We start from the raw sequence: 576,716 nt of genomic DNA, 5'->3' as shown, positions 1-576,716 counted from the left end.
TGTTCTGCAGGGTTTATGAGGGGGTGTATGTACAAGGAAAAGACGCAGTGATAGTTTTCCAAGTGCTATTCTTAGTGCAATTAGCGAACTTTAATGTGTTTTGAGATTTTAATTTTGCAGTGGATTAGACATTTGTTGATAAGAGGATGAAAAAGAGTCTGTTGACCCTTCACTGCTAGCTTTCCCTTGGTGCTACTTGGATACAGCTGTGAACAGATGCAATAATTTCAGGCCTGTCTGACAGGTATACATATTTTTTAAAAATTTAGACAGATTTGGACAAAACTTCTCTGCAACTTAATGCAAAACAAAGAGTACTAGGTCACTGGCTGTGTGGTGTGGCTCAGCCAGTTTGTTTTATTTTAGTGTCTGATCCGTAGAGTTGTCTGTAGGCATCTAGCTTTAAGGAGAGTTGCGCTACATTCATTACACGTGCATTCATCCAGGCAAGGAGTACCCGAAATACATGTTTCCCATCTTGCCTTTTCTAGACTGTTTTTGAGAACTTGTGCTTCTGAAAGCTCTAGTGAATTTAGAGTCCTAGTGAAATGTGAGTACTTCTGCTCTTCAGTCAGTAAGGGGCAATATTTCAATCCCTGCAAAATAATTTTATTAGAGGCATTTCTGAAATGTACCTGTCAGATCCAAGCCACTATTATGGCATTTTTTTTCTCTGTTATACAACTATTTCAATGTTGTAGCACTGATTTCTGGTTTTCCTCCTATTTTTTTACCTTACATTTTTAGAAAACAGCCAGTTCATTATGGTGGAGGCTGGATTACAGAAAAACAGCGGCAGGTTAAAACAGTACATAAAAGGTGGTAATATGAAAGTTGAAAGAGGCAAAAACTTTTGGGAGCCTGCATCTGGAAGAGAGGTACAATTGATTGAATTCTAAGTACAGAACTCATTAAGCATTTGAGGTTGAAGTATTAGAATTTCTTATTAGTGATTTCTATTCTGTTATCTCCCATTAATGTTGTCTAGCGTATCCCATTGGTAAGAAGACTGCTCAGTTCTGGCAACCAGTAATGTGGCTTCTGTGGAATTCATTACCTTTCAGCTAAATAACAAGATTGCATTAATAATACCTGGGCAAGTCAGACATAAGCCCTTAAGAAAATTTGCTTTAAAGCATTTTAATAATGCAGTGAAGGCTGCGAGTCATTCTTTTCTGTCTATTCTCTATATAAGTCTCCAAATAAAAAATCAGATTCAAGGTCTTAACAGCTTGAAAGTGCTAGATGGAGTGAGCTCAGCATACCTAGCTTGTCACCTGAAGTTTAAGGATGATGTATGTGGTCAATAACTGATCCTTGACACAGCGGAGTGTCTAGATCAAGGATAAAATCTATTTGTGCACAGAGACTTTTCTCTGGTGCTTGTCCAAGATTGTGAAGCAGAATCTCCAATGAGAAAGCAACAAAGACGAACATCTCCATTCTCTGTTTCAACTGGAAGTTTTTTTTCTTTTGTTTGCAGTGAGGGGTACAAGGAGCATGGCAGTCTTAAAAAATAGTTAAAAGCACACGTCTGAGGAGAAAAAAGGAAATGTGGCTTAGAAGTGGACAAATCTAAAGCATGACACTTCATTGACTTTTGGAAAGTGACTACATGTTACAGTAATTGAGATGTTATACAAAGAGGATTTTTTTCCAGTTTGGAATTTGTACTCACTCATCTTTTCTCCTTCTGTCTAAATGAGTGTTTTAATGATTTCAGGCTTCCCAGGGTGTCTGGCTTCACAGCATGCTGCAATCACCTTGCCTTTGGCCCTGAAGGCTGAAGAGCCCTCCAAAAATAAATGGGAAAAGCCAGAAGCTGTCTCTTCAGCTTAGCATTTTCTTTCAGCTCTGCTTAACAGCAGAATTCTGTTGTGTTTGGTCTCAGAATGGTGTGTCTCCAGTGAGACCTTCCTCTGGCAGCCACTGTCTGCTGCCTTCTGCTCAGGGGCATCAGCTGGGACACTGAGCACTGCCTTCTCCCACAGAACTGCCTGCCCATACCCATTATAAGAGCTTTTTAATTACTTGTCCTGTATAGTATTGGCTTTTCAGCTAACCACAGCATCAAAAAGTGTTGAGAGCATGGTAATTCTGATAACTATTCTGAAGAAGTAAATATTTTTTTTTTTTTTTTTTTTTTTTTATTACAGCTCTGTACTTATAAAAAGGAAACAGGTTGGGAAACCCATGAAACTCTGTAAATGCATAGGTGGATAATAAGTAGAGGTGTTTTTCATTCTTTCCAAGTATGGATGTGCCACTGAGCTCACAAGGTTGAGATAGATATATTATTTGTTTCTACAAGGCAAAGAGAAACACTTTGTTACATAAGAAAATTGCTGAATGGGAAATACAGCACTTTGTTATTTTAGGACCATGAACAGGTATCCGATTAGTGTCAGTAATTCTGCATATTCGTACTGGATATAGTTAAGTTTTTATTTGTAGACACACCTGAGTTGTTTTACCCATACTTCAGTCGAGGTACCTGCTGTCAGTGTTGTGGTAGCTCAGTTCTAGAGGTGACCTTGGCAGAGCTGTCAGCTCGGCTCAGTTGTAGCATCACTTCAGCGGATCTGGCTAGCTTTTGGAGGAGGTCCTGTTTATGTGTGGCCAGTTCAAAGCATGAGTAAAGTGTGTTTGTATAGATGGTCATATTCATTCATTAATCTTTTCTATTTGATTTTCAAATTATAAACAGGGATCTAGTTTAATCCTTTATGCACTGATTTAGAACTGCAGAGTATATCAGTGCAAAAATGTAATCTTTTAGTTTATTTAATATGTCATTACTTGATCATTTTTTAAATAATAAAACTTCATCAGAATCATAAGGGAAAACCATCCTCTGTGGAGTATGTAATACACTGTAGATTGTCAGTGGTTTCAGAAGACATTTTTCGTAAAGTAGGCTTCATAACCTCCTTCTACCTCACACAGAGTTTTGTTAGTTTTATTATTTACAGATCATTAATCATAGATAAGGATTAGTGATTTTGGAGCTGAGTGCCAGAAGCAATTTTCCGTTTAGTCACCTAAAAACATTTATTTGAATAAATTTCTTATATTTCTTCTATTCTGTACTGAAGTTACAGTGAGATTATGACAACAGCCATTTTCTCTTGTTTCTGTTCTTTTAAAAAAAGAAAGAAAATAAATAAGACCTTTTAGAGGACATATGAAGATTTATATTACCTCTCCTCTCCCAAATTTAAAATGGAAACACAGAAGGTAATGTCCTTAATATATGGAAATTTCTGGCTGAATGGCTGGGGCAGGGGGTTGGTGATTGGTGGCATGAAATCTAGTTGGAGCCGAGTGACTGGCAGTGTACCCCAGGGCTCAGAGCTGGATCCAGCCCTGTTTAACATCTTCATTAATGATCTGGATAATGGCAGTAGCTTTGCAGATGACACAAAGCTGGGACAAGTGGCTGTTATGTTAGAGGGTTGTGCTGCCATCCAGAAGGACTTTGACAGGCTGAAGAAAGAAGCCAGCCGACTTGTTTCTGAAGCCAAGACCTACTGGGTTTGGATAAGAACTTTATTCATCCTAATACAACTCTTAAAATGCTTCTTGTTTCCATTTTACAGGTATGAACACAGAAATTATTGTTAAGGTTTCAGTAATAACCAACACAAAACAACAAAGATTGTTACCTTTCCCAGGGAAAAGTAAATCTGAATTAATGGAACTTTAAATTAAATCCATTGAGATATCCTGTACTCTACAGCTGTCATGGCTATGTCTCGTATTTGGGAAGAAAGGGAAGTGCTGGCTTTTTTTCTTGGAAATGTGAGATGAGATTATTGAGATAAGTTCTCTGAATATTTAATCGATTTTCCTAGCTTTTGCAAATTTTAAAGGGCTATAATTACAGATGTGACAGTGGGCCAAAAATTTGGTACTCTTTAAAAAGTTTGTGGGTACTGTTTTGGCTTTAGCTAATTCTTTAAAAGTTTGTAATACAAATATTTTTATAGTAATGTTTTAAATAAAATAAGCTACACTTTGGACCCTCATTTTTAGTTTCCCTGTTATTTGTGGAGTCAGAGAAAAAGTTTTGCAAAGTAGTGAGATTTTCTAAATGGTTGTATGTACAGAGATGGGGAAATAAATAGCCAAAACTGCTCTGCAAGTCACTAGCTTAACTGGAAATGTAATTCATATATTTTCCATTGTAGACTTGTAGTATCTTGAGCTTGTCAGAAAGTACAGTAAAATAAGAAAAGTGAGTTCTCCACTTACACCGCATCCCAGTCCCGCTTCTTTGACTCCCTATATTGTTCTTGGTTTCTGGGTCTGCTCTTCTGTAGCCATCTGTTCACTTCCCAGAATAGCACTGCTTGTCTCTCAGTGTAGAACTTTCCTCATTATCTATAATACATTTTAACTTCCCTTTGAATACTACTAATTTTAATACTGATTTTTTTTTTAATACGTTACTGAATCTTCCTGCATTAAATCGTTTAACACCAACATTGATGTACATAATTATGCCAACATGTTTTGGGATATTGAACATTAGAAATAATTCTTGGTTTTCAGTGTTTTCTGTTTTTTTCTGTTTGTGTTATTGTTTTGCATTGCTCTAAGTATTACTTCATTTGGAACTAGTCAAATACTAAATTACAAATACGCTAGCAAGCGGAAAGGCGGTACCACACAGTCACACAGCAGGTAATTCCAGATTCATCCCATGTTCACAGTGATTCAAGGCTCTGTGCGTGTTGCTTGACTGACTGACTGCTGACAGACTAGAATCAATAAGAGCCTTATCTTCGTGAGGGCACTAATTTGCCTCTCCTGTCTCCAACCATTGATTTTCCCATACATTCTATCTTACTATCTTTGATGTCTCTAATTTTCTGTAATAACTTACAACTTTTGACATCTCTAATTTTGTAAAATTCACTTGAAGTTGGTCATCGTATTAAAAATTAGAATTTGGAAGGAAACCTGAGGGAAGGGGAAAAGGTAGATAAGCACAGAAAGATGAATAGACAGCATTTAAATAATTTCTGTAGGCAAAAGCAGGCATCTTTACCGAAGAATTTAAAAACAGTTATGTTTAGTATGTGTGTCTGGCAGTCAGAGTTCTTCTGTCACAGCAATGCTGAAAGCTTTATGCACTTTTAAAATTCATAAATGTGGATGTTTTAAAAAATTTAATTGCTTCCTGCTCCATACTCATGGAACAATTCTTTGGAGGAGCAAAATGGCCTTTCTCAATGAACTGGTGAAGTTGCAAATACGGGCTTTAGTTGTTTAATAGTGATTATGTTGATAGTTTTAACTAAGGCATTAAGATTTTTCTTAATGTTACTTAGGAACGTTTTCTGTCTAAGTTTAAAGCCTCTATGAAGTGTCTAGGTGTATTAAAGGATTAGGTTTCTTTGCAAACATTTTCATAGTTTAGGTTTTTTTTTTTTTTTTAAATTACTTTTATCTTTGTTTTCCTCAAACCTATATTCCTCCAGACTAGAGGAGAAAGCCCAAATTTAGCCCAGAATTTAACGAAAATACAAAAAGCAGTATTCTGCACCACTGTCATTTAAACTTTGTGATTTTTTTTCTTTCATTTCCACCCTCCTCTCTGTTGTAATGTCGGTTTATTGGGTTAGATGTGATTTCACAGACCTTCTGTGTCAGAATAGGTAGGAACTAATTTGGGGAAGCAATATGAATTTGTTCAGATTTCAAACCTTTCGAGACAAAATGAGAAAGGAGGAAAAATTTTGTTTCTTATAATTATAAATGAATTACAGATATTCTGCAGAGCAGCATGGCTCCCATGAATCCATTCAAAATGTTGATATTGAGAACTAATGAGCAGCGTCTTGTATACAAGCACATGTCCTAAAAACTGTGTCAGCCAGAAGAACTGGCAGCAGCTGATGCTGTTCAGAGTCTCAGAAAGGCCAAGGTTGGAAGGCATTTCTGGAGGTCATGTCGTCCAGCTCCTCTGTCCCCTGACCCGTTTCCCGCAGATGCCAGGACTACCTTGTTCTGTGCTAATCCATCCTTGCTGAGTGGCACCATGTGTGAGGTGGCCTGTAGAGAAATGAGGCAGTTCTGCAGACATATATATTCTGGAATCTAGCAAAATTTGAAAAGAGCTTTGGTATTTGCATGCAGCTTTGAAATCTTAAAATCTTGTAGATGAATCTAAGAAATATCAGAAGACTTTAAAATGCTTCAGTTAGGATAATATTTAACTGGTAGAAACTGAGATGCAGCTTTCACATGGGGCAGATTATTTTAAAGCCTCATCCTCCACCTGTTTCTCTGTTGTCCTGCACAGTCTACTGCTGGTTACAGGGTATTGCCTAGATATGTCACCAGTGTGAGCCACCATGGTAACATTTCTATGAATCTACAGACTTAGAATTGATATAGTTTTCTATGTGCCCTTGCATGGTTAAAGCAAACAAAGGTTTTACTGGTGAGGGAGGAGGGGCAGCTCAACTGGGATGGTTGTAGCCCATCACCCTCACAATCTCCAGTATCTTCCATCATCCTTTTTGACTATAGACACTCGTGTACCCTCAGTGCAGTGCTGTCTTCTCCTAGGTGCTTCATCACATGCGCTACATGTGTCAGCCAGCTGTGGCTTACCGACTTCCAGAGCAGGGAAGCCCTAACCCCCTCATGGCTTAGGGTGTTGCAAGTAGACTTCAACAGAAAACACAAACCACATCAAAATACAGGCAATAAAGCAATACAGTGCACATCTTTGTTGTTGACATCATTGTTTTTGTAGTGAAAAAGCCCTCATCCTGGCATGGTTAGCAGCTGACTCTGATGTGTTAGTGCATTTAAAACTGTTCTGTACTGTGAAGAGCAGAAATGTTATCTTTCTGCTTGGTGAAACGTTGGCCAATTAAACAGCAATGCCACGAAGTGCCATTTCTTCACAACAAAAATAATTTCAAATATTTCAACATCTTTGCAAGCCAAGGAATAGCAAAAGAGTGTATGCCTTGCTGTGCAGAAATAGTTTAGATACTCCTTTAAAACATTTCCCAGCCTGACTCTGCCTTTTCAGAGGAGAGTATTTTATAGCTGAGCCCCTGCCATGCCCTTCTGAGCAGTGGCCTTGCCCTGCCTATGCTGATGTTGATTTGCTTTTCTTGCCAGAAAGGCAGGACACAAAACTGAATGGGTAGGGGCTAAAGACAAGACCTCCAAGTCACCAGTGATGGGAAATGAGAAGCCTCAAATTAGATTCTTATATACCAGTTTAATTCCTCTCCATAGATGTCTTTGAAATGCTTAAAATATGAGGGAGAAAATGAAGTAGAGGATACAAAGTGTGGGGGGGAAAGCCTTGCATAATAAACAAGGAGTGTTCAAGTGCTTTTATTACCAAGATCCTCTATTGCTTTTTCAGTAGAAAATTCTGAAAAATTAAAATATTTTGGTGTTTGAAAGTTTTTCCAGTGGTGGGCAATCCAGTCACTAGAGAATTCTCAACAATGCTGAATTTGCTGTCACTCTACACAAGAGGTTTTGATCAGTAATAATTTTAAATAGATTTACTGACTAAGATGCTTCAGAAAATAATGTTACAGCATCCCATTTGTGGCAAAGTACGCTAAGGATGTTTCCTTATGTATTCTGATGAGAGCACTGCTATTTATAGAATCTTAATTTATGTGGCAGTTTACCATTCACCTGCTTTTAACATCTGGCAATATTTCCATATTTTCATTCTGTAGGCCTTACTGCTTTAGTTTGTGAAACTACAGCACTATGAAATATGATGGTTGCCTAAAAACAGCAGCCCTGAAAGGCCAGCAGTGCTTCTGCTGGCAGTTCTAAATGCAAGCAGATCTTACAGATTATTTTAATGGGACATTCATATGAGTTTTCAGCTTACTGCTTCTCTTCCAAAATGTAACTAGAGGCTACTGATGTTAATGGCATCTAATGTTAATGGTCTTTTTTTCTCTATTTTTGATGCCAAGTTTTTTACACTGAAACCACAGTAAGTAAAATTTTAAAATATGAAACAGAAGCCTTTTTATAGAATCACAGAATAATTTAGGTTGGAAGTTGTGAAGATCAGCTAGGCCACTGCACAAAGCAAGTCTAATAAGATCAACTTGTTCAGGGAGGCCTCCAGGGTCTTAAACACCAGCAAAGATGGGGAGTCCACAGCCTTGCTGGGTATCCTTTTCTACTATTCAACCAAAACATTTTTTTTTTTTAAATATATATATACACACACCCATATATACACACATACATAAAATATTTATGGATATGTAAAATTACAATATATATTTACACATATAAAATTTATACACATAAAATTTATAGCTGTAATTAATATATAATATACATTAAATAAAAATGATAGAATATAAAAGACTTTCTTTGGAAAGTCAGTATTTTGTGGGAAAAAAAAATTAAGATTTACAAATAAATGTGAAGTGTAATCACTATTTTAGGACTTCTGCAGTCAAGAGTACCAAAAAATAGTATTTTTCCCTCAGTGATGAGAAGTATTAATTTCACTTGATGAACGAGAGGAGAATGAGAATAATTTGCAAAATTCAGCACAGGTGATTCACAATAGAAGTCAGTAGTGGAATTCAGGAAAACTGCATACCAAACATGCATACTATGTATACCTATAAATTTAAGACTTTATTTTTGCTGTTGTCTTAAAATAAGTACTCACTTCAAGGAGAGGAATTCCAGAATGGACTAGTAAAATGTGTGATGCATTCAGTTTCCCATCCACTCAACAGCCCATTTAAAAGGGAATTTATTAATATCGCAGATCTTAGAATATACTGTAAAAAAGAAAAGGAAAAAAGTTTGGCAAAGAAGTGTTTCCTTCTTTCCCAGTTAAAATAACATTGATATCTATTCCCATTTTTATTGTCTTCAAATGAGTGATTTAAAACATCACAGCTCAAAGGCTTCAAGTAAGAGCAAGTCATTATGTAATGACAGAAAAGACACCAAACTTTTCAGTGGCATATATGGTTTGTATCTATTCTTGTTGGCCATTTGTGAACAGTGAGGATTACTAAGGGTGCAGTAAGTAATAATAATAATTATAATAATCATCATCCTCCTGTCATTCTCCTCCTCCTCTTCCTCCTCATTGTTGATCAGGCAGGGAGGACTCGGAGCAAATAAGGAAAACCAGTATAGAAAGGTATATGACTTGCAGTTTCAGGAGGGCCACAAGAACATGTTATTCTTGATAGGGCTATAAGAGTGGCAAGAAATGAGCCCATGCTATTTAGATCATAACCTATTTAGCCTTCCTGACTGAGGCAGTCACACACATACGCAGCCCGAGACTGTAATGCCAAGTGCAGTAGCATGCCAGTGGGCAGAGACCGCAAACCCCCTGAGTCAGGCAGGAGGGGTCTGCGATTGCCAGGGAACAGTGTCTCTGTGGGCTCCCACAGTGGGAACCTCTCAGTATTCTGCTGCTGCTCTGTTTGTCTCATTTCCAGGACCGTTGCCTTGGCTGGGTGTGTAGGGCAGAAGCTGGTGAGGGGGAACCCTTGGCACCATGCTCCACGTTGCCATGTTACAAATGTGGCAACTGCTGGGTTTCTTCTGAGCAGCAAGAAATGTAAATCGAGAGGAGCAAGTGTTCATGTGGGGTGTCATTCTCCTACAGATGCCAGAATATCTTGGTATGGTCCTGACAGCTGATTGATTGATTGGATTCATTGCCTGTATAAGCAAACATATGAGAGATGACAGGCTGTATAGGTTTTAAAGACTTAGCCTCTTTTGTTGCTTGCTGCAGGCTTAGAGTTAAAATCTGTTAAAGATTTGGAATCAGCCAAGAGAGGGAACTAATAGTTAAGAGTAAACAGCCAAATATCATCGTGCCAAGATTATCTCCAGAGGATATAATTTTTTCTGTTTCGGGGAAAAAAAAAAAGATATATTCATTCACATTACACAAACAGGGAGGGCAGTAAGATGACATTTGTAGATTGCAAAGGTGTTTAGGAATAGAAATGACTGTGAGTCCCTGACAGACAAAGTTACATAAATGAGCAACATGATTATGACAAAAATCATGATTAGGTAGCTAAAACAAATGGGAGAAATAATTTAGGCTACTTACTGCATCAGTAATTCTAATTTCATTGTAACTAAGAAGGAATACAATTTTGAGCATGGCTAAAATACATTAGATCAGAAAGAATGCAGTACAGATAGAAAGTTAGGAGTGAATATGCTTAAGTGTATGGAGGAACAGTCAGAGGAGGAAACATTGGAGTAGAGCTCTCTGGGCTCCTGTCAGATGAGGGTTATAGAGAGCTAGAAAGCATTCCCACTTACTGTCTCACAGATTGGGCTGAAGGCCTACAATTAAAGTAAGCAAATTTTAAACTAATAAAATATTTTTAGTGCAATTCATGATTTGTCAGTTAAAATTGTTTTAAAATATCTGATTGGAAGAGATAGCAAGGTTTCAGAAAGGGAACAGATGGTAAACTGAAATAACCCTTGTATTTTCACCTTGTAATCAGGACCTGAAATCAAGGACTGGCATTCAAGACTCCATAAGGGTCTTGAATGTTGTAACTTGGTAAGTAAACATAAACAAAGGTAGACAATTGTAAATCTTAGTTCTCTTATAATTTTTAGCATATTTTTAGTCTCTGTATTTTTATTTTATGTGTCAAGTTTGGTGGAGCATGTTTCAAGGAGTATATGAAGCATGACTTCTAGTACTCTGAAATAATTTGCGATTGTAATTTTAATTAGTTGAATGAATGGGTGATGGGTGTCAAAGCTATAAACACTTAGCTTTTAAACTGATTTTCATGTTTCTCACAGCTCCCTGAGATAATTGGCTCAGTTTTAACTATTTAAAGCTTTTTCAGGATCCTCCCAATTGGAAGAATTTACAAGAGACATTGGTTCATGTTTCCAAAGTTTATTCATAACCCTTAGGAACAGACACAGGGGAAACAAATGAATAATGGGATGAAGGAGTCAATCTCTGTTCTAGGAACAGTTAACTGAAAAATGGTCAGCTCCAGAGCTGTGTAGAGTAGGCACAGTTTATACATGTAATGTTAGAATAAACAAAGCATTGGGAAAACGTTAAAAGCCTTTAATTCTCTTTGAGTTAGAGATCAGGGGTAAGGAATTAATCTATTTTTCTTTAGGAGTTCTCTGTTTCATAAAATATAGGCTTTCTGGTGAGGTACCCTCTCCTCCCATGGCACCTGAGTGGAACTTGCCCCACCGTGATCTTCACTGCTGCCACCAGTAGAGACAGAAGTGACCTAAGTGTAGACAATATTGAAAATTGCATTTTTTAATAACGTGTACTTTCCTCTGTAGGTTTTGATATCAGCAGTTGTTCAGTCTCTTACCTGTTCTGGAAAGACCTGTGGTACATTTCCAGATCATCGTGAAGAAACACAGCTTCCCACCAGCTGTGATAATTGCAGAGCCCTGGGAAGCCCGCAAAAGCCTGGAACAGCGTGACTAGGTCAACTTTGTGTGAATGTGACTATATTTCTTCCAAGAGCTTGAGGGTACTTCAGATGCCTTTATGCTGTTGCAAATCTGAGCTAATAAACCCTGCCATGGCTGAGTTGGCACCATGTAAAGTTAGCTTAGGTGTATCCGTCTTGCTGTTTCCTGACCTAAGCTTGTATAGTGGCATTAGAGTGTATAAAGTCCGTGAGTGTTGATCAGGATTTAATATATGTGCCTCAGTGCTAGTCCTGCTGTATCCAAGCTGGCACTGCTTGTGCTAACATAGTGGCCTTGTGGTCTAGATTTAGCAGTGTTCATCAGCTCAAACTGAGCTCTTGCCAATTAAATAAATCCACGTGCAGTGCTGCATCTGGGCCAGTAAGACCTACCAGAACTAGGGTGCGATACTGTGGGTTGAACCCAGTGAACCCAAATGGACCGTGCCATTAGGTGTGTTGCCCTGCATGCTCAATAATAACTGTCTGTGGAGGTTTTTTCCTCCCTTCTCTGAGATATTCTTTTACTTTTGATGATGGAAAGTTGTTTGTAAAAAGAAAACTCTATGATGGTGGTTGCTTTTTAAACAAGCTGTAGGATTTATCTTAATGTACTTTGTTTATCTTGACCACTTACTGGTTGTTTGTTTGTTTTTTTCTCTAGTTAGAGTTGAAAATTTCTCCTTAAAGTGTTTCTATTTTGAAACAATGCATTTCGTAACTGCCACTTGTTTTAAGGAGACTTAAGATTACTAGTACAAAAAAGATATCTAAAGAAAATGTGTTTTGGACAAAGAAGAATTGTCCTATTTTTAAGTTTCATTGCAGGCACTTTTGATAATACTGTTTTTCCCACTTCTATAAATAATTTTACCATAAACTATCAAGAATTCACATTCAGTGAATTGAAATTTGTAAACTTACACTTTGTAAAAACTAGATTTGGGAAAAAGTAGTTAATGTAAAATAGTTAAATACTGTTAGATGGTAATGTATTTATACTAAATATGAGTATTTTTATTATGTTTTACTTTTAACTCATATCCTCATTTTACATTATTAAATTATATTGATTTGGTCTTCTAATAGTAAAAGAGAATCGTTTAAAGATTCCTTTGCATGAATGGACATGCTTATACCCAATAAAGTAGGTAGCTACAGCTGAATTTTAATCTCAAGGTCTTTACATAATCTCTGCTATCAAAAGAATACCTTTTATAGGTCAGTATGGTCCTTGCAGGGCCACAGTTCAGATCTTTGAATATAGAGCTGTGCTAAATAGTTCATTATTGTGTAATTGCTTACAGGAGACTCTTCTGTCCCAGGTGATTCATTAGGCAAGCAAACAAAAGGGGCAGGTACACCAAACTGGGCCCATGTACTAATTTGCCAACAAAATAAAGGAAGGAATGTCTTTTTAATCAAGTCCTTGCCTATAACAGAATTGCTTGTCCGCAGTATGTGTCTGTGTCTTGTTTATGTGCTAACTGGCACTGTTTTGCTATGATTACACCTTCAGGCTTTGAAATCTAACAGCTGCATATGATTTAACACTCTTCATTCAGGCTGGAGTTGTGTGTGGTTGTCACTGGGATTTTGGCAGTGTTGTTAGCTCATTAACGCATTTAGCATTGTCAGCTCCACTTCCTCCTCATTTCTGTTAATCTCAGTTTGTGTCAATCCCCTGGTCCAGTATTGCAGATGATCTTTATTTGCTTTCACTTAAACTCTGAAGATGAGCCTGGAACACATAGTAAGACTGCTTTGTGGCCTGATCCTGGATCTCCTCCAGCCCTATGCCTTGTCTTTGTGTTTCCCTCTGCCCTTCCTGTAATCTAAAATTCATGCTGTCCGTCCTTGTAAATCCTGTAGTGCATGGTTGTAGGTCTGGATTCGGGGAAGGCGTCTTATCAAACCAGAGATACAATGACTAGGGGAAACCTTAAGTTTGGAGTTGCTGCCTTCTGCTGTGATAGAGTTTTGGCTACTTCAGGTGCTGGACAATGACCTGAATAACAGCGAACAAAGTAGGTTTTTTTCCCCCTCTCCTTTTTTACTATGTGTTTTTAAGGTGGTTTGTTTTAACAGTGTTTGGCAGTCTACGTTGACCTGTGCAGAAAATATCTCAGGTTCCTTGAGGATGACAGGTTACCTGATGTCTGATGTCTAGGGCTGTATGAGACATGAGCAGAGGCAAGACAGGACACTGAGGCCCTGGGGCCTGTGGGTTGGTCCTGGAGGATTGTCCAAGTATCAGCAGGTCTGTATGAGTTTAGCTGGGCAGCAATGCAAAGAGGGGTGTTTGCTGCATGCCATAATGTGAAGTACGGTTTCTTAAATCCTGTCATTAATTGATCATCGAAACCTGAGCTCACAAGTCTGTAATAAAATATTTGTGTTTTGGGGACAGAGGAAATGGAGAAGTCACTGGAGTGGTTCACATAAGAAATGCAGTGTTTATAGACAGAATGTGTCATTAGGAAGATGGAGTACAGTTTTTCTTGTGGTGCGTGTGTTTCTTGATCAAGCTGGCTGATAGGGTGTGAAATGTCTTAGCATTTAGCATAGGCGTACTTAGTTGTGTTTAAAAGTGCATCTAGATGAGATTGTAGATTTGATTAGTGTACATTGCAACCAAGAATCCATGTACGCTGTTAAACTGGGCCTGTATAAGATGCTGTGAATTGTTTCAGACATTAGCTAAGAAACTAAACACGTTCATTTCCTGAACTAAATAAAATACAAGAAAACTAAGATTAAGGAAAAGATTTTTTTTAATTTTTTTTTTTTTTGAGTAATGGAAAAAAGCCTAAGACATCCTATAAAGAAATAAGTAAAGCTGAAAATCGAGACCTCCTTGTAAAGACTGCCCTTTAAAGGAATGGTTCTTGGTATCTGCTGTAAGTACAGCTGGTCTCACCTGTGAGAGAACTAATAATTTCAGAGAAGTCTAAAAGGAAGTATTACTCTTCAAAAGTACTTAGCTTTTTTGTTGTTGCTGGTTTAACTCTTCCCCTCTCAGATGTGCTTACCTTCTATCCTTTTCCTTCCCATCCTAGAATTTTTTACAGTTTTTCAGTGGAAGGGGGTGCAACAAAAACTTATTATTGGAAATACATGTTGGGAAAAAAACCCCAAAATACAAAGTTTATTTATTTCCAATGAAAAGTAACAAGAGTCCAAAGGAAACATTCCATCAAGCATTTAGTATTCATAGCTTCAAGGAATTTATTTTTTTTTCGGATACAAACAATTAGAAGTATTGATAAAGCTACATCTCCAAAGATTTGAATGTCTTTAATGGCTTGATGTTTTTTTTCTGAAGTTCACCTGATCACTGTAGGGATCACGCTGATAGTGTGACTGGGTTGAAACTCAAGCTTGTTAGAATATTGGGTTAAAACCCAGGACAGAATTCGTTGACCAAGGCCATACAAATATAGTAAAATTTAATTGATAAGTCATTTGAAAGAGGTGTAAACCACTAGACTAATGGATATACAGAAAAAATGGCTCATTTAATTGCTGTTAGAAAATGTGAAAAATCTTTGGGAGGTTTAGAAGTTCATAGCCTTCAGAGATGCTCTAACATAAATTTTACATCATTATCAACTGCAGCACAGAAGGCCTCCTGTGTTCAAGAATAATTCCTATGTCATTTAATCTGTTCTTAAGTCTTTTGAGAACCAGCCTGTGCACTTTACTTGCCCTCACTCTTCTTACAGAAGGATTATTTGTGAGGTTTCACCCTTCTAGCTCTTGTAAGATTTGCTCTCTATTTTTTATGATTTTCTCACAGTTATTTTTCTTGTGCAACACTATACTTCATCTCTTCTCACTCTGATGTTTGTTTTACTGCTGTATTTATATAAACACACCTTTTTGCTAAGCTAATCAAGAAAGCTCTTTTCACCTCCTCTAAGATGTCTTGTTTTTCTTTATCATTGCAATAGCCTGCCTTAGCTTACAGGTGGCATTACTGCTTCCCTGTGATTTCTGCAAGAAGTCATAGATTAACACATCTAACTTGTATTTCTGGTTTACGATCACCCTGTTTTTCACTAGGTCACCTGAACCTGTCTCTTCTCCTGTTTTTTGAGTAGTTTAGCTCATTTTTTTATAGTAGTACTTCTTTGTCAGTCTTTGAGGATACCATTCTGGCACTTTGTAGCACTTCATCGAAGGGAAAGAGAGGGAAGACTTGCTCTGCTCTGAGATCCAGTAAAGCATAGTTTGAAGAGCTTGCTATGGGACGTTCATAAAGGTGGATATTAAATTTCGTTGTCTTGAAAAAATATACTTAGAATTTCCCTATATTTTAGTATATGACAAAAACTCTGTGAAAAACAAATGATGACAGAAACATTCATTAGATGTGAGAGGCAGATGTATACAGGGAGTCAAACTAATCACTGCAGCCTTGTCTTTAAAATCTATTAAGTTGCAGCTGATGGGTTGTCTGCTGTGTCGACCTTTACCTGATCAGAGAAAATCGGGACAAATACATTGTACTGGTGCTTACTGATGTGGCAGAGAAAGCACAGGAACTCTCTTGCTGGGTGGGTGAGAAAGAGGCTACTTATGGGACTTTGCTGAATTGAAATAACCAGGATAAAATAAATGTCTTCTTGCTTTTGACTGCTGATAACTTGTATTTGGAAATGAATTATAATACAGGAATTGAAGCTACAACTAGTCTTGATACTATGGCTGTCTGTGAATGCCCAATGAAAATAAATTTTAGTAAATAAGTTGAAGTTACTGGTTTGCTCTTTTATTTCAAACAGGTCAATCTCAACAGTGCGATTTCTTTGATCTGCATGCTTCATCTGACAGTTTGCAGAAGCAGCCTTTTTCTTCCTTTATTTTCCTATCAGATTTTCACATTATGTAGTACAATAAAAATTCCCACTAGTGCATACATTTTGTAACTTGTTCCAAACTGTTGTGTCTCAGCCTTTGTATTTCTGATGACAAAGTTTTCAAAGATAAAAGGAAAACGGAACTCAAATAGTGATATGATCAGACCTTCTCAGCTAGTTTAACTTTTCTGAAACTGTTGCTGTTTATGATAGTTCTTTGGCAATAAAAATTAAGTGGTTATGTAAATAGGAAGGTTACAACACTGATTTAAAAAGGTCCTGCTTATTTTTGGAATGCAATTCTTTGTTCTCATGGGGGAAAAAAATCATTTGCATCTGGACTGATATCAGAAGCGTTAACCATCTCTAATATGCATATCTTGTAGATCTTAATATCACCAGCACAATGTTTTGAACTTGGAAGTCTTATTTTTCAGTAATTTAATGAGTTTTATACTTAAAAAAAAAAAAATACAGTCCATATAGAAGAGAGGCTCCTTTCCTAATGAGGTTATTTTAGCTCTTTTAATACTCCATTTAAATAAAATGTTTTGTTACCTTTTTTTTGCATAGCAGTTGGGTCAGAATATGTGAACCTATGGAGGGTGTGGTATGTTTTCTGTTGCCTGACCCAGATCACCTCTCAGCAAATCTTTGAATGCTGTTTATTTGTGTGCTTTAAGTACCACCATGCCTTAACTCAATTTTTAAAATAATTTCCACGGTGACATGTTTGCCTAGATACTGCACAACCTATTGGTAATGATGTTAAGGTGTTGCAACTACTTTTATTGTTAAATAGTTGTGGTTTAAAACTGAAAGTGTTGACATTTTATGATTTCATTATCTTGCATCTATTTTTAGCAGAATTAAGTTTAAAGTGGAAATGAAAAGGGAAGGAAACTTGAAATTTGGTGTGCATAGATGCCTTGCAATTTTGAAAATGGTTTTTAGATTATCTGCTATGGGTAAATAAGGTTTACAAGATCAAAAGATGGACAATGTCATCATTCAGTCTTTCCATTGCTCTTTGAGGTCCCCCCTTTTAAACCTGTTTAACGCACATATGAAAAAAGTGGTAACAGGATAATAGAAAAGTAACTGGAACGGAACAAAAAGAGAATTTTTAAGGATACAGTTATCTATAAATGAAATGAAAATTAGCAGACAGGCAAAGGGGAGACTTGGATTGTTACCCCCACTGAGGAGAAGGCAGATTGGTGTTGACTGGTGCTTTCACATGCATGGCTTTGTATTAGTTTTAGTTCTCTTCCTTGTGTGGGTATCATAGGGAATCTGGATGTATTATGGTGATAGTGGCATTTAGGTCACAAGTTCATAGGAGACCAGCCTGTATTATTTCTGCTACTCACAGAAAACAGATTTTCTTAGCAGTTATAAGCTTTCACAATTTGCATGCAGATTAGTAGTTCTTTTTATTCTGTAAATACCTTGGAGAGATTTGTGTGCAGATATGCAAATAGTATAAGTGCTCTTCTTATAATTAATTTGCTGCCTTCTGTAATAAATCTGGTAAAGGTGCTGCAAAATTTTTGTAATATGCCATCTGTTTTATGTATGTTTGCTGGTTGATATGCAGTCACTTGAAAAATATGACAGTAGCAGAGAAAAGAGGCAGGATATTTATCTCTGATGTTAGTGTTCATGGGACCTGCAATATACCTTCAAACCATTTTAATAGTAAGAGAATAAATCTTTACATTCCGGTAGTATCCCATTCCTTTGCCTTCTTTAAAGTATGCCTATGACAGGAATTCTTTGTCTGCAGAATAGGCTTTTAAAGAGAGGTGGTTTGAGGCCTGAGAAAAAATTCTGTTACCTTCTTATATCCTAAAACCTAAGCTTCCTTAGCAGTGTTTGTTATGTCCTGAAGTGAACAATATGTACAATTGCAGAAGGTAAAGGTGGGTGCTTGCTGCAATGTGTATAATGTTGGGCCTATAAAAACAAAATACTTGAATCCTGCTATATTTGCATGCAGTGCATGGAACAGAACCACCTGAATCTGAAATATGAGACTTCTGAATAATGCTTTACTGCAAGCAAAACCAGACTCGAATATGATGCTGTGTCAGACAAGACTTTCCAGAACATCCCCAAATGTATTAAATACTTTTTGTATTTATCAGCTGCTGAATGAATCTGGTATAAAAACCTAAGCATATAAGTGATCCTATAAAAAAGGGGGTAAGGAAGAGAGATCTGCTATGGAAAGTCTTCCAAAAATACTACAGACAGATGAAGAAGTCTTAAGAAACAGTAAAAAATTTAGGAGATGTTATCATTAAAAGACAAAAATATAAGAAATTAATCTCTTATACATCAGTGCATACTGTTCAATGTTGTAGTAGTCCATGTACTGTTGAACTAAAAGTGCATCACAGTTATCAATGACTGTTTTCCTGAGTGTAGCATTTTTGTTGTCAAGATAGTTTTTTTATCAACAGGTAACTGCAACTAATCTAAAAGCAGTTCTGAATTCTGAGAACCAAGAGGAAAATCTGGCAGGTAATAGTAGTTTTCAGTTTTCTGTAACTGCAAATTTTGATATTGGAAAGGTAAACATTTATATTCTTTACCAAACCATAGATAGCCCTTCATTTTTTGAGGGTAATGATTGCATTTTTTCTAAAGCATATGATATGAAAATGACCATTAACAGCTGTAGAATTGCAAGTACTTTGATCTAAAGAGGCCTTTTGTTTACTGGGAATACACTGTGTGGGATAAGAGATTAAGTGACAGTTTTAAAGGGCTATATTTCAAATTGTAGGACATTTAAAAAAGTTGTAAATTGATGATATCCTGCCTCTACTTGAAGAAAACATTAATTTACCTTCAGAATTGAAGAACTTCTACTTCTAATTTTGGAAATCAACAGACTAATAATCCCTTTTCCTTCAATATGGTCTCATTTAAAACTCTGTTAAAGCAAAGGAAAAAAAAAAAATCATATGACATCCCTCCAGAGTCCCATCTCTCAATCACCGTCATGGACAGATTTAGAAGTTCACAAATGCCAAGTGGGAAGGCTTCACAGCTGTTGTAAACTGAATGTTTGCACATTAGAGCGTGAATGCTGATTTTAACCTTTTCATACGGAATTTTGTATGCTCTGTAATTGACAGGTGAGGACTATATTCCCTTACTGGCTTCCCATCTATGTTACTTCTCAGGCAGAAGACTAATCACGGGTCAGAAACAGAACATCAGTAATAGAAACCAGGACCTGAAAGTAGGATGAATGTTGGGAGAATTGGAGCTATTGCTATAAACTTCTCCATTTTTGATACATGTAACAGCTCATTTGGAAGTCAAACTGTATAATGGATGTTTAGGGATTTCTCCTTAGTATGATGTTTTCCAGACTGTGCGTTTCTGTTGTAGGAGTGGGCTCAGTCTATGCCCGTGATAGTTGTGCCAATATTTTGTATAAAACATTTCTAGTACCCTATAGACTGACATTTCATGTTCAATACTCAATGGAGCAAATACCTTTTAGGAAACTTACTGTTGTAATTCTCCTTGTCGATAAGGAAGTGTACGCTAGGGGTGTAATACAGATCAGAGGCTCAGCCACTTGATGTATACATAGAGGGGAGTAGCTAACAATTCTTTATCTCTCCAGTAACCACGCACTCAGCACTGCTTAAAATACTAACTTCTATAAACTTTGAGGGATTAAAAATATAAAAATGAAATTTCAAAACAAGACAATAAAATCTTGCACAGGGATTGTGTTCATATAGATGTCCTATGCAAAAGTCTCCCTTGGCTGTGCTTTAAAGACAAGAAGTTAGGCATGGCCTTTGTGTATGTAGTACCATTTGTGGCTCTGACACAGTTTTCTGCCTTTTCCTCCCTCAAACCTTAAAGCACCATTGATCATCCCAATCTTTCTCTCATACCATCAAACACAGATTCACCCTATGTCCTTCTTAAAATTAATAACTTGCACTTCAATCAGAGCATACAATTTTTTAAAATACATGCAGTGTTGATTTATGGTTTTCTAAGTCATGAGAAATGTAGTACCTACTCTGCTTGGCTGCTTTCACCTTGTGTTTATTGCTGAACATTTGTTTTCTTTCCTGGACTAGAGTTTGCAAGGACATGAGGGAGCATGGCTGTGCTTGTATACAGGTCAGTAAAGTACAGTAAAGTCTTCCTGTAAGAGGTCTTATTCCAACCCATTCCACTGAATTATTTCCTCTCACTGGAAGCTCTCCTGTTGCTATCAATGCTAGTAATTTAATTGGCAATTATAGTCAAATGTTAGTTTTCAGAAATTTTATTTTGCTGAATATTAACTAAACTGTTGGAATTCTTGGTTGTTAAATATGAATTATTTCAAACCCAGTCTTATCTGAGGCATCTGTGTTTTCTGAATCTGGTTAGAACAGTACCCTATGAAGAGGCTTACTTGCAAATTTACAGCTTCCCAGTGTTCTGACTGTCCTACAATCAAAAAAAAAAAAAACCACCCAACTGGGGAGATGAAGTTGATACCTTTTTCAAAGTTTGTAGGTATTTAATGTTGAGTTAGTCTTTTTATCAGAAACTTGTATTGCCCAGCTCTGCTAACTAGAGGGATGCTTTGCAGTTTTCAACTTCATTCATAAAAAGGGTATTGTAATACTAGAGTTATGCTGAGACAAGTAAGACAGAGACAGTTTCTGGCAACTCTAGGCTTTCATTTAGTTTCAACATGCTTTATAAACTTCATGAGTTATATACAAATAATGGCTAGTTTTACTGATAATTTTATGTTGTTGCTTTTTATTTTCCCTTTAAAATGTTTTAGAATAGTCATAATAGTTTCCTCAATTATAACTGTAATTACTTTCGATGAGGAGATTGGAGAAGACAGTAGAAGAAATACAGCAAGTTCAGACTGAATATTTAATGCTTAAGAAATGTTTGATTTTGATAGTGAAAAAGTAATATTGACCATCATTTTTATTCATGATGTATAATGTTGGCATATGAGATACGTTGATACATCAGTAGTGTAGGTGTATGACAAGACAGTAGGTAAAATATTCTGTTTACTGTTTTGTTGCCAGACTCGACAAGAGACAAATATAAACTATCAAGTATCAATTTAGTTGGGTTTTTTATCTCCCATAAAATCTAGAGCGTAGTTTTTTTGTGAGTCTGCTGATCTTGGAATTAGTCCTTTACCTCAGGAGTTAGAGACTGTAAATTCAAGGGTCAGTGCAATAGATGGGCATGGAAATTAAAAATTTCTGAAGGCTCAAGGTGAGATTCCCTGGCAAGATAGGTAGCACTTGTGAACTCAGTACAGGTGGCTTTCATTTTAGTATAGAGACAGTGATTAAATTGTAATGGCAGCAACAGGCCAGGAGTTCTGGACTTTGGTAGCACAAGTAGCTGCTGTTTAAACTGAAGATCTGTGGCAATTACCTCAAAGCCAAGAGCCTCCATGTGATATGCTGCCTGGCTTTCAGGGATCGTGCGCAATGAGCAGCTGTTAGGTGGTGTTTTCGGAGTTGGCAGCGAAGAGAAGCTTAGGATGTACCAACTGGCTATTACAGTGTTGAGGTGCAAAGCAGGTAAACTTTGTTATGTTGTCAGCACTTGACAAATGCTGCTGTTATTGTCATATACCGTTAGCTGTCAGGCTTTGTGTGAGAGCTGGGGCCAGTACCTGTTCCATCAGCTACCCCAGCCGCTACTTCTGGGACCCTTTCTTCCAGTGCCGTCATCCCCAGGAGGCTAACAGGCTTTGCACTCGTGAGATGCGTTGGCAACAAGAGGTACTAGTAGAAACATTTTTGAGTTTTGTAGCGTATTAGGTAGGCCTGTCACAATATGTGTCGTAATCTGTGAAAATAACATATTTTGGGAATGATTTGCATTTTTTTGATGCCGGTGATGCACATGAATAGATACAGATGTAAATGAAAAAGGGTATCTTGCATTTAGAGAGAAAGAAGTAGGAATACTTGCTTTTGTAGATGATTTTAAATGCATTCCCTTTCTCCAAATGTGAAATTGTGTTATGTGTTGGAAGATGAACAACAACGCATTTCTTCATAAGCTTTCTTCTGTCTGGCAGATTACCTTGCTAGTCATGGCAAATTGATCTTTGCACTCATGTTGCCATATCGTAACCTCTGTGTCCTTCAGAAAGTTTGCTGTAGTCAGAAATAACTGTAATTTCTTTGAACTGATGCTGAATTTTCAAAAAGCGTTTGTGCCACTATTTTTTTTTCCCCACCTCTCAGATTGACTGTGGTTGTGTTTGAGAAATGAGCCTGCTTGTGGGAATGGAGTATATGTGCTGAGAGAATTAGCCAAGAGAACAGATTTGGAGTTTCATGTTTAAATCACATAATCTTTTTTTTTTTTTTTTTTTTTTTTTTTATGTAGTGAAGAAAAGGAAAGCACACTAATACTCTTTTAAACTTCTGTGAAATTTACTGTGTTGTAATTTCAATTGTTACAGTAACTAGCTGCTTTACATGCACTTTATAAGTTAATTATAAGCTGTTTGAATAAATTTTTGCTCTTAATTGCATGTTTTGGATATTGCTCATATTAAACATCTTTGCTAACCCATGAACAACTGCAAACTTAAATACCTAGCAACTCTCACTGTTTCTCATTAGGCAGAGCATACTGACCGGTGCATGACTAAAGACTCTACTGTTAAGTGTATGGATAGCTGTGTATATCTGTGCATCCAGTGTTTGTGTTTGAGACTTCTTGTAGCCACAGTTGGAGAAGTAGTAAGAATGTCAGCCAAAACAGATTGTTTCTGTGTAATCTGTGATACAATGTTTATCACTCTCCGTTGAGTTGATTTATCTTTAAATTGAGTGAAACCTCACTGAAAATGAGACTTTATTTATGAACGTTCAAATTATACCCAACTCCAAGAAGTGTTTCTAGTTAATCAAAAGAACTGTGTTCTGTTCTTAAATTTCCACTTTTTTTTTTCCTCTGTTTTTGTTTTGTTTTGTTTTAATTTTATTTCTATTTTTTTTAGTGAGTGACAGTTGCTTCAGGAACCTTGCCGAGGATCGTAGTGGGATAAACCTTAAAGATCTGGTCCAAGACCCTTCTTTGTGAGTATCTGGTTCTTATTGCTAAGCAAAGAAAAGCTTCTTCATTATATCCTTGTGAGTAGTTTTGTAATTATATAAAGAAGTAGTATGATGAAGTACAGTTGGTGCTTTAGTGGCAATACAGTTGCAAAGTTATTAGTCTTTAATACAGATGAATATTATTAAAACCACATTGTTTTTTACACGCTTCTTTTTGTGAGCTAACATCCAGTGAGCACGTATGATAAAGGGTACAAGAGTCATGAGGGATAACAGATTGTGCATGCTGGTATTTCTGTGACAGAGTTGTATGCACATTATTGCCCTTCTTTGTTTAAGGAGGAACTACATACAAATTAGGAGATTTCTGGATAATTATATTATCATCAGTTAGCTTAACACGTAGCATCTTTTTTTTTTTTTTATCTGGTTTCATACAGCTGATATTTACTTCTTCCCCTAGTACTTATTTTAATTCAAGTATATGAGCAGATGATCTAATTCTGACTTCATAGCAGGACTAATGGTCTTCATCTCAGTATTGTATCTTCCTCTAAAATAAAATTCAACCACATGAGCTCTGAGGCAGACTTGAAACTGAATCAAACCTTTTTGTGTTTTGTTTTTGTTTTGGTTTGTTTTTTTTCGGTTAACTTTAGTACTAGCTGAAAATGTTATTGCTAGCATGCACAAGTGTACCACAAGTTATGAGGGAAGGGAAAGAGGGGAAAAATTCACATCTCTTTAACAGAAATTATAGTGCATTCCACAATGGGTCCTGACATGATGGGCCTTTACACTGGCAGACCACGTTTTTCAGTATTTGTTGAGAGGTAGTGGAAAATAACTTATATTTGACATCTTATTTCCATTATGGGAGATTTTTAGTAATGAAGTAGATGCAGAATTCATTTTGTCATGCTGCTACGGGTAAATGACATATGCATATATACATGCATTCTTGGGAAATTCTGACATAATGTATGTAATATTTGATAATTTATACTTCTGAAATGATAGAGGTACAGGGAACAAGCATAATTGTTGCTTGAGATTCACGGAATGAATGCAATAGGTAAATTTTTACTAATTACTATGTAAGTGTTGTAGTCAAGTTTCAAAGGTCTTAATTTTCAACTAAAATTTGCCTTTTGAGTGTTTGTTTTTTTTCTTTTTGAGAACTGTATGTGGGTTTTTTGGGCCGCAGGTATACGTGCTACACATAGTTTTGGTTTTATACCTCTGAAGTTTACTTTCAGAAAGGATGAATTGCCTTTGTTGTAGGATGATCATTTTCCTTACTGTTTACCAAAAGTAATGATATCTTCTAGTTTCCTTCCCTGACTATAATTTACATGAGGAAGATTGTAATAAATTATTGTAATCTGCAAAATGAATGAAATGGATTTCTGTTGCTTATAGCGTAAGCAGCATACATGACTGCCATGAAGCCATTTTTATCACTTTGAAAGATTGAATAAAGTCTCAAAACATCTGTTAGGTCTCAAGGACTGTTTATGACACTTCTATTGTATGACAGATTATAGTGCAAGAAAAGTCTGCTTCTTCCTGCCTACTGATAGGAATGTACATTGTTTTGTCTTCCCAAGTTGATAATCTTGCAGGTTTGTGACTGACTACCTATTAAGAATTCTTGCAAAATTTGTAATGGTGTGAGTGAATCTCCAAAATGAAGAAATGATCTAGGGCTATGTTGTTTAGCCCAGCCTTTTTTAGGTCACTAAGGTCCCATGATGTTGGAATTCTTTATTATGGAAAGAAATGCAAAGGACAGCATGGTACCAAAGCATGAGAATGCCAGCCAAAGAGATAATTTATTGTTTTTTGAAATATTAAAAGCTTTAAAGTATTTGGCCAAGATTTTCACCTATAATGATACCTGAAATAGCAAAATAACCAGTTTCATATTTACAGTTTAGGATTTTTTTGGTGCTCATTCGCTCTGACTGTAGACGAACTGCCTCTTTTCCATGTAATCTAATATCAGATACCAACATCAGATTTACATAAATTCTGATGCTTTCTCTGCTAATGGCTCTGTCACTCTAAAGGTTTGCAGTGCATTTGTAAGATATGACACTAATAAAACAGTTTAACAAAGAGAGTGCAAGAGATTTTAGGTTCATTAGCATATAAATAGATAATCAGTGTGTACTTCTAACAGAAGTTCATATTACTAGCAGATGATGGGTTAGCAACAGAGGTAGAAATACAGTATAATACACCAAGAGGGTAGTATAAAAAAAAAAAGTTTAAGTGGTTTTAGATTAGGATGGTTTGATATACCATGTAAAATGTATTTTGAATGGTGTCCATTTCTTGTGAGGCTTAGCTGCATACAGTTCTCTAAGCTACGTTGGCATCTCACTTGTTTGCCACTCTTAGCTCCATCACAACTTATCTTTCACTATTGCAGTAAGCTTTTTCTGGAGAGCTGAAAGTGTGTCTTTACAAGTAAGTGAAACTCTGTAAGGACACCATTGTAGGGGGTTTTTATTAGTGTCTGATTTATATCAAATGTGCCTAATTGCCAGGGTAGTCTTTTTTTTTTTTTTTTTTTTTCCAACTGATTTCCCAGCTAGAGCAGTCCTAATTCTAAATTTGATCTGCTTTCAGTTCTCTTATCATTAGTAATAAAAGCTCTGCTGCTCATATCAGGAGTTTGATCATCTCTTTCTATTTGTATATTTTACTCTGTCAATGAAAATAGAAATGTTGTTTGAGGAAAAAAAGTATATCAAATAAACAGAAAGTGAGGATTTACTGACTGACTATGGAAGAAGGAAGCATTCAACAACTTTACAATTAAATATCATTTTGTAGTTTATTACAGAAAAGTTGCATTGAACAAAAAATTGATTAGAGGCTCAACTGAAAAGGTGGCTTGAGAGTTAACTGCTATTCTTTATTCATTGCAGCTGATCATAGAATTGCTTGGGTTGGAAGGGACCTTTAAAGGTCATCTAGTCCAATCCTCCTGCAGTGAACAGGGACATCTTCAACTAGATCAGGTTGCTCAGAGCCCCGTGATGTCTCTGTTGTATACAGTGTTCAGTTTTGGACACAAAACTTAAAGATACAGAGGTGTGTAGGAGAACAACAAGAGGAGAAGGCGGTTAGAAAGTGCAGTGCATGGCAGGTGTTACTTAATTTAGAAAACAGCAGTGGTAGAGAGGAAGTATGAGTCGCCTACAGTATATAAAATTATTAAAGGGATTGTTATTTTTGGCTAATGAGAAAGAATTAGTTCAGTTTATAGCAGATTAGATTGTTTGGATAGTTGGAAAAAATTCTGAATGTCAGCATGAGAAAGCAACAGGAGTCTGTTTCTAAGATTGTCAGGGAGGGCTCTGCAGATTACAGTACATGTATATTTAATCCTGTGTAAGTGTAGAGAGCTGGAAAGGCAAACTTTTTTTTTTTTTCTATGAGAAAGGTATGCAGTTTGGCATCAGTGTAGTTAATATGACCAAAACCTTGATGGAACTTAATGTGGCTATTAATATTCAGAGTTTATGATTTCATTTAGACGATGCACCCACTCCAGCCCTGCCTGTCATTCCAGTAACACATAAAAGATATTTAAAATTTTGCATTCTATAGAATTTATCTATGTGAGAAGACTATAGGTGTCTTTCCAGGAATGGTCCTAAACAGCAGAGCTGCAGACAGTGGGTTTAAGCAGAGGAACTAGGCTGGTGGTTCTTGGGTGGTGGTGAAGATGTTCTTTAGACTATGTTCAGCTGAGGTAAAATGCAATGAAACAGCTCAGGATGCCAGCAAAGTCCTGCTTTTGTGGGGAAATCTTTGAGGCTCTGTAGCAAGGCAAAGTTACTTAATCTGGTGCTCATGGAAAGACAGAAGATTGATTGGTTCATTTGACTCCTCTCTTGGGAGCAGACTGAATGTCACCCTCTTTCTTTCCTTCCTTCTCCACCCTCGGTACCCAATCTGTGCTCAGGAGAGAAATGGGTTAGATAGAATTCAATATGGCTATCACCTGAAACAACTCCTAGGTTCTTTACTACTGATTTTTTTCTAACTGTAAATTATTAAAATATACCTCTGAGGTGTGATCCATCAGATTGTTAGAGGGTTAGGTATACCTCCGCTTCAAGCAGAAGTTCTACACATAGGCATTCCCAAGTTTTAGCTCTTAGTTGACACTTCAGAAGATATTTCAGATCTAGCCTGTATATAGACATAAAGTTTATAAAATACTTGTCTAGACAGAAAGGAGGATGCTTTTAATCTTTCTGTGCGATTCACTAGCTGCAGCTGCACATAATCACTGATACACATTTGTTTTGGAAACATCTACAGGGTTTCTTTGAGATTAACAAGATCCAAGAGATTCTGAATAACTTCTTTCTAGGCAAAATCACATCCCATCTAAACTGTGTTTCATATCTCCATATTAGCTGACATCAGTTAAGGAAGAGTAGATAAATCTAAAAGGTAAGAACAGATAACTTTTGACAGGCGATCAGAAGTTTTTTTAATACCTACGTACTATAGACATGGGTTTTTTTGTAAAAGTTGTGAGAAGAAAATGTGACAACCAAAATCTTAATAATCCATAAGTTTATCTGGTTTGTGTTAAACACTCCTGGATGAACTTTGAATTCCATTTGTCCATGGCAGGACATAGAACTCTGACAGAAGTCATCTTTGTCACTGCCTTGTTATATTTTACAACCTAGGAAGGAGGAGTTAGGTACTTTTTTGGGGAAGTAGTGAGAGCTTTAGACTGAAGATGCTGAAGGAATTATTGAGGAACTCTGATTTTTATTATTATTTTTTTTAATCTTACTGAGGATGCAAGATATGCAATAGTATTGAAGACCTGATAAATACAATATTAAATCTGTGGATGTAAAATTTCACAGTGTCTGTCTTCATTTGAAGGAACCTCTCTAGCAGTTGTTGAGGATAACTGCAAGTATTGTAGTTCATTCTTTCTGGATTTTGATCATCATTTGAAATTCAGTAGCATATTCTGTCTTGCTGAAGGTTACAAATGCCTTCTTACGATGATACCAGTTCCTTCCACCTCCCCTTTGTGCAGCCTTTCTAGTTTTTCAGTGCTAGTTACAATATATGAATGTCATGCCTGTTTCTTTTATTTAACTGCTGGTCTTAGTAATGCAGCATAGAGAGGAAACATTTCTTCTGTAACTCTATCTGCTGTTATCTTGTTTTGAAACAGCATTGTAGTGGGAGTTCATGCTCATTTGTTTGTCCATTATTTGTCTGTATCAGCCCATGTTCTTCTTAATAGGCCTGGATTACAAAAATACTTCTCTTGCCTCTCTTGTCTCCTGTTAATGAGCTCATCTGTAAGCATCAAGTGATTTCATCAGGTGATCTTCCTCAGAATAACTGGAGGACTCGCTATGGTAGCCCAGAGTACTCTGTTATGCAGAAGATCAATACTGAGGTGTAACAGAAGTGCGGCCTATTTTAAGTATGGCATCTAATGAAAAAGTTGTACCTGGAAAACTTCCAAAGATCTGACCTGTATCTAAAGTAATTGATGATGATGAGTTTAATCTAATAATCACTTCTTAAAGTTGTTATAAATAGAATTGGCCTCATGCTATCCTGACTGTTTCCGATTAGGCTGGGGGTGATGAGTGAGACAAGCCTTTATCTGCTTCAACTGCAAGCAGAGTTTACAATGTGCCTGAAAAAATTGTATTTATCCCCTTCTTTGATAATTAAACCATGCTTACCTTAAGTGGCCAAGGTTTCTTCTCAAGACAGTTTGCCTGCTTGGCTTCTTAATAGTCCATCTAGACTCCATCAAATATATCACAGAGATTGTTCTGTTGTTCACGTGCCAAATAATTTTTACATCCAGGCATATGAACAAGTCCCCAAATGTTTTCTACAGACATTGTGTAAGGGGCTCTCTGTTTAGGCATACTGATGATCTGAGGGAAATCTACTTTTCAGCTTTATTGAAGACCTTCTCCATTACTCGTGCTTCAAGAGAAGAATTTTCTCAACATACGCGATTCCTTGGCAGTTTGTAGCAAAACCTGCTAATATTGCATGTGTTTTTCTTTGGCCATTTAGGCTTGATGACTCATAAACCTGTAGGAACAGCTTCATCTGTCTGAAGCAAAACCTTAGCAGCAGAAGGTGGGAAAGCAGAACGTAAGAAACTGTCTTCCTTAGGCACGTAGTAACTTTCAACTCTAATATTTTTTTACCTCTTGGATGAAATCAGTCTTCTGTAACATCTTTAAAACTCCATTTCAGCTTTATCCACAAGTAGTTGTTACATTCAGAACAAGCTTGTCTTCTCTCATCATATGGTTTACAAATTCTTAGAATATTTTTTTTTTCCTTTTGCTCTTGTAATGCCCTGTAGTAGCCTGCAATTAAGAAATTTATGAGCTACTCACACAACGGAAAAAGTTTGTCTGGAACTAGAGACTGTGCAGTCCCAGTGTTGTGTCTGGGCTGATAAGTGTTGCTGGGGGGCAAGGGTTGTTTGCTTGCATGGCAGCTGCAGCTTGGGTTCTCCATCTGGTCTTTTTGTTCTAGTACTAATTTCAGAATTGGTTCTAGCTCTTCTCAGTGGTACAGGGATGTGCTGCTTGAAGCTTGTTGGCCAGGAACCTCTACTTAAACGTCTTCAGGGAAATTCTATGTTTATGGGATCTGTAACCGGGGATCCTCCTTGTTATTAGGAAGTTGTAAATTTAATGCATTTGAAATGCACTCTTTTATGGAGCTGTCTGAAGAAAAGTTTGTTTTCTCTGACTTGTTCTGGCACTAACAGTTCTAAATGGATATATGGTGATTGTTGGAATAAGAAGCATCATTGGTTATGAAGATGTATGAGATCCTTCATTGTCAGGGTTAAAGTTGGTTATTTTTACTAGATGTATTTAAATTTTGTAAATGAAATTTTATATATATATAAATGAAAATATTTTTTAAGAGATTCTAAAGAAAATCTGTGTCCTTTTTGCTCTGTTTTGCTATGTTTACTATCTAGTATCTGAAAAGAAATACTTAGGACACAGGTTGGGAAATGTTGATCAGGTTTCAATCTAGACAGTTTCACAAAACTGATTAAAAGTTGTCTCTATGTATGTTTTAAACCTTGATTTTAAAAACATCCACTCTGCTTGTGACAGAAGAAGTAGGAAAATTGAGTATGTACAGAGTCTCAGAGTTAAGTATCAGAAGACTTTTTTCTGTAATCATTTGCACTAATAATTGAGAAGAATAGAATAAAGTGTTTGTTTGGTTGAATATAATTTTACAGCCCATCATTTGCTTTTTAATTTAATGGCAGAGCAGTCCACCTTCCTGGTCAGTATTCCATTTTTTTTAAACCACAGTCCAAGATCTTTTTAAAAGCTTCATGTATAATGCTGAAGAGGGAGATCTTGACTTCAGTGCTATTTTTTTGAGGGATTATGCTGTACATGTCTCTGGCTTTGCTTTTTGTCTTCTCATCCAGCCCAAATCCACCACAGCTTCTAGTTGTTCTCTCTAGTCTTACCTTAGTGACCTTATCTTGAATTTCTTGATCTTCTCATTTCAAGCTTCTCTTGGAGGGATCTTTTTCTGTTGCATTTGCCATTTTCATCAGCGTTATACTCTCTGAGGATCTGTGACTCTCAGAACTCAGTCAGCCTCTTCTAAGACCATTTTGCCACCTCCAGTCTTCATCTGAACCTCAGCTATCCTGACTCTTTGTTTGACCTCATTCTTCCTGACTCTAGTCTTTGTTTCTGTTTATATCCAGATCTTTTCTGAGTGTTTAAAGAGGCTATCTTCTCATAGCGTCTAGATACTGGAAAGAAAAATAGTGTGTATCTACAGGAGAAAGATGGTCCAGTGCTGACCTTAGGTTAACCTGTATCTGTGGATGACTCTCTGAGAAGATCCTCTTAATACTACTCAGCAGTGCATTAAGTGTGTTTCTGTATTCCCAGACAAGAAAATAAGATATGAGGACTTACTAAAAACAAGAACAAAACAGAAGGCCTGTTTACGTGACTCTCTAAACCTGGGATGTGCTTGCATCTTGACTACTACATTAACTTCTAAAAGGGTATGGTGTGGATCATGAGATTAAGCAGAGATTTAAAACAGCTTCCACACAGAGAAATTAAATAGACTAGAACTTTTCACTTTAACCAAGAAACAATGTATGGTGGAGGTACACAGAATGAATAGCATTTAAAAAAAAGTCAGAGGCAATTGTTCACTGTTTTTCATGGATCAGAATTTGACAGGAGGAAATTCAGACAGCAGGTTTAAAATGAATAAAAGTGCATACTTATTCAAGTGTAGCAGAACTGAATATTTAATAATTGATGTAACGTCATGTGGAAACCTGAACTATAATGGTAGATACAGAAAAGAGAATTAGACTGGTGGACCTACTGTGTCTGTTAAAGCTGATGATCTGCATGCAGCATCTAGGTTAGCAGAGCTCCTGAACTGAAGACGGCAAGAGGCAGTAATTCTGTACCAGGGGACAAATCATGCTCTATGTAACATGTTTATTCTCTAAGCATTTGTTTCTCAACACCAGAAAGAACATACTGAGTTGTGTAGACCTTTAGACTGAGCCGGCATGGCAATTTTTATATACTTCTTTCAGGAATAGTAATTTGATAGAAACAATGGAGCACATACAAACTTGAAGCATTTTTCCATGGGATCAGCAAACACTTGTCCTTCAAAGCAGAGTGGGCTTCCGTGACATGGCTGAATTTAAATTTGGAACTCCCAGTAGTGGAAGAAAGCAAGACTCTCAACACAGGTGTTGTAAGAATTAATTACATAGAGGAAAAATTTCTCTGCTCTAATCTCACTATTAAAAATGACTAAATGCTCTTGTGAAGTGCTCTTTCTTCTGAAAATCAGTTGTGAGCTGACCGCTGGACATGAGTCGTCTTGTATGAGAGCATACATTTTGTCAAACCTATAAATATTTGAAAAAGTGCCTTATTTAGAGAACATTTCTATGAAATTTCTGTACTTATTTGTAGTATAGTTTAAGTTAGCAGGGGAAATGGACAAACTGCTAGTGAAAGATTGTAATAGAACACCTGGATTCAGATGTAAAGGAAGCCTTTGCCACACATTTTAAGAATGTTTCTGACATTGAGATGTAGAAAATTGCTACCCAGGTATGTTTTAATGTTTTTATACAGTACTACTCACTGCATTTAAATTCTAGGTTGTTTTCTTAATTAGAAAGAATTGTCCTGCAATCACTTGTTCTGGAGGACTCTTTAAAATCACCTTCTTTTTAGCACTGTGTGGCAGAAATCTATACAGATGGTGGCTTAAGAGGGAAGAAGTATAGTTATCTCACAGTAATTTTTGTGTTGTTTTCATGTACACTTTTCTCACCTCTTTTGCTATAACTTGCATTTTATCATGGATTCTTCACTTATGCTTTTCCCCTTAATCCATGCTAATGTATAAACATCACAAGAGCATAACCATGACATAAAAGTATATTTTCTATGGATGATGACAGTCTCAAGGTCCAAAACTGACATATCATGGATTCAGAAGTTACCTCAAGTGATTTTCCACAGAGAGTTATTTCAGAGAAACACAGTTATACTACAACAGTAAACACTTCCCTTTACACCCTTACTAATTCTATTTTAAGGTTTTTGCTTTTTCTTTAGCTACAGCATCTCTCTTCTTACCTCCAATTTAAGCTATTCTAATAGAAATTTTTATTCTAATAAAATTCAGTTTTCTGTTGGCTATTTGGTTTTGGATATGAGAATATATCTTGTCTATTAAGTAATATTTTTGGTTGGAAATACAGTTTCTGTGAAATTTTTTATTGGTGTCATTTTCAGATAGGTGACTGTTTTAGAAAATACAGGATACTCTGGAGTGTTGTTTGACTGACATGGTTGAAACACCTATTTAAAAAATACACATTAAGAGATCTTTTTGTCCCTCAACCACCCTTCATTCAGTATGTTTTTCTCATTATCACAAGCCTTTTGCACAATTAATGTGCTCTATAGCTCACTATGTGGAAATGTTCAATACCAAGTGTTCAACTACAGAGTAGATGATGAAGGCTATTAAATGTGGGAATGCAAAATTGGAATGTTGACTCTTCTCCATTTTACCAAAGCATATTTCATTTATTCCTGTGATTTTATTATTTTTTTAAAATGAATTAGTACTTATTAGATGGTGGTTTTTAATCGTCTATGTTCCATTTTTCCAAAAGGTGCATTAAAAGATACAAATGTTCTTCTAAAGTAAAGATACTTTTAGTGGATCCTTTCCTTTTTCCTGCTAACACAAAAAACTAGTTTTCTAACAGAGCCTGGAAAGCCATTCACTATACAGATTGCTAATAATCAAGGAAGTACATTAATATGTAGTTTTGGGTTTGTTTTCATATACAGATAAAGAGAATACAGGGCAATGTTATGAGAGATTTTTACAACTAGTTTTGGGATGGCTGCATGATTCAGGACTGAGAAGCAGCGTGTGGTACCATGAGCAGCTGCTGTGTCGGTTTTGTGCCTGGAGCCCTAGCTGTACCCATATTGTCTGCATTTCCTTCAGGAAACTGTGTATTGTGCCTACTCAACTGCATTTGCAATGCTCTGAAAATTAGAGAACAAGATGTGAATAAATTTTAATTCAATTTAGCATAACAGTTTCATGCAGATTAGAACCTCATTTTCATCTAAACCTGCATGAATTTCAGGGGAAAATTAGAGGCTTCAGGAGTGTCATCCTATCATGTTTCAGGTTTCTGTTACAGAGTACAAACCATTAAGAAAAAATCAAGAATGTATTTGAGTTTTCAACAATTTTAATTCTAGGATCATAGAATGGTTTGTGTTGGAAAGGACCTTAAGATCATCTATTTCCAATACCCCTGACATGGGCAGGGACACCTTCCACCAGACCAGGTTGCTCCAATCCCCGTCCAACCTGGACTTGAACCCTTCCAGGGGGAGGGTCAGCCACAGCTGCTCTGGGCAATCTGTTCCAGCATCTCACCACCCTCACAGTAAAGAATTCCTTATATATATATTGTAAATCTATCCTCTTTCAGTTTAAAACTGTTGCGCCTTGTTCTATCCCTGCCCAGCTTTCTTGTAGCCCCCTTTAAGTACTGGCAGGCCAATCTAAGGTCTCACCAGAGCCTTCTCTTCTTCAGGCTGAGCAACCCCAACTCTCTCAGCCTGTCCTCATAAGGGAGGTGCTCCAGCCCCCTGCTCATCTTCGTGGCCTCCTCTGGACCTGCTTGAGTAGGTCCATGCCCTTCTTATGTTGGGGGCTCCATGTGGGATCTCACAAAAGTGGAGGGAGAGAATCCCCTCCCTTGACCTGCTGGTCACATTTCTCTTGATGCAACCCAGGACACGGTTGGCTTTCTGGGCTGTGAGCGCACATTGCTAGCAGTCAGTTTTCCATCCTCTGATACCCCCAAGACCCCCTTCTCCACAGGGCTGCCTACTCTTTGCCCAGCCTGTATTTGTGCCTGGGATTGCCTCGATCCACATGCAGGACCTTGCCCTTGGCCTGCATGGGCCCACCTCTCCAGCCTGTCAAGGTCCCTCTGAAAGGCATCCCTTCCCTCCAATGTGTCACTGCACCACACAGCTTGGTGTCATCAGCAAACTTGCTGAGGGTGTACTTGATCCCACTGTCCATGTCACCAACAAAGATGTTAAACAGCACTGATCTCAGTGATGATGCCAGCACTGATCCCTGAGGAACGGCAGTCATCACTGCTCTCAACTTGGACATCAAGCCATTCACTTCAACTCTGAGTGTGACCATCCGGCCAATTCCTTATCCACAGAGTGATCCGTCTGTCAAATCCATGTCTCTCCAGTTCAGAGACAAGGATATCATGAGGGACAGTGCCAAAATCTTTGCACAAGTCCAGATAGATGACATCAGTTGCTCTTCCCTTATCCACCAGCTCTGTAATCCTGTTACAAAAGCCCACCAAATTCATCAGACATCATTTGACCTCAGTAAAGTCATGTTGACTGCCACTCATCACCTTCTTATTTTCCATGTGCCCTAGCATATTTTCCAGGAGGATCTGCTCCATGATCTTACCAGCCACAGAGATGAGACTGACTGGCCTATAGTTCCCTGGATCTTCTTTATTTCCCTTTTAAAAATGGGGGTTGTATTTCCCCTTTTCCAGTCAGCAGGATCTTTGCTGGATTGCCATGACTTCTCAGATATGATGGATTAGGCACTTCATCTTCCAGTTATCTCATGACCTGCAGGTGCATTTCATCAGGTCTGTGGACTTGTCCACCTACAGGTTCCTTAGATGTTCTCAAACCTGATCTTCTCCTACAGTGGGTGGTTCTTCATTCTCCCAGTCCTGACTTTTACCTTTTGCATCTTGGGCATTGTGGCTGGAACCCTTGCCAGTAAAGGCTGAGGCAAAAAAGTCATTAAGTACCTCAGCCTTCTGCATATCCAGGGTAACCAGGTTTCCCGTATTGTTCTGGAGAGGCCCCACATTCTCTCTAGTCTTCCTTTTATCAGCAACGTACTTGTAAAAGCTTTTCTTGTTGCCCTTAACATCCTTGGACAGATTTAATTCTATCATGGCTTTGGCTTTCCTAACCTGAATCCTAGCTACCTGGACAGTTTCTCTGTAATCCTCTCAGGGTCTGTCCTTCCACCCTCTGTAGACTTCCTTTTTGTGTTTTGAGTTTGTCAAGGAGCAACTTGTTCATCCATGCAGGCCTCCTGGTGTTCTTACCTGACTTCCTCTTTGTTGGGATGCATTGCTCCTGAGCTTAGAGGAGGTGATCCTTGAATACCAACCAGCTTTCTTGGGCCCCTCTTCCCTCCAGGGCTGAATTCTGTGCTGGCCTCTTCAGTGATCTGCTTGGCAGACTAAATTCTGCTCTCCTGAAGTCCAAGGTAGTGAGCTTGCTGCATGCCCTCCTTGCTGCCCTAGGGATCTTGTAAGTTTATAAGAAAGTTAATTGTACTATATTCAAATAGTATTCTTTGGGTACAATTGGCTTTAAAATGCATTATTGCAGGATCTTTCATCATTGAATCCCTTCTAAAAACAGGAATTGCCAGAAAAATGCAAAGAAATACAGTTAATACTTTTTTTAATACCTGTTCTTGGCTTAAGAACTGATGCTGCCTGCCACGAGCCTTAGGCAGATAGCTTTCCAAGGGTATTCTGTATGTGTGGGGATGAAACAACACATCTGACAGACTGATTCATATTTTTAACTATGTGCTCTGTGTTGTTCTTTCAAATCTAGAAACTTTAAAAATACATCCTCAGGGAATTGATTTGTGACCAAAAGCTGAGTAAGAATTAAAAGTTATGTTTGTGTTCAGATAGATCTATGCTTCATTATTTGTTACTGCTTATATAGGCATTAGTAGTAGATAAACTAGCAAAGATTTGGACATTTCAGAACAATTTTATATTTTAAATTCTGGTATTTTGAATTTATACAGATAATTCAGTTTTCTATTGTGAATTTTGTGAAGTATGTTTTTAAGAAATCAAAGCTGAGAAAACTTCTCCCCTTTTTACTAGTGTCTCAGACACAGTGAGAAGTGTGCCTGCTTCTGCCTGCAATGGTTGAGCAGAACATTTTGAAGGTACTTACGTGAAACAAAATTGCCCACAAGTTTTTATAAACCTAGTAGAAAAAGGCATTATCAGCTGAAGGTTTTTCTCAGAAATCCCAGTAATAGCAATGAATTCTATGTTGAGGAGTGATTTTTTTTTTCTGTGTCTTCCTTCATGAGTTCCTCTTGTCCTGCCTTTTCCTGCACATATTTCAGACTCCAGCTAGCACTGCAGCCCTTGCACTCTCAAGCCTTTTAATCTCTTTAGCCAATTTATTGTTAGTGCTAAACAAAATGGTTTGATTAGTTTTTGTTTTTTTGGTTTGTTTTTTTTTTTTTTTTTTGTTTTTTTTTTTTTTTTGTGGAGCTTGTGAATGCTTACCAAGCTCAAGAGCTCTAATATAAGATAAAATTGTCTTTGGATCAAAATCCTTTTTTACAGTCACTAGTTTTCATTATGTCTGATTTGGTACTATTATTTTCGTTGTGGAAATGAGGGAACAAACATTATGTGAACAGTGCAGTGACTGCAACATGTATAGATATACACAGGCTACTTTAAAATACTGATAGTAGTCATGTGGTTACGGCAGCCCAAAGCTTATTGTAGATTGAATGAATATCCATTTCTCAGGAAGGTTTTGTCATAGCTTTTGATGTCAGTCTCACTATGGCTGCACTGTTACCAGTATCCAGGCTTTTCATTAGTTCACCAGCTTGGATATTCCTGCATAGCTTAATACACTGACATATTGTTATGGGATAGAAGTAATCTGTGGCAAACCTAGCAAGCTAGTGGTACTTAAAAATGCTTTTTTTCTTTTTATTTCTCTAATGCAGCAATGACTTCTCCTAAAATTATATTCCAGTGGCATCTTAGCTGAAGATGGCAATCACTTTCGTTTCCCAACGAAGAACCAGTTTGTGCTTCCATTTTTAACAAGGTCTTAATACTCTTTAATTTCAGATGAATTAGAACTCTTTCTGTCCAAAACTTAATTTTCTCTGGAAAGACAGGCTAATGAGAGCTTCCCACCCTTATTAGTAATGAGTTCCTTAATTTATCAGAGGGATCTTTATTCTTCACATCTTATCTTTTCTGTCTGTCTCTACCTCGGTGTTCCTTTTCATTTGAGGTAGTGGTGTGTACATACACAGCTTTCTCAAGACCATGAATTTTTGGTACTCCTTTGGCATACAAAGTGATGGTTTCTTTGTACTATTGTTCTGCACAAGACAGAACATTAGCTGAATATTTTTAACAGAGCTTAGTTTCCCAGATTATTAGTTACCTTAATAGCAAGCTTTTGTTTCACCCTGTCCTCTGTAATGCTCTTAATCCAGTTTACAGAAGCCCTATGTTGGAATCATCATTGGAGAAGTAAGAAGAGATCACTAAAACATTGGTAATCCATAATCAAAAATTATTCAGGCACTTACTAAGGGCAAGTTTTGAAAGTTAATGTATTTGGACAAGAACTGTGACTGTAAGTGTATCCAGAAAGAAGTAGGCATCCATAGTTTCTACAATTACAGTGTCACAACGCAGTATGTGTTTCTTGAGACACAGGGATATTGAGTAATGGGAAAGATCAGACCACTGACAGCTTTATGACAAGGAGGTTTGTGTAGATTTGACTGCTTCCAGAAGTGATGTCCCTTCGTTCAGTAAAGTGTGACTCCATGCTTGTCCACATCCTTTCTGTCTTGGCAAAAGCTGCTCTTGAGGAAAGACTTTATCAGAGAATCTTTTGACGTTCTGTTATTCTGGAACAGGAGTGAATGATCAAATAAAACATTCATATACATCTGCACTAGTCAGATTTTACATCTGCTTCGGTTGCTGCTTCATGCTAAAACACATGGAAGAAAATAGTAGCTGAAATTATGGATCATCACCCTGGTGATGTTACTGTGTTGAGCTCAGCAGTAGATCTGCCTCTTGCCCTTCTTTTGAGGGTGCTCTGGCAATCTAATAGGAGAAAATAAGCCACCTCCTTCAGTAGGAAGCTACAGGAGGAAAATCTCAGAATCAGTGGAGGAACAGATTGTATTGCATGTTCCTCAGCCTTGAGGAAAGGAAGATGAAGGTTGAAGGGTTTTGTGCTGGGCGGGGGGAGAGACTGGTCCTGGGAGATTGCTAAAAGTCACACTGACCAGAATGTAATAATCAAGGGCGTGTGTGTGTGTGTGATTAAGGGAGAAATACTGAATGGATAACTTCAGTATTAGATTTAATACATCAGTGTGATCAAGTGGGGCTAAAATTACTGAGCAAACACAAGCAAGCCCTAAATCCATGCAGAAGAGTAAAAGCGGATGAACTAAGCAATAAATATTTTATACTTGGCCAGTAAAAATGAGTGAAATGTTGAACCTGCAGTTAAACTGACAAACCAAAAAACATAGTATTTGATTTCATGTCAAAGTGTTCATAAAACCTTTCACTGAGGAATTTTGATAAAATTTTATGATGCTCATCTATTTTCATTTTAATTGAATTACATGTTTTGGTGAAAAAGCTTCACTGAAAAATTATCAAGTAGCTCTTAACCAAGTTTTATATGAAAGATCTCAAACTGGTATGAATGAGTCATATTTGCCACTACTAACAACTATTCATTTAAATCATTCTCATGGAACAGTTAGCACACTGTTTCTAATTACACTGTTATAACATGCAGCATATTTTATACATTTTATATTTAAATTATACAGTTCATACAAATTACATATTGCCTTGTTAATAGCTTTTTAACAAATGGGGACAAGCAGCTCTAATGTACTCTGAGCTGGCTGGTTGTAACATAGATGTCTGTAGCACAGTGCTGGGTACAAGCCAACATGCTTTCCCTCTCAGCATGCTTTATTAGGAGTGGCTCAGTGCCACTCTAACTGTGGTATGGAGTTGGCTGTGACCTAATGTGGGATGCTGGTGTAGCTTCCCTGAAAAAAACAAATAGGTGGACCCAAGGTTTTTCTTTTTCTTCATATCCTACATATAATAGTTCAGTTATTAATAAAAAGCTCTGAGACTTTTAACAGAAGAGGTAATAAATGTATTAAAAAACAAGTAGCAAGCTTCCATTACAATGCATCATTGAAGTATCTGTCACTACCAATTGTTCAGAATTAGGATTATTATTTTAATGAGAAGACTGCTAGTGCTTTATACTTGCTTTAAAGTAATGTAGTGCAAAACTGTGTCATATGCTGAATGGCTCTAAAAACAGAACTCTCCAATAATATGCAAGCTCCCTGAAGTATTATAGCTACTTACTCAGCTAGTTTTAGAGGGGGGAAAGATTATGGAAAAAAAAATTGAGTGGGCTGGAAAACCTTTATTCTGCGTTTGTGCTCATGTATGTATCAGTGCAGGTCTGAGGGTGAAATTCAGCCGGGGCAGAAGGGCCACTAAAGCTACAATACTGTTTGAAGTAGCCAGCTGAAGGTGGCAAGTTGCAGATAATTTTTTCTGGGATGGAAATTTTGAAGATACTTCCTGACTGCAGTAAGTATTAGGGGGAGAATCTCAGAGTTCACAGTTGGAAATTATTTTGGAGCAGGGTAATTGCAGGCACAGAGGTGGGAAATACCTGATACTTTGTATTTCTCCATCTCTTTTCTCCAGCAAAGAATGCCTCTCGGTTGCATGATGTTTGCCTGTTAATGGACCCCTTGACAGTTCCCTGTGGGCCAAGTACGGGCCATGAATAACTGAAGAGCCTGTCTCTGTGCTTCAGCGTTGATGTGTACAGTATCTTTGGCCTACTTTGGTTTTTGTGACCTATTCAATCTTTGGCCATACTGTTAAGTTAGTCAGCAAAAATCACCAGTTAGTCCTTAACTTATGAGTGTGCATGTGTGGGCAAAAGTTTTAAAACCTAAATTCAGGTACTACTGAAACTCATTTCAGTACAGATTTGGACTATTTCTGGGCTTTTGTAACTAGCTTTTTGTAGTTATTACTGTTAATCTGTAAAGGGTAAGGGTGTTTAGTGCTAGTTCTGGAAGGAAAAGGCAGGTTACGTAATAGCAATTGCTTTTTTGTAGTAAAATCGTAAATCATGATTTGGCAAGAAAATGGCAGTTTCTTACAGTGGTTTATTCATAAAGCCCAGGTATCTCTGTACAGAAACCTCATATATTTTTTTTACTAACAACATCTGTGAGGGTCGTGTATATGCTGTACTAATACCTCTTTGCAGGTGAAGTTGCCCTAACCATCTTTGAATTCCTTTCCGCATCATGGCTCAGGAAGTACTGTGTGAAGTATTGGCAATGTTAGTGTCGGTCCTGTTAGTCATTTGTCTATTGGAAATCAGGTATTTAGCCTTATAATTAATAAAAGGTGATTCTAGGAGTACCACGTAAACAAAATCTGTGGTGGTTAATCTTTTCCGATGTGGATCTATGATTGCAGTTAACAAACGTATTGTCTATTTCAGATGCCTAGAAATACATCTAAGCTATCTGAGGTATTTGCCAGTAGAATTGCAGATTAAGCATTTTACAAGACTATTCTTCAGATATATGAAATTGATTTTTAGCGAGAAACGTGAGACCAACATGAACATGCTAGAAAACTGGAGGTGTCTACTGCTTTTAACATTTTTTTAAAAACTTTGTGGAGTTATCATTTCTGAATACACTGTTATGCGGCAGAGACTTCCAGACTAAATGTGTGCTTTGGAAGAAATACCTCCTTTCGCTTTTGCTATTTTTACCTAGGCAAACTGACCAGGGCACTGTAACACTGAATATACAGGACAGCAGTTAAGGAAGTTACTTATTTTACGGAAGTATAAACTCCAGAACTCACCTGATCTGTTTTCATTTCCTCTGTGTTCTTCAGCTTGGGGATGGCTGGAGACATGTTGAGGTTATCAGGGATATTATGGTCACTGTCACCCAAAGAAATATGATAGTAAGTACTGTGTGTATGTGCTCGGTAACCTTCTGCAGTCATATCTTTAAAAAAAAATAAAAATCTTCAGTTGCTGTGAGGTGGGTTACTCTTCTTTCTAAATATCATACTTGTAGGGGGAGCAGTAATAAAGAAGAAAAGGGCTTTGGCAAAATGGAACCAGAGGGGATTGTTCTATCTATTATTTTTTCTTTTAAGAGAATATCATACAAATTAGATGGCAGGAGAACATAGCTGATGACTTACAAGGTGACTTAAAGCTGTAAGGAGAAGCTAATAGATTTTGCCAGTTGATTGAATTTGTTCAAGCTATTTAGAAATTAAAAGTAGTATTTTTTTTTTTTAGAACCTGAATGAAACAAAATGCACAAAACCATGTTTAATCAAAAATTTCTTAAGTTGTCTTAAGAGCCACATGTCCCCTACCTACCATGTCTCTGGATATTGAAAAAGTCATGTCATAATGAGTTGTGACATGAATAGCAGAGATAATACACCAGTAGTTTTTAAACTCATCTAGAAACATTTTGTTGACATTTAAATGATCAGATGCAAACTAAAAAGGGAATGACTGCTACAGAAGACAAAAATAAGAATGCTTAAAAATTCTTACAGCAAATAATATACAAAAAATAAAGAAATGTTTTTCAGGAACTTGAGTTTGAACCTTACAGAAGTATTTTAGAAGCAGCTGTAAAATATGGATGATGGCTTAAAAAATAACTGTAAATTATCTGGAATGGAGATAACTATGTGAGACATAGAATAAAATCTCACTTTCAACATTGTCAGGAATGCTATTTGTCTACAGATAGTTACTCCAAGGTATGAAGAGGGATGGATCAAATGCAGAGTTGTTTTATTCACATGACTCCATTCTGTGGCTGAACAGATTTATTTTTATTTTTTGTTTGTTTCATTTCACATTTCCCAACACATAACATACACTAAAACCCCCATTTGAGTCAGGTCACTATTTTAAATGCAATTTAATTCTCCCATTTAGGCCACACATGTATATATATATATATATATGCAAGCAAACGAATGTATTAAGGAAAAAGAAAAAAACCAGCAAATTCTGCCTCTGAATTTTAACTGTTTGGACAAATTCAAACTGTCATTAACTGTATACTGGATTGTATTCATATTTGTATCTCTCTGGAATGTGGTGGAGAGAAATGAGACATTAGAGCTTTGGGAAGGTGAAGTATTGTGTGAACTAGTGTGGTAGCCCTTCTGGATGCTGCTTGTCTCAAGACTCCTCTATCATTCTTGTAATTTCAGAACTGTAGGATTCTTTTAAAAAAACCCAAGTTATTTAAAAGTTTTGACAGTCTTCCACAAACCCTGTGATTTAAATTGAAAAGAACTAATTTGATCTAAAATCTGGAGTGATCAGACCATTTCCACATACTCTCCACAATTTATTCTTCCAGAGTTTGAGTCATCCTACTCTCACCTTTAGTCCTTATTGATATTTTCCAGAATGATGAGATTTTCTGGATGCCTTTTTGCCTGATCATAGAAACTACTCTGCTCTTTTCAACCTGTAGTCTGCAATTCATTCCAGCTTATTCTCCAACATCAGAGATCCCTGTGTTTCCATTATTCCATTTTCTGGTTTTACATATCTCAGCCAAACTTTCTCTATTTTTAAAATAAACATTTATTAGCCTTGTCATAAGCATGTACATGGACTTCACAAGCACGTGTCAAGCATGTGCACATGCCTGAGCATCTAAGAAACTGAAGGGAAAATATACATTGAAGTTATTGGGAAGAAAATGATGATATTTTAGTAGGGTGTGAGAGGCATATACATGGTAAAAGACTGAAGGGCTCATGGTAGAGTGTCATATTTTTTAAATCCATGTTTTGTTGAGTACTAAAAGTCTGTGGGACAGATGGCCAGTGTTAATTTATAAGAAAATTACTGGTTTTACTAGTTATGGGTCAACTTATTCTCCTAGGAGGAATCTTCTTTTTCTTAACACTTAATTCAGACAGTCTCTCTTTTACATTTGGGTAGAAGCAGAGCTCAACTGAAATGATAAGAGTGTCAGGAAAATTAGTTTTATCCGCCTGTATACGTTTCTACAAGCTCTTATGGTAATTTACCAGTGGAGTCTTTCATTTCCATGCAGATCATTGCAGTCCTTATCATATTGCTTAAATCCTTTAATTTGCAGTGCCTTCCAAGATAGGCAAAAGATCACTCACAGGCACCCAGAAATTTTGCTTTCAGTTGAGGTAGGTGAGGAATTTGTGACAGACAATTGATAGCATTATATATACAAATGCTCTGTATCTCTCCTAGGTGTGTACTTGCTAAAAAAATGCAAATACATACTTTGCCCTACCACAATTTTTCACATAGGACAATGTAAGATCAATAAATATTGTCTTGGCCCTTCCTATAAATAATTCTCTTCATACAGTGTTTTAAAGTACTCAGTCCACCAGCTAAATCCTAACATGGATATTAAATATATATTTATTTGTCTAAATGGTAAGAATTTTACTATTTTCATGATAATTATTTTTGTCTGCTTCTGTATAGTTTTTCCTCTCAGGAAATTTCAGATCTTGCTCATGTTGTTTAATGAGCTGGCTGGTCAGGCATCTGATGCCCCAGTGGGAACTTTCAAAGTCACTGAACACATTTTTACTTAAATCTAGCTGACATTTCTGTCTGTTTGATTTAACGTATGATTTCCATAGTTAGATTACCAATCAGATGGAACATAGTGCAATCATTCCTCTATGCTATAAACATGCATGCATCCCGCACAGAAGAGGGCTTTTTGCTGTTGGTCCACATGGCAATACTGTTTTCGGATTGTGCTGGCATTTGGGAAGACTTTAGAAGTCAGTTTTAATTAGAAATAAAATTTTGAGTCCATAATGAAAATTCTGAGTGCAGAATTAGTCTTTGGTATTTTATTCTCATCCCATTTCAGATGCAGCGCCTCTCTCTTTTGTTATAGTCTGGTAGAACTAGGCTGTTACAAACCATGAAATATTTGATGTAGTGTTCTGCATGCTTCATTGTCTAACACAGTTAAATGCTGAAGTCCCAAATAAAATTTTGAAGTTCTAAGTATCTATATTGTTCATATTTCATTTCATTCTATTTTAAGATTTTTAAATGTTTGCTGTCTGCATGCTTCATACCCTTGCTATGAAGCATACAAGTATTCATGATAGGACTTTTAAACAATTATTAATGAATTCATTCAGTGAAAAGCAAAACTTAAATAGTTTTTGCTTCTCATGGAAGTTCAGCATTCCTCCTGCTTCTGCCCAGAAGGCACTTCTCTTTATGCTGAGAGTAAAAAATAGTAAAATTGCCCCACTGAAAAATCCATGTATTTCAAGTGTCTTCTTCATCCATTTTGTTTCTTTTGGGGGCCAGTGCCTGCAAGCCCAAAATTTCTTGGAGACGTTGCTTTCCCTTCTCCCCTTCCGTGTCTTTATTATGTGGTAAGTAAACTGATAAGCATTTTCAAGAGAAGGAAGTCTATAGATATGTCTTTTGGCTGTCAGCAGTAACTCCCCAAACTGTCACATAGGTGTGCTTATAGGTCATATATAGCTGTGCATTGAGTTAAACCAGAGATACCCACTAGAAAACTACACTAAGCCCTGAATTGATGTGGGGTTTGATGACTATATAGAGGTGTCTTTTAAATTCATATACTTTATGTCATAATAATTCCAATTCCTGCCCTCTCCCCCCACCAACCAAAAGAAAAAAAAGTTCTGCTAAAAGGGGAGAGTGGCTCCTGGTCATGTGATGGCCAAATGGTGTACATACGACCTCATCCCTGGTTTCTGACATCTGTTGAGGACAAAGATCCTTGTTGCCCTCTCTCCCAATAACAGATTGTTGAGGTGACAGTATTTTCCTACTGAAGGTGCCTGAAAAATTAACCTCTTCTAATTTATTCTTGCTTGTTCTAGAGTAAAGTTAAAAAAAAAAAAAAATTTGAAGGGTGAAAAAGAGAAATAACATTTTTTTCCTCCGTAAAATAATGGTTTTATGTAGTTTGGTTTTTCTGTTTAGAAAAAAAAAAAAAGCCAGAAAGCAGTGAAAAATGTGTTCTTATACTTTTGTTACTCTTAAAACAGTAGTAAGGTAGGGAATAAAAATTTTAAAACATTGGGTTAATTTTACTCCCTCCTTCCCGCCCCCTACATTTTTTGTGTGTGCAATAAATCTTAGGGACATGGTGAGGCAGAGAGAGAATCCTGTAATTTTGACATCTTCATCCCAGAGCTGTTGTTCGTGAGAGACATGAACTGACAGAGGGCATGTCTGCAACCATTTTATTTCTGTGGGGTTTTAGAGTACAACATGTTGAAGTTAGCCTAAGATTAGGGGTGGGGGAGTAGGTTTTTAAGGATCTAATTATTGAATCCATTAAAAACCAAAAAGAAGCAAAACAGAAAACATGGGCTGGATCTTCATCATATAACTCTACACCTTAGAGTAAGTAAAACTGTCCTCACGAAGCACTTTGCAAGCTGTTTTGCACAATTCATCGCTGGCGTGTAGCCAGCGATACGAGCTGCAGCCCAGCTTGCTCAGGCTGCCAGTGTGCTGTTGTGTAGGAAGTGAGCCCAAAATAGCATGCCTTCTTACTACCTCCCTTCAGGGTGCTTTAACGATTTCTCAAAGGTCATTAGAACCTAGTATCAATTAAAGTAGCTTTGTGTCTGCTTTTAATGTAAACTCCTACAGGTAGTAGAGAACAAAGTTACTTTGAAATGCAGTTCTGCTACCTCTTTCCCTGGAATACTCTGTGAAGTTTGGGCTGTATGTGAGGATCCAAGGCAAGATGATTTGCTGATGTCTCATGGGTCAACATTAAGCTAGCTCAGTTGAGCAGGCTGAAAATGCTGTCTTGGTCAGATGGCTCTGGCAGGAGTAATATCATAACATGTATTCATGCAATAAAATGACCATGTCCTTAGAATTAGAAATAGCCAGTCTGACTCCCAGTCCTTTGATCTGCTCACAAGCACAGTCCTTCTTGAATATTCTGCTTGGTTTATAAATCAGTCAAAAGGTAGGATATCCTTATGGTGTATAACAAATATATTTATAAGATGGATCTGGGAAAAAAAAAAAAAAAGTTGAGCAGAGGATGCTGAGTTTTGCTTTCTTTTAAAGATGAAGCAGAGTTTCACTGGGAGGTTTAGTGACAACTTGATATCATTTAGACAGTGATCTATCTGAAGAAAGATTAATGTTAATTAAAGTGGCATTGGAGAACTTCGGCAGATGACAGCAGCCAAGCTGGCTACAAGCTATTTTTAGAAAATTGACTTCATTGCATTCAATATGACTCATTTATTAAGTTAACGGGTGAATCAATAGCTCAGCTTCTTATGGCAGTCACTGAATGTGGAACTGTATATAAGACTGTTCATATCTTTGGTCAGAACTCAAATTATAAAAGCCGACCAGCACTGATTCCATCCAAGTGCACAAGTGTCTTACACATGATGTAGATATGCAGTAATAATCCAGTGAGTCCATCACCACATACATATATACAGGGGCAGAGGGGAATACCAGTCATAAGTCCAACTTGCAATTATATGGAAAATAACACTGTGATAGTTTTAACCTTATATCCAGAATAAATGTTTTAAAAATGAGAAATTCAGTTTCTTTTTTAGATGGAGTATTGAAACATGCAGCAAACGAGTCATAAAAGGATAGCTCATTAAAATAATGGCTGGTTTATTGTTATAATAGAATTATAATTTATTTCCCTTAAGTTTTGTCTTTTAAAGTTCTCTTCCCATTTGGGCTGTGGCTCATTGTTTCTTGCCTCCATTTGATCACAGTTCTTCATGGTTTTTAACTTTCCTTAACTTGGATGAAGTTCAAGTTTTCCCTCTTCAATGATATTCTGCTTTAATTTGTGAAATAGTAAAGCTTCCATCTGTTCCAATACAACTATATTGGCCGTACTTCAGTTTATTTCCTGTATTTGCCTAATTTTTTAGGTTGCTATAGAAACCTTGCTTTCCACATTCTCCTGAATCCTTTTTGTGAACTTCCAGCAAACCCAGTGTATACCTTTATATGTCAACCTGAGGTGCACTTTTTTCCTAAAATAGTTTCCCTAAAAAAAGTCTCAAAGTTTCTATTCTTTCACAAACTGCTGTGCAGATAGTCATATGAGATTTATTATTTCCTAATTATTTTTATGGCATTTCTATCCTGTCTTCTCCAATTCTCTCCTCAAAGATAAGGTGTGGTTCTTCGTTTTTATTATATCAGTTCTAATTTCTTTGGCTAGGAATAATTTCACTTTTCTTCTGTAAAGGGATTAGAGAACGGGGGTGTCTGTATTACATGTAGGGTATGATATAGACCTGATGAGACTGATGTCTATTGAAGTTTGAATATAAATTATGGGGGGACCTTTCAGAGATCATCTGTTATATATACACATGTGACAAATTAAAGCTAACGTATTTAAAATAATTTCACTATTAAATAATGTGACTTGCTATAGTGGGAAAATACTGCTGTTTGAGAGAGAAGGATTGCCCATTAGGTCTCTATAGATGAAGTCTGTGGCTGTATTTCAGCTTACTGGAAGTAGCTGGCTGTATATTTAGCTTTGGTCTTGGTTGCATATTTGTTCTGAGAGAAAATGCCATTTATATTGGAGGATGCTGGACGTTGTGTTGTTCAACTGGAGAAAACTATAATGAAATCGATAATGAACTTAAAATGTATGAAAGATGAAGAGTGAATCTGCACAAAAATCAGGTCCCTGGTGAACTGACTTCTGGCCCTTCAAACATGTTCTTTGCTGCATTATATTCTAGTGTACAAAGCCCACAGTAGTTAATGTGTACTCATGCTAGCTGGTCCTTTGCTTTTCTGATCACAGTGTAATTGCTTCTTGAAGCACTGTGATCAAAAAAACTAGTATAAAATGTTCTAACAAAACCAACCTGCAGAGAGAGGTTGCTCCCAAGAAAATGCAAAACTGTATGCCATGTGCAAGTCCTCTGTCACAGACTCTGTATCATCCTGTAGCTGAAATCTCCTGTGTGTAATCATCTGGTCTCTGTTTTTTCAGGTGTCAGTGACAAAATCAAGGATATGCATAATAACAAGCAATCTTCCAGACAGGTCACAACTGATAGTGACACTTAAATGTAATTCATAGAAATACTCGAAAAATAAAGTTTTCTTTAAGTTGGTCATACCAGTTAATGCACTGATTTTCAGTTTGCCTTGATTTTGCTGTTCTTTCTCATCATTTATCACAATGTTTTTATTTTTCCTAGTAACTTTTGTGGGTATATGCAAGTATGCGTATGACCGTGTAGTTCCTTACACTGGTGACTTATCTGACTGTGGGAGATTTGTAATAGTGATTTGATAACACCAAACTAAGTGCTTTCAAATTTCTTATCAGACTATTTACCATGAAATTCGAATGAAGTGGGGTTTATAATTTTTGAGTGAAGAGTATGTAGCATGTTTCACAACTGGTTCTGCCTCTTTAAGTTCATTTGGCAAGTGAATTGTATGACATAATATTTTGTGTCTGATGTTGAAGCTGATCAATACATTTTGCCAGAAGGAAATAGGCAGCTTAAATCCTTTTTTCTCATAGATACATTATTATATAGTAAAAACAAAAATTCTGTTCCTCTCATATATCATACTTACGAGCAGTAGAAGAGTTCAGGCTGTGTTAACTGGATCCTCTCAATGTGTGTGATGCCTTTAAACTTCCGTGAAACTCACAACCAAACTTTATACAAAAAGTCAAATGTCTTTATTATGTCCTCTATAGTACCTGATTTAACTGGCAATCTGCTGTGGTGGATCTCTCTTCCAGGAATTATAATATGGAGTAAAATCTAATCTTCTGAAATGAAGGTAGTATAGACTTCCTTGAAAACTTCATTTCAGCTCTGAGGCATTTATAGAATTGTATATTTATGTGTCTCTGGTTCTCTTTCCATTTAAAATTTGTTATTATTTATGTATGTAGTCTAGATTTTCAAGCTAAAGATGTCAGTGTAGGATTGAAAATGTATTAAGATAGATATGGTGAGCTGGAGCTATAGATGAGAGACTGTTTATTTAAACAGTAACATAACTTTTAATATATCTTTCAAAAATGTGGAATTGTGGTAACTGACATTTTACTTAAAAATGTGGTACCATTTGGACTGCAACTTGGCAGATTCGGAATACATTAAAATCTTGACACAAAACTTTGCAGAAGTATTTGCAGAAAATTACGCTAATTAATGATTTAAGCAAGCCAGATTAGTTTACTGAGGTTTTTTTTTTTTTTTTTTTCTGATGTATTCCAATAAAGTACTTAGTAGTTGTGCCAAGAGTGGCCAATAAAGAAATCTGCCAGGTGGACTTCCCTGCTGGTGGAGTGCTGGTGGCAGGGGCTCAGTTCTCCACTTCTGCTAGAGGATAGAAAGTTATTTTTTGGGTACTGCAGAATGTGGACAGGAATGTATCTGAAAGAATTTAATAAAAAATGTTTTCTTACAAAGCTAATTCCTGTAGCAATAGTCATGTGCAATGATAACATGCACTGGTCTGAGCCATTCCTTGTCACGGTATGAGGAATCAATCTTTCATCATGTTAAAGCCAGTGTCTTGTAGCTATCCCTGGAAACACTGTTTGAACAAAGGTCAGGTATAGTAAAGAATGGTAAATGGTATGGAATAAGGGGTGGAGAATGTGCTCGTTTTGTCTGGGATAGAGTTAATCCTTCCAGTACTTAAAGGGGGCTACAGGATGGGAGGGCCTCTTTATCAGGAGATGTAGGGACAGGACAAGGGGTAATGGTTTTAAACTGAAAGAAGGTAGATTTACATTAGATATAAGGAAGAAATTCTTTACAGTGAGAGTGGTGAGGCACTGGCCCAGGGTGCCCAGAGCAGCTGTGGCTGCCCCCTCCCTGGCAGGGTTCAAGGCCAGGTTGGACGGGGCTTGGAGCAACCTGGGCTGGGGGAAGGTGTCCCTGCCTGTGGCAGGGGGTTGGAACTAGGTGACCTTTAAGGTCACTTCCAACCCAAACCTTTCTATGATTCTAAGAATAAAGCTCATGTTTGTAGTTGCACTGGCAAAAAAAGTTTCAGTTCTCTCCTACTTTCAACTCCAGTGATGATTAGTAGCAATGGAAGTTGCAGAGAAAGTAGGAGAGAGCAACTGCTACACTGTAATGTCTGGACCCTGTCTCTACCTCAGAAATCATAGTTGATATTACTTGGAGCAGTGGTGGACTTCAGACTTGACTGTTCCTGTGCAGACTTCATCTTCTGTCTAAAGCCTTCAAACCTTTCATTTCTGAGAGTGACTTACTTGTAGAGATATAGAAAGGCAGAACTTATGGGGAAAATCTTAATGTATTTTCTATGTTAATGTCCTGGGTTGAGTGAGTGGTGGGGATTTTTTGGTGGCAGGGGAGGGGGCTATCGGGGCGGCCCCCTGTGAGAAGCTTCTCGAAGCTCCCCCAGCTCCACGTCAGCTCCACCTCTGTTTGGAAACTGAGCCAATCAGCTGCGCCTCTGTGATAACGTATTTAAGAAGGGACGTGGTGACGGGCAGTGGGACTTGTGAGGGGGAGTTGCTGCAGCTGCATGAACACCAAGGTCAGTGGAGGAATGGAGGAAGAAAGGAGGGGGGAGGTGTGCCAGAGCAGAGACCCCCCTGTATCCTGTGGTGAGACGGCAGGGCGGCCCCCCCTGCCACCCATGGAGATCTACGGTGGAGCAGACATTGATTCATGGCCTGTGGTGTCTGCCTGCTCGGATGATCAAGGTGCTGTGCCTGAAGAAGGCCAGGGTCTTGTGGGAAAAGGTAGCCCTGCTGCTGTAATTCAGCGCTGGGAGGATTGCAGCATGCGGGGGAGTCCCACGCTGGAGCAGCTCGGGAAGGGCTGCAGCCGTGGGAGGGAATCCAGTCGGAGAAAGTTAGTGACCCCTGACGGAGCAGTGTGGGGAACGTTGCAGCCTGTAGGAGGAACTCATGTTGGAGAAAGTTTGTGGAGGACTGTCTCCTGTGAGAGGGGGACCATGATGGAGCAGGGGGAACAAGTTCCAGAAGCTTCCCCCACCGATGATAGAAGAAGCAGCAGCACTGACTGCACCCCCCATTCCCTGCCTCGGCGCCGCTGGGGGAGGAGGTAGAGATATCGGGAGCAGAGCTGAGCCCAGGAAGAAGGAAGGGGTGGGGGGAAGGTGTTCTCAAGATGTGGCAATGCTTCTCACTGTCTTACTCTGTTGAGTGTTGTTAGTGTCTGTAATACATGTATGTTCTTTTTTTCTTCCCCTAACGAGTCTGCCTTTTGCTCGTGCCCATAAAGGGGGATTTTTTCCCCATCCCAGTCCTATCTCAAACCCCAAGCCTGGCTCTCTGTCCCTTCTTATTGCCGGAAGAGAAGGGAGAGAGAGTGGCTGCTTGATGCTTGGCTGCCGACCAGGCTCAAACCACGACAGTTACTCTCTTCTCCCTTTTCTAGGTTGAGTAAACAATATGTGTAATAATTTCAGGATTGAATATAAGGAAATACATCTGTGTAGAAATGCTGACAATTGGATGGAAAAATTCTAATAATAGGGAGATAATACAAATATACATTTGATAGCTATCTACTGCTTTACAATAAATAGTTTCTTACACGATTTCCATTTCTGTAGGACCCAGAAAATGACTAGTGTTGCTGTGCAGAGCCAGCAGGGAGGTCATTAGTGCAGTTACATTTTTAGATCTGAATTGTCACTATTGGTGATACTGCTTCATGAAATAAAAGAAGCCAAATCTGCTTGTCTCTGGGGAGAATGTAATATTTACCACCATTTATAGTACATGCTATTCATGCATCTTCAGTATGTAAACTATTCTTTACTATAAATTTTGCAGGATGTAGACAAGTTCACTAAGTTCAGTGTGGAACAAAACACCCTATTTTTCTACATCTGTATCAACATATCACTCACTTTTTACTACCAATCATGAATTCCAGAGACTTTTCAAACTTGTAAGCCATAGATTCTGTGTGGTTTGAGGTCTGTGCATGCACATCTAATTAAAAAATTTATATTTCTAGAATTGCATTAGGATGCATTTAAGACTATATAGCATCTTAGTGAAATACTGAGAACAAAGAACATCAGGCTTCAGATATTTAAATTCATACATAAGACACAGACAAGAAACAAGAAATCATAGAGTATGATGACTGATGGCTGTTAATATAAAGAATAAGATCCTGGTGGTGGTAATTCTCCTTGGTTGACCTAATTCTTTCGGGCTAGTGACCTTGTTTCTAATGTTTATGTTAATCACATGAAGATTTTTCTTTGGATAAAGAAAGTAAAGGGGAATTTTTTCCTGTTATTTTGGGGATGGGTGGGTTTTATGTCTAAATTAGTATGAGTTTGTAACAAGTCATGACACTATTAACATGCTGTACTTTGTGTTACTGAATTTGAGAACATTTTTCTTCTGATTTCAGAGACTATTTTTCTTCTCCTGATTTCAGGTTGGGTGGGACTATATCTGCATATAAGATAGTGCCAGACGAAATAGAAGAAATCAAGGTACAGTATTACTGCCTTTCAACACTGAATTTCTTTGCTTGGAGAATTACAGTAATGTTACATTAAAAAGCTGTATTATTTCTTGCTTTGAAGTGTATCATGGGGGAAAAAGTGTCTAAAGTAAAATTATTAGATCCATATTTAGGCATCTAAAATAGAATTTTTGTTATTTTTACAAGTACAGTTTACCTTCAGCTTAAGTTGACTTCAGTAGGGTTTGTTTGATGCCAAAAACTTGTGTAATTCAATGTATTTCTGTTTTGTCACCTGAAGACAGATGCAGGACTATTGTGAACACTAAGTTATATTTTCATAACAAAAAATAAATGTAAATGTAGTGACCTTTTGCTTTTGAGATCAAAACCACATCCATTTTTTCAGTATTATCTGTCTTAAGGGGATAGTATGAAGTCATTGGTACTCAAAATCACTAAACACTCTTTGATTTTGGGGAGTGTCAACAATAAATACTGAAGTTCACTGCCAATGCCATGTGCATTATAACAAAACTCGCTTTAGCTGAGTTCACTCATGGAAGGTACTTCAGCAATTTCTGTTAATTTTGTTCTTCAGTAAAGAGGGGTACTGTGTGTGAATTTGGCCTAGATCTGGTAGCGTGGTCTGTGTAGATGGTTCTTTATTTGATTGGTAGTCGCTCAGTCTGACATATTGCTTGCTCACTGTGTTTACTTAAGCCACTGGACTGTTTTGTATACTCACTTTCAGCAATGCAAAGGGAGTCAAGAGTAGTTTAAAATCTAGTAAAGGGAAGTGGTTGTGTAATTGTCTGATCTAGACATGACTTCACAGTGTGTAAAGCTGTGAGGATTTATTCCTCCTCAATTAACATCAAACTCACTGTAAGCAAATACAGTAACTGACTGCATCAGTCAAAGTTATCACTGCATCATGATCAAAATGTATTTCTCTCCTCTCAGATTGATGGACTCCTCCTGAATTATCAAGAGGAGCATGATTTATTAGGGTAGATACAATGTTTAGACTTTAGTATTAGAAAGAAGGTTTTCAAAACTTAGTGTTAGGTAGTATTTTCATGATGTTCAGAGAACTGCACCAAAACTATAAAAACAAAAATGACAAAAAACCTAAACCATAATCTTTCACTTTTAATATAAGAAATCCAAACCCACTGACATTTTGCTTAATGTTGAAGATGGAGAAAAGGAAGCTGATATTTCTAGCTTCATTGTGCAAACTGAGTTCAGTGAACAAAGAAAAATGGAATGCTGGGAAATAAGAAACAATTTTATTTTTAGGAACTTACTGTATTAGACAAGATCGATAATCACAGGAATGTGTTTTTTCCCCCACCTGATAAGGATGCCTGTTCTGATTTTTCAGCTCTTTCTTACTGGGCTGGTGTTTAAATGCTTGAGATCCTAGGAAACAGCAAAAGATGGTTTATTCATGTCAGTCTGGAGAGACGATTGTGTTCTAAATCAGAGCTATTCAATGTGTTTGGAAGAAATCACCTCCTTTACTTGTTTCTGGTAGCTGTCTTGTCTTGTTCAGGTAATGGATTTTTCAGATTGTGACTGAAGTCAGCCCACCTCTTACACCTTAAATGACTGAACTTCTCAAACTATAATACAATAGGTGTTGTTCATATGAAATAAGGCAATACTGGAAGTTGCTAAGACATACTGGCAGTGAGTATAATGGACGAATCAGTATCGAATATAGAAAAGTGTTATTTTGTATATTTTTTTCTTTAATAGCAACTGGTAAACAGGGAGATTGAGAATCCTTGCAGTAAGTATAGGAGGAATCTTATCTTCTGAAAGGTTTTTCAAGCAGATTTGAGTAGAAAAAGAAGAGAGGAGGAAGTAAGAGAGAAAGCAAATGAGATTATTGGAATGTTACTTTTAGAGAGGACAGAATCTTCTTCCATGTACCATAGTTCAGAGTTATTTTGCCTAGCAAGTATCCCTCCCCTATTTAAACATGAAATATTAAGGAGTTTAATTTGATGAAATATTCAAGAAGAATAGCTCTGTTTTTAGTACATTATTTAACTTGGCGGTTTGCTGAATGGTATTCACAGGAGTTGGAATATTCATGTTTTCTGATAGTCCTTAGAAAGTAAACCACTTGCTTAAACGACAAAGGAGGGTACTTTATCAGGCAGAGAACAGTAATTACTATGACAAATAAGAAGTCTCCTTGACAGCGTTTCCATATATTCTAGAAAAGGTGGTAGATTAACCTCTTTTACAGCTCAAAATAATTTATGAGGAAAACAGATGTATTGATTTTGTTAATTCACATAATTACATCTTAGGTCGAACACCATTGTAAGCAGAGACTGTATCTCTGAGTTTATGGAAGAGGAAAAACTCTGTAAACCTTAATATACCTGCTGGTTGAAAAGTATCTTTAGAAGATTATTGAAGTGCATGTTTCTAAATGTACTAGTAATTTAAAAAATAACACGTATTTTTTTTCAGTATATATATATATGCATGAGAATTTATTTGTCCATATTGCAATATTCAGGAAATTTTAACGTGTTTATAATGTTTTCATTCTGGAGTGTTTAGAATATATTTATCCTTTCATGTGAGTGTGATTTTACTATGTGTATATATATGCTGTGAGATCGTATGTGGCTTAAGTATCTAGAATATTGCCTGTATGTATGCATGCCTGTTTCTTTGAATGAGTGTATATGGTCAGTGTTGGGTATAATTGAAACAGTGCATCCTGCTTACCAGAATTAATGTCATAGTGTTTGGCATGCTTATAGCCATATGAATTAGAAGTATTTATGGCAGAAGTGATAGCAGGTACCCTAAATACCCTTACCAAGGTCAGGAAGAATTGTGTGGAACCACTCACCATGACAGTTCCTCAGCGTTTGTATCAGCCTGAAATGGAGTGAGATATGATTTATCTTCCCTAGATTTTTGTCATAGGTGCTTAGGTTCCCAAAGTGAGAGTGCTCAACAGATAACCATATGAAGATACCATCACAGGTTTTCCCCCTGAAAACTTTTCTAGAAGGTGGAAGCATCTTCTATCACAGGATCTTCAGGACCAGTGCTTCACTAAGAGAAGCTTTCAGAGAAGGAAAACCTGAGCAAATGCCTGAATGGATGTACTGCCATCTGCATTCCTGTCATTCCTCTACATGGGTTAAAGCCATGGAACTTCATTTTCAGTACCTGATGGTTTTAAAATACTGCATGAACTGATGAAGACAGTAAATATAGGAATTACAACATATTTCTGAGAAAATGTCACTGTTTTGACTTTCTCTAGACTTGTATTTTCATCAGAATTATTCACCTTGTAAGCAAGGAACTTTTCAGACTTTCAAAAATGTATTGGCAGGTTTCAGCCTTGCTCCTTGTCCACTGTAGTAGTATGTTGTGCCTAAAGGATAGGTCTTCCAAACCAAATAATTTCATGTACATAGGGACTGCTGAGCATATCAGGCAACAGTGGTTTTGAATAACATCTTCTGGTTGGAAATCAAAGCAATTGCATTTGAGAGGAAAAGAATAGTAGCAAACTCAACATTTCTTTATTTCTATTTAATGACATTCAGGAGAATATACAATTTCATTTACAATGTGGAGTTTGCCTCAAGAACAGAGAGCAATTTATGTCTATTACCGATGGGGGAAAGTCTGTGTGATGTGCCTTTTTATATGCCAACAGTAGCATTTTATTGTTTATAATACCATGAGAGATGCTTTTTTTGATTGCAGCATTCTGTCATTACAAAGGAAATACATGATGTTGTGAAGGATTGTTATTCTAGAGGAAGACTGGTGAATGAGAAGACCACTCATTAACAGATTTATAAAAAACTACTTGGTTTGCTAGGATTTGCAAGTCAGGAGCAGAAGATAATATAATTGGTTTTGGAGGGGTGCTTCTTTAAGTACTTCCCTATATGCTTTTCATGTAGGCATCTCATCATCTCAAGACCAAAAATTATTTTGGCAGCAAGTGTTCAATTCATAAAAGTAATAGGCACAAGAAAGACATTGACATTGTATTTCATACTTGTGGTATGAGACAGATGTTACAGTGTAGAGAGCTAGGTTAAATGGCTAACTCCTTTGGTAGTTAATTTGAAGAAATCTTGTTAGAAATTTTTCTTAGTACTGGTGGTAAAAATTTATAAATTTAGATGTAAAACAGTTCTGAACAAAAATGGGAATTTTTTTAGTTCCATTATCCACCTTTTCATACAGAGACGTATCTTCTGCTCCTCAACAACCATAATTCTTCTATAGTTGCTCTTTAAATGAAAGCACATATGCATAAACTATTAAAGGCTACATTTAAGACTACAGACCTTTTCCCCTGGATAGGATAGGATAGCTCTCTTCATTTCTTTAGAAATACGTTTGCTTAATAATATATATATGTAATAGTAATACACAAAAACTCTTTTCATGAATAGCTGAAACACATTCCTCTCAAATTGTCTTTGGTCTGTGAGGCAACAGACTCCAGTGATAAAGGTCCAAGAGTAGAAAATTTAAAAAAAAAAAAAGTTAGAAAGGAGGAAGTAGCCAGAAGGAAAATGGGGAACACTATGTCTTCTGAGAGGTCAGTTGTTATAGATGATTTCGGAATTAATGAGATTTTAACTTTTCTGCACAATCATATTTAGGAACATCTTATGAACAAATTATTTCAGTACTAGTGAGTTTCATTTCAGAACAAATCTGGATCTGCCATCAAAGATACGCGTCTTTAAAATGGTTACAAATAAAATGAGGCTGTTCAGAGACTTTCTCGGAGATGAGATAATCTGGTTTGTAGACCTTGTGGTGTCATATACCTACATAATACTGTGTGCCAGAATCTCTTCTTTATGCTGGTAGGAATAGCTGATGAAACTCATGCAACCCCTGTGTGCAGCCAAGAGACACTGGCCTTCATCCTTCAAAGCATTTTCATGTTTATCAATGTGTGGAAAAAATAAGCAGCAATTTGTCAACAAGTGTCAGTTTCTAGTCTTGTATCAAAAAACCACAAATGCAAGAAAAGTAGTCATTAGTACTATGGTAGATAGTTCATAAGAACACAATTGTGGTTCAAAATATTCAGACTTCAAAAAAATGGCTTTGTATCTCGATAGTGGGTGGTAGGGCATTTAAATATTTCTTGCATCTTCTGCAGAAGTAACAATGCAATACATAAACAAGGAGATATGCTGTCATCCCAGATTTGCATAGGAGTTTAAGTCTTGAATGTGGTTTATTTCATCATTGTATTGATGTTCATCTGCTAAATTGCTGAGGGTCTTCACAAAAAGTTTCACCAAGGTTTATGATGGGAGGCATCACAATTTGGTGATAATGCTGAGATTATCACTTTGTATATCTGAAGCCAGCACAAAGAAAAAATAGATTTCCCTGCAGTGACCTTTCAGAATAAGAGTTTTTTGAAGAGGTTCAAGCTGTTTAAGGTATGCACTCCCACCAGTCCCATTACTGAGAAACATAAAGCACCCAGAAGCTTTACCATTTACCTTGCAGGAAGGATAATTCTGGTTCTTAGTTTTTCTGCCAATGTTTTCCTTTTTCTGACTCTCAGATTACAATTACTAACTCATAACACAAAAGCTCTTACTGAGTAGCATGACATAAAAGGATATTATCAATTGAAAGTCCAGTAAGTGTTAGCAAGTAGTATCTCTGCAGACTCCAAAGCTTACAGATAGAAAGCTGAAAAAGATTTAAAGGCAACGTGCGATGGTCATGTGTTCTTCCATGATTAGGTTAGTAGTCAGGCTGGACTGTGTGTTGGCTAAAACTGAGTGTTTGTCTTTTAACTCTCTTAACATGCACTCAGAGTCTGACCCTCCAGCAGGCAGTTTCATTGTACTCATGCAGCCAAGAAAGGAAGGTTTCTAAAAGGATTTGCTAATGTCCCAACCCATATATATATATATAAAAAAAAAAAAAAAAAAAAAAAAGCACCATTCTGAGATCTCAATTTAGTGTATGAAATCCTGATAAACTTCCAGATTTGTATCTCCTACTTGGTTCTCAGGTTTCCATAAAGGAGGCTTTCACATGACCATGTATTTAGCTAGGACAATTGAGATGTGGGACGTGTTACACTAGAACAACTTTTAATCTCATGATATTTCCCTGTAATGAGTTTACGTAATGTACACACGGATTTCTTCCCAAATTCATTTCTCGATCCCGTGTTAGCAGAGTCAATCACTGATTAGTATTCTTTTTCAAGCTACATATGACTCACAAAAAAATGTAAATTAAATTGTTCAGATGACAGAAAGAACTTTGAGGTTTTTCTTGCTGTATTAATCCTTAAATGATCTTAAAGACATTTGTTGTTTCCATGCTGGAGAGAATGAAAAGGTTTGTGTGTGAGATGATGTGACAAAATAGTGAAAAACACTATATGTAACAAAAAATTACTTTCCTTTACTTGTTTGTCCATGTGTATGCATTCATGCTGTAAGCACATATAGAGTCACTTAGGCTAGAGATTTACACCCCTTGCAGTGCTGATAATGTGCTCTTAGATCTTTCTCCCTCATGCCATGCATTTGGGCTCCGTTCTTTTAGATCTTGTCAACAGCTGATTATTTGTATTCTGTTGCATCATATTATATTGGTTCTAGTTGAGTGTGATTTCATACCCTGTTTTGTTAGGTCAGTTTTTCTTCTCATTAGTCCTTTGTTGTTTTAAGTTAGTTTTGTTTCTTCTCAAAGTTCTTTTTTCCCCTTTTTCTGGAAAGTGCAGTCTGTATTTACACTGGGTTCTCACTTAGAATCTAGGTTTTTGGTGCCAAACCTGGCTGTGCAAGTCTGAACCACTGCCCAGGCACGCTCTCACACCAGTGAAATAAGAGTGTTTCATAAGAATGCCTTTTCTATTGTGGGATTTTTTTTTCTCACCTATGAAGCCAGTAGTTGTGGAGATTGGATTTGACTCTTGGATTGTTTGTTTCTGCTCTGATAGGTTTGAGATTCTTTTTACTTGAAGGACATGACTGTTCTCCACGCTATAGCTATTGCTGTCTCAAGTTTTTGTATAGAAACTCCTCAGGGAGTACTCACTGAAGGGGCTTTTCATCTGTTTCTCTTATCTTCTGTGGATGATGGATACTCACTGCAATCACAGCCCTCTCAACCAAAAAAACATCTGTACAAAAAGAATGAAAAATGAAAGATGGCTGAAGTGTCTGTACCACTGTTCTCTGACAACGAGATTCAGCCCTGACCTTGTGGATGTTCCCTGGCATTTGATGGGATTTCTTTTAGGCCACAGCAGTTGCTGTCATTACCAGTATTACGGACGTACTCCATTTTTCCTCTCTGCCTTGCTGCTTCTGTACTGTTTGGGAGGTGTGCATGATGTAAACCAAGCAACTGGGGTGGGGGAAGCTGAGCATCTGCTCTTTTTGGCATCTGGCACTGAAGAGACTGACTGACTTTTTTTGATTTGAAAGAGGCACTAGCAAATATCTGGGGGTGGCTCAAATTTCTTTATATCTCTTAGTAATCAAACTCTGATCACTATTAGGACTGCTGAGTGTGTTGCAAGAACTCCTCTACTTTCCTGGCAAGGATATCAAATGCCTAGATGCTCTGGATGAAAAAGTATACTCACTAACTTTCCACGTGAAAATAGGAATTATCACTTCTTGTTTTCCTGCTGTCTTCCGTCTTATATTTCATAGGCTCTGTGGCCTTGAAGACTGCATAGCTCCAGAAATGACAGAGGAGACCACCAAGCTACAGCTCTTACAAGCTGTCTTGAATATAGAAGATGCTGAAGCATTGTTATTAATTCCTGTTCTAATGTGAGAAGGATTTACACTAATGCATTCTATATTTTATTGTGAAATTTGGTCTTATGAACATCCAAAAGAAGTTTAGCCTGTGTTTTGCAGATCAGAGAATATTGCAGCATGTGGAAGGGAATTGCAGGAAGATAGTGCATCCGTTGAAGTTGAGATGCCGTGCCAATGGCACAAAATAATTTTAATAATATTTTTCTTTACAAAGCAAACAAAAATAGTTCTCTAGTTCTGCAGAGAGACGAGTGTCTGTAGGATGAAAAAATAAAAATAGCCGAAAGTTAATTTACAAGAGAAACCAGTATATTGTTGATCTTTCAAACTTTTCTGGTTACACAGTGTTTGAGCATTCTCGGTGCTGTTGTCGTTTAGAGGGGAGATTAATCTTTATCAGTTTTTTCATTGCCACAGTCCTGTTTGTTTATTAAATCTTTACTAAGTACAGTAGAAACAGCATAAAAAAATCTCTGCTTCTCTCTGTGACCATAGTAACCAATTTTCTCTGACTCACTCCTGGCTTTCTTTCATTCTCAATTTTTGCTAAATGCATATCTCTGTACCAGTCATCACCTGAAACCTAGTTAAGTTTTGGGGCATTGTCTTACTTTCTCTAACACAGTTCTTGTGCTTTTCATCTGACCCAGTATACTGGGCAGTGTTTTCAGTGGCTTCTATTCTCACTGGAAAATTCAGTTCTTAAATGGGATCTCACTTAGCCTGGATGAGAGGAGAAAACATAGCTCAGCTTCATTAAGCAGCAAAGAGCTTTTGTGAAGTATATATCAAGTTTATATAAAGAAGCCCTAATCATTTTCCATGTGATGTGTGACGTAAAGTTTTGTTTGGTTATATTTACCCTTAAAGAATGTATTCTGGTGACTTGTTTTGGAGATCTATGAAGGAAATTAAACATTGTCCTGTCATAACTGATACTGTCATAATTGGTTAGGGGCTTGATTGAGTTTGAGGGAGGTCTACAATATGATCTTGTGGTAAATAGATTTCTGAAAGTTCTGGTACTGTATATATGGAGAAAAGGCAATCAGTTGTTTTTTCTAAAAAAAACCCTTCAGGTTCTACAGCTATTTGGAGGTAGTGTCAGTGAATTATGAAAATCATTATTTGTAGAGAAATGAAGTATAGCTGCAAACAAGGACACTGAAATATTGAGTGACTGGATAAGAAACCATCTGACAAAATTCAATGGAGGTAGATACTAAGTGATCTGTATGGGAGGTGTGAAAAAGTCCTAAATTTGCGTATAAAATATGAATATCTCATTTGACTATTGTGATCCAAGAATGAGGTCTGAGAAGTGTGCTAAGGTGGTTGCTATTAGCTCAGTATTCAGGAGCAACTGAAGGGGATATTTTTAAAAAACAAAAGAAAAAACAAAACAAACAAACAAACAAAAAAAAAACAACAACAAAAAACCCCAACTGTGAGGAATTATTAGGAAAGGAACCAAGACCAAAACACAAAACATTTGCTGTTACGTCTAAACCTCTGGTGCGCTACCATATACAGTGGTGTGTGAAGGGCTGACCCCCTAATTACAAAAATGACACAGTAGGGGTGAAAAAGATTTAGAATCAGATTATAAAAATTATCTAATTTATAGAAGCACTTCCATATGATGAAGAAATAAAGAGACTGAGACAGAAACATCCACAAGTGACACATTTAGTTGCATTTCAGCACCATTCTCCCTTATTTCTACTGCACTTTTAAAATTAACTCTCATGCTTAATTTATGCAGATTGTAAGACTGCCTGAAAATAGTCACTGAAGCTTTGACTATATGTCTTCTGTTGGTTGATAAACTACTGATCGTAAGGAGAAAAAAAAAAAAAAAAAGAGATAAAGGAAGGAGTTCCTAATAACAGAAAGCATTCACATAAAGCTGCTGATGCTGAAACCTTATCTGGTTATAACACAGCCGTCATCTCTCCATCAGAATCTGGTTCAATAGATTGTATTTTTCCGAACAAGATTTGTAACTGGTAGACTGCAGATAATTGTTCTAAAATAGTGCAGTTTATTTTACTTTCATAGTTTTCTATCTAGATGCTTTTTTATGTTGTGTTTTAGTGGCTTGATTGGAAAAACACAGTAGTAAAACACCAAAGACTACACACACACCCCTGTGATATGCAAGCTTGTGAACTGTATTGAGTGATGCTCAGTACTCCCATGTGTGATTACACCTAATTAAATTTCTCTGATAAGTAAAATTTTTTGTGACACCCTAATCCTATTAGTTAATTTTTATATGCAAGGCCCACTGTCTGAAACAGAATAGGAAATGTGAAATATTTTTAGCAGAATACCAACCACAAACTTCCTTCAAGGAAACATCGTAAGGGAATGGTATAAAATAGTATGTACAGACATGTTGAACCATGTGGCCAGAGGCATTTTGTTTGCTCAGATGCTTTGTTTTTATCAGATGCACAAGATTCATCTAGATGAGATTTCATGCTGATGAACTGTATCTGACCACAGATGTAAAATTGAAAGTTTTAAGTGGATTGTATGTTTTATTGAGTATGATGGGTAAGTGGCGCCATCTCATCTGTGACAGTGCACAGAGCTGGAATGTTGGCTTAACTGATATCCTAAAGGCTTCTAGCTAAACAAAATCAGAGCACAGTGTGTGGAGACCAAGTTAAAAATACCTTCCTTAGCCCTAACCACTTCATCCCTAGTGCCAAGAACAGAACATTTATCTCAAGCCATGTCTTACCAAGTCATGCAAACCAATAAAATGCATCTATCTATAAAGGAAAGCATTTGGTGCTGAGGATGCAGCATCTACTTCACATGTTCTTTGATATATTTTATTTCAAACTACTTCTGTTACGATTCTGTAAACTGTGTACCTGTTAACAGCTGGAGTGGATTACATGTGCTGCTGAAGTCCATCTTTCAAGTAAGTTTTATCTGAAAGAATTCCATTTCATATGCTTAAAGACTACTTTACAATATGAACCAAAGTCTGATAAGCAGAAAAGTTGTCAAAAGTGCACTGCTGTTTTGAACTAACAGGCTATGGTACACATGTCCCCACGCTGTAGCACTTATTATTCTCGTACCACAATATATCAAGGTTACAAATAATGTGAAATTCATAATATAGTATCATCATTACCAATGAAACATTGTTGTCTCAGCTAAGTACTTACAGAGTGCCCACCCATGCTGGCAGACTATTTAACAAAAAAAAAAAAAAAAAAAAAAAGATCTAGACCAGTGGTCTCTAGACTTTTTGATTGTGTACCCCATCAGTAAAAAATGTTAGAGCACACACCCCCCAATATATGTATATCCTAATATTTAATATTTTCTCCCTGCACCCCATAGGATCATTTCAGTTGGAAAAGACCCTTAAGAATATTGTGTCCAACCATAAACTTAACAGTGCCAAGTCCCCCACTAAGCCATGTCCCTAAGCACCACATTTAGACACCTCTCAAATACCTCCAGAGATGGTGACTCAGCCACTTCCCTGGGCAGCCTGTTCCAGTGCTTGACAACCCTTTTGGTGAAGAATTTTTTCCTAATATCCAGTCTAAACCTCTCCTGGTGCAACTTGAGGCCATTTTCTTTTATCCTATTGCTTGTAACTTGTGAGGAGACCCACAGCCCCTTTACTACAACCTCTTTCAAGTACTTGCAGAGAACGATAAGGTCTCCCCTCAGCCTCCTTTTCTCCAGGCTAAACAGCCCCAGTTCCCTCAGCCTCTCCTCATAATACTTGTGCTCTAGACACTCCACCAGCCTTCGTTGCCCATATCTGGACACATCATCAACAGGCACAACCTAATTCTTCAAAATTAATGAATCGGGCACAAGTTTTTCTCTGACTGCACACTTCATATATTTCAGTTGAGTCACTTCAACGTATAGGTTTCAAAATCAAGCATAAGATGTAATGCATCAAGCTCACTGACAATTAGTATCCATATAATAAGTTTATTTTACACATAGAGTGGATAATAGCTTACTAATGCCAAAAAAAAATAACAAATTGAATTTAAAACTGAAACTACAGTATAAACAATCTTTCTGCCGTCCCTTCTAGGAAATGTTAATTTAAAATAGTTCTCGAGATCATTGCTGTTTCTCTTATACAAAACTCTCCATGAAATTTACCTGATTTACCTCTCTTCTCCATCTTAGTTTATTTGCAGGGAACTGAAGGTAACATCCAAAGTACAGAGTTTGCAAAAGAATTAAACATTTTCCTATCAGACCTCAGTCAGACACTGATATCTATCCAAAGAACAAAGATTACTGATGCAAATTTTTCTACATGTAGGTCAGTGAGAAATTTAATATCTCCCTACAAAAATGTCATTATAATAAAAGGTGCCTAAAGGGGTGTAGTCTGTTTATTCTGTTAGCCTGCAATTATGTCCTGAGCAAAATACTATTCTTTTGTCAGTATTGTAAAAGAGGTTGTCCAGATCTTAACTTGCTGGTTATGACCTTCAACTGAGTATACTGAAATGAAGAGGTAGTCTGCTCTTCTCTGCCTCAGTTTTATTGTGATTATTATTGCGGTTTTTTATTAAAGGTTCAAAATACGTGAAACTCAAATTTTTAAAAATCCAAAGAATGGGATAGAAAATGAGCTGTATGACAAAAAATGGTTTTGTCTGTACAGTTGTTTTTTTTGTGTAGAGAGCTGTATACTGCTCATTTCAATGAAATATATTTGCTGTAGCCAGTGGTCTTATGATGTTTTCTTGGAGATATTTTGAAATTTGGGTGAGAGACAAAAAATACTTAGAGTTTCTGACTAAAAGTCTCTCTCCTTTCGGAGTTAGACAGAATTGAAAGCCAAAACAGCAGCTAGAGACTTAATGGACTACTACATTTATTAGAGTTGATTGGTATGGATGGTTACAGCTCCAAACCCAAAAGTTCTGAGTGGACAAAGTGTCAAATACTGTGCTTAGATTCATGAATACAAATGTTAAAGCTCTTGGAATATTGCTGCTATAGAATTGTTGGATTCCTGGTAGACCTGATCTTTCACCACAAATTTATAACTTTTAGCAGAAGAAAAAAAAACTTTGATCTCTTTTTAGAGTCTTCAAGTATCACAGATATTACCAGGCCTGGAGAGAGAACTCTCACAGGACAGAAAAGGCTTGCTTAATAACTGCAAGAAAAAAGCAAAGGCTTCTCCTTCCATAGAGTCAGAAGTGATGAGTGTTGAGATAAAGATGGAATCCTGGTTGGGTCTTTGGTCTGCACTGAGGTGAGGAGGGCAGGGAGAGAGAGGGACAGTGCCAGGTTCTTTATGAATCTCCGTAAGAAAGGCCTGACAACAAATGGATTAATAAAATACCTGCTTTAGTAAGTCAGAATAAGAGGAAGAATATAGATAGCAAATAAATCTTACTCCGTTCAGACACTAGGAACTGTGTGTTTGTGCAGCATTGGATCAATCCCTGGTGGGTTTCTCCACTCATGAGAAATTCTTGCTACACTTTTAGATAAAGCAAAAGCCACGCTGGTGGTACTGGGTGGGAGCTGCCTACAGGCTCCTCCATTACAATGGGGTGGCTGAGTCTGTCCTTTGGCCGAGGGGTTTGTGCAGCACGGCACAGGCCCGACGGCCACGCTGGACATGGAGCACAGCACAGCCTCCTGGGGGAACTGCGGGGGAATGGTTATGTGGATCACTGACTCTTCGGTGTACAAGGGTCTCCTGGTCAGGATCACTACAATATTAGAAACATTATAAATAGAACATTGTGTGGTCTTTAATTTCCAGAGGGCATTGCCCAGTTCTTGCTCACAGATAAAGCTTATTGCATACTCTCCTTCATCCCCTAATTCCACCTATTGTCTCTTAGTGAAAATACTGTCTGAATGACTCTGCTGCCTGTGGAGGCTCTTTATCACTCTCTAGCACTAAAGTGGCAATTGTCTCTACAAGGGAAAGCAATAGTCCAGAGATAACGTATACTGCATGTTTCATAATCCTCAAAGTAAAATGTGTGGGAGATGATATAACTCTTTGAAAGGGGGAATATGGTATTTTTATTATTGAGATGGTGTCTTTATTCTAAATTTCATTGAGCTGACTGTAATGTAATCTCAACATGTCCAGAAAGGTAAGTTCTGCAATTAAAAAACCAAAAATTACTTAAATAAACATTTTCATATAACAGACCATATGTTAGAATAATAGTATATAAAGCAGGTAATACACAGTCAAAAAGACTTGTTATTTCTTATTCAACTTTTTTTGAAGCATATAAATAACTCAGGATTCTTATAAAGGTTACCATTTATGTCTTCTTACATCTTTAAAATAATGAACAAGTACTGCCTAGTCCAGAGGGCTTTGCATGGTTTCACAACTCTAGAAATGACCCATGTTTTAGCAAGGAGTGTTCTGTTTCTGTGAAGCAGCAGACATTTCTTATGCATAACCTCCACTATCTGTCCAATTCAGGCACATCGGTAACAATGAGGATACACTCTTCACCAAAAACCTGATGTACCTACAACTGTACTCCTTAAAGATTTCCAGAATTACTGAGTTTTCCTGCTTATTCTTTTATAAAGCTACTCAAAAGAAGAGTGTGTATATATTCTCTCTCCATTCTTTTTCAAGGGAAACAGGAGAAGAGGCATGAAATAGACATTTGTAAAAGTATAATGAATAATTGCTATATCTGTATGTTAGTTGTGACATTTAAAATAATGTCATGTTCTAGAGAGTTATGGAGGTTTACTATAAACTACAGATAAAGTAAGTGAAAGCAATTTCAAAATAAATTTTAAAAGTAGTTTCTGAAATACTTATCTCAAAAGGATTACTTGTGGTGAGAATTGTCTGCTAAGATTAGCACAATAGAAATCATTTGAGGTTTAGAACTTAAATGGTAAGAAAGCCTTATAGTAAAAAGGACACTAAGATTTGATTTGTCTTGTGCTACGTAGTCAGAGTTTATAAATCATTAATTCCTGTTTAAGCAGACACTGTAAGGGCTTCACTCATGGACAACTATTCCCTCAGTGCTGCAGCTTTTGGTTCTGGCACAGATCTGTATTTTGCAACTGAAGCATATGGTACAAATATATTCACTGCCAGAACACTTAATTAAACAAGCCATCATTCATTCAAGATTAAGTGTTAAGAATACCTATGCAGATGATGTGCTTAGTGCAAATGTTTCTTACTCTGGAATAAGTAATGTTTGTTTGAAAACTGTCACAGAACCAATAGTTGCAAATAGAACCAGCATGTTGGAAATCCTGGGACTGGAAGGCATTTCTGAATACACCAGGACTTTCTCTGCAGCAGTCAGGAAGCTCAGTATGATTCACTGCAAGCATTTGTAACGGTTGCTCTTCCTTTAGCAGAAAGCCTTCTATACTTCTGTCATTCTGATAGTATTGATTATATTTCTTTTATGATTCTTAAATTGTAACAAGTGAAGTTTGGCATATGTCTTTACAAAAACAAAGAGATAAGTGATTCTACTTAGAATCATCCTTTCCAGCTCTTTTCATGTACTGCTTTGAACTGTTCATGTCCTAGTTAGCCTCTGTGGCTTTGTTAACATTTTGAGACGCGACTGAGCCACATCACTTCTATGAAGCAGTTGATTTATTAAGCTTCCATCTTCTCCATTTGCAGCAACTTCCTAGTAGGCAGACTTCTTACAAAATTGTCTCCATCTCAGTCAGTTCAGAAGGATATACATTTTTTATTTTATATATGTACTCCTTGTCATATAACAAAGTGTTAGCATATTTTTCTGTATAACACAAAATAATTTCCAAGAATTTAGGACCTTAGAAACAACAGGTTACAATACAAAGAATTCTGCAAAAATGCTGTAGGTTGTTTGACGTTCTGCATATTATTTTGCCTGAGAGATTTCCAATACCCATAAAAGCATGTTTGAACAACCTTAGTATCCTGGCAGATTTTAGCGTCATTTATACCAGCTGCAGAAACAGTTCGAAGGTGATTTTGAAATCTCTTTAGGATTTTGAATGCTTTTATTACCACCTGACTCCAAGTAATTTTGCTGTTAGTATGTATCAAGAAAAAATTAACATCTTTTAAAAATGTTCCAAAAGAGAAATGACCAGAAAGTTTCAGCTCTTAGGGAAAGAAGTCTTCCTAATGTGAGTTGTTCTGCATCCGTTCTCTCCCAAGTACAATAATCAGTTGAAATCTTTGATTGCAGCGGGATCAGCTAATGCTAAGACACCTCTGCAAGCTGCAATGGAAGCAGAAGATAGCTCATCAAATTCTATGGTAACAGCTTTCACCAAGTATTGTGTAATAGCTATAGTCCTTTGGGCCTATAAGAGAGATTCTGCATAGACTGAACCCTAAAAAGGTTTCCCCTTTGAAGAGAATGGCCTTTTTAGTTCAGTAATGGATTGTCTTATGAGTGCCAAGAGGTTTTTTCACTACATTTTAGTCTTTGGATGCTTATACTCCAGAGTTCAGGAATAAACAATAACCTAATCAGCAAGGCAGCCTATTACTAGTTCATTCTATTATTCTTCTATTGTGCTCTGTCTGTATAAGAAAAAAGCAAGAACTCATAGGGAACAGACTTTTTTTCTGTAATGATCACAGTTACTTATTTTTCATTGCCTTCAATAGCTGTCAATGTGTTGTTTGCATTAAGAACTGTCAATGAATCTCAGTTGATTTTTATCCTTTCCTTGGCCCTTTTGAAAATCATTTGCAGGGTCTCCAAGATTACTCCTACTCAACAGATAATGGAGAAGTACAGACAATCTGATCAATTCAAGAATACTTAAATCTTCTTTCCTTTCTTGCATATACTTTTCTCTTCATTGTTTGTGTATCCCTATGACAAGAATATATTAGAGCAGGATGTCCATACCTTCCTTATAATTGGAGAAATAAGGGACGCTGCTTAGTTTTGGATGAAGGGGCTTTTTTCCTGATGGTTTATTGTCTTCTGGAGGCTAAATCTGGTATTATTAGACCTGGAAGGTCATTTATCATCTAAAAATGGTAGTCAGTAATTTGTTCCTTATTTGTCTGTGGTAGTAATTTTTCCTGAGGAAAAATAAATATCTTTGCATACTCACAGGTAGTGACCTGGTTTGTACAAGAATCCTTTCTCCATCAGCTCATACATAATATTTAGGGTTCTCTACAAGTACTTCTTTATTTTACACTATGGTAGAAGGATGAACACAGATAATTCCCATCTAATTTATATTCAGGAAAGAGAATTTATTGTTGACTTGGTAGGCTTCACCAGGGCAAAAGAAGACTTATCTGAGACAATCTGAACAATGACATGACAGTCGTAGATCACAGTAAGATTGTGCCTTTATTTGTTAGGCCACGTGGCCTGTATATGCACTGGTTGACTGGAAACATCTTACATTTATGCATTATAATTAGATGTTACAGAATGCATACAGCTGATAGTAATCTTGAAATCTGTCAGCTGATAGGGGGATCACTACAAATATGTAGGGATGTCAGTAAGGATGGCTTCTCCATTGCAAAAGGTGGGCATCTTCTAGTAAACATTGCTAGGCAAAATTGGAGTGCTGTTCTGTATCCATACACTGATGATCAGAAAAATGATTTTGAGGTGATTAGCGCCGTCATAGTGCACTGCATGAACAAACAAGTAGGTGTTAGATCCACCCATTATGTAATGACTTCATCTATGGAATTGTTGTGCTTGCCATAAAATAAGTGTTACAATTCATTATCTTCAGGTTCTTCAAAATATGCTGCCACATTTTCTTAACAGATACTTCTCTGAATATCTAAATAGGCAATTGTATTGACAGTGTTATTCACCAAAGATTAATCTGTGGTTGATAATATCAAGGAATGCAAAGATTTCTTCTCTAGAGGGGAAGAGCATCTGAGGTGGTAGGGAGATGCCTGTTTAATTCCATGCATTTCAGATCTATACTTACCTACCAATACCCTTATTCTGTTGTGAGTAAGAAAAAGTAGTGACTGAGTCACCACAGTCACTCCATTCTGACTTGAACAGTATCGGTACCTGGAATTCAGGACCTTGCAGGCATCTATTCTAGTCATTCTGCCTTTTCCCCACATTGATCATTCAGACTAATAGACACATGGCATCATTCAGGCCTCAGTTTGCCTGTGGTGAAGTATAATAAGATATTTGACTACTTAAACATACAGAACATTTTGGTTTAGGGTAGAAAACGGTCCATAACCTTTAGAAGTACTACAAAATGATTTCACTTCAGAAGAAATCCATCTTCTGTTAACACTTTCTTTCTCAGTACTCTAGGATGTTACTTACTGGAAACTCATGGGCCTAGTATATATCCAGCAGCTATTTCAGCACTTCATCCACCAGTTTGTTAGCATGTAAATTCCCTTAATCCTACATTACGAGACTTCCATTTTAAATAGAAGAGTTAACCCAAATTTGGAATTTTAATGTGATTCTTCAGTCTTACTTGTTTGACATAACAGTGTTCTTTGTTGCATACAGAAGATGGTGAGCCCTGATAGAAAAGGCTTTGACTCTATTTACAGTCCTTTGTAAGACAGAAGTGACACTTTAGACCAAATCTCTACATTTCTTCCAAAAGTTCAGATTTTCATTTAAACCAGTTTATTCACCTGCTCTTGCAGTGTTCATTTGTCCAAAAGTAAAACATTTCCTGATCCTTGAGAGTATGTTTTGAAGACAGGTGTCTGTCAGGAGTGACAAAATAATCCTGAACTGGACAGAGAGAGAAAATAACTAAGATTCCATCCAGGCCCGTTTTAGTATATTCTTTAGAATTCGATGAACCAGACTTCCCCAAGGAAATTTCTGTGAGGATACAAGTGACTTTTGCTGTTTCCTTTAGCGGTATTGTTTAGAGGACCTAAGTAAGTTTGGTCTTTGCAATACAGCATGTACTTTTGCTAAAATATACTCATTGTTTTGGTATTTTATTCAGCTGCCTGTCTTAATAAAGCCATACAGCAATTTTACTTGGACTAGGCTTGCAAAATGCTTCTTCTCCTTTTATGGTATTTTGATTGTAAGTTGCCAGAATTCGCACACATATAGAGAAATATTTAGTAAAGACAAACTTGTTACTTTTTGAGTAACTTCACCTTGTTCTGAAATTGCGTGTATTCATACGCTGCTGTGTGAGATTTCTTTTGTAGTATCCATAGTCACTGTATTTTAGCTCTTCCCTGGCTCTTCTTCAGTCTGCGGCAATCTCGAGACCCTGCATGTCAAAACATTAATCGATACCTAGGGTAGTCAGTTCTTGCTACTCTCCAGAGTAATGATAGCCAGTACCGTGAAAGTGTCATCTAGACATGCATACTCTATGAAAAGCCAGTATTTTCTGTACGATGTGTTTGTGGCTGCTTTGATCTCAGCTCTTTTAGGTCATTTATTATATACAGTTCCTTTGATTCTTTTCTGTACTTTGGTGAGGGTACCAGGTTGTGCTCTCTGGTTGAGACGCATGTTCTCACACCTCACAACTCATAGCTTCCTAACAGCTGATCAGGACACATTGAACTGAATAGTCTTGGAAAAACACTGCATTATAGTAGTTCCTTCTCTCCTTTTGAACTCCTAAATTCTTACTCCTTCGGCTTGCGTCTATGAAAGTGACACATCTGGTGAATGTTTACTCAGCCAACTGTTGAAGTATAGGGGTCCTTACAGGTGCTATTTTACATGGTACCTTTATAAGGGCAGAGTATCTTGTTTACAGTCATCCAAAATTCCTTCTTGAAGTGGTGCCAGAGTTCCAGAGTAGCTAGACAATTAGTCCTCCAGTACTTATTTCTAGGTTTTATGCTTCTTTGATTGAATTTTATACTTCATATTCTTGGTTTCATAAGGACTGTACAATATCTCTTCACAGGTCCAAGTCTTTTAGTTTGTTTCTTTGCTTGTTGCACTGTGGGAATATCCAGAAGTTCAGCTGACTTCACATGATTGTTCAGATGGCTTTCTCGCTCTGTGTGGACTCGAGGAACTTCCCCTCCATGGCCAAAGCAAATTCTATTAGATTTCTGGTCAAGCTTAGTATCTGTGTTGTATGGTATTTGGACATTTGCTGTAAGGCCACATGGAATTTTGCTTTCACCCGGCATTATGTCAGTCCAATAGTATCCAGGGCTGTTTCAGCCTTACAGTGGCGTGATGCTGCGGTTGTTTGTGGGAGTCCTCAGGCCTTCTCCTGGGTGGTAAAAGGCAAAGGTAACTGTTCAGAGTGAGTCGCTGCGGGAATGTACATGCAGACTCAAAGAAGAAAGGTTACTGGTCAGTAACTGGTGTTCTTTGAGAGGTATAGTCTGCATGTACATTAGTCTCCTACCTGCCTTTCCCCTCTTTCTGAATCTCTTTCAGGTTTGATTGTGCATTTAAGAGGAGCTGAAGTGGTGGCGGATGCACTCTGCCCTCTGTGTCATGCCTCAAGCAGGAAGCGGGGAGGAGCCAGAGCGGCCCTCCCGGGACACTGCAGGGCAGGCCGCGGGCCCTCCCTCTTAGAGTGTGTGTATGGACTAGATATCTCAGAGTACAGCAGCTGTTCGTTGGTAGGTAAATTTTCTTTACTGTATTTTCACAGGTAAAGCAGTAGATTTTATCATTAGAACAGTTTCATTCAATGACTCTGGATGATATGCATGAACAATACAGACGTGGGGGAATTTATACCACAAACCGCATGACACTGAGTAGTTCCCTGTCTAATGGTTTCATCTCTTGTCTTTTTTTGCCCCCCTCCTAACCTGTTTTAGACACTTGAATATTTTCACTCTTTTCAATTTGTCATTTCAATTGAGAACCACACCAAAAATTGAAATTACTTACTTTTAAAATAATATTACAACTTAAAAGAAAACAGTGTCTTACACAATTGTAGCTGTGTGAAGCAACATGTAAGATTGTATTTACTATTAGAAAATTAAGCTAGAAACAGAACTGGTTTCTGTGAGAATCAATTATATTTTTAGAATTATATTGTTTTCTAGAACTTCATAGCTACATAAAAGTACACATTTGAGTTTGAACATTTTTTCCACAACTGGATTCCTCATGTGTTTTTTTAATCACAGAAGCCTTGTAGTCATTTTTTAATCTGCTGCACTTCCTGCCCATTAAACAGAACAAGTAGGTGCAGGGTATAACCTGGCTTAAGCTGGAGATGTAGTTGTCTCTTCATGCAAATACATATATGCAGATTCTGCAAGTGGTTGTTTGTGAGTGTAGTTTCTAAGAAGTGCAGGTTATGTGAGTTGAAGACTACTACAGAAATAGTCATGTTTGTACTTGGAGTTCTCTAAGATGTATCACCTTTGCTTATATAACAGATACTCTTTTACCAGTTTCTTAGAGTTGAAGCAGTTAGCATTGTCTTGTCAGCTCAAAGAAATTTAGAGTTGGTTTTCTCTGGCTCTGCCATTTCTGTGTTTTCTGTAAGACTAAGATACACTTTATCTGGGTGTAGTTACAGCCAGCAAAGTTTGGTGAAACTTCTGATCTGTGGTGCATAAAATACATGTGCTGTATATGTGGATACACATAGATAAAATATTGTAAAGAACTTTAGGTGTAGAAAGTTACTGACTTGTGTGTAATATCAATCTGCCTTTTCACATTCTGAGAAAAAAACCCAAAGTAAACAGTCTTTCAAACAACTGTAGATGAACATTAATGTATGCAAAGGGGAAGAAAATGTGGAAAAAGCCATCTTGTTCCACACAATTAATTTGAAGTTTATGGCTCCAAAACCAAGCATTTATGTCATGTGATAAGAGGTCTTTGAAATGCTGCTTTAATTAAAAAAAAAAAAAAAAAAGAGAGAGAGAGAAAATTTCTGTTTATTATTAGTGAGCAGTATTGGATTAATTTACTTGGGTTTATACCTTTTTTTCCTTCTCTTTTCATTCCAATTGCTATTTTAGCTTGTTTTGTAGGAACAATCGGAAGAATACATTAGATATCAAGATTCTCACTAGGAAAAGTAATACTGGCAAGGAGGCACTGTATTTTTTTTTTTTTAATTTTTAATTGGTTTCAAATAAATTCATAAAAACATTGAGTTTTTATAACTACTGTAATATTTATTTTAGTAACTAAACATTATAGCAAGAGGTCTTGCATGCATGACAAAAATGAGACACACTGAACTTTAGTGCTTTTGCTAGAACATTTTTATTACATAAAGATGAGCATGTGTTGCATGTATGCCCACACACATGTATATACCTGCCAAATTCAGAGGGGATGGGAGAGTTGTTTCAAGAAACAGACATGTTTGGAAAACATCTAATTCTGACTCTTCTGACTGCTCTAAGTTCCATCCCTTCCTCCAGGCATCTGAGGAGAACTGTTATGCTGGAGTGGCCTATCCTTTCCAGTGAGTATCTGTGATTGCAAGACCTTAGCATGCACTCTAGGAGGATACCAGTAGTACCAACAGTAGATGGGAACAGATTTTTCATACAGAAGGAAACACATCCTGTGCCTTGCTGCACATATAGACTCATGATTTGCATCTGATCTAAACCTCTTTGTAGATTTCAGTTCGATTTGTTAAGTTATACACTAAAATCACAATTTTTCTGGTTCATACTAAGACTAATATGCCAAGGTAGTTAGCTTGAATTGAGAATCCCTCCTTTGTCTTTCTGAGAGGAAATCAGCACAAGACGTTTAAAACTGCACTTCTGTTTTCTGGAGTCAATCTTGTATGTAGTCTGTACTGTCTTTACCTTTCTTTCTCAAGTGTAATAGTTAGAAATTTTTCTGCCAGTCTTAGCCCTGAAAAAAGCAGACTACTTCAGTGTTGGTACTCCCAGTCCTCATGGGTTGACTGGCAAACACTTTGGTGTTTGCACATCTCTCTGCTTGACTTTCCCTACTTATTTGCATAGATGAACTCTGTTGAGCATTGCACTTTAGTGCCTACTTTTTTTTCTCCTGTTTCAGGGATAATTATCATGAATAGTAGCTTTTAGAAGATGTGAAGTACTTTTTTAAAAAAGGTTACATTACACATTGCATAGGTATGTTGAACCTTGAAATACTGGATAGCTGCAATTTATTTCAAATGGAAAATGCCTATAATTAAATTTCCATTTAAAAAGTAAGCCATTTATAGAGTACATTTTTGTTACTTTCTTCCTTTAGTTTTGCATTTCAGTAAAATAGTTGCATTTTTATGGCTTCTTTTAATACATTGGATTAATATTTAGAAAAACAACAATGCAAAATGACTGTGATGCTGAAAACTGCAAATATATCTGTAGAATCTTCAAAAGACTACTATGTTTGGTAAAATCTCAAAAGGTGAAAAGGTCTATTTAGGCACAGTGCGATACGTACTTGTGTTTCATCCAAACCTCTTGATTACAGTGATTACACTCTGAACATAATCCTAACATTTGTCTTACTTTCTGGTGTTTGTTTGTGGGGGAAGGAAAAAAGGGGTGGAGGTAATAGAAAATGTTGACTGTATTTTGATGGTGTTTTAGTATTTAATTTTATGAGATTCTTAAACATTTTGAGACTGATTACTTGCAAAGTTGTGGCTCCACATATAACAATATCTTCATGCCTCTACATTTAGTCAAAGCTTTTAAGCAATAAGAAAGACTGTGAACATAAGAAATAAAACTTTCACAACAAATGGAGCAAAAAATATTAAATTAATTCCAAAAACATATTAACATTTCTACAGCCTCCCCTCTCTTTCAAACTGAATGTTGAACTCAGCGCTTTATCTTGCTTTTAGTGCCTTTGCTTTATGGGTATTCATGTTCTTGTATGGTCCTCAGTACTTGATTTTCCCTTTTAAATTAATAGATAAGACATGGTCAGCTAAATAGAAGATATTCAAACTCCTAAATAATACAGTCGTGAGGAACAATTAGGTTACTTTTACTTTTTCTTTTTCTTTCTTCCTGATTTGTATTTGTGTGCTGTGACATCAATTTCTGATGCATGCAGTTATGCATGCTCTCTCATGCCATAGGATCAGGGTTAATCTGTAGTGAGCTGGGGTCTGGAGTAGTTCAAGCCCCATGACTTGAGATCTTAATGTGCCAATTCCTGGATTCCTGAAACTAAGTGGTCAGAATTACATCCAGTTTTCTTAGCAAATCTGCAGTTATCCAGACTTTCTCTCCTTTGATATGTTTTTCCATATTGTCATTCACTATAATTTCTTCATTATGGTGATGTTAGATTATCATAAATGAAAATTATCTCAGACACCCTTTTAGCTCTTTTAGCATGAGACTGCAAGGTGTGAAAGAAAATTAGATTGATATTTAACATGGCTTTTTATACACCAGTTCTTCTTATTTGACTTGGATTGCAAAGGAAAGTTAACATTATAGCTTTAAGATGATGTTGTTATATGTTTTTTCCTTGAATTTTGTAACATTCTGTGCTAGAGTAAACAAGATTTATTTGCAAATATAGTTACATAATTTTACAAGCTTGTAGTTTGGAGAAGATCTTGCTGAAGAACACAGACTATTGCATTTCTAAGCACTATCAGTGATTTTTCCCAGAAGCCACAATGATCTTTTCAGTCATGTAAAGTTGTTTTGAGAACTTCTGGATAGTATGCATGTCTGTAAAACAGCTTATACTAACTTCTGTTTCAAAGGCCAATGTAAATCAATATATATTGTTTCATAAGTAAATTTCATATTTAACACTGGTATTTGTTCAGCAATTTCAATTAAATTTTAACATAGTTTAAATGGTCCTTCATATGTGATTAGCAGTGCATATAAAGTGAAATAGCTTCAGGTTTGCACTCTGCTAAAAAAAATTAGCATGTGCCAATAGACCAGGCATCTTTCTAACTATAGAATTACTTAACCTGTTTCAATACTGAATATAGAATGGAAGAACTCTGTATGGATTCTTTATGAAAACCTGCCTGTTCATATTAGTTTTAGCATTTCCCTATTCTTTCCTAGTGAATGTTTTAAATGGTAACAGTGTACATGGCAAATTCCAATGGTTAAGGTGTATGAAAAGTATGTATATGTATTGAGAATTATTTTTACAATCCTATATTACGAAGTAATTTATGTATTGATAAGAAAAAAGGGTACATGTTAATCCCAGGAATAAGCACCATAATATTGATTTGAAGGAACATATTCTAATAATATCAGAAGCATAAACATGTGGGACTGTTAACACACTCTCGTAGCAAAGCGATGGCAAAAATAGGACAAAAAGAAAACCAAAAAATACCATAGGGCTGTAGCATCATAGGAAAGGAACAATCCTCAAGACCTCAGCTCTTCTGTGTAGGCATTTAGTCTGATCTACAGTGACCATTTTTGAGTGCTGTGTAGTACTTCTTCTCCAGTTAAGGGTATTACTCATAGTCTCAAAATCTATGTGGAGGAGCAGCGTACGGTAGCAGCAAGAGGGCTGGAGGAGTCTTGCAACCATTCTCAAGTTTAAATTCCTGGAGAACAGCATGCTTTATAATACTGTGTCAATGAATGGATGCTTCTGTCACTCTGAAAACTAAATAATTAATTACACATGTAGAACTGCTCTACTCCATTATTTAAGTGAAGCAGCCATCAAGGACAGAAATGCAGAGTGCCCATAATTGTAATAAGGCTTTATTGCAAGAAACCACAAAAAAATTTACTAAGTAACCCACAACCCTCGGTTATGTCCAAAGATCAGGGAACTGTTCCTTTCATTCCAGAAAGGAATCCCTATTTGTTTCTCCTCTTCACTTGCAGAGATTAGAGGATGGTATATTAATGGAGTTACAAAATACCCCACTTTGCCATTTGCCAACCATTACCATTGTGCATTCTGCGAGCAGGTTTCTTGTGTATCATGGAGGTGCGGGGCAGGGGGTATCCCACAGAAATTATTAGTAAGAAACAGTTACTAGAAGCATAACAGATACTTGATAAACAGGAATAGCTGGTGGAAAACCCTACCAAACGAAATTCTGATGTATTTTCTCTCTCTTGAATTCTTCAGATCAAGGCTGGGTGGTTTAGTGAAGACATGCTTAAGTCCTAGAATTTGTTTTAAATACAGGAGGAACTGACCAAAATTCTGTGACTTGCTCATTGCAAGCAACTTAGCCTAAGGGCAGTTTTTGCATTTTGGACATTGAGATGCTTAAGTTACCTCCACAGAAGGAAATATGTCTATAAGTGTTATAGCCATTCACTGACTGAAATGTCAGGTACCACTACCTTAGGTGTGGTGCCACAAGAATACATCTGTACAGCTTTTGGACTTAGTGTGTCTTGATGTGACAGTGGCTGTATGAACTTGCAAGCATGTATCTGTGGTAAACATAGGGCCTCTGCACTGTGCCACACACTGTAGGCATTCTTTCTGTGAGTTAATGATCTTTATTGACCTTAAAATAAATGAATTTACATGTGAAAGACTAAGAACTCAGAGAAAGAATGACAAGATTTTTCTGCATGGTGAAATCAACAGTGGTCATGAGGAAACTTGAACAGATCATAAGCAAGGTTTTAGAACTGAAATAATTTCAAGATTGGGTAGTGCATAGGAAGTCCAACAGGTAGTTCCAAGCTGGGAGGGAGAAGGGGCTGACTGAAACAAGAGCTCTTTGGAGCAAGAAATGGAAAGAAATTGTATGTTAGACATAAGAATTTCTTACTTATTTAAATGTATTTAAAAGAGAAAATACAAAGAAATAGGTAGAGAGGAGAGGGCACTAGATCTAATCCAAAGCTCAAAGAGATATAATACCTGATAAAGCCTATTTTAGGATATTAATTGTTAAAAATATTATGCTATTTGTTGTTTGGTTGGGGTTTTTTTTGTGGAGAGCTGTAATTTTGTTCTGGCTTTTTAAAATTTGGTAGTAATTTTACAGTAGTTTTCAGAGTTGGATACTGTTCTTTGTATTACATAACCTGTTGACCTAGTCTCATTTTATCTTGAAAGCTTATCATCAGTGAAACAATAGAAGAGGAGAAAGATGCACAAAAACTATTCGATGAAATTTTCTCTGGTTGAAATGTTACCTAATAATTTTGCTTGTATAACATTGGTAAAGCTAAGTATCAGGTCCCTGGCCTAGAGGAGTTCTCATTTGGAGGCACAGCAAATTCAGTTCCATGCAAAGTCAGTAGAGAATCCAGCTGGACTGCTGGCAGCAGCAAGCGAATATGAGTAGCCTTTTGTCCTCAGTTGATGAGGATGGTGATTGATCAGGGTGGTGATTCTGTTTTTAGATACTTAAAATGTCACAGAGAGAGTTTTGTGGGGTAGAGAGAAAGTAAATAATCTGAATATCAGTCTCAGATATTTTTCTGTGGTTTTAAAAGATCTAAGTGGTATGATTTACACTTGTAAAATACAATGAAACCCAAACTTCCTGCTATATAGTCAGAGGTTTTCTTACTGAAAGCTTATGTTTCTTAACTATAACTAGAACTTGATAGAGAATTACATGTCTGCCTAAGTATACTGATGGAATAGCAGTAATAAGCATTTCATTATTCCTCAGTTTATTTGAAGAGTTAGGGTGTATACTGATTTCTTTAACTTTTTGTAGGCTATCACTTGACTTTTTATTCACTGTTAACTGGAGTATTATTGACCTGTAGCAAAATGACATCAAAGGAAGAATTTATTTTCTCTGTAAAACCAGTTGGAGTTTGTCAGGTTTTATTTCATCTAAAGATAAATGCTTAATTAAAAAACAAAACAAAACCCAACCCAACCCAAGCAAGCAAGCAAGCAAGCAACCAACCAAAAACACATGCACAAAAAAAAACAAACCACAAAATCTCTGCCTCCAGTTTTTTACTGAGAAATGTTTATTGATGATAATAATTTAAAAAATATACACAATATTAAGCTCTACCTTTGCCAAACACCATTTTTACACTGAACTTCTCTCAAGTATTCTCTGAAATTTGTAACTGTTCAAAATCAAGACAAATATGTTTCTAGATGATAAAATAGAGCCACCTCTTTAAAATAATTTTTCTGATGCATATCTATGTTATTAAAGCAAACAATTTTAAGACTTAAAAGGCTTTTTACTATTGTAATTCACATTTTTTCAAAACGTAAGTCAAAAGTCAAACTTAATAGTTAATTTATGTATGGGTCTGAGACAATTAAGTGTGTTCTTTTCTCAAGCTTATTTGAAATGTTCATATAATCAGAAACTTCTGGTAATTTACAGCCCACCTAGGTAGACTGCTGTCCTCCAAGGGGGTAAAGTGAAAAGATGATTGTGATTTTAAGAAAATCAAGAGATAACAGAAAAGGGGAGGTGAAAGGAATGAGTTAAGAAAGAGAAATAAAGACAGAACCTTTGTCTTTGCCACTTCTTCAAGTAATCCTTGGGTGTGTTTGCATGATGGGGCATTAAGGCAGACACAAGTTTATTGTACCCGCAATTTGAAAGAGTCTGTATACGAGCTGACTCTTAATTGGAAGTTACACAGCAGTGCTAAGCCTGCAGAACATACACCTGAGGCTTAATGTAAATCAGGAGCACTTTTTGAAATGTTCTGGAAAGTTTTATGATCATCAACAATATTTTAAGCTTTTTTAATCTGTATATTGCTGAGATCTAATTTTGTGATCTACCCAACAGTCACCAAAAAAGTTCATTCCTCCCCAATATAATTCTCCAGAAACATAAATGTACCCTAAACTTTTCCGAAGAATGAGGTTTCTTTGCTTAATCTGACTGATTGCTGCAGATGGATACTTTACTGTGTAATACATGAGTGTACTTCATGTAACACAGCTGATTTTGAGCTCCAAGCAGACATTCTACTGCTGTGTTAGTCCATAGTAGAGCATGAAGGGTGATGTAGTCATATTGAGACAAAATAAATTTTCTGCTTATGTCTAATTTTTATCAGAGTTTGAAAAGTAGTTTAAAATGTCATTCAAAAAAATAATGCAAACCAAATTAAACACTTCTCTAATATTGTGAGTTCTCCAGTTTTGTAAGTCATTGAATTTTCATGACATATTTATTAAGCTTTCTTAGTCCAGCCTTGGAACTGGTATACACAGTCCTATTGAGATATTGTAGGAAATCTAGAAAATATGACTATGGAAAATCTTTTGTGTTGCTGTGTCAGGTGTGTTATTGCATCTTTTAGTGGATAAGCTTACAAATACGTAGTTTTGCTTTTTTTCAGGCTATTAAAAAGTAGAGCACAGAAACCAAAGTTACTGTAGTAAGAATCAACCATGTAATCTGATTTAAATGCACATACTCTATCAACATGTGTCAAAGAATTATATTTATATCTCAACATCAAAATAAGCAGTGGTATAAATGAATAACTGTCAATTCCTGTTTTCCATTTCAGGTCAAGAGATAGAAAACAGAATTTCAGTTTCCATTTCCAAAAATATTGTGATGGATAGTTGAATTATCCAGTCATATGTTGGTTATAAATAGTGGTTTAAAATCTTTGTATTAAAAGCCATGAGTGATTTTACAATTCCATGTATTTATTGTCTGTGTCTCTGTTTTTAAGACATTTGAAGTCTTCAGGTGTTTTCTGAGATAACTGTATCCCCACGTATTACTTACTAGATCTGACAGGATTCATGTTCTCTTTCAGGAGACGCTGATAGATTGGTGTGATGAAAAGGAACTTAATTTGATTTTAACAACTGGAGGAACAGGGTTTGCACCACGAGACGTCACTCCAGAGGTGAGATAGTCATGGAATAAGAAAAATCTGCCCTTTGGGGGAGGGGGGTGATACTTTCTTAAAATGTCATTTGTAACTTTACTTTGCAGTATGTCTGGACAGGTCATGTGATACACAGCTTGGGAGCAGAAAAAGCAATAGGGAGTATATCACAAGACAATTACTCTAACATTGAGTTCTGACCCAAAACAATTTTCAAACTAAAATGTGGCATAGTATAATGGATTTCCAGTCCCCTCACAATACAAAATTCTAACCTCTTTTTTACCTAATTTTCCTTAGCACTGCATTTCAACACTGCTAAGCAAAACCTTGTGTGGCTTTTGTTGTGTCCCACACAAGGAAAAGTGGGATAAGAGGGATCCTTTAATTCTCCCTTGCGGTCTACTGCATTGACAACTACTGCATTATGGCTTAGAGTGTGAGAGGCAGATAGTAGGGGGGAAAAATTCTGTTGAAAATCTGCTATTGCTTTGCTTGTGACACCACATTGTCAAAAAAAGCTAAACAGACAGAGAGATGGAGGTAAGATGCTCCAGTAAATGTTGCACAGAAAATCATCTTACATTCCATTTATAAGGAGCTAAGGTAAGGAAAAAACAAAAACAACAAAAACAAAACTTAACCTAATAACTTCATGGCCATGACTTGTCATATGAAATGACTGTGTGATTGCTGTTGGAGTATTTTGGTATTTAGTGTTCCAAATTAGATTAATATGAACTTTTAAAATCACATACATTTTTTTGCTTTGCTTATGTTCACTGAAGGGCAGAATTAAGATTGAGTGCCTGAAGTGTTTATGTCCATAATTTAACATATTTAGATTTCTCTTAAGTGCTCGTATAAGCTTTCAATCGCTTAGACTTTCAACTTAGAGTTGGTTTGAGTTCATTATAAGATGCCTACAATGCTTTTTACTTACAAGCGTGTTGTCAGTCATTACTGCATTTTAACTTTTTTCCAATAAGAATCTCAAAATATTTTTTAATTTATTGTATAACATTTGTGTAACTAAACAAACATGTAAAGAAAATGTTCCTGTACGTTACTTCTGATGTTTTTAGGTTATATACTAGAAACCTTGAGTAACTAAAACCTAAGGGTCTGTGTATCAGAAAAAGGGAACAGTATAAAAATGACCACAATGTGCTAGCTAGTGAAACTGAATTTGCAGATGATACATGGTGCTAAAGCAACACAAAAGTGAAAAGTGTGTTGGTTGAATTGGTCTCTTACTTGCAAACTAACTTAATGAGTTTGAAGGTTGTATTCCCAGCGCTATGTAAAATGAGGGCTGATTTTCTGCTTCAGTTTTCCTGATTTATTTACCTTTATGCAGGGTTGAGCCTAGGCAGTAGTGCCTGAGGAGGTGTTGTAGCCAGTGCCAGAAATTAGCCACAGATCCTCAAGCAGCATTTGGGACAAGAAATAAACAAATGAGAACTCTGCACATACATACCTAGTGTATTCCTTACATTGCTTCATTGCTGTTACTCAAACTAATTAAGGCAGGTGGTAATGATTTGTTTAATTAGTTTTGATGTTAGTGATCCAGTTTAAAAATTACCTGAATTGTTGAAGTGTCTTTAGACTATATAATAAAAACAAAATTATGTAAAAATAATTAATAATTTGTACTGCAGAAAAATTGCATTTTTTAAAACATAATAGCAATGCTAGACTTCGGTTGGTGATAACAGAATTAAGTGTTCTGACTGTCGAATTATTCCTATACTTAAAAGGAATCTATATAGGACAGTATCCAGTCACTCCTCACTCATTTAAGTTGGATCAATTTGCAAGACTAAATTTAAATTGCAGTTGAGAGATTGAATCCCAGTTTTTATTACAAAGTAGCAATGATAAAGTTTGTTCTTATGATAGGGTTTATTAGATTGTTCATTCAAACAAATGTTTTTAATGGAAGAAAGTTAGTTTACCAGTATGTGTCATAATAAAATCAAATGAAGAAGCATAAGCTTTGACCCCATATTTTATGTCTTTTGGGTCAGTGAGAGAGCCAATTCAGAATGGAAAATTCATTATGTCTACATGAAATGTGCAATAACAAGCCTTCAGGAAAACCTGCATTGATGTAGGAAGTGGTTTTGATCTCTTTCATGTATGGTGTTCATCCAGCATGCTCTCCTCCCATTACTGAACTGATAATGAAATGATATGATCATGACACTGTGCTGTTGAGATGTCATCTTTAAGACATGATTTTAAAACTGGTAATAATTGAATCTGATACTGGAAGACATTCTAGCATTTTTTCTGAGAGTAGGGAGAGTAGTCCCTTGGGTCATATTTCAGCTGGAATGATTCAGTTCTGCTTCTCCTTAATCCTTCTGTATTTTCAGTTAGAACACACATTTTCCTGTTTTCTTTTCTGAGCATAGATACATAATTGCTATTGTACTGTACAAAATAAAGTTAGTTCCTAAGAATATTTACAGCCCAAAGAAGTAGTGTTAATTGAATTTTGTAATCATTGATCAAATTGAAATTGTCTAGCATAATGAGTCTATTAAAAATAACTTCTTGAAACTTCAGAAATTTATCATTAAGTTTAAAAAAAAATAAAATCACTTTCCCCATTCACTTTTCTCTTTGAACACTATATCAGTATCATACCAGGTTATTGCAGTTGTTTTAAATTGTAATAACGTCTTTCTAATGATGGAATAGATTCTTTTAGACATATTCACAATATCTGATTTTCCTTACCTATCTCTGGTCCCTAAATTTATAGCCTCGGTCTAGTCAGTGGGTGGGGTGAAGCTTTTGTAATAGTTACTTGAAGTATGCTCTGTGAATATCCTTCACTTTCTTGCCTGTGTGACTATAAGTGATGAAATGTATGTGGATATTTAAAAAACAAAATTCACCCAATGGATGGCTGAATTTGAAGGAAACTGTTCTAGAGTTATTAGTGAATGCTGTAATTCTTCATCTGTTATGGCAGTTGGTGGTAGTTTGCATTTAGACTAAAGCCAAAGTGTAGGCTTAATTTTGTAGATATAACCACATTTTTTTTACAACCTTATTTTGGCTGTAGTTTATAGAGGTAGTCTTTAAATCCGTACTGAAAATGCTCATATGATTGGCTTGTTGATTTAAGAAGTGTTGCTGGACAGAGATCAGGGCTTTACATAATGGCCCAAGTTCAGTTATTTAGGGAACTTTTGTTTTATATTTCCAGGTGCAAACATTTTTTCCTTGGAACTACAATACTTCAGTGATAGATAGTTACAGTTCTTACAGAATGTTAATTACATTAATTTTTGTGAAAAAATTTAAATAATGTGGCAGCATTTTTATCAATCACTAGCTATCCTTCTGAGATAGAAATGAATTTTCTCTATTACTGTTAGTCAATACAAAAGAGAAGGGGAAAATCTCATGTATACAGGTGCTCTGCACAGTTTCCTATCTTCTGTCTTCTCTACTTTTACATTTATTCTTTTGCAAAATTGTACATCAGAAAAAATCACTTCTCTGCCCCCTATCAGAGTCTTCTAGTTGTTCTCGTATCCTTCATCTCAAGTGTGCCTCGCAAGTCTTGTTTGCCCTGCTACAGGACTAACTTTTGTCCTCCCTAGTTCAAATACTGCCTTTCCAGAGCATCAATATTTCTAATATTGTTCGTTTTGGATACGGGAGCACTACTGTTCTTCAGCAGTATTCAGCTATTCTTAGTGCCATACCAAAAACATCATAGTGTCACTGGGCCAAAAGAAACTTATTTTCTTTTTATAAGCTGTCACTTCAGGATGGTTCCATACTGAGGAGGAATGCAGTCTTCATCTCACATGGGACATTAGTCATTTTGTGGTAGGAATGCTATGGAATCATACAACCTCTAATTACCCAGGTTGTTGTTTCAGTTTTTCACCCTTCAATTTCCAAGGTACCCTCCAGTTTAATAACCTTTTTCAGCATTTATTTTTGTAGTCTATTTTAAGACTGTAGTTTTCCATTTCTCTTAATGGAGGTCTCGCTCCCTGTTAAGTTTGATTTGTGTAGAGCTATTGTATAATGAAGTGTGCTGTGTATGTATGATGTCTGATCCTGTAACTTGCCATCAGTCCTTTTGAGAAATATTGTTCTCCATATTTCTTAGAAAATTATGTTTCCAACCCAGCATGCTCCTAAAGGATCTGAATTATGAAACCTTGCCAGATGCATCTTAGGCAACAAATATGCTTAAATGGAATAGACTGCTCTGTGACAGACTGCTTCCAAATTCTGTCCCATTCTGTTAGAAGGTTATCAGCAACTCTGTAAGGTAGCATTTTCTATTTCTTAGTCCTCCAGACAGTTCCTAGCTTATATGATTAGGTCTTTATCCAGTCTCCTTTAATTTTTCAGTAGAATTTATTATTTGCAATGCTGTATTTGGCATTATAAAAATCCAAATATATTTATGTGCCTTATTGATTTCATTAAATTTTAAATCTCATATTTGGAAGGCATGATATTATAGCAGAATTTATATATTTAGTTGCAGAACACTTTTCACTTAACAACTGTTACCAGTTTATTTGAGAAGCAGCAGTATACAGATTATTTGCACTACACAGTACACCATCAGGTTACAGAAGTACTTGTATCTTGGGAAATTCCAAACTGATTTAACTGAATTATGAAGTGCTAAAAAGTACAGTTTCTCTTCTCTTGTTTGAGTTTCTCAGGAAACCTTGGTAGCATACCAGGATCACTGAAGAGCTTGGTTATGCTATCATCAGCTGCAGTCACTGCATGGAAACACCTGCAAGCTGCCAGGACAGCTATAGTGAGAAATGTGAGAGGGAAGGTAGCCAGATCCCATTTCAGCTCCATTTACTCAAATATCAGAGGTTACAAAAAAAAAAATAAAAGAAGCCCCTCACCCCACCCCAAACTGCCAACAAAAAAAAAAAAAACAAAAAACAAAAAACAAACAAACAAACCACCGAAAAAACCCACCAAAAACAAATAAGGGAGAAAATATTTGCAGAGAGAGCATTCTTGAAGAATGCTAATTTTGATAAATAAAGAGGGCTTGATAAATTCTTGATATTCTGCTACATAAACAGCAGTTTTGAATGTGTTTCCTTGTCTGTGTATCCAGCTGAGATACTGGATTGAAAGAATGTCTCACAACTTGTTTCTGTTTAGATTTCCTGACGTAGACAAGTATGAAGATGGTGGGAATAAAAAGAGTAGGAATACAGAGGATACTTTGGTCTCTGTATGTTGAACTGATGTGTCTAAAATGGGAAGCTGCATATTTTTTGACGTTCCCTTTTTAAAAAGTTTCAAATGTCACAGTGGATATCGAAAAAGGTCAAGAAAAGATATGATGGCTATGAGAGATGCTTTCTGGGAGAGTTACACAACTCAGTCTGTTTAGTTTATCATAAAGAATACTGTGAAATAACTTTTTTTTTCCCTGTACTTTCTTTGGGAAATAATAAGGTAAGGTATATACTGTAATACTGTTACTATAATACTGTATTTTATTTGGGAAATAATAATACAAGATATCAACAGCTTTCTTAGTCTACTAAAGAGAATTGTAACAAAAGCTAGTAATATGGAGCTCGAGCCAGGAAAGTAATAAGAAAATCATCATAATGGAAGGTTTTTATGTCTTTGGGTTGGTTTATTTGTTTAACAATGAGAGATTGATCACACAAATTTCCTAAAGAAGAGCTGTGTTCTCTGTTTTAATCCTGTCAAATCAAAAGCCACTGATTGTGGGAGAGATGTCTAACAAAACTCAAGTTATCTTACTCCTCACAGAAGTCATGGATGATGTTTAATGAGTTATCTTGTGCAGAAGGCCGAACTAGATTGCAGCCTTACATTCAGTATATGTTAAATGGGAAGCTAGTTTGAATCAAATGGATCCTGAAATTAATAAATAAACAATTTTGTATCTTGCATCCAAAAGGATTACATGAATTGCTTCTCTGTTTCTTTTTTGAAAATGCAAAACTCTGATAATATTGGCTGAGGATGTTGGGGCAAATATCTTTTAAATTATTTAACTAATGTATTAACCTTCTGTGTAAAGTCATCTGACCATCATATTGTACAGATAATACTAATAGAATTCCTGTTAAGCTGTTGGGTATTTTTGCCCATTTGAGGATGAACTTTAATTGCTTTATTTTAGCTTTCCTTACTACTCTCAAGTAGCAAATAGAAGTTCTGTTTTCTGTCTTTCAAACGTTTGAAATATTTACAAGGTCTGTTGAAAAGAAGAAAACTGGTAAAACAGCAATAAGGGATTTGAATGTTTCATAGAATGAGAAGCAAAGCCACAGTAACGAGCCAGGAAATCTCACTCTTTTTATCTTAAGTTTTACAATTAAATTTTTTATTCTGAGGTAATTTCAGAATGGAAGTTGGAAGAAGAGTCAGCATATCCTGTGGGTGGATAAATGGTTCATATCCCAGTGATCCCAAATACTTTCAAAGATATACCCAGAAGAACAGTATGATCATAATTTATTTTTTATCAGGGTAAAGGGAAGGGTTTTCCTCTTGGCATTACTGATGCCTTTTAGCTGTGTCTTCACTGTAGGAACCACAGCTCATATGGACGTCTCTGCTAGTTTAAATTAACTGGCTTGGCTCCTATTAGCAGTGTGGCTGCAACAGTGGGTAGATCTTGCAGTCCTTTCTGTAACTGAGGGAGAAAAATATGCCTGCCATAGGACTTCTGCATAACAAAATTTTCAATTTGAAACTTTTGGAATTTTTTTCCTCTTAGGCATTTCTAAAAATAGTTTCCATTAAAACACCTCTTTACAGCAGATAATAGGGAGCTGAACAGAATTAAACATTGGGTTAAGGCAAAATAATCTTGAAAACATTGTCAAGCCTGTAATTATGCAATTCTTGCCCTTAATGTGTCATTTTTTTCCGGTCATGGTCTATTACAAAGAGTTTAATAAAAGCTTAATACAGAGAAAATTAACCCAAAAATGTATAGACCTGTTAGGAAGACTTCTCTGTGAAGGCAGCTTAAAGAAATGATAACTAGAGGGCAAACACTGGTTTGGATTTTAGATGTATCAAAAATTGAGTGAGTTAGTCCTTTTGGATAAGCACACCAGAATAGCAAAATGACTTACTATTAAAATAGTTGATCATTAAAACTAATACTTATTAAAGAGTAGAGAATTTCTCATTTACTCCTTGCATGCTGTGTAGGGGCTTTTCCAGCCACTAAGTGGAAAGAAACTAGAAGAGTCTCGGAAAGCAGCTGGCTTCAGCAGTTATTCTTAGGATTATAACTAGTCCTTTGCCTGCTTCTGCTAATTGCTACCACATGGAGCAGTGAAGCTTTAGCAAAATGTTGACTCAGTAGAAGTACCAGAATAGAAAACCAGAATGACTATTGTCACACTCAGGCATGAAAGTCTTATCAATAATGGAGAAGAAAATAATTACTTTTTAACCTTAATTTATACAATATTTTAGCTTCCTGGCACTTCATACATACATTCTTTTACCCAATTATTTTGTCATGAGAATACCCAAATTAATAGTGAGATGCATAATCTATTGTCAATTATTTATTATTGACATTTAAACTTTCACTAGATTTAAAAAGTCCATCTTTTCCTCCACAAATAAACATTTTCTTCTGGGTCGCTGAGATCAGTTTGTCATAGTTCATTTTCATTGAGCCTTGAAAGATCCCCCTTTGGAGAAAAGGAGCTAGCAATTTTCTTCTTGATGTGGTGCAGCTAAATGTAGTTGCTGCTGGCCACAAAATCACAGGATTATATAAAACTGCCAGTGCATGCTCTAAGTTTCTCATACTCTATAGTATTAATATCTATTCTGGTTCAGCCACTGTATGCTATTCCTGGCTGGTTTATGCCATTACTGCTCATATGATGGAAATCTCTTGATCTCCTTTGCCAGAATTTCCTGTCATTTTGTTCTAAGCCCAAAGAGTAGTTTTTGATACAGGAAAGTTTGGATATGGAAGAAATTCCTGTTCTATGGCCCCGATTTCTAGATTTGAAATTATATTAACCTCTATTATTCCTGTGCCTTGCTCAGCTAGAAGGGAAATGAGTGACTGATACCCAGAGGGTCAGTATAAATAATGTTCTGTCACCTTAGCCTATTACTACTTAAAAGGTTTGTTGCGTATGAGTACGTCAAGTTCATGTGGATTCTGTCTTTGTGACCTTTCCAAATCCTAATTCAGCAGTGCACAGTAGAGCTAATGATTCATTTGTTGTGTCTAAGGTTCTCTGCAGTTTGAAGGAGAAGGAAGAGTTGGCTTCTTGTTGCATATTGTTGCCTTATCAAAGTGAGATGTAGGTTTTCAGTGTTACCAATAAGTTAATGTGCAAGCAGATAAGTATGCATACAATGTAGACTTCTAAGAGGACAGAAATAGTGAAGTTTGATTCTTGGTTGGTTGACTTTTAATTATTAGGAAGATACTTACTGAATAAAACCACTCATGACTGAAATGACAGATGAGTTAGATTACTGAATTTTATTACTGCTGGGATTTTCTCAGTTCTTACGTTCCAGAGTTCATTACATGTTTCTGAAATAGAGCAGCAGCTAAGATTTCTGAAACATGGTTTAATTTGTTTTAAAAAACAACCATGTTAAATAATATAGTGCTTAAGTTAAAGAGGAGATTCAAAGTAAAAAAAGTTGGTAAGTTTCACGCTTTTGCAACTCTTGCCATAGAAGAGGGTTACCCCACAAGACTCATAAGACTAATTCTTTTCATTAGAGTGTGGGTGTATCTAAGCCAAATTCAAACACCAACCTACACTGGTGATGAGTAACAGTTAATGACTTCTTCAGTTGATCTCACAAATAGCCAGCAGTGGCTAATGGGTACTTCTGTTCATCCTCACAAATTATTTTGCAGTGGATATGGGAATGAGCTCACAAGACCATCCCCTTTCCCCTCTTACACACATTGTGCTAGAGGTAAGTGTGGTTCTGGGGAATAAGGGTGGGATGTCATGAGATTAAAGTGATATGGGCTTCTTGATTTTTTCACAAACCTCAATAAAGGCATGTATCTGGGGATGGGCAAAGATTCAGCTGAATTCTTATTTTTTGCCCAAAGAGATTACCCAGTCCTAAATTGACATGCTTTCCTTGAACTGGGAGTCAGAAATCCCTTTTCTCTTCTGTTTTTCTGCTGCAGAAATTCCCAACATTCCCATTATGTGGGCTCCAGAGAGGGGTAAGCAACATCTTCAATCCCACCAAATCATTTCCAAACTAATTCTTTGCTAGTATTTTTTTGCTTTTTTAATCATCATCAGAAGCAGTTTTTAGACACATTTTTCCCATTTGTTTGATTTTCTTGTGGATTCTCATATTTTTGTTTTATAGGAAGGTCCCATGGCCTCCCCAAGTGATAGGGTCAGATTCATCTGCTGTTTCCATTTGTGTGCTATTCTCCTGTGGATTTTCATGGTTCACTCTGATCTAATGATATTACCAGAGGGTGAGCATCTAGATTCTTGGGATTGTTTCACTCATGGTATCCTAAGTTATTGAAAAAGCACTGCTACCCTGATGCCCTGTCGATCGTTTGGCAGGTTTATGTTTTGTCGTTGCTGACAGGCGCATCTGATTATTCGTGGGCTTTGGTCTTTTGCTGCCTTGCCTGTCTTGGGACTGCTTGGCATTCACTACTCTCTTTTATTCTCTCTACCTGCTGGCTGTGTGGCATTGTTCTCCTGAAATCTTGGCCCTTTGCCTGACTGTCTGGCATTACCTCTTGACCGGCTAATTGCTTGACACTGACTACCTACTGCCCTGTCCGTCTGTTGAACGGCATGTGTCGCCTCCTTACCGTCCTTGCAATCTGACCGCACCTGGGCATTGGCCTTCTGCTGCCTTGTCCCCTGCTCCGAGTGCCTGGCATCACCTTCCTGCTGAGTGCATCTGCTGACTTTGCGGAATGGCTCTTCTCCTGCTTGGCACACCTGCTGTTCGGGTACTGCTTTATCGACTTGCTGAATGTCTGGCATTTTCCTCCTGCCTTTTCACCTGGTCCTTGAATATACTGTCCCCTTGCTGCTCTTTGAGTCTGCTTACTCACTGATACTTGCTCTTTTGCTGTCCTGTCCACTTGCTTTTATGCCTGGCATTTCCACCATATTGTCCTGCCCACCTGCCTAGATTTTATTTCTAAATATGCACCAGTCTGAAAAACTTAAGACAAATTGTAAGGAATGGGGAAAAAATATTGTCTGGCTCCTTCATGATCTGATTCAGTTCAACATACCAAGCAAAAACTGATCTCAGTACCAGCATCCAGCTTTTTCATAGAACTGCTCAAACCCCTTCCCTCCTTACAAAAAAAAAAAAAAAAAAAGTTGAACTGAATGTAGTCTTTGCTTCTATCACTTCATTTGATAGGTGTATTACTGTTCAGTAATACTGTATGCATTATTAAATTCAGTAGTAATTAAGTACTAAAACACATCACTAATATTACCTGTGGTAACTGTCTATGGAAGGTAGGTAATAACAGGGGAAAACAACCATCTTTTGCTGAGGTTCAGAAAGATTAAGGTTTGAATGTAGAGCTATGTTCAGTAAACACAGTGGATCAAAGGAGCTAAGTAAGAAGTTTTACAGATCTCTTAATTTAAGACACAATGTTGCAGCTAATCTAAAGAAGCTGTTGGATCAGTACAGTATTACCAAACCACAGTGTGTCCTAGTTGCTGCTTCCTACTCTTTCTGTGCTGGGAGAATGGTCAATTGCCAGTTTACAGAAACCTTTTGTCACTCTCTCACAGATTAAAAACGAGGACTTGACTACATCTGTAAGGTCCATAGTAAGGAAATAAATCAGTCACAGCTCAGAGTAAGAAGCGGGATTTCCTGCCTCTTCAACTCACTTGACCTCTCTTTTCCTAGCTCTGCCACAGTTTCTAGCTTATTATGCGTGTTTGTGGTTTTAATTACCGTTTTGAATCCAGTACCATCTAGGAACCGGAGAGAATATTCAGTCATAATGAACCCTGTCATAATTTCATAACAAATTCTTCCTACACTTAAAATAATTGTATGTAATATTCTTTTAACTTCAGTTTTTAATCTCTCCAGGTATATTAGTACTTTTGCTATCTTCAGAGATACCCTAAATATGTGAAATTATGACTAACCATACAAGCAGGGCAGCGTCCTTTGGGTCAGTAAACTCTTTCACCTGTGCGAGACCAGCTGTGGAATCAGAGGGAGACTCTGTGGGAAAGCACCTTGCTCCCATGCTCCTGACACCAGCTTGCCCTTGTGGATGATGGCTCCCGTACAGCAGGCAGTGTTCCGAGGGAGAGCCAGAAGGAACCTTCTCCCTGTTTTCAAATTAACCTTTAGAAATCTGGTAAACTTGTATTCTGCTCTGAGGAACCGGAGGACATGAACATCTGCCTTCACTCCCTTACGGTCTCCTAGGCTCTCCCGTCTTCTTTCTTCCCAGCCTTTCCAACACTCCCTTGCTTCTCCAAGCATATTTTTTTCACAACTTCAGGAACTCTAAAGACAGTAGGCTGGCAGTCTCTCACTTCCCACCAGCTTCATGCTGTTGAGGGGTCTGGTGAAAAGAACAGATCTCAGTGGCAATTCTCTTTCTCCAAGCCTTAACTCCCAGCATTACTTTGCTGCTTCCCTAGACTGTTGTTCAAGAAGTGGCATCAGATGCTGGAAGGGAGAAAGAATATTCACTCTAGCACTGTGGGGCTGCAGGAAGCTGCTAGAACTCACTTCTCATCCCAAGAACCATAAGTCATTTTTCCATGTATCATTATAGTTATTTTTAATATATTTTTTTAACTTATATTACCTTCAAAAAGTGGCTAATTTTCAAATAATATTCAGGTTATATAAACTTCAAATTCAGAAAACATCAGAAGCTGGAGGAAAAGCAATTCAATGCTTTCTCTTAAATGTATGAAATTGTCTTGGTTGAAAATTATACCTACCGGAAAATTGATGCAGTGCTGTCTGAGGCAGCTTCTCTGTCAAATATCCAGGTAAATCAGTTTTCCGTCTGCAGTGATCAAGTTATGGTACAAATATTTTAATCCGTTTTAAAAAAAAAAAAATATTAAGTTGAAAGAATACACTGTAGTTTGTAGTTTTACTCTCATAACTGAGTCAAAATTTGGTTAAAGAAACAATGAAAAAATTGCACACAAAGCATAATATCTGTGAAATCTGTGAAACAATGAAGTACAACGTTATTTTGTCCTTTCTTTAATAGGTGGGTTTTTTGGTTGGTTGGGTTTTTTTGTTTTTGCTAAGGTATTCTTTAGTCTATCCTGTGCAGTTTTCAACAAAAAATTAGCATCTGGAACAGTCATGAAGAGTTACAAGTCTTTCCAGCTTATAGAGTTTCCCTTTTCGTGATAACTAAATTTCCTGTTATCAGCCTAATTGTATCTCAGTTTTATTTCCTCTTGTTAGATTATTTTCCTTCCTTATTATCTCTAATAAAAAAATCTGTTACATTTCTCATAGTAATTTCCTGAACTATTATGTCTAAATCCTACAAATTATTTGTCAGGAGAGTGTTTTTCAAGTATCCTATTCTCACTTCAGTGCAGTATTTAAATTCCATTAACATTTTTACAGTTTATTTTCTTATTCTTCTCTGTTTTCTAAAGGTATACTTTCTGATGATAATCAGCACTGTAGCATTTAAGCAGCTAATTTCTTCAGTTGTTTCTGAGAAGAAAACAAATTCCTAACACAGGTCTTTTACCCTCAAAAAGAAAGACAGGTATATAATTATTTTGCTACCCTTGGGATTTCCATAAGGTGTTCCACTGCCCTGATCCACTTAATCACTGCTTTCAGTTTCAGTTGAAGTTTTCCAGTCTTTTAAGAATAACGTGTCTGACAGTGACTCATATCAACTAGGAATTCAGATTTTCTTATGTCTGTATGTTGCTTCTGAATCCAATTTGAAAAAATTATTTGGTTAATTTTAGACAAGAATGCCTCCGATGATACATGTTGTGCTAAAGAACTTACATGCCTCTTGGTCTGTGCATTGCCATCAGTAATGAAGGCTTTTGCTGTCACAACTCATGTAATGTTTTGTTGAAGGTATACTGATACCAAGTAAGTTTTGGTGTCTCTCTTCTGTTATCTCTTAGTGGGTAAACAGCTTTTGCTGGAAAAATGAGGAGAGAGATACACAAAGCAGATGTAAGAAGCAAGATGATACTGGTTTTACATTGATTACTTCTGAACATCACAATTTGTAACCCATGATTTCTTTTCTTTTATTCTGATGAATATATTGAGGAAGATTTAGACACTCCATCCTCTGCGTTCTCTTTTCTTAAGATGTCCTTTAGAAACAGGCTAGAAAAAGGTGTTTACGTGGTTATAATGCAGATTTAACTGATTCCTTGTTAAGCTAATACCTATAGCTTAAAGTTAGTGAATTTCATTAGTAAATTAAACTGATATATTCACTAAGTTTATACATGCAAGAAGACCCAGTCATCCATCCTTCAAAGACTGTTGCAGAGTTGTTCCCCCCAGTATGTTCTTCTGTTGTTCTGCCCAGCCAGGTTTTAGATTATGAATTTGCTGGCATTTCTTTCACTTTATGTGGGAGTTTGATGAAGTCAAAGAGATGTCATAGTTCAGAAATTTTATCTGAGACTGTGCCTAAACTTTTGTTTGATTAGTCCTTCACTGCTCTCATAGAACCTCACAGCAACACTAAATAATCTTTTACACCATTGCTTTCAGAAAATATTTCTACACCTTAAGTAGGCTTTTTCTTTTAATCCTTTTGCAGATAGACTGTAGTAATTATGAAATAAGCTTTATTTTGTGTTGTGTTGCAGTTGTGTACATCACTTAAGTGATGGATTTTGCAGACTTCAAAGCTGAATGAAACCTACACATTGCACCATTTTTTTGTCTGAGTTTCTGTGCTACAGCTCCCATTTCAAGACTGCTTTCTATGAGATGACCAGCTCTTCCTTTTAAACCAAATAGTGCTTACGTATCCAGTGGTATACAGAATAAATCCATGAACAGCAAGGCCTAAAACTATGGTCTCTCTCAAACTCTTCTGCAATTCATGCAAGTTTTGCTGATTTCTGCTGTTCAGCATTGATGGTTCCTGGAATGAGAAGAACAGAGAAGGGCACAAAGTTATTTTCGATGTCTTTGTCTCCTAGGGATTTTGTTTCCTGCAGCATCTTGATGAGAAGCTGCTATTAATTCATCATCACTCTTTGCAGGCAAGAGGGAGTCTGTAGCAGAAGAGTTTTCTTTTGACTTTTTTAAGCATAGCAAAAATGGATTTAGTAACCTAGCTGGAAGTTGTAGGTTTTTCTCAATTAATAGCTTCTCAGATTGTTAAAACAGCTTAATATTTCCCCCAAAAGTATTTTGTGTCTTTGTTTCTTTTCTTTGTTAGCTTTTTTAAAATGATGATTTAAAAATTTTATTTATTTAATCAGACACATAGTATTGGGCAGCTTAACCTTAGGTGCATGTGATTTCTACTTTATTTTGAATTACTGTCTTCTATCGTCCATATAGATTATATGGAAGTACTGCTGTCTGATTTTTTACTTAAGTTAATCCTTAGAGCTATGATGTTTGTAGTTGCTGTTCTCTTGAGTGTGAACAGATTCATGTGGTAGAGAGCTGCCTAGCATTTACTGCAAGAGTCCATTCCTGTGTACATTTTAAATACACAGAGAAAGAACTAATTTGTTCCCTGTGCCCATCTAAGAATCTCTTCTGCCTTACCAGTTGCTAAAAGCTACAACTTTTCTCAGTGATCCACTTACACACTGCTAGTATAAAAATCAATCTGCAGAAGATTGGACACAGGGTGAATTTTATTAAAAAGTAAAAAAATTTTTCTGTACAGCATAATCTGCTGCTTCAAGCACAGCAGAAGTGTATGTGAGGGGAGGTGCTTATGTACCAGTGTTGCTATAGCTATATTAATGAAAAGGTATCTACATTATAAGAACTTCAGGGTTTCTAAGTTAAGAGTTGGACATTATACCTCCCCTGTGAGGACAGGCTGAGAGAGTTGGGGGTGTTCAGCCTGGAGAAGAGAAGTCTCTGGGGAGACCTTATAGTGGCCTGCCAGTACTCAAAAGGGGCTACAGGAAAGATGGGGAGGGACTTTTTGCAAGGGCATGTAGTGTAGGATGAGGGGTAATGGCTTTAAACTAAAACTGTGTAGATTTAGATTAGATATCAGGAAGAAATACTTCCCTGTGCGGGTGGTGAGGCGCTGGCCCAGGGTGCCCAGAGGAGCTGTGGCTGCCCCCTCCCTGGCAGGGTTCAAGGCCAGGTTGGACGGGGCTGGGAGCACCCTGGGCTGGGGGAAGGGGGCCCTGCCTGTGGCAGGGGGGTTGGAACTAGATGGTCTTTAAGGTCCCTTCCAACCCAAACCAGTCTATGATTCTATTATTATTATTATTATTAAGTACAGTAAACCATTAATTAAATAGTAAAATCAAATTCCAGAGGAAAAGGTAAACGATATATTTAATATTCCTCATTTGGTGTAGATTAGGCATTCTGCTGTCTTCCATTTCAGTGCTCTGTGCTGCAGCAGTCTCAGCAAAGCACTTTCCATCTTCTCTTTGAGAAAAATCTTCATGCAGTTGTTTCCATGAGAATATTGGAGGATAAAAATGTGATTTGTGCTAGGAGTTAAATAATCATGTATAGGAAATTGTTTGACAGAATGCACAGTAGATCACTTTGGCTTTCCAAATATGTTCAGTTGTTCTGTTTCAATGAACTCATCATTTGTGTGTGCCTAAATCAACAACTATTCATACTCTGAACACATGAATTGCATCACTGGATCTCACAAAATAATCTTTTTATTAGTTTTTAGGTTATGACAGAAGTAATTTAAAGGTGTTGTTATTAGAGATGCTTTGTCATTTACCTGGGGTGTAAAGACACTGAGTAAGGGAATCTTAAGAGAGGATACAGTACTTTTTGTGATTCTTATATTGCTGTGGTATAGTCTTGAAAAATGATCACTCACTGGTCCATCCTTTGTAGTGTAGAAGGTATATTTTAGGAAGGATTTTTTTTAGTCTTCAACATTGATGATTTGAGATCTGAAATTGTTTGGAGGAGCTACTTTACTTGTGGCAGAAAGTGACTGGAGTTGCAGAAGTACAAATATTTGATATGCAATATTTGTTCTTGGCAGAATGTAGCAAATGATAGGAAACAACAGACAACATTCTCAAAAGAGTTCCACATCTCAATCTCAGTAGCAAATACACTGGAACTAAAGAATTACAAAATTATTTATTTAGAGAAGTGAAACTGCAAGTAAAATCTCTTGGTTCTTTCACTGTCCAAGAGACTGGGCAAGTTCTGAAGAGAAAGCAGCGTATGTTTCTACCTGATAGCCTCATTCTTTGTGTGTAGTGATGAGGATCTGCAAGGAATAGTGTCTTTTCCCATGATACTAATATCACAACTAAGCAAAAGTGACAGGTTTGTTTCTCTTATGTAGTTCTACAATTCATTGCTTAATATACTTCCCCCCCCCCCCATCCTCCCATATATATAAAGAATCCAAGTTTGGCACTAATTTTGTATGAGATGAAGCTAACCGTACCCTGATTCCCCTTTGGTATAGGTACTTTGTCTAGAAGATAGTACACATAACCAGAAGCACGGTACAGGGCATTTTTTTAATGAGACAGTGCTCCCTAGTTATTATATCGTTAGTTAAAGCTCATTACATTCTCAGTTGCATTAATTGTAGAATTCTTATTGATATTCTTATTGAGATATTGTAGATATTTTTAGTGATACTCATTTCTCTCTTTTCTTCTGTATGATTCTCTGATCTGCAGAGAACAAAATTTTTCACCTCTCAGGTTTTGTTCCACTTCAATTTTTAAATAATTTTGTAAAAGTTATGCTGGAGTGGATAGATTTTTACATTTTATATTAAATACAAAGCAGTTTGAAGTAACTAAGGGAAAACTTAAAAGAATAGTAATGATTAATAGATAAAATTTTAACAGTGTTTTTGTAATAGCGTAATGGTGTCACTACCTTCACTAGCAAGTCTTCAGCTCTTCTAGTTTTATTGAACAGCAAGGGATTAATTCCTATATGAAATGGAGTTGAAGTGGGAAGCACAGCACATGAAAAAGAGGGCTGAAAAAGAAAGTAGGCACGTGGCCCTTCTTTATAAGCAAGTGCAGTGTCTTGTTTCCAGCTGTTGTTTCAACAAGCTAATCTTCCTAACCTTTCCACCTTTGCAAATACTCTGCCTTCTGACACTGGCTTAACACACACTGTTATACAGCTGTAACATACTGCATCTGGTGGGCTGTATACATCATAGAGCCTAAATGCATTCGTCATAGTTCAGAAAAGCATTTAGTAAGCCTTTTCTCTCTTTGGTTAACTGTTTCTGAAACTGTTCTATCGCTTTTATGACAATATATGGGGGTGGGCAGTATTGTAAAATTAAGATCAGTTTGTATGGCATAAATGTTTTATATACATTTACTACCTTAAAACTTTGTTTAGCAATCAGGATTTTAAAAATTGTTATTTTTATTAACAATTAATATGTATTAGAAGTGATATTTAGAAGATGCACTTGGTTTGGTTGCCCCAGTGAGCCAGATCCAGAAACATTCATTAACATTTCTGTTACAGAAATGGGGCAGGCAAGTCACTAATCTATGAAGATTATATAAATCAAATGCAACCAGTTTTAGCTCAAAACTTAGATACAAACATACTGAGGTGCAGGAACAAGTTACAAAATCCACAGTGTTGCTTTCTCTAGTATATTCATTTAAATTCTCAGCTTCTTTATTGTTTATAAAAATGTGAAACATCTTCCCCAAAATGTTTTACAAACTGTAAGTAAAAATGAAAGTGTTATGAAGTAAATCTTTCAATTACTTTGATTTCAGTTGAAGAAAACAAGGTCTTTTAAGGGAAGTTACAATAAATATTAGAATTTTTCTTAAATAATACACATTTAGGTAATTCTTTGGTTACAAAAATAACTGTAATTGTAGTCCAACTATTAAAAGCTAAATATATTCATGGCTTGGTCATGCAGAAGTCATTGTGTACTGTCAGAGGTACCTCTACCAAGATAGTTGCTTTTTATGGTCATATACACAGTGGACTTGTACTGATAGAATTGTTTGCTAATATCAGTTTATAAACAAGAAGGACGTTGAGTTAGCTCCTGGCCTCTGAATCTCATGCCATAGCCGTTAGATGATAATAAATGGTACAATGGATCCTAGTGAAGAGGGTGAGGGAATTTGGAGGGGGCAATTTGTAGGCAAAGGAGATCATGGATATGGGGAGAAACAAGAGAAAACAAAGCCTGTATTTAATCTAATGTAACAACAGGTATTGCTGTGACACTTCCGTTCCTCACCCAGATAAACTCTGTATGGTCATTCTGTGGTGTTTGGGATCTTCGTGGCAGCAGTCACTGCAAACATGCTGAGTGCTGCAGAATTATTGTCAGTGGAAGTGTGTTACTGGTGCATGCAGATACACCAGATTGTAGAGTTTATTATTAGTTGGCTAGATTAATCAGGGTTTCATCCATCTTGCGCTGTTTGTAGATTTGAGTTGGGGGAAGAAGAGGAAAAAGAACTTGTAATCAGGTCAGTTATTGGAGGGATATGTACCAAGCTCACCATTGATAAGAGGGAAAGGCAATAGAATAAGCCACCCTAATGTGTTTAGACATGTTTTGTTTTATTTTATGTAAAATAAGTCAATAAAAGCCTACAGGAGCTCTCAGTATGTGTCCATGTATGTCTGACACATATAGCCGTATTTAACATCAAAAAGACCCAATGGGAACATCAGAATGGAGACTCACCAGAGTCAGGCTAAGTTTCTTACTGTACAGTAAAATTGACAGAAGCCTGGACGGTCACTTCGTAAGAAGGAACAAACACGCACATCAGGAGCAGCACTGGCCTGATGTCTACCTAGCCACGACCAATCCATCCTGTGAGCCCAAACATAGTGATTGGTGCTTACTTTAGCCTTATGTCAGTTATTCTCCACTACTCTGAGGCTATAAAGCAGTTGATGGGTTTTTACAGACCCGTATCATTTGCACTCATGGATAACTTATTGATGAGGAAATGATGACTGTCAAGCTATTACGTTTAAGATGCATGTGGCCAGGTTCATTGGTGTGAGTGTGAATCTGTCCAAAGTTCTAGAATGACAGCAAACACCTACTTCCAGGATCCACCCTGTCCAGAAGCAGATACTGATTTCTCTCTGGATGCAGGCCATTCTTGACCTACACGGATCCGTGACAACTAATCAGGAAGTCAATGATAATTGTAATTGCATATGTGTGAAAGGACAGCCACTGCATGGTGTATCTCTGGCTGCAGCACCCCAATGATGTGTTAGGGCCACTGTATTGTTCGAAAGTGCTTAACTGTGATGACAAGCTGAGAGACTTTTACAAACCTGCTTCACTTTGGTTGCTTTGCAGCAATATCACATGTGATCAGTTTTATCCATTTGTCAAATTAACCAAGAATTAGCCAAAGAAATTTGATTTTGGAGAACATCAGAGAGCACAGTTCCTGTCAAGCCTTCCATCCACAAAAAAAGACACAGAATATTGTCACACAGGTTATTGGGGTCAGGGAATAAGAAAAAATCAAGGAAAGACAGCATGATGGTGAGAATGAGTGACTCAAAACTGATCTTTATCAAAAAACGTTTCAGTGTATTGAAAGAAACCAACTGCTGCAACCTGAATTTCTTATTGTACTAAGAGAAGAAATAGATAAGTGATTTTTAGTCGAGAAACTCTAATCGGTCTAGCTCCCTGTAAGCTCTATTTTCTCCCCTGCAAAATAAAAGTAGGGAAGTAGACAATAAGCTGAAATAGCTGACGTGAATAAAAATTACAGGCACACGTGTTACCTCCATCAGAGGTATACTAAATAACCTTGAAGAAACTATCTCACCTCCAAGCTGAGAGATGCAATTTTTGTTCCTAAATTATACATGTCTTGCACAACTGGTTGACAGACGTGACTGACATTTTTGTTGCATATTTGACTGATCTGTCTCTGTAGTTCTTTGTCCAGTCTTCTCAGGTTTGACTGTGGTCTGTGAGCTCTGTTGCAGAGGACATATAGGCATTTCTTTGGTTAGGCCCTTCCAAGACTTCTGCTTTCAATTGAAAGCTCAAATGGGTAATAAAATGTTATCTATGTTAATTGTATAGGCTGTTAAATATAAATTATCTGCAAATTTGTTCATTAATTTTCATACATTGCTTTATGATATACTGTTCAGAGTCATAGATTTTAACTTTTTCAACAGAAATAATATTTTCAACAGAGGCAGCCTCAGTCATCTTAATTTAATTGAATTTATTATGACTTCTTAGTCTCATATTTGCATTTTAGTTGAAGAGATAAAACTATATTACTATCCCAAAGCTGCTGAAGAGTATATGAAATGTCTCAGATTATTACTTACTCTTAAGGACAAACTTTGCTATGCCTAATACCTGAAAGACAAAGATAAGGAGTTTCTGAACATTTCAAGAAGAGTAGTCCTAGGTCTCTTAATTAAATCATTCTGCAGCAGAGATATCCTCCAGAAGCTGCCTGGAAGGGCTTCCACAGGTTAAGAACTGAACTAACTTCATTTATATGGAGGCAAAGAAAGGCCGTGAAGCATCAGAGAATTCTGTGAAACCAACTGGCAGCAAGCCATCTGTTAAGCAACCACAACTGCGTCAAAGATACCTAAAAATATATCAGTTGATTTGGGAACATAATGCCCTAACTCCAATAAAAAGGCACTTTGAAAACAATCAAAAATGTGTTTTAAAATAAGTGCAATTATTCATATAGCAATGGAATATAAGAACTGCTCTCATAGACATTGTTAGTAAGCCATAAATAGTTCGCGAAATAATTATTTGTTAGTCTCTACTTCTCTCTGGAATAGAAACTAGTGTTTTATTTCAGTCCCATTGTCTCTCACCCTAGTTTCCCTGTAGCCTGACACTTCTATCATGTCCTGTCTTCCTTTTTGCTTCTCCTGAGTTTTTCCTCATATATTGTCTGTCCGAGCCACTTTGTGCAGTCTTATTTCCATCCCACTCCATTCACACGCCTTCTCCCTACTCTCATTCCTGCCCTTCACACAGTCCTGCAGCTGGACCACCTCTCTGCAACTCTTCCTCTCCACTTAGGCTTTCTTCTTCCCACATTCCCTTCTCCCATCCAAACTACAAACCTCACCTTTCTTTGCAACCTCCAAACTAGCCTTTCTGCATTTCTGTCTCTTTCCTCAACTCTCGCTTTTACCTTCATATGCTTCCACTTCTGTGGAACCCCTGTCTTCCACCTCCATCTTGTATGCATCTGTCTTCTTTGCACTACTGCCTAATGCGGGAGAAACTGGGGACACTTCTTTGCTGTTATTTTAGTATTTTACGCAAATTTACCTCAGCATTTTCCACCTACTTTTTATATAGTCATCAGCCTCAGGTTTGAGAAATCAGTGTATAACTTCGGTCCTGATGAAGGCATCGGTGTGACAGCTCTGAATGAAATCTCCTCATCATATTTTCCTGCTTCTGCCCACATAGTAGTGTCATCATCCCTGCTGTAAAGCGAACCAGGGGCAAACAGCCTTGATTTGTGATTCATTTTGTGCCAACACCATGGCCCCTGCAGCTGGCTGACAGTGAGACTACCAAGAAAAAATTGCCCATGAAACAACGTTTTACAATCTTGATTCAGCCTTGTGTCGTGGTTTAACCCAGCAGGCAGCTAAACACCACACAGCCACTTGCTCACTCCCTGCCCTGCAGTGGGATAGGGACGAGAATCGGGGGAGAGGGGGGAATAAAATTAATGAGCTGAGATAAAGACAGTTTAATTAGGACAGAAGAAGAAGGGATAATAATAATTATTTTATTATTATGATAAAAGAATTGGAATATACAAAACAAGTAATGCACATTGCAGTTGCTCACCACCCACCAGTTGATGCCCAGCTGGTTCCCAAGCAGTGCCCCCCAGACAACTTCATTAGGTGAAACAAAGAGCTGTTACAGATAGACCCAAAGTATCTCCAAATCACTGCAGCACTGCTAATTTCATTCATATATGTATATCTAATTAAGAGTGTGCTTCTCAGTGTGATGATGATATCGGTTTCTGTACACTGCATATTTTAGGTTGTTTTATGTGAGGACATCCCACCAGTGGACCTTCCAGTGGCTGATTTCAAGAGCAGATGTCACTGTAAAAGTTGTTTACTCAGCAGCAGCCTTTTCTGGTTACATCCATCTAGGCAGTCTGCGAATATGAAAACAGGAAGCATTCCTGTTTGTAGAAGTCTGCCTGCAGTAATAAATATAAGCATATATCTTTTGAAACAAGTATTTTTAGAAACTTCTATTGAGGGCTGTACTGCTGTTTGGACTTTCTGCCCTTTCAGATTTTGTTGCTTAGTCTATACATTTTTAATAATCACATTGCCTGCCAGCAGTGACATTTTGCGAAGGTCATTTTTCTTGTGAAGTTGGAGAATGGACTTGAATTTCATTGAAGGACTCCCTGAGCTGCAGGATTGTTGTTTATGGAACTCTCTTGCATCTGGTACTACCTTTGAAGCCTCTTTAGAATTTTAACTAATGATATCTTCAAAGTGTCACTCTGCTCAAGGGCAAAAAAGAAATCTCAAAATGCACTTTATATTTAAAACCAGTTTTGAATAGCTTTGAAGCATGGAATTAGCTGAAAATAAAAGGCATAGATATAGAATTGCTATGTATACACACACAGAGAATTCCATGTTTCACCAACTTTTTCATTGTCAGCAGTGCCCCTTCACCATTGCAATGCCTTTTTCTTGTATACTATAAAAATCATCAAGTCTATGGATAGTCTTAAGAATTTTTAATGTGATTGATAATTTAATACATCAGCAGGTATCTATAGGCAATCTTCTGCAGTGGAGAGGTTTTAGTTTTGTCTACATCATTCTTAGCCTGCTTCTTCTCATTTCCCCTGTGTAGAAATACAGACAGCAGGTTGTATTTATGTGCTTTTTCTGCTTCTGAGGGTGGCAGATACTAAAACCAACATGCTATGCTTGAAATAAAAGAGACTGTGATGTCAGCTACTGAATTATAGTTACTTGGTTTTGTGTAAACCAAAGTTCCTTCTTCCCACAACTGAGCACATGCCAAGTTTGCTTATTCATAAAAGATCTGAAGGTTTACCTGGTATCTGTGTCTGATGTCTTCTGATACTGACATATTCCTTTAAATCATGTTAAATGTTAGTGGCAATGTTTGAGAAAATGGCTACTTGAATATCTGTACTATCCAGCAATATTTTTTTTCTGTTTTATTTATTACTTCCTGTAACTGTTTTAGCTGTATAGCTAGTATAGGACTCCTGGATCATTCTCACAGGGATGCTATTGGGTTAATTCTGTCATTTTCCTTCTCTATGACTTTGTTCTTCTGTTTGTAAACTAGGAACTTATAAAAGTACAAGAATGTAATTTATAATTTAATCTATCCCACAAAATAATTTGTCTGGTTTTCTTCCATTTTATTCTTTTGCTATATCAAACTGCCAAGAAAATTTAGCTTATTCAGAGTGCTCTTATATTTAAGATGTGCTTTTCTATTTCTATTTTGATAGCTGTACCATCAAAGTGTTGTAGTTTAGCTGGAAGTTTTACAATGGATTTCACAGTTTTATGAGCATTGCTAACATTTTAGTTGTGCCAAATAACTTAGAATCTTGTTTCAGAACGTGAAATAAGATGATCCACTGAACAGCAACTACTGTGAGGGAAAGGAAGAGAGGGGTAGGACTATAACTTGTCATTGAGGTGTTAAGTCCTAACTAAGGTTAGAGATTGGGAGGCTGGATGGATTGTGTGCCTGAGAAAATTTGTGTCAGGAAGTAAGGACAGAAGGTTGTGCACGTTCCAGAAAAATAATTTTCCATCTGATTCCCTATGTGCAAAAAAGGACTAAAAAGACAAGAATTTTCAGACTCTGCTTCCAGGCTTTTCGATGCCCACTGCATATGGACTGCTTGTGAATAAAAGCCACCAGCCTGTTTGGAACTGCTCTTTTGCTGATATGATCAAAAGGGGAGGCCTCAGCCTCTGGCCATTATCATTACCATTTTACTATTTTCCTGCCTGCCTGCTACATAGGCTTCCCTTTGCAAATTTTTTTTTTTCTGTCTTCTGCGCAGACTGATTCACCCTTCTCATGTCTGGGAAAATCTCAACAGGAAAATGCACATGAGATTGATGAGGAAGAGAAGGCAGTTACATTTGATCTTTTCTTTGCTTATTCCCAAACATTCTTTCCTTTCTGTTAGAGGGAGTTGTTATTTATGTGGTGTTGGTTAACATTTTCTATATATATATAGGGTCCTGACTTTTAACATTTTCTATATGAGTCTTTACAGTACAGCTAACAGTGCTTCTTCCCACCCTTTCCCTATTTTACACAACCAAGAGAAAATTCTTTAACATATTTCAGTGTTGAGAATCTAGCAATGACGTCGCTTGGCAGAAACAAAAAAAGACATTATTCTTACCCAAATTTTAGCTGGTTTTATGTTTTTCTTGTCCTTGTACTTCTTCACTCACTTTGTTACTTAATCTTTGATTGCAGGCCACTAAAGAAGTAATAGAGCGAGAAGCCCCAGGGATGGCCCTGGCAATGCTGATGGGATCACTTAATGTTACTCCTCTGGGCATGCTCTCTAGGTAAGACTATTTCCTTCAAAATATGAGGTGAACTATTTCCTTAGAAATGCACATTGTCATGAAATGATTATACACAAATAACTGAAGATTGGCACTGTTATCAAGACTAGAAGTCTTAACTTCAGAGAAATGGCCAATTTTCAAGAATGGTAATTGCATTCTCTCATTTAACTCCCTTTGTTGTCACTATTAGACACTGTATTCTCGTGTATTTTCTGTGCCAGGTTATTTGTAATATTGATGCATGCTGTTATACAGCTGTCTTTTCATCCTAGAGGTGTGACATTTCGGTGGTGAGTGAAGAATTCTTCTATATGTTGTTCATCAAGTACTAAAATGCTTTGTTTAGCAAAAAAACCCCTTTGATAAATAAAAATGTATTGTTTTGATATTGGTTTTATTCCAGTATCAATAAAAGTTCTCTGAATAAGTTAAATGGTATTTTATCCCATGCCTTCAGATATAGTACTTAACTCCTAGAGTTTGGTATTTCCTACCAAATAAGTAGTAGCTGTTTCTCAGCCTGTTGTTTCTTTTTTATCAGTGACATCACTTATCCTGTGTTTTTTTCTGGAGTTGATTTTTATTTTATTCTTTCAATGTACCTCATTTTACCCATGATAGACTTAGTAATATCAACACATTTCATAAGTTAGTTTGTGCTTGCACATTATTTCAAAGTAACTAAGAAACAACGGCCATTGCAGGTTAATTTCTTATTGTATAATGAGGGTATAAGAAGTTAATAATTATATAAGAAATGAAGGAACTTTAAAATCTGTAACTTTGTGTTCAGATACTTACATTTCTAAAGGACATTTAGATGAGAGATTTGGTGATTCGACAAGGTATTTTAAAACTTGTCATATCATGTGTCACATATCTGAAAGGTCAATGTTACCAAGTTAACACCTTCAGATTCTGTCCAAATTAGCAAGTATTTTCATTTTTTTTATCTGATATAATTTTTTATATCGTAGTTTGTGTTTATCTGAAGGGAAAAAATAACGTAATGCTACCACAAGGACAGGAAAGGTTAATTGAGATGTTCTGTTTCTGATCAAGAAAAAGATAGCCATTTAGATGACACTACTAAGTTTGATTTAGGATATGGCGTGATCAGGATGGCCTGAAAGGATGTTGTAAGGGTAGTGGAACCAAAATGCTAGATAGCAACCTGACTCCTCTGTACATATAGCAAGAAAACATCTCTTAAACTACAGCCACTTTCAGTAGTAATTGATGACAATGATGGGACATAACATTACAAAGGTACTGCATGCAATCATATTAGGCCTTAAAAAATTTACCAGTGAAAACCTTTATTTCAGTCCTAAAAGCAATCAGTACGCAAAAGGCCATTCTTTTTATACAGATGATAAAGTTAATTACACAAAAATTACAACATTATGGTTTCTTGTGCAATCTCAGTTCTTCATTAATACACGTGTGTGTTATGATTACATTTTTTTGTAGAATTCCTTTGCAGATGCTTAAGATGGAGGAAGGAAATTTACTTGCCTTTGTTTTGGTTGTCCTATGTGTAATATTGGTTTTGGTGCTCTTTAAGCAAAATCTTCTCTGAATGCAAGCTCACCTTCTCTGGGATTTTTCTTACAACATGTGTAATTCTAAGACACAAATTGTTAATAAGTTTTCATAGAAAATTCTGCAAATTGATTTTTGTAATCCCCTCTTACAATGAGAACTAAGGCACACATTAAGAGAAGTCAGACATACACTAATTTTAGGTACACAGTTGGAGAAATGTAGACCCTAATTTTTCAGAGTATGTAACACTAAATGCCACTTGTCATAAGCTTACCTCTCGTTGACTTAATTTTGAAATGAAGTTCTGATGGATAATTTTGCATGTAATTTCTCTGACTTTTCAAAAAAACAAAAGCAGAAGTTCCATTATGCAACATTAAGATGACACTTCTATAAATCACCTGCAGGTTTGGAAATGTTAGGTCAGTCATGTTGAATTTTATCACATGAGCTTTTTAAAATGGTTATAAGTTATAGGCTGTCTTCCTGACTATGGGCCAACAGTAGAAAGTGGTGAGTTATCTTGTAGACTGGATTCACAGATACTTATGCCAAATGAAGGGCACTGATACTCTCATAGTTCGGATTCAGTCCCAAGGTCCAGCAGGGAGTATCTTAGAACATCATAGATCTTTTCATGTGTTTCCTGTAAGTATCTCCTTTTCTTCTCTGTGACCTTCCAAAACTGTCCTTGTCCCAGAATTATCTCTTCCCATCATCCAATTCCTTACCTGTTAACTACCCATGCCATGCCAGACTTTATTGAGGCTTTTTGAAGGACTCTCTATCTCCTTGCCCATCTATACTGCTTTTACCAGCATAATTTCTTCCCATGGAGATCATGTTCTCCATTCCTACTTCTGCATCAGATCTGCTTTCTTTCCTCCTACATCTGTTTTTTTTTATTTCTCCCACATCCTGTTTTTCTTCTAGTCCCTTGCTTCTATTTGTACTCTTCTTTCTCAGACTTCTTTGTTTTTTCTTAAAATTTCTGTCCACTGCATCACAAGGCTGAGGATAACATGAGATCCATAGTATTTCCCTCAACTGTTATACTTTTGGAGGAATATCATTAATTTATCTGTCAAATTACCCAGAATGCATGCACATTTTGTGTGCTTTTATGTTACAAGCACACACAATATCTTTTTTCAAGCCATGCAGTTCTTAGGTACTTTAATTACTTCTGCATGCTCTCTTGGCATCTCCATTTCTGTCTTGAGCCACTAGATGTGATTACTGACAGCTGAAACTTGTAGCTCTTAGGATAATGGTTGCAGGTTTAGTTGTTTTTTATTAGTAGTTGGTTGTACTGGTCATTTAGCTTATAATGTTCAAAATTACTTAAAGTGGAATACAAGAGTCAAGAAAAAAATTATTAAAGGAGCTATCTGCCAAACACATTTCCACCTCATTTTAGTTCCTCTGTGGATAATTCCTATTTCCTTTATTTTGAATCTGTCATAAACTGTATCCCACATACGGGATTTGCTGGATTGAGTTTGTACACTGTAAATTTGAGTACTGTAACTAAAGTAAATGAGCACATTTCTTTAACTCAGGCTCTTCATCTTTGTATTACAGTAGATCATTCCTCAACTACCTTGAATTCCTTCTTAACTGAGGGTATATAGTGTGCAAGAAGTGAATATGAGAAAACAGAGTCTGGGAGTCAGGCAATATTCAAGCTGCCAGCTGAAAATAAAATTCCTCTTCAGGCTAGCTTGACTGTGATATCAAAAGTTCATTTTGTGGCACAAAAATGGTCTCTGTGCTATTTAATTGTGAATATTATGACAGTTGTCACTAGAATACTTGCTACCCTGCTAGAAAATGCCATGCTACCAATAAATGACATTAATCACTGAGAAGTATTTATATAAGAAGAAATCCAGGGAAGTTGGCTACCCCATAAACCATGTCCTTTGACTCAAATTTTTTGGTAAAGTCCTAGCAAGAAATTATTTTCTTTTCTATTCTGTCTTCACTTATGGCTCATGGGTTTTTTTGATAAAGAGATTGTTACACAGTTTATCTCAACTATAGCCTCTGTATCTTTGTGATTTGGTTTCATCCTTTTACCTTTTTCTTATCCTTATATCCCAGCCCTGGGTTTTTCACCACTGATCTTGTAAACAGTGGAGAAAAGCAGGAAGCACTCTTACAACCTCAAGACAAAATTCAGTAATTTTATTTTTTTTCTTTAAAAATATTTAGCTGAAAGAAGGAAGAGGGAAACTAAACAACAGAAAGCATTCAGCACTTAAGTGTTTAAGTTCAGCCCTGCATCAGCACCAAAGGAATTCCCTAAAGACAAAAATTAAAATAAAATATTCCATCTTTGATAGTTCCTTTCATCTTCTTTTGAGAGGGAAGGAAAGATTGTTAGGAAGAATTACATAGGAATTGCATAAGTGCAGTTTTCACTTGAGAATTACTTGCCTCTCTGCTTTTCTCATGTTACATGTTTTCAGAAAAAGAAGACATACTTGAATGGATGCAACCAGCGTGACTTAGTATTTTCACCTGGCAAGGGAAGCAGTGTTTGACACCATCAGTTACGTTACAAAGGAACCATGTGTATGAACAAATAGTCACTATATCAAAGAATACATTGGATGCAAGTAAACGATAGAATTAAGGGAGCTACACAGATCACAGATCTAAAAAAGGTGGAAAGCTAGCCAGTGTTTATACTATCAATTAAATGTTAGACTCTGTCAGCCTTGTTTGATGCTTTTTCAGCTCAGCTTCTCCTGAGCTGTTTTATGAGAACATGATCGGCAAATATTTTTAGATGTTGGAAACTGAGTTTACAGATTCTGATAAGAGAATTTATCTTAAGTGTTCTCTTCTTGTTTCTACAGTGGAAAAAGTCCCATGCAAGAATTTCACCCTGGGTTTCTTTCTTTTCAGGCCTGTGTGTGGAATCAGAGGGAAAACTCTCATAATTAATCTGCCAGGTAGCAAGAAAGGGTCACAGGTAAGAAGTGTTCTTACTGATCTGCTACCGAGGACCCATGATGAGTACCTCCCATTGTTCTGAATGGTAGAAAGTAGCCGCTACACCAGATTGTACAAAACTGAGTTGAAATGTATATCCATATAACCGAATGCACCATCGCTCTCAGTCAGGGACAATACAATTCCGATTTGATTGAGGTGACCAGGGCAGCACTACATGTAGTGCAAGAGAGCGCTCTCTGTAGCAGGCAGTGCTAATGAAGAGTCTAATGGTCTCTTACACTTCCTCCTTCTCTAGTCAGACTGTACCTGATCCCTGTGCTGTCTACAGCTTCCAAGAAAGCATTCTTTTTCACACAGAAGTAAGAGGAAGACCTGGTGTAGAATAGAGCTTGATGGAGTATGAAGATTATTCCCAATTTTGGTCAGCAAGAGGGAGAAAATAGGAACATAATTTCTGAGAGTTTGAGGATTTTTTAAATCTTCTGTATATGAATATCAGACTTTACACCCTTTATAGTTTGTTTTCTTCCTGCATTTTGCTCAGTTTGGACAGAGAAGTTGGGCTTTGTATTTTTATTCATGCTTACTTTCTGACTGTGAGAAACACAATTAAACATCAGAGTGATTTTTTTTTTTTTTTTTTTTTTTTTTTTGGTGTTAGCAAGGCTAGATCTTTCCAGTGCTTGCTCTTTCTGTGTAATTGGCTGATAGATCTGGAAAAACAGCCTTCTTCACACAAAGCTGAATAGTGGGCTGTACAACCTGATACAAAGCTGCTAAGGTAGATCCCCCATCCATCACAAGAATACGTTTCTCCAGGCCTCAGAATATATCAGTGGCTTTGTTAAAAAATGTCTTTACCTCTGGCCTCTAACAAATGCATACCTGGTAGTTCATCAGAATCTTCTGAACCAGTAGTACCCAATCACAGAGGAGACACTACCAATGTGTTTGTCAGCACAGCCCTGCAGTCACCGTTGCTTGAAAGACTTATGTCTGAAGATAAATAAAGAATGTTTTTATATGCTGTCACCTGGAAGCTGAAAAGGAAATGTTTTGAATACTGTTATCTTAAGAAGCCATCAGAGGTTTTCTTATACACTGTCTGTGTGTTTCAGTTTAAGAAGTCAGTAAGCCCTTTCTGTGGTGCTACCATTCCTTAGAGCCTTTTTAGGAAACCTAATGGACTCTGTAAGTGAAAAGAAATTGAAAAGCTTTGTGACAAGCATTGAAGGATGGTGAGGCAGAAGTATACCTACTTGAAGTCTTCCAGTTATGAGTGGGAAGTCATATGTATGTACATGTATTTAACATATCAATGGGCGCCACATTAGTTCTTAGAGAACTGGGGCACCAGTAAGAAAATTTTTTCACAAGTCTATACTTCTTCTGTTGAATTATGAAAGAGATGAAATAGCCTACAATCTCTAATGGTTTTTGTTGTGTTCAGTAGCATGCTAGGTGTAGAAAAAATAGTCATTTTCCACCCTGAGGCACTCAGACTATGAAGATAGGTAAATAGTAGAAAGAGATTGTGAAAATAAATTTTAAAATGTTAATAAGTATTTTAACAATAGTTTGATATAAAGTAAGTAATAAAAAAGGTAATTCTGCTAGAAAAGAAAAAATGTCTTATGATTTCATTATACAAGCAAGCTTTTTATAAACTCATGATTTATTTGTTCCTGTCATGACAATACTCTGTTCCGCTACAATTTAATCTGAAACATCTTTAAAATATCAGATTTCAGCAAAGATTTTTAAGATGAATAGTAGAAAAAATTGTTACATAACAGTCTGCATCTCAAGAACCAAATAGGATGGGTTGTTACTAGGAATTTCTCTCATTGCTCTCTTTTATGACTTGCTAATTTTCTTTCCATCATATTAATACAATCATATAAGAAGCTTATATAAAGCTATGAAATTGCAGCAGTATTATAATTGCAGCAGTATCATTAATAAATTATTAAAATATTAATAGAAAATGGCAGCAGTGTAAATGTTTCATCAAACGGACGCAATGCATGCCAAATGTGTTTTGTCCAGAGAATGTTAGTGTGGCAGGTACCACTAAATCAAGTTCTATAGAATACTTCGATTTTTGTGTTGTTCTGGTCTGTTTTATTTTCTTCTATCCTTGCAAAAGGTATTTAATGTTATGAAAGAGGGCAAAGTGTGAAATTACCAGATGGTCATTGAAATAATTTGTTCTATGGCAGTTTTCATTGTGCTAACAGTTATCTAAAACAATGAGTTTTACAAATAACGTGAGCTTTTAGAGTACTTACTGGGAACTTATTCATCAACATTCAAGCCAACAAGGCTTTACTTCAGTGGTAGGAGTGGAGAACATGCTTCTCTAATGAGGTAATCATTAATGTACTTTTTCATGATTATTGGTCAGTTCCCAGACTGTTGTGCTTACTTGAGGTCTGCTTTTTTACTGAAGTAATGATGGTTGTATGCTTCAGTATGTTAAATCATTTTTAAAATAATACTGTGGAGGCACAATAACTCTGAGGTTTGCAGTTACATTAGAAGTTATAATTCTTTATTATGTTTACAAATATATTTTAATATATATTCATTATATACAGCATCTTATGCTCATCCAGTTTACTCCAGTTCTTCAGAGTGCCAAACTGAATGTTTAAAGAATTTATAAATCTATGAAGTAGTCTGACTTTTCTTTACTCTTAAAGGAGCGACTGAAAGGTGGGTTCTTACTTAGAAGTTCTGAGGAAATACAATATTCATAAGTCGTGTTTTTGATTTACAAAGTGGCTTATATAAACTCTAGTAATTTCTAATGGATGGTTTGCTCTTTATTTTGTTTACGTAGTCATTTTTATTTATTGAAAGTATTTGTTACAGTATCTATTTACAAAATGTTTATCATTATTTTCTGGATATTATAAAATGTTGAAATACATTTCTAAAAAATCTTCCTTATACTTGAAACAAAACTGAAAATGAAATGCCACAGAAGTAGTAATGTCAGCTTCCTCTGTCAACTTGTATGTTCCCTAACTGCACTGCCATGCCAATTCATTCTTGTGACCCTGCCATAATTTTCCAATAATTTAGTGTTTATATGCAGTCTGCTCAAATGACATGAAGAAAACTCCTTACTGAAGTGCCTGGGAGGAGGATGAGAGTCAGTAGTCATAAATTGAAGAAGGTAGCTTCCAGATGGTTAAAAATAAAAGGAAGAAGAAAAAAATCACTTTGAGGGTAATTAAGCATTAGAACAGGTTGTCAAGAAAGGTTGTGGAGTCTCTGTTCTTGGATTTTTTTCAAGAGTTTGCTGAACAAAGCCCTAAGCAAACTGTCTCAATTTCATATTGACCCTGATCTGAGCAGGAGGCTGCAGTGCATGACGTCCTGAGGTTCCTCTTTGATTTGATTAAATACTAGTGTATTTTAGCAGCAGAGGTATGCCCATTATGGAACAAGAACAGTTACACAGCATATGCATTTTTGCTTTCTCCAGCCATATAAAATAAACTTTCTAATTGTTTTTAAGATAATAGAGGAAGGAGAGAGTTGAAAAATAGATTATTTATGAACAATTCAATTTCTTCTGAGTTACATAAAATTATAATGACATCAGTGTAGTTTGTCATTCTTCCAGTATATAGGATAAGTCCATGCATAAAAAAGGATATAATTATATAAAAGTATAATTATGGAAGCCCTTATGAATTGTTCCCTAATTGTGAAGGAACATAATAAGAATGATTTGAAGCGAATATCCCTGCAGGGATAGAGTTAATGTTTTTATTCTGCATTTTTGTAGCATTCTGCCAACTGCTGCAAACTGATTTCTGTATTGTATATTCATGAAAATTTAACTCTTGTTTTCTGAAGTTTTAATCCAATATTAGCTCAATTACAGTAGCCCTATTGTACAATGCACTGTACTTGCATGGAAAAAGGCAAAAATATATAGTATAGTTCCCAGTTCTGGTTCTGAGTTTGTTTTTTTACCCACTAAGAGCCAATGCATGGGGCAGTCAAGGTTTTATTTATGGTCAGGTGAAAAGATACATCTAAATCCTGGATATATTTTAAGAATAAATCTGAAAAATTCCTGTTCACTTCCGCAGGTAACTTTTCATAGTCATTTCTCTTCTTGTTGTGCATAGGAATGCTTTCAGTTTATACTGCCAGCCCTACCTCACGCCATTGATCTTTTGCGGGATGCCATTGTAAAAGTAAAGGAGGTTCACGATGAGCTTGAAGATCTACCTTCACCACCACCTCCTCTTTCTCCTCCTCCAACCACCAGCCCTCACAAGCAGACAGAAGACAAAGGAGTGCAGTGTGAGGAAGAGGAGGAAGAGAAGAAGGATAGTGGAGTTGCCTCAACAGAGGACAGCTCTTCTTCACATATAACAGCAGCAGCCATTGCAGCTAAGGTAAGTCTGGCTTGTTTCTCTAAGAGACCCTTTAGTTTCTATCTCACATACTTTGCACCAATATTCATTTGCATGTTAAGACTATCCACTGATGTCTCTGTGGTCGAACAGATATATTTTAGATACGTTTTGTAGAAATATAGCTTTGTAAAAATAGATGAATCCTGTTTTGGTAATGTTTTCAAATTTCAGTGGGAGATATATTGTCTATTTTCTTGACAATAACATGCATTTTTATGATACCAGTCTGATGTGACAGGCTGGTTTTGATTTTTTTTTTTAATTAAAAGTACTCGCATGCCTGAACGTGCAAAGTCCGGTAGGTGGCATATTAAGGAATGGCAACAAAATTTTCTAAGCCGTGATACTTATTTTGAAATTAAAATGTTGGTTTCTAAAAACATTGATAAAAAGTATGACAGATAGGTAGCAGGTTAAGTAATAAGCTATCTGGACTACTGTATTCCAGTGTGCGTGTCCACATAAAAGATTTGGAATTCTGCCGCAGAAATAATACCATCACATTGTCTTTATAGCCTTGCTTTAATCAGTAATCATAGATCAACATTACTCAAACCAAAGTAATAAATTTGAGACTACAAAAGGAAAATATTAGATAACACTTGCAAATTATTTCTGTTCAAATTTTAAATGTTTTCCAAATAAATATATTATTTTAAGCAATATATAAATATTTACCCCAGTTTTATGTCTTCAGTTTTCAAATGGAAAGACAGTGTATTCCTATGTGTTTGGAAAGGTTTTTTCTATATTTGCTCTGCAAATTGTGCTTTTAATTCCTATCTTGAGAATTGGAAGTCTAAGTAACTCAAAGTTATATTAAACAATTTCTAAACTAAAACAGCAACATTCTAACTCTGGAAATGTGGATTCAGGTCTGAGACATCTTGACATTTCTAAGACAACTGCAGCTGGAAATCATCTCCTCATGTACAGAAAATCTTGATTACCTATCCTTTTACAGGGATGGATTAAGATAATTATCACTTGCAAGTTTTATTGATGCAAATTCTAAATTTATCGATTTCTTTAGATATAGGCAGAGATAATAATATGTGCAGATTTTAAAGGCAGAAAATACCTGACATCTAAACTGGCTGTGTTCATATGAGCTTGGCATTTCAGTGTCACACTTTGTTTTCACCTCATTCCCTTTCGGTCATTTGCTTGTATAGTTTCATGTTTTCCTTTCACTGTATTCATGGCTGTTATGTGTTGTGCATTAGAAGCATCCATCCTACACCAGTTCAGCTGTTATCATGGCAAAAGGTGAACAGCCCATCCCTGGTCTCATCAGTTATTGCCATCACGCAGCAGGCAGTGCAGAAGAACCGGTAAGAGACACTTCCAAGAGGCTTTTGCACTAACAGTAGCTAAAAATACGCTGCCTGCCTCTTAGTCTACTCTGTGAACAGACAGTGCTATTTATTTTCTTCTAACAAAGACACATCAGTGCTATATTTTAGAGAACACTCTACAGAAAATACTCTGTTAAAGATACAGGGCTAAACAAGGTAAAGTTCATGTGCGTTGTCAGTTTGAATCATTTGGCTGCTGAGATAATCATATAAAGCCTGTGTTTCTGATTAGTCATCGGATTTATCATCTAATATACTCAATAATTGAATATAATTAAAATAATCTCCTAAAATTACTGCTTTAGAGGTATGAAATTTTTGTAACTTTTTCCTCTTTGTTTGCCTTGCTTTGCTTTTTTCTCTCAATAGTTTGTCAGCATAATACAGCATTTGCACTGGGTGTTCATAGTTTGCTCTCACCACTTGCAATTTCTCCCTTAATTTTGTATTCTGTTTAGAAGTAGAATTTCTCAAAAGCAGAAGAAAAGACTTGAGGAGTCGGGATACAGTGGACTTTTTATAAATTACTTAGTGAATAGTAGGTGGCTATTTCAATGAATGGTAGAAAGGACTTCATTTATTATAACTCAGAGGTTATAACTCAGGCTCTAACAAAATGCTATACTTTATATTCCATCTCCCAAAGGTTTAGTCTAGGTTTTAATCAAGATAGAATAATGGCTACATTATCATTAGCAATGAAATGTAATTCACTGTATTCCTAAGTGCAGATTAGAGAAACCTAAGGAGGGCAGTTGGCCTAGAGAGACTTATGTGGTCTGATCTGTTCATTCCATGTCAGCCAGCAAATGGAGTGCAAGTTGTTGGGAAAATGTCACTAGATTTGATGACCAGAGGCTGCACTTTTTTGTTCCCTTGGGCAAATAGTAATTTAAGCTATCAATCAAATAGCATAACACCTCTGTATTTAAAACATGATGACCATGTCACTTGAAAAGTCAGGTAAGAAATGTGAAGGCTTTAAAGTTCACACACCTGATGATAAATCTATGTATGTGTACATATATACATACACACACATTTATTCCAATAGTTTCATTTTTTTGAGCTGAGGTTACTAAACTACAATTTGCACTGTATTCTTTAGTATCAGTAAAAGAGTGAATTCAGCCTCTCTGAAGCACACTGTTAAACTGTCATCCCGGCTTCTGTGCCCTTTTGCAAATTACTCTTCAGATGTTGTTTTGTGCATTCTATGATCCAAATTAGATCTTCAAACACAGAGCAGGAAGTGGCTAGTTTTTCAGAAGGTTGTTTTGTTTAAGCTGTCCTTTCTCTGTGTTTTTAAGACAATTTTGCTCTTGTATAACAATCCTCGTAATTACCATCTACAGCTTGTTTTCTTACTACCTCACCAGCACTTTCATTGGTTGTTCCAGTCCTGGGTAAAAGAGAATAAAGAGCTCATATCTTTTCCTTTTCCCTCTTCTTGACAACATTTAGTTCTCTAATACAAAAACACAAATATTTAAACCCATATAGAAATACTTCCGGAAAAGGTCATACCAGATAAAAATTGTAGAAGCAATGACTGATCGATGTGGTAGATATCTTTCTCTGTCACTTCATTAATTTATTTCTCTGTCAGTAGGTTACAACGGGTTTTCCACTCCAGCAAGTGCAAACAGAAAGTATTTTCACTGAACTTAAGAGTTTTATTGTACCCTATTTAGAGTTTTGAGACCTCTAACCTCTATTAAATTTGTTTGAAACTGGAAAACGAGTTGAAAAATTTTAATGGGAGACATCATAAATACTCAGAGTGTGACTTTGCAGAAGTGTAAAAAAAAATAAATCTATCCAAAACACATTAATATTCCTGCTCTTCTTTATTGCAGATTTCCAGGCTCCAGGAAACACAGACATTTCTCATGGGTTTATCAACCTCTTTAACAGGGTTAAAAAGAAGTTAGATCTGTTAGATTTAGAGTGCGTACATTTAATTTTAAAAGGAAAAAAAATTATTAAGTGTAGGTGAGAAAAATGAGATACTCCTCGTATCACATAACATATATGCATAGAAATACCAATCATATTCTATTGTCTCTTTCACTTAATTGTTTATATCTATTATATGGGTTTTTTAATTTATGTTTATGCAGTATACATCTTAGTACCTTCCCTGAAATCATCAGGTTGTAGTGGTTTAAAGAGAGTATTAATGCTGCTTTTAGCAATATAACATGTTCCACTGTCATATTAGAGAAATAAACCTCTTGAGAGCAAAATTTGTGACTGTGAACTAACTTAATTCTCTGAGTGAGATTTTGTGTCTGTGAAAGATAGCAAGCTGAAACTTAGACTTGTAGATAGGTTTATACATGGATTGTTTTATGGAAATTGTATTTTCTGTAAAGGTAGTGATTAGGGAATAATTCTCATTGAAATGAAATGCCTGTAATCATCTTTTCTCTTTATCTTCAGCTTCATTTTCTGATTAATGTCCTGGCTGAAATTTTACTTAAATTTTAGTTTTCTCACAGGCAAAAGTTAGTACTTCACATGCTGTTCAATGGAGACTGGAATTGTCTCAGTTACTGCGTTGCAGAGATAGCTTTTTTTGATCTGAAAAAGGTGAAAGTGATACCAGATAAAATTTTAGAAACAATGATTGATGGATATGGTGGATAGAAAAAAAAAAAAAAACACACACACACCAAAAAAAAAAAAAAATCACAAACAAAAAAAAAACCCAAAACAAACAAACAAACAAAAACCCAAAACAGTTACTTAGCTGAAGGTGATGAGACTATATGTAATATCTGCTTACTCTAGAGTAACCAGAGTAAACCAGGGAGAACTGGATCATGGTATCATTTGCAAAAGCAGTATTTTATTTGTACTGTGGGATCTTGGAGTATATATAAAAGAGGTAATGGACCCATACACAGTCATATCAAGATTTGTGCAGCTGTTTATCAGAGGAGAGTAAGGAAAAGTTGTCGTAATTGAAGAATTAAAACTATTATTTCTTTTATTGTGTCTTTATTTTATACTTTTATCAAAATGTAATTTTTTGCTGTATTGGCCTTTGTCATGGAGATTAAAAGGAAACATTAAAAGTTGTAGCTAGTACTGGAACTATGCCAATATAAAACTTAGGGATGTCAGCCTATTTGTGTTTAAAATATTTAAGATGGGATTTCAGAAGAAAAAAGAGAACAGAATGGAAATGCTGCTTTTGACTACAAACTGTTTGCATGATCAAAATATCATTGTCCCTGTTTACCTCTATTTATAGTACATCTCTAAGATGCTATTTTCAAATCAAAATACTCCAAATGGAGGCCAGTTAGGCACTGTTTCTGGAGAGGAAGATATCCCCAGCATAGTTATCCATAGTGAAGAGAAAGTACTGACTTCATAATTTATAGTGGGGATTGCAGCACAAGTTAGCCTTGAAAAATCCTCTGAGGAAAGTTGGGGTTTTTTAAGTGCTGACAGAAACTGAGTGACAAAAAATATGGTCAAACTAGAAACACAACAGTAGAACAGAAAGCAGGCAGTTGGTAGCACGCCTGAGAACAAGTTCTGTTTCCACACAACTTATAAACAAGTTATGAATATGAGAAACCCTTAACATGTGGAGGAGGGCTTATGGTGAAATAAGATCCCATAGTTATGACCCAGTATCTCTAAGTCAAGATTGCTAATTTAGACATAGTAATTATTTATAGAAGGAAACCAAGGAAGTTGAGGGGGATAAAAAGACTTTAAAAAGCAGTATTAATTTACTTGAGTCTTAAGATTGGTCATTTTAACTGCACAGGGACAAGCAACAAAGCTGTCTTAATATCCTAACCCTGGTCCTAAGGATGCAACAGATTTTAAAAGCTAGGATTCAAGCTTGCTCCTGAAAGGAGGTATTTTCCAGTGGCTTCTATTTGCCCTAAAGCCTTAGTAGGCAAGAATGCTCAAAATGCCTAGATGCAGACTGGGTATAGCATCTCCATTTAAAAAACATCATGGTTGGAAATGTACAATGTTAGTGGTTTGGCTGGTCACCGGATCTTCATTTCTTGCTTCCTTTTACTGTTTGCTGCTGACATCTCTCCTGAGCATGAGGTTCTTTTGGTGATGCTCTTGGAACTTCAACATCAGGCTGAGCTAAGAAATTCTTAATGAGGAGAAAGATCTTAAAATATGCATATATATATTCCTTCAAAGATCTGAATTTCTACATTTTCTGGTCTGTTGTGATAGAAAAGTGAATTGCAGGAAGTAAGAGCAATCTGATCTGATAGAAGTGCTGCCTCTGACAAAGGAAGAGGTTCAAATAATGAAAACAAGAATAAGCTTTTGTAGAGGTTGTGTTATAGCGGATTATCTGCTGCATTTTGTGTTGTAGAACTATTAGAGATCAGTTCTTCTATTTATCATGTGTATGTCATGCCATTTTACACAAAAAAAATAAAAAATTAATCATGTTAAACTAGCAATCTAGTCAATTACAAAGCTGGCATAACTGCTGGCCCAAGTACTGCAGTAATAAGAAGCAATAGACTTTCTAAGATGCAGTATATTAAAGCTAAGAAAAGCTTTGTTCTTAAATGCATTCTTCTACCTCTTTTGTTTGAAACTGGTGATAAAACTGAACAGAAGAGTCAGAAGATAAAAAAAATATTATAGATTCACTTTTATAACTGAAAATAAGACCACTTCCTCACTGTTGTAAGTTTGTGTAATTCCATTTAAGTGGCTTAATAGTACCTGCTAAAGGATCTGTCCCTAAAATTCCAGCGTAGAAATAGAATCATAAAATAGAATCATAGAATGGTTTGTGTTGGAAGGAACCTTTAAAGATCATCTAATACAACCTTGCCTGCAATGAGCTGGGACATCTTCAACTAGATCAGGTTGCTCAGAGCCCCATCCAACCTGACCTTGAGTGTTTTGAGGGACGGGGCATTTACCACCTCTCTGCACAACCTGTTCCAGTGTGTCACCACCCTCATCGTAAAAAATTTCTTCCTTATATCTAGTCTAAATCTACTCTTTATTAGTTTAAAACCATTACCCCTTGTCCTGTCGCAACAGGTCCTGCTAAAAGTCTGTCCCCATCTTTCTTATAAGCCCTCTTTAAGTACTGAAAGGCCACAGTAAGGACTCCCTGGACCCTTCTGTTCTCCAGGCTGAACAACCCAAACTCTCAGCCTTTCTTTGTAGGAGATGTGTTCCATCCCTCTGATCATTTTTGTGGCTTCCTCTGGACCCACTCCAACAGGTCCATACGTTCCTTGTGCTGAGGGCTCCAGAGCTGGATGCAGTACTCCAGGTGGGTTCTCATCAGAATGGAGTTCAGGGGCAGAACCATCTCCCTCAACCTGCTGACCACACTTCTTTTGATGTAGCCCAGGATGCAGTTGGCTTTCTGGGTTGCAAGTGCACATCACTGTCTCATGTCCAGCTTTTCACCTACCACTACCCCCAAGTCCTTCTCCTCAGGGCTGCTCTCAATCCCTTCATTCCCCAGCCTGTATTGATACTGGGGGTTGCCCTGACCCAGGTGCAGGACATTGCACTTGGCCTTTTTGAACCTTAAGAGATTCACATGGGTGCACTTCTCAAGCTTGTCCAGGTCCCTCTGGATGGCATCCTTTCCCTCAGATATGTCAACCCCACCACTCAGCTTGATGTCATATGCAAATCTGGTGAGGGTGCACTCAATCCTACTGTCTACATCATTGATGAAGATATTAAACAGTACTGGTCCCAATATAGACCCCTGAGGGACACTGCTGGTCACTGATCTCCATCTGGACATTGAGCCGTTGACTGCTACTCTCTGGATGTGACCGTCCAACCAATTCCTTATCCACTGAACAGTCCATCCATCAAATCCATCTCTCTTCAATTTAGAGAGAAAGATGTTATGGGAGACTCTGCCAAAAGCCTTACAGAAGTCCAGATAGATGACATACGTAGCTCTTCCCTTGTCCACTAGTGTAGTCATTCCATCATAGAAGGCCACTAGGTTGGTCAGGCAAGACTTGCCCTTGGTGAAGCCATGCTGGCTGTCTCAATCTCATGCTGGATGTCTCATCTCCCAGTCCTTCATGTGCCTTAGCACAGCTTCTAAGTTGATCTGTTCCATGAGCTTGCCAGGCACAGAGGTGAGGGTGACAGGTCGGTAGTTCCCAGCATCCTACTTCCTACCCTTTTTAAAAATGAGTGCAATGTTTCCCTTTTGCAAGTCACCATTGGACTGCCATGACTTTTTTCAAATATCATGGAGAGTGGCTTGGAAACTACATCAGCCAATTCCTTTAGGACTCTGGGATGCATCTCATCAGGTCCCACAGACTTATGTATGTTCAGGTTCCTCAGGTGGCCATAAACCTGAACTTCTGTTACGGTGGGAAGGACTTTGCTCCCCCAGTCCCTGTCTTGCAGTCCATCCACTCAAGAGGTGTGGGGAGAGAGCTTGCCATTGAAGACTGAGGCTAAAAAGTTGTTGAGTGTTTCAACCTTCTCCTCATCATCGTTACCAGTTTGCCAGTCATATTCACTAGGGGGGATATGCTTTCCTAGCAGGACTTCTAATATATTATGTGAAAAAAAATACTGAATTCTGATTTTTCCCTTCAGAATACATTTTAAACCCAGTGTTGGCTTTGAATGGTGGTTGCTAGTGCTTTTGCCTGTACTCCCTCCAGAGCCCTGTAGCTTTTGCAGTAGAAACCTTACATCAGGAATTTTTGTAGCTGAAATAAAGTCTTCAGTACATGGAATGAAGAGTATTTACTCACTGCATGACATTTCTTATGAGACAGTTTCTCACTGCATGATATTTCTTCAGGGGGGTTCAGTCATTGCTAATAAATGGTTTTCTGTTCAGAATATTGTTCTCTAGTTAGTGAATGGGAAGTCTGCCTCCCTTCATGTCATGGTAGAAATTACTGTTGGTTGTTGTTGGGTTTGAAACAGAGGATTAGGAGGAAAACTATTACTTTCTTATTATTTCCTGTTGTATGTCTGATTCATAGTTTTTTTAGGACAAATAGTATGTTCTGTGCTACTTCAATTAGAATATGATCACACATATTTACTAGGTATTTGTTACTGAAGTTATGAGAACATGCCATTAACCACTGACAGCACAGAGTATGAGGAGTTATGCGGACTGAGGAGTGGGATATTCCTACATTTTTGATGTAAGGTTTTGAGTAAATTTTAAATACAGTATATTTTTTATTATTAATTGCATCTCTCTTTTTTTTTAAGATTCCAGATTCCATCATCTCTCGTGGTGTTCAGGTGCTCCCACGTGATACAGCCTCCCTCAGTACTACTCCTTCAGAATCTCCTCGTGCCCAGGCCACCTCTCGTCTCTCCACTGCATCCTGCCCAACACCAAAAGTAAGTACATTTATGCCTTGAAAGCTCCAAGGTCACATATATAATCTTATCAGATTAATGTATTGCCTCTGCTGAACAAGGTTGGTTTGCATGCAAGGGTTGTATCATTCTAAGTAATAGATAAATGCAAGACAGTATAGTTCCTTCCATGCATACTGTTGCACAATTTAATGTGGGTCCACCAACACATTATGGTTACTGAAGTTTCATGTTTTCTCTTGTAATATCAGTCATGAATATGAAATTGTTAACACCTTGAATGTCTTTAATATCCCCAGGAACATTGATAATCCTGCCACTGAGTAACAACATTAAGCAAGTAGTATTTTGTCAACAAAATGTATGTGCAAATTTCTAGCCTGGGCTGGGGCAGTTCTGTGCCCCACTTTATTATTGTTCAGTTTAGGACACTTTCAAACCAACTGGTTTTGCTCAAACTTAGATATTTGCTGCCTGACATTTGGAAACAAATAACAGCCTAAATTGAATAGAAAGTTTTAATGCCAACCTTGTGGGATTATTATTCAGTTCTTACTGATTATGCTATACTACTTAATCATTGAGGTGAACTATATTATGTTCTCTTTTTATCTAACTTTAAATAGCATACATCAAAAACTAAGTGAATTGACCAGTGGCAAGGCCTGTAATGTTTACCTTCAGCAGGATTGCTTTCAGCAGAAGACTGTCTGAATTCGCTTTGTGTGTTCACATCACAAAGATCTTTCTGTGGCACCAGATGATGACATACTAATAGACCTGTAGCAGATGGCAAACAATAACATTCTTCCTCATCTAATTCATGATCCTTGAAGATTATTCTGCTTGCTAAAATGATTGCCAACATCTGCTGGTTCTTCTTTCCTGCTGTCTCGTTCTTTTCTGTCAGCAAACAAGATTTATTGGCAACCACCCATAGAAATGTTTTGGTTTAGCCTGTTGAGGTTGTTTAATGCAGAACTCACCTTCACTGTAATAAAATCAAAATTATTCTGGTGGACAGCATACTTGAACTTCATTATATAGTCTACTTTTCTTAAGAAGATGTTCAGTGAATTCTGTCTGCAAGCGGCTCCTTCATTTTTTTTGCTTAAAAATTGTCACTTGTCTGATGACTTAAAAATAAAAACTCAGAACGTAGAACACTCAGAGCAGAAGAGCAGTACAAAACAGAAAAACCACTGAGTTTTATGCTTATTGACAAAACGAAAGTCTCCACAGAAACCCAAAGGAGACCAGTAACAGGCATAAAAAAGAGACAGAACTGCTAAGAAATAGCTGCAGATGAAGCCTATATATTTTCAGGAAGGTTATCAGAATGGGAAAGAGTAAAGCTTATCTGTTATGAGGCGGAATGCACTCCTCTAGACTGTCTTCAAAGATTCAGAGATTACAGAAGGAAACTACAAGAACTTTGAAACATTAAAAATCTGAAACTCTTCTTTGCGAAATTAGTTGAGATGAGCTCTTAGCATAATTGGATCATTCGTTGGTATTTCATGTTCAGCCCTGTTTTTCATGTATTACTGCACAATCAGATTTTGTTCAAAATGTGTGAAACTACGCCACTTTTATAACAGAAATTGCCATGCAACATCTAGTTAGTCTAGTTTTTACGTAATGTCTTTTGAAAGTGGATGGTACAAGCTGATATAGGGAAAGATCTAGGAAAGCCCAACTTGAAAATAAACTTGAAGAGTGGTCTTATCTGTTCCTATTAACTAGAAGTTGGATTTTGCACAGAAGTATAAGCTGCTTTGTCACTTAAAGACCTCTTGGTTCATTTTACTTATTACTTTAAACAAACAAACAAACAAAACACTCATTGTCTTTCTGTTCAGTCCTTTTCAGTACCCTCAAACATCATCTGAATTTGTCAAGAAATATGGTTCATTCATATACTTCAAGACTATCAATATGTCTCAGTGTCTTCACTTACTGTGGTTTTCCTTCTGGATCCTGGCTTTCTAATAACGTGATATGAGTTAAATTTACACTGGACCTCTTGATCCGCACAGTAGTGAGAACAAAGATAAATTGTATTTCAGCATCCAGTTGATACTCAAGGGCGGGGTTTTTTTCTTCTTTAATCTGCAAGTGTGTATCTTTTCAATATTCTCATTTGCTGGTTTAGGAACTCATTTCAGGGCTCCAGAACATGTATATATGAAATGAAACAAATGAGAGGAAGTTTCAGAGAAAAAAAAAAAAAAAAAAAAAACAACAACAAAAAAATTTAGTTTTCTTTGATTATACATATTGTTTGGCATGGTGGTCTAGCCATAGAGCTAGTGGCACTGTATTTCTTTGTGAACTGCATATTCCAGTTTATTTTATTATACCATTTTCTTGTTGTATTTTTTTGTCCTAAATGTACATAAGCCCTTATATCTCTCTCACTGAATTTGCTGAATAGCAGAAAGTTGTGTGTGTGTGTCTCGGAAAAAAACTCAAGCTTCTGCAATGACAGGAGCACCTCTGTTGAATGAATGTAAGTAGCAGGTTACTAGTGCACGGGGGTATTGGAGAGAAGGTATGGCAGAGTGCATTACTAATACTCCTAATTCATCTGTTAGGAGAAGCCTTTACATAATTATACTTTTGAAAACCTAATGTTGTTTGCATATACACACAGATCATGTAGACAAGATTCAACTTTTAATTTTATATTTGCTTTACTGTTTACACTTTTTTCTGAAAATCTCTGTTTCTAACAAAGTAGTAAATTGTGACTATTGAGTTTGAACCTTTATATTTCAATTGATCCTCAAAAATTTAATTTCCTCATAAAAAAAGTAAGTATATTTTTCATTGTAGCCTCTCGGAAGGTCAGACCTCCTGAAGACAAATTTCCATTGGGACTACTCTGTCTATCATTAGGTACATTCCCCAATCTAAGCAAACTTACTTTTGTTAGCTTTTAATAAATCTCTGTAGAACACCTTCCTCATTCTTTAAATCACATTTGAGTTTCAAGGAAAATCCACTGTGGCTCAAAGAGCACTTAAACCATATTTATAGTAGGTGGATTCAGATATAGAGGCAGTCTAAGTTTTACTCAGGGGAAACTGTACTAACAGTCCTCCCTTTTTCAGTCATTCAACCATAAAGTTGATAGTGATTGTGACACATACTTTTATCTTCTACAATATATTTTTGGACTTTTTAAAGTTCTACTGCTTTCTCAACAAGGTTAGATGAATTTTCTGGATACTCCCAAAAGTTTAGGATCACACAGTGTGGCTTACAAGATTTTCTTGTACATTTCTAGTAGCTGCTCAGATTCTGAGATTTTACTGTGGTTTTATATATATTTGTGATTGGCATTTTCATCAAGTTAAATGCAATGTCCTTTTCAGTTACAAAAGCAATACACTAGCTAGTGTAAAATATCTTTTATAAATACAGAGAAATTCTTTTGTGTGCACATTAATGTTGACTCTTGGGGCTTTTTTTTAAATACAGTATAAAATTTTAGATCTATAACTTAAAAGACTATATCCAGAGCAAGTGACTGAGTCATTCTTTCAAACTTTTAATTTTGTACTAATCTTAGGGAGATGATATTAGCGTAAAAGAAAATTACAGCTTTCAAGTTGAAGTCTTCACTTCCCCTATACATAAATAATGTAATCGATATTTAGTTTTTGGCAATGTTATATGTCAAAGTCAAATGAAGAAGATACAGAAGACCAAGGACAGGTTTTAAATTATCACCAGGAATACATTTCAGTGACAAGAGGTGTTCAAAGTATTTCACTTTGGAAGATCATCACTGTCACTGATGTTCACTTCTTCCACTTCAGTGTGCAAAGTTTCTTTCAGTGTTATCTTTGATCACGAAGGATCCTAAGGAACTTGTTATAGTGCTTCTAAGTTGAGAGCATTTTTTTTTCTTTTTCCATCTTGCTACTTCATTCCTGACACTCCTTATATTCTGCTTAAGAAAAAGTCTCTCTCTACGTTCCTTGCTGGTTATCTGTCCCTTCCCTACCTATCCACTTTTTAGTTACACTGAATCAGACAAAACCCTAGGTGATGTTAAGTCACATCCTTAAATATTTGTAGTTGTGATAGATAGCTTTTGATTCCTGTGTAAAAAAAGTATATGGGCTCTATCTTACAACTAAAATTAGCAAGCAAGGCTACTTTTTTAGATTCTAGCAAAACAGTCACCTTGACTATCCACTGTTCCATCAACACCATCTTTGTAGCATAAGTACATTTAATTTTGCTAGTTGACCACATTCTATAACTTTATATAGCTGTCTCCTATTAAGAACTGTTACCTTTATCATTCCTAAATGGACATTCACCTGAAGTTCTAATATTGCTAATGTAAAAAGTATGTTACTTTTAATTCATGTAAATGTTTCAGTTGCAGAGAATTTCTGAAATGAAAGAGCCTAGAAAAATACATTAAGTCTTTTTTTAAAAAATAAAAGGATGATTTCTGTAGCAAAAAGTATTTTATCTCCTCAGTCATCTTTCATGGTTGCTACCAATGAGAAATGATGCTTTGAACACCTTCCGTGGTGAACCATAGCTTTATTGTTGAATGTGCACATTGGTGCAAGTTTTCCACACAGTCAAATGAGTTACAAATTAATACTAAACCTAATTATGATTTATGTTTTCAGTCTAGTGTTGTGACTTTTAATATACAGCTACTGTGTGAAGTTATGACACTAGCAGATGGGAGCAGGTAGAGTTGGGAAGATGCTTTTGTATCAGTTATTGTTACAAGTTTTTCAGAAGAAATATTCAGTATTTTTCAGTGGAAGAAAGATCAGATGGCTTACCAGAAATTCTTAGTTAATAATAAGATGCTGTCCAGGACATGATTTGGCAAACTGTACTTTTATCCATAGGGTAGATATTTTGTATATATTGGGTGCATTAAACTTCAGTTGTTATCTTGATTGCTACTATTTTTTCTTAAGGTGGTCATCGAGGTGAAAACAATATGACAAGTATGTGAATATATTTTAAAGTTTGTACACATACACTAAATTCCCAAGTAATTATTTTTTCTTTTTATTTATTAAGTTTGCATATGCTGTAGTTTTTTCTACCTAGGAACCTGCTTGAGAAAGTAGCAAGTGCTTTGGCAGAGCTATTTAGCTGTGATGTGGTTGAGGAGTATGGAAAAGTGTAAAAGATGTTTGAAATTGTTCGGGCGATCTAGGTAGGTGAAATCACAGTCTGAGCACAACCAGTGTGTTTCTTGCTTTTCCTTGTAAAACATGTAGCTGTTTATAGACACAAGGACTTATTTAGATATCTGATCCTGCTAAAAATTCCAGTGTTTTCCTGATTATTTCTGGGGTTCTTTTCCTCTTAATTTTTTTCAGTGCACATTCCAGGATTACAACAAATTGTTTAGTGAAAAGAAATGCTGAGAGAATATATATTGGAGTAGAAAGTAGACAGAGTTACCTTAAGATGAGGAATCCTGCTTACTAATGGACATAAATCTACTGTATCCTCTTAGGTTCTCCTCAGTACAGTGCAGCAGTGATTTTCAAATCAATTCCTAATTAAGATACTAGAATATTTTCCATATAATCATTGCCTTTTTACTTCGTTGTTTAAAGTACATTTTCCTGGCAAAAGACGTGGACGGTTGAGTTCTAATACATCTTACTTTTAGTTTACATTTTGGTTAAAAACCCGGATTGTTTGTTAGTTAAAAACACTAAATGCCACAGCTTCAAAAGTGAGACATTGTAACTAAGAAAGAAGTAGCTTGGTATGCTTGGGGTATCAAAAAACCCCCGAATACATCATAAATAATAAAAACAAAGTCTACTGACATCCTTTCTAAAATGCAAGTTTCACTTTGTAGGAAGGTTTTAAAATATGGGGGTAGGGTTTGGGGGTTTTTTGTTAGTACCAAAATAGACCCGTCAACAAGTCTATGGAGAGTTAGAATAAAGACATGTCATCAAGTTTAAGCTGAACATTGAATTTCAGTAAAGGTACTTATTTGACTTAGTTTTATTTATTGGATATCTGTTTTTCAAGTAGTACCATATTCACTGGTAACCAGCGTCTGCATTAAATGTTATATCAATGCCAAAATCCAGTTTCCTTCTTTGTCTTATGCCCAAGAACTGTTTATATCAGGGCTAAAGAAGGATATTAAAGTATTTGGGAATTGGCAGCCAGAACAGTTCTTGAATTCATAGAATCAGCTACATTTCAGACCTGTTCTATGCTGAATCACATGAGGAAGCTCTAATGTGCAAAATTTCCCTACGTTTCTCTTTCTTAGTAACCAGTTGGTGTTTTATTAAGATACAGAATTCCATTCTTTTCCTGAGTCCAGTGAAACTTTCAAACATGTCAGAAATAAGCTGCTCAGTCTTTCCTTGGAAATAATTATTTTTTCAGATTATAACTATTCTGCATGTGTATCCCTCCAGAAAAGAATAATCTTTCAGTAGAGGCATCCTGACTCACACATGCATTGTGTGAGCTCTGATCCATGTATGCTTATGCTGCATCAGCTTGTCAGTTCCTCCTTCTACTGTTTTTTTAGTTTTGGGAGCAAGAGTTTTTGTTTATTACTATGCTTTCTTCAAATGCAAAGTGTTTTTTTCATATTCGGATAACTTCAGTTTGACATTACTTCAAGAAAAGATGTGCATTCTTCTCACATTAGTTTCCTTACACCTTTTCAGTTCCTATCCAAAATAAATCTCTGGTTTCAATTCTGAAGTATCACAAGATGAGGGTATTTTGGTTTGGTTTGTTGTTTTTTTTTCCAAGCAGCAATGTAGTTACATCTGTCCTTCATTCAGTTTCTTCATTTAGAAATTACTATGAATACATCTCTACAGAAATATTTGCTAGCTCCATTTTCAATATAGCTAGTTCTGGTCTCGTCACCTATGCTTGTTGCGTCAGTTTTCTCTTTTCCTTGGGGATATTAGTTCTTACTACCTGTGCCAATTGATTTATTTTTGTTTCTTTATGAAATACAGTTTCAAGAGTAAAATTTTGAATCTGTGTGCTAAATTTTTGCATAGCCATATGTTCTATTTGTAGGAATTTGGCTTTCCACTGCTCTTCTTTTTTAGTGTCTCAGTTCCTGCTAATCTGTAATTTCAGCCATTCATACATTAACCTGATCTTAATCAACAGCTCAGGTATGGGCATGCTTGCTTCTGTTCCTTCACTGACTGTTGATAATCCACAGCACTTACTGCTGTGTTCTTTTTTTTGGTAAAAGGATCAAAAATTTCAAGAACATACTTGGAAGGATAGGTAATGATCCTCTTTCTTCTAGTTGTTTCTTTCTTACTATAGGAAATAATTTAGCAACACTGTAGCAAAGTTCAATGCTAGATATTATATATGGTGTTATATTCAAACAAAAAGGATTTCAGTCACACTTTCATATCTACATACTCAAGATAGATGCATCCAGTAGTCTGTCCAGTATTCAGGCATCCATACATGTGTACCCACCTGGTCTGGTCAGGATTGCTTGAAATAATGTATAGGTTGTGGGGCACCAGCTATCATGTCCTCCACAACTTCTATAGGTTTATTCTAACTCTGTTATTCATTAAGTCAGTGTTGGATGTGCCTTCTATACTCCTCAGGAGCTGACAGTTAAGGGAATATTTGTCTCTCCATCCAGTCCCACCTCTTGAATATGTAAGATTTGTCCTGTGTCCTGTGTTCTTCTTATCTAAACCTACTTTTCGTCATTTCAACATCATCTCTCAGTGGCTCAATTCTTTGTTTTGGTCTGTAAATCATTTTAGGTTGTCGTGTTTTACTGATTGGGTATCCCCACAAGCTGCATGAAGTGCTGTGAACTGAATGAAGTACTAATCTCTATGCTATCAACACATTTTTTTATATCCCTTCTGCTATGCTTTCTGGTGCTTCCACACCCATAAATTTCCATTTTTTGCTACCACTCTTAATGTATTCTGTTAGTTATTCAAGGAGTATTCTTATGAAGAAGTCTATATTAACTTGCTATTGAAGCAAGCTACTTGCATGTCACATCCTGATATTGTATCATGCTTCTACAGATACTCCATTTCATGTGCACGTGCAACGCAGAGTGCTGTAAAAAGTGGTGGTAGTCTAGCAGCAGCAAGCAGTTACGTATTCACAGGAGCCAAAATGAAATTTAGACCAGGAAGGCTCTTTCAAGACATGCATGTTCCTGTGGTTAATGTATCATCTGCAGTAGAAGTTCACTGGTTCCATCGCAGAAGTAGGTAGCATCTACCTGATGCAAGATGTGAGAGACAAGTAAGAATCTAAAGCACAGGCATTGCTTTTCTCATGGATGATATACATACAGAATTGCCTTTAAGTTCTAGGTTCTTTAGTGAGTGTACAAATAGTCCCTGAAGTCCGGTTTCCCCTTTGAAAAGGTTTTTAGGAAATAAAGGAGTTAAGATTAAATCGTACCTCCTGGTTCTATGAATCTTATCTCCTATTTTGGGCAATATTGAGTATTATTTAATGTTATAATATGTAATACCATCGAAGATTGGCAAATTAAAAATAGTTTTCCCCTCTGCACGGCTGTCTCCAACCTTGTTTTAGAACCTCAGTCTCTCATTGGTCAGTCAGCATTCAGTTGCCTTTGTGCCACTGTTGGCCTTTTAACTTAAATAAGCCAATCTTTTCTTGATCATATATTCATTCCTCAGACTTATAAGGGGATGAATAGAAACTTTCAGATTTCATTTTTATGAATTAACAAAGTCAAACTCCTTCATTTTCATCCTGTTAAAAAAGACTCCTTCAAAAGTCTTTTCATGCCTTTGTTGTAGTTTTCACCTTCCTTGGAGTGATCAAAACTGTATCTGCTTATATGAGATTTTACTGCTCTTTTGTACAATGGATTTATAATCTCTGTCTTTTCTCCATCTGATAAATCCTTGCCCATGTAGTAAAGATGCTTGTTAATTCAGAACTTTGTGTTAAATTTCACTCCATTTCTTTTACAGCAATCTTCAATGTTATCAAATACCTGCTGATGAGATTACTTCAATATTCTGTAATGGTGATGCCTCCCATATTTATCTGAGAGCACTCCTAACTTTTGTGTCAAAATCATTATTGAAAATACTAGATAAGGTCAGTTTCTACATCACTCATTTGCAAACTATATTCATAACTTCTCTTCCACCTCTTCCTCTTTCAGCAAAATATATTGTTACCTTCCAACTAGAAATTTTCTTGCCCTCCCAACAATTCTATTTTTATTTCTATATGTATGTTCCTGTCCTATATTTCATCAGTTTATAAAAGCATTTGCCTCGTCAAAAGTAATACAGCTTTATACTAACTCCCATTGATTACTCTGCCTGTGTTCCCATATTGTATATTATCATCTCTAATCAAAATTCAGACAAGGTATTATTTTTTCTTAGTTTACCATTGATGTCTTCCCAACCTGAAATTGTAACAATTCTACTTTCTCTTTTTCTGTTTGTATGTTTAAGGAATCTTTTATTCTTTGTTTTAAATTCCTTTAACTCTATTTTGTATTTAGTTTCTAGCTTAGACAAAATAGTATATTTTATTCTAATGTCTGCCAGGCTCTCTGTCTAGACCTAGTAGCCTTCTTGGCATGTTTTTTTGTTCTTGTCCATTCAAGAAAACAGAGTCAAAGTATTTCAAGAATTTATTTTGGCTGGCTGTCAAAGTAACTTCAGTTAGAATGGTACGTTTGCAAAAGGCTGATGAAAGGTGACCATTTGTCTGCCTTGGTAGATAGAACTGTCGATGTTGCTACAGAAGAGTATATTTTCAAGATCAGTCATATTTGAATTTGAGTACCTGTTCACTTTGAATTTATTGCATCCATATTAAAAATACTTTTTATTTGAAAGCAAATCTCTCTTCATGTAGTCAAGCAATTAGGCAATTTCATTACAGTATAAAACCGCGAAGTGATTCTTGGTCTGTTGTGATAAACAACTAACTTTTTGGATAGCTTTTGTTATCTAAAAAACAGATTGAGCCTGAACGTAAGGTTCAAATAGACCATTTACTCTAGAATATGTGTGTCATCTCCTGGTTTTTCATGAAACTTCCAAGATACCTTCACAAGACATAGCAGACATAGACCTTTTTTGTAATAACTCTTTTATATCCGGGTCTTGTCTCTGGTATTTTTTTTACCCAATCGGATAGGCTTTCTCTTTTACAAAAATCTAGTTCTCAGAATCATGTTACCCTTGCATTTATAGATCAGCATAACAGTGGGTCAAATGTGAATATAGTAATTCATCTGTTTGTCTTTCCAAGACATGAAGGACAAGACACTGTCTTTTAGGACTTAGCCTTAGCAATTGCTATCAGAGTTTGAGAGTTAAGAAGATTCTTACATCACACTGATTACCCAAGTTTTTGAACTGTATGTATTTTTGGTAAGTATTTCCCTAGAAGGTTCTGAGAAAAAGGTACAAGATGCTTTCTCTTCAGCATTCTTCTGCCAAGTTCCCATGCATTATTTCCTGGCTGGAAAAGAAAAACATTCATCCTATTTAGTATGTGGCCTAATGTTCTCGCTTATACTGTTGGTATGTATAATCTTCATTCTGTGTTTCTCTATTCCTCAAAATTATTGGGGTTTTTTTCTTAAAAAATATGTGCATATGTGTGCACATCACAGCTGAGCCTACATACTGTGCAACCATACCAGAGGAATATGTGTGCACTGTGTCAATGCTGCTTTATGTGCTCTTTTGGTGTGGTTCCACTCTTACCTGTTTAAAGTGTAATAAATGATTGTTTAGAGTACCTCAAATGAACGGTAGTCATTTCAGCAATGAGATTAGGTAATCCCTATAGCCAATTTATCCAGAAAGTCTGGAAAACATTATTGTAATCACTAACATACCAAATCTGTTCCATTAAATAGTCCTGTTAAATTGTAACAATCACTAAGCACCAACTAAGGAAATGAGAAAACAAAGGTGATAGAAAAGGTAATGGGTTTTAGAATCAAAAGAACAGTTGACACAGTCTTTTGTCCAGACTTCTCATAAACAGCCATTCTAAACTTTTTAATAGAGTTCACCCTGTTAAATTCAAGTTCTTTGTCTGCTTACCCTTCTACCTCCCTCCTTTCTCACAATGTATGTTAGAAGCCCGTTATTTTGTACTTCATATAAGGCTTTGGACAGTCCTTATTGAACTCTGTATTCTGGATCTGCAAGTAGAATTTAGTATGTGCACTGCCTGTATTTGAGAAAATTCTTATTTAGTTGTGCCACTTTTTGTTTAGTAAAATATTGATCATATGTGGTTCTCCTTGTTTAAATTTTCTATGTACAACAGGAGAAGGGAGAATAGTCTCATTTTGAACATCAGCTTGAATGCCCTACAGTAGATATATGGAAATCATCGCATAAGAAACACTAACAAGTTTGGCAAGATTTCAAACCAGCCGTTGGCAATCTCAAGTTTGCACCATTCAATATTAGGACTACTTTTTTCTTTTTAAAAAGGTTTTTCAAAATATGAGGAACTCATTTGAGCAAGGGGTTCTATGCATTGGCATGATGGTTCTTTGCAACACTTTGTTTGCTTTATGAAGTTCCAAGGCAGCCGCCTTGGACAATGATTTCATTCAACAGCACCGTCACTGTGGACAAAGATTGACCTTGGTCACTTCCCAGGTTATTGTTAGTGTCTAGCCACTTAAAGGTCATATTGTTTTAAGCTTCTGCAAAGTCAATTGAATCCAGGATCTTTCCTCCTTATCTTCATGTTCTGAGGTTATCGTCTCACTGGTTTAATTATGTGTTTCCTGTAGCTTTAATGGACACACCCCTTCCCAGTATACTTACCAACCCTTCCGCTTCTCCTTCACAGTTGAACTCTTCAGGATGCATAGATGTGAGGAAATACATGTCACAAGAAGCTTTACACAGGTTTTCTGAACACAGCCCTGCCTAGTCAAGAGGATAAAGTACAGGCTATTACAGATATTTAAGAACAAACCTCAAATGCACTTGCCCTTAAAGAGGTTTACTCTTCCCCTTAAAGACCCACTGGCCCATCTGTTTTCAGAAAGACAGGATCTCTTGTTGCACTGAGCCTGAATGCAAACATCTCTCCCTTAATTTTGCTGCTAAAAGTGCTCAAAGAGAGCAAATGTCTTACATGGTTTCCTTTATAATCTACTTGTCCCACCATCCAGTCACTTCTAAGTGACTTCATTGATGCGACAGCTTTCACCATGACCACCAAGGTATCTTTGGTAAGAGCTAGCTTAGTCTAAAAACATTTAAAGCGCACTGTTCTCCACTTAAATATGAACAGCCCTATATATTCTGCAGCTTTTAGAACTTCAGCTTAGGACAAGGCAAAAGAGCAACACATTCAGAAGTATCAGTTTGGGAAAGGTATTCAGAAAATTCAAAGCTTCACCACCTAGGATTTACAATGTTGTCTTTTTTTCCTTGAATATGAACTTTTTCCCTGCTTGCCAAGACAGATTTCTGATATATGCAACAGGTGTTTGGTTTTTTAAAAGCACTATCAGAAGCATGAGATGCAAATTCTGCTTTCCTTTGTGGGGAAATCCAGAGAATAAATGATGCTGCAGGCATAGGCAGGGGTAAAAATGTGCCAGCAGCCAGTGAAAAAATGTTCAAAGCAGGGCTGAAATGAAAAGATTGAAAATACAGAATTGAGAAGAAATTGGATGGAAAGGTTGAGTGGTAGAGGTCTGGTATAGAGCAAATCACTACCTGTGGCTCTTGAGTGATGAGGCTGAAGGGCTTAGAGTTGTTTGGAGCCGAGTAGGAAGTAGTTTGGAGGCAGGAGGCAGCAGTAGTTTGGAGGCAGGAGGCAGCAGTAGTTTGGAGGCAGGAGGCAGCAGTAGCTTTATGAGAAAAGAAAGGGATATGGTCTGGAAGAACTGGGAGAAAGGTAGCCTTGAGTGGGTAGAAGGGTTTGGGGAACTTCACCTGTGTAACAGGAGAGTTATGCAACTGAAAGCTCTGAGACAAGATGGGTCCCTCTATGTTTGTGCATACATGTCCTCTATATAATAAAGTGAGGCATAACTTATTTGAACTTTTTCTTAATCAGTTTTCTTGGAGCAGCCTGGTCTCAATAGCACACAGCTCTGTGCAGACTGATTAAGCTTTTTGTTCACCAGCATTCTTGACAATCAGTGGGAGCCCTTTGTGCCATTTCCATACCATTCTGGTTGGGCTGGGCATGCCTTTGCCCAGAGTAGCCATTCGGTTTTATTACTCATCATTTATAATCTCAATGTCTTGGGCAACATAAAGCCTGTGTATTTTGTGAACTGCATAGTGAAATAAGGACCCAACTCTCATATGCCCAGAGCTTCAGTTTAAATGAGATTTAGGATATTAAGTCACTAAGAATAGTGACATAATACATAAGGTTTATATTTATTGTAGTCTTTTACCCTGGCTTTGCATTTTACATACTAACTTTTAGATTTGATTTCTGACCATTAAATTTCACTGTGTATTACACAATTTCCTGTAGAAGGACATGGTTAAATTATCTTTGATGTTATGTGTGATAACAGAGCATTGATCTAGTGATGATATTAATGTACTAAACTCCAAAACTGTAAGAAAATTTCATTACTTTTTACCAATGATTGGTCCACCTGCACTGTGTTTATTCCCTCATCTGCGCATGGAACAGTGTGAGTAGTAGTGCCCATTTAAAAAAAATAAAAAAAAAATAAAAAAAAAATTAAAAAAAATGTGGGTAGGTAGTGTGAACAAAATCTGTGATAGTATGATAATGATGTCTTATTGGCATTCATTAGCATTCATGTACATTATGATTTTGTAGGTTCACCATTTTCAAGAAGTACAGCAACCCTAATAAAACATTTATGCCATACTGCAGTATAATGCATAGTCATGAATATGTTTATTGTTTGATGATGTATGTCTTTGTTATAGGAGCTTGTATTCCTTCTGTTTGAAAATACTCCTCATTTATTTAGGAAGCCCCATCTAACTGGTGTTTGTCTGGCCTAAAACTGCAGAAGTAAAAACACTTTCAAGTGCAGGTCTGTTTTTCATGCACGAATGTAGAAGTTATACATAATACATTTTTTAACTAAAATAAAATGATTTGCTGCAGTATTAAAAATATATTAAGCTCTTTTTTAGCAGTAGAAACTGCTCACTTGATGTAGAGCATTGTTCTTAGAGAAGAGAATTGTAGTTGGAGTTCAGATTTCTGTATCAGAATTTTCCACTGTTAATTGGGAAAGTAAGGGTTGTAAAATATACAGTCGCAATCCCCAACATCAAATTTGTTGACAAGCAGTATATAATTATTTCACTAATTAAATTACTTCTTGCCAGCCATGGAATATTTACAATTTATTCCTTTTTTTCTGGATGTCACTGTACTCCACTTATCTCCAGACTGTGAACTTTGACAAACTTTCCAAAGGGTCAGAAAAATCATTTTCCATTTTCATAAGATTTAATCTCCTTTGGATTCACTTCCCTTATGCGATTTTATGTGATTCCCTTATGTTTTTTGTTCCTGGCCAGCGGATGTAAAATCCTTGCCAGCTGGGTTATACTTTTGAGATACATTTCTCTGTTAATATGAACTGTGTGAGAATTTGTGTGAGAGATTTCAAGAACATTTTTCTGGAACAGAATGGTGTAATAATATGCACAGTACAGCTTTTAGGGTTTTTTTTCATCAATTGGACACCCTTCTCCTCTAGTTGAATGCATTATATCAACTTGAGGAATCTCCAGGCTTCTGATAACAAATTGCTGATGGCTCTGCAATATCCCTATAGTTAATATACTGTATTCTTTCAAAGCCCCTTAAATATTATGATTCCTATTTAGTTTTTCTTCTGTAAGTTTTTAATGGTTTTGTCTTCTCAATGCATTTATCTTTAAGATCATTTTAATGTTTTTATACATCCACCTACCTTTTCACTGAATCACAGAACATCTCTTTAAGCTACATTGGATTGGAGAGAGGTTTATCTCATTGTTGCTCTTCCATATTTTGCCTTGGTCAACTGAACAGCCCTTGAGGAAAACAAACAAACAAACAAAAAAAAACAAACAGAATTGGAGTATATTGTGGAATTCTGCTGAAGGAAGTGAACCAAATTAGGAGCATCATACGCACAATTTTGCTCTAGATTTCAAAAACTGATTATTCCTTTCTTACCATCATGCCCTGCAGTCTGAGATGAAACGGTAACTGGAAGGAAGTACTGGCAGGTAAAACTGGGAAAACAAGGGAGGTCTTTTTTTCTCATACCACGTACAAAGTTGTGAATGTTACTGTTTCACATCTAAAATCCTGTTTTAAAAAGGAACAACTTCGTAAATAGTTATCAACACTATGTGTAGTCACATTGACAAATATGATGCAAGCAAGTTTCATGATTTAGGATTCAGTAGAAGATATTCACACCATTTAACTGCACATCCCCTAAGGCAATTAGGTTAGGAGCACAAGGGAACTTTTAGTTAGATACAATGACAGAAAGCCATGGCTAGAAGTAACAGGGACCATCTTTGTCTAAGAAAACAGAAGATGTCCACAAAGTCGTCAGGGATATTTGTGATAACATCTATGACATGCTAAAACATTTATTTGCAGACCCAGTGATGTAATGTTCCACAACTAATATTAATAGTTTACTCACCATTATCGTTGATTTCTGTGACAGTGGTCAAGTGGGAGAACAGTTACGTTTTTCCTATGTGTACAGCAAATAATCTGAATGCTGTATTATATAATCTCTTGCTTTTGAGTAACATAATTCCAACATTGCATGCCCAGGCTACTGAATAAGGAATTTAACATCTTTTTAAACCACTGCTGTAAAGAGTTTCCATTGCTAGTGTTGCATTTATTCAGTTTCAGAATTAAGTAGTTCAGTCATACCAAAAAAGGTTTTGTCATTCTGAACCATGTATGTATTATCCAGGGCTTTGGAATAAATCTGACAGAGGTTTGGCTGTTTGGTGAATGTGGATCTGAAAGCTTCAGGTCCTGCAAAATTCCAATTTCTTTGTCAGAAGCAGTAAGCAGGGAAACTTCAGAGTAGCAAGAACAGGGTATGTTATCAGAAAGGGGAAGGAGTCTAAGATGGATAGTGTTAAGTATTTGAGGCTATTTCTCCAGTTGTGGAACTCTTCCTTTAAATAAATCCATCAAAACTAAAATCTGTTTAGCCAGATGTTCAGAGCTGTTCTTTATTTATGATGAATATAACTGCTGGTTTATATATATTTAAGGTTAGGTCTTTTAAATTATTTTTTCTGGAGTAAAATCAGGGGTGAAGATAAGCAGGTACGTTTCTTATGGATGGTACTAGAAGGTGGAGGAATAATAATGAAACCATATGTGAGATTTCTGCTTAGAAAACATTGTGTCTGTTCTTTGGTACCTAAGTCTTTCACTCATCTTCTAACAAGTCCATTCAGCGTATTTGAACACTCCTCCTTGCTCACTGGTCGGTTCTGGTTTCCCTGCTTCCTAAGTTTTCTTCCACTGGCTTCCTATCTCATTCTATTCCCATTGTAACTCCACTTTGTTCTTCACATATCAGGATAGGGACACCTGTGGCTAATCTTTGGCTCTTAACTCCTACTGTTATTCCCTTGTGAATAAGAAAAGGATGTAAATATAATACATTTCTCTTAACTGGCAGTGCATTATACCCTGCCATTTTCCTGGAATGTTCCCTACACAACACCTTTCTTCCTTCATTACAATGAGTGTCTTCATTCTTCTCCTTCAAAATGTTCCAAAACCTTCACATCTTTCAGGTAATGTTTTGCCAATAACAATTTAGTGTTGCTCCTGCCTCATCCCTTAATCCAATCATTTAGCTTGTGTTGCGGTATTAAAAAAAAAAAAAAAAATCATAAAACCTGAGGCAGAAAAATTTTTTTTCAATGTCACTGTTGAGGTTCCCTTTATTAGTCCTGTGTTTTGCTTAGAAGTATTGTTTTCATTTTACAAATGGATAATAGAAAAATCAAAGGACTCATTTCTAGATCACACAAATGACTGATGGGGACAGAAGTATTACATACTTTTGATTTACAGTACTTGGGTGCACATCTTTCTAATCTTTTCTAGCTATTGGTGTTCATCTGCGATGGGGTTCTTGTGTCTAGCTGAGTTTCTGAAAAACAGAGTGTAGAATCTATGCCATTTTCTGAAATACTAGGTTATCAGCCAACTTCTAGAACATCATACAGGAGTTGACCAGAGAGAGATAAGCATATACTTGAATTCCTTTCTGTGGTATTTGCCATGACAAAAAAATAGGGTTTTTTATTTCTGTTATCCTTTGCCTCCTTGGTAATACCTTATTTAATCCCCAGAACAGATGTAAGTATAGTTTGTGCAATATTCATATCATTCTGATTCATCTCTCGAGAAGCACACAAGTTGTATTCTGCAAGGTTCCTGTAGAAAACATGTTATAATTGTCTATATTAACTGTGCCATGGATGTAAAACAAGAGTTGACCATAGGCTATCTCCTTGTAATTTATATTTTCAAGCATTTATCATTTCATTGCTTGTAATGTACACATTGTGTATGCATTTCTCTATATATTTTGAAGAAAGAAAGACTAAATAATGCCAGTTATATGCACCTGTGATCTCTCCAATCTCATTTCTGAATTAATCCCAAACCTTCAGAACAACTTGAGCAGCCACAATACCTACATTGGTAAGTAAGAGAAGAAAAACTTTTTCCCTGAAGTGCAATGCATATTACTGTCACAATTTTTCCCCAAGTTTTTGTGGTATGTGGCACTTTTCTTAATGTCCTAGTTTTATGTCATTATGTGAGATTATCAGCATTTATTTCTCATTTTTCAAAAAACCCCCCATATATTATGTTCAAAAAAAGTTTCAAATTAGTAATGTGAATTGGGGTTCTACTTGATTATGTCTTATTGTCTGTGACTGATATCTCAACCAGAATATTAGGCCAAGTATCTTTGCTGTAACTCCTGTTGTTTTCTTTTCAAATAAGAATCTTTTTCCCTCTTGAGGCTTCTTTCTTTCTTTTTTTTTTTTTTTGTCTTAAATTCAGAAAAATACAGCAACTAGATTGCAACTGGATATATTTTAACTGAATCTATCCTCTAAAGGAAACATATTTTATTTAAGAATGACAGTTTTTTCTTGATCAGTACTATTAGAATTGCTTGAGATGTGCTTGGAGTCCAATGAAAACAGATGCTATTTTAATGTCCTAAGACCAGGGAAGGAAAGCAACAATTTACATAAATGTTGCCAGTGTATTTTGCTAGTGGACATCCTATCAGAACTAAATATTTAAATAGTTAATATATTGCTTGGTTGCATTATTTTCTTGAGAATCATGTTCAAGTAAGAAAAACATTCAGCTGTGTTTTGAATATTAATTTCTCCATTTTGCACGGGTCAAGTAAAAACAAACAGGGCAATCTAACTTATGCTTTTTCTAGTGTGCTCCAGAGAGCATAAAGCGTAGCTGAATTTCCATGGTTCATTCAGTCTTTGGCTTCCTTGCTGAGATTTCTTAAAGAAAAGACAGTTAATGTTGTTTGAAAGGGTTCACCTCAGTTGTGTGGGACTTTGTTTTACGTAAGCTGTGAAACAACCATCAGATAATAAAAACTTTCCATTCAGTCTTGACTCAGACTAGAAGGATATCCCTGAAGTAATTTTTATTGTCTTCTTTCTCTCTACTTCAAATGACAAGACACAAGTTTAATTTATCAGTAAAATAGGCTTATTTATTGAATTCAGCAATTCTGACAAGAACTTCTGTTGTAAATTAATGTTTTGTTTTACATGCTTCTAAGAATACAAAGTGTTTTGAGCAGCTACCTCATTTGTTTCTTCCATCCTCTGCATCATCTAGGAAAAAGGTATATAATAAAAGAAAAGTAATCAGGTAGGAGATGTTGGGGGAGAGGTTATATATGTGATATATTTAAAATAAAAATCTAATATTGGTCTGGCATTAAAATTTTCTGGTTGGGCAGCATAATTTTTAACTGGGAATCTTGATAAGAGCGGCTAAAATCTCTAGGCCTGGGTCAATAGGAATCTGTATTTCATTCTGTCAGGTATCAATCATGATACTTGCCAGGCCTGATACTCCCAGTTACAGTATACTGTGATCATATGATTTGTAGAAGGTATAGGGCATTTTTTAATTCAGTTAGAGTTTTAGGACTTCATTATTCTTCATATCCAAATCAGATAAGTAACATGTATTCTTTCAAAAATGTTAGTGAATTCAGCATGCTACATATGTGCCAGATTGGTAATATATTGAAATAAAAATGATCAGCAAAGCAAGTTTAAAATGCCATGGTAAAGCATCATTTATTCCAGAAAATAGAGTCTGTGTCTTTGTCCTCTAGAGGTGTCTCAGAGAGTCAAATTGATGTCTTGCATGTACTGCTAACTGATTGTGTGGAAATTTTTTTAAGTTCACTTTTTCTTTATTCTTCTGTCTTTTTTACCCATCTTCCCCCATTGTAGCAAATTAGACGGCCGGATGAAAGCAAAGGAGTTGCTAGTAGAGTTGGATCCCTCAAAGTAAATATGTTTCTAACATTTATTTTGAAAGTTTTCTTCTATAGCCTACACTTTACCTTTTGAAGGGGGAGGTGAGGGGAGGGAGGGAAGGGGCTTTTCCATTTCTCACCATCCCATCATTTTTATTTCAGTATTCTTATTGCTGTTGGGTCACATTTTGTTTGTTTCTGTGCTACACATAGAACAACCTACTGAAGGCAGGCTGCCACTTAGTTAGCTTTGAATGTCACTACAACTAAGAGATAGTAAAAACTTTTTTGAAGTGCCTGTAATTTGGTGATCATGATTAAACCACTTCTCCAATCTGTGCTGTTTGTTGTCTCTTAACTGCCTGTTACATGGAGAAGTGACTTACTCATCTTCAGTCTACTGCTTCCCATTTTGAAACATAATTAAACTTTTATAGTGCTCATACTTCTTATGTTTAATTCTGCAAAAGACCATTACAAGAGAGTTGAATATTTCATGTATATCTAGTCTTTAAATAAGAAAAAATTAGAGTAAATAAAGAGAAAATGAGAGATTCATGTGAGGCTAATAAGAATGGAGCCACAGTTTTGCTAATAATTAGTCCCTTCTGCCTTTTATATGTTTGTACAAACATACTCAAATGTTTAGATCACTCACCAGAACAGGCAGATATCTAAATCCATACCCACCATGCATAGTGTTACACCCTAATAAATTGTTTAAAACACATAACATAATCTATACCAAGATGCTGATCATATGCAGTCCAAGCCATTCTGTTAAGGTTTCATCTCAACAGTTGCCCCTTTTTCAGTCATCCAATTTTTCACTTTTTTTCCACTTTATTTTCTTTTACCACTTTCTCAAGCGCTACTTACTTCATTTTTTTTCTGCACTCCCCTTACCTTTCCTGCCTTCTGGGTTTTTGATCTTTTGTTTTGGATTTGTATGTGAGTGTATTGCCTTTGTTCCAGGACAAGCCATCCCCTCTGTTCTCTAACATTGCTCTGCAGCTGCTCTTTGTGAAAATTTTATTTCACTGAGCATAAAGGGGAGGGGAAGGTTTAATTATGCACCTCTTTCCAGTAATGCCTCCATTTAAATTGATCTCAGCATAGAAAAAGAAGCCAGTTGTTATTTGTTTATACAAGTTAAAGCTAGAGGCATCTGTAGCATTCCTCACTGGCTGTGAGGCTGTATCTCTTCATCCTGTGTTTCAGGAAGAGGTTTAAGTTACAGCGTAGATGAGAAGAGCAGTGTACATGAATGGGGCACTGTTTCAGGGGGAGACATTCAGGTCTACTGAATTCACATGGTTGAAAATACAAGACAGCCACCATTTCTATGTTGTTTTTGAAAATTATGTATGTAATTACTATAATCCATGCATTTTAATGCATCATCACATGCAATTCTAGATGCATAAAGCATACACGTATTCAGAATATGTAGCTTACTTAGGTGGTGGGATTCACTATTATTTTTATGAACACCCACCAAGTCCTAATTTAGGATTATTATTTCTGTATCTGATTACCCAGGGTTTAATTTCACATCCCAAAATACACATTTAGACACAAAATCTTACATGAATATCCTTATAGAAAGTGGGAAATACTAACTGAGATTTCCAAACATGAAAATTTACCTCGAAAAAGTTATTTTTGGTGGAAGTAATTTCTAGAACACAACCTTATCAACAAACAAGCAAATAAATAAATATATGAACAATGTAGCAGAGATGCAATAGCTTTAGAATGATCTGTCCCTTGATACTCTTTTTTTTCCTGTGCTGAAAAAAGAGCCACGTTAATCAAGCAAAAATACCTTGTTTCCAGATTCCAGATCTACTGAGCTTGTATGTTTGTGGTGTTCACATCACTCTGACCTCTTGAAATGTTTTGCCAGAGGCAGTGAGGAATGTGTTATGCTATGATTTATTTAAAAAAAAAAAAAAAACAAAAAAACAAAAAAACAAACAAACAAAAAAAACAACAAACAAACAAACAAAAAAAACAACAAACAAACAAAAAAAAAAAGAAAACACCACAACCCACAAAATCAAAGAGCAAAATTTAAAAAAAAGGTGACAAGAGAACAGGTTGCTTTTTCAATTCATTTTCTGATATTTACATGTAGCTCCATCGAAAGCTGGAGGAGCTCAGAGATCACCTAGAAGTCAATGTCAAAGGATGCTTTCTCCGAGTAAATCTACGATTTCACTCGGTGATCTGTTTTTTTAAAACTTGTGCTGGCTGGTAACACCAAATCTGATTGGTTTGTCCTTTCATCCCCATATTTCTCCTTTCTCCCTCTCTTTCTCCCTTTGTGTTTTCTTTCTTTTCTAGCTGGGGTTTCATTTTAATATGTGTGAGAAACCTGACCTAATTGCCAGGGTCTGTTTAAAAGAATATCCTACTACATTTTAACAAATGTTAATCAAACTGCTTGGCCTTTACAGCAAGTTAAAAAAATCCCTTTCCAAAATTGAAGTTGCATATCTAAAAGTTTCCTGAATATTAAACTTTGCAACAAATAAAATAGATATCCTTAATTTAAAGGATAAAAATACCTTCTGCCTGTGATTGATAGCCTTACTGAAAACTAAGTCTGATATAAGGTAACCCAAAAGCATATAGGTTCACATGTGCCTCTGTCTTTGCCTTTAATATTTTGGGTCCCTATTTTATCTCACAAAATAGGTTAATATTTAGTTGAATGCCAGCTATGCAAATTTTGTTGCTTGTTTTTTTAGCAGACTAATAAAAAAATTCTGCAACATATTTTTTGTGTATTAGGTGTGTTCTTTAATGAAAAAAAAAATTGTGAAAAAAGTATTAGGAGCTAGTATAGTAGTCATGACACCCCTATGAAGTTGCCCATTTTTCACAGAAATAGTAAAGCAAGTCAAATCCAGCATAACAATACAGACAACAGTACCTCATGTTTAATCATTCACCTCATAAATGCAGATCAGCTTTTCATTAATTCCATAGGAGTAAGTTTAAGCTGCATAATTTAATGTATAATGAAAATTAGAAAAAAGGGACAATCGTGAGCATAGTAGATTTGAAAGTTAGTAACCATTTATCCCTTTGCACATGCATCCAGTGAAGCCTCTCTGAATAATTTCTTTAGTTTCATGTTCTGTTTGTGTCTTCCATACACTGTAACTGTTGTCATTCTCACCACTATCATTCTAATGCATAATCCACTGTGGTAATATAGTGCAAGATAATTTTGGTAATGATAATGGTTTGGTCATTTGTACTCCTTTTGGATGCTTTTACATATCCAGCTGTGTATCTGACATAAAGTTGATTTCTGCTCATTGTCAAATAGAAGTCCCTTAGTTTATAATCTTTTGCAGGTCAAATACAAGGAAATTGAGCTGCTAATACATTGCAGCTTTCTATAAAATATGTTTGATTAAAGGACTGTATCTTTTCCCTGATAAATGTTTAAGAATCAAGTTTTTTGAGAAATAAACTGTGTGGTGTTTTAGATTTTGTGGGAACTCAAATTTATTAGTCATAATCAAGACCAAGCAAGTTCCTTTATTTTAGACTCCATTTAAATTTATGATTTAGTACTAGTGATTAAATGTAAAGCCAGGAAAAAAATACGTCATGAAATTTTGTAATACAGGAAAGGTATTCTAATCACACATTATTTCACAGAATGTCACATGGGGAAAGGTTTCAAATGAAAAGCTGTGACCACATTAGCCATGACAAATTAGTTGTCATGAAATTGTCCTGTTCCTCTATGCCACTTTATTTGTTATTTCGTGGCTGTACTCAACATAAGTAAGGAAGTCAGACTGTGAACTAAGAAATGTTCCATATATCCTGCATATGCCCTTTAAGTTTCTTAAAACAAGCAGGACACATTGCAAGTATAATAACACACAGCTAAAATCTGCTGCTTTGTCACTGCCACTCTGATTAATGCTGTAATAATGGTTTTTTAGAGCAACATTTTAAAAGACAATATATAAATGACTGATCAAAGAAAAGAACAAATCCTTACTAAATAATTGACAATTGGAAAGGAAGTAATGAGGGATCTGTTAATAGTTCATCTTTAAAATAATTTTCATCTCTTCCATACTGCTTTTGGAAAGGGGTTTAGAAACAAGTTGTTAATATTCCTACGATGTGGCAAATGTATTGAATGGTGTGGGAGGGGGAGCATACAGTATCTGATGGCCAGCACCATAAGTGAAAATGAAATGCTATTGCACAATTGTTTATACTATTAAGGTGGAACCTTTGTTCCAGAATGAATTGCAAAGACATGCTTTCCAGATTCAGTTCAAAGGCCATTGGAAATAAGTAGGAAACATTGGAATTCTGCAGAATATCCCATATTTCACCAAAAGTTTAGAAAGCCTGCCAGATAATTAAAATTGCACTAAAAGCACACATGAAAATCTGAGTTAATTAAGCAGTTGGGGTTTGAGTAGTTTTCATTTTAAAACATTGCTTTTAAGATCAGCAGTAACATATAACCTTTTACAAGGAAAATTATCCTGACTTGAGATTTGGTTTTCCATTTCTTCTTGAGATCTTCATTCATCTTCCTTTCAGCTATTCCAGTCCTTTTCATGGCTTAATTCTTTGCCCCCTCTCAGAGACCAGTGTTTGAAGCTGAACTTACTTAAATATTGTTTAGAAAAATTAGTCTTCTATCACTTGGACATGTTAAAGTTCCCCTACTGTTTCAATTAATGTAGCAGTAGCAAATAAGCGCATTAGCTACTGAGATGATCAAGAGTGGAACAGGTGACTGGTTTATATTTTAGAACTCATAATACCTGCTAAAATTAATACCATCCTGAAAGTGTGAAGTTCAGCTGAATTTCAACAGAACAATACTGCTTCAATCTGTGTTTTGAAGATTTTTTTTTTTTCAATTGTGCAGGCTAAGAATTTTAAATGCAATTTTAAATTCTGCAGAAAAATATTATGGAAATCCCATCATAACAAAAAAAAATCTAGGTCTAGAAGTTCTACACAGAGTTCCCAAGCAATATGCCAAACTATTTTTGTGTGGCTTTTGACCAGCATGGTTCCAAATCAAAGGTTCTGGTTTTGTTCAGGAAAAATGTTCTCAGAATTCATAGAAGAGGCCAAATACTGTCCATAGATGATATCTAATGAAATGGGAATTATAATTTTTTATACAGAGCTGTGTCTCTCAGAGTCTACAGTTTCTTGCATGCAGTGTTCTGTCTTATTTTAAGTTTACCTGCCTTCTTTGATCATCATGAAGGATTACATTTACAGGGCTTTTACTGCTGGTCTTAATATTCCATTAATAAACATCTAAGTCAAGCCAGTAAGGCCCTCAGACTAACAACAATTGCTCTTTCAGCCTTTGAACCAGATTCTCGGTGTAAGTAGACATAGCTCTTTCAAAGTCATTCTCATAGTGGGAAATTTCTGTGGCTGACATGGCCCCTTAACTTGAATGTTCATGGGGGAAAAGAGCCCAACAGCTCAAATGTTAGCACATTAGCTTCACCTCACACAGTATTTAAGGGTTGTCAGGTAGCATCCGAAATAAGGAGAGCTGCCTCCTTCTCTCAGACAATCACTGGAGTTCATATATGACAAGTTGCAAGCAGAGTAGGTGATAGACTGCAGGATCATCGAGGAAAAGCATTGGCATTTAATTTTAATAGCACAGAAGCAATACACTTACAAAATGCTGAAATCAGGCAGATGTTCAAAAATGGAGAATACTTAGCAAGAAAGCGACGACATAGAAATGATCCAGAAATTATAAGCGTGCAGCAGATTAAACAGTGTCATTATGTGATCCTACTGAAAATAAAACAAACAGCAATCACTATGTGCACGTGTGGTATGAGCATAATCCGTTCTTCAAGACCAGTAGATCATTTTGGGACTAGAATACTTGAGCATACCTTCGATTTCATCATTATGTAGAAAATTACATAGGTAAATTGAGAGTCTATACATGTATGAATAAGAAAAAAATAATTTGAATTGAGTGAAATTAAGAGATTAAGGAAAAGTGTGTGTGTGTAAATGCGTGTTTGAGCATAGGTAGAAACAAAATATACAGGTATCTTAGTGAAGGGAATTTGCCTCTATACAACTGGAACTATGACAAATAAAATACAAAATAATGTAAAGTGATTAAACGGTAAGAGGAATAAGACTGAAGTTAATTGCTAAGTTTAGCCTAGATTATAATGAAAATATGGGTAGTTAGATCACAGAATAATTTGACAAGGAAAGTAATAGCATTCTAATTATAGCAGTTGTTTAAGAAAAGATTATAGTACAGAAGCATCTAGCATACCCCTTGTAAGTTAGTGTGAGGAGTAGCCAAAATGAGCCAAGTTCTTCCAAACTTTGCGGAGTATGAGTCCAAACCTCCTCATCATTGTTGGTTTTGTTTATCTAGTTGCTGATGCTTTAAAAACTGCTGCTGTGATGTTTCTTACTGTTACTGCATTCTTTGGATCTTGACCTGCAAAACCAAAGCTAGTGATTCTTTTTCCGTGCTGTTGCAAGACACACCATGAGAACAATGTTTGGACATTATTTATGAGAATCTTGATTAGAGACTCATCTAGAAGTCTTAGGTGAATAGAAAAACCCCTGTTCTAAGCAAAAGCACACCTTTTCTTTCTTAGAAAGCTTTCAAAGCAATGTTTCTAGAAACAGCTTTTGCTCTCTCAGGAGAGGTTCTCTCTTCTCTTTTTTTATTTTTTTTTTTTTTAACAAAATAGACTGTTTAAGAATAATACTTGATTTCTTAAAACTGCATTTTCTACTCTTTCTATTTGTCTGAAGGAATTTTCTATTTGTGGCTTAGTCCTTCTGCAAATCATCTCAGTATAAGAAAATATCTCATCAGGTGAAGAAAGTGCCTAGTGTGTGTGAACATTTAAGATGAAGTGACTCAAATTTCCTTAGTAATGTTATCTAGAAAAACAAATGAAATACACAATGCCAGAACGGAACAAAAATATTTTCAGAGTGAAGAAAGAGCAGCTGTATAGAAGTACATAATGGAGACATAAATGAACACAGACAAATGTGACAGTAGAATTTTCTTGGAAGTCATATTGTATATTTCAGTGAGGAATTATGAAATACACATTTGAGATTGAAGAATATTCCTGAGAGACTTTCTATGAGTACTGTGTTCTCTGCTCAGTCCATCATAATACAGCAAGTCAAGCAAGTGGTCACTAATAATTTAGGTGGAGAACCTTTCTGGGTTCATCTTTACCACAAATGTATCGAAACTGCTCTACAGGTATAATTTTGTTGAAGTCTAAGAAAGTTTTGCTGGGGCTTCTGATAATTCATTTTTCCACCCCTAGAAAAAAATCAAGAGGAGATTTTTAATGCACTTCTGAGAATCATGTCTTTCTAAATGTTATTTATTAGGCTGGTTTTACTCTTTCTTCACAGCCAGTTGTCACCAGATCATTATTAATCTAACAAAAGTCAAGAGGGTGGAAGGAAAGGAAAAAGAAAAAATAGAAAACCTCAGACTACTCTTTGTAATTGAAACATGGAATGTTTTCAACCAAAGAAAGAATTTTCAGATTTGTTAGGAAAATAAGTCCTATAAATAACTGGAGAGTCCTTTTTCTTAATACTGGAGTTATGTCTGAGTGGTTAATAGTATAGAAAAATGGGTATCTTGTATAAACAAAGTGTTTCTTATGCAATCAGCAAAAGTGTAGTGTTATTGTCCTGAAAGCTTTTGACACTGGTCAGAGTCCCTCAAGAATCACAGCACTTTACATTGCTTAGGGACATAATCTGCAGATTTCTACTGACCTATATCTGGCCATTAGTTATTTAACTTTGCAAGTTATTCTGGTTTTGGGGGCAGTGAAATCAAAGAAAAGCTTCCATTGTCAAAATGCTGGTTCTGAGTGTCTGAAAACAAAGATGTATAGTGCCTCTAGTGGGTTTTCACATTTTACCTTTTGCAGAGTTAGAATAAAACTAATACTTTTAAATGAAAGAGATTGGTAAAGCTTCATCCTACAATACCTTATTGTCCTAAGGATAGTGTTGTCAGTTATTTAGAGGAGGAAGGATCAATAGTTGTCTTCAGATTCATTATTAGTTTTAATTATTTTATAAATAAAATACCTTTTTAAATTTTTTTTCTTTTAAGAAGCTTCCACCTTAAAAGGCATAAATTTGGAGTTTCTGAAATAGCTGGTCTTGGACACTTAATGAACCCCCTGCTACTATCTCAGTGCTGGAACCACCTATACAGAAAACCTTCTGAGACCCTTACTGTGCCACCATTTCTTTTTTAACAATGTTTTCTTTTCCCCACTGCACAACCAGGCTCGACTCCCTTCGTGCTCATCCACCTATAGTGTTTCTGAGGTATACTTTGCACGTGTCTCTCACACAGTCGACCTGCTCGCCCATCACACTATTTTGGTTTTATTTACTTTTCTTTTTTTTTGCATTGCACTGTGCACAAGTGGGGAAAAATCAGCTGGGGTGGGGGGGCAGATTTTGCATGATCAATCTGCAACCATGTTCAGCGTGGTTTTAAAATCACTGTACCAGTCTGGGACCACCATTATATGTAGTCTAGCTAGGCAACTGATACATAACATATGAGCATAAATTATACAATAAAAGCATCCTTAATCATCCCTTACATTAAAATGAAATAATAAACTTACAGATGTCCAGGTTGCAGAATGCTTCACTGGTTAGTCTGGCTCATTTTCAGTCAGTGAAACTGGAAAGTCACTGTAAAGAGGGCCATCATATTATAACTTCTAATTACCTGCCTATATATAGGTGGTTTTATGATACCTGAAGTTCATTATTAACTCCCAAAGCTCCAGCTTGGATCTCTACCTGACAAAATGCATATACTATTGTAAATACTTCCATATCAGTTTCATAATAATCTTCTATAATAAGGTATAGTAACATCGTAGCAAGAATTTAAAAGAAAGATTGTAATTAGGATGGGTAAAAAAAGGAGGAAAATGTTAAGATAAACTAGAATTCACAACATCATGGGATAATGCCATGACCCACTGTGTAAAGATTAGGCTTCAGCATATTATTATAATTGATTAATGGATGAGTATCAAAAAGATGAACTTGAGGTTTCCTGCAATATTGAATCAGTCTTGAGCACATACAGTTATTTATTCTGTATTTTAAAAGAATCCCTTAAAGTTGACAAGATCTCATAAAAAGATGACAATTCACTCTATCTCACACTGTGGGTCAGGTTATAGACCTGATGTGAGTGTTCTGTTAATGAGCATCATACAAAATGCAAGCATAAGGATCTCACCTACTTAAATCACTGTCCTTAAGCAGGAAGATCTGTGTGTAAGCAATACTTTGCTGATGTGTCTCTGATTTGTTCTCAAAAGCTTCAGCTTCTCAAACAATCATTCCTAGCACTTCCTTTTTCTTAGTAGTAGAAAGGTTTTTTTTCTAGTTTCAGTGTATGAACAGGCAAAATGTCTTACAAAAAAAAGTTTTGAAGGAGAAAGGCGCTTACCCATTTTTCTGTCATAGATAAATAATTGATGTCTGGCTTCACCAGGACACAAGTAATTTTAAAGATAATTATGTATCTGTTCTTAAATGCAAGTGATATGTATTCTGCAGTTTGTTGTGCCTTGTTACTATATTATATGGAAACCTCAATGTTTTTATCATGATTATCATCAAAACACCAATATGGAATAAATAAGTAATACTGTACTCATACACATACAAAGACACTTTTTTTTCTAAGCTAATACAGGAGCAAGAAATAAAGTTTAGTGCTTATGGATGCAAGACAAATGTCTTCCTCACTCAACCAGCCATTCTTCTGAATGATCTATATGAAATGAAGAAAAAGCACTGGATCAACAGGCATTTCAGCTTGATGCCTTTTTGTTTCCAAAGAATCCAACAGTGATAGTTCACATCAGCAAAATTGTTGAACATGTTCTTACAGATTATGAAGTAAAAAAGCCGCTTTCAGGGAAACCAGACTCTTGCTTTGTCTGCAATTTAAACCATTTGTCCTTTTCATGTTCTGAAGAGATCACTGTCTTTGAAAGAAATACAAGCCAAGGTATTGTTGCTGGTAACTGGTCAACATGTATGGGTCTCCTGCTTGACCAGATTCCAAAAACTATTTTGCCTTCTCTGAAGCTATCGAGCTGTAGTACCAATTAGTGATCTTGGAACAGCTAGATTCTACCACAACTGAAAAGAAAACTGTAATATTAAGTGCATGAAAACTTAGTGAACACTGTCCACAAAGGATGGCTTTGGAATGTGTAGTAAAGAGTCTGCTAGCTGAAGTATCAAGGTGGCACTGTGAGACTGTACAAGCAATTCTTCCTTTACACTCTGTCCAAAGGGAAGAACTTTGTATCTAAAATACAAATAACCTGGCTGCCTGGTGAACCATATCTTGTGATGCAGTTAAAAAATTTCCAGCTGATCAGAATTTCATGCTTATGAAACATACAGTGCAAGACCTAGATTGCCCTCTTTCAAACTGCAAACTGAAAGTGTAAAAAAAATACAGATACGTTTTTCTCTGGTGGCAGGATAGCACCCTGTGCATTTTTGAGCAGACTGTTTAAGCCAGTGACAGATCCAGAGGAACAAATCAATGGAAACTGAAGATTTCTGTGGCAGTTGTAGCTATTTGAAGAGACAACGAGCGACTGCAGATTCTCCGGGGTCCATAAATGATTTGAAGAATAGTTTCTAACTTTGTAAGCGACTTTTCATTCAGAAATACAGCTGAGTGTCAGGATGTGTGTCCAGCAATGTTCAATGTCATCTGCTATTACTTTGGGAAATAGGAAAGGCTGCTGTGAGTAAACAACATCCTGACCTCTAAATGATATGATAGAAAATCTCTTAAACTGAGGTATTGTTAAACTGAGTCCAAAAGCCTGACATGAGTTTTGATCAGGGGGAAGAAAAGGAATAATACTGTATTGCATAATGTCTCATATCCAGGGGGAAAAAAGGACCACACTTTTGATAGGATCTCAAGGTTATTTCTTGTGTATATATGTATTTCTGTGGTTCTTATTGCAAGAAATTATTTTTCTTCAGCTGATTCTTAAGCACCAAGTTCTTAATTTTATATGTCCAAGTCATCATCAGATAGGTTTGGACCTTCAGAGGACACCAGGAACACACAGACAAGAGAACTGGAATCAATGCTGTGGGAATTCAGCTGAACATGCCTTCTGGCAAAGGTACAACAAGGATAAAAGAAAAGATAACCTAATATAAACAATTGCTGAAATCTGGTTTTCAGAAATAGACATTAGAGATTCATTGTAAGAAATTTCCTTACAACTGTAATTGTTGAGAAAAGCTTTGGAACTGGATTAACTGGCACTCCTAGAGCAAAGATTGCCAAAAAGGAAAGTGAGTGTACTATCAGGGTTTTTTTATCTGCTGTTACATAGAAGGTCTTTGATTGAAGAACTAAAAAATCTTCCAGCAGAAGAGGAACTTGGGATCTGTGTATTCTGCATTGTGAAGAATTTGAGGTAGAATTTGCTGCCTGACTTTTTTTACATAGAAAACATCCTTTTGTAGAGGCTAGTTTGCATCTCAGAGTCCAATAATTAGGAGAAGCTACTTTACACCTGTTCCTTTTTATTGTCACTAGTTGCACTGGTGAAACTGTGGATGTAGTCAACTGATGCCTATTTGAGTGGAATGGGCAGAAAGTTTTTAAAAGTTTCTACTTACATTTAGTTACAGAAAGATTTTCATAGTTTGTTGAACTCCAGGCATTATAGAGTAGTAGTACTATATATCTACTTAGCCCCAGTCAGCACCTTAATAATTTCACTTGTCTAGAATGAGGTTCAGTTCAGTTAAATCAAAGTGAGTCTTTAAAAAGTTATTCCCTTGTGGCAAGAAAAGTAAAGCTTTAATGCTCTAAAATGGTATAATGATAAAATATAAATTCATATTCTCTTTGAATTTCACAGTATGCAATGAAGTTTTTCCCCCTTCATGAAAACCAGTTAGCTTCATGTCTGTAATTTTTGTAAATGTTAGAAAGACTACTTAAATGATTTTTCAGGGTAGAAATATTAATAAGTAATTATGCTAACTTAACAGTTGTGCAGTATAGTATATGTGTAATATGTCTATAATTTATTTATTATCCAGTTGTTACAAAATACAGTAATTTATTTAGAAATTATTAAATCAGATTGGCTTCACTTCTTAGAAGTTCTCTGATTTCAGCTTGTATCTTAAGAATACTGTACAAAATCTAAAATTAACGGATTGACCAAAAAACATGCATAGTCTCCGAATTTATAAAATTATACTTAGGTAGTATTATGCAATGGCCCCATTTCCTATCTTCATTTGTATCTCAGACTTTTTATTACAAGCATCAATATCTCTCTCCCTCTTTCTCTCCCTCTCCTCTGGCTTCTGCATGTGCTATGTGTTTGGCTAAAAGCGTAATGAAGGAAATCTATTGATCTGCTTGTTGAAAGTATAGTGGCAACAAAATGTGTACTGCAGTACTATCCCCGGCTATCTAAAAAAAAAAAAAAGTTTTTCAAAGAGGGAGACACTCAGGTCTGTAGCTTGTTATATGTTTTATTAGCATCATTGAGTGGTTAGAACATGATGCCTTTTTTTGTGAAAGATCTGCAAAGTTTTATGTTAGTTTTCTCTCACACAAAATACATTATTTCCATAAAAATAGTTTTGGAATATGTATTGGCTGCATATTGATTGATGGGATATGATTGTATACTTAGCATTGTTAATAAAACAACAGAGACTTGTATTATCTTAACTGATAACGCAAGAACAGAGTGACCAGTACAGGGAATTAAGTATCAGCAGTATTCAGATAACAAGAGGAAATACTGTTTCCTGCAACAGGTAGTTGACTTCAGAAGTCCATTCAGAGACTGCAAGATTTCTAAGTGCTCTAGGTTAAAGTATTCTATATAGTATACATTACAAAATGTAAATTAATGAATCTTGTTCTTTACAACTAAAGCTGGGTAAGAAGACTGTTTCTTCTTCTACTTAGGCTAGTTTGAAAGGCTACTTAGGCAGTGCTGAAAGACCAAGAACTGCTACTCTGATTTTCAGGTGTTTACCACCAGCATTGAACCTGGAATTCAATTTTAGGTACAGGCTGTTAAATTCCACCATAAATCTGCACTACACAGCACAAATGATTTGAGGATGTGTGGACCACTTATATCTTAAGGGCAAAGGGACTACTTTTGACAGTCAGATTCAAGAGTATCCTTAATGCGTGCACAGTAAGCCCAGCATTTTGAATTTGCTGCAAATTCTGCATCCAGGACTTCGAGAATGCTTTTTGGCTCCAAGAAGTTATGCAAGCTTCCGTGTGCTAGCTTAAGAATGTGGCAACCCCTTATACTTTGTCAACTTTTTTAAAAATTTGGTTTCCTACTCTTTTTTCTAAAATATTTCTCTCTAGATTTCTAACCAGTAAGCCAGTTAATGCAATTTTTGAGTGAGTTTATTCTGATATTATAACTTTAAATTTTCCAGAAGCAGTTTGCCAGGTAAAAAATTTAGGAGAACTAGTTTAACCATGATAATTGACTGTGCAATTGTCAAATAACAGAAAAGGTCTTCAGTCAATTCTTAGGCACTCCAGAATGTTTTGATGTCAGTATTGTTTTTATAATTATGTAAATATTTTAATATAAAGGGTAATACTAAGTGAATATCTGTATACAATATCTGAAATTTGAATCACATATTGTTAAAGGTCTGTCTCTAGAACTGTTTTTGAAGATCATTAGAATAACAGCAAGAAAAGTATGCAATAATTTTAAGAAATGTAAGTAGATTTAAAAAGATGCCATAGGTGGTCTTTAGACTTCCAGGTATAATAAGTGAATTACATGGTTTTGTTATTGGTTAGATAATTAGTCTGGTTTTGAACTCAATATATGTGCCCTTGACTTGTCCATTTTTGAAAACATATTGTGCACAAACTTGATTAAAGTGGCACAAAGTTTATGTTTTGTTACATCAATTAACTTCCATTCCTGTAATGTGAATATATCCTATAAATAGGGAAAGCACAAAAAAGATCAGTCATGCACAGTAATTTCTGGAACAGGATTTCCTTATTCTTTGCTCTTTCTTTTGTTAACTTTTCAGTCTATATAACAGTGAGCGATTTTTTTCTTTATTATTATTTTTTTTTCAATATATAGAATTTCATTCAACCCTTACAATCAAAGGGTGACATAATTCAAGTGAAAAAGTGTTTCAAAGGATGGAAGACCATGACCAAGAAGAGTAGACCTGTGCCTTTATTTTCTCTAACACAAGATCACTCTCATGGCATAAACGAAGTTTACTCTTAGACAATTAAGGCTGTGCCTTGGATAGGGGAAACAAAATGAAGTAAATGTAAGTAATTCCTCTCTCATCTCTGCTTTCAAGCAGAAGTCCAGCAGATAGAGAATTTGGTTCTTTACATCTGACATAAATACACTGATCCATTGAAGAAAAACTGCTACATTAAGTTGAGATTGCCTATCTCATTGCCTTACGAATCCCATACGGTTTGTAGAGATGCCCTTTGAAATTTGAAACGTTTTCCCAAGTTTGCTCTGTTCATTAGAAGAAATGCTGAGGTTTTCATATTGTTTATGGACATGGCTTTATTTAACTTCCCAGGTATGTCCTTAACAAGATCCTCAGCTTGAAAACAGAAAAATATCTTGATTAAAAAAATATGTATCTGTGATATATACAGTTCAGAAATAAATTAACATAACAGAGCCAATGAGGATCCACTAATCATTTGGGTTTTGTACAATTATATTGGTGCAATCTAGTCCTGGTTTTCTGTGTTGGTTTGTTGTTTTTTTTTTTTTGCAGTTGCTAATAGAGCAATGATTTTTTTAAAGAAAAAATAGAATTTGTAGAGGTCAAGGCTTTCTATTTGGCAATTGCCATTTAAAGAATTACAGTTTTTCTATTACATTTTGCTTTGCTAATAGTACTCTAGGCTTAAGAAAAATTGATAGATTAAAATTCTAACTTTTAGAGAAACATGGTTTCCACAGGGCACATTAAAATGCAAAAATTCAGGAAAAGCCGTCAATTCAGTTTCTTTATTCATAGAAAAAAGCTTTACTAGTTCTATCTTCGTTCTTTTTATTGGGATCAGTAGCTGCACCAGGTACTTCTGTGGCATTCTCTCTGCCATACCAGAATAGAGAACTGTTCTTGCTACGAGAACTAGATGTCATATCAGGAAATGCATTCATGACAGCTCATGAGTGAAAGTGTGGCAAAACTTCAAGTTACATCAGGAAGAAGAATACATTACTGCAATAATCTTATCAAGGTATACATGAATAACTTCAATTAATGCCATCTTAGTTATTTAGAATAAAATAAAAGTTTTAAAGTTCATTATGAAATGTTACTATATTTGTACTTCAAATACAATTTACCTTTGTTTACCTACTGCTGAATCTCAAATTAGATCCATTATTAGTTTGTATGTTCAAAATAGAAGCAAAATTTTACTTCATCCTACAGCTTCACTGTATATGGTATTACCTTGTGACTTCTGTCAAATAAAATTATCCCTTTATAAATTTTGCACCTATTATGTTGTTATCTACTATTAAGTTCGATTCAAGCACTAGGTTCATCTACAAAGAACTATTTAGCATTCAGGAGAGTGGCAAAAACTGGAATTTTGAATGGCATCTCATTTCATAATATAGATTTTGGCTTAAATCTTATCCAATTTATCAAAATTGTAGTACTTTGTTGGTTTTTATTTTGGTAAAATGCTCTGCATTTATGAGAGAGAATAAATAAAATTCAGAGTGTCTATTAGGAAGCATAGGCACTAAGAAATTGATAAAATCACAACTATTTTCCACATAATGTTATATAAATTTCTGTATTCCAAAAATGAAGTTATGCAGAAATCATTTCTGTCTTTCCTCCTTTTTGGAACTTTAAAGTTCTTTGCTTTTTGTTTCAAGATAAGATAAGTCTATATGTTTCAATTCTAAATGTCCATCTCTAAATTTTTCCCTTTCTTCTTCTTCCACAAAAGAGGGAGACATTTCATCCTGCCCTGTGGTATAGATGTGCAATCCTTTATGAAACAAATTAGATGAAGTCAGAGAGCTATCAGTGTCATTTTCCTCTTGATTGGTTATAGTCTCGACTCATGTATGTAATCTACATTTGCATTTTCCAAAACCAGTCTTGTCATTATTTCTCTGTAATTACATCCATTTAAGCAAAGTGGGTTTTTTCCTTTTTTTTTTTGTGCTGTACCATACCTTGGACTGTATGGAATCAAAACTGACTTGATTGGATATAACTGTGAGATTTTCTTTCTAGACAACCACTGTTTTCTTTTTAAATCCAGTAGCAAGCTGCACTCTTGGAAAATTAGTCTACAGTCTGAAATAGTAATAAATCAGAGTAGATCAAAGCTTCTCTTATATTCCTATTACAGCTTTTGGAGTAATCACTGATGTAAAATGCCATAAGGGTGATCTAGCTTACCTGTATCTCTAGTAGACAGTGTCTGTTTTAACATACAGAAATCAAATTAGATAAACATAGCAGTGTCAGTATCAGTAATGTGTAGCTCAGATGTCAGTAGGTTCCCATCAGTGCTCCCTACATTATCTTCCTGTTTTTCCAGTTTTTCAAATGTGGTTTTTTAACATGGAATTAAGTTTTTTGCGAAGTATAATTACAATACAGTTTTTCATTCAAGAGCTGGAGGGGAGAAAGAATGTCCTTATTCACACTATTTTTCCATATCCCTTTCTCTTGTATGAATTTCCAAGATTCAGTGCTGCTAGAAGCCCAGCCAAATTAATATTCTCTTTCTCAGGCACATAACTGCTGTGAGCAGGCTGGTGGTTGCCATTGCACAGGACCTTACAATCTGGACTGCCAAATTCAAAATAGCACTAAAGGAATCTTATCCTTTTGAGCTTTTGAGGCTCAAAGCAAAATCCTAAATGCAAATCCTCTTACCACACTTGTATTTCTGATTGCTTTCAAAAATTATTTCTAACTTGGGTTTGACAGTATAGTTCTCAGTGCAGCATTTGCTCAATTCCAGCCTCTCCTTTCCATAGCTTATGAACCCTCTGAAATCATGTTGTTTATCTATGATGAATCTGACTTCACTTTAAGGATTCTCCTTACAGGAATATATTCTGTGTTTCTGTCTTAGCTCAAAGACAGAAACCTAGCTCTTTGTACAGTAAGTTCACTGTCCTGGTATTTACTGCTCAGATGGATTCACACACTGAAGCTTTATTTTCCTTATAGTTGTTGCTCCCTAGTTTGAATCTTAATTTAAAAGACCTTTATTCATTTTCATATGTGAAAGTGTACAAGTCTGAGGTTTTGGCTGAATACTGTATAAATCAGTGATTATAATATACTCCATATGTACAATTATCATTACCTGTATTTACTAGTTTCTGCTCTTGTACTTGAAGTCCTTCAGATTTGATGCTCCTAGCTCAAATAAAAATGTTAAGCTTAACCAAAATCAACTACTTTGGAGTTACTCCAGTGCAGAAATTCTTATTGAACCACATGGGGAAACATATGTTTTGTTTCTGCTCGCATAGTTAAAAAAGTAGTCCAGTCATTCACTTTAGAATGATACTAACTGTAAAAATATCCAACCAAAATTGCTGACAAACGCCAATAGAAAAACGTGAAATTTAAATATGCTTTAAAAACATAAGAAATTGCATTATGGCCTTTTGTTGACTCCTTAGGCCTGATGATTCACTGATCGGTTGATAGGTGGCTTTTGAAGCTTATCATTGTTTTGGTTTTATTGTCACTATTTTCATATTCTTTTAACATAGAAATACAAGGAACATTACCTATTTAATCATCTTCCAGGAGGATAGATTGTAAGCATGAAGTACAGGCTGTAGTCTTTGTTAGCAAGCACAGGTTTGACTCAAATTCCTTTGAAGGTCAATGGAGATATGCTTTTTCACTCCCACAGACATTGGATCAAAGGGATGGAGGCCCATAGGTCTCAGGACAGGTAGGAACAGAAGCAGCAAAAGCTAAAAGTTCCAAACAGGCCTCTGTGCCTTCCCCACCAACATTTATTCAGACATTGACACTAACTAGATATTAAAAAAACTGAATTGTGTTTCCCAGTTATAACAGATGGGGTGAATGGTGACTACAGCTATCATGCTTTCATTTTGGGAGACATAGCTGTCTACTGGAATAGAAGACATGATGCTGTAGCAGAAAAACCTGAATGGGTACCAAGGAAGATTATATTGTATTTTCTGTCTCCTTATTAATGCAAACTTCATGTTTCATCCTGTAAAAACTTCTTACACTATTTTCAAGGGTACTCATTTTCTGTGTGTCCTTCTTGAGACACATACTGAGTGATGTTCACATATGCTGAACAGTCCAAATGCAGCTGAAATAAATGGCAGCTGAAGGGCTTTACATTCTGTAATCCAGTTGTAGGCATGTCAATTTAAATTTAGTCTAGATGTCTCTGGGTCTGAGTTTCCCATTTGTAAAATCAAGTCATCCTTCTGCTTCACAAAGTTTTTGTAAAAATAAATTCCTTCATGTGTTTTAGGAAAATTTATATTGTAGAACCGAGCACAACAGAGAAATCTATAAAGAACTAAATAATTCCTCATTCAGAAGAGAGTTTGGATAGTGTTTAGTAAGTAAAACATCAAACTAGTTTTTGAACATGGGAGATTAAAATTAAATAACCTTACCTTGTCTCATGCAGAAGCCCTACTGAAAATCATTATGATGAAATCATAATGCCCACGTGTCAAAGGAAAATAAGAACTGCACACATAACATTGATCTGGCAGGTCCTCAATGTTGTGTTTCACTTACACTTGCCAATTTTACTCAACTACATTTGAATAAAGAATTTATTTTAAAATTTTTATTTTGAGGGTCACACCATTCAAGAAAAATCATTTTTATTTTTGCAGTGATGTGGAAATTTCATTGTTTTAATGCTGCATTGAAATTGGCTTTTACTGGGTCAAGAAATAGAAATGTGAAAATAGTTGAGATTTCATTTAAAATATTTGTAATAGATATGAAACTTTTTAAAATACCAACCTTATTAGTGTATGTCAAAGGTTAGAGAGTAATTTATGGTGTGCCTGAGGACAAGAATGTCTATACATCACTTATGTATTTTCAGTCCATTTGATTGACAGCAGCTTAAAAAGCTGGTTGAACTGGAATGCACAAAGGAGTTTAAAAAATCTTAATGCTGGTCAGGTAGGCTATAACTCAGACATCTAACACATACTTGTAAGGCTAAGTGATTCATCAACCAGATTTCCAAGGTGTGAGATTGTACGAAAATAGGCAAATAAATCCAATTTCTGTGGCAAACGGCAAGGACAACAGGAATCTCTTTCTCTTGTATCTCTTTGGAAAGAAAATTTATTCTCTCTGCCTTTGTTTACACTATCTACTTTTCAAACTGGATAATATTTCCCAGGCATTTGGGGAACGTTTAAGATTTTCATTCAAACAGAAATCTTGTTCACAGTTAATACAAGTAGTAGAACTTTTGATTTTTTTAAGTGCAGTGTTCCTGGAGATTTCTTGTGTCTTACAAATCCCACTTGGATTCTGTTAGCACAGGTTAGAAATATCTGTTGGAGTTTGTGCACAAATTATTTGGCAATAATTTTTGTCTTGATGTAATATATGCTTTAGCTTACACAAGATGAATGTCTTCTCCATATTTGGGTATTATAATTAATACTGCTTCTCTGAACAAAACCAATATGATCTTGAATGAGCCCTGAACAGCCCCTAACATATCAGAAACACGATGTGTTTCCCATGTTATTCATACAGATTATCTGTATGCTGTCCCATACTCTTAAGAACACAAAATCCAGCCCATATTTTTTTCTCATACAAATGTAAATGTTTGATTTAAATTCCTCTGAAGAAATAAAACCCAATTCCTTTCTCTTTTCCTCTTTTTATTCTCAACTATCAAGCCTATGTTGCCAGTTTACTATTTTGTCTCCTTTTTTACTGTATGTGTCATAGTACTTCCTGGTTTCTCATTCAGTGAGGTGTTCAGCTTGCAATTTCAGTTGGTGTGTAAAATTTTGTTTGAACCCTATTCTAGTAATAGACATTTTGATTTTGCATCTCCAGGACAAGGTCAGTTTCATTCTTCCCAGAAAAACTGCCGTTTGCCTTTTCATTTAATTTTATTCCAAATATTGGATAATATTTTTTTTTTGTACTTCTTCTGTAAAAGGAGCCAATTCAGCTGTCATGTTTCTGTGATATATTCATCAATCCACTTCCACCATCCTGTTGGAACAGTATTTAGGATGAACTATAATCTGACCATAAAATTCCAAATATGTGTTCATAGTCTACTGGGAAACAATGATCAAAATTAAATATATCCTCGTGTAAAGTGTAGGTGACTAGGAAAAACCTCAGAAAAGAGAACTCAGTAGTATGTACATGAAGACGTAAAGGCATATTCAACATCTGAAGATTAATTTTGTTCAGTGTCCAGTCTACCATGCTTAGCATTTAATAAATGGTAAAAATCTACTCCTAAAATGATTTTGGCTTTAAATGATTTTTTGCTTGATTCTTCCCACTGACTCCAGATTCCATGTGTAGAATACTACATTATTCATAATTAAATTCTGGTGAGTTGAATGTCACCAACAGTGCTGCTCCTTTTTAAAAATGTATTAATGAGTAATGTTAGCTATCAAGTCTATCAAATTCCTTGAGCTCACTTTCCTTTCACCTTCAGAGGTATTCTCAGTATAACAAGAAAAAATTATTTTGTAGTTTTGAACTGACTTTAGTCCTAATTCAGATGGCCATAAAGCATACTCTTAATACTTTGAGTATTCAGCTTGCTGTAAAAGTGCTGTTTGAATAGGAATGCATTCCTGAAATAGGAAGATTGCATCTTGTAAGAGGATTATTTAATCCTCAAATACATTGCTGAATGTTTTATGACGTGCACAGTTCCAGATACACTTTTCCTGTGAAATTTTTTTAATTTCATTTTTGTATTCCATATTAATTCCATCAAAACAATACTCTGTTCTTCAGATTTGATTTAAAACTATTTTTTAGTGAAACCAACCAATGTGTTTAATTTCATTTTTCAGTTTGCTCCTAGTTTAACCTTATGTATATTGCTTAGAATAATAGGCCAAAATCAGTTTTTACAATTATCACACCAGTTTGAGACACTGTTATTCATGGTTTAGTTTTATATTGTGTGTTTATTTACAGATACTGATTCATGTATGTTGCACTGGGGGGAAAGAGTATTTTAGGCAAGAGACACTGTGCAAACCCCTGCAATTATAAATTAGATCAGAACTGATTTGAAACCTGTTTAAAGCAGGGAAGTATTTGAGAGACCATTCAAATGACATATGCACAGAGTATATTGTACAGAACTCAGATCATGTAATTACTAATAAATCACATGTAGAAAAAAAGCATCAGCATCATACTTTCCCACACCACGGAGAATAAACTGTCTTCATAAAACTGCGAAGTTTTAAGGCAAGGTTATATGAGCTATGCACTTTCTCACTGACAGTAAGTTGTAGTAAGTGCACTACCTCATAAACAGGCCTGCCTGCTGTTCATGAGACAGAGGAAGAGAGTTCTTAAATTGTTAACAGCTGCTGTGCTTTGCATACCCTGCTTCCTTCATTACAGCTTGGCGAACTCATTCCCTTTGCTGTACCTCAGTCCTCTGTGTCTGTGTGTATGTTTGGGTTTCTGCTGGTGGTTCCACATTCTGCATGCTTTCCTAAAAGCGGAGTAACGTGCTTTCCCATAAATGATAAAGATTATGGGTTAGCCTCCTGCAGGTTCTCTTTGCTCAGAAATGGGCCCTTTCTGTTGATGATAACTCATGTTTTGATGTCATTGTTCTGAATTGTTCTTCATGTTGTAAAATTGAGTTGAAATGTACTCCCATAAGAGTTAGCTTTTCATATTGGGCTGGAAACTCTCCATCTTTGTGTAGCAATTTGTTTTATTATAACCAATGGTTTTTAATTGTACCTCCCATAATGAAGAGCTGACTTAATACTCTGTGCTAATCTTGTTATGACTTTAAAAAGGTAAGTACTTTCTCTAACCATTCCTAACAGTCATGGTAAAATGTTAAAGGGTTTTTCAATTTTCTTTTTTTCTTTATTTTTCACATGAATTTTTCACTTGTAGCATGAACTTTTCTTTGTGTCTTTTTCTATTTTTCTTGTAAAAAAAATTTTTGGTGGACTGATTTTTATTCGCAGCAAAACATATCATATAGATTTAAATAAGTAAATTTAGTACAGTTATTGATCACATTTTTCAGACCAGTCATGATTGATAGAGAGAAACTGTCAGCAGGACTCTTTATTTTACCATTCCCTTCATTTATTTTTGATCACTTTATTTCACATTCTATTTACTACTTCAGCCTGTGGGAGAAAGCTTTCTCTGCATTCCAGCATGATGAAATTATATCTTAAAGAGCATAAAATCTAGCTTGCTTAAAAAACAGAGTAATGTGAATTGAATGCTTTGGGTTTGGTTACATTCTGCCTGAACTACGCAGGGGAATGATCCTGGCTGGTAGCCCACTGTATCTTCTGCCAAGGTACATTGTGCGCCAAGAGACTGTAGAATGGACAAACAATAAATCTGTACTTTCCCCGTGAAAGAAGAGACAGCTATAGGAGGTTATTTCTGTAACTACCTGTGAATGAGAAGAATTATATTAAATAATACTACTAATCACTCGCCCTGGTCAGTCATGGTACTATATGCAATGTAATATGGATTCTTTACTTAGCAGTAGCTGTGAAAAGAATACAGATTCTTTGTAAATGTCACAAATAATGAAGTAGTAAAACATACAAACAGTGAATATGATAAAAGGCACTTAAAGCACATGACCCTATTTATACAAAGCTCCATTGCTGCTAAAACTGTATGTGTTAGAAAACTGGTGGGTTTCATTAAAAATCATATTTTACTGCAGTTTTGTTTAAAAATAAAATGTAGGATATCAATGTGCAATTCATATATTCATATTAAACAAACAGAAGTATTATGTAATAACTAATTTTTATGTCAGTTATGTTAAAACATGATTTGTATTCTGCAGCTGTGAGCATAGGTTGGGAAACAATCAAGCCTAGCTGATCAAGCCTTTTATTTTATTATCATGGATTCCTCTTCCACAGCTGCTTTTAAAATTTGTGGGAAGCAAATTATTTCTCATACTGCATATGTTGCCCATCAGGTGAGTGATAACATGGAAACTGTAGGCTGGGTGTAAGAAATTCAAAAGTAAATTTAAAGTCCTCTGTGTGCACAGAATTAAAAAAATGACCTGTAAGAGGCTGCCTGTGAAGTCAGCTGTCTTTTGTTACCATTGTCATTTGGACACTGTAAGAGCAAAACTTTGTCAGCACGTTTTTTATATTAGAAGATTTGATCTGCAAATCTCAGCTGCTCTGTTCATTGTAAATCTCTTGTTTTTGTCCATACACTAGCTCCACTATAGGTTGGAAGGGCTTAAAGATGAACTGAGGAGGAATAGAGGCTACAACTCGAGAGTAACTATTACTGCTCAAAGGAGCTGTTTTCCATTCGCAAACATTGCTTTGCGCTATGGGTTTGGGCTCCTTCTGTTCCTCCACTTTGTTGAAGACTCTCTCTTGACTTCCATTTTACTTCTTTAGCACTGTCTTTGTCTGCTAACATTTTTCCTCCTTCTCTAGTAGCTTTTATCTGTGTCCTTTGGATCACATATTTTACTTAGTTTGTTTTAGTAGATCGTTTCAAATGTTTGTTTTGTATTTTTATTTTTTTGCCTTTTTCTTTAGGACTATGTTATCTCACTGAGTTTCATTCCACAGTTTGCTGAATCGCTTGGTTATTTTGCAGCAGGCTCATTCCTCGTTTTCTCTTTTCATACGGTTTTCAGTGAGAAATAAGAGAGCCTCTTCCATTTTAAACAGTAGTCTTATACACATAGGCCCATGTCTCCTTTTGCACACACCATCTTCTGCCTTGCCACATCCAACCTGCTTTTCTCTCTCTCTCTCTCTCTCTCTCTCTCTCTCTTAATCTGTGCCTCTCTCTCTTTTGTGCTTTCTTTCCTACCATTATACCATCTTTTTGGTCCAGATTTGTCCTTTGATAAATTATAGGTAAATACTTACTTATTGCAAAGAGAGTTCATGTCTTGCCTTTGAAATCTGGTAAAACAACTCTGGGCCAAATTTGGGCATCATTAATATTTTGTTTGCAGTTTTCTTGTATAGTATTTTTGGTGGGAAGGAGGGAGGGTTGGGTTTTTTTCTGTTTATTTTTTTTAAACAACAGTTTTTTTCAGGGAAGGACACCATAACCCACTCTAAGTTGCAACATTACTTTCCATAAGTTATTCCATTACAATAAGTAGACTGTGTTGCACTGTAGAATCCAATTTTTTTATGTGATAATACATTTGGGGCAAGCTGCTGTGGAACAGAAGAAAGAGGTTTAGAAGTTGGGGCACAGTTGGTTTCAGGTCTAAATGGTTGTTCCTTTCTGAAGACAGTTTTTTGGGGGTTGAGTGTGTGCCATTCTTCATCAATTATTAGATCATACATATTCACTTTCTAGGCAATTTTTCTGTAACTACAGATTTTAATTTTAGTCCAAAAAATAATCTGAATTTACTTTTTCAGCAGAGGCAAATACTCTGCAGGGAACTTACACCTTCAGTGTCATCTGTGCTATTCCACTTCTTTCACCATGTGTACGTGGTTTTACTTTATTAGTCCTGTTGCTGAAATTTTGCAATACATTTGTCAATAAAATTAAAAAATAGAAAGATTCAGTTCATATTGTCTCAGAGGTTTGTCTTTCTGTGAAGTTTACTTTAGCTGGGGTTTTGTCCACACAAAAAGCTTTTTATTCAAGTGTTGCCAGTTCAGTCAGCTGACCTACCAGAAGATAGACTGCTGTTCAAATTAGTTCATCTAAAAACATGTAGCTTCAGTGTTGCTATACAATGTGCTATCTTTCCAAACCTGAGAAGATTAACAAGAGCTGATGCTTCAGTATAGATAAAGTTTTAAACTATGTTGTGTTTACCAGACTGATACTCTTCAAAAAACAATTCGTTTTTTAAATCTGCATGGTAGACAGATGGAACACTAAGTACCCAATGCTACTGGAATATTAGACCGATGTGAATCCTCCAATTTCCGTGGAGTCAGACTAATGCATCTGGAATAGCACAGTGGCAGCTAAGCATATAGGAAGAGGATTTGTTGAGAAACCAGTTGTCATTCTCACACAGTTACTTTTTAAAGTAGAATTGCACCGTAAAATTCATACTGAACATAACATTTCTTTTAACCAAACAGAAACAACTGGGTAAATTTATCTGGCTCCAGCCAGAAGCTGTTTATACATTGTGAGTTACGTATACAATTGCGAAGAAGTCTTATTAAGTATCTTCAGAATCAACGCAATCTAAATTGAGTATTTTAAACTCTTTCTGTGATACCTGAAGATACCAATAACAGAATTTAAAGCAGGTCATGATAATATAGTTATGTTAGTGTTTTGTCTAATCATAAAACAGGACCTAGATTCAGAGTTACTGTAATTACAATGGTTTAAGAAAGTGTGGATTTTCTGTTTAAAACTGGAGTTTAACACATAATTTTAACCACTGTGTTCTTTGATCTTACGCTATTACTGTCCTTAGGCCATCTTGTTTATATGGGGAGGGGGAATCAAATTGCTTGAATCAGATTCTGACCATCAGCTACTACCCTTCTGCTTAAATATATTTATCTCATGTAGAGTATGTAAGAATGTTGCTGAAAATATGTATAGCCTCTGTCTTAGATCCCAGGAGCTTGCCCATTATATCTCTGTATTTTGCATTCTTGTTAACTTCTGTAGCTCATAGTCTCTGTGCTCTCTCTGCAGGTCCAGTCTAGGTGCAGCAGCAAGGAGAACATCCTCAGAGCAAGTAAGTACCGAAACTTCATAGTTCTATTTAGAAACTAAGGCTGGTTGAAGACAGCAAATGATAGTCAGATGAGAAGAGAAGGATATGCTTGGGACAAAAGTGGGTTTCCAGTATAATTTAATAATGTAAGACAATGAAATTCAGTCCAAAGAGAAAATAAGAGTGCAAATAGCTCATAGTGTTCATGTATTAATGGATAGTTGCCTTGTAATTTTTCCTTCCAAGTTGTTATTCTAATTACATGGTCTGTGTTGTTCATGGTGATCTACTGTAAATGATCACGTGTGTGCAAGTTTTAAAGGCAAAAAGAATCAACATTCAAAAGCAAAGAAAATTAAAATTCTCCAGTTGAATATATATGATTTTTATTTTCATATTGAACATGAAATTGAATGTTGAATTACATAAAACCAAAACAAAAAAAATGCACAGGTTAAGAATTCATATTTGATCCAGGTGATGAGAGAGAAGGTTGTAAGGAATTTTCTACCTTGTGTAACCAATTGACTTAGCTGCTTCAAAGCTAGAGGATTATTTTGTCATACAAAATGCTGCTCAATGTAAGTAGTTATTTTTACAGCTGTCTGACATTTGACATTAGTGAAAGGTAACTTGGGAAGGTCTGAGGAATTGTATAATGTTGTAATTAAAAAGTTCCACTTAGTAATTTTAGAATTTAAAAACTCATTATCTCTTTGTCTCCAGGTCTGTTTAAATGTATGATACCTCTAAAAGAAGAGTTAGCATTTGTTTGTAGGAAGAAACAGGGAAAGAGAAGGGTTAGTAGTTACACATGTGTCTTTCTACCCTTATTCATTAAGGTTATTCATGCTAGTGTTAAATCCAAAGTGCTCTGGTTTTGAGTATGTATTTTCTTGGATTCTCTTGCAGAAATAGTGGGTGTTACTTTTGGTGTTGAAACAAAGTTGTCAGAGATTAGGGGGTTTTATCTATTTTCAGGAAAACTGTGTTGAAAAATGCAGTTCTCAGTAGATTTTAACAGAACCTTTGACTTAAGCAAATGATATGTGTTAGACGCAGAGTTCTGAATCTGAAGGTAGTACTCTGGGAACCATTCAGAACATTCAAAGCCTCTGAATTTATTAATATTTTAAGTGCTAAAGAGGAGAAATGTTAGTTTCTGAAGTAGCTAACAGTGAGGTTTAGGTAGCAGTAAAAGATTAAAGCACCTAGTAGCTGTAGCATAAAGATTGATTGCTGACACACAGTTCCCCCAGCTTTCACTGCTGTGACATATTTTTTCTATCATCTTCCTGCATTTTTTCCAACTTTTAAGAAAGTAGTTTCTTAATTTATACAGTAAGGAAAAAGTTTTTAACATATACTGCATGGAATCTGCTGGACCTGCAGGAGTTATGGTGCTGCTAAGCAGAGTTTCTTTCTCTATGCAGGCAAAGGTATGGGAAGTTTGACTGTGTCTCGCAAATGCTTTTCTTTCCTTTTCCTAATTTTTATGAGGTTGCTAACGAAATACAGGCATAATGATGGAAAAGCTTGCTAGGGACATCCCTGTTGTTAAATCCAGAAATGCACTTTTTCCACTAGCTACACTTCTATTTTACAATAGTTTGATTTGGATCATTTTTCCCTAGTTTGCTTATGAGAAAGTCATGTTCAAGAGTGTGAAATCTTTATATAGTTAAAATGTATCTCATCAGCTGTTTCTCTGTTCCTCAGTATGCCAACTGCTATGTTAAGGAAAGGAATTAAGTCAGTTAGAAATTATTCGTGCTTGACAAATTTGCAGTGCCTGCTTTTATCATCATGTTATCTTCTAAATACATCCAAAGAGATTGTTCAGATAATTCCTTCCAGAGTCTTTTTTGGAACTGGAACTAGGTGAACAGTTTTATTCCTTTTTTATTTCTCCCTCTTAAAGGTAGATACTGTATTAACATTAAAAAATAAACTAATGAACAACCTCCCACATAAAGAGGCATGCATGTGTCAGTGCTGAAGAAAAGTATTGCATATACAGATCGATTAAGCAACCTTCACTTCTGAAGGAAAAACTTGGATTGCATGATTGGTTTGCTATTTTTGTAGTTATTTTTTATTAGAAGACTACACTTAAAGCAATAATCTTTTTTTCCAGAATGTGAGGGCACGTGCAGCAACAAATGGTATATTTAGGTAGCTACTGCAAAACAAAACCATGTCATTAAAAATTAATTTCTATTATTTGTTAATGCGATCTTATTATAATTTACGTTGCTTTAGGAATACCATTACATTTTGCATATAAAGCATCATCTACTTTGGCTCTCATAAATACCTTCTTGTTCTAGGCAAATCCATTCATGTTATTTCTACAAATGCAATTTTCTTAATCTGTTGGTTTGTATGTGTTACTTTTGTTTATGTACTCCTGCAATAGTTCCCTCTCTTCAGTTGTTTATCTTCACTTTCAAAATCCTTCAGAGCTTCTTGTCCTCTTGTTTACTCTTTCAGTAAGTATCAAGAAATCAAACATGCTGCTGGCTTCATTTTCAAACCACTTTTGTCATATTTTCTCCCAACCTGTCCCTCATACTTGGGAAAAGTAAGCTTCTATTAATCTATCCTGCTACCTTTACTCAAATTATACATTTAAACATCACTTTGCTACAATGACTACAAAGTCTTGACAATGGGTAGGATGCCCACTAGCTGGAAACACTGCTGTCCTGACTGTGGTGATTTCATTGTGCTTCCCTCTATCCTCCTTTCAATCCTTTTGACTCCCATCTCACTCTTGGATTGCAAACTCACTGGGACAGTGTCCATTTTCATGTTTTATTTCTGCACTGCACATAGCATAGGTATGTGTTTGCAGAGAACAGAGTGAGGAGTAAATCATCCTGAGTTCATAGTCCATAGAACTGAGTTAGCCTCAGATTATCATCCTCAGTGTAAAATACTGCATCATCTTGAAAGGTTTCTGTTTCTGATTAACTGACCCTTTTATGCTCATCAAGACTTCTGGTATGTTTTCCATGACAATTAAAGATGTAGCCTTTTGGAAACTTTTAAACTGTAAATTACATTTTGTTTTAAATCTCTCTTTTGATTCTAGCCAAATACAGTGCCTTCCCAAATCTGGCATAAATGCTCAATAGTGATAACTAACTAATTTAATTTACCCTAAAGTGCCAGATTCTTTTCAGTAGAGTGGTTTAAATGAACATCACTGTGCACATCTACACATTGTAGCATACATAAACTTGGTGCTCTCTTGTTGCAGGTCACAGTGCTGTTGACATTACCAAGGTAGCAAGAAGACACCGCATGTCTCCTTTCCCATTGACATCTATGGACAAGGCCTTCATCACAGTTCTGGAGATGACCCCAGTGCTTGGAACAGAAATCATAAATTACAGAGGTATTTTAAGTTGGATTCTTTGTGAGGATTAAGGTGGTTATTTCCTTCCTTTACAACCTTCTTAAGCACTTGCTCTTTTATTAATGTTGTGAGGTATCAAAGACAATAACTTCTCCAGGAGAAACTGCTTCAGGAAATGCCAACAATGGGAGCAGAAGTGTGCTTTCAAAGTCAGGAGAATGTTGATTGATCTCAGTGCTGCTCCCTGAAAGAATCTGTAATGGAATTCTCATTAAATACATAGATTAATTTTCTTCTGATCTGTGTTATATGCAACAAAGCTAAAACATAGAAACCACCGTTTGCCTCAGTAGTTGATTTAACACTGGACTTCTGTAGATGCCAAGCAGCTCCAAGCTGTACTGTGATCATTCACTCTGTCCTCTTGCTGTGGAAGATTCTCACTAAACCCTCTTTCTAATCTGAGATTAATGATCAAATCAAAGTGATTACTAATTCCAGGTTATTTTTTGCCATGCCTGTATCTTTAACAGTTCGTCTCAATCTGTTTTTCCAAATCCTGCTTGGCCTACTAGTCATTCCAGAATTTGCCCTCTCTTCTCATAAATGCAAAATAATTCCCATTCTATTCTTCTACCACATATGATCCTTTTCTGATGCTAGCTTGCATTTAATGTTTGATTTATTGAAACTTGATAATCAAGGGTAACTGTTATTGATTTCCACAATGAGGTTGTCTTAAAAGGCACCAAACAGCAAGCAAAATGTCAGACCTTGTGACTGTGTCTATGCTTGTAAATAAACGGGGGTAGATGAAGCCATTTTCTGGCCTTAAAAGGAATTAGTGTGGCATCTCTCATGTTCATTCACCTAAACTGTCCTCCTTCCTGAAGCAGCACGTTCATAATGCCTATTAGGTGTCTTCTTTGCTTCTGCTATCCCTTATAACACACCTGGGCATTATCTGGGAGAGTGTTCTTAGCACAGAACAAAACCATGACAGGAAGCATGCTGACAGTAATCCTGAAGTAGGTAGGGAAGAGGAAACCTCCTCCAGAGATTCCTCCAAGTTTTTCAAAGGTAAGGTGGTGAGTGAAGAGATAGTGGAACCTCAGGCCTCAAGAGGCATAATGTTTAGGACATCGGTGGACTCCAGATAGCAAAGAGGTACAAATGGTTTCTGAATGGGATATTGTCTTCTGACTTGAAATTTCAGAGTCTTTATGCTCTTCACCAAATCTTTGTGCTGCCACAAACCTTTGAGATGCCTTCATACTGACATACTGATTTAGCAGACAGTACGTAGAATCCCACCTGTGTGTTCAGTTACTCCAAGTGGAGATCATCTTCCCCATGCCTTAGAAGCAGGAAGCAGATCTCTGAGAAGATGCTGCATATCCTGCATTCAGAGTAGCACCAATACTGGATCTACAAAGAAAATGCATATTGCACCCAGCACTCTCATAATGGTGTGCAGATTAGAAGAAGGCATTAAGGCATAAATGCATGAGCATAGCTATTAGATCTTTGTGGACAGCTGTCGGGTAAATGTCTTTGAAGACAACATGATGAGCCACAGTGTTAGTTACATTTAGTCCAAATAAATGCTGTGTGTATGACACTGAACTCCTGAAATAAAGGATAAAAGTATCGCATGTACCTCTCTAAAATATAAGCACAGCACATGTTTATTTTGCTATATAAGCTACAGTTAAAGTACTGTAGCATTATTATTCTTTTTAACCTAAAAATAGTTGTGATTTTTTAAACCTCTAGTGCATAACTAAGTGAAATTCCTGAACTTGGGTTGTATTGATTATAGATAAAAACAAGTATTAATGAGCTGTTACTTTCCCTTTTTCTGTCCTTGATTCTATAAATATTTATTTCTTGTCCTTTTATCTTTATTTCCATTTTTTCTCCATCTCTCTATCTTTTACATTTCTGGGTGAAAACTTCCATAATGTTTCACAACACTTCTGTGTTGCTGCTGTTGTGATATATTCTTGGTTTAATATTTGCATAATTGTACCAACAATGAAAATATTAACAGACATATTCCTTCATATTTTTGTGCTGTAGTGCAAAATTGTATCCTGCAATTCACTTTCCAACAAGTATACACTTATTTTAGCACTGTAAGATTTCCTAATACATAGTATGAAATTTCAGAATTGAGCCTTTAGGAGACATCCTAAAGGACGCATCTGTGTCTGTGATACTGGAAATTCAAGTCTCTTAATCTACAGATACAAATCTCAAATTGAGATCTCATTTTCAGAAGTTCTTAAGTGATCACCATAGTGTTAAACAGACAAATATATAGGATTTATTTGTATAGGCATATATACATATATGTGTGTGTGTGCATGCATGTGCACACATATATGTTTGCTAAAAAATGTTGCTTTTGAAGAATACAATGAATAAGGAACCAGTTTTTCATTTAGTTATGGATTCATTTATTTTTCAGTTAATATACCTGTAAATTCAGGAGATAATAAAAATGTGGTCCTGGAGGTCTGAATCCTATCTAACTGTATTCAGAAAAGGACTCCTGTTCTATGTTTGCTTTCTTTGTGGTTTTGTGTCTTGAATTAACACTAAGCTCCTGAAAATTCTATTTCAGGAGCACAATTTCTCAGTAAGGAAAGTGAAATGTGTGAAGTTCTAGGACTGCAATTTCTTTCATTAACAAATTACCTAATTAATTCTAACATGATTTATTTGCATTACCAAACATGTTATATAGTAATCACCCTTATAAATAAAGCTGCTGAATGTTACTCTGTACAATTAGCCAGTACAGTCCTGCCTTGATTAAGTCTTGACTTAAGTCAAGGCATGCTGTAATCTCTCAAATCTATTCTCTCCTAACATAACATGGGGGATGAGTAAAGTTATCTTTTGAAACATGACTTGCACATTGGTAAGCATATTGTTCAGAGCCTGTATATATCATTTAGCCTCTTCCGTATTAAAAAAAAAAAAAAAAATGGACAGTCTTAAAATATTTTACAGGTGCCATAAACCAAAGGCATCTGAAGCATATTTCCCACCTGCCATCATCAATATCTGGTACAAAGCCTCCAGTTAGCCTTTTATTCCAGCTAAGTGCCTTTACCCGAACATTGCTCTGTGGGTATGAAAGGTTAAGTTTTTTAGACAGCATGATAATGATTATTCTTCTGAAACTAAGAAGAGGCAGAAGTTTAATTGATACTAAAAGTACAGAGTACAGGCAATCCACACTTTATGGGCTTAAGCCTCAAAATGGAACAGATTTTTTGATCTAGCACAAGAGCCCTGTAACTTCTGTGGAGCTTGGACATTTTTTTCCACTGCTTATTCATTCTAAGCTAGCTGATTGCTTTGACAGCATTGCCTTTTCACATCACACTGAAGTGCTACCAGGGCAATATTTACAAAATGGGATCAAGTCCATCACCTCTAGTACAATACCTGTCTCACTACTTTATCCCAGTACCAATACCCTGAGAAATCTAAATTCTTCACAGAACTGTACCAGTTTCACCAGCTAAACTTTAGAAAATACACAAATTTGAAAAGTGAGTTTCATGTAATTCTCCATTTTGTGTTAGAATCAGAAAGCTGTGGACATCACAAGGGGCAGTTTGATGACATTAAAATATTTCAGAACATCTTTTTGAATTACAATTAATCAAAATAAGGTCAAGCAGTCTATTTCTAAAATAATTGCTCAAATAAAGGAGAGTACAGGCGTACTTTAGATTGTCCTTTAGTTGCTGAATTGCTTCATTTTAAATGCCCAAGGCTTCAGCAAATAATTCTTACATTTTTTCTCCCCTTAATGAAATTCATTCCTGCTACTGGCTGGCCATTTATTCCCTTCAAATACTGCATGGCAGAATGCCAGGAACATATTGTTCAACTTTGCTCTAATTGGTGTGATTTTGCATGCAGACAAGAAGTAAAATGAAGACACAACATGCCTGCTAAAATTAGAAGCATCACTTTTGTATGAGATTTTGTGAATCTGTGAAGAGAGTGTGTCTTTACTAGGCCTTCAATAGCTGCCTTTTCTATGCTGTAATTTAAATGTCTGTGTCTGCATTTTTTTTTGCAAGTGTACAAGCTTTCCTGAGCTTTCGAGTAACTTCTATATTGTGTATCATAGACAGTGATATGCAGTGATGCACAGACGTATTAACAGCCATCACAAAAGTGCTTTTCTAGTTGCTTCAGCAGGTTTTATCAGCATTTTCATGGCAATAGCCATTTCAAAAATGCAACATAAGTATTCATCTCAAGCTGAAAGTTGCTACATACGGATGTGAGCACAATGTTACAGTTATAATTAATTGTTAACTAAATCACTTTGTGTTAATAAGTAAAATATAATCTCCATTATAATACCACTTCACTGGAGCTGGACATTTCCAAATCAAATCAGTGCACTTAACAAAAGCTATCCATTTAGTGTGCAATGTTACATCTTCTGCCTTCCCAGCAAATCCAGAACCACAGCAATTTCCCTGTCTGTAAAAGAAGAAACACACTTTATGTATGTGTCCCTTTCTTAGCATGTCTGAATGACCATAATCTGTAAAATACATATCCATGCAAATTCTGCTGGCAAAAGTATTCATGTATCCTCTCATTCCTTCATACTTTCAGCGGGATACTGCCTTCCTGTGCCACAATGCACTCCTAAGAGCAATGGCCTCTATTATGAGATGGGCTTCCCTTAGATATTATATATACATACACACATATATAGAATGTATATATACATACATATGTGTATATATATGTATGTGTATATATACATATATAGGTATATTTGTTCTTAGACATACTGGAGTCAAGCCAAGCTCAGTAGTTCTGACCCACATGCCCCTTCCTAGTCCATCTAATCACACATGTAATAAATCTTTCTCACTCTCCCACTGTATGAAGGGACAAGATACATATTCCTCATATTAAAAAAAAAGCTGTTGCTGGCACCATAAGAGCAAACAAGCAGTGCATGCTTGACTGAAGGTGAAGTAATTCATATCAGTCTCTACAGGGAGGCAGAGCCAAATTACAACTCATCAGTCATAGTTGCTAAGTGAAGGGAAAGAGTAAGTTTGAAACAGCTATTAAAATATTTAGAACTATAACAGCGTATATTTACATCCTGACACTTACGAGCACTCACTCTCTATTAAGCAGAAATGCTCTCAGCAATTAGGCAAAGCTAATCTATTGTAAAACTTCTTCGTTAATTTATGGGAACTTGTCCATCATTACTGTTTACATTGAGTCCTCTGGGCTCAATCCATCACCTCTCACCTTTTGCACAGAGGATTCACTTCTGAAATGTTATTTTAAAAGATTCTAAAAAAATAACAAAACAAAAAAAAAAAAAAAAAACACAAAACTGAAGTACAGAAAAGTATCTATCTTTAGGAGATTTCAGGAGAAAAACTTGTTCTGAAGAAACAAATACTTTGGTTTCTCTGTCTGATCCTATGTGAGAGCTGTTACCTCTGGGTTTGGATACTTGCCGTTCAGATCTACTGTCAACAATTTCACCATAACTGGGATCACAACAGTTGCTGAAGAAATCTTTCAACAGTACTTTCAGACTCCAGTCTTTTTTCATTTATGTAGAGGCAGCAATGAAAAACCTGAGAGATCTGTTCACATCACATACATATTATCCATCAGAGCACACCGCTGTTTACTTTTTTTTTCCCTTTCACTAGCTGTAATGACATGGAGCATGGTCTTTTTTCTAGATGGAATGGGCCGAGTCCTCGCTCAAGATGTATATGCAAAAGATAATCTACCACCGTTTCCAGCATCAGTAAAAGATGGCTACGCTGTCAGAGGTAAACACTCACTTCGTGGACATGCAATATAGTGTCTGTAAAACCACTTTATAACATGTTAGTTCACCTATTTTGGATCCAGCAATGGTTCTTTTGGATGAGATTCAGTTCAGATCATTGCTGTAGTCGCAGTTATGTAGAATGCAGGTGTCTTAAAGGAAGACCATAAACATGAATTCAGATCTTCTAAGTGGATCCATATGTGCACAAGCAAATGTACATCCATGTCTGCTCATAGACATACACCTGTAGAGCTAATGAGTTTCTTGGAGACACAAAGAATTAAGAGAGTAACAGAACATATGTTTCTGAATGACAGATTCTTCTTCTATTCCTCTGTTGTTGATGTAATCAGGAATTTCTTATATATCTGTTATTTTGTTGACCTGTCACAGATCCACCTTCCTATTTGTGAATTATTTTATGATTGCATTAGAGGATTTTCAAAAATAAAATACATATCAGAATGTACTCTTACAGAGGCACCTCAAAAGCAAATCTAATTTTGACTTTGAAAATATTGCAGTTGCTGTATATAAATAAAACAAGTAGTGTGACTTTATGGAGCAAGCAGTGAGTGGTTTCCCAGGAGACCTGAATCCATCCTCTGCTTTGCCATTAGATTCTGCATGATTTTGAGCAAGCTGTTTCTCTGCATTGGTTTTTCCATTTGTAAAGTAAGACTAGTGGTATTCACCTCAGGAATCTATGGAAAAAAAAATTAATATATATATGATTGAACATTCTAGCAGTGATTTCATTGTAATAGGGGTTGAATCATTGTAACACCATGTTGAAGTTTGGACACGACAGCCAACTTTGTTCTAGGGTCATTAAAATATCTTTGTTACTGGCAGCTGAAACAATGGAAAGTCACTGTCCATGAAATAGACTGTCTACAAACCCAGGCAATAGATGTAGTCCAATAGCTCCCCCACTGATTTTATATAAAAATAAAATTTCAGGTCTACAAGATCAATTTGACTGTAGCTGTCTGTCACCTATGTGTGTGAGAGAGGCAGACCAAAATGACCAGTAATAGCAACAAGGGAGTGCAGATGTAGCCAGAGAAATACAGGTAATATAACACTGAGAAAAGCTGACAGAGGAAGCTCTGAGTAGAATGCTGACTGACAAGGGCCTTGGGATCATGCAAATGCTGTCTTGCAGCCCAGTTGCTACAGTGAGCAGGATGGTAACACCATTTTCAACAGCTTCTGTCAGAACCAACACACCAGACCTTAATTTTGGTGGTGGATTCAAACAGAGTAAGAGTAGAGTACTTGAACGCGTACAGAGGAGGGGAGCAAAGCTGATGAAAGGGTTGGAAGGCATGTCCTGTAAGGAGCAGCTAAAGACTTCAGGCTTGACTAGTTTGGAGAAAAGGAGGCTGAGGAGTGACCTCATTGCTCTCTACAGCTTCCTGGGGAGAGGACGTGGAGGGGGAGGTGCTGAGCTCTTCTCCTGGGTATCCAGTGATAGGACACGTGGGAATGATGCAAAACTGCACCAGGGGAGGTTTAGACTGTATAATGGGAAGCATTTCTCTACTGAGAGGGTGGCCAAACACTGGAACAGGCTTCTTAGAGAGGTGTTCAACAGCCCAAACCTGTCAGTGTTAAAGGGGCATTTGGACAATGCCCTTCATAACATGCTTTAACTTTTGGTCAAAACTGCTGAAATGGTCAGGCAGTTGGACTAGATGATTGTTGTAGATCCCTTCCAACCCCTTCCAACTGAAATATTCTATTCTATTCTATTCTAATGCCATGCTATGCTATGATATGCTATTTCTTACTGTTCTTGTAGACCTGTTATCTCAGTATATGAGAAAAAAAGCTACTAGGCAGAAGTAATACTGACTGCATTACCAGATATTTTGTACAAAAAAAGAAAGGAACAGCTTTCAGTCACATAAACCTGTCTGCCTAAAATCTTGTCCACTTTTTTCAAGCTATATCGGTTGTACATCACCTATAAACTTTGTCTCCATATCATTATTAATGGGGGGAATAAAACCTAATTCAGTAGCATTTTTTCAGGTTTACAATAATTCAGCTATTAGGGAATTTTTTTCTCTTCTTTTGATGGATCATCCCAGTGCATTTTTTTTTCAGTGAAGGTCTGACAACTGTATTCAGTAGTATTATATGCATTATTCAAAGACAGATAGTTGAAGAGTCCTTTTCCCCTTTCTTATTTTAGAGTTTGATGTAACGCTCATAGATTAGGCTGTTTGATAGGCTTTTAAAGTTTAGTTAATCATGATTAAGTACTGTAAATCATGATCTGCAGTTAGAACTGATGTATAAGTACAAATGTGATAAATCATTGTACAGACTGAATGGGCATCCTTCCTGAAAGCAATTTTTCTCAATACAATAAGGTTATCTAGCTGTATATTGAGGGCTTTTGAGATAAAACAGATGGTATTAAGACAAAGGTTGTCACTAGTTAGACTTCATCTCTGGGAATCAACTTTTGACAGTTACAGATTCAAAATTAATGAAAAGACATATTTAAATGTGGTCATATGAACCCACTTTGTCTGAACACTCTTGACAGCATGCCTGCTGTGCTTAGACAGGCAGAGTTGCTTGTGCTCCATACATGCTTTATACCACGGTAGAGCCTATAATACCACTAATGCAACTTGCTGAAAGACCTCTGATGCAGGCAGAAGCTTAAACTTTGTTAGTAATGGTGCCTTTTTTGTCCCTGTAAAAATACAGATTTGGCTAAATTAGAAGTCCTGGAGAATTTCAGGTTGTTAAATCAACGATCTCTGACACTTAATTTTCAGAATGGCTTCAGTGCAATGTATAAAGTAACTAGTTCAGTACTACCTCGTACAATTACAAAAAGGAACAGAACCCAGACTTCTAATGTGCCAGTCCAAGCTGCATTATCTTAGCCCTACTGCTCTTCAGAAAAGGCAAAACCTGTATGGTCATCTACATAGTCTGTAACCACTGCACTTGTCAATGTTTTCCTCCAAAGGCAGAGATAGAATCTAGAAATGGCAACATTCCATTGTTGTCTAGAAAAAAGGTATGTAATGCACTTACAAGATATGTGATTCCCCTGTGTTAGTTTCACATGGAAAAAGATTTGGCTCACAGTGGACATTTTTATAAAAATGATCTCATGAACACTCTAAAATCTTTGTTATTAATGTAATTCCGCCTAATCTCCTTTTACTTGATCCCATATTGCCCATAAATTTCCAGTTAAAAGTACAGAAGAACCTGTCATTTTCAAAATAATAAACACAACTTAAAAGAACCTAAAATGTAAAATGTTTGCAAAACTTCTATAACATTTGCCATGCTGACACTGAAGAACTGAACCTTAGATCATTCTTCGGATCTTCTGTTCTTAATTTCTAATGCAATCGTTTGTTTTGGGTCAGCCTTTACCATTTGTATTGTCCATCTTAACAGCTGCTGATGGCCCAGGAGATCGATTCATCATAGGGGAATCCCAGGCTGGTGAGCAGGTGAGCACAATTTCTTTTCTCTTTTTTTTTTTTTTTTTTTAATGGATTTTTCTTTTGTAAGATATTGCTTTGTATTTTTATAAGCCTTACTAGTGCTGCAAGACTCAATATTTTTTGGAGGTGGCATGAAGTAGGACACCGCTGTACCTACCCTCCCGCTATGTCCCTTGGGACATGATTTCAGAAAGTAAGGTAGTACGGTTGCATAAGGAACTAATAAGGATATCCCAAAATACCTCAGAGCATTGTGCTGACATGTCCAATGGGAGTGCATACAGTAATGTTCTGCCCTAGTACTGTGTTAGAGGACACGAGGTTTCTAATAGCATTACAATTCATAAACAGAGAAAAGCATGATTTAAGCCCTACTTGCTGACAGATTTTTAAAGGGACATCAGCCCAATAACTGTTTCCACAAGGTGCCTGCATATTTCACACTGATACCTGCAAAACAGAGTGCAAGAATTTTCTGTGAAGCCTTTAAAGATACGTAATGATCAGAGCAACACTGAGGAAGCCTGGCAGTAGCCTGGTTTGTGGTATTGCTCTTTTATTTGTTTGTTAAATCAAAAGTGTTTGTGCACTTTAGCAGATACATTGATTGAGTTTAAGAGCAAGTCCGGGCAGCACCCATTCGTGACCTGGTGTGCTACATGAATATTCATTAAGAGAAGCAATTTGTGATTTGCTCTCAAATTCAAGAGTACATTTCATTAAATTCCTGCATGAATACTGGGGTAATGGGAAAAAAATTGGTTACGTTCAACCATTTTTATTATTCTGTCAATTCAATTATATCTGTTACCTTCTGTTCAGGAGAGCATGGGTTAATCCAAAATGTTTCTCCAACTATTTCAAGTCCCAGTTTATAATTCTGTATATTGTATGTGAAATGATGGAGAAAGGGAATAAGTGACAGGCAAAACAAAGGATTGATCAATTTTAGTGAGGATTTTACAGCGTGGCCATTTTGACTACTGAACAAAAAAGTCCAGGTAAACTAGATGTATTTCAAAAGTTGTTTCAGGTTTTAGAAGTATTACCGGTTTAATTCCATTTTATTTTTTAATGGAGTTGAACTGCTTCTAAATGTGTAACAAACATTTAATTTGGCTAATCATGATAGATACAGAGAACTGTGAAAATAATTTTTGCTGTAGTACCCATCCATCATCACGAATTATACTTTGGTATAATAGACATCTTCTCAATACTGATGTTCACATGAACTTAGATTAATGAATCTGTTATACAAAATGTAAGTTTACTTTAAATACTAAAAAAAGTAAACCAATGAATTCAGCAGTTTTTTCACCTGCCTTGGATTTTTAGCCCTTCTCTCTGCATTTTCAAGCACTTGTCCTGAATCTAAAAGACTGACAACTAGTTCTACAACCCTTTTCATGGTCACTATAAAATACCAAGAACGAGCAGAGCAACCTGCTGAATTATCACTCCTATCACTATTCACCTGTCATCAATGTTAGCATTTTGCTGGTTAAAATTACCACAGCACAACGGTGCTTAAAAACAGTACTGTTGAAGCTGGGTCTAATGGGGAGAACTGCCCACAGGTCTAAAGGTTTTCAGTGTCCAAATCAGTTCAGCAGGTTTGTACAAAGGATAAAAGTGCAAATGGGAGCTTGCTTCCCTCCTACAAATTCAGGAGCTCACAAATGTCTCTCTGCAGGGACAGTCTGTCCTCCCAGATTAATGGGAATGGGAAACCTCTCTGGCAAGGAACAAAAGTTGGGTGGGAGGAGGCATACAGAGAGAATAATTCTGGAAATACCAGTGGTGAGTTAGAAAAATGAAGCTGTTGACCTCTGAATAATTGGTCAAAGTTTTTTTTCTTGGGCCAACACATCTTCAGGTTCATCTCCTTCCCAAGAAATTATTTATAGCCTTGGAAGGCTCCTCAGTCTCATTTCACCCTTCAGTCACTCTCAGCAGCAACATTCTGCATTTCATGTTACAGACCAATTAACAGAATGATTCACAGCAGGGAGTTCAAAATAGGTTTAGATTTGGCTGCTCCTATAGGGAAAAGGGTTATGTAAATGCTATGTAGAAAGGAAGAAAATGGGACTGAGACATTGTTGGACATTTCTGTATCAATTTGTAAATTGTGTATTATTTTCTGATTTCCATTTTCCAATAGTTGTGTTTATGTTAACAACCATGTTTTACTTGGTATTGAAGAAAGCTTTCAGACACTGTCCTGCTTTGGGGAGGTTAGGGCACATTTAGAATACTAGTCACGAGCCACCCACATGGCCTCTGTGTGAAAAACAACCATGGGGAGCAATGATTTTCCTATAGACTTGCATAGCTGGAGCCTAGCATTTCCTGGAAGACTTTATAAAGCTGTTTGTAAGAGACACTGCAACAAAGCAGCTATAATATAGGATGGAAAACAGGCATTTTTCATGTTTCCATTAACTTGGGTCTTTTTACAGAAAGGAGCATGGGTCATTGTAAATCACATAGGAGAGATGTAATCATGTGCAAGAGAAAATGCCTGAAATGGGGGCTGTGCTCGATAGATTGTTTCTGGTTTTTGTTCAGTGACTAACATTAAATAGATTATCAGGGATGAAGGCAAAAGACAGAACCCAGTAGTGCCTTATTCCAGGTAAGCATGAGATCTCAAAGGCTTTTAAAACAGCTGCTGTGAAATTGTTGTACATTAATACATTTTCTGAGAAGGAATAATTTCCTTCCACAGAACATAGCCCTGGAGATTCACACACAAATCTGATTGTTGACTTCTGTTGGTAAAGTTAATCTGATCAAATTCCTAAAGGACAAAAAGGAAATTAAATGTATGAGCAACCAATTCTAAAAGCAATTGTTATTGTATCATAAATTTGTTTAAATGTTTTACATTATTACACCTCAAAAAATTAACTCCTCTAGTAATAAACTCCAAAAGCATGGATAGTTGCAGAGCGTTTTATCACTGTAGGCACTGACTTCTGGCAGTTCTAGAAATTTTGTATTCTTTGTAGTTCTTCAGGCCCAAAACCACATTTTGAATGGGGGAATTCTTTTATGTAAAACATTTTTCCTCTAAAAATTGTCACTAAAGACATCAGTGCTTTAGTAAGTCCAAAACAATATTACCTGTCTGTAATGTGCCTATAGACTGTATCTACAACAATATGCAAAAGAGCTCCCTTAATCCACGGAGTAAGATTTGCCTTTTGCAATATTTATTTTCATAAAAATCAACACACTAGACAAGATTATTTTCACTTTTAAGAATTTTCAGTATAAATGGCAGCATCTCAGCTATTCTGCCATAGCTCCTTGCATAGTCAATGATGAGAAATAAATGCCATTTTAAAAAATATATATATTTTTATGTTATCTGGTTTAGATACCTACTTTAGGATAACATGAATCTTGCCCTAAAAACACACTAACCATGACATATGGCAAGTGTGATCTTTTTTTTTTTATTTTATTTTAGCATTTTATTTATGTTCTTCTCAAAGGATGTTAGATTTCCGCTACCCCTAGAAAAGCGTCAGGATTCAATCAACTCCAGGCTCAGTGTTTCTTGGGATGCGTAGGTCACTGGTAGACCAGCTACAGGCCATTTCCAGCCTCTCCCTAGGGCTTCTGTCCTGATGAGCAGCCTTGGAAATACACAAATCTCAGAGTAATACTCACAATTCAGAAGTTGTGACAGTGCTGAAATGGAGTAGGAGAATGGGCAAGCCAAGCACAGCTTTGCGCAGCTGAAGCGTTGGCCCCCAGTCTGGAATTTGCAGATGTCTTAACAGCCTCCTGTTAAAAGTGGTGGAGTAAATGCCTGCGGGGCGGGAGCAGGCGGTGCCTGGGCAGTACTGCCTGCAGGTCTGGGGGTTGCTATCAAATACGTGCTAATCTCCGTCTGAGAAGTCCTGGACCTATTCCAGTGCCACATATGGAATTCAGAGTCCATCTGCACATGAATTATATGTGTGCACGTACAGAATACGTTGGTCTGGTCACAGCTGTGTGGATCTGTGTGTAGCACATGTTCACTGAGAACAGTAAAGCCTACATAAGCTCGGCTCACTGAAGTGCTGCGGGGAGCAAGCACTCATATTCCAGCAATGAAATCTCAGTCATAATACCAGCTTCTTCTAGTTGCATTTTTTTAGAAATATTTTTCTTTTAGTTATTTATTTCTTAAGTGGTTATGGTCAAATTACAATTTTAATCTGGATTTTGAAAAATGTGTATTAAAATAGACTGCCTGGTGAGAAATTTTATTAAAACCATGTAATTTGTTTTACCATGTTGTTCTGATATTTTTCTGTTCTTTGTATTGCTTGTGCTGAAACTTTGTAATGTACTGTGACTTTGCATAATTGTAAAATATTATAAATTTGGGGCTTTGCTAAATTGACCCTCACAAAGATAGATATTCTGTGTGAACTAGTATCGAGCTGTCTCTCAGTATAAGGAAATTTGCTTAAATATGAAGCAGCTGATTACATTACTTTACTTACAAGCTGCTGGTTTTCCATAAATAGCGTGCTGGCAAAACAAAAGAGAACAAAAACCTAACCAAACCAAAGCAAAATAATTTCAACCCAGAGGACCAGAGTACTCTGCGAAAATATTTATGTACAGAGAACTACTAGGGTTTTGCTCATGTAACTTTCTCGAAGGTCATCAGTTAACTGTTGTATTTCTGAGCCAACCAGAGCATCGGCCTATTGCTTCTTCTGAAAGTTATTATTGTGATGGAAATCTAAGGGGAAAAATATGAAGCCACCTAATATGTAACCGTATAAAAAAAAGACAGATCTGAAGCGATGACCTAATGAACTTCAAATACATTGGAGTTTATACATGTTGGTATCACCAGCAGTATATGAAGAGTCATGCCACAAATAAGAATTTTAGTCTTTCAGATGACATTCATAAAGTTCAAATGGTTTGAGATTTTTCTTTTCAAAATCAAATTAATTTTTGTTTGTTTATTTTTCAGCCAACTCAGACGGTGATGCCTGGTCAGGTAATGCGCGTTACAACTGGTGCTCCAATTCCATGTGGTGCTGATGCAGTGGTGCAAGTGGAAGATACAGAGCTCATCAGGGAATCAGATGATGTGAGTCACAAGTTAAAACTCATTTTTCTTTTGTGTGCAGTAGAAAATGGCTCGTGATACAGTCCTGTAAATATAAAAGATAGTCCTACAGAAAAACTCTTCTGTTAATCTCAGAAGTTTGAGGATTTTCACATCAGTTCCTAGTGGCAATTCTACTCACTTTTTCAGGCTGTTATAACAGAACCACAGACCTACCTGTCCTGACATTGATTTTTCATCACAGGTGTTGAATGCTGACACCAAAGTATTTGGGAGCATGATTTGAGTGAAAGGCAAATGCCTCCTAGAGATCCATAACTACGGTCCAATTTGAGTGCCTGGTGTATTCACATTTTAAAATACAAAGTGGCAATCAGACATTGTATTTCCTTCTTTTCTACAGAGCTCACATTTAGCAGTAGAGCAATCTTCTTTATATTTCAGGATCATCCTGAAACTCAGCAAAATGACTTCTTTAAAAGTTCTCATAAATTCACCAACTAAGAAGGGGAAAAGTTTTCTTAAAATAGATATTGATCCCAGAGTAATACGTTGAAATATTACAGTGCAGCATTACCACTGATGTAATTAAAGCTGAATATGATTTTCTGTGGGAAAGTGAACTGTCTTAAGTGTTGCAAAATCCACGGGATGCCTTTGATTATTTTGAACTATGCTACGAAGGTAGTTCCATATTACTAGAGCTGTTCTCATTTCAGCAAATGTGAATTCAGTGGATTTTGGAGAATATGTCTTGTGCACATACCTTAAAATAAACGCATGTTTAGAATGAGGTTTTTTATTATGTAACAGAGGAAGTAAGTGTCCCCCCTGTTTTTTTAAACCATAACTAAGTTTCTTCAATAGACCTCTGTCATCTTTTAAAATGAGAAAATTACTAAATTTAAGACTGCTGAAAACCAGGAAATGGATAAGGTGCATATTCCCCCAGAATATAATCTTAACGCTGCTTAATTTGAACAGATTTTCCAACATAACTATAAATCATATTACCATTCTACCTTACAGAAGCTGCAAAATACCACAGTAAAAATATGAGTACTGTAGTACTAATTCTGTAGGCACAGTTGTCTTAAAGTAAAATGTGTTTTTTGGTTAAGCACAGGAGTTGTCTATAGACAACTGTATCCAAAACAGTCCATCTTAGACTTCCTTTGTGTTCAGAAAATTCCATCTGAATCATTACCTTCACTTCCCCAGCTGTGATTTCAGGACACCATCATCATGTTTGCCATCACCTGACAGATTTTAAGGCAAAAAGATAAGTCTCTTATTGACACAACGTCCAAGTTCAGTTTTGGAATGAAGTGTGTGCATGGCTCTCTGCTCAGATCAGCCTTTGCTCCTCTGCTGCTGTTCTGACAAGCTGTTCCACTTTGCCACAGCTCTATGCTAGCATTGCAATTGCAGCTGGGCTGTAAGCAGTTGAATTCTAGTGTTCAAAGCAGATGAAGACAGCAAAAACTGAAACACAATCTCATGATCCTTTCCCATGCCTTATTACTGTAAATGCCTAGAATTTTGCATTTGATGAAGTCAGCAAGCTGTCTAGGCTGGCCTTCTTCCTAACAGAGAATATTGAGTCAGTCCTGCTTTGAGGCTACAGATGTGTGCGTGTAGATTATATCTTCCCATAAAATATACCGTTGCATTCACTACTTTTTAATTGTTCCATTAACCTCACTGAGCAAGTTTTCTGTGACCATTGCCCACCTCATCATGAGAGGGCTATCACATTGCAGAGGAACACACACGACAACCTGTTATCTTCTACTTCTTTGGATGACTGTCTGCCTGAATTCCACTTGTTCTGTGCATGTTCTCCTCTGCATGTGAGAACAAATTATTTGGCTATGTGCTTAAATTCTGAATTTTTTAGCAAGCAGTCAGCCACTTTCAGCTTCCTTTTCTGCCTGAATGTGTGAAGTAGAACCCTTCAGTTTCTACTTGTCCTTAAATATGCCAGTCTGCTAATCCAATACATAAATAATTAGTATAGTTTAATTAATATGTTAGTTTTCTCTTCTTTTTCATGCCTGGTTGGCTACATATTTCAAGAATATTCCTTTTTAGTGTTAAGAACTCCTTCAGAGCTGGGATTTAACTGAAATGAAGTCTGTAACATCTGAAAAATGTTCTTCTGAAAAGACAGAGAGTACTTTTAGAAGGAGCTCCTTGACCTCTGGTTATGGTAGCAGTACTTAAATATCATAGCAAGCATTCCACAAATGACTGTAGAAGTCACAGGCCTGAAGGGAATTGCATCTATCCAGCAGGAAGAATAATTCTCATCAGCTTGACAAATGCACAATCATTGAGAAAAGTCCTTGCAAAAACATGTCTACGCCCTTTACATTTTGGGGTTTTACATCACTTTGTAGGAAAAAAGAGGCAAATGTGATCAACCAAAACAAGAGTTAGATCCTGCATCAAGACCAAGCATCAGTATGTCAGTATGGATGCTAGCTGTTAACAACCATCGGAGTAAACCACTCAGACATAGTTCAAAATATACTAGTACACAGCAAGAAGAATGCTGCCTGATGCACACCAAATGAAAGGTGTTCTCAGCATAATGCCATACCTCCCTGCAAGCCCTACCTCTGGCCACCTTCAATTATCTTGTATTCCTAAAGCATTCTGGGACACCCATCAGTTCCATAAATGACAGTTTCCACACATCACCATGTTGTCCACCCACAGTCACACTTTCCACAGTGCTTTTCAAACCCGAGATTACTAAATCCCTCAAAAGCCTTTTTATTTTCTTGTTTCCCTTCATCCAGGAGTCCTAAACAGGACCTTTTCTGTTACTCAGATGTATCCTTGCCACTCCTCTTGATTGCCTAGAAACTTCATAGTTATTAAATGTTATCAAAGATATGGAAAATACTAATCTTTGTGACCGGACAACTATCCCCCAGAGTGTCATAAAAATAAAATAAATCTTAGACTAACTGTTCCCCAGACTTGTATTACAAGCCTAAAATATCTTTCACAGCTTCAGATGGGGATAAGGGAGATAAAAGGACATCCTAGGCACCACCACAGCCATTTTGGACGCTAGCAGCCAAAAATAGTCTCTTCTCATATACAAGAGAAGCAGGTATAAAAGAAACAGAATTTGCATTAAAAGCATATTTTGAAAATACTGTGATAAAGTAAGAAATCTTTTTTTTCAGGATTGATGTTTTTGTTAGTCATTTCCTAGTTTTAAGGGGTTTAAACTTACCCATTTTCACAGTAGGTAAACAGAATCACAATCTGTAACAACACATTCATTAACTTTGGGGCCTTCAGTTTAAAGCACTTAGTTTGAACTCAGAAAATACAGTCCATATCGCCTTTAAGAAAAGAGACAAGTCCCAGTGTCCTATACAACACTATTATTCCTGTAGAAACTCCACATGACAATAACATGCCTTGTTTGTCTTGTAATATTAGTGTCTGATTTATGACTTTGAGGTACTTAAAGTATGAAGCACGACATGGTAATGTAAAAACAAAATCTGTTCCAGTCTAAGTAAGTGTAGATTTAGTGCTACTGACAGACTGACACTATCGCAAAACTGAGCGTATATATCATCAACCCACTTGCAGGGCTTATAAATGAAATATTAACAATACGGGTCATGTGCCATTTATTAGCATTGAATGAATCACCAAACCACTGAAATTCTGAAGAAGTAAACACAAATATTAAAGTAGACATCAGACTTTTCAGGCTACTGTCTCCTGTTCACAGTAAACAAACATGATGAATAAGCATCCTTCTGATTTCTACATACCTTTCAGGAGTTTCCACTACAAGAATCTACATGAAAATCCTGAAACAGCTAGAGCATATAGCTTCTTCCCACCTTTTTGCGGGTGTAGTAGCATATTGTCTGTGAGACCAAAGGTCTTTTTGAAATGCCATCTTTGAAACTGTTCAAGCAGATCAGGTTGGCTGAGAAGAGTAGAAAGAATCCACTCAGTATACCATATCAACAGACAAACATAGAACATAACATAGGAAAGAGATATAAACACAGGGATTGTAAAAAAAGGAAGGTAAAACTATGTATTCAGTGCTGGTCCTTCACTGGTGGGCTCATCAGAGAGAAAATTTCTTATAAAGCTGTTCTGTTTTAGCACACATTGTAATACAATCTTGACACACAGATCAGGAGAACAATGATGATGCTTAAACCATGAGGTCTCAGTGTAATGAGTACTGTAAGCTGTGTAGACTTTTAAGAAATTAAAACTGATTAATCTTCTCTGAATAGCCCAGCTGACTGTACTTGATCTCCTTGTTTTTGCAGGGCACTGAAGAACTAGAGGTTCGAATCCTGGTACAGGCTCGACCAGGCCAAGATATCAGGTCTGTAAACAGCCTACTTTATTAACAGTGAAATATCACTGTAGGGAATAGAAAGGCTGGTGACTTTTACAGTAATTTTTTAACCATAAGTAGTACTGACATTTTGACAATCTGACTAATGAACATCCCTGGACACTCCTCATTTGGAGCAGGACCAATCAGGGAAAGATACTTTCAGTCTCATTTTGTTTTTCTTTCATTTTTCTTCTGCGCTGTGATTTTCAGACCCATAGGACATGACATTAAAAGAGGTGAATGTGTGCTGGCTAAAGGAACCCACATGGGTCCATCTGAGATCGGTCTCTTAGCAACTGTTGGAGTAACTGAAGTAGAAGTTAACAAGTTTCCAGTGGTTGCAGTCATGTCAACAGGGAATGAGGTAAGAAAAGGATGTTTAAAATCAAGGTCTGAATTACTGTATCTTCTTTGGGACAGTGTTTTGGATAGTGACTTCCATCCTACTCCCAAGTAGACTCACTTTTTGAGCTGCAACTCATGCTGACCTGAGGTATTTTTATGAGTAATCAACACATAATCGGCTGCTTGTGCTTTCGGCCCCAAGGGCTCTCTCACAAGTCTCACACACTGCCTTTACCAAAATTTTGATAATATATCCAACCATATGCCAGCTGCTTTGCTCCTGCTAGAAAGGGAGGACCTTGGGGTAGTCATGGTTGTAATTTGTACTATCAGTTATGACTGGAAGAGTAATTTCTTTTGAGCATCACTCCTCTGTAGCAATAGTGCAAATGGCAGATAACCTGTCTTTGAAAACCAAATAGTACTACCAATTGCCTTACCATAGTATTGTGCCTTTCTTTTTTTTTTTAGTAGTAACACATGTTGAAATCCAATCTCCTCTTGGTAAAACTCCAGACCAGCTTTCTTTAACTACATCAGAAAAATCAGGTTCAAGATTAAATCAATTTACTAATTTTACACGTGTTGTGGGTTGACCCCAGCCAGCAATTCTGCTTGCTTATTCCCTCCTGCAGCAGAACAGATTGAGAATAGGAAGAGCAAAAGCAAAGGAACTGTGGGTTGAGATGATCAGTTCGAAGTTTATAGACAGCATGAATTTTGACCTATAATTTTGACTGTCCTTTGAGATAAACTCTTTGAAATCCAGACACAAACATAAACCCAGTAGCTGTATTCTCATACAGCTTGAATATGCTGAATTTTGAGAGATTTTGAAAACTTGTAATGTGTTGAATTTTGACATCTGATGGTATCCTTACAAATCCCACAACCCCACTGAAGGTTATTCTGTGGCTAATGTGGGTGCCTGAGGCCAGCCTTGCTGGGACAGAATCTTGACAGACTTCATAACATAGTCAGGGTGTAAAATTCAGGAAACGTACTGCTATCCAAAGAACAATCCAGAGATCTACAGTCATTACAGGTGATGAGTTGCTGAATAGTATCTTCCATATGACTGAAGGTTTTTGCATGTCATTAAAGGGTCCTTTACTGACATGGGCACTTTCTTTTGTATCATGCGTTTAAAAAGATCCTACACAGTGGGTTTCTTAAACATCCTATGGAGATCTTCACAGAAATAGTGCTGCTAGCCAAAGCATCAAAATTTAGCCATGATCCATTTTTGGTTATGTTTACCTTACTACCTAATACTATTGCTGTAGTTTTTACAGGTACATCATCATCATCATCATCATTATTATTATTGTTATTGTTGTTGTTGCTGTTGCTGTTGCTATTATTATTATTTACCTCCTGTCAATATTTTGTTGTCTTTCTGTGTCCTACAAAAGAATTTCTAATGTATATAAAATATCTGTTTACATATGTATGTTTTGTAGTTTAACTTCCAAAATACGTAACACATGTAAGGCGATTGCCATGATACTATCTTGAGTGAAAGATTTTCATCCAAAACAGTAATTGATGTAAGAACCAAGCTCTATTCAATACAGATTGTTGTACATTGCTGCACATTCGATAATTTATTAATTTAAATTCACAAAATCACTTTACACATATATTTTATGATAGGTGTCTAAGAATATCCTGTCCAGTCTGAAGAAGAAAATTCTCATTTGTGTAAAGGCACAGTATGCCAAGGAGACTGACTGAGAGTGTTTCTGGTTTTATAGCTACTGAATCCTGAAGATGACCTCTTGCCAGGAAAGATTCGGGACAGTAACCGTTCAACTCTCCTAGCTACAATCCAGGAACATGGCTATCCAACAATCAACTTGGGAATTGTGGGAGATAAGTAAGTACCACATGTTAGTAAAGATGTCACTTCATATTCATGCGGTGCACTTTATGGCATCCATGGAAAAAATACCAGAGAAAATGTCCCTCATTGCACTTGTCACAGTGTTGTGACAAGGTACATCTTGGAGAAGATATTTTACCCTTTTCATTAGAGAAATAAATAAGTCTGTTCTAATATTAAGAGGAATCATTTGATAAAAATTTTATTGAATGGTGTTCATCTTGGTTTGCCTTGTTTGTTGAAACATCTGTTACTGCTGCAAATTGAATGTATTGCTGCAGTATCATCACAAGCACCATACTTAATACATGTAGGAGGAGACAATTCTACAGCAACTATACTTTTTTTCTGATCCAATAAAGGGAGGAGAAAAGTTTCTCTCAGAGTTTATTTTCCATGCCAAAATTAGTTTAGAGTATAAAATTTTGTCACATTCTGAGGGACTGTCTTTTGGGAAAAGCCCCATTGCTGGATGTTGCCCAACATTTCCAGAAATATGTCAAAGAATTTAGAAGAATCAAATTTTTTTTTCCTTTGCTGGTCTCTCCACTTTGATTGCCACAGAGTAGTACCCTGTGATCAGTCTTTCTTTCTGTTCATCTGACAGTGATTGCGCCTTGTTTCCCAGTGGTAGTGAAGTCACATCTCCTGTTGAGAGCTCTAGGATAAGTGATTGAAGTGTTCAGTCTTTTGTCCTTTGCAAAACTGTGCAGTGCCTGTCATCCACGGCTTGAGTTTCTCAGCATAATGTATTTCCTCTGTTTATGGAGCCCCAAAGGCTTTGAACAGGCTTTCTTGTTTCTCATTTTGGGTATCAAACCGATAGACTTGGTTTGATAGGGAGTTGTTCAGGTTCACCCTCACCTGTTTGAGAAAAAGGGTATTCCTTGTGGGTAGGTGAAAGTGAGGCCAGATTAGAAAGAAAAAAAAAGAGGAAATAGTGAATTTCAGCACCCACACTTCACATTAATTGGTGACAAAATTCCCAAGCAGGTAGACAAGGCTACTGCTAGAGAATAGCTCCTTTCAAAACCAGACTTCCCTAGTGCAGGATTCAATACAAAACATCACTAGCTTGTCAGAAAGTATATGAATGGGCCAACCACTGCGTGGTTTTCAATATGTGAACAAATCTGAATGGTGGCCCCAGGAAATGCGGTTGTATATGAAGTGTTCATACAGGGAATGTGACACTCAGCAACCATGGCAGTGGTTGTGATCCTAGAGAAAGCAAACCCTTCTGGATCCTCTCAGTGCATCCAGGCATCCTTCTTCCTTCTCTGGCCTGGCAAAACTCCATTGCTGTTCTAAATAGCAGTAAGTACCTAAAAGCTCCTGCCTGTGAATGCTTCCAATTTCAGGGGGAGATACCATGCAGAGTCTAAAGTCATGCGATTATTCTTTCCAGAAATGGTATCTAAATGTTCTGGATCTCTAGAGTGTTTTCTATATCATAAATATGGACCTTTTTAGACTTTAAAGCACTGGAGCAAAGTTCTGAAAACAATTATATCCAGAGATCAGGTTCTAGATTTACATATCTGAGAAAAAAGAAAACAGCCATAAAAAGGCTGTTAATCATAATCAGCTCCTGAAAGTCATCCCTACGTAAAAGAAGGGTTGGCAGGGGTTTTCTCCAACAAAATATTGGAGGTGGAACTTTTTGCTATCTTCATGACCAAAAGTTACTGCTACTGTCATCAGCATTACTGTCAACATCAACTTACATAACTTTATTAACAGTAAGTTAATCCAACGGAGAAGATGCTTTCCCCTGGACATCTTCCTGGTAGCCCCTCTGGCAAAAGAAGACTGTAAAGCTTGTTTGTTCTTTATGGCCTTGTCCCAACCTAATAGGTGTAGTCTCAAATTTGCTGTTAAGTCAACAGCAACAAATGGAGAGTTTAACTTAAGGTCATTGTGCAAAACTATAGCTATGTACTTCATTGCCTTCAGAATTTTTTTCTGTAACCTCCTAGGCACAGAGTGTCTGTGAGGATAATTAATCTTGAAAGCTCTCAGTAATAAGTAGCAAGCAATTTTTAGTGAGATTTAAGGCCCAATTTTTTTACTTTTCTAAGACCATTTTACTTTTCTGTTTTTACAAATATGTTGTGTGACCCTTTTTTACTTGTTGGATGCTAGCTGAAAACCAGACTGCAAACATACGTATCAGTCAAAGGCAGATAAGTGTCTGCAGCTTTGCTTTCAGTTATGAGAGAGGGTGATACTTTTGAATCCTCCCTATTAAAATATTCTCTGTGTCTTGAAGTAGTATTACCTTGGCAAAGGTATCAAGAGTTCTTTTTAAACTTAGTTTCATGCTTGGGGAGTCATTTCTGCAGAGGTAGTTACTTTAGCTCATAGAATAGAAATGATGAGCCTCCAATTGTAGACTGATTTTGTACTTTGCAGTAAGTTTTGAAATAATAATTTGGTACTGTTGACTTAGCAAAGAATCCTCCCCACCTGATACCAGGATTCTGTCTTATTACGTCTTCTGCCGTTCTCACACTCACGTGCCCAATCCATATATTTACCACAAAATGCATCTGCAGTTCAGTTTCAGTCAAAGGGAAAATCTGGATGTGTAAATTAGTTTGATAATAAGTATGGTATTATTTCATAATGTAATAAATCTACTAAGAGAATGTTGCCCATATGGATATTTCAGTATATAACTTTCGGACTAACATGACTGATTTGATGGAGTACTGTGGCACTTGAACAAATGCAAGAGTCTTATGAGAGAGATCTTGCGAAGAGTACAGTTTTGACAGTTAGCATGTTTCTAGACAAGATGAACAAGCCTTCAGTGTCTGTTATATGGTTTACTGGAGTTAAACCATGGATCACGTATGTTTGTGTGTGCTCATATATATGTGCAGTTTATTTTGTATGTATATTATTTATCCAAACAGTGAAAAAGAGAAAGATTTTATATGCCTGCAATACCTAAAAATGTAGTAAAAATACTGGCAAACAATATTTTTCAGAAGGGAAAATTAAAAACTTATAATTTTTTCTTTGAAGTTATCACTGTAATGTATTTATTTCTTCCCAAATTTCACATTTTGGGTTGGTTTTTGTTTTCTGTTTTTTGTTTTTTTTCCCATATTTCTTCTTGTTTATATATTTTACATTGAGTAAATTTTACTGCATCTTACCAGGAGTGTCACTTCCTGTATATCATAAGCATTGACTGGAGTTTGAGAGCAGCTAATAGAGAGCACAGCTGAGTATTACTATTGCTGTAACAGGTCATTTTTTAACAAAAATAGAAATTCTGTCAGGAATATATACAGAGCTAATATTCAAGTGTGAAAATTGTTTTAGAGTAGTATTTGTGAAGACAAACTCAGAGGTAAGTATTCCTATATTTCATTTCAGCACATGAATCACTGAGGTGTTTAGGTAAGAAAATAACTTGTTCAGCTATTTCAAAGCCCAGGACTGTGATACACATAAACATGTTCCAACAGAGAATGTGAAAGGATGGGGAAGCATATGGAATGTCTGTGAGTGGCTGCAGAGTAGTTAGGAGCACTTTAAAAATGCCTTTGCATATTAATCATATGTGAAGTTATGTTTTGAACTGGCCACTCAAGTCTCACTTAGCCTATATTTGTATTTTCAATGGAAACCAATATTTATTCCTTTTTGGAGAATTTTAACAATTTCTGAGATTGCCATTGTTTGTTTCCATTCTCATAAATAGGACTCAATATTCAAAATTAAAAACAGGAAGTCCAAAACACATAGATAAAGTCTACACTTAAAATCCTAGAAGCAAGCAATAGGAGAAAAGAACAAACCTGGGAAATGTGATATAGCAGAAGTTATGGCTGGCTAGAAACCAAGATTTTCTTTAGTTAGCCTATAAAAACCAGGCTGGCTGAAAAGCACACATCTCTGGGTAGAAATGGAAGATACTCCATTTCCAGAACTACTCCAAACACAAGAAATAAATGCTAAATCAAAAAAAGGAAGAACCCTTCTAATGTTGTTCTTACTGTTGTGTCTTACATCTTTGTCTGAATCACAGAATCACCTGCCAAAAAACTGCAAAAACAACTGGCCAGTTAAAACTGGTATTCAAATGTACTTTTGAGTGTTGTCTCATATAACAAGAACAAGTTAAAAAGGCCTAATTTAATTTCTTTTGCTTATAGTCTATAAAATTATTTGGTTCTTTGGAAACTGTTGATCTGATCTGTAGAACTCCGTTACCTTAATTATCTGGATATTTTTGTGTCTGATGATTTCATTTGTCTTGTTCTTTGTATCCACTGTTTATTTAAAGCTGCAAAGTTTAGCCCTAGCAAAATCTGCAAGTGTGGGCCTCTGTTTTAGAAAGCCATCTTCCATTTTGACAGTTTTCTTTCTATGAGAGACTGTCTTATTAAACTTGCTAAAAAATTTCAATCATGTATGTAATGAATGCAATTTCCTCTGTTTTCACCTTTGTTTATATGAGTGCGTTTTCCCCTTCTCTGCATTCTTTTCCCTATTTTGTAATTCCCTTATCATTTTTCTCACAGACACATATAACATTAGCTGTTTCCAGCTGCATTTTCATTTATGAGCCTGTGATTGCACAATGGAGAAAGAAAGAATCTCTCTCTCCTTAGGAGAGGAATTTAGGAAATTCACATTATCTGCACAGTTGCTTTAAAAATTTATCAGAACAGTTATAAAATCAGCAGCGTATGAGAGCTTTTCTACATTAGAAGTGATTAGTTCCTCATTTATATACCTCTCTTTTATGACATAGAGCTCCTAAGTGACAGGTAAACACATTAAAAATCACCCCCGCTATTATGACAGCATTACTGTATGATATCCCTAAAATAAAGACACTGAAAGAGTTCCTTCATATTTTGGAAGGGATACCAAGATCTCATTCAAGGATTCAGTCTGCCTGAATTTTATGTTTGCCATCCAAAATGAGGTTTAAATCTTTTGTACTTGTGTGGGTTGCATGTAATTACCAGTATTATAATTCAGATGGAACATCTGGAGTGGAGGGAGGAGAGTGGGGAAACTGCTCTGACTCTAAAATTTCTCATGCAATATCAACTTGTCATATATCATCATATAAGTTAGAACATGAGATAGAGGCAGAGTTCAGCCACAGAATCCTAGCCTCTCCCTGCACCAGTTTAATCTCCAGCTTGGGTACAATCAAATATACTGTGAATAGAATTAGTAGTAGTAGTAGTATCATTTAACAAATGACTGCAAGAGAAAGCTTGTTAGAGAAAAGGCCTTAAATCATATGTCACAATATTAGTTTTCGCTAAAGTGACTTCAGTTCTAGATCTGCTCAAAGAATGGTGGTGTTATAAAGTGTGATCATAGCCTAATGAATCCAGGGTCACTGGGTAGCAGTTTGAAGGTGATTTAGATATGGAGGTCCTCTCTTTCATTGTGCTCTGTCAAGAATATTCTCCTTTTCAAGCAGAAATGTTTAATATCTGTCACAACTCTCAATAATCATTAGTGAAAACTTCAGATAAGTTGTCATATGTGACAAGTCATCTCATCTAATGCACTTATTCAAAAAACACAAAGAAACATCTGAGCCAAAACAGAGGTGAAAAAAAGAACTTGTAAAACGGGGCAGTACAAGTCCCAGGGGATCTTCTGTACCAGTAGGAAACTACATAGTGTGACAGGTAATAAAATTTCATGCTGTAGAGGTGACAGGTGGAAGGCTAATGCACCACAGTGTGTCATTCTCATAACTGTCCTCAACACAGGCGTGGACTTCTCCCTGAATTAGCATTTATAGAATCACAACCCAGTAGTAGAACATGACACAATCAACAAATAATAAAGAGGACAGAGTACTATGAAAATCCTCCTATATTTGAAAACAGAGGGAATCTGTATTTGTTGGAGGGAAATAAAAACTACCGTAGTCTATGTTTGAGGCGTGTATTAACATTTTAAAAAATACTTGGAGGCATAGGTTCTGTTTACAAGAGAACTTCAGCCTCTAGGAGCCAAAATATCATTCACTTAAATGACTCTTATCCTCCTCGATATCTAGATCATATATAGGAATTTGAGTTCCCAAGTCACTGACAAATTTTTGAGGATTGAAATTTTACTACTAACACCATAGAAGAAAGTAATTAAAACTAATAAATGCAGTAGATGCAGAAAGATCAAGTAAGTGGTGAATGTTGAAGATGGGTCACTGTGTCAGCAATATGAATTGCTTAGAAAACTGATTATTAGTATGTTATTGATACAACCAAGTATGAATTGATATATATAGGAATAAAGAATGTAAATAAAATTTACAGAATGGAAGATTATATCCTGAGACATAAAGATTTAGGAGAAAATTTGAGCATTGTAGCAAGTAATCTGCTAAATACAAGTTCTAGCGTATGTATAAAGAGCTAAGTCTCCTGTAGAATTAGGTTATTTTTGGCCTTACCTTTGTATTCCCAGGACAAAAAGACAACAGTATATTGTATAGAATTCAGAGGAGAACCATTAAAATTTTTAAGTTGTTGACAGACAGATCATATAGTCCAGTGGTATCAGAACTCAGGCTGTTTAGTTTAACAAAGATATTCTTACAAGATGACTTGATTACATTTCAATAATACTGAGCCACATGGAGAATAAACTTTTAATGACGTTTCTATTTCAGCAGCAATGGCTAGATATCAAACTTAGACTAATTCAGACTGCAAATATAGCATAATTTTAACAGTGAAAGTAATTAGTTATTAGGAAACTATATCAACTGCTTTGATAAATACTCATTTCACAATTATTGAAGTTATTTCTCCTGGTCGCAAATAATCTCTTAACTTACTTCAGATAATTAAATTAATTTTCATGTTATAATAATGTAGAAGAAGCACAAACTCAGAAGACCAATACCAGCAGAAATAACACAGCAACAGTGATCTATAAAGACAGAATGCCAATCAGAGCTTTGGCTATTTTAATACATGATGCTCAAATGAATTTGAAACTTTGTGGAAATTTCTGCAAGTTGCATTTGATTTCCTTACCTCTGTGTAATTCATTGCATCACTTGGAAACATCTATAGTTTCAGTCTGCCTCCTTGGAGAAAAACATTGTGAGACTGAGAATACTCTTTGAGTTTAGCACCTTTCTGGAAAAAGTTCTTGATTTCTGAGACTGCTGTCCGTAATGTTGATGAGTAAAACAGAAGCTGGGATCATTTATGAAATCTGAAAGTCTTTTGTATGTCACTTGCTGACACAGTGACCCTATTTTGAGAAACAAAGACAGACTTTGTTCTCTGACAGTGGATAGGAGAACAAACGAGGGACTGCAGCCATTTTAGGAAATGGCTATCTTGGGAAAACTCTCAGAAAGAAATGGACATCTAAACATACCTCCTGTGTCATTTTAACCTTTTTCCATGACTTCCAAACAACATTAGTACACATCTGATTTGACAGATCCTTTCTGTCATGACCTGCAAGGAGAACCCAAGCATGGAGTTATAAGGTGATAAAGAGGATTTTAGGTTTCATTTGAGTAGTGTCCATGTGTGTCTTTAAAATAATAGGCTGCAGCTGCTGTGTGCAGGATCAACTGAGTCTGGGCTCGGAACTGGGGAGGGAGGTTGGTTTTGTTGTTGTTAACAGTCCAGCCAGCTGAAAAGAAGAAAGGGCTCCAGAGTTGCACAATGACTATTTATGACCTGGTCCATTTCAATCTTCAATGTCTTACTTTAGTTTTTTTAAAAAAGACATTTATAAATCTTCATGTCAAATTAAGTTTTTTTGCATTTTACATTTGATTGTCCTACATTTAAGAGTATAAAAATGTAGATTTTGGCTTATTTTGTATTTCTGTTACAAGGAACACTATCTGGAAATAATTTCTTCCCAGTGAATCTGACTTGGAAGAAACATATTTAAAAGGAAATGATGTCTTCATAAAATAGGAATTCATAGCAAAACACTGTTTTCAATAAGGTCCTGATAGAAGTAACTTTCTCAGTTTTGGACATTTTTTCTAAACCTGCTTCTTGGAGCAGGGTAGCCAGGTATGAAGCTTCTCATGAATGAAGTGGCATCTTTATTGACTATGGAGATATAAAATCAAGATAAATACAGTCCTTCCCCCCTTGTAGTCAAGAAGGTGACATTTAATATGACTTGCAACCCATTTCCTGAATAAGAAGCTAGAAAGTATGAGTAAAAATGTTTTAATGGGGCCCATCTCCAAATACTTTCCCATTATCTGTGGTCCTCCTTCCAAAATGTCAAGGTGTTTAACACTTCATTTTGCTTTGTCTGGAAGTCAAGAGTAAAGAAGTTTCTCCGCAGAGTCTGCAAGGAAAGATGAACTACGCATTGTTGGCATGCCCAGTTGAGCCTAAATCCTTCCATAACTTCACTCTTCATCCTTGTGAGAAGCCTGTCCAAACCAACTGAAATGTGTTCCCATACACCCTTTCTCTCCCATTGGCTGGCCCTGCAGAGAGGAAGCATTTCCCATGTTGATTCTGAGTATTCAAAGCCACCAAGGGGGACACAGCTGGGCACAGAGCATCCCTTTCACCCCAGGAGCCTCTCTCCTTCCCTGGCTCTTTGTTATACCCCTTCTGCTTCCTTTACCCTCAGGAAGCCAGATGTTTTTAAAGAAGAAGGGACACAGAGCTTCCAGAACACTGCGGAGACAGGCCTACCAGATTGGTGAGCACCGTTTTTAAAACACTTGGGACGTTGAGGCACATGCATGCTCACAGGCAGGCTTGACTAGGTGTCTGTCAGTGCAGAGCTTGGAGCATGGATTCTACCAATGGTTGCCATACAGAAGCAAATGGTCTTTTATTCTGTCCATTAAATAACACTGCCTTGTCAGTTAAGTTCTTATGCACCAGTGCACTGTAGACGTACATGGCTCCACAACATTGATGAAATTAAAATTCTTTTAATACCAAGAAGGTTTACATTACTCATCAGTAGCAGCAAACATCTTTATCTATCAAGGATTTTCCCTTTTAAAAATAGAGCAAATAAGGAAGAAACCTGCTTGAAGGTAGCAGCAGAGTACAACTCTAGGGAAGTCACTGTTGCGACTCTTCAGTCATACCTGCATACTTGTTTTTCCATTACCATGCTGATCATCTCTAAAGCAGGCCAGCTGGAATGTTCATGAAATCTCTAAATTATCCACTACACCTTTTGTTCTTTTTTCTGAAATACATGTCCAGTTATATGGTCTTATTTAGGCGGATGGCTTAATGCAGATTAATTTACAGAATTTACCTCCTAACACAGAGAGGCCAAAAGGCCAGGAGTGGTAACAGAGGGAGAGTAAACCACCTGTATTTTCTCCATTAGCAAACAGAAAAAATAGTTTCTATAGTTTGATTCTTGCTGGAATTAAAAATAGGCAGAAAAGTAATGAAAAACCTATCAAAGGCTAGTACCTGAAAATTTCAGTCATGTGAGGCTCTTCACTGAGGTTAATGGGCCTATTTTTATAACATTTTAGATTAATGTGAAGAGCATGCTATAGGCTGCCTGCTTTATCAGAAACTGCTTAGAAACTGGAATCTGCCAGCAGGTGATCAATGTCGGATACCTCATACAAGTCAGTACACATATCGTTGCTAACAGCCTAAATCTAGAGGACACATTAAACAAGCCTTTGGGCTCTTCTTATCAGTGCTGGAGCAAGCATCAACAAAAACCAGGCCCTAGAATAAAGCCTTGCTACCCAAAGCATGAGCAATAAGAAGATGCTTCTGCTCCCAGAGCAGGAGAAAATGCAATGGGCAGACATCTTTGTGCTTGAAGGAATATAGTCCAGTATTGTAGAGACAAACGAAGTTCTAGTTCCTTCCATTGACTAACAGCTGTCAAAAAATTGACTTGCTGGTCTCAAACAGGGTAGGTTTCTGTTCTTCTCTTCACTTATTTCTAGTAAACTGTAGCTTCTTGAAGAATTTGTATTATGTTTTAGTGATCAAAAATTGATGTCATATTTCATTTGACATTTTCAAAAAAATAACTATTTGTTTTAAGACATAGCTGATGACAGGGAATTTCAAAAGGCCTTTTTATATCGTCTCTGACCTGTGCCTTCCAATTCATTTTTCTTCTGGAGACAGACATTTTTTCCAAGTGACTGAGTTATGGTTCTGTAAAGGGTGGAACTTTACAGAGAAAACTATCATTTTAAGGCATTGCCTTTAGGGACTGCATTTCTACCTGTCATAGAGGCATCCATACTGTAGTTCAACAGCAGTTACACCAGTTTACAGGGGGGATGAATTCACTTAAAACATATTTACAATTTACTCCTACTTAAAATTGAAGCTAAAGCAAAATGAAAAAGTAAGAAATTCCATGATAACAATACCACATCACCATGTGTCAGGTTTTGTAACATTATTTGCTTTATATAAGCAACTGGCACTAATTACATCAATCATAATATTTTACTTTCGATTATGTCAGTATAAGGCAATTCTCATATTTCATGAGTGCTCGGAAAGAAATAATTGCAGAACCATGTTTACCCTTCAGACTCACCAGTGCACCATCATCTTTACTGATGAGCAACATCTTTGGCATTGATTATTGTATTGTGTGGTGTAATCTTCAGTCATATTATTTCAAAACCTAGCTACAACTGTTGAGTATTTTCCTCTTCAAAAGTGAAAACTTTTCAGTGAATCCATACATGCTCACTTCCCTCATAAGAAGGAAGATAAAATAGAAGCTATTTTCTTTACCAGTGATATCCCATCCAACTTCTTGGAAAAACTAATTAGTTTCTGGTAAGTGTTGGGATAAGGTTCATTGTTCTCAGCCAGTAAAATAGCCAGGGATAATTTATTGATTAATGGAAAACAGCAGTTCTCAGGCTGCTTTTTACACTCAGTGGACACACACTAGCCTGGATTTAGAGTGGATGAAGTGCTCACAGGTTAGTACAAGGACACAGCACCTGAAGGCAACTTACCAAAGCTCTCATCCTGTTCTTCCAGTACTAATGAAAAAAATCACTACAATTCACAAGCAAATGCTTGGAGATGAATGTACACAAGCAGCAGACAAGAATGTGATACAGGACCCAGCCATCAGCAGTGTAATGCCTTCACGCAGGAATGTGCTCCCCAGCACATCAGCACCTGGCTGCTACAGCATGGGACCTTTCCTGTTGCACTCCCATGGCTATTTCTGGTTATAACCTCTCTGCTCTTTTGTCATTCTGGCATATATGAGTGGAGTCTTTTGAAACATTAATGAAAACAGTGAAGTAAAGTATGTTATCATCCAAGTAGAGAGAAAAAATTGAAGGCATTAGGCAGATCTCATGGTAACTTCAGCAAAAGAGTTGAAGACCTCTGATCAGTCTTTCTGAGTTCATAAATGCAGACATGAAAAAGATTACACTGCAAAACAGTGTTCTTATTTGCAGCACCATCAATTAAAGGAGCAGCAAAAAGTAACAAAGACAGATTCTTTTATGTTGCTATCAGATAGACAAAACTTACATAGTCATGTTGAACAAGCCAAAAGCTACTGTCATTATTCCAGCTTTCCTCACAAGCTGGCCTATATTCTTAGGGAAAACATACTGCATCTGTTCAAAGTGATCTAGGGAAATCCCACAGAAGGTAGAAGGAAGAAACATTATGAGAACATGATGAAATACACTGGAGAATTTTGAAACAAATACAGTTTCAGAAGAGTGCCCATATGTTCCTACATACATCATCAAAATCAGATCAGCTCCTGCTTTAGAGAACCTTACCAGTCAAAACACAGAATTCCTATTACATTCAAATATTCATTCATTGAATTATGTTAATTGAAATACATTCCTCAAATTACATTCAACATTACATTCTACAGAAGCTGGGTTTTAGTTGGCTAAACCTAATATGGCATCTATGCACTACTCTGCATCCAGCAGATTACTGATATGCAAAATATGCCTCTTGACCATGAGGTGAGAAGTGGGTGACAGACTTTGTCTTTATGCCTAGATGCATTCATCTATTCATTTTGAAATCTGTCACCTCAACTGAATGAGCACAAGAAGAAAAATGAGAGTTAATCATAAAGGATCAAATCTATATCCCATCTTTCCTCAAACAGAAATGTCATTGAGCTTGATGAGATCTCTGAGTACAATAAGTTAGTTCACTCTCTTGTTTCTTCGATGAAAGTTTTACTTCAGTAAATTCTTTGTTGTTTTGGAGGTGTTTCTTTTTTTTCTGATGGAGAACTAGAAGCTCAATTGGGAACTTTGCATACAAGGGGAATTTCTAGCAGGTCTTTGTACCGTTATTAAGTCTTGTTGTAGGAGATCTGTTTAGCAGAAAAGAAACCTCTAGAGAAGGCAAAACTAGCACATTGTTCCCCGTTTGTGCAGGCACAGCCAGAATGTGCTAAACTCAGGGTATCTGCAGATGGCACATGTTCTTTTGAATTTTACAGTCAACTGCTGTAGTTTAGAGGAGCAGCTAGTCTCCTTTGGTCTTTAGTGTGAATGGTGTGGGATCACTGCTAGCATTTCAGTTTTCACTGTGTCCAGGATCTGTAGTTCCTCTGAATCTATGAGGAATCATGTCTGAAGGGGTAATTATTTCAGCCTATAATTGAAATACTTGAAATGCTTTCAAATAAAGTAAAACAGTATGCAATAAAGGTTACTCAGCTCTGCTTTTGTACTCACAGTAGACACTTCTGCATGCATCTGGTGCATTATGGTGCATGCCCATCTTTCTGTATCTGTGTCCAATATATCTGTAAAGCATTCAGGTTTAAGCTGCTAACTGTGACGGTTTGCATGCACAGATTTTGCAAGTACAGGTTTCCAGAAGATCTGGGTTCATAAAAGCCTGGGCTGATGCATAGAAGGGTACAACAATCACAAGTGTTTCTATTAGTCACCCAACCGTAATAGCTGCGTATGGCAATGAACAAGGACTGGAAATGACTGTCAGGTAATGAGGTTAACTTGAATGAATGAGACTACTGTGGGAAAGGACTTGGTGGAAATGGTCCTGGAAATTAGTACTGAACTATGGATTTTGTACTGTGACAATGGCTTGATAAGTCAGTCCTAACTAATTGTTCTAGTTCAGTTTTACAGTGATCACTTATTTTACTGCAGTGGTAGGTGATGCAGATCACCATTTGTTGTTATTTGTTTTCTAAATTAAATTATAAAACTGAGCAGTTTAATTGCATGTATCAAACTGCTAGTGTTAAGGGTTGTATCACAGAAAAGGCTGACAGATTTATAATTAATGACATTGAAGCACGGCAATAGAATCAACAGAAGTGAATTAACAGACGTTGATTTCTATTTGAAAGAGAAGATTACACTGTAATTTAGGGTACTTCAAAATGGCACTTAACACATAGAGAATTCTTTAGTCTTGACTGTAATGTAGCTACTTCTTTTGAGAGAGATAAAGGAAAAAATCTTCTATGTGGTTGCTGTCTATTTTAATGAGACTTGCATCATTTTCTTGTTCAAGGTCTAGGCTCCTGTGTATCTTTTCTGTTCAAAGACAGCTCAATAATCAAGTGCTGTATAACAGTTTCCCACAAACTAGCTTTGATAATCAGAATTTTTCATGAATCCAGAAGGTGTTCCTATTCTGGTATGCTGCCATCCTGCAAGCCCTCTCTTCAAATTAATGAAATCAAGTGGCACGTTAACTGCAATGTCATGCATCTGCTTACTGGATTCTATGCATGCTGCTGCCACTATACAACAGATACCCTCCAACTAATTTCCAGATTGTACTGCTCATTCTGTTCCATAAAGCTGAATAATGAGGGTCAGGAAATTGAGGTAATAAAATAGACACTGTTTATCAGCCTGGCAAAATTAACAGAGAATATCAGGATATACTTAAAAGTACATGGACTCTTTATGCAAAGCATGTCTGCAGCTTCAAAAATGTATGTACAATACACATATTTGTACAGACAGTCTGCTAGAGATGGAGATTTCCACTGTTGAAAGAAAGTTTGGATTTGTGCTTACTTATCTATATGAATAGTTTCATAAACTGTACGTAATCCTTACAGAACAAATCTTCTGAGTTGTATTTATGGAAGATATTGGGATGTGATCTGAAACATACATAGAGTATAGGTTTTTTAATGAATTGCAGCATGTTAGGAAAGCACACTCTCTTCTTGTACACAGTGTCACTCTGACTTTGAAAATCACCAGATGAAACAGAGTACTTTTGCCATCTGGAAATGAGACTTCCCATCAAAATCTATTTTACATTGATTAAGGTATTCACCACTGTATTTGAGTACCTGTTACAGTTACGTCCGTGAAGGAAAAAAATCCAAGAATAGCACTTTGACAAGACATTTTAAAGGATTTATCATAGTAAATTAGACCATTAGTCTAGCGAGTCCAGTATCCTGCCCCTAGCAACGGCCGAGGCTTCAGAATGTAGCTTCTGATTTGTACCTGCTCAGACAGTGAGTGGTTTTCCTCAACTTCGTGGTGATTTGTCACAGGCCTTTTAGAACAATCTTGTCATGACATGCTCAGATGCCAAAGTTATTTTGTTTATTCTTTCAGAAATTAGTAGTCTTCAATTATTTATTCCCTTTCCGTGATGATCCAAAGGAGAAGCTGCTCATTGTTATACAACAAATGAAACAAGTAGTATCTTGTTATCTGATTATATCAAATATGTGTTAATATGCAATATGAATTTAACATGTCATTCTGCATTAAATCCACTAAAGGCAAGGAAGATGTTTGCTAGGGTGTTGATTGAAGATTACAGCAGGTGACTCCTGTGAGGAGTGTTTTGTGTTAATTGCAGAGTCATGGAACTACCAGCCTCAAGTAGGATAGAAAGTTAGATAGACCTGAGTGACAAAAAGAAATGTGCCCAATATAGCAAAAAGAGAGAAGCCTTCTGCAAAGGCAAAGGAGGGAGTTCTGTAAATACCTCCTTTCTTCAGAATAAAAACCAAACTAGCATAATCATTTGGTTTTTTACAATACCATTTCTATCACAAGTTTCATTTTGGAAGAACTCAGTGCATTTTGCAACTACCTAAAGATGATGTGCAGTGCTATTGTTCAATAAAGTTTTAGTGGTAGAATTTTTAAATGTCTTGCATTATACAGATGGTGAAGAAAGGGCTATATTATACAGCTCGTTCTACTGGAAATGCTAAAAAAATGCAGCAAGTCCAGTAATCTTCAACTTCTTACATGACAAGTAATAAAAACACTGTATGATGAACTATTCTGGTGGTACACTACCCTCATAAACAAAGAGGTGAATTGTGCCCTCACCTGTTTTGAGTTTGGGCTTATTTCGGGCTTGGTTTTTTGTTTTTTTCCTTTATTAAGTAATTTTATATATAGACACACACACATATATATATTCAGTATGTAAGTAGGAGCACTTTCATTCTATTTAACTTTAAAAACATAGACTTGTTTGCTTTTTGCTGTTCCTTCCATTAGTCTCAAACCACAACCAAAAGCAAGCACGCTTCATAATCCAGAATTAGGATGTTCCCAGACAGGTGGTCTTGCTCTGTAATAATCGTGAGCGATATCTTATTACATACAGATTACTACTTAGATCATCAGTATGAAACAATTGGTTCTGAAGAAGACGCTGACAGGAGCCAACAACAAACTTGCTTCTTTCCTCTTGCCTTCAGCAACTAGTGAAGACTTGTCCTGGTGTTTGGATAAAATGATCCTGAGATTTCAGAAGGGGCAGCTGAGAAAAAGCCTGTTTCCTAAAGAACAAATAAGGAGATGGTTTTGCTTGAGTCCGTATGTTTTATATTTTCTCCCAAAGAAAACAGAGTTCAGCCATTCGTTATAGGCCATTTAGAGTATCCAGGATACCCAGTACCCCAAACAAAAGTCACGGAGGCATGCCACAGTATCTGCAGCCACTGTTTCCTTTAAAAAAATGGTAGTGTATAATTAAATCTGATTACAACCTACACTATGGCATCAGCAATCTGCCTTTCTTTTTGCTGTAGTTTGTTGCCTTCCTCTTACAAAGCAGTATGACCCTCGAGAGCGGATGTGACCCAACACAAAGAGAAAAGCTTTGTAGGATAACCACACTGTGATGCCAAAGAAGATGCTGCATCAGTCACTGGACGGGGTGGAGAAAGGATCTGGAGTCTTTCTGCCTACAAGGCCTAACCCGGGCAGAGGACACTTGAGGGCTCTCTGGTAAAGAGATGAGGAGTGTGCAGGGTTGCGTGCACTTGAGGTACCTACTCAGTGAGGGAGCGCAATCTGTCTTGTCTCACATGAATTGTAGTGCACACAGCACCACATAACGCTACGTGCTGCTTCTATTTCACTAAACCATGGGCAAAGAAGGGATGCTCAGAGGAAAGGATTTTTCTTTCTGAGACCTTTTGGAACATTCAGTTTCTGTTAGTCTCTGAAAGGTCAGCCAGGACTTGCACAGTATTTCTAGTTTTCCTGTTTCTAGTGTAAACCCCAAAATAACTGCAGTGATTCTATCTTTTAGAGAAACGTAGCCAAAGGTCCAGTGTACATGCCAGTTGGAGCCTGCAAAGCCTTGATAATCTCTAATGGCATTTTGTAATTGAAGCGTGGCATTTAACTGAGGTGCTATATTCCAGGTGAAGTCCTTTATACAGTCACTAGCATTATTACCCATTCATTCAATTGCATTCTAAGAAGGAACAGTATGTTCCCATGAAACACTTTCAGGATCATTAAAGTAAAAACATAATGTTGAAGGAACATTACATACAGTCGGCAATTCGCCAGCCTCTGGTCAGTTCACAAATGTTAAATGCAAAGTATGTATGCGTTTAATACATTGGAAATTCTTTTGGATTCCTTTGGTCTTGTGTAGATTGTATTCCACTGCATGCCTTGAAGCTCTGTATTATCATCAGTACTTCTGTTAGATAGATAATGGCTACTTCAAAGTTTCCAGTTTAGATCTTAAAAAAAAAAAAAAAAGTTAACACACCAAAAGCAATAGATATTCAGCTTCTATCCTTCACCTTTGCAGTTACACTCTGTATGGAGGAACATTACAGCGCCCCATACACAGTTTCTCTTGAAGGTAGACAGATACTTGAACAGAATGGATTGTGTTTTTTCAAGACAAAGTGGATGTACAGCTTGGCTTTGCTGCAGAGCCTTCTAATGGAAAAGATAAACAAAGGATTTACTCCCACTTCTCACTAGTGGAAGCCTGAAGTGGAGCCTTACCCCCATTTTTGCACACATCAGATAAGCTAGACAGGTAGTACTGCAGCCTGCTTGGTGGACAGTAATTTTCATGTGTCAGGTCCCACTATGTAGCCCTATCAGTTCATCTAAATCATAATGTGTATTGCTGTATACCCTGCAAATTACATACTTTTAGACGCTCATATTAGTGTTCTTCAATCCCAACCTAAAGTATCCCACTGTTCCTGTTGTAAAGCTCTTGGAAAGAAAGGTGCCAAACAGTGTAGTGTTCACTTAATGAGACTGCAGTTCTTGACTTGAATAGAGCAGTGTGGAGTCTTACGGAAAAGATCTTACATTATTCTAGAGCTGTATCTACTTCTTAAAATCCATGTGTATATATACATCTGTATGTGTGCACACAGACATGCTATAACTCGTAATAGTTCCGTGCCACTAATCTGCTTGCCTGTTCTTTTCTGTAGCCCAGATGATTTACTGAATGCACTGAATGAGGGTATCAGCCGTGCTGATGTGATCATTACATCAGGAGGTGTATCTATGGGGGAAAAGGTATGCTAAATTTAAGTATGACTTGCTACAGTATATATAAGAATTTCAAGCCAGAGTCTGTCATCAGAACTTCTACCCTTTTATTAATGTTTATTAAAGAGGGATCTTACTTTTTTAGAACACTTAAACATGAATTAATTAAAAAAATAGTCTTCAATGCTATCCTCTTTCCTTTTGTCTTATTACTGTACTATAGTAGACATAGTACAGCAGGGAAGATTTCCATTCTTGGAGTGAGTGATTTGCAGATGTGTTTTTATTTAAGGAATGATGTATGTAGTTATGATGAGGAAGGTGCTTGGTTAATAGCACACAAAGGCAACAGACTTCTTTTTATTTTTAGAGCAGGTAAAATGTAGCTAGGATAAAGCTACTTTGAAAGTACTTCAAAAAGCAACCTGAGTATATAAATAGCTCTTTCTTACTCAGCAGATCTGTTTCCTGAATATGCCAAAGCTATATCTGTTACAGAAATAGTTTTATCACATTTTGCACCTGATAGTCCTACAGAGGCAGTACATACAAGACACAGTGAGCTGATATATTTGCCTTTTGAATCATTAACAGAATTGTTGATTGAGTTCCTGTTGGTAATCCCTGTGCCAAAACCATCAAAGAAAATAGGGATACACAGATGCTGGTGGGGCGTAGATGAACCTCCAGGACATTTATTAATCATGACTTATGCGAAGGAAAACTCAGATTACTTTTTGATCCCAGGCTGAATCTGTGAGTTTGGCAGGTAAAAGAAACATCTCTCCTTTTATAACTGATACTAAAGACAGTCATTAGGAGATGGCAAACCTGAGTGCTGTTTTTGTCAATTTTCTGAGTAGAAATCATATTGTTGGATACATCATGAAAATGGGTACCTAGTTAAACCAGTGCCAATTACTTTCAATCCCGTTATTGTCCTCAATATTCCTAGAAAAATAATCAAGAACAAATGCTGGTCTTTAAATTGGGAACATGGCGACATAGTGCAGACACAGGAGCACTAGGAAGTGACTGGACTGCTGAATAGTTTTACAGACATTTATGCCTTCTGGCTAATTTCTCCCCAGTCTGAATTTGAGACAAAAGCATAAAGTCAATAGGCTCTATACTCTCCTGATGCTTAGCCCTCTGATACTGCACTTTCAACAGTTTTGATGAAATAACTCTGAATGTCCAAAAAGTAAATAGAAAGTAAAATCAGGGTTAATATAATCAATTATCGAGAATTCAAGCCTGGCTGAAAAAAGTTACTGCTTTCCAAGTATTTGAACACACATCATTTAAAAAAAAAAAAAAAAAAAGAAGAAGGAGAAACTGCAAGGAAGCTTTAGATTTACTGCTTCCAAAGTGTCTCTTCACAGTTGACTGTTATGTCCTGTGTCTTTAATCTCACTAAACACAACAGACAGGATACTACATCTTTGAGCACAGCAATTTTCAGTAAAGACTAAACAAGTAATTCAATTTGTTTTAATAACTGGATCGATTGTGTTTATGCGAAGTCATTTAACTTCAACTAACACACAAGCCACCCACAGTTTTTCCTTTCTAAGGACTGTTAAACCCAACCACTGTGAATTAGACCGTGTCCCCAAGAAATTATAATAATGACAGTATCCTGGAAAACTATGATTTCTACAGTACAGTATTGATTTAAAAATACTAGGAGATCTCTTAACTCTACTGCTAAATAGCTTTCATGGCAAAAGTTACATAACTTGATGATTTTAAGTCTTAATTTTGAACCATAAAGGCTTTTTCCATCTTTGACCTAGAGAATGTTTAAGTATTAGGTATTTGTGGGGTCCTCTAAGATTCTGATACTGCAGCTGACTTTTAAGTAAATATATCACTATGTCCTCATGGAGACAGGTTTGGCACCTAAAATGAGTCTGTTCTTCACCTCTTCTTTTTGAAAGTACTTTCTTTCAAATACTGGAAATTCCCCACTGGACTGTAGCACTTTCAGGATATGAAAAGTCTTTCATCTTCACTTGATATTAATTAATTGCTTTGAATGCTTAGATGATGTAAGCCACTTTGAGTTACTTAATTGATTTTCTTTTTTGAATTCAAACAGGACTACCTTAAACAGGTGCTGGATATTGACCTTCATGCACAGATTCACTTTGGCAGAGTTTTTATGAAACCAGGGTAAGAAATCTTTCTACTTAGGCAGCATAGATGGAGGCTATATTGGGCCAAATATCCTGTATAAGTGCTTCAGCAGATTTCAGTTTTCCAAATACACTATAAACCACATGGTAGCTATATATGGGAAAAGAAGCAAAATCAGTCCTATTCAGATTAGTCATTGCCTTTATGGGTGATACTAACTGGAATGGCGAGATTCCTTTTTATCGGTAAGAGATATTTCTCTGGTAACTGTTGCAAATCAGGTTTGGGGATTGGGAGGAAACCAGCATGGTATAAGCATGGCCACAGTCTTCACTGTGTTCACAAAGCTCAGATATTGACATTGTTATGAAATTACTGGGGAATATAAGGACATTTAACTGCTGGTTTGCTTAATGAGCATCTCATTTCACTTCAAAATTTGCATAAGTCATATTCCTGCAAACAAGCAATTTCTTGAGAGAGGTGGAATGACAGCTAATTTACAAAGTTTTATCTAACTGGCATATTAAGCATAGTAATTTTAAAATAAACACAATCCTTTATGTGTTTAGTCTGCCTCGGAAAACTGTTTCAGCATTGCTTTCCTTTGCTGTAGCACTGCAAATTAATGAGTCTGGAAGTGTACTTTGTAGAGAAAATGAAAACTATGTGTACTGAAAATAGTTCCCTCTCACAGTATAGTAGCAGAAAGATGTCTACAGCTCTTCCTCACTAAGTGCAGTTTGTTTGCAAACTAGGTTGGCATGGCCCAGTAACACAAGGCCATGTGCAGCTTTGAGGAATGATTCCCATAGTTGTTGCCAGGGAGCAGAACAGAAAGTTGTGTTTGCTGTGAAAACAGACAAATACTTTTACTGTCTCTGCATACAATCCAGTAAAGAACCGCACGTGGGTTTGGTGCTTGTGCTGCTACTACCACCACCTCCCTCCCGTAAAAGGAACAAGTGAGCTGAAAGCATGCTTATTCCTGTGCTGGATGTAGCCCAGGCATGGAAATTGCTCACTGCTTCTGTCATACTGCTGCAGCCAGTGGGGGGAAGACCCAAAAGTGGGATCTGCACTCCAGTCTCTGCTGCTGACAAGAATGGATAATCTGATTTACAGAATTCAGATTATTAACTTCTGGTTCTGTCTTATCTGAAAGCGAATGTAACTCTTTCTTCCAGTGATCCCTCAGTAGACTTGTAGCAATAAACTTTCAATAACTAGCCAGAAAAGATTTAAGAAACATTATTTTCTCCAACCATCCATTTTAATTTTATGCCATAAATTATTTTTACTGCTACCGAAACATTTGGTCATCTAATCTTACTGAGAATGTAAGCACTCTCATTTTCATTGGCTATAGTGCAATCGCAAATAATGTGTCTTAGTTTTTATTAATTCTGTCTTAAAAGGTCTTAGATATGAATTGTGATTACTATATTAGGAAAAATTCCCTTAAGTAGATTCCAAGAGCAAAGCCAGAATTTGCTTTGTGTGCCTGTGTTTCGATGTGCTACATGGCTGCAGAGTGATGCCTGGGATTTACCATTCCTCCACTTGATCTGAAAGTTGCTGAGCTAATGTAAGGTTGTATCTTGTCAGCAGCACTGCCAGAGGAAGGTACTGGAAGACTTTACCAATGATGGTATTGAAATCTCATATGAGAATTCAGAGTTTCCAGTAAATATGAATTAGCAATTGGATTTTTTTTGTACCTCAGTTTGTGTACTGGTTATAAGACTTGGAGGTGTAGCATGTAGTTCCCATTAAGTTAGAGACATTTTAAACTGGAAACTGCAAACACCAACTTCCCCTGGTAAAATAGGATATTGCTTAGTCCTAGCGGATACAAAACTAGATAGTAATGATCGAAGTGTGGCAAATCTCCAAAGTTGCTGCTGGTCAACAACTGTCATCTGCTGACCAGGTGATAGTTGTTAGTTCAAGAGAAAGCCAAGGAACTCAGCCTAATTATTGCTCCTGTAACGTATCATTTCTAATGTTTAAAAGGATTACATTACCGTAGGTATATAGAAGACTTTTTTCAATGGATGAGTCCCTTTTCTTTGCCAGCCACATTCTTGAGCCATCACATTACTGTCTTATTTGTATAACTGTAATAGCCCTGGTAACAAGTAAGTAAAGATCACTCAGGAGCAGCTCTGAAAGGCAGAGTTCTTTACTCATAGACCTCGGTCTTACCTGACTGCCGCTCTGCCTGTGTGTCTGAGTTTGTTCATCTGCAGACCAGCTAGCATTTGCCACTCTGGAATACTGCTCCGTTGTCACTACTGCCATAGACAAAGGAGTAAGGGAAATTAGTATCACTAATGTTAGAAAAAATATGGAGAGCCTTATATGTAAAACAAATACAGCTCTGTAACTATGTAATTTCAATGTTACTTCTTTGTTTATTGGCTTCTAGCATGAAGACAGGATTTAGATTTTTGATTACTAGTTCATCTGCTTTTAGATGTTTCCTCACCAGAAGCAAAAACATCTATTTAAAACTTAATGGCTGAATACCAAGAAAAACTAATTGTTCTGTCATCACAAAGAGAGTATTATACCCGCAGCATGGAATAAGCAGCAAGTGCTAGTGAACTGCTTAGAGAGAGAAAGATCCTGTTTTGTTTTCTTTTCCAAATGTTTTAAATAATAATATAATAACGTTCAGTCAAAGTCTAGTGCAGATATTAAATAGCTTTCCTTTTCCATAGCCTGCCAACAACTTTTGCAACTCTGGATATTGATGGCGTAAGAAAAATAATCTTTGCGCTCCCAGGTAAGATGTTTTGTAGATTACTTCTGTTGCTGTGCATAGATGGCAGCCATGAAACAGAATAGTAACATTTCACAGCACCTATGTCTGGCGTTGGCAACCCTAAGGGAGGTACCTGTAAGGTTTTCCCAGAAATTTCCAGAAGAGATGGACTTAGGGATATGCTAAGGAGTTCTTTCTTGTTCCTGTCCTCAGAATTTGCCAGTGTACAGGCCTTATGATTTCTTCCATCCAACAATTTCCTTGGGTTTTGTAAGTGGTACTATACAGGGGTGTTTTTTTCCTACAGCTCCCTCCACCTTCCCAGTAAATATTCTGTGCATGTAAATTAGTGCATCCACTCTGAAGTACTGAAAATGGAGACAAAAGTGAGGGAGTGCCAAGGAGCATGTCACAGAATAGTTTTTTTTGTCATGAGTGTACTGTGGAACCAAAAGAGGGCAGCATCACTTCACCTCCTGCGTGCTGCGTCGCCTTGGGAAATCGCCACCTTCCCAGTAAACATTTCCATCAGGATCTGGCTACAGATCTCTACCCTCCTAAATCAGGAGGAATTTATTTTATTCGTGTTGCTATGTCTTTGCATGGATTTCTAGCTACACAAGGAATCCTGCTCTTGATAAGCTGGTGGTTTTCATATGTCTCTAGTGCTTTTTCTCTCTCTTGTTTTAGTTGCTGTAGTACATTCTCCTCTTGAGGAGAGATCAGTGAAGCATCTGTCGGATTGTAGTATTTATTTTAGAACTGTCATCTAGGGAAGTCCAGATGTGTAAGACAAGTAGTGTTTGACAGATGTTGATCATACACATCTCTTGTGAGTCAACAGCAAACATATAAATCAGTAGCATTCTCCTCATAATTTCTACTAAAGCATTTTGCCACTCTGTTAGGGATGGAAAGTTATTTTTCCATGGGTCTTGGAAACCTTAATCATGAATCAAGAGCCCTATCAGCTAGGACCTATACCTGTGCACAATAAACCCTGTTCTGGCCCCAGACAAATCTAGGCATAAGATAAAAGGCAGCGGAAGAACGGAAGCAAATGATAGGGCCTGAGGAACATGGGGCAGTTCTGGTCAGAGCAGGATTTCAGCACACCATCATCTAGACAGTGTAGCTTTCAACAGGTGTACTTGCCACATGCCCCTCCGCTCTTGAGTGAAATGTCTTCGAGTCCTTTAGAGTGCAACTGCTATAAGACCATGAAATCACTTTCATCATTTCACAGAGTAAATCAAGAGTAAACCACCAACTGTCCTTTGTCCTACAGGCAACCCTGTGTCAGCTGTTGTCACCTGCAATCTCTTTGTTGTTCCTGCACTGAGGAAAATGCAGGGTATCCTGGATCCTCGGCCCACCATCATCAAAGCCAGGGTAAGAAGCTTGTCCTCTATTTAAAAATTCTCTCAAGATGTTGAAGCACAGCTCTTTTGGCTCTGAAAGGCTATCTTGTTTGGGGCATCTGAGCCTTAGACTAGTTATGGCAAGTTGAAGGAAGTTCACACAAAACAGAGGTACATGCTCAATCTGTGAATGGCAATATTCAGTCCCACAATTTCTAGGAGTTAGATGGCCATCTATTGGAGCAAGATATACAGATTCAGCGGCAGCCATTTGTCAATCAAGCAGGAGTGACACTTTCCTGTTTAAAAAAATCACTTGTTTTAACCTGTGGTAAAAAATGCAGAGTCATCTGAGAATACCTAAACGGTTGGATAGTTCTGTACTAGCAATAGAAAACAGAAACTTTAAAGCATTTCTGTTCTTGAGTTATTTATATAAGTAACCCACATGACCCCCACTTTAAGCAATATAATTTCCCTTAAACTATTCATTTCACTCTTATAAAAAATCATGGCTATTGTAACGCTGTTTAATATAGAGTCAAGGCATGTTATTATAATGTATGATTCTATTTTTGATTCAAATAAAGTACCAATGAACACATTACCTTTTATAGTTTTTATAGTGTTCTTGGATATGCACTTTTCTCTTACTGCTTATCACATCTCTCACACCTCCTCAGGCATCCAGATTTTTCTCTGTCTCACAGCTAAAATATTCTAAATTGGAGAGCAATTTGTAGTGACCCTCACTTTTGCATGAATTTTACAAAGTGTTCCATTAAATTCCATTGTGAGCCATCCCCTGTGTGTCTTTTCATTTCAAAGACTGGCCATTTCTCTTTTGTCAGAGCTAACAGGATTTTGAATGAGAATAAAATTTTTATCCTTATGCAGTGTAATCCAGAGGCCAGGAACAATAAAGCTTTTTTCCAGAGAAATACTATCTTTAAACACCCAGTAAAGGAGCAGCTTTGGAATATTCCACTTAATGCATGTAGACTCCATCACACACTTTGATATTATAATATCACAGCTATATTTCTCAAAAATACTGCAGTCTTTACCTTCTACACCTTTTGATCTTGCAGTAGACACCATCAGACCTCAAAACACAGGTTTTTTAAAAGGCTGTTTTTAAGCAAAAACAACTGAGTAGACTATTCTGTTATCTTAGTGCAATCATTTTCATCCTTTCTTTGCTTCTTCTACAGTTATCATGTGATGTAAAATTGGACCCCCGCCCAGAATATCATCGGTGCATTCTGACTTGGCATCACCAAGAACCACTACCTTGGGCACAGAGTACAGGTTAGTGCCCAGTCACACAGACTGGCAGACACACTCACACGGGTCCTTGCCCTCCTACATATATGTCTGAAAACAACTGAGCATCTCTACATGTTTTTTCATGTAGCCTTCCTTATGCAGACTGATTTGCTAACATACTTGTGCGCATGCATGCATGTACATTGGGACGAAATTCAATCATGATATGACTTGCCAACTTAACCATTAAAACTTCCTTTATCTGAATAACCTGCCTTTATACACGCACAGACACACACAAATACACCTATATGCTTGTATATGTGTACACATTTCCTTTTTATAAAATCCATTCGTGCTTACTTGCACTCACCAGCACATTTATTTACTTTTGCTCTTGTGCATGTACTAAATGAACACAAGTTGGGGCATAGGTAGGAACAATACAAATAAAAGAAGTGTGATTCTAGCTGAACTGGAAAAATAGAAAAGAGAGCAGGGGCTGTATGTATTCTCTTAAAGCAGATTAAGACTTTTATTAGTCATGCTTGCCACCTAGGGATACTTCTGAATACTCAAGTGCAGTAGAGGTAAATACTATAAATACTTTTTTGGCTGTATGCTGCCAGAAGACTGACTCTGCCAGTTTCTCAAGAGATTCGGGTCCTTAAGCAACTAATTGTCTTTTTGCTACATCCAAATTGTTCAGTACAAAGCACTATATACAAGTCTCCACAGGGAAAACATGAGCTCAAATGTATCTTACTGTTTACTCGGAGAAAGTTTTTACCATTGACTCACAAGATTACACAGTCTCTGACATATTTCCAGGTATAAGTCAAGATATTACTTACATCTGTAATGCTGTAGTTGGTTTAACTCTGTTTCGTTGTACACCACTTCTTTCCTTATGCAGGCAGACTGTCTGGAATAATTTCTCTGTCAATCTAGAAGTTTGAAACCCAAGAAATTAAAGGGCATGAATTTTTACTGCATTTTTATTTTTTGTCAGTACTACTAAGACAATACTGTTTATTCTCAGGATGTTGTGAAGTTCAGTGTCCCAAAGAAACCCATTCTTTTGAGGTGGTATATGTTACGGATTTACGCAGCCATCTACCATAACAGGGTCCAACCCTAGGATCCCGCTGAAAACTGTGAAGTCCAAGTGAAGGTTTCCAATTCCTCTTTTATCAGTTCTCAGGTTACAGCTCAAGCTGGGTGCTTCTAGAGGGTGACCCCTACCCCAGATAGTGCCCTCCAGTTATACCCATACCACCCAGCACCCAGTCCGCAAGGCCAGTCACTTAATTCTGGTCGGTGGTCTCATCTCTTGATTTCTTACTGGTTTTCTTTGTTGCTAGGCTGGCCTTCTTCTGAAGTTACCTCATTCTCTTGGAATTGTTTCCTGGTCCTTATCTTCTTCATTCTGCTCACATCTGCTGGATTCAGCTGGTTCTGTGTTAGCAGCATTAGTTTTATCAAAAAGTTTACTCTCCCTCAGCCCTTGCGGCCTAAGGTTTCAACTACTTTAGCTACTAGTGCTAAGCTACTAAAGCTACTATTCAGAGAGAAGAATACAGTTAAACAAACTTATTCTATAACAGTATATTAAAAGCATTCTAGACTGGTTTCAGTCCTTGTACAATCGGAATTAGGTATACAAATTGAGAAATAAAGTAATTTTGCTAAGATTAGAAATTCCAACAAAAAAGCAACTTACTATGACAAGATATGAAGTACAGAAAATGTGGAAGGATGGATAGGAAAGCAATCAGCAAAGGGAATGAGAGTTTTGAGAGCCAGAGCAATGACAGGCTGACTAATTCTCTACAGAGTTCTCTGTTTCCATCCTTGGAACAGCGAGATGCCAGCTCTGTGAATAAGTTAGCAACATGACCATCTTTGTAAGAACAGTTCTTGTTTCCTGCATAGTGTGTTGCAGCGTTTGAAACTAACTGAAAACTTAACTGAAATTTTTCTCTCGCTCTCCTGTAGGGAATCAGATGAGCAGTCGTCTGATGAGTATGCGCAGTGCCAATGGACTGTTGATGCTACCTCCAAAGACAGAGCAGTATGTGGAGCTTCACAAGGGGGAGGTGGTGGATGTCATGGTCATTGGAAGGCTATGATGTCACCAGGAAGAGCGAAGCTTTGATGCATGTCCACATATCATTGACTGTATCCTGTAATATGCAACGGCACAGCTAGTTTTTCTGATTTGGATAAAAGTTGATCAGTATAGTCAACATCTTGAATTATATTTCAAATGGAATTTAAATAAATACCTTTTAAAAAAAAACTTTAAAACAAATCTTAACAAAGAAATTTATTCTGATTATATCAAAGCAACTTTTTCCTTTCCTTGCAATTGCTTTGTGTGTTCAATGCTAGTTCTAATAGCGGTAGCTTTTAGTAGACAGCAGTAGGTGCCTGCAGAACTTGTGTTTTTTCTCATCTTTAAGATACAACTACTTATGCTCTTAAAACAAGGCTGTCTGCTTATTTATACTAGCGTAGGCAACACTTGGATTTCCCTTATTAGTATGCTTCATAACCGCTTCACAGAGAGCTTCTGCTTGTTCTTTATCTTGTATCTCGTGTTGATGTGCACAGTGCCAAAAGCAGAGTGGCTGCACTGGGAACCCAATGAAGCCCCGAGGTTTCCTCACCTCGCTGCGCATTCAGGGATCTCTCTTGTCCCAGCAGCCACCCAGCTCAGTACTCTTGGGCAGTAACTGGATACCTTTTATTTCAACAAACAAAAAAATTGCTTCCTTAAGTGCTGACAGCCTTTTTAACCAATACATTTAAAAATGTACAGAACTAAAAACTAAAAAAAAATCAAAGACTGATCTTGTACAGATATTAGTGTTACCAGCATTCGTGTGGAAATTAAATGAGCAAAGAAATAAAACTAATGTTAAACAACTCTGTACCATAACATTTTCTGTAATGATATTGAAACTTAAATGAATAAAAAAAATCCTCAATCATTATTTAAAATTTCACCTGTTTAGCCTTGTTGTTTGAACCAAAAAAATAGTGGTTTAACACGGTATTCAGGGTGGGGGAAGAGGACAGGAAGGAAGGGAAAATAATATATGGAGTATAAGGCCTTCCCTCCTGTACAATATTGCAAATGAACTGAATATACAGAGTGAGTTCTTTCACTCATCTGTCAAGGGACAAAATGGAAGCACTGTTTGGGGAATTTTACAACTAGACTAGTCAAATCTGGAGAATATGGGGTTTTTCCCATCTAAATCGCATAGCAGTTGCAAACAGCCCTTGTGCTGCACTGTGTGGAATTTGATAGAGCAGTCTCCTTTTTTTTCTTTAGGAAATTCTCTTTTTGTTACTGGAACTACTCAGCCTTCACCAGATTATGTATTTTGGCAATTTCACATCTCATCTGGGATTAAGATCATAGCCGTGCCCTACAACACTTTGCTTCTTGGAGTTCATGGGTTAACTGCTATGCCATCAACTCCATTCATGAAGCCAGAACATTTGTCTATAGTATTTTTTGAAGACTTAGTCAGGGATGACACAGAAAACAGGGTTTAAATCCTGCCTGCCTCAGTGGACCAGAGCTGTAGTTCTCTGATAGAGGGCAGAGGGCTTCCCTGAGACCAGTTTTAAAACCAAACTTTGCTGTGCAACAGCCTGAATGCTCCCTGCACGGGCCATTGCAAAGTTTGAAGGCAGGTGAGCATCCACCATGTTCACAGGCACCCAGCAGCTGATTTTTCAGAAAAATAGTAACACAACTTACTGATCATATTTGTTCTGGACTACATGTCCATGTTTGTGATCTCTCTAAGTAGCAGCAGGATGGTGCAAAATTAAATTCATGAATGCCTGCATTTACTGTACCAAAATTGTAAACCACAGAAAAATGAAGAGAGAGGAGACTTAACTCATCTCTGAGAAATAATGTAGAACACTGCCTATTAAAATCCAAAGGATTATTATAGAGTTAGGAGTTATTACAGGCAGCACATATAATGAAAATTGGAAATTTATAAAGGACACTAGTAAGAACAATGTGAGGGAAGATTGTTCATGCAATTGGAGATGCTAGACAAAGATAAAAGATGTGAGGAAACGTAGCCAGAAATATCTTGGGTCTGGTTTACATTAAAACCATTACTCAAATATGGCAGAGAAGAGTTGGCACAATGCTGTGTATAATGCATGGCGCTATTTAAACCACATGTCAACATCATAACAATTAACTACCATTGTAACGAATAAAGCATTTAGAGGTTAATCAAGATCATTTTTTTCCAAATCACTGATAAAATAAACTGCCTTAGCCACTCTACTATCTTTTGTAAACCCCTCTGCCCAGTGTTCAAAGTTTTATGCAAGAAAACAAGCTTCACACTTTCTGAGATGCTCATCCTTCATTAACACTGAAGGCCATAAAAGCATGTTGGAGAGGTAACTCTGGGAGTAGTGTAATAAATCATTATTACCACTGTGTCTCAATTATCAAGCCTAAATTCTGAAGAATTTGCCTTGGTGGTTGTAATATCAATTGATATAAATGTGGTATAAATAGATGAATTCAAATCACTTTTTTATTTTCAACACTCCCTACTCACAGTTTCATGGAAGATTGGAAGATTCAGAAAAGAAATCAAGAACAAACGGATCTTCAAGTATGTGGTTGCTTTGGTTCAAGGACTGAGACTTGCAAATGGAAACATTTTAAGGAATATTTTCACTATTTTTACTTCTCTAGATAAGGTTTTAGCACAACCAAAATAGTAACTTACTTATCAACAAGAAGTAATGCCAGCAATGACAGAAGATAAGGTTAGTATTCCAGTATTTGTAGTTTTCTTCTTACAGCATTTTCTTCAGCACCTATACATGGGAATGACCATACACAGTGAGTCCCATTCATCCAGCTGGGATAATCCTATGGTGACCTACAAATCATACAGCAACTTTTATATCCTGGCTAGCTGGTACCAAAACCTTGATTGTACACCTGGATGTGAAACATCATTCAAAAGTTGGCTGTATTCAATCAGATAAATAGAATAATAGACTGGCCTCTTCCAAATACTGATTTCAGGACTTTAATTACAGAAATTACAAAGTTAATTCTATCTTGATATTAAAATATGCTAAACTTTAAATGTCTTTGATCTGTGGGTAGTTATTATAGATCTGTATGACTCCGGAGATTACTAATTAACATAGAATCTGTAGCCTTTTTGATTCTTGAGCTGAAGGGTTGCACTTAAAACATATTATAACATGGGTACTGCTTAAGGACAATATGCAACTAGAATCGCCCAGCAGGTTCTGCCTTTGTCCTCCCCAGCTTGCCACTCTGCACCAAGTGCTAAAGGTTGTCTTTAGTGACATGTCTCAGTCCAGAAGACGTGGTGCTTGCCTCATGCCTGGTAAAGATGGTCTTCATGCCACAGTCAGTCTGCACATTCCCTGCACTGACCACAGAAGTGCACAGTACAGTGACTGGAATCACCCTTTCCTTCCAGTTGCCTTGGTTCCAAGTCTGTCAGCATTGGGATGGCACATGCCAGCCTCGTTGCCTTCGTCTGGCAGCAGTGTTCAGGGCCTGCTGCAAGTCATGCCCAGGAAAATTCTTCAGGCTGACACCTCTGCCAGCCCTTGCAGAGCAGGAACTATGTCTGAGAGTTGAGACTTTGGAGAGGCATCTCATTTTGGAAAGCAGCTACCAGGCTAAGGTGGCCCAGCACTTCTGTGGCCCTCTGTTATCTAATATTCAGCTTCTCAAAAACAGCACTGTCACCTGAACTGTTTGTGAGGTTTTGTGTTAGGTAAGAAAAATAGCCATTAAATCAAAACAAAATAAACATATCACAGCTTTTTTTTCTTACATGATAACAGCACTGCAGTGCTTCCATGTACCTGTATTTGCAGTTGACAAAGAGAAGACAGGCAAAGTGAGGGTCAGATAGCAAAAAGCTGTAAGTATTGGTTAATGCTGAAGACACATGTCAGGAAATGCGTAAAGATTCATCAACAACCAAGTTCAATAGTGGTTTTAAAGGCAGAGTCTCCTTCTTGGATACATTTATTTGGAATAGTTAGATATATAGCTTTGTACTTTCCCTGAGGAACTAGGTGGGAGAATGTGAGAGCACCAAATGAGGAGTCAGAGCCCAATTCAGGCCAGGTTATCAAGCAGTATATTGGCCTGATATGTAATGACTCTTATACTGTTCCTCATCTGACGAGAAACTAGGAAGGAAGAGGGTAGATGTTAAAACGCTGAAGCAGAAAACTTGCCAAAAATTTTCCTTAGCTGCAAAATTGAACCTATTTTTTAATATCAGAAAAACAGATTGAAGTTGTCTGTCATTTATGCTGACACTTTCCAAACATTTATAATAGACTTTTAACCCAAATAAATTCAGGAATATATTCCCAACTCAACATTTCTTTTGTGAGATTATTTTACACAGTTCTCAAAATTCCATGTAAGAAACTCTTTTCTTAAATGCTTTATATCTATGGTAGTCTCCCTGCTGAAGCTAAAGTCAGCTGGTGTTACTCCCATGAAAAAGCCAAATCTTGGCACTACAGGTTAGGCAGGGAAGGGCAATTATGCATGCAGTCAGAGAAAGCAGAGACATTTCTAGGAGAGGGGTACAACAAGGTGGTCAAAGTCACAACTATTGATGAAGAAAAAGAATTTGCAATGGGGAGAACGGTTGCAGCAGCTGATGATCATTAAAGCAGCAATCTGTTGAATAGAAACTATATGTTTCCCATAGCAGTATTTGGTCAGTACATTGAAATTAAGTGCCTTAACCTCATGATGAAGAACATGAGCTCAAATAACTGTCACTCCTGATTGGTTTGGCAACCTAAAGCCAGCCAGTCTCAAAAGACAAAACACAGCATTTGCACCCATTCAGCATGATACTGTCAACAGCTGAACTTCTATATTTACTCAGAGTGAAAAAAAAATCCACATTGTTGTTTCTTCTATGTTTTCTTTTATGGATTTTTTTTATGGTCTTTTTTTTCAAACTTGACTTTTGTTTTCTAGTAAGTATAACTCAGCCTCCACCCAGAAAGATGAGTCCCCATGGTGGATTTAAACTCAGCAGAGAAATGCAGACACTTCTTGGCTAATTCACGGGGAGGCAAAGCCTGTGGGTTTTGCAAATGTTACAGCCTCATGATGTGCTGCTAGTTGCATGTTTTCCAAAAGGGCTTAGTGACTCATATTCAGCATTAGATTAAGATTTGCTCTGTGCATTCATGCCATATTGCACACAAGCTGACAAAGCTCTTGGAATATAAAGCCTTCAAAAGGGCAATGCACAGATGCTCAGTAGCTCTCTAGGTGTCGTCAGACTGGTCTGGCTGGGATTACTTGCTCCATCCCAGCACTGTACGGGACATCCAGCATGCTCTGTCCCTATGCAAGGACTTCTGCATTTGCATAGGCCCAATTTGGGTTTAAAAATACAGGCAGCCAACTTAGTTTTTGCAGAGTTAATTCACAAGCAAAACCAAAACCCAATTGTACACCATTAACTCCACAGATAATCTGAACATATCAGAGAAAGCAAATGCACTGGCATGGTCTTGATAAACAGAGATTCAAAAGTAGAAATAAAGTAACTTCAGGAAAAGTGTAAGAGAAGATGGAAGGCAAGTATATACCCGTGCAAAAACTACCTTAGAAACAACAGCAGGGTAGGAACTCAAAACTGATTTACTTCTTTTGTAGATGTGGAAAACTGCTAGATTGAGAGCCACATCCAGAGACACTTGCTTCCATGAAAAAAAAAAAAAAAAATCATATTGCAATGCTGACATGTTACCAGCCACTGGCACACAAAAATGGTCCCACTGGATTAACAGGGAAACATGCAAAGTGGCTTTTTGTCAGTACCTGACATGCTCCTCATGTGGATTTTACTGTGGCCCAAAGCAGTCTGAAAGGATGTCATTACCTAACAGAAAGCAGAATGATCAGCAGACCAAAGAAGAGTTAGCACATCAAGGATGTAAAGCTTTTCAAAAACAACATAACACATTATTACCTGTCTGACAAGAGCATTTCCTAACTGGGATGTTTGTCTGTTGTGACAAAATAACTGGTGACTTCATCATTTTGAAATGTTGTGCTGGTTGGAGCACTAAGGGGGACTTAGTTCTGCAATGATGTACAGGAGAAGGCAGCTTCTGTGGGACTACTCGAGAAACTGCTGAGAAAGAGACAACATAATGCCAGAAATTTCCCTGTGCTGTGTTGCCTGTACACCTTTAGATACTTCTTTTTCCTTTTAAATCTCCTCCTTGCAAAAAAAAGAGTCCAATGGTTCACCTGTTAGGAGGCGCATGAATGCATGGCAAGCAGATAATAATCCACCTTCCAAATACTCCCCCAGCACCCATGGTGTTTGTGTCAAGAAATCCCACATTTTCACAGTGTGAAGCAGCCTCCTCTGTTTTGTTCTGAATCTGCCACCTCCTACTTCTGTTTGATGCCTCTGAGCTTTTGCATTGGAGCACACAGAGAAGTCACCCTCATTTTGCCACCCATAGTTTAATAGGTGGTTGCCATCTGGATTAAGAGTCCTAATCTATGTAGTCTGCCCTTTGTGGTCATGTCTTGTCTCCAGGTCTCCATAAATTGGACGATCCCTGTTGCTCCTCTTTGCACCCTTTTCAGTTTTGCTTTATTATTTCTGAGACAAGGAGACCAGAACTGCATCACTATCTCACGTAACCACATAATGATGACTTCTGTTTGTTCTCTACTTCCAGTAGTCAATTTTTGTTCTTCAGGGCTTCTGACCAGTGAGTTTTTATGGATCTTAAAATACAGATAACCTTAAAGCCTCATTCTTAATTGGTACTAGTCAACCTAGGAACAGCAGTTATAATGACAGTTTAGGAAAATATTTTCCTCATACGCATCATTTTACTTTTTTCTGTGCTGAATTTCCTCATCTGTTTTAACTCACTTCCACTCAATTTTGAACAGTCCAACTGCAGTTCTTGGTCCTGGTTAATCAGTAACTTCCTTTAATTTAGTTGCCTTTAATTTAATCTGATAATGGGGACTGCAATCATTACCTCAGTTGCGGATCTGTTCCATACTGTGTGAAAAGACCTGCTTTGGTGGCCTGACAGATATGCTGCAATATTGATACTTTACCTTATTATGCTTGATTTTTTTCTTGTGGTTTATTGCCAGCTGGATTGCCCACTGGTGCTGACAGGCTCTTCAGCTCTGCTCTTGTTTCAGGATGATGTTGCATTACTTTGGGCAACTGCCATCTGACCTAACAAACCCCACCTAAGGCAAGAACACCCTCATGCATATGTGGAAAAGCTGCAGTGAAAAAAATTCGGCTTAATATCTTCCTATAGCTTTCTCGTATATGGATGAGGTTGCTGGAACAGGCACGTTCCTGGTGAAGGCTGGTGGTCAGCCACCTGGGCTGTAGCTCTGCAGAGCCCTGTGGTGGGTGCATGTGCCGCACTCGAGGGAATTAGCTCACAGGAACGTGTAGGCGAGTGAACTGGAGCCAATGCTGATTACGGCTGGTTGTTTCTGGCATACTGTGTCTTTCTGCAAGCACAGCCTGCTGGGGCTTTTGTGTCAGCGCTAGGTACCTATTCATCACTAAAGGTATTGAATAATGAAAAAAAAAATGGCCTGAGAGCTACTTATCTTCCAGTCTTTCAGGAGGGGAGAGGTATACATGCAGATGCAATGGTACTTGAACCTATCTGAATAAAAGATAGTTAGCTGGCACTGTACATCCATGACTGACTTTCTGTAATTTACTTCCTACTGGTCAAATCCAAACAATTTGCCCAATGTGCTATGAAAAGCCAGAGAACAGAGCAGAAGACAGGACTTAATATGCTCTTGGCAGCCTGCGTTGCTAAGGAATCATGCTGCTGCCTACTCCATTAATTGGAGTTTTTCTAAGAGGTGGTCGCTAGGGTTAGCTTAAAACAAAACAATAGCAAAAATAACAGTCCTTTGTTAAGGGGTGGGATAAAAAGCACACACACAAAGGAGCACAGAGAGGATGGCAGGTGGGCGAACCCGAATAGCACCCTGCCCCAGGTACTCCCAGGCCCATAGCAGGAGCCACCAGCCCATCAAAGGCCCATCTCCACAATCCCAGAGGAGCACAAAGGCACAGTGGCAGGTGGGAACCCAAGTTAAGGACTTGGGGACTTAAGGGGACAGTCCTGGCTGGGTCCCTCCCAGGGCTGTCCCAGGGGTGCCTCAGCCCCTGCCCAGGCCTGGAACCCATCAACACGAGGCAATGGGAGAGGGCTCTCACCATCACCTTTCAGACTATGGGAGTTTACTGCCTGGGAGTGCAAGGACACATTATGGAATGCAAGGGAAAATCATTTTAGGATTGTACAAGATTTATGGGATGTTAAGGAGGAAACCAAAAGTGGTGAAAGGAGTGGGTATAGGGGCTTTGGGGAGAAACAGATGCAGGAAAATGAAGGGATAAAGGAATAAAAAGGGCTGTTCAAGTGTAAACAGTTATGCTTGTCTGGCCATGCCTTGTGCCCTGCCCCATCACCATAGTCTGCGCTGTCTTATTAAATGTCATTTCTAACTCTTTTTCCTGGGTGAGGAAGAGGCAAGGCTGTGGGAGGAGCTAGCTACCAGTGGGGGGCCAGGGGACATGACACAACAGAGCATCATACAGAAATGCTTTTTCAGGTGTGAAAATGTTATTATCCTGCACTACAAGAGTCCTTGTGGCTCTCCTGCTTCCTAACACTGCGTTAGCTCAGACTCTCCTTCCGCTGGTATCCGCATACCACGCTTACTGCACAGTCCAAACAAGGGCTGAGTATATGTGTGGATTTGGGGTAGGAAAACAGGACTTGCACCTTCCATGGGTCAGGCAAGAGCTGTGACCACTTGACTGTGGAGCCAGTCTCCTCCAGCTCACTAGTGGTGATGTTCACAATTACATTTCCATTGGCTAGAGAGGGAAAGGCAATTCAGTGTTGAAAAAGCACTTGTTAGTGGTGGTATTGCTAAAGCAATGCTATTTATCCTTCCCCAGTCATGTGTATTACAGAGCTGAAATCCAGATGGGAAGGAAAAGCACTATTTTTTTCCATGCTGGATCAGAGTTGTCTTGTATAGTGGAGAGTATAGAAAGCATTTCTGCTGGACATTGCTATGTCTGTGCATAGTGTTACCAGACAGTCCAGAAACTGTGCTAGGGTGGGCACTACCTAAGCAAGGGAGGATGTGTATCTACCCAAAGGAGACTGTGTGCCTGCAAAGCAGATTGCACAACAGTTCTTCAGACTGTCAGAAACATAACTCTCATTTTGCCCTATCAATTCTGCTTCAACCAGCCTGGTGCTCAGTCACGGCCTTGAGCCCTGTCCAAGCACCAGGCTGAGTTAGAAGCAGCAGTGTTATCACATAAGGTGAAAAAAAGGAGCTAACATCATAGGTTAATTATTACATCACCTGGCTGATCTAAAAGGTTACTCTGGCAAAGGAATGTATAGAGAGAAGCTAAAATTTACAAACCAGAACAAGACACATGAATGCAAGCTCCATTTTAAATTGACTCATTAACACTCAGGCCAGGGCCCTGAGTGCACCAATAGGCCTTAACTGCCCTGACCAGCCTCACCTGGGATCTGCAACCCACACCCCTGCCCATGGGTCTGGGAGCTACACTTAAGCCCTGGCTTGGGCACCTCCTAGTCCTTGTTTGAGAGAGGCTCTAGGTGTATTTAGGGCTATCTCAGACTCCTGTGTGAACTTCCTTGGACATCTGTCCCAGTTCTGTCTCTAGTCCTGCCTCCTGCTGCTCATGACTGGACTCCTGGAACACAGTCTCAGGATGGACTCCAGACCTGGTTCTGTACCTTGTCTTGTCTGTGCCTGTCAGTAGACCCTTTTATCACTGTCCTGCTCAGCCCTTTCACTTTGATTTCTGCAGGATGGAAGGGCTATGGCTTGACTGTTCAAGGCAATGCCTCTGATGAGGTCAGCCTTGGCTCCCAGTGCATCGTCCTTGTTGGAGCAAACCAACTCTTGCTGTTCCCTGGCAGCCCGCACTGCATGGACAATACCTATGCAAAAATCTCTGATGTTATCATGCCCTTAATGTGCCAGTGTTACAGGTGAATCCATGCTACCTGTTACCCCTATGCCTTGATGCAATCAAGAAATGGAATTGCTGCCAGGACTGGTGAGAGCACAAACGAGGTAATGTATTGTGATGCCAGCAGTGATGGGGCTGAGTTCTTACAAACCACCCTGCCTGACTTTTACAACAAAACTTGCTGCCTCATGTACATGCATTCAGGTACCACTTCTCTTCATATCATCACTTCTTAAAGAAACTCAAGCGGCGAAACCATATCATCGAGACCGTGCCTGATGATGCTGCCAATCATGGGGTTTTAGTACTGGGAGAATTCCAGTGGGCTCTGCAGAAGTGACTACCACACTCGTGGCCTCTCTTTTCTTAGACATACTCCTCTGTGTAAGAAATGGATTGACCTAAGTGAAACAAGGTATGAATGGGAAGTGGAAGTCTACTATATCTATTTTTTCAAAAAAAACAGTGGCAGGGTGTTTCTATTCTACTTGGCATTCTGCCACTTACTGAGCAGTTGTGAACAAATCACTTAACTTTGTATCTACTTAATAGAAATTAGCTGTTTATTAAAGACTTGTGAAATGTAATTAATGAGTAACCTTGAATATTTTTTTCCCCTCAATGAGTCAATCAGTATTATGCTACTTATTCTCCAGTTTCTGTGTTACAGTCAGCCTGGTCAGCTGCTGGAGAATTTCTACTTCAGAGCATCTACTAAGTCCTGCCCTCCTCTTGACAAAATATGTGATCCAAGAGGTGTGAAGATAAAGTTACCACCTAGCACTAAGAACAGTCCAAGGGCTTCTACTGTTATTTGCAAAGTATGTCACTATACTCATGTAAAAAATACATCAAAAAAAAAAAATCTTAACAGTGGCAAAAATATACAAGGTTACTTATAAACAAAAATAACATAATGAAGTATAGAATATCATGTGCAAACTAGTGGTTTTAGATTCACAGACCCTTTTTCCTTAAATGAGTAAAAGAGGAGTCAAGAGCTGTGAGAAAGCCTTAGTAAGCTTCCCTTTACACTTGAGATTGCATGTTCTTAAAACTGTGTGGTTTACAGGGAAGAGGTTCTGCTGTTTAGTAGTATAATAAAACCTATCAGGAAGAATTATGTTTGTTTCTTTTCATCATCATTGGGAGGAGCTAACATATAAGCTTTTTTATCTCTAATTTCTTTAACTTGTAAATTTATTTTTGTTTTTTGTATAGGGAAAATGAATAGTAAGTTTGATTTTAAGAGCATCAGTTCAAGTCAGGAGTCTTTTATGGGTGACCTTCAGAAACTTCTTAGGCAAGGAGAATATGGTCCTTTTACCTCTGTTCCCATCTTCGAGAGCAAGTTTGTCGAGGTAAAAAGTAATGCAAATGAAATTAATTTGGCATGGTCAAGATAAAATTGCTTGCAATAATTACCCTTTTTTTCCTCCATCAGCTCAACAGGTATTCCATATCTGTTCATTCTCACTATTTTTATTCTCTGTTTACTCTACATGTATGGATATGTGTCTCTACTTCTGTAGAGTCATTATGTTCATGCTTTAAAGGCAATAGTCCAGAAACCCAGCAACAGCAATGCTGCAAATCAGAGGAGGACAAAGAGCGATGTTTTCACCCTTCCTTGTAAGCACCTACTCCTTCCTATAGCAACAGCTAGGACTGTTCTAGCAAATTTCTGTGCTATCTCACTAAGGTTTTTAGCCCTCAACATCAGTTCAACCTAGACTAAATGGCAGCCAGCCTTTCCCAGGCAATCTCTCCCCACTTGCAGCTCCTAGAATCTTTGCAGGCAATATCACTATCCTGCCGGTCACCTACCCCAAGTACTGGCCTAAGAGCCCTGCAAGACTCTGGCAACAGTCTATATTGCTACAATACTATATTCACAGCATGTCTAAAATATCTGAATTCTATTTACATGATGTAGCTCAACAGTGTTTCTCATGGGGTTTCATTACCTCACCTTGTGATAATTGCAACATCCTTTGGTCTTGCCTTGATTAATTCATACTTGCATTGTTGATACACATGCAGAATGTTAATTAGATAGAGTCTTTGTTTTCAAGGTACTTTATGATTTATCCCTGAATTATTTATCAGACCTCATTTACTATCAAGGAAGCAGCTGCCCTAACCAATCAACCCAAGAAAATAGCAACATTACTGACTCATTTACATTAAAATGAAAAAAAAATAAAATAAAAGGGCATTTGATCTTTTTTACATACTGTGTCTCACACTTGGGAGGAGATTCTATAGGTATCAACAAACTCAATGCACTGTTCTCCCTCAAATTCCTTCTTAGAAAACACTTTTTCTTTGATGCCTCAAATGCTGATAGCAGTACACAGCATGTGATTCAATCATACTTACCAACTTATTCTTATCTCCTTGTATTTTCTTATTTTTCTCTTTCTATAATTTCGTGTCTTACACATAAATTACTTGGGATCTTTTTTCATTCTGTGTTTGTACAGCACCTAGCAGGATCCTAGTTCATAACCAGGTCTCATTAATATTACAGTAATGCTGACAAAGACAGTGAATCATCAGAACAGAGTGCCTCTTCCATCATGTTTACACTAGGAGAAATTCAAGATAATGGTACTCGAGGTTTCTGACCACAGCAATCAGATACTCAACACTTTAGACTACACAAGAGCCAGTGATTTCCAGTCCTCCTTTATCCTTACTCAACTTCTTTTCTTTCTTGTCATTCATACACATTCCTTTCTCATTATTCCACATTGCCCTCCCTCCTCACCAACCCAGTACATAAGCTCAAGATTCCCCAAGCCAAAACACCATTAAATGTATTGGTAGCATATTCTCTGAGAGATCATGTGGCAAACGTCAGTGTTGATGGGGCTTTTTTTTTTTTCCCTTCTGTTCAGGTTAATCAAAGAGGAGAACCAATTTCTATCCATAACCGACCCAGCCCAGTGACAATCGGCATCTGTGCTGTCAATCCCAGTTCACCAATACCGAATGCAATGCTGGTAGCACACGAGGTACCCATGTTCCCACAGGAAAGTATGACAAACTTCTGGAAACTCTCAGAGCAGCCATCCCATATGGAACAGCTAGCACTTACCAGGTGAGTTAGCACTGAGAAGGGTTAAATATTTATTTGAAGAGTAAATACAAAATATGAATGTAATTCCCATTTCCATGCAGTGTTTTTCTTCTTTTAAGGGTCAGTTCATTAACAGACCTCATATTTGCACTGGGTTTTTGTCCCAGCACCAACTCCATAAAGTTAGGAGAAACATTTAAGTATACGTCTTTAGCCTCCACTCCAGTCATTATTTCAGGCCAATGCTACCCACATGTGTATAGATAGATGATGACTAAAAATACTTAATAAACCTTTCCTAAATATAACAGAAACTGAAAGCTGCCAGGAAGATTGGAGGTACAGGACTGTCAGGGAATAAGGCAGTGAAATAAAGGCATTACAGAGAAGACAACTTCCTTTGCCTCCACTCTGTGCACTGCTGCCCAGCATTTCTTTCACAATCAGCTAGAGGCACTCTGAAGAGTGTCCAAATCCACTCGGCAGCTTCTTCCTATTCCAGTTTCTCACTTCTAGACTTATTCTATCTGTAGGTCTGACACACACAGTATCTTTTTTGAGAGGAACCTCCGCTTGTGCTTAATGATGTTTCCCTTTTTTTTAAAGGTTCTTCCCCTTGAAGTTTGTGGAACTCTCTGTCCACAGCACAGATAAGCATCACTTCATGTTAAAATTAGTAAATGGCCGTTCCTATTATCTAGAGCTCTGTGCTCCACCGGGCCAGCAACAGCACCTATTCCACCGGTGGCTGCAGCTCATCTCTCTCCTGAAGCCCCCAGAAAATACCAGCATTACCGAAGTTGATGTAAAGCGCAAGAATTCTGGCATGTGCCACAAGAAAGCTCCCAGCCCAGAAAAACCATCAGAAAATGTGAGTCTTTAGAAAATAGGTATCTAAAATTCAAGCTGACCAATCAGAAAATACTACTTGTGCCTATATTCTTTACTGTTTCTCAAGTCAACGTTTTTGTGTGCTTTGAAGGAGCTACAGTTCTGTTTATCAAAATAGCTGGCTGCTTGTCAACTCCCTACAGAATATCAGGGCAATGGGAGTGAGGATGGTAGATGCACCATAGCCTTGATAAATTTTTGTGAATCAGTAAACAGGATGCTACTTATTGTTTGGTGTTTAGTTTTCCCTCATAGTTAGGGGTATGTTCTTACATGGTTCTTTTTGCCTGAATTCCACAACCCACTGAAAAAAAGCAGAGAAGCAAAGACATGGCACAGCCGTGACCCATGCAGGGACTGACAACTAATAAGCGAAGAGAACAAAGGTATCTGATCCATTCAGAGGACAGAAATTTCTTGAAGGAAAACTATGGCGGGCAGCCAGACAAGCAGAAGGCAGCTGCTTGCTGTAGCTGAGAGAGAAACAGGGAGAACAGTGAGGGTCAGCAAAAATGCTTCAGGAGGTCCTAAAGAAAATATCACACAGAAATTTGACTAAAGTGCAGAAGGGACCTGTTACCTTAGAGTCACGCTTAGGAAGGAACTTGGATGCTTAATGATGCTGCTCAACATTATCTAAAGCTATTTCCCCTGAGTTCCAAACAAACAACATTTTGTCAGCACAGGCACTGATGGGGCTTTAGTTCCCACTCAAGCCAACCCAGCTCTCAGCCAAGCAGAGACACATACACAAGGAGAAGAAAAAACACAATCACTTGGTCAGTGCTCACTTCTGCATGTACACCTTTTCTCTGCACTCAGGAGCTCTCATCTTCCTGGCCATGTGTAGCAGAGAAAAGGAACACTCTGCATATATACAGCAGAAAAATTACAAGGAAACTAGAAGAATTTAATTTTGTAAAGAGGAGAGAACAGTGAGAGATGATTCCTTTCAAGAAAAATCAGTGATGAGGTAAAGGAATGACTGAAGAAAACCTAGGAGGGAAACCAGCATATTCAAATTAGATTTGCAGAAAGTATAAGACTCAGATTTGGCTGGAAAATCTGCACACCCATATCTCACAACCATATTTGTTAAGTCAAAAATGCATAGATTGTAAGAAAGTAAGTATAGGATTTATAAAATTTCTTAATTGATATTTTCTTGTTTCAATTATCCCTACACAGCCACCTTTCTTCTGCTTTCTCTCTTATCTGATGTCAAAGACCAGATCCTTGTACCAACTTCTGGACATAAGCTGGCCTGCATGAATGTCAGCTCCTACACGTACAGCAGACGTTACTAGTGATTCATTATACTAAAATCATGATCCAGACCTAGAATCTTTATTTTTCTTTGCAGAATAGGTGTCTTATTTTTCCAGTCACACACTTATCAGTGTTTCAGTACCTTGAGGTGTTGGCCATCACTCATTATTGACTTTTCTACTGACAGTTTTTAAGTTTGGATTTTCCTTTGCATTATTAAATCCTCCCTGCTCTCTTCTTGTTTAGATGAAAGCTGTCTGCACATGAAAGACTTACAGGTATCCCTGCCTCAGCTACTTGAAAGCAAAAGGCTTAGAAAGATTTTAGTAGGGGCTGATTTCAAAATCTGGACAGGAGGGACAGCAAAGATCTTATCTCAGCTTCTGAATATGAGCAAAAAGAGGAGAATAATCTGGAGATAAAGGAGTCCTGGACATTAATCAGAAGCAGAGAACTTGGAGCCAAAGCCACAAACAGCTCTCAGAGGTTAAGCTTTGGGACCTGGTATCCCTTGATGGACAGCATAATTACCTCTAGCCAAAGATGTAGGCCAATAATCACCAACAAATTGAAAAGGTAGGAGAAACAGGAATGTCTCTTCTAGATAAACATATCAAGTTTCCTATGGATGGTCTGTCTGACACCTCTTTATAGCACAATATTCAGTATATAGGGGAGTACTGTATAGGAAATTATCACAAAGTTCCATCTGTGCTGATCAGCTCTGTCCAGAGCTCCTTATGTGGGTTGCTGCTGTACCTGTTAATCTTTCCTTTTTCCTTCAAGAGAGACAACCCACAAGATGCACTTAAGCCCAAAGCAGAGGAAGAAGTTACTAAACAAACCTCTCCCAACCAAGTTCGCCTCCCAGGTACAGTGGTTCCCCCAGAAGAGAGTGGAAGGAAAGTGGAAGTCTTTCACAGCTCCCCGAAACCAAACAAGCAAGAAACCACCATGCAGTCAAAGAATATAGATCCTCTGGATACAAGGAAGAGCAAAAGCACAGAAAAGAGGAAAACTAGGTAGGTATGTTTGGAAAACTAATCTAATATACTTTGTTCCTGCTGCGACTTTGAAAAGTAAAATGTGTCCTATGTCTTCAGAAAATATATTATTGCAACACCTTCTCAGGGTTACTCTGATTTTCCTACTGCTTTAAGGAATCGGGGTGGGGTTTCTAAGTTTCCAGATTTTGGTTTCTCAGATGTTTAAGGGCTTTTGAAAGACCATTCCCCCTGCCCACCCTCCCATCATCTGGGTTCACAAAGATGGGCAATCAAGAAAAAGTGCATGAATATTCAGTGACTTAAGTGCTCGTGGTCTCCATGAATGCTGAAGGATCTGCATACAGGCAGCTTTTTAAAAACATACAGCATGAGGCAGACTTGGTATTTCCTTTCTGCCCCAAATCAGTAACATGTCCTGGCACCAGAAATCTGTCTTTTCTGTATCTCCTTCACTGCCATATCCATCCTGACTTGTGCAGAAAAGAAGCAGATTTTTTCGGTGGTGGTGCACAAACTAGGTAAGCAAAAGTTAGATGGCAGAAAGAAATGAAGCTGTCACTTACATGAGAACCACACTTCAACATAATCACTTCTCAAGCTACATCGAGGCATTAAGTGATGCATTCATATGTGTGCTATGTTCAGATGTGTCATATATAAGTGCAGTCTATAACATCCAAATAGCTCTATGTTAGTGTGCCTGTGCATCAAAACAAGGCTTTCTGCATCATTTAGCAATACATGTTTCTATTGCAGACAGAAAGAGATTAAAATAGCACCCATTTAATATCGATCCTGATACATAATTATATTACTAGGGTAAGACTTCTTCCTGAGTTTGTAGGAAATGGCATAATGTTTCTTCCTGAATTACTTTTTTTTTTTTTTTAGGACAAATACAATGAAGCAAAAAAGTAGAAAAAGATTACAGACTTCAGGTATGAGTTCTTCTGATATTTACTAACTTTCCCATTGCTATGCCTAATTCAATATTAGATGAGACAAGCCGAAACTTCATGAGCTTGGAGTTCTTTAGAACAAATATTCCTATGGCTACATTACCAAAAGAACAGCTCTTGTATGGTCATACCATTTCAAGGTACCCTGTGCTCCTTCCCTGCTGTGATCACATCTTGCCTTCCAGGGTTCAGTGTCAGGTTTCTTTGAGAACAGCCTTGATGTTTGACTTGTTTGGCTGATGGCAGCCATTGCAACTCACTACAAAATCAGATAAAATACAGGATGGTGGAAAGGGTGAGAAAGCTGCAGGTCTAGGATGGTTAAAAGAGATAATGTTGGCCCCTACCTCCTCTTCCAGTGTGCTGTAAGGCTTCCCAAAAATCCATTATCTGAGCATGAATTTAGCTCCAGATAGTGTATCTGCAGCATCCTCAAGCATGAGGTCAGGACTTGTGTTTCAAGCAGAATGTGGACATGGAGCATTCTCCACACTAACATGTTGGGATTAGCATTAGTGTCCTTCCTGACACCCTGCATTTCTGCACAAACATCTACTGAATATCCAGCTGGAACAAGTAGGCAGCTGAAGACAGTCTGTATTAATGTTCACAGTTCCCCTTGCTTATAGTTCTCCATTTCTTGTCAGCAATTAAACACTGTTATTTATGCCAGCCAAGGAATGACGAAAAATGGAGCCGCTTAGCTTCTTAATGCCCTTTACTCGATGTCTAAACTCATGATCCTTCTGCATGTGAGTGAATCAGTCTCTTGAACAAAAGCTTTTATGGTCTTCCTCCTTGTAGTTATCCATTTTGCTAAGTCACAAAAGTTTGAACAAATTCTTGTTCAACCAACCTCATTTTTTGCAAACGTAATGCTACTGTGTGCTCCTCTTTGTATCTGGCCGGTGGGCTACAGGCCTAATTGCCGGTTGGTGATCTTAAAGTGAACTACACGACCTGGAAAAAAAAGTATTGTTTAATCATGTGCTCTCATGTAACTTCTTTTCTCAATTTTTCTGTGTGCACACATCTCTCCATCCACTAATACATGTCTGTCTGAAATTTTGTTGCATCTCTCTCTACACCAACTTTGGTACAAGAATCATTTTTAATATCTCATTGTTATGTTATTTTTCTCTCTCTTCTTCTCTTAACAGCCATTCCCTTAGAAATGGGGGTACTGACAGAGAGCAATGGGCTATGAGGAGATATAAATTAGTAAATGCTCAAGAACTTATTTTAGCACCCAACACTAAATGGAAAACAAACATTTAATCAGCAATAACAAACTTGAGCAAAATACTAGATTAATTATACTCTCATTTCAAATTCATTTCCTGCATTTTAAAATAGTCTGTGGCATACATATAGTACCAAACGACTTAATTATATTTACTGAGGCTTAGTGCTACAATACTGTATTTCTTGTGATTTTATTGTGAAAACTGTAATAATAGAGAAGTATTGAAGCAATCAGGACAGAAATGCTTCATATAATTTTCTACTACACACATAAAACCATAATATGATTCAGAAAAAAAAAAAAAACCAAACCTGTCTTGACAAATCCAGAATTTGTTGTTCTGAGGGAACAGGACCTGCCTATTTACTTTTAGTTGCTTCCCTTTTAGAGTTTTGTCCCCATTTTTCTTCTATATAAATGATTATTTTCAGATATATCACTACAAATTTAATATTTGCAGCATATTTTCTATAGGGAAGAAAAAATAGCTGCTTGTATTTCCCACTGTTTTGTTCCTGTAACCATCTTTGCTTCTTTCTCCGTGTCTGTTTCTCTTTCCCAGTCGTTCACAGCTTTTCAGCTTTCCCTGTGACCAGCCTTCCTGTTCAGTTTCTCTAACTCTGGATTATTCTTTCTCTCACTTTCCACGTTCTTTCAACTCTACTTTGTGTCTCTTCCTCTTTTTAAATAGCACCTTTCTCCAAAGATGTATTTCTCCTCCTATGCAATTGTATCTCCCCTCTTTTCCTTAATTTTCTGATCATACTTCTCCCAGTCTGCATTCTAGTATTGGTTCCCGAATTTGCCCCATTGAGGCAAAGGCAGCATGTGTTCTTCCTGGGGTTACCTAGACTTGCAGACTCTGTTGTCTTCTCAACCTCCTGATCAGCTTTCAGTAGAGAATGGAAATGATCTTCACATACCCCCCGGCAGCTGAGAAGTATGACAATGTCATGTCAACTGATATGAGCTATGCCCAGACTTTTCACACCTCTCAGGTGTTCTGCAAGGACTAAGGATGACTTCTGCTGTGAGGTGAATAGATGAGACAGCTTGTAGCAGTGACTGAAGGAGAACAGCATGGCAAAGACTGGGAGAAGGCCAGTTCGGAATACAGAGCACAAATTCTAGTTAACTCCCCACAAAGGCAAATCAATACCTTCCAGTCCATCTTTCTTCCTTTGTGGTTCTTGGTGTATGTTTATATTCTCTGTCCTTTTCTCTCTTTTGATTCCATGTACTTCTTTTTCATTCTCTTAGTGTGCTGGTTTCCTCATGCTCATCATGTTTCATTTCAGGAAATCAAGAGACTGGCAGTAAGTCAAGGAGGCTGCTTCGAATATTCTCCCAGATGATTAGTAAGAAGGAATAAAAGAAAATAAAGCAAAGCATCCTGGACATCAGATGCTGTTGGAACAAGGAAAATATGTACACATGGAAAAAAAAATTCTCCCGCAGACTTCAATTCCATTTATAACCTCTTACTATGGTACAACTAACTGTTACTGAAATACAAATCTGTATTCCTTTCTGTTAGTTCACAACTGGCAACAACAAATACATTTTGATCCCTGATAGTAGAATCTACATTTTTCAGTGACTAAGGCCATTTTTTTCAAGGTGAAGAATTGTAGTTTATAGCAGAAGGCAAAGAAATAGACACCTGAATTAACTTTATAATACTTGACTATGGCTTACACTTTTATATAGGGTCAGGAAAGCTCCTCATGCAAGCACCTTCCAGAACACTGCAGATGGACAAGCAAGAGCAATATCATGTAGTGGGCACAAAATCATACTAACACAGGCTTTCTTTCTGCCAGTGAACTTCTAGATGAATGTGGGTAAATCACTTTACCTTTTTGTTCTTCAACTACTTCATTTGTAGAATGAGGATAGCCAGACCTCTTTTTGAAAATCACCATGCAATGCACTAACGAGAACCATTATATAAGGATGCGGTGGTGTTGTTACTATTATTTAGACACTATAAACATTGCTATCCTATTGGCAGCATTTTTGACAGAACATACTTGCTGGGGTAGGAAGCATTTCGCATTAAGCAAACTAAGTATCTGCTGCTGCTCTTGCTACCTGTCACTGTGACATTTCTGTGTAATTTACAGCACATGCAGTATTTTACTGAAGTTTGGAAGCATAAGTTCTGCACAGGCATAGCTAAGCATGGGAGATGGAAGACTCAGTGTGCTTTCCTCCAAATGAGCACAGAGGGCATACATAATTCACAACTTCCAAGGAGATAAATGCCAATCTAATGTTCCTTGAGAATATAAATTAACTCAACACTCTTTGAGGGCAGCCCATGTGTAATCAGATTCCCGTTTAGGATGCCATAAGAAACAAGTGGTGGCAAATTCAAATTCTAGATATCACCCAAAACCTGAACAAGAGTGAAATACCATTCAACATAACTGGAAATTCCATTATTTTCCATGGTGAAAAAAAATTTCTAGATTCTCTTAATATAATGTATGATAAAGTAGCAATTACTGACAAGGAAGAAACTTCTAGGTGGTTCCTAAGAAAATGGTTGTGCAGCATATTCTCTGCTCAAGGGACAGTAAGCACTTGAATGATATACAATTTATGAAATGTTGTTGTCCACTACAAAAACATATGTGAAATACTGCAAAAATAAGGATCAGTAGCAGTATCTTCACTATCATCTACATACAGACTGGCTGCAGATGCTTACCATCAATGACTTCACACTAAACTTACACACTGGAAGTGAAGAAGATGAAATTAAAATTGTAGAATGCTGGAAAATCAATGATACAGACTTTTAATATTCTTAGAGTATACTGCATTCAAAAGCTGTTTGCATTAATCAGAAATTATCATTTTGCTAGCACTGAGGTAAAAACTATGACTGATTTCATATCAATCTATGCTGCATATACTAGGTAACATAGAATGGAATGCAATAAATTAAAGATTTAATTAGGAATACCTCCCTCATAAGCTAAATACCATGTCTGAAGAAGCATTGCACATTACCTACAATGACAAAGAAAAATTTCGTTTGCATGCCAACAGCCTGCCAATGCATAAGGCCATCAGAGGTAACCCAGTCCAAATGAAAAAGGTAAAATCCATCAAAACAAAGGGATCAAATGTCCAAGCACATTTTGAGAAGAGTGATTTTCAAATGAGAAACAACATTAATGAGATAGACTCTTTTGAATTCTCAGAGATGAATTAAGTAAATGTATTTGTCCCAGACATATGCATTTGCTGTAACAGAAGACAAGCTGATGAGCCAGGACTGAAGAATTGACAAAATACTTCCACAGAGACTTACTTTATGCTGCAGTTAATGAGACAAAGGTGCCCGCTAAGCTCAGGACACTTGTTCTGAAGTCTTTAATGTGGCAACCAACGTGACACTAGAATAATTACAACTCTTGATCATTGTGTTTCTCTTCACTGACAGAACAAGTAGATACAGTCCTTTACCTGCAGAAAGTAGGATCGGGCTGAGATAATACATTGTGTTGACAAAAACTGTCACTCTTATATGCATAGTATCCCAACCTGTGGCCATGCTGACAGCTGACAGACCTTGAAGAGACAGGATGTGACAAAGGACTGCTGCACCACACAAACGGAACTACTCTTCAGCCTCAAGGTTGCTGGAATCCAATCTAAAATGCTCTTGGTCAATGCTGCAAAGAATAAGCAACTTGAGTATTGTGTTTCCCAGACTACAACACTGGGAAGAAGGCTGAACTGCCTGCATTGCAAATGTAGTAAGAAATACCTCTTAATTGCTGTGCCTGAAGCAAAGAAAAATAACTCAGCATGGATGCTTGCTGGGTTACATACCAAAGCAGTCTTTTATTGAGCTGATTCAGTAGACTGGTATGCAGTGTTGGCTCAACCAACCAATACAGTCCATCGGCTCCTCTGAAAGAAAAATAACTGCTGGGAGAATGACAGTCATTGAAGATCCTGCAAGCAGGGCAGCTACCAAGCATAATGTGTTTGACTACATTTTTAAGGAAATACTGCAAAATAAAGTGGTATTCATGCAACATAGTCCCAAACAGTTTTTACAACTTTCTGTCAAGATGCAGATTCATGAGAACGGTATAGAATTGGCGCTGCAGCTTATAGATTTATAGAAGGATAATGAGGATCATCCGTAGAGCTCCACATAGCTATGTGGAAATTATTATTGTTAGTATCAGAACAATTTCTTTCTTCCTTAAAGATGATTATGTAGCTGCTATTGCTTTCTTGGAAAAGATAATTTAGTATACTAGCTTTGCTTATGGCAGCATATGACAAGTATATTTCGGTGCTATCCTTTATAATTCATTTTCACAAATCAAGTAGCTATCTGAAAGAGGTGGTAATGGAAATCTATTGGCATCTTATGTCTGTAAGGAAGATATTATGTTGGGATCAGCACGGATATCTACAAATGCACTAGATGCCACACCTGCATTTTCTCTGTGCCATGACACTTTAGATTTATGCATATGATGAAATGATGTACGAAGGCTTTTTCTGAGCATTTTTCTCAAAGAAAAATATGTTGGTCTCTGAATTTTAGTTTCAGAATATTTCTAGTAAAACTTGTGCAGTTATGGATTCGAATAAAATAGATTTTAAGTGTTGCTTTAAATGCTGGGGAACAACAGACATGCTGGCTGTCAGTTAAATGTCCCAGATGTTGTTTATAATCTGCTGAAAGCAAGCTCAAAAACTAGAGGAATATTCAAATGAAAGTTTTGAGAAGAATAATTTCAAAAGTAATTCTGCCTCATGTCATATTCAGACATCCATATGAATAAAGGTACAGTAGAGAAAGGCCACAAATCTTTTTTGTATCAGTAATTAAACTATAACAGGTATGTACAAGCTGAAAACCTGCACCAAACAAAATTAGTAAATACAGCATAGTGTACAAGATTATTTCAGTGAAGATTTATAAAAAGGGAACAGGAAGTAGAATTATGTTATTTATCTTACAGTATCTTACAGTTGTCTTACTGTATATCTAGTTTGCTTTCAAGAGATTTATTGCACTTCATATTTATAGAGTATGTGAACAATATACTGTAGTGTCATACTTTTGACTGATAAATATATAAAACTGAAGCTTTACACTGCAGCATTATCAAATAGGAGGTTCTCATCATTAACATAATTATCACTACTAAGCAGCCTTTCAGGAAAGACAATCATACCTGGGAAGAATCTAAAACCCACAACATGTCTTATTTCATTAGGATTTACCACCTAAGTATTTTCCTTAGGTGGTATCAACTGTTGCAACTTTCCTTGGTTCTTTTCATTGGTTCTTCTCCTATTTTCTAACAGATCTGTGAATTATCTCACAGGTTTTTATTTCTTTACAAATGCATTTATGTATGTTTATGAGTGTAAGAAAATAAGTTCCACAGAGTAAAAAAAAGTAGAAATGAAAAGTGGCTTTTGCCCTCTATTCACAGATTAAACAAAGTAATCAAATTGTCAGGCAAACCCCGTAAAAAGTATGTGCAAAGTGACAGAAAGGCAGGTTGGTGCTAAAATTGAAATAAAATCCTGTTTTGACTTTGGGCTTTAGGATACATCCAGCCTGCAAATGGTAAATCAGAGAACAGAGTACACTGTGATACAAATTAGTAATTGTTATAAATAGCAAAGCAGGATTTTGTTTTCAAGACAGACTTAAATATTTACTTTAGGTCCTTATAGATTTATTCAAGATCAAAACAAAGATGGAGAGTTGTGCAGAGGAAAGCACACGGATAACTGAAACCATATCAAAAAGACAAACAGGTATACAACCATGAAGAGAATAACATGCAAAAATAAGGAGAAACTACCCAAGGAAAAACAAGAAGCAGCAAATACATATAAAGAGCCAGATGAGGTAACCACTAATTTCAGTATAACTTAACAGGGGAAGAGAAAATAGCAACAAGAAAGGTAATCTTTATTGCCCATTATTTTTCTAGACTAAAAATAGTGCCTCAAACTGTTACATTAACAACCCTGTTCCAGCATTAACTTTCTATCAAGGACTACAGCATGACCATATTTGAATCCTTGGTATTTGTTGTCCTACTTCAAGGAAGACTGAAATGAAATTGAATTGCTGTATTAATTTCAAAATTCAGGGTTTCTGTTGATGGAGTGTGGAGGCCAGGAGAGTTGGGGTGGGGTTTTTTTGTTTTGTTTTTTTTTTTTTTCCTTGCTTAATGCACAATTCAGCTTCTGGACTTTTTTATTTTGCATTCTCGTTTGACACACTAGATACTGAACAGACCTACAGCCCTACAGGTAGACTAGTGTTGCTGTCACATTCTTTCAGATGGCTGGTGCATGTGTCCTACTTAATGTTAAAACAATCACAAGATCTGTAGTCAGGAGATGTCAGATTTATATAAATCAAACTGGAAAGACCAATGTGACATATTGTCATTTCTCCTGCAACAGAGTAAGAATATGTAAGGAAAGTTTGAGCAAGAAGGAGCTTGCTTTCATTCATATTCAGTTAAAGGTGACATTTAAATGTGATTATCTCAGACATAAGCTACCAATATCTAAAGACCAAAGGAAAAATCCCTGTGAAGTTCTCAGAGACAGGAGGAAAAGAGTCTATTTAAATAGCTGTCAAACATGAAAGTAGAGAGATAAAAAGAAGATGACAATTTCTAAAACATGGCAAGAATAAAAGATCAAGAAGGAAAGCATAATTAAGATGATAAAAATAACAATAATAGTTTAAAAAAACCCAACACAGCAGAAAAGTGAAGAAAGGGTATGGAATACAGATGCTGATATCAGCCAGTTAAGAATTCTTTGGGGATTCCATAAAAAAAATATTTTGGCAAATAAAAAGGGATGACACCAGCTTGGAAGGGATCCAAGATGAAGCTGTAAGAGAAAGTACAGTGAATTTAGAGATAAAGACTTTTGAGATAAAAGGGAGAAGAGTAATGAAGCAGACAGATGGGGATTACTTCTCCTTCAGCCTTCATAAGCAGTGTGGCCACTGTAGCTCTTCTGACAGAGCATTCCTCTTTGCATAGAACCACTCCTGGACTATAAAGCATAAATTCAGTTATGCAGTGACATAAAAGGAAAATTTTACCTCATCCTTCTGTGATTTTTCATTCCCCCTCCAGAGGGCAATGGTTTCAAAGAAAACGTTTTTTCCTATGTAAGGCTGATGCCTCAGTTTGGGTAATTTTTTTTTTTCCTTTTTCATTGATTACAATCAGTCAGGCTTAGACTGATCAACGGTTGTATCAGCACCTTGCTGGCAAACAGTGACACTAATTAATATAAAATTCACTTCACCAAAGATGAACATTTTCCTTTGTTAAAAAATATTTGTCTTTGGAATTAATGCATCAATATTAAAAAAAGATTATTCAATAATAAATTTAGTTGTCTAAATACATTGCTTCTCCAGCTGCAAGCATGCTTTAATATTCTCATAATCACTGATAGTAAAATCATAGAAGAATCATGTCTAAAACCAAACTGTTCTAATATGCAAGTTTACCAAAGTTATCACTTGGATATTTCTTTTCAGTTCCTTTCTGACTAAAGATAATAATTGCAAACATTGAACAAGATATAGAACAGCATGGTTTATAGTACTTTGGTAAGAAATTTTCTCATTTCCTTTAAGAGCTGTCTTAGTAGATCTTCATATGAAATATTAATCAGCTAAGACAAAACAAAGGAAGACTAAAAGCTCTGATCTTCCCAATCATCTTTCCATTGTCCTTTCTCATCCTCCCATTCACCTTCTTTCTCTTCATCTATTCTTTTTAATTTGCATGTTTTGTTAAATTCAAGCCAAAATGTTGATTTTTCTCACAGCAGTTTTTGTGTTCTCGGGATATGAGCAAACAGCACCCACAAGACAGAATGAACTGCCAGATCCATCCACTTAAATTGCTAACACCGTGATTTAAAAAAGAAAGGTTATCTGGGTCTTTACGAATAATGTTGTTGACCCTGTGTTCTCTTGTGAAATGTTTTCAGTTATGACACCTTCTTGGCCTGACAGAATATTTTAATCTGTTGGATAGAATTAGCCAAGCATGCCTCATTCAAGCATCTTATGAATGGATTTGCCAGCTGGGCAAGGGCTAATATTAGGGTTTGTGAAAGCCAGAGGGAGGAGATTGGTTACCAAAGAAACAAGCAGATCTTTAAGCAGATATACCCAAGAGATATCCCATGCTCAGTGTTAACTTGGTCTGGTAACCCCTTATGGCAAAAGATTAAAACTTCAGCTACAGATAGAAGAGAGTAAAGGAGGGAAGCAGAAACTCTAGAACTGGTGTGAATCCCTCCTTGCTCTACGACAAACCGCACAATATACTGAAGAAAATTCACTTACCCTGTTTTAAAAACTGGCTACCAGGCAATATGCAAACTGGAGGCAATCAGATTTTCTGTGAGACGAAGGAGAAATGCTGTCAGTTGAGGGAAATTGTAATCAGAATTCATGGGGGTGGTGGTGGTGGTGTTTGTCTGATCATCCCAACCTTGGATGTAGAAAAGACAGTAAACTAGTGCTCAATCTGGATGAGGATGGCAACAGTGAACAGCCAACTGATGAACCTAGCTACATTTTTCAGCCATTATATTTTCTAGGCAAGTATCATAGTTTGAAAAAGTTCTTTCTGGTTCTCAGGTCCTTGCCAAAGCAGTTTGTAAAGAAGTGGTTCATGTGAACTTTCACTATTTTCGTATGAAAGTGAAGAGAATGACACTTGGTGCTGCTCAGCCACAAATTACCAGTGTCATGTTTTCCCTCCATTTTTATTTCCTAAGTAAATAATTCTGCAGTACACCAACATTTGTATGTATTGCAGCGCTGTAGTTTTGCTTACATGATGCAAAGACTCTTGTTATTGGTCAGAACAGAAATAGTTGGTTAAATGAAATTACAAGGCATTGCTGCCCTGAGAGCAGCAAACAAAAAGACTTCCCCTGGCAGTTTTGTCCACAGTGTGAAAAGGTAGGATGCTTTCAGAGTTTCCTCTGCAGGTAGCCGGGTAGCACATAAGTTAGTGTCAGGCCAGCTGACCTTTTCCGTGATAAGAAAAGAAAACCAGAAAACCACAGGATTTGGTTTAGATACTTATAAAATCAGACTGTGAGTCTACTTTAGAATGCATCCAAAGAAAACATGGTGTAGGCTCAAATTATAGGAAGTTGAAAGTCTGTATCTGGATTTCATTATGGAGAATGATACATAGTTAAGTGATACAGATTAATAAATAGTTAAACTGAAGCAAGGAGATGGACTGAAGCAGCTATCTCTTTAGGACTTTTCAGTTATCTAAGATCTTTTTTTTCTGGTCTTGTTACATGGAACATTTCCTTTAATTCCTCAGGCAATGATCTAGGCAGGCTAGCCTGAAAAACCAGGAGTGGGAATGCAGTTTTCATCTCAAACTAAACTGAATATATTCAGTTTTCTTCTTAAGGAAGAAATTCTTCACTGTGAGGGTGGTGAGGCCCTGGCACAGGGTGCCCAGAGAGGCTGTGGCTGCCCCCTCCCTGGCAGGGTCCAAGGCCAGGTTGGACGGGGCTGGGAGCACCCTGGGCTGGGGGAAGGGGGCCCTGCACATGGCAGGGTGTTGGAACTTGGTGATCTTTAAGGTCCCCTCCAACCCAACCATTCTACAATTCTATATTTCCCTGGTCCTGCAAAACACAGACAGGGATACAACCAACCTGGTAAAACCGCCTTTAGTGCCCCGTTTCCTTCATTCTTCCAGACACTGTGTTCTGAGCACCTTCTGTGCCTCAGCCTCCCTACGCTCTCCCAAAGGCGGACTGGACTCTCAGATGAGAGTATACACTTTTCTTTCCACAGCAGGCCCCAGCCCAGCTGTGGCATTCAAGCTTGGGTTGCAGCTTCAGCAGCAGTACAAGGAGAATGGGGGTATGGAGAAGAAAGGGGCTGCAGCGGCAGGGAGAGTACAGGGCACGTGCCCGCTGCCGTGGTCAGCAACAGGCCGGGGGGAAGGAGCAGGCCGCTGCCCCAGCCGGCAAGCCAGCTCCCTTCGGGGCACAGGGGCTGCCCCACGGAGGTGCCTCTGCGGGGTGCAGAAAGCGCCGTGGTAGAGAGATGGGACGTGATCGCGGGGGGTTGGAGACACGGGAGCAGTGTCACGCCTCCTCTGTCCTCCCCAGCCCCTCAGCGGGAACTGAGGGGAGCCCCAGCCCGCCCCCCGCCACCGCCCCCCGCGGCCGTGGGGGGCAGCCCCGCCCAGCCGGCCGGCCGGCAGAGGGCGCGGGCCCGGCGGCGGCTGTGGGGGCGGTCCCGCGCCTGCGCGCTGTGGCCGGGCGAGGTGGGGCGGAGCGGGGCCTGGCGGCCGGTGCTGGGAGCGGGCGGGGGGGCCGGGCCGTGCTTGGCGGCGGCTGCGCAGCTCCGCGGGGGCTGCGGCCGGGCGGCTACACGGGGCGCGGGCGACCCTGAGTTCCAGGCGGTGGCTGGTCCAGAGCGTGTCAGCGGCGGCGAGGGAAGGGCGGTGAGTGCAGCCCCTACACCCCCCCCCCCCCCCCATCCCCTTCCCGCGCCCGGCGTGCGAGCAACAGGTCCTGCCGCCGAGCCGCCAGCCGCCGCTCACCGGGCAGCCTCCCCCGCGGCCACGGCGCCCGCACAGGCCCCGGGGAGTCCGGCCGGGCCGGGGCCAGGCGGGGCGGCGCGGCCGAGCCGGGCTCGGCGGCTCTCGGGGAACCGCGTCGGTCCCGCCGCGACCCTCGGGGCTGTGCCCCGGCCGGGAGGGGCGGCCCCGGCCGCTGCGGCTGCAGGTGCCGGCGCCGCCGCCGAGAGCGCGGGGGGCGGACAGCCGGGCTCCGGAGCGCTGCTCCGGCCGCTCCCCCGCCTCGGGGCTGCCTCCCGGGCAGGCGCTGCGAGCTTAGGCCCAGAAGTTGTGAGAAACCCCCCCGTACTTGGCGGTGCGCGTTTTCTGCGTGAGCGCAGGGGGCTGTGTTTGTGTTTTAATGAGGGGAGAAACTTGAGGCTTCCCCCGACGGCGCTGCTGATCCTGTGGCGGTTCTGCGTTTGGACGTGGTGCCTCGGTGAGGGGATTGTTTCGTATTGATTCATGAAGCTTTGCGGGGTGAAGTAGGTTGAATATGGGCGACTTGCAGTGTATTTTACAGTCAGTCGGCGGTAGTTAACGCAGATCCTGGCTCGGAACGACTCGGCTTTCAGGAAGGCTGGTAACGCTCCTGCGGCGGCGGCGCTTTGCTGGGGAAGGGACCGCGGCTCTGTTGTGGTACAGACTGTACAGGCGAGCAACAAAGAGCGCGGTGACTTTGGGTTTGGAGAGACAGCCTGCGCAAGAAAATGAAATTCGTTTGCTTTTGAGCTTTTTGAAAAACACTTCTATTAAAAAAAAAAAAAAAAAAAAAAAAGTGGGATGGATCCATGAAAAATAACTTAATGAAGAATATTAAAAGGAGTAAATATCAGCTAGTGCTGTAAGGGTTTTGTCTTTTAAACAGTAATTCTTAAAGCCTCTATAATGGAATTATTTGGATATAAGCTAGCTCCGTAGCTCACTTACTAGAACAAAATACTTGCATTCTACATAAGTGGTGAGACATTGATGGCTGAAATCAAAGTTCTAAGAGGTGACTGGTGGTGGTCTTTTTCTGAGTGTCTGCTGCTTCAGTGCACGATTTCCTGTGCCTTAAAGGGACCTCTCTCTTTCTGGAGGATTGAGATGTTTTTCCTGAATTTGTCAAAAATAGGATACCTTTAAATCATCTTTAATTAGGCATTCAAGCCTGAAGATATTTGGTTTTAAGCTGTCCTTTGAGTTTTCACAAACAGTACATCTTTTTTTTTTTTTTTCTTGTAATCAACTTAGAGCTATTACTACAAATCTAAATGTCCAACACATTAGTCTGGCTGATATATACACATACGAACTGTGTTCCAACATGCTGTGATCCATTAAAAAAAAAAAATCAGTATTTCACATGTTGAAAGCTTAACTAATAGTATTGTAGATGGTTTAACAAGGCATCAGGTATTTATATTTCAGCACCTTGTGAACCAGTGTACCAGAACATTAACAGTAACGTTAATTAAATTTAACAAAGTAATACAGAGTTAAATGTTAATACATGACCACTTAACTCTTTTCAATGTAGTTCTTTCAGATTTTATATCCTTCCAATGTGTGTCATGTTGCCTTGCGATGTATGGAATAGCAGCGGATGGTAATATTTGCTATATTAGCAAATTAGCAAATGCTATATAGCAAACTTGCTATATTAGGTGATGGTAAATATGTTAGTTTCACTTAAGTTTTTACTACATTTCCTTTCAAAATATCTGAACTTACTTAGAAATGTAAATCAAAATATTTCTTCAGTAGGCTGATTTAGCTGCTGTAGGAATCTGCAGGTGTTACTCGGGTCACTGGGGGCTGTCAGGCATCACAGCAATATGTGATGTAGAAGTAGTAAAAATGCAATATAGAGGTTACCATTCATACCGAGAGTTATGGACGCAGAAACCTTAATGTAATCTGAAGTTCATATGCATCCATCTATAAATTTTCCTAGGCAAATAACTATATTTTCATAACACTTCCATTTGCTGCTTTTTAATATCTCTTGCTGTAGTTTGAAGTTGCAGGCATTCAAAAATCCCTCATCATTTTTAGATGCAAATTCTCTTAAAATGTCTCCTCAAAGACTGGATCTTAACCTCAGATGCTAACAGTTGTAACTACCTGTTTCAGCTACCATTTTTTTTTCCAGTTTGCACTTTTGATTAAGTGCATTCCTTTTACTGTGTTAGTCTTTTAGAATGCTGAAGGCTAAGATTTCAAACAGTCTGCTACTTCTTAGATAACAGGATTTGTGTTCATATGTCATGTTTAAAATTCTTAAATGTTCTAGCAACTGGCTTTTTTTTAAAAACTACTTTCTTAGTGTGACATGTAGTGTTGCAGAAAGGCTTGACATTACGGTATTCGGAACACTAATCACTGCTTTGGTCATTCATCAGAAAGCCTCAAGACTTTTTGTAAATATTAATTAAATACTGTTCTATTGTTTTCCTTTTATTAATGGACAGAGGCATTTGTATATTTGAAAAGGTTTGCTGCTATGTCTGTGTTAGAAAACTCAGTGAAAACAGTTTATACTGTAACTTAGCTACACTGCCAAGATTATTTTTCTAGTATAGTTATCTACTTTGGAGCTTTCTTCAATACAACTATTCTGACAAAGGTATTTTATGTACACATCCTCCTTCCTACGCTCCCAATAAAGCTATATAGCAAAATGTTTTAAGTATAATTCAGGCTAAAGTATAAAGCAGAATGCTAAACAAAAAGAAGAAGTTATAACTAAGTACTTTATATACCAGGCCATTTTAAAGTAAGTTTTGGGGTTTGTTCTTTTTTAACTGGAAATGATGAACTGTGTATGTCTGTTGATAAAGACTTGTTTTATACTGAAAGGGTGTCTAATTGCATACTAATACATAGCTGTACAGGAAGAAAAAAGTGCTGTAACAAAGCGTGCATCAGTTAAATTAGAAAGCAGAGATACCATTAGTAATGCCCAGTTGTACGAGGAATGATTCTATTCTGTGAAGCAGGAACCACAGAAAGGCCTAATCTTGCACACTTCTTTTATGGCAGAAAAAGGATGTGATGTATTTCTTTACAGATGGGTAAATGGTTTGAGTATCTGCCCAGTATGTTGGGATTTGGTTCAAACCCTTCTACTGTTTGAGGGAATTTAAAAACCCCCCAAGGTTCCCTTAACTGCCAGGCCACTGGGTGTCTGGGTGTGAGGTGCTTCCAGACACCAGCCAGTTTCATTCTTGAGGAATAATATTCACTTGGGAAGGGAATGAACGGGGTATGTAGCCCAGGGACTGTCTGGCAAGAAGCATGATCAAGTACAAATTGATGGTATAAATCCACATCTCCTTGTTACAAGCAAAATGTTGAAAGAATAGATGAAAGGAATTTTTTTTTTTTTTTTTTGGTCTTCCCTGGCATGGCATGAAATTCTGGAGACTTAAATCTCTGATCTTTCTCTGTATTGTTGGCTGACTTGACCAATTCCTACTCATGCTAAGTATTAGATATTTGCCCTTTTCCTTGTAGAGCAGAGCTTGGTTTTTTTATCTGTGGGGTGTGGAGTCTAGTAGGTGGCATGGTGGTTAGATTCTTTTGTGGAACTAATTCTGCTTTCTTATAAGATGCCAAATAATTACATACAAAAACGTAATTGTTTCAACATACCTATAATTATCTGTTATATAAAGATCACTGCTGTGCCTGGTGTTTCCTTAAATGATTTGCCTATGTATGTGTTCTGGTTGGCCATAATTGTCTTCTAAAGAAAAATGAGTAAGAAATATTTAATGTGATCTTGTGTTAACGTTTTTAATACTTGTTTTTGCCTCTAGTCTTTAATTTTTCAAATGTCTTCCCTAGGATTAGAGAAAAGGCTTGACAGGTGATACATGTGACAATGCAGCTCACAGTTGTTAATCATAAACTTTAGTATCTGAATTTACTACATTTTTATCAGCGTAGAAAATAAACTCCTCATCTCCTGCAAAGTTCTAACAAAAGAATAGATGATATAATAGGTAGAAATTCTAGAAAAAGATAGTTCTTAAGAAAATTAAGATAGAAACCAAACTGTAAGTTTCATTCTTCTCTTTCATTAGTATTCTTTTTCTGGGGTAACTGTCAGAAGGTCATACTTGGCTATTTGGCCATAACGTGTGATTCAGAAGGCTCTCAATGGTTTATTTTGGTTTTGGGATTTTTTTTGGGGGGGGGGGGGAGGGAGGGGGGTGGCAGGAGGTGGGAAGTAGGTCAGAAATGGGAAGGATTTCTGGGAAGGATATGTTAAAAGTAATAGGACAGTTAAGTGGTCCTTTACAAAAGATCTTAGTAGTACTCAAGTGTGGTAATAGTATGTTAGCATCTAAAACACATAGATAGGTATGTATGTGCATGAACCATTATATGAATAGTCGGTGTGAACTGTCTTCTTTTCATAGTGTGAAAAGTTTCATATTTTCATAGTTGTTCAGTGGTTTTTTCAAGCTCTCTAAAAAGTTGAATTAAGCAAAACTAAAAACCTTTGATAACCGGGAAGTGCCAATACAACCTCAGCAGCTGCTCTTTGACCTGACAGTGGTGCTGGGAGGTGGCTGTATGCATTCCAAGTCTGTTTCCAAGGATAAGTGTGTATTTTTAAAGGCGGGAAAGAGAGACTGGAAAAGAAGTGTTCATTTAGGTACCAGTGCTGTTGAGTGGAGTTCTGAGTACAACTGAGTGTGTTCAAAGAAGGACAGTGTATACTAGTGCCTAAAAGAGTCACTTCTCATTTCAACAGTATATTATAAAGATTACCAGTGGTATATGTGTGAGCTGTTGTTAGCAGTGTGATGGCATAGGAGTGACTTTCATTTAATGAGGTGTATATGAAAGTAATGAAACTTAAAATGTTCACCTTGTTCAAGGCTGGAGGCAGGTAAAATATAACTGGTATGATGCCTTGGTAAAAACACTACTGGGAGTAATTACTTCACTTTTCATGTTACCCATCATCTGTCTGTTTCCCTGGAGCCAAATCTTGATCTTGGTTTGGGTGGCATCGATCAGCAGTCAGCTCTCATCTGAATATTCAGAGGTAAACCCAAGTGTTCTTTTAACTGGGAAGATCTCCACAATTAAGGTCAATGAAGGTAGTGTGCTTCGGTAATGCTTTCTCTATTAATCACTTATTTAGAAGCTAGGCTTCAGTGTGGCAGAGGAGAAATCTAGGGAGGGAAGCATGTTTTTTCTGCATGGTGGTTGTACTGAGTTACATTCTTCAGCACAGCAGATATCATGACAACTTTTTCTTTTTTATGCACCTCTGCATAAAGCTAAGGCTTGACCTTAATATCGGATTATGTAGTGTCACTGCAGTGTTGTGGCTGAGAACTTGTGGTCACACTTGTTTGTAGTTTTATCAAATTGCCATTGACTTGTCAGCTACTGTTAATGAAACTTGATACAGACTAACCATGCACCTTGGCGAAAGAAAAGTAAAGTTGCTTTTGTAGAAAAACTGTTACAGATAACTTCATTGTGTGCCATATAAATTAATTGCATCTCTTGTTTTGGCTAAGAGAACATGTTGCTAATTCTTCTGGTATGTCCTATTTTCTAAATGTTCTCTCAAGCTTTCAGGTTAAGCATCCAGAGTTTTCACACAGATGAGGGTTTGGATTGTATTGGTTTGTATTATATTGATTGTATTTCTTATATATGTATATCACTGTTTTCAGATAGCAGATCTCTTCTTCCTGATGTCTGAAAGGGCATATGATGTCAGCAGGCAAACTTAGTCCTCTGTCAGTGGGAGAATATAGCATTAGTGAACATCACGTGCTTTCTATAGTTCCTGTAGGATCAAGCGCTGATGGAATTGCTTAGTGCCACTATGTGGTGGCATTTACATTTTGTTTGAATGGTATTAGAAGTTCTCAAATGCCAAGAGAGAAGGAAAGTGAGTTGAAATGGATATAGATATACGTATTTAAGGGTGGTGATTGTTGTTGTAGGATAATTAAACCCAACATAATGCAAGCTCTTACGATGTCATTTTTTCCGGTAATCAAGATGTGTTCTAAATTAGTAACCTAATTACTGGGAGGAATTAGCACAGTGTCTTAGAGTAAAGTGAGGTAAAAGCTGATCAGTTCGATGTTGTCTTGTTGGGCTGACTGATTAAATGACTTACAAGCCCAGCAGTATTTGTTTTGGTTTTGACTAGTGGAATAGTCTGTTTCCCATCTTTTTTTTGAGTATAAACGGTTCTAAAAATCCATTTGAGCTTAAGTTCTCATTAGATTTATAGACTTTTTCTACTGAATTGTGAATTTAATTTTTGTCTGTTCATGGACTATTCATCTAGTGTGTGTTACGATCTTCTCTTGACTTTTAACTGTTGTCATCAACTATGTCCTGACAAAATGTGTGGTGTCAAGATGATATGATGAGAACTAGCTAGAACACTGAAGAGGCAAGTTACTTGACTTCAATGGAGAGATGAGGAAAGTGGCAATCTGAGGATTCTACAGTCTTCTACCTTTTAGCATATTAAATTTCTTCTTTCTCCCTTGGCTTATCAAGAAAGATGTAAAGACTGAAAGTGTGTCCCAAGGAAAGCTAGGAATCCAAAAGGTAAATGTTACTTGTCCTTCCTCCCGAAAGAAAATATCCTGAGAATGTTTTTAAGATAACAAAACAGGTGAAAAGCTATTCAAGACTGGTTATTTTGGCATATTTTGTAGGCCATTACTTTATTTAAGCTTTTGCCAGTTTTCAAGTAAGGAGAGATCAAAATGAAGTGTAATGAAGAGCTATTTCTTCTTGACTGAAAGAGAACTCTGCATCTAATTATATGGTGTTTTAAAGCAGCAGTTGAGAGTTATTTTGGCTTATTGCTTATAAAGTAATTTTTAGGTTAAACTATTTTTTTTATCTCAATGTCTTGTTTAGACTAGCAAGCTTATTGCTATTAGGGAGTAGTAATATGATCAATTTTGAATAGTCATGATATATTGATTTTTTTTCTTTAGATCTTTCCTAGTTTTGTATGGATTTCTTATATTTTTGCCACTGCTTTTTTTGGTAACTTTTCTATTGCTTGTTTTCTTGCATTCTTTCCTTCATGAGTCTTAGTTTCCTCTCTCTAAATAGGGAAGATGGACAATATTGAGAAGGAAACAAAGATTCTGTGTATTGGATCACACCAATCCTATACACTGTTAAGTCTTTTGACCTTTGCTCTCTCTCTTCCATCTTATTATTGCTTTGTGTCTTAAGGTTGGATTGACTTGTAAAACCATAACTATACTTAGGATTTCTTTCGTTTTGCAGTACTGTCCTGGTTCTCCTTTAGATCTTCTGGTGCTTGTGTTCTCTTACCTCCCATTACAGCTTTGATATAGTCAAAGATACACCTTCTATTTTAGTGGGAAATTTTTCTATAATAAGAGTCAAGTTAAGCAGGAATATTGCTTTTATGGAACATAATGATGACTGTTATCTAGTAGTATGCAAAGCAGAGTAGTTCAGTGCCAGGAGCTCAGGAAATACTTTTTAGCTAGCGTGTGGTGGGATGATTAGATGTCAGTGAAGTGTGTAATAAAATTGGACCAGACTCCTAGTTTCTGTAGAGCTGTTGAGAAGGTTATCTTTAACCATAGTATAATTTTGTTATGCTTTCTGTAGTGTGAGCGGCAGTCAGAAAGCCAACAAAATGCTAAATGTATCAGGAAAGGCATTAAGATGACATCATATTGCAGCTATGCAAAACCCTGCTGTCTTTACTCTTGTGTACATCTTAGGTCTCTGCACTTAAAGGAAGTATGTAGCAGAACTAAAAAAATGGAAAAGGACAATAAAAACAATTAAAGGATGGAGCCTTACAAGTAGAGACTAGAAAAACTGGAACAACTCAGTTGCAAGGGGATGTGACAGAAGTTTTAGAAATAAAGCTATGGAGGCTGTGGATCTTATAAATGCAGGATGCGGTTGATTAAAATGGTAGGTTTGAAACAGATAAAAGAAGCTGGTACTTCACATGCTAGCTGGTGAACTACTGGCATTTGTTGCCACAGGAGATTGTGGAGGCAACCAATGTTCAAAAAAAGGTTTTTACACATTTTCAGACAGCAGATCCATTGAGAGATATATTTAATATTTCATCATTGAATAGTCATGGATGTCCTGTCTGATGTCCTTTAACAATTGAACTTCTGGATGCACAAGTTATCCCTAAACAGCATTTCTGGTTGCTGCTGTCAGACTGAGAGTTCTGGGTTTGGTGGACCATTGGTCTGGCTCAGTAGGGCATTTCTGTGTTGTTATCCTAAGCAGCCAGAAACCATGTTTTACACTTTACTGAAATTTGTTCTGTAAAACTGTGGTAGATTATCTCAACCAGATACTGTGCTGTACTGAGCTACAAGTGTGTAACAAGTTGGTTTTTTAGAGGTTGGTTGGTTTTTAAAAAAGGGGGAACTAAAGAGCTGGAAAATCTCAACAAGGAATTAACAAAACAATATAATAATATAATAACTGTGATCTCTGTACAAAAATGTCTAATCTCATTTGGGATTCTGTGTTGATGGCTCAGTTTTGATTACTGGACAACGTGCAAAGGTGGATGGGGTCCTCAGTTATGAATGCATCTGCATGATGCTGAACTTGCAATTTGTATTATGTACTTGTTTGGAAAAGCTGAATAATCTTAGTAGCTAAAAACCTCAGTTAAAGGTGGGTGGGAGGATACAATCTGCAGAAGTGAACAGTTAGGCCTGCTTATTATATACAAGCTCTTTTTGGAGCCTTGACTGTGGTTTCTGTGGTTGATCGGTGGTGGTTCATAATTTATAAAACTTGTATGAAGTAAAATGACGTATGTGTTTAATCCTAATAAAAAGTACTAAAATAAATAAAAGCTGCACAGTACAAATTTCAAGAATTGTATTTAATAGGTTCTATAAAATCTGAAATAACATTTCTGTAGTAGGGTAGTATTAAATATTTGCATATATATTTTTTTTAAATTTAACAATTTGAGTTGCAAACTTGAATTTATATATACATTGTCCCCTAAGCCAGTTTCTGACTTCTGTTGGTGAGAACTTCATACAGTTTCTCCTTCTGTCGACATTTTTTAAAGTCTTTTGTATACAAGTATTTAATGAATGCAACTGCACACCTAAGTGCTTGGGTAGTAAATATAGGCTAGTTTGTGTTCCCTCTTAAGTGCACACTCTTGTCAAATCTTAGAAAGGTATTCAATGCTGTTCTTTTGGTATTACGTGTGTTAGTGCTCCTTAATTTCTATAGTTGGGACTTTGTGTGATAATTAAATTTCATGTGAAACCTCAGTTCTTCGTTTCTCAAAGCTAATTTGAAATTGTGTATTCAGCCTTTAAGGTACATAATGTGACTAATCAGTGCCTGTTAATTACTAGTTGTTTTACAGTTCATGGTGTACTTCTGACAATTTTTGGCAAGAGTATGGTTTTTATTCTTGGATGGATTTTTGACATCTAGCACACCTGATTCTGTCTGCTTCAGAAGAAATTTAGATTGCAACTACAGCTCTGGGAATCTTGCCAGATTTGGTGATGTCAAGTTTTTTTTACCTTTCCCTGCGCAACTCCTCTAGTTCATCTTTTGCAGAGTTAGTGGAAGTGCTTGTTCCTTGGTCATTACAGTTCATAGCATAATACCTGACCCAAACTAAGATGCTAGTCTTAGCACTGAAGTGGTTGAGGTGTTGGCATGTGTTCCCTTCTGCCAACTTCGCTTTTGGGATCAGTGACTTCTGACAGGAGCAGAGTCTACAGCTGAGGATAGTAACTTAATCTGCTACAACAAGATTTGCTAGGGCTTTTCTATCAACATCTTTAATTTAAGGTTGCTGTCCATTCAGTTTAGCCTATTATTCAGCCTTACTCTTTATTTGAAAAAAATAAGGAGAAATAATTTGCCTTATTTTAATATCTCTTTGCAACAAATTCCATGTCTAGCTTCTAACTTGTACTTTGAGAAACCCATAATCAAGCGCATTGCTGACCGTTACACCATTCCAGGTATCAGAGATTCATATATCATTATATTAGTATATGCTTACAGGTATATTTTTGAAAATGTTTCTTGAGTGGGTAAAGTTTGCACTGGCTTTGGTTTCCATGCTTGCAGTGTAAAACCATCCAGAAGTACACTGCGTCATTTCAATATATGCAACTACAGGGTATGCAGAACTGAAGGCAAAATATAGACATTGATAAAAAATGGTAAGACCTATTACTCAGACTGAAATATAATGCATGGGAGCTATTTGAATGGGTACTTGAAGTTTAGAGGGATAAGAAAGCATTAGAAGTATGTTTATGGGTTTAGCTTGTTAAAACTTAGTTCTCTAACAAATACCCCATGCTTGTATTAAAAATTCCAGAACAGGTCTTGAAAGAATATAGATACAGACTTAGAATGATTTGAGTTAGTGGAGCATGAAGATATTCATAAATCTTTTTTGATCTCAAATAATGGATTCTGATTTCAGTACTTGAAAATCACTTGTTAGGTGATCTTTTTTTTTTTTTTTTTTTTTCCCCTGGAACTCAGCATATTTTTAATCTGTGAATGTTGACTAAATATTTGGAAATAGGTATATCTCTTTTTGTAAATGTATAATTCATCAAGAACAAAACGGTTATGAATGCTGATTGTTAGATGTCCTTCTCTGGATAAATCTGAGTAAATAGTTTTCTTTCCTAATATAAAATGTCAGCTGGTTTCAGCTTACAAATACATCCCAGCTAGATAAGTATCTTCCAACAAATTAGTCAAATGGAAAAGGGCATGTGTGGAGATTTTGGTTTGAGTTCCAAAACTCTTGGAAGTGGTGGATGAAGTCTGACCATCTGTGGAATACTTAAAATTTCCCAGATTGTGGGTTGCCTAAACCTTCCTAGTTTTGCTCTATTATTTCTGCTTTGTAAAAATAAATTTTGTTACTGCAAGCGTTGTAGCCTTGCTAGTGATGGAACAAAATTCTCTGCCTGCATTGCTGTGGTAATTTGCAGTCTCTGGGGACCATAAAACAACTCCTCTCAAACACTTTCTTTAAAATGAGTGGGATAAAACCATTTTATTTAACAGTGTCTCTGCTAAATGGATATGTCAGAAGGATAAAATGGTTGCTTTGATTTCAAAAGTTGTAAACTTCTGCATCTTTAAAGCTAAGATCGTAGACTTGCCTTGGAAAATTGAACACATTATTGTAAGTATTGGGGTTCCTGGGTGATCAGACTGTTGTTTACACTGACAATCACTAATGGCTCCTGCACTGATTATTTTCAAATTGATTTAAGGTATAACCTGGCCTAAATTATACTGTGATAATTCAATTTGAAGTGACAAAACATAAATAATGGGCAATAGATAATCTATATCCCAAAATTTGTTTCTGCTTCCTAAGTAGCTGGTGGCAAAAAGTAAAAAGTTGGGAAACTCCATTAAGACTCACAGAAAATCAGATAATACCTGCTTTGGTTTGCCTCGCTAACACAGTTGGTTGATTTGGCACTAAAGATTAAACCCAGTGACCAGACTTGCCAGTTGATTGCTCTGAGTGTTTGGCATGTGAACAGTGTTGCAGCTCTTGTTCAGGTCAGTATTTTTCTGACGTTATTTGAAAAAGTGACTGTGTTTTATAGGCTCAGGTTCCAAACAAAATGACAGTCACTGTAGTGTTCTTGGCTTGTTCAAGAAAAGTCTCTCTTTTTTTTTTTTGGTTGGTTTGTTGGTGGTTTTTTCCTTCCCTAATGAAAAAATCTCAGTATGAGATGCTTGCCTAGGGCAAGAACCTATGTTCTCACTCTGCAAAATTAGAAAGCATAATCTTGGAACCTTGTTTTTTTTCCTAGCATCACACAGAGTGCATGTAACAAGTGCCCAGAGGGATGGTGGAAAGTAAGTAATGTGCAGAGCTGCTAATGGAAAACCTCTGTCTGTGAGGCAATCATCACAGGAGCTGCTTTCCAGTAAGGTACCAGTGCTGTTCACAGCGTACCTGCTGGATTAGAATTTGGGCTAACCTGTTGAAGTTTTTAGCTAATACTGCATCGTATCTCTGCCACCCTCTTTTGATTTCTAGGCTTAGATGAACTCTAAAGCACAAAGACTTGCTTTTGTACATCTGACAAATGGAAAATACAGAACTGCAGCATCTGCTGTTACTTTTTGAACTTTCTTATTGTAACAAAATTAAAATATGTCCAAAACTGGTTTTACTGGCCTAGAATGTGACATTTCAATCCTCAGTTAAAATTCTGTATTAATAGTGTTTTCAGTCTGTTCAACTTTGCCTGAAAGACCATATTAAATGGCTTCATAATTAGACTATATGGGGTCTGTAGGAACAACAGTTGCATGTTTTAGTGAGAAAAAGAATTGAAGGTTGGTGCCCAGACAGTAGCTTACCACCTGGCCAGGAGCCTGCAGAGCCATACTGTGGGATATGCTCGAGTGTCAGAGAGGGAGCAATCTGTTGTCTGAGCCCTCTTCTCTTTACTTGTGATTAAAATGCAGGTGTCTGAGCTAATAAGTCATCAGGAACTTGGAGAGCCTGGTTAGCATAGCACAGACAAATTAAATTCAACATGGTTTATTAATTTCAGGCCACTGCCACTTGCGCTGGACCCAGGACCTTCACAGTGTCACTTGATTTTTTTTTTTTTTTTATTTTTTTTAAATTTTTTTTGGTCTCATCTTCTAAACTTACATCTGGGGGCTTTGCTGTTATACAAAGTTTCTCAGTCTCTTACTGCTTACTTGGAATGTTGAATAAAATATTTAAAATATTTTTATTGCAGATTTAAAAATTATTTTGTTTCGGCCATTGTACTGAGTGGTATTTTCAAAGTTGTACTAGAAGACTGTTTTTAATTGACCTGTGGTCATGTCAGGCTTCTTGATTACAGTCATTCACCCTGTGGTGAAAAAAAAATTAGTGGGTTAAAAAAAAAAAAAATTGAGACAATCTCAGATCCTGACACCCCTCCCCTTGAGATGAGGCATGGAGGGAGCCAGCAGCACTGCCCTAACAATACTGTTTAGCTGCTATTGCTGTGTTATGAATTGAGTAGAATTATATCCTTGTATTTGGATGTCTTCTTCAGTTTATGCAGTTATTTGGATCCTTTTGTACACAGTCTTTAAAAAGTTGTTACTCTAAGATTTTATTAAAGTTGTTTATTTTTGTAAAACAGTGTTTTGCTCTGAATTTTTTTGAATAGCCTGTTCTTTTAATTAAAAATGCATGACTTAACTTCTGTAGGCTGTTCCTTATCTGTACATCCTTTTGTGTATTTCTTTTGATACATGTGAAAACATTGGTGTGTCTCTATAGTTTACACTACTGATCTTTAGATCCTTCTGGTTCTTTTAAAAAAATGCACAAAACCTATTCTGGGTGAAGGTGTGCATTGTTTTCTGTGCATAAGAGAAAGCTGAAGCTTCCTGACTACTATAAGTTATGTTGATTGATTTTTATCTTAATAGAGACTAGTCTTGTTTCATTTTTAGAAGAAAGGATTGAGTATTTCCTCATGTGGCCTAATGCATTTGAAAAAAAGCCAGAAATGACAGATAATTTAAAATAGTCTGCAACAATTCAGGCAGACCTCATACTTCAAGTGTAACCTTATTTGCACTGGGTGATATTATTGGATTGCATTCTAATCGATTCTATAATTCTCATTTTGCCAGAGCCTGAAAGCTCCCACTTGTAAGTGGGACCCAAAAATCCTAATCCTAGTCCTAAATCCACATTTGTAAATATCCTCTGAATTTGAGAAAGCAGATAGAATTCACTGCTGTCCTGATTTTTATCTGACATGTAGGATAAGCATGTCTCTTAATTTCTCTGTTATCTTTGGGTACTTCTCTGTTCCTGAATCATTTGTTGCTGATCACGCAGAGCTGTTCTGGAGCAGTTTTGGATTTTATTTGTTCTTTCACTTAAATGCACGAGCACATGGAATTATGTTGTACACGTTTTGTCTGATTATATAGGCATGAACTGGCTCTTCTATATGCAATAAGAGTTGGTAAAATTTTAGCTTTTAAAAATCTGTAACTCATCAAAAATTGCGATCATTTTGGTGATGGAGAGACCACTTTTATGTGCCAATGATCTCATATTAGAGCTTTTTTGCTACTGAGAACAGGATGTATCTCTCTCCTGGGTTTTTCTGCCATTTTATTCCACGAAGCTGGCTTGTGGAGAGCCCTAGTGATGCCAAAGCCTTTGTAAAATGAATGAGGAAAGGGGTTTGGGGTAAGGTGAAGGTTGTCTCCATCGTGCAGAATCATATCCTAAGATCAAGTGGGAAAACTGGTAGGAAGAAGTAGAGGTTGTAACTCAAGACTGGTGAGAGACATGGGTATATGTGTCTGTTGAGGCGTGGGTAGTATTTATTGTAGCATCCTGAAGTTTTTCAGCTGTGCTTCTCCAGTGCACAGTGAAAATTTGCTGCTATGAAATCTAGAAAAACTATGTTAAGGAAAACTAGTTTTCTGTTTCATCTGGTCAGGTCTGCTCAAATTACTAGGCAAGAGAAGGGCCAAGTATTTTCAAGCTTTTCAATAATGAAGCATGGACATATAGTAACAGGAGTTGTTGCTGCCTGTCAGACATTAGACATGTATGGTTAGGGTCCAGATGAAGATTCTCAACTGAAACCCCTTCTGTAAACCTTAGTTCTGTAAACCCCGTTTCTTAGGGTGACTTCAGTGAAGACATGAGGGTCGTGCTGTTGTTATGCCTCTGGTGCCTCACAGTAATATTCAGAGTTTTCTCTCCAAAATTTACTGGGTTTTTTTTTTCCTGTTGCTTACAAGGTGGATGCACTAGACTAGATTGTTACAATTTCTACACACATAAGCTTTTTAGCTTAATTTTCATCACATTTCTTATGCCTGAACTGGAGAAAATACTTTCTTTGTTTCCTCTGTAAGACAAGGGGATCAAGAGTTTGTCTTTCAGTGGACCACAGCTTTCACTCCCTACTATTTGTTGTTGTTTAAGCCTAGAGGGCAACTGAGCACCATTCAACAGATTGCTCACTCCTTCCCCTTCAGGAACAGGAAAGGAGAAAAATACAACAAAAGTCTTAGAAGTCAAGATAAGGATAGGGAGGGATATCTCACCCATTATGGTCATGGGCAAAAGACTCATTAAAGGAAGAAAAAGAACATCAATTTAATTCAGACACTAACAACAACACTTAACAGACAGAATAGGGCAGTGAGAAGTAGTACCACTCTTAAAAACACGTCCCCCACCCTTCCCTTCTTCCTGGGCCCAGCTTTATTCCTGCTTTCTCTCCCTCCCACCCAGCAGCACAGGGGATGGGGGTTAAGGTCAGTCCGGGCACTTCTTCCTCGTCAGGGGGAGGTCTCCTTGTATTCTTCCCCTGCTCCAGTGTGGTTTCCCTCTCTTAGGAGATAATTCCCCATTAACTTCCTCTGGCATGAGTCTTGCCCGCAGCCCTTCCTGAGCTGCTCCAGTCTGGGTCACCCCTGCATGTCACAGTCTTCCCAGCACCAAACTACAGCAGCGGGGACTTATTCCCACAGGGTCCCAGACTTCTTTGGGCGCAGCCGCCTGCTGCATGTTGGCATCTGCTTCACTGTGAGCCTCCATGGGCTGCGGGGGGACAGCCCACCCTCTCACCACAGGCTGCAGGGGAGTCTGCTCCGGTGCACCTCTCCTTCTCTTCCTTTTCTTCCACTGACATCTAATTGACATCACTAATTGGCTCGGCCCTGGCCAGCGGTGGGGCTGACTTGGAGCCGGGGGAGCTATGAGAAGCTTCTCACAGGGACCACTGCTGTAGCTCCCTTCCCCACAACCAAAAACCCCCACCACACACACAAACCCAACACACTATTACTATTTGGCTGACCTCTTTGGTCTGAAAATCTTCATGTAAAGACAGTGGCAGCTTCCCGAGCAGCATATAGAAATGCTGATATTGGCACTGAGCCCCATATCCAGTTAGTGCTCTTGCTGTCTGTTCTGTCATCTTAGCCTTGTCCTTTGACACTGGATTCTTCTTTTTATACAAGCAGGGAGTTTAGAGTAATTCAACTTTGCTGTTCTTTTGATTATAGCTTGAATGAAAAATTACTTTGGTTTCTCCAATTACGAGCTTTTCTCCATATGATTTAGTTACAGACTATCCCCTTTTTTCTCCTCTGAATTTTCATCCCCTTCTCTGGCTTTTCTCATGGAAAAATAAGATCTGTCCTTGCTAGCATTCATGCTGTACACAACTTCTGGTGGTGGTCTGTGGAGCAGCAATTACAGTCTTGATACGTGGATTTGCAACAAAGCAAGACTGCCAGTTTTGGGGCTAAAGCACTGAGAATATTTCAAGCTGTCCTGACTGTGTCATTGGTGGTAAATGCCAGTGTTTCTGGCACATTTTAGTAATCAGTTTTGCTTGGGATAACTTCATAATCATAACACTGTTTTCTGTAATGTTTCAGGATTGGAGAGTGTTACCAATGCAGTCTTGTACATAAGATGGATGTTAGGTTGCTGATTTGTCTCCACCTCTAGAGTAAAACACCTGTCTTTGTGGTGTCTGCATGAGAGGGCAGCATCCAGGTATCATGGATGAAAGTATCTCACATGATTATGATTTAAGAACAGTTTAAGATTTATTCATGTTGTGAGGTAGATTAAAGGTTAAATTTTAGCAGCACTTAATGGTCGATCAATTTAAAGATTAGCAACATTAGTGAAATATGATTAAACCAATGACTTGATTACAGACTCAAATGACGAGATTCACACTAACTTACTACAAGGTATTCTAAATTAATATATGTATGTGTAAACACACAAAACATAGAAGGCATGGAAATATTTGGATATCCAGTGAAATATAGAGATATCCACACTTGTGAAGGCAAATGTACGTAGTTAAACACACTACTAGATAGCTAAAGAGGTGGATGGAAGAGGCTAGCCTATAGTTAAGATTTTCTTCTGCTCAGGGTTGAAGCAAATACTCACAGTGCATCGGTATTTCTCAACAGGTGGTAATTCAGAGTTGAGAATTCTGACTTCACCCTGGCCTTCCATTGACTTTGTGGGAGATGATCTTCAGACTTTGAGAAGTCTGAGCCCAAGAGGCGTCTCAGCTCAGGGGAGATGCTGGTCACAGCCTGCTGCAATTCATGAGAGCTCAAAGGGTCTCAATTAGGGTTGCTATTTATAGGGTCTGGGATAATTTACTTTTTTGGGGTACTTTTCTATTTCAGCCCAACTTGGATGATGGAATATTCTGGTACATTCTACCAGTTGTGCAGTCCCAAAACTTGCTACATCTTGGAGTTCTGGTAACACCCCGTTTGGGCTGCAACCCAAGTACAGATGTACTAGGCTGTCAGCAAGTTCTTACTGTTCTTTAAGTGTTAAGAGAGGGGGACAGAAACCAAGTGGGCTAAGGGAGTGCCTTAACACTGTGGTCCTCTGCCTTTGTCATTGTTCTCAAACAGTAGGAGAGGAGGGGGCAAAAACCAGGTGGGCTAAGGGGTACCTTAGTGCTCTGGTCTACTGCCTTTCCCAAGCCATTTGAGTTGGCACGTTGTCTGTTCCCAAGCAACAGGGGAGGTAGGAGTCAGGAGCGTTAAGGGAGTGCCTTTATGCTCTGGTTCCCTACCTTTTCCTCTTCATCTTGGGTTGGCATGTAACCCAAGGAGGGGAAAACTGAACTAAGCACTGAGTGGCTCAGGGAGGGAACATTGCACCACCACACCAGGATCATAATTTTGCTGAAGGATTTGCAAAGTAATAATAACACTTAAAATTTTTACAGTTACGTAAATGTGAATTTAAATAAATTTAAGAAAGAAATTTAAGAAAGTACCACCTTATGCCCAGTGTTACGGTTCTTTTTATTCAAAGGATTAGTATAGTAAAACCTGTCAAAGGCTAATTTACTGAAGGCTTTATTCTTTAACCCAAAGTAGAACTGCCAAATACGCAGCTTACATTCTTAGATAAGCTTTAATTGTGGGAAATTTGGCTCTAGGGTTTTGAATTTAATAGCAGTTTCTCTTCAGCTGGATGTATCAGTGTATGTTTATGAAGCTCAAACTTCTAGTAAGTTTGTTCCAAAGAAGTCAATACTATGGTTCCTTTGGAATGAAGCTAAACAATGATTAGTGAACACACTGCTACCTAAAGTGGCTCTAAATGGCACTGTTTAAAGTTTATGTCATTGGGATTATTTTGGGACACAGAGTTCTTACTTTCTAATTCAGAAGTACCTGATGACTGAGTTCTAAATATTGGAACAATAAAGTGATGTTTTCTTTAAAGTGATTTATCAGCTATGTTGGTATAATGTATGTAAACATGCTTGCATCACTGGTATTTAGAACTTGTACAAACTTAATCTTTAGGTATTTGTTTAAAGGGTTGGGTGTGTGATTGATTCTTTTAAGTATTGCTCAATTACTTTTTTGAATGTATTCTTAGTGTTCAGTGCCCTTTTGTGTAATACCTATCCAATTTACTTCACTGAGTGGTGAAATGCAAAGATATCCTGCATTCATCAGTTGAAGGTGTTCTTTCTCTCTTCCCATTTCCGATTACAAGATGTCAGATCTCAGAAATTCAGGTATCAGCACCAGGAGGAAAACTGTGTTGTAGGGGAAGTTTCATTATTTTGCATCCATTAGATTTTGATTTAACTTAATTGTTATGCTATATTGGCTATAAATGATGTCCAAATATGTTACCTCTTTTCTACTTTTCTGTTAAAAAATTGTTTCAGGTTTTATGATAGTAAAACATATGCACAAAAGATAAGTGGGACAGATTAGTGACTTTTGAACTCGTACAGAAAACTAGGAAGACTGGCTGTTCCTAGATTGTGATTTCCATTTTGTATTGCTGTTACAATTTTCTTTTTTGTAGTTGGTAGTAGTAAGTAATACAAGTTTATGGAACTAGTTTTATTTGTCAGATACTTCAGAAAAGTCTAATGACTGGGCACAATTTATATTGTGCTTTTACGTTTTGTTTTGATATTTTTTAGAGTAACTGTGTAGTTAATAGAAGCAAATATTAAGTACAGGTTAACATACCTTTCGCTGTTTATCAGTTTCACTGGCACAGAATATTCAAGATGGTTGAGAATATTTTTGTGTAAGAAGCAAAGATTCAGTATTTAGCTTTCAACTTTCAAATTAGGGAAGGGAAGAATATTTTAAAGATGCTACCAAAGAAGAAGATTGGTTTTAAACAAAATTTTTAACACTACTGTTTGAAGAGTCATCTTCAGCTTGATTAACATGAGAATTGAGAGGAAATACTTTGGAGTTCAAAAGCTGTGTTGAAACTGCATTGTACTGAAAAATTCCCTCCATGATCTTAGGCAAAGAGAGATTTCTTATGAATTCCCCCTTTCTAGATGTTGAATCTTTGTTCCTTAGGGTGATTTGAGAATTCTGGGGACTTGTATCACTTAGCTTACAAATGTCTTTCCCGGACTTGTATAGTGATGTTTAATATCTTAGTTCAACAGCTCAAAGTGATGACATGGTTTTCTGGACAGAATTGTTGCACCACTACATAAGCTTGTCTCTCTTCACATAGAAAAGATTCTTACACTTCTTTGAGTTTATCACAATTTTCTAATGCTTTCTTAATAAAAAGGTTTCAGAAACTTTCTTTGATTTAGCAAGATTGAGCTGTGAAAGAGCTCTACAGCCACAGTGCTTATGTTCTTGAATTTGATTTGCAGAAGTATGTTCCTATCAGGGCTTTATCTTAATTTGTGTAGCTGATTGCTAACATTAGGCCCAAGAGTCCACTTAGATTTAGTAGGAGAGAGACTGTTTTTATAAGGTACAGAATGTCTCTAATGTTATGTCTTTATAGCCTTTGTGAAGCTTTCTCATGCATTTCTATTATGAAGTCTAGTAATGTAGGTTATTTACAAATCATTTTATTTTCACATCCTACAGTGAAATGTTGGTAATACTTCACATAAATGTTTTTTCTACAGGTTTTCCTCATGACCTGTGTTTTAAGTTACGTTTTTAAGTTTTAAGTATGCATTTGTTCGGCAGTCTTGAATTGTAGTATGACCAAGGAATCAGCATGAGTTCCTCAGTCATGGTTGGCATTATTCCCATAAATTTAACAGATCTTTGTGATAAATGTTGAGAAGGTTTGAAATAAGGGTGATTTGTAACTGTCATCCATTTCCAAGTGGTTACCCATATGTGAATTCCATTGTGTAGGTATATGTATGCCTGAGGTACTAGTACTTTTATTTCCATTAGTGCTTGACTAGTAGGTGTACCATTTTATGCCTTCTGCTGGAAGCACTCAGAAAAATAAGATTTTTTTTCTGTTATTTCTGTCCACTGGAGGGGGGAAGTGTTTGAGTCATGGATTCTCATCTGTTGTGTACACAAAGGTATACCTGTTTACACAAAGATAATAGGTTGAGAATACTACTCGAGTATCTTCAAGTAATGAATGTGCAGAGGTGTTCAGACTTTTCAGTAGGACTTCCTTTAATAATGCTCTCAGGACATGCATGTTAAATTTACCATTTTTGTTTGGGAGGAAATACACTCAAAGATAAATGCAAATTTTATGGTCCTTTACATCTACAGTGTCTCAGGCTATGCCTCTTAAGAGAAACTAGTAGGTTCTTTAACTGTCCTGTTTACATCATCAAGAAGAGATGCAAGTGGTTGTAGGTGTGTGGTTGCTTTTTTTTGTGGCTTTTTTGGGTGGTTTTTGCTTGTGTTTTTTGGATGAAAAGCTCTTTCAAAATCAGGAGCTGTTGATTTTTTTTTTTTTTTTTTTTTTTTTAATTTTTGCAGAGGAAGTGAATGAGTTCACAGAATATGGTTTCATGAGTTGAGGTTCCATTAGAGTTGTCTTTCTGCTGCTGGTGGGGGCAGTTTCTGCTTTTCTCTGTCCTTAGCTCTTTATCTCCCTTGTCTCAACTGCTTGCTCCTGGCCCTTGCTTCTGTCTTGTCACTTTTCAGATTGTGAGCTGTGTTAGCATGCTACTTAAACAAAAAACAAAAATATTTTGTAACCTTCTACAGTCTTGTTGAATTAAGGTGCTTTACAGAGAGATTTGACAAGCTTCAAAGCTATGAGAGAAAGCATTAGCTGTACAGCCCAGAAGTGGAGAGGGTAAGGGAGCAGTTAGGAGAAAGAGTTACAAGACTTCATTCAGCCTTTGGGAGCAGCAAACTAGCCCAGTTTAACAGTCTGAGGAATCATACCAACAGTCAGTCTCTTTTCTGGTTCTTGTCATAAATACATGAACTATGGGATCTCTGGAAGGATCCAAAAGTAGGGCACACTTGAAAGCCTAGTCAACTTTGTTCTGTGTTAGCAGTTGGGGAGTTAGCTGTGCACAAACATTTGAATTATCTGATTTCCCTGAAGAAATTACTGAAATGTTCTGCAAATATTAAGTAATGTGACTGAAGCAGTATAAAGAAACTACAACATTTTGCAAATTCTGAACAGTTGTTTCAGTCTGCAAAACTGAGTTTTGACTTTGCTACGTGTCTTCAACATTTCAGGAGCAAGAAACATTCCAGCAGATTTCAGGTACATAAATTCACTTGAGCATAATCCTTCTATGCAAGCTGTGATTGTGACCAAGTATTTCTTTGGGGGTATATTTGGCATAGCTATTCATTTATTGCATTATCCTGGTTGAGAGTGGTTTGTTTCTTCTGTAGTAGCAAGGGCCTCTGTTGTCTTTGTCTAATAGGACATCTCAGCATAGTAGTAATACTGACAAGGCTGTTGTAGAAGAAAAACCTGAAATACACTGCATGGCTGGTATGCCTTGCTTAGTGTTCTCCAGAAAAAAGCAAGTAGAGATGATGTTCATTGAAGTGAAAATCCTTCAGAAGGAAACTTCTAAAATTTATGCAGCAGGTTTTTAGGGTTTTGCTCAGTGGAACAGTCACCATAATCTCAGATGAGTTTGGGAAGGAAAATCTTGTGACACCCGAGACCCAAGTATCCAAACCAGTTTGTGGTTCCCCCCCCACCCCCATAAATAAACTACAGAAGAGCTCAAGTGAAATGTGGTTGTTCTGAATTTGTGGTGCATAAGTGACCGTGAGTTCTGTGAAGTGCAGAGGTCATCAGTCATAATTTTGCAGCTTATGTTCTGTACTTCAGAATTTCAGACTTCAGAAGTCTCGACTCATTTTTTTTCTCAGAAAAAAAAAAGTCAGAAGATTTTTATCCCCTTCTCCCCCAACACATACCTATGAGTAATATAGTGACAGAGCTAATCAAGTTAAATCATTAAGGACAATAATTAAAAAATGTTTTGCTGTCACCCATTCAGATAATATTGAAAAAGAGTTTAAAATAGAGCCACATAAGGACATAGGACACACAAAAGTGGCTAGCACATGTATCTCTGTTACATAATGTTGTGAGACTTTGCTTTTTGAACTTGCAAAACCTATAGCTTAGTCATATGAAGTTGAAAGGCAATCTTGGTTCCTATATCTAGGCTCTTTGAAGGCTCTTGAATTAGATAGCTAACATTTCAGCGTTTTCGGATGAAAGCCTGAGAGGAATGTCTGTCTTCCCCTTTTCTTTAGATGATTTATCAGATCACCAGTTACTGGAATATTAAAATGTAAGGAAGAAATTTCTCTTCCCAGAGTATTGTACATATAGCTTAAGAACAACTTGCTGTGGAGGACTAAACTAATGCCATTTTGTATGAATTTAAATGTCAGATGGAATATTGTATAGTTTTGGTATAGTATACCATAGTATATGGTATATATAGTATAGTTTTTGTTCCATTACCTGACTGAATTGGAAGTGTCATTTACATATTAGTACTCATGCACATTTACTATCAATACTAAGTAAAACATAGTGAAGCAGTGGCAAGCATTAAAATTAAAAATAACATGATAAAAAATACAGGGATTAAAGTGAGACCAGGGGCAAGAGCCCAAGCAGAGAAGGATACAATTTGAAGGGGGTGGGGGAATCTTATTAGAGAACTAAAATAGTAGCAGTATATTTAATTTCACAGAGAATATGACCACTGTTTAAAACAAGGACAGGCATGTTTACTTTTAAAACAATGCAATCTGAAATCTTAACTGTCTGTGAATAGGTGATAAGAAATGACTGTCTCGTTATCATGCTTCTGGCTGTCCTGTGAGATCTGTTAACAAGCCCTGGAATTCTAGGAATTTCTTTACTCTTCATTCGTTATGCTTGAAGATTTCTAAACGTTTGGAATAACTGCTATATTAAGATAATTCTTTCTTTCTTTCTTTCACTGTTCTATCTTTTCATTGTAACCTGTAGACATCTGTGTTATCCACTCATATCTATGTATAAAATAAATGTTTCTTGTAGAGCAGGGATTGTTGGTTCTAAAGACTTGATTAGAGCTGGGTATTCAAATGTATGCATAGTTGTAGCCTATTAATCTAAACCGTAGTAGTAGATCTGTGTGCTGGCTTGGGGTAAAGTGGATGTCAGACCATTTAATGAGCGGTAGCATCGGATGTTTGTGAGCTGCTTTTTGAAACTGTGTTTCTTTTTTGTCAGGTTTTCGTTAATTGGTGTAGAGACTGCCCTCTGCTGTGCTCTTCACCTAAAGTAGGATTTAGGTCTTGTCAGCACTTGGAGTTGCTCATAAGTGCTGAAAAGGCATTAAATTATTTCAGGGCTTTATTGATGATATAGATGGCAAACTACAAACAAAAGTGAAATACTATATTATTGAATTTAAAAATACACTTAAATGAGCTTGGTAAAAGTCTTAACTTTCTGTCTAGAGGTGATTTTTAGCAATAAGCTTCTTGAAACCTACTTTGATTTGTTTCTGTTGTCATTGCCTCTCCCCAATACATCTGTAGTCACCCCAGATGAAGCTTTATTCCCCCTCTTGCATTTTTCATTTGGTCTAAAAAGTAGAAATTAAACAATGCTGATGTATAAGTGATAGTGTATATTTAAAACAAAGGTAATTGTGGCACATAAAGATGTTTATCCTTAGTGTTTTCAACAATTGTTCTTAGTCTTGTAAACTTTTGAAGTATTTTCATTATTTGTGTGACTGAGAAAAAAGCATTTATACTGCAGGGGAAAGTCAGATTTGTTAAGACTAAAGAAAGCTCCTTGTGCAGTGGTTCTGCTTGACCTGTGCTATCACTTTTAACCGATTAAAGGAGCTCACTATTGAGATACTAATCAGGGAAAACTGTTGCTAATAGAGCATGCAACATGTGTTTTTCACAGAGAGGCTGGTAAGAATTTAAATAAGATTTAAGTGTTCCTCCTTCATATGACTGCTGTTTTATTTCTTCTATAAAAATCAGCCTGTTTGATTTCTTGAAGCTTAGATTGTGCTTATTCTAAGGGGCATTACTTTCTTTAGACCTAAAAGAGCTAAAATGTATTATCGGAAGTAATCTACTGTGGTGTATCCTACATATCTCTTCAGCTGTTTTCACACACCTGAATCATTGAGGACATGTGTTTTCTAAGGATTGCTGTAAATAGATCAGTTGAAGTGCTGTACTTCAGAGGTTTTGTCGGCCTCACAACTGCTGCACATTGAAAGGTTTTAGCCTTCTGCTGACTGAGCTTGATAGAACTTGCAATAAGTGGGGGTTTTGCCTCTGCATTTGAGTAATTGTCTCGATTTCCAGCAGAAAGGGTCGGAAGACGAGCTGCCACGGTCTCAGAGTCTGAGGAGAAGCCGTGGAGCGAGCGAGGAGCCCGTTGCATGGCTGGCCTGTGATGTAAGTCCCACGGCTCGCGGCCTGAGCGCGGGGGGAGCGGACGGAGCTGTCTCGGTGAGAACCAGCAGCGGTCCCGTCCGGGGGGGCAAGGCTGAGTCTGGCAATGGGGAGGCTGCAGCTGCTGCCCTGGCACAGGGAGAACCGGAGGGGGAGTGGACATCACCTCTCCGGGCCAGAGGAGCCACTGGCTGCTGTTTTGGACATTTGGCAGTGAAGGAGTGTACTTTGATTAGTGATAACAATTACAAATCTTTCATTTCTGCTTTTCGTTTTGAGGCAGCAAGAATTGTTTATCCAAACTCCATTGTCAATTGCACTGGGTAATTAAATTAAACATGGCCTCTCTTAGAAGTATATCTAGTAGTCTGGATGTGACTAAAAGTTATGACATTGACTGAAGCTAGACTAGAGTATTGTATTACACTGCATATTTATAAAAACAATCTTTGGATGTACCTTAGAAGGCAATTTATGCTTCTGCAGTGAAACAGGTTAAAATCCACTCTCTTGTTCATCATGAGCAAATACACAATGAAATTATGATATATATTCTGTGTGTATTATAATTTCGTGTAGTTGGTGCACAGAAATTGCAAAGGTATCTTGCATATATTTTACTGCAAACGTGCAGTTGCTGGAGAGAGGTCCAAGTGATGTGGCTGATGTTTGACATGATGGTCTTATTGGTCCATGTTTCTCATAGAAGACACTTTGTTCACATCTGTTCGGTAGGTAGTAGCCCTGTATCTTTTAAAGTGGATAGTGTAGACTGGCCAGTTCTTGAGCTGTGACTGTTTTGATTGTTGCCACTGCATCAACAGATAAACAAGCGTAATAAAATTAAATAAGTCTTAAATAGATCACAGTTCTTAAGTGTAATACCAATGTGGTTCAAAAATGTGCTAGCAATTTCCCACGTCTGCATGGTGAGCAATTCGTTTATGCAATTTATAAAACTAGAATCTAACCTTAGCATGTGAATTTTCAGTTTCATCAGTTTCTCTGTGCTTTAATGTTGCAAGTTAACATTGTTTCTGCTCTTATACAAATGTAACTTATAAAGCCCTAACAATGAAAATTACTTTCTTTTTGAGGGTTTAGCCCATTTTGCTGTTGAACCACATCTTGACCATTTAAGTGAGCATGGAATGTTAAAGCCTCTTGGCATGTCTGAAAGCCCTTTGAAATACACATGTTGGACTGAGTTACTGTGCTTGACAGGTTTTATAATGAACTCTGGTCTGAAATTATTAGAAAGAAGTCAGCTGGATATTAAAGGAAGAGTGTTCTTCCAATACCAAGACTATGCTAGAGCATCTATTTAGAGAAATCATGTAAAACATTGTAGACTAAAAAAACCCAAACAAACCATTCTGGAACTCAGTCTTGAGTGTATTGCAAAGCTAGTATAAAGAGAATTCTTTTGTCTATTACAGATTTTTTTTAAACTAAGAAAAATAGTATCAAATTATCATGGGTTTTGTAACTTATACTTGCTTTTGAAAAACATCAGACTGTTTCAGTCTGTACCAGGTATTTCAAGTACTATTAAGCTCCATAGGAGATATCTGTGAAGTATTTTCTACCATAAACTCCAATCTTTAACTCTCACCAAGCAGTGGTTAATTTTATGGTGTGCAACATAGTTTGTGTTTTCCTTTAGGTAATTGGCTTCCAAGTCTCTTAATCTTGCAGGTTCACTGAAATACTGCTGAAGAAACAAATGATACTTGGGAGACGATGCAAGGAAAGCTGGGAATTTTTTTTTTCCTATGCTGAGCTTCCATTTGTGGAGTTAAAAGTGTTTTACTTTGTTATGTTGTTATTTTTATGACTTGGGTTTTGTTTGCTTAGAAATCTGAAGTACTGAGTAAAAATACCAGAAGACCCACCGTATGTGAGCCATTAATAATCCATGATAGAGATCTCTGGCATAACTTTATGCTCATATTTTGTTAGTAATTCAGATATCAGGAATCATCTTGTATGTGATTTTAATCTAACTTTTCATTCACTTCAGCAACCTAGAATTCATCTTCCAGTTGTTTCTAATGAATGTTTTAATATACTGTGTCTGTCGTAATATATGGCTTTCAGCTGATGATAAATCTTTTGCACTGTGCCTGATGTTAAATATGCATTTCTTGTGTTTTTAATAAAATCACAGATGTAGGTTGTGCCAAAACTAATGAAATTCAGTTGAAGGTGAGAGCTGAACTCCCTTGCAGTCATTCAGAATTTGGAGCTGTAATGAATTTTAAAAAGGGAACTATCAAGTCTAATCATACTTTTAACATTGAAAGAATTTTAAACACCAGTGAAATGTAACACAAAACCTCAGCCTCCAGAAAATGTCATTTTTGTTCTTTGGAAGTTGCTGAAGCAAAACAAATTTAATTTTACTGTACAGAATTTAGTTGTTAAAGCAATTAGAATTGCTATGCACACCAGCCACAGTCCCCAGGAAGCAAGTTAGAACTTAAACCACCTTACAGCACTTCTGTTTCTGTCCCTGTCAGTATGTATTTCATACTAGTGTCTGTCTTACACACAAAGATGATTGCATTTATGTATGTTTATTATATGACAGAGGTTTTGGGGTTTGTGCTTTGTTTAATGTATTCAGGGTGTTTAAAGAGATGATACAAACCTGATGTTGTTAGGGGTTAGTATGACGAATGACATGTGCCTTGTAAAATACAGTATTTTTGAGAAAGTAAGTGTAGTTAGCGAGACAGTAGTTGTGTGTTTTTCTTTAATTTTGTTGTTTTGAACTTGCACCATGGTTTGTTTACTGTTCATAATTACTTCAGTGAAATTCTTGTGCGATGCGTGATGGTGATTGGAGTGACTGCAATGTGCTTTCTCGATATCTGTGCTTGTGTTAGCCGTTCATACAAGCCCTCCTCTGTGGGGCAAAAATTTGAATAGTAGAAGTAATCAGTGAAGAAAAGACTTCCCCGTGTGCTCTCCAGGACTTCATTGGTAAGACTTGTGATATGAAGTTGGACAGAAAACAGTCATAAATCTGTTTTATTTGGAAAGATCTAAGTATCATGTGGAAATGCTAAAGTTCCTCTGTTAGATACCAGCAGTTCAAAAGACAGTCAAAGCTACAATTTAACCCTATTAAACTTTGAGTGACCAGACTCTGTAGCAGAGAAACTTTTACCATATCTAGAGAATATAAAAACTGCTAATACCAAATTCTAAACTGGAAAAGAATTCTGTTAATTACAAATATTATTCTATATATTTTGCACATGATGCAGTAAAAAAGCAGTATAATTGAGTATGTTTGTAAATTTTCCTCCTTAGTATAAGAATTAATGTAACAAAAAAAGTTCCTCTTGGGCTGAAAAGCTGGTTTATTGGTTGATCCACAACTTGTAGAGAACAGACTTGGTATAACAACCTTCCATTGTTATCTTGGGATTTTTAAAAATGCTAAAGAAACCTTCAGAAAGAAAAACCAAGAAAACTGTTTCTGAAATTATTCATCATAAAACTTTTGATGCCATGCTTATTGCTTAGAATAATTTTCTCAAGCTGAATCTTCTTTTTAACTTCAGCAACACCACACCTTAATTTGAGGACTGAGTTAACATTTTATCAAAGTCATATTTTACATTTTAAATTCCTTAGGACCATTGTAGAGAGGGACTTCAGAGCCAATCTGAGTTTTTTTACTTAGGTGCTTATTTCATTTGTTGCAATTGGTCTGTATAATTTTTCCAAAACTGTTGGAGATGAGGATTTGTGATGTCTGGAGTAGGCTTGAGACAGCAGAAAGAACAGTGGGCTTGGGTTTGGAAGGAGTCACCCGTTATCAGAAGTTCCTTGATTAAAGGAACTTCCAACATTGCAGACTTGCACCATGCCTCTTCTTTTATGGATTACCAACTAGTCATATTGGGAGGGAGCATCAGGTTTTTGTGGAGTGAGTTTGATATTTTGGTAATGCAAAATTTCAGGCTGCCTGATAAGCAATAATTCATACAATCTTTTGTATTATCTGGGTATGATTACTGTGCCTGTACAGTTTATTGCTTGCTTCAGAGACATCTTAACTTTCTGGGATATCAAAAATACTTTCTATTTACAGTTGTCCTAAAACTCTCTTAAATTTTGATGCCGGTTTTGTGAATATTACTGTTAAAGTGTGACTGCAGGAGAACTCTTTAATTTTCCATAACTTCTATTTCTTTAAGTGATTTACCTCGGATCTTAAATACTGAAAGTGAGCAGCTTTTATTACAGGCCACTTTAATGTCTTGGCTACTCTGTTCCAAGAATTTGTATACTCTTTGTATCTTGCATGGAACTTATACTGCAAATGTAAGCAATGTTACTAAAGGTTGCCTATTACTAATATTTACCTCAGACTATATTTTCATTTCTCTGGTCTTCAGTGCTTATTACTAAACTAAGTAGATTTTAAAACTTCTCGTTCTATATACAGATAACATGAGTTTTTGTTGTGCTATTTTTCTGACTTAACCTCAGAAGATACTCTTTGTCTTAAGTAGTTATTACTTTTAAATTTGATAGAAGAAATTTAGATAATCCCACCTTAAATATTTTTGATCAGTTATTAAATATTGGCCATCAACTTCATTTTCCGATGTTTAGATTCTTCTGTGAGTGTGGCATTATGTAGCTTACACATGATTAAGTGTTATGGTATCTTTAAAGTTTCGTTTTACTTGTTGGATATCCTCAGATAGTGGTTTTGACTTCTTTAGTGCTGAGTAAATGGATATTATTCATTCCCTCGAATTGTTTTGACACCTGTTAGTTGTACCATATGGACTGAGGAATGTGAGTTTTCTTTCAGCTTGACAGTGCTGAAAAAAGATGAATGTAACTTTTAAAAGGTTCGGTTTTTAGACAAGCTATGGCCAGTACAATCTGAATAAAAGAGAATTTGAATTATCTTCCACCCACAGTTAAATTAGTGCTCTTTGCAATTTTATTGTACCCAATGAGACTTCCTTTTCTAGAATTGGTATTTCTATACAGTGAAGTTGCCTTTACAGAAGGGGAAATGTGGCTTTCTGAGGGTCATTGTTATTTGCCTTTCTCTGAATTTGAGACCTTTTTATTGCTATGTTGCTTTATACAACCCAGGCTGGATGTTGACTTTATGTGACTTCGTTCTTCAAAAAGCTGTTCTTTTTAAGTTGGATACTAACTGAAAGTTTTACAGGTGCCAAATAATTGTGCAGTACTTGAAGTGCTAGCCCCACTACTGTGCAGCTTTTGATGGGCTTTTGTTGTTGCCTGCATTTTTTCTGAATGTGAGAATGTTGAGCATTGAAATACTTCTACATATCAGTGCAGTGCAATTAAGTATCTCTTAAAGGCAAAAAGTATTTTTTACTACCATAGAAATGCTTTACTAATGACTTCTAGGAAGATCTTAGTAATAAGTTGTAGCAGTGGCTAGACAGGAAACAAGTAAGGAAAATGTTTTGGTGTTGCTGTATGGTCTGTATACTACTCCTTATGAAAATGAAAAGCTGTACTTATTAGAATTTCAAACTGACAGAAACTTGTGTAGGAGTTTCTATTGCTGCTCTTCCAAAACAGTACTATGATATTTAATTTTCAAGTTAATTACAATGTAAGCATCTTTCCCTTCCTCCTCCAAACACAAACATTTGATTTTAAGAAAGTTTGTTGTCTTTTTTTTTTTTGTCTTGGTGCTTCCAGTGTATAATAAAATTTAATATTTAAGATCTGAGTGGTTATATTTATCAGGACACTTAAGTTCTTTAGCCTGAATCATCAGGAATTAGAAACCAGATTAAAGTGTCAGGAGTATAGTGGAATGTCACTACTTGACTGTGCAAATTTAATTATGGTGCTCTCTCAAATCTATACCTTTGTATGCCCACGTAAGGATTTATACTCTTGTATTTAATCCTTTCTGTTTACCTATAGGAAGTATTAAGAGTAGCTGCTAACCAGAACTGTTTAACCCTTATCCTAGTACTTTGTCTACTTGGAATTGTGTAAGTGCAGCTCCAGACTGCTTTAGTCTTTTGGAAGAACTCTGTGCCAGACCTGTCTTCTCTGAACCTGGGAGGCAATTGTTACATAAAAAATGCCTCAATTTATGAACAATAAATGTAAATATCACTATCTGTGTTTAACTTATTAAAATTCTGGTGTTAATTCATGTCATTTATAACAAGTTATTCATATTTAGTGTTTGTAGGACCAGAAGTAAGGTTTGTGTTGGAATTTTTAAGAATGAAGGGATAAACTAAAACTGAGTGGCAACTTTCAGAGAACTGCTGATTTGCAGTTTTGTGTTTTAAGTGCAGAATCTCCACTGCTTTGATCGGGAAATGCAACAGACTTTAGCGTTAGCTTGAACAGCGCTCCCTTTCTAACATTGGCACCTGAAGTTTACTAGAATGTGTGAAACAGATTTGTGAGGGTTCTGTAGTTCTTAGTAGGAGAAATAGCACTATGTAAATGCAGAGGAAAAGTTCCATTGTTCTGATCCTGGGGACCTGGAGAACTGTCTTAAATGTTTTCTTAATGCAGTTATTTACTAAATTCTTTTGAATACCTTTCATTAGATTTTCTTCCTGGATGTTTCTTCAACTGTCTTGTGATGGAAGGGAAATATTTTTGAAGTTATAATGGATTTTACGCAACATCATAACGAAAACTGGCCCAATAGCAGCATTTCTGATTGAAAAGAATAAGCAGAATTACAGATAATCATGACAACTTCTCATATGAACGGACATATCACAGAAGATTCTGATAGTGAAGCAAAGAATGTGGACCTTGCATCTCCTGAGGAATCTCAGAAGCACAGAGAAATGGCTGTTGATTGCCCTGGGGATTTGGGCTCCAGGATGATGCCCATGCGGCGGAGTGCTCAACTTGAGCGAATCCGGCAGCAGCAGGAGGACATCAGGCGTAGACGGGAAGAGGAGGGAAAGAAACAAGAACTGGACCTTACTGCTTCAATGAGGCTAAAGAAACTAGCACAAATTCCTCCTAAAACTGGAATAGATAATCCAATATTTGACACAGAAGAAGGAGTTGTTTTGGAGAGTCCTCATTGTACTGTGAAGACACTAGGTAGGTAAAAAGCAATGAATGGGCTAATGGAGAAAATGTTTAGTTGTTATTGATATTCTTTTAGGCCACTGAAAACCTAATTTAGCTAATTCTTCCTATACAGGTTTAAAGTCTTCTGGTCCTTTGGATTTGTGGTGGTTTGGGTTTTTTTTGTTTATTTAATCAAGCATCAGGCTATGTCCCTCAGCAAGTGGCTTTTCAAAACTGATCCATTTGGGGAACAGTTAAATACTCTGTAGGTAACTAATGAATTCAGCAGATGTCTCTATCCTCTTTAGGCTGGGGAAAACCAGGAAAGTAATACCCAATTTTATTATGTTTGAAGCACAGGCCAGAATAAGCAATGAATAAACACTAATTTTCATTTAAAATCAAAACACAGGAGTTTTTAATATTTTAAAGAGAAGTACGCTTGTGGTTTCTTCTTATTCTGGCTGTCTTGGCATTATCAATTGTCAACTAATATAATTTACATTTTCTCTTAAAGTATTGGCTTTGGTAGTGAAAATCTGCTTACCTTGGCACTTAGACATTGATGAAAATGTAGCACTAGTGATTTTTCAAGAAACAGGTTCCGAAATTGTTCACTTCGTAGCTGTCATTGCTTTGACTATGCTTGCGTAGAAGAAGTTTCTAAGCTTTCTTCTCAAACATAAGTACTTATCTAAAATGGGGTGTGTCACTCGAATGAAAAAGAGGCACTGGGAATTTGTAGAAGTCCAGTCCAGATTTCCAAATATATATATATGTATGTATTTGCTCTATAGTGTGTTCTATACCTGTTCTGAGATCCAGACTGCTTTAAAAAGGTACACTTTTTTTGGGGCTGCACTGAAGACTCTTGCTATTCCTTCCTATTGGCTGGTAGTTGAAAACACAAAGTGAAAAATAGCTATCAGATTGCTAATTGGGTTTTTTTTGCTTCATCTTTAGTATTTGTGTGCCTGAGCAACATTTCTGCTCAAGACATGTCTCTATTCCAGAGGTTTCTGGTTATTCTTATTGTATAAATCCCTCCTGAGGAAAATTTAGGTTGAAAGGGTCATCAGGAAGTCATCCTGTGCAACCTCCTGCTGAAAGCAGGGTCAGTTATGAACAAGGCAGATGTACCTTGTTTTAGTGCAGGACTTGTCAGCTTCTGTCCAAGAGATCTCTTTGTAAGAAGCAGATTCTGTACTTTATGAAGTATTAGATACTTGATTGTGAAATTTTCTTCTTAGAGGAAACACAAAGCAGAAGATGCAAAGTCGGGACTTGCTTAGCCACAGTAGCTAAAAGCTCTGAAGACTGACTACAGGACAAATTGGAACTAGAGAAAGGAGGAAAGAGTGTGACTTGGAATTAGAAAGTGGAAGCTAGTTTTCATGCTAGAGATGCTGAGAACTTGGTGGGAGGGCTAGGTGGAAACCAGTGGGCAAGGAAGCTAGGCATAGAAGCTGGTGAAGCAATGACAGGTTTGAGAACCAGTAAGGAGCTGGGGTAGACTGCAGCTGTTTGAACAGGAGAGACAGTGGTGGAGAAACTACTGTGATGATGAAAGGCTATTTTGAAAATCTCTCCGTGTGGGGATAAAATGGGTACAGGTTGTGAGGGAAGCTGAGTGATTGTCAGAGAAAGACAGTATTTATGAAAAGCTGGAAGGAAGGAAATTAAGTTCTCTCAGCAAGAAGAGAAGGGGGGAAATTGGTATGAATAGAAGCTAGGATTGTGTGAATACTTGATGTAAGAAGAAAACCACCAAACACTGGAGACAGTAATATAGAAGTGTGCACGGGGAAAGAGGTAAGTTAGGAAATAGCCATATATGGTATAAGATACATCTTGAAGGGATATTGCTAGGTTATTTTGTCCAGAAGGGAAACTACTCTTCACTTCAAGTGAAGTTTGGGTCTTGTAATTGTTCTGCTGTCAGCATATTTCCGTAAAAACACAGTAGTAAATTGTATGATTTAACTAAAGCTATTTCCCTCACTGTTTGGAAACCATGAAAATCAGAAAACTAACAATATCTGTCTCTACTCTGAGTTGCCATAAATAAGGCTTAAAAGTGCATGGATCAGAAGTATGGACTGATGTGCTGAGTGAATGTGGTCTGTTCTTTGCGCTAGAAAGGCAAGGAGCTTTTGGAGATATAATTAGACTAAATCATGATATATCCAGATATGCACCAGGGAGCTGAATTAGGGCTCAATAGGCATCTGTTTCAATCAGACAAGTCATGATATTATATTGATAGGCATACAAACTACCTTATTTCCTTGCCAGACAGAATTATAGTAACAACTTGGATCAGGTAAACTTAAAATTTAAGAAAAGAGAAATTGTAATAGTGTAGCATTCCTGTTAAGAGTGGTGCTTTCAGTTATACTCAGCTGCGACGTTGAGTTGTTGCAAACTTAAAAAAACCAAAACAACGTTCTAAATTAAATGCTGTGATCTCAACCTATGTAGTCCATAAAGAATATCTGTTCAGTCATTAGTGCTGTCAAAAACTAAGTCATAATTTTAAATTTAACAAAGTGCTTCTGCAGTAACTTGGCCTCTTCCAAATTTTCCTCCACCATTAAGCATGTCTTTTTTCCAGTTTCTGGATTAATCATTCTAACATCTGACACTAATGCTGAATTTCGAAAGAAGAATTTTTTTTTTTTAAGTTCTGAAAGCTATCTGTTCCTGACTAGTGCTAGGGCTGTTGCCTCCTGAATATATATATACACACACATACACACACTTACAAAATAATAGGGTTTCATAAAGAGAATTCGAGTCCAATATTGTTAATGCTTCTGCTTTTTTATTGAATACTTGAATTTGAAAGGCCAGATTTTTTTAAATTTATATATACAACATTCTGGTCTCCAAGAAGCTTGCTATCCCATGACTTTGTCCAGAAAATAACAGCTAGTATGTGAAATTTTTCACAGTTTGTCTGTTTGGTTATACTGAATTTCTGATCTACACTGCTCCTGACTTTTTCCATCTCTACTCTTTTGCTATCCTGGTGAGAGTGCTTAGTCACTTCCACAAATCTCTTAAGTTTTGTTAGGAGAACCCCAAATAAACTAGGGCAGGTGCTAGTAAATTGTAGATATGTTAAACTACCCTTATTCAGTCTTTTTTAAAATACTGATTCTAGTTTTGCTTTTTTGTGGGTGACTTTTTTTGGTGTGTTAATCCATAGAGTCTTTGCTAAAGGTACATGTTTTAAATAAGAATATTGACCTTTTTTGAAAATTTTTCATAAGTGCCAGTGTTTAATTTGGCTGATCTTTGCCAAGTCTTTAATCTTTTCATCTTAAAAACAACAAAAAAAATCGGACTACATAAACAATTGGATTTTATTTACAGAAATAAAACAGGACACACAATCAAAACAGTTTTAAAGGGCATGTTTGTTATCAAAACAGTATATGATTTAGACAGCTGTCTTAATGGAAATAACTTTCCTAGAACATGTGCATATAAGTATTTAACTGGCTTTTTCACAGCAGTATACTTCTACAAAATGCGGAAAACTTTTTGCTACAATTCATTCAGCTAGTTTAGTTAATTTAGTTAAACAAGTAACTGACATTTTGTGTAAGTAAACCTTTTGTAGCTGCAGTGAAATTTTATTTTTTTTAGGGAAAAGCGTCCTATTTTGTTGGGGGGTTTTTGTTTTTTTTTTTTTTTTTTTTTTTTTTTGGTTGGTTGGTTGGTTGGTTTTTTTTACCTTGGCAAAATTTATTTATAAATATAAATAAACTTTTCAGAAATAGTTTTGGATAAAACAATATTTTCCTAAGCCCTGCGATTCAAGCAATCTATGGAGCATTAGAGTGCTACTACCAGCACATACAGTACTCTAGAGATCTATAAAAAAGCTTAGGAATTAATATGTTGGTGCTGACATATAATAAAGCCAATTATATCTTAAATTTGCTGTTCATAACTTTTTGTTTAAGGTGATAAACAGGAACTATTTTCTTATTTTTCTAATCTAACATATTAAGCTGTGACCACAGGTCCTCCCCTGCAGCTGCATATTTTCGCCTCGGCAGTCTTTTGATTAATGCGTGTATCGCACAGCGCTCAGTCACATTCCAGCCATTTCATAGCCTGATGGAAAAAAGGCTGCAACACTTCTTGTAAAAGAAGACTTTAAATGGTCGATTGCTAATTGATCTGCAATTAAAAAATGGACTTGTTCTGCAAAAGAACCTTGATGTTTTTCTGTGAGTAAATGGAGATGTTAGTCTTTTACTGAACTTTTTTCCTCAAGACAATCCTTTCAGTAGGAAATGTCTAGAGATGGAGTCTTTTGTTACCTGGCATTTATATTTTTCTTAAGACCAAAACAAAACAAAAAGCACCAAAACCTAATCTGTGATTTAGAATTCAGAAACAGGAATCTAGAGAGAGGCATGCATAAAGCCAGATTTGTATGTGGTTTTATATGTATGGGGTTTTGTATTAAAAAGTGGTTAGGAAATTAATTGCTAGCTTTTGGGGAATATTTCATTTCACTCCTTTCAAGCATTATTTCTCTTTTAAAATTGTGATGAGGGAGGGGGGTATTTGTTTGCTGTTTCATGGGGGGGGAAATTGTTTGGTGTAGGGCTTTTGCATCCAGCACAGATGAAGATTCAGTGTAGAAGGAAATTACACAGGGAGGAGTACTGTGGTAATTTGCAGGAAAGGGTGACACAGAAGGAACTAGAAAGGTGCTGAAGAGATAATATGTACCATCATGTAGGAAAAGGACATCTTTATTATAGATACAGAATAAGATGTCTGTCTTCTATATACGTATTTATATCTTATATGGAATATGTATGAGAAGGAATTGTGTGTGTACATATGTGTGTATGTGTTTGAATTCTCAGATATTTAAGGGGGGATAGACAATTCAGAAATAATGGAATAAAACAGTTTATGCCTATGAAGAGTTAGAAGTGAGGTTTTTCTTTAATGCTTCACTGTTTTTTTTGAATCCAGAAATAGTAACTAATAGCAGAATTTTGGGTTGGTGTGTTAAACCCAAGCAGGTTATCAGTAGGAACTTTACAATAGCATCTGAGTGGTTTACACTTTTTTTTTAAAATGTATGAAAATATTGCAGTTCCTCAGATTTGGGAGAATCAGTTGCTGAGGTGCTTTGGTAGTCTGCATACTCCACTCAACAAGAATTTCGCCAGCTGACAATATCCTAGTTAGTAAATATTCTTGCTTGTAGAGTGTTCTTTGGACTTCTCTCCAAATGGCATTTGCCTCGGTGTGATAGGCAGTATATTGTGTTATATACAGTTCCCTAGTGAGACATTGGCTGCCTTAATTAGTGTTGTGGGCTGTACTGGATTTCACCTGTAGAATATCCTGCACAGCCGGTATCCGTGTGGCTTTTGTACTACTGCCCTTTGTTTCCTTGGTGGTTACGGGGAGAAGCCTTGACCTTTGTTGGGTAGGATGTTTTTAGCATGTGTGGAATGGTTTTGGAGGGGTTTTTTATTTTTTTTATTGTCCTAAAGTACAAGAGGAGTAGCTCCAGATTGTTTGTTTCCTTTGTTATACAGAAGACTGACTTGCAAACTCAAAATTGAAAACGTATGTAGGCATACTTAGTCCGAAATGAAATCATTAAACTTTGAAATACTTTATTAGCCTTTATGGTTTTCGTGTGCCATTTACCAACCATTTTAATCTTGTGCTCAACAAGTTTGAGTCTAGCACTGTCTTCAGCCTACTGGTGAGTTTGAGGTTAAAAGTAGGTAAAGGAAATTTCTTGACAAAATGTATCCTTGTAAGTGATCAGTATCTACAGTGATTTTTCATGTAAAAAATGGAACTTAGCTGATGTCTTGATAACATTCCTATTTAATTAGCTCATAATGAATATATGAAGGTTTCTAAATATAAAAAAATAAAAATCCTTCTCAAAGCTGATATTTTGATACCAGTAAGGGAGAATAACCTCAGTATCAACTGACAGTTTTAAAACTCGAGATTTTCTTGTTCATTTTTTTAAAATAGTAGGATTTAAATTTCTAGCTTACTTGAATTTGTTAAAATAAAGATAGCTGACCAGCCTCTTGTGACTGAACAGATTTTTTTTTTTTCAGATAACATGTACAAATGTGTACATTATTTCAGGCTCAGAACATCCACTGGTTTTTTTTGGTCTGCTTGAGGATTTCTTACCTGGCTTTATATGCATTATAAGTATGATTCATATTCCTTGTTTTGGGTAGTTTCCCAAGTATTTAATGTTGAGTAGCACCATACTTTGCAGAAATTCAGATTGGTTTAAAAAAAAAAAAAAAAGTAAATTTGTCAACAGTCTTTAAAAAGCACCTGTAAGGCATCAGATTAGTTCTTAAAGCTCAAGAATATAGTACATGTATAGTATTTTGCAAACATGTGGAAACTGGTTATTAAAATATGTTAAAATATTTTTATGGTCCAAGCAGAACTCAGTGTCTTAGGAAAAAGATGGGAACTTTCTTCTGGTGTGGATGACTTTCAGAACTCTGACCATAAATATTATTTTTTTTAATCCTTACCTTTTTATTTTAATGTACTAAGTCTGAGCATAATTTTATTTTTAGAAATTGAGTGTAGTTTACTTATCAAACACTCATAATATTTAATTGAGAATATATATATCTGTATCAAAGTAACTGCTCAGTGCATCAAGATTAGTTTAGCAAAGGAGTTACTTTCAAATTGCAAAATAGTCTCTCTTTCACATGTAGCTTTACGTGAGTTGTAATTATTGGATCTTTTACATACTGATGATTTCTTTCAGAGGAGAACTGCTCTTGGAATGAGAATTTACATTTAAACAGTGTATCAGCTTTTTTATTTTTCCTTTTACTGACTTGGAGTCCTTTTCTTTTTTTTTTTTTTTTTTGATTCAGGCACATTCTGCTAATAAAAATCAAAATAAATAATGGATAACTAATAAACTTTCATACATCATTGCTAATTACAAACAACAGAAAAAAAAATTTGGTAAAAATCTTAATATAAACATTACTTAAATACAGATCTTGTTAACTCATACCATATTTGTATTCTGTTATTTCCTACCTAGAAGTGGAAGAACTGTTAACTTCTCTTAAGCATATCCAGCACGTTTTGGTAGACCCTCAGAGCCAAGAGGATATCTCTCTCATTTTACAGCTTGTTCAAAATACTGATTTTCAGAATGCATTTAAGATACACAATGCTGTTACAGTGCACATGAACAAAGCCAGCCCTCCGTATCCTCTCATCGCCAATGCACAAGAACTAGCGCAAGAGGTATGTACAGTATGCATCCCTGTGATATATATGAAACCTATAATCATAGCTGTTGTTGAAATATGTACTTGTCAAGCTTGTCTGAGTTAGTGAATGTTGAATTTGAAAGGGATTATAATAGTCACTGATTGCTGCATCCGGTTTTTCCAGATTTCCAAACAGTAACCAGAAAAATATTTTGGGGATAACAACTTCCTTTATATCATGGATAGATACGTAACAGCAAAGGTACTATTTTTAAACAGAGGAAAAAGGAGCAGTTATGAAAACATCTCACCTTCAGTATTCTTTATTCCAAGCATTCAGGAATTGAGTTACAGCTCTCTATTACTGTGACTTTCCTCCGAGTTGAGCTCTGGTTCTTAAATTGGGAGGCATCTCTGAAAATACCATCATACTTCTCATTGCCGGAAGAGAAGGGAGAGAGAGTGGCTGCATGGTGTTTGGCTGCTGACCAGGCTCAGACCACAACTGGAAACAAGCATTCTTCTTTAAAATGAACAACAGATCCTGTAACACCTAATTGCCATGTTTTAATTACTGCTGTGATGGTCAGATTGCACTTAATTTTTGTTTGACAGATGACAGCTCATAAGACCTGATATGTCTTAGAAATTATTAAAGTATACTTTTAGAAATGTACTTGAGCAAGATTTTTTGAACTTTAATCTTTTCAGACAGATCTTAACTATTTGAAATGCTTTTACATTTTCAGCCAGGTTAACTACTTTCTCTGAGGCTTATTCACTTGAATATAGATGAGCAATACCTGTCTACAATAGCTTTATAAGTGTTTGTAGTAATTTAGAGAAAACTCATCAGATACAAAGTTGCTACAAACAGAATGAGTATCACATATGGCTGGATGCAGCTAGGACCTTCCAAGGGATTGCTCAATAACTTTTCTTCCTTTTCCATGGGCTAGTGCATGTATATATATTGCAGTGAAGTGTGGCTACAGCTTGTATGAAAATATACTTGTGAACTTTAGCTTGAATGACAGTATCAGTGCAAGCGCTGCACTGTGGTGTTTAGCAAAGCCAGATCCAGAGGCTGGGTAAATGCTCCAGCACTTAGTACCCAGTGAACCAAACCTACCTGTTCAGAACTGGCTCAGGTGCACCAGCTGGAGTGCCTGAGCCCCAGAATACAGCCATTCTTCCATTGCTCAAAGGCACATCACTCTGATTTCAGTATGGCTGCAAGTTGATTTTTATGTACTTTTTTAGTATCTGGTTTTCTTTGCTGAAGCAGTTTTTTTTCAACAGCTCTTTCAACTCTTCTTTCTTTTTCTAGACCTTATAAGTCAATTAAAACAGCATTGTAGCAAGCTTGAAGTTCTTTTGCAGAAGAAATTCCTGATTCTTGAGGGACATAATTTAAATGTTATCTAAAGGTGCAGTATGATGATTAAAGTGCAGATCCAGGATTTTCCTGTTTAGGTTTGTCAGTAAGACTGTGCCAAAACATGGTGGGAGTGTTTTACATATGAGTGTGTCTCTGGCTTATTCATCAGCCTGTAGGCTGCTATAGGATCCTCACTAGGCTTCTTCAATGTATATGAGCCTGAAGGAACCTTTTCAGTTAACTTCTGTTTGTAAACTGCTTCCCCAAACACACACTTTACACTGGCCTAGTTTGGGATTTCATTCAGATACAAGCCAGAGTTTTTGCATCTTCACTTATATTATAGGATGTTACAGATTTATCTCTAAAAAAGATGTTTTCCTCCCCCTTCGTGGTTATGGTGTCCATTGATTTGCTGTGTAATAGAAGTTTCCAAGAAGAAAATATGCCTAGAAAAGCTCTAGGTCTGTTTTCAAACTTTCATATTCCTTCCCATCTTCCTACCCCTCACCTTTCCGACACATTCGTCTCTTTTCATGTGTTTTGGTAAATCCTAAAATCAGAAGGTGGTGCAAAGCCAGTTTTTTGTCTCTTAGCAATCCATGGGGAAGGTTAAGCATAAAGAAAATATTTCTTTCATTTAAAATTTCTAAGCCAATGGAATTTTGCCATCACCCAGCAGACTATTGCGTAAAAGGCAAACATATTGCACCTGTTTTGATTCATTACCTCCCATCCCTGTCTTGTCAAGCCTTGAAATTCCTGAAAAGCCAATATATTGCGTATGTCTGTTCTCATTTTAAGATGGAATCTAGTTTCTCAGTGATTCAGCTTCTAGTGTATTTAATGACTTGTATTTTGCAATATGTTAAATAGCATCCTGAAATGATCAAGCCAGAAATTCAGGGCAAATATATCTGTGTTTGACAGAAGTGTCTCAAGAGGAACACCTTGAGGCCTCAGTTTACATAATTCTGTACTTCCTAGTTTTGCCTGAATAGAAGATCTTATGCTCGTTTTTCCGATCCTTTTTTCCTTTTGGAAAAGCTTCTGTATTTGTTATGATAGCAGCATGGGAGGAAATTATTTCTGCTTTAGGAAAAGTTGGGTTTGGATTTGTTTGCTTTTTTTGCCCTGACAAAGTGTCTATCTGGCATGCCCAGGTCTTTTCTTGTACTGTGACATTTTGGTTGTGTCTTTTGCTTTTTCCATCTCTAAACATAGGCACAGGAAGCTCCCCCAGAAAGCAAATCAGTTTACTTACTTCAGGGTGTTTTTGAAAAGACACTTGCAAAGCCTGGATTTAAGATACTGATAACATCATGATGATAAGAGACACACCACATCACAAGAAAGAAAAATAGCAGATACATGCATAGCATTAATTTTAAATGGTAGGTAATGCTAATGTGCATATTTTAGTGCACAGGTCATCAGTGACAGTGTATAACTCAAACTGTTTTGGAGTGCATATCCTAATTTAAAGCTACAGGCGTGTTTTGTTTGAGGCTTTGTGGTATGGAAGAGAACCTGTTCTAGAGCTCATGCCTCTGTAGCTCTAACAGGAAAAGACAGTTTGAAACATAATTTCATATTGCAACATGAAACATCGCTTTAAAAAAAAGTAAAAATTAATATTAAAATAATTAAACTATATTTTTGGAAGTGTGTAATGATATAGTTTTATTTTCTAGTCCTCTTTAGGAAAATCTTAACTGTACAAATGTGCTACTGAATTTAACTTTTCCCACTGATTCTGATAACCAGGCACCAACAACTCAAGATTTTTGCCTTTTTTAAAAAAGAAAATTTAATTGAATTAAAAAGGTGGAATGAAGCACTTGAGCTTATTTTAGAAGGCTAACCTTCATGTAATGTGGTATACTTGAAGTCTTAAAAAAAAAATAACCAGTAAACATCAAGTGTAATTATATGGGTTTTAAAGCCCTTTAAACTTGACTAAGATGGGAGCAATGATTATGGAAACATGGTGTGAATCTTGCCATTGTGAGAATATTTGATGCAACATTTAATACAGTTTGTTATTTTGGGCCTCTAACAGCATATATCAAATACCTTAAAGATGTTCTTGCTATTAAATATACTTAATATGCTCACCTTATATAGGCTGTGTTTTTAGAGGTTTCAGACTTGCTACTGTTCAGAAAGTACAGACAATTGACTAGATCAGTACTTTTGAGAGGATGCACTAGAAGCTTGTAACTTCTGGTATAAGTGCACTAGAATGTGTGTGTTTTCCCTCTGACAGTCCTGCTCACCTGAGAGTAAACAACAACAGAATTCTGCAGGTGTGGTTAAATTCTGAATGTTTAATATCACTCCAGCATATGCCTCCACAAGTGCATACCTCCAAATTGTGGTGTGTGTATAATGAAATCAAATTGATAGTTTTTCAGGGGCTGCTTGTACTAAAGTCAATGTAATTAACAACAAAAACTAGCCTGAAGAGTTAAGAAAACACTATTATTGCCACATATTTAGTTTATATAACAGCCTGAAGTTTTCCTAGTGCTTCATTAAATAAATAATAAATGTATCTTTCTTTCCAGAGGTGAGGGGGGAAGCTATTACAGTTTTGAATAACCAAATTACTCAAAGCAGAAATTCAATAAAGGATATTTACAGCACACAGAATGACTGGCTGGGCCCAGTTGCTTTATTTTCCCCTGTCAAATGCCCAACCTCAAACTTTGCATTCAAAAGTTTGTCTTGCTTGCAGGGCTTCTAAATTGATTTCTAAGTATATCTTAGTAGGTTATCCATTAAGATTGGATAAAATAAGGTTTTAAAGCTTCTTGTACCTTCTTCAAGAAAGAAACTGAAAGTCCCTTGGAAGTTAAAGACCGTAAACCTTTATGAGGAAGTCTTTTGTATAGAAGAATCTCTGCTTTCAACACAGGAATATTTGTTAGTGAAATATATCCTTTGTGGTGCTTTGCTATATGGCATCCCAAAATTCAGGCTAAGCCGGGAATAGTAGCTTCCAGGCCAATTCAGAGGTATGACTGAAGTCAGGCCTCTATGAAGATGACTTCTTTCTGTTCTTTACAGTTTTAAATAAATCAGTTTAAAATATTTAAATCAAGATTCTTGTTTGACTCTTAAGGTGTACTAGGTTTGTTCATCATGAGGCATGTTCTAGGGATGTCAGGAGGAGGGCTTTTGGAGGTTGTACTGGGTTTGTTGCAAAGCACAGGAACTTGTTCCATGTGTCAGTGTTTGGTTGGCAATGTAAGGATCTTGCTCCATGGGAACACTTCATTTAGTGGCTTCTGCTGGAATTTAAAATGGTCTTTATTGTTTTCAGTACTGTCATCTGGTAGATCCAAGAGAGTTGTTAGCATGTCTGTAGATAATTGTTCCTAGGATAGAGGCTCTTCAGACCTTTAGATCACACAAAAAGCTTAATGATTTTCACTTTGGAACTTGTGGTTGCTTGATTCTCCGATGTCCTATCACCTTATCCTTAAGAGTAAAAAGCTCTTGAAAAAAAATGTTTTCTATCCCACTGAAAGGTGCTGCTCTGATATATGTATAACCTACTCTTGATTTCTCTGGATTCATTTGTGCTTTTGGACTTGTGTGCCTTTAGTCAGATTAGGCCGGAGGATAATGGTTATGGATAATGGCTATGGAAAGTATCTTCTTCAGCCTCACCTTTAGGTAAGAGGGACTTACCTGCTCCTGGCTTTCTCTATAAGCATTCCAGTATTTTCAAGAGATGATGGCAAGGCATGCTTGGCAACTGTATGAGAAGGCAAACCTTTTTTGACAACTGAGGCTGCTTGAGCAAAAACTGTCCTTGTGTTCACGTGGATTATTTTTGAACCAGCCAAAGTCGTCTGGTTTTCTGGGACCTTTCGAAGTTTTGACTCTCACGCTTTCTGAGACAGGAGCTCCAGGGTGCACTGGAAAATGTGTCTTGGAATCTTTGGTCTTGTTGTTAGTGGAAATCGTTTGGGTAAAAAAATAAACCTTACCTTTTAAGGAAAAGGGAGGCTAGTCATGTTAATGAGAAATTAGTCCATTTTAAAAGACTCAGCATATTTACATAATAAACTACATTGTGACTGATTTCACTGTTGTGTTCCTTTCTAGAGTTTATTTTTTGTGTATGCATCTTTGTGATAGCTGAGCTCATTGCCAGTCTCTGGTATTGACAGATCTGTGTGATGCACTGGATACCAGCTTAGATTTGGTAAATAATTACTGAGACAAATTCTGCTGTGACTCCTGTGGTCTCATTGCATGTTTTCCTAATGTGTGCCACATGAAGTTCAATCAGCCAGTGTAACAACTACATGGATATACTTTCAGTAAAAAAAGTAACTGCAACTAGGAGTTTGTGCTTGAGTAGGGGAGGGATGATGGATAAATCACAGGGTAAATTAAGAGTTTTACTACTTGATTTTTTTTTTTAGGTACAGAGTGTTTTGAAACCCAGTCACCATAAGGATGGGCAGGAGCTTAATGCTTTGCTGAATGCCCCTCATGTGCAGGTAAAACAATGAAACGTCTAATGGATGTATTTCTTGATGCTGTTTTTAGTATAACTTATTTTTTTGCAAATATCTTGGGCTGACTGGGCAAGGATGTATTTTAGTCTTCAACTCTGAAGATCTCTTAATATTTTTGTAAAATGAGGAGTTTCCAATTTCTAGCAACTAATGGAAACTTCTCATCAAGTATAGTGTATGATTCTATTCAGCCATTGCTACATTCTACAGCTATTACAGGGTAATTTGCACATAAACAATGTAGCACTATATCAGTAGGGTAGGGGCAGCACATGAGGTGCTTTCCTTACCTATGTTTTTTTCTTTGACAGCTGTTTCATGCTTATATTGGATGCATAAAGGGAATTTTGTCCTGTGGTGGTAGTGTAAATCCATGAGTAGTTTTCACTGCAGTAACTTCTTATGTCTGTATCCTCAGTCACATACAATAATAAACCAATGTCTGTTTGTTTAGGAAGGAGAAGCTGCAAGTGTGGTCACAGTTGTGTGTTTAAAAACTGCTTTTTTTATTCCCTTTCCAATCTGAAAGGAAAGTCCTGAAAAGCAGTAGGCGTTACGTAACTGATAAATTATTTTTATTATTGCTTGAGTCAGTTTGGAATATTCTGTAATCTGCAAAGACTATTCAAATGGCAGAATTTCATTCAACTCTACTATCTTGTATACATATAAAGTGTGAAATTTTTGTAACTGAGCTGATTTTGTTTAATACCAGGCACTTCTACTGGCTCATGATAAGGTTGCAGAACAAGAAATGCAACCAGAGCCTGTGGCAGATGAAAAAATTTATGAGAATGTTGGTGTGTACGGAGGGGAGACAGTTAAAATAGTTCGCATTGAGAAAGCTCGGGACATTCCATTGGTAAGTACTGGTACTCCCTCAGTTATATGTAAAAGAGGTAAGCTCTTTTTGACCTTTGCAGATTGCTATGAAAGTTTTGGAGTTTGAATGTGGAGGTGATGTAAACACTCTGCCTCCAAAATGAGAAATAGTCATAGGCAGTAAACTTGTGCATATCTTCATATAGCAGTAGCCATACTACCATTTAAAATCTGTACAACCTCTGTCAGCTTGGGTTTGGGCAGGACTTCTTGACAGAAGTCACTATCCCAAGCTTTGGTGCAGGGGAGCTTATAGCCCTGTGCCAACCATGTTTTTTCGGGGTGGTTTTTTTTTTATTAATCTTATAGTGTGGAGCAATTAAATTATTCAATCTTTAGTGCAGCTTGAAGAAATTGAGTGGTGTTTTTTTAAACTGAAGCATTAGGTATATGCATCCGAGCTGTTACTTGCATTCTCTTTCAATGTAGTTACTCCACTGGTTTGGTATATATACAAAAGATGCTTTTGAGTTTCATTTGTATAATAAATTCAGAATGTTTTGCTACTACACAGGGTGCTACTGTTCGCAATGAAATGGATTCTGTTATTATTAGTCGAATAGTGAAAGGAGGTGCCGCAGAGAAGAGTGGGCTGTTACATGAAGGGGACGAAGTCCTGGAGATTAATGGCATTGAGATTCGTGGAAAAGATGTTAATGAAGTTTTTGACTTGTTGGTGAGATGGATACTTCTTTTTTTTCCCTGCAAAAAAAAAAAAAATACTCATTTCATAAGACTGAAGCCTGTTGACTCTCCTTGTCATTTGTACTCATATTTAGCATTAGTTTAAATGTGTTTTTGTTACAATAGCTAGTGTTTATATGTGGAGGGCTATTTCAAGTTTTCTTTCTGATGAATAGTATGATATTAATGAGTAACATGGCAGTTATCTGCAAAAGTGAAGCCTACAAATGTGTAAGAACCAAACTATCATCTTGAGACTTGCTTTTAATTATTTCTAAGAAAAACTTTATCTCTGGAAAGCCGTGATTTTTTACCTTTGTCTCTGAGTCCACAATGAATAGATGTGTGGCTGTGCGGTTGTGGTAGTGTCTGGCTGGGGTGGAGGTAATTTTCTTCATAGTAGCTTATATGATGCTGTGTTTTAGCCTGGTTTTAGATTGAAACAGTGTTGATAACACACCAATGTTTTAGCTATTGCTGAGCAGTGCTTGCACAGTGACAAGGTCTTCTCATGTTTTTCACTCTCTCTTCCACCTGCAAGTAGGCTGGGGGTGAGGAAGAGGTTGGGAGGGGACACAGCTGGGACAGCTGGACTGGGTTGACCAGTGATATATCCTGCCATATAACATCATGCTGAGCAATGAAAACTGGGTGGTGAGTGCCTCTGCATCACTTGTTAGGTTGGGTTTCTTCAGCCCCACTTATTAAACTGTCTTTACCTCAACCCATGAGTTTTTCTTGCTTTTGGTCTTCCAGTTCTCCCCCCCCATCCTGCTGAGGAAGGGGAGTGAGGAGCTGGTAGGTGCTTAGTTGCTGGCCAGACTTAACCCACCACAAATTGTATCACACAGGACCTTTGTATGACTAGACTTCTTACTCTCACTCCTGAAAAAAACCTTTTTGTTTAGCAGTTTACCAGTATAGATGTTCTTCTGTTTATTACACTTTTACCATTCATGACAAAATTACACATTAGTTCAAAAGCAGCTAGTCAAAACAACAGGCAAGAAATCCATCAGCAACTAGGAAATGCAGAGTTAATCTCAATGGCCCTGTGAGGTAGAATGTCAAAAGCTGGGAATTACCAGTACTTTTCTGCTGCCCAATATTGCTCTCTTCTCCCTGGTACCTGCTGTTGATCAGTGTCCAAGATGGGACACCTGGAACCTGGCTATGAATCTTTGGTCTGATTGCACCAGGCAAGACCATGCTGTCAGAGTGAAACAGATGGAAAAGACAATTTTTTAAAAAAAAGCTAATTTATAACTTTGATACAAAACATCACAAATATCCACTAGAACTTATTTAATAGTCTTTGGGGCAGGGGGGGAAGAGAAGTATATTCAGTAAGTCTTCAAATTACTTGGTAGTCTATGGTCTATAGACAAATCAGAATCAGGATGAAGACCTGGGTTGTGCTGTAGGTTGCATTATAATAGGAGAAATAGGCAGCAATATCCACAGATGAAGTTGTCTCATGATATAATAATACTGTAGTTTTTAATGGACAATTTCTACCTTCAGTTTGATTTTTTTTTTTTTTTTTTCTCTGAAATTTGCTGTTAAAATTTTGGAGCTAATCAATGGAACAAGGTTAAGTGAAGGGAAGTAAAGGCAGAAATGTGTGGGTCTTTACGGGTTTTTTTAAGCCCTTTAAAAAGATTCTTATAGTTATTTGAAAAGCCTTGAGTCTCTGTGTTTTTTGGATCAGAGATACTGGAGATACTTCATGCTCTGTAATTGTCTCCATTGCCACCTGTTTGTGTGTTTTGGGTTTTTTGTTTTGTTTTTTTTTTTTTTTTTGTTTTTGTTTTTTTTTTTTAAGCTATATTTGCTTAAGTCCTGTGCTTCTGAAAAATGTTTTGTAGATGCTCAACAGATAATTCAACTCTGGCAGATTAGATCTCTGCAGAGAGCCTGTTCTGCTCTTGAGCAGCTCCTGCAACCTAGAGTTACAGAATAAAAGATTTAAAAACACAATACATTAAGCCAAGAGCAAATTATTTACTGAAAATCTTTTTTAAAAAGTGTTTTTTCAAATACGTTTTTTAAATCAGTAATTTAAAATAATCTTTTTAATTCCTTATTTGTTGTCTTTTGTATTTTGTAATGTGGAAGTGAAGTCTTAAAACTCTTCAGTCTCCTAAAAATACTTTAAACAAGCACAGGAGATGGAAATTACTTTCCTTCCTAATTTTGCCTCACCACTTGGTACCCACATGTTAATAAACTGCGCATGACTTTAGACAAGACTATTCACACAATCACTGTGAAATTATATGCGTTCCTCGTGGAACTATGCGTGCTGACTGAAAATTATGGGTTTTCTTTTCCTGCAGCCTAATCATGTTATGCTCAGTTATGTTTACTTTATTTAAGCTTTATGTCTGAATTTTTTGAAATACATGCATTTGCTCTGGTGTTATACAGCAAAAATTGTTGGGTTGTGTTTCATGGAATGATGTATAGAAAGTGAGATACGTGTAGACCTTGTCACAGGTTGGCACTTGCATTTTATTTAGATATTCTTTGTGTGCAAACACACTCTTAATACAGAATTGTGCAAACAAGTAAGAATTCTTCAAAGCCATGACATTTTTTGTGTTCTACTTTCTTAGTAGGGGTGATTGCAATATTGGTATTAAGTACTTTACAGATGCAGGGTTTTAATTTGTTGAATTTTTAAACAGTGTTTTTTATACTTTGGTAATGTTAGCAGCATAAAATCATAGCAGAAATGTTCAGATTTGAAAACACTGGTCCACTTAAGAGATTTTAGAAAAATAGTAATATTTTATATTTTTTTTTTCTTCCTAACGCAGATCCACTTGTTGGTAGTTTTGAACAGAACAAGAGAATACTATTCTCTATTTTTCTTAAGTCACTGCTTAACAGAATTGCAGCTCTTCCATTTCAACTAGAAATAGCTTGTGTATAATCAAGAATGCTAGGCTTTTAAAATCTGAACATCAACATTTGGCTTCATAGTCCGTCACTGAATCACTGCATCTGTATCTGTACTTTATCTTTTATACCAGTTAAGGGGTAGGTGTTGTGCTGTTAGGAACTGCCTTTTATGGGAATTTTTGAAGCGTTTTCTAAAATACATTATTAAAATTCTTAACATTAAGCCATATTTCAATACTGTATATGAAGAATTTATTTTTTGTCTCAGGCTGACATGCATGGTACTCTGACCTTTGTATTGATTCCCAGTCAGCAGAGCAAGCCACCTCCTGTGAAGGAGACAGTTGTAAGTAACTCTACATAAGTACTTGAGCTTGGTGATACATACCTTGTTTTAGCAGTAATGGGTAGAAAGTTCTGCTGTAGGTCATTTACATTGTGGAACAAAACCAAAACTTAATTGCTTAAATTAGTTTAATTGTTACCGGAAAAACACGTGAATTAACTGTTCAAAATATTGATAGTGTTAAGCTGAAACTCTTAGTATGATTTTAACTCAGTTTCTAGAATAATAAGAAATTATAAAAGTCAAACTGCTTGTGCTTCTGAAATTCTATTTTGAAATTCCTTATTTCTCTTTTCATGTATATATATAATTTTATAAAAATTGGATTGATGGAACTTGCAAATACGCTTTTGAAAAGGATAAGTTTGTATACGGGAAACTTCGTTCATTATCTTTTTAGATAACATTTCTTGAAGCAGATTTCACAGTTTAAAGAAAGAATGCATCGATTTATATCACAGCCAAACAAAAAAGTTAATGGTTGGTGACAAAGTAAAATATTTTATAAATGAAACTTCACCCAAATCCCAGCAAATGGGTTTCAATCTGTGTATTTATTAGATATTTTAAACAAATCAGAATATCTCTGATACTTTTTGAATGCAAAGGACTTAAATCAGTACCTGTGGGGTTTTTGCCTCCTAAAATGGTGAGGAAATTGCACAGACTTTAGAATTAACAAGAGTTAAATTCAGGCCTTCATCTCCAACCTAGCACAACTGTCTCTTCCATTGGTATACCTCAGTAATGATTCTATTCCAGTATCTCCTATATGCCCCAAATAAAGTTTCAATTTCATAGAATCTTGGAGTTTTTATATATTGGAGCTCCACTGCAGTCACATAAAGATGGGGTGTAATTCTTCAGAAGTCACAGGGTTTTTTTCTTTTGTTTTTACATTTGATCTCCCACAGATACATGTGAAAGCGCATTTTGACTATGATCCCTCTGATGACCCTTACGTCCCCTGCCGAGAGTTAGGCCTATCTTTTCAAAAAGGAGATATCCTCCATGTGATCAGCCAAGAAGATCCAAACTGGTGGCAGGCTTACAGAGATGGAGATGAAGATAATCAGCCATTGGCAGGCCTTATCCCTGGTAAATCAAGCTCTAGAAAAAGCCAGTTGTTACCATAGCCACAGGAACAATATTCTGGCTTTCAAAGACTCACATACCCTTAAATATCAATTACCTTTAAGTATCTGTGACTTTGAACCTTTTGCAACAAAGCTCACTGTTCATTATGTAATTCACTTACTTGCAAGGTTGACCTTTTAGAGGCATCTCCATGCACAGATGTTAAATGCAGGGTAAATCTGCTGCTTCCACTGCAGTTTGCCTTTCCAGAGCTACTCTCCTCTTCCTTCACTCCTCCACCTTGCGGACTCTCCGGATTCAGAGTTCCCTCTGCTGGCCACAGAACAGCCTGCCTGCTCTCTGGAGTGGAAAGCAGCAGTTACATTTCTTACTGTGTCAAGCAGTCTATTTGACAAATTTATCTTTTTCACAGTAACTTTTCTGCATGTTTTCACTTGGCACGGAGCTTCAGTTACTTGTAGTAGTCATGCTTCCTTTCTAACCGTTGGGGGCCTTTGAGTAATAGGGTTTGCAGACATTGAAGTCAATATATAATTTTTACATAGAAATATGTACTGCACTGCAGTCCTTTAAAGATCTGCTGATCTGTTAAACACAATGAACAGAAGATTTCAAACTTCATAGAATATCACACCATTACTTTATGACATTTGAATAAATTGAGAGGAACACCGATTTAAATGTAGGCTAATCTGTTTCAGGCTGAAGTTCAAAAGATTTAGTATAAATAGAACACATTTAACATACAAAAATAATTAGAAAACCATATCATCATAGTGGGGAAATGTAGTCTTTCCAGTAGTTTAAATTTACCAGGCAAAACTGTCCAGAATAGTACAAATGATCTGCAAGTCTTTCTTGATTAACATATTTTCAAAGTAATAAACAAGCTTCACGGCAATTTTAGTTTCTCTTCTTAAATTTTAATTTCTCTTTTTAAATTTCTCTCAGATGTTATATTCTACTAGAATTTTCAGAGATGTAAAAGCTTAGAAAAAAAGTAAAATAAGTAAATCATTACAAATAAAAGTATGGAAATGGTTTCTGAATGTTAACTGCTTTTGTGCCTTTTTTTTTTTAAATGTATTAAGGAAAAAGTTTTCAGCAACAAAGAGAAGCAATGAAGCAAACCATAGAAGAAGACAAGGAGCCAGAAAAATCAGGTTGGATATATGCTTTCCAGGGAAAGAAAAATCTAACTCTTATAGAGGTGCTAGTTAGTAATATCTGGAACCTTGTCATTGTGGAGCTGTAGGAAATCCCCCATTTCTTATAATACAAGTGGGATGATTCTTTGAAATTAATTCTTCGTGTAAATACAGGTCTGAATTTAGCACTTTGTTGCATAAATCACACTTTATTCGTAACTATGTGCAATGTAATTAGGATGATATAGGGGAATTTGGAAAGCCCCTTTTTTCTTAAAGAATTTTATCTGCAGTGACTCAGTTTAAGTCCTTGGCATGCAATATTTGCTTAATACACCAAATTGTTGTAACAAACTGAAGAATATTATGCTTTTTCAAAATTGCAGAATAAATTCTCCTATTTAAAGATCCAGATGGTGGGATAGGAAGCTTTTTACTGTGTGGGTATTTGATTGTGATGATTTTTATTTTGGTTAGGAAAACTCTGGTGCGCGAAGAAAAACAAAAAGAAACGGAAAAAGGTTTTATACAATGCAAATAAAAATGATGGTAAGCAACATCTTTTGCACAGTCTGTCCATTTATAAGCAACTATAAGAGATTCTACAAATAGCCTTGTAAATAGAATGCTGAAATTCAGGATATGATGCTAGAAATACTGCCTGATGGTGTTCTATGTGGGAGCAGTACTATGGTTTGTAATAGCATTTAGTGAAAGATATAAAAGAGGCGGCAGGATTTGTAGGGTCACTTAGTGTCTTTAATAAAGACCAGGTGATAACGGTAAAAAACTTAGCATTTTAGGCATGGAAGCACTCATAATTTTACAATGGTTTTGTAATATTTTCTCACTCTGCATAATTAAGTTTAGTAAATGGAAACTTTCTCCACAGAGAGTTTTTAGGCTATTTATACTATATTCTTACAAAAATACTTTGAGATTCGGATGATTTTTGTTGTTGTTGGATATATATAAAGTGTTATTCTTGTACTAGAAACTTGTTCCTTGGCAAAAAAAGTTGTTTCCTGAGTTTATGCTACTGCTTATATCAGTAGAAAGTGGAAACACGTTTTCTCTTTCCAGAAGGGGGCAAAAAAAGCCTCATCTTACTGGGCAAGTGATGATCGTTGGGGTTCTGTTGCTTTGGTGACCCACAGTTAGATGCTGGGCAGAGGGTCGGGACCTACCTGAAACTTGATACTGCGTGGCAAGCAATACATGCTGCTAGCGGTACTGTATGTTGTGACTGTTTTATTGTTTCTCTCCCAAGATTATGACAATGAGGAAATTTTGACCTACGAGGAAATGTCACTGTATCATCAACCAGCAAATAGGAAACGGCCTATTGTTCTGATCGGTCCACAGAACTGTGGCCAGAATGAATTGCGGCAGAGACTTATGAATAACGAAGTGGATCGTTTTGCCTCTGCAGTTCCCCGTAAGCTTGACAGGCAGATACAATTGCTTATTCTAAACATTGTCTGCAGACAAATCCTCTTGTGTTGAAAATAGTAATTAGGAGTTTGGGGATTTTGAGCAGGATATAGGCAGCTCTTGGATAAAGGACAAATAAAGTTACATCTTGTGTGGCAAAAGGTAGCTTTGGTAAGTCAATGCAAATCTAGTGTCCCAACACAGTGTTACAGAGGCATGATAAGACATGCATATATTTCAGTATGAATAAAATTGGAGTGAGTTACAGAAGTTTAAAAAAGAAACTGGTACAGCAGTCAAAGAATTTTTAACATACGTATTCTGCATAAATTTTAATTCAGGTGGCTTTCCCAAACCACTTACATTTCAGGGAATTTTATATTTTTAATGTATAATGTACTCTAAATTAGGTTTACAAACAGCTTAGCAATATAATTTGTTATAAAAAACTTAATACCTGTTTCCACATTCAGAATGCAGCGGCACAGATGAAACTATTGCTTTCTTAGTTGACTATTTTTTTTCTCTACATAATGTAAACAAGACCTCTAAATGTAGGTTCAGCCTTTGGCAACTTCATCTGTCCAGGGGTATTTATTGTAGAAAATAAAATACTTGGATTTCTTGGATATTTTTTTATGCCTTTGTTTGCTTGGTTAGCAATATGTGTTCTAAGAGGAATACTTACTTCTCCTCTTCAGTTCTACAGGTGCATCACTGCTGATTTCTTATTTGTTGCTCTTGTTTGTAGATACTACTCGGACCAGGCGAGAGACTGAAGTAGCTGGCAGGGATTACCATTTTATTTCCCGACAGGCATTTGAAAGTGACATAGCTGCAGGGAAGTTCATTGAATATGGAGAGTTTGAGAAGAACCTCTATGGTACTAGCATAGACTCCGTGCGGCAAGTAATCAACTCTGGCAAGATATGCCTTTTAAATCTTCATACCCAGGTATGGCAAAGCTGTTGCCTGTCGTGCTTTAGTTGTAGAAGCTACTGTGAAACTCTGAAGAGCTGTATTTGGTTTATATAGAATGAGTGTGTTTTCAAGGTCCATTTTAATGTTTATTTCAAATTTTTTCAGTGGTGTTCAGTCGACTCTAGTGTGTTATGAATACAACTTTTATTGTTCCTTCTTTGAAAATATGTGTTCATCTTTATCTGTGCTAAAGGTAATAGGGATCTTGGTTTCCAGGTAGTTCTCACCAGCTTTCGCTATCTGAATTGAAAAATTAATTAAAATAAGGTTTGTGTTTTGTGAACTCTAAGGTTTTTGAAGATGGAGAGGAAGTTGTGATTATACTTGGAAACCGCAGTTGGGGAATGTTTATGCAGTACCATAACAGACAGGATTAAGGTACATCACATCAACAATATTGAAAAGCTCCTTAGCTATGACCTTTTGATTATGGAGAAAGAAGAGACAAACTATGCATATAGACCTCAACTTGGAAATGTAGTCAAACATGGAAAGAGGCAGCATCCTGGAACACAACCTTCTTTTCTGATATGTATGATACTTATAAGGTCTACTGCTGTTGTAGATGCTGCAAAAGAAGCCCTAAAACTTGGACACATCAGTAAAATCTGGTAGTATTGAAGCTATAATTAGCCATCACCAGTTAGAACCGTAGAATACTTCACTAGAATAGCTCATGGGTATTACAAAGCATGTAATGAGATGAAAATTCATAACACTTTGAAAATTGATCTATTTCTGTGGTTACACCGATCTATTTGGGAGCCAAGGCATTTGTCCCAAGACACATAGAAGGAACCTTTTGGAAAAAACAAACTGCAGTTTAGTTCTTTGTATTTCTTGTCTCTTATTATAAATATAACCTGACAAAATAAGAATACGTTAAGCATACGGTAGTAGTGTGTCCAATACCCTGTATTTTAATCTTCAAAACAGAAAAGGTTAAACTGTAATATTTAAAGTAAACTGTTGTATTTAAAGACTCTTTTCTCTGTTCAAACCGGTACTATTTCTTAGCATTGTAAAGAAACTTGCTTCAATGAGATGACTTTTTTTTTTTTTTTGCTGTTGGATACCAAAAGATACGTTCCTTCAGTTTAGTTATGAAGAATATTCTTGAACAAAAGTAAATGTTTGGGTTCCATTAAGCTGAAAAACGTTGGAATATCAATTTTGTAGGAAATGGTGACTGAGCTCTGAGTGGTGGTGCTAATGCTGTTACGAGTCATTATACTGCTGTTAATATATTTGTACAATTGTCATTGTGTTTGAAGAGCATATTATCAGTTATAGCATGTGAATAATGCATCGTTAAATGCCCTTTTCATGGGTGGAACTGTTAAATATTTAATAAACCCTGTTTCTGCAGTCACTGAAGACGCTACGCAATTCTGACTTGAAGCCATATATTATATTTGTTGCACCACCTTCACAAGAGAGATTACGTGCTTTGTTGGCCAAAGAAGGGAAAAACCCAAAGGTAACATATCTAACACTTCTTCTGAAACCATGCTGCTTTTTACTTACGAGTGCTTTTGGTAAACAAATTCATATACTCTTTCTTTGGATTTGGGAGATGATAATGGTACTGAGAATATATGGGAAGCAGTATTGTTGAGATCTGTGTGCTCCAGGTTAGTAGGCAGACCATACTAAGGGAAGGGCTCAGGAGGCTTTTGCCTCATGGAATGAGAGGGGTATGAGGCAAGGGAATCCACTGCTAATTCAGTAATTCTGAGGCACAATGTCTCAGTTGAGGTCCCTGCATTGGGGTACAAAAATGTGACCCTTTATTTCAAAACTGTGGAAAACCCAGCTTTGTCTTCAAGTGAACCTGAGAGTAATTCTAAGGAGCAAAAGAATATTTTTTTTTTTTTGCTTTTGAGAACTTGTCTGCCCTTGGAAAAGCATTTACTTGAAGATATACTCTGAAACTCTTCAGATAAAGTTATTTTAATGCTCGATCCTATAGGATCACTTTTCATGTTTCAACCACAGTCATGTCAAGATCTCAGCTTACCCAGTTCAGATCATTTAGTTAATGAGTAGTTGTACAGAATGGAATTGAAAACCATCAATTAAACCAGGATATCTGAAAGCTCAGAAAAGGTCCTTATGGCCTTATGAGATGCGAAATACATACTGCTAGGATATTGAAGTATGTTCATATTTAGCTTTTTAACTGAAAGCTACCCTACAGTGGTTAGTGGCAGTACTTTGCCACCCTAATATCTTCAAAGTACTAATTGAACATAATGCAGTTCATACTGAGGAAGAACAGTCTTCGCAGTATAACTCAGAAGGGCTCCTGATATGGCTGTTGATCAGGAACCATAACTCACTGTGTTCTACAGCTGTGTTGTTTTGCTCTCCTTGTTTGATGCAAGGATGACATATTGCCTGGATGCAAGATCTAAAGTCTGTTAAAGTCCAGGACTTAAAACAGGTATTTTTCTTTTTTCTTTTTTTTTTTTTTTAATTTATTTCCCCCTGAGTATAATCATAGTCTAAAGACTATAATCATAGTTTTTAAATGGCCATGTTTCCTCCTTCATGGTTATGCAATGAATGAAACTTTATTTTATAGAAATATTTTGTTACATATGTCCTGGGTTTTTTTATTGCAGCAGTCAATACAACAAAATAAAAATCAATACACTGTTAATACTGTTTTCTTTCTGATTAATTGTATTGGAGCTGTATTTATTTCATTTGGGTAAACACTACTGTGTTAAACCCCTTCCACTGATAAAGGGTATTTCTTGCATGTGTGCCTGTATATGGCTTTGATTTTCTTAAGTGAATATAACACTTAGAAAAAGAATATTGAAGACCTGAAGTCCCTTTTGAAAATACCCTCCTTAGAAAGTTATTTCAAAAATTATACCTGGATATTCCTTTATATAATACAAAAATAAGCTGCAAAAGAGAAAAACAAACACTTTTAGAACACTTTTTAGGACATATTTAGAATCCAAGTGTGAAAAATTCGGAAGTAAGACAAGCAATTCCTACTTTTCCCTTCGCATCATTTATCTACATCCACGGTATTCTTGCTTTTGACATGTTTCCTTTCAGGTTCCAAATAGTGTTTTCCATTTTTGAACAATGTCATTTATCTGATGCATTGGTGATTCAATCAGCTTAAATGTATAGCTCTCACTGTGGTTCTCCCTGCTGTTTATTATTTTCACCAGTGGTAGCTGTTGCCTTTGGCTCTTTGGTGTTCGTGGTGCTGCATCTTCAGAGGAATGTTGTCTTGTTCTACACCATTCAAACTTACTCTCACACTACCTTTCCCATCTCCAGTCTTTTTCAGAAGGATCATGGGCTTAGTGACTTAACTCATTTTTCAGAAACATGATTTAAGAGCCTCAGTAAGATGTATGTCAGAAAATGAACAGTACTAGACCTTCTTTGTTTACTTCAGCCTGGGACAGTTATTTACTGTTTGCCACTTATTGCCAATCAGAAAGGATTGTCTTGAGTGCCTTCAGCTTTCAAATATGTATCATGATTCAAGGTGATTGTGAACTTTTCAACAGCTGGTAGCAATACCATAAAAACTTGGGTAAAAGACTTCTGAGTCGAGTTGTTACCTTTCCCTACTCTGTTGTTGAGGGGAGAGGCTTACACACATACACTGATTTTGTGTTTGATTGCAGCCAGAAGAGCTGAGAGAAATCATAGAGAAGACAAGGGAGATGGAACAGAACAATGGCCACTACTTTGATACAGCAATTGTGAATTCTGATCTTGATAAGGCGTATCAAGAGTTACTTCGGTTAATAAACAAACTTGACACAGAACCTCAGTGGGTGCCCTCTACCTGGCTACGATGAGAGAGCAGTTCCAAGGCACAAGTGGACTTCAGTCTAGTAATCTTCCCAAGGAGATCGTGTGTAGGTCTGCCCAATTCTAGTGTAAACGCGTGTGAGCTCTAGACCTCAGTGGCTGCATCCTTTGCCAGTGAAACTGCGTATTACTGAAAAAGTACACTAATCAGCTTGTGAGCCGGTTTAACTGATCTAAAGTGTTCAAGTTTTCTTTCTCAGTGATCTAGAAATTAAGACCTTTTCAGTACTAAATTCTAAAGCTTTAGATGGATTTTTTTTCTAGCAACTACTTTTATACATAAATCCACCTTTTTTTACCTAGAATCACCCTTATTAAGTGCAAGATTTGAAGTATATATGTGTGTGTATATACAGTCCATGCTGTCACATTGTTAAATAACATTAATATTTATAACTCTTAACTTAATGACTTTGTGGGACATGATGGTAGTTCAGGAGCGTAATTTTACAAATCATTGGGCAGAGAAATAATCTACACATGAAAAAGGTTGTTATTAATGAGAAATCTCTCCTGTTCAAAAAAAAAAAAATGCACAGAATGAAGATGCCGCTCTGGTCTGGAGCTGCTCTGTGAGGCTTAATATTTTAATTCTCAAACATTCCACTTTCTAATAGCACTGTAATTGGAAAATGTGTATAATGTAAATATTTCAATCCTTGTGTCTTTTTAGTCAGACTTTTTAAATCAGATTTGACTGCACATTAATTTTAGGTCCAATTAAAGATGAATATTATATTGATCTTTTAGATGTGATATTTTTATGGAATTTTCTTTAAAACATATTGAGTGATTGGAGCTGCTGTTTTCCACAGATCTGTAGAGATATTTAGAAAGGCAGAGGTTATATTTTTGTGAAAAATATAGTTATAAGACATGCTGCTTAAAAGTCAACTTAAGTTCTCATGTTTTATAACAAACTATTGACTAAAATAGACTGATGTGCTGAACATTGGAAGATAGTGGTTTTTTTAATCTCTGCAAACGGTTCATCATGTGGCTGTTGGTTTAATGAATAACTAACTGGAATTAAAATAGCTGAATGTAGCTACTGCATTCTAAATGAGTATTGTAATTCACTAGCGAACACTGTCCTGCATTTGCTCAGTACTGCAGTGAAAATATGTGTAAAACACTGGTAACTGACTGAGAAGTCACAAGAAAGGGGAATATTTTTAATGGTTAAAACAAACAAAAAACTTGAAACAGCTGAAGAAAAGGCGAGATCTGGCTGTATCCGTGTGTTCTGCAAAGCAGATCAGAACACCTCTGCATCCTCAAATGATTCTGAGCTGTGAAGGTTTAACTACTAAGGCTGTGCATCTGCCGCTGAAGCTAACTAAACAGTAGTATCCTGGCTGTTTTGGTTTTGGGTAGCACAAAGAACCCTAACTGTGAATATCTCTTGATTTTAGCCATCGTGTTTCGTTGTTGCTACAGGTAAAACACTGGAGTTACATCAATGTGTGTAGTTCACTCCTGTCTAATGTTGAAGGATGAAAACGTAGTTGATTTTTTCCATTCTCTCGCATATATTCTTTCTTCAAATGTTAATGGAACAAATTCACACCCATAGTTAAATAGAGAGCTCAAAGTATACAGCAGATACAAAGAAATTGTCGGGTAACTATCCTAGTTAGCGAACTAACATTCAGTACATTTTTGTATTGAAAAATGGAAGTTTAGGATGCATTCCTGTCTTGTTAGAAAGCAAAATTATTTGGTTTAATTAGTATGTAGGGTTAAAAACCAATTAAGCAATTAGTGCGGATAAGTAACAACCCTTCAGGAAGAAAAGAAAGGGGGTTGGAAACTTTTTAATATCTTTAGTTCAATTCAGTGTTAGAAATAGCAATATACTAGCTGTTGGCCTAAGGGCTAGATAATTCAAAATAATGGCTTTTTGCCTCACATTGCAGGCACGTTCTCAGTTTAATTCATAGTTTATGACAACTACAATGTTCAGGTATATTGGATAGTCAGTGTTTCATAGATGACAAAATACTGTATTGAGTCTACCCTTTTTTTAAGAAAGATGATTGTAGATGTATTAGGCTTTTTGGTATTGACTGTTTCATAGCTGGACAAGAAGGTGGGAAGCAGTAAAATGTGTTCATTAATGGTAACTGAGCTCAGCTACATAGGTACTGTCCAAATTCCTGCAGTCACAATCAAGATGGTTGCTGAAGCCCCTTAGGCATTCAGTGTTCCTAGGTAGTGTCAGTCACAGTAAATCACGCCATTAATGTATTTGACTAATGTTTGTCTCCCCAGTTTTTCTCAAATGGTGTACAGAAGCTGTTTTTATACAAGTAAGCTTCTGAATGTAGATGTAAAGAATGTTGCTTGAAGTTCAGCTCTACTCTCTTAATTCCCAAGGCACACAGTACTCACTGGCATCCATGTGGAGAGGTGCTGTGGTAGTTTATAACCAATGTTAGCTTTGTCTCCTACTGGAAGGAAAAGCTTGAGCAGCGCTGAGAAACGTACCTGGCTGCCCATCTGCTGCCAGCTCAGACCTGGAACTACCTTCTGTAAGAGACTATCCTGCCTTCTTTAATGAAGGATGTGTGTTAATTCCCTTGAGAGTAAAAGAGACTATGCAAACTTCACTGGTGAAACTCTTCAACCTTATTGCAGGCCTTGTAGTGAGCTGTATCAGACTGAAATGAGGGTATCTGCATTTTTACCAGTCCAGATGTAATTAAAAATAAATGTTAGCTGAAGTGCATAATATTAATTTGTGAATGTAATTATACGACTTTTTAAAATATAAGATGGGGGGTTTAATGCCTTAAATAATTAAGGTAACTTTACTGAGACCTGTGGTTAGCCCCACATTATACTTTTATACATGTATCTGCACTCTGTATTTTGAGACATCATGAACTGCACACTAATGTAAAAATGTAAATATTTCTAGATTTTAAATAAATCACTGTACAATTTCACTTCTTGTAGTGGATCTTGGGAGTCTTCTTTCAGCCATTTTGCTGAATGTGTGAAAGATGCTGTGACCCATTGGTGCCCCAGAGGATGTCCTCTGTTCCTTCTGACACCATGCATCCAGTGGGAGAGGTAACAACATGTCCTCAGATCTACAGTTTCTTTCAAGGTGGACCTGTATCTTACAACAGAGTATGGATTTATTTAGCTGTGTCTTCAGTTGCAAAAGAGAGAAGAAATGGCCTTGTGCTTCATACAATTATATAATGACTTTTTAAAGCTGTTAATAGAAAATAATTTCCTTGCACTTACCCTGCATCTGCAGTTAAGTGCTGGACCACGTTTAAAACAAGATGCTTACCCTGAAGAGACTAGTGGTGCTAGAGACAATGTACTAGTAGTACTGCTATGGCATGCATTCAGTTTGCTGATTGCAAACCACTGTCTGTAGGAACACTCAGTGCCAGCCGGTGATTGGCCCCTCTCCTGGACTGCCCTGCTCAGCCTAGGACATGAAGAATCACAGCAGGGATGAACTACTGCACCTTCAATCCTGCTTTGCCTGCCAGCCTACTGCCTGCAATGAAGATCGGGAGCAAGGTGTAGCTGGGCAGTTGAGAAGAGTTTCTATGTGTTGGCGGCAGGAGGGAGCCGCTTCTCCTTGGTTACTGAAAAGAGATGTTACCCAGTGCAGGTTCTAGGTTGGGGGTAGGGGATGAAGTGAAGGATTTATTTTTAAATCAGCATGACAAGCTTTTAAGACCCCCATCTTCTAGCAACTTGAGCCAGACACCAGATACTTAACATTTAAATTTTTTACTTGTTTCTAGCACAGACAATACACAAGTTGGCAGAACGTCTCATTAAAACCGTAGATGTTTTAGGCCAATGGTAATGATCGTGCAACCAAAATAAATCACAGAAGACTGTGGATTTCATCAACAGGTTAGAAAACTAGAGTTGCCTTTACTGACATTTGACTTCAGCTGTGTCAATACCTGCTTTAAGCAACTTGAACATTAATAGTTCAGCAGTAAAGAACATTACATGCATCTCCCTCCCACAATAACATTTTTCCTCTGCTTGCTCTAGGAAGGGGAGCAACTAAAAAGGAATCTGATTAGGCAAATGCAGAGCCATCCTGCAAAAACCAGGGCCGTGGACAGTCATTCCTACTAAGTGAAGAAACAGGCTGAACATGCAATAGAAGGTGCTCCTGATAGTAGAGCACCTGACGCCTCTCTCCTTTCTTCCTATGCTGCAGTCAAGTTCCAGATTTCTAATCTCCCAGTAGAAATCCACAATCCATTCAACTCAAGACTTATACACCAACTGAGAAGCCACGTAAGTATCATTGAGGCAACACGTCCTGAATTATACTGCAATTGGACATTCTGTACTCTGGGTCCCCTGTTGCATATCCAACAATTGTGCTGGCTTATTCGAAGAGAAGGTCTTCATCCTTCTCTTCTGCCAAGAGATTGGCTGGTTCACGTTCCCCACCAGCAGCCCTCCGTAGCTGCCGTTCTTTCTCAGATTTTTCTTTCAATACTTTTTTCTTTTCCTGGATCTTCTTTAACCTGTGAAGGGAAATGTGATTTATCTGTGAAACAAATATGTTTTCCTAAAACAGGCTAGCAGCAAAGATGACATACAACTTAGGTATGATAAAGCTGCCTGGAGAAGTTCTGCTGGAAACAAAAATCCTGTAGCAAATGGCAAAAGGCTTTTGTCACTATGCTACCACTGAAAAACTTAATCTCTCCAGATGAACTGATTTCTTCATCTAAACTATAAATTACATTCTTGACCTTAAACAGTGCATTATACTACTCTGCCTGTCTTTCATCATGTTTAATTCTCCTTTAATTCATTTCAGGTTTGACATTTTTGCTTCAGGTGGCCCAGAACACAGACCTGTGTGTCCTTAAAGCAGAACACCTTGTACTGTGTCACATCATTCCCTCTGGAAGAATGATAATGACAGCTATGTACAACCTCATGGTAGGGATTTATTAGTAACTTTCAGACAAGTAATTGCAGATCTCCAGCTGCCCAGATCTGGAGACTCGAGGTGCAGTAAGAACCTGGTCATATTTAACAGTGTTTGCTGCCAGATTTGGTGAATAGTTCTTCTAAGTCCCTTCTGAAGAATGGCCAATTTCAGAAAAGAAGACCTGTCTAGTACTGGTTTAGATATTTACCTGTAGAATTCCTCTCGTTCTCGTTCATCCAGTTCTGTGATGATATAAGAAAGAGTACGCTCGATTCTGGGAATAATCACTAAAAAATATAAATAAGTCGTTGGACTGCTGTTATATTAGCCAGGTTATCTAATGCAGTGCACAGATGGTTGTTTGAAGTCAATCTAGTCATTCTTTTGGCTGGGGAAAATTTCCGTCTCTTTCATGGAGGATCGTACTACTTCATTATGGACAAGTACACAAACTTGTTCTCTTCAGTAAGTCCAGGACTAAACTAAGACTCTGAACATCACAGAATCTCCCATAGCATGTTCTTTTGAAAGCTGCAATGGAACCAGTAAGCACTGATCCCTGATTGATTTTTTTTTTTTTCTCATGTAAGTGGTTAAAAAAAAATCCTTTAAGTAGTGGGCAAGATTTGAATTAAAACTAAGTTCTTCTGTTACATTCTTTCAGAAGCTTCTGTTCAATATAGCGCTTTTAGTCAAAGAATTATGATCTTGGTTTGAAAAAAACATAATGAAAACAAATATTCAAATGTAACACCATCACAAGGGAAGAGTAAAGACATTAAACAAAGCTTTAACACCCAACTGGGCAAGCTATGTGTCGGAATCACTTTTTGAAAGGAGAAAGCTGTTATCAGCACTATCAAAGTTATTTGGAAGGCTGCAGAGGAAACCTTTTCTATAGTCAAATATGCAGAATGATAAACTGCAGATAATGCCTGCATGTTCAAATGAACAAGTTACGTAAAACAATACTGAAAAGGATGGTGTAGAATCACATACTGAAATTAGTTATTGTGTACATGCAAAGATGATTAAATCTGAGCTATCAACTACTCGGGAATTTTAAATAATCAAAGCACCCTGGATACTGCAGCAAAAGGAGTCACAACAATATTGTGCATAGGTAATACTTAAGAAATTGCAAGAAACAAATTTACAAACAAGAACTTGAAGGATAACGAATTCAGATAAAAGAAAAATACCAGAGTATTGACATTAGAACTGCTTGTTTCCTGTAACACAAACCTGAACAGGTTACCAAGATTTCTCTCTGGATGTCTACACTGTGATCCCATCCAAAACCAACAAAAAAACGTCACTAGCTCTTCACTGGACACCACCATTAGTTTTAAAAGCTATTATGCTAGCTAACACCTAGAAACATGTTGTCTTCTATTTCTTTTCTTTGATCAAATAAGTCAAAGTCACTAACAGAGACTCCAGAATGTGTTTGTGAAATCTTTGTTTGATAGGTTCTCAATACAATTTCCTGGTTCCTTTCTCATGTTTGCATTCTCACTTATCTCTGTGTACTCCAGTCCATTCCCCTGAGCTTTTAATTTTTGTTCTTACTTGCAATATGCTTCATTGTAATGCTTTCTGAAGTGTTCTTGAACTGGTTAGAAATCTTACTAACAAGAAAGCAGTCCAAAAGAAGAGTGGTTGCCATGACCCTGCTCCTCATCTTGCATGGAGACAGAAAAATATTATGTATCCCAAATGGAAAAATACTCACCGTGTTCAATTGCATTCACACGTCTGTTTGTTATTTTAATGGCTTCATCCAAAGTAATAAAGGATGTCTGATGGAATGGGATTAAATAATTAATACAGAACAAGACAAATTTAGCATTTCCATCAATTCTATACACAAAACTAAATAGTACTTGAAAGCCAAAGCCAAGTGGATACTGTAGCTTTACAGGCTCCATTCCTCATAGAAGCAGAATTTTTTTCTACTTGATGTTAGTAGCACGCTGAACACTGCACATCAGCAGTCACAAATACCAACTCCCCAAAGAAAGTTTCTTCTTAGAGTTAAGGACTTCTGTTGAAGTGGTAATATAACACTGTTTCATGGCTGGAAAAGGTTTGCAACTTTGTACAGCACTGGGACTAAGGAAGTATAGTACAGCTCAAAGCATTAAGCTACAATCACTGAGACTACATTACTTTCATTTCAGAACAACTCAAACCAATGATCCTCTTCTTTTTTCCCTTCCACCAACCTGTAAGGACGCCAGTTCCACAAGCAGCTCCACAGCTTTGGCGTAGTTCCTCTTCAGCTTAGCCAGCTGTTCGCCACCTCTGGCCAAGCCAGTCAGCTCATAGCCTGAAAAAAAAAAAAAAAAAAAAAAAAAATCATTAAATAATAGTTGTTACTATTGCTACTACAGTGTTTTCTTACTAGATAAAAATTAGTACTTTACAAACTGCAGGGATACAGACAGTTCAGCAGGTGACAAGCTAAAGCTAAACCCATTAACAAACTGTCTTTATATTGGTTTATCTTACTACAGATCATTGTTGTGCATGTCCACATTAAGACCTACCAGTCTCAAAACCTGGTAATTCAAGACAAGCCTTCTCCTCGTCTGAAAAGCTCACTGATTAAAATCCACTATAGTTCCTACTAACCACTCCATGTCACGGGAACAGGGCAAAGTATAGAAGAAACAAGTACACCTGTGCCTATGATGTACACTGACTTATCAGCAAGACACAACATGACAATTATTTTTGTATTAGCATAGAATAACTGTAAGTACCTGTAAGATTAAAAAATACTTGTTTTGTACTTACTGTCCCCTCCTTCCTGGTAATGCTCAAAAACTGGCAAGGTTACACCTGAGAAAAGTGAACAAAAATGTGTGTAAGAGACATAAAGGGTTACAGATTTATTAAGTACAACTCACTTTTGCCCCATTTGCTTCTAATAAATTACATAAGGTCAGAAACTTTGTTGCCAAAATCTTCCTGTATAGCTTGGAATGATTAAGTCATGCTGTTCTGACATCTTAATATGGAACTTCAGAATTGTATTGAGATCAGAGATCTAGACACATGAAAAATACAGGGAAATACTCCAGTTTATTCAGTGTTCAGTTTTATTATGTTTTTGTTTAGTAACGTATTCCCTGTGCTTAAGGAATATTTTAGGCATTCAATCCTGATGTATCTTTATCGTTTTCTTCATAGACAATTATTGATACTTAATTTCCTGAAACAGTTAATTTGTGATACTTAATTTCCTGATCTATTTTTCAGTAAATCCTTATGGAAGTTATGCTTTGTCCAAAGATCTAGAAATTGGGACTGCAGTTTATGTACACTCATTTAATTTTACGAGAGGTAAATAACTAAATATAAAAGTTATATGCTGTACATGAAAAAAACCCAACAAATTACAAGTGTTCCTACTGTTAGATGAATAAGGGAAATAAAGAAGAGGAGACAGTGTTTGGATACATTCCTGCAGATTCCAGAGTCTCCTTCCACAATTCCCTTAAGAGGTAAAATAGTCTGGAAAAGAGTCACCTGCTACATTATCTTTTTTAGCCCTGATCTTGACTTGAGCTTTGTTCACATTTTGGATCACGGTGGTACTGTAAGGAAGAAAACATACATCTTAATCAGGTAAGTTGAAGTGGTTCATTAAGTTACCATTATATACAAGATTAGGTAGTTATCAAATAGCTGTAAAGATTTGGAAATCATCTTCAGGTCAGTTCTCTATGCAATTCATTGCACAGACTTCAAAGGTAATGCAGAAGCTTTGAAAGAATTCGGTTTCTGACAACGTTTGGAAATGTAAAAGATGCAGACTCTGTGAAGAATAACTTTAGAAATGCCTTAGACCAAGTAACAAAGCATAGCTAAAAACTAGCCAGTTATCTGGCAACTTACCTGAAAATATTTAAATAATGTTGAGTCTAATCAACCTGTGAGACTTTTTTCCCTGATAAAAGTGAAGGAATTTCAAGGCTTTAATGCAGACCAAGGCCATATCATTTTGTTCATTTAAGTTTCTATGTATTTGTTCTTTCAGAACATTTATGAGTTTGTTTACCCACTAACTCTGTCATATTAACAAACTTAAGCTTGTACAACAATTCATCTTGAAGAATTCTAAAGTGTCTTAAGGTCTTCCAAGACAAGGTCACTATAGCCAAGTCTTCTACTGAAGTACAGTTTTCTCAGAGAGTAGTATTTGACTACTGTTTATAGCTAAACACTGTGACTGGTTAGGACAGGAAACGGCTCCATATCCAAATGAAAGAGCAAAAAGACTTTTCTCCAGCAGCACACAGGTTACTACTGTGTCTGATCACTTAGTTCTTCCCCATTAATCGGTAGTACCATCAGCTGAATAATTAACACTTTTCCAACTTCATTTCACAAGACCTATGCACACTTGAATGAACTACCCAAATATCCTAGTTAGAGCTGTAATTTATTAAAATACAATTTTAAAATGTCCTACTGGAGTATAAAGATTTGTTGTTTCCCCTCTCACATACAGCTCCCACTAGCCCTAGTGAGACAAGGGGTCAATGAGATAAGAGGTTAGAAAAATTAGTAAAACTACTGTATGACTTACTGAGAGAAAATAACACATTACATACAGCCCTTAAATTCACAAGAAAGATCAAAATAATTAGCCCAATACTCTGCTATAAATTATCGTTTCCCTACATTTTAGATTCCAAGCAGAAAAAAACACCTTCTCAAGTCAAGGATTTCTGTGTAAAGTAAATTATGTTAATCTTTCCACTTGCTTTAGCTTCCAATGGAATATACATTTTCACCATGCAAATTATCTCTCTCTTGCATTGATGTCTCCCACCTTTACCTAATGGAGTTCTATTCATCCTGTCCCACCTTGTCCACTGTCTTTTTTTTTCTTTTTAAAGTGTATTTAAGAATTTTACTTTTTTTCCACTAGAGAAATCAATTTCCTGATCGGTCTTTCTCATGGGCAAGATCAGCAATCCTCACCTGAAATCTCCTGCCGTAAACTTTGCCTCAGCAAGTGAAAAGGCAGCTTCTCTCATCACCTCACCCATCAGCATTTTTGTCTGTTTAAAAAACAAAAAGAGGCAGCAAATACAAGGCACATCATTGCTCCTCCTCCAGGATAAATAACAACATAAAGAGAAGAATGAGATTTAAGGGAGGGAGAAAGTCCTGCATGTGTAGCTGACTCTCAAACTGCAACCTGTAATTCCTAGGTGACGAGCAAAAAAAAAGAAACATTTCAGCTATTTCAGTGTGGAACTCACAGAAACAGCAGAAGACTTGTCTGTCTTAATAATCACAAAACTCTACTACATGGGCATTAAATCACAACCACATAAAATGGCTTAGTGGGAAAACACTCTTTCTGCATTTTGTACTGGATACTATGAGGCAGATGAAGTTGTTTTTCAACATACAGATGTATGCGGCTTTGGGAAGCTGCACTCTCCTCCATTTTTTCCCAATTTTTACACGTTTGAAGCCCTTATAGCTAAAAACCATGCTATTGAGAAGCAAGAGCCTTTGTGTATTAGACAGCCTACAGGAAACAAGATGGAGAGTGCCAAGGGCTCATCTACAGCATAGCAACAAAGCACTACTGCTAACCACGGGCGCTGTAGCAGTTGCAGCCAGAACAGTACAACTAAAACCCATCTAGTCTGGTAGAACAGAACAAGCCATGTCAGGCCCTACTGTGTATCTTAGGTTTGTCATTCATGTTGCAAAGGAAGAAGCAGGACCCGGTGTTTCTTCATAAAGGAACAAGTTCCACCTGGACAAAACTGCTTTCTAGTGTACCGAGTCATGCAGGAAACTTTATAGATCTGCAGTATCCTCTCAAGCCAGATAAAGCAACAAAAACAGGGATACAGAACATGTCAAATCCACTCCTAAAGTATTTGGGAGCATCAGAGCAAATTCCCTGTAATGTAGTAGAGTTGATAGGGAACTTGGGACACAAAAGAAAGCAGAGCCTAGGCCTGATTGAAAAGAGGTGAAAAATAATTAACTCTTACAAGATTTATAGATCACTGTAACCAGAAAAACATAATTCTGCTCACCTGTCCTCAGTAGCCTCATTTACAAAAAAGAGGTTATCCACAAAGTTGTCCTACATTTCAGCCTACTTAATGAAGTTAGCAGAACAGGGATGCACAACTGACAGAACAGATTTCAAATAAAGTGAGTCAAACACAGAAAAATTCTAATTTACCTACCTCAATAATTTTCTTAAGGATCTGCCTGAATCGAAGTGTCAAAGCATCAGATTTTTTCTTCAAGAGGTTACGACCTGTTTGGGCCCCTTTCAAACGAGCTTTCATGATGGTCTGAGCCCTGACAAAGAGATGAATAAATAAAAATGTCCTGCGTCATCTGAAGGGATTAGGAAAAAACTTATGCAAAATTTTCTGATATGGGCATGACTGAAATTAAGAAGGAACCAAGAAACATCATTGCAATGAAACAGGATGGCCACTTCAGGGTAGGATTTTATGTTCCCATTTAAAATCAAGGGAATTTATTATGTTTATATCCATCAACACTGAAAATTACAAGGTTATTATCCGTGAAGACAAAGATCATGGAAAACTGACATGTCATTCTTCAGTGCTTCCATAATAAGAAATAAAGAGTTTTCATTTTTTCTGGTACTTTTAAGTCATCAAGAATCAAACTACCGCAAAAGCCCACTGTTAGTGTGACACTGGTATCGCTTTTAAGCTCTTTTTACTGCTACGTCATCTTCTCAAAATCAGACAACACAGCAAATTCCTCATGTGATCGTAACTGTTGACGCTGTGTTCTGATTTTACAGAGCAATGAGATACAGCAGTCGTACATTCTGGTTTAAAGAAAGTCAGAAAGTACAGTGATTGTGTATCTTCATATGCTATGCAGGATATTTACAAGCTTTTTAAGGCAATCAGAAGTAGCACCAGTTTAAAAGGGACATTAGTAAGCTAGCTGTAGCATTATATATCGTTTACTTCCAGTAGCACACTTACAGGTTTCTTGTACAGAATTAGGAACCGAAGAAGGATCCAAACCTTGCTTCCCTCTCTGCTGTGGAGTATATTTTATTTTGAATGATCTTTTTTATTTAAGTTAACTAGAATAGCAGGAGCTATGCTACAAAAACCACAAACTGTGCTAACCTAAGCTACCACTTTGTACACGCAGTCACTACACACAAAGGACAATACTGAAGTCAACTCTGTGTGAAGAGAAGCCTAATACACTTCCTCTCTGACTTTGGAAAAACTAAGTGTAATTAAGATTCCACCTATATAATGGAATCCATTACTGTCCACATCTACTGGCATATGATAAGAATAGCCCCATTAACATCTACCAAATACTTGTAACTGAAAAGTGCAAATACTTTCTGAATGTTATGATATATAAAAAAAAAAAAAAAAAAACAAACAACAACAACAAAAAAAACTAAACAAAAAAAAGATCAAAGAGTAAAAAAGGCAACTTTACTTTCACAACAAGCACGTCTCTGTCCCCACCTTGAACTAACTTGTTCACTCTGTTCACCGCCTGCCAGAGACTGGCCAACCTTCTAGTTCAAGCAAGATTTCACAGGCCCTGAGAATGCACTAAACAAAGTCTTGTTTACTGTCAAGGAGACTGAGCAGCTTCTGTAATTAATGATATCCAGCACAGAAGAGGCTCATACCAGCAAGGCACTTCATAAAGATAGAAAATCAAACCGAACCAGCCTTGTGAAATTCTTTCCTGTCAATTAACAAAAATATTTGTTGCAGAGGTAGGCCATCTTTACTTTAGCATCCTAGCTTACATTACTATCAAAACATCAGCCACATTGGGCTATTACCTCATTTGAAACAGAGCTTGTAAATATTAAGCCTTTGTACATCACCACTTTCTTGCCACAATAACCTATCAGCCCAGAAAATCAGTGCCTCCTCCTCGGACAGGTAAACTGAATGAAAAAAGCACTATCAAAGGGCAGGAGTGAGACCAGATGACTCAGTATATGCAATAATTTATTTCTGAACTAAGTTTCAAAACAAAACCTTTACTATGTAATGTATTAATCTTTCCCTAAAAACTGTTATTTCATATGTCCTGAGCTCACATGTGGGGGAATAATTATTACTATACATTCGAGGTTTTCTGTCCCGCAAGGCACCTTTTTATAAAGGCTACATGCAGGCATCAACCCAATTTTATGCAAGAAGATTTGAAACAGCCTTTCACCTTAAGGCAATATCTTTCTGTCCTGGAGGCTTGTGAAGAGAAACTGAAACAGCATTATTAAATCAGCAATTTAATTAGTACATCAGTTTCAATTGTTTGTGTCCCTTCTGATGCTGGCAGCTTTCTAGGCCTCGTCAGGAGACATCTGACTTCATGACAAATAGTTTGCTGTCAGGATCTGGAAAATTACTTGACTGTTTACTGCACTTTATGCATTTTACTTCCTTCTTTTTTAACACTTTATGGACAGCTTCTTGTACAGCAGTATTGTCTATTAAAAACTCAAGGGAAGCGACGGTTCAATATGTGCATTTTTTCTTATACGTACATTCTACGAGTTGTTCTTTTTAAAATGAAGGTTTGCATAACTGCATGATTTTAAAATAGCCTCCCCCACTGGGAGCTGGTTGCCTCTGGTGCTGGACCCTGACATGGCCCTCTGATGGCTGACAGAGCTCTTTTTGAGCCTGAAACGAGGAACTGAGATGTAAACGTGGCCTTCAGCTGCTTCTCTAGGTGTTCCTCACAGACACCCCCCCCCCGCTCCCTTGGCGGCGCAGAGCGGCCGCGGCAGCAGCGGCCACACAACCAACCCGACCGTTCCGCCCCGGGCCTCTTCGGGCCCCGCCGCTCCCACCCCGGCGGCGGCGGCGCCCCCTCAGCCCGCCCCCACTCGCGGCGGGGCGGACACTCACATCCGCGAGGGGAAGATCTCGATGCGGTCCTTGCCCGACATGGTGGCGACGGGTCGGCTCCAGCTGTCGCCGCGCCGTCACGTGACGCGCGCGGAGCCCGGCGTCATCACGTGACGCGCGCGGGCGCCCCCTCTTCCCCCCCCCCCCCCCCCCCCCCAACGCATCCCGGCCCCGCCCCCGCGACGGGCGGTAGCGTGTGGCTTCTGATCACGTGTCCCCCGGGAACGGGAAGGAAGAGAACGTAGTTGGCTGCCGGGTCAGTCTGTGCCACCCGGAGGCCTACCAGTCTGTCCGCCCGCGCGGCTCTCAGCGCCCCCTTTCCCGGGGGCGGGGGGTGGGGGGCGCTCTAAGCAAGGAGCGGTCTTCTGCCGCGGCGTTGAGTCTCTATGGCGGCGGGGGGAGCAGGCGGCTGGCCAATGGCGTGCGGAGGGGCGGGAGCGGGGCGGGTGAGCGCCTGCGCAGTGGGGTGGGGGGGCGGGCGGGCGGCGCACGCTGAGGCAGGAGTGGGGCCAGCGCGGAAGGCCGGGCCGCGAGCGCGGAGCGGGATCCGTCGGCCGTTTCCAGGTTAGGCGGCTGCGGCGCGCGCCCCGCCACGCGGCTCCCCCACCCTCCCCGCTTCCCCGGACCGGGCCGCGGCTGTGGGCCCTGCGGCGGCGGGAGGGGCCTCGGCGCGGCGGCGGGGTGGGCCCGGGCGGCCTCTCGCCCTCGCTGTGTTAGAGACGGGCTTTGCCCGGCCCGGCAGCGGCTGCCGGTCGCCCCGGGGGCCGCTCCCCTCCCCCTGGTGCCATCGCAGTCGTCGGGCATCGCCTGTGTCAGCGGCGCTCCGGCGGGCGGAGGAGCCGCTGCTCAGAAGGGGCTCCATTTTCGCCAGTTTCCGCAGAGGCTTGTGCAGCCGCGGGGGCTTAAACCTTTGCTGAGGCGTTTCGGACGCCTTGGAAAGATGATTTCCAGCGTTGGCGCTGTGGGTGCTGCGTTGCTCCTGCGAGTTGCACAGAAGGCTGAAATGAAAAGCTTGTATCTGTGGAGAGAGGCGAGAACGCTGTGTGCGGAGCAGCGTTTGTCCTTTCTTGCCTGCTGTGGTTGGGGTTTGTTGCTTGGCAGTATATCTTTATTATGCAACTTATAAATAGGCGTGTAGGATTGAGCTGAACTGCATTAAGTGGAACTGTAAAGTTTTTATTTTTGATCTTGGAGATAATTGATCAGCTTCAAATTATATGAAGTTACAGGAAACCTTTGTAGGCATGTTTTTGTAATGCTTTACTAGTCTGCATCTCCCCTTTCTGAAAACAAATAATGGGGATAAGGGTGAACACAGTCTCCTGAATTGTATGGCCATGTGTATGTAGCATTTGGCATTGCCATTTTGCTCTCTCTTTAAATTCTCATATCGCTAGACAGCATTAGCACTGCTGTAGAGATCAAGAGTAAAACTTCAAAATGGTGAATACAACAAATTTTCTGAATGAGTGATGCGTTTGACTCAGCATCTTAGGCTCCTGCTTCTGTAGGAAACTTTCTGTATGAAGCTTCTAGGCGCAGACAACAGGAATTGAACTAACCTGGTTAGAGGTGATGAGTATGTAGATTCATCATCAGGAAAATGAAGCAGTTGAAGCATTCCCTCATATTGCTACATCATTATGAAACATTAATTTTGTATGTTTTTACACTGTATAATGAAAGGATCCTCTTGTTTTTCAGGGTTTTTTTTTCCTCCTGACTAGCAGTACATTAAGGAGTACCTTATTCCTTTAGTGCTTCATTCATGTCAGGCTAGTTCTATCTTCGGTTCTGATTATTGCCTTTGCTTTCTTTGCTGACAGCTGGCCTCTGGAGCAGGTCTTACAGGATTACTCCAAACATCTTGTGCTGTGTGTAGAAAGTGATCTTCTGGAGTGTAGAGTCTGCTCTTCTTAGTACTACAAAAGCTTTGCTCTACCTCTTAGTTTCTCAGCCATGCTGTCTTATTATGTGCATACAGATACATTTGTGACCAATGCAGGCTGCTTCTCTACCACATCCTCCTGTTGCTAAAATCTGATTTAAAATTTTACACAGCCTCATGAATGTAGATGAACACAAGGTGTGCAGTGCCACCTTTTCACCATTTGAAGTCTCTTTGCTACAGTGAGATACCTATAGGCAGTATGACAGTTGAAGTGGATAATGAAGTCTGGGTAGCAAGCTTTTTCTACTTCAATGCGAAGAATTTGCATCTTAGCAAATGGTTGTGGTAATACTAAAATACTAGTTAATTTATTGTTTAATTTCTATTAAAACCTAAGTATGAATTGCACAAGCCTTATCCTAATTTGCAGCTTTTTGTGCCAGTGTTCCTCTATATCCTCACCAGTCCTTGCTGATTTTTTTACCATGTTTGTCAGAGAAGAGAGAGGTGTACTGTTAAATAAAGTTTTTGTTTCTTTCTGCTCAAATTCCAGAATGCCAGGACTAAGCTGTAGATTCTACCAGCATAAATTTCCAGAGGTGGAAGATGTAGTGATGGTCAACGTTCGGTCCATTGCTGAAATGGGAGCCTATGTCAGCCTGCTAGAGTACAACAACATTGAAGGCATGATCCTTCTCAGTGAGCTGTCCAGGAGACGTATTCGTTCCATAAACAAACTTATCCGTATTGGGAGGAATGAATGCGTCGTGGTCATAAGAGTTGACAAAGAGAAAGGTATTTGGTGATACTATATGCTATACCAAGATTGAATTAATAGAGAGAAATGCAGATAAACTGGGCGGCTTAGGTATTGGTTTTGCCAGGGGTTCTTTTTTTAAGGTGCTTAAGCAAAACAAACCGTCACTGTGCCATATTATGATCATTCTTCAGTTCCTCTGTGTCCTTTGGGAATTGGGTTAATGAAGGTCAATCACATCAGTAAAGATTTGCTTAAGTGAGTCCTCACCAGATCAATGTTTGATCAACAAACCATAGTGAAGTGAATTTTCCTTTGATACCTATGTAGATTTTCTAAGTCTTAACTGAAGAGGAGAATCATCTGGTGTAGAGATAAACATCTAAACAGTGAGCATTTGATTCTCAGAGTCCATCCTGCTCCTTAACAAATCTTGAACCTTGACTATAAAATAAATGACATGTATGGAATTATTATACCACATGAATTCTGTAGGTTACAAGTTGAGATTTGTACAGGCAACTTTGTCTTCTCCTATCTTCTGAATGTTTGACTCTCTTACTCTAAAGGGGATTTTTCAATATATTTTCTGTTTAGGACATGTTGGATTTCGATAATACTGTTCCATGCAATCTTTAAAATCTATATCTAGGTATAAAGAAATAATATAAATAAACATTGAGCACATCATCTAGAAAACTGACTGTTGGTATGATGTTCTTCAAGTAATATGCTTTTCTAGAATACTTCTGAAACTGCAGTTAGCTCTGAGATAAGTAATGAATGACAGAAAAAACAGAGAGGAAAGAAAGACAAGAAGAAATTTATTTCAGATAGATCTAAAGTGAAGTAAATTTCCCAGCATCTCTAATGAAAGAATACTTCCTCTTACAAATTGATTTCGTTCTCATATTAACAGAGAAACATGCCTAAAATTCACGTAGTGGTCTTTTATTGAATCTTTTGGGGAGCCTACAGTTTATGAGAAGAAGGTGGAGGCCTTTTCAGATTTGCTAAGAAATAGTTCAGAATAATTTTTTTCACAGACAGCTCTCCCAAAAGGGTATGCAAGGAGTTAGACTCAGAATTAGAGGCTAGGCCTACTTTATTAGGAAATCATTCAGAGATAAACCAACACAGTGCCAACGCTGAAGGAAGTTGAGTTGACCACTACAAAAATACGCATCAACCTTGCTTGTTTGTATGCTGGTGTGATTTTTGCCCAAACTGTGTACAGCAACATAAAAATGGATCACTGATTGCAGAAATGCTATGGAAATTTATTCTAAATTTGCAGAGAAAACATTAAGGCAGTAATTTTAGAGAATGCTGTACAAAAGATTTGCTATTGTAAGTACTTGAAATAATAATTTAATATCCCAATTTGGATCATAATTTGATCAAATTCATTAAAGTTTGGTTTTGTTACTTTCTGTAGCAACACCTAGGGATAGTGTAGGCAAGGGGCAAATCCTGAGCCAGTGTTTATTCTTTATGCATTTCTTTTGAAGCAGTTAGACTTAGTTTGCACAATGTCTGACGCTTTCAAAATTATTTTCCCCAATAGGTTATATTGACTTGTCAAAAAGAAGAGTTTCACCAGAGGAGGCAATCAAATGTGAAGACAAGTTCACAAAATCGAAGACTGTAAGTTGTTCTGCACTGTGTATTTCCAGCTTCTTTCCCGAGCAATCAAAATGCACAGACATAAGATAATATGAAAATAAAGTATTCTCATTTATTAGGCACACTCTGATTCTCATTTATCCATGCAAATATGTATAATCGGTTCATCTGTCCACGAGTGCTCTGGTAAGCTGCTTCTTAATGTATAGATCAAGGAAGACATCAGTTGAAAGTCTGTGGTGTAAAGGGGTATATTTAAATGATCAGAAATCTAAAAATATATGCTGGTTTAGCACACTGTGGACAACTTTATTGAAAAGGCACGAAGATAGTTTAAGGCATCGACTCCCACCCCTACTACTGTGTGGTCTTACACTTCTGAGTAGAAGGCTTACCATTAAATATTACTTTTGGTTATAAATTTTTGTCTGGTTTTGGTATTTGAGTTTTTTAACACTCCTTCTGTGTTTCAGGTTTACAGCATCCTTCGCCATGTTGCTGAAGTCTTGGAGTACACTAAGGATGAGCAGCTTGAGAGTCTGTTCCAGAGAACTGCCTGGGTATTTGATGACAAGTACAAAAGACCAGGATACGGTGCTTATGATGCATTCAAGCATGCAGTCTCGTAAGGACATCTTTTCTAGTTTCAGGGGCTTATTTCAAATTGCAGAGAACTACAGATTCATCATAACTTTCTTTTGGTTTGTTCCCCCCCCCCGCCCCTGCAGAGTCAGTATATAGAATGTGCTGGTCAAGTAAACCTAGTAAATTTTGACATCAGTCTTCCAGTTGCTTATTGTAGGTTTCTCGGTCTTACTGCTTTCTTCAAGTTCCCAACGTTCTTGAGAAAGGAGGCTCAGAATTGACTTGTGTTTATCCATCTTTGAGTCTGCCACTCTGTGTATGTCAGGTTTTTAAAAGCAGTAGTTGAATCTGATGTGGAGAAATACTGAGGCATTGGTGGATAATATGGCTTAAGTATAAAATGAACATGATTACAAACGCTGGGAAATCTTCTATAGCTACAGATGAGCCTGTGACATTTCTAACAGAAGAAGCAGCACTGATGTTGGTTTGTCTGTCAGAATTTGCCATTTCTTTGTCCCAGCAGATGTTATTAAAAATACCTAGCTCTGTGTCTGAAGATATTTCTGCTCACAGCTGACTCTCACTCTTCCACTGCACGGGCAGAGTTTTTCTTTTTTAAATGCAACAAGCTGACTTTGTTACTTCTCTACACTTCTAAACTTGAAGAATGGGAATAGGGTCATGAACTTAGAAATGGCATTCTGAACAGAAAGAGTTGGAAGTTGTGACTCTAAGGGAATATGCACTGAGCTTGATAGCTCTTAATTTCTTATGGAGTCAGATATTTCATTTTGCTTTCAGAATTAACCTATTTAGTCTCTTTCTAAAAATTCTACCATGAAATTGTCAAACCAAAAATAGATTTCTCAATAAACATTTCTAATTTTACACTTATAGCACATAAACTTATGAATGGTGAACTTAAATTGAACGCTAGGTGGCAGTAATAAAATTGTAGAAATTGTCTTGACTTTTAAGCAGCAGGGCAATTGGTAGCTTTCTTTATTGGAAGAACAAAACACTAGTTACACTGGCTGTTTAAGCTTCTCTGAAACTCAGAAAAATTCCTGAACACACACACACACACACACACCATTTGTTGCTCATCTGCTATTCAGTTTGGAGCACAAACTTTGAAGCTGTCTGTTCTCAAAACGTGTCCATCAGTAATGCCTTAAGATTTCTGACAATGGACTGCAAGTTTTATTTGTTCCTGTTGTGTTCCTACATAAAGCTATAATGGTTGAACAGAAAAATGTGGACATTGCTGTGCTTGCTGAAGCGCTTGCAGGAGGTTTAGTGTGCCCTCTAAGAATTTGACTTGTTATTCCTTTCTTAGGACTGAGGATTAGTGTTTTGGGGTTTCACACAGCATGATACCTGTGGCAAAATTTTAAAGTATATCTGCCCTCTGATCAGTAAAAATGAAACATCAAGAACCTATTTGTTGAATGCCTACCAGATGCTCGTGAAAGTAACTCAGAGATTTAACAGGATAGTTTGTAAGTGAAGAAGCAGAATGTGCATGTCAGATAAATCACTTGTGCCATACAGGTTCATATTCTGATGTGTAAAACCTGTCGTATTTCTGGATTCTATTTGCTGATGTTTGGCCCTTCTAATGCTTATACTCAGTATATAAAATCATGAAAGATGTCGTTTTATTAGCAGCAGAGATCAATCTCCAATATTGCCTATTTTTTTGGCCATTTTAGTTCATGTTTGCCTGTTAGTAATATTGTAGGTGATCTGGTATTGTTTTTCAGAGAACTGCAACTCTTTCCTCTGAAGAATGAGAACAGCTTTTGTATTTGGTTTTGTTCTCCGTTTCAGATATACTTTGGATAAAATTAATACAGCATTAGAAAATTGACATCACTTCTTCAAATAAGAGCTGCTAATTTATATTGGTAAACAGCGAAAGAGTTTGCATCTGTGATCTCTGGATTTAAAACTGTTAGCTTGTGATTTTAAAGACTTTTATCCTTTCTTTAGCCAAGAATGTAGCCAGCAGATAAGTATGTGTTTCTGTGATCCAGTTACTGTTAAAAAGGTAATACAAAATAACATGGAATGAGTATAGGTTAATTTGCAGAATGACAGAAATCTTGCATTTGAATAAAACACTAAAAATAACTCAAAAACTTCAGATTCATCATGGATTTTCTTTCATGCAATATGGGTTTATCTTCACATTGGAGGGAACACAAGTACCAAGCAACAGATATTTATCTCATTCTGTGTATCGTATACAAATGACATTCTGTCTAATCTTTCCTTCCAGGAACAGATTGAGTAAACTACTTAGATGCGTTGTTGTTAAATGCTTCCAAGAGAAAATATTTCAAAAATAGATGCATTTATTTTCTTCCAGTGTTTCAATGGACTCTTAAGAAATGTTTCTGTTTTCTTTGCCTAGTAGATCGCTAGGATTATACATAAGAATATTGAAATAGTACCAGAAGTTAATGTTGTGTCATATTCCACTTCGATATAACTTCTGTAATGTTGGTTTGCTTGTCTCAGGGACCCTGCAATCCTGGACAGCCTAGATCTGACAGAGGAAGAGAGGCGTGTATTGATTGACAATATTAACAGACGTCTGACACCGCAAGCAGTCAAAATCCGAGCTGGTGAGTTCTTTCCAGATGTTCATTGAAATGTCTTGACACTTAAATCAAGTTAGTGTATTTTGTCACAAACTATAAACTCAGTTAAAACTAGTGGTTTGTAGTGCTGATATTTGAGTGGAACTGTTCAGAATTAAGTCACCTTAATCAAGGATTGCTTGCAAAATACTTATGTGGGTTCTGTCCCTAAGTGCAAGGTGGTTTGGCTTTTATTTTTCACCCCAAACTGCAGATTCCTTGGGACACAGTGTAGTTGTCCTGATATATAATGCAGTATGTCATATTGCATTGGCACACAATGAATTTAAATATTGTAGATGCAGTAATAACTATAAAATATTTTTTTTATTATTCAAGCTGTTAAATTAATTGATTCCCCAACAGGAGGATTTATCCCTGTCAACATGTCTACAGCATATGTCTTAGCTACATGTTCGTGAACATGAGAAAATAGTTCTGACTTTGCTCTGGCTGTATTTCTAACTGGCTGATTGCAAACCATTCAGCAGGATGTATTAGCTCAAGCCTGGCACATCTCTAACATCTTCATAAAGTGTATGATGTAGTTCGCCTCTTACTAATTCAGTGCAGGCAGAAAAGGCACATGACTGTGCTACCTAGGGAAGGCATACTTTAAAGCTGTAAATCTGGTTGTACAGCTAACAGCCTAAAAGCATGCTTGCCATTAAACAGGTAGTCAGTATAGCAGAGTCACACTTCTAACTAGTTTGAGAAATTGCCTCTGCTCTGCAAGGATATATTGAAGAGCATTAGCACTTGTTGGTTACTGTGGAGAGAAGAAAAGATAAGCAATATCCACATGACAGTGAAAGCAAGAGGAGGGTGCAGAAAGTAAGGTAATGCAAAATTCCTTTACCTGTTACTTTAGATCCCTGTGAGTTAACTTCAAAAATGTAAGTAGGATTTGATTAACACAAAAAATGAATTCACTAACATGAAGAGCACTTCATTAATTTGGATAATAGTTACTTAATGAGCATGTTCTCTTACTTCCTTTGTCTTGCCTATTTTGTTCTGATGGTCTAAGTTGTTTCTAATTTTGTCTTCAAGGCAAGCATAGAAACTTTCCATCAGCTTGTGGTCTCGGCCTGAGGCTGACTGGGATGCTCTTCTGTGAATTTGTTTGTTAGCTGAGAGTTAGCAGGTTCTTGTTAGTCACCTAGAAGTGAGACTGACTTCTCTGGGTAGCTTAGTCTTGCACCTTTGCTACATAGGTAGAGAAATCTTTGTAATATCCTGATTAGTCTAAAGACAGGTATGACCGGCATTAGTCTGTGCCTTAAGTTCCAAACATCTACAAACAGTTATAGTTCACTATCATTTAACTATATGTTATAATACGACTTACCTTAAGAAAGAAAAAAAAAAAAAAAAAAAAAAAAACAAACAAAAAACCACACAATTCCAGTGTGCTTCAAGTGATGCCTCTGCCTCTGTTGTAATTGCTGACAATTCCATGAATTTGTGGATGTGCTGTTTTTCAAGTTTCATTTTTCGTGACAGATCTTTCATTTTCTCTAGTATTTATTGCTTTTATATCTTCATCTCTCCATGTGAAATACATAGTTATTCCTCTTGAATTTACTGGGTGAAAGGTGAATGAATGTGGGGTTATAATTCATATCTTGCCTTTTCAAAGCACAGTGTAAAATGTTGCCTGTTTAAAGAATTTGTGAAGAATTTTACCTCAACTTACAAGTCAAAAAAGTGAAATGCGTTCCTCAGTTTTCAGAGCTACCGAGGCTCTCATGGATATCATTGAATGCTAAAAAGCTTTATTAAAGCTTAGGTTAAAAACTTTAAAGATTCTACAACTTTTGATAACTTTAAAGTTTTATTATTTCTATTCCTCTGTCCTAGATATTGAGGTGGCCTGTTATGGTTATGAAGGCATAGATGCAGTAAAAGAAGCTTTGAGAGCAGGCTTGAACTGTTCCACAGAGAACATGCCCATTAAAGTAAGTGTCTGTCTTAATAGTGAAATCAGAAGCAAAGTTTTCTGATGCCCTCAGGTATCAGTAGCATGCAATTGCAATTGTTGCAGTCACACAGCTGAGGCCGGGAAGCCATTTGGTTGCCTTCTGAGTCTCCTCTAACAGGTTTGTGACATACTTCCTTTCAGCTGTGTGCTGGCAGCTGTTCCTTTGTCTGTGCTGTGGCTTCCCAAGTTCAAGAAGCTGTATTTATTCTGTTTGGTTTATTAAAGTCTAGTATTGGCACATTACATACCTACTGTTCCTTTATATAGCCTTAGGTAGGGAGCAATAAACTTTATTTTCATGTATAAGATTGTGTAAGAAAATAAATGTTTGTTCCACGTGTGTTTGCGTGTAGGTAAAATGGCTACTGTACCCAGGCCTAGTTTTTCTTCCCCAACAATTTTAGGATATTGAGTGTATTACTGAATAAGGGTTTTCAAAAAACTTGAAAACACTTCCTTCTTTGAAAATTATTTCTCATAATGGTTTCTTGTAACAAAAGGAAAAATTTACTTATTCAGTCGTCTTAGAAGAAAAAAAAAAAGTACTGGTTGTAACACTTCTAATTCTTTGAAAAATTATACGATAGGCTGTTTTACTGATCTGCAAAGTGGATGTTCTCTCTGCTTAACACTATTTGTCTAAATAAACATACTATATAAAAATAACTGATGCTGATACTGGAAATCAGACAGGCTGTGCACTTTCTTGTCTGCTATCTCAGTCCAAGTTTATGCTTTGAGAACGGGTTTTTCTAATGGGAAAATGTTTCTTCTTCTGTGAATTGTACATTCAGAGCAGTGTTGCTCACTTGGCTTTCAATACTTTTCTGTCTGTTTTTGTTACTGAGTTTGCTTTTTTCGTCATTTTTCTTACTTCCCCCTCAATCCCTACAATATGATAGATTAATCTGATAGCCCCTCCTCGTTATGTGATGACTACTACAACACTGGAGAGAACTGAAGGACTGTCCGTTCTGAATCAAGCCATGGCTGTAATTAAAGAAAAAATTGAGGAGAAGAGAGGAGTCTTTAATGTGCAGATGGAGGTAAGAACACATTACATTCTAAAATGTAATTTTTTTTTCTCCTCACTACATTTTTAAAGTAGAGCAAGATCAGTAGTGCTAGAAAAAATTTTAGCTAAAAGTATTAAAAAGCTAAAAAACCCCTCAACTTCTCTGTTCCTTAAATAAACAAATGGGCAAAAGTTCTGATTTTCCTGATTTTTACTGTGCAACTTCAGGATGTATCTTGTTTCTTGCTCTTTATGTAGAATCAGAATCTACAAATATCTATAGTGTTTCTTTATGATGGTTTACCATATATTCTGGTTTGGGTTTTTTTCAGCCTAAGGTGGTTACTGACACAGATGAGACTGAGCTTGCAAGGCAGTTGGAAAGACTGGAGAGGGAAAATGCCGAAGTGGATGGGGATGATGATGCTGAGGAAATGGAAGCCAAAACTGAAGACTAAATGTTCTGGGATATTTAGAAGAATCACCATGTGAAAAATTAGAGACACCATTGCAAACACTCTGGACTAAATGTTTCCAGTATTGCAAACTTCATATGCAAATACTTGAAGTGTTTTAAAAAGACCAAAATGTAAAAGGCTCTTCTAAATAGCATTTGATGCAGCATCTTACGCAATTTGAATGCTTTGAACAGAAGGTGCCTAGTCAAATTCAAGACAACAATCTGGCCAGAAGGAGGTTGCAGCCCCATGTTTAACACTTTCATACATAACAATTCTTAATTGGTGATTACAGCTCAGAGCATCTGTTAATGATCTTTCCTGTGAGCATCAAAACCAAGCAAGCTGAACAGTCCTATACATAATGTATTTCAGCAAATATTCAATAAATTTCTGGGCTCTGTAATTCCAAGATTTTTTTTTTCCTCTTTTGTCACATGGCCTAGAGTGATGTGAATTATAAAACCTGGAAGGGTGTGATCAGTGGGTGACTCCCCTCTAACTTTGAAAGGGCTTTATTTTGTTTACTTTAAATCAAGCCAAGAATGATTGGAACAAAATGGGGTTTTGGCAAATTTGTTGATGTAGACTTAAAAGAGCATTTCCTTTGTTTATCATCTGTGTTTAGGGACTGAGAACTTGAAAACTTTGAAAATAGCTTGTTACCATTCCAATAAACATAGCTGATAAATGACAAATTATATACAGTTGCACTTTGCTCCTATACAGGAATATAGCAGAAGCTTTAATGAATTTACTCATACTTCAAAATAGCCAGTACTGTCTTGTGAGCCCTCTGCTGCACGATGTTCAATTCTGCCTACCCTAAATCTGGTTTACACTGGACTGAGCTATCCACTCTAGAAACAACGTGTTTATCTTCTCTGAAGAAGAGAAACACGATGTCCTTTCCATGTTGGAATATAAAAAATAATAATCCAGTTTTCCTTGTCTGTGGGAACTGGGGGAGAGGAGTTATTTTAAGTAACCTTTCCAAATTGCTATATTTCAAAATGTATTTACTTTTTTTAAAAAATTTTTCATGTCCCATACTGCCCATCTCCTAGAAGCACAGAATATTAAGAAAAAAGGAAAAATGTGTGAAAAATGTGGCTTTGAGCCTTAACTAGGAATTCTTAATACTAGTTTCTACTACCACAGTACAATCTCATTGCTACATGGTGTTGTCACAAAGGGCATACATATTGCAACCTGTGCTTGGTTGTTGAAGTTCACCTGTACCCAACTCTTAATAGTAATGCAAAGTCAAAAAGGTTAAGTAACTTCCAGTCTTTACAGTGTTGGAAAATACCTAAACGTGTCATCACAAAATGGAAACAGACTTTTTTTTTATGGTTATTTTCTTAAATTGTTTCTTCAGAAGCTGTGTGTGACAGCCTTGTCATGGCTTGAAGTTGTGATAATGTCCATTTCCTGTTTGAACAGCTCTTCCAACTGCCTGTTTGCTAAAATAATGACCTGACTGCCATTAAGCACAATCTCTGGATACTTGGACTAAAGCACAAGGTGGTTAAAAACGCAGTCACCATGTGATCTGTATGCCAAAATCATGCTGTAAAGGAAAGCACTAAAGGAGTCACACATGCTCTTTCCTTGGTGTGCCATTAAGGGGTTACAATTAGTATCATTTCTAAGAGCTGTTTTGGTGTGTTAATAGGTGAGGGTCATTTCTGTTAGGAAAAGTTCACTACATTTGTTCAGTATCTGCAAGAACTTTTCCAGTTAGAGCCCCAGCACCCTGGTGTACTCAGCCCTGTGTCAATTTTGAGTGCCTGAAAAAAGACTGAGATGGTGAGGACAGTAACAAAGTGGCTTAAGATAAATGCATTTCAATCTCTTGTTGTCCTGTCAGATAAAATCAGTCTCCTGTTGCCTGAGCAAATTTTAACCAAGAAGCTTAAATAAAAGATGCAAGACAACTGAGTGGGTATTTCTCAGGTGTTGCGGTAGCTGGAAGGAGGGGGTCTGTGAGGGCCGCTTTCGAGGCCTGTTGTTAGGGTGTGTGTAAGGGAGCGCTGGGCCTGTGAAGGCCTCAGCTGGGCTGCATTGGTTGCCACAGCCCATGACTTGGGCATCTTTAAAGTTGCTGAGATGATACCTTCTGTCTCATTCAGTTTATTTTGTATGCTTGGAACTGCATTTGCTTACCAAGTGCTTAAAGCAAGGGTTGTGGGTTTTGCGGGAACATCTCTGAGTCACTAAAGCAGGGTAGCGTAGTCCTGCTGTTCATTAGCAGCTGTGCTGTTCACTCAATTGTAATTGCAAGGCCAAAAGCTCCCCTTGTGCTCGTGCAGTGAACTGAAGGGAAAGGCACAGCTATACCTGGGGACAGGGCTTGGCCTCATGTGTTGATTATAAGGATCTCAGCTTGACTTTCATATCCCAAATTAATTTTGTGAGATTGGCGGCTTGGAAACTTTTACTTACAATATCTGATTAGGACTCCTTAATAGCAAAAAAAAAAAAAAAACCAAACAAACAGGGGTACCGGTTCAGGTCAGGCATGCAGTCCAATAATGCACAGCCCTGTTTCTGATAAGGGGAAATGATGGCTGCTAAAGAAGGGGTGCCCTGTTTTCTTTAGGCTGTTGTGCTTTGTCTGGTTTTTAATACAGTGACAGTTCCTTGCTGTTTTCTCTGATTCTGGCCCTTGGGGCTTTTTTAGATGCAGTGGAACTGGCATGTTGTTCTTCATAGCAGAATCTGCACATTGGTATTTAATTTCTGATAGTTTTTTGTTTCAGAGTCTAGACAACTTTTTGAACACTGCCACCTTTCTATGATTAATTTTAGAAATGTCATTACGTCAGAATACTTTTGAACACTTGTCGTCTTTCACTTTTATCTAGAAATGTTTCATCATTCTTTATCTTGTTGTGGTTTGTTTTCATCTTATTTCATTCCTAATCCACTATAAGAACTAAATATTTAACAGTGTCCTACACTGAAGGGCAAAGTCCTAGCACCTTAAGAAGCTGCTTTGAAAAAGCTGGGTATATGTAATCCCCGTGTGACAGGATGATACAAGATGGGCGTTGCAGAGGATATGATGGGGGTTGTCCTTTGGGCAGGTTTCTTAATTAGCTGTTCGTGGCTTCTTAAGGGACTGACCTGGAGGTGCCAGCACTGTCTATCAGGTCAGCCAGCTGAAAGAGCACAGTCTGCTCAGAGCCAGCTCCTCCTGCCAGTCCCTTTAACCCTGGGCAGCGTCCTGGCATCCCAAAGCCTGCGCCTGGCTCCTCCCGGCCATCCCAAGGCAATGTCTATGGCATAGAAAGTACTTGGGGTCACTGAGGAAATGGACAGTCTTCTCTTCAGTGAGTTTTAAGTCTTGATATAGAGCTCCCTACGTTTATACAGATCAAAGCATGTCCTTTTCCATGAGGAGACTTCAATGCCAGAACTTGCTTTCCCAGCATATGCATGAATACAGCAGCCCAGGCCTACTGACTCATTTTACACTGTATGACCCTGAAAGATCTGTGTTTACTCAGCCTCAGGGAGCAATATAAGGGCAGTTTATTAGCCCTGATTAACTACAGAATGAGACAGGGGGAAGGGCGTGTGTGTGATAAATATCCAAAGTACTGAAGAAATACTTTGAAGTATTGAAGAAAGTGAAGGCTCTAGATTAGAAAAAGTAGTTGTTACAAAACCTGTTGTTTAATGACCAGCCACAGCAGCATTTGCTTCACCATTCACCAGCACTTTGACAATAAAATTCTTTGTTGCTAATGGTAATTTTGCCAAGATCTGTCTGCAGGGTTGTGGGTGGTCTGCATGCTGGAGAAAAAGAGCTCACTTCGATCTTCAGCAAGGCCTGGTTGTGGTGCAATTCTGAGATCGCTGTCTGAGCGAGAGCCCCCTGCAAGATTCTGCCTGTCCTCACTAGCATGAAATTATCTCACCCACCTTGTTATAAATTGCCTGCAGTAACAAGCTGAACAATGTGCAGGCAAACCTCAAATACCAAACGGTGGAACACTCTATTCCTGGTTATATAAAGAGTGCATGCCCAGGAAACACATGCAGCAGTAATGTCTCTCGTGTACCTAGACTCAAGTTTTCTTCTTTTTTCTCAAGTTTAATTCTGATGTACAGAACATTGCCAGCTGAAATTTATTTTATTTTTTTCTGCTGACATTAGTTTTTTTCCCAAGATTCTGCCTCTGAGTGCAAATTTCACCTATATATTTATATATATGCACTGAGATGAGTTTATTTTTTATATTAAAAGAAATATAGTCAGTTTATTTCTGCTGTAAGGCCACAATACTATAAAAAAAAAAAATCCATTGATATCTTTGAAAATACTACATACCTACAGCAAAAAAAAAATACTCTTCTAGGTGTTCTGTTAAACTTACTGTATTTACTTTAGGAGGATTGCAGAACAAATGTAACTGAGATATGACTTATGCAGCCAGTTGTCTCATGGCTGCCTGCCTTTCCCGAAGTGGCAAAGGGAGTACAGTAGGAACTATGTAGGTAACTTCCATATGGGCTAGCTGCTTTTGAAATCTCAGCCAGAACGTTTTCTCTTTACACAGCAATCAATTTTTCTAACTTCCAGTCATTTTCAGTCACCCATTGTACTTCTCGTGATCTCTGCAGGATTGTTCTCTGGGTCATCTCCAGTACATCGTCAGGTTTGAATTCTTTAGTGTCTTGCTCTTCCTTGCTAAAAGTTATAAAAAATAGTATAAATTATTTGTTTGTTCCTTTTCCTCAGTACATGAAAGTGTGACCAGTAATCTGATCCAGCGTGCAAAGATCTTACTGAACTCTGGACTTTCTCTTTACATAGTGCTTTTGTTTATGTGTTATACTCTGTCGTGTTTCTTATCGCAGCCGCTAGCTCTGCCCGCATATATCACCTTTATTTTTGCACAAGTCAGGGAATGCTAACAGTACAGCAAAGACTATTTCTCAACAGCAGTGCTGTCTGAAATACTGGTTTATTTCATCAGGATGAGATTTGATAAATCATACTGGCTTCTGATACCTGAGTAACTCTGATAGCTAATTCACTTTCGTCTGGGTAAACACCAATACAGTGAAAATCGAGGGAGGGTATTTATCATGGTCAAAGTCTTCATCAGACACAAAAATTACACTCTGTTTCAGAGGTGCTCGGGAGTTACAAGAGGTCACTGCATGGCGTTCATTGCTCAGATGGCTTTACTAAAAGCCTGAATAGTTGCTTATGTAGGGATTTAGGATATTAAGTTGAAAATCTTGGTTTCTATGGTCAGAAGTCACTGAAAGTAGAGTGGGCTTTTAGGTGCATGGGGGCTTCTTCAGTAAAATAAATTTCTAGCAAAATGAATTAAGGTTAATAAAAGTCTCCTTGTTACCATAATATTCTATATGTTACACTTACGATGTTCTGATCTGTAGAACCTCTATGAGATGTGTTTAATAGATGAGAAATTTTAAGCACTAGAGTTGATTAGTCTTAAGTTTTGCGGGATGTGATTTTATAATTCTGCTTCTTCCTCACACACAATACCTGATTTGTCATCATGTGCCTGCTTATGCTGGCCAACTCACTTGGTGGTGTTTTTTTGCTATACTAAATTCTGTGAAATTCTTTTGGGATCTTTGTTAGACTTCCCTTTGTTTTACTTCCCAGAGGACAGGTAATGTATCAGAGCCAGGTCACTGTTTAACTAATGTCTCATAGGTAGGAAGAAAGGGAGAAAAAAAAACAGGGAAGGGAGAACGCGTCACGTTGGAGGAGGAGGGTAGAAAAGAAAAATGAGCTTTCTTAAACAAATCGCGTGCAGAGGGACAGGCTGCCAGGGCTCAGGCGCTTCTCGGCAGGGGCTCTGCTCTCTTCCCTGCTGGCCATGATGCAGGAAGCAGCTGGAGTCCTGAAGGAAGGCTTCCTCGTCAAACGGGTAAGCGCTCCGGTCCCCCTTCGTGCGGATCTGCTCACGCGGGGAAGCATCCCCCGAGCAGGGGCTGGATCGAGCCAGGGCTCACAGCAAGGCAGCCTGTTGGATGCTGGGTTTGAGGGGCTCCTGCCCACTTCTGGGAAAGGAGCTCCTCCAGGTTTGTGCAGATGCCTGCCAGGGGAGCTGCATGAACTGCAGGTGCTGACCACCCTCCCTCGATTTTCACTGTATTGGTGTTTACCCAGAGGAAAGTGAATTAGCGATCAGAATTACTCAGGTATCAGAAGCGAGTATGTCTGCACCTAGGGCATACCTCTGCAAAGAGCACATAAAAAACTAGCTGGCAAATGGCTATGTGGAAGCACCCATGGGAGGATGGTGAGAGGGAAGATGTTTTGGCAGTCTCTTAGGATAGTTTGTGCTTTCTTTAGTGACCCATCTGAGCAGGGTCTCCCATTTCATATGAGAGGACGGAGAACAGAGTATCCTTTTTTGAAGGGGATCAGAGCATGTGCAAATGTAGAAATGTGTTTGAAATAACTTATTTTTCCACACCCGTCAAGCTGCACTGTAAGAAAATTTTAACCAAATTGTGGAGGAAAAAGCTGGACAGTGTCACAAATTTCAGCCTTTCCAACACTTCTCCCTGTTGGACCAAGTCAGTCATAGCTGGGACACGAGAGGGCAACTTAGCAAGGGGCATAAGCTGCTTTTAGTACCAAGACCCTGTCTCGGTGACTAATATGGCCCTTGATTACATACAAAAAATGTGATTCAAAGCTTTGCCACGCCTTGGGAAATGCTTTTCCGCAGTACGTGGCAGTGCTTCTGGTGCTAACATGAAGGTAATCCTGGTCAGGAGCATTCCTGGCAGGGCTCCCAGCAGGCTGGCCAGCCGCTGGCCACGGGAAGCTGTGATCCACACGGAGAAGGGCTGCATGGCTGGAGCTGTTCCTCATCCTCCCTTCTGCAGCGAGGGCAGAGCAGTCCCAGCCACTGCTCTGCTCTCTGGGCTACGGTTGTATTTTGTGGCTCTTAAGTGACTACTGAATTCAAGATAGGAAGCCAAGACACCGAGTGCGTGAGAGGAAAAGGTTATCAACAGCACACCGAGCTGTGACTGCCAGCAGTCCATACATCACCAAGATGCACAGTTTGATAGGAAGGAGACCTCAAAGAAGATGACTAAAGGAAGCTGAGGGAAAAGGGAACAAGGGATCCAGAGAAAAAAATGAGGAAGAGATAGGATCTGGTAAAAAAAAATGGAACTTTCTTAAGAAGAGAGAAGAAGCAAGATGATCTAAATGCATTCTAAATTACTGAATTATATATTATAATGTATTATAAAGTACATATGTGAAAGTCAGTTACAATAAAGAAAAAAAGGTCAGGAAACCTCTTGAAAAAAGAGGGAATCTCCAAGAAGGAAAGAAGAGAGCCGTAGCAAAGAATATAACTCAGGAAAAATGGCCAAGGGACTTTACAACAGGTGAAAAAAATGCTGAAGAAGGCAAAGGGAAGGAGTGAACAAAACCAAGTTAGATAAAATGTATTTAGTATAGACTAGAAGACATTAGATCTAAAGTGCCCTGGATTTTAGAGATTCATTACCCCACCTTTTCATGGAAATTGCTGTTTTTCCTCTTTACTCATAGAGAATTAATGAGCTTTGATTCCTGCCACAACTGGACCTTGCATGTTCCTTTCTTCTAGCTTTGCCCACCCTCTCCCAGGTGTCAGAGCTTCCTCTGCCCCGTGCTTTGCCTCCTGCCTGCAAGGCTTCATCGCCTGTAGACGTGCAAGTCAGCTCCTCGCCCTGCGAAGCCGGACCTGACACCGACAGGCAGGATGGAGCCTGTTGGTGCCAGCCCTCACTGGGTTTCCCCTCCTGTACAGCCCAACTGCAGAAAGCTGGGGGCTGTTTACAGAGGGGAAAGAAGAGGTTTTGTCTGTATTCTGGTATAACCCATGAGGCATTGGACAGCAGATTTCATTCAATCTTTTGCCATTAAAGTGTATTTCCCTCACTGGAAACTGTAGCACAGGTAATGTTTTAGCCCAGGAGATTGGAGGCGGGTACAATAGAAATAAGCCACTCATTAGCAGTAAGAGGGGATGTAAGGAAAAGCCAATTCACCCAGCAAAGAGGTCTTAAGACCACTTGGCACCTACAGCCACATCAGAATGACAAAAAACAAAAGACATCAAACATCACCCAGGGTCACTGGAGAGGAAGTGTTTGTCTCCAAGAGTGCTCATACATTTTGGGTTTAGCCCAGTTCCTGTCTGGTGCTGTCAGCGGGCAGGTGTGCACCTAAATGACAGCTCTTTGAGATAATTCATGTGAGCTTTTGCAAGTAACAATTCTTGCCAGCAAAGATGTCCTTGCTGGAGAAAGAGCAAAGCACCTTTTATTGCTCCATGATTTCATAGTGATGGAGCTGTGCTATTTTATTACTGAAAATGTGTGTTTCAGGGAGAACAGGACTCAGGAAGACATTTTGTGGTTCTTTTCATACAGTGCCCTATTAGCTTATGGTATTTTTACCCAAAACAAATAAAAGGGGAAAAAAAAAAGAAAAAGGTGCTTTCTCAATGCTTGTGTTAAAGTTAGCTATGTGGATTTCTTCCCCTCTAGGGACATATTGTTCGTAACTGGAAAGTGAGATGGTTCGTTCTGCTTCAGGATAAGCTGCTGTATTACAAAATTGAAGGAGGCAAGAAGGAGCCTTCTCCAAAGGGCAGGATCCTTTTGGATGGCTGCACTATTACTTGTCCATGCCTGGAATATGAGAACCGACCGGTACGACTGGAAAAAATGTATCCCTTCTCAGTGACACTCTCTTTCTAACTCCTCCCTAGTATTTTCCTCTCCTTCTGACTTCTTTGATTACTGCAACCCTACCAGTGGGGTGTTTCCAGAATTAGGCCCAGCCAAAAGCAAGCTGCCAATAGTCATGTAACTAGGACAAGCAATGAACTCCCTCATTGTGTCTTTGCTGTTCTCTGTGCCCAAATCTGAGTCACATCCAATAATACCCCTCCATGAACACTCATGCACGCATACACACACACACACACAGAGTGGGAAGAATAAATTCCAATGCATCAGCCCAACAGTGTGTGGTGAGATGATGTGGACAGATCAATAAAATCTGAGGAGGATGGGAAAAAAGGGAAACAAAATCTATGGTAGTTGCTTTAAACCCTGGCTGTATCCATGGGGTGCTCCCAGGCAGCCAGGTCAGACTCCCTTTTCCTTCACAACTGGGACATGGCTGCTGTGGGAAGTTGCCAGCAAGAGGGCTCTGGGAGGGAGAGGGCCTCCTGCGCTTCTCCACTCACCCGTGGGTAGTGGCAATGCAGACTTCCTCTGAGTGGGGCCAGAAGGGAAATTACTCTGGAAGTTGCTGACTATTTCAGTACTTCTTGTGGCAGAATGAGTCTAGTGAGAGTTTGTAGTTGGTGAGAAACTAGAGACCTGGATGTGAAAAGCTCCACAGTGGGCAGCACACTCCTATGTGATCCAGTATCTGGGTGGTCTGCTCTCTTTTAAGTACCACAAGCTTCATGCATACAAACCATACTTGGAACTGAAACCCCAGGGATTTAAGGTGGGGGGGAAGCAAAAAAACCCAGAGTTGTGCCCACCATCCTTCTGGCCAAGAATTGCTTTGTACTGCTCAGGTGGGATGCCATATCTGACTTACTTATGTCACTTGGGGCAGTGCTAAAAGAAGCAAATTGCAGATGGAGGACAATAGCTAAACAATGTTATTGTTCTGCACTTCTTTCTCCACAGCTACTCATAAAACTAAAGACAAAAACCAATACAGACTATTTCCTTGAATGTTGCTCCAGGGAGGAGCGAGACTCTTGGGCTTTGGACATCACTGGAGCTATTCATGCTGGTCACCCAGTACAGGTACAAGAGCTTCACAGAATGAAGAACTCTTTCAAACTGCTAGAGAATATCAGCCTCCAGTAAGTGTATATGGTTTCTCTTTCTGCTATTGCTGTGGTTTGCAAAGCACCTGAGCTGATGGATAGGGAGGGCCAAGGGAAGCACAGTTCTACTCCCGTGTGGCCAGGAGCCTCTAAACTGGCTGTTCTGCCCTAGTTTTGCACATACTTTTGCCAGGGCACAGGAATGCACTTTTTCCTGACCATTGTTTTTTGGGAGTATGTGGGTTCTGTGCAGGCACCTCGCTGCTGGCCTGAAGACCTTCCTAGTCAGCTGCAGAGTTTCTTAGTGGGGAGATGTATGACCTCAGAAGATGTAATGTCAGGGAAAGACTGAGCAATGACATTGTTCTTGCCATGTTGGTGAGCTTTCAAAGCTGGTAGCTGGAATCTAGACTAGGATTTTTAGGGTGTATTATGTTAAACAAGAGGAAACAGAGAACTGATTAAGAAATAGAAAAATTGCATTAATTTGATTTGTGTTGAGAAGGTAAATGGAGGCTGACTATAGCTCAGTTTGAAGTGCTTTAAATTAAAAGATACTTTGTGAGGCATCTGGTTTAGTGCTGTTATTTGGAGAATAAAGTTTTCCTATACCATACTTAGGACAAAACTTCTGGGCAAGTATCTAGGCTGTTTCCCATCTTTAGGCTGGTAATCGTGAGGGCATCCCAGGCACTGACAGAAGTATGTGGCAATTTCTGCCTGTCTTTCTATTCTACTAACATTGTCCTGTGCTCTCTTTTACAGCCACATAGTGGAGAGAATGTGTGACAGCAGTACTGGAATTAAGCTGACCCGCAACTTGGAGCAAGGCAACAGATACAAAGAGACCTTCACAGGTACACCTGCTGCAGGCAGAGAGCATCCTCACATCTGACACGCCATGCTGCAAAGACAAGGGAGCTACTGTGCTGCCTTCGTGGTGGGATCAGTTGTAGCCTAGTGGACAGTAGTGGTGCAGCCAAGCTCTCCAACACCTTTCTCTCTTGCTCTTTGGATGCATGAAAGCACATGTAGGACCCCACACTTTCAGTCAACCTTGCACTTCATTGACAGTAATTGCGATGGTGCCAAAATGTTTCAGCAAATGACCTGTGTGGCAGGAGACTGTCTGTCTCACCTTGGAAGAGCTCACTGTCTTGGTATGAGAGCTGCCTTTCTCCCTGCAGGTTCTGCCCTGGTGGACTGGCTCATCTCCAATAGCTTTGCTGTGTCACGGTTCGAGGCTGTCACCTTGGCATCCATGCTGATGGAGGAGAACTTCATCAAGCCCGTGGGAGCCCGCAGCACTGAGGCCACGCGCTACAGCGACCTCTCTGAGCAGTTCCTCGACGACTCCACCGCACTGTACATGTTTGTAAGTGATGGAGCTGCCAACAGAGGCACCTCCTCTCCCCTCATGACATGCTTGGTTTGGGGCAATGGTAAAGGGGACATGCACAGCCTGCAGCCAAAGGCAAAACGTGCGGGCTATGAAAGCAAACACAGAAGGAGCAGCTCTAGGCTTTTAGTAGTACTAACACTTGCATGTTTGCTGGAGACAAATAGCTAATGGATATGGAGGGATCTACAAATTACATAATTAGGCATTAAAAGGGGTGTGTCCCTCAAGTGCAGTGCTGTGTCTGCATTTAACAGAGGCCATGCTGTGGTTATGCTAAAACTCAAGGCCACAGTGTGTGGGTAGGCTTTACAGCTGCAGTTCGTTGCTTGTAAATCTCAGACCTACAAAGCTGGGCAGCAGGGCTATGGAATAGAATTTACTTGGGCAATACAAGCTAAAAACAGCTCAAGGGAAATAAAATGCAGAACTTTGTACTTGAAAGTGTGTTTAAATTAAAAAGAAAAGTGGAACCATCTTTTTCCCTATTTGCAGGCTGAGAGCAGTAAGAAAAATATCAGTTCCAAGGAAGAGCTACAATTTAACATCTCTGAATTAAGTGGCACAATTGTGAAGCAAGGATTCTTAGTCAAACAGGTAAATACAGTCTTTGAACCTTCACAGGGAAACAAGAAAAATGATAGCTCTTAGGGCTTCCTAGAGAATAAATGTGACTTATACAAGCACAGCTGGAGAGTTGTGGCCAGCAGAGCTAACTTGCCTGTTAGTACTACTCTCAGAGACCAAGTGGTGAAGAGTATCTAGTTATAAAGAAGTGAGCTATGGAACTTGCTGATCAGGCAGGATTAATTGGATATTCTGTATATACTGAGTGTATACTGAAATGTATAAAATAATATCAAAAACAGAAGTTCCACACAAACTCAAAATCCCACCAGAGGTGTTACATTCACTTCCAAGCAGACTCACTGTTCCTCTGGTTTAACCTATCCCATCGGGACGTGGGAGCAGCTGTGACATTCTGCTGGCCGCAGACAAATTTCAAAGCTGTGTAGATTGACTTTTGCAGGAAGTGGACATTTACCTGTGCACAGTCACTCATGTACACATGGATGCTCTGGTGGTGGTGAGACCTATTTTCTTTGGGCACAGTTACCTGCTGGCAGTAATTATTTACAGGATCCCACCCCTAGTCTGCAAGATTTAGTTTCTGACCCTTGCTACAAACAAGAGGAGGATCAGTCGTGCTGTTTCAAAGCATAACACAGGCACCTGCAGAGGGAACCCTACCTGCACCGCATGGCCACATTTCTGCTCTGGAGCTCTGTACCCTGAGCTGCAATTTTAATGTTGTGCAAACTGGATTGTCAGATGGTCCCCAACCCTCTCTCCTCCAGCTGCCAGGGTGCAGCGAGGGTTGGTGGGGCGCTGCGTGCCAGGAGCTGCTGTGGGGCATCCCCATGGGTCTGGCAGGGCAGCCCCCCCATCACCACAGGGCATGAGAGCTGCCCAGGAGACTCTCCCCATGGTTAGCAGCAGTACAGGGCAGCCCCCAGCAGCTCCAGCCCCAAACCTCCAGGAGGGGAGATGCCCTCAGCGCTTGGCACAGGCTTGCAGTGCTGTCCTGCACTGCCAGCAGCTGAGGGGGCTGGGGGCGAGAGAGTGAATTGCTGCAGAAGGACCTGACATAATCCCTTCAAAGCACACACAGCATGGGTTTTTAATCCAAGACCTGTATTTAATATGAAATTAAGAACAGGAATCAGGGATATAATCACTTGGTCCTGGCACTGTGCTTTCTTAGTTCTCAGCACAAGGAAGAGAGAGAGGAGGGATTTATTAATGTATGAGGAAGGATGTTAAGCAGAAAATCCTGGGAGTTATTAAGATGTCAGAAAAAATTTTTCTGTTGGCTCCAAAATCTCTTCTTTTGGTACCTATTTAGGTCTCTTCTAGAACCTGCAGGAAAATGGCCATTTCAGGAGGTATTTGCTGGGGGTAACTTTAATTCTTCTGTTTTGCAGGGGCATAAGAGGAAAAACTGGAAGGTGAGGAGATTTGTTCTGAGAGCTGATCCTGCTTTTTTGCACTACTATGACCCCACTAAGGTATGTGAGTGGGGAGTTACTACACTCAGAAATCATCTTACAGACCTAAATATTATAATGAAAATACAATTATGCTGTAAATGTTTCTCTCACCCAAATCTCCTTCTGGGTTTCTTTATTCATTTCCTGGGGAATGAGACCTCTCCGGCCTTACCCTGGGAGGGTGTCCTTGTAGGATTTTCTATCCCTGCATCTTCCTTCCTGTCTTTTCCCTGGTGAGATTAATTTTTCTTAGCCGAGGGGCAGTAGTCTTCTTGGGATTGCTCTTTTGTTGTACCCACAGTCTAGGACCATGCTCCTGCAGGGATTTTTCCTGGACTGACACCCCATTACTTGAGGGTCATACTGCTATTAGGATTTTTTTATGTTCTTATTCCAACACTGAATGGGGTCTCCTTGATGCTGAAGTATTTATAGGATTCTCTGCTACTCAGTTTTAAACTTGCTCAGGGAATAGTAGAATTTATCTTCATGGATAAAATAATTAATGTAAGCAACCCCGAAGGGCATGTGGATCCATCAGCCCCAGATCCATAGGATACCACAAAGCCCAACAGGTTGCTAAAAGAACATGTATAGCAATGTTCTATGTGACTTTTAAAGAAAACACAAACAACAAAACAGTGAAAAGAGCTTATGGAGCTGGTTCTTTTTTTGTTGCTTGTTTCTTTGTGGGGTTTTTTTTGCACTGCAACTCACCCTTGTAATGCTATAAATTCAAACTGCAGAACCTGAAGATCAGACAGGAGAGCCAGCCTACTAGTGAAAACAGTCAAATTTTTCCTATACAGTCTCAGTGAAAAGTAGAAAGCTAAAAACTTACATAAATATATATATAATTTAATATGGGTTGTTATTGATAAGACTATCAATAAGACTTTAAACTAAGTTTGAAATGTTAGCCTACCCTTGCGCTTTTAATTGATCTCCATCATTCCAAGCTACATCAGAAAAACATCTGAGACTGAAATAACATAGTAATGCATTTAATTACATGTCCTAATTGACTTTTCTTGTGACATAGATATTTTATATTTGGAAAGAGTGGCATTACATCTCCACCTTCATAAAAATAATTGACGTGCTCTGAGAAATTATTCTAATGATGGTATTTTTCAGATAAGCTTCATTTCCTTTTTCTCTGCAGGAAGAAAACAGGCCAGTAGGTGGATTTTCTCTCCGTGGCTGTCTTGTCTCAGCTCTGGAGGACAACGGAGTTCCAGCAGGTAAGCATGAGCCTCTAAACTTTCTTATATCCGTATTTATGCCATAGCAATACAGTCTTTGGGTATAGGTTTGTGTGTTTGGCTGTCTGTATGCACAAGTGGGCTGGCTTTTCCTCTCCCCTTGCAAGCAAGGGAAGAGGCATATCATAAAAAATCCCCGTACTGCTGGCTTGTCCATAACAGAAGGGATTTTTTTAGCATTATTTTCACTTATTTTGGGTGTTCCCCTTTTTATGGGCTTTTCTCAGTCAGATGACCTCTGAGAGAGTTCTAAGACACTGATTAATATTCCAGACTTAACAGACAAACAGGAAAAGCCTTCTTTTTGGATGTTGTTTAACTCAAAGTCTTGAGGTAATTCCTGATGCCACCCCTTTTCTGTGTGTCCTCTCTTGCTATTTATTACCTTTTCCTTTTTGATCTGTTAGAACCCAAATGTAGGGGAGACATAAAGACAGCAATACAAACAACAGTTCTGCTAGTCAATATGCTTAGCTTAGGCATTTGTCTAGAACCTCAGCATCACAGGTAATTGTTTCTACTGTTAAAGCAATTTATTTCATGACAATAAGCACAATGTGTGGATCTCAAATAGGGAGCATCTTTCTAAAGACAAAAGACAGGGTCTGAAAAAGATATGGGTGGGGCATGGATGCGGAGGGGCATGAGGAACCCGAAGGTAGGAAGGAGCAAATCTGATCTACTGCACAAACTGGTAGGGAACTCATCCCTCCACTGTACAACTCAAGTAAGATTTTCCATCTAAACAGCAGGTATTTTATATATGATGCATAGTACACAGTAGTTCACACAGTCTATGTGAGAGATATCTATACTACATCTTTATTTTGCAGAAGGGAAATCAAAGACACAAGAGCTTTAGATGTCTTATCCATAATGAAATGGAAAAGTCTGATACCTTCATTCACTAAATCAATATTCTTCCCTATGAAGCTTCATAACTGCCATAAAACATTTCTCTGTGCACTTTCCTGTTCTGCCTTTCTTTTTCCTCTGCAGGAGTGAAGGGAAATGTGCAGGGCAACCTCTTCAAAATCATCACCAAAAATGACATTCATTATTATATCCAGGCCAGCTCCAAGGCAGAGCGAGCACAGTGGATTGAGGCAATCAAACCACTGACATGAGTAAGGTAGACTCCATGTCAAATGACAAGTCACATTTGTGACCAAGTTTCCTGATCTCATTGTCTAGGAGTGTGTTTTTTCCCTTAGATAGTCTATTTTTGTTATTTGTATCGCCATAGCACCTAGCAATTCCTGGCAGACCAGCATCCTAGGTGCCAAGGAGTCATGTAATAACTCATCCAGAATAATTCACTACCAAGAACTTGCCATCTAACCAAGAGACAAAACACAACAGGTGGATACAGACAAGCTGGGCTTTATAGAGAAACAATGAGATATAATATTCCAAGAAGGAAGAAATTAATTATTTTGTATTCAGTCTATATCTGACAGATCCAGGTTGTGCTTTATCCTAAAGCAGAAGTGTCTTGTTCCTTTTCCCTTTATTAAGGGTCTTATAAACTTAATTAGTTAAGACTGACTGAATCAAAGGCATGAAAGGTCCTGGTGTTTGAGGCCACCATTCCTGGTATACCGTAAGAGTCTTGTGCTAAGCCACAGTCCAGCTGCCAGGATAATCACTATTACAAAGCAAAGCAGAGGTCTGTCTGTCCATCCAGCTGCTCTACCATTTGGTCCTCTGTTAGGCTGGAAAAGACCAAAGGATCCTTCACTCCAGTGTATAGATTATTCTTGTGCTGGTAATGGCCCATAGCACTACAGGATCATGAGTATCAAACTCCAACAGTGGAAGTTATTCCAGACGATCACTGGTGCTGAATATATTGGAAGAAATCACTCAGCCATAAAAGCAAGACTTTTCTTCCTGATTATCACCATAAGTCCATTTACATGGCGCACCATTGGGACTGAGAACTCTACTAGCAGTTCTGACTATTGCTTTTTATATTTTGCACTATTACATTTTCCATTTTTTGTCAGTAAACTTGACTTTTATATCATTAAATAATAAAAAAAAAACAGTTCATTGCATTTGAATCTCCCATGCTCTTCAGACATGACTTTTTATCAGAGTTTGAGGATATGAAAATAATGGTTTCATACACTGTAAATTTTGATTTACATAGAAACTGAAACATTCTCCACAACACCAGAGGGTAGAATGGAATGTATGAGATGATTAAAACATCCAGCTAGCCTGCTGATATACTATTTTCATAAAATTCCTCATGTTATCTGTGGACCTGTATCTGCCAGTCAGACTCTACAGAGCCTCCAAAAGCTCTTTGAAGACAGCATGCTCTATATCTTCCCTGAAGTCATAGAGGAATTTGACAACTCTCTATCCACAGAACCACCTCTTTGCAGATTTTTTGTTCTCCAAGGTATGCACTGAAAAAAAGTCTCTTCATCTAGACACTTTCCCCTTCATCCTGAGTTATAACCAACCAACCATAACAGAGCCAAAGGCAGCAGCTATGATATAAGTTTATCTATGTATTAGAATAGCCATGTATTTGGGATTTTTTTTCTAAAGTTACAGCAATGAAATAACAGCACAACACTCATGTTCATTCAAATATTTAACATAGCTGGTAAAGAAGTTTGCCAGCGAAGATGCAGTTTTATTAGATACAAGAACGGGCAATGCAGTTTCAGCTACAGACACCATTTCCTAGCGCTGGTCCAGAGAAGACTGTGAAATCCACAGCTGTTGAAACCTTTCAGTTCACGAGAATGCTACCTGCAAGAGACAGGGATGCTGGTAAGGCATTTATTCCTCTGTACTGGGAAGCACAGGTGGCTTTGTGCTGATTGAGCAGAGCTTCCAGGAAAAGCAATTCCCTCCTGATAACGTGAGCCCTGCTGGGGATCACCAGACTCCCTTATTCACTTATAAGAAAAATGTCCTGTTTCTCTTTTCCCAGTCCTACCACCGGCATACAGGCCAGTTCTAGTCACACAAGTCACATCCACACCACCATGGAGGACTGAGCTCCACCAGCTACCATGCCTGGGGGGTTAGGGGACCATGAGATACTGCACAGGATCATAAATCTTGCAGTTTGGGAGGCCAAAATAATAATTCACTGAAGGCTCTCTGATTTACCTGGACCAGACATAGCTCTGCAGTTGCTGAGTGTATATGAGAAAAAAAGTGTATATTTCAAACACATCAGCAAATTAAAAATATACAGTTCCCACTCTCCAGAATCATCCAGGGGAAAAAGAGAAAACATTTCTCAAACAGGAGAAAGTACATTTGCCTCTGTCCCCTGGTGATGCTGTGGTCTCCTTTTTTTCAAGCCACTTTGGTAAGCTTGATGTCCCCTGATATCTGCAAAGCTTTCACCAAGTTCAGGGGCTGAATGCGGTGAGTGAAGTCACAGAGCTGCCGTCCATCAAGCAAGACTCGTATTTGCTGGTGTTCACATAACAGCTCCATCTGCAATGGAAAAGGACAGGGGAAGGTGTTAAGAGATCAGCAGCAGAGTTGATTTCACCAGCACGGACTTAGAACCCCATGTGATGGGGATAGTGAAGCACAAAGTCTACTGGTTCTTCTAAAATACCCCTAATAAATAACCTACCCTCTGCTGAGATGATACTGCAAAGCTCCTTATTGTGAGTTCTCTCACTAAGACTAGAGAAAGGAATGGATCTCTCTCATCAGGGCTTGAACTGTTGTTCTCTGTGCCATACTAGTCTAGTTCACCTGGCAGTGCCAATAGTTAGCTATCGGTGGTCATATACATAGCCTTCAACCTTTCTCCCCTCCTTTCCTCCACCCTACTCATAGTACCCCAAAAATTACCTTAAATGTGTCGCCTGCTGTAAATGGGAAATAGGGAATGGTCTTCTCTTCTCTTCCCCATTTCCCAGCAATTCGTGCATTTCGGGTGATGGATTTGTCACTAAAGTTAACTGTAAATAACAGCCCAACATCTTTGTTTACATCCACTGGATCACAGAGCAGAGTCACTGAAAAGCTGAAAAAACAGTTAAATGACTGGGACTTTCAGAAATGTCAAAGGACACGGTGAACACAGCAGATGCCTATAAAGACTAGAGACAGGCATTGATTTCTTGTCAGATGGAAACACAAGACTTCTGTGGGCTTACAAGCTGCAAAAAGGGATGAGAACAGGCTGGTCTTTGTTTCTCCTCCAGTTTCCAGTAGGATGCCAATGACTTCTGATGTTGCTTTCCCTCTCTTGTGATTGAAATCAAACCAACATTTGTGCATGAGCCAATTCTAATCTGTGTCCTAAAAGAGGTTATGGCAAACCCTTCAACAGTGAAAGCACTGGAGTTGATTGCTGTAGATGCAAAAAAGTGTAATGATAAGTATAGTTGCTGTCATCCAGATTAAACACAGCAATGAACCTGCATCTCCTGTGCCAAACCCACTGGTTTTTAAATGGTGTTGCTTCCAGCCTCCAGCAGACAGACAGAATGCAGGTTCAGAATTGCACATATTCCTGAAGGAGAAATGCCACTTGTGTGCCCCCTCTGGTTTGTATTAGATAAGGACAAGGAGTAGAAAATCCTGACAGGGCAGCCAGAAATGCTGAACAGTGAATTCTTTCTTGCCTTTTTAATCTTAGTCTAAGAGCAAGAAAACTAAATAAAGCCATAAATTATGAATCTGTTTGACTTTCTTCCTCCAAAGAGCACAGACCCTCAAGAAATCTTCTGAATTTAGAAGACGGGTAGGAGTGTGTATGAAGGGGTGATGGCCCCACCAGCTCCTTCACCTACCTCTTGGGGTTGGAGTGTATCATTCCTATGACTGTGAGTTTCATGGCTGGTCTCAGGCCACCTTTAATTTCACCAACATACTGCTCCACCTGCAGGGAACAGTGAAAATGTGCTGCAGTAGGTCATGCCGTGGGTAAACCAGCTTTAACAGCTGCTTTAGTCACCTATATAACTTGATTTTATTTTTACATGTACAAAAGAACTTAAAAATATTTCTGGCCTAAAGTACTTCTTGCACTTGTGGTACAATTCTGTCAGTTCTGGTATCTTGGGTGAGCGAGAGGGCTGCCGTAACCGAACTACTGGTAACGAGGCGCTGGCTGCTTGACCGGAGCGCTGGCTCCAGTGGGCAGTTTCTGACCAAAACCTCTGCCGCCAGTGCTCTGCCTGGTGGGTATGTGTGACCGACGACCCTGACGGCACGCCTCGGCTGGCTCTGGCAACAGCCACCCCACACCTCAGGTGACTGACGCCGCTCCCCAAGAGCAGAGCAGGTACTGCAAGCGCTGCGGTGACCCAACACGTCTCATCAGCCACAGGACCCAGATAGCTGACACACCTGGGACGAGCCAGTGACAGCTGCTATGGTCTAATAACATAATAAATCTGGCTGCAGCACTCCATGCAGCAGATCAAAAGACTTGTGGCAGCATGGAGCAGAGTGCAGACTGTGTGGACTTACTCTGCCAGCTCAAATTCCTTTACTGGTTCCAGTAGGCTAACTGGACTCCAGCAGGCATTACACCAAGCCAGGCAGCCTCTGTCCTCTGCCATAAGTGCACAAAGCCAGCATAGGTGCTGCCCCACCGCTGCATGTTGACAGAAGCACAACTGGGCCCTCACAGCTGACTCCAGTCACAACTGTCCCCATTGTCTTTCCAAAGCCAGAAAATGTCTTCTTGGCAGATCTATTTTTGTCCAGTTCACAGAGACCTGTAGTTGCAAAGTCCACCTAAAGATCAGAGCTACATTTACTTGCTCCAAGTAATTCTCCAACAGCTTCGGTGGCCAGTGGAGAAACTGATACAGGTGATGGCTGACAAGGAAAAATAAAAGAGAGAGCGTGGAAACAACTGACAGGGATGTTTTGAGACTTTTGTTTCAGAAATGGCTTTAAAATGTAAATGCTGGAGTCCTACACTGTAGCATGTAATCACTCCCTGTGCAGATTCACTTAGAAAGAAGCTGGTATAAAACACTAAGCGTTATTAGCAATTTGTGTAACACTGATAATATTCTAAGGCAATGCACAGCAGACCCTATTTTAGATAAAAAGTGCTTTATCATTCCAGTGTTCCAAGGTAAAAATTCAGACATTTTCTCATAGAAGACCTGCACAATACATGCATGGTTTAACATTTTGACTACAAGAAGCACTACATCAGCACAGAAACCCACAGACTCCTGTTCGCAGCAAATGGGCTTCTATTAAAGTGTAAGTTGCAACAGGTATTGCATATGTATTTTTCAATTTTTACATAACCAACGTTAGATTTTAAAATTATTGAATGTCAGCTTGTTTAGCAGAAACAAAAATTCAAGATGAAAAATGTTTTGCCTCTACTCCATTTCCTAATTTCGATATACTAGTTGTATCTTATGCTAAGATGACCTTAAACAATTTATTTTCCCACCTTGATATTTACAGCCAGACACCTTTACAGCCTCACATATATATTAATAAGCCTCTAATTCTGAACAAGGCCAATATTGAAAGAAATTGATTTAAAAGTACCTTCAAAAATGACAGCACTATTGCTGATTGTTAATAATGTACATTTGCCCTTGCAGAAATGGGCAGGTGACTGCAACAGGTATGTTTTGAACTTTGTAACAAAAGAAAAGTGTCGGCTACCTGACATGTCTTACTTGAGGGAGCAGCTCCTCAAGTAAGGAGTCTGACTGTAAGGAGATACTTTAAACTGGATAAAGCACTTAGAGATTGGGTAATAGGCATAAAAGATCCCAGGCTAAATGAACTTCATCCTCATACAGGTCCTGTGTCCCACTAAATCTCCTTCCTTGCCTACACAAGAGACAAGATACAAAATAATACCCCAAATTGAAAGTGTAGGTTGAGAAATCGTTTGCGCTGAGCTGCACCATCATTAAAGGCACAGGGAGTCAGAGCTAAATAGATCAATGACAAGCACATGCTTTCAACACTTAACCTTGTCCAGCATGGCTGAAGTAAGTTCCGAAGCATTACTACCCATGCGCCATTCCTCTCCCGACACTGAGTTGACAATACTGATGAAGAATACTCAGGATGCCATAGGAGGTAATGGCACAAACTCCTGTAGCGTCTTACACAGCTTATTGGTGGGTTCAGCACGTGCACGCGGACATAGCCCCCTTCCCGTATCTTCCGTTCAGGAGCCCTGGGGACTCGGTCACTTACTTTGGGACACCTCTCCTCCATCATCACCGCTCTGCCTCTTACACTTGCCCCCGCCGCAGCAGTCCCTGGAGGAATTTTTGTTTTGTGTGTCAGGACAAAAACAAACAAAAAGCCCGGAATAAAGGGAGGATGTTGAGGGGGGACTTATCTCTGCCAAACAGTGGCTGGACACCACCCAGCCGTGCAGCTGAGTCACGGCCCTCCCTGCCTCGTCCCATCCCACCACGGGAAGCTCGCAAATAACACGGCCGGTGTGGGTGAGGGGGCAAGGGGACTGCAGGGGCAGGCCGGCCACTGCCACCCTGCACACCAGTGCCTGGCCAGACGATGTCCGTAGCTGGATCTCGATCTGTACCTCCACATTTTTACGTATTTCAAATTATGTGTGCACATGAATAACGTTGTGTTTGTATATGTAATACATATAAACAGCACATCATTTATTTATCTTGGTATCACTTCTGTCCTTTCTTAAAGGGGTAAATATGTAACTTGTAACCCTCTATAGACCTACCTATATAGAGGTATACACAGAGTGTGAGACACATACACAACGGGTAAATACACACATATATATGTATATATCCCATATGAATACCTCTATATGCACGTGTATATAGGTGCATATAATACACATTTAAGTGGCCTTCCGCTCAGGCCAGGGGTCAGGGGTCACCCCCGCCTCGCCCCGCCCCTCCTCGCTGCCCCGCCGGTCCCGCGGCGCGCCAGGGGGCGGAGCTTCGTGAGGAAACCAATCAAAACCACGAGAGGCCCGAGCAGGGGGCGGAGCTGGCGGGGGTAAATGGAGGCGTGTCGATAGGCGTGGTTAGAGGGAGGGCGGGGCTTGCCGTTGCCCGGACCCTTGAGGCAGCGTCAGGCGCCCCGAAGAAAAATGGCGGTTTATTTACATTGGGCCCTAGCTCGGCCAATGGGCGGGTGTCTGCCCGCGTGCCCGCCTGGTGGCGCCGTCAGCTGAGGCGGCGCCCAAGATGGCGGCGGCTAGGGGCGGTGTTGCCGGGGCGGTACAGTAGAGCCCGGCGTCGCCGGGGTGGCCGCGTCCTGCCCCGCCAGGTAATGCGGGCTGTGCCAGGACACGGGCCTCGCGGAGGAGGGCGAGGCCGCGGGCGGGTGCGGGGCAGAGCGCGCAGAAACGGTCCCTCCGCGCCGGGACGGGCGGCCCGGGGGCTTGCGCGGCGGTGGGGAGCGGCGGGAGCATGCCGCGGGGCTGGGCACCCCCGGGCCACGCAGCCGCGGCGGGGCGGTCATGGCCAAGCGGCAGTTTGTTGGCGCCTTCCCCGCTCTCCCCCCCCCCCCCCCCCCGCCGCCGCCGCTGTGGGAGGAAGCCCCCTGAGGCCTGGCCCCGCTCTCGGTGAGAAGAAGAAATGCGGGGTGGTGCCCCAGCGCGCCCTCACGGCATCCGCCTTCGCGTGTGTCAGCCAGCCACAGGTCACCCGCTCGCCCTGGGAAGATGCAGTCTTTCGGAAATGAAGAAGCGGTCTCTCTGGAGCGACTCTTTGGGTTCTTCTGCGAGTGCGTGCGGCATGGAGACTGGGAGTTTGCACAGGCCTGTGTGCCCCAGCTGAGCCAGTGGCACGGGGATGGCCCTGAGAAGGTGGAAGCAATTCTTCAGGCTCTGGTAGCTTGTCCTGGGGCAGTGAGGTAAGTAAGGTACTGTTTTGGCTCAATAGGCTTGAGTGTGAAATGAGGAGCAGCAACTAGTTCAGTGGTGACTCTGGGAGACAGGTAGAATCTGGGAAATAGCACTTGCTTTGGTGCTGAGGTGGCTTGGATGTGTCTAGACATGCTGTTACATGCATGTTGGCATCTTATCACTGCCCAAGCACTTTTCAGGCTGCCCAGCCCACTGGATAATGACCTGTGTTCATTTATGCAGTTGACATGGTGATTGATACAGGCTTAAAACTATTTGGAAGCATTTCAGAACTGATTTTGTTAGATTTTACTGAAGGACAGGAAGGAGAAGGAACATCTTCTGAAATTACATTCTTTTGACACTGAGCTTTGGTTAATTTAGAAATGTGTCCTGATTTTGGCTGGGATAGAGTTAATTTTCTTCCCAGTAGCAAGTACAGTGCTATGTTTTAGATTCAGTGTGAGAATAAGATTGATAACACACTGATGGTGTAGTTGTTGCTAAGTAGCACTTATCCTAAGTCAAGGATTTTTCAGTTTCCCATGCACTGCAAGGGAGCAAGGGCACAGGAAGCCAGGAGGGAGCATGGCCAGGACATCTGACCCGAACTAGCCACAGGGATATTCCATACCATAGGGCATCATGCTCAGTATAGAAACGAGGGGGGGGAGGGTTGGCTGGGAGGGGCCGATCGCTGCTCGGGGACTGGCTGGGCATTGGGCAGCGGGTGGTGAGCAATTGCATCGTGCATCACTTGTCTTTATTTCTCTCTTAAAATTATATTCCTTTTGATTATTATGATTTTATTTTACTATGGTTATTTTTATATTTTGGTTTAGCTACTAAACTGTTTTTATTTCAACCCATGAGTTTTTTTTTTTTTTTTTTGATTCTCCTCCCCATCTCACTGAGAGGTGGGGAAGGAGTGAGCAAGTGGCTGCATGGTGCTTAGTTGATAGCTGGGGTTAAACCACAACAAAATGAAACCTCCAAGATCATCACTGTAATTATTTTAATGTTCTCTTGTTTCCAGGTGTTGAAAGACCTTCCAATTTATAAAAATTTAAATGCTAAAAATTTCAGATTATGCTATTGATTTCTTATTTATCTCACACTGGATTTTAAAATGGCATCGGTTTTACTCAATCCTAGTTACTTTTGATCTCTGCTTTTCATGGAGGTGCATATAAAGGGTGTTTTTTAGCACTTCAGGGAACACTGGTGTTCCCCCTCTCCAAGCAGATGGTCATACTTCTTCACACTAAAATTTGTGTAACCTTTTGGTAAAGGTTTGAAGAAACATTTTACACTGACAGCAGTTAAAGGAGTCTGGAGGAAGGTGTGCACGTGGTTAGATGAATACTGCTAGTGGCCATGTGAAACATAGCCCAGCTATCAAAGATAAAAAGATCAAAAAATGTTATCAAATCTAAAGGCTTTAGTTGGCTGTGTTGATATTTTTAAAGGCTAATAAGCTATCTTGGGCTTTTCCCTTTTCCTTGTTCATTTGACAGTACTGATTATGTTCCTTAACTGGGTAGGTTTTGGAATGTGTGTGTAAAGGACTGGAGTACAGGAAAAGCTGAGGGAAATTAGAAGTATTCTTTAATTAGTACGTTACTTCACTTTTGGTTTGGACATAATGCTGTACTTGTGCTGCTGCGACCTAAAACTTAGTTTCATTTTTTCAGGTAGAACTAGACAGAACAGGAAATAGCTGTGTATGGCAAGTGGTCAGATTTCAAAGAAATCTGCTGAAGTGCTCGAAGAGGGCTACACAGACTGAACTTTAGACCAGAAATAAATTTCATGGTTTTTGAAGCAAACAATTGTGGCAGTAGTGTTAGTATTTGGCAGATCTAAAAGCAGTTATTTGCATAGCAGAAATCATTGAGTTAATGTGTAAGTAGTATCAATATTCTGGTTTCTCTGCATTCTCTTCCAGTCTGACTCGTCTTCAACTATTTAGTCATCTTTATCTTATACAAATAAATACAAAAATCAAAATGACCTCTGACGGTGTTTTCCTGGGTCTTAGAGATGGGCACAACCTTGTATAATCCAGCATATGTGCTTATTGCTTTTGTAGATGGGGACGGAATTCTAGCCCATGGAGAACTGCATGGGTTTGGCTTCTTGTGCTGGAAAAATGGCTTGCCAGGAATCAGGTACAGAACCATCTAGCTGACTTCCAAGTGTGACTTATGGCTTTGACTTCTAGGTGACTTCCAAGTGCAAAATGTCCACGTTTCGCTTATTTAACACAACACATAGTTGCTTATTTAAATTATAGGCTTTCCCATGTTTCATGGAATTATGTTCCCAAGGTAGCTGGAGAGGTGCATGTCGAGTTAATCTCCACACTGGAGCGAAAAATGGGGAACAGAAGTTGGCTTTTTAGCATTGAACATTTCTGTAAATAGAAAGCATGAGTGTATTGACTTCTGCATTTTGTAGCACCTTTCTTACATCAAAGGTGAAATAGCTCAGGCATCAGACAATTCTTTATAGACTTTAGATGGTGAGGGATGTGCTTGCTATATTGCTGTTTTCAGACAGACAAGTGCAGTATGTTTCATGAGTAAAGGAAGAAGCAGTCTTTTTTTCTCTTTTTTTTTGATTGGTACACTGGGATATATGATGGTACTTTTTTTTTTAATTAATTTATTTGTCCTTGTCACTACTTAGACTTGCATTTTTTCTTTACATTCTGAGAAAAGATGTCTGTAACTGATGGGATTGTAATTTCTGCCAAAGTGAGACTTGTCTCTGTTTCCAAATGTATAGATAAATGGAATCCAGTGGGGCGGGAGCACAACCTAATTGTTAAATAGCCTTTAATTGAGTATTTGGTATCTTCAGAGAGATATTTCAGTCTGTCTCAAAATGTTAATGAAACAGCTAAGATTAGGTTTATATAGTAGTGTATATAAATAAAAGTTTAATTGGCTAATGTCTTTCCCATTCTCTTATATTGTTTCAGAAAACTGTTCCGGTTGTTCTTCAGAGAGAAACTGAATTTTTATTGTTCTTGGAAGAACTACAGAAAGATGTGTCTGAGACAGTCCTAAAGGTGAGCTACTTAGTATTCCCTACTTCTTGTTAGTTATGCAGAATGTCCAACTTTATCAGGTTTTGGGATTTAAGTTAATGCTTCCTGCTAACTGGACTGCCTGAGATGCTAATGTGTTATTAGTCTTCTAGGCAACTGAAAGAGACTGTAATTCAGATTCCTTTCTGAAGTTAATCCAATGTGCCTGCAAGTGATTTCTCGGGCTATGAAGGAGGCTGTAGGCAGGCAAGAAACAAGCTTTTCTACATTGTCTTTCTGACACACTTCGGTCCTGTCTGCAGCTAGATGTCACGGTCTTATATTTATAGACACCTTTAGTAATCATAAAGCTAAAACCCACTGAGCCAAAATAAACCATAGTCATCAAGAACATTTTAAAAGTACATCTATTTTCTTTTTCTTCCTCCTAAGATCTTAATTTTCTTACCTTCTGCACCCCTTTGTCCCCTTCTGGAAGTTTTTGGGTGCTGTACTGTTAGTACTGACGTTATTTGGTAATTGGTATGATGCATGCTCTGAGGTCCAGGGCCTGTTTTTTCATTATTAATACATGCAGACTGATTTCTTTGTGAAATATATGGAAATATGCACAGATGGATTAATATCAAAAGCAAGTATAGAGCAGAAAATCAGGTGAGTTACTAACTGTAGATTTGGTGCTGTTTACAACAGAATTAGACCTGGCATGGTGTGTGGAATGTCCTCAGATGTTGCTTCTAATCTTACAGGTTTTAACTCTTAAAATAATTTTTTTTGTTTGCCTTTAAGAGGAAAATGCAAATAGCCTCTGAATATAAGTTTTTGACTTTTAAATATGAATAAGGAAAAGTTGTTCAATATTTCTGTAAGGGTACAGAATTAGCAATTACAAGATAAAAGCAAGCCAGGTAAACTTGACTGTTGGTTAAAATAAATCAGCTTGAAGTCTGTTAATGACTAATGAACTCTGTGTACATTTATTCCACCACTGCAGTGTTGCACAGAAATAGGAGATTCAGCAACCTCGTATTTTTGTCACAATTACTGTCAGAGGCGTCTTAGTAGGTAGAGTTATGTTTTGATCCATCAAATAAAGAAAAGGATTTTGTGGACTTGTCTTCTACTGCTAATATTCTGATTTTTGTGCACCCCAATCACCTTTCCCCTCCGTATTCCCCGAGTTGTCTCTTAGAGTCAAAGACAACGCTCACAAGTGCTGCTTAATTGCTATTCAACTGGATTGTCTTTCCCCTTCCCATCCCTTATTGGGAGAGCTAATTGGGATTTTTTTTTTGTTCGTTTGTTTTCCCCTTTCTAGTTCTGGAATTGTAGGTTTGCTTCTGTTAACAAGAAAAATTATTGTTGCTTAAGAAAGAAGTCTGTGACATTAGCTTTTGAATCTCTTGGTTAGTTTCAACCAAGTTTGAAATACTAGTGTTGATGAGGATGATGCGGCTGGTAGATGGATGGTATGAATCTGGAAAAGTAGGATTAAAAAAAAAAGACTGAACACTAATCATCATGTTCTTACTGACTTGTGGAGGTATAGTCACATCAATATATTGCTAAGGTAGAATATGTTAGTGCTTCAACCATCCCGCAGGAGCTGCCTGTGAACTAAGGTAACTTGCTTATGAGCACATGGCCCATCTAGTGTAGTTGTTTGTTACAGGATTCTTTATATTTTCTTACGTATTCAGCCACGTCCAATATCCTTCCTAGAAGAATGAATAAGGTGAACCATTAGTAATGGATTTCCTAGGAAATAATGATGTTTCCAGATTGATTTATCTTCTTGCTTTCAAGTTTCTCCTATTTTTTTAAAATAATTTATTTAATATTTTTATTGGAGTCTGAAAGGCTTAACTCTTCTATTCTTTTCCTACCAGGAACTGTTTGAAGCATTTGAGTGCACCCAGAACAAGCACATCACAGACAGGAAAAGAAGAGATGACTGTTCTCACAGATTCAGTTTGGACGTTGTTTCAGCTCTCCGGAAGCTTTTGCTGCGGGCTCCCCAGAGGGCAAAAGCCCTGCTGGAGTTCTTCCAGGAGGAACAAGGCACATCCAGCTCCTCACTCCAGCGATATTGCTCTCTACAAAACATCTTTGTTGAATTTCTTCGTGACTCCTTGAAATCTCTTCAGAGGCTTCACTGCAGTTCTGAGACTTCAGCAGAACTAGATCAAAGAGAACTAATAGATACAATTTATGCTGCTCTTAGTATAGTGACTTTTGAAGTGGAGCATCAGGCAGATGAAGTACGGCATCTATTCAGGGAGCTCTTGGATGTATGCTGGGCTGAGGGAAGCCCCCTGAGGGAGGAGAAGCTACTAAACTGTATGCTGAGGAAACAGACCCACGGCCTGTTAAGCCTGTATAGCAGTGTTCTCATAGAAAGAACAAGAGAAAAATTTCTGGTGTCAAAATCAATACGAAAAGGTTTGTTTTGCTTTTTGCTTTGTTTTAATTTCTTGTTTAACAAAGCCATTCAGGCATTAAACACGCAAGTTGTCAAGAAGTTGGGCAGTGTTCTTGCTAAGGTGCCTTAACAAGTCATGGAGTCTTGCAATGGATGATGCTAAAATGACTTAAAGCAAAGAATTGGCATAGGAGCCCCAGGGCTGCCCCTACATTTCTGCAGTCTGTGCTACCTTCTTTGTCAGCACTTCCTTTATCACCCATTGTCCTATATTTTAACTTGCTCAGCATTTCTTCTGCTGAAGATCTTGCTTGTAACTGTATATTAAGTGTTTATTGGTTCAGCTCTAGTTTGGAGTCATCTGTGTTGGAGGAAGTTCCATTTCAGGCCAGTAACAGTTCAACTACCTCGGTAATCCCAAAATGTTCAAATCCTTAATACTGGAAAAGAAAACTTTTAGAAGTGGAAGATGATGTGGAGTGGGCCAATATTCCAGCTGGAAAGAAGATACAGTTTGATTACCTGCTTGCTTGCCAGAGCTCAACTATTGTTTTTGTACCAGCTATAACTTCACAGCTTCTCTCTAGCTCCCTATGACTAGTACATGTAGTTGAGGATCTCAGCTGAAGCTGAATGGCAAGTGGTGCTGATGCTCTTGGCAGGAAAGTGGCAGGTGAGTGTGCAGGGAGGGAAAAGCTACAATGCCTACCCTCTTTTTCTTGCCTCTGTACACTGAGGTGTAAGTCAGTGGGGTATTTTCTCCCTTCACATGTAGGGATGGCTGAAGGGAAGCGTGGCAGGTGTGGTGTGGCAATTCTGATAATAGCTACAGTTAATGCTTCTGTGTGAGGGAAGAGAAATGGAGGTATGGATACCTTCACTCTCACTGGGTGTAGTTCAATTCTTGCTTTGCACAGATCTGAGAAGTTCCTGTGCTGGACAAGTCTTTGCTAAGGCCCAGCAAAGCAGCAGTGTCTCAGAGCACAAGTGAGTTCATGCAACATGCAGATAAGATGTGTATGAGTTGAGAAAGAAAGGCAGCGTGACCTGTGCTAATGCAAACAACCTGTGTGCTAAACAGGCTCTTGCTATGTTAACAGCTGTCTAGACAGTTTGCTGGTTTCCTATCTGATCTGTTTATTTTCTGTCAAATTTCTCTGCTTGGCTTTCTTCTTATCTAGTAACAATATCTGAGAGTCTTAATTGTTAAAAGTGTAACAGCTGGTTAGTATTTGAGGCAATGTTGAGTGTTTCTCAGTTTAAATTAACAACAATTATGATTCTTTCAAAGGTACCCCTCTGTACTGGAAGGTAATCTTATGACGTTTTTTAGGTTCATCTGAGCAGCTGGATACAGAGCGAACTGTGATGAGTTTGTTCTCAGATCCCAAAGAGGGTCCGTCTTGGAAGACAGCCTATTTCTACTGCTTGAGCAGCAGCAAGCACTTTCTGGAACAGATTCTGGTATGGCCATAAAATCATTAGGAGGGGAAACCCAATGGTGGCTAAAGTCAGTCACTGTATTGAACATATCTTGGTGGTGCACAGAAGCATTTTGTATTCAAACAGTGTTTTCTAGGGGTCATGACTTAAAGGATCAAGAAGGTAACTGGCGATAACTCCCCTACTTTCAGCTGTGTAATGAAATCAAAACATTTAGTGAGATTTTTGAAAAAGCTCATCTGCATGCAGACTGAAGAGTAGATCTTCAGGATTTAAGAAGTCCTGAGTTCTGCTTGTAATTTTGTTGGATATGCCACTTGATTTATCCAATGATCTTGAACTCATTGCTTTGCTTTTCTGATGCTGGTAGACTTGGGTCAGTGAGACTAGTTTGCAGAGAAAAAATTATGTTTTAAAGAGTTTGAATATCTGGTGGAAAATACTCTGGTATGAATTAAATGATTTGAATGTATTTGCTTAGATAGAAGAAACAGAATACAGGTAGGTGATCACTCTTAAAGTGCCAGTTTTTATGGTTGAATATATTTACACTTCTAAATAATGTGTTCATTCAGGTTTCTTACGTAACACTCTTGACAGAAACATAATCAATAGAAAGAACATAAAGATAACATAGTGAGGGAGTGTGAGTTAGCTCAGTAGTAAGCATTTAAAATGATATTTTTTTACTCATGACAGTTTTATAGAAGAGTAACCTAATATACAAGCTTAGGGAAGTTCCAGATGCAGAACTTCAGTATTTTAGTGAAGCTGTTATTGAAATGGCTACTTGATTCCATAATGCCTGGCAGGTTATGCAACTCTGCATTTTGGGAAGAGGAATACTTCTTCCTTTTGTTTTCTAGGTGACTGCATTAACGTTACTGAAAAGAGAAGACTACTCAGGCCTGAACAGCTTATTGAAGAGAGAATTCAACCCCCTAAACCGGCTCTTGGTATTGTTAGGATGGGCTCATTGTCAAAGCTTGGAATCTGCAAAGGCATTGCTATGGACTCTTCACAAAACTCAGGTAAGTCAGCAGAAGGCAAGTGGCAATATCCCAGTCTGAGTCCAGATAATGCATTTTTTTGCAAGAACGAATAAAACCAGGCAGTTTCCAGTGAGAATGTTAATATTTCTCCAAATGGAATTACAAAAGCTAAGATGTTATAGTTGTGTCTAGGTAACATTATTGCACACTTGCCTTTTTTCTTACTCCTCAGCTGTGAAGGAAGTATGGTTGACCAGGAGAAAGTTTCTGTTGCATAAGCTCTTAAGTCTTTGCTGTTAACATAAGAGAAAGACAGCCATGGTTTGTTGATTAGTTTTGAAAAGAGCTGGGGGACATTTGATTGGTGCCATTTTGTCCAGTGAGTCATCCCTGGATAGTGACTAACTCTGGTCACAGCTAACCTGAGTTCAGCAACAGGGTAGCTTGGAAATTTCCCGTACCCGTTCTCAAAATGAAATGGTAAATGGCAAGAGCTAAAGATCCACCTTGTTTGGGGAGAGCCTTCATCTTTAAGGGTGTAGTTGCAGTTCAGATGATACCTACCTGCAGGCAAGTGGCTTGGATGACAGATGGGGAGATGGGGAGCCTTGCGCTGCTGGATCACAGGGGCACGTCTAGGCTGGTATTGCCTTAAGGGGGTTACCATCTACAGGTCATAGACTGAAGGTCTATTCAGTAGCCTCTGCAAAGTGAAAGGCTTAGATCTGGTTTTAGCAGGTAGGCATCTCTAGTAGAAAAGCACATGGAAAAGGAGAATAACTGTCTGCTACCCAGTATATCATTGTTCTAGTATATGATTGGTTCTCGAGGTTAGTTTCTTAGACTGTTAATAAGAAATATTAATTTGCATTTTGAAAGCTAACCTTGAAAAGGGATGTAGCCACCTTTCCATGATCTGTAGGTGTGAGTGGAGGCTGACTGATTTTGATGCTCCTTCAGAATAGCCCTTCCTTGTTGGCTTTGTAATAAAACTGGCAATTTTCTGTAATTTAGAGTTACCATCTGGATAAAGAAGTCTTATGAACAGCCTGTATGTGACACAGGCTTGGTTCTGCTGTCTGACTAGAGGGTTTGTTGTAAAGGGTTTCTTTTATTTGCCTTTCCATTTAGGATCTGTGCAATGATTCAGTACTGAAAGATTTCTGTGATGGTCTGTGGGCTCAGGTGGAAGTTCTTGAATGGTGCATACAGCAAAACAGGTAAAATGATCAAAAGGATGCTTTTCCAAACTGTCTTGCCAAATCTGCCTATTAGTTAATTTATGTATGTAAATAGAAATTGTGTTCTTTTCTGTAAATCTTGGCTAATAATCTCCTAGTGAGTGTATATCACAAGCTTTTGAAATTGCCTCATGGGTATTGGTTATGCTATTTGTTTTTCTTTTTTAACTGCAGTAGTTTGGTTGAATCAGAATTAGAGTGGGAGATGAATCAGAATTAGAGTGGAGTCTTTAAACATGGTTGAGAGACCTAAATCTGTTTGTGTCACCTCTTTGTTCTCTTTTGCAGTATTGCTATCCCAAGGAAGGTTCTTTTGCAACACTTGCACAGTCTAGATGGCCACACTGCAATGTACTCCCTTCATCATCTCACTAATCTTCTGGCACTGAATGAAGATGATGTTATTGAGCTGCTTCAAAAAGTTCCTGCTAGAGACCAACAGATGCAGGGTAAATGTGTAGGGTCCTAAGAACACAGAAACCCCCTGATCCATCGAGTGTGTGCTGCTTGGTATTTCTTCCAGGAAGAAACTGTTCTTTTGACCTACTTCTGTAAATAAGGAAGATACCACTTATCAGCTGTTTTGCAGAAAAAAACTAGGGAGCCTGTGGAAATTATTTTAGAATCCTTTTGGGAAGTAAATTGTCTTCCAAGGAGGAGTTGTGAGATCTCTTTGATCTCAGAAGGACAGATCTCTGAAAGAGCTTTTTCAGAATGGTAACAAGACTTTGCACATGCTCATAATATGTGCTACTCATTGTAACTTACATAATGTATAATATCTTTAGCTTGCAAAGTAAGCGTGTGGTTTGGATTTCAGCCACCTGTGCACTTAAATATAAAATCAAAGGGCAAATCCAGATGAAATTGATGATATCTCATACTATAACATCTTCATTTTTGACAGATACAAATTTATTATTTTTTTCCTTCTAATACTAAGTCTTACGAAATCAACTTTAATATTAAAATCAGTAAGGCATACCTTACCAGCAGTGTTTACATCCCTCTTGCCTCACTTCTCTTATCTTCCCATGTTCCAATTCGGTGCCTAAAGTACGTGAGGTTACTAAACACGTTCGTTCACTTAGAAGTGACTCTCCTTGTACACTATTTTGATTGCAGCCTATGTCCAGGTTCAGCTGCTGCTATTTTAATGCTGCTTTCTGATCGGGCCTCTTCATAATGAAACAGAAGCTCAGTCTTCCTGCATGTAGTAGGACCTAAGAAGCTGCATTTTGGGGGGCCTTACTACTTCTATGGATGGGAATTTGTACATGTGTAATTTCAACCTGAGTTGCATGGAGAGTTCTCTGTGATGCATCTTGCACAGATTTTCCAGGTTGTCTAGTGGTTAGCAGTTTTTTCTTCTTCCAGTGTTGTATTGTTAAGATGTTTGTTTCCAATCATATTTTTACAGGTTTTGTTGTTAAAATTGTGACAGTTGTCTTGAATAGTCTTGAAAGACATAAGGATTGAGACTCTCTTTCAATCTCTGGTTTCAGTATCCTGCTTTCTGAAATTAATTGTTTTGTTGTTGCTGATGGTTTGTTTGTTTTTTTTTTTTTTTATCAGTTCTTAAATTTTAATTATTTTCTGCTTAAATTCTGTCAAAATCTTTCAAAAACAGGAAGAGGGAGTCCCATTATATCTCATTCGAGCTGCATGACAAAACAACTCTAGCTGTGGTTTCTCTTCTTTTTTCAGATCATTTTAATTTACAGAACTAGTTAGTGGAATAATTAATAAATTCTATAAACACAGTTTAATAAAATCTCTTTCAAAATAGGTTATTTAAATTTAAAGGGAGGAGATGAGTCATGAAGTTTTGATTTGTTTGACTTGGTATTGTTAATAGGCCTCATCCCACATACTTCCCTTTCTTACCCTTCTTTCTGACACACATCTGTCAGCTGCAGTAGTGAAACTGAGGTCATGGTACTGGTTAACAGTTTTGTTCAGGCACCCTTCAGATCAGTGTGTAAGACTAGCTTTGATCAGTCACACTAACAAAAGAAATGATGGGCAGAAATTTCCTCATGAGTTACAGAATTCAAGAATAAGGTGTTAAAATTTCTGGCATAGGAAAAACAAGTGCTTATTGTGAAAGGGTAATGATTCTGTATTGGTACAAGGAAAAGTGTTGGTTTAGACACAGATACTGACACAGTCTCACTGCATCCAAGTCTTTCCACATGGGAGGCAAAAGTGTATTAAACTTGCATTTGTTTACTGGTGTGTATGTTGTAGTGTCTCCAGATAGCTATTTTACTTTTTCAGAGGACTCTGTTTATCAGATCTCTGCCTTCACCTGCCTGAAGTCCTCTTAATAGAGTGGTATTAAGAGCTTTTCAGGTGCCACATATTAGTGTAGAGCTGCTAGTGAATTACAGCATTTCTGTGGCCATGTGGATTCTGCAAAGGATATATACTTGGATGTTTCCTCAGTTCTGTCTGCTGTCTGCATTATGGTTTCCACCATTATTACTGTTTAGAATTGCAGTGGTAGGGAATAATTGATTTCAAACTGTCTGTGCTCTCAGGGCGTTTGTCTTGGCTGCTCGTGCTTTTTTCTGAAATCAGACTCAAACCTTGTGGAGGACAGTGCTGAAACACTTTCTAGGTAATGCTATTCAGTCCCAGAGTTTGGATGGGGACGTTATCAGTACATCAAGTGCTTTGTTAAAAAAAAAAAAAAACTTGGCTAATACTTCCCTTGAGTGCTCATAGTCAGAGGGACAATCTACCCCTTGTATGAGAACATAGAATAGTGGATTCAAGCACTGATTTAACTCTGGGGTTTTGTGTTTTTTTTTATTTTGCTTCGTCTAGCCTATATTGTGTTCCTGGGTGAAGGGGATGATGATGCGACTTTTACATAATTTTCAGCACTGATGCTCTGTGTAGTAAGAAGGGATCGTGTCTCTGGCATGTGACACCTGTCCTCAAAAAAAAAAAGGCAGAAGGGGGAAGGAGTGGGTGTAGTACGTAGATAAGTTGCCTTTATCATAAATGTGTGAAGGAAACTGTGGGACTGTACTTTAATCAATTGCAGATTGTGTATGATCTATATGGCCAGCCGTGGTGGATAGAATCAACCATGATATCTCTTTGTTAATACAAATCTGTAGAGCTGGTGGTACACTAGTCTCACTATGGTCATAGCCAGTTTACACTATCTCCCCACTTACCTGCTGTGTAGTAGAACACAAAATTCTGAGATGCTGGACCAAGACAGGGTCTGTCCCTGTGTTGTAAATGCATCAATGTAGCTTATCCACATACCTCTAATGAGACTTGCCATGAGCAGATTTTGATCACCTGTGCTGTAGCCAGGTCCTGTAGCAGAAGTTCACAAAAACTTTCCTTTTCAGAAGGGAATCCGGACCTCACTTTTCTGTGCCTATCTGTTCTAGGGTTGTTTTGATTTTTGGTGTTTTGGTTTGGTTGGCTGGTTTGTTTGTTTTCCCAAATGTTGTAAACTAACAATGAGATAGAGCAAAGCTGGGATGGAGTGACACTAGGGAAGAATGACTGAATAAATATTGCTGTGTGGGAACTGCAGGAGAAAATTGACTTGTTTTCTTGTCTACCTTGTACCCCCTCATCACCCTTATTTCCCTCCACAGCAGCAACACTCCCTAACGCCCTGAGTCACCAACGCAATCTGGCACTCTTTCGAGCATTTTCTGCCATGAAGTATGCTATCTATGCTCTCTGTGTGAATTCACATGAGCCTTCCAAGTGCAGAGATTGTGTACGCAGCCTTCTTGGTGGCACCCCTGAAGACACAACCTTTGGAGAACCAGCAGGTGATTTGCCTCCTTTTTTGGGTTCAGTAGCTTGTGCTTTTCCATTTGCTGAGCTCTGAGTTATCACTTCGTATTGGGATAATATTGTACCCTATGTATATATGATGTTTTTAATCAGTGGGCTATGAATGCTTTGAAAACAAGTATAATTTCTTTGAGGTGTTGTTACCTTTAGTAGTAATAGATATGAATAAGCTACCTGCATGGTTCTAAAATGTTTAAGGTAATTGTATTAAAAATAGAGTGCAAAAAGAAGGTGATATTAGATATAGCATGGTAGTGGCAGGGATGCTTTTGTAAGGGCTTATGATTTCCCAGAGCTAAAACTGACTTAATGGCTTAAATGGGTGTAATCTGAGTTTGCACATCACTGCACAAAGTGATAATTAGCGTTACTGAGAGGGCGGAGGCACAGTACCTTTTTAAATGTAAAACGTTGGAAGTATATTTACTTGATTTGTAGGGGAATGATCAGCTCTGAGCCACTGGGACAGTTCCTTCTTCTAGGATATTCATAAAGGGCAAAGGTTGGAGGACGGAACTCCTAGAAAACATTGTAAATGTTCTTTATTTTTGTTTTTAATTATGCAGATTGCTCTTCAGTATTTCCTCAGTACCTTGTGAAGTGTCAGCAGTTCTTAAGGAGTATTCCTGCTCCTCTGCGCCTGGAGGTTTTGGAGAACATCTTCTCCTTGCTTTTTGTTTCCTACAGTGATCTCCATACTGAGTCTCTTCTACCTGAGGATTATGCAGAGGATGAGGATCTTGACAAAAGGAGTACTATTGTGAATGTAGAAGGCAGTGTCAGTCGGCGGTCTTCCACCTCGGAAAGTCCACAGCACCTAATAGAGGCTGAAAAGAAATTTGAGAGGCATCTGCTGGCTGCTGCTCAGACAGTTCACACAGATACCCAAGATCTTCATGGCTCAGAGTTAGGTGGCAAAAGCTATGAAACCTCTAGGCTGAGCTACCTAGATCTGAAACACTTTACCAGTGGTATTACTGGATTTTTAGTGGATGATGTGGCCATGGAAGCCTTCCTCACGTTGCTTCTCAACCATCTGGAAGAAATTCAGAGTTCTCTCCCATGGGACTCCAGTAATGTGCTTCGTGAAGAGCTGGAGCTTGTTGAGTGCTTGAATCTTTCTACAAGCAGAGATGCCTTTGGAAGTCGTGTGTTACAGTTTTCCAAATACCTTTCTGAAGCTCACTGGCGATACAAAGTGGTGATGAGTAACAGAAATGCAGGTAGGCTTTGTATTTGGCACTTTCTGATGTATCAACACTGTTCTGTTACAGCTGTCCAGGCAGTGGTCTCAAGACTGAATTCCCTGAGCATCTTACTGAGGGACCATGTATTGGCAGATATTATGAGAGTGACATAATTGGAGAGCTCATGCTTCTTGCACCATTCTCTAATGGCAGTGATCTTTATTCTAATCAGAAAGTTCGGGGTTTATTTTTCTTTTTTCCTTCTCTTTTGTGTACTCACTGCTTCAGTTTGCCTGTCTTTCTCCTGTCCTTTTGTCACAAGTTCTGTTGACAAGGCAGTGATAGTAAGGGACGTGATGGTGTGTGATCCAGTGCAAGTCAGGTAGACTCCTCTCATTCGTGGGCAGAGTGTTGATTTAGCCTAGTCTGGAAACATGTTAGGAACATGTATCGGAGGAAGTTGGATTATTCTGGGATGCAGACCATTCCTCAGAAGTAGCTAGAACAACACACTCAGGAACCTATTTCCCACCTTTCTCCGAATCCTATAACTGCTTAGCCCTGCTTCTATCAGATTTCTGCTTGTATCATAATGTGGCTTATGGTGTATCTCACTATGCGAAGTCCACGCCCCAAGAAAGACTGGGCAGTATGGACCTTAATGTTCCAGGTTTTTAAACTTGTGTTCAACTGTTTCTCAAGTCTCCCTCTATAAAGGTAGGGATGTGATGGGACTTGTGTTTGAGTAGACAGTCCTCAGTGTTTCTCTTGGACAGGGAGCAGCTTTCTGTGGGATTCTGTACTTTTGAGTCCTGACTTCTGACAATGATGACAGCTGTTTGGGAAATGTCTTCCAGAGGAGTTGGCTGGCTTTTCTGGACATTACATATCTTTTGGATTTTCTGTCTCGAGGCTGGCACCCGCATTACTTGCTCACTTCCAGAATTGTTGACTGAATCGGGGTTCATACTATCCTGCATTACTGAACAACCTAGTTGTTTCAGCAAAACCTTAATGACAAATTGAACTCTTTCTTTTACTATTTCAATTCTTAATATTTTCACCTTGTTTCTAGCTGCTTATGTACTTGGACTATACCTATTTTTCTGTATAGTTAGAATCATAGAATCATTTATGTTGGAAAAGACCCTTAGTACTCATCAGGGCTGTATAGAAGGTATAGTACATTCCAAGCAACGTTGGACATGGATGTGAAAAGCATGGTACTAGTTGAATTGCATCAAAATTACTTCAAGGTGCTGGTTTAAATTTTACTGCAGAAGAGCTCTTAGCTGAGATCAACTGTGTTTCCTTTGGAAATTTGCCATCATAGCTCTACCTACATAGATGTGCTGATAAATTCTTTAAGGTAGACAAATAACTGTTTATGGCCTGTCCAGCTCTTTGGTAATGTTTTGGCTTAAATGTTTCACAGAACATCAGCTTGCAGCTTCCAGGAGATACTGCTCTTCAATCAGGTGCTCCAGCTTTAAGAAACGAAGTAGATCTCAAAGGTACAAGACAGGTGGGTTGAAAAAAATCTCTTGGGGAAGACATCTCTGAAATGTGTGTAATTTTGCAAAGCTCATAGCTGAATGCAATTAGATTTTAATGGACTAGGAATAGAGAACTAGATTTATTTCCTTTAGAAATTATTTTATGAATTAATTTTAAATTCAGGTAAGAAAATAACCTGTTTCATACATAGTCTGATTTGGGGCAGGGGAAAACTTTGCAACTACAGTACCAATTATTTCCTTTCTCCAATATATCCAATGGCTGTTTGGTATATTTTCATTCCTAACACGATACTATCTAGAATGTGAATTTTCAAGAATTTGTGGCTTAAATTGGCAGCCTTTAGGAGAAAGTTGGGTTCCTCACCCTTTTTCTATTTAGCATTTAAAGGGTACATCTAGTTTTGAAGTGGGATGTTCCAAAATAAGCAGCTTTGAAGTATCTGATACAAGTCACTGATAGACTGCCCCATCACAGTCTCTTGCCTAGCATCTTCTTCAAATCATCAGTTCACTGTAGACATCAGTGATGGATCATTTGCAAGATACTCTTGAAGATCTCTTGTGATTGCCTGATCTGTTACTTGCTGTTTGTTTTAATTACCTTGTCTAGAAAAAGTGCATTTAATGTGCTGGTTTTGATTTGTTTCCATTTTAGATGGGAAAGAGGGAACTTCCAGTCCATCATTAGAAAGTACAAGTAGCGAGCTAAGCACCAGTACCTCAGGTATTAAGCCACAAAAGAAGTATTTCTTTGTCTTGTCAGTGTGCATGATGAAATATTTGTTTGACTACTTAATGTGAATTACTGCTCTATGCAGGACAGAATTAGAACTTTTCACTTCTCAGAGCTCCCATTTTTGGCTGACTTTTTTCTAATTAGAATACTATACATCTCTTCTGGAATAAGAAAATTAGATTTTTCTTGATATTTTTGGCTTGCAGGAAACAGTGTGCAATGTAGTGATGTGCAAACCATCAAAAAAAGCTAATAGACTGGTAGTCATGTAACCTAAAACATACTTAGGCATACTAAATTGATTTAATAGGTCCAATACTTAAGGCTTCTCCCTTTATCCATATTGAAGCAGTGCCCTAGCATTGCATCCACATTATGTAGCTGCTAAACAGTGTTACATTTGGATGAAATCCAAATTGAAAATTCTGACCAAATACTGAAATATTATGAAAAATTTTAACAAGATGTTTTTGTTGACCTCTACCCTAAAACTTCCTTTCAACTCTGCTCCTACAATTCTGTGTTGGATATGTGAAGCAATGTTATCTGATAGTGGTCAGTTATCTGGTGAAATGTTTTTTTGCATAATAATATACTGATTAATTCTGTTGTCTTGCAGAGGGAAGTACCAGTAATATGTCTGTCTCAAGTGATTTGGAAAGCAGGGTGAGACCGCATCAGCAAAACCCCCTCATTCCTATGATGCTTTCCCCACCAGAATCTCTGTTAGTTTCTTGTGTTTTGAGAGGAAACTTTGTAGAAGCCCATCAGGTGAGTTGCATGTATTTTGTGCAATTAAAAATCTAATTTGGTATTGATGTTTGTGGTTGTGATAGCCGATGAAATTCCTGCTTCTTCTGCATTAGCAAGCACAGGCCTGAAGCGTCTGTGTTTCAAGTGAAAGGGTCACTTCAGAGGTAGAAGCAAGTGAAAGGAATAAAGACATATCACACCAACATCCCAAGGATGCTGGGTGCTTTTTAACTTGTTACATTAAAATACTTTCTCTAAACCTGGGTAAAAATGTTTGATGAGAGCTGGCCAAGCTTAGTGTTTCAATTGAATGAAGAACACAAAGAGCTCATGTGAAGCCTCCTGCGAAAGCAGCATCTGAACTGCTTACTTTAGTCAGTGAATCAAAACCGTGATGTTGTGCCACTTGTAAGCTCGGCAAGAGCATGCAGTTGTTTTCCTTACCCAGAGTGGAGCAAACGTGGTGATTAGATTTATTTGAAGGAGATATGTCTTGAGGCTAAACTCATGGTATCAAGAACAGCCAGGAAGATTTGAAATCGATGGTCTGCACATTTGTAGTTCTTTGCTCCCTCACAGCTGTGCCTACCTTTCTCTGTGGTTTTTGGACTGGTGCTCTGAAAAAGCATCGTGAGGTGCATCAGTGATTGGATCCTCTGCAAAACCAGTGACCTGGCTGAGTTTCAGATAGTGATATCGGAGCAGTTACTAGCATTTAAGCATTGCATTAGCAGAAGGTTACTGCTCAACTCGTTAGTTGTGTTTGACATCAAGCATGCCACTTCATCTTTTCCCTCCTTTCAGAGCCAAAAGAAACATTTTGTTTTGCTTTTGTTACTTTGAATTTCAATATCGCTGATAAAGAGTTTAAGCTTGTTTTGTGTTCTGTTGTTGGCTTGATAATAGGAACATGCACAGCTGTGCTTATCTACTCTGCATTTAAATTTCTAGGATGTATTACTTGCTGAATAAGAATATGTTTAAAATAGTTTACTTTGGAGGCCCAAGTTGACATATTTCACTCGTTGCATAGTGTATTGAAATCATGAAGTCATTCTGAAAGGTGCAGTTTACAAAAATTAATTCAACTCTAGCCTTGCAGCAAATAATAGCTGAGTTTTATAACAAATAGTTGAAAAACGTCTCTAAGGTCCTGGGTTTTAGGTACTTAAAGGTCTCCAGAAGAACCCCTACCATTTCAGCCTGCTCTGACTGCAGGGACATTTTTCAGTTAAAGTATCTGTTTTATTTGAGTCCTTCATCTTCTCTAAATACCCCCAAAGCTCTTTGGCCTTTGAAAACTTCCTTTGATATGCTCCATAATTACATCTGTTGTTATTTTTGAAAGGTGGCTTTGATGTTTAATCTGAATACTTCACCTTGCTATGGTGAATTGGTTTTCATGGAGCGCTACCAAGAGGCGGTACGAGAAATGGCGAAAGTGGAGAACAATATTGAGAATCAAGCATCAGATGGTACTGGAGGCATCAGGAAATCTGGCAGTGGCCGTTCAACACTGCAAGCTATTGGGAATGCAGCAGCAGCTGGTAAGGACTGGGTTTTTTTGAGTTCTTCTCATAAATGCTGAGGGAGAAGTAGAAAACGGGAGAAGGCAATTTGAATACTGTCGTAATGAGTGAAACAATTGTTCAAAAGCGTAAGTGGTGATTCTTTGACCTCAAAGGAGACTAAGAATGCTGAGATTTGCTGTTGATGCCCAATTAGTTTTATCCATTCTGCAGTAATTGGTCTATGAAACAGGCCACCTATTGAATTATTTTCCTACAGGATTAGAGAATAATTTTCCATGACAGGATCAGAGATAAACATGCTGTTCAATTAGTGATTGTGTGTTTTCCTGACACATGTAGGTATGGTATTTTATACCATCTCTGATGTTACTGATAAATTGCTTGCAACTTCTGGAAGTCTTGCCCCTACTCTCCAAGAAAACTTCTGGATCAGCAACATCCAGCTGGAGCATACTGATCCTCTGTGGGAAGTCCTCGAGGACCTCAGTCCTTCAGCGATGGCAGCATTTGACCTAGCTTGTACTCAGTGCCATCTTTGGAAGACATGTAAACAGCTTTTGGAAACAGCAGAAAGAAGACTGTACAGCAGCCTTGAAACTCGGGGTAGGCTTTTGATTTTTGTGTTTATCAACATGGGCCGGGGAGCAGAAGGATGTCTCTCTGTGCTGTTATTTGTGATAACACCTGAGTCTTCATTAAATCTCATTTTGTACTTTCACATTAGTTTCTCCTTTTTCCACTCCTAACTTTTATTTTGTCTCCCTTTGCACAATGAATTTTCCAGGCCACCGACCCGACTTTGTTTTACTGCACTCTGAAGGTGTGAAGGGTTTTCCAGCAGTTCTCCAGCAAATAAGTAAAATTCTCAACTATTCCTGCACATCACAAGGGCAATCCAAGCCAGGTAGTATGCTTTGCTGATAATGTTTTCTGGTGAAACGTTCTTAAGTTCTTGCCTTTTGTTGCAATAGAAATTTGAACTTTCCATTTTTTTAGCTTAGTATTTAAAACAAAAAGCAGGAGGGGGAAATACCCAAACTCAATTGTGAATAAACTGAAGCACTTTGAATACTTAAGACTTTGGCAAGCTAGTTGTATTACAATACAATTTTGGTTCTATGGGCCTTCTGGGCAGAAATATTTCTGTCTTTATTGTAGTTGCTCTTTCTTTCTCCTTCTTTCTAGAGGTCTCAGATGAGAAATTAGGGAATCATTTTCGACGCAGTATTGTAGATCTTCTGCAAGCTTGCTACCCTGCCTTGACTGAAGAAAGTATTACTAATGAAATTGCTTTATCACAAAATCTGGATCAAATCCTAAAAGCACTGACACATGCTGAGCGTTCTGTGGGTGAGTTATTTTTGTGGTTGTAAAAACTAACAAATGGATCTAAATTTTTTTGTTTGGCCTGTCCAGACAACTGTAAATCTAGTAGTAATGCTCTTTGAAATATGCATAAATATATATTAAAAAAAATGATAAATGCAGAGTGTAAAATTTACCTGAATTCTTTACCTTCTGAGCATTTGTTTTCAGAGCTAAAATTGTGAATTTGCCAGAGAAGAAAGGAAAACATTGATGAGTACAATTGAGGTTGTTATTTGTCCTGGTTTTCTTCAGTCCTAACAGGAAATTGTTTAAGTGTATTTTAATCTGACATCTTGCAGATAATTAGGTGTATCCTCACTGGTACTTCTTTTTTTAACAAAAAAGAGATAAACTTATAAAACTATTGTAGCATAATAATACCTTCCAATTTTCATAGGGCTATGATAAAACATCTCATCCTTTTCTGAATAAGTCTTCCACAGTTGCTTTTTCTCAGAGCTCTTTTCATTACATAGCACTGGTGTGTTTTTGTGTGTTTTTTTTTTTCTCCATTCACCAAATTTAGAAATGGCATATAAGTGTTTTGAGTATTTTACAAGATATTTGTATGTTTAATAAACAAATTTAGGAGAGCTCTAAAGGTGAAATGTCATGGAGCACAAGGACTGGTCAACACTTGTGTTTTAGTATAAGCTTACGTGTTAATGACTAGATATATTTTAGGCCTGCCTTAATATATTTCAAACTTGTCAGAGGGATGGTTTCCAGTTTATATGAACCATTGATTTAGTCTGATGTGAAAATCTCTCTTGTTTTCAATAAAATTGTAATTCCCAGACTGAGATCTGTAATTGCAGGGGGGAAATTAGGCTAAAGCATTTCTCTCTGTTCTTTTTCTCTCTTTTCCTCCCCCGACCCCTCCCCTTCCCACCTTCCTTTTTGGCATTTAATACTTGACTTTTGGATGTATGTCTGTTCTCTTAACCAGACTCTAAAGGGAACCTGCTTGGCACCTTGGTGGAACAGGCCTCTCTCAAACCTATGGAGCTGGAGAAGCACCTGGTTTGGAGTCAAACACAGCTCCTGCTGAGAACTCTTGACCAGCATGTCCAATCCATGGCAGAGAGCAACACGCAGACAAACTTCATGAAGGCCTTCTTTGACTACATCGCTACACTGGCTGCCGTTGTGTTACGAAGCCTGAATGCAGACCTAGGTAAGGGGTTTCTGCTGGAAAGTCTGAGCCTAGGTGAATATATCAGACTGTGTAGTCTGACCTGATTCTGGAAGGTAATTGTGCAAAAAAATGGTTCCTTGCCAAATGTGCCAACTACCTGTGCATACCTGGATCTTTTGATTTCAACTGATTATTGCACTGCTTTTAAAATTTTATTTCTTAACACTTAGGCCACCCACAGCTAAGATAAAAATAGCTGATGGCAGTAGGAAAACAAGAACAGAAATGTTAACTACTGACCCAGATTTGGCACTTTGTTTAGACAAAACAAACAACCCCTTACCTCCAAAAATTCTGATCACTACATGTTCACTAGGTGAGAGTGATTTTTAGATCCAGTGGATCAGCATGCTGTGCACTTTTGAGCTCCCTTAGAGACAACCAGTGCCCTGCTGTTCCACAGGGATAAGAAGAGAGTGTGCAGAAAGCAATGCAGAGGTAGCTAGGCAGAATTTTTTAATAGAATCAGCAGATAGTGGTGATCCATGAAAAGAAATGCATCATCAGCACATAAAGCTGTCAGAAGAACAGAACAGTTCACTGTGCTAGGAGAAAAAAACACTTGTCTGTTTTTTAAAGTTGACACTAATTGAGCTGCACTAATGTAAAATACCACAATACTGATTTCAGAGAATACCTTCCCATGAGGATAAGAAAAAAAGGGGAAAGATCTCTCTTCATATGTGCTGACTCGGCTCTGGTCACTACCAGACCAACTGTAACTTCTGTATGAACACGATTCAGTCCTCATTGACTAACTACCACAGCCAAAAATGCACAATATTGAAGGGCTGAGTGAGTTTTGGGGAAGTTTTATTGTACTGAAAGATAAAAGATAAACTGATGAGATTCTCAACAGTTACTCGACATAACTCAGTAGTGGATACAAAGGCTTTTCAGCAATATTAGCCAAGGTTTCACTTCTTTTGTAAAAGTAGCTGTACGTCTGCGAGTTCCCTCTGCTTTTGCTCACTTTGACTTGAATAGAGCACGGATTCCCTAAACTACATCCAGAGACTCCTCAGAAACTAAAACTTCACATTTTCTGTCTCTCACTACAAATACATGTTTTGGTGAAAGTTTTGAAGTAGAGTTGCTAAGCTGTTTGAATGTAGATCTTGCTTAAAGGCCAAACTCTCCACTCCACTGGTTTTAGTAATAGGTCCAGTGAACTATGAGCCAGTGGTGCCAAGTTTGTGAAGCATATCATAATCACAAATGCCTTGCAACTTACTCTAGATTTTACCACACTAATGTGAATGTGGACCTCTGTGGATTTAGTCAGTTTTCAGACTCAGGCTCTTAAAATTTGTGTTCCTGAAATAAGACTTGGTGTATTCAGTGTTTGTATTATAAAAATGTTCTGATTTTTTTTTTAAAGATACATCTGCAGAAGTGAAAGTGGGGAACCCTTTCATCTTGTTGCAACAGAGTCCATCTCAGCTGCTCTCCCAACTTGTGTTTGAGAGACAGGTTCATCCTGAGAGGTTGGTGCTTTTCAAGTTATATACTTCTCTAGGTTATTTTGGTGTTTGTGACTTTGGACCTCAGCCAGGATTAAATTCTCCTCTGGCTACTTAGCACAGGCAGTACAGCCTTCTGTGTCACACCAGCTGATCACTTAATGCTGCAAGGATTGGTGCACAGGGAGGAGCTTAGTCAGTGGCTTCTCTACCAACCTGAAGATTTTTGAGAAACTTCTGGCTCTCTTTTTTTAACAATTACTGTCTTTTGTGAAGAGAGAGTGCATTTGTGTGCATTTTTTTTAACTGAATGTATGACAGTTCAGAGGAGTGGACTTCGAGCTTAGCAGTGTAATAAAATAGCTCAGTAGGGCTTATGAATACAGCTGGGCATCGTTCTTGCCCTGGTCAGTAGGTAAACTGGATAATCTAAGGTCCTTCCATTGCAAATTACTAAATTAGGCTGACACAGAAAGTGTCTGATTTGACAAAGTAGCTCTTAAAAAGATGAGCACTAATGGTGAACTGTTTTAGTACGTTGCATTTAGGTAAAAGTCAGTGTTTGAGGAGTAAGTTCCTTTTCTTTAGAGGAATGGCAGTGTAAGCTTTGAGTTATCGATGCCATGCTGTGTACATTTTTTTCATATTGCGTAAACAATAGCGTATGTAGCCTTCTCCTCTATGTACCTGTGAAGAATATTAGGGGGCTTGTATTCCCAAAAAATTTGGAAGATTTTATAAATGTGTAATTGTAAAGTAACTTTTATATGTGCTCGGTAAGCTGGTTCTGTTTTCAATCCTGCAGGCTTTCTTCTCTCTTGGCTAAAGAAGAGTTGAACTTGAATGTGCAGCAAATTATTGTTAATTGTTGCTGTGAACCATTGTCCTTGTGTAGTGCAAGGCAAAACAGCCAGGCAAAGTCTCTTCTGACAAACATCAGCAACTTATCACACCAGTGTGCCTACCACTGCCTGCCAGATGTTGAAATACCTATTCACAATTTTGCAGTGACCTCTGAGGATATTTCCACTCAGGCGCCACCCTCTGTGAATGACTTGAGCCAACATACACTCACTGCCACCTCCCTGGACTTCCTAAAGTCTCAGTCGAAGCTAATGGCCACAGTGGCATGTCTAACTGCATCTAATATACAGAAAATGCCCAAATCGAGTTTATCGTGGATGGAATTCCGGGGAAAACGGGAGGTGCCCTTAGGTTTGGAACAGATTTCCAGGGAGTGTGAGACATTGTTGAAGGAGTTCCCAATATTGGAACGATTTCTTTTTGCTATGTTTGAGCCACTTCAAAACCAGCAAGAGGATGGTAGCAGTTTGGCTACTGTCTTCTCTGGCAAGACATACATATCTCTGGTTCTCATAGGACTGCATTCCACCACAGCTGTTAAGGTATTATTGGGAGTCTTTGAACAAGCTCTTGCTGCAAAGGATTGGGACAGAGCTCTGAAGGTCTTGGATCTGTACAGTCAAGATGTGGAGGAGCTGGTCAGTGTGAAGGATGCTGTTCTGAGCTGTGCAACTGCTGAAGGTAAGAAGGATTAAGTCAGGCTTTTTTCCCTTCATCTTTTTTTTAATGAAGTATACAGCCTGGATCAGGAGGTGGAAACTAAAGTGGTAGTCCTTGGGCAAATCCAAACACAGAGCCTTTCCTTCATCCTAAGTTTGCTGTCTTTGGTGGTATAGTTTCTGTTTTGCAAATGTGAAAATCCTGACCAATTTAGTACAAGAGAACTGGAATGCATCTGTGGTGTTATTTTTACATGAAGAGCTGAATACATCAGGAGACATTAATCATAGTACTGTTAATGGAACATCTCTTACAGCAGTGTCATTGTCATACATGGATGATGTATCCTGTGAAAGGAGGTGCCTTTTGGAGTCTAAAGATAGTATCGCATGATAACTTTGGTTACTTCTCAAGAATCTGATGCTTGGGATGAGTCTCACATAGATTTTTTTTTTTTTTTTTTTTAAGGTCCTGTTTCTTTTGGTGTTGTGTCCCAGTGAGGATGAAGATTTTTTTATTTTCTGAATTATAGCAACTCTGTTTCAAACTAGTGGTTTGTTTCCTCCACAGATAAGGATGGTTGGCAATACTTGTTCCCAATAAAAAACGCAGCGTTGAGAAGTCGGCTGGCCCTGCGCTGTCTGGACAAATGGCCCCTTGATGCCTGTTTGGAAATCCTAGCTTATTGCATTTCTGATTTGGGCATAACTGATGACCTAAAAGGCAGTCTGCAGAGCAGGAAGAACGAACTCCATGTTTATCAAAAGGTACAAAGTCATTCTTCAAGTAACTAGTGAGATGAAATAGACAGCAGGGAACAGACATGCTTGCCCTTTGAAAAAGTTTTAGTCCTTGGTTCTTTTTTGATCATAATAGCTTTTCAACTCTTTAATCCAAAACAGCTCATGTATTTTCAGTGCTGTAGTATCCAGTTGACACTCTGCTTCCATCTTTCATAACTTTCCCACTTTCGTATTAGCGTTCAGATCTGCAAACATGATTAGATCTAAACATTTGTGTAAGGCCACTTTCTTGCAAAGTGTTTGTTTTTCCATTCTATACAAATGCTAGAGCCTCTGGAAGCTTTCCATGGCAATTCCTCATTTTATAAGATTGAGAGGTGCAGATGTACCCAGGCATGGTGTACAAGACTAGTGGTCCAGTTGCAGTCAGTTCTAAGTGGAGGGTTGTGCACATACCCAAGATCAGTCAGACTAGTTGACCTGGAATTCGGCACAAACTGAAAAGCCAAACAGAGCAAAAAAAGGAGTCATAAATCCCTGCTGAGCTATCTGGTGGTGGTTCTGCTAACTGACAGCTCAGTTGTCTCTCTGTTAGTGCTGGCAGTGTCTGCAGCATACGTGTACTTTCACATCTATAATTACTGTCATCTAGTCTTTTAAAAATCTTCCCTTATAAACAGGCTTTGTAGACTCATACCTCTGAGAAAACTGCGTGGTCTTTTTTGGAAAGCAAGTAGATTACACCATCCCAGAAAAGGGCTAGAGATAAACATGGGTCTCCTTTTTGACTTTTTTGTTTGTATGAAGCAGCTCTTGATGTGATTAGCTCAGCTGTTTTCTTAGACTTAGTGATTACTGTAGATAAAGCTTTTAAAATTTGTTCTACCCTAATATTAACTTTTTCAGATTTTGAATGTGCAAAATGAACCATTGTGGAATGACTGGCAGGATCTGAAAAAAGCCTGCACTGATGACCCTCAAGCAGTCATGAATATCATTCTGAAAGCAAAGGTTAGGCATCATCATGTGAATTTTGTTGAATTAGAATGCATTAAACTTTGAATAGATAAACTTGTTGAAATAGCATCTTAAAAGATTGATCAGCAGGGGTTACCTTGGGAGGAAGGATTCCTTTACTCAGTTCTGTGCTACAGAAACAAATACAGATCTGTGTATAATGTCAGGATTTACATGTAGTTAATAATCCTTAAGTTTAAGTCGTAACCCTTACCCTGACATACAACCTGTTCTTTTCTCTTAGAATTTTGAAGACATTAATAGTGTGGCTTTTGGCATAATACAGGCTTATTATAGAAATACTAATGCTCTAGATCTGGCTGACTTTAAAAATGTCTCTAAAAAGCCAACTTGCTTACAATGAGATGACAAGGTATTCTCAATGCAGTCTGTGACTGACAAAAATTACTATCGTCTTCCCCTTGTCAATGTAATTATTTACCTTTTGCATGTGGGAGAGGAGCCTAAGCTACAGAATTGCTTGTGAAGTTGATCAGAACGTTGGGAGAAATGGCTGTATCAGAGAAGGTAGAATTTATTCTTCTTTAATTTTTACTCTTTTTTTAAATTGTTTAGGATTATGAGTTGTGTGAAGAATGGGGGCACTTATATCCTGTCCCAAGAGAAGACTTGATCAACCTTCACCGTGAGCACCTTCTCCACTTACTGGAGATGGGAGATGTGGAAAAAGCATTGCAGGTAATATCAAGACTCTTTCAGCTTTACATCCGTAGGTCAAATAAGTTGAGAACTTTTTTTCTTGTCTTCTTTGTGTGCATTCTCATGGCCTTTTTGGTTTCTCCCTTAGGAGATGCTATTTGCTTAGATATGGTTGCAGGATCCTGGCTCTCCCCTGTTCTGCTTAAGTGAAAATCCTGCTTGGCAATCATTCTTGGACCTAATAGCACAATGTCACTTACATGGAAATACAAGGCCCCTTTTATCTGAAAAATCATAATGAAGCATTTCTGTGCTGCTTAAGCAGAGGAACCAGAAGTGAAACTAATATCAGGAATTGGTCAGTTGTGCTTCAGTGCCCAAATTAGCGAAGTGTGAATTCTTCTGGTTTTAATAATTCGGGAGCTGTTGCTAATAACAGAGAGCAAAAAATAAAATGCAGGCTCTTTCAGACTATGTAGGTTTGAAAATATTCTGGAAGCAAAGTGGAGATTCCTGATCACTACAACTTCTGTCCCATTCCTTGCTTCAATTGTTGCTTACTTTTATTAAACAAAATATTTTTTAAATTAATAGAGCAATAGGCAATGAGACACTTGTGCTAGTTAATTTGCTTGCTGGACCATCGTAGGGCAATAATCTGTCACGGACTGCCCGTTATAAAAGCCACTTTCCAGGAATGTAGTAGGGATTCACTGTATTTTGTTTCCTTTTGTAGCTTTTACAAAGAATTGAAGACCCTGGTATTTGCCTTGCCATCAGTGAACAGTCCCTTGACCAGCATCCGAACTTGGCAGCCTCTCACTTCTTGTCCGATTACCTCACAGCTCACTTCTATGCAAATCTGACAACAGCACGCCGTAGTGAAATCCAGGCACTCTATATGGGATCAAAAGTGAGTTAAACTCCTGCATTGTAGGATTAACGGCAATCTATAAATAATTCTATAATACATAATAGATACATAATATATAAAGTCTGTAGATTTTACCAGAGTATTGTCACCATATGAGATCTAAGGTCCTGAATCTTGGGATCCAAAGGAAAGTTAGAGATGTCTTAAAACTTCTCTTCCCCTTCTTCATCTCTGCAGTTCCTGTATCCAGATGTGGTTGTAGCTCCCAATATGAACAGAGCAGTTTTGTGTTTGAGCTGTAGGGAGTGGAGGAATGCGCAGACTAAAAGAGGGTGGGTGTGGAATAATATGAAGTTGTGGCGTTTGTCAGGACAGTTGCTGTCCTTGTCCCCAGTGAAAAAGAAAGCATCCTCAACTTGCTCTTTGTGTCAGTAACACCAGATGTCCCACATATGCCCACCTGTGTGGTGGATTTTGACGCTTATATGGCATGTTTCTCCCAAGTGCCTTCCAAAGGTAGACAGTATCACTCCTCTTTTTGGGATGGCCATTGCCTTTACAGAAGTCATACAGGTTCTGTGCTTGGCCTGGAAATAGATAAATTAACCAGTAGGTTACCTTAGTCGAATGCATTACATGCAAACAAAACGCAGTGCTTTTGGTAATGTTGGTTTTGTTGTAGAACTACAAATAGCGGCTTGCTTCAGTGTTTGCCACAAGAGTATTTTGCTGGGCTTCTTGTTTCCTTACTTGTCCCTCTTCGAAGACATGATTTAATTTGGGAAGTGTCCATATTTAGGAGAATTGCTTTTAATTTCTCCTCTCAATGTTTCTTCAAATGGTGGAAGGATAACGATTGAGCTAATATTCTTTTTATAAACTTATTTTAATAAGAGGATGTGCTCAACCCTGTTGCAACATATTTGTCACAGGGTGACAAAACGCTTTCCACCCTTCAGCTGAGGTAGTGTTTTATAGAATGAGAAAGTGGATACTAAGTAATTTCTGCAAATCCCCTCAATAACTCTGTAACAGAAGTAGTAATAGGTCTGTGAAGTCTCACCTCCGTTTTTTTGGTCTCTCTACTTTATTCCATTCTCTGCATAAGCTACTGTGGTAGTTTCTTGTCTTTAATCTCACAAACACAGATTTGAAGGTGTATAATTTTAACATACACTTTTTTCCTTGTCCCTCAGGTGCTGCTGACTCTGCCTGAGCTTTCCCGTGTTAACTACTTCCACCTCTCCTCCAGGCCTCTGCTCATGCTGGAACAGCTCCTCATGAATATGAAGGTGGACTGGGTAGCTGTAGCTGTGCAGACACTGCACCAGCTCTTAGCTGGACAGGAAATTGGCTTTACTGTAGAAGACATGGACAATTTGCTCTCCAAGTATGCAGAAAAAGCTCTCAACTTCCCCTTTTCATTAAAGGAAAAGAGATCAGGTGACTTTCCATGAGAATGCTGTTTTTCACTTGGGAAAGAAGGGCCAATTTCCCCCCAGCATCTTTTCACCAATTGTGCCACAACGTTTTTAGATGGGTGCCTTCAGTCTCCCTCTAGCCCAGAACGTGTTCATAGCCTTTCTTGTAAATAGATGTTCTCAAGGACCAGTAGCTTCAGAAGTTTCTAGGGCTCTCCTCTGTTGCTCCTTTCTGGGGGTTTCTTTTCTTACATGATACTGTTCAATTTTATTTCATTCCTGTTTAAGATAAAGTCACTGATGACTTAAGCAATTCTAAAACTGCAGCCAACTGCATCTTTCCTGAAACAGAATGGGAATTTAATCTTCCATAGTCTTTTCTCCTACCAGAGTGCTGTTCCTTTTTTCATATAAAAGACATTTAAACTTGTAGTTCTACTTAACATTCTCAGCACGGTTCTCCTTTCTGGTTTGCAAATCCCTACTTATCCATGTTGTGTCCAATTCTGCATTTGGCTCTCTCAGTGTTTTAGAACTGGAACAGCAGAGGGTGCTGCAGATCAAGTCCAGTGCTTTTGTTTCACTGTATTAAAAGCACATGGTGTGTGTACCTAGCTGTATCTATTTATACCTACATATATGTTACCAACTTGCTTTATGCCAGTTTCCAAATATTGACTTTGTTTCATGATTTAAATATGCTGCTTTTGCTAACATAAAAGCATTAGAATTCTCTATCTCTTCCTGCCAAATGACCTATAACTTCAAGTATGTGCCTTCCACTGCAATGTGAAGCATGATGCCATAAGCATCTGGTGCCAACTAATTGTCTTCACGTCTGATATTTACTCTCTGCTGTGTTATTCCCGTGCCTATCAGTAGTCCATTGCTTTGATAAAGATCCCTTTCTCTGTTTTAGGTCATCACATTTTATATAGTTTTGCATTGTGGTCTAATTTTAATGAAAACATAGTAATTTGTAATTACATAGCTAGTCCCATTTTGTGATGACATTTTTGCATACTCCTGTGAATGGATTCCTCTAATCTTTATAAAAACAGGTATATGCATGGCCAGTATTGTTACCTGATTTTTATGTTTATTTCTTCCCTTTGTCCTAGATTCTCTGATACGTATCCAGGAAAGTCTTAATCAGGTATCAGAGTGTGAATCACTGTCTAAATCAGGGTCATCAGAACTATCTCCTGTCAGCTTTACTGGTAAGGTGAAGACATTGGTGCCATTTTCTTTCAACATGTTCTTACTTGTTTTATCCCCTACCCCACCGCTTAATAATAACCTGGGTCACATTTAATGCAGGTTAGTCGGTCTCCATAGTTGGGTGCTTTGGGCTCAATTAAAAGAAAATTTAAAGGGGAACACGTAGTGTATGGCTTTGTTTTGATTTTTGGTAGGTATCTACAAAATATCTGAAAAATCAGCACAAAACCTTTCGAGACCCTACAGAAAAAAACAAGTCTGAACAGACCATAGGAAACAGGACTACATCTGCAGGAAAAAAAAAAAAAAATTACCTCTCTGGCACAGCTAGGTTGCTAGTGGATTAATGGTGCTGCAGGTTAATCTTCGAAGTCTTAACTTCTGTACTTTCTCTCTTCATATATAGGCAGAGCTTGTCTGGAAGCCCATCACTGTGCTACTTCTCCCTATCTTCCTTTCTGTGCTCAGCCACTCTTTTTTTTCTTCTGGATCTTAACTTTTTTACAGTAGGAATCTCATTCGTGTTGTATTTTTTAAGTCATGCTTTTGGTCCTTGAATTTATATTTTTTTCTAGGATCCCTCTTGTGATCTGAGGAAAATAGCATACCTTGTATTGTCTGAGAGGCTCCACTCACAGTCCTCAAACACAAATAAATAGAAACAAAATAATTTAAGCCAAAACAACTAAAGAATATTTGTGGCTTAAAAACAACCACAAATTCTTCTATAGGTTCTGTTCAACATCTGAAGCTCGAGTTGCACTCTTTGGAGGATATATATTGTAAGATGCACAGTCTTTGCTCTCAGTGAATGACTAGCAAGGGATATCCTCAGACCTCCAAGGCTGGTGATTCACAGCAAGTGATGGGCCTGAACTAGAGCTGCACAGTGATATCCTGATGTGCAGTGTAGGGTGTCTGACCTGTTCTCTGGTTCTCCATCCTGAACTGAAGACTCTTCTTGCTCTGCCTACATGAAGTGATACCATTGTCTTGGATTGGGCTGTGTAGCTCTTTATTTTTTCTTGGAATGGTCAGCTGAATATCTACATTTTGTTACAAAACTTGAATACGTTGTCCTCTAATGTTGCAATCCATTATCTACTTAGATGAGCATGAGTTAGTTTTATTGGAATGAAGGGTTTTTTTCTTTTTTAGTTGAGTATTCATGTATAAGGAAGGTGGCTTGTTGGGCTGCAATGACATGTTGAACTTTTTAATTAGCCTGTAGTGTAACTAGCTCACATGATATAAACTAAAAGTCTGTCTAATACTGTAAACTTGATTCAACGAGTATTTCATTGGCCAGGTCAAAGACTGAAACTCTTGCCTCTTTGAACTGATTTCCCCCCAGTAGATTGTAAAGGGGACCAGAACAGGGAGCGATATGCTGTTGCTAGCCATACCACAGCTCTCCTGAGATAACACAGAAGTCTCAGTCTTCAGGAATGTCAACACTGGGTATCTTTAACATTGTATTTTATGCTATATTGCTTTTTGGTATCCATATATATCAGGGTATTTTTTTTGCTTCTTCCTCTAAGTCACTGCTTATGATAAAAGAACAATGATGACAGGTTGTCTTACACTTCTCTAATTGTTATGGTAAAGGTCTATTAATAACTATGTACTCTTGCTTATCAGTATTGAAGTAATGTAGGTATACAATCTTGCAATTTTAGCCTAAAGCATATATATTCCTTAGACAATGTTATTCTGCCATGCCTTTTTGAAAGATAATAGTAGTCTTCTTGTGAGCCAGAAAGATCTTACAGCCTCAGTAAGTCCGTAGTGTTTTCTGGTATTCAAGACTCCATTAAACAGCTTAAATCCTGTTTCATGTTTTTCTGCGCCTGGCCCTTCTTAAGGTGTCGCTATATCTGCAAGTCCCAGAGACAGAAGTCTGAAGCAGAATTTGTTTCCTCAAGAATTTGTGCCTCCTGAGAAGCCGCCACCAAAGCAGCAATGGATACCTGATGACACTGAAATGATATGTATGGTTTGCAAAACTGAACGCTTTACTATGGTAAGGAGGAAAAAATGAAGTACAGATATTCCTAGAACTGTGACCTTAATATGAGCACTTGATCGTGGTCTGTTTCCTAGATACTTTAGCAAGTTTGTTTGCATCAGTGTGGGCGTGACAAGACCGCCAGTCCTTTGATATTTAACAATTAGTTTCTATTTAGTGTAGTTGAGAAGACCTTGCAGAGTGCTGTGAAGTAATAGAGCCTTAAGAGAAAATCTGGTCATCAGAGAGGAGACGACTGAGATCTCAAAAATGTGTAATAATAGCAGTATTAATATTCCAAAAGGCTGTCTTGTTAACTGTGCTGGTAAGAAATAACATGAGCATCATCTAATTCAGATTACCAATGTAGAAAATGTAATATTTGCTGTTGGTTACAGTTTTCTAAAACCTGTTGTTTCATAGAGTAATTGAGCAACTGCACTGGTGCTCTAAGGGAGAAGATTAATTTTGAGTTTTGCAGATGTGCTGACAGTCTGTTATCTTCTATTGCTTAGAAACAATACTTTGTTCTCAAATTATCTATTGCTTCTGAATTTGGAAATTACTAGGATGGTGTCAGAAAGACAGTCTACAGCTTCTGACTTTTCCAAGAGATGATCTATTAGCACTGTGATCAAAATTGGGACAATTTAAGTAGTGGGAAAACCAAGACTAGAGCAAACATGTTTTAAATATCTGCCTCTGAGTTGTTTTAATTTTTTTCTTTGCCATGCCTTCTCTGGAAAGGAATTATAACAGTGAGAATCAGTTACTGTATAGTTCTGAAAAGCCTTATCATGCATGGTGTTTTCTCTCTTCAAATGGAGTAAGTTTACTCATAAGTGGAGGCAGGCACAGGAGGAGACTTCAGTAAATTCTTTCTGTTGCTCATCTGTGACCTCTCTTGCTTAGTTTAACAGGCGCCATCACTGCAGGCGCTGTGGCAGGCTGGTGTGCAGCTCCTGCTCCACCAAGAAAATGGCAGTAGAAGCTTGCCGAGAAAATCTATCTCGTGTATGTGATCAATGCTATAGCTACTACAACAGAGATCATCTGCCTGGCTTGATGCAAGACACAAGCATGTAAGTCCTTCCGTTCTAGTTCTCCTCAATTTCATGTACACAGCAGAGTACATTAATGGAATGGAAGAGAAGTAAACATTTGGGTTTATCTGGAGAACATAACATCAGCTTTTTGGCCTCCAACTGTTGGGATTTTCAGATTTGATAGGTGTGAGGATGTTCCTTATGCCCCAGGTTACTTTTCATATTAGAAAGAACACGAGAGAGCCAGGCAATAAAATCTTTAATTCTTTAAACATCAGTTGATCATTAAACCTAAGATTTGAATGCTTTGATGCAAAACATATTCAGCACAACTACAGTGTGACAAGGTTTCTTGCCGTTTACTTGACACTTAGATTAGTAGCACATGGACTAGCTCTGCTGAACATATCAGTGTTTTGATATTATTCCATAATCCCTTGATTACGACTCCTTAAACCTGTGGGTATTCAAAAGCACGTTCATGATTTAGGGGCAGTTTCAAAGCCTATCTAAAGGGACAGCTGTGATGATAGATTTACATTATGTGGTTGCTTTAAGCTGAGAATTGGACTGAAATTCATTGTGTGTATGTTAGGTCAGCTGGTGAAAATTGGATCTGAAGAGTTTTACTCTCTGTGACCCTGTCAAGCCTGCTGATACTGGTTTCAGCAGGCTTGTCAGGGTCACAGAGACTAAGGCTCACTCTTTTCAGCTGCACTTTCAGCTGCATTTCCTCATTTCCTAGCAAGCCTGCAGATAGCAGTATCTGCTGTGGCAGTATCAGCAGGCTTGCTAGGAAAAGAGGAATATTGTGCGGATCTGAAAAGGAACCTCTGAAAAAACAAGCAATCATTTCTAGCTAAACCAATTTGCGTCAGAATGGTTGTTTACACTGCCAGATTAAGTCAGTCTAGCAGTGAGCTTGAATGCCACCTGTCATGTTTTAATTGCCTCAGTGTCTGGATCTTTTTATACTTGCCCTTTCATATATCAAAACCAACTAAATCTTAAGATAAAAGACCTGGCTGCCAAAAACTGCATTTTAGCTCTGATGTACTCTGATACTGGGCAGTTCTTGTTCACAGTGTTTGCTTTTTTATGATGTATGCAACAGTACTATTCCTACAGAAGGTTATAAGAGCTAGTCACTTAGTGTAGTTGAAATACAACAGTGCAGAGGCAGGATCTTAGCTTTCCAGACAATAGGGGGTAGGGGCAGGGCAATGGACTGGAGGGGGCAGGGAGGGAGGGATGTTAGATTTTTTTACAAGACAGCGTTCTGAAAAGGCTAGCCATATTGATCTCTCTTTTAAAACTATGTTTTCCTCTGTGTGCTGAAGTAGGCATGATGTTTCTGTCATTTTATTACAGCAGAAAAGAAGATCGGGACCAAGTGGAAGGTAAGGAATGGAGTAATGTTAAACTTCAGGTGTTCTGTTGTTTTTTATTTTTTTGATTTAGAGTGCCTGATTAGTAGCAGTTAGAGATAGGAAGCTGATACATCTGGTTGCAGCCCAAGGGTGATCAAAACTTCAGTTACTAAATATCACTGATGGTTTTTGCATGTGCAGGCTGAAATTGAGCATTCTAAACTTCTTTGAATGGAAATTGAGATCTAGGAGAGATGTCTGAGTCAATATTGAACTTGCTGGATGGGGATTAAAAAAGGGTTCTGAAAAACAACGTTTGGAGGATGCACTTTGCATACTGGAAACGGTCAGTCAAAGGCCTGTGGTATGAGTAGGAATTAATTAGCTCACTACAGAGCTGTGCTGAGTGATCCCCTTTTTACAAACCATGATAGTACAACTTTGAATACCACTGCAGTGTTCCATGGTGTTAGATACCCCATGCTGGCTGGGGGTAGCACATGATGAGGCCGCTCTCATGGGTCTGGTTGTGTTCTGAGTTCCATCTCCTTTGCTGGTTGTGTGAATACGGACTAGTAATTTCTCATCTGTGCCTCAGTTTCCACATCTAATATCATAACACTTCAGGAATAATAACAAAATTTAGTTGACTTTTTCTCTGCCAGTTTTCCTCAGAAGGTATTTACTTATTGTTGCTTAGTCTGGCATTTGAGGTGATTCTGCAAAATTTTCCTCCGCTGACATGAAATTCTGGCAGACCAAAATACAGTTATTTCAAGTATTTATAACAGAAATGTGAAACATGGTGCAAAATTTGCATTTATGCTACAAAACAAATGAGAATATTTCTCCTTACTTGTCCCTTTTTAAGTATGGTGGGCTATCTGAGGATTTGTTGTGTTTTGTTGGTTTTTTTTGCTGTTGACAGAAGTTTGCTTTGCTGCTACCTTTGTTACAGGACTGAAACAGCTGAAATGCAGTTTCTGAGCTGCTGCTTCTGGTTAGATCTTTCTTTGCCTACAGCATTGCTCCACGTCACTGAGCCTGTATGATTCATTCAGCAGGAGTGAATAAGAACAGTATGGAAATCCCTAGATTTAAGAGGGAAAGTGTTTTATTCTGCTTTCCTAACTTACCTGATGAGACTGTGAAGAAGGCTTACCAAATGTTTTCAGGCCTGGTTTATTGTAATTATTTCAGTTCCTAGTTCAATTTAAAAATAGCTTTTTTTTTTTTTTTATTGACTCTACAGTTTTAGTGTTATTCAACACTCTGACAGTGCTATGTAATCTAGAACAGTGAATTTTGAGACTTTTTTTTTTAAGTTTTTCCATGAGGAGGAGGAAGGTGATTAGGGGAAAGAGTAGCAAATTAGCATTATTATCCATTTCTTATCATTGAAAGATTGGCCATTGTTTTTCTGCCAGGAACCACAATCACAAACTTGAACATCAGAGGGCTTGTGCATTCTCAGCTGCACTCAGATGACAGACAATATTTGATTTGTGGCTATTCTGGGTTACTAATTTCAAAACAGAAATCTCCTTAATCTGGAGGAGAGAAAAATGCTTTTTACAGAAATTAAGTTTCTTGTGTCATTTGATCAAAATTCCAATTTCCTCCAGTACTATCTTATATGAAAACTTAATGTAAGGAGTTAGTTCATCTTTTCAAAATCTTCTGTTTTAAAGCTGCTGGACTATATGTTCAAATAACCTGGATTCTAAAAAGATACCATTATCTTAGTCAATTTACTCTTTCTTTTACAACTGGTTCTTCAGTTTCCCTTCCCTTTTTAGCTGTAACCCACAGTTCTCGTTTCCACTTCCCTCCTGCTCAGAAATATTTAATAACTTGCTTGAGGGAAGGCTAAAGAGGGGAGTTTGGTGTGCTTGATATCCAGTAGAATAAGAGTTGGATAATCATTTGAAGACATGTTACTGGAGCCAGTTTTTGTTGACAGGGTGTTGGTAACAGTAGAGTAAGTTTAGGTACAATTTGGCAGCCTCCTGAGGGAATGGAAATTGTTTCTGTAATCTGTGTACTGGACACGTGATACTGGCAGGAAGTGGTACAGTGACAGGATTACAGATGACTGTTTTACGAGAGTATAGGAATACTCTGCGTTATGGGTCCTTAACCAGGTTTGTTGCTTCTTGTACAATGATTCTACCTTGTGTTTTCTTTTTGACTGCAGAAACTTCTAATAATGAATATTCCACAGTGGTGCGAATACCCAAGGCAACTGAGCTTGAATGGATTTTTTCCCTAAATGAAGAGGAGAATGAAATTGTACGCAGTGAATTTTATTATGAACAGGTGAGGTCTGGAGAAAGAGTCCAGAATACGCAGCACCCTGGAGAACTACCTCAATACCCATGTCTGTCTTTTGTCAAATTGTTAGGCTCCCAGCGCTTCCCTGTGTATTGCCATCCTTAGCCTGCACAGTGACAGCATAGTGTGTGGCCACCAACTGATAGAGCACTGCTGCAAGTTGTCCCAAGGGCTCACTAATCCTGAGGTGGATGCCGGTCTACTTATGGACATCATGAAACAATTGCTCTTCAGTGCCAAAATGATGTTTGTAAAAGCTGGAAGAAGCCAGGATCTAGCTCTCTGTGACAGGTGATTTATCAGATGGTCATTAGGATGTATTGAGGTATTGTCGAGACCATTATCCTTTTTTACTGGGGAGTGGAGAGTGGGAGCGTTGTTTTGTGATTGTACTGTGGACATTTTAAACAAGAAGAGAAGCTCATAAAGTAAGAGTTCAAATAGTAGAAATTCAAGTAATATGACTACATAATAATTACTGAAAATTCTCAGAGTGAGGAGAAATAATTTGCAAAGAGTGGGGTAAATATTTTACTTCTGATATTGTGTATCTACTTTCAATCTGTATTTCAAGATAGTATTTTAAACCTGCACTTCCTGAGAATGAACATTTTACATTTTCCTCAAGTCTTGTTTTACAGAGCTTGAGGTGGCAAGTATAATACATGAATTTCACGTGTACTGTTCTGATTTGGTAACTTATAGATGCTGTCTGCAATCAGCATCTGCCAGTGTTCTACTGAACATGGCAAAAAAAAACAAATAAAATGTAGTCTGAATAGGATAGTATGATGGATAGAGAAACCTGGTATACTGGTGATTAGGAACCACTGTTATAAGAGTTGTCTTTGGTATAAAGCTCTGTAAGTGTATGATAACAGTGAAAGTGTATGTATTTGTTGAACCTCTTTGTTTTCTCCTAGCTACATCAGCAAAGTGGATGTGTTGAATATTTTGGTTGCTGCTGCCTATCGTCCAATACCATCTTTGGATGAGATTCTTCTCCCTGCAGCAGTAACAAGATTAAGAAATCGGCTTCTGGAAGCAGAGTACTATCAACTAGCTATAGAGGTAATGACAGTGGAGGGATGTCAGTGTTAATAAGGCTTCTGTAGTGGCTTTTGTTTTTTTCCCTCCTGAGTTCAGATGGGCATGATGTGTGAAATGGACAATATTTAAACAGTTACCAGCTGAGATTAAGTTTTTAAACAAAGAAGAAATAATTTTCTGAACACTGAAAAGAAATTTCTGAGAAGGAAAAGTCATCCTGTTGTGGAGCAGGCTGCTGAAGGGAGGGGTAGGGCCCTGTTTGCCAGTACAATTGAAATTGTAATGAACTAACTGCAGGAAAGTCATTAAACGGAGGAATCTTGCATCCAGTAGAAGGGCTGAGACATCCTTTGTGGTGGGACTTTATCTGAAGTTTATATGTTTGCTTTCATTTGTCTGTAATCCCACAGCAGACATTAGTAAGGCACCTTTCCCAAGCATTTACTTTGAAATCAGCACTGGTGGCAAATCTATTAGAGCTCATCTAGTGTGGTTTATCATCATCTGTCTTCCTCCTGCTCCCAGGATTTTGTAAGGTGCTGTTTTATGGCATTGCAAGGGTTAATAAACAGCAGGAATAAATGGCCTATTTGAATAAAACAGTTCATGTTTAAAGGCAGCTGGGCTACTAAAGAAAAGCAGGAGTAAATTAGATCAGCAAATTTATGTGAAATAAATTCAGTGGTGGTTTGTTTAGCATCTTGTGTTGCTCTTTTTTAAACCACAAACCTGATGAATTCTGCTCTGTAAAAATCACCCGCATTAGAAAAGCCGATGTGAAAATATTCTAAATTTTACTGAACTGAAATTTCCCAGATAGCTAGTTGCTTAAATTTGTACAATAAAATATACTTCCACATTTAGAGATCATGGATGTTTTAGTAGTTGGCATTTTGTGCCAGTAATACAGAAATAGTCAGTACAGGTTTTGTTTTTAATGGAAAATGTGCTTTAGGAGGTTGAAAGGTCACAATCACTGACTGTGTGATAAGCCATTTTTCCTGTTTTCTGTACTGGGGCTGTGTTGCAATATTAACAAATTATTTTGAATTTAGGTTTCCACAAAATCTGGGTTGGATCCAGGTGGAGCATGGCATGCTTGGGGCATGGCTTGCCTTAAAGCTGGAAATTTAAGTTCAGCAAGAGAGAAGTTTAACCGATGTTTAAAGCCGCCTATGGATCTAAACCAGCTGAACCATGGTTCAAGGCTGGTCCAGGATGTGATACAGTACCTGGAGTCCACAGTGAAGCCCATACTCATTGCAGTAAGTCTTCCGTTCTGTCTACTCTGAAGGGCTATAGCGAAGCCAAGTAATGATGTTTTAATACATATCTTATAGCAATACATGCTACAATATCAGATGTTAGGGTTTTTTCCCTTCTTTTGTCATGATTGCATATTGCAAACTGAATATTGTTGAGAAATCTGTTAGCTGTTTCATCACAGTGAATTGGTGGCTGAGAACTAACTCCTAGGATTTTATAGTAATTTTGGGCATACTTAGTGGAAGGGAAAGAAGCTGTACTGGGTAACATGTTATTGCTACAGTCTGAGGAAATGAAACTCAATCCCAACAGGATGTTGTGATGCTGCAGTAATGCTGTTTTTCTACTGAAACTCTTGATAACTTTGCAAGAATTCAAATGAGAATTTACAAATGCTGTCCCACTCTTCTTTCATTGTCAAAAAGCACTATTCCATGGTTTGGGATTAGCTCTGGAAGGTCTGAATAGGTACCAAAAAATTACTTTTAGTACTAAGTAACTGCGGAACCATAGTGATGAAAGACCTCTTAGTAGTACATATTTTAGGAGAATAAAAATCCCAGTTTGAACGAGGTTATTGAAGTAGCTGTTGACAGCGGAACTGTGTTTAAATAAGCCTCCTGTCTGACCCTGGAGGTAACCATACTAGCCACAGGAACATTCAGCATCCCTGTTGATAGCAGGGATCCAATATAGTGTTTATAAAAAGCATTACTGGATTCTCATCCCTCTAAAGCAATATCTACTTTAAAAACAATAACAGACATGTTTCAAGGCTGAATTAGAAGATCTAACTGAAAAGAAAGTTTTCCTCCTACTCATCAGCTGTCATTGAATCTCTGTTTTAACTCCAGGATGAGGATTACTTTGCCACATTGAGGGAACTTGAGGCAACACTGAGAACGAGAAGTCTGTCTCTGGAGATGATGTGTGAGGGGAAGATTCAACACAACAGCTACTATCAGGAGTGCTTGTTTTATTTACATAGTTATGGCACTAATCTGGCAATTGTAAGCTTTTACATGAGACATGACTGTATGAGAGAAGCACTGCTTCACTTGTTAAATAAGGTGAGTAGTCTAATTTGCCATCACCTAAACTGGAATTAGCAAACTAGCTAAGAGGACTTCAAGGCTAGTCGGAGATGGTAATGAGCATCATTCCGAAGCAGGAGTTTTCTGAGGTTCTAAATGTTGTTATACGAACTATCCAGTGATTGACAAGAATTCAGTGACATGAAAAAATAACTTTGATCTTTACATCGTGTTTAATTTCTCTTCCCCATTGTGTTGAAACAGGGGCTTCTAGAGAAGAAAAAGTGCTTTTTTTTTTTTTGATAGAGGTTCTGCATCAACAGCTCTTTTTTTTTTTTTTCTGCAAAGCTGAAAACCTGGGACTGTTGTCATGCAGGTCAGAAGAGAGAAGGAAGATTTTTAATTGCAACATAACAGTAACACTAGACACTTTATCACAGTGGCTCTGTTTGTTGGTATTGTTGTTTGAACCACACACCCATGTTTGTACTTCTGTAACAATTAGGAATATAAGGAGATACAGGATTGTGTCCCAGAGGACAGAAATCTAGGGAAGCCAAAAAATGGCTTCCAGTTCTCCCTTAGGAAAACTGCAGAATATGGGAGGACTTAAGAATGTCTGGAGAAATAAGTTCTGTTGATGCTAAATGACAGTTAAACCTATAAATTATTCCAACAAGGTTCTCACTGATTTATTAAGGGTGCTTCTTAGGAGATGTGAAGCCATTACATCTCACCAGTTTGAAAGCTGGTAAGTGTGTGGGGTTTTGTTTTTTTTTTTTTTAAGTTTCAGTGCTTAGATTTCATTTACTGATTTATTATTTTTTTTAATTATTTTAAATAATTCTTACTGAGAAGGTACAACTCAAAACACCAAATTCCATTACCTTCAGTCTACTTATGAGTTTTATTAATAGAAAATAAAGTTGTCTTACCAGTTCTGCTTTCTCCTTGTGTTATCAGTCATTCTAAGCTCATATACTCACCTGCATATTAAATTAGCTTTTCAGATGTGTACTTTATGTCAGTTTAAATTTGCCTTTAAAGACAAGTTGCATATTTTTGCAGTGCTAGTGAAGTAATTTCACTAGTTAAGTAGCAAACTTTGAAAATAGTCTAGACGAATAATTTGATGTGGAAATTTTAGATAAGGAGACTGGTGGTGATCATGCAAACTAGAGAGGAAGGTTTGTTACCTTAAAGCTGTAAGGTACTAGGTTTCTGTTGAAACATGCCACTGTTGGTTGTTTGGAAACATTTTATATGTACAGGCTTTGTAGCTTGTATCTTTAGTCTGAGATTTAAAAAAAAATAAATTCCATATCATGTCTTTAGAATGTTTATGCAGGCCATGTTGTCACACATGCTTCTTTCCATAGTAACATTAATATGTGAGGCTGCATTTGTGAGACCACAGTCAGGAAGTCAAGGGAAGTAAATATCCCCTTCAACTCACTATTTGTGAGGTTTCACCTGAACTACTGTGTCCAATTTTGGGTTCCCTAGTACAAAACAGACATTGCTGAAGTGGAGCAAATCTAATAGAAGGCCATCAAAGTGACTAGGGGCCTGAAGCACGTGATGTATGAGGAGTGACAGAGCTAGGTTTTTCTGGCTTGGAGAAGGCAAAAGGAAATCAATGTCCTGTTTTCAGCTATCAAGTGTGTGATAATAGGGAAGATAGAGCCAGGCTTATCTCATTTGTGCACAGTAAAAGAGTGAGAGACAGTAAACACAATCTGGAGTAAGGGAAATTCAAACTGAATGTAAGGAAAAGTGGTTTTTTTGCAGTGAGGATATTCAGACATGGGAACTGGGACACAGAAAGGCTATGGAATCACCCAACTTCATCATGCTTGGAACTTGACTGGACAGGCCCAGAGCAGCATGACTTAACTTGGAAGCCATTCTTTGGGTGGGGGTTTGGACCAAATGACTTCCAGAGATCCCTTCCAACTTAAATTATTTATTAATTTTATGATCTCTGTCACTTAATACTCCTTTATGTTATATAAGGAAAGTCAACAAGGCACAGTGGCTTTGCTTCAAACTACCTTTCTGATGTTTGTGTAGGAATCCCCGTCGGAAGTGTTCATTGAAGGGATATTCATTCCAAGTTATGAAAGTGGAAAACTGCATATGTTGGAGAACTTGCTGGAAACCATTGATCCAGGACTGGAGAGCTGGGGACTCTACTTGATTGCAGCCTGCAAATACTTGCAGAGGAAGAACTACTACCATATTCTGTATGAGCTGCAACAGTTCATGAAGGTAAGATGAGGGTCAATGCTGTCTGTTTCAGGGAAATGTTGAATACTGTCAGACTTTTGGTTAATTACTTCAGTGTAAATCTGCATGATGAACAAGTATATCTTTGCTACCTTCCAATCCTAAAAAACAGATAGGAAGGCCTGAGCCTGACCTGCTATGCATTTGTCATGGATCTGGTGCATTGCAGTAGCTTTAGAACTTCTGTTTTAAAGAAAACAGAGCAATGCCTTCTTTGTGTGAGCATTCTAGTACAGACAGCAATTAGTGAAGATGGTGTACTTTGGTCCATCTTAGTGTTCAGTATATTTCTTCTAGGATCACGTTCGTGCTGCCATGACCTGCATTAGATTTTTCACTCATGGAGCAAAGTCTTACACCGAACTGGGAGGTAAACAGACGTGGCTTCTAAAGATCAAGGACCATCTCAAAGTCTATCTGCAGGAGGTCTCAAGAAGTTCAGGAAGGAAAAAAATGGCATTCACTTTTCGGAAGAAAATGTCTGCTACGGATGTGTCAAGGTATCTATAAACAAGAAGCTAAGTTACAGGAAAGGGGAAATTCAGGCTTCTCTCTGCCCTGCCCTTGGTTGTGTTTAAGTTGGCTTTAGCTAACACATGCTAGCTCTGCCTGACCCAAATCTGACTTTTATGTAATTACAAGTATAGGATTCCCATTACCTTTTCCCCCAGTAACCCAACCCAGGAAATGAGCAATTGTTTCTACTAAAAATATATCAGTCTATGTGTAATCTACCTTCCTTTAATTTAAAAAACAAACAAAAACCCTGCAGTGCATGGACAGCTATATATCAATCCACAGGTTTTCTTGCTTTTGCTCTTCTTTTCCTTTCTACAAAGCAAACAGCCTTGTGGTGCTTAGCTGCCTACCAGCCTTAACTCACAACATTCAACTATGTACAAGTTACAGATGCCAGACATAACTAAACCCCTGCATTCAAAAGTTGAAGTGTAAATTTAGCCAGATCGCTCTTGTACTCGGGCTTTTGTATCTTGGTGTTCTTAGGGGCTTTTTTTCTTTTTTTCAGGCTAGACTCTAACTTAGTTGGGGGGAGTGTGTGTGGTGAGGTGGAAGAGAGGGAGCAGATATTTATTTGGGATCCAGATTCTCTGGCTCACTTTGAAATAATGTGAACAGGTGCTCACCTCCAGCTTGTGATGCATGTTAAGTGCATGGATCTGAAAAGTATCTCATTGCTGCAGAGTTTGTTACGCAAAGGGCACAGTCAAAAAGTAACTGAAATAATTACTGTTTGGAAATATGTCTTATTTTGAAATGTGTTCAAGAAATTAGTGAGTTCACACAAATAATAATTGACACTTTCTCTATTTCAAAATAAAGTCAGAATTTTTCCATCTGTGTAGGCACATCAATACAGTTGATCTGCAAATGGAAGTAACAAAGTTCTTGCATCGATGTGAGAGCTCAGGAACCTCGCAAATGACAGGTTCCTCCTTGCCCACACTCTTTGGAAACAATAACATGAAAATGGATGTTGCTTGCAAGGTACTTACTGCTATTTCAAACACAGCTCTATTTTTCATCAACGATATTTACTTGATACACAGTTTGGTGGTTGGAGCAGCCTCTTGTATTTTTCATGGGCAGGTTACTTGTGCGTGCATGCATGCAACCTACTGTTTATGGAAAAATCCTGTTTTTTCTCAAAGTAGCAGAGAACATGTGAGAACTTGGAGCTCCTCTCCTCAAAGTTCAAACTTGCAGAGGCAGATGGTAACATGCCTTTTGACTATACATCATATTGTGTTTTGAAGCAAGGCAAATACTGCTATTATTGTAACCTGGTTTAACTTCATCTCAGCTCCATACGTAACTTGTCCAATGTCCCACAGGGAATCGGTGTGTGACAATAGACCCTCTCTTTGCTCTACTTGTTGGGCTGGTGCTGTTTTCTGTTGAAGTAATGCATTGTCTTTTGGCCTTTGGGCAAAATCTAGAAATGCATTCTTATTTCACTGTACGTAATGAAAAAAAGAATGTGCATTGCCCAAACTTGTCTATGTCTCTCTTTTCAGGTCATGTTGGAAGGCAAAAACATTGAGGAGGGATTTGGAATTGCATTTAGAGTCCTCCAGGTATGAAAAAACTTCATATAACAAGCACTGTTATTACAAAAATAACTCCTGCAAGCAGAAATCGTTAAAGCAAAAGACTTTTTTTGCAAAACATCTTTTAATCCCCCAAAAGAAAAACCTCTTGTGAGACAAGTTGCTAGTTCAAGTCTTAAATGTCTATGTATTTGGACAAAGCTTGGTAAAGAAATTAACGTACTGCTTCAGTAGTATACTTCCAAACTAATTGGGTCCTTCAGAGTAATTAAGTACAGCTTTTCCTTTGCTCTGCACCTCGTTCAGTGGCTTAACTCTGGCAAACCACAATCACAGATGTGAGTAGAGAGCTCTGACTTGGTAGCTCTCTGCAGTTCGTGATAGCCATGCAAAGACACAGTGAATAAATAAGGCCAGGGCTATATCTGTACTACTCTTCTGACAGAGAGCAAAGCTAATTAACTGGAAATACTCTCTGAGGACATCTCCTTCCTCATGTCTGGGTAAAAGTTGAGGTCCTTATCAGTCAGCATAGCTCATGAGCCTCCAAACTTTTTTTATGTGTTTCTTACCCATATATATTAGGAGCTCTAAAAGATACTGTTTCAAGCAGTGCAGTTTGCAGTTGCCTCCTCTTTGGGACAGAAGGACGCTTCTGGCAGAGGTGGCACACGGAAAGGGTATTTGTGGATATGGCAGGCCCTGCTCCTCTTTTAGGTCAGGATGTACAAGGCAGAATGCCTGTTTGTAGTGAGATGGAGAGCCTTAGAAAAATTGCACTTCTTGGCAGCAACAGCAGTCACTGTGCCCCAGTAAAAACGGAGCAGCCAGTCCAGCTGCCTAGCATCACTTCTGTTTCCTTCCTATTTTTCTTTTCTTGCCTTATTCATGGCAGGATCAGTCTTCAGCTTTTATCCTCTCTTCCTTCACATGGGAGGTGTATGATGGTCAGTTGCCTCCTGTTTCTGGGGGTATGCAAAGGGTGACTGCTGGTGGGGTGGCTGTAGGAATATAGTGGGAGCTTGCTAAGTGAAGGAGAGATGGGTAGGGACCTAGGAAAGATCTTTTGCCAGAAGAAATAAAACTGATTTTTTTTTTTGCCGCCCCTGAAAGGTTGGTGATAACAGTGCTCTTGTTCTTGAACAAAATTGAGTTTGACCAGTCTGATCACAGAAAACTTTAAGCCAGCCCTGAGCAGTGGTGACTGGAAAATCAGAGGCCCCCAAAACAGCTTTGACTTTTTGGAGCATGGTGTAATATTTTTGTCCTTAGGAGATACTGTCTCAGTTGTGTAGATTCCCTGTGAGAAAACCTGAGAATATTTAATGTGTTGCTCTGATGTTCCAACTGCCTCTTAGGACTTTCAGCTGGAGGCTACAGAAGTGTACAGCAAAGTGGCCAAGCAGCTGGTGAAGCAGCAGAAGTACAGTGAGATCCGGCAGCTCCTCAAGTGTGTCAGTGAGTCTGGAGTTGCAGCAAAAAACGATGGGGATAACATTATCCTAAACTGTCTAAATGAGTTCAAGAACATTCCTGCTGAGGTAATTCTATCCTGCATTGTGTCCCTTTTGAAGCAAAATGGGTATATACAATACAGACTACAGGGAAACCATGTTCTGGCTCTGTACTACTTGCATTGTTTAAAGGTGGGAGTGTGTGGTTTGCCTCATGCAATTTACTCTGAGAGGAAACAGTAAGTAGCTGTAGCATGCTTCTACCCTGCACTTCCCAAATGAGTACCTGTGATGGGGAGAGAACCTTTGTTTCACAGGATCCTGCCAAATACTCCTGATTGGGGTGGGAGGTGTTCCCTTCAGTGAGGCTTCCCTGGCTAACACAAAGGATGTGTGGAGACAGAAATCTCCTGCTTCCATAGGAAACAATTTTAAGCTTTGCCTTGCCTACCACAGTGTCTTTTCCATCCCGGTGAAGGAAGATGATGCCCTCTGTGAAGTTCTACTAATCAGGCTAGGGGACGCAGTCCACCCCTTGGGTCAGGGTGGGCCACGGGGGCCAACTCCTGCTGGGGTGCAGAGAACCTACAGATTCATTAATTCAATGTGACCCATGTCCCTGGTGGGCTCTCAGGCTTATAGCATTCTCTAGGGATACCCCACAGACATGACAGTCAGGAGAAGCTGTGGTTAAAAGGGGAGAATTGGACTTTGTATTTTAAACATCTGCAGCACTTGCAGTTGGAACAATGTAGCCATCCAGCTGTGATCTTGGCTGCCCTTCTTCTGGGCAGGGGTTTGGTCCCTGATGGGGTAAAGGTTTGCAAACTGTGCTCACTATAAATGTGAACACCTTTCCCCTTCTTTGGATACAGGATCTTGATAATCTGATTCAGGATATGGACAGTGATGAAAACAAGGTAAGTAAAAGCGTACGGTAGACAAACTCCTTTATTTAGCAAGAGCTGAACAGCCCAGTCTTGGTCTGCATGCCACATGCTCCATTTCACCATCTTCTCTCTCATCCTCACTCAAGCCAGAGTTTTGAAGGCCACTTCCTAGATTGTAGAAATCACAGTGAATTCCTTGAGGCTGTGGTGTTTGTGACTGTAGAGCTGTGACATGAAGTTACTGATTGATGTTATCCCTATTAATTTCTCGACAGCTCTCAGAGTGAGAGCTAGGCATTTGTTATAGTGGGAGGAAAAGTATTTCAAAGAGGTTCGTTGGTGGGTTTGTTGGTTTTGTTATCCAACTTTTCACATAAGTGCATGTAAGTTTCTAGCAATGGCAGACAGCTAAGGAGGATCAACATCCCTCCAAGATGATTGTTTCAGGGTTATACTATTTCTGTTGTGACTGAGAGTTAAATGATAAAGCTTCTCCAATTCTGATACACTTTTTTGCTAGAGGAGGCGAGGCCTAAACTGCTTTGTTTGTTTGTTAGCTTTTGTACCAGCTGGCCAAGTCATCAGAGAGTCACAGATAAATATGTGAACTGTAGATGTGTGTTTATGGTTGAAGAGGCTGTGGCTTAGTGCCTGTGGATTGTCATAGATCCTGAATGGCATAACTGGGAATAAAATCTTAAGATTTGTGACTGCGCTCTGTCCTGCTCCAACAACAAACTCACTGTTATATGTAGATTGAAAAATAGGCTTTTCATTCTGTGTTGATAGAAGATATATCACTGAAAGATGTGAGCTGTTCTAGAACCAGCAGTGGAAGAAAATTAATGGTCTAGACTCTTTGCTATGAGGATGTGGTAATTAATCCATAAGACAGGATTCTTGATGCTAATTTCATGGTGATACAGTAAAGGAGTTTCCACAAGAGACAAACATAATGAAATACAGTGGTCTGTCCATCTTTTACATTGAGATCTGCTCCATGCTATACTCTGCTTCATAATATACTGCTACTACCTTCTACAATATGCTTCTGAGCTAGGTATTTCCAATGAATCCTTGCTTAAACTTGTCCTGTCAGTTTACTACAGCTTTCTAACCAAGTTCTGCTTCAGATCCAGGCCTACGTGATGTGCAACAAGTTGCGTTCTGCCTATCTAGTCTCGGTGAGACAGGAGAGGACCAGAGCAGTGCAGCTAGTCCAGCATGTGCGGCAGCTGGCTGAGAACAGTGGAGATGATGTTGTGAAGGCCATCTGTGCCCAGTGGCTCTCAGTGCACCAGTCCAAAATGAGAAACCGGCTTCCACAGGGCACTAGGAAGTAATAACTAATCGACATTCTCCATCATGCAAAAGGAGAAGGCTTCAAGACATCTGAAAGGTGTGTGGTTCAGCAATCTCTTGGTAAAATGGAAGTCTTTTGACTGATGATGTTGACAAATGGCTGCTGCTAATGTGCCTCAGGTGAAAGGAAGGGAACTAAATTACAAGTGCCAGTCCTGTATTTTGACAAACGGTCACTACCTCAGGGTTTTTTGGCTATCTTTTTGGTGGGGTGGGAAGGGGGTGGTTTCAAACTGACCAGTAATTTAGGTGGATGAAAGAGGGCACTTCTGGTTCTGGATTGGGGGGTTTTGTTGTTGTTGTTTTTGAGGGGTGTTGGGTTGATTTTATTTTTTTTTAAAGGCACTGAACTTTATTGTATGTTTTTTTTAATCCAGAAAACCTATGTAGAGAGGACAGAAAAATCTCATTAACTCACTGTAGCCTAGAGTATAAAAGTTTTTGTGATTACGGGTTTCCTATAAACTTTTTCAAGGTTGGAGAGATCTTCTTTTACAAAGACTGAAATTCAGAGATGTTTTTAAGCCACTATACAAACCATTGCTATTTTTGATTTGCTTTTTTTTTTTTCTTCCCCACTAGTAAAATGTGCCCAATTTTTTTTAGTTTGTTTGAACTGGGTATGAACTTGTTTGAAAAGGTAGGAACTGATTCTTCATGGCAAATTTCTACTTACCAGTCACACTGTCTGATGTGTGCCATACGTATGGCACTTGAGCCCTTACTGGATGGATGAAGTTATAAAGGACATATCCTGTACAGAGAATACAAAGGGAGAAGACTCCTCTAAAATAGTTGAAAAATCATGTACCTCTTTCTTTGCTATGGCAATATCCAATAAATTGTTGCAATGCAGCTTTATCACCAAACAGTTGCCAGTAAACATACACAGGTTTTCATCAAGTATAGCAGAAAATAGGGACAGAGCAAGCTGTGGTAAAATTCAACAAGTGGTCTGTGTTCCTGTCACACAGGGATTTACTTGTTTCTTACCAGAATTACCTGTCTCTGTCAGGTACAACAGAACACCAGACTAAGTTTTTATTAGCAGAACATACTGTATAGACTATATTGATAGGCTTTGCTCTGGAAGTGTTAGGTTAACTCGGTTTTATGAAAAAGCAGGAATCTTTGTGTAATGGCTATGTTCAGGGATGCTGAAAAAAGCAGCTGCTTCTCTGCAGCTGTGACTGAGATGTGAGAAATGGGCAGAAGAGTGGTAGACAATAGTAGGATATTCAAAAAGAAACAGAACAAAACATAGCACTCTAAGAGTGTCTTGTGCTGAAATACATGTAAACAGCAGAGAAGTAGGAAAACTAGTTCACTTTTTCGTTAAAAGGTTTAGTTGTTTACTTAAAAGTAACAACAGGTTTTCTGAAGTGTAATATAACTGTAAATAGTTTTAGTACATAAAATAGAGACTGTCAAATAAGAGTTTTGCACTGTCTCCGAGCTCACTGTAGTGACAGAATGGACTTCCGTGGTATTGGACTTGGTCCATCTCCTTTACTGTTCCACGATCAGTGCCTCACTGACACAAGCACCTCTCTTGGAGGTGTTCGGCTCCTTAGAGCAGGGCTAGAAATGTCTTGGAGCAAAGCAGTCAGAAATGACCACATTTAGCTTTCAGAATCTCCTGACCAGAGATTTGTATTATCTCATTAGTGGGCAGTACTAATGAAAGCTTTTGTTTTCTTGGCCAGACTGACCTAGCTTTCTGTCAGATTATAGCCATTAATCTAATCCTAAAACATGACACTATCCTTGTCTTCGATCATTTTCAAATCTCTAATTACGGGGAGAGGTTTTACTCTTTGTGGGTATCCAGATCTGCACTGCTGTAATACTTACTTTTTTGCTTGAGTTCCTTCAGCTGTGCAGAGCACAGAGAGTGGAGTTGGCCATGCAGACCAGTCAGTTCTGTACCTGCCTTTCTTCCTGACCTCTTTGCACTGTACCTGATGCACTTTATCTAGTGTTTGTTGTAATTTGATGTTCTTAACCTAGGATTGTAGGAATCTTTCTCTTACCAGCAGAACTGGAATTTTGATCCTAACTGCCTTGTGTCATGAATAGTGCAATTATCAAGGGGCTTTGAATATTTGAGCATCAAAAAGGGATTGAGAACTGCCAGTTAAAAAGAACTTCTATATTAATGACCAAGGTTTGTTTACAATGAAAAAAGAGAATAAAGTATTATGACTGTTAATGTATCTTCTGTTCGCTTTTTATCTTGGCATAGCTGTGGATCTCATGCTAGAGCTGTATTTTGCTTTTGGCTATGCTTAGAAGAGTAATTAGAAGGGGGATAATTGTTCTGTCATGCAGAATCTCTCTGCTACAGGGTCCTCAATATTTAGATCAATTGGAGTATCACATCTTTAGAGGCTAGCTCAGCCTCATACATGTACTCTCCCAGACCGGTAATCCTTTTAGGAGCTTTGCAAGTTAATCTAACTCTCCCTTACAAGCCTGTCTTTGAGACAGCTAAATGAGCTTTAGTTCCCTCATTTTTCAGATGAGCCTAGAGGAAGATATAAATGACTTGCCCATGTCGAAAAGAATGAGTGTGTCTACAGAAATGTGCAGTTCTGTCTTACGTTAAATCTACCCTCAGGCTTCTTTGAGAAGAGCATTGACCTGCAAGGGCAAAATATTTAAGCCTAGAGCCACTTTCTGCTTTTTTAAAATGGTTTCTGTTGCTCCTGAAAGCCACTTTCAAGATCAGAGAACCACACACAAAGGAGGCCAAGCCTGCAATGCCAGGAACCATTGTACTGCTACATTGTAGTTGTGGATTTAGCTTCGTATTCAAGATGAAGCATAGAGAGGGAAGGAAAAAAGGTAAAGCAAGGGAGCTCTACCCTTGCTCTCTAAAGGAAATTTAAAATGTTACCAAAACTGAGTTCTCTACATTAGTAAGGCAAGTACATGTAACAGCAACATCAGGTAAACCAATTCAACATTTCTGAAGGAAGATACGGTCTCCTGTTGTAAAAGGTAACAGCTTTATTTAGTATTGCTCAGAGGTAGCACAGGACTGATCTGCATAGATAATATCCCCGCAGAAAGAAATAATCACAAAATTAGCACTTGTTTCCCCGGACTGGCAGTTGATCACAGTGGCATGCTCATACGCAAGTCTAAAAACTTCCAGATCTTTTTTACAAAAGCAGAAGATAATCCTATGAGCTATAGCACTTGTTTTCTAACCGTTTAACTCTTTCAGAAATAATCTGATTAAGGATCATACTCTAGCACTTTGCCCCAGAGTAGCCCTGGAGTTCCACAGGAGCAGTCATCCCCTTACTGCATGGATTGACCCAGCTGCCTTTCGGCAGTGCAAGCCACATGGTACTGCAAGGCCAGCCACTGCTGGGTGGACAAACGTAAAGATTTCTGTGCAAGTCTTACTTTCCTGTCCTGTAGCTAACTTGACCATAATATCAAGACAGTCCTTCCTGACCTCTGCTACAGCTATTTAGCTCTAGGTAGTTTGCTGTCATTTAAAGCTAAAGTCTCAGCTGAAGTTGTTTAATGCTTTTTAACATAGTTGAGATGTTCTTTACTTATTCTGCTCCCTTTTCTAGGTTCTAAAGTCATTTAAGGTGCAGCTGGTGGGTTTATTCTGACCACTTTTACACCATCTTTGCTCAGTGCTTTACAGGAGAAATGTTAATTTGTTTTTTTAATAAGATAACTTGCTTACACACAGTTGTGGCACTCCTGCAGCTTTTAACCTCCCAGTCACCTGCGCTAAGACCTGGGTTCTCAAGAGTTGCCAACCCTCAGTTAACCTACTGCAATCACTGGGCATTTGGGACCAAGATACTTCAGTGGCTAGGGTCCAGCTTCTTGCAGAGAATGTAGAGAAAAATAATTGATTCCACCTAAACACTTTACCTATTGCTTGGCACAAAAAGGCCAGCTCCTGGTTCTGTGTACTTGAGAGCATTTGTATTGCATGTAATTGCAAGAAAATCTAATATCCTACAGAACTTTCACTCTGCCAGGTCAAATAGTAGGAACTGAAACCAAGCTCATAGAGTGTAAGTTGAGAGTCCTACCTTTTTATTATTGTTAAGAAAAAAAATCTTTGTTACTTCATAACCTAAACCTAAGACTGCAACCTCCATTTCTATTCTAAAGCCAGACAGCAATAGCCTCTGGCTGTTCATACCAAGCAAAGGTTGCTTCCTGCATCAGTGCTCTAATTCTCCAGCTAGGAGGGGGGACTGGTTGCTTCAAAATTTCAATTCTTAAGTGTAATATTCCAGAAATTCACAATAGATTGTGTCCACAGAACCATCATTAGGGCAGCTGAAGTATCAGAGTTCTAGTCTTGAGGTCTCTCAGCAGTGGTCTTCCCAGGAGAAGCATCGCTGGGCTCAGCCAGGCACACACTTGGTCTGCACTGCTCAGTTCCAGTGGATGCCAAGGAGCTCACAGCTCACACTCCAGAGCTTCTTTGCTGTTTCATCATCCCGACCCCATGGAGATACATATGCTGGCTGGCAATCACTGTAAGAAAAAATAAAAATAAAAAATATTCCTAAGTCAAAGATCTCCACCTGCATTAGCGCACTGAAATGTCTGTGTTAAGATAATGGACGTGCTTTCTAGCAGCTTAAAATCAAGAGCAATTGAAGGAGGGTGGGAGGCTATCCAGCAAATGAGCAAGGGTTGGTGCTAAGCCACGCTGAGAAAGCTTTCTTTCCAACTGGCAAGGGAAGAGTGTCTCTTCTACCCACTACCAAGAACTGGCAAGCCAGTCTAGCTCTATCTGTTGTCCCCACTCTTAAAGAAACCTATATATGCTCTACTGTATACTCTTCAGTGCACAGTCTCATTAACTCCACTAAAAACAGCTATAAATGCTAATCAGACTTCTTCAGGGGCACCTTTTCTAGCAAACACTACCCAAAAGCCACTCAAACAGCCTTTCAGTCTAAACAATTTATCCCATCTTATTCATTCCACTATATTGCCATTGTGCAAAAGGCAAAGCTGCCCCAGAATAATAATACTGCAATAACCATGTAAGGTTATCCCCTTTTCCATTATCCTCTGAACTGTGGCTCCTTTCTTCTCAGCTCCTGCCATTAGACAGCACGCTGTCTGGAATAGAGATCATGTGTTCTCATTTGTAATGCTAGATGCTGCTGCAATAACATGGGAGTTTAAGAGAACTGAGGAAATTGCATCTCGTAAGATTTCTATCCGGCCTACTGTTTTTAGAGGTCCAAGTGCAGTCTCTGATGTTCCTGAAATGACTTTGAATTCCACCTGTCTTGCCGTGGCATGCAAATTCTTTTATTAATGTCTATAATTGTGCTTTATATTCTATTGCCTGGAAAGTGAAAAGAATTTTAGGCTAGTCCCATGTAAACTGTGAATTTCTGTTGAAGCTATTCATTTCCCACTACATCCAAAACTCCGTTCTTTTACAAGTTTAAAATCCACCAAAGTTTTCTGTACTCCAGCACATAAATGCTCCCTTTATATCCTGGGCCAGACAGTCATTCAGTGAGGATTAAGACATCTATTTATACATTCAAGTCTGATTAATATGTTACAAACTCCCAAGCAAAGATCAGACAAAGTCATTACAGACTAATCTGGTCACATATCACAAGAAAAAAAGCTCTGCAAAGATGCAAAGGCTCTGACAGTATCCATCTGAGTAATAAGAAAAATTTTCACATCAATTTCCTAAACCCCAGTATTGTTATATTGCTCTACACCCAGTGGGAAGCTGACAGACAAATCTGCATGAATGTGTTCAAATGGCAGTCTTCAAATGTAGGATGATAATGACTTGGAACTGATCTGGGATGTAGTTTTGGTGAGGGGAAGTGGTATAACTATGCAGGGTCCTGGAGTAAGTCAAAAAACAGTGTTGGTAGTGAGAGCTACATGAGACAGTTTGCAGGACAGAGCAATAGGCATCCCAGCAGAAGTTGCTCCCAGCTGCTGGGTCTGTCACAGGGGGGAATCAAGTTATTTTGTCACATGCCGGTCCTGAAAATCTGTCCACCTAGCTCTGCAGCACCATCAGCCCTCCCAGCTCCCTGGGAGCACAGGCCTCTTCTGCTTCAGTGGGGTAAAACTACAAAGAGAACCAAAGTGGTCCTCCCAGGATTTACTCAAGTGACCTCATTAACTAAACAGCTCTACTGAGAAGTGATTTGCCTAATTCTCAGGCAGATCAGGATTAGAGCTCTGAGCATGTGACAGCCATTCCTGCACTTTGAGTACAGTAATACTCCTAGCACTAAAGACCCTGCTACTGTGTGAAGTGTTGCACAGGTCAAAGATTTCTAGCACAACACCCACTGCAACAGACCTAGAAGGGGCAAATCTTTAGTATTATTAGCCAGCCTCTTACCCGGTCCATTCTTAATGAAGCAGGACAGTAAGTCTCATTTTCCACAGCTTGCACTCACCTGAAATACTGTCCTGTCACAGATTCTAGCTCCTCTGCTACTGCACAGTAGATGCTGGTCTGAGCTCCTTCCCAGGGTGTCTTCAAGAAGAATGAGAATATCTTCCACAGCCACGTCATTACAAATGAGTGCCGGACCAGCTCAGAATGGACAGAACCAGGATGGAGAGCGTTTGCTGTGACTTTAGTGCCTATAGCAGAAGAAAGTAGTCCAGGACAAGTCTGCATGTATCAAACTGCCTTTAAAAAAAAAGGGTAATATACTCCTCAATTCTGCAGATATTCTACAACTTAAAGGAGGAGTCCAGGCATGGATACAGGGAGAGTAAGTGAAGTTCTCTGTAGTTCCTGCTTGGTGGAACATCCCCTTCTCCCTTCCCAACACTGCAGTCACTGCATGACTTCTGCAAAACACCATGCTAGAGGGGCTGGGTGCTAAAAACAGCAGCAGTTTCCATCAGGCTTTTGAGAACACCAGCTTCTTTTGATTTACTGTAATACTAATTTCCTAGAGAAGACACTGCTTCTGTTTTAATAAAATAAACACTACTTCAGTTTATAAAAAGGACTGAAGGACATGGCTGTGACAGATGTTGTGACACTTAAGAGGTACTGTCTAGTTTTATGCTTCTGTTCTACAGGCCATCAACATTTCAGGCAGCTGAGTATGCATTAGCTTTTCTATTGGAGACTGCAATTGGAGTTCAGCTCCTTCTGGTTTTCAGCTTCTGCCCCCATACTAGAATTGTCTGCATGGATGCAGCTAGTTTATGACAAGCACCAAAGAAAAACGAAGTACATTCAACTGTGCCAAGCTACTAAACCCTTCTGCCCTGTTGATGTAAAAAATTAGTGTTTGAAGTCTCCTGACTCCACAGACAGGAGATATTTTCATCCTGCAAAGAGCTGTCAGTGACCCTTGCCTCAAACCATTTTATTTCTGCACAGCCAGTTTCCAGACCTTTCTTCAATCCATTCTCCTCATCCATGGTGCTCAAAAGTCAATCAGAAAAACACTCTGCACTCCTCTGGGACTTGCCTTGCAGCCGCCTGGCCAGCTCCCGGGTGAAGAGCACGTTGGCCAATTTGCTGTGGCAGTAGGCGAGGCCACGATTGTAGCTCTTCTCACCATGGAGATCATGGAAGCGGATTCGGCCTCCGTGATGAGCCAGTGAGGACACGTTCACTATGCGGGCTGGGGCAGACTGCTTCAGACGCTCCAGCAATAGGAAAGTCAAGAGAAAATGACCTAAGGGTGAGAGGAAATGTCATCCTTTTCTGAAGGGTTCCCCTGCTGAAATTCCAAAGTATTTTTGACATATTACTTGTATCTTACTGCTGCCCTCATTTCAAGTCCAGGGAAAAGAAGACACCCCCTCCCCACCCCCCAAATCAACAGTTAAACCTTTTTAGGGCCGTCAAGTTCTGCTCCTCAGTTTCAGAAAGCTGGAGCTGTCATGTATTTCAAATGTCCCAGGTAACATGTACGGATACTTAAACTGGGTCTATGATAAGGAAATACATTGTATTGCATCTCCAGAGCTCTGCCTGGCCTTCCATCCTTCCCCAAGAAACAAGGATAAGGAAGAGAAAATCTCAAGGCAGGATTTTTCTCTGGCATTTTGTCACAGACACTGAATGCAAACATGACTTCACTGGCCTTACCAAGATGGTTGACTCCCAGGTGCATCTCAAAGCCATCAGCAGTCTTGGAGTAAGGGCATAACATAACTCCAGCGTTATTAATGAGAATATGGAGTTCCTTCTCCTCTGCAAAAAACAAGACATCCTTAAAGAGGGAAACAAAGTCTGAAGACAGACAAGAAGGTGGCACAAGTCAGCCAAAAAGCCCCATGCCTGTCTGAGTTGCAGCAACATTGCCTCGATAAAAAAAGGGCAAGTCTCCTACCACAAATTAGTTCATGGCCTCTGACAAGCCCCCGCTGTGAACCGCAGTCCCCAACATGGTGCAAAGATATACAGATCAGGGATTTAGCATTTGGAAGAAGAGCAGACAGTGGTCCTTGGTAAAATATTCTCACTGAAAAGAAGGACTGTACCTGCTAGAAACTTCTCAGCAAACTCCCGGATGGACTTCGTATCAGCCAAGTCCAGTTTTTTCACAATGACTTGCTGGTTTCCTGTCTCAGCTCGGATTTCACTGGCTGCAGCTTCTGCCTTTGCTATGTCCCTGCAGGCAACAATCACCCTTGCACCTGCAAGGGGTGGGGGGGGAAAAGCAGGAACAGAAGCTGAGATCACTGGAGCACGCTGGATGATCAATGCTACAACAAGGAGTCTGACTACACACAGTGCTTACAAATAATCTATTGTTTCTTTAGGTAATCAGCATCAGTCAGGGCAGCAGCTGGGAGGGACAAGCCTATGCTACTATGGTGTTAGCTCCAATCCAGCCCAAAGCTGTTTCCAGACCAAGAAAACGCACATCTGAAGTACCTCTGTCCAGGTTATCGCAGGTCAGGTGTGTGCACCACAACACTGGTATGACAGGGTTGTAACTGCCCCATGATGGTAGTTTAAACTCCTTACCAGTTACCCAGAAAGCATTTAAACCAAATTAGCTTGAGCCACAAATAACTAAAGCACCCAGCAGTGGACCTGTGACATTTCCCAGCTTCACACAAGCTGAACCCTGTGATACCTGGAACTTCCCCAGTCCTCTCAGAACAGTTGCAGGGGCAGAGTATTGTCATGTCACAGGGCCCGTTTCTGGAGTTCAAGTAATGAAACCAGTTGAGGAACTGAGGACTTGCACCGGTGTGGTTACAGCCTCAGGAGGAGCAACACTTGGGTTCACCTGAAATAACTTTGGAATCCAATTCACTTAAACGCAAGCATAAAACACATCCTCCCCTGGATCCAGGAAAGGGACTGCTGGCACGCAGGGACGCCTGCGGCTGGAGGCGGGTGACTTGCCTCTCCGAGCGAGGTCTCTGGCCGTCTCCTTCCCGATGCCTGTGTTGGCTCCTGTGATGACCGCCACCTTCCCCTCCAGCTGAGCCGTCGACCTGCACCGTCCTCCAGCGACATACCTCCTGCGGGGGGGCGGCAGCCATCAGGGCGCCAGCGCCGCCGGCACCTTCCCTCCCCAGGGCGCTCGGCTCGGGGCTGGGCGGCCGGCGGCCCGAAGTTTCTCTGCGCTCAGGACCCCGGCGGGTCACGGCCGTCGTTACACGGTGGATCGCGATCGTATCGTGACGGCGCCACCGGGAAGCCACCCCCTCCCCCCCACCGCGGCTTTTCAAACGGCGGCGGGGCAAGGCCCCGCCCCCCGGGCCTCGCCCCGCCCTAACGTCAAGTGGGGCCACGGTTCCCATTGGCTGCCGCCGTGCCCTCCAGAGACTTGGCCAATAGGCTCCGCCACGGCGCGGTGAGGAGAAGGCGGGCCCCGCCCCAACGGGCACCCCGCTCCGGCGGCCGCCTCCCCCCACCCCCGGGGCCGCGCACGGAGCCCGCGGCGGGCGGCCGGTGCCGGGGCTGAGCCGGGCCCGAGCCGGCCAACCCACCGGGCTGCCGTGAGACGCGGCGTGGGCCGGCGCCGCCCGCCGCTGCTCGCACACGCGGGGGCCGCGTTCGGAGGGACGCACCTGATGCGGGGCGCTGCCAGGAGAAGGAGAACGGGGAGGGAGACGGCGGCCGCCAGCGCAGCTCCCCAGCAGCCGAGCATCGCCGCCGCCCGCTCTGCCCGCGCCGCCGGCGCTAAGCGCCGCCCGCCCCGCCCCGCTCCGCCCCGCCCCCGGGTGCGGCCGCCCCCGCCCCTCAGCCGGCGGTGCCGCTCCCGCGTGCTCCCGGCCGGCCGCGCTGCGCCAGTCCTTCGGAACAACCCGAAAACCGCTGTTTTTTAATGGCCCTTTCCAACCAACCACCCGCGAAACAGCTGAAGAGAAAGCCCAGAGCCTGGCTGGCTGGAAAGACGCTTGTAAAACACGTTTTCGCGGCCTGGCGCCAGCGCTTTACGGTTGTAACGCCAGCGAAATGCGGGGAACGAGGCACCCGCTCGGGCGCCGGGTTCGGCGGCTCTCACTCCGCCCCCGGACTACAACCCCCAGCAGGCAGTGCGCGCCGTGAGGCCCCCCCCCCCCCCCCCCAGCAGCAGCCCCGGGCAGCGCCTGACGCGCCTTAGCGCCGGCGACAGCGCCGTCGCGACTCCCCACTATGGCGGACAGCCCGCGGCGGGCTGCCCACGCTGCTCCCGCCGCCGTGGAGGGGGGGAGGTTTGTGGTCGGGCGGTGTCACGGGCGCCCGGGTGGGCGGATGGCGGAAGCGCCTCGGGAGGGAGCGGCGCTGCGCTGCGCCGCCGCGTAGCTGAGGGGGCCGGGGGGAGGGCGGTGTCCGCCATGGCGGGCCGCGGCGCCGGGTCTTCGGAGCACCTGGAGCGGCTGCATGAGATCTTCCGGGGCCTGCACGGAGAGCTGCGGGGCGTGCCCGAGCGGCTGCGGGGCAGCGTGGCCGGTGAGGCGGCGGCGGCCGGCCCGCCCTCGTGGCTTGGCGGGAGGGCGCGGAGCGGCCGGGGCTTGCTGTGGGGCCGTTGCAGGGGCGCCTGGGCGCTTTCGCCGTAAAGAAACCCGTTTCTACAGCAGCCGGCGGGCAGAGTTCTTTTAGGAAAGCCGGGGGGGCGGGGGGGGAAGGGGAAGGAGTCCGCCAAGGCAGTTGTAGAGGTTTAGTGCACCGCTTTGGGTAGGCGCCTCCTTGGAGGGGGCAGGTGGTTTTGCTTAGGCCTGGCTTCGCTGTGTGTTATTTTTCAGTTGCCGCTATGTTTTGGTAACTTTGCTCCTGAGCGTTAGCTGCGGTTGGTGCTTTACTCCTGTGGAGCAGCTCCTCTTGTCTGGCAAATTTCAAGTCCACGGTCAAGTGCTGCAGTGCTGGCCTTTCAGTTTCAGTCTTATCTCTGAGGAGGAGTTGTGATTTAGATGTTACTTCGTTATGTTTCTAGGTGAACTGCCTAAACTGCCGTGCTTTGGGGTTTTTTCCTTTTTTTTTTTTTTCGTCATTGTTGGACTATTGTTTCAAATCACATCACCAGAATTAGAAGCAGTTTTTATTATCACAACTGTCCACACTTGTAGACTTAGTGCCGAAGATTTGCATTTTAAAATGACTGTTTTAGAAGCCTGGTTTGTGCACCACCAATTCACAGACTAGAAAAAACTACACAAAGTTTTATTAGAAGCAAAACCTGATTTTATGGGTATTCTTTATATGATACGAGTGGGTAAAACACTCTGAGAAAACACTTATTTGTAGGACCTGGCATTGTGCTTCTAAGTCAGTTCTACATACTTGGCAGTATTCTAAGAACCAGAAAGGGAAGTGATCTGATAAGACTTTTACCAATGTCACCAAATCTTTCTGATTAAATATTTCCTTCATATGAGAAGCATGATACGTGGTTATGGTGAGCTGCTGTAGCTCAGCTTGGGTTTTGTACCACAGGAATGAGTAGGGGCTATCTGTCATTCTCCCAGAATCAATTTTATGTGCTTAAGTATAAAATCAAAAACGGTTTGTTCAGAATTTACCGGTCTGCGCTAGATAACACAGGCTATGCAAAGCTTAACATTTTGTTTCTTACCTGGCTTTCTGTTTAATAACAAGTTAAATTTGGTGTCATAGTCCTCGTCATCAGCATTTCCAGAAAGTTTGGTACAAGAAAGATGTTCAAACCTGCAAACAACAACTTTTGAAGCTGACTTAATTTCATTAGCAGTCAACAAGAATAAAAAGCATGAAAGAAGAAATGCCCTTTCTTGTAGGATATCCTTATCTTCTTTTAGAAAAGAGACTGGTTAGTCTCTTGGTGAAGCAAAGTTCTGTCAGGTCTCCATGGAACTGGGATAGTCTTGAGCAGTGGGCTTAAATGGAGTATTTACAGACAGCAGTTTTTGCAATGCTTGTAGATTATTTGTGATCTGTTGAAAAAAAAAATAATTACAGACATATTTCAGACACACTATGAAGTTCTAATATGACTGTTTTGTTCTTTAACTTTTTTGCTGCAAAAATCCGGGTAATGTTTTTGGAAAGTATTTCTAAGAGAGTTTAAGATAAGTCAGGAATATGTCTATCTGGTAAAGGTGTTCCACTCTCCTAATATGTTTTGTTTGCTTCTTGCACTTACAGGGAGGGGTGTGTGTCTTTATTTTGAGTTGTCTGATCCTGAAAACTTCAGGAGGTGATAAAAGATACTTTTTTTGATTGGCACACTCTCGAACTCGAGGGAAGACAGAACCTGTAGTCCTTAGCACATCTTAGGAGGGCAGAGGTTTGGAAATGCTGATGCACTCTGTATAAATGAGATAACAAATTCCTAGCTCTGGCAACAAATTTTTTTCTTCAAAATTTGTAAGAAGGCATTTTAAACAGCCTGGATCTGTTTCAAATATAGATACTTCCCTCTAAACTATTTCATTTAGCTGTACTTTTCAACTGGATCTATTTCTAATTGATTGGAAATCACAGACTGGTTTGGGTTGGAAGGGACCTTAAACATCACCTAGTTCCCACCCCCCTGCCCCGGGCAGGGCCCCCTTCCCCCAGCCCAGGGTGCTCCCAGCCCCGTCCAACCTGGCCTTGAACCCTGCCAGGGAGGGGGCAGCCACAGCTGCTCTGGGCACCCTGGGCCAGTGTCTCACCACCCGCACAGTGAGGAATTCCTTTCTTATATCTAATCTAAACCTACCCTCTTTCAGTTTAAAACTGTTACCTCCCATCCTATCACTACACCCCCTGATAAAGTCCCTCCTCATCTTTCCTGTCACCTGCTTTAAGTACTGGCAGGCTCCTAGAAGGTCTCCCTGGAGCCTTCTCTTCTCCAGGCTGAACAACCCCAACTCTCAACCTGTATTTGAAGGAGAGGTGCTCCAGCTCCCTGCTCATCTTCATGGCCTCCTCTGGACCCACTTGAGCAGGTCCGTGTCCTTCTTATGCTTGGGGGCCCCAGAGCTGGACACAGCACTGCAGGTGGGGTCTCACTAGAGCAGAGTAGAGAGGGAAAATCCCCTCCCTCGACCTACTGGCCACACTTCTCTTAATGCAGCCCAAGATACAGATGGATCATATTCAATTTTCCATCCACTGCTCTCAGTCTGCTCATCGCCCAGCCTGGATTTGTGCTTGGGTTTGCCTTGCCCCATGGGCAGGACCTTGCACTTGGCCTTGTTGAACTTCACAAGGTTTGCACGGTCCCACCTCTCCAGCCTGCCCAGCTCCCTCTGGATGGCATCCCTGCCCTCCAGCGTGTCACCGCCCCACACAGCTCGGTGTTGTTGGCGAACTGGCTGAGGGTGCGCTCGGTCCCACTGGCCGTGTCACCAACAAAGATGTTAAACAGCGCCGGCCCCAGCACCGACCCCTGAGGAATGCTGCTCGTCACTGGTCTTCACTTGGACATCCAGCCGTTAACCACAGCTCTTTGAGTGAGACCATCCAGCCAGATCCTTATCAGCCAAGTGTTCCATCCATCAAATCCATGTCTCTCCAATTTAGAGACAAGGATGTAGTGCAGGACAGTGTCAGATCAGTTAAAGGTTAATGAGCACGTGGGTAATGTTACTGTGGCATAGGTACTTTTTCCTTTTACTGCGTTAAAAAAGTTCTCTCAATGTAGTTTGAGTCAGGGTTTAATCCAGAGTGGTATGAATTAAGATGCTCAGTATATTCTGGCATCTGGCCAGATCCAGTATAATGCTTTCAAGGCACATTGCCTGATTTCTTATTGGTATATAGACAAAAAGACTTGAGCCATTGCTACTTGACTTCTGGAAACTAGCATTTCTTTGGCTGCTTGGTTATAAGTGCAGTGTCGTCTTAATCCTCTTGGGGGACACAGAGAAGTTAAAATACTTTTTTTCCAGTACTGCACCAGGTTTCAATTAGTTTGAGACAGCAGTTGTTCCAAGAGGTTTCTACTTAAATCAGATTAGTGAAATGGGGTGTGTGAAACAAAATATTGACTTCTGAAGGGTGTTTTCCTGCAGTTCACATCCATGATTTCACTTGCAACCCAGCTACGCAAATAATTGCATCGGCACAAATGTATGTGGTGGCAAATCACAGAGGAAGTTGAGGAGAATGTTTTTAGGAGCCTCCTAAGTCAGCATTTCCTCCTGAATAAACTGGGGATGTGAAACTGCATTTCCTCATACCAGCTAGTGTGACATTTATTAACAGTCATGATGTAGCTTAGTTTGTAATGACTCTGTGTGCTACTGGTGAGCATAGATTTGCATTAGATTATGGGGTTTCTGTTTTAAGTTCTCTACAGTTCAAATTCTGGGGCTTAATATGGATTTGAACTGCATGTCGTGTATATGCAAGGAGCTACAGGAAAATGTTTTGATCACTTCAAATTTTTTTCCTCTTCTCTGTTGAGAGCTCAGGGGTTTAAAAACTGCTTCTTCTGCAGAGAAGTATGTTTACAAAAAGGTATTATCAAGTAATTTTTTTACCGCAACAGTGTTTTCATAATGTTGACTTTAGTTTTGTCTTTAAGTTTAATCAAATGAGAGAAGTTTTATCGAGACGATTGTCTGCATTTTTTACTACCCAGAATTTTATGTAAGACTGAATTATTCTCTCTTGAGAGCGATGAATTAGGCTAGTGAATATTTATCAGACTGCTGATAGAATTTGGTTTCATTTGCAGTATTCTTCAAGAGTCCACTGGTGGTTGTCTTCAGGGCTTTTGCAAAAGCTTAAAACCCATACATTTTAGCTCCATTGAGATAAGGGGAGTTTCAGAATTATGCTTTCATAGATCGTGGATATTAGAGAGGTATGATAGTTTTTTAACACATGCAAAATACATGTCTTAAGGTTTTGTTTAAAAATAGAATAACAGCGATGAAACCCATCCTTTGGCCTGTAAAGCCTTAGATACAAGGATCTTCGTAAATGACTCTCAGACAACTGAAATGTTTAGTTTTGTTGGATGATTCAAACAACTTCCAGAAGAGGGAAGCATTTGGGCATCAATCCATGAACCTGAGGTGCTATCTTGATGGCATCTTCAATCTCAGAGTACTCTAGAATGCTTATACCTGTTCCCAGTTACTTTATGACCACCAGAATGCAGAGTGCCCTGTCTGCCAGGAGCGTCAGGGCTCACTTGGGAATGTAGACTGACTTGATGTTCTGTTCAAATCCAAATTAGAGTTTGAGCCTTCAGTAATCTTGCCAAATGCGTGCAAAAAATAATAAATATTTATTAGGTGTTTATCAACATGTCCTCTTTGTTATTCTTTCATGTTAAATGTTTTTCAACATGCAATTCTGTCAGTGGAAATTGGAGGATAATAGGTAACAGAAATATTTCAGGTTTGAAAAATGACTTATGTTGTCTGCCAGAGGTAGTGGCCAGCATTTAGAAGGGTGATTTCTGCTCTCTCTCCACCCCCACCTCCAGAAAAGTTGTAAGAACAGGCTGTTCCTGTTTGAGGTAAATTTTGACCTCAGATACTCTCTGTAATCAGCCATCTGTGGCAGCTTCCTTGTCTATAATGGATTGAGTTGGAGTTCTGTTGTCATTTCTCTGTAGTTTATCTGACATGCTACTTTTTCTTCCACAGAGGAGAAGAAAAAATTAGTTCGAGAATTTGATGAGAAACAGCGTGAAGCAAATGAAACGGTAAACAAAAGTCTAGGCTTCTGGCCTTTCTGACTGGTTGAAATACTGATGCTTTAAAAAGGACAGCACTTCCAAATGTTCTTTCTATATGGATCCTATTCTGGCGGGCAGATGATGTATTTTTTTAAATGTTTGATTAATCGATCTGAATGGTGTGTCTGTGTTTGTCAAGACTGTTGTATGTATCTGTGTGGATATTGTTGTGGTTTGAGCCCAGAGGGCAACTGAGCACCAGGCAGCCACTCGCTCACCCCTTCCCCCTCAGGACTGGGAAGGGGAAAATAAAGCAGAAGGCTTGGGAATTGAGGTAAGGACAGGGAGGGGTCACTCGCCCATTACGGTCATGGACAAAAAACTCTGCTCCAGCGCACCTCCCCCCCTTCCTCCTTTCTTCCACTGACCTTGGTGTTTGCCTAGGTGTCTCTCACAACTTCTCACAACTCCAACTCCTCCTCCTGGGTTCCACTTCTTAAATACGTTATCGCAGAGGCGCAGCCACCGTCACTAATTGGCTCGGCCCTGGCCAGGGGTGGGGCTGACTTGGAGCTGGGGGAGCTTCAAAGCCTCGAGAAGCTTCTCACAGGGGGCCACCCTTATAGAGCCCCCTCCCCTGCTACCAACCCCCCCCACACACACATGGATGCAGCACATTCTACCCCTCGCCTCTGCAAATCACATATTTAAGATATACATATACAGATATAGACAGATACTCGTAAGGGCTTTTTTTTTTGTTTTAAATTTTGAGTGCTTGATGTGGATATTGCCTTCCCTTTGAGCCAAGGAGAGTGATAGAGGTGCAGTTAAAATTGCTAGAGATTGTAGGGAGGCCATGTAGAGAATCTGCTTTTTTTTTGTTTTTTTTTCTTTTTTTCTCCCTCTACTGTCTTTTTTCATATTGATCTTAACCCATCTAATCTTCCTGTAGTAGTCTGATGGTTAAATATCAGGGATCTTGAATAGTTGAAACCTCTATTGTATAGGCTTCCTGGGCAGGTGGTGACATGGAAGAACACAAAAACCCCCATGTGACTTCTGTCTTTAAGCAAGACATTATGGATTAAGCTTTCTTTTGATATTAATGTGCTGTTAGGATGTTTTTGAGTCACAGCCGAATGTGATGCTTTATTCCTCAAACTTACTGGGTTTTATTGACATGTGTCTTTGTAGGTGATGTAGGAGATGTAGAGCTCATATCGTGAAAGATCCCATATTGGCAAAGAACTTGAAGCGCTGTGAATTTGTAACAACTGTCACTAAAAGTTGATGTGAAAAATCACCCATCCAAAATCTCAGGGTTTACAAATCCTAATGGTTACCAGGCCCAGGCGCTCAGAGTATGAATTCAGTGGCATGCCTACCTGTGCGGTACAGCTCTGTTGCATGGATGTGATGAGAACCTGATACCCATCCGATAAATGCTGAAACTATACAAAAGCCAGAGCTTACAAACTGTGAAGTTAGAGTGGCGTTTCAGAAAAAAGCAGGCACTTAAGCTTGGCAATTTTTTTTTTTCCTTCCTTGGGGCATTCTGTCTCTGGAAATCTGTGGGGGCTGAACAGCATTAGGCAGGATGGGGTACTCGATAGTAAATGAGGGGCATGGGGTTAATCCTGCTCACCCAATCACATACAAACACGTGAATCCCTTCATCTGGTGGTGAGTTTTGAATATAGATGCTGATAAGAATAGATCTGGTGCTTTAAAAAATAAACACCTTTTCTTTTATTAAAGCTGCGGGAAATGGAGGAAGAACTGAAGTATGCTCCTCTGCCTTTCCGCAACCAAATGATGAGCAAAATCCGGGCGTACAGAAGAGACCTCTCCATGTTCCAGAGAGAGATGAGAAGCACAGATTTGGGATTGGGCCCTGGAAATCAAGGCGATATAAAATACGGAATCTTCTCCACAGAAAATGAACAGAGTGTGAGAACAAGATAGAAATTTTATTTAACACTGCTGTGATTGTTTAATAATAATATTCCAGATGTATTGTTTACAGTGTTTCTCCTTTAATCCACTGAGCTTCTGTGCTTGTATAACTCCCTGTACATCTCTCTGCATGTAACATCAATATTGCAGGGAGGAGAAAGAACACCTGGAACTCAAAGGAGAGCTTTTCTGTTCTAACACAAAGATATGAGTATAAGCAAAATGGAACTCCTTGAATGCCATGCGGTTAGTAACTTACACAACGTTCTGTACTGAAATGCTTTATTTAATCATTCCCTTACGGCAGTGAAAACACAAAAGTGATGCTTCTGACTGAGAGGAAAGGTAAACTGATCTCATTCTGGTCTCCAAAACTAGCAAAGTGTGTGAATCATGCATTGCATAGGTTCTCTGGTAGAATTCTCATTTAAGCAATCTCAGTGTAAATAATTACAGGAAAATGTAAGAAGTCATCCTGTAGCACTTAGTTCACTGTGGATGTGCTGCTATGGTGCAAGATACACACACAGTTTCTTTGTTTACCAGAGCTAGTGAGCCTGAATCTGCTGCTTACCTTCAGGCTGCCGCCAGCTCTACGGAAGGTTCCTGGGGGTGGGCTTTTTGTTTGCTGGCTGCAGACAGGGAAGGGTTGAGAGAGGCTCTTTCCTTAGTATCTCATTCTGCAGTAGCTTGGTAAATTTTTGCATTTGATTCTGATTGCTTTGTCTAAAACCTGAGAGCAGGGTGGTAGATCAGACTTTCTGAAGCTTAAGAAAATACTTTATTGTGAGCTTCCTTTCGACCCCAAAGTCAGCAAACATTTCTTATCCTCTAGCTGAGGCTACTGACATGAAAAGAGGAGGATCTTTGTTACTTAGCAGTCCATCTGTTAGTTAGTGCTGCTTGTTCCTAATCCTTTTAACTGTAAACTCTTAATGCTCTCCCCAGCAACCAACTGTGAAGTCACAAATAAGATTGAATTTAGATACAAACGGAAAGAAAAGTTAGCATCTGGAAAGCAAAGATACCAGTTTTATGTATATGTTCTTTGATGGAAAAGTAAATTGTTGCAAAGAGTTTTTTGTAACTCCTTCACTCTTTAGCCGTGTGTCCTTTTTCAAGGTTTAACGGGATTTCACTGTAACCTTACGATGTGAACAAGAACTCTTTCAAAAGTGACCGGGCTACATCAGTTCAGTTAAGCAGCGTGCAGAGCGAACACAAATGGGTGGCCGATGGAGTCACGGCCTAACTTTCTAATATGTCAGAAGCCTAATGCCTCTGTCTTTGTGCTTAATGGTTAAACATACGTCATTTTTCAGACTCATCTGCAGTCACAGAGGGTGCTGCTTCTCCAGGGAACAGACAGCCTGAACCGAGCCACGCAGAGCATCGAGCGCTCGCACCGCATTGCTGCCGAAACAGATCAGATCGGCACCGATATCATTGAGGAACTTGGGGAGCAGCGGGAGCAGCTGGAACGCACCAAGAGCAGAGTGAGTAAGCAGGGAAACTGTGGGCACCGTAGTGAAACAACCTGGTGTTAGCTGAGGGGACCTGCATGCCAGTCGTTACGCTGAGACCTCCCTGGGCATGGTAATCCACTTGGTGGTCGTTTCTGCAGACCGAATCCAGGCTGCCACGTTTCTGTGCCGTGCTCATGAAAGGAAAATAATTATTGTAGGTTTGAGGGGAGTATTTTTCTTTCGTGCCCAAAGAAAGATGGCCAAATGTGTGCTGCTGTGGCTGGGCAAGATTGGATATTAGAGCTAGAAATCTGCTTAAAAAAAATAGCACTACTGAAAAAATTAGATTTAAAAAATTGCTTAGGAGTTGCTCACCACTAGATTACTAGTAAAGGTTTAGATTTGGGAGGCAGTTACCAAGTTCTTCTAATGAAATTAAATTTAATTGAAACTTAATTATTTACTACTTCCAATATCTGTAGGTTAGCTAAGGAGGGAGAAAGTGGTGTCAGACAAGATGCCTGTTCCTCGGGTCAAGGAGCCTCGGTTCTACTGTGGAAGCTTTGAACAAGTAGTTAATTTGTTATGTTTACACACATATGCAAAACTGAGAATTTGATTTTTGAAGTAATAAACTGATGGCATTTTCTGTGTGTACAAGGGGTCCTCGGTGTAAAGCTTTTGGATGAGTGACTTGCAAGGGGATGGTGAGTTTGCCAAGTAAGCGCACTCAGCCAAAACAAAAAGCAAACCTCTTTTCTTAGGAGCTAGCTCTACTTGCAACAAAGCCTGTAGCTTTTTCATTTAAGCAGTTTTTCAATTTCAGCCAAAATTTTATTTGCCCTGCTCCCAAACTTGGGTTGGAGATCAGGAAAGGAAATGTGATCTTAAGATTTGTAGGTATAGTTTTTGTCCATTCTTTTTCTACTTAAAGATATTAGAGTCCTTCAAGCACATCAGTCTATCCACAGATTGTTTGTGAAGGTGCGACTGTTGCTGCGAGCCTTTAAGGCACTGTGTTGCTGAATTGTATTAACCACACATTCCAACTAGAAGCGGATTTTCTTCTTGTTTGGTCTTGCATAGCAAAGATCAGAAGTCTAGTATGCTTCGGGTAGACTTTGTAGTTTTCTTCCCAGCTTGGTCCAGTCCCTCCCAGTGCAAAGGAACGCACCTCCGGGGCCAGCTGTGCGGCTGGGGGCAATAGCTGAAGCCACAGAGGAGCTGTGCAGGCAGGTGCCTGCGATGGGGAGCGAGCGAGCTGGCTTACCTTTCACTGCCTGGGAAGGCTCAGAAGTGGAACAGGGAAACCTCTGCCCGGGGAGCTCCAGTGGCTGTACGCCCCGAATCCTGACTCTGTGGGACAACAGCTTTCTTAGCTGTCTCTAGCCTCACTTAATTACGTGCTTCTTAGCAGGTGACTTAGAAATACTTGGCAGTTCATTTCTGAGCATTACAAAGCTGAAATGGATTATCTGTTAACAGTTCAGAGCTTGTATCCACTGGGTCACTTCGACCTGCCAGTGCAATGTGGTTCGTCCTTTGCCAGCGATTGAACAGCATTTCGGATGGCTCCAGATACGCACTGGGGAGAGCACCTCAGGATCATTTTCTTCTGGTGTCAACAACTAGAATAATGGCAGGAAACTTAATGAAAGGAATTAATACCAACTTTCTGATATTTGTATAGTAACTAAAGGGGCAGAAAGTGATCCTAACTTGCTTAGCTTTGTATGTAGCTAAGGGAGAGTATACATGGAAGTCTCACTTCCTCCTTAGGAAGGAGACAATGCTTCCGGCTCATATTGTGTATAGAGAACAGTGTTGTCTCTGGATTTTGAAAATAGATGGTTAGCCTTGGTCCCGGTATTAATGGCAGCATTTCAACACTAGCTCCTTCCAGGTGCATCTTTACAGAGTAGTTGTGTACTTGTTAACTGACAGGTAACTTTTGTTTCTTCTTAGTTGGTGAATACAAGTGAGAACTTGAGCAAGAGTCGCAAGATTCTACGTTCTATGTCCCGGAGGTGAGTAGTGTGCCTGATTTGGGGCAGCACTGGGCTGCAGCATTGTTCCCTGCCAGTTTCGTGCAAAAAATAAAGAGCGAGCGGTGTCGGCTGGAACTGCAGGGAGGCTTTAGGGAATGGGTAAACAGAATGTGTGCCCAGGTACAGATGCTACTTTGTGTTTGCTCTGCTCTGGAAATTACTTAATGGAGTACAGGTAGTTGAACACCACTGAATTTGTGCTGCTTGTTTAGGATAATAGAGGGTCTTTAACCACCCCACATGCTGAATTGTGGTGAGCATGTAAGCAAGTTACAGCAAACTGCTAATGGTAACTTTAGGTGCAACTCCTTGTTGTTCATGAATCACTGCAGCACTCACTGTTAGATGTCTGACACAGATCTCTTTAGCCCAGAGTAAAGCTCTATCGTAGCCAGACTGTCATATGAGAAACTCATGATGACTTGTCACGGCTACTTAAGTGTATTTACAGTTTCTTAACTGTATGGTTTAATGATCCTTATAAACTAGTTCATCAAGGTGTATATTTCCAGTAGGTACTTCTAGCCTGACACCATTTCCTTTATACCCATTCCTAAAGGAAGTTCTGGTAATGGTATAATTTTCAGTAGTAAAAATGCATTATTATTTTGAGAGTTTACAGTTTTACATAGTTCCAAGTAAAAGCACGACACTGTGGGCTTTAGGACAGGAGTTCAACTGCTGTTTTCCTCTTCACTTAACTGAATGAGCAGGTGTACACAGAGCAGAATGATCCACCCTATGCAGGACAGGGAAAGAACAAACTGCTAGCGTTGAAGCAAGAAGCTTTAAGCACAATTTCCAGGAAAACATGAGTAGGAAACTACTGAGTGTGTCCCTTCCTGCTTGTTAAGAGCTATTTGAATAGCACTTTGGGGTCTAGCTGAACCAGGGACTATACTTATTGAAGGTAAGAGGGTGATCAAATTATCTAGAATCTGCTCCCATAATCGTGGGGGAAAAAAAAGCTATCTTGGCTTTTTTTTTTTTTTTTACTCTAGAGTTACCACCAACAAGTTGTTACTGTCAATTATCATCATCCTGGAACTAGCCATCCTGGGAGGTGTGGTCTACTACAAGTTCTTTCGCAGCAGATGAATCTTCATGACCAAGATGAGCTTTTCTACTGTTGAGGAACGGGATGGGCTGGCTGTTCCCTGTGACTGTCTGAGGATTGAACTGTCCCATGAGACAGCACAGTCAGCTGAAACTGTACTGACACTAGAGAGACAGAGACTGGGAATAAAAGGAAAAGGCAGAGACAGACTTGAACTACTGGTAAGATGAATAAGAAGGTAATAAATATTTTATTGTCTCCATTTGTATATACTTAACTAAATGAATAAATCTTGGTATGTAATAAAGTAGCCACCGACCAGTGGAAAAGCTAGTTTATTTAAAAATTGAGAAGTTAAACAGTATTTGCCAAGTGTTGACAATCTACCCACTCAAATGCCTCAGCAGAGCTCTGTAGTGTCCTGTGTATCCAACACTGTGGGTTCTTAAATCCTCACTTGCTCTTCACTGTCAGATTCGTCTGGAGAACTGGGTGTTGGGAGTTCATCAAAAGCAGTGTGTGCTCCTTCCCTCGTCTGCCCAAAGCATGTTGCTATCACGTCAACTGCAAGACTAGCAGTTGCATTCACTTCCTCTTGAGAAGCTCCAAGCAGTGGATTGACTTCAACCATGTCTACAGCTGAAAGCATTCCTGTGAAAATGATTTACAGCTTTGTTACTGTCAAGAAGGGTAACACCTCCTGCAGGGTTTCTTTTGCAGCCTTTCATTCCTTGCAGCGAGTCTGATATTTGAGCTTGTGACCTACTCTACCCCTTAGACAAGGAAAATTGGCTCTCAAGTGAGGGATGAGGTTTGTCATTCTTAGATGCAAGTCTGTGCTTTTAATTTGGTTCTTTCTTACATCGCCTCTGCCCTATTCATTCCTGCTTTCAGCATTCAGGAAAAATAAGTCTGATGTTCCATGTACATTTATGAGAGCAATGTTTTTTAATCTTGTTTTCTCCCAGTCCAAAACTTGGGGGATATAAAATAGCCTCGCCTAGTACTTTTTGCCATTTTATGATTCTGTTGACTCTGGGGTTTTTTCCTCCTTTTACTGCAAATAACTCATTGGTTAAGCACATTAAATACAAATTTCAGGGCATAAGGAAGACAGTCCTCATATAGAGGCAAGTGTAGTGTACTTAGTGAAAGCTTGATTTGTTAGCATTGAATGCTAGAATGGGACTTCAAACTGTAGGCAAGCAATTTTAGGCAGTTTTTCATTCCAAATGCCCATTTTTACATCTCACCTCATATGTAGAAATAGGGGACAGTATTATACAAGATGACCAAGTCATTTTTGGCATAACTTGTTACTATCACGTATTTTATTTACTTTTGGTAAGTTGAAGTTGTTGATGGTTCCAGCACCTGGGGACTGCCCAACCCCAGGCCTTCCTTTTCCCTTACTGGAGGCAGAATGGACTCTGTGGGCACCTCAGCTTTGACTACATTTATCTTATTATTTAGTTACACAGGAAAAACAACCAAGATGAGCTCCATGTAGTTTGTCCTGTCCTTGCTTAGTCCAATACTGCTGGTCAACTCCTACCTGTGTTGTGTATTTCCTCCGTGATGTACATGCCTTCTCTGTAAGTCAGGCCACCTAGAACAGGAGTCCCAGTTGCTGGAGCCAGTGAGGGATCAAACGCATCAATGTCAAAACTCAGGTGAATTGGTCTCTGTCTCCTGAGACAGAACAAAACAAGAAAAGCCCTCTCAGAACCTTCAGCTTGTTCTACACGTATTTCTTACTGTCCAGGCTGATCAGCAAAGTAGGGAGCATGATGCTAAAGATCCCCCCCAAGTCTTGTACCATGTCTTACACACATTTGGGAAGGGTTTTTAATTTTTTTAAGTACCTCTGGACTCTGAAACATCTCTGAACTTTCCCTGGTACACAGCAGGAGAACAGAAGTTTGTCTTTTTAGTTTCACTCAACATCTGCTCAGGTGTGATTTGGCTGAAGGTAAGTACTTTAGTTCTAACCACCTTAGCTGGTATTTGTATCCTTAGTTGGAAAAATATAGATAAACATATGATACAATCCAGCTTTTTCTCCTTTTGTACAGAAAGTCACGGTGAAAGGCTGAACATTGATTTGCATGGCATCTAGGATGGAGCAAGCCCCAAGCTTGCGGATTTCATAGACAGCTCATCGAGGTGAATGGGCCAGTCTGCATTTGTCAGGTCGCCAGCTGAAGGCCGCCTCCAAACTGTGTCGTGTCAGCTTAGTTGATGAAAAAGTGAAGGATAATCTCAAACCTATAATATTATATTAGTTAGTTACTATATGAAGTCTGGCAACTGATGACAGCTTAATAAACTGGGCAGTGCTTGTCACTCAGATGAGCTATTTAAGTGGTAGATTGTCCTTCCAACTCACTGCAGGTGCTCAGTAGGGAGCAGCATCTGGATGAGCAACTACTTTACTGAGCACAGCTGGAGCTGGGAGGGGTGAGCACACCTTTAGATACAACAGCACGCAGCACAGCTACACAGACCTCGCTCTGCTTACGGGGCTTTGTTCTACCCTGGGGTGAGAGGTTGCCCTTTCTAACTCTGATCCTCTCCCCACCACCCGGGGCCAGCAGGGTTTGCTCCTTGGTCTGGGTCCCTGGACGTGAGCAAGTGTAGCAGAGGCTCCAGCAGTGACCTGAAGCCCGGGGCTGGTTACAGTGAACGTCACTAGCTGAACCGAAAGTGGCAGCTGCTGTCAGGACAGGGCATGTGCACATCATCTAAGGAGGAAGCCATCAGATGCTTACGTCTCGTGTACTGCCAGCTGAATTCAAGATGCTATATATCTATATTTTAAAACTTTAGTGTATATCCTAGACTTTGAGTGGATTCAAACATCTTGTCAAACTGCATAAAAATGCAGAATTCTTCAAGAAACAGAAGAAATCCTGTAAAAGAGCCACAACTGTAGTGGCTACTGTAATGTACATTGTAGCTTTTTGCCAAACACTGTGAAATAGTTCCAGTTCAAGGTGTGGAAGTTGAGGACTAAAGGCTAAGGCTTTGCTATTGACTGTCACAGTTCTGTTTGTTAGGCCACCTTACATCAACCTTCACTTAAATAACTTTCAGGAAAGTAGATATTCAACAAGTAGATGGTAACAGTAGTTTGATTCAGATACTAGTTTCTTACCTGCCTATCAGTTGTTCAAATGTTCTTTCCATAACTTTCTGAATTCCAAGGCGATCAATATCCCTCATGGAAAAATACTGGATGTCATAGTTCTTCAAAATATAGCTGTTAAAATAGAGTTTTTCAAAATCATTACTGGCCTAAGCTTAAACCTAGCAACCCTTGTGAACAGCCAGACACGGAAAGAAGCTCACGACTTAAGCCTTTACAGAAATCCTTTGATCAACTTACTATTCAGCAGGATCCACATCCCTCAAACCAATGTACACAATATCAGATGCTGAAAGGCAGGGCTTTAGCCAGGAAAAGCCAGGAAGTTGTGGTACCTGCAAGCAAAGGTTTAGTATTAAGTTAAATGACATCTATAACAAAACGCTATTAAATGCTTCCCTCAGAACTTTATTTATAGCATCATTTCTCTGTCTAAACAGAGAAACTCCATCACCTGAGAGTTTGGCTTCCCAATTTCATCAGTCCCACCTTTGTTGTACCATTTTACCAGAACTGAACTTTAAACACTTTCCAGTTTGAGAACAAAAAATAAGAAGCCCAAATCCACAAGCAATAGGTAATTGGCATCAGTGAATGTACAGGGGAATGATAAGAAACCAGATACCCGGGTGCAGATCACTTACACAGTACATTTAATGGCAATGCTCTGTAACTTACCCAGTACATGATACTCGAGTGGAAGAATAAAAACCAAGGCACCTGGATCTTTTTAGGAGAATCACCCAAAAGTCATGCAAACTTCTTGCAAAAACAGTGTTAAAGATGGACAAATTCAAAGTGTTGAAGTTAAAAAAATGAGAACTAAAAAGAACATAACAAGCAGCTGTGCCTATATGTGGGGCTACATCATTCTGGTTTTTACTATAGAACTGAACAGAGCAGGTCTAAGCAAATGAAAGATGATGAATTTTTCAGCTTTGGTGATTAAGTAGTTAGGGCATGCAATTATAAAAACCCTTCAGTTAGCAGTACCTACTAATTTTAGGAGTGCTTTAAATTAACTCAGATTTCTCTTCTTCCTCTCCCAGCTCTGAAAATGGCTACAGCCAACACAGCTGTCAAGCAGCAAGAAGGCTTTGTTTCCCTCTACACTTCTCAATTACTAATTATATTCTAGTTACAACATTGGGACTTGTTTTTAAAAGTCTAACACACCCATAGCTAGGAAGCCCTTAGGATTAAATAAGCGCATACAATAAAAGTATTCATTACTCTGGGGCAGTGAAACTTTTCTGCAGTCATAAATTCAGTAGAGGGATAAATGAATTGGAGACCACTAAGAAAAAACAATTCAGGTCTCAGAAATGAAGCTGTATCTGCAAAACCCATCACCATACCCTCAGCTGAGCACAGTATCGATAATGTCGTCAGATACTCTTCAGTATCAATGATTTAGTACATTTAATACTGCCATTTTTAATTACACCTCTTCAAATAAAGAAAATGGAATGCCTTAACTTCCTTTGGTAGGCTCTGTTTTTACTTTGTTTCAGTAGAAAAGGAGTTGCCGATAGTGAAGGCAAAGAGGTGTCAGAACAAGGTGCTGGCATTTTCGCCCTAAATTATTAATAGCAGTTTACAAGTTCAGTTTGACTGGTTCCAGGAGCCCTGACACTAATGCTTGGTTTGAAGAATGCCAGTCAAAGGATTACATCCAGAAGTATTTTCCTCTTACACCAACAAAATTCATTTTAAAAGATTTTAAAAACCCTCAAGTGCCCCCTTGCAGTGCTCCTGTGGAGCTGAGCAGGCAAACAAGCGCCAGCTGGCAGCCTGTGGGTGGACTGTGCAGGCAACACCAGGGTTTGTTCTACAGTGACCTGGCCAAATGCTTTATTTTATTTCCTAGTCGGATGCATCACTTTTATACTTCATGTTGTCTGCTACATGGGGACACTGAATTCAGGAGAGCATTGACCAAGCTCATCAGCCCTGGCTACAGAAGGGATTCTGAAAACAGGTGAGGCAACGCCTACAGCAGAAGGGCTTGAAACAGCCCTGGGGGAGCTCTTGGCAGTTGTGCTAATTTAGTCAGTTGCTGCCACACACATTCTGCCCTTCTGTTGCGCCAGGAGAGCTGTTTGTAGGGGCACGCGGCTGGGACTTGGTGCGCCTCAAAAACTAACCAAGCAAAGAGACAGTGCCCCAGGCTCAGCTCTCGCGCAGTCCCAGCGAGGGGCAGAGCAGCTCGGCGGAGCTGCTGCCAGGGGGCCAACAACAGCCCGAGCAGATCGTGTCACCCAGGGACGGATGTGGCACTACTACATCTGGCTCTCATCCTCTTGGTAGGGAATGAAGAACAAGAAGCCTAGAGATGCTGAAGAGCAGTACCAGTTAGTAGAGGTGGGCAAGGAATGGGGAAGATCAAGTGTAGTCATGCAAACTATTTTGCTCCTTTTATACCCTCAAAGGAGCTGTTGTTTCTCTGTGGTTCTAGGGAGCCAAGTGCTAACTAGCCTTCCTGAGACTACTAGGTTGATGACCAACTGTCATCAAAATTCCAGTTTGGTGGAATTATGGGAGTCCACACTGAGCAGCACACGCTGGGCTGTGTCACGGCAGGGAAGGGTTGCTCCAAAACCCCTTCACAGCATGAGTGCAAGCAAGGAAGGAGATACAGGGCTCACCAGAAAATCTCCGCGGTCCTCTCAACCCGCCACGCTGTGTACCCTCTGAAAAGGTAGAAACCTCCCTGAGAAGCAAAGTGCAGCTGGTTGGTTTCTCTGTCGCTTGGAGAAAGAAGTTACGCTTAGCTGAGTGTAGGACAAGCATAGCCTTTTGCTGGTGGCAGGCAGTTTTAGGATTCAAGAAGGAATCCGTGCAGAGCGGTTGGGAAAGGACAGGAAATTTTTTGGTCCTGTTACCACCACAACTGCTCTACTCAGTGAGAGCGAGCCACATGCACTTGTTCACACATAAAGGTTCCCGCCGGTGAGGCAGATTGCGTAGCCAGACAAGCCAAAGGCACCTTCTGCTACCGCCAAACAGCCATCTAAAAGTTCATACTGTTCTAGAAGCTGCCTTGTACCAGCAGGACAAATGTTGGGTTCCCTCCCCCTGAACAGGAATACAGTATGGTAGGAAAAGCCCTTAAATGAGCAGCCGCCTGTTTGAGTAGCTGCAGATGCAGGCTGAGGGGCTTGGGTCAGCTGTTTCTGCAGCGGCTTCCTGACCGCTGGAACTCGCGTGGGCTTGTGAGGAGATCTCCCCACCAGCAGCGTTACCCGACTAGCTCGCCCCTAAGTGTAGCCTAATCTTACTCTTTCTCCATTACTGCTGCTGGCAAGCAGCCTGCTCCCCCACTGGCCCCAGAAAGCTCACGCAGTTCTTTTAAGTAGCTCTGAAAAAAAACCAAAACAACAAAAAAAAAACCCTGTTTTTCTGTGCTGCTCAAGAACCTGAGTCTGGCAGACCAGAAGACAACAATGTATACACGGGAAGCTGATAAAATACTTCTGTCAATACTTTCGTCCACTGCCTCTTTTAAGCAGCCCCACTAATTTTGCATTACTTTGGGAATTCTAACATGTTTGTAGAGACCATACAAGAATTGTGAGGAGAATATGTAATGACTCTCTAGGCTTGGGGATGAAATTAATTCAAAAGAATTTGCAGGAGAAAAGCAGAAGAGCTTTACCAGATGATAGCAATCTTGAGATGCCAAACAGGTACTAATGCAATGGTATCTGCAGTAGCCATAAAGACATTAAACATACTTGAGCTTACTTTGAAGAGGCATACATCCATCAACACAGCACCCCCAAAATTTATCAGAGAGAAAAATAAAATCTAAGAGAAATGACCAGCAATGCAAAGTGACAGAATAAAATGAAGAGTCAGGTTTTCTGCAGCTCCAGCATCCATTTTGAACGTGCAGTTGCTGATCCTGCTCCCACTCCCCAGCCTAAGCTTCAGCAGCAGCAGTTGATCGTACCTAAGTTCCTACTACAAAGGCTCCAGCTTTTAACAGTGCACAGGCTGCTGCTGAAGTGCCTCCAGGAGATGCTACAGGTGCCTGTCTGGGGAGATACAGTCTGCAGCCAAGACAAAAAGGACGCACAGGGCTTCGGGCAACCTACTGTTTAGCATCTTGACAGTAGCAAAAACTGGCCATGCACATTCCCTGTGCCCCAGTAAACAGCGCTCTGGCAATTTGACCTCTTTCCAAGACAAAGACTCTCTCTTTAAAAGCACCCTGTCAGGGTACGGCTGTTCTGATCTGTAATATTTGCCAGTGGAGCCAACAGCAGAGCAGCCAGTTAGGAGAGAGCATGCAGGAACAGCCCCTGTCAGGCCCCAAGGTTGTCAAAACACGGAAGAGCCAAACCAGGCAGAAGCAGGGTGCGAGGTATGCGGGAACCAGCCGTGGGCGGGGAGCTCAGCAGGGCTCCGGGGCTGGGCTGGGGACGCTCCCTCTTTGCAGAGCGGCTGCCATCGCGCAGCCTCAGCCCCAGCTCCACGCACCACGCGGGGATGGCACCACAGGAGCTGCTACACCGAGCTTGGGTGAGCTCTGGCTTTCTGCACAACCCACGAGGGTGCTAACACAGAGCTTTTTCTCATTCTTGTTTCTAAGTGTGTATGTATGTATAACTGTATTTGCACGTGTGTGTGCATGTGTACACACAGAAGCTATACACATTTTTGCTTGTACTCGGAAAAAAAGGTCTGTATTTGCAACAGATGAGAAAGCACCTCACACCAGAAAAAGTAAAATGCTCTGAGGATCTCTGCGTAGGCTAATTATATGAGCAATATGCTTACCTTATCTTGAAGCTCTCTCAAGAGAAATGAGAGAGGCTGTCCATGGAGGTTTCCAGACTGAGTTGTGAGCGGGGTGTTGATATCAGCATGCGCATCCACCCAGATCACACCAAGGTGTGGGCACTGCCGCGCGTGGCCACTGACAGAACCAAGTGCCAAGCTGGAAGTAACAGTAGCAAAGTCTTTAGTCACCATTTCTGCTTCAGAACAACTACAAGGACAACGGGGGGGCGTCTCTGCAGCTTCAGTCAGCAACACTGCCACATTTGAACACATTGGCCATCTGTGATAACAAAGGGTGCATCCCACGCGAGCTGCATGGCACACCACTAGTGTGATTCCAGGAGACTCCAATTAACTCTACAGGACTGTATTAGTAGTGACAGATGAGAAGAGCTCTCTCCTCTCTCCACTGTCACGCTCCCCACACTCTAATCTTTATCTGCTCTAGCTCCAAATGATCTCATAGAAAAATCTAGTGTGCTCACTCATCAATTCTGCTATTCACTCATTTTTGATTCTAGTCATGACACCTTCCCCCACAATTTATTCTTACATGCCTTACCATCAATTCTCAGACCAAAGCTTAGTGAAAAAGAAGAGAGAGAGATTCACATGTTATAAGATCTATTACAAAACGGCCTGAGTGTAGGCATTGCAAACCCATGCTAAGCGCTGATATCCTGAGAGATGAGGGGTACGAGAGACACATCACTAAACATTCAGCAATAAAGCAAACTCAACAGTTCCCAAAGGGACCTGTTCACCCAAACTTTCCCAAACAGAAAAACCTCATTTGATTGTCTGCAGATCACAAAACAGTTTGGAAAAAGCCAAAGTCTTAGAAGGCCAGACTTTTGTAGCTGTCTATGTTCCACCCTAAAATCCCCAACAATAAAATCAAAATGCTGCTACCCTATGGTATGGCCAGGAAACAACGCCAAGACCCTTCCACCCTCCCCTTAGTTCTTAATTAAATTCTCACACTCCAGGTGTCAACCTGCAGCGTGCACCACTGCTCACTCCTAGTTCACTCACCTGTGGTCACCTCCTATGGTCACACAGCTGTGTCCAGCAGCTACTGCTCTGCTCACCGCATCAGCCAGCACCTGGCTGGCCGAGCCCACCGACCGCGGATATAAAATCAGGTTGTTGTACAGTTCATCATTGGGAACTTGAGTGAAATTCAAATCTCCAAAGTCGTACACTTGGCATCCTGGAAACACAGCAACAAAAGGAGAAAGTGAATTAAATAAGTGCCCAGAGAAATGCTCAAATTACTGTGCCCTCAGAAAAATCAGTTGGCCAAGTGCGAAAGGAATAACGGGAAGGGAACAGATTCCTTTGACTATTTGCATGCCCTTGCAAACAACCGTGTCACAACTTTACAGATTAAAAAACTTATGATAGCATTGTTGCTTTAATTTAGCAATCAGGCACATCAATCATAGAAATTGACCTAGAAAGAGTTTGGGTTTGGGTTTGTTTTTTATTATTTCTTGGCAATTTTAACATGAAAAAGTACAGTTTGTATTGCCATCTTCCTTCCCAAATAGATTGTATACAGCCTTAAATGAGCTCAGTTGGTCAAAAATGCATAGGGCTACATGTTTCAGTAACTGAGTCCTAACTTATTTTTCATTTCCAAACCCCACAAAGAATCCACATTTCATGATATGGAATATTTCATTGGCCAGTTTGGGTCCGGTGCTCTGGCCGTGCTCCCTCCCAGCTTCTTGTGCACCTGTGCCCAGGCAGGACATGGGGAGTTGGAGAGTCCTTGATCTCTCAGCAACAACTGAAAACATCAGTGTATTATCAGCATTTTCCTGGTACCAAATCCCACACTGAATCAAAAACACAGCACTATTCTAGCTACTCAGAAGAAAAATTAACTCTATCCCAGGCAAAACCAGGACATCAATAATGGAAATTTTCTTACAGTACTTCCAGGCAACTCCATGGAGGATGCACTGGCGCTTTGTAAAAGAACCTGTCTATTTTCTCAACACAAGATGTTCTAGAAGGCATTTTAATTCTAGATCCCAGCCCTCTTTGAGATCCTATCCTTCCCTGTTACAACTTAATCAGGTGTTGAAGCCTGACAACATTCTGGGTCTAAGAGTCAGCCTTTCCTAAAATGTATTTTTGTCTACTTAGCCTGAAAAGGAGTGACTTGACAGATTAGGAAACAAGGGAGCATTTTTGAGTTTTGTTTCCCCTCCTCCACCCACCTGGGAACATATTTATTAATTGGCTGCATTTGGAGTTTAATTTCCATACATATTATAGATCTTATCCTTTGAAGCTCTGCTGTCTGATACCATATGTTTTCTTAGCAGTCATTTAGATACCAAAGTTTCCAGCAGTATCTCACAGGCCTGAGACTCTCAGTTTCAGACAGGCCTGTCACTACAGGCACTGATGAGGACTGTAAAGGCCCCAAGGTATTTACAACTACACCAACAGTGGCTTAAGTCGAGACCACCCTGAATACCAGTCAGGCCTGTCCCATTTGTTCCTCAGAATCACTAGTCTGCAGTTCAAAGCACCCAGGCTACAGCTTGACATTTTGCCTTTAGCCAGAGTATACCTAACGGCAATTTGAAACATTAAAGCAAGCAAATCAACGTGAAGAAACAGCCCACTTGGGGCTCTGGGTTTCAGGCTTAATTTCCATTAAGCTGTTAGTCTAATGTCAGGGAAACAGGCTCTATGAATTTGCTTGGTGGAAAGAAAGATGTAAAAGTAGCATTGAGAACATGACTCATAATTTCAAAAGGAGTTTTGACTGGTGAAAAGAGTAATGGAAAATGGTTGAGTCACTTGTGGGAATTAGGTGACTGGGAAGTAGGCAAGTACACTCATAGCAGGGACATAGGCAGACGTAATCAGGGTATTTGTTAGGAGAGGACATGCCAGCTGAGCACAGCTACTTGCAAAGGATTAAATAAATGTAGTCTCAGCAACTCTGAGAAAACACATTACCTGCAGAGACTTAAAACAGTAAACACGACCATGACATACCACTCCCTGGTTTTCAAAAGGCAACACAGGCACACAGCAGCATTTTTCTTCCTCCTTTAGGCAATACCTAGCTAGCCAGCAGGATGACGGCTCTGGAATTTTGAGCCTGTTTTGTTCAGATTTGAATGTGCTATCTGATCTCCATACGACCACTACATTTTATTACCCTCTTTCATTCTGCTGCTGTACAGAATCGGGAAAGAGCTGCAAGCTCTGACAGATGTTCAATGAATGTAAAAAAAAATTTTTTATTTTTTTTTTTAAATCTGTGTCTTCCTGCAAGGCTACTTCTCAATGCATATGCACACTGCTACACATTTCAGTATTTCAAAGTTTGATGAAAGTACATGAGTGTGCCTGAAACAAATTTTGGAAGAAAAACTTCAAGACACTGCATCATTCCATAGGTATCAAGAGCTTTCAGAGACACTGTACAAGTTAATAATGCCTTTGATCAAATACTCTGACAACTGTGGGAAGTAAATCTGCAGTTAGGATCTGTGTTCAGTGACTTGTACTTTGCAGGACAGCATATTACACAATGTAATGGAAGAAAGGACTGCCACTTACATTTTGTTCTCTCTTACAGGACATACAAGTGCATCACAGTATTTTCACCCATTAAAGGATGAAAAAAGAATGAGAGGAAATTATATCAAGAAGTTCCATCTTTAGATCAGTGTAAAACAAAGCATCAACCATGCCATCTTTCATAGCACTTTAAGGAATCGGTTAAGATTCTTCAGGTCATGCTCAAGGCAGTCCAAACATGGCAGATGCCAGCAAGTGTGTTTAGAGAAGTATCACCTGTGTTCAAGAATATCTTTCTTCTTTACCATGCTCTTCTCCTAGTCCCCCTTCGTAAGGCCAAAAGACTTGGTTCAGCTTCTGAACAAAAAAGCTATTCATTTCTTACCATCACATCAGGTTCATACAGCTTACCATGTGGGTATGGATGGACAGACACACACTTTAGGGGTCCAGATTTCTGCAATCTTGTCCTTCTTTTGGACACACAGTACTCATATCTCCTGCATTAAGATGCCTCTCTAGTTACTTTTATAAAAAACCCTAATGTCTGTTTAAAGCCAATAGATGCCTTCAATTTCTGCTACCATCTTCAAAAGTTCGTTGCTTTTTCAAATAGTTCACAAACCTTGTAGCAGCTTCTTTTCTCAGCTTTGGGCTTCCCCCTTATTTAAGCCTACTGTTTTCATGTGCTTGCAGAGGATAGCTCAAGTTTCCTTTCAGCCAACTATCCAGTGGCTGTCTGTTTAAGATATAGTTGATCTCAGAAGTACGCACTAATCTAATCCTTGAACACCAATAGTATCTTTTCTTCCTACTAATTTTTTTTAATTGTGCCTATGTGTTTTGAAAGCTATGATTAAGTGACTTTAGGACAAAAGGAAAGCTTAGGGAATAGATGGTACACAAAATAATTCACAGTACGTAGATAAACCATGTATCCTGAAGTGATCAGAAGTCTGTGTATGTGCAAGTATGCACATATATTTATTAGGATTGACCAGACACTAAAGATATGAAATCAACCCATACATTTGTCTTAATGCTTACTGAAGAGCCAAGAAAACCAATTTGTGTCAAATTAAGTAATTACTGATTTATTTTCTTGGCTTCCATTTAGCGTCTCAGATATTAGCCTAATACTTAAAGACCTGAATTTCTTTCCATTTCATCTGCCTGCTTGTACACAGTTTTGATTTAAAGAAATAAAAAAACCCTAAATCTCTCAGCTATGTTATTTTGTCCAACAGACAGACATGCTGTAGTGCAGTGCAATCTGGTAGATCTTGCCGTTATTTGGCTGTTAGCAAAAGATTTCTATAACCCACCACACCAAACAATATGCACTTGCTTTCTTTGGTAGTTGGGGTACTCTTTATTTTAAGGTACTAATTACTATAAACAGATATCTTTTTAAATCAGCACAGATATTTACCATGATGAATATATATGGGCCTTTTAAAAGAGATTAGATCCAAATTCTGAAAACTAGAAAAAGATGTGGGTAGATAGGAAAGCCAGCTTCCTTACAGTCATTAGAAAGCAGAGCATCCACACCATCTGTCAGTGCAACAGAGCAGGTCTAGCCAGGATTGAAGTTCTTTTTAAAAGAAACAGTACCATACAGTACTTACAGACTAACCACCACAGACATTTTGCTAGTAACTAAATAATATGAAATTAAATATGATCAAAAGAAGTCTTTTGTTCCACTTTCGAGCTCTAACAGAAATGACATTCAAATGAAAAATACATTGCATGTGATTCATTAGTCAATTATCAACAGCATAGAAATTTTATAACATGTCCATACATGTCAGCTCCAGCAGCACCCTAGCTCAAAAGGGGATCACTTTCTGAAGCGAGGCGGGGAAAAAAACACCAAACAAACAGGCTTGATTCATCTATTTCTGTTACAGGAGCTTGAAAGAGATACGGGGGAGATACAAGGGTCAATCTGAATATGAACACGCAGTATAGTTACATAAATAAGATGCATATATGCACAACAGTCGTCCTGTTAGTATGAATGATAAGTGTGTAAAGGCAGCACACACCGCTCTTCTACAGTTTAGGAGTATAATCCTCAGTGGTTCAATGCCTCCTCAGAGTCTATCAACAGCTCTTTGGGGGCACATTTCAGCCAGAAATTAATAAATTAGCTTGAAATCATTTGTAAGGTAGATCTTTCCTAGGCCAATTTCTTTTTACCGGAATGGGTTAGGGAAAGGTCACATAGACATGAAACCAGCAGACCAGGTATGGAGGACAGTCGTTTCTTCAGCCTGCACAGCCAGAACAAGAACTTACCTGTACCTGGTAAAAGAAATAAACATTTTTCATCATTAGGAGCCTAACTTATACAGAGGTAAAAAAAAGGTGGAAATGCAAATTAAGAACATATTTAAGAAAAAGTTTCCTGCGTGCCTTTTCAAATAAGCTATTAATGTAGCAGTCAGGCTCAACCCAATGATGCTTATAACTGGGACATAAAATGCCCTTTAGCAAGCTACATGACAATGGTAATGTTCACTTCTTATTATCTATAAGCAAAATACAGTCCATTTATTCAGCAGCCACAGTAAGCAGCAGTTACTATACCAAGTCATTTCCCTGCATAGGTTTAGAGAAAATTTTCTTCTGTAAAAGCAGGTGGCTCATAAGTTTGCGGGCATTTAACCAAAAAGCATCTGGGCAGCAGGAGGGAAAGCCTGACTCCCTCCCACCCTCCTCTACTAGGATACTGCACCAGAGCCAGGAGCAGCAATCTGATAGCAGGAGATTCAGCTTTCAAAATCCAGGCTGCGTGCTGACAGTGCCCAGTGGCATGCTCCTGTAACAACTGTAACAGTTCTCCTGGGCAGCAAACAGGAATTGGAACAAAAGTGTGTGGAATGCAAGATAGAAATGATCTCCTGACACTGCCTGTTTACACTGGATATTTGTGACCTAGGGGTAAAAAGAAAAATATGTCCTAAATTAATGGGAAAATTAATTCTTTCCTCTTCCAGGTTTCTAAACCCGGATGAACTACTTTCAAAAGGAATCTGGAAATCCCACAGTTATTACATCTTTCTTCATACTGTGTGTTACATAAAGCTACTCACATGAAAGCATTGCTCCTGCAAACTGTTTTCTCAGATTTCAGCCTGTTTAGTAAATCACCACAGACACAGAAAGGCTTTTCAGGAAGCAGTATTATGAACAATGTTTATAGACAAATTTAACATTTTCCTTCCTTTGAACAAAACAAAGGGCTACAAGCTGGTACCATCCTTCTTTTCAGCATAATCTCACTGGTTTATGGCACGGATTTTGTAATCCTTTCTCAGAGACACTGTCAAAATGTTGCACAACAGCAAACAGATGACTCCATTCATTAAGACCAGTGCATTCTGAAGCCTATTTTAAGGAGTTTTAACCCTCCAGAATTATCCAGAGGGTGTATGTGTAAAAACTATGCAAAGTGCATACTTTTGTTTTACATGAATACAAAAGTAGGCTAGCAAGGTTCCCACTACAAGACACTAAGATTTCAGCAGCCTAGTTTAATCATAACCTTCTTTCTTGGAAGTTCGTTACACAGTGTCTAATTCACTTTAAACTGAATAGGTATCTGCTGGAAGAAATCCCCTATTGGATACAGACATTTGATGGCTCTGTAGGTCTCTGCCAGCTCTAAAATTTCACTTCCTAAAAGGCAAATTCATGTATCAGTAATTTCTACCCTGCCTTTTGGAATTTTGAAAGGTCTGGTTTAAGACAAAGTTTCCTTATCTGTACCTATTTAAAAGGCTTCAGCTCATACAACAGTAACAAGCAAACCCAATTCCAACTGCTACCCCAAGTCTGTAATCTTAAATGGTACCTTGCATAAAATCAGCCAAGAAATTTTTTCTGACCCCAAATCGAGCAGCCACCTCATTTCCTTTTGATAACTGTTTATAACTTTTATCTCTTATGAAATCCTGTGTGCTTGACCTGAAGAGGTCTCCAAAAACGTCAGTGCCAGGTGTTGGGAAACATTTGCATTGTGACTTGCATCAGAGAGGAGACAAGGGTGCAGCTATTGCAGTCTGCCACTCTACCAACAAACCCTGCACAAATTCTAATTTCCTTCATATAAGCTTAACCCAGAAACAGGTCCCAATAGCAAGAACACAAGTGGGCATATATGTACAGCCATAGCAAGTCACAATACCAAAGCAGCTCTTCTCAAAAAGCAGTGTCTTGTGCTTTAGATAATAACAATTTACTTCTGTAACTATCTTAATTAACCATGATCAGTAACACAAGAGGAAGGGAGAGCAGAATATATCAGGGATTAGTAAAGTTCTCTCCCTCTCTCTTACCAACTGCAGGAAACTAACATCAGACCAGCTTACTTCTTCATATACAAATGAAAGATCTGACTTTGACTTCAGTGCCTCATTCCCTGCTTTTCACCAGGTGATTTTACAACAGAAATGTCCACCTTCCATCCAAAAACAATCCTCTGTACCATATTCACATAAGCACATACCTGCCGTAGGTACCCTGGTCTTGTGAGTCCACAATGAGAGAGAAGATTAAGGTTGCAAATGAGAAAGTAATAATGAATTCCATGCACCATAAAGCAGAGCAAAACACAACTCATTACCTAAATTTTCCCCTCTGTCACCTCCCTTTGCGCCCCTCTCCAACACCATTCATAGTTAAAAAAAATAAAACAGCATGTGATCTGAACTTATTCCAATCCAGAGGCAATTTTATGGGTGCAGGAATTCACTTCAGTCATGTATTAAAAATAATTTTATAATCTGAAAATATCAAGGATGAAGGGCATCACCATAAAACCGAAGAAATACAAAACCCCCAAGAGCTCTGTGCTTTGGTCCCTGAATCTGAACTCCCTTTACTGAAAGATTAGGAAGAAATAATCAATTCAGGTTTCCTGATTTGCATCAGGAGAGCTTATTTTAAATGTATTTAAACTAAACTGATATGAGGAACAATTACAATTAAAGCACTGAGTGAACTTTACTCCAAATTTACCAAGTTTCTTTTAAAGCCAACTTTATGGATAATGCGCAACTTGGAATATGTGCCAGCCAAGTGGGAGAGGAAAAAACAAACAAACATCAAATCAATGATGGACAGAAAGCTTTTCATTTAGAAGCAAAGACAAACAGATTGGGTCCTCAATCAGCAGAGGGAAGGGAAGAGAATCAGAACTGACCTACTGCAAGGAATGCTCCAACTGCACGTACTTTCACCACTGGCATTTTCTTACTAGCTTCTAAGGCTAACTGTAATCATGCAAATATCAAAGGGTACAACATTCAAAAGGATAATCCATAACTGCTGTCAGAGCACACTCCCCCACTACTGGGAGCTTAGTTTCCAGCGCTCAGGGCGAGCTAGCTGATGAGGTCTGTTGTGAAGAAGCAGCCTAGAAACAGCCTCCATGGAGGCCTCCCCAAAGCAGCTCTCCCCCAAAGCCTCCGCAGGGCTCCTGCCTGTGGGGCTACTGGGCCAGCTCCTGGCTGCCTTTCCTCCCAGCCCAGGGCAGCACCTGCCCTTGATGCATTCTGACAACTGGCCTCATTTCAAATCTCACTGCAAAGGCCAGTTACGACCAGTCCATATGACTGCGCTTTGATTTTTGTCAAACCACTGGTCTTTGAAGCTAACCAATCATGGCTAATCAACATTTGAGAGCTAAACAAGAATAATAGGGTTCCGTGGATCTCTATCTGTGTATAAATAAAAAAAAGAGGTCATTTATTCTAGTTCCAGACATAAGCTGCAGTACTATATAAGCATGTTTTACTGATATTATTAAACAGAAGTGTTTGTGCATGCTTGCGTCTAAGGGAAAGAAAGGAAAAAGACGGCTGACATTTACCTGTTCTGTTGCAGGGGAGAGAGAGAGGGGAGTGTGTGCCTGGGTAAAGTAAGGGTATTCCCATTTCTGCTTTGTAGGGCAGAAGGCTTAGCTGTTAGTCTAACATCTTTATGCAACATTCTAACCGATTTTCTCCTGAGAATGTTTCTAGCAAATTAACAGACTAAGCTTTGACAGTACTGACAGCAGAAGTGATCACAAAGAACCCACAAACAGTAGCATTTCTCATGTCAACGACAATGCAGAGATTTAATTAAATGTGCTCCTTAAAATGCCAGCAGTTATTTAAAATTTTGTCTGTCTCCCATTTCAACTTTATCAACAGCAGAAAATGTGAGGAAAGAGGCTAAAAAGAGGTAGACTTTGATATTATCTATACAATAAATTTAGACTTTATTGGAATTCTACAGATTAGAAATATTTACTGGCTCTACTAAACTAGAAAGCTGTAAAAAGTTTAAAATACTGAGCTTTGAAGAGAAACAACTGAGATGAGATCTAGTGCAAAGCTAAATGAGATTCTAAGCCAAGAGTACCAAATTCCTGACAGATCTTGTTTCTAAAATAAATGGATCTTTGTCAAACTACAGTCTGTAAATCCAATCTTAATTCAAATATAGGGCAAGCAGAATGGCAGTTTATCAAAGTCTTCAGGGATATAGGCAATTCTTTAAACACATATTTACTGGATGAGCTGATGAAAATTATTTTCCCAACACTGCAGCTATAACTCTTGCCAGTCCACATCTGCAGAACCCTAGCATCAGTACTTCATTAGGCATACCTTGGTGCATAATTGAAAGACTATTTATCTTCCTCAAACTCTTCACCCAAGAAGATTTAGATGTAAAGAAGAGATATGTGCAGAAAAATCTGCTTCATGACTTATTGCTAAGACTGAAACTAAGCATATGAGCAATGTTGGTGAGACAGCAAAGTTGAATTGCTATTTCTGGCAGCAGATGTCAGTAGGACTCCAACAGCTTTAGGCAAAGCAGGAGCATATCTCCAGTGACATGGGGATTAGCAGCTCCATTCCCCTTTTAGAGGAGGTTACTCCTTTCTGAGTCAGTACACTGACCTCCTGAATCCTATTATTGAAGCGCTTTGTTCTGGTCAAACAAAAGAATAGTAATATGCTGGTAATTCTCTTTGACAAGTCTAGCTCTACTTCTGCCTGTAAGCCACATGTCTCTGCAGTCCACTAACCTGTCAAACCAGCAACACCGATCCAAACTTTGTTAATCAATTCCAGAGTAATCCAAACCAAAGTCTGAACTCAGCAACCCAGCCACAACCAGCTCTAAACAAAGGAGTTAAAAAAAAAAAAAGGGACAGAAACAACAGTCAATATGTAAGAATTGATACTTGGGGAGAAATTTTATACTAACGTTGTTACCATGTTAGCAACAGCAGACGTGCTCCAAGTCACCCTAAGGGCTATAGTAATTAACACAACAGCTATCTATTATTTATAAAAAACTGAGAATGGTCCTGCTCTCCTTCAAGAGGACTAGGCAACACTCTGGATTTAAGTTTGACTGAATTCTCTGCTTAATCTACAGCAAACAGGAGTGGTCCAAGAAATTCTCACTATAAAGAACTTCATACTCTGCATCTTCTGTAGCTTAGGTCAAGTGCATCTGTCAGCCATCTTCCCCACTCCTTCCCACTGGAAGTCCAAGAGCCTCCACATATTGCACCTGTTTCTCTTTACTGCCAGAGCAATACACAGCCCTGCAAGCTTTGTACCCTTTCCTCCCCCATACCAGGGAGTTATGAGTCTCTATTTTCATATAGCACTTTTACTTCTTTGGCACGATGGAAGCCCTTTAATGTGTTGATTTTTTAGTTTCCCCTTAGGAGAAGGAGAAAAGCCAAAAGACAAACATCACCAAGGTGAATAAAAAAACCCACAGGCATAATCAGTTATATTTTAAATTATCCATGCTACAGACTTGCACACCCAGTGGTTTTGGCTTGGCAGCTGGACTCCTGCTACATTAACTCTCCTGAGTACACCTCAAGCTACCACCAACATGCAACTGTGTTCTCTCTGCTTCTAACAAAGGGATAAATGTCAAGTTAGTGGCTCAGATTCATCTCTGACAGTCTGGTATAGACTAGTGATACTATCTGCCTCTGAGCTCCCTCCTCATATTTCAGCCTAAGCATAAACAGGCTGTTCATTGACAGTCATCATTTTAGGCAGCCAAGAATTTATCATACCATGTAGGTATAGTCACAGTCTCTTTAAAGGGAGGGATCTCCCCTAAAAAAAATAGAAAGCAGAGCAGCAGCTCAAGACACTGAAGATAGGACTACAGAAGAACAGAAAATAGAGTGGAAGGAACAATAAAATTCCCTCCCAAAGACACCAGCCAGTGAAAGCACTATGCAAAACAGCGTAAAAAGGAGGAAACAAAGGTCTAGTGTTCTCACTCTCTGATGTGTCTTGAGCACTATCAATGGAAGTCATTACATCAGGCATACAAATGTATGAAAAGCCATGTGATTGCTTGATATTCAAAGGACATACAGACAAGACTAAAATAATCAAATGCAGTGCATGCATCTTACTACCCAAATGCTACATTTTAGAGGAGACTTCAGAGCACCTTAATTTTATGCAGGTTGAATTGAATTTGAATATACAAATGAAAAATTAATAAATCAAGCTTTACAGTTTCAGGCAAACAGAAGAATCTGATCACTAGAAATCTCTTCTACTTGAAATAAGTGAGGGCAATTTTATTTGAGGGTTACTGTTAATACAGAGGTTTCATTACAGGAACACTACCTCTTTCCGCCATCTGTACTTACTTAGACTGCCCAGAGTCCACCCTTGCTCTTCCACAGAGAAGCATCATTCCACAGCTGGCCTCATACCTGGCTCCAAGTTTGCAGTGACAAGGAAAATCATGTTTACAGCACTCCCTCATATCCCTGTGTGTAATGAGGGCATGCAACACCAGCAATAAAAAACACCTTTCCCCCCCCCCCCCCAGCTCCAACCCAATGGACACAAATGCTTCAGAAGTAACCAGTTCAGGCAGAAGAACAGAAACCCTGTATCTTAGATAAACATTATTTCCTCTTAAAGGAGAAACCTGGTCTGCTGCAGTATTATTTACCTGCTCCTGGAAAACAAGCCAACAAGGTCCCATGAAAATTATTAATTTTTTTAACATATCAGATAAATAGAATATCTAAGTTAATAAGGAGAGTAATACTGTGGCTCTCCTGCCTTCTTCAATGTATGAGAAGAAAATTCATAGTGTTAGAAAGACAAAGAAAAAAGCAGCTAAAGTTTTACTGCCAGTTCAGCGTGCCACATGAGTCCAAGCAATGGCACTATTATCACAGTACTACATGCAAGCTAACCTGCCAGCCCAAGGAAGAAAAATAAACAGCCCACACACAAAAATAATAATTTGTTAAATTTCCATGAACAACAGATGTGCACAATACAACACGCTACACGGCAGAATCCTCCTCAATCTACCACCCTGCCCTCAAGCAGATTGTCTTTGCAACATAAACTACTCCTCTGTGTATGCTGGTGACTACCATTGTTTCAGGATGGGCCCTGATAGCAGAACCTGCTAACAGTCCCTGTTCTATCTGAACCTGTTCAGAAGACAAGATGCAGATTTCTGCAGCAATAAACATCAACACCAACTGAAAAAAAAAACAAACAAACAAAAAAAAAAAAAAAAAACAAACCAAAAAAAAAAAAAAAACAAAAAACAAGCAAAAAAAAAAAAAAAAACAACAACTACCCCCGTGGAAAAGTATGTCAACAGCAGGAAACTGAAACTGCAGGAGGAAGAAATTACAGAGCCTTTAAAAATTGTAAGGGAACAGCAAGAAAATATCTCCACGCGCATCACTAATTAACAAGTACACAGTCCATAAGCAACTACACAGTTAAAGTATTTTTCACCTTGCACTTATTTTTTAGTTTAGCTTGCTTCATTTCTATCCCCACAGCTTCTTGTTACTGGAACGCAGAAAGGGCTTGTGTTCTCCTTTTTTTCTACCTTCTCCAAGTTCCTACAGAAGTAAGCTTGTGTCATGCAAATTAGGGGTTTTTTTCCTAGTTTTTGGCGGAGTTTTTTTTGCAAAAGACCTCTTACAAAATGGAAGTATTAGATCTAAAGTACCTGAAGGAGAACCCGAAACTGTACAGTATAAAATAGTCAAAATTTCTGCCTACAGTCTCATCTAGAATAACATCCTCCTTTCAATAAATAAACTCTAAGATCAGTAACATCCAGATCTGCTTTTATTCCAGTATATAAGACCCCTTTTAGACACATTCTTCCATGTTTGTAGAGGTTATAGATCATGCTCACTAGACTTCAAATATTGCCAAGGATGGTATACGTCTCAACTTTGTGCAAAACACAGCAAAAGAACGTCTACTCATTTGATTGCAAACTAGGACTTTTCAACTTGTAACTCTATGAAGGATAAGCCTACAGGGCTGCATAGAACAACAGCTTCTGTTTTAAAGAGGTTTCATAATTTAGAGTAAGTTTGCTAGAGGGTGACTAGGCAATTACATTTCCTCTGCACGCATCTAAACTCCACTGATCACACATGGAGCAGATAACAGTTCTTTCTGTGGTCCACCCCTGCAATCCATCCCCATCATACAGTTTTCAGTAACACTTTTTAAAGATTCTCCAAGTCAAAGTTCAGCTTTACAAGTTTCTATCCCTCATGTCCTGTCTCTAATAACCATGACACAGTTTTCTGCAGGTCTCAGCTTGAGGAAGCAATAGATGGGAGAAGCTGAAACACAAATAAGCACATGGATTTGCTTGAATAATGGTGGTGGTAACAGTGAAAAGACCAGAAACTTTCCATTTGTACAGTGCTATTTGCAAGTGTTTTCAAAGCAAGACTTCAGACAAGACCTCATACACAAATCTGAGTCTTTCTCCAGAAAGTTCCGACTTTCATCATTTGAAAGCGTGCAAGTATTTTAGGAACAAGCCAAGTAGTCGGTAATGAATATAGAAAAAGGAAACGCGCGATGTGAGAAATCGAAGAACACGGTGTAGGGTATTACTTGACTGGATACCCCGAGCGCACGGCACGTCTTAAACGGCCTCGCGTTCCTCTGGCTTTCCGTGAGCCCCGGCGCGCTCAGGGCGCCAACACAGAGCCCACCCGAGCACGCCCGGCAGCCTCTGGGGAGCCGGAGCACCCCGGTGGGCGGGCGGGAGCCCCGGGGACAGCCCCCCCTCCCCGGGAGCGGCGGCACGGCCGCACAGCAGCGGCTATGCGGCAAGCCTCTCCGCCCCGCTGCCGCTGAAACGCGGCGAGCATCGCCTTCCCCCCGGGCACCGCTGGCTCGGCGGCGGGGATCCGGGTTTCGTGAGCCACTGGAAAAAAGCGTTTCAACCCCACCCCGCCCCCTCCCCAGCCCCCCGGGCTCGCAGCAAGCGGCTGAGTCACGCTGCCCCGAAAAGCGCTGCGAGAGGGATGCCCTGCCAAGGGAGGGGGGAGGCGGTGGCAGCCCCGCGGTGCTCCCCCCGCTGCTACCCGCACCACCACCCCCCCCTCCCCGCGCCGCCGAAGCCCCCGACGCCGCGCCGCGCCTCACCGAGCCCGGCCAGCCGCTCCACCAGCCCCGCGGCGCGGAGAGTAGCGGGGCCGTGGTCCACTCCCCGCCGCTTCTGCGAGACAAAGAGAAGAGGGGTGCGTTAGCCAGCGCTGCCGGCGGCCAAGTCCGCGGGCCCCGCCGAGGGGAGACGAGCCGCTGCGGCAGCCCCTATCCCCCCCGCCGCCATGCCCACCTGCCCCCGGGAGAGCGGGGCTCCCACCAGCGCCACGGAGTGCGCCTGCTTGGGCAGCTGGAGCCCCGCGCCCGCCTGCCTGCGGAGGAGCCGGGCGAAGCTGCTGCGCAGGGCCATGATGCAGGCACCGCGGAGCCGCCGAGCGACGCGCGCTGCCGCCCCGCTCCTCTTAACGAGCTCCAGCCCCGCGGCCCGGGAGCGAGGTCCCCGCCCGCCCCCCGCCCCGTGCGACGCCCGGCCAACGGCAGCGCGCGCGCCCGGAGGTGTGTCCCGCCCCCCGCGCCGCAGCCCGTGCGGGGGGGGGGGGGGGGGTGGAACGGGCGGCCAACGGCTGCTCCGCAACGGGCCCCGCCCCGCCCGCCCGGCCTCGCACCTCCCGCCGGCCGAGGCCGCGCCCGGTTCTCCTCCTCCTCGCCGGGGTTTTTCCACTCCCGGCCGCCGCCTCCCCTGGCAGGCGGTGGCGGGTAGAGCTGCCAGCCGCCCCCGCACACCACCACCCCCTCACCCCCCCCCCCCCCGTGGCGGCGGTCCCCTCACGGCCTGCCCCCCACGCGGTCCCGCGGGGCAGGTGGCACCCCGGCTCGCCGCGCCGCGGGCAAAACACCCGCTCAGCCGAGCCCCGCGGCTGGCCACGGCTGCCGGGAGGCACCCCGCAGCAACGCCACGCCGTGGCTTTACTGAAGAGAAACGGGGGCGACGCTCTTCGTCTGATGACCCCGATAAAGCACGAAAAAAGCCACCTCTGCAGCACCGGCCTCGAGTATCCGATCTCAGGGTGTCTCGGCCTGAGGTGATTCACAAGTTACGAAAGCTCACGCTGTTCCTACTCACAGCGCATTTGAAGGATTACAGATTAAGACATGATTTAAACACTAGCAAGCGCCTCCATCTTTCCCTTCTGTGACAAGGCAACAGGATTCCTACTGTCAAATGTGCAACCTTATGTACACATTTGAAAGAAAGGCTGGCAGTGTTTGTGAGAAGAGAGATGACAGGGCGCAAACATGACTAAACTGGGACTTGCCAGTGACAGGAAAAAGAAAAATCCACACACGGTTTTGCCTTTTCTTACTAAGATTTCTAAGTCCTTGCCTCTGTATCTCAGTAACGTCCCATGTCTTTTTGTTAATATGATTTCTGTCTTTTTGTGATGATCATTACTACTCCTCCCAAAGCTCACACTTCCATCCCTTCACTAACCTTCTCACTCTTCCCATTGCTTTTTCTTCCTCTACCCCTCTGAGTTTTCTTTCTCCCTGACCTCATCTCCTAGGCTGTCATATCACACCTCTTACTTAAATTCAGCCCTTCTCACCTGTCATTTCAGACATTTCTTCCTTTTTTGAAAAACCTGTAACTCCAGTTTCAATTTATTATTTTCTCTACTTTCACTCCGTCTGTAAACTTCTTTCACCCTCTTCTTAACTTCAACATTTTCTACTCCATTTCTGCAGTTCATTGTCAGCTGTTATTTCTTCCACTCCAAGGCCAGCTCACCTTTTCTCTTCAGAGCTCCAACCCATCCCTCACCTCAGCTCTTGTGTGACGACAGTGAGATCCTGGACATAGCTGCGTGAGTCTTCCACTAGCGCCAACCATCACCTGCCCCTGCGGGCCAAGCAAAGATTCCAATCAATAGCAATTCCTCAGAGCCCCTTGTCCATTAAAAACTCCTTTGCTCTCCTTACAAGAACCAGCTGGCAGGCTTATATACATAGTATCCACCCAGGAGCAATGAAGATACCATGAATGAAGTAAATTGCTCACAGAAAGATGGTATTTGCAATTAAGCTAACAGAAACATTCCAGGGCTGTGGGAGGGGGGAACAAATAAAAACAGCAAAGAAGTTAGGATGATGGTTTGGAAATTGCGGAGCTGTAGCTTTATGTCATGGGCAGACAAGTCATACAAAGTAATAATTGGAAAGTATTAAAGATAACACAATACAAAGGCTTGTTAGGCCTCTGCACACAAAGCCAAGCCTCCCATTTGTTAGGTACTTAGATGGCAAGGAACCAGAAAACACTGCTTTAAACTTTGACAAAAAAAAAATACTGAAAAAAAAAACACAGAAGGGCTTGTAGAAATGGATGGTACGGGCAAAAAGACACATTTACATCGTAGGAATTGGTAAATGGGGGAAAAAACCCATCTCTCTTCATCATGGCAAGAGACATACGCAGCAATACAAAAACTTGTGCCGTTTTAAACTGCTGTTTAAAAAAAAAACCCAACAAACAAACAAACAAACAAAAACCACACACAAAAAATTAAAAGACAAAAGGGAGCAGTCAGTGAATTATCAACATTTGCAAACCGCAGAAGCTCCTGACGTCGATCAGGACGGAGGGAAGGCGCCTGGCGAGGTTTAACCCGGCGAGGCGCTCCAGCGGCAGCACCCCCGGGGCGGGGCGGGGCGGGGCGGGGCGGCAGCACCCCCGGGGCGGAGCGGGGCGGAGCGGAGCGGCGCGGCAGCCGCGGCAGGGCCGGGCAGGGCCGGGCCGGGCCGGGCCGGGCCGGGCCGGGCGTGAGGCGCTGCCCCTCAGCTCCCCTCAGCGTCCCCTCCGCTCCCCTCAGCCGCGGCGGCCACGCGCCCTCCCGCGGCCCGCCGGGCGGGCGATGGAGGAGCGGTGGTACCGCGCGGCCTCGGGCGCGCCGCTGTCGCTGCGGCGCCGCCAGCACAGCGCCTCCTGCCGGGAGCTGGCGGTGCGCGGCCCCCGCCTGCAGCTCCGCTCCCTCAGCGCCCTCACCGCCGCCGCCTGGCTGGCGGCCTACGCGCTCTTCCTGCTCACCCAGGTACCGGCCGGACCCCTCCGCGGCTCAGGGATGAGCCGGCGGCACCCCGGCCGGAACACCGCGGCGGGAACCGGGGACGGCGGTTGGCACCCGAGAGGCTCGGAGGCGGTGGGGGGAGCCGCGCGGCCGCTGCCGAGCTGCTGCGGGGACGTGGGTACCGCAGGCCGAGGAGGAGCCGTGGGAAGGCGGGCTCCGCGTATCCCGGGCGTCCTCCGTGCTCAGGGAACGCCGCGGTGGTCGGTCGTGATGAGTAGGTGGTGAAAAAGAGGGAACGGTGCTGGCCAGCGTCCGAGGGCCCACGTGCTGGGGCACGGGTGCCCTTGGCGGCTTCTTGGGTGCCTCTGTTGGTTTGTAGCCTCTTGCCAGCGAGGGTGGATGTACGTATTGGTGTTGAGCGATGCCTAGGGCTTTCCTGTGAGTCCAAATAACAGATGTTTGCTTGGAGAGATGAGTTGCAGGCATCTGAAATAAAGGATATATTGAAGAAAGTAAGTGTTAATCCTCGAAGAGGCTTTCCTGAGTGACTCGGAGCCCTGACCGAATGTCACCTATTTGCTCATGTTTCATAGCTGAGGCAGTAAGACCTTGGCAGTACAGGTTTCAAAAGCTGCCAATAAATCTAAAAGTATTAGTTTAGATATCAGATCTGCGATCCATCCTCACAGGGAAGGACCAGCTTGTAGACCTGGACCAGCTATCTCTAGATTGAAGTCAGTAGCTTGACCGAAGAAGCTAGTGACTGTGACCAATGCTATGACAGTTGCATTTCAACTTTTTCAATAATCTTTCCCGGGGAATGAAGACAGAGATTGCTATGTGACTCAGCTGGCAGGTTTCCGACACAGGAAGATGATTCACATGCCTCTAGCTGGAAAGGAAGCTACCTCCTAGCTTTGTTTGTTACAAAAGCATACACCCCAGCCAGTCACCAGTGGTCACCACCCACTGTCCTCCTGCGTGGTGTGACATGTGCTCATGCAGCTTGTAAAAACAAGTGACTGCAATCCTTCCTTTCTGCCAGGAAACCAGACCTGAACATCTCTTTCAGTGTTTGTAATTTATGTTTGTGGTTTTTAGCATGATGACAAACTTTTGGAGAAGTCCTGTATCCTTTCTGTGTGAATGTGACCACGGCTTCTTTACCTCACATGATGGCACAGCTTGAGTGGTAGGGCCATGCAGTTTGGTTCTTTAGGAAATATCGGTTATAACTGTGATTCACGGGTATGCAGCCTACAGCTCTCTAAAATACATCACAGAAATAGGTCATAGGGTGCAGACCTTTGGGATTTATTACCAGGTCTTCAGGTGACTTATTGTTGACTTTAGTTTCATCCACTATATATTTTTTTCTGTAACAGCAATCCCAAGATTGCAGCATGCAAAAGATGGTTTTTTGCATGCTGCAATCTTGGGATTGCTGTTACATTAAATAATATATAACTCATGAGAGCATCGTCATCAGTCGAAAGCAAATGTCCTTTAGATTGGTATTTAAGGCAGGAAGAGAGATAAGGTTTGAAGGAATTTAGACTTACAGTTTGTAAGAAAACCATTCGGTCAGTGTTATTTTCCTAAAAGAGTTTTGTTCCTCTTGGAGACTCCAGTTCCAGTAAACATTTCTCTGTTTGTCACATCATCTCTATAAACATTTATAGAATACGCTGTCCCTAGCTGGTTTTGCTTGAGATTTCTGCACTGAATTTACAAGGGAGTAGAATTTTCTTGCAGTTTTCAGTTTTGGCTCCCAGTTCAGTTTCAGACCATATTGTGACAACTGATATAAAACTCATTACACATGTATCAGCCAGCCAGGTGAATAAAAGGACTCCACCTAAGTAAAATTGCCTTGTAACTGTAGCTTTACTATTATAATTTTCTGTGCAATATTACTTTCTCTAGAGCTGCATTCAATTAATTGTAAGACCAGAGCTCTGTCTTTGCTTGTTTTGTGTTACAGAACAGTATGGTGCTTTCTGCTGCTATCTTCATCACGCTGATTGGCCTGATCATTTACCTGCACTTTGTGAAAGTTGACCAGGAATCGCTGCTGGTCATCGGCTCACTCGGCATTCAGGTGACTTCATCCTATGCTTCAGGGAAAGAGAGCACAACCTTCATTGAGATGGGTCGGGTGAAAGACGTGGTTATCAATGAAGCCATCCATATGGTAATCATACACAGTCTTTCTTCTTGTGTGTCCGTGGGAACACTCACATCCAGCACATTTTCATGAGCGTGATTTACCAGAGCAAGTAAACGCAGCACCATCCATAGCTTTACTGACATCAGGAGCTTTGTTTCAGATTTCTCTCTCTATTCTCTTATCTGTTCTCTCACCTTTAAAGGAGAACTCAAGCCAACCAAATAACCTCAAAAAGCCAAACCCACCCCTTAGGTGATGACACTGACACTGAGCTAGTGGTTTGAGTTCTTTGTATTGTACTGTTCTTGCAAATCCCGATGCCAAACTCCATAAGTAGTCAAGACAGAGATAAGTAGACAACACAAGAGATGATTTTTCCTATTGCTGGGGATTTCTGCAAAGCTCCTGTAAAAAAGATCTTACCCTTCCAGCATGTATGCGTTCATGTCAGCTTAAAAATTTAATAGAAAAAAACACAGGTAAAATTGTTTTTTTATTGTGTGAAGCGAGGAAAGCTATAGACACAAATTTGTAGACTTGACTGTGGTCTGGGGTGACTGGCCTTCAGCCCAGTGAGTTGAAACTGATCTTCTTTCTGTGATAACTCCAGGCATTTGATAGCATTTTCAAACTTTGATGATTTTGTCTGTTTGTCTTGTAGCAAAAAGTTATCTACTACCTGTGCATCCTCCTCCAGGACCCTGGAGATCCTCAGGGAATATCTGAGGTTGTGCCACTCTTTCAGGTGAGTTTGAATGCTGGAGAAATCCAGATCTGCAGTCTGTGTGTGTGCACCAGTTGTCTAAGCGTATCTTTATTCCACTACAGGCGGCTGATTACAGTTGCCTTTCCCCAACTGGGCCTTCAGGGTGGGTAGTATTAGAACTTTCACAGAACTACGTACCGGGGAAGGTTTTTTTCATTTGCCTCCATTCAGAGAACAGGGAGCTGTGTAAATCTGAACCCAAGCAGGAGTTTGCATGAAGTAGAAGTCTTTGGCTCACGTAGGGTACTGAGGCCTCACACAGCTTTCTGTGTAGTCTTAGGCTCAGTGTTACCATCATATCTATGGCACTGTGCTGCCGTTGATTTTTCTCTCAGGTCTGCGTGCCAAAAGTGTTCATAGAAACCTCCTTGGCATTAGAATGACTTCCCCCATCTCACCCGTTGACAGGGATCACAGTACAAGCTGTGAGCAATTTGCTTAATGTATAATAACTTGTTTGCTTTACCATTACCCTGTCTCCCCTTTCTCTTCTCCTGCTAACCTGTACTGGCTGTTCATAATCCCATTTTTGGGATAGATCTTCTTTCTGTGTCTGCGTGCCTAACATAACAATACCTTGATCCTTGAGTGGTGGTAAACAGTACAGAGGTACCTCACATCTTAGGCTGCTGAGGTTTATAGCCCTCTCTGTCCTTCTTAATTCACCTGCTGCTGGTGGCTATCATTTTGTAGTCCGCATCTAGCTTATGACTGGATACAGTTAGTCTTCAGCTAAATACTTACAGGTATAAGTAGACTATTCCACTGATACTTGCTACTAACTCAGTCCCAGAATTGTAAAGACGTTTACTAACAGTAGTATAAATTAAGTATTTCACACATAGTCAGGAGAAAAAAAATGGATTTGCTGGAAATCAGCAACTAATAAGTTCCAGAGAGCTGCAACCAGGAACCCGGTTTTAGTTAAATGTGTTCCTTTCCAGCTTCAAAGAGGCTGCCTGACATTTGTGTAGTTTTGCTTTTTTTCTAGCTCAACTCTGAACAGTTTAATTTTCATGGAAATATCTTAGCACGGGTAGAGTTGACTCCCCTAGCAAAGAAGGCACAGAAAGAGCTGTGTCAGTTTGCAATTCATTACCTGTCAGTAATTCTCACTTTAACGTGCAAGTTAGTGTGTTACTTAGTTTTGAAGGAACAGTAATTAGTAACTTTATTGCATCTCCTTCATTGGGTTCCTCTAAGTTATGTCAGCCTCTAAAAATATAATTTACCCTGTTACTGAGCCCAGGAGCACTTCTGCACTGAATTGACCTATTGTTCTCTTAAGCAACACTTGCAAGGAGAGGCGTTTGATGGACTTTACACAGTAATGCTCTTTTGGGAGCTCAAAAGTCATGGGACCATAGGGACTGTGGGGCTGAGAAACTTTCACCTCCTTGCTGGTTTTAATCTGGTCCAGGTTAGAAGTGATGGAAAATCATTATACTTTGACCACCATTCACTGTATGTGTGAAATTAATTGCTGTTTTCAGTTAACATGCCGTTGTCCTTTTGCTGACAGTACTAGCAGAGGCCAAGGGCCAGGTGTCTAAATTCCCTGTCCTGAAGGTAGATTTTTTGGGGTGGAGGTCTTCTAGGATGGTGGATTAGTGTATGGAAATCTGCTGTTTCGTAGGTCTCTAGAGGGAGTACGGCCTAATAGTTAGGTTAGTGGGTTGGGAGGTATAGATGTTCTTCCATGCTGTGCACTGCGAGCTGAGAAAGGGAAGGAATTTTGATTTAGTGAGAGATTCAGGCTAATGGCAGAATGGTGCTGCATGCTTTGACCTGACAGCTTTAGGGACTGGTGTTTTTCTTCACAGAGCAGGTATGACTTATGGAATGGCTTTGCGTTCCTACATCACCATATTTCATCAAACACCTCCTGGAGTTTGATGGTTTACTTCTCAACGAACATGTAAAAGGGAAATTATTCTCCATTGACTTAATATGAGAAAGCTAATCAACTTCAGACTTCTTGCTGTCACATTCCTTATATGTGCATGCTTCTGATAGTCAGCTTTGTGCCAGCTATCCCCACATTCCTTTCTCTGCCTGACAATCTCACTAGTGGGAAGTTAAAGCTTTCCAGCTCTTTTACTGCCAGTTCAGAGCCTGATTCTCTGTTGTTTGACTTAAATTCTAGAGCTCCAAGCCACGGCTGGACTGTTTGATAGAAGTATACAAAAGTTGTCAAGAAATCCTGGAGCAAAGGAAGACAGCTCCACAATCAAGTGGAATAAAATAGTAAAAAAAAAAAAAAAATCAAGGCAGCAAACTTGCAGCAGGAGTCAGAGACGCATGTGGGAAAGCAAGCAAAACTGGCCCATCGCTTTTTTTAGCAGTACAGTGGTGTTAGGTCTAAAGGCCCACACAGGCTCACAGAGTTGTGAGAGCTAATGTTGGCTCAAGCACTGAAGTGAACCTTGAAATCCTCTGCTATGAAGATAGGTGAGCAGAACTTTTTTGACTCAGACAGAAAAGGTTTCTCCTTGCCTGTCTGGAAACAAATTATGGGGAAACAGGGCAAAGGGAGGCAGGAACATGCATCAAATGTTGTAGTGTTTTGTGGATCTGAAAATTATGATACACTCATAATGTAACCTTGGCCAGACTGTCAAAAATATTATTTCTTTTTTTTGTTTCTATTTAACCCTTTGTTTGAAAAAAAGCATATGCCACTCTAAATACCAAAGCAGATGTGTGGGCTGGGATGGTAACTTCCTGATCCACAGGAGAATTTCAGAAATAAAGTATCATATAATTAAAATACACTGTTGCATTCAATTACGTTTAATGAAATAAACATAGGAGAGCAGACTTTGGCCTCTTCAGGGATCTGCTTGAAGTCCCATGGGATGGAGCCCTAGAAGGAGGAGGGTTCCAAGAAAGCTGATTGATAGTCAAGGATCACCTCCTCTAAGTTCAAGAACAGCCCATCCCAATGATCAGGAAGTCAGGTAAAAATGCCAGGAAGCCTGCATGGATGGACAAGTTGCTTCTGGCAAAACTCAAACACAGAAAGGAAATATGCAGAAGGTGGAAGCAAGGACCGGATCTGGGAGGAATACAGTGACACTGTCTGAGATGTGGTTAGGAAAGCCAAAGCCCACCTGGAGTTGAATGTGTTGAGGAACGTCAAAGGCAACAAGAATGGCTTCTGTAAGTGCATAAGTAGCAAAAGGAAGACAGGGGAAATGTGGACCCATTGCTGAACGGGGCAGGAACATGGTGACACGGGGCACGGAAAAGATGCGGCATTAAAAGGGCCACATCAATCGCTCTAAGAATATGAGGTAAGTGTGTTGTTGAAAATGATGGTAACGACTATGTGAATAAAGTTTTATTGATCTGTGGTCTCAGGATTAACTTAAGGTTGGGAAGTTCTTCACTGATGAGCTGAAAGTTACTGTAACCTTCAACTGGTATTTTTCACTTTCTTTCCACGACTCCTTAGTAATTTAATGGAGACAAATGTCAAAATAAGAGCTAAATCAGCATGTTGGCAGGAGCCTAGGGGTACAATGCTGTACTGTGCTGGTCTACATAATCTGTAATTAAAACATGTGGCGACATGCCATCATGCAGTGTGGTAGAGATAAGGTGATTTTTTTTTTTCACGGTACCATGAAGTTTGAAAGACACAGGTTAGTTCATGTCACAGGAAGCGTTCTTGTCGTTCAAATGAAAGGCAGCAGCTTGGAGATGTGCCACTGGCTTTTGGGTAACATTGCCTAGATTACTTCATTTTTTACGGTTTTATTTCTTATACATACTTTAAAGGTTGGTGTTGGCCAGATTTTTTGTTCCATTGCTGCCCTAACATAAGTTAGTAGGTCTCTCTGAAGCTAGTGAAGCTGCATCCGGATGCAAACTGTGTTTGGTTGCAAGTCCAGGCAGAGCTGGGAAGAGTGGGTGTTGGGGCAAGGGCAGAAATTGGCTATTAACAGTGGCAGCAGGCCCTGGGAACGTGACTGTGTCAGTGACTACGGCAGAGGTCCTTTGACTAAGAACCATGTGGTATACTTGAGTTGCATAAGGCTCAGGGCATGGCTCAGCCAGGCTGTGTTTCTTCATGGGGAGGAAAAATGGTCATGATTTGGTAAGCCATGGGGAGAACGTCAGAAAGTTAACCATGTCTCAGCAGAATGAAAAGAGTCTTGGGTTTAAGAGTGTGCTGGGAACACTGACTGTGCTGTAAAAACTCCATGAAGTCCTAAAAATGTGCACTGAAGAAATGACCAAGTAGCCATGTCACAGGAGGAAGTTTGAAAGGTTGTTTTATCCATCTTCTGAAGGAGTGGACATCCTGGGCCCATGGGAGTGCACTTCAGCCATCTGCTAGAGCTGAGAGAAGATCAGTAGAGAGAAACAAGGAATCTGACAAGGGCAGGTCTGGTAAATGCCTGGATACCAAACACAACCTTTGTCCATTTTTGTTTACATCGAGACTATTTTGGCTTTTTAAAGAGTTTCTTTGATTCCGAGAATAATACAGTTTAATTCATGATAACTGCATTTTATTAAAAACAAACAGAAATCTCACAGTATCTCCCAGACAGCCTTTTAACATACACACAGCAGTTAGGAAAACAAAGGCTTCTGTCATCTCATTCTATGCTGTAGCAGTAGTCATTGCCAAAAGCATTGATTAAAACAAAAGTTATTTTCTCTACCAAAGAATCATACAAAATAGATATCTACACAGGGTTGGTCGATTGAAGTCAGGTAAGCTATAAATAGGAGGTATATGTGCATCCATCAGTGGGGTGGTCCCTGCAATACTCAAGTATTGGTGAATATTTTTAAGAAATAAGGAAAAAACCAAAAGTCTATATGCCATGCTTCTCAATTTAAAGTGCAGCTGTGGCAGAAAATAATGAACTTCAGGACAGCTCTTGCTTACTCAACAGCTCTGCTTCCTGTTTGCCCTTGTTCAAGTCTCTAAGGTCATCAGGGTTAGCACTGTAAGTACAGCCTCTGAACCATGGAGACCTTCTAGGCCTTGAGCATCCCCAGCACCGATGACAGGTCAGTTATTCTGAAGCAGCTTTGTTACTGGTGGGATACAAGAAGCAAGCTGCCAAACAGACCTTCAGATACTGGAGGAATTGTTAGGCACGGGTGACTGAGTGAAGAGGAATGATGCTCTCTCAGTTGCAGCTCTACTAAGATCACTTTGTGTGTGAGAGAGGAAATACATACTACTGACAACTCTATCAGGAGATAGAGTCACTTAAAAGTATCTAAGAAAAAAAAAAAAAGACTAAATACCTTCTCAAAATTGTTTTTGGCTCAGAAAGCTTCTACCCTTTTCCGTAACTTCAAGGGATGGTCCTTAAATTCATAACAAGTGGATATGTTACAGTGTGTGCAAATCAGGCCTCTGTTCATACAGTCCTTTCCTGCCTTACATCTGCCATACTGTTTCCACAACCCACCATGGGGTGGTTTGGATGGTTTTGTTTTGTTTTTAATATTACAAAGATCCTGATAAGGGATTGCTTAAAATGATTTTTGTCTGTCCCGTGCTCTTCTCTTTTAATTTGTGGCTTTGCTCCCATCATAAGTATGAATCAAAATCTTCTTGAAGTATCAGGTCCACTGTGTGCATGAGTTGGATGTTTCAAGGTTGGTGGCAGGTACTAGGGAGTAAAAACACTGCTATGGTTGGTTTGTTCATTTGCAAACAGCTTTGGTTTGCTATTGCTGAATTCTTTCTAATGGTTGGATTCACACTTTTAATTTGGGAAAGTTGCCCATGAATGCATAATTATTATGAATTTGCACATGGTACTTTTGGAAGGTCAGTTGTTCTTCCTTAGCTTTTTTAGAATGCATATCAAAATAGCTGAACTGAAGCCAGGTAGATTTAGATTTTGCAAGAAAAATTGCTTTTTTTTCTTTTATTTAAAATCTATTAACTTTCTCACTCATAACCAAGTTCCTCTGAAATAGATTAAAAAAAAAAACAACCACCCTATTCTCTAGGAAAGTCAGAAGAACAGTACTTGTGTACACATTTGCTGACTACCTCCTCCTTGCTATGGTAGCATGAAGGAAGCAGGAGTTTGAAAGAAGCAGCTTCTGTCAAGTCAGAATGACAGAGTTGATTTGGGAAGATCTGTTCCAGTTGCTGAAGGACAGAAAAAGTACAAGATTTGCTTGCCTTGTCTTCCTTTGTCTGAGATTATGTGCAGTTTCAAACACATCCCAAAACATCTACAACAGTGATTAGCAGAGAGAGTCTTTGAAAGTGCTTGTCTGACAGCAGAGTATGTGACACATTCAGCCCCGGCAGCAGAGATCTAATGTTCATCTATTGCATAGAACTGCGTCAGTTCCTGAAATGCATCAGTCCTGGAAGAGCTGGGGCATCATATGACACTGTTGCAGTTTGTTTTGAGTCCTCAACGTGCAAAGACACTAAGATTCTACCTTTAAATAAAGTTGAAACTATTCTTGAGTAGCACTGAATTCATTCTATATTCCCTACTTCAGGTCTGAAATTACCCTTGACTTGTATCGGAATTATTCTTGTCAGTTTAGTTCCTTTTCCTTCTCAACAGTGTCTTCTTTCTTTCTTTCTTTCTTCTACATCTGGAGCAAGGACTTGGAAAGTTTCTGTCTTTCAATTTTAGCATCAGTTTCAGGGAGGAGTCGTTATAGCTCTAGGGAAAATTAAATCGTCCTCTGGGTTGTGTTAAGCAGTTGCATAACAACTATTAGAGTCTCTGCAAAGAGACTATCTTAATAGTTGTTCTGGGAGTGGCAACACTGAAATTAAATACTGGTAAAAACTTTAATATAATGACTATTCACAACCAGAGCATAGAGCTGAAGTTATGTCTAAACTACCTGATCAGACTATGTCAGATTAATCTTTACACTCTGGTAATAGCCTTTTCAGTGGATATCTACTTACGATGCAGTGATATGCAGCTCCTCATACAGGCAGCGTTCAACAAGACGCATCCTTGTACAGGGTTCATGCCACATGCCACAGTATCCATTACCACCTGGTTTTACTGCTAATAGGACTGTGTGCTCAGCCCACTGCAGTCAGATTCACATCTGTATACCACTCAAATCTGCCTTGCAGAGGTTGTAGTCTAATTTAGGTAAGAAGTGAGGAAGTTAGGGATTGATGCAAACAGAAGGCTACTGGAAATAATTATAATAACTGAAAGGGGCTATGATGAGGAAAAGAGATCACTGGGAGTTCTAAGAGCTGGACTGAGATTCCAGACACAGGGTGTGCAGTCATCTAGAGGCAGGTGCAAAGCTGAAAATGAGATGGATCAAAGAAAATGCTTGTGCTTGTGAGCAAAGCAGTAAGATCAGGAGACAGAAGAATGGATGCAAGGAAAGAGAGCAGCAGATGTGACTGGAGCACTGTGCAGGCAAATGACCTGAGGCATGGTATTTTGGATGGAGTGTGGCATGGAAAGCAAACTCCTGCACAGTCTCCAAAATCAACAATTGATTTTTAAGAGAAAGGACACTGCCCCTACCCACACTAAGGAACTTCGTCTGTTATTATGGAAAAAGAATCAGAGCCCACATTAAAGTAAGGTGTGTAACCAGCAAAGTCATAGCAGTCTGCAATTCAGTAAAGAACAGTGCAAAAAAACCCCCAAAACAAAAAACCCAAACCAAAATCCCCAAAGTCATTTGGAATGAGCCCTCAGAGCAGGGTGGGCCCCTTAGTGCTTCGGGGCACAGAAGGAAAAAAGCACCGATTTTCAGTCTCCCAGAGTTTGTTAGCAGGTGTTTTGCTTCGGGAGGGCTGTGTGGAAGATAGGAGTGAAGGTGTCGAACGGTAGTTAATATAGCTGGCAATAAGAAGTGTTGCTTCAACAATCTAGGGGAAAAAAGAAAATGATTAACTGTAAGTCAATTGGAGGCAAGAGTGCCCTTTGATTTTTAGAACCTACCGACTGCGTAACTTTTGCAAATGGCTTTCTCACGTGGAATTGTTTGGTTTTGTAATGAAGGTCTGTCTTTAAGAGTGAGATAGAATAAGTCTCTTGACTAAAGATTCCACCAGCTTACAGGGGATTTACTGAATGTATATAGCTAGTGAGGCAGCCACAAGTACCAGTCCCCAGGTCTTGTACAAAATGCCCAGCTGTGATGCTGCCAGCTGGAAACAAACTCACTGTTCATTTTGTAATTACCTGTGGAATTGCCATTGTGAAAAGGAGTTTTTCAGTGCTGTTTTTTCCAGAACTCCTGTCTTTCATTTGACTGACTACAATCATGAAGTCATCTCGACAGCCTCCAAAGGTCAGCACAGAGGAGTATGAATAAGAGACCTTCAAGTGCTGCAGACAACAGAGAGTTTGAAAGAGTCATAGTTCTGTAAAAGAAAAAATGGCCACCTTAAACTAATATATTTGCTACTTACTGCAAGAACACCAGATCTCCAGCAGTAATAGGCAGTATAGGTAATTGGCTCTATAGGCAACAGCTGACAGAGAAAGCTCAAGTGAAAACTGCATTTCTAGTTTTCTCCTAGCTTGCTCGATGCCTCGTTGCTTCAGAGCAATAGTCCAAACTGTTACACCCCAGATGGTGGTAGTAAAGCACATACCACTGAGATTTTGCAAGATGTATGAGCATGTTCGCTGCCCATCAAAGAAACAGCTTTTTCGTGAAACCCTACCTTACAATGTAGCTGTAATTTTCCTCTGTTTATGTAACATTCAAATGTAGCACTGACTTCCCTTATCTCTGACTTCTACAAATTAACTTCTGGATCCATTTGAAGTTAAAGTCAAACTTTTAGTGACTGTAAGTGGACTCAGGGGAATGTCTTTCTGTGGGAGGTAAATTATTTTTCTTAAACAGTGTTCCTCACCATACCATAGTGTTATAATCCAGTATGCTGATACCATCTTCATTCACAGCTATCCAGACTGGACAATCTTCCAATGAGGAAGGCAAAATAGGCTAGATAAAAAGAAAATTACTAATTTAGATATTTCTTGACCACCATACAAAGATGATTCTGACATAAATCTTGAGTTTTAAGGATAAAGTGCAGATGAGAGAGAATCCTATAGGCTTACTGGTCTGACCTGGTTTGATTTTTAAGAGGACTTTTCTCAAAATCTGGAATAACATTTTCAAATTTACATAGAATGTAAATGCACATCAGTGCAATTTTCTTTCTTACAGATTTTGACAAATGTGCATCAATTATGTGTTAAAGAGGAGTTATGTATTGTTATGGCTGATGACATGAATCTTTCCTGGGAATCTGCCATTACATGGCTAATGCCATAGGCTTTGCTGTTTAGCTATTGAAAAGTTATTAAATATGTTTATTGTCAGAAATGTCAACATTATTTAAACTCTGGGTGAAACTATTCTATATTCTGATTCTTCAGTGTCAGTTACCTCAAACACCAGTAACCTCCTCTGCTTTTACTCCTGACAGTGGAAATAATTGTCTTTTCAAAAACTTCCTGCATATTTACTCCAGAGGTCCCTTTCATCCTTAGACTTTATTCCATAACTATAGCAGCTTTGACCTCAAAGGAAGAGACATGTAGCCATGGACAAGACTATCTCAAGCTTTCAACAGAGGAGGTTTCTGTTGTGTTAGGGAAGATGGTTAATGCCAAAACAAGATTTCTCAGCCACTATGTGCTAAGATATTAGTTTAGGCAAGGGTAATAGATACAGAGCTCTAGCCTGGGATGGTCTGACGGATGGTGCAAACTACTGGGAGCAACATTCCCTTCCAGCTGTTCTTTGCTCTCCCTCCAGCTGCTCTTTGCTCTCCCACTGATGCCTGTTGGCTGGCAGCTTACCCAATATGTACTTTAGTTTTTGTTTCTGCAACGGGATATTAGCAGTGCTTGCCTCTCTCATGTGGCAAGGAAAGCAGCCAGTTCTGTGTCAAGCAGAAAATAGGACTGAAATACCCATTCTCCTTTTAGCTAGCACCAGCTGCTAGGTGTGATTTATGGGGGGCTCTTCCCTTCTACCCACCCCCAATGGCAAGTAAATAGTATTTTTTAAACTACCATCGACACCTTGATGACCAGGGAAAGAAAGCTCAGGCAAGGTTTGGAAGGAGAGGTAGTACCCTGTATTACAATCAACTGATGCAGCCAGGGAACCTTCAGTACTGATTTACTGAACGCTAGCAACCCCTAGTGTTTAGAACATATTTCTCTTCCTCCCTTCCAAACCTAAGTGGTACCACAGCTGTTCGTTCAGAACAAGAGTATTGCTCAGTTTTTTTCCCTTCCCGAAGTAGAAGCATTTTCAACCCATGTTACCAGAGATCATAGGTATATCTCTGCTCAGACTCTTCACTCTTTGGAACAGAATAAAAGTGTGCTCCAGTTACCTTAGCAGCAAATATTTTGGTTCCAAAGAGAGGCCATTTCCGGGCCACTGTCAAATAAATTCGAACACATTCTGGTGGAGAGCATCCCTGCAGCACCATCCACTTCGTCGCCAGCCTGTCAGCCAGTTGCCTTTCAGAACCCAAGACACAAGACAGCATTATTTACTAGTGTCTTCCAACGAAAGGTGAGTAAAATTATAACAGTTAATAAATCTACCTCTTATTCCAAAAAGGCTGTTCTACACAGCACAACGGAGAGGGCTGTTAGCACTGTCAGTTATGAGGGTTGTACAACCTGAGTTTATTTTAGCATTTTTCTCTATTTCCACAATTATTTTACTACCCGTTATACTGTAATGCTCAGGAATCCCAGTCACCATGGATTGCTCACTGGTGTTAAACAACTGTAACTACAAACACTCAGGCAGCTGTTACAATAAAATCCTGCTCAGCTTGTCTTCACATTCAATTATAGCCTCACCTTCATCTTGTCTGTAGTATGCCTTATATGGAGTGGCGATATATATTAACTCACTCTTGATTTGGCTCACTAGGGATGATTTGGCAGCTATCTTGCTGCATGCAGATGGAATTTGCTTCCAAAAGGAGGTAACTTTGTTAGTTCCACCACCGCATCCCATAAGTGGCTTTGGGTCTGGAATATGACCATTCTCTCTCTTTAAAACAGTTAGAACTGAGATCTGTGGCAGCATCTGAATTCTGTACTTAAATACTTGAGATCTCTGCATTGTATGTGAGAATTTCCAAGTCAGAACATCAAAAAGCCCTGACAAAATATGTCCTACAAAAATTATTGCATGGCCTGAAGCAGCCCATATGTGCTGGCTTTATGGCTTGTTGCAAATGTTAGGCATCTGGATTCGATTGACACTTGGGGGAAGGGTAAAACAAAAATTCAGAAACAGAATTCGTATTAGGTTTAGGTTCGGGTTTGTTGGAATTGAGATGCTGAATTTGGAAGTGAAAGGCTTAAACTTCTTGTCAATGAGAAAATTCGTTGGTGATTTGGCTCCTTTTATATTAGTAGACTGCTATTTTCTTTTAAAGGAACCTTTTCCTGACAGCTGTGTTTTGTTTAAGTTTCTACGTCAAATAATCCTGACAAGGGTCCTTGAAACTTCTTAAATATAATGACAGAATTTTGTAAGTAAAATTTGTTTTCAATGCAAATTATAGAAGAACCAAAAGTTTACCTGAGCTGTTCAGGAGTAATGTTTTGCTTGTAACGTTTGGGGTAGAATTTATCTAAGACCTGATGGAGAAGATGCTGCATTTTCAATTGTGAAGTTCCCCCAGGACTTGAAGATCCTGGTCGATCCAAATCCCCATATTCCACCTAAGAAAACATTATAGTTCATAGTGCAACAGAACTATGGGATTTTTAGTGCAGTAGAACATTCAATGAATTTGCATACCAATAACTACTGTGTTTATTAGTCATGCCAAAAGACACCATTAGGCTAGGGAATTTTGTCTACAGCATTTACCATAATAAATGTATACAACAGAGAAACTGCTGAGGACATGACTGCCCAAGGAATTCTTTACTGATCTAAGAAAGTAAAACAAGATCTCGGCCAGCTACTTGTAGGGAAGACACTTCTGTATAACTGCCAAGCTTTTGGGGTTTATTTTCAATTAGCCAATTAAAACAACAGCATATTTCTAAATAGTTTGGACAATGTTCCCAGCTTTTTCATCTCAGTTTATATTGCTTTAACAAAGGCAACAATCAGTTTCAGCTCAGTAAGAAACTATTATCCTACTTATCATGCCCACAACCCATAGCATGTGTTTTATGTGGTAAAATGCTAAATGCAAGCCTGGAGGTCTAATGGAGGATCATGTAACATGCTCTTCCCGAGTAAGAAGCTATTGGCAGTCCAATAGGGGAAGTTTTTACTGTCAGTGGAGTTCCAGTAGTGATACTATTTCCATATCTCTATTAAGACACTAATTGGAGTGGTTCTGGGGATAATCCAACCTCACTGTTTTTTTCAATATTTTTCTTCAGAAGAAAGGAGGGCACTCCTATAGCAAACTTCCCTACAGCAAAAGGTGTTCTAACAACATGTGTATGCTGGTATAATGTGTTTGGCATGGTACATCTTGGACTGCATGTTTGATTAGAAAAAACACTTCTGATGTAAAAAATAGGTGCTTAGTCAAAGATTTTCAGTGTACACAACTGAAGTCCCTGGAGGACAAAAGAGAGGATTTCTGCACCTAGCCATACTCACCTGAGCCATCAGAGCCACCATTTCCAGAGCTAATTCCTTATTAACAGGAAACCTTCCATTGGCTATTTCACTGCTGACTTGGAAGGCCAGTAGCAACCGCTCACGGTCTGTTTCACCTTTGGCCTGGCTCCGAAAATACAGCCTAGAAAGTAGAGAGGATTGTGAAGGTAAAAAAATAGAAGTGGGAACTTTAATTAAAGTGAGTAAAAAAAAAAGTGGGTTGTGGGTTTTTTTTCCCTCCTTCCCCAAAGTTAACTTTGTGTATTGTGGGGGTACTGGACAGAGATTTGGGAGCTCAGATGCTTCCCTTATGAAAAAGATTTGGTCAAGGAATCTCAAAACATATTTTACAGCTTTGGAAGTCATTTGAATTCTGTAAGATAAACACTTCAAGACAGTGAAGCCTTATTAAAAACACAGGTAAATCAGTGTCCATCCATTCCCATCAAGCACAGACAGGCAATATTTAAGATATGGTCTTCTCTGCTTACCACAGAATACAGAACTACCTCTGCTCTACGTGTATAAACTTCTATATGGCAGCCTTGCAGACTTGTTATTTTTGCTAATTTCTTTTGACCACTTACACTGATACTGTTATTAAAAAGGTCTTCAGTTTGCTTCAGCAGGAAATAAGAGACCAAATTAGCAGGCTTTATTTCAAAAATTGAAGAAGCATTCTTGTAAATCAAAGATTCCTACTATTTTTTATTCCCTTCACACTTGCAACTTCTTTGGCCTGGTATAGCAAGATGACTAATGGGGGTTGAATACACCACCTTGGGGAACTCTTCCCAGAAATATTCCTCATGCATGCCTACTTACAGCTCACACCATCTAATTAAAATATTAATTTAAAGCTGCATCTATGACTATATTCCACAATACTACACAAGATATTCATTCCAATGGATCAGGTTGTTTATTTTTATGTCACTTTAAGATTAACACCACCATTAGGACCATAATGCCCTTACACATGTCTTATATCAGAGTCCTTGGTGTCAGAACAGCCCAACCTTGGAAAGACCTTATCAAAACATCCTTGCTGTCTAGTCTAGGCACATTCCAGTCCAACAAAATAATACTGCAAAGTTTCACTCCTGAAACAAATACTGCCTTCTGGGTCAAAAGCAATAACTTCTGCTTCTAGCTCTGTTATACCAACTAACAAAGTTGACAGAAATTTGTCTCCACCATTACAATCAACAAAATCTTCATACATTCAATACAGAACTTTGTCTCTTTTTGTTTTTGGAGTGGCCTTTGTTTCGCCTGCAAAGAGAATCCACATGCAGAAAGCCATTCCTTGTTCTCAGACATAGATCTCCATTCACTGTACTTCAGAATTCCTGTCTGTATTATAAATTATGAAGCTGTTCCAGTTTTTGGTTTAGATCTTTGTCTTGTACTTCCCTTCTCTACCATCTCCCATCACCTAACTTTTAACATTTCTTTTTATAAAGTCTGGGCACTGCTACTACATGTCTTTTCTACGGCTCAAGTGATTTAGAACATTGTTCTTGCATCTTTTTAATCTCTGTGATTCCTCACTTAATTGCAAGTTTCAGCATATTCATTTTCACTTGTGATTTTTGCCCCCGGTCTCTCTTCCTTTCACCTAACGCACATTATTTAATTATGTTTTAGGATCTAGGCAAATGAAAGTATGTCTTATTGTGCTACAGCTAGTTCTTAACTCCTTTTAATTCTACTCTGCTGTTGCAAAGTGTTTTGAGTTTTATCTCTAGGCCATATACCCTCTTTTATACATATACTACACACAAAAGTCATCACATCTCATGTAGGATTTGAAGGCATCTTAGCTAAAATAGTTTTGGCACTAACAGTACTATAAATTACTGGACATCTACAGAGATATATGCAGTCTGGAAATGTTTAATAAACAGCAGTACTGAGGCCAACCAAGGAAGCACAGTACCTGTTCTTATAGGTCAACTTCACAATTCTTGTGCCACCTTCATATTTCCCGGGATGTAATTCTTTTAAGGCTTGTTCCCATTTGGAAATGACATCACAGATCTTTAAAAAACATAATGGGAAGAGAAAACTGAGGTCAAATGTATAGTCAAGGCTTGAAGGGAAAGTAACTGAAAAAAGTATTGTGGAACACAGAAGATAGAGACTGGATAAGCATAAACATAGCCCAAAGCGACAAAACAATTCTGTTTTCTGTTACACAGTATGTAAAAATAAAAACATTTCCACTGAAACCTCCAGCTCTAATCTGCAGGGGAACATGTGTAACTAAATTCTGGTCTGGTAGCAACTCTGTAGCTATGTCTACCTTAGACAGTAGCAAAGCCCAAGAGGAACAGATATGCACAGTGAAACACCCATTCCTAAGACTCTATGCCCACACTACAGGAGTTTCAAAGGCTTTGCCTTTGGACTAGCTTTAGTCTGATCAAACGGCCTGAAAGGCCACTACTATGTTGGATCACAACTCCCAGTTCATGTTTCGCATAAAAAGAGTCCATTTCACGCTCCCTAAGGTAGCTCCTTGATGTGAATCAAAGCATGGTTAATAGGAACAGTTGGCAGGTTTGCTTCAGAAGTGCCCTCCTGAGCCAAACTAAAGCACTAACGTATCCTCTGAATAGCAGCTGTCTATATGCATGGCTAAACCAAACCCTTGGAATGTGAGTGTTCAAACTTTGGGAACATTTGGTCCTAGATTCCAACTTTGTAACTCAGACATATTTTTAGTAATAGCACAGTTAATTTATTTGGTTCTACTCAGCTCCTCCTGCTTATTCCAGTCCTTTTACAAGTAGTCTAATAAATGCCCCTACTCCTCTTTTGATAGCATCTCAATAGAAGGAATGTGAATATAAGCCACATGAAATACATAATCAGATACACTAATCCTTTCTTAAGAAGCTATTGAGGTTGATTGGCAAGTAAATAATAACCAGTTAGTAACCAGTAAAAGTGATGCCTTCAATTGTCTCAAGCTTCTTCATTTACTCCAGTATCTAATCTCTCCAAATGGTAGTTCAGTCACCAACAAATCTCCAGATTATCTGAGCTATATCAGGCCATGTAAGCAAAGTATATAATTTGGCACTATCTGTGGTAGTTTCCTCTTCAAACCATCTAACAAAATTATTGGTATCCTCTCTCTCCATTGCTCAATGGAAAATTTTATGCTGTGTAGAACTGAATGTTTATGTTCCTTACAAGTATCAGGGGGTCTTCAAAGTTGCCACTACTACTATTCCTCTATCAATGCTGTATGACAAATTATTTTCCCAGATTTGTACCAAAATCTGACATGTCTCATTCATGGCCACTAGCCTGCTCACTTAAGTCAGTCAACCAGGTGCAGCATGGGTAAAGACCTCCATATGAAAGACACATGTTAATACTTTATCTGCTTTCCTTTTCCCTTGATCCGAGGCACTCATCTCTTCAATAAAGTGAAGACATATCCCCCAAGTATACTCATCAACAGTGAATGCCTGAGTTATCTGGAGATACCAAGGAGATACTCCATAATCCAATAGATGAGATTTATATAGACCTGCCAAGAGACTCACAGCCTAACATAAATTTGTCTCAGTGTCACATTTGATATTAGTTGTGATAGCTGATCATGCTAGCTAGCACAGTCATGTTTTAATTTTGTGGTCAAGACAAATAAAACTTTAATATGTGCTAAAATCTGAGTTAAAGGCTTTTTTAAAATTGACAAATTTATCACCTACTAAAACAGTACATGCTTTGTCTTGACTAGTATCTCAGACTAGACTGAGCTAATTATAGAATCATATAATAATTTACGTTGGAAAAGACCTTCAAGATCATCAAGTCCAACCATAAACCTAGCACTGCCAAGTCCACCACTAAACCATGTTCCCAAGTACCATATCTACACGCCTTCTAAATACCTGAAGGATGGTTACTCAACCACTTCCCTGGTTCCAATGCTCAACAACCCTTTCAGTGAGAAAATTTTTCCTTATATCCAATCTAAACCTCCCCTAGGGCAACATGAATCCATTTCTTCTTCTAGCACTTGTTACTTGGGAGAAGAGACTGATGCCCACCTCACTACAATCTCCTTTCAGGTAGCTGTAGAGAGTGATAAGGTCTCCCCTCAGCCTCCTTTTCTCCAGGTTAAACACCTCCAGTTCCCTCAGCTGCTCCTCATAAGACCCGTGCCTAGGCCCTTCACCAGCTTCATTGCCTTTCTCTGGATATAGGCCAGCACCTCAATGTCTTTCTTGTAGTGAGGGACCCAAAACTGAACACAGTATTCAAGGTGCAGCTTCACCAGTGCCAAGTGAAGGGGGACAATCACTTCCCTAGTCCTGCTGGCCATGCTATTTCTGATACAAACCGGGATGCTATTGCTAGGTGTTCTTGGCCACCTGGGCACACTGCCGGTTCACGTTCAGCCAGCTGTCAACCAACACCCCCAGGTCTTTTTCTGCCAGGCAGCTTTCCAGCCACTCTTCCCCAAGCCTGTAGGGTTGCATCAGGTTGTCATGACCCAAGTGCAGGAACTAATATCCCAGAATACTAATCTAGATAGATAATATCCAAGTCTATTTGATCTTGCTGCATTAAGAAAAATTTATTAGCTATTTAGCAGCTCGTCAAAGATGTATGCTGAACGTAGCAGAGGGGAAAAAAAAATACCTTCATGTTGCCCTGTAGACAATGTTCCAAATTCCTACCAGAAGGATCATCTGTGAACAGAGAAAATCCCATGTGGGATGGCTTCCTCATTCCTGTCTCCTGGTTCAGTCGCTGGATGAATTCATCAACTGTTGAGGAACCATCAAAACCTACAACCTGCAACGAAAGAGGAGTTAATTGAGGATCACCTTCAAGAAACATAACATTGATGGGTATCACAACTAATGAAGCCTGGTTTCCTACAGATCAGTGTCTCATGATTGCCTGCCAGCTCAGTGACGGCACTTGCATATTGTCTCCCTTCACACTGCATTCTTTCTCATACTGAGACACTTAATGACATCTCTCCCTTTTCCTCAGCTACCCTTTCTTCCTAAGACCTGTAGTGCTGAGGCTGGACTCCTTTTATTTTCTCAGGAAAAATTGCTAAAAGGACAAGGAGGAGAAATAGTATCTACCTCCCAATATCTGATATGTATGAACACCATGGTGCCACCCACACTAAGGAGGCGAGTTATGGTGCAGCCCTTTAGTATCCAGAAGAAAAGCAGCTGTGGTGGCTCACCTGGTAGGTTCCGTTCATGAAGTGCACTGGGATGCTGAAGGGGAGTGAGTGGTGGTAGGGATTTCTCAGCAGGATGGACACAATCTCCATCCGGGAGGGCTTGGCTTCCCGCTCACCAGTCTGCACAGTGCGGTCAACTGATCTCTGGCAGTAGATGGCATACTTGCCTATTTCACTCCTAGGCAAAGAGGTGGAGATAAGCCACAAAATGCTTTAAATGCCATGTCCTTTTCCATTTCCCATGCCATGACAAAGCATTCCTCCCTCAGGCTTTTGCTCAAACAAAGATACATCTCTATGCAAATACCCTAGTTCCTCTTAACAGACTTACAGCTCAAGTGAAAAGCTACAACACAAACCTGAGCTCTAAGGCTGTGTAAAATTAAATTAGACAATAGACTCTCTGAGAAGTGCAAGATCATTCCCTGCTCCTAGATGGGCTGGACATAGTGTAGGAACGTCCTCTTCTGTACCTGTTACCATCATAGTACCAATTAAACCAAGACCAGTTCACCGTAAAACTCCCTGTTACACTAGCAGAATTTAGTTACTATCACGTCAAGTCCTGAGAGGTATTAATAATAAGTTGTAAAGCATTAGTCTCACTTACAGGATTTTATAAACTGTGTTTATCGATTTACATGGTTATGCAAATTATTAATCCTATCTGCCAATCAAGAGGCTCATGAGAGATTCAAAGCAGGCTCAGATATGTTGATAGTTCAATACAGTATGGGGATAGTTACTAATGTGATCAGTTTACTGTCTACTGAAGAGAGTGCTGCACTGAACAGCACCAAAAGGATATAAGTGTCTCTAAAGCCAGGCAGGAACAGTCAATTATACCTTTTTGCAAATATGTTAAGAATGCGTATACTGAATAAGTTCTGAAATTGAAGGATTTATATGGATTTATAACTGTGCCATCACTCTGCAGGGGAAACTAATTCCATTCAAGATACCTTCAGGAGCTCTGTACATGACTAAATCTCCAGTTAAATCCCTGCAAGCAACATAGAAATCAGGAGCTCTGGCTTTTCACTGTAGCAATATATCGCTCACCTCCCCAATAACATTTGAATAATTTTCAAATAGAGAATCTTGCTTCAACGAGAAGCTGTTATGCCTGGCTTACAAATGCTCCTGAGCCCTGCCTGTCTTCTAACCTAGAACTGTGCTCCACGTTTCTCCCTCTCTTAAAGATTGGATATATACCCTAATGTCACCTTTAATGAAAAACAATACCTAGAATAAAGATCTAGTGTATATCTAGACCATAGGCATTATGCAGTGTAAGCATTCTAGTGTTTCATTTGCTATATGAAACAGGGAAAGCATATCTATTTAACTGGTCAAGAAACAGCTGTACCTGCTATATCTAAAGAGACCTAAGTATTCCTAAAGCTAGGCAGAAGGAGCTAAACTAAATCCCACTAAGCAACTGCTCCAAGTTTAATCTAAACTACAGATGAATATAAGCACAGTTTGCTGTAATTTCTGTATGGGTTTTTTTCCTAGCCCTAATAATTGTTACATAGCTGGATTTTATAAATACATTTCCTCCTTGTTGCTGCTTAAAGTTTATTTGTTATAAAGGTACTTTTGGTCTAAGAACTTCATAGACCATCAGCATAGTAATGCTTGACACTGATGCATTAAATCAGTTTCACAGAGCCCAGCACATCCTTATGAAACTCAACAGTTCCTAACAGTAGAGCAGCTCCACTACTGAGTTGAATGGACCGGTTTGGGAGCTGGCAATGCCCAAGTTTGAAGAGATGGTTTCCAGTACTAGCCAAAAGATCCCTATCACATTGCCTTAGGCAATGGAGAGAGAGCCTGAACACCCGAGTGCCTGATGTCTCTGTTTTTGCTTCCGAGAAGAAATAGCAAATGTGAGGCACCATGTAAGAAAATAGAAATTTGATAGGAGGAGTACACAGATTTTCTTTGCAATACCAGGAGACTTTTAGCTTGAGTTCCAAGGTAGGCAGGCTGAGTATTCGAATAGGAATATTTGTTTGAAATGAAACCACTCTTTTACCTATATCTTAGCAACAATATATTGTTGCAACAGGTAACTAGGCATCTCTAGCTGTGACCTCCCCCCCAAGGACACAGTGAGATATGGTGAAGACCAGATCACTATGGAAACAAAGAGCATAGCGTGAACACTGGAGAACAACTTATTGCTGTTACAGTAGATCTTGCACTGTTTTCTTATAGGGGAAAGTGTTACACACCAAAGAGGTAACTGAAAACAGCACTACCATATATTTCAGGTTTGTTAGTTTTTTCGTAACTTTTCATGGTTCCCTGAGACATTCACTGCCTCACTTTTGTTCTGCCAGTATGCCTGCTAAGCTGACAGCAGAATGTAATCACCTAACATTCTAATAATTCATTTTAAATAATTACTTTGGTCTGTCTATCAATAAAAGAAAATAGCTGCATCAGCAAAAAACCTCCCTATGTAGCTCCAGTTATATCTGCAAATTTTTGCTAGTACAACTCACTCATTTTTGTAAACTAGCTTAATATAAGTGACAAATTAATGTGAATGACTGAAGGTGGACAGCTTGATACCATTTGGAACCTTCTGTCCCCTCCTTCAACTTATTTTGCAGGTGTGAGTTACAAAATTGCTTCCATCTTTATCCATAGTGGATGCAAAAGGCAATCAGCTTAGCAGAAGAAAGTGGTGTTGTAGTCTTTACCTGGGGTCTGCATGTCGCTGCAGGTGCTGTTTGATGTACCAGAGGAAGTGATGTTGAGGCAGGAATAGAGGAGCACACAAAGCTAGGAGTTGCCAGCACTGTGAACATAAAACTGGACATCATTCTTGTTCTGTACTTCTTGCCTGTTGCCTTTCACAGAATACTGCAACCAAAATGTTGGATGGTGACTAGTGCTTTTGGAAGTGACCATTTTAAGATGTGTAGTTCAAAATCCTTCAAAGGGAAGTGATGGTCAGATGACAGACTGCTCTTCAATATCTCAACCTGGACTCTAAGAAGAGCTGCTCTAAATGATTGGCCACTTCTGAAAAATCTAACTAGTGTAACCAGAGCTGAGTGCATGATTAATAATTTTTTTCTATTTGTAACTGCAAACCATAACAAAGAATACACCGAGCAATTCTGTTTCAAATTAGACCCATTATTCCTCAACCAGTTTTTATTTTCTCATTTGAGCTGGGAATATTATAATCAAGTATGTACATTAATGCTCTAACTTATTCATTTGATTTACCCAGTAATTATAGTGCAAAAATCAGATTTCATGCTTAATAGTAATATTGATGATTTGCATGCTGTTGATTAACTAAAATGGAAAACAAAATTAATACCCTGTGACAGTTATAGCTAGCCAACATGATCTATGAATTTTGATTCTGAATATGGTCTAAATAGACCATTTGCAACTGGTAAATGGTTACATTCAAACTAAAATTTATTTTGCAAGTAGTTACATTCTCAATGTTTTCCTATGCACGTCAGTGCCAAGATAATCTTCCTCCCGCACATCTTCAGCACCTGCACAATTTTATGAGAACCAGTCCCACTGCTAATTATTAAAACCATGGAATTAAATAGAAAGTATTTGCAGAGTGGAGGTGACAAAAGAGGAACTGACCTGAATGACTGAGTGGTTCTGGGGTTGTCGGCAGCTGGTCTGTTTAACAAGCTGACAGTAAATTTCATTCTGCAGCTCACAATGTGTCAAGCAGACCTGCAGTGCTGTCTGGGCAAGTGACACATGGTAATCAATAGAGGGTGCCTCCACAGGGACATTGATGAACAGCTGACAGGACTGTAAAAAGGTGGAAGTCAGTCAATGCCATGAATACAGTGACTCTTCTCAGGTACTTTCCAGGCCAAGTTCCCTAGACGTGTTACAGTCGATTAACAAATTCTTCTAAATAACTTTGAAAGGAGGAAGGAGAGTAAGTACTTAATTCCTATCCTTTCCTCTTTAGTTGGGGCAACGAGAAAATTCACTCAACCTCTCCCAGCCTGAGAGGCTCATGAGTCAGCAAGAGAACTGAGGGGAAAATGTGCTTCCTGCCTTCCATACCTGTGCTTTACCTTAAGACTGTCTAGTCCTACAGCTAATCTTATACTTGTAGAGTGCAAGAATCAAATCTCCAATGGCTTCACCATTAGTCTTACACAACTGGGTTTGCCAGTAAGTTGTTTCTGTTTCCTTTAATCCAACTATTGGAGAGGCAAGAGGAAGATAAGGCTAACTGAAGTGTAAAGCCTTGTGGGGGACATTGCTCCTAAACCCAGATTCCCTACAAGGAAAAGTTAAACTTAGAGAGAATGAATGACACCTAATACCCAACTTTCCTCTTGTAATTAAATGACCCAGCAGACCAGTCTAAAGCAACCAACAGTGACAGTAAACATTTTGACAAACAACATGACCAAACTATGTTGTTGCCCCAACAACAGAGCAAAGTAACTGAAAATGATGCAATGTCCCTTTAATTACCTTAAAAAGTTTCAGAGCTTCAGTCTGTAGAGCCTCTGATGGCAGAGTGGTGAGGGATGTATGCAAACCATCTTTACTGTAGCACAACATAGGATGTTTCCACAGGGGAGAATCTGAGGTAGTAGATGGGCAAAAACATGCAGTGTCAGAAACAGAAGACAGATAACAGTGTCCACGTTGGAAAGCAGCCTTGCTGAAATGGCAAAGCACCTGAAGAAGCAGCACTGCACTAGGCCACATTTATCTTTGGTGCCACTTCACTGATTTCAGCAAAGCCTGCCATGAACGAGGAGTCAACAGCACCATCAGCCATCAGCAGAAAGAAATATTGCCATTCTCAATCCTGCTATGTCAGAGCTTCTCATCAGCTAGATTCTGGCAAGAAACAGCTCAGCTGTGTGTTCAAACAAGAGACACAAACTGCCAGGGCAGCCAACTGCAATGGGGGTCTTTGTTAGTGCAAGTCACTATTCAACAGTAAGCAAGGTTCACATGTATGTCTAGGAATACTTGAGTGGGCAGGAAAAGAGTATTAAGTATGAACGTGTATGTTAATACACATGTAAGAACACGGTGCTTAAACATATATGAATGAGCAAGTATCAGAGATGAGGAGGAATAGATGAGCATGGATGTACATGTGAGGGTTTATATGTGCAGACAGAGGAAGAGATGTGAAGGCAAGGGTGTATGAGTGTATTTAGAGCAGAGAGCATATATTTGTATGGTCAAGATTCCCAGGGAAGGAAAATCAGGACCAACAATAACAGGAAAAGTTAGAGCTCCAGTTTATTTTAATTTGAATTAATGCTATAGATGTTTCAGATGCTTTGATAAATGATATGACGATGTGATGGACTTGTCTAGTTTCACTACAATGCCTGTATTTCCTCTGGAGATGTTACTGGGGAACCAGGGGAGAAGGACACTACATCATCTGCTGTTCTACTGAGAATCATCTTCCCTTACCTTTGGTTGGATTAAAACTGGGAATTGAAATTACCCTTCCTTATGCTTTGCTACCATGGAAAAGAGTTTGTGGTTTCTACTTACTAGGGTCTCCCTCTGCATCCAATAGTTTTCCAATGAGTTGTTCATATGATGTGCCCACTGTGGCATTACTGCTACCAGCTGCTACGGTCAGATGGTACAGCCAGGTATTCTAGACACGAGGATGAGAACAGCATGGGTCAACTCAGACCTTGGTTTATACAAACAGGTTCATTCTGTATGCCCCAATTGTTTGCTGATACCAAAAAGACTTTTGCTCTCTAAAAAGACTGCCTTTTATACCTTCTCCTGTTTGGTGCGAATGAGTAAGTATGTGGGACTCTGGTCCTGTGGGTGAATCACCAGTGTACAATGGGATGAGAGAAGTCCTCCACCAGTGGCTTCATAATCTTCATCAGAGTCACAGGAACGGTCTACTTCTTCCACTTTGGACTCACGCATAGGCAGATGTCCTAGGGGACACTATAAGGAGGGGAAGCAAGTTAGATAAGCATAGCTAATCTCCCACTAGGAGAAGGAAACACTGGTGAAGAAAACCCAGGCCAATACGTTAGCACTTCCATAACATGTAAGAAATAAACTATAATGCAGTGTCTAACTAATCTAATTATACAATCTTGCATTTCTGTAGAATCTCTTTCATCAACTAAAGTACTTACAAACTTTTACTAATATTCTTGGGAGAGCATTTACAGGTCAGAATGAGAATATGCAAATAAAAAGTTGGGTTTTCCCCATAAGGTACTGTTTTCTTCCCATTAAACTTGTCAGTTGTGTTTACACCATTGGTTCTGCAAGACAGGATGAGTTTTGTGATGGTCAGTTGCTCAGTATCTTGAACCACTATTTTCCAATCCTGATCGGACTTTCTGCTTGTTATTGGAAAACAAGTACTTTTAAAATTACACAGATAGGTAGATTCAGACAAACAGAGGATAGCTGCTGTGCTAACTCTGAAGGTTAATCCCAAGTATGAGTCACAGTAATCCTTGATATTCTAAAACTTGGGTTTCAACATCACCAAAACAAAGTAATGGACCATCGGGCCAAGCTTCCAGAAATGGAAGCACATTACAGAGATTAAATGACCTCCCTCTTCCCATATTGTTGTTGCTACTTATTTTCATGACAGTATGCAGAATATATTAGCTGCTATATAAAAGTCTGCTCTAAAGGCTTCACAAGACCAAATAGAGAAAGTGAGAAACAAGATATACAGTGCTCTGAGAAAGAACAGTCACTTGCTTTTAAAGTCTTTTGTCATTTTAGCTTTAAAAAAAAAAAAAAAATAAAAAAATCACAGAAAATACTGATTCTCTTTGTGGAGCAGACACTGTTAGAAGAGTTGAAGTACAACCAAGGAGGAGTTTGAAGCATGAGACACAGAAGCAGTAAAAGGAAAGGAAGCTTCATGGGAAATGGGAAAGGAGGGTTCAGGAACAGAAGGGGAATAGGAATTACCTTATCTTCATGATTTCGATAGTAGTAGAAAGTTTTTCCAATCAGTGCACACCAGACCAGCTTCGAGTGACCATGCTTGACCTGTAAGGAAGAGAAAGGCATACATGCTTTTAACATCAGCAGTGTTGCTGGAACAATTTTCTAGGATTCCAACTTTCAATTAAACTCTCCCTTAAAGCCTTGCATATATTATTTGCTCTATGCTAATATGAGCTCCTCTCAAAACATACAGGGCACCACCTCCAAAAGCAGATAAGTATATCCCACCTAAATAGATGGGACATAGGTGCTTATGGAAATGTATCTAAGATTTTGGGTAGTATTTCACTTGTTCATAACAACCCAGCATTTCTGCATCCTGAAACGTGATATTAAGAATAACCTTTTTAATATTATAAAAACAAGTAATTTCATCTCAGCAGGAAAAGAGCAGTCAATATGTAGTCTAGGCAGCTGTTTCCTACTGTAGATGTACAAGCTTCAGATGCATGTTGTCTTTAGCCATCTTGAGATGCTAACCAAAATTATATTTAAAAATTCATAGTAATTTGCTATGCAAAACTAATCTATGGAAATGGCATAAAGCATAAGAATTTTCTGCCATTGTACTTTGTACTAATGCGAATGCGGTCTGTCATGATAGAAAATGCTAACCTAGAACCATAGAAGTCATTTCTTTGAAACTCTCCTATATCACCAAGTTAATAAACAAATCAAATAAATGTGACATTTAACAGTGTTTCCTGTTGTTTCATGGTTTTTGAAACTATGACATGCTGCAAATTCTGTTGAAGAAAAGCTAGATATTTCATTTTACTTACTATTTGACAAAGTCCGTATCTCTCAGTAGCCTTGTTTGTCCCATTCCTTATCATTTATACAAATGTTCCTCTCTGAAATACAGAAATCTATATTGCTGCTTTTCTTTCCCTCCCCACTCTTTGAGGGAGTATTAAAACACTAATTTCTTGCTGACATTTACTGTGCAAACCAAGAAGCTGGTACACTGTCAGTACTGAGATAAACTGAATAAAGTAAGAAATACTATTTCACCTTGGTGAGCCAACCTTTCACGGTAGGTTTAGCATCACTGTGAGGCACACCAACAGGACTGGTCACTTGCACTCTCAGGATACTCTGTAGGACATGAATCCATTCCTCCAGGATGTTGGGAGAGTCTGCTGTCAAGAAGTAGGTTCTCTTTTCTGTCATGAGCTGAAAGGAAAAGGAGTGAGGAAGTATAAATCCGCATACCCACAAATCTTTCTTCAGCTGCTGAGTTTCATTATCCCATAGAGGTTTTTTCTGGTGATTCAGGAGGAATGTTTTTTGGGTAAGAAAAAAGGTGCTAACCTTCAAAGCCCAAGTGAAAGAACTGAAACTCAGATGAATCAAATTCTCATGAATTCTCTTGCTGTTTCTGTTGGATGTTGTGGGGCTTTGTCTCCTCTCTCATCCTTTCTTGTTTCTCAGTGCTGCTGCTAGTTCTTCATTTTAAAGGTGACTACATAAATGGGTTTTTTACTGCCTTCACTTTGTACTGCACTCTGCCTTCAATAGCTTGTGACTTTGAGAGGAAAGATGGTATGAATTTAATGGTATTAAGCCTTAGCAACTGCAGTTCCATAAGGGCTGAAGGCAGTTCACAGGTCAGGCCATGTGCCTTTCAATCAGAATAGGAGAGAAACTTTAAGGCCGCCTTTATAATGAAGGACTCTAACAAAAATGACTTAAAACTGAACCCAGTGATGGGCTACTTTCTAATACTTCAGAAGTTGAATTCTAATAGGAATGCAACACTTCAAATGTTTCTTCAGATCCTCCAGACATATAAAGTCAGGCTAGAGATCTTGTGAGAGAAGTCTTTCAGAAAGAGGAGATCTTAGGTACTATCTGGTTTTAATTGTTATAAGAATCACTTTCCCCCACAGATTTTAAGTTCGCAGTCCTAACTGCAAAAAAGGAAAGTATTATGGTGTAAAACAAATAAAAATAAAGAAGAATTTCTTTCAATTTCAAAAAGCTGTATTTGGGTTACAATTTACCTCTTTTTCCATTAATTATGGAACTAACTGCCTGGCTTGTGCCAGTAAACACAGGGGCCAGATAAAGTTAGCTCATATCAATTGAGACATACAGTGCCATTCAGCCTGAAATAAGTGCCACTCAGCCACTGAGTGTGTGGTTATCTGCAGGATGAAAAAGCAATGCTCACCCGGAATGTTTGAGACCCTTCACCTCTGACAATCTGGCATGAGGAATCCAGCTCCATCTGTCCTTGTGGTTTGCGGATAACATCACTCTGCGGAAAGAAAAGCAAACAACTTTTTCAGTAGAAAAAAACCTCAGATGGGTCTTAGAGTACTTACAGCATAATACACATGTGCAGGTCTGAGTCTGCATTCACAGACTGGAAAGGACAGCTGAAGGTTGCCAGGTTGAATATGAGATAGCGTGATCCCATCGCAATGATGAAACAAAAGTCTCCTCAGTAATTGCAACAAATACCGTCTTACAAAGTTCAGATTAGACATTAGGAAAAAAAACAATCAACCAACCAACTAAAAAATACCACCAACAAAAAACCCCAAACCTCACTGGGAAGGCAATATACCACCAAACAGGTACTCAGAGAGTGGCTGAACTTCCACATTTGGAAGTTTTCAAGATTCAGCTAGACAAAGCCATCGGTGGTTTGATCTACAGCTGGTACAGTCCCTCTTCAATGTGTCAGCTGGACCAGGGTCTTCCAGAAGTCCCTTCCAACCAACAGTCTAAATTCTGCATATTTATTAAATTATTTATATAGATGTGTGCACGTATGTAATATATATTTATAACTTGCTTGTGAATTCTGATGGATAAACCTAGTATCAGAAACAAAGATGCACTGTGCCCTAAGGTGTATTTTTGTCTTGTTAGAATATGACAACAACTGAAAATATAAAAAAGCTGAAAATAAATCTTCTCAATGTTCCTGACTTGTAAGCAAAGATGTGTATATACACAGAAATACTGTGTAATTATGCGGGTGTGGAGGAAATCGCTGTGTCCAGAAGGAAAAAGTATGGAAGGTGAATATGCCCAAATATAATGCTCTGTAATGTAGCTAAGTACAGCAGAATAACGAAGGCCAACAATAAATGTATTTTCTTGTATATACAATTTTTGAGTGCATGATGCTAGATTTTTGAAATAACTTTGTTTGAAACCATTGTGAGTTATAAAAAAATATTTGGAAAGGTTTGAATGCACAAACATGATCTCTCAATATTGGTTCATTGATCTCTGTGAGACATCATTTTGCATAAAACCTCATTTTCAATTTTACCCTAGTTTTCTAATGCTTCCATGTCCATGTGGGAGGGTGAAAAATGAACGAATCCAGCTTTCTTCCCTTTGAAAGCTGTAGTTTTCCTCAGAGCCCTGTATACTGACTGATGAGTACATATCTGTGCCTTCCCGGTATTGTAATTTATTTTTCCTTTATTTCCACCTTAAACATGACCAAAGTAGGGCCATGGTATGCCTTCTGCTTTCCATCATCTGTACAAAGTTAACCAGTAGGTGTCAAGCTTCTGTCCTTGTGAACCATCTCCTGGAAACTGCCATCGCAAGCAGCTTCTCTGCCTAAGCAGAGAGCCATGGTTGAACCCGTGGTCAGGCATAAAGCTCTTTGGCAGGACATTTTGGGGAAGCTTGCCCATTTGCTGCCCCCTGCCAGTGGTATCAGCCTGGAACCAGTTCTGCAGAAAGCCTTCCCCTGTGCCTCCACACAGCACTAAGTGTATCCCAATAACTCACCGGAGACTTGTAGTACATGATCTGTCTGTTTCTTAGAACAAACCATCGTCTCTTCCACATCTTCACCTGGCTGCCCATTTTCAGCAAGTAACCTGATTTCTCCATGGGTTCCTGGAGGGCAAAGAGCAAATGGGAAAGGAGATTATCTTGCACCTCTCAAAACAGAAATGAAAGAGTGCTGAAATCAAGGTCAACATTTGCTGCATCTCCATCATTTACTGCTTTACTCTGCCTGATGCAAGTAGCAGCCATCCAAGGTCAGTGTTCCCTGCTCAGCTTGGAGAGTGTCCAAGGCTATCTGTGTAACTGCAAATACCATATTGTGTTCTCTTAGTAAAGAAGGTATCTGAAGATCATTTTGCTGGTTGACGCACTGAAAACCTGTCTTCCTACCACAGCAGTGATTTTCCAAATAAAAGTGAAGGCTGGCTCTAAGCCATTAGACTCCTGTTCCTTGTCTGTTGGAGCTCTTACACTCAAGAATACAGAATTTAATGCTGTTCATGCTTGAGGTTTTTTTTCTAGGCAAAAATACTCTATTCTTTCTCCTTCTTTTCTCTGAATTTCCAAGTTTGTTTTGTCACAAAAGTATAAAGCCATCATTAAAGTAGAATACGACTACAGGAAACCAGTACAGGTCTTCAGGAAAGAATACAGCTTGATGCTTATACTTTTATCCAACCACATAACAGAAATTGCACATTCTTTTGAAGCATCAGATAGTGAATTTTGATATAAACCAGCTGGACCAACAGCCCAGTCTGTTAGAGCAGCACTTGGCAGGCGATAACTCAATATATTGCATTTATGCTTTTTCTCTTTCAAGACCAAGGCTCTGTTTGCATCCCTTCACAACTGTGAGGCAGAAAGACTTACAGTGCAGATTCCACCATCAGTGGAATAGGAAGATGTTCGCTGTAGCTTATGCTCTGGCTCTGAATAGTCACCATCCAAGGAGTAGGCATCAGGAGGGATGGCATAGTCACTCTCGGAGCTCAGTGAGGACATAGATACACCTGTTCAAAATAAAGGAAAGAATGAGAATCACGGATAGGCAGAAGCATGTGCTGAATACTGCATACTCTGAAAAAGTCTGAGTTCACCATTATGGCTTTTTTGATCAAGAACAAATCAGATGAGACTTTGGAAACTCAAACCCCACTAACCAAATTTCTGAGACCTTTTTTTTTTTTCCCTAGGAAGACAAATAGTGAGTGTGAGTTTTGGATACTGACAGGGAAATAAATTTGTTGCTGAGCAAACAGAGATTAAAAAAATATATTAAAAAAAAAATCAAAAGACTTGTTATCTAAAGCACAGACATGCTGCTTTCATCTTGGAAACATCTATTATAAAGCCTCAAGCCTCCCTCATTCAAACTAAAGAAAAGCCTCCCTCACCAGCAACGGGGCTTTGCTTTCTGTGAATCTTCCAGCACTGGTCCATGGCAGTGCACAGACACATCAGCTAATGCATCACAACAGAAGTTAAAACTACCTGAAATAGGATTCTGTTTTACTAACTACCAATTGTAATAAAAATTCCACTCAAGGATACATTTTATTCCTCCCAGCAGTTAAGAAAAATTGTCCTAGCCAGCACCCAAATTACCTGACACCTGTCAAAGATAGGAAAGATTTGCTTATTGGTCAAGAAATTACCAGCCAGTGACAGAGACAAAACCCATTTTCTTTATTGTGTCAGTACTAGCTTGCTTACAAGGAGAAGTCACAGAAAAGGTATGGATGGTTTCACTGGATATGTGATGAATTTGGGAGAGCAATCCTTCCCACAATCTTAGTTTAGCAATTGCCTGGAGGGAAATCTACAAGTGGTAAAAACCCATCCGAGAGGACAGGTTTCTATTGAGTAGTTGTTGATGTTTGCACACATTCTGGGAGACCTCCTTATTAGCATCACCAAGGCGGAGCATTTGCCTGTCACTGATGATGCTGTTCAGGATATCTTGCCTCACCCATGAGGACAGAGTTCATGCTGCTCAGGAGCAATACTCCCACTTTACCTCTCTTCACTGCACGAGGGCTGCCTGGCATGCTGGTTTTCCTGTTCTCAGACCCAGCAGCAGAAGTCCTGAAGCTGCTGGCATGGGAGCCACAGTCATCATCAGAGCCTGAAGACTCATCTAAGAAAGGCATGTTGCTGATCTGTGTGGCTTTCTGGAAAAACAGACCTATATGGTCAGTGTGTGAGGGAAGAGTTTCCCCGTGACAATCCCTGCTCACTAAGGAGACAGAGCGATCAATGCATGCTCTTCATTTTCACACTGTCTTGCCCACTACGGTTCCCAGGGCTACTCATTTCCTCCCCTTCTAGTCTAAGAACTTTCAAGCTGGACTCTAGTTTGATTCTTTGGGTCTCCTCTGGTTACATCCTCCTACTGTTCCACAAGCCCTGTGCTTCCCCATAAACTCTCAAGAGCCCTCTTCCATTTCAATCTGTAGGCTACACCCACTATCACTCCTAGGTTTCTACAGCCTCACAGTGCAAACTGCAGCTTCCTGGATGAAAACTTGCTGCAATGTTCTGTATTCCTAAATATAGTTATCATCTGCTACTCCTTCTGCATTATTTTCACGCCCAGCACTTCCTGGCATTCTCTAACTTTCTTTCCTTCACTGCATAGCTTCATCCCATTCCCTCTCAAATTACTAACAGCCCTGGACCATGCTTTTCATAACAGGAAAAGTGAGGTAACTCCTTACCCCCTTCAGCGTAGTGTACACCGGCACTGTGACATTTCTGTAGATGAGACAGGTAAATGGCCCAGAAGTTGAACATGAGAAATTGGAAACTGGGAAAATTCAGAGAGAGAGCAAATAATACAAACCGGTAAAAAAGAGGAACTTTTAACAGGGAGATACATGCATGTGCATAAGAACTTATGTAGTCTCTTGGATCATCAAATAATGGAGGGCTGCCATCCTGGACAGTATGGCCTCAGAAAGGCTAGGGGACATGTTATTAATTACATACAACTCCCCTAGACAGCCGCAATGCTCCCTTCATTTAGCCTGTAAGACATCTTACCCTGTGCTCCCCACAGTACAATGGCAATCAGTGCACCCTGTCCAAACAGGTAAAAGCCATAACAGGGGAAGATGATGGTGAATTACAAGACTAAAAGCAGGCTGCAGATATGTGGAGACAGAACAGGGTCAGTGAAAGTAATGAAGGAGATAATGGAGTCCCTAAAGATGTCACTGAATGTAGAGACTCAAACAGCCCAGAACCAACCATCCCTGAGATCAGACGTATGCTCCTCCCTTCCTTTCTTTACCTTGGCTATCTGTGAAATCAAGCTTACTTTGAAAACAAACAAGAAAATGAAGAAATATGAACTGGCAGAAGCTCATATCCCACACTGTCACTGTAAACTCCCCCTAAGGATGGATCTTTTCTAGAACTTACAGCAGTTGGAAGTGTCATTCACCATGGCCACTTCAGACAACCTCATGCCAGACTTGGCCACAGCATAGATTCGACTCTCCTGGAACAATAATACCATGAACAGCAATGGTCAGACTAACAACATGATTCGTGCAAAAAGGAATGCTCATGTCACAGAATCACATCATAATCACACCTTTGGGGCAGGAAGGAGGGGCCCTCTAAGAAAGATTGCTCTATTCCACCAGATGTTTCATGAATGACCATTAGTGGAAGTGTGCATCAGTGTGCAATTCCCAGAATCACAACAGATTTGGCTTACAAATGCTACAGAGATGGTATCCACATACTGGAATACCTACATGCAATTATCAATAAATTACTATAGCACAGCTTGGAAAAAGCTGTTTTTTCCACTTTATGAACAATGTACTAAAATTAATCAAGAACAGCCCTAAACCAGGACAATTGAGTCACCATCTGCAAAGGATTCCCATTCTCTGATAAGGGAATGAAAGAAATGCCTGGAATGATCTCAGTAAGTCTATGTCTCAGTTATAACAACATATGAAGCTTTCAGTTCAAAGGATCTCCAAGTGCCTCACAAATTGATAAAAATTCCAAGAGGGGAACTCGGGCCTGTTACTAAATGCAGTGTTCTGACTAAGACATCTTCAGTTTAAAATGGATAAAAATCCAAGCTAGGAATCTTCTTGCTGTTCCTTAAAGCATACAACCAATCACTATCAGATAACACCCATAAAACGTATACATGGAAGTGCCTAAGACTGCAGAGTCAAGTACACCAAAAAAAAAGAAATTACAGAATTAGTATTTTCTGCATGTATATGCATTTTGATTTAGTCTCTAAAGAAATATTATATGCATTTTTTTCCCGACAATTTCTATTCGGGGCATATAATGGACATTTCTTACTGATTGAGCTGCTATTTAATATTCTATTCATGCTTTAGTGTTTGATATACTTAAATTTCTTAAACTTCCTAACTTAAAACTTAAAAATCCTATTTAGACACACTTACTTGACTCTGGTCTGACGACAAAATAATGGATTTTTCATGTGGTGTTCCTGACTATAATACTGCAATGCTTCACAAACATTAATAAAAAATGTTACGAAAAACCCTGGGAGGGACACTGATGGGTGCTATCACTGTTTTCCAGAAGAGGAACTCAGACATAGGTTCTTTGAAGTATCCAATATCTTTGGAGTACCCATTGCAAGATGTCCAAGACGTGACTTTTTGAGAATTTAGCATCATGTAACATTGTTTGTAATACAAACAACTTAATACATTTGCAGCAGAGAAGTGCTCAGTGCTTCTCTAAGCAAATTTACTTGCCAAGCTCAAGTTAGACATTCAGAAGGTGTGTGTGGAGCTGATGATTACCACAAATTTAACTTACAGGACTGAAGAACCTTACATGGGATCTCTAGATCAGAGAAAGGAATAGTAGCCAATTTCTGAGATGTATTTCCCTTCTTCCAGGGGAGGACACTGTTCATGACAACTTTCTGACTTCTGCAGCAAATAAAACAGACATCTTGAAAGCTAGATTCAGTTTCTTTTACTATGCTATCCAGTTTCATCCCCAGCACAGTTCCACATTATGGACTGAATGAAAAGATTCCTTTGGAAAAACAGCTGTGACTATACTAGGGTTTAAACAGGTACCATAAAGGACACAGCCAAAGATCATAAATAATGTTAAGTTGTCATACAAAAAAAAATTATCAAACATGAGGATTAACAATGAGTGCTTCCACCTTCAGTAAACCACTTGTTTGCCTATGCCTTTAGAAAAGCAAATTGAAAACAATGAATCTATCTCTTTTGATACTATATTGATTTCCACCAAGTTTATCAGATTGGCACATTAGCAAACAATCCAACCATCTGAACTAACAAGTAATTGAAAGTGATAACATCAAACTTCTCTCTCATGAAGCAATAGGACATGTACATTCACTTTACCAATACTTTTCACAAAATCTACCTGACAGCAGAACTATACCATGAGATAGGAATGCTGAGATCTGGTCCATGTATCTATTTTACTATTCACAGTGATTTCTGACTCTGAAACTATCTGGTGGTCTGGTCCATTTACTTGCATTTATGACTCACTTTTCTATCTTAAACACATGACAACAGAACTAAGGATTGACTTTTGAAGACCCATAAAGATAAACCACAATGCAGCACCTCTTGACTTTCATTTTTATTCCTGTGTTTCTTGAGTATTATTTTCTTCCATGGATTTTTTTTTTTTCCTTATAAAGAGAAAAAAAGAAAAAATTGTCAGTGGAAACAATATGCCCCATGATCTGGAACTGTCAGACTAGGTGGTTCAGAAATGTGACTGATGTCCACACGAAACAATTGCTCGAGACCAAGAGCCGTTGTAGCCTAACTACTGGGCAACACTCAGAAATAAGCAGCACTTCTCAGACTGTTGTCCTTGCATTTCTTACCCACGATGGGAATCTGTGCAGCGGTGGTGTGGGAGGTTTACCTCCTGGGTCAAGTATGCCAGCCTCAGAACTCACAGCTTCTCTTTGCCCTGCAGATAACTGGTTGATTTCCTCACATGTTCCAGCTTCTTCCCTCACCAGGCCACGTTCTGTGTCCATCTTCTCCAGTACCCCATCATCATCACCATCAATGTCTGTCTCCTTCACTTGCCCATGGCAGACTAGAGAGTCTGTTATGGGCTGGAAGGTGCTAGCCTCTAAGTTCATTATACGATGGAAAGAATTCGCCCCTGGCTGTGGTTGGCTAAAATGTCTCTTGGCTAGTTTGATACTGTCTCTTGGTGTATTGGGAGTTCGTATTTTTGGAAAGGTCATACTACTACCAAGGCCACATTCCCTCCCCGGACAGAAGGAATGTGCTGTGACAGCTGATGTTGACACAACTAGGGGTGGCTCAGCAGTTTGGAGATGGCCCTCGAGAATGCTCATTATTTCTCCCGAGGAAGAGGAGTCCAGCCGGTGGGAGCGGAACCTGGCACTCAGATCAGAGAAGTGGGTGCTGTCCAAAGCCACTCGTTGCAGGGTACTCACAGCACTGTGATTTCCTTCCAAAGATGACTGGAAAGTCAAAGCCTCGAGGATTCTTGTAGCCTCAGCTGGAGGGTCCGATGATGTGGGATCAGAGCACCCTAAGCTGTGTTCAGAACTTACGGCTGGGAATACCTCTTTCTCTGTGGAGATATTCCAGCTTGATGGGTCAGACCTGAGCTTCAGCGTGTTCTGGGAAAGCAGACATTTATCCTCTCCATCCTCAGTAGAGGTGTCATTGGCAAGGACTATATTTGCTGTAGAGAGGACAGGTTTGGTAGGTCCTGTCTGACACACCTGTCTGAAACCAGGTTCAAGGAGCACAGATTTCTGGTCTATCTTCTCAGCAAGAGAGGCCTGTGATGCTCTGGGCTTCAGAGAATTACCGCTCCAAAGAGATTCAAGGGGAGGAATGCTAGTCATATCTACAACAGAGGAGAACACATGGTTAGGACATCCAAATGCTTTACTGTCTAAAATGTTACTTGCTAGTGTAGGTTGTTCTTCAGTAGCACCCTGGCCTAGTTAGAACTATACAGAATGGAAAGAAGATGGCTGGGCAGTTACAACAGAATTGCTATATATTTATAATTGGGAAAAGTACAGAAAATATGAATAGAAAATTATTAATTGATGTTTCTTAAAAAAGTAGAATTAAGGTGTACCTGACGAAATTATCAGGTAGTGTGTTTGAAATTTACAGAAGGTGTTTTTTTCAGACAAAAAAAAAATAGAATGCTGTGGTGTCCAAAAGATAGGCCAAACCCCCTAATTTAACAGCAGTAGAAATAAAGTTTAGACAGAAGTTCTGGCCTACAATCTTCCTAAAACAATGACAGCAGAAGCTGGAAGGGTACATGGAGAGGACAGCTCTACTTGCAATATTTTCTACACGCTTTCCTGAAACATCCACAGCCAATCAGGAGACAGGGTACTGGCCTAGGCAAGCTTTCAGTCCAACTCAGTATAGCAGTTTTTACTCTTACCTATCCACTATTATGCCTCTTCTCTTAAAAGAGCCATGAGAAGGATGTGCACCTATCCACACAATACTTTGTCAAAAAACATCTAAGTGGCCAGAACACTGCTTAGCGTGGCTTTTGACTTCCACGGACCTACAGCGATTTAAGCCACCAAATAAGCTGATATGGTTCCTCTCATTCTCAGGGGCTAGATGAGGCTTCTATTTAGTACCCATATTTTATCATTCTTCTACTTTCTTGCTTTCCATGATGACTAGATTTAAAGACTATCTCAGTTCTACAGGTTCTGCTAGAGAGAAGCTTTAGGGTATGAGGAAAATGTGGATAAAACTTGGAGTGGCAGAAGATGTTACTTCGCTTTACAATTTTGATTGACCTTGGCATTTATATATTGCCTGACTGAAAAGAACCAAGTTGTAAGATGCTTTGGAAATTGCATAAATATGGGTGAGTGTGATTCTGCACAGCTACTGCTGAAAATGCTGCCTGAACATCAAACTTTACAGGTATTGCTAATCACTAATGGGATTTAGAAGGAAGTATAAACAAACCGAAGACACAAAGTAACAGAGGGAAGGGAAAACAGCAGAATAAATCACTGTTGATTGTGGAGAGGATGAAATCCGCTCCTGGAAACACAACTGAGAAAAAGACAATCATTGAGAGCCTGACCTTGGCACCTGAGTCACAAGGAACTGAAAGCTAGCAAAGCTATCCCTGACACATAACACTGGCACACACAAATCCTGGCACACATACTTCCCGGCCCCTGAGATAAATCATTAGTGTAGACTGAAGAGAGGTCATTAATTTTAAATATTACTGGTATTTTTGCAGCTTCCTAGATGTGACAGGAAATGAAGAAGAGGAAGCTGTTACTATTAGCATGGCAAGCAAGAAGAGATTTGCCTCTGCAGAGGCCTCTGAATTTAGCCTGGCATAGTGAGACTAGTGAGGGATAAGAGGAGAGGGCAGAGCTGTTTACTGCCCAGAGAGTTGGGATCCAGGGAACACTTAATACCAGATTATTAACGCAGCTTATCAGTCATTCTCTTTTTGTAAACAGCCAGAGCCAGAGGGGATGAGAAAAACGCAGTCATAAAGCATTTAGTTAAAAACGTGGTGGGATTTAGAAGGAATTTTGCCCCATTCCCTTGCTGTGGAGTGACAGGAATACCAGAGAGGCTTCAGCAGGAAAGAAATGCCCCCTGCCTGCATGCCCACTGTGGTTCTGGAAACTAGCTCATCTTACTGTGACCAAACCAAGCTCATTAAAGAAAACAGGAAGAAAATGGCTAAGAGAAAATTTCCTCTTCAATATATGTTGCAATGAAAGGTGCTGATTTCAAGTCCTGAAGACCAAAGTTCTCCATCTATCCTCCAGACAAGAACAGCAGAAGCACAAGCACCATAAGCAGATTTCTCCAACCCAACCTGATAGCACAGAGGAACCCAGCTTGTAAAGGCAGACCACACAGCTGCTGCCTTGGCCCATTCAGCCCTCAGCTACTCAGCAGAGGTTCTGTGGGGATGAGGATAATTTGCATGTGGAGGGAAAGTGAAATACCTCAGGGACTTCTACCCTGCACCACTGAAGCGAATGGAGAGTTTTACTATGTATTTCAATGAGTACTTCTAATTCTGAAGCTCAGTGGCTTATTTTAATGGCAAAAGCAGACTCTGAAAAAGAGCCATCTGTGTTCAATTGCTGACAGAAAACCAACTAAGAGTTTTTAAGGCAGGTAAGCAATGTTATTCCCATCTTAAAAACTGAGCCACTGAGGAACAGATCAATTCTACTGCTTGCTCACTGTCACAAGTGCTAATTTCTGACAAAGTTAAGAATACAACCCAAGAACGCTGACTTCCACTCTTGTGGTGGTTACTAGGTTACAATGCCAGGTGAACACATTTACCTTGCAATGTATCCTGAAGGGCTTCAATTTGCTCCGTCAGCTTCTGATTACAGTTTTTCAGGTGGTAATTTTCTAGCTCAAGCTATGAAACAACAATAATAAAAACTGAAAAATAATGCAGAACTCTGTGTGTGTGTTCCACTATACAGAACATGTCTTCATCTTTATTACATACAAGCGTCTTAACAGGAAAAGGAAAAAATGATGGGCAAGTCCACCAGTCACCCTGAAATCCTTCTAGTCAGCAGCTCCACTGGACAACCCACTCAAACACTTCGCTGTGCTTTCTTAAATAGCCTCTGTATATAACATTTGCACTTCTCAAATAGATCTTCTAATTTCCTCCCCTGCTACTGTTTATCATTTACTCCTGTTCCAGAAATAAATGTCACGAAAGAGACAATCAAAAAACTATTATCTAGGAAGAGCATTTTGCCCTCTCAACCTGTATGTGGTAAAGAGATCCCCTGGATCCAGGGGACCAAAGGGAAAAAAAACAACTATCCCCAAAAACAATAAGGGTGCATTTACATTTGCAATTAGTACACAAGTGATTTTTTGCAAATTTGTCTTATATCTTTGCTTGAAGTGTCTCACCATACGTTCTTAAACACAGTAGTGGTGCACCCAAAGAGGCTCCCCTGTTGATGGAATTCAAGTTGAAATTGCACCTGTGGTGCTGTCTATAGCAACCTATTTGCAACAGACACGCAAAGTCCTTCCGTTGGCAGTGGTCCACTTGTGCACCAAGAATCAGCATCTGGCATGAACTTCATGGCCAGTAAAGACACACTGTAAATGTATGGTTCTGGATTCACAGCAAGTCACACCGAGTCAACCCCTGTGATTCCTCCTTTGTGCTGCATCAGTCAGTAATGTAGATGCACCTTAAGTTATCTCAATATAAGAAAACGAAGGAAAAGCAGTGCAGCAGCTCAGTGAATTATCTACGCAATCTAATGAGATTACAAAGTCACATTGTAACACAGTGCCCACAAAGACTGCTTCTTCCAACTCCAACAAATTCCCTTTCTGGCATGAACTGGGAAATGCATGGCTTTAACTTGGAATAAAAGGGAAAGACCAGATAGCCCCACTCCCAGCTGTAAACTACTACTGCATCTTTAAAACTGCATGATGACCCATGGCTACCTCCCAGTTTTTCTAGAGGGTATTGAATTAGGCCCAGATAGAGGTTTAAGTCCACAGGATGGATAGGAGGAAGAGGTTAGACATGAAAAAATGCTGGGCAGTGGGAAAACAGCCATTAGTCAGAGATGGCAAATTAAGGAAGAGCAAAGGACATGTGTTTGTGTCACAGCTGCTCTGTCAGAAAGAGATACAGAAACTGTATCCAGAGAAAAAAGGGAGAGGCAGAGGAAAGCTAGGTGAAAGCCACTTGTGACTAGTAAAACTTCTTCAGAGACTGCTTTCAGGCATTAGTGACTTTACAGTCATTTATAGTTCACCCAAAGCAGTAAATAGCCCTCAGTAAGAGGGATGACCCTCACTCTGCAACTGAGTGTGTGTAGGGCCAAACAAGCAGAAAGCCTGCGTGGCAGGTACACTGTCCTCATGCTATTGTCCTACACAGGAGACCACTGGCAGTGCAGCCATTGTACCTACTCATAGGCCTTGACACGTGGCAGCAAGCTAAAGACTCACCTCTCTCAGCTTAAATGTTACCCACTCTTTGATCTTGGCAGCCTTCTCTTGAACAATTTTGGCTTCCTCAGTCCTCAACTGTTTCTGCGCCAAAAAAAATTAGATGCATTAGGAGCGGGCAGCTAACTGTTCTCTGTAAGTTCTGCATTAGGAGCGACTTAAACATTGAAGCTCCCATTCCAGTAGTAAGATTTAAGACTGCTATTTGGATATTATTGTTATTTATCTGGCCTCTGAAAAAAAACAAGCTCTAAGTTGTCTTACATGGTCCTTGGAGTGAAATTCAGAGGGTTGTTTCAAGAATTTGTTGCAGAATAGCAAAATCCATCTCAGGTAATGATTGCTCACCTACCATAGTTTCTTCTGAGTACAGTCTCCAACTTTTCCTGTTTTAGATGGTTTTGCAATGTTGCTGTTGAGCATCTGTAGTGTTCCCCCAGCCTACACACACACACATTGTTGGCTGAAGTTAGTAAGAATTAAGCAGTGCCTGTAAATTATTTATAAAACACTGTAATAGTTCCAAGCAAAAGGGATTTAACTGCTGCAAGCATAGATGTATAGACTTTAAAGGTTCATGAGATGGAAACTAATACTGACAGTGTATTTAACACACACACACAATATGCTCACTGAGAAAGTAAATTAAATAAAAAAAGAACAGACTCAGGATAAAAAGGTTCTAAAACTTGACCTTGAAACACTAAGGCCTGGTAGGAGGTTTTGAGATGGTGTAAGTGCTTGTGTGTTTATATATCCATTAAAACAGGTTCTAGTTCACACAAAGGTGTTACAGGAATACTGTTGATTTGCACAATGAACATTTTTCCCCAAGTATCTGCTTGGGCAGTATTGCCACAACATCATTTTTTGCAGCTGTGTTTTCTCAGCTGCATTTTTTTTTCCCTTTTCTGGGAATTTCTTTTGAAAAATGCTGGATTGATACTATGATCACCTGAAGCCTTCTGTTCATCTCCTGCATGGCTTCATCGGAAGCAGTGTCACTGAAAGGTCTCCTACCTACATAATGACTTAACCTTAAGGAAAAATCAGTTCCAGGAGCAAGGGAGGCAGAACATGTCTGAATGTTCCGTACAGAGTATATTTTCTCTAGTTAAATGGACAAAAGTAAATACCTTCTGGTAGCAGTTAGTGGTTTCCCTGCTAGTTTTGTTTGGGTTATTTTGTTTTTTTGGTTTTTTTTTGTTTTTTTTTTTTTTTTGTTTGTTTGTTTTTTTTTTTACATGGTCAGGGCAATCCCATGCACAAATACAGGCTGGGCCATGAGTGCATTGAGAGCAGCCTTGCGGAAAAGGACTTGGGGGTATTAGTTGATGGAAAACCATGAGCCAGAAATGTGTGTTCACAGCCCAGAAAGCCAACTGTACTGAGCTGCATCAAGAGAAGTGTGACCAGCAGGTTGAGGGAGATGATTCTCCCCCTCCACTCTACTCTTGTGAGACCCCCCTTGCAGTGCTGTGTCCAGCTCTGGGGCCCCTAACACAAGAAGGACACAGACCTGCTTAAGTGGGTCCAAAGGAGGACATGAAGATGATCAGGGGGCTGGAGCACCTCCCTTATGAGGACAGGCTGAGAGAGTTGGGGTTGTTCAGCCCGGAGAAGAGAAGGCTCCAGGGAGACCTTAGAGTGGCCTGCCTGTACTTAAAGGGGGCGACAGAAAAGCTGTGGAGGGACTTTTTCCCAGGGGGTGTAGTGATAGGATGAGGGGCACTGGTTTTAAACTGAAATAGGGGAGATATAGATTAGATATAAGGAAAAAATTCTTCACTGTGAGGGTGGTGAAGCCCTGGCACAGGGTGCCCAGAGAGGCTGTGGCTGCCCCCTCCCTGGAAGGGTTCAAGGTCAGGCTGGACGGGGCTTTAACAACCTGGTCTAGTGGAAGGTGTCCCTGCCTGTGGCAGGGGGGTGGGAACTAGATAATCTTTAAGGTCCCTTCCAACCCAAACCAGTCTATGATTCTACGAATTATGGTAATAAAAATGTCAGTGCTTCTCTCCCACCCCCTTTTTAAGTTTTTCACTCTGAAGAGTGTAAGTTCACTTAATGAATACCATATAAATACACAGCAGACTGCAGGAAGTTTTCCAAAACTTCATATTGCTTTTAATCACCACATGCTATTAATCACCACAATTGCACATTTAAAAGCTCTTATTCAAATATGTTTGCTGACTTTAAAACAGACCTTGACAACATTATGGGTATCAGTAACATTTATAGTTGAGCATAATGAAATAGAAGTAATCAAGTCTGATGCTCCAAGAAGAGGATATAGTTAGTTTTTCTCCTTGAATATGGCTGTGCGTGCTCCTAATCATCAGGTACCAGCCTTTGCTGATGTCAGAACATTTAGATGTGCATACTGTTCTGAAATGATCTGACATAGATATAGTGGATCTACCATAATCCTCTGAATATCCATCACATGGGTAATGCCTTTGAATCCCTTGTGACCTGGACTTGTCTCAGATCAGGGATCAAGAGGTAAAAGATTCAGAATACTGCTATGCTACACAGTGAAGTGCAGTGCCAAGATTTTATTTAGGGTCCTAAAGTAGAATAGTAATGTGATGACAGTGTTGTCACAGAGCTTAGTAAGCCCTGCCCCAAAGCAGAAACAATTCACTCAGGCACAGTACCCATAGATACAGTTATTGGGCTTTAAGATTCAGAAGCAGTTGGAGATTCTGTGTCCCATGCTATTGTGTGGTCCAGACATGACCTTCACTTTTCTGTTATTAATGCTCAGAACTTCACAGCTCTCTCCATCCCAGTGCAAACAAATAGGATGTCTTACAGGGAACCTCAGTGACCCTCCAGTGCTGCCACTGTCCCATCCCATTCTGAAATTAAACCAGTGACCCCAATAAATATTGTTTCTTGTCTGAAATTGTCCAGCTTTGGCTTTCATTTCTAGAGTCTCTTTTTGCTGCTTGTTGCTAGAATAAAAAGATTTCTATTAACAGAATATTTTTCCCACTTGTGTTTGTTGATTCACACCTCTCATTTTTGGGCAAATCAGAATTTCTTCCATCTTTGATTGCAAGAGCTGGTTTCAGACCTTGATCACTATTGTAGCTCCTTCTAAATACCTTCTTTCTCCTCCAAAATGCAGAAACTTCATATACATTCTGCCTAAGCAAGCTGGCCCGGGAAAGTGACCTGAAACCTGAAGTACTACAAAGACCTGATGCCTGACACCCACACTACACTTGGTCTGAGTAAGTTCATGTAGCTTAACAACCTATTTTGCCCTTGAAACAGGTGACAATTAAGTTAAATGTAAAATGTAACTGAAATGGAGAAGTTTTTTTTGTGTAAAATTCTCATGAACTACTTCCATTTAAAAGTAATTTACTTGGCAACGTGTAAGAATACCTCATTCCTCATGTTATAAGGACTACAGGGCAAGACCTTTACTAGAGCCAAAATACATGCCCTGCTGTAGATGTAGCTCCTTCCTTCCACCAACTGAGAATGGAAGAGACTAAGAACCATCCATACTGGGAAACAGCTGTTCTTTTATAATGAGGACATCTGACGAGAGATGAATTGTGATAAAGGATTGACGAAGAATGGGAAAAGTCCCTCCCAAAGAAGCAGCATATGCCAAGTCAGAGATGGGCTACATTGGACTTGATGCACTGAGCAGAGCATCATTTTACTAGCTGATATGAAGGAAACTAAGAGGGTAATATGTAATGTAGATGTAATCTGTACCTTTGAAACACTGTAATGACATTACAGAGTCCCTCCAACTCATGAAAGCTACAGGTCTCCCTGTAGAAAACATCTTTACCTGCTTTTCCAGCTGTGTCTCCAATCTGTTGATAAGATCTTCCTTTCCTTGCACTGTGCCCATCAGCTCCTGGTATTTCCTGTTCAGAGCGCTGTCTGATTCACCAGTCTTCACATTGGCTAATTTTATCTTCTCTTCCATAACTCTGACCTGTAATGACAATCAGAGGGAGAAGGGAGACAAAAAGCCAAAATAAAGCAAATGAAGGAGCTGCTTGTTTAGTGGTAAGACCCTGAGAGTATCTGTGGGTGTCATATTTTTGAAGTTGGAAAAGGAAGAAAAAAAAAGACAACCCTCAGATCAAATTTAATTTATATCCACATTTGTGAAAAGAACATTGTCCATTCGTTTGTAATGCTGAAGCAATAACAGATGCAAACTGAACCATAAATAGATCATTGTGGATTGTGAAATACTTGTACACGATTAGTCAAAGAGACCATACAGGCCCTATAGTCTACATAGACATATGGGCGAGGCACACCACATCTTCCTCTTTTGCAATATTGAGGCCAGCTTCTTACATCATTCACTACCAAGGTATATACCACAAAACCCTGGACATTTGCTTCAGATCAAGGTTTCTATAGGGATATGTACTACAGAGTTCCTTCTTCTTCCTATCCCCAGCTCAGACATGTTTTGGCAACTTCTGGCCTTCTGACAAGTGTCTTCTCCAGACCAGCTAAGGAGTTACCACATTAGATATTTCAGAAGCTTTGCCTATCTTTGAGCTCCTGCCAGTGCCAATGCTTGTTCATCTCAGCAGGAGAAGCACCATTGTTAGGCTCCTTCACTACAGACAAAGTTTCAATGCACAAAAATCTAGCTGCTGCTGAAGACTTTCCGGTTTTTAGCAAATTTTTACAACTTCTTTGCTTTCTTCAAAATTTATGTCTCTCAATATGCCCACCTGTTTTATCATTACCTCATCCTATTGCAATGGATTGTAAGACTTAATTTCTAAAGGTGAATGGAATTCCATCAACTTAACTCAAACCTGCTAATTGCAGCATTTGATGAAGGGAAAACATCTGGTTCCAACACATCCCAGAGGGACTAAATGTGCAAAGAAACCAGCTCTAGATACCATTAATTTGACATGAGTTTGGAACCGGGAAGGCAGAATGCAGGCAATAATCTGAGCACTTCACAGATTCTGTAGAGGAGTTACTCATGCTCTATTGAGCAGCCTACACTTCATACTTGCAGAAGCTGTGTTTTGTCCTCCTGTCTGCCTGCATTAGGCAGAGAACAGAGAAGCCTCTTCCTCATACTAAATCAGAAAGGTAGGCGCCCAACATCCGAGCCAGAAAACTAAGCCTGCTGAGTCGGATGTGTTTTCATTAGAGTTTAGGGTGATTATAGTAAAAAGAAATGGCCCCTCCTTTCTGTCTGATGCCCAAATGCTGACTCTGTATTAGAGGCACAGAAAGGGGACTGCAAACATGTGATTTCCTTAATTGAGGTTGGCAGCTACAGGGAGCCCATTGAATTAACAAATCCAACCCCCCAGACTCCTGGAGAGAAAGATAACAAGGGATTTTGGACTTGATGTGGAGCACTCATTTGTCAGCTGCTTCTCATTCATGGTGAATATACTTAGTGGAAGGGAATGGTCCTACCCCTGTGCTGTCACCTTTCAGGCTGTCAAGCAGCAATGAAGTATTTCTCTAGGAGCACTTATCTCTAGACATGGAAAAGGTTTTGCTGGAAAGGCAAACTTTGAGGGTTGCTAGTCTGCAGGACCTGCCAACACATGGCTGCAGAACCGCTGGTGGCAGGATAGTAAAGGCAACCTGGTCATCTTGCACAGCTTCTAGTTCTGGGCGTTAATTTCTGACTCAATGCTCAGTCCTGCAGCTTTTGTCCAGCTGGAAGGAACTGGTTCACTTCAAACCTTCCCTTCAGCAGTGGTCTGCAGTGATGCAGAAGCTCAAACAATCTGGCCCTTCCTGGTTCTTTTGTTTTTGTAATAACACTCCTTACAGCGCAGACTCTGTACAACAGTCTGCTTCCCAAAGGTCCATTATTCCTTATAGCCTGTTCACAAGCTGAAGTATCTCTCTCCTCCATTACTCAAGAAGCACACAAGAACTAGCTTAGACAATACATTTAATTTTAGATAGCTACAGTAATATGCAGTGAATCTAGCTCATACTACTTTTCTCCATGACTCCTGAGCCAGAGCAGTAATTACTAAAAAGAAAGTCCAAAACAACTGACAGGTTTTGCAGACACACCCTTATTTCTTTCGCAGAACCTTCTCTATTTGTAGACAAGTCTTTACCAGTACTCTTAAGTATTTGTTTTCTGAGGACCTGCCAGGCAGCTCTATCTCTGTGCTTTAATCCTGAGGTACATCATCCCCTTCCTTTTCCATAACCAAGCAGGCCTATCATGGATGAGGAGGTAAAGGCTGTGAAGCTCAGAGGCAGATATAACATGCTGGTTTTCATTTAGGGTTAAATCTATTTAGGCACCTGTTCATAGCTCAGGCTCAAAGACCGGGAAGTAGACCAGAAAAACCATTCACTGTAAACCAGTGTTTCCCTAGCAGAGCACAGCACTGCAGAGTGATGTCTGTATGCTAAACTGAAGGGAATTTAGAGTAGGTTACTGCTGGACTTCTATCAGAGCAACCATAAGAGAATATCTTACCTGTTTCTCTGCATCCTCAGCTCTTTGCTCAGCTTCTATCACTCTCTGTTCCAATTCTTGCATCTTCAGAGCCAGAATAAGAAGAGGGGAAAAGAAAGAAAATAAGTGAACATGATCTGGAAATTCACCTGTTTTACTCAGGAATCTTCCATTTCTTGTGCAGGTCTACAGATCTTTGGTACCTTTTGGGTTAACTGGACAGCTTTGGCCAGGAAAAAAAAAAAAGCCTTTGACCTTTTCCAGTCTTGCGCCCTACTCTGAATTTACTGGAACTGTTTTCTCATTAGTGAGCTTTATCATTCATTACACGGGTCAAGGGAATAGTCCTGAAGTCTTGACCCCATCTCTACAATTTACACACCATGGGCTATCCCTGCAAGAAGCTCATCTACAGCATGCCATTCTTTCCTAGTTTTATTTCAGCTAGGATTCACTCACAATGGTAAATAAAAATTAATTCATCTTAGAAAGCTCACAGCAGGTTCTCTGTGATGTCACATTATAACCAATGAATACTTTGCTTTGGTTTCAAAAGCATCACAGGCTCATAACTGACGAGATTAACAACGACCTTAATTTTCCTATGCTTCTTTTCATTCTAAAGAGCTTTGCAAACTGACAATTCTGTGATTCTTTATCTAAGCATTGTTGCTATTGAAGTCAAAGGACACCAAATAGAATTTTATTCTAAATGTATATACATCACTTCATTCTCAGTAAAACGCAGATGTACCTAACAACTTACCACTAGAGCCCAGCCTTTTTTTCAGGTTTTTTTAATAGCAACTAAAGATCTCATTCAGTGCTTGCAAGGTCATCTTCTACCACCTGCCCTGCTTTGATAGGTCTCAGCTTTAAGCTCAGTAATATGAAGTCAGTGGCACCAAGTTTCATCCACTAAATTGCAAAATTTGAGGAATGCTTCACAGAGTTTCCAGCATTTACTTGTGTTTTACTAATGAAGGAATGACATAGAAGCAGCTTCAGAAGATTAAAAGACTTCTGCTTCAAGCAGCAAAACTGTAAAGGGAACTGAGCTCCTTTTCTCTCCAATGCATTTTGAGTCTTGATAAAGCACCGGAGCCAAGTATTCGGGTTGGTCACTATGAGGACCAAACCAATACTTCTGAAAATGGGATTTATTCCTCTTGGGTTGATCACTCAGAATGAAAATGAAAACATTCCTATGTTTCCATTTCCCTTCCTTCGGATGGTGATAAGGCAACTCTCCTTTTCATACATACACATTGATCGTAAGAGCAGACTGACACCTGTTGACAAAGATACCAGAAAGGTACATATGTAGACACCTCAGTGGTCATAACTAAAAAAGCCATGCTATAACAAATTCAAACCATGAATATCAGAAAGTGCCATGTTTAGCATGACACCTCTCAGGTTTGCTTTTTCAGTGGAGCAATCAAGGACACCACAGTCTATGGAGCTTAGTAGCTAAATCAAGGACAGTTCTTTGGCAGAAGACCAGAGAGGTGCCACAAAAGACCACACAGACAGCCAAAGCTGCTCTGATTGAATACCCCATCTCCAAGCGTCTTGGTAGAGACTGAGCTCAAGCCAATCTAACACTGACAGCAGTGATCTGGGTTATGACATGAGTCTGTGTCCATTAGGAACAGTGATTTACCTGTGCATGTATCAATCAGTCTCTGGATAGTCATCACCACAGACAGGAAGCAGAAAAATATATTGCTGAAAGACAGATGCTAACTGGAGACATAACACACTTCGTGAAACAAAGACTGTTTATGACAGTAGCTTCAGAGTCAATGCTCTCTGCTAGCTTTCTGATGAACTGACAGGGTCTGCATTCACAGCACAGACTTTTCCCAAAGGCTATCCCTCTTAGACTAACCATTCAATCCTCCACAAGGCGGGCAATCTGCATGAAAGTCTCAGGTTATTTGAAGAAGATAGTACCATTCTGACTAAAAAACTACTTGTTGTCCCAGCCTCAGAATAGTTTGCTTTGCAATGCTAGCACTCCTGGATCCTGATCAGGACAAAGAATGTACGTTGGGACCATTCCTGATCACAAAAGCGTTATGAAACTTCTTGTGCAAGCAGGGTAACCTGGCTAAGTTCCAGTCAAATCAATTACCTTGTCACCCTAATTCCTTCCATAGCCTTAAATGAACTTGTACTTTCCTTTACTTCCTGTACTACATTGTTGGGTTGTCCTACTATGAACTGTTAAATAACTGCTGTGTTTCTCATGTACACAAAATAATTACTTCACCCATCCCCAGTGTCAGCTGTCTCACTGGAGCACATTCAGATTTAATACATCCATGCTTGTAAGGATCTTTCAAATCCCTCAATGAATTAAAAATAATGCTTGGTATTTACATGGGTCCTTTCATTCAAAATTCTTTGTAATTTGACAAATGCTACTAAGCAGCTTGACCCAGGTCACAAAAAAAAAAAAAACCCAAAAAAACAAACACACTTATGTGGCCGAGCCAAATTCAAGTAACTTTTCTCCCAAACATTAGCCCAAACAGCTTGTATGGAGAGAAACAGGCCCAGTTGTATAGCCATGCTTGCATGAGACAAAAGAGGCTTTTTCCAAATGTTCATTGTTTATTGAAGTAAGACAGAAGCAGGTTAAAAGCTACCTAGGAAGATCTTCTGCAGCTTTTAGGAGGACGGTCTATCAACCACTCATGCAGGCCTTCCCTCTCCTGATGGCTCAGAACATGCTAAATAAAACTGGGTGAAAAAAGTTCCTGCATGTTTCAGCCTCATTTTCCTCCCGTTGTTCTGTTCCAGAGCTCACTTCTAACCCGGTCATCTTGCTGCCAAGGCAACAGCCTGCTATGTCACCAACAGAGGAGTATCCCTTTCTTTGTGTGTGTACAAGAAAGACAGAGTGGAAACAACTGCCTGTTTCCAAAGAGATCAGGTCCCTGATGATGTCCACAACAAGGCAGGACCCAGGGGTCTTGTGCCCTGCAGGGCTCCAGCAGGATGGCAGAGCTTTGTCCATGAGGCCAGGGCCTGGGATCCCTCTGCCATGCCGACCGCAGCCAGGCTCTGCGCAGCCCAGGCGGCACTGCTCGATAGCCGAGACTGGGCTACCAATGTTGAAGTTCACAACATGTGAACTAGGGCACTGTCAGTTAAACTGTTGGGGTTTAAATTCCTGATGTTCTGAACAGCGATCTAGATTATTCAATCTAAGCGGATTTTAAAAATCTGAAGTATTTAAACTGTTAGCACACATTGTACTACCAAGGCATGAGGGGTTTGGGTTTATTTTTTTTTGCAGGGGGGGGTGGGGGGCATGAGGTGGGTAGTTAAAATAGAAAAATATGCCTTAAAATCATAAAATTGGTTATAAAGACTAAAGTGTGGGGGATTAGTTTTCCAAGCCTTTCAATCAGTAGCTTCCAGCTGCCTGAGATAACCTAGCTGGTGAGCAAGTATCACACCATTAACACAGTTCTTTGCTTTCACTTGCTGCTGCAAAACATATCAGAGGATCTCAGGGGCAATGTTCACCACAGGCTGGCAACACAGCTTCAAACTGTTCCCACTTCACATTTTTCAAGATCTTCTCCTCACACACAACCCTCCCCAAGCTTTTTGAAAATGTAGTACTCTTACAGTTCTATCTGTGAGAATGAAGAGATTAAAATTTATTTAAAAAAAAAAAAAATTAAAAAATCACAGTTGCTATAAAATCTATGATAAAAATCCCGGGAGCTGGCATCACTATGCATAAAGCACGTACCTCCTTCAGTTCTGCATCTCTGCCTGTCTGAGGGGGAGAAGGATGCAGTGTGGACCAGAACCCCCATTGCTGTGACTGCTGGGGAGCCCTGTGGTGTCAGAGGACGAGGGAAGGAGGGTCTCTGAGCAAGTTGTTGCAGAGCAGCTGGAAACCCAAGGCCCAGGACACTTCCCAAGAGCAGCATTCAGCATGGGCATGGTGCGCTGAGCACCCGCTCTGGTGCCTTGAGACTACCTTTGCCAGGAGAGCCTGCTGAAGCTGCCCTGCAGTCCCTGAGGCTCTCCCCTTCCCACATGACATTCAGAGTAGGGAGCTGCAAACCCACTAGCTCTTTGACCCTTCAAGTAAGCCTACAATAGCACTGTACAAGTAGTTACAGAATAACCTGATCACTGAACCAAGCTGCTCCTTAATCTTAACAAAGGGAACATCGCTTTGACTGAAAGGCTGGATTAATGGCAGTCAGGCCCCTTCCTTGAGGAGCCCCTTGAAGCAGATGAAAAATTTCATTTTCTGCAATGGCCCACAAACTTCCCTAAAGAGGTAGTCAAAAGATCTCTGGCAAATCTGCTCTCAAAAAAAAAAGTTTGATAGGTAGGCTTCTTCGTTTTGCATGGGAGTAGTCAGGAAGTTTCTCAAAGCAGAAATTAATAAAGCACAAGGCCACAGATACCATAACGCAGCAAACATATTGCACATGAGTACTGTTTGTCTTTACCAGACCTGTGATACATCTATACATGACTTTTTTTAATGTGCCTTTATCTAAATGGACTACAGCCACTTTCAATGTTTTCCAAGGTAAGTAATCAGTAAGGTCCATCTCAGAAGCTACCTTGCAAAAAGGAAGAGGGTGCTTAGAATTGCATAATTTCTTTAAATATGAAGGGTAGAATGAATGCCTCATGATGTATATGGCATTAGTGGAAACATAATTACAATAAAAACAAGGATGAAGATTGCTTCACTCTGAAGTAGATGTCATTTGGATGTTTTCACATCCAAAACCAACAAACAAGAATATACACATAAAAGTTACATAAAACAAAATGGAGCAAAAGTGAGTTTAGAACATATCTGTCATCAGGTACAGCTTAAAAGCATTTGGAGTAAACTGCAGCCAGTTGTAAAGATTTCAACTTCGTTAGCAAACTGACTGAAAGAAACTGTTCTCACTTTCCAATAGTAATTGAATATCTGAGCAATCTTGGATATGACTGTGATAATGTAAGCCACATTTCGAAACAAAGAAGGAAACCCACAGCAACCTATATACTTGGATTTTATGCAAATTAGGTTAGTGAAAAAGCTTTAATTCAAATTAAAAAAATAACTCAATTTAAGGTAAAGAAAAAACACCAAAAATCCACACCATGATGGAAACAAACAAACCCACCACAACCGAAAAAAAACCCTAAACCAACAGAACCCTGAAGCCTTTGCCAGTCCTCACCCCTAGGATGCAAATGACTTCACTTAGTGTACTTGAAAGAGATTAGTAGGAGATGTCTCCAAAACCACATATGTAATGCAAGTTTCTAACATCCAGATCTCAAAGTATCTCAGTCCTGCTCTGCAGTATCCCCAGAATGTTTTGACTGGATATGCAATGTTATCCTAACACCACGGCAGTACATGTACCCCTGTCCAGTCTTTTAACATTACAGCGTAATTTGCACTCCTATAAACTTTTCTATTGCCAGTCAAGTCCTGATCCTACTGTTCTTATCCAAAATACTCATATTCCCTCTGCAGCTGCCTCAGTCATTTTAGATATCCAGAATCTTGCTGGTAGAGTGTTTCCCAGTGTAGAGCCCAAATACCTGGCAATTTTCCAGCAAACAAGGCCAAATTCTTACTTTCACTAATGCCATTTTATGCCACTCTAACAGAGGCACATCTCTATCTCAAGCGATGAGCAGCATGCAATGACATACTGTAGTAAAGGAAGAGATCCTCATGGCAAGTGACAGTTTTACTGGATAGCTAAGCATTTAGAGATTTTTTGCTTTCATGCCATAAATCAGTGCAAAGTAGAAGCCACCACCACCTCACCTTCTCAGCTAATAGCTCTCGGATCTTGCTTGCCTGCAAGCGGAATTTGAAGAGCTGGGACTCCAATGAAAGGCATCGCTTTTGCCAATCCATACAGCTGCTATTTTCCACTGTGAGCTCTGCCATTGTGAAGTTAATCGTCCATCTGGGACGTCGTCTGAGGTGCTCTAAGAATCCTACTGAAGAGAAGGGAAAAAAACCCATGCATTTTAGATAGGCAGACTTTTCACCCCTTGTGCCTCGTCTTCCTGGGTCCATCTTACAGGACTGGTAACAAAGGCCATTTCTTCTGCAAGTGGAAGATGAAATAGTACTACCCCAAGTTATTGATATTACCCTCTGCCAGAGGTCACTCTTTTAATGGGTAACAGATAAGTATTCAAATAAACTTTTACCTTTAAAGTGAGTAAATAATCTACTAATGCATCACACTGTATATTCCACAAGCAGCCTTACTGCCATCCTTACAACTTTATTTAGCATCTACCTATATTTCGATCCTGCTCCCTTTGTACCAGTATGGCTGTAAACTCTGCAGCCACTAAAACCTCTCAAACATAATGCAGGTCACAGACCCATTATTAACTTGGAGTACCAGTGCCTTATATCATACAGTGTTAAGATGACATGATGTATGAAGCAACAGTGTTCCAAATCCCTACTTGATACAGTCAGTCCACAATAAGAGTGGAAAAGCAGCTGTACCACAGTATCTAAACAATTGCTCTGTTAAAACATAAAGGAGATCCCAGCCAGGAATGAGCTAGGGCTGAAGACAAAACACACAGGTCTACTGAAGTCCTTGTAGACATCAAGAGAAATACACAATGCCACAAAGTGGAAAAAGCTGTGGTTTTCAAAGTTTTTTTATTTTCTTACTCAGTAACTGTTTAGACATTTCAGATACTTTGTCCTCATTGTAAAATATAAGTAAAATGTAGGTAATAAGTGTCTTTAATCAAATTTAGGCATTTGTGAACACTCACAAAAAGGTTTCTAATAACAACTTAGTGTGTGCAGGCTAGCAGCCAGCTGTATTACCCTACAATAGCAAATGTTTGCAAAGCCAGAATTATTAGTTCAACAGCTTCATCAAAACACTGAAATCCATACTTAAAGGAACTTCTCACCAGCTCACAGGCAAACTTGGTGCTTTCCTGAACTGGGACCAAAGTAACAGACCAAGACTGGGGAGAGAACAGTGAAGCCACTCAGCCTCATTGCCTTTACATCTGCCTTTGCAGGGTGGGAAAGCTTAAGATATTCCTCTAGTTGTACGTACTTGCCAGGACACCTGGCTCATATTTTGTGTATAGAAGACCTGAGTTTCAAGTTACCCTAAGTATACATAATAGTCTAAGTATACATAACACAGCAAGCCACTCTATCCAGCTATATCCCTGCTGTTCCGAGTTAAGGAAAACACATTTTATGCCCTTTAGCTACAAACATTACCTGTGAGTTATTTTATATACAGGTTGCTTTGCTCAGTAATAGAAAGTTTTCCAGGCAGTGAGTCGCCTGACTTTTCAATGATTTGTGAAATACTATTCCAGGTCAGAAGGTAGGTTTAAGTAAAACAAGGAAGAGGCACACTCATGTCCTGTACTGCATCACTGAAGACACTCCATGATAGAAGACCAGTATTCAACAAGCAGCAGACTTACAGCTTTACAGGAATACAGAGGCCATCCTTTTCTACAGCCCAGTTCAGCACATCAATCTAATCTCTAGCCCTAGCTCCTTGCCAAGCATTCAGTCAGGTTACCTTTGGCACAATTCACAATACTATAGGGTTTCCCTCTAAGGTAGTGCTATCAGTCCTTCAAGCCAAGAGAATGCACTAAGTCATGGAAGGATCCTACAACACCAATAAGGCTGTTTATAGCTAACTCTGTTCTGAACATAATAATTCAGCTCTCAACTGAAATTCTTTTCTTTCATATGGGTATAAAGAGATTTTAGTCTTTATATTTATAGTTTAAGTCCAAAGATGACATACAAACAAATGGGATAAACTCTAATGGCACAAAATAAAATGACTCTGATTTACCACACAGCTTATGCCAGATCAGAAGTAATTTCCTCATAGAGTCCATAATTTCTGGTTGAACTAAAATACCCCATTCTGAATAGGAAGTCTAAGACTGGGATAGATGTCCTGAATCATTAAGTCTTGTTCCTTCTCACTGTAGACAACTGCATCATATAATCCCTTTCATAAATGAGCACAGCCCTTCCTCAGAACCATGCAGGCAGTTTTGCTCCCACTATTCCTGTTGTTCTAGAACCTCACCCCTCTAATGAGCTGCCTTCTAATTACTAGCATAAATATAATCACAACCAGCTTGTATCTGTTCATTCTTGTACATTATTGCCCTTCAAGCTTAGCTAATTTTTTCCTTCCCTCATACTTACCCCTTGGTATATTTAGAGTTGTCAAAAGCTTCTCCTTGAAGACATCATTTTGCAAGGATAGAGATAAGGGGCTCTTTTAGTCTCATTAGAAAATCTCACCACTCTCCCTCCGCACCTGTTCCAGATTCAGTGCACATCATATAAAAGAGTTGGGTTTTATCTTTCTCAGTCCTCTTCATAGGCATGGGTGACCACAACTACATCCGAAAGGCAGCATGCAGCCTCACCAAAGCCTTGTATAAAGGCATTTAGTACTTTCTACTCTCCTAGGGAATACCTCACCTGATAGCATTTGCCTTTTTTACAACCACATTACACTAATGGTCGACATTTACAGACAAGCCAACACAGCTGGAGCAGAGGAATCTCAGCTGGCTTTGCCTTTGCAGGGGACCCATTACAATGATACTGGGACAGATTCATAAAGCACAGGTCTGTGCCAGATCTCCACAAGATCAAGAATCTCCATACTACAGGACATTGCAAAATTTAACAGGCCCATGGTTACCCTGCAACTGATTAGCATATCCAGATCTTTTCCTCCTCTGCTGTTGCTAAACAGTGCTCTCAAGTCTTGTGCCCACTTTATTACTACTTCTAATGTGTGATTTTGCTTTATGTCATTAGTTTCTCCCACCCTTACTAATACTCTGGGTCATCCAACTCTCCTAATAAAATACCTTCCTTCTAGCAGCAGCCTCTTCAGCACAGTGTTGTCACATTCTCTTTTGTAATTTGTCTATCTTATCATTCTTCTCTTAATTCCCATCTTCTCCACTTCAGCTAATAACTTCCCCATGTGTCATTATATCAAATGATTTCTGAAGGACAGAGATCAGAATTATGACTTTTCCTCTCTCTAGCAAAAACCTTACTCTTTTTCAGAGGAAGATATTGTATTACGTCTCACATATACCCCTAAATTACAACTTTCTTTATAACTTCAAATTTATTCTGAATTCTCATTTACTGTTAAATGCATCATTCCTTCTCTCCCATTCTCCTGAATATAACCGGTTCATCTGTACTTCGTGAATTACAATGTCAATTTTATTTTGGCACACTGACTACAAATCCTTGCTAGCTACTGGACCTGTCACTTCACATGATTTTTTTTATAATTCTTAACCATCTTAATCTACTAAATTCTTTGATTTGTCCCCTCCCCCACATATTGGTCCTTTTCATATCAAATAAAGAATTTATATGGTTATATAAACCATATTTATAATTATATAAAACTGGTTCTTTTTTCCCTTTGGCATATGAAGTTGGGAAACAGATACTTTCAGGGGCAGTATTCTTACTTTAGGAACTTGGAAAATAGGAAGCAATCACTTTGTTCAAACAAGCGGGGACTTTCAAAACTTCATTCTTAAATGCATACAGGCGCTTCTTAACACTGAAAATCAAGCCACTCTTTAAGTGTCCAACAACTTCCAATGAAGATCATGGGGGCTACAAAGTCCTTACAACTTAGTGGAGGAAAAATGACTGAATCAACTGCTAAATGGAGACATGGAACTTATAGTTTTGACTGTATCTGTCATTTTTGATCAACACTGGAGACAGTTCAGACACTAAATGCTATATCCAAAATAAATATTAATATATTTACTTGAAGTATCCATATCCAGTTGGAATTCTGATGGAGCTAAAATTTATACCAGAATGTCATGGGGTGGGTTTTTTTTTGTTTGTTTTTAGACCAGAATCAGCTGATATCCCACATATTGGTGAATCCAGACTAGAATTCAAAACACTTTAGAAACTTGGTATATTTCCACCTGAGAAGCCTTCTGAGAATAAAAAGCAATTAATCAACATGAAGACTTTCAGGTGCAGATATAAATGGAGTAAAGTGTTTGCAGCTTTGTTCATTCAGTGAAAACAATGCCGACAAGTGAAACAGTATTTCCGTATTTCAAATGAGAGCGTCTCCCTCGGCTCAGGAATCAATTTACCCAGGCTGTTATACAGGATTCAGGCTGCACAGAAGGAGCGCAGTTCTTAGCACCTGCCAGTAAAGTGCACCAGACCCTGCCTTAATGCCAGAGCCAAATACTGGTCTCCCTTTCAGCTACCATCTTACTACAAAAGGAATTAGTAGAAATGTGATAAGCGTAACACATGAAGGGAGAGAAATTTCCTCTCATGCTACTGCGGTATGGGTGATGGTCAGAAGCCCGTACTACTAATCAGCTCCCTGCCCCCAGTCACCTCATTTTCCACTTCATAACCAGTTCCACCCCCCAGTTTTTTTAACCCTGAGGCCATAGGAATTGTTCAGCCACACGGTCATTTCCCGTTCACAAATAGCGCCTGGGATGTGCAGAGCACTGGGGGAGAAAAAGAAAATAACGTGACAAGCTGTGGGAAGAGCAAGGCTTGGCGAGGGGGAAATAATTAAAATTTAGTTCTACATCCGTGCAGGTGGTTCGACTAGTAAAAGTGCCAGAAGGCAGGAAGATGGCTCCCGGTTTTGCCTCCCGAGGTCTTGCCCCGCACACCCAGGTGCGGCAGGCAGAGAGAAGAGACCGCAGGACTCACACGTATTTACTCCTGGGCTGCATCTTCTCCCCCTCGTGTGGCCGGTCCTTCCCCCACGCAGCTTCAGGGACCAAAGTCCCGGACCCGAAGGCAAACCGGCCGATTTTAAGCAGCAAACTTCAGTTAACAGAGCTGACACCACATCACCCCCAAGAACGCTCCCGTTAGCCCCCTTACCGCCACCCTGAAGAAAGAGAAGGGGGGGGGGAAAAAGGCTACGATAGCCGACCCCGCGCAGCCCAGCCCCCCGAAGCCCCCGACCGCCCTCTCCCCACCCGAGACACCTCCCCGGGCAGCGAGGAGGAGACCCGGGCCGCCTCCCCACTCGCGCTCACCTTGGCGGGCACGGGGGTCTCGGCCGGGCGGAGCGGGGCGGGGCGGGGCGGTGACAGCCGCGGCCGGCAGGCAGGTGCCCGGCACGGCTCCCGTCCCATTCAGCACTTTCCCATTCTCTCTCCCTTTTCCTTCAGAGCGGGAGCGCCCGGCTCAAATATCAGAGCCAGCCCTCCCGAGGAGCGCAGGAACTGACATCACCCGCCCCGGGCTTTTAACCCCTTCCCGGGCTCGGCGGCGAGGCAGGTGGGGCGGGCAGCGCCCTGCCCCCGGTGCCGGGGTGGCCAGGGGCGGAGAGAGGAGCTGCAGCCGCGCTCTGCCCACGGAGTTGTTCCGCTCCCCGCCCGCTCTCCGCCCTCAGGGGGTTCCGCTGCGGCCGGGGGTGCGGAGGCCGGGGCCGGTGCTGGCGGGGCATCCCGGGCCGGGCTCCCTGCGGCCGCCCGCAGCGCCTGCCCGCTCCCCCCGCGCCGGCAGCCATCTTGTTCTGCCAAGAGGCCTTGGGTAAAAGCCGAACGGCGCTGGAGTCCCCCCCCCCGGGGCAGACCTCCCGGCTGCTCTGGGCTTCTTCCTCGGGCCAGCCAAACGGGCGAGCGTTGGTGTCGGGCCCTTGTCTCCTGAGATTCCCCCTTGCAGTCATCTCCCAGACTTCAGAGCTGATGTTCCCAACCGGTCTCCAGCTCTGAGGCGCGGCGGTGTTTCCTGGGGAGCTGGCACCCAGAGGGCCGTGCTGCCCTCACCTCCCACCACACCCCTGAGGGGCTGGTGGGGCATCCCCAGCTCTAGCTGGAGCACCCTTCACTGAGCACGGGGTTGGTGACAGAATAGAGATGAAAACTACGTTAGTGTAATGGTGGCTCTCCCGACCAGAGAACACCAGCCTGTGCCACGTACCAGGGCTCTCTCACACAAAATGGCTCCAACAAACAGGTCTGGGTCTTTGAGCTCTTCTAACAATAGCTGCTAGCACACAAAATATTTTATTCAGGGCTAGGGCCACCACTTACTGAGCTACTTTACATGCAGCAATCCTTCATGTGAATATATATTGACTTATATGACTATATATTACCCGTGTTACTCAAAACAGAGCTGGCAATCTTGCTGCCAAGGAAGGCTGGCCACTGGGAGTGAGCCCGCCATACCCCCGTGTGCTGCCGGCTGCCGCAGGCCAGTCTGTGCCCCCCCGGGCTGGCCAAGCCCTCTCTGCGTACTGAGCAGGCCAGGGTGGGCACGGGGGAGCGAAAGGGACTGGTGTCAGGCAGGGGCTGCAGGACAAAACGCTGCCAGGACCTTGGGCCTTGGAGCTGCCTGTCTGTTTCAAAGGGAAAGGTCATTCATTCTGGTTCAGGTTTAGCAACTATGTGTTACTTACTCCATCATCAGGCACATTACTTCCATCAAAGACACTTCAAAAATTTCTCTGTGAGGCTCTCCTCAGTGGGGGTAATGACAGCCATGCTGACGTGTATCTCTCTGGACAATTTACATGTGTCTTTCACATGGCTTGCTTTGCCACCGTCAGTGGTGGTCTCATCTCCTTGAGAAAGTGAGCATGGCTTGTTGGGGAAGGGCTGCACCAAAAAGATGATGTCTTGAGTGATTATGAGAGATCCATAAATGCTCTGAAACTGTGCTTTGACTCTTGTTGAGACTACCCATGCAAAACAGGACAGTCTGGAATAAACAGGCTTGCAACAATCTATGGAATAAGCAGGCAGGAGAACTGAACAAAATTATCTCCTAGTACTGTAAGCAATACTACCCACTAGGCATGGTTAAACAAGACCTTAAGTGTGGTTATCTGGCTCACAGACATTGTCTGGTTCAAGATCTGCTGTTTATTAAACTCTTGTAAACTCTTTCCTTACACTGATAGTGTGCTTTCATTGGTGTCTCGGCAGAGAAACAATGGGTAGCAAATCACTTATTATGCACAAATGAAAAGACTGATGTGATTAAGTGGTTAAAGTATAGAAATATAACTAAAAACATAAGGTCAAGGTTTGGACACTGGAGTGACTAAAGGCAGACTCTGAAATCTACACCTCATTATCCAAATAAGTAGTCAGATTTCCAAAGACTCTGTGGACCTTGCTGTTCCCTAAAGATTGTTTCACTGTAGATTTCTGATCCGTTTCCAGTTTCATTGGCTGAATGAAGCTGCCTGTTCCTTTATAGCTAAAAGACAACGCACGCATTACGGAGCTGGTTCAGGGAGAGAGCAAGATAGCACTATGCGGAGATGGCCAGAAAGCCAAGTGGAGACAGGCAAAAAAATGAAAAGAAACAGGCATCTGGTGAGGAGCTCTTCCATTTGACCAGCCAAACAGGGACAGGCAGGAATACCAGCAGAGATGGAGCTAGCTGGTGGGACAGTGGCACCCAAAGAGATTTCTCCAGCAATTCCCAGTGGAAGGGATTCCAGTTGCCTGCGGTCTGTATGTTGTGTGTGAGTCTGTATTAATTGTTACTCCCAGTGATCAAGGAATTGTAATAAATAACCATAACCAACATGATTTGTGCCTCCCTATAGGTATTTCAGAGGGCAAAGGATAGCTTCATGCTTTACAGAGTTCCCTCCTGAACTGAGGCTGTCCAAAGACAAAAGGGGAAAAGGAGCTATTCCCTTCATGCTCTCCATCCTATTCCTGACTCCTTTTAGCCACAGCATGCAACCACAACATTTGTTAATCTGAATTTTATGAGGTATTTTTAGTCTTCCTTTAAAGGCACTGGTCAAGTTCTCTCATTTGCACCAGCAAAGCCAACAGGATTGTATCACTAACTGAAACGTCAATCTGGCCTTGTGTTTTTCCCAGGCAATGAAGCTTGACTGCCAGGACATTCCTCAGCCACTGAACTTTACACAAAGTACCTCCCCAAGAATTGCCTGAACACACCTTGCTTTAACCCCTGGAGGCCCAGAACCACATCAGCACACACACAACTATGCGCTGCCATTTCTTTAATGCAATTATTCTGCAAAGCTGTGCCTCCTTCTGCCTTCTGTCGCTTCTGTTAAACTATTTAACATAATTATTATTTTTTAAAAATTTAATTAAAAATGTGGCTTTCATTAAATAATGCAAAGAGAAGAATAGTTCTGACTTCAGAGGGAGAAGGTTGTAAGAACAGCCAGTAGTATCTCACATTTCCCAAGTAATTTGCCTTGGCAGTTATCTTTAATATGTCTGCTCAAGAACTCTCTGTCAGGTCTTTGCAATTTGCAGACAAACCATTCAGCAAAAAATGAAATTTACTATATACAGAGAATAGCTGATCGACAAAACAAACTCTCTGGCAGATGCAAGAGAACTAGCTTGGCACTGTTAGACTATCGTTATCACAACTCAAGCACAGGCTGCTTTGTTAAGAGCACCATATCCAAGATACCTAAATAGAAGGACAAAGAGATAAATGAGAACAAAGTGTCAGGAGGTGAGAGCAGGAGAAACTCTTTCTCTAGTAATCAAAGTTGTCATAGTTCTGCAGGTGGGAGAGACCATTCCGTTCCAGACACAGTGCTGCTGAAAACTTACCAAAGGGGCAAGGACACCAGCCAGACCGAGTCCATGTGTCAGAGCCCCACTGAAGGCTCAATCCTACGTGGGAAAAAGCTTGCACAAAAACAAAACAGTACCTTGAAACACCTGTTTGAGGTACTTGTCTCTCTCCACAGGGAGCTTAGGCTTCATATTGTAGTTCTCTAAATTCCACCTATGTTAGAGGCTTAAAGATGTTGAAAATGGCCTTTGTGCCTAGTTGCCTTACTCTGTTTCTCCTGGGCTTGCAGAGTGCCGACAGACACAATGCAGACCTGCAAACCCCTTCCTGGCTTCTCTTCTAATCAGCAGTGACAAGTTCACGCAGCAGAAAATAAGAGACTGGCAGCTGTGGATCACCTCACTGCATAAACCAGTTGCTCGTGGGAGGATCCGGTGGGAGGGCCAGGAAACCATTGCCCTCCGGTACTTTGTCAGCTGGTTTTGACCATGATATGGTCATCTCGTCGCACTTCATGCACACAGGACATAAAGACACTTGTGTACTATTCAAGACAGAACTTGAGTGAGAGCATATGTTTTGTATATACAGTCTTGACTGGCACAGAGCAAAACAATGGAGAATTTCCATTTTCCTTAGGGAGTCATCCTAGAGGTAATTCCAGTGTTATTCTCAGTATTAATAGCTCCCACCTTGTTTCATCTCTGTTTTTCTCCAGTTTCAGCCTCCAAGTACCAGATTGCATTATGGTTTTTTCTGCTAGATTAAGAAGCCATCAACTGCCATTAGTCTGTGACAAAAAAACTTAACTTTCTCTTCTATAAAATACACAGATTTAACATCACTCACAATAATTAAAATTTCTAGTGCTTGTATTCTCATTGGTTTGTCTAGATCATAGGTTAGACAACTGGAGATTAAAAAGCAAATTTGGGGTTGTTATCAGCATGCTTGTGTGTGCCTGTTAATCTCCTCTTCCAGCAGGGAGAAGAAAGGAGGACGGCATGTGGGAGTCTTCAGGCCGAGGAGAAGGAAAACACTCTTTGCAAGTGTATTTGTTTTGTGTGGTCTTTCAGTGTCTGGCATTGGCTGGTATGCAGCCCATAAGGTTCCAACATACCACAGCACGCTTTGAATCTTTTTATGAGTCCGCGGGCTACACCAGTAACTGCTGTGCCTGTGATGCCATACATGATGTATCTCACAGGTAAACTGTGTCAAGCCCAGATGCTGCAACTATGCAGCCAGAGCTGGCTCAACAGCACTTACAAGTCTGAGTGTTGCTGCCCTGAGGATGAGTGGGCCTGGCTGCTCCTGCCGAGGAAAAGGAGGCATAGAAAGAGGGAGGATGAAGCTAGGACAAGGTGCTGGAAGGAATCAGGGACAGCCCTGGAAAGTTGGACCTACTGCTCCTGCAGCCCCTGTGATGTGAGGGAAGGCCACGGTTCTGCTGCTGCAAGGGAGAGTCCATAGACACCTCCTTGAACGGCAGCAGCAGGTCTGGCCTCCCAGAAGTGTAGCTCAGGCAAAGTAGGCAGCAGCCTATGGTCGTTTTTCATCCCCAGGTTCCTGTGAAATGCCAGACAAATACCTATTTACAGAGCTGGTTCTGGAAGTGCAAAAAGCTGCACCAGGGAAAGAGACCCAAAGCACGTGGGGAGCAGGCAACAGATTATGGATTACTGGTTTGAATTGAAAACCTGCTACACTCTGACAAGGAGCAGCAGTGATAGCTCTATGGACAGGCTGGTCATCTCAGCCCAGTTCTTAAACATCGACTGTCCGAGGGGCATGTTTACTAGGAGTGAGCACTGAGGAGGCAATAGTGTGTGCTGCAGGTCACCAGAGGAGCTCCGCGGTATAGTATAAACCTCCATCACTGCTATTGTTGATTATAGTTCTGCATCCACCCATCACTGCAAACAGCTTCCCAGCAAAAAACACTCAGACCACAAGGGATCGTGGGGAGTGAGCTCATGTCTGACCGCCACTAGAGCTGTGAAAAGAGTTGTTGGATGGGAGAGATTTGGGTAGGCCAGGAGAGGGGGTCATCCTTGTCCCTGCTGTGTGAACCCCCATGGCAGAGCTGGGGGGAATTTCCACTTCCAGAATTGTTAAATCAAAACTTCTAGGTAAAGAGTAAAGTAGGTCCCAGCTTGCGCTCTGTTTGGGTGCTGATCTGAGAGCTTCGGCATGGGCACCTGGGGCAGCTCTGTGGTCAGAGCAGGAGAGGCTGCACGAAACACTGTGCTCTGATGGAGGATCCCTGCCTCCCCACAACTGGTAGGGTGGCCTGTACTGGCTGGGAGTGGGGGCGAGAAGACACTAGTAAGAGATGGGGCTAGTCCGTGGGAAAGGTTTTGGCTGCCTTCCCAGCCTTGCACTGAAGTCATGCCTACAGCTGCCAGATGTCAGGATGGGGTGTGGAGAAGAACGCAGATCCCTGCCGTAGGACTCCCACTCGCAGAGCCTCCGTTGCTGGAACCAGTGGGCAGGCTGTCCTCCGTAGGAGTGCAGGAGGGAGGCCACGTTAGCTGGGGAGGTTTTTGGCTCCTTTCCTGGTCTCACACCCGAGCCAGGCACACAGCTCCCAGATGTCTGTGATCTCTGCTCTGGGATCTTTCAGGCTTGTCAAGGCGTTGTGTAAAGGGAGGAATTATTTCACTCCCACATGGGGGGTGGAAATATTAAGAGCCCCCACGGGGACCTCTCTGCCTGTTTCTCCCAGGAGGGGTCACCTGCAGGTGAGCAGCCTTGGAGAGGGCTCCGTCTCTCCACAGGCGAGATCCCCAGACAAAGTACTCTGAGACCAGCGGTTGCTGGGCTTGCCTGGCACGGCTCTGTTCCTGCCAGTTTCCATGGTGATCCACAAAAACATCAGAAAAGCACCGATCTCTTTTGGAAGACAAATAATAGAATGTGACAGTGCCTGTGGCTGAGGAGGGGAGGACAACCCTGCTTTTATGCTGTAACTGAGTTCTGGGGTCAGTCCTGGGGCTTCCCCCCCTTCCCTGAGTTGGCAAGGAAAGCATTGTTGTACCATTCCCAGAGGGCTTGGAGCAGCTCAAAGCAGTAACTCCAGCTTGTAGGTGCTACACGCTGTCATAGGCAGGTTCAAATGATACTGCAAATTGGTTTTAAAGGACAGCACTGGCAAATGATGTCAGCAGGCAGCCTAAGCAAGCAGTGTCTGGTAGTACTTTGACTGGATGGGGTTAGTGGGAAGTGCTGATGAGGAGCCCAGAATGTGCCACCACATGTCCCAGTATGCAAGCACACACACACACACAGATGTGACAGAGAGAGAAAATGTGCACGCTGCCCTCTTTTCCATCACATTTGAAAGCACATGGACAAAATCTCGAACTTTTAATCTTGATCATAGAGGGAAACTATCCACGTGCAAGGAACAAATTTGCAGTCTTACCACCACAAGTATCATGTCAACAAGACTTCACCCACTGCCCTGAAGGTCTCACCCTGCCCTCCGTTACAAAACCACAAGCATTATTCATCACACTCTGCCCCATGCAGTTTGGAGGTGCCTGCCTGCCTGCCTGATAGTCACCCACCCCTTTGCCCACAGCAACAATTGCCAAACAGTACAGCTGCCAGGGTGAAAGTACATGGAGGGAATGGGTGGAGAGGTGGCTTTTCTGATCTGCATAATTTTTGTGATGCAGTTTAAGATTTCCAGAAAATTCTGGAGGAGGGGAGGGGTAAAATTGATAAAGGATAAGGTGGCTTTCAAACATAGCCAACAAGCATCTTAAAAAAGAAACCTAATTTTGTGTGCCTCTGCCTCTGGGCAAAATGTTCCCGGCTTGATTTCAAAGATGCTGGGAAATTCAAGGGTTGGGTATCTCTGAAAAACAGTCTCAGGGTGCCTGCAACAGGGTGACCAAAAAGAGGTGCCAATTTTGAAAATGTAATCTATTTTTTTATTATTATTACTTTGTAATTTCCTAGCAATGAGCACTCCCTGGGAGGCTCGGGGATTCATCTACAACTTGTCTTTCACTCTACGCACTGCCCGAGGCAAAAATCCTTGCAAGAGCAATCTGTCACCTTGGCTCTTTCAATGGCGCTTGGATTTCACTGCGCTGGCTGCTGCCGCAGGAGACTCCCCTCCGTCTCCTCGCGCTTTGCTCCCTTGCCCAGGGTCCTGTGAACCTGCAAAAGAGCTTCTGAAGTTGGGCTCACTGCTCCTTCTCCCTGTCTGTCCGTGACTGCCTCCCCTGCCCTAGGGCAGCCCTGTAACCTCAGTCCTGGTGGAAAGATGTACTGTGTCGCTTGGAGCCCTCCGAAACCCACGCCGGGGTGCAGAACAGCACCAGGCAGACAGCTAATGAAAACAGCTCGAGCTGCTCCAACACAAAACTGAGTTAGGACCTCCTGCAAAGGATGTCGTGGGTAATTTTTAATTATGTGCTTAATTAGTGTTAATTGCACACGGTAGGAGGAGGTCAGAACTCAGCCTGCAGCTGCTCGGTCGGCTGGGAAGTGTGATTTCTCCAGCCATTCTGGACACCCCGGGCGAGGAGCGGGAGGAGGAGGAGAGGGGTTCGCACTCAGCCTCAGGGTGCTGGTGACAGCAGGCGAAGGAAACTCCAGCCGTCTTTTCTGGAGCAGCGGGAGGAGGAGGACAAGAAATATGGGAGGCTCAACCGGGGAGCCACGGAGCGGGGGAGCGGGTGTCCCGGCCCCCTCTGCACCCGAGGGACTGGGGCAGGCCCACACGCCTGGCTGCAGTGTCACTGCCCAGGGAAAGCTGTCCCACAGGCAAGGGCTTCCTCCGAGTGTCTGAGTTGGGGTGTTTCCATTCAACCATCCCTTTTGCAGTTGGTCAGAAGTGTCTTTACATGCGTAGTTATTACAAAATATACCGATAATGATATACATATGTAATATGTACCTACCCATGCATACGTGCACATATTACCTGTGTAGCTACATAATGCCTAATGCGTTACAGTAGTAAAGGCATTACGTAAAATCACAAGAATAGGAAAAAAAAACCCACGTTCCCACTCCGGTTCTCGCCCTTGCCGGAGCCGCCCCCGGCCCCGCCCCCGGCCCCGCCCCCGGCCCCGCCCTCGGCCCCGCCCCCTGCGCCCGGCGCCGTGCTCTGGCGCCACCTGGCGGCGGGCGGCGGCGCGGCGGGCGGGTCCCTCCGCGTGCTGTGCCCGGGGCTTTGCTCGAGGCGGGGGACTCACCAAATCCCGGGGATCGTGGGGGCGGGCGGTGCCGCTCTCTGCTGTAACTTTCCCACGTGTGCGTTTTCCGATGGGAAAATGGGCTGTCTGGAGGGGCAGAGGCATCTCCCGGCGGGGTGGTGGCCAGGCTCAGCCGCGCGTATCTACACCTGTGAAGCCCCCATCATTCTTCTAAAACATAACTTCACTAGCTCACACTCTTTTAAATTGGTTTTCAAATTCCTGCAAGCGTGAAAGATTTATCTGCTAATATTCTGGGATAGATTTCACAGCACAAAGCTCTATGGAGGCCTCATTTTCAACAGGAAAGTTCCACCGCACAACACTTAATTGCATCCAACAAAGCATCCTCATAAGCTATGAAACCTGAGCTGGCTAGCAAAGGGAAGGATATACGAGGTGAGCCCTTGTGCCTCCTTGGCATTACATTCAGTCACTGGCCTAAACACTCAGCAACTCTCAATTTGTCTTTTCAAGTTTAGCAAGTTCTGTCTTACCAGGAAAACAAACTTCCAAGTGGGAGAGTCAGTCATTGCCCTCTGACAGGCATAAAGACAACTGTGCATCTGCACCATTTAGGCCCTCTGCTAATTACAGCTAGCAGAGGTTTTTCTTCAGCTGAAATAAATAGAAATCTCCGATCAGATGAATGTGAGCTACACTCAGGCTGTCCCTAGGGAGCATGGTGGAGGTGCAGCTCTGAGGAGTCAGAGGGGACAGGGAGTAAGAATGGCCATAGATTTGTTATGGGCTCTCTGCTGGAGGGGTGCTAAGACTCAGCCCCAAACCATGTCTCTGAGACACTGGGTATACATGCTGTTTTATAATCCTGACTGAGCAGGCACCTGGACAATTACCCCTGAAAAGCAGATAAGCATGGGATTGTTTTACCAGATAAACATACGGGACTGTGCAGGGGAGTAGGAAAAGCTCTTCCTAGGGCAATGGTTGCATACCTTAGCTATGTTCAGTGCAGATATTAGATCAAAGAACCAGTTTTCTCTTTGGTGCAAATCCAAGAAGCACCTGAAGACTTTTTTCTAATTTTTCTTAAAGCTGGACCCACTCCCACCCTTACAGTAGGTCAAAATTCAAGCCTGATGTTTCTGTACAAGACACTTGTACAGCCTTGATTTTTTCTCATAAGAGTCATTACATAATGCTATTTGTAATGACATACATATGTCACTACCATTTATGTTTGCCCAAAGATTATTTAGCTTCTCAGATGACATCACAGAAATCAAAAGTCTTACATTAAACCTTTTATAAATTAAGAACTTTAACAAAATATTTTTCTGCTGGATCAAAATTATAATGTGATTCTCCTAACGAGCAAAAGTAATGTCACCATTACTGTAAGAAAGGGTTGCTTTTGCTTTTAAATCTAGGAGAACTTTTGAGCCTGTACTGCTAGCTTTACATTCCCTCTGCAAAGCACTGTGCAACCATACAGAAATGCAGAATACTGATTCCATATTTCTATAGTCTTGTCTGAAATCAGTGTCCGTAGTTTACTATCTGGTCTTAGACTGACTAGATTTATATTTAAGGTAAGCCTGCTGTCATAAAAAATACTCCGTGAATTGTAAGCAAGTAGGCATAAAACGAGAGAAGATTCAGGACATCTTCCACCAATTTTCTTGCCAGGATCAGGCAAAATCCCCCTGCTTGCAAGAGGTTATGCTCACATGGTTTTGTGACTGGGTCTTTCAACCTCTGCAGAAGAGACAGCAGGTTTTGGATAGCAGCAGCTGTGCTACTCCTGCAAGCTCATATTCATTCCTCCCAGACACCAAAATCTCTGGGAACTGCCCTGAATTTCCAGTAGTTGTTTACTCCATTATCACAAAATCGATCGCAGATGGTGCTTTTGATGCTGGCAGGTTGGAAAAAATAATCTCTTGGCTTATATCCTGAGCACATTTGATCTGGACTGACTGGATGGAATCACGACAGCCCATCATCTTGTCATTGGTACAGAAACACTTTCCTGACTGCACTAATGTTTGGGCAAGGATGAACATTTTCCTTTAAATAACAAACTTCAGCCTTAAATAGTTACACTTTGCCCTTGCTGTTTGGCTCTGTTGCATACCAAAGATTTAGCTCTTAGCAACATGAAATCCCATCCTAATTAGCTTCTGTTTAACAATACCACTTTGTAGCACTTTCAGAATGCCAAGCTCCTTCTATTCTAGGGCTACATAGGAGGGGAACATTTCATATCAAGCCCAATGCAGTTCAAGACTTTCTGTGAAGTCTGATTTTTTTTTTTTTTTTTTTTTTTAAGTGTAAAGTAGTCCTCTATGTTAAACCTGAGCCGCTCGGTACGAGTAAAAGTCACACTCAAGAATTTAAAGACTATTAACCAAACATAACCCAGTGTAAGCACTAAAGTCTGCTGTTAAGAAGTTCTGGAAATTTCAGCAGTGTCATAAATTAAACATAACAGATACATGCTAGATATGAAACCTGTGTATAAATGGTCAGGTGGTATAACTCATTCCAATTTGACACTCAGCTGGAGAGAAAAATGTGTATTATTTGCTCACTGGGGAGTCAGTGAGCATGTATGAAATAGAGCAACTCTTACACATACAAATAAGCCATCTTCTGCAACTGCATCTACACTTCCAAAACCTCCCAAGACTTTCAGTACCAAAAGTAGCTCAGTTTAAGACTATATAACTCTTCAAAAAGAAGTAAGGTCTTGGCATACCTTGACATATCTCAAATAGCTGCAGTTTCATGTCTCATGGCAATGTTAGTGTATTTTCTGATGATAAAACTTCCACCATCACTTATAGGACTGCTTATTTGATCCACTGTTAGGCACTGTTCATGAACATATAGACAGACACACAAACATTGAAGAGGAAGTAATAAGAGACTTACATCGAAACCTTAAAAACATTGGCATAACAGTAGAACCATCTGAATGTATAGGGCTGGATTTCTTTTTAATGCAGGCCTGGAGAATCACTTGCAGAAAGCTTCGAGACCCATGTACCTCCCTGGAATAAAAAATAAACAAGATGACACATGGAGCTCTGCCCACCATAAATGCCAACGACTAATGATGATCATTCACACATGTGGTTTCTCATTTGGTCCTTCATTTATGCTACTATAAACATTCTCCTCACCTTACAGGAAAGTCCCTGGATTCAAGAAAAGCTTCTTCTCTGAAGCCACCTGAAGATACATAGAGAGACAAGGCCAAGCTATTTTTCTTTTCAGCCTTTCAAGAAAACTTTTTACAATCTGTTTCACTTACTATCCTTGAAATCTTGACCTAATTTCCATCCCACAGATCTACTCCCCTAGACCACACTACTCACCCCAAATAGGTCTATTTGCTGTTAGTTCTAATATTTTGTGGTTATATAGAATGGCATAATTTTCTATACGTTGTGAAGTTTTCTAACTGTGTTTACATTCTTTAAAAGAAGTCTTTATATCTTTTAAAGTGAACAAAGGAACCCCTTCTTGAAATGGGTTTGGTGCCCATTTTAAAGGAAAAACTCCACTATCATATGACACATTCCAATGACTGTAGGTAAGTATAAAGCAACCTGAAAAAAAAAATTTTGCTCAAAAAGCTATTCTGAGATAAACCTAAGGCTGCAAGTTTGAGTGGATATTGGAGACGCTGTAAATTGGATTGGTCTTAGTCCTGAAATGTAATATTCAGTAAAGCTTCATTTTTCAGATCCTAGTGCCCATAAAGCCCTGGAGGCAGGGACTGAAATTTGTTGAGATAATTCCAGTGTGTTTTGATCTTTCAAACTTTCAATGGCATGCAGGGTGCAGGTATAAGCATACATCAGTGCACCCCTTGATCTCCTGCTCTGTGTGGATGACAGAGCTATTTCATACGCTTCAGAAGATAAAGCTAAAAAACTGCGTGCTTAGACAGTCTGGAGTCTGGAGAAGGGCTAGTTAGTGGAGGCTGCTTCCAGATAAGATTGTTGGAAGTTATTCAGTGTCACAGAAAAACCTGTATTAGCTCCCGTCAGTGACAGAGTTTGTACTTGTTACTCATCCCGGTAACCTGTACTTTTTTTTTTCAAATTATTACGTTTGGATACCCAGATATCAGCACTGGCAAAAGTTGCAGAGGAGCTGTTCTGATTGTTTTCTCTCCCTCTGTCATCCAGCAGGTGGGAGGAGATCAACACAAACAGTGAAATATAGGGCTACTGGGTGGATTGCTCCCTGGGGATGCCTGATTTGCTTGTGCACAACTCCTCGGGGCATATCCAGTTGCCCTAATTTTCATACAACTATCCACCAGCCTCAGGAAACATGACAGCACCATTTTTACTGTCTTGGAAAGAAAGGAGCTGGGTGTCACAGTGTCAATATTCATGGATCACAACAAAGGGACACCAGAACTGCGGGGCAATGTCTGCGCCTGGGAGTTGCCAGCTGGGGTTACAGGACGGCTGTCAGCGGCTGGGGGCAGCGTGGACATCGACTCATCTACCTGCATCTTTTCACTAGTTGTTTGCCCATCAGTTTTAGACATCCCTGAGGTTACTTCTGTAAACACAGCTTCTCAGGACATCCAGAAGACGTTCTGCTATGCCAAAAATGCCCTAAAAAATGATTATTAGCACAAGTCTAGTGAAGTTGCTCTGCCAGAAGGCGTTAACTTGATTGCTGAGCTGCCCACCTGGTAATGAACTTCGTCCATTTTTCCTTATCCTGATCATGGGGCAAAGGCACTGAGAATACAGGGAACGCAAAAACTGGGAGAAAGAGAATGGTAATGGACCTGTTGTAGTGTAAGGGAGAAGTGAGGGAGAATGTAGTCTGACCATGGAAGCAGGGTTTGTGAATTCCTAGTTTATCTGAGTTTTATTTGTGCCGCAGTGATGTTTGCAGATAACCAACAGCTAAATGTTCACAGAGTTATGAGAGCATAAATGTTTTATAGTCAGTGCAATGTAGTTAGTAGTGGTGGTTCACGTCTGGGATCCCACTAGAGAAACAGCTTATTTGGGGAAGATGTACTATTTCTTTCTCCTCTGGTCTTATTAGGGGTTGAGAAGAACATCGATTGATGGTTAGGTCTGTACCTCTGAGACTGGCTAATAAAGAACCCTTAATTGCTTGTATTAGTATAGATATCCCTTAAGAAAAAAAGCCTACTGAAAATGTAGCTGACTCCAAAAGGATTTTATAAGCTGATATCATCTTTGGCTGTGTTAAACTATGATAGAATATTTCTCTCTAATAGCATGCCCAATGTCGCAACAAAATTTTAAATGGCTTTGAATCAAAAAACAACTATGGCATTTTTTCTGACAAAGCAAAATTCAGTACTGGTACTTTTACTCTCAAATTCCCCTCCTATTAACTTGCATTTTTTCTTTAGAAGGATATAAAAGAGGGAATTCAGTTCCATTTGCAAAGACAACTAAGAAAAAGCTTCTGAAAGCATTTGTGTGTGTGCATAGGTGTGGCAGAGGTCAAATTATGAAATAAGTGAGATTTATTTATGCATAAGAGACTAATCAGGGCTTCTTTCTCACTTTCATTTGACCAGTTTAGGATCTATCTCATGTAGTTAGTCAGGGTGTTATGAAACAGAAAGTACCTAGTTTGACCAGCAGTCTGGGATTATTTTTTCTGTCTTCAGCTAATTAGAAGTCAAGAAATGGGCCCGAACTACTCATCTGGCTCCATCTATCATCAGTGGAGGCAGGGGAACTTGTTCCATCTCCTTAGGATGGAGTGCATCATCAACCAGAAGTGTCCACCTCTCACACTGAGTAAATAGGGAATTACAGCAGATGGAAATCAAAGGATCACAATATTCTTGTAGGCAGAAAACAGCTAATACAGAATGAAGTTACTAGGATGTAGATGTAAATATGTCACATTAAGATATCAGCAGGACAACCCTCCATGTTTGCAGCACTGTTAAGAACTGGATCAGTCCATAGATGACGAGTCACAACTAATTGTGCAGATGACTCACAGCTAGGGAGCTGAAAGGTACATCAGGACCTTTGCTCAAGTTCCAGCTCACTTGATCTGTTTCTGTGCTTCAGTTTTGGAGGCTGATTTCTCATTACCAGCATCAGTTATACTAGTTGTAACTGGAAGTTTTACAAGATGACTGGAATTATTTGGTATCTGGAGCATCATTTATGGTCTCCTCTAGAATAGGAAGTCCTATAAATTATGGTTTCAAAGTTCACTGGTCTGAACATTGTTAAAATGGCATTTGTAGTCAGTATAAAATCTCTGATAATGAGAGATTACAATATGACAGAAAGTCTAATTCCTTTCGGACATGTTCTAAACATTCTTCAGGGCTATGTACTTACTTAATCCCATGAATTTCTTCACAAAAAGTTCTCCTTAATAACTTTCCAAAATGAAAACTTACTCTTTAGATAATATCATGGCCATCCCTCTGCAGTCTATGCTGGGGTGTTGCCTATGGTTGAGGAGCTTTGCTGTATAAGATATAGATGAATATTTGATGAAGTAGTTATTTATTTAGTGTATCTGTAGAGACAGACAGTCTTTCTCATGTGACTCTTCCTAGTCATCAAAAAGATTTGGGACCATTTGGCTCCTACCCCACCTGACCTGCTGACATTTGTTAGGCTCATTTGTTTGTTGTGGGACTGCTACCAGGACAGTGATAAGATCTGAAAGGAAAGGAAGGAAAGGAAAAAGCTACTTTTTTAAAAAGTGCAGTAATCTTCTTGTGTATCACTTTGATGTGTTACTCATCATATGCATGTATATGGCAGCTAAATTAGATGATGAGGTTAGGTGGCTGCTCATCCAGGCTTCTGGGTATTATCTTCAGTCCTGTGTGATAAACTTCAAACTTCTCTGTGCTGAGGCTATCTGCTTGAATGGGAAAAATATTAGTATGTAATGCATTCTGAAAGTGACGTAATAATAATAAGGTAACAGTGAAACATCAGTGAAGTTATTCAGCGAACAGAACCCTATTTCTAGTGGAACTGTTGTGTAACTCAGCCTTATGGACAAACTGAACCAATGTCACAAAAATCAAAGGAAGGAGGAATTATTCAGCTGTTTATATACCGTTGCTAAGAGTGGAGGTAGCGGCACAAAATCAGAGATACTCTTTGTTAAGAAGAAAATTAATTTAACCAGCATTCTGAAACCTGCTGCAGTAATTTATACAGTAAAATCTCTTGTTTTAGTTTATCTCCAACAAGAGTGAGTAAAAAAGGAGTGCAAGAAGGAGACAGCATAAAGAGGATATGGTCTCTCTTAAGGACTACCATTGAGTGTTTTGAAATTATTAGTAATTCAGATCCTCAAGTGCTTTAATGCATAATGGCTCAATGTACTAAATAATAACAAAACATAAGATACCACTGGGGAAGAAGAGTCTCTCAGGGACCACTGAATCAGATTAGAGAACAGAACAAAACACAGCAAAGCTGAGAAAGAGAAGCTCAGACAGAAAAATACGGAAGATAACTGGAAGCTTTTTAAGAGTCACTGGATTTTAAAAAAAGCCTCAATTTCATAAGCATAATAGAGAACAGTGTTGTTTTAAATGCCATCCTGGGTCAATGTATGAAGTGAAGGCATAGTCAGAAAACAAAAAGCCTACATAGCAAATGGGTAAAATGGGAAATATATAGCAATCAATATAAATCAGAAGTTATATAATATAAAAATAGACAAAAAAAAAAGGCAGCAGAGGAAAATCATTGGCTGGCAGACCTTAAGACAATAAAATGAGTTAAGAGTATATTAAGAACAACAGAAGTCTTAACAAGGGTACATGCTGCTGCTTGATGCAGATGATGAAATGATAATGTTGCAGAAGAGACAAATACTCAATAAATATTTCTGTTCTGCATTTGGAAAAAAGAGAGATGATGCATTTATATCACACAGGTTGATGAAAATTTTTCCACTCCATTAGTGACCAGGAGGAATGTAAAATACGTACTGGGGGTAAATATTTTAAAATTAGCAGGTCTGGATAGATTACATGGGAATACTAATAGAGCTTATTTAACTGATCTCTAGCCTGCTGATATTGATATTTCATAAATCCTGTAATAGTGAGGTAATATCAGAATACTGGAGGAGTGTGTGTTCTATGCCAATATTAAAAAATGGCAAAGTCAGTAATCCCAATAGATGTGCACCAGCAAGGCTAACAGCAGTTCAGGGAAAAAAAATATTAACTGATAGAGAATCCTCTGAAAAAGAGTAGGAAAATCTATGGATGTATTTTCCAGCATCAAAATATTCTTGATAAAAAAAAAAAGTCAATAATAATTTAAGCATCCCTGCCATGATCAGGAAGATGACTAGAGATGCTCTTAAAGTATATTCTAGCCCTACCTTCTGTGGTTCCATGAAGAGATAACATTGTTATCAACAGTGAGTCCTCACTGGACCGCAGTGAATACATGTACAGGATATGAATTCTGCTTGATTTTATTTCTTAAATTGTTTTCTCACTGAGTGCTTCTTTGTGTGTAGCATTCAGATGAAGGCCAGTGCTAGACCTTTGTACCTGGATGACTCTCATTTACTGAAAGAAACATAGAACACAGGATGGTTGAAGCATAGGGAAAACAGTCCAGCCAAGTCTGTGGACATAAAGCAGAACAAAATAAAGCCATGTCACCTGTGCTTTGAAAAAGCCATGGAAATAGTATTAGGATGAATTTTAGAATCAGCGCTATTCAGCATTTTCATAAGTGCCCTAGAACTAAATACGAACTCACTGTTTCCTAATACCTGCATATTTTAAGGTGGTATGGAATGGCGGTGGAATGTCAATGATGAGGGGAAAGCATTTATATAGAGCAGACTGGATCATCTAGCAGATCAGACGCGTTCAACTAAAAAGCTTTTTACTACAGCCAAATGCAAAGTTATGCATGTGGGAACCAGATAGGAGATTAGGAGATGTGTAATCAGAAACTCTATCCTGGAAAACAGCGCTCTGAAAAGGATCAGGGTCGTCAGAGTATGGAGCAGTTTCACTCCAGTGAGATACCGTGGCAAAAAGGGTGAAATCAATCCTTGAATGCATAAACATGGGAATACTGAGTAGAAGTACCAGGTTGCTTTTCTTCCCTTTGTGTCCCCCTCATGAGACTAATCGTATGCAGGATATTTATTTTCAAAGGTTGTTGAAAAGCTGGGGAAGGTGCAAAAGAAGCTTGGTAATTATTCAAGATCTAAAGAAAATGCCTTATTGTAGAAGACTTACAGTGCTCAAGCTGTCCGACTTTCTGAGAAGGAGATGACTTGATTTATGGCTTGATTAATGAATTGGTACTGATGGAGGCATAAAACACTAGCAGGAAAGGGCTCTGAGCAGACTAAGTCGTCATGAGGACTGATTGCAGGAATTATAAAGCCAAAATGAAGAATGAGACACAGACAATGATTAACCACTAAAACAAGCTAATGTGGTGAATTCTTCATCTCCTTAGGTCTTCATATCAAGACTAGATGTTTTTCTTATCAGCCTACAGTCAACTACAAATTGTCAAGTATGAGTTACAGCATTTAATACTGGAATATATCCATGAAAATTAATGGCCTATGATATCTAAGAGGTCATTCTAGGTGATGGTGATCTGAGATCCATTATGCTGTAGGAGAGAGATATATTTATTAATTATTATATCAATAAGCAGTAGCTAAACATGCAACTTTCCCTCTGTTCTGCCCTTTAAGTGCTGCCATTTAATGCTAACAAGATGAATGAAGGTTGTCAAGATAACTAATGAAAGAAACTGAAGGATTGTAAAAGTCCACAATTGATTTTCTCTCTTCAGATATCCCAGTAGATGGTCACTTTACCAGATGGACTGGCATAATACATGGGAAATATAAGTTGTTGGGTGACTTCATTTCCCCTTCTTTGCTCCTCTGTCTAGAAACTTCTTTCTTTGGCTGTGACACACACCTATGGTAAGTAAGTAACCTGGCCTCATGCGCACATTGTTATTAGCAAAAACAGCCGACGTATTTTTGGAAGACATGGATGGAAGTGGAGTTGCCAAAAATAGGTTCTTATCCAGAAAAGTAAGAAATCCCTCATAACATTACCATAGGAGGCAATGTTTTTAACATAATTTTGATGCCTGAATATGGGAACCTCCTTTGCCAGAGTAATATATGATGTTTGGATCAGCAAAACGAACTGGCATGAATTGCTGCTAATTTGATCTTGAGAATTCCTGTAGTAGCGACCTGCACAGCCAGGTGCCTAAATGCTTTTAGGAATGGGGCCTGTGAGAACTTTCATCATATATAATCCCAAAGCATTTTGGAGGCCTCCATGGCTCTAGAGCAAAGCATGGGTGCTATTGATAGTGCATAGCCTTTCAAAATAACAGTTTAGAAAGAAATTTAAAAATCTCATCACTAATGAAATCTCAGGGGAAATTCAGGGACTGAAGAATGGAGAATGGAGAAGGGCAGGGTAGATAATTTGTATTTATAGTAGACAGCTTATCTGACAGTTTTAGCCACCTCTCTTGCTGCTTCAGCACTGTTTGTGAACAGCTTTTGTTCATCTCAGATGTTTTTGTTATTCAAAAAGCTCTTGGCCTGTGGAATGTTCTCGAGCAGCTCATTGTGAATATTTGATAGATGGAAGTAGAGAGTCAAACCGTGATTTTTAGCTCTGAATCGCTTTTATGTATTCCTTTGACTCATCCATTTTCCATATCTTTTCACATCTCAGAGGAACACTTTTTCAATTTCATTCATACTATCTAATTGCTCCCAACCTCCTTCATTTATCTTTTTTTTTTATATTGTAACCCTTGTCTTTCCATCATTTCCCCTCATCCATTCCCCTCTTCTCTCTGGTTTATTATCACTACTTGACTGGTATTTGAGAATTGTATTGTAAGTGACTTGGAGCAGACACTTGTGATTTTACTGTTGTGCAGAGCACTTTGCATACATATCGTGCTGTATAAATAAAAACTACAGTTCCAGAAATATTTAGTCTCTCAATTATATTTTGCAGTATAATATGTACCAGAGACACTATATAAAATAGAATTATTTATTATAATTATCCCACTTCTGGTACTGACATTTAAAAGCATTTTAGGTAAATCGTGTCTTTTCTCTTCTCTGTCTCAGTTTCTTAGCTAGCTCAGAGTTACAACATGTGTCAGTGAAGTGCTAGCATTGGGTTATTTGATGTTCTAGAAATCCTTCAAATGTAATACCTCTTTGCTTATTGTGCTTTCTACTGCCCTGTCTCAAAGCCGCCTAGCAAAGGAAATGTGTTCCCTCTTTAACAGCTGGGGAAACAGAAAAACAAAGGGGTGAATGTGAGGGCGTTGAGAAGGCCTGAAGCATGTCTGTGAACACAACCCAAGTCTCCAGGGCTCCAGTGTCCTGACAGCTTTAATGGGCAACACTTCTCCACAACATAGATTGCTGGATCGAGTTGGACTGTACATGTCCACGTTTGTGTAGTGTCTTGCCCCTCCTCAAAACAACATTTGCATTTTGTTAAACCTGGCAAAATAACAGAAAACAGAGTTGCCTCCAAACCCTTCAGGATCTGTAATTTCCACATATATGGTATTTGCTTTTATTCTGCCCCTGAATCCAGAATAGAAACCCTCAGGGATTCTTTTATTTATTTTTATTAAAAATTCAAGCAAATACAGGCTTCCTTAGTCAGTCATCAGTCACGCTTCTGGTAAATCCCGCCTGCTGCTTGTTCTAGAAGAAGTCTCAGGCTGCTCTGTTCTGAAGGACCCATCTGGCATCTAATCCACATAAAGGCAAAGGTGGCAGGAGGTAGTGGAGGTTACTAGCGCTCTGCTGAGCAATTTATTAAATCTAAATGCTAAGCACTTAGGCACCTAGATATGCAGGCTGCTACTACAGGGATTCTCCAAATTTCTCAGTCCAAAGAGATGATCCCTGAACAACATCCAAGAGGAAATTCAAAAGCTTTGACAGTCTCTGTGAAAATGTCTTGCTAATATTAATTCTTATGGAAATCCTGAATGGGTACACCCCGGACAGGGCTTTCCTGAGCAGGCTAGCCTGACAGTAAGAGATGCTTTGCTGCATAGCACTTTGGTAGCATGCCTTAGGAGTAAAAGTTTCCCATCTGCTGTGTTTAGTTTCAGAGCCAAGCTCTCACCAAGCCACAAAGTATGGCAGGTATCTATTTACAGAAAAAAATCTTGAGGGAAACAAGATAGTGCAAAGCTAAATACTCAAACAAACTTTGCTATTATAATTTATATCTAGAGGAAAGAATATGCTCTAATTAAGGGAATGATTTCAGCAATCCCAGAGAGAAAGGCCGGAGTTTTCAAAAATCACTGTGTACCTTGGGGTTTGCTGCCTGGCCTTTAATGTTTCGAGGCTGATGCCAAGGACAGCACCTTACTGGCAGAGACTGGCACATGCATGGTTAAACGAACAAATGTTTAAAGAGCTTTAATTTGGGGCAAAGATACATTAAGAACCTGCATGTACCTAACTTCTGCCTTAGCCCCTTTGTGAATCAAGCACTTTGTGAGGAGTGATGAATATGATGTTAGTGTCCGAAGCCATAAAAAGAACCCAAGTATATTCTGACAGAGCCTAGTGTGGGGGGAAAATAGCCCTTGCTCCAAGCAAGAGAAAGAAGAGGGGAATCCATCAGACCAGAGAGTTTCCTCCAGCTTGAAGGAATCATGTTTGAGAATTTCCTTCATGTTTTCTTCGATAAACTCACTGAATGAGTGAAGGCAGTGAAAATCCATGGCTTGTATTTTTCCTACCCTCACCAAAAAGAAAAAGAGACAAAGGAGGCAATTTCCATGTTATTGCACAAAGACCTACGCCAGCTGATCTGAGACAGCATGTGATTTGTGCTATTCTTCAAAATGCACTTTCTACTTCAGGAATTTGAAGATCACTTGTCACCACGGTGACTGGGGGCCCCCTCAGAAAAAAATACTTAATTTCTTTGCATGCTTCAAAATCGCTCTTTGTTCCTCAGTTTCCTGACAGAGAAGTCTGTGTTTTGGATGTACATCTGTGAGGGGTCTATTAAATAAACGCAGACCATCTCCTCTCTATTCTGCATGCCCAGGGAGACAAAATTCCCAGTTCCCAGTTGCAAGACCTCCTTAGGCAAACAGGACATAAAAAGTCAAACCTCCCCAAGGAGGGGAAACCCCTGATTTCAGTTTGGGAGATTTTAAACATATGTGATGAAGTATTCCATGATAGGTGTCTTCTTCAATGCACTGGCTGGCTGGAGTCAGACTGAACCTGGGCTGGGTACAGAATGGGGAGTGTTATAAGGTGAGATTCCCATCTCATTTGTTGCAGAACCCATCAGCATGTAGAGAGTGAGGCAGGAAATTAGGGTAGGGGTGATTTAATGAGCCAGGGGGTTAAACCCTGCTCTGGAAGGCTGGATCCCATTCCTCATTAGTTCCTAAGCAACATCAGACAAGTCACTTGGACTAAACTGGTAAGACTAATGGAGGTTCACTGATTTTTCAGGTACTCATTTTTCTAGACTGGGTCTGGATTTATAGAAGGGAGGAGCATCCACAACTGGTATGTAAATATAAGGAGCCCTATAAAACTAAATTCCCTGGGGAAAAAGGGATGCTATGAATCTCAAAATTATGATTCCTTTTAAGTATAACATATCTGAGCTTCAAACCCAAGTCTGCGGAGTGAGATCTTACCTCATTGGGAATGACTACACTGGCAGCAATATTTGTGATGCACTCAGATACCAGTGTAACGACCACATTAAAGAGTACCTGAAGAAATAAGTAATTCTTTTTTCAGTGCAACAATTATGCCATAAATAAAACGCAAGTTATGGTGAAGGAATAAGCTCTGCCAGACACAAAATGGATGAGTGAGGAACCAGGTTGGGGACTGCTGCACTGCACCCCTTAATGTGCTCAAGTACAAAAGAACAGTAGCAAGCAAGTATCATTATGCTACTTTCCAAGATGTTTCCACACAGTCAGGTGTGATACTGCACTCAAGTGAATAAATCCTTCTAGAACCAGACAGGATGCTGTGGAGACATCTGAGCTGGCTTTGGGCACACATAGAAGAACTAGATCAGGTGTTCTGTATGATCTGTGTTATTCCAGATAAAGGCAACGCACTCATGGCAGGATTATGCGATCATTAAGACCAGCTGCATCTCCTGTGCCTGTTTACATGTGGCTGCAGAGGGGGTTGAGCATACTTAGGTCACTGCAAACTCTTATTTTGGAGCCAGCTTCTTTCATACAAGCCTGGAGGATCTGCAGAGAACAGTGCTCGTTCCTGATACCAGGCCCAGGGGAGCTCAAGCCTCCTGATGAATGACTGACAAAAGAGCAGTTCTAGGAATCTTCTCTTCTTTGTTCCGGAGGTTCATCCAACTCCTACTTTCACTGTATTATAATCTCAACTCTGTTGCTTTTTTTTTTTTTTTTTTTTCTTTTCCTTTACTAGCTCAGGCTGAAAGAAACAAGGCTGAGCAGAAAAATAACAGCTTTTCTGGACCAGCTAATGCATCTGGGGAGGGCTGAACAAGCTCTCAGGTGTACAGCACCACCACCAGGTGCTTGCTCTGAGATTTCTCCTTCCTGCCTGTCCCCTCAGCACAGTACAGTGTTTGTCTTCATTCCCCTCACTCCTGTCTCGCTGCCTCCTCCTTCCTCCCTTCTCATTCTGGGAGCCCTCTCCTTTCTCCTCACCTCCTCCTTCCTCTCTGCTTGCTGTGACTAGACAGGAGAATACAGATTTATGTATTCTCTACATGTGCTTCTCATTTTTTCCGGTCCATCTCTGGCTGTTGATTTCTCCTTCTCGTAGGTGAGTATCTCTTAGCTCTCTTCTTCCTTTCTCTTTGACCTTTCCTCTGCTCCTTGTAAGGCATTCTCTCCTCTCATGCTGTGAAATGTTCATGCTGTCTCATACTGTGAAATGATCTCTCTCACGCTCTTTTCCAACTACGTCTCTAGCACAGTCCTCAGTACTTTCTAAAGGATGCTATTTCACAATAAATACATAAGCACTGCATCAGGCTACTGTACTCTGTAGCTGCCTAATTGGATACAGTATTTTAAAGGTGCTTCTTAGAGAATCCAAGATGCCTCAGCTATCTTAGCATTTTCCTTCTCAGCTCTGTTGAAATAAATGTAAAACAACTGGGTTTTTTTTTTTTTTTTTACATCCAGCTTGAGGTCACCAGCACATGCAGCGCTGTCTCTAGCTTGCACAGCTTGGTCACTGAGGTAGGGCTAGCGGTGCATTTTTCTCCCTTTCCCCTTTAAAATGCTCCATCTTTCTGATATTCCAGCTCTCGCAGCGAGATTGTGCAATCAGGTGACTCGGTGACAGGCTGGTTTGCTGCATTGTGGCATCCTCGGAGCAGCCAGGGCGGTTTGTACACCGAGCTCCCCGGGGCGAACGCTGCCGGGGATGCCAGCCGGTAACCCGGGCACTCCTGGGTTACGCAGAGCTATGCAAAGCCGCCGCGTTTTTCGAGTGTGCAGCATCTGCCGGCCCTGCGGTTTTGGGTCTGAAGGAGCTGTCTCTCGAGAGGTACCTGCCTTTGAGAGAGTCGCTGCGGCCGGACATCTTGAGAATCCTTCGTTATAATTGCCTCGGGGCCTGCACAGATCTGATGTTGCCTCAGCATTGGGACCATTTATTATTGATATTAGAAATGCTGAGTCATTAAACAGAGGTCATAAAAACATATTTATTCTGCTAAAAATATTAGCTCATCATTTCTGGCACTACAGAAGGCAGGAGAGACCAGAAGACCTGGTGCCTGTGAGAAAGAAAAAGTGGAGTGCATCAGAGGCCTGGGAAGACTAAAGAAGAGCCCAAAGTCAGTAGGTAATTAGGAAAGGCAGAGCACTGCTTGAACACAGGTCTCGGGGCTTAGGATCCATTGTGACTTCTGAGTTTGTGTCACTTGAGGTTACCATTTTACCCCAGAATACTTTGATTTCCCTCTTTGTAAAGGAACAAAACTAAAAATCTCCCTCACTTCTCTCTGAAGAATACAAGGCACTTCAGAGGCATTAACCAGCTAATCCTTACTGCAGAGAGCTGCTGCTACTTCCACATTTCAGAGGGAAGCCAAGAGGTACAGAGGGGTCGTTTGTTTGCTTGTGAGCTCTGGTTCAGGATTGCAATCTCCTGATTTCTGATCCTAGAGAAAGGCATTTTTGTCCTGTGTTCTCATGCTGCCCAAGGGTTAATGCAGAAAGAGACACGATTGTAATTAATTTTACTACCTATGCTTTATTTTCTTACTCCTCTTCCTCGAGCAGTTTTCTGGATCGGAAGAGATCCTTCTGGGGTGGAAAAACACTTCTTGTAGAGATTGTGTTTCACTATTTTAACAGCGAAGGTGGAGACAAGTATTTCCTTTGATAGTTGTGCTTGGTTTCTCGCACTGCGGGGACGTCCTGTTGGCGTCCGCATTCAACACCGGGCGCACGGGGGTTAGATCCCTTTAACCGCTCGGGTTTTTTATTTGTTTTCGGGATGGATTTCTTCAGCAGAGAAAATAACGAGGAACCCGTACGGCGGGCTCGCCGTGCTCCCGGAGAGAGCAACGCCGGAGGTTTTGGGGGCAGCTTCCCGAGCGGGGCGGTCCCGCCCCACACCTGAGCACACACCGGCAGGGTCCGGCGCCGCGGGGGGAAGCACATCCCGCCCCACGGGCTGCCCCACGCAGGGTTTAGGCTCTCCCCACCCCCTCCAGAGTGGGGCGGGGGGGGGTGGGGGGGCGAACCACCCGGCCGGGCACCCCCCCCCCACCCCCGGCTGCGGAGCGAGCAAAGCGGCTGCACCTCGGCGGGAGGGCGGGGGCCGGGTCGGCAAGTGCGGGGCAGTAGGGAAAGAGTTAAGGGAAGGTGGCGGGGCAGGCCGGCCGTCGGGAGCGAGCATGTGCAGATTGCCGCCGCATCCATACTACGGGCGAGTGTCACCGGCACGCTTCGCCTCCCGCCGCCCGGCACCCATGGACACCGGTGAGGCGATGAGGCGCGGCCGGGGGGGGGGGGTGGGGGGGGAGACATCGAGCCGCGGCACCGGCACCTGCCCGCCGCCCCCACGCCCGCCCACGCCGGGAGGTGCGCGGCGCCGGCGGCGGCCTCTCCGCAGCCGAGCGGCGGGGGATGCGCTGCCCGCGGCGGAAGGCGGGGACCGGCGCCGCTGGTTTCGCTTTCTGGCGGCGGGAGGGCCGTGCCGCCGCTTCCCGCCGGGCGGGCGTCGCGCGATGGGAAAGCCGGGCGGCCGCCGGCCTCGGCGAGACAAAGGCGGGCGGCGGTGCCCGGGCGGCGGAGCGCCGGCCCGCCCCGCCCGCCCCCGTCTGCCGGGGGGCCCCGGGGCCCGGCCCGGCCCGGCCCGGGGGTGTCGCCCCCTCCCGGGGAGCGGGGCCGCGCGGCCCGGCCGGAGGCAGCGGCGTCTCCCGGGGCGCTGGCTGGGCCCCGCCGCCCCCCGGCACCTCCCGCGGGGGGGTTTGCTCGAGGGGCCCCGGCCCAGCGGGGAGGGGCGAGCAGGGTGGAAGCGTTGTTGAAATGGGAGACGCTTTTCACCGAAAAGTGCCACCACACCCCCCCCCCCCTTTTTTTTTTTTTTTTTTACAAAAACGAAGTGTCTTGAAACATCTTTTTTGTATTGATTTCAGTAAAAGCTTTATTCCAGAAAAGGGGAAAGAGACCTGAAGCAGCCCAGCGTCGGCAGAGCAGAACCGGGAGGTGGGGGCTGGCCGTGGCCCTTTCAGTGACTTTTCTGTAACCTTTTGAATTACTTGTGTGCGTAAAGCCCAGAGGTCAGCTGAAAATTAGAGGTTTTAATTTTCTTTTCTTAATTTTAAATTTCAAGTTAGTTTCAAGATGTCTGCTCTTGTTCTGTTTTTGGTATGGAATAATATTCCGAATAGCTGAATTTTGTCGAAATGGGAAAATCTGGTTCTTTCTGTCCCCCGTTCTTTGCACTAAGGTTTTGAAAATTGTCTGTAGGATGCTTAGGAGCGGGGATGTTGGGAGGCTGGCCCGTCCCTCTCATCTTGAGCTGGAGCATTACACCGAGACTTTCCTAGAGAGCGTTTGGCATTGCTGGCCCAAAACTACTGGGGAAGTACAAACTTGTTAAGACTCCTAATTACATAGCAGACGTAGTAAAACTCTGTCACGTTAAATATTTTGTATTGTTCTCTGACATCATTTATTTGACAAGTTTGTCCTGTTTCCCTCTTAATTCTGAGGAAAAAGCAGTCCCTGCAGGAGCTGAATTTTTTCACAGGTGAGGTGGTAACAGCTCCGTGCCTGCTGGAGCTATGTGCGTTGGGGATTTGCAAGAAGAACAGATTGCCGAAAGAGCTCTGTTCTGTGGTTTCCAGGAACACAAATGCATTAATCCATGTATGGCATCGGCTAGAGATGGGGCTAGCTACTTTTTGGTGGTAAATAGGAAATCCTGAAGAGGAAAAATGTCCATAAAAATATTAGGAAACAGAAAAGGAAGACTTACTGACATGGAATCATTAATGCCTGTAGCCACTTTCAGCTAGCACTGAGGAAAAACCCTGTAGGATGTCTGTGAGGTACTCTGGTGCCTATGGCACATCCTGAAGGTCCTTCCTGAATCCCAGTGAGAATGTATGACCTCTTCAATGCAGGGGTGTCAGTTTTTCTGTGTGTGGTGACAACAGCTCACTCATGTGGATAAATTAAGATTGTTCACTTAATTTGAAAGCAGGTATTTTCTCCCTGAGGAGCTTTGTGCATATGTCTGCAGATTTCATAGGTCTGTGTCAAGGTTCCCACTGAAGAACATGGGCATCCCCCTGCCTGTAGAAGGGGAAACTGAGGTACAGAAAAGTGGCATTTTGCAGGTGGATATCAAATTGAAACACAAGAGTTAACTCCAAATAATTCGGTTTAACTAGTAGCTATAGCAGCTTCCTAAACAAAGGTCAGCAGAAGTGTTAGCAAGCAGCTTATTCAATGCCTGTGAAATGTTTTGAGATTCTCTAATCACAGGCATCTTTAAAAAAGTAGTAGCATAATCTGCTGGAAGGGAAGTGGAGGGGCAAGCAGGTGTTGAGGTAGTACTGCTTGTGACTGTAACATTCCCTTGCTGAGGCTCTGGCAGCACGTCCATAGCCTTGGTCAGTATTGCTGTTCCCACTCTGCTGCGGGGTGATGGTGGAGGCAGGAAAAGAGCTGCTTTATTGGGAGAGCTCAAACCTTTGAATTCCTGTGGCAAGATCCCATGGCAGTTTGCAGAAATGGTTAAGGGGGGACTAAAACGAGAGTTGTGGATAGCTTATTGATATGTGGGTTGAGAGTAACTCAGATCTCTGCGTATGTGTGGAAATGATACCTGATAGTGGGGACTCTGTGGTTTTGCTGACAATGTTATAATGTGATGTGGTGCTGAGCAGTGAAAGGCAAATTTAACCTTGAAGGGAGATGCAGATTCCCAACTTTGAGTGTAAGACAGGAAGAGGTTTTTGGGTAAGGGGGTGAACTTGACAGCATTTGGAGTCTTTAAACTGAGATGTCTTTTTACATCTGTGCTTTAATTCAGCATCTTGGAGAAGTCCTAAGGAGCGAAGATGTAGGGATCCCTTTGGCCTTGTAATTTGTGGATCTACTTATTCCCACTCATCAAGAACTCTGGAGAGGAGTAGCTGTTTTGCGGTGTCCTAAATGTGCTTGTAATACCTGTCCATTTGGTTAATACAATGACTGTACTCAGCTCGACCGCTTCAGGGCTGCTGGCAGTCACTGCATTGTGTCCAGGAAGGGTATTTCCTCTTGTGGTGTAATTATCCAGATGAATTTAGTTTTTCCTTTCCTCTGAAGCATTAGAAAGGAGTCACAATCAGGACTGAGCATGCCAGGAAGGAGGAGGTCTAGGGGGAGTAGGGGAGAGGGAAAGAAGACTTTGCACTCTTCCCAGGGGAAAAAAAAACCCCGAACATCTTTTTGCTGTTATCGCATGCTCTGATGGGAAGTCTCATTTGTATCCTCAGAATCATACTTACCACAGAGGCTGGGGCCAGTCTCTGTAGATTTTCTCTTTCCTCTGTAGCATGGGATTGGTCACTAAGGCACATCTGTGTGAGACTCATTTGAACAGTCATTTGCCAGTTTTGGAATTGTCATGCTGGTTGTGGTGTGATTTCTTGTGCTCTTTGTTCATGGCATGCAAATCTAATCTCCTTAGACTAAAGGGCTTCTGTCCTTATCCAGGTTACTGAGCTCGGTTGCAAGAAATTGCATGAAATTTTAGTAAACTCCGATATGCAGGAGGTTTGACTAGATCTTAGGCAAAGAGACCTTCCTGACAGTGGAAGGAAAGTTTTTCCTCATGGAAGATGAAGGGAAAGTATCCTGAAAAAGCGAAGCCCAACACGTTGAGGAGGCTTAAAGGGTAGTGGCGTGAAGGAGACCTGCTTGTTCTGATGATGAAATCATAGAGGTAATGGGAAATTTTATTGTTGCCAGTTGTACCTTAGGATTGTTTGTTTCTGGATTGCCTTTAATAAATGCCATGTTTAAGAAAAGTAAATTAAGTTGTTGTGTTGCTTTGTTTTGTTTCTTTTTTTCAGTCTCAGGCAGCCTGCTATTACAGGGTAAGACAAGAGAGGTAACAACATGACTAATTAAAGGGCAGCAGTGCTTCATTCCCTAGGGCTAATTATTCTGTAGAAAATGGGTCAATTACTTAAAGAAATTGTTTGCCAGCAGGAGGCAGGAGAAGCCTCTGTTCCCACTCCTCACCTTCCTTTTGTGGGAAGCACTGCCCACCTCCATAGGCAGATGCAGTACCTTGGTAAGCTTTCAGATGCCAGAGCAACGTCCTGCAGATGGGGAAATGGCACCTGAGCAAGCTTATTTATGGTCCTGTCTGTTCCTGTATAGCTGCAAATGAAGCAGTGTCCAACAAAGGTGTTCCTGGATTGGATCTGGAGTGAAAGACGTGAAATTGAACAATACAAGTGTGAGTTCTCTTTCAAAACAAAATCTGTTGTGAAAGGTCAACTATGGTATTTTTCTTGTCTTCTTCTGGAAGAAGATTGATCGTCTAAGTAGCTAATGCCTTCTGACATAAAAAGTATTACCTGCTTGTGGCTTGCTTGATATGGGTTTGTAAGTGATTGCCTTTTACTTCTTGGATCTGCTTCCTGTATGTAGTTTGGTATTCTCTGGTGAGTTTACCACCTGACACTGTTTCTTGCTCTTAGCTCTGCAGGCTCAGTGCAGACTGGGTGGGGGAGCGGAGGGCTTCTTTTCCTTGTATGTTAGAAATAAACCGGTTTGCTTTTCACATTTCCATTACAGAATGCGAGGCAGGAGTATCCAGATGGTGTCTGAGCTCCTAGGTAAGGTGGTTGTGCAGGCAACCAGAAAGAGTCCTGAAAGGAAGCCAGACTGGGCAAAGGCTTTGGCTCTGCAGGAACAGATTACCAATATCTGTGCCAACTGGGAGCAATGTGCTCTTTCTGGTTAGTCAGCATTACATTCCTGGTTGTAAATGATACACCAAATAACACCTAGTGTGAGCCAGAGTGTATGCACCTCACAGTCCAGCTAAAACAAGTGTAAAAGACGTGTATTTGCAGGTGTGCACTGCTCTTTAACATGTCCTTAGAGGCTAGATAGAAGCTAGAGTGCTTTAGAGATTTTTTTGCAGGCATATCTGAATGAGAATACTCACCAGTTACTAGTTCAGAAGTGTCTAATCATTCTGTAAAAGAGAGAAGAGTTTTATGTTACCCTTTAATTTGTTCTGAATTTTTTTTGGTGTCAGTGCACAGGAGTTCACCACAACCTTATTTGAAAACTCCTCCACCCTCACAGGCTTCTGTCAAAGCTGGATTAAATGACTGAGGGAATCTTCCCTACCACAAACGCGTGCTGTCTTGCTTTCATTGCATAAGATCCAAGCATTAGTAGTAATTAGGTGAGTGTTGATAGTATAGAACGGCGAAGCTGCTGTTTGACTCCTTACTTGCTGCATCTTTGCTCCCAGGTGTGCCATATATTGAAGATAGCCTATATGAAGGACTTATGTGGAGCAAATTTCTGTCCCTTCTTCTTGACTCTACTGGGAGCATGAAGGAGACAATGAAGTATTTCTGAAGGGGAAAGCTCTCTGTTTAGCATGGGTAGCTGTGGCACAGTGCTGTCTATATTGCTAAGTGCCTTCTGGGAATGGGGAGTCTGTTTTATTTTGAGTTTTTTCACCCAGAATACATGCACAGAAGATGATCAAACTCGTTTGGTTCCACCAACCTAATCTGGGTTGAGAATTCTTGTCTGGGGCTGTGTCTATGCAGAGCTCTAGGTAGAGTAGTTCCTTGCTGCCTGTGACAGAGAGAGCCTGATGATAGCGGTGTATTTGGCTGTCTCCTCTCCTGTTAACCAACCTAGCAAAGCTGGGCTTGCTTAACCCACGGTACGCTTTTGCCCATGTATTTTCTTTGTATTTTGTGTCAGTGGAGGTTTATGATAAGGATGCTTCCAGTAAGTTCTAGAGGAAGAGTTATTTCTTTTAATGATTTATGGTGTTTTAAAGATGTGTATATAGTTTCCCCTAGCGGCATGATAGATACCATGTGATTTGGTTTATTTTGATCCAGCAGTTCTTTCCAAGGCAGATCTCACAATTAAGCTTTTAATTGGAAGTGGACTTGCACAACAGCTGCAGGATGTAGGGCACAGTTTATAAAAATGCTTCAATGTCTACTAGGAAGAGAGGAGCTGCTGTGAAGGTAATGTAATGATTCCTTAGCAATATAGAGCTTGCCTGTTGTTGCTTTTGGTTTGCCTTTGCTGCTTAATACTTTATCGTGGAGATGAGATACTGAGTTTCTGAAACATCAGCTTCAGTCACTTGAGCTGACAGAGGCTAGTGTGGTATCTGGGGTGCCCTGAGCAGCTAAGCTGTTCCCATTCTGTGCAATGGAAGACTTGGGTCTGTATGTAAAGTAGGAAGTTTATTGTGTTATGTTATATTGGCATATAACTTGTAGATGTGCAAAAACGTCAATTTCTAGAATCCAAGTCCTCCTCTTAGATAACGATATCCTTTTGGAAACAATGCCTCAGTTTGGTGTTTGTATTGTGAGGTATTACTGCGCACCATAAAGACAACTAAACGCTTAATTCTTTTGTAGATTAGCTAGAGTGTGATTAGTTTTTCAAAGATCAGATCAAGAAGCAGAGCATGTTTTTGAAAAACGAATGTATGCATATGTTCTGCTACGCCTCTGATTTTCATGGTACAATTTCCAAGAGCTGTGATAATGATTAGTGCTCCACATTGGGGTATGCTACCTTGTGTGTGGGGCAGCTGGAGTAGTTTGTTTTCTTTTTTCTTTTCCCAGCTACATAGAATATGGAAAAGTGTCACATTCTGATGGGAGAAATGTAGTTTTCTTGGTTCGAGATCCTTGTTTGAGAAACAAGGACTGGACAATGTCATGACAATGATTAAAATTTGCTACGCTTTGAACCAGGGTTTAGCAACATTTGGAGTACTAAAAAGCTGTAAGTGCTAACACCAGCACTTCCACTGCATCTTTCATCTGAGAATCTCTCTATTCTTAATGAATTTTCAGTGTGTCTCTGTGAGGCTGGTATTATTAGTGTCATTTGCAGACAAGTAGATAAAATAAAATGCTTGTATAAGCACATTCAGCAAGCCAGAAAAAGGCAGGAATAAAATTCAGGAATACTAATGTTTCAACCTGTTTATGACCTACTATCTTGTACTTTCTCTTTTGCCGGAAAGGAGACTAAAGGCATTAATTTTGGTAGCTTTCTCCCCCCTCTCCTCTTTTTTTTTTTTTTTTTTGTTGGGTTAGGCAGCATAAAAGTGAGACATTATTATGCAACATATCTAAGTATGCATGTGATACTTGAAAAAATGGTAATCAGATAAGTTGCTAGGCAACAGTATCCTGCCTTCAATTACCAAGAAGCCAGTGAATTTGCTTTCATGATGTAACATGTGTTCTGTACTTCTTCATAAAGCAAGTGTAGGTGGAGTTTTGTAAGAGTTGCTCCTTTTTAACTCACCTCCTGCGTAACCTGCCATATTGCGAGGTCAAATTTGACCCTGGTTTTAGACAAGAGGATTTACAGAATCTGAAATCAAGAGAAAAAAATGTTAGATGAGCTCCTAAAGATACTGAGGCATATGTAAATATATATAAGTAAATAACCATTCACTCCCATGGATCTGTCAGTCTTTGATGCTTTAACAGCTTACAGAAAGTAGTCTGTAGCTCATCCCTGGGACCATGAAAAATAAGAAAATGGGTGAGATTTTAATTTTAAAAGATAGATGTCAGGGATATGTGGCAAGCTGTGAGAAGTCTTAAAACACTCATAGTGGCCTGTTGGCCCAAAAATGTTGAGAACTGTGGTGAAGCCTGAAAACCCAAATGTAAACCCATCCGGTTAGTTTTCATTGCCTTAGCAGGAACGGAATGGAAAGAACATAAGCAGGGATGAGTGTACACAGAGGGGAAAAGTAAGTGAGAGTTTAATAATGTAAGAGAGATCTAGCAGCACGAGGAAATTTGATTGTGTGTTTGTTTGAAACTCAAGTTTGTTTTTGTTTTTTGTTTTTTTTTTTTTTTTGTAAAAAAGATTGCAGGATAACAGCAACAACAAATAAGGACTCTTGGCAGTAATTCTAAATGCATTTCTTCTTTTGGCGATAAATAGTCACAGAAACATTTGTGGATGCTTTCGTTGTGTGGGGGTGCAGGCATCTGCCCAAGCCTCTTCAGCTATTGGGTGGTGGTGTGGCTTTTAAAAGAAATCTGGAACTCTGGAGGTCTAATGTGCTTCTGAAGGCTTTGCCAGAAGTTTTCAGTAGATAGGGAACTCACCCAGAGGTGTCTGGGAAAGGATGCACCTAACCTTGGAAATCACATGTTTCCTTGGGTAACTACAAGCTTTTATTTTACAGAGTTGTTTTTTCAATTATTTTGTTGTTGTTGCTCTAGAAGAGAGGCATTTCCTCTTCTGGAGGTGGGGACTGTGTAGTAATGCATACTGTGGCTGTCTCTCTGAGGTACTTCAGTCCTTTTGGGAAGGAAGTTCAGCAAAACCTACCGTGTTTTGTGCTCTATCTACAAGTTTCGGTTCAGAGATGTTCAGATCCCAGCTGGTCTGTGTGCAGGTTCAAAAGTACTCATCAAAAGGCGTGTTGGGACTTCAGTTGAAAGTGAAATCTGCATCACCCTCTGGGTGAGTCCTGCCAGATCAGGGTGAGTTTCTGAGATGACAGATGCCTACTTTCTATGTCCAAATTTGGCACTTTCTTCTCAGGAGAATCCCAGATAAGTCATGGAGCAGTGTTGTGATTTGGATTCTCTGTTGAACAGTTTATCACTGAGTTGTTGCATGAACCAGAGCTTTCTTTTTTGGAGCACTTTGTAAATGATGACGTGTAAATACTAAAATAGACAGTTGGAGGAATGAACAAGTAACTAATTCCCAGTCAGGAATTTGCTTTCCTTTTTGTTTGCTTGTTCTTTGTATTCTTATTTGATGAGCACTACTGCTAAATGATGCTAATGTGTGGTCCCCAACCTGCTGACACCAGGAATGTTGGTGTCTTTGTTAGAGGAACAGTTAGAGCATGGGCAAGTGCTGTTTTAGGAAGCCTGAGTCTGGCCTAGTACTGGATTTTAGATTTTAACTGTTTCTGTATATGCAATTGAATGATCACACCACTGTTGGTTTTTAATTTGTTTGGGTTTTTTTCTACTACAAATGTTACACATTTTTAATTATTAGTATTACAACACAGAAAGATCATTTCTATACAAACGGAAAAACATACCCCCTTTTCTGTACAGCTTAAGCAATGTATTAATCACATGAGCTTTAAGGTCAAACCTTTATCTTCAGCTCCACCTCTTTGTTCATGTGTGTCACTGGGTAGTCTTTGCTACTGAACATTTTCTTCGATGATTGTTTTCTTTCAAGTGTAGATACATGTGTAACTAAAGGTATGGTTTCTCCAGCACTTTAAGTTCACAGAAATGAAGTTTTTTTGTGAAAATGGAACTTCTGCTGGGCTGTGGCCTGTGAACCAGATCTGAGAGGTGATACAGCTAACAGGCATTAAGGTAGCATGGGGGTATCATTCAGATGGCTGACCAGTTCCTTGGTCTGGCTCCCTGGGAAGCCCCATGGGTTGCCTGAGTGCTGGTGCCAGGGAAGGGGCTGATTTGAGCTGAACTGTGTTGTCCTAAATTTATGTTATCTTGGAGCCTTTTGTAATGTTCATATTTCTTCACTGAACGAGTTGGGAGTGTGTTGCAGTTGCTTATTTTGTATGGGTTTTTTCTTTACTCTTTTACAGACAAATTACAGATAAATAGATCTGACTACATAAATAGCATTCTCAGTGTTCTTGTGATGCTAGGGAAATGCTTTTTAAAATTTTGTTTGCATGTGTCTGATAAATAGTTCAGTGGAATCTTATATCCAACTGTGACAAAATGAGTATAATGAAAATAGAAGATGTGCAAATAATTTTTAGGAACATCAATTTTAGAACAATTTATACCAGAGTTAGCTAACAACCAAGTTATTTCCCAATGTGATGTACAAATACCTAGCTGTTAAAATAACAACTGCTTCTCAACATAAGAGAGACTGGTAGATGCAAGCCTCAGTGCATAGGCAGAAGGTGCTAAATGTGTCTCTATAATATCCATGTTACATTGATTTATAATTAGTGGGTTTATGCTATTCATTGCTCTGTTAATCTTGGTGGGAAGGTTTTGTTGGGGGAGGATTAGTTATTTAATCTGCATCTTTAATTAGAGTGTTTTTGTAGTTTAGTGTTATCTAAATAAAAAGTGTAGGTTTTTTGTTTATTTTTTAAGGAAAATGTTTCTCTTGAATCTTGTTGGCTTTTGGTGCTCAAAAACTCTGAGATCTGTTAGGGTAACATGAAGATCCCATTTGTTAGTCTAGCACATAAATGTCCTTGCTCTAACTTCTTCCCATGCAATTAATCCAGAAAAATGCTATGTATAGACAAGCCCCTGGAGTGTAAGATCTGTGAGGGTGACGCGAGTACGATGTTAGATACTTGTGTGTTGGAGCTGGCACCTCGAGGCATGACTTCTGTGAAAATTGGGAGCGTGGCATCCGAAATGTCAGCACTGGAAGAGGAGGAGGGGTACAGCCCCAGCTCACGGGCTCCGCTTGCTCGGGCCATGCAGCTGTGCTGCCCGGGCCCAGCACGGAGGCGGAAGGCAGTGGGGTCACCGGGGCGGGGGGCAAGAGGCAGCGCTGGTGCCCCCAGGAACGGGCTGGGGTGGCAGGTGGGTGGCAGTGGCAAGGGCCTGCGTACATGAAGGGCCGTGCTCTGTCCCAGAGTGGGGAAGGGAGGAGAATGTGATGGTGGGAGAAGTGGGGAGAGGAGGTGGGAGAGATAGGGAGGATGGGGATGCAAAGGAGTCAGCAGTGAGGCCTACCTCAAAAATTGGGGGATTGGCTGGGAAAACATAAAGCACTTTCTGGTAGACCCTTCGAGGCTTAACTGAGGCCTTGGCTGAGATGGTAGCAGTGAGGAACCTTTGGTCACTGGCTCCTGTGAAGTTGCTCAGTGTTTGCCGTGGCTGGGATCCAGAAGGACAGTGGGGAGTCGAAAGGCTCGGCCTCAGCAGAGGAGAGGCAGCTGCCGGGGAGCCGCCCCGGGCAAGGGGCAGGTACAGGCGCCCGCCCGGAGCTCTGAAGAAGGCAGGTCTTCCAGGGCCCGGTGTACCGGAGCTAAGCTATCCATACTCATAGCTCTTCCAGTGTTTAAAGCCTCTCTTGCACTGTGCTTCGTGAAGATTAAACTGTACTTCTTTGGTTTAGGAAGGCTGGCTGGCTGGTGTGTCAGCTGTCAGCCACGCACACCTGGTCCAAAACCAGCTGGTATCTGAAACGGCCCGGACTTGCTGGAGGCAGCCTGGTTGACCCACGGATGCTGTGAACCAGGAGCTGACCAAAAAGAGGGAGAGCTCCAGGATTCCTCCCCGGAAAAGGTAAGGGCTGGAGGGTAAAACCGGTGGGGAGTGCACTTGTAGACCAGAAAACCAGAGCACTTCTCTGAGTACAGAGCTGACTACACTGCAGATGGGACTTCTGAAATTTAAGTATGTAGAGTGCCTAAAGGATGGTCAAGATGTGAAGCTATTTCTGTTCAAACAGTAAGTTGCTTTCTGGACATGTAGGTAAGATCGCCATTTGCACACATTGCCCTTGATTTCTGTCTGAGTCACATCATTCTGACTACTTGTAATTTATATTGCCAAACTTATTCCAGTGTTATTGTCTCTTTAAAACCTCACACTTGGATAGCCTTAGGCAGTGAAAATAATCAGGACAGTGGAGCAGTATCTCTGAGCTAAACCAGAGCAGTAGGTAAAGAATGGAGGGTTCCCCTCTCTGGTGGTAAAAGCACAGGTGTGAGTCGGATGATGAGGAATCTGTTCCTGGCCCTAACAAGCAGTGCAGTCTCTGCACCTGATTCACCAGTGTGTTACTCTACTAATCCTTTTAGGCTCATCTTGCCACTTGCCTGTATCTGTTGCACAGAGTGGATGTAAAATGCTATCAAATTTGCAAGAGTGATTTATATCCCAGAGCGAAACGTTATATTGATCCTGGTAGGTGGGCTGGACATTGTGGGACCAGAATGACAATCTGCAGAGACCATGCAGCATTTTCAGAGCGCTCTGTGTGTCTGCAGTGTGGTGCCCTAACAGGAGGTTAAGCACAGGTGCTCTGGTATAGCTTGCAGCAGTTCAGGCTACAGTATTGTTTTCCTTGTTGTGGATAAGGTTTCATGGGTAGGTCGTGCACAGTACTTTAACTGGGAACTCGCTTTGAATATGTAGGTGCTAAGTATATAAAATTCAGATTCATGTAGCACCTTTCTTCCTCAGCCTATCCTGTCTCAGGGGTCTCATTACCCTCTCTTAGTGGTAGTGCCCAAGCAACCCTATGCTAGGATATTCTGTTGTCCCACTCCTGTAGGTATTCTTGCTCTAGTAGACTCCTATCCCTCTCTGACACTGGGGAGCAGACCCAGTCAGCTGCTGAAGAAAAGCAGTAGACTTAACTGTGGCAATGCTAACAGTGTGGATAAGTAGGGTCAGCTGTTGCCTCAAGCTCCAACTGTGATCTTGCTGCCTGCTGTGTAACTGAATACAGGCCTTCAGTTGGTCAAATTGTTATCTACTGAGCAGTAAAGTCCAGACCAGTTCTTCAAGGTTATGACCAAGCAAGTGTTAGCAGCTTCCTGGGCAGGCTGCTGGTGATGGACCGAGCCTTGGAATGAGTCCAGCCATTTTGTCAGTGATGCAGCCATGAGTACTTCTGAAGAAAGCTGTGTCTGGCAAGCGCTCTGGTGTATGGTACTATTGATGTGAGTAGAGCAAATGCTGCTTATCGCCTGCCCTCAAGAACCATCAAAGGAAGCGCGGACGTCTCCTATTACTGTTAAAACAAAAACTGAGTGCCGTGCAGGCACAAGAAAACATAGATCCATTGGCAGCAGAACAAGGCTATGAATTATTCATTCCTTCAGTGCCTCCTGTATGTTCCATCCACTCAGGCTGTTCAGGATGCTGTCTGCTGGAGGTGCAGACAGATCTGCTTCCAAAGCCACAGGGACATGACCCTGAGGACTGTGATCCCCACTCCTCTCAGCTTGTCCTCCATGAAACTGGCTTGTGCGTTGTTGTGACTTCCTTGAGGACACAGAAGTAACCTTTGACTATCCTGTGGGCTGTCAGTAGGAACTCTGCTAACACCAACGAAACTGAGACGCGTCTGGTAATGTCAGCTTGGAATTGACTCTGAGGTGAGGTCAGTGAGTTAGGACCAATATGGAAGCACTGACTGCTCCAGCCCATTTTGCAAAAAGGGAGGTGGGGGGCTGCATCTTTTGTGTAGTGTTGCTTTGGTTTTTGTAAGAGAACTTATACTATGTCAGTTTGTTCCTAGCTCTCTTGCTGAGAAGCCAAAGTGTCATCTGCGAGAAGTTCCCTGAGCACAGCCAGGATTTTTCTCTCCACGCAGAGTGCTTTAGTGGAGAGGAGTGTATTTAAATGGTTGTTTGGGAACATCTGTGAAATACATAGTTTTTTTCAACTTGTTTACTGGTGGGCATTTGTCTATGTAATGGTTGTCAATTGGCAACTGAAGCTGAGAGGCATTGAGGACTTATGGAGCTGCAGACTAAATTCTCTGATTCTTCCATGAACTGCTCTGACCTCAGGTAAGAGGTACTGGGTGCAAGATGGCATTGCTGAAGGTTTGTTCAGAAGCTGTTCCTCAGCATAAAATGCACATACTTAGATGTGGAGGGCTTTTTAATCTGTTTTTTGCTTTTTCCCTCCTGCTGGGTGGTATGAAGGTTCCTTCAGCCATTTCACAATCCCAGGCTGCACCATGCCATATTGAGCATTTTTCCTCATTTTCCTTCTGTATCTTCCAGAGTTGCTCTTGGATATTGGGCTTTTGCTGAGAGATACTCAGATTTTTAGTGTGGGAAAAACTATCTGTAACTAGCAACTACTGTAGAAATGATGGGCTTCTTAAAGCAAAAGTTTAACTCTTGCATTTACAGCTGTCTTGTAATGTGCCCTACCCCATTTTGAGAGCCCTTCAAATGTTCTTAATGAGCTTTGAGGAAAGGAAATAGATGATACTTCAGTCAAAACAAGACACTATAACTTGCATCCAGAACAGTTTTCAACTTATTATGCCAGCTAGATGGATTTGCCCTAGAGTGAGCCACCTTTGAAGTTGTTGAAAGCTGTGGAGGCTAAGATAAAATCCCAGACTGTGTTTGAAGAGTCCTCACTGAAAGAAGTGGTGGAAGCATCCTGGGAGGAAGATTGCCCAGTTGGGTTGAGAGGTGAGGTAGATTTCACAAAGAGGGCTCTCAAGGAAGAAAGGGTTGGTCTTTAAGCAGGTGAAATGTGTTTGTCCTCCTGTGGTCTTGACAGAAGTGAGATGATGATGAACTGGAAGAATACAATTTTTTTTTTTTTTTTTTTATCAGCAAAAGAAATAGACTAACAGAGCAGGCGGTGGATTTGTGGTTTCCATAGTGATGTAGCTGGGGAAGCTTCTGTATGGCTGAGCTTCGCCCTCACTGCAATCACACTTGAAGGCTATGAGTAGTCAGCTTTCCTGCCAGGGAAATGTAAATATACATCCAACACGTAAATGGCTGAAAATGCAACTGCATGTTCATGATTTACGTTTGCTATGTTACCTGACTACGTGGATGTTGGGAACCTCAGCTCCATCATGGCTTATTTCTCCTTTAACTGTTGTGCATCAAACTGTCGTAATACCACAGTTCTTGCTGCACCAGGCAGCAATATTTGACCTGTATCCTTTGCTTCCTCTCATTCGTACATACACACACATCCCACAGCACTGATGCCTGTGACTCTGCCCACCCACACTGATTTCAAACATGCACTGATCAAGAAACATATGCCTGACTCTTTCAGGGCATGCTAACTGATCAGAGCACCACCCTGTGAAACTTGGAGAGGTGTACTTCATGCTGTTCTTAGCTATCACCTCACTTGTTCCTGTGGGCCACAGAAACGGGCTGCATGAGACATTAAATCATGGTTTATTTTAATGGGCATTTTGAGAGTGTTTTAATAGTCAAAATATATGACCTCCGGGGAATTTTTGCATATGGAGAGAGCTGTTTGGGACTGAGTGGTTGAATTTGAGAGCCTTTATATCTGCCTTTCAAAATAAATTGGAGTGTGGAATTTTTCAGCATCGCAGCTGATGCATTATCATTGGGTCATAGAGGTAGAGGAAGAAAAATGCTCAGTGTGAATGCTGGATGCACACAGCAGACAGGCATGTACCAGTCCTGCACACCTACTTGCGTAGTCCAGTCTTCATGAGTTGCAGGCATTTGTGCCTGTCTTCTTCCTTTTTACTCATACTGCTGCTGGATGCTTCTCTTGCTGTCTTCCTGAACAAATCTCCCTTACCTTCGGCATTTGTTTTGCTTGTCTGATGGATGTAATGGGTCATCTGTTCCCTTTATAGAAAGGAATGTTAATTATTTTCAGAAGGCTAATTAGGTTGCTAATGAGAAGGTCTAGTGCAGTAATATTTCCTTTAATTACTCACTCTTAAGTGCTGTACAGAGAAGCTTATTGAATGTGCTGTTAAATACAAATGCTTGTGTCTGACTTAGAGATACACCTTCGGGCTTCCTGACATAAATGCTTTGGTAAACTTGGGAATCTGTGTGACACAGATGACTGAGCAAATGAGACTGGTGCCAAGAGCTGGCTAGTTGTGCAGCCTTTTTGACTCCGTGTGAATTTGGTGCTTCTGCAAGTGACTGGCTGCAGTTGCTCTCTGTGTTCCAGTTTTGCTTGATGGCTTTTGGCATTATCGGTAACCAATTGTGCTACCTGCCAAACGAATCTATAGTTAGATGCAGCCCTCACATCAAATAGTTTAGTCTAATTAGCCAGATGGCAGCCAGAGGCACAGAGAGGTGGAGTGACTCATCCAAGGTCATGTTGTAGATCATGACAAACCTGGTAATAAAGCAGATGTTTCGTCAGCCCTGTGTTAGTATGCTGCACTATTTGGCCCCTTGTGCCTCTGGTAGGGACAGCATAGCTCACTACAAGACTTGCATCAGTTTGCATATTGCTTTGTGAGGCAGCACAGCTGCCCAACAACCCAATCCGTGTTATCCACCTTGGCACTGACTTAGGAAGGTGCTTTTGCTTCTCCATCTGAGTCCTGGCTGCTACTTGCTTCTCTCCTTTTATCACCTTTTGTTGTAGAAATCTCAATGCCTTTTAGAATTTCTCCGAGAGAACTGCTGTATTCTAGATTATATTTTAGTTTTAGTACTCCTAGGATGAGATGTGTTGTGGTGGATCTCCAGCATCTCCTGCTTCTTGAGTGCTGAGCTTTCATGCAGCTCTGCAAGAGAGCAGCTTCACTTTTTGGCAGCATCCTCTGATGTCCAGTCCAATTCCTGAGTCTACTCTTAGCCAGATTCTTGGAATTCTTTACACACCATATCTCTACCAGGGAAGATGGTGAGGGAAGGCTGCTGAATGGGGGCCACTTCCAGGCATCAGAAGATGCTCCCTATGCTCATATACTGATCATCGGAGACCCAGCTGGAGCAGGAAGGAAGATCTGTCGATGTTGTGGATGCAGTGCAAAACTTCTTATGTTGTACTGTGCTGTCAAAGTATCTAAGTGCACGTGACTCTGAAGAGTGACTTAGGCATAAGAAAGACCCAAGAAAAGTATTATCAGCATGAGATAGCAAAAGTCACCCTCCAGTTCTGTTCAGGAACAGATGTGCACTGCTAGAACAATTTAGGTCTGTGCTCCACACGTGCACAACTGCCTTGGCTGACGCACATGCATTTAAAAGTTAACTTTGCATACTTTACAGCTGTGGGAACTCTGAGAGACAAGGAAGGTATAGTGAAGCAAGTTGGTTAGCTGCGGTGTACGTATAGGTTCTGAGTTAGTACAAGCCTATGCACAAAGAGCATTCTTGAAAAATGTCAAGGTATCTATTTTGAACACCTTGGCATTGCTATGAACTGTAGTGCAAAGCAGTGGAAATAGTGCTGTTTAGCATAGGTGTAATGTGACAGGTTTGTTGTTGCATGTATCAAGACTAGTTATATAATGGAAGCACATTTATGTTGCTTTACTCATGGTGGGAGATAAAAACTTAAATTCTTACTCATCCTACCAACAGTGTATTGCTTAATACCTAGTGATTGTCATAAAAGTCCTTACATGCTGCACGTTTGTGTAACTCCAGAAAGGAATGGACAACCTGACCAGAATGTGTGCCTCCAGGACTGTCAATAGTAGATGCATGATTCAGGCACGAAAATGACAGCTCTTAAGCATTTTACATAAGCAGGGACAAGATAACATATGGTGCCTCTCTGGCTTCATTTGCTATGGGTCACCTGATGCTCTGTTGAGCAGATTTTAAAGATGGTTTAAAAAGAATTTAGCGTTTGGGGTTTTTGGAGAAAGGTTTTTTTTGGTGGCCAGTGTGAGCAGCATCAAACCATTTTACTTAAAACTGAGGAATTCTTTTCCAGTCTTACCACAAGACAGTTCCCAACACAGAGATGAGAACTGGCGTCTTTGTTCAGCTGCCTCTCTGGCCAGAGGCATGAGGTACCTATCGTTGTCCAGAAGGAAAACAAGATAAAGAAAAAATCTGGCTTGGTGAGACCTTGAATTAGCCTATGTAACCTCAGATATTTCACTGAGTTGGATAAATCAGTGTTGTACGTGCTTTAAGCACCTCTAAATAGGTACTGGAAAGATGCAGGAATGGTAGCATCAGGAATGCTCAAAGTCCACTTCTGTCTCCAGGATGTGTCCATGTCTAGCTACCTTCACAGGCTCTAGTAACTACAGATGGGAGCCTGCAGAGACAAAGCTTCTAACAAAGGTACCTTTGTTAAGTGCCTGAAATTCGTGGATGAATTCCAGCCTCTGTGTACCTGTGTCTATGGGAAATATTTATATGAAATTCAAAAGCTAGCAGAACTGTGTCATGCAAATAATTAATTTGTTTGAATGGTATCATGCTGCAGTAATAGCATAAGGCAGGTTACTGGAGGCTGAATCTTGAAGAACGAGTTGCTGTCAGAGGTGCGTTTCAGTCAATGAGAGCTCAGTGCCTGCACAAAGGAGCGATCAGCTCCTCACTGCTTAACTAACAACTATGCCTCCTAAAATAACAAGCAGCTGTTTAGAGCATATCTTTAAACTTTTATCTTCAGGAGATGGCAAAATAAAAGCTGCAAGGGCGCCACAAATGAAGAGCTGGGCAGAAAGTCCCTGGCAGAAAATAGTGTGACCCTGGGAAAGCCCTGTGCTGTTTGGGAGCTCTGTGGCCAGTCGTTAATGGGGCAGGACACTCTTGTCACCCCTGGCCAAGGCCACTCTATCTAAATATGAAAGGACAATTACTCGGTGGCTGGGTAAAGCCTTAGGTTACAGATCAGTGGAAAGCAGCCAGTTGAATTGCCATTCCATTAAAAGGCCTTTACTGCTGCATGAGTCTCCAGGATGGCAGGCTCACCTCTCTGCTGCAGAGGATGACACAGATGCTGTGGTTTTCTTTTCTGGTTGTCCTTGCCAGCCCCCATGGGGAAACTGAGTCCTTCCAACCAGGTTCAGAGTACAATAAGCTTCCTCTGGCAAGCTGACAGAAATCAGCGGAGGCTTGGTACTTGACAGAAAGAGAAACTAATTATGGGAGGTGTTAAGAACCAGCTGAACTTCATGGATGGGAAGTCGTGGCCTTACCACTTCCTCTTACATGTTCCTGTCTGGTGTAAATGGCTCTGTATCACATAGCCTGGTAGATAGCATCTATTCCAGTGTTTCAGTGGAGAGTGTCCTGCTTTTGATAGGATTGGGCCACTAGGCTGCCACGAGACTTCAGAAATAAGCCTCTCCTGGGAACCAGGTGAAGTATGTTCAGCTCAGTATTCCCTTCTCTTCAAAGATTGAGTGTAATATGGTTTTCTAAGGAGAGGTAGTATGTTTTGGTGGGTCAGCTGATATTGCGGAGGGGTGGAGGAGGGCAATAAGTTTCAGATACTTAGGTCATCTTTGGGCTTGAAGCTGTTTGAAGCTGAGTATCAGGTTTCTGTCTCTGATCTGACCAAAGGAGTAAGATCAAAGATGCTAAAAACATAGTCTGGGTCTGCAGTAGCTATTTCTCCCCAGCATGAGCCTTTTGCTTGTGGAGTGAGGAAGGGTTGTGCACATCACAATCCCAGCTGGACAGAGCCACTGGGACACTAACTCCTCCTCCTATGCACTTGTGTCCCCACATGTTCCTGAGGCCCCTGTATGACCATCACAAACACTTCGGTAAGGAGAATTCAGGGCTGGTGAAGGTACTGTCTGGACTGTCCAGAGGGACATTTGTGTTTTTGTAAATGAAAGAGAAGCTCTGGCAGTGAGAACATGAACTTTCTGTGTTGTGCACCGATACGAGTTATTTGTTCTAGAAAGAGCAACTTCCAGAGGCAAGTAAAAGAATCCAGAGTCAACTGGTGTCTGGTCTCTCTTCTGACATGGGCAAGGATCTCCACCAATTAGTGCCTGTGTTTGGATTATGATAATGTTTTGTCAATCACTGAGAATTAAACAAACATAAATGAGAAAAAACAAGATCTATGTGTGTTTTGGAACATTTTCTTTTTGAAGCCTGAAAAACAGAATAAATAGGATTCCAGCTTCTAGATCTTACTTCTGTGGCAGCAGAAAATAAGAAAGATGACATGTTATGACATGTTCTTTGAGGCACAGGCTGTCTTTCCATGTGTGTCTGTATAGAACTATGGTACTGACATAAATTTCTGTGGAAATCTATGAATCTTCACTATTATCTGCTTATGTGAAGTTAATGATTAGGAAATAGTGATGAGTTTACTTCCCTGACATCTGGCCCCTACAAGGCTTCAGCTACTAACACACTTACAATTTCACTTGTGTGTTCTTCCTTGTTACCCTCTATTCTACAAATACTCTAAGGTCCTTCCATTCTGTGTTTAGATCCATCTTCTATTTTCAAGGCAAGGTTCTTGCAAGGCTTTCCCCAAATTAATTCTTACCAGGTCTCTTTTTGTGCTTTGGCTCACTGGGTCCTAGAGAAGACAACACAAATATGGTAGTAATTTTAGGAACCAAGCAAGAAAGCTCTGCTTTCTGCTGCAGCAGCTGTCTGTGTGGACTCAAATTCAAGTTTCCTTTTATCACTGTGCTTTGACCTTTTGTGACTGTGACATCTTTCTGCAGCTGGGAGTGGAAAATGTCTTCTGTGCAGATTGACGGCTGATAGGAGTGAAGAAATGAGTAGTATTTTTACCAACTTGCTGAGTTTAGGATTAGAGTTAGCAGTTCTTAAGGATTTTCTTTTCTAAGGTGGAAGCTTAATTCTTTTTTCAGGTGTTTAGCAAGTAAGTGTTATTAACATTATGCAGTTAAATTCCACGAGTGCTTAAGCAGATGTATCTTAGCTGCCTCTCACAAGAGATGGTTTATCATTTTTCAGAAGGCAGAATGTGTAGATTGGATCTGAGAGAAGAGATGAATGTGAGTAGGGTCTCAGCATGTACCACAGACATAAACTGCCAGATCTGAAAAGCGTTCTGAAGCTGTGGTATTGCTCTGTTTCATGATCTGGGCTACCTGGTGCTATGAAAGATGAATTCCTGGACTCCAGGCATTCAGAAGTGTATGAAGCATCCCTGTGCACATACATACAGACTTTTCTATCTTAAGGAACCTAAAGTCTTAGACTTCTGTTGACTAATAAATATAGGCAAGTTTTGAAAATGCTTTCCTGTATTGGAGCAGTGAATACATTGGTTTTACTGGGGAGACAGTTCAATAGAGCATGGTCATTTGAACACACTTCAGTCACAAAAGGAAATGTGGGAGAAGGGTATAAACATAATATTAAATGTCTGTACTTTCAGAGGGGCTCTGTAAAGGCTGGAACTGAGCATGCCCTGTGGAGCCATGATAAATGACTGGCAGGCTGCAGGTAGGAATTCTGAATCCATTAGTAGTGTTTGTAAAAGGTCACCTCAGCATAAAAACGAACACAGTCAAGAAGCAATTATAGGAAAAAAAATAATCCATCCGCTTAAAGTAGAGCAGAGGAGAGGACATATAAGCAAATCAATAAGGACAGCATATAAATGTGTCTATGTATCTTTATATATCTGTACATCTGAAGATAGAATTAAAAAATTATGTAGGCACAGCAGGTTGATTTGCCTTTGTTAAAGCAGATATCTGTGGTCCAGTCCATATTAGAGCGTGAGAGAACAGTCCAGTTCTGTGATAGAGAGAGAGGCAGTAAGAAGCTCAAAATGAGTTGGAAAAGAACCAAGGTGGCATCAGCTGTGGTCAGAGGAGATGGGGGGCATCCTCTTGACCCAGCTCCCTGGCTTGTGAGCTGGAGTGTATGAAGCTGCAGCTGGGAGCACGTTTTGGTTGGTAGAACAGTGCTGGGAAACACTCCTGGGACTGTACCTTAATGAGCTGACTGATTGGAAAAGGTTGGAGCTGTAGGGTACAGCAGTAAAAGCTTATGGACCAGTGCTGAGTTAAGAAATTGATGGCTGAAGAGATAAGATGCTTCTTTCAATGGCAGGCAGAAGTAGCCTGGCAAATACCGGTTCTGTGTGGGGCACAAATGTTGAGCTATTGCTTTATTTAAAAGAGCTTTTGAGTATTCAACTTGCCACCTTTCACAGGGCTGAGAGTTTCAGTCACACTCCCCTGTGGGAAAGCTCTGGTGTTGCCTTCTTGGGACATGCAGCACATAATCAGATGAATGAGTCTGACTTGAAGGGGGGTCATAAACCACTAAACATTAGAGGTTTATGGTGGATCTGATGCTTCAGGTTTACAAAAGAGAAAAATGGCAGGCATGCATAAAACAGGAAGATGGTGTGTTTGTAGCTGTAACCCAAATGCTAAGCTTTCTGATACCTTGAGGAAATAATAACACCAAAAATGTAAGCCTTCTTTTCCAAAGATGTAAATAGCAACAAAGTACCCAACGCAGTGGAGGGGTATGTCTGCTCTGTAGGATCTAGGCCCGAAAACCCAAGTTTTTGTTTAATTGTTATGCAGGACAGAGAAATTTGACTGGTTTATGCACGCAGATTTACCGCAGTGATGTGCTTACAGGCAGCTGCTGCTTTGTTTTTCTGAATTGAAATAAACCTGAACAATAGAGTATGAAACTCGCCACTAATTTATTTGCCTGTACAGTATATTTCCACTGCTGATTATGTATTTTGTAAAGCAGTGATGGCATGATTTATCCCCATGGTACACTAATCAGTGGGCAGTAGTGAGAGAAACTCTGGGAAACTGCTCAGAGGAGCTGCCTCTCCCAGCTGTAGGCATGGTTGCCTACCTGAGCATCTTGTCAGACATGGTGAGGTAGTCACTAAGATTCTGAGATGTATCTTCTTTTAGCCTTCCTTTCCAGGAGGTTTCTACCTCCGAGGACCTGTGTGAACTTGAAATTAAGAAGGTGAAGTAACCACCATCTTGGAGGCTCAACAAGGATTACTTTGGTGAAAAAGAATAATTTAGCAATCTGAGACTGCTCAGGTTTTCTCCACCAGGGATGTTAGGAGGAAACTTGAGGAATCACAGCCTGGTGAATAGCAGATAGTGCTTGGAAGGCCTGGTTCTTTCACATCTCAGCAGTAGTTTAATGTTAGGAAGGAAAATATATATATTGAGGAGGCAAAACTGTTTTCTGTAGAATTGTCATTAAGAGACTTCCAAAAGGGGAAAGAGAACAGCCCAAGGCTGCCATAAAAAGTGTTTCTGAAAGTGCTTAAAAGTGTGCTCCCTCCTGTTTTATCTGTCTTTATGCACTGCCTTCTGCTTGCAAGGTTTAAACCTAACTCAGCTTAGACTAAGATGCTAGGTTTCTTCATGGCCTGCAGCAGTTCTGTTCCTCCTAAATAAAGAGTGGCTGTAGCTGCTAGCTACGTGTGTTTCCACTATCCAGTTACCTACTATCAGTTGAATGCTGGGAGTTTATAAAGGCTTGTGCACTGGTGAAGAGTAATACAAAGAGAGGGAAGTAGTTCTTTATAGTTGTGTATATGCAGAAAGAATTTCCAGTAGAAGAAGCGGCTAACTTTCTGAAATGCTGATTTGAGCTTTACCTGCAGCAAACTAGGAGAGACTGCCTTGGATCTGTCAACAGTTCTAATTTTTTTTTTTTTTTTGGTCTTTTTACACACACTGCTGTTCTTTGCAGATAAAAGTGACTTGGATTGTGTGAGGGTATTAGCAGGCTAGGATTTTAGATACTCTTACTTCACGGCCTTTATCATAATATTTTTCTCTGCCAAGCTTCATTTTCAATGTGAAATGTGTTTGGATAATTTGTGATTTTTTTTTTTTTTTTTTTTTTGGTGCCAAATCTGGCTTTCCTCCATTGCATGCTGATTCTGACTTGTTTCTGCAGATTGTTCAGAAGAGCTGGGCTAAGCATATTTATTTGTTACTGTTACTGATACTGACCTCTCTGCGTTGTCCAAGTCAATTTATTATCTTAGTGTTGGAGTGGACTGGTGTATTTGCTTCTCATTTTGCTTCGGAAAGAAGATGGGGGCATTTGATAGGGAGAAAAAAAAGACTTTATCTGTCTGAATTTCCAAACAGTTTAAAGAAACAATGTAAGGTGGGTGACACATAATGTCTTGACCTTAAATGTTGTCTTTTTACATCTGTTGGCTCTCTAGTGACAGTGGAAAGGATATTGGCTATGGCAAAATCTTGTAAACTCTCAGTATGTTATCAGGATAAATTCTCTCTCTTCGTTCATCACTCCGGTTTGGGTTGCTTTTTCCTGGTGAGCCATGATGTGCATTATGTTCTTTGAATGTCAGATTTGCCTTAGGCAGCTAGTACAACATATTAAGCTCAAGCTTTCAAAAAGATCCATGAATTTTGATTGTCACTGTACTTGAATGCAAGGTTTGAAATGAAGGGGCCCAGCTCCCATGAGCTTACAAGCCAGGCAGTGGCCCATCAGGGAACTGTGAGTGCTCAGACCTAGGCCTGAAGTCATGGACTGTAAACTTGTGGCAGCTTTTGAAAAATGGGTTCTAGGAACTCAATTCTGCTCTCACTGCAGGGAATGAAGTCAACCTTGTCTTACTGTCCACGTTAAGATAATGGTGAATCCAGCAACTGAGCACCCAGAACTGAGGGATGGCTGATACAGATTCTCAGGCTCCCCTGGACATGCCATCTCCTTGGGGGCAGAGCTTCCATAGTGCTGGACTCTGCCACAGTGTTAGTGGGAAGCTCTGCCCGCTCCTACAGCAGGGTCCTGACTTCAGTCTCTGCTTTGTGCTGGGGCCACTTCAGGGGCACTTGGGCCCTTGCTGGGCACTTGCTTGTTTGAGAGCTGTAGTACCAGCAAATGCTGGGGACTCAGGGCAGCTTCTCCAAACAGAGGAGGGCAGCAGGGAAGGCACAGGAGTCTTCTAGTAACAGGCTTGGAAAAGGATGTGACCTTAACTGAAAGAGATGCTGGGGAGGTTCAGGGATAATACTTCTAGATGCTGAGTTTGGACTCAGTCATTTTTCACAGATTTGTCTTGCAAGTCTGCTGCTTGCTGGAGTCTTGAGGGGTCTTAACTTCTGTGAGGAACATGGAAAACATCCCTCTTGGTCACTGTAAGTAAAGAGCTGCTGCCTTAATTTGTTCTCTGTTTGGAGTGGCGACTGTGGGTGAAGGTGTGTTTGAGTAACATGATGCTACATGTGAGGCAGGGCATGGGAATTCTCAGCTTTCTGCCCTTCTGCTGCCATTCATGAGATCCATTAGTCAGAAAACTGTTCTTTAAACTAACAATGTCTTCATGTTTTGTCTTTGTTCTCTGAAAAGTCCTCCCTCCCAAGAAAACCTTACCTTTCTCCTTCCCATTGTGAAATGTTGCCTTCTGGGCAGCCCACACACAGGCATTACCGGTAAGAACTATGCTTCCCCATCTCTTTGGCTTAGTCTGGTAATTGGATTCATTTAATCTCCTTTTGTCGTCATTCTTTTTTACAGTATCCCAATTCTCTTTGGAACAGATTTGAAAGATAGGCAGGGATCAGAGGCTGCCAGCAGGTACAGAGTGAACCAGGCAAGGAGTGGCAGGGAAATGGTGTGCCTTCTAAGGGAAAGGAGCTACAGATGAAAATGAGGAGAAAATGCAGATTGGGAATGGGCTGTGCTTTCTTGTTTGGAATACAGGGTGGTGTGGGTAGATCTGAGAGGAGGGGAGACAGTGTGCATCCTGATGGAGGTGGAGTCCAGAGAGAGATGCAGCAAAACCAGATGATTAATACATTCAGAACTGACGAGAATCCCAGGGCTCCAGATCCACCCTGAAAGCACTAAGAGTAAGGAATGGACATGTGGAGACATCAGTCTGTGGCATGCTTTTAGCTTCATTGCAGGGCTTGATTAATCGATCTGCTGGAACTATTCCACACTTCAGTACAGTCAAAATTGTATTTTCTGAGCGACAGTTAATTGAGGCTCTCAGTTACCTGAAGGATGAAAATCTCCTCAGAGTTAGGACTTCAGCACATAAGTACCGCTAAGACTCTACTGCATAAATCTTTAAACACTGATGAACTAATGTCTTGGGGCCAAATCCAGCACCAGTGTCCTGTAAATCTTTACTCCTAATGGTTTGTGTGAGATTTATATGAAAATGTTGAAGCCACATTTGCAGCACATTCATTGAATGTTGTCCTTAGTTGCAAAGGCATGCCCATTTGGTGTTTACGCACAGCAAAAATTCAAAATAAGAGAAGAATTACATTTAAAAAGGTATTGCCCAAAAATGCATGTCAATTTTCATCAGCACATTCTTGTGTCTACTCTTTGTTAAAGCAGGAAAGCAGATACACATCCGATTCTCCAAATCTTAAGGAAGAACACAGTAGCTACAATGATGTGCCAATGAGAATAATTTAAAAAGTCATGAAGAATGGTTACTTTAATATAGGTACTATTTGGGTAAGAAGGGTCTGAGGAAGGAGAATATCATAAGAAGTAGAGCTTATGGTCAAGGAGTGGCAGGTGCCCTTTGCTTCAGAGTTGTGCTGCTTGCAGTCCTGTCATTTGGAGGGGCCAAAGTAGCCTACTACGTACGTGCCTTCTCTGTCTGGAGTTACTCTTTCAAATTAAAAAGTAATTATGACATGCAGCATAGGGCTATAGATGTACCTAAGGCATTTTTTAAAAATATGAACATGCATGTTATAAAGCTAAATCTTAGTAAATACTTCAAATATGAATTTGTAAAATAACAGTGCCCTAATTTTTTAACTGGCAGAAACAAAAAGGCCCTAAGAGTAAGGAACTTTCTGCAGTAGTTCAAGTTTAGCTGTGGTGAATCAAGTAGCTAACAGAATTTATAGCCTCAGGCCATTGCTAAGCAGGGGAATTGTGTCATGGAGGTTTTTTGACTGTGATTTTCTTTTATCAGCACTTAGAGTTAATTCAGAGTATCTTGACAAGGTCTCATTATACCCATCCAGAGGCTGTGAGTCTAAGTAATTCTGCTGCAGTAGAGGGAATAGAGACAATTTGTGAGAGATTTTTTTGAAGCACAGTTTGGCTCGGTAGCAGGGAAACAGGCAGAAAGCCATTGCAAAGGAGAGCTTTAAAAAAAAAAATGAACCAGGCAGTGCTCAAGAACTTAATCAGGCATGAATATGACATGCACTGATGTCTCCCCTGCAGTGCCCGGGTGTGACAAATTGCCATTATTTCTTGGTCTACCATCAACCCATTTTCCAATCACTTGCCTCTTGCCTGCCCTGGACCATGTCATCTGCAAAACCAAACGTGAGTATGGCAGTGCTCCTCTTGCACGGAAGGGTCTTGCACATGAAGCAGGGCAATCTGAGATTCATGTCCTTTCTCCTTACTTGTCCTGGTCTATCAACTTTATCTGTATCTTACCACAACGTAGGGGATGATTAATATCCACTTCAGAGTTGATATTCTAAAATATAAAAGTATCATCTTTGTGTTGTTACAATATAATTTTCATGCAGCCCTAAGTCAGAGTCCTGTCCTGATCTTCTGAACCAGGTTTTTGTAGAGAAACAGTCCTGCATACACTTCCCCCTGTTAGACCTGTGCTTGTTTGCTGTAGGTGGAGGGGCTCTTGGCCCTTGCATTGCTAGCAGCGTTATCCGCACAGGCTGGGCATCAGGGAAGGGACTGTGTGTTCCTCTGAGGCCCATGTGTGGTTTCCATAGACCTGCCTTTTTTCTCTTATCAGCAAGCTGGAAAAGAAGGTCCTACTGGAGAAAGAGGGAAAATTTCTGTGCTGGCTTAGCTCAGGTTTCCTAATAACATTGTATCAGAGTAACTGTTTCTACTTTAGGTTCTTGAAATATAATTTGCTGATGATGGAAAGCATTTTCATAGCTTTGAACTTAGAAGCTCCCTGTTTTCCACACAACACCACAGTTTGAGCAGCCTCAGTACAAGCATGGCTGTCCACGTGCAGTCTCCATGATTTGTTTGCTCTCTGCTGAGAAAATTGCGTAGGTGGCAGCTGTGTTTCTGGTGTTCAGGAAGCGACTGCCCATCCCACTGTAACTACCTCAGTGATAAACGTCATTTGTTTTCCTCAGGAGACCAAGTAGCTATCATACGTTCAGAGCTTTTTGGTCTGTATTACTGTCACTCCATTAAAAGTCTTGCCATCACCAAGTTCAGTTATCTACTTGAGGCTTTTCACAGATCTGCATCTCTTACTGAAGCCAGTTTTGGCCTTCTGTTTGAATGCTTTTCCCACTAATGTCTTGCAACTACTTTTCAGCTTGATCCTTTTATCGTTAATTGTTGTCCAATAAAACACCACTTTTCTCCTTCATGTCCCTCTTGAGACCTTCTTGTGCTGTATTGCCTACCAGGCATCAGCCAATTTGCAATTTTAATTGTTTTGTAAATGCTCGAGTGACTTGTAACCACTGCACTGTACAGTCCCCAACTTGTGCAATGATGTGCTCTAGCTTGTGGTCTCCCTAGGTATCCTCCCTCCCTTCTATGTCTTACTCTATACTTTTTGTTTTATTTTAAATGAAGTATTTTACAGGAGGAGCTGTGATTTATGAATTTGCTTAGTGCCTAGCACAATGGAACCAGTTTATGTTTGGGCTAGCACAGTTTGGCATCTGCCCTGTCTTGGCATGCTCTTTATCAGCAGGCAGCCTGTGAGGACTTTCTCAAGCATATCCTAAGAAGGAAGTTCCTATCAAGGTTGTGCTGGACTGGGCACATGACAGTAGAAGGCAAATATTGAGACAGTATCAGTACACTGATGTTTGTCTCCTTGCTGTTGTGAAAGGCTCAGGATTCGGAAGTCAACAGTGGTCTTTGCAGTAGGTTAGCTTGTATTGTAGATGTTGTCCTAGACCTGGTCTAGATTCATTTATTAGGCTTCTGGTGTAGTGACTAGATATTTTGCAAAGTGTGAAAAAGAAATAGAGAATAAATAGATAATTATTAAGTATGTGGTATAGAACCAGGAAAGAGAAGTCTTCATGGGAGAATGGAGGAATAATACGAGGATTCAAACTCCCAAGCTTATCAACTGTGCTGGCAAACTAAGTGAGTAACATTACACTGACAAACTCTCATTCTGCTCAGAGAGAAAGTTTGTAGTCCCCTTGCACATCAGCCAGCCTCTTGTGGACTGATGCAGATACCTCCCCTGCATATTTCAGTCGTGCCACCTCTACTGATGTCCTGCAGGGTCTTTTGGGACTGAACTGTTAGGGGACGTGAGGGAATTCCTAGCGACTCTTTAGTCTTTCACCTACAAGCTCACAATGTGCTGTTGAAATAGGTCTGTAGCATCTGGTGATAGTTCAGTGTCCTGTGTAAAACAGAATGTGCCATTAGGAAATGGGTCTTTGTTCAAGCACCCACATCATATGAACTGCCAAAACTTTGGTTGTTTGGGTGTCCATTTAAGAGAGAAGTGAACAGGTCACAGATACATCTCTGTCCTTTGCATTTTCAATATTCTGCTGTGAATATTCTGCATATCTTATTTATGTTCATTGTTGTAGTTCCTTTTTCCTTATAAACATTTATCTTCTCCATCTCTTACCAGAATTTTAGTCATACTGCATGTTAATACTTTGTTCAGAGAGGCACTTTGTTTACAGGGCAGGGCGGGAACAGTCTCTTTTGAGATGGCACTGGAATGACTGCACATAAGGTTAGTGTGGTCCTTTCCTAGCAGCTTCTGCCACAGAACTAACAAGTCCCTAGCAAACAAGTTAAATAGTGCTTGACGGAGAGTCAAGAAAAACCCAACTTGAAAGAGTAAGTTTCTAAGCATGAAAGAGGTCAAATTCATCCTTTGGTGTAAATCTGTAAAGCTTCAGTAAAATTATGCTTAAAATCAGTTTGTGCCGGTGGCTATGGCATGGCAGAGCAATGCTTAGGACCTTGTAAATGTCTACAAAAAGTGTAAAAACTACTTGTGCTGAAACAGTTCAGTGATAAGCAAATTGTGCCCTTTCAAAACCTCTTCACCAAGTTTCTTCCTGTAGAGACAATTAGAGTTTGTTCTCATTTCCTATTTATCATGACTAACCACCTCTCTCTATGCTCAGCTGTTCCTTTTTATTCTCCTCCTTTGTGTTTTGCTGTCCTGAAGCCAAATTTGAATGGATTTCAATGGCTCTCTTGTGCTTTTTGACTGGGTATCAGGCAGTCTGACACCATAAGAAAATTATTTTCCAAATCCTAGTGATACAATACGTGAATTCTTTAACAGAAGAAATAACAGTTTAGCTGAATAATGGGTGCAAGGTGTGGTGTCTGAAAGTGTAAAACCTCTGAAACTTTCTCCTCCAGTTCCCTTTCTGTAGCTCCCACCAAAGATCAGTTTTTCACTACAGTAAACATTTTGGCACAGAGATTGTAGGTGACAGCTGGAAGGGCCCAGGCTTTCAATGTTGTGTTCATCTAGTCTATTCCATATTAGAATCAGAAAAGGAGGGGACAGTGCTGTTTCTTGAAAAGAGCAAAAAGGTGATGTGTGCTCCTTGTGAGGTGACTGTATTTTACTACTGACTTGCAACCACCAAGTTCTTTGGCAGCTTCACTCCTGGCAAAGCCCTTGTACCTGTCAGCTCCCTCCTTATCTCCAGTGTGATACCAGCTGCATCCCGCTTCTCAGGCAGAGCAGTGTACGGGGTCTGGGCCCATTCTGAGACTCGGAGCCCAGTAAGATGCCCCCTTTCCACTTGACTTAAAATTTGCTGCAGTAAAAACGAGACAATTTAAAATGCACTTCTTCCTCAGGTTTGCCCTTTGTGGATGTTAACGAGTTTTGTGTGTGTTGCCATCTGGGGGGTAAGGATTTGTGACATCCTCACTGACTCCCCTCTCTCTCTGTCTCTCACTCCCTTTCAGAGTGCCTGCTGGGGTGTGTGCAGAAGAATGGCTGCGGCAGAACCTCTGACCGCTTTCTCCCGATGGTACCTCTACGCCATTCACGGCTATTTCTGTGAGGTGATGTTCACAGCTGCCTGGGAGTTCGTGGTCAACTTTAACTGGAAGTTCCCAGGTGTAACCAGTGTGTGGGCACTCTTCATCTATGGCACCTCCATCCTCATTGTGGAGAAGATGTATCTGTATCTCAAAGACAAGTGTAACATTTTAGTGCGCTGCTTCATTTACACACTTTGGACATACCTTTGGGAGTTCACCACCGGCCTCATCCTACGCCAGTTCAATGCCTGCCCATGGGACTATTCCCAGTTTGATTTTGACTTCATGGGCCTGATCACCCTGGAGTATGCCATCCCATGGTTTTGTGCTTCTTTCATCATGGAGCAGCTGGTGATCAGAAACACCCTGCGCTTAAGATTTGATGAGACTGCCGAGCCGGGGGCCCCCACCGTCCCCGTTGCCTTGGCCAACGGCCATGTGAAGACTGATTGAGCAGTGACTCAGAACCACACTTAGCACTCTGAGAGAGCTCAGGCCTCTACCACAGACTGCCAGCTCTGGCTCTGAGGTACTGCTCCTCGCTGTATGATAAGATTCATAAACCCCATTTTTCTAATGGGGGTGTGCATGGGATATACCAGAAAAAAAAAATGGAACCAATAGATTTTCTATGGATTTTACTCTTTGGGCTCCAAGGACCAATATCAGTTACTTGTTAGTTAGGTCGTTTCTGATTTTAACTTATTACAGATGAAAGCAGTCCTTTTGCTTACACTTCTATGTGGAGAAAGAAGATAAAGAAATGATACGATGGAAATGCATCAAAAAAAGAAAAAACCTAATTAGTGGATGGGCATGGACATGCCAGCTAAGTTAGTGATTGGCTTACTCCATTAGGCAATATTCAGGTGCTTGCTTGCAACCAATACCTCCCGTGGGACCTGAGATGCTGCAGGAACAAGGAAAATCCATCTGCTGTTGAGAAGAACCTAAGACTGGCAGTCTGTTGGGGAGGTAGATGGTGTTCCCCTCATGAGGTCCCATTGGCCTCTCCCCAGGTTCTTTATTGCACCACAAAATAATCTGGTGCTGGACATCTTGCTGAATTTATACAGATCTTGTACTTTTTGAAATCTCAGTCCTATAAATTTTTTTTTCCTTTTTTTTTTTTTTTTTTTTAAATAAAGGCCTTTTTTGCCAAGTGAATTTTACCATAATCTGTGCAATCTGAATCTTGGCAAAAGGCACAAGAAATAGCATAAGTCTTCCCGTCTCCTCTGTCCCCTCAAAGCAGACCTTGCTGAAGGGTCTGCTGCAGATTCCAGCTCCCATCTCAGCCGTGCAAATCTTGTAGACTGTACAGGCCACAAGAGTTTTCTGCCTTCTTCCCAGGGATTCCTCTGTTTCTGGTGATGGTGATGTTGATGACAGTCTGGCTGCAACCCATTGTATTTGAAGGTCAAAATCTTCATGTATCTAATATGGTGTCCAGGATTTGGTCCTCTGGCACTGACTCTCACCTTCCTTCAGCACTGGCAGGTCTTGGCTCAGTTCTGCCCAGTGTTCTCGGTGTTTCAAGAGGATTTGCTTTTTCTTCCCAAATTCTGCTTTAAATAACCAAAACCACATTGTCATGACAATAATTTGAGGCAGCAAGAGATGTGCCATGCTGCCTGATACAGTATTTAAAACAAAACAAAACAAAACCAAGCAACAAACAAAAAGTAAAGCAAAAAAACCCTCTCTGAAGAGCACTTCTTCATGCTCTGCCTGAGTGAGGCTTTGTGCTGGGAGGTGAGAGCAGCAGTGGAGAGGTGGAGTGGGACGGAGTGCTGTGGCTCTGTGGTGGAACTACCTGCACCAGGGACAGTTTGAAATTTAACCTACTGGGGACATTTGAGGAGTACAGGGAAAGTTGCTGTGCAGGGAAAGTACTTGATAGTGACAGTCACAGTTTCGTAATTTGCTCTGGCAAGTCTTAGCTTTTGAAATTAGCAACAAATATGGAGCTTCTAGCTGTCACGATGTATCTCATTCCTAACTGGTTCATGGGGAAGGTTTGCTGCAGTTGCCCTGTAGGGCCAGATTAATTTTAGGTCTTCTTCCAACATAGTCAACAGAGCTGCACCAGGGATCAATTTGGCTTGAAACGCAAACGTGTTGTAGGATTCCACTCTTGTATTGGAAGTGGCTGGGCTATTTCCGTGTGGGTCCCCTGTCTCTGACAAGGAGTGCTCAGCTGTGAAGCTGTTCCTTGCCCCAGGGTGTCCATTCCGGGGGGGAAAGGCACTCCTGGCCCTGTGAGGGGAATTGTTTGGTGGTTCTGCTCTTATGAAGGCAGTGTTAATCCTTTTTTGGATCACACGGAGTGTAATTATTTTATCCTTCCCCTACCCCTTTTCACATGGCATCCGTTGCTGGCAATGGACACATGAAAACACCGGCAGCAAGGAGTTAATCAAACCTGCCCTGGGGTACACAATGTCTCCTGAAGCACCTAGAATACTTAGGTGGGTATTTAGAGTTCCCGTTTTATAGCTCGTTAAATTAAAAGAGAACAAACACTGAACAGCTTTTTTTTTCATGCTGTGATGCCAGTGTTATGAAATCAGAGAAACAGTATGTAGTTTGTCAGCCTTGATGGCCTCAGGTGTGTAGACCCAGATGAAAGAGTCACCTGACCCTGTACCTGGGGAAAAAAGAAGAGATGAGAATTGTACATGGGATAATACAGATGAGCTCTATTGGACCAGAACAAGACTTGCAAGGTGTAGGTGAGAGTTGGGATCTCATTTTGGACCTGGTTCTGTCAGGGGCACTAAACAGTCCAAAGCTGGGTTGTCCTCTCACAGCATAGCTTAAGTGCAGTGTTGTGCTGCCTCCTACATCACCCCTGCATCATCTGAAACCCTCAGCTTCATAGAAACATCCTTAGGATCCCTGCTTTCTCCTTAGGTATTACAATACTCTTTAGAAAAGGTTAAAAGGAGTTAGCAACATGATTTGGTGATTCCCAGCTGCAGCTGGGACTAGGGGAGGAGGAGTGGCTGTCTACAGAGCTAACCTGGTGCACAGTAAGAGTCGTGTGTCTTGACTTCAGAAGGTCCCCACTAAATTAAACTGGTTTTGCTCAGTGATGTAATATTTAGATGCTCAAACTATGGAGAGGTTTCCCAGCAGCATCTAGTATCTTATTCCATTATTCTTCTTGCCTGTGCCATTGTAACAGCTATTGTAGTCTGCTTTCCTCTGATGTGTACCACCCAGCTATTGCATCTTCAAAGAGTGGTAATTTATATCCAGAAGTGCACTTTACTTGCAGGTTGCACACCAGAAACAGAAAGGGACCCAGCAAATTCTTAAATAAATTCAAATATTTGTACCTAATTCCATGTAACTAATGCAGCAGGATTAGCCAGACTTTGCCTTTCTGAGCAACATGGCTGCAGACAGAGCTTTGTCTTTTCTGCAAAATCTCCCTTTTTAATACATGTGATGCTTCTTATAACATCTTATGGAAGTGCCCAGAGCACATTACCAGGGTCTCAGTGGCAGCTCAGTGAGAGCTCGGGAGCTGGACTGAAGTTGTAGAGACATTTACGTTAAGAAGATAAAAACGCACAAGGCCTAACATTTGTTTGTACGTGTATGTTCCTCAGTAGATTAAAGTTGCCTGTTTTGAGTTCACCAGCAATAAAAAAACGTTGTGATTTATCTACCTTGTCCTAACTACAGCAAGGAGAGAGAGTGGCCCATCGCTGCTTTTCTTTTCTGGTGGGTGGTGGGATATGGACTCCAGTTACCCCAGGGTTCCAGTTTTGCCTCCCTTCTCTTGCTTATCTCCTGTACAGCCCACCCTAAAGGATCTCAAAGTACACGATAAAATACAGAGTCTGGTGTCCTGCACACCAGAGGCAGTTCAAGCATTACTGTGATGTCTGTTCATACTCGCAAAGATCTTGCCAGAGGGAAACAGTTGCTTTACAGCAGGACCAGACCATATTTTGGTCTTTAGTGTTATAATTGAGAGAAATGTGTGCGTACATACCAGGTACTATTGCACCTTTGGTCTGAGTGCATTTTGTAATTAAAGCAGAGTAATCCAGTCAAGGTTTTGACTGACTAGTCGTGTGACTATAAAAGGTAAAAAAAGGCTGCAGGGCATTAACTGCTTTGAGAATTACAAAGCGTGTGACTGAAGTCCTCCTGAGTTCAATAGCATTGCTCTGCTGCTGACTGGTTTTCTGAAACCTGCACAGAAAGGGGATTTCTTCGTTCACGGGAACTTCTGCCCTTTCTGTACTATGAATAAAACATGAGTCACCACTGTGATGTGAACTGAAACCAAATTTTTTTCTGTTTTAGTTTATCCTGGGCCCTGAATACATGCAACGTGCCCTGTATTCAAAGGGGAGGCTTGCAGACCTGAGTTCTTTGCTTCAGATCTGCCCGCAAACTGCAGCAGAACCATCTGAGGAGACTACTCTCTTCCCCTTCCTGCATGTCAGCAGCTACCAAATCCTTCTGTGGTCCATG

At 39.3% G+C, this 576,716-nt stretch overlaps 13 protein-coding genes across 66 annotated transcripts in view; 8 read left to right on the top strand and 5 right to left on the bottom strand.

Annotated features, from left to right (window-relative positions):
* GPHN (gephyrin) overlaps nt 1-224,184 on the top strand; it is a 293,302-nt gene extending 69,118 nt beyond the window's left edge. Inside the window, exons 2-28 of one of the 25 annotated variants that reach the window (XM_042790886.1) lie at nt 23,385-23,463; nt 53,567-53,624; nt 83,093-83,185; nt 92,382-92,420; nt 107,934-108,028; nt 112,496-112,562; nt 116,698-116,970; nt 118,218-118,325; nt 125,595-125,729; nt 145,280-145,336; nt 153,667-153,708; nt 168,966-169,028; nt 171,406-171,448; nt 174,693-174,830; nt 180,560-180,652; nt 184,096-184,151; nt 189,142-189,261; nt 193,569-193,627; nt 193,853-194,006; nt 195,745-195,866; nt 204,504-204,575; nt 213,576-213,663; nt 215,741-215,814; nt 218,505-218,569; nt 219,837-219,940; nt 221,124-221,220; nt 223,177-224,184. In XM_042790886.1, the coding sequence (XP_042646820.1) occupies nt 23,385-23,463; nt 53,567-53,624; nt 83,093-83,185; nt 92,382-92,420; nt 107,934-108,028; nt 112,496-112,562; nt 116,698-116,970; nt 118,218-118,325; nt 125,595-125,729; nt 145,280-145,336; nt 153,667-153,708; nt 168,966-169,028; nt 171,406-171,448; nt 174,693-174,830; nt 180,560-180,652; nt 184,096-184,151; nt 189,142-189,261; nt 193,569-193,627; nt 193,853-194,006; nt 195,745-195,866; nt 204,504-204,575; nt 213,576-213,663; nt 215,741-215,814; nt 218,505-218,569; nt 219,837-219,940; nt 221,124-221,220; nt 223,177-223,310 (2,528 nt within the window). In that variant the 3' untranslated portion in view covers nt 223,311-224,184. Of the gene's footprint in view, nt 1-23,384; nt 23,464-53,566; nt 53,625-83,092; nt 83,186-92,381; nt 92,421-107,933; nt 108,029-112,495; nt 112,563-116,697; nt 116,971-118,217; nt 118,326-125,594; nt 125,730-145,279; nt 145,337-147,445; nt 147,533-153,666; nt 153,709-168,965; nt 169,029-171,405; nt 171,449-174,692; nt 174,831-180,559; nt 180,653-184,095; nt 184,152-189,141; nt 189,262-193,568; nt 193,628-193,852; nt 194,007-195,744; nt 195,867-204,503; nt 204,576-213,575; nt 213,664-215,740; nt 215,815-218,504; nt 218,570-219,836; nt 219,941-221,123; nt 221,221-223,176 lie in introns of all 25 variants that reach the window. The other 24 variants (XM_042790887.1, XM_042790892.1, XM_042790888.1 and 21 more) reach the window with 24 other exon arrangements.
* Nucleotides 224,185-252,228: 28,044 nt separating this feature from the next.
* PALS1 (protein associated with LIN7 1, MAGUK family member) lies at nt 252,229-313,802 on the top strand. The gene is made up of 14 exons (XM_032984722.2): nt 252,229-252,331; nt 283,837-284,350; nt 291,423-291,631; nt 297,421-297,498; nt 298,232-298,378; nt 298,913-299,074; nt 302,258-302,335; nt 303,250-303,433; nt 304,525-304,596; nt 305,059-305,130; nt 305,852-306,019; nt 306,767-306,969; nt 308,366-308,476; nt 310,662-313,802. Exons 2-14 carry the CDS (start codon nt 283,984-283,986, stop codon nt 310,836-310,838), a joined length of 2,028 nt encoding a protein of 675 aa, XP_032840613.1. The 5' UTR covers nt 252,229-252,331; nt 283,837-283,983; the 3' UTR covers nt 310,839-313,802.
* Nucleotides 252,253-575,894, top strand: TMEM229B (transmembrane protein 229B). 13 transcript variants are annotated; one of them, XM_032984686.2, is made up of 3 exons: nt 539,696-539,864; nt 552,926-553,095; nt 572,142-575,894. In XM_032984686.2, exon 3 carries the CDS (start codon nt 572,169-572,171, stop codon nt 572,670-572,672), a length of 504 nt encoding a protein of 167 aa, XP_032840577.1. In that variant the 5' UTR covers nt 539,696-539,864; nt 552,926-553,095; nt 572,142-572,168; the 3' UTR covers nt 572,673-575,894. The 13 variants fall into 13 exon arrangements, with proteins under 13 accessions (XP_042646904.1, XP_032840577.1, XP_032840581.1 ...); XM_032984690.2 differs by lacking the exon at nt 539,696-539,864 and adding an exon at nt 540,789-540,896; XM_042790968.1 differs by lacking the exon at nt 539,696-539,864 and adding an exon at nt 541,609-542,041.
* Nucleotides 314,598-324,863, bottom strand: ATP6V1D (ATPase H+ transporting V1 subunit D). The gene is made up of 9 exons (XM_042790966.1): nt 324,739-324,863; nt 322,030-322,147; nt 320,792-320,871; nt 319,331-319,398; nt 318,596-318,640; nt 318,022-318,125; nt 317,529-317,595; nt 316,002-316,080; nt 314,598-315,377 (listed from the first exon to the last, which is right to left on the bottom strand). Exons 1-9 carry the CDS (start codon nt 324,777-324,779, stop codon nt 315,236-315,238), a joined length of 744 nt encoding a protein of 247 aa, XP_042646900.1. The 5' UTR covers nt 324,780-324,863; the 3' UTR covers nt 314,598-315,235.
* On the top strand, nt 324,970-336,111 carry EIF2S1 (eukaryotic translation initiation factor 2 subunit alpha). Of its 2 annotated transcripts, none has more exons than XM_042790963.1 (8): nt 324,970-324,994; nt 327,183-327,424; nt 328,954-329,033; nt 329,486-329,637; nt 332,127-332,233; nt 334,112-334,209; nt 335,135-335,278; nt 335,580-336,111. In XM_042790963.1, the coding sequence occupies exons 2-8, from the start codon at nt 327,184-327,186 to the stop codon at nt 335,703-335,705; spliced, it is 948 nt and encodes a 315-aa protein (XP_042646897.1). In that variant the 5' UTR covers nt 324,970-324,994; nt 327,183; the 3' UTR covers nt 335,706-336,111. The 2 variants fall into 2 exon arrangements, with proteins under 2 accessions (XP_042646897.1, XP_042646896.1); XM_042790962.1 differs by lacking the exon at nt 324,970-324,994 and adding an exon at nt 325,188-325,302.
* Nucleotides 341,495-352,348, top strand: PLEK2 (pleckstrin 2). Its single transcript, XM_009966104.3, has 9 exons — nt 341,495-341,629; nt 344,265-344,429; nt 345,429-345,610; nt 346,340-346,431; nt 346,762-346,949; nt 347,469-347,570; nt 348,959-349,042; nt 350,190-350,268; nt 351,289-352,348. Exons 1-9 carry the CDS (start codon nt 341,579-341,581, stop codon nt 351,414-351,416), a joined length of 1,071 nt encoding a protein of 356 aa, XP_009964406.1. The 5' UTR covers nt 341,495-341,578; the 3' UTR covers nt 351,417-352,348.
* LOC104360207 (galectin-related protein A) lies at nt 352,573-357,627 on the bottom strand. Of its 2 annotated transcripts, XM_032984765.2 has the most exons (5): nt 357,481-357,627; nt 355,080-355,168; nt 354,133-354,307; nt 353,579-353,763; nt 352,574-353,061 (listed from the first exon to the last, which is right to left on the bottom strand). In XM_032984765.2, exons 1-4 carry the CDS (start codon nt 357,502-357,504, stop codon nt 353,620-353,622), a joined length of 432 nt encoding a protein of 143 aa, XP_032840656.2. In that variant the 5' UTR covers nt 357,505-357,627; the 3' UTR covers nt 352,574-353,061; nt 353,579-353,619. The 2 variants fall into 2 exon arrangements, with proteins under 2 accessions (XP_009964407.2, XP_032840656.2); XM_009966105.3 differs by having other exon boundaries at nt 352,573-353,763.
* On the top strand, nt 358,444-409,725 carry ZFYVE26 (zinc finger FYVE-type containing 26). 5 transcript variants are annotated; one of them, XM_042790948.1, is made up of 42 exons: nt 358,444-358,551; nt 358,917-359,139; nt 361,224-361,302; nt 362,118-362,207; nt 364,076-364,628; nt 365,942-366,072; nt 366,918-367,082; nt 368,175-368,263; nt 368,573-368,733; nt 371,914-372,096; nt 372,688-373,344; nt 374,744-374,833; nt 375,484-375,552; nt 376,184-376,335; nt 377,666-377,864; nt 378,189-378,452; nt 378,634-378,753; nt 379,035-379,199; nt 380,167-380,394; nt 381,797-381,902; nt 382,684-383,423; nt 383,973-384,169; nt 385,052-385,156; nt 385,739-385,861; nt 386,559-386,735; nt 387,893-388,139; nt 389,239-389,337; nt 391,207-391,364; nt 392,262-392,431; nt 393,767-393,795; nt 395,963-396,084; nt 396,170-396,390; nt 397,023-397,170; nt 398,205-398,414; nt 399,270-399,485; nt 401,523-401,720; nt 402,036-402,238; nt 403,103-403,244; nt 403,775-403,834; nt 405,166-405,348; nt 406,137-406,181; nt 407,285-409,725. In XM_042790948.1, exons 2-42 carry the CDS (start codon nt 358,949-358,951, stop codon nt 407,492-407,494), a joined length of 7,695 nt encoding a protein of 2,564 aa, XP_042646882.1. In that variant the 5' UTR covers nt 358,444-358,551; nt 358,917-358,948; the 3' UTR covers nt 407,495-409,725. The 5 variants fall into 5 exon arrangements, with proteins under 5 accessions (XP_042646882.1, XP_042646883.1, XP_042646881.1 ...); XM_042790949.1 differs by lacking the exon at nt 358,444-358,551 and having other exon boundaries at nt 358,825-359,139; nt 371,917-372,096; XM_042790947.1 differs by lacking the exon at nt 358,444-358,551 and having other exon boundaries at nt 358,825-359,139.
* On the bottom strand, nt 410,511-417,695 carry LOC104359252 (retinol dehydrogenase 12). Its single transcript, XM_042790961.1, has 7 exons — nt 417,570-417,695; nt 416,899-417,017; nt 416,022-416,177; nt 415,627-415,731; nt 415,001-415,210; nt 413,963-414,152; nt 410,511-412,037 (listed from the first exon to the last, which is right to left on the bottom strand). Exons 1-7 carry the CDS (start codon nt 417,647-417,649, stop codon nt 411,935-411,937), a joined length of 963 nt encoding a protein of 320 aa, XP_042646895.1. The 5' UTR covers nt 417,650-417,695; the 3' UTR covers nt 410,511-411,934.
* Nucleotides 418,113-434,736, top strand: VTI1B (vesicle transport through interaction with t-SNAREs 1B). Of its 7 annotated transcripts, XR_004405952.2 has the most exons (10): nt 418,322-418,915; nt 422,627-422,755; nt 423,260-423,279; nt 423,549-423,607; nt 425,342-425,533; nt 426,862-427,035; nt 428,971-429,032; nt 430,055-430,331; nt 432,186-432,276; nt 434,308-434,736. XR_004405952.2 is itself a non-coding variant. In XM_032984611.2 (8 exons), exons 1-8 carry the CDS (start codon nt 418,893-418,895, stop codon nt 430,149-430,151), a joined length of 756 nt encoding a protein of 251 aa, XP_032840502.1. In that variant the 5' UTR covers nt 418,322-418,892; the 3' UTR covers nt 430,152-430,439. The 7 variants fall into 7 exon arrangements, 4 of the variants coding, with proteins under 4 accessions (XP_042646899.1, XP_032840503.2, XP_032840502.1 ...); XR_004405953.2 differs by lacking the exon at nt 432,186-432,276; XR_004405951.2 differs by lacking the exon at nt 434,308-434,736 and having other exon boundaries at nt 432,186-432,460.
* On the bottom strand, nt 430,430-453,510 carry ARG2 (arginase 2). The gene is made up of 8 exons (XM_042790960.1): nt 453,296-453,510; nt 453,103-453,175; nt 439,082-439,259; nt 438,044-438,203; nt 433,499-433,593; nt 433,268-433,372; nt 431,666-431,802; nt 430,430-430,761 (listed from the first exon to the last, which is right to left on the bottom strand). The coding sequence occupies exons 1-8, from the start codon at nt 453,410-453,412 to the stop codon at nt 430,556-430,558; spliced, it is 1,071 nt and encodes a 356-aa protein (XP_042646894.1). The 5' UTR covers nt 453,413-453,510; the 3' UTR covers nt 430,430-430,555.
* Nucleotides 455,756-461,774, top strand: PIGH (phosphatidylinositol glycan anchor biosynthesis class H). The gene is made up of 4 exons (XM_042790967.1): nt 455,756-456,092; nt 458,053-458,262; nt 458,900-458,983; nt 461,151-461,774. Exons 1-4 carry the CDS (start codon nt 455,916-455,918, stop codon nt 461,250-461,252), a joined length of 573 nt encoding a protein of 190 aa, XP_042646901.1. The 5' UTR covers nt 455,756-455,915; the 3' UTR covers nt 461,253-461,774.
* Nucleotides 463,508-516,526, bottom strand: PLEKHH1 (pleckstrin homology, MyTH4 and FERM domain containing H1). Of its 6 annotated transcripts, none has more exons than XM_042790952.1 (29): nt 516,288-516,526; nt 510,985-511,160; nt 505,176-505,238; nt 502,515-502,664; nt 498,695-498,778; nt 497,030-497,111; nt 493,543-494,555; nt 491,067-491,145; nt 490,361-490,449; nt 489,661-489,814; nt 488,514-488,653; nt 487,638-487,748; nt 486,049-486,135; nt 484,887-485,048; nt 483,834-483,914; nt 482,655-482,834; nt 482,415-482,523; nt 481,362-481,474; nt 480,501-480,677; nt 479,582-479,679; nt 476,865-477,042; nt 476,300-476,455; nt 473,574-473,674; nt 471,632-471,773; nt 470,585-470,727; nt 469,371-469,500; nt 467,873-467,959; nt 467,185-467,331; nt 463,508-466,868 (listed from the first exon to the last, which is right to left on the bottom strand). In XM_042790952.1, the coding sequence occupies exons 2-29, from the start codon at nt 511,108-511,110 to the stop codon at nt 466,692-466,694; spliced, it is 4,359 nt and encodes a 1,452-aa protein (XP_042646886.1). In that variant the 5' UTR covers nt 511,111-511,160; nt 516,288-516,526; the 3' UTR covers nt 463,508-466,691. The 6 variants fall into 6 exon arrangements, with proteins under 6 accessions (XP_042646886.1, XP_042646891.1, XP_042646887.1 ...); XM_042790957.1 differs by having other exon boundaries at nt 494,428-494,555; XM_042790953.1 differs by lacking the exon at nt 516,288-516,526 and adding an exon at nt 515,953-516,050.
* Nucleotides 575,895-576,716: the final 822 nt, after the last annotated feature.

This window comes from Tyto alba, unplaced genomic scaffold (assembly GCF_018691265.1).
Source record: "Tyto alba isolate M040663 unplaced genomic scaffold, T.alba_DEE_v4.0 Super-Scaffold_18, whole genome shotgun sequence".
NCBI lineage: Eukaryota > Metazoa > Chordata > Aves > Strigiformes > Tytonidae > Tyto > Tyto alba.
This window is presented reverse-complemented; position numbering and strand designations above follow the sequence as displayed.

Excerpts from the sequence above, each read along its gene's own strand:
- PALS1 (XM_032984722.2), top strand. The coding sequence starts at position 283,984 with ATGACAACTTCTCATATGAACGGACATATCACAGAAGATTCTGATAGT. Across the intron at positions 299,075-302,257 it reads ATGAAGTTTTTGACTTGTTG|GCTGACATGCATGGTACTCT; the intron begins GTGAGATGGATA and ends TTTTTGTCTCAG. Across the intron at positions 304,597-305,058 it reads CAAGGAGCCAGAAAAATCAG|GAAAACTCTGGTGCGCGAAG; the intron begins GTTGGATATATG and ends TATTTTGGTTAG.
- ATP6V1D (XM_042790966.1), bottom strand. The coding sequence starts at position 324,779 with ATGTCGGGCAAGGACCGCATCGAGATCTTCCCCTCGCGGAT. Across the intron at positions 318,641-319,330 it reads TAAAAAAGATAATGTAGCAG|GTGTAACCTTGCCAGTTTTT; the intron begins GTGACTCTTTTC and ends CACTTTTCTCAG. Across the intron at positions 317,596-318,021 it reads TGGAACTGGCGTCCTTACAG|ACATCCTTTATTACTTTGGA; the intron begins GTTGGTGGAAGG and ends CCATTCCATCAG.
- EIF2S1 (XM_042790963.1), top strand. The coding sequence starts at position 327,184 with ATGCCAGGACTAAGCTGTAGATTCTACCAGCATAAATTTCCAGAGGTG. Across the intron at positions 327,425-328,953 it reads AAGAGTTGACAAAGAGAAAG|GTTATATTGACTTGTCAAAA; the intron begins GTATTTGGTGAT and ends TTTCCCCAATAG. Across the intron at positions 335,279-335,579 it reads TCTTTAATGTGCAGATGGAG|CCTAAGGTGGTTACTGACAC; the intron begins GTAAGAACACAT and ends GGTTTTTTTCAG.
- PLEK2 (XM_009966104.3), top strand. The coding sequence starts at position 341,579 with ATGATGCAGGAAGCAGCTGGAGTCCTGAAGGAAGGCTTCCTCGTCAAA. Across the intron at positions 347,571-348,958 it reads AAGGATTCTTAGTCAAACAG|GGGCATAAGAGGAAAAACTG; the intron begins GTAAATACAGTC and ends TCTGTTTTGCAG. Across the intron at positions 350,269-351,288 it reads GGACAACGGAGTTCCAGCAG|GAGTGAAGGGAAATGTGCAG; the intron begins GTAAGCATGAGC and ends TTTCCTCTGCAG.
- LOC104360207 (XM_009966105.3), bottom strand. The coding sequence starts at position 357,504 with ATGATGGAGGAGAGGTGTCCCAAA. Across the intron at positions 355,169-357,480 it reads TGGAGGAGAGGTGTCCCAAA|GTGGAGCAGTATGTTGGTGA; the intron begins GTAAGTGACCGA and ends TGTTCCCTGCAG. Across the intron at positions 354,308-355,079 it reads ATACACTCCAACCCCAAGAG|CTTTTCAGTGACTCTGCTCT; the intron begins GTAGGTGAAGGA and ends CTGTTTTTTCAG.
- ZFYVE26 (XM_042790948.1), top strand. The coding sequence starts at position 358,949 with ATGCAGTCTTTCGGAAATGAAGAAGCGGTCTCTCTGGAGCGACTCTTT. Across the intron at positions 376,336-377,665 it reads ACTTTGTAGAAGCCCATCAG|GTGGCTTTGATGTTTAATCT; the intron begins GTGAGTTGCATG and ends TATTTTTGAAAG. Across the intron at positions 384,170-385,051 it reads AACTCCATGTTTATCAAAAG|ATTTTGAATGTGCAAAATGA; the intron begins GTACAAAGTCAT and ends TAACTTTTTCAG.
- LOC104359252 (XM_042790961.1), bottom strand. The coding sequence starts at position 417,649 with ATGCTCGGCTGCTGGGGAGCTGCGCTGGCGGCCGCCGTCTCCCTCCCC. Across the intron at positions 415,211-415,626 it reads CCTGGGAGTCAACCATCTTG|GTCATTTTCTCTTGACTTTC; the intron begins GTAAGGCCAGTG and ends TCTCACCCTTAG. Across the intron at positions 414,153-415,000 it reads GCTGGCCAGGCGGCTGCAAG|GCACTAAAGTCACAGCAAAC; the intron begins GCAAGTCCCAGA and ends CTTCTGCTATAG.
- VTI1B (XM_032984611.2), top strand. The coding sequence starts at position 418,893 with ATGTTACTTCGTTATGTTTCTAG. Across the intron at positions 423,608-425,341 it reads AGCGTGAAGCAAATGAAACG|CTGCGGGAAATGGAGGAAGA; the intron begins GTAAACAAAAGT and ends CTTTTATTAAAG. Across the intron at positions 427,036-428,970 it reads TGGAACGCACCAAGAGCAGA|TTGGTGAATACAAGTGAGAA; the intron begins GTGAGTAAGCAG and ends GTTTCTTCTTAG.
- ARG2 (XM_042790960.1), bottom strand. The coding sequence starts at position 453,412 with ATGGCCCTGCGCAGCAGCTTCGCCCGGCTCCTCCGCAGGCAGGCGGGC. Across the intron at positions 438,204-439,081 it reads ACCATAGGAGGTGACCACAG|CTTGGCACTTGGTTCTGTCA; the intron begins GTGAGTGAACTA and ends TGTTACTTCCAG. Across the intron at positions 433,373-433,498 it reads GATGTGGATCCTGCTGAATA|CTATATTTTGAAGAACTATG; the intron begins GTAAGTTGATCA and ends CTATTTTAACAG.
- PIGH (XM_042790967.1), top strand. The coding sequence starts at position 455,916 with ATGGAGGAGCGGTGGTACCGCGCGGCCTCGGGCGCGCCGCTGTCGCTG. Across the intron at positions 458,263-458,899 it reads TCAATGAAGCCATCCATATG|CAAAAAGTTATCTACTACCT; the intron begins GTAATCATACAC and ends TTTGTCTTGTAG. Across the intron at positions 458,984-461,150 it reads AGGTTGTGCCACTCTTTCAG|AGCTCCAAGCCACGGCTGGA; the intron begins GTGAGTTTGAAT and ends CTTAAATTCTAG.
- PLEKHH1 (XM_042790952.1), bottom strand. The coding sequence starts at position 511,110 with ATGGCAGAGCTCACAGTGGAAAATAGCAGCTGTATGGATTGGCAAAAG. Across the intron at positions 467,332-467,872 it reads TACTGGATTATAACACTATG|CACTTGAAGGTCTCTTATTC; the intron begins GTATGGTGAGGA and ends TGTTGTCTGCAG. Across the intron at positions 466,869-467,184 it reads TCACAATGGCAATTCCACAG|ATTGTTGAAGCAACACTTCT; the intron begins GTAATTACAAAA and ends TTTTTCCCCTAG.
- TMEM229B (XM_032984684.2), top strand. The coding sequence starts at position 568,521 with ATGTCATCTGCAAAACCAAAC. Across the intron at positions 568,542-572,141 it reads TGTCATCTGCAAAACCAAAC|AGTGCCTGCTGGGGTGTGTG; the intron begins GTGAGTATGGCA and ends ACTCCCTTTCAG.